The following is a 576,716-nucleotide window of genomic DNA, read 5'->3' as shown; positions in this document are numbered from 1 at the left end:
CTTTTGTGGCCACTGGCGACCCTCGTCCACATTCACCGGGCCCCAGGGCCTTCCCCACTGGACCACCTCCAGCTTTTGACACCGGCCCCAACCCACTCTTCCCTTGACCGCTTCCCGCCGGTCGGCTGAGCGCCCGGCCAAGCCGCCGGGCCCCCTCTTTAGGTCCCTGCCGCCGGCAGACCGGCCTGCCGGTCACCCGTGTCCCTGCCCGCGACCCTTTCTCCTGCTTACCTCACCGCTCCGGGCTGTTCACCTGGCCCCGCCCCCTTGGTCCCGTGACCGCCTCCAGCTGCTCACCGGGCCCCGCCCCCTCCTTGACTTGACCGGGCTCAGCTGTGGGCCTGGGCCCGCCTCCTTGTTCCGGAAACCCCGCCCCTGGTCCACTCGACCAATGAGCGAGCAGCACCAGCCAGTCTGCCCTGCTCCCAAACTCAGAGGAATAGCCCCCACCACTGGGATGTAAAGGCACATAGCCCTCTGCTCACAGGGTGCCTCCCAGGTCCCCAAGCGTGGGCAGACCAGCCGACCCTCCCTTCAGGACGCCCACGAGCCTCCATGAGCCTCGGGGCCGGCCCTCTAACCCCCCCACCCCCACCCCCGCCCCCCCCCCCCCCCCGGCCCCCATCGCTCCCACCAAAGGGCAGCTCACGGCAGAGTGTCCTGGGACGCCCACAGCCCTGCCTATGGGCTTTGACAACCGGGAGAGAGCTGTGTCAAGTCCGAGAAAAATCACTTCCCACTCTGGGGGCACCTCCCCGGCCCCTCCGGAGGTTCTTACTGGTCCGGTGGCCGGGCCCCGCGGGCCCGCTTTCTGCCCCATTCGCCGGGAACGCCCTGCCCTGAGGACAAGGGTCCCTCTTGCTGGCATCCAGTCTGAAGCTCAGGCAGGTGAGGCTTTTGTGGCCCCTTGAGACCCTCGTCCACGTTTCACAGGGCCCCAGGGCGTTAGCCACTGGTGAGGGTTAGGTTGAGGGATAGGCTTAGTTTTAGGGTTCGGGTTAGCCTTTGACAACGTGGAGAGAGCTGTGCCAAGTCCGAGAAAATCACTTTGCGCTTCGGGGGCACCTCCCCGGCCCCTCCGGAGGTTCTTACGGGTCCGCTGGCCGGGCCCCGGCGGCCTGCTTTCTGCCCCATTCGCCGGGAACGCCCTGCCCTGAGGACAAGGGGACCTCTTGCTGGCTTCCAGCCTGGAGCTCAGGCTAGTGGGGCTTTTGTGGCCACTGGCGACCCTCGTCCACATTCACCGGGCCCCAGGGCCTTCCCCATTGGACCACCTCCAGCTTTTGACACCGGCCCCAACCCACTCTTCCCTTGACCGCTTCCCGCCGGTCGGCTGAGCGCCCGGCCAAGCCGCCGGGCCCCCTCTTTAGGTCCCTGCCGCCGGCAGACCGGCCTGCCGGTCACCCGTGTCCCTGCCCGCGACCCTTTCTCCTGCTTACCTCACCGCTCCGGGCTGTTCACCTGGCCCCGCCCCCTTGGTCCCGTGACCGCCTCCAGCTGCTCACCGGGCCCCGCCCCCTCCTTGACTTGACCGGGCTCAGCTGTGGGCCTGGGCCCGCCTCCTTGTTCCGGAAACCCCGCCCCTGGTCCACTCGACCAATGAGCGAGCAGCACCAGCCAGTCTGCCCTGCTCCCAAACTCAGAGGAATAGCCCCCACCACTGGGATGTAAAGGCACATAGCCCTCTGCTCACAGGGTGCCTCCCAGGTCCCCAAGCGTGGGCAGACCAGCCGACCCTCCCTTCAGGACGCCCACGAGCCTCCATGAGCCTCGGGGCCGGCCCTCTAACCCCCCCACCCCCACCCCGGCCCCCATCGCTCCCACCAAAGGGCAGCTCACGGCAGAGTGTCCTGGGACGCCCACAGCCCTGCCTATGGGCTTTGACAACCGGGAGAGAGCTGTGTCAAGTCCGAGAAAAATCACTTCCCACTCTGGGGGCACCTCCCCGGCCCCTCCGGAGGTTCTTACTGGTCCGGTGGCCGGGCCCCGGCGGCCTGCTTTCTGCCCCATTCGCCGGGAACGCCCTGCCCTGAGGACAAGGGGACCTCTTGCTGGCTTCCAGCCTGGAGCTCAGGCTAGTGGGGCTTTTGTGGCCACTGGCGACCCTCGTCCACATTCACCGGGCCCCAGGGCCTTCCCCACTGGACCACCTCCAGCTTTTGACACCGGCCCCAACCCACTCTTCCCTTGACCGCTTCCCGCCGGTCGGCTGAGCGCCCGGCCAAGCCGCCGGGCCCCCTCTTTAGGTCCCTGCCGCCGGCAGACCGGCCTGCCGGTCACCCGTGTCCCTGCCCGCGACCCTTTCTCCTGCTTACCTCACCGCTCCGGGCTGTTCACCTGGCCCCGCCCCCTTGGTCCCGTGACCGCCTCCAGCTGCTCACCGGGCCCCGCCCCCTCCTTGACTTGACCGGGCTCAGCTGTGGGCCTGGGCCCGCCTCCTTGTTCCGGAAACCCCGCCCCTGGTCCACTCGACCAATGAGCGAGCAGCACCAGCCAGTCTGCCCTGCTCCCAAACTCAGAGGAATAGCCCCCACCACTGGGATGTAAAGGCACATAGCCCTCTGCTCACAGGGTGCCTCCCAGGTCCCCAAGCGTGGGCAGACCAGCCGGCCCTCCCTTCAGGACGCCCACGAGCCTCCATGAGCCTCGGGGCCGGCCCTCTAACCCCCCCACCCCCACCCCGGCCCCCATCGCTCCCACCAAAGGGCAGCTCACGGCAGAGTGTCCTGGGACGCCCACAGCCCTGCCTATGGGCTTTGACAACCGGGAGAGAGCTGTGTCAAGTCCGAGAAAAATCACTTCCCACTCTGGGGGCCCCTCCCCGGCCCCTCCGGAGGTTCTTACTGGTCCGGTGGCCGGGCCCCGCGGGCCCGCTTTCTGCCCCATTCGCCGGGAACGCCCTGCCCTGAGGACAAGGGTCCCTCTTGCTGGCATCCAGTCTGAAGCTCAGGCAGGTGAGGCTTTTGTGGCCCCTTGAGACCCTCGTCCACGTTTCACAGGGCCCCAGGGCGTTAGCCACTGGTGAGGGTTAGGTTGAGGGATAGGCTTAGTTTTAGGGTTCGGGTTAGCCTTTGACAACGTGGAGAGAGCTGTGCCAAGTCCGAGAAAATCACTTTGCGCTTCGGGGGCACCTCCCCGGCCCCTCCGGAGGTTCTTACTGGTCCGGTGGCCGGGCCCCGGCGGCCTGCTTTCTGCCCCATTCGCCGGGAACGCCCTGCCCTGAGGACAAGGGGACCTCTTGCTGGCTTCCAGCCTGGAGCTCAGGCTAGTGGGGCTTTTGTGGCCACTGGCGACCCTCGTCCACATTCACCGGGCCCCAGGGCCTTCCCCACTGGACCACCTCCAGCTTTTGACACCGGCCCCAACCCACTCTTCCCTTGACCGCTTCCCGCCGGTCGGCTGAGCGCCCGGCCAAGCCGCCGGGCCCCCTCTTTAGGTCCCTGCCGCCGGCAGACCGGCCTGCCGGTCACCCGTGTCCCTGCCCGCGACCCTTTCTCCTGCTTACCTCACCGCTCCGGGCTGTTCACCTGGCCCCGCCCCCTTGGTCCCGTGACCGCCTCCAGCTGCTCACCGGGCCCCGCCCCCTCCTTGACTTGACCGGGCTCAGCTGTGGGCCTGGGCCCGCCTCCTTGTTCCGGAAACCCCGCCCCTGGTCCACTCGACCAATGAGCGAGCAGCACCAGCCAGTCTGCCCTGCTCCCAAACTCAGAGGAATAGCCCCCACCACTGGGATGTAAAGGCACATAGCCCTCTGCTCACAGGGTGCCTCCCAGGTCCCCAAGCGTGGGCAGACCAGCCGACCCTCCCTTCAGGACGCCCACGAGCCTCCATGAGCCTCGGGGCCGGCCCTCTAACCCCCCCACCCCCACCCCCGCCCCCCCCCCCCCCCCGGCCCCCATCGCTCCCACCAAAGGGCAGCTCACGGCAGAGTGTCCTGGGACGCCCACAGCCCTGCCTATGGGCTTTGACAACCGGGAGAGAGCTGTGTCAAGTCCGAGAAAAATCACTTCCCACTCTGGGGGCACCTCCCCGGCCCCTCCGGAGGTTCTTACTGGTCCGGTGGCCGGGCCCCGCGGGCCCGCTTTCTGCCCCATTCGCCGGGAACGCCCTGCCCTGAGGACAAGGGTCCCTCTTGCTGGCATCCAGTCTGAAGCTCAGGCAGGTGAGGCTTTTGTGGCCCCTTGAGACCCTCGTCCACGTTTCACAGGGCCCCAGGGCGTTAGCCACTGGTGAGGGTTAGGTTGAGGGATAGGCTTAGTTTTAGGGTTCGGGTTAGCCTTTGACAACGTGGAGAGAGCTGTGCCAAGTCCGAGAAAATCACTTTGCGCTTCGGGGGCACCTCCCCGGCCCCTCCGGAGGTTCTTACGGGTCCGCTGGCCGGGCCCCGGCGGCCTGCTTTCTGCCCCATTCGCCGGGAACGCCCTGCCCTGAGGACAAGGGGACCTCTTGCTGGCTTCCAGCCTGGAGCTCAGGCTAGTGGGGCTTTTGTGGCCACTGGCGACCCTCGTCCACATTCACCGGGCCCCAGGGCCTTCCCCACTGGACCACCTCCAGCTTTTGACACCGGCCCCAACCCACTCTTCCCTTGACCGCTTCCCGCCGGTCGGCTGAGCGCCCGGCCAAGCCGCCGGGCCCCCTCTTTAGGTCCCTGCCGCCGGCAGACCGGCCTGCCGGTCACCCGTGTCCCTGCCCGCGACCCTTTCTCCTGCTTACCTCACCGCTCCGGGCTGTTCACCTGGCCCCGCCCCCTTGGTCCCGTGACCGCCTCCAGCTGCTCACCGGGCCCCGCCCCCTCCTTGACTTGACCGGGCTCAGCTGTGGGCCTGGGCCCGCCTCCTTGTTCCGGAAACCCCGCCCCTGGTCCACTCGACCAATGAGCGAGCAGCACCAGCCAGTCTGCCCTGCTCCCAAACTCAGAGGAATAGCCCCCACCACTGGGATGTAAAGGCACATAGCCCTCTGCTCACAGGGTGCCTCCCAGGTCCCCAAGCGTGGGCAGACCAGCCGGCCCTCCCTTCAGGACGCCCACGAGCCTCCATGAGCCTCGGGGCCGGCCCTCTAACCCCCCCACCCCCACCCCGGCCCCCATCGCTCCCACCAAAGGGCAGCTCACGGCAGAGTGTCCTGGGACGCCCACAGCCCTGCCTATGGGCTTTGACAACCGGGAGAGAGCTGTGTCAAGTCCGAGAAAAATCACTTCCCACTCTGGGGGCACCTCCCCGGCCCCTCCGGAGGTTCTTACTGGTCCGGTGGCCGGGCCCCGGCGGCCTGCTTTCTGCCCCATTCGCCGGGAACGCCCTGCCCTGAGGACAAGGGGACCTCTTGCTGGCTTCCAGCCTGGAGCTCAGGCTAGTGGGGCTTTTGTGGCCACTGGCGACCCTCGTCCACATTCACCGGGCCCCAGGGCCTTCCCCACTGGACCACCTCCAGCTTTTGACACCGGCCCCAACCCACTCTTCCCTTGACCGCTTCCCGCCGGTCGGCTGAGCGCCCGGCCAAGCCGCCGGGCCCCCTCTTTAGGTCCCTGCCGCCGGCAGACCGGCCTGCCGGTCACCCGTGTCCCTGCCCGCGACCCTTTCTCCTGCTTACCTCACCGCTCCGGGCTGTTCACCTGGCCCCGCCCCCTTGGTCCCGTGACCGCCTCCAGCTGCTCACCGGGCCCCGCCCCCTCCTTGACTTGACCGGGCTCAGCTGTGGGCCTGGGCCCGCCTCCTTGTTCCGGAAACCCCGCCCCTGGTCCACTCGACCAATGAGCGAGCAGCACCAGCCAGTCTGCCCTGCTCCCAAACTCAGAGGAATAGCCCCCACCACTGGGATGTAAAGGCACATAGCCCTCTGCTCACAGGGTGCCTCCCAGGTCCCCAAGCGTGGGCAGACCAGCCGACCCTCCCTTCAGGACGCCCACGAGCCTCCATGAGCCTCGGGGCCGGCCCTCTAACCCCCCCACCCCCACCCCGGCCCCCATCGCTCCCACCAAAGGGCAGCTCACGGCAGAGTGTCCTGGGACGCCCACAGCCCTGCCTATGGGCTTTGACAACCGGGAGAGAGCTGTGTCAAGTCCGAGAAAAATCACTTCCCACTCTGGGGGCACCTCCCCGGCCCCTCCGGAGGTTCTTACTGGTCCGGTGGCCGGGCCCCGGCGGCCTGCTTTCTGCCCCATTCGCCGGGAACGCCCTGCCCTGAGGACAAGGGGACCTCTTGCTGGCTTCCAGCCTGGAGCTCAGGCTAGTGGGGCTTTTGTGGCCACTGGCGACCCTCGTCCACATTCACCGGGCCCCAGGGCCTTCCCCACTGGACCACCTCCAGCTTTTGACACCGGCCCCAACCCACTCTTCCCTTGACCGCTTCCCGCCGGTCGGCTGAGCGCCCGGCCAAGCCGCCGGGCCCCCTCTTTAGGTCCCTGCCGCCGGCAGACCGGCCTGCCGGTCACCCGTGTCCCTGCCCGCGACCCTTTCTCCTGCTTACCTCACCGCTCCGGGCTGTTCACCTGGCCCCGCCCCCTTGGTCCCGTGACCGCCTCCAGCTGCTCACCGGGCCCCGCCCCCTCCTTGACTTGACCGGGCTCAGCTGTGGGCCTGGGCCCGCCTCCTTGTTCCGGAAACCCCGCCCCTGGTCCACTCGACCAATGAGCGAGCAGCACCAGCCAGTCTGCCCTGCTCCCAAACTCAGAGGAATAGCCCCCACCACTGGGATGTAAAGGCACATAGCCCTCTGCTCACAGGGTGCCTCCCAGGTCCCCAAGCGTGGGCAGACCAGCCGACCCTCCCTTCAGGACGCCCACGAGCCTCCATGAGCCTCGGGGCCGGCCCTCTAACCCCCCCACCCCCACCCCGGCCCCCATCGCTCCCACCAAAGGGCAGCTCACGGCAGAGTGTCCTGGGACGCCCACAGCCCTGCCTATGGGCTTTGACAACCGGGAGAGAGCTGTGTCAAGTCCGAGAAAAATCACTTCCCACTCTGGGGGCACCTCCCCGGCCCCTCCGGAGGTTCTTACTGGTCCGGTGGCCGGGCCCCGGCGGCCTGCTTTCTGCCCCATTCGCCGGGAACGCCCTGCCCTGAGGACAAGGGGACCTCTTGCTGGCTTCCAGCCTGGAGCTCAGGCTAGTGGGGCTTTTGTGGCCACTGGCGACCCTCGTCCACATTCACCGGGCCCCAGGGCCTTCCCCACTGGACCACCTCCAGCTTTTGACACCGGCCCCAACCCACTCTTCCCTTGACCGCTTCCCGCCGGTCGGCTGAGCGCCCGGCCAAGCCGCCGGGCCCCCTCTTTAGGTCCCTGCCGCCGGCAGACCGGCCTGCCGGTCACCCGTGTCCCTGCCCGCGACCCTTTCTCCTGCTTACCTCACCGCTCCGGGCTGTTCACCTGGCCCCGCCCCCTTGGTCCCGTGACCGCCTCCAGCTGCTCACCGGGCCCCGCCCCCTCCTTGACTTGACCGGGCTCAGCTGTGGGCCTGGGCCCGCCTCCTTGTTCCGGAAACCCCGCCCCTGGTCCACTCGACCAATGAGCGAGCAGCACCAGCCAGTCTGCCCTGCTCCCAAACTCAGAGGAATAGCCCCCACCACTGGGATGTAAAGGCACATAGCCCTCTGCTCACAGGGTGCCTCCCAGGTCCCCAAGCGTGGGCAGACCAGCCGACCCTCCCTTCAGGACGCCCACGAGCCTCCATGAGCCTCGGGGCCGGCCCTCTAACCCCCCCACCCCCACCCCCGCCCCCCCCCCCCCCGGCCCCCATCGCTCCCACCAAAGGGCAGCTCACGGCAGAGTGTCCTGGGACGCCCACAGCCCTGCCTATGGGCTTTGACAACCGGGAGAGAGCTGTGTCAAGTCCGAGAAAAATCACTTCCCACTCTGGGGGCACCTCCCCGGCCCCTCCGGAGGTTCTTACTGGTCCGGTGGCCGGGCCCCGCGGGCCCGCTTTCTGCCCCATTCGCCGGGAACGCCCTGCCCTGAGGACAAGGGTCCCTCTTGCTGGCATCCAGTCTGAAGCTCAGGCAGGTGAGGCTTTTGTGGCCCCTTGAGACCCTCGTCCACGTTTCACAGGGCCCCAGGGCGTTAGCCACTGGTGAGGGTTAGGTTGAGGGATAGGCTTAGTTTTAGGGTTCGGGTTAGCCTTTGACAACGTGGAGAGAGCTGTGCCAAGTCCGAGAAAATCACTTTGCGCTTCGGGGGCACCTCCCCGGCCCCTCCGGAGGTTCTTACGGGTCCGCTGGCCGGGCCCCGGCGGCCTGCTTTCTGCCCCATTCGCCGGGAACGCCCTGCCCTGAGGACAAGGGGACCTCTTGCTGGCTTCCAGCCTGGAGCTCAGGCTAGTGGGGCTTTTGTGGCCACTGGCGACCCTCGTCCACATTCACCGGGCCCCAGGGCCTTCCCCATTGGACCACCTCCAGCTTTTGACACCGGCCCCAACCCACTCTTCCCTTGACCGCTTCCCGCCGGTCGGCTGAGCGCCCGGCCAAGCCGCCGGGCCCCCTCTTTAGGTCCCTGCCGCCGGCAGACCGGCCTGCCGGTCACCCGTGTCCCTGCCCGCGACCCTTTCTCCTGCTTACCTCACCGCTCCGGGCTGTTCACCTGGCCCCGCCCCCTTGGTCCCGTGACCGCCTCCAGCTGCTCACCGGGCCCCGCCCCCTCCTTGACTTGACCGGGCTCAGCTGTGGGCCTGGGCCCGCCTCCTTGTTCCGGAAACCCCGCCCCTGGTCCACTCGACCAATGAGCGAGCAGCACCAGCCAGTCTGCCCTGCTCCCAAACTCAGAGGAATAGCCCCCACCACTGGGATGTAAAGGCACATAGCCCTCTGCTCACAGGGTGCCTCCCAGGTCCCCAAGCGTGGGCAGACCAGCCGACCCTCCCTTCAGGACGCCCACGAGCCTCCATGAGCCTCGGGGCCGGCCCTCTAACCCCCCCACCCCCACCCCGGCCCCCATCGCTCCCACCAAAGGGCAGCTCACGGCAGAGTGTCCTGGGACGCCCACAGCCCTGCCTATGGGCTTTGACAACCGGGAGAGAGCTGTGTCAAGTCCGAGAAAAATCACTTCCCACTCTGGGGGCACCTCCCCGGCCCCTCCGGAGGTTCTTACTGGTCCGGTGGCCGGGCCCCGGCGGCCTGCTTTCTGCCCCATTCGCCGGGAACGCCCTGCCCTGAGGACAAGGGGACCTCTTGCTGGCTTCCAGCCTGGAGCTCAGGCTAGTGGGGCTTTTGTGGCCACTGGCGACCCTCGTCCACATTCACCGGGCCCCAGGGCCTTCCCCACTGGACCACCTCCAGCTTTTGACACCGGCCCCAACCCACTCTTCCCTTGACCGCTTCCCGCCGGTCGGCTGAGCGCCCGGCCAAGCCGCCGGGCCCCCTCTTTAGGTCCCTGCCGCCGGCAGACCGGCCTGCCGGTCACCCGTGTCCCTGCCCGCGACCCTTTCTCCTGCTTACCTCACCGCTCCGGGCTGTTCACCTGGCCCCGCCCCCTTGGTCCCGTGACCGCCTCCAGCTGCTCACCGGGCCCCGCCCCCTCCTTGACTTGACCGGGCTCAGCTGTGGGCCTGGGCCCGCCTCCTTGTTCCGGAAACCCCGCCCCTGGTCCACTCGACCAATGAGCGAGCAGCACCAGCCAGTCTGCCCTGCTCCCAAACTCAGAGGAATAGCCCCCACCACTGGGATGTAAAGGCACATAGCCCTCTGCTCACAGGGTGCCTCCCAGGTCCCCAAGCGTGGGCAGACCAGCCGGCCCTCCCTTCAGGACGCCCACGAGCCTCCATGAGCCTCGGGGCCGGCCCTCTAACCCCCCCACCCCCACCCCGGCCCCCATCGCTCCCACCAAAGGGCAGCTCACGGCAGAGTGTCCTGGGACGCCCACAGCCCTGCCTATGGGCTTTGACAACCGGGAGAGAGCTGTGTCAAGTCCGAGAAAAATCACTTCCCACTCTGGGGGCCCCTCCCCGGCCCCTCCGGAGGTTCTTACTGGTCCGGTGGCCGGGCCCCGCGGGCCCGCTTTCTGCCCCATTCGCCGGGAACGCCCTGCCCTGAGGACAAGGGTCCCTCTTGCTGGCATCCAGTCTGAAGCTCAGGCAGGTGAGGCTTTTGTGGCCCCTTGAGACCCTCGTCCACGTTTCACAGGGCCCCAGGGCGTTAGCCACTGGTGAGGGTTAGGTTGAGGGATAGGCTTAGTTTTAGGGTTCGGGTTAGCCTTTGACAACGTGGAGAGAGCTGTGCCAAGTCCGAGAAAATCACTTTGCGCTTCGGGGGCACCTCCCCGGCCCCTCCGGAGGTTCTTACTGGTCCGGTGGCCGGGCCCCGGCGGCCTGCTTTCTGCCCCATTCGCCGGGAACGCCCTGCCCTGAGGACAAGGGGACCTCTTGCTGGCTTCCAGCCTGGAGCTCAGGCTAGTGGGGCTTTTGTGGCCACTGGCGACCCTCGTCCACATTCACCGGGCCCCAGGGCCTTCCCCACTGGACCACCTCCAGCTTTTGACACCGGCCCCAACCCACTCTTCCCTTGACCGCTTCCCGCCGGTCGGCTGAGCGCCCGGCCAAGCCGCCGGGCCCCCTCTTTAGGTCCCTGCCGCCGGCAGACCGGCCTGCCGGTCACCCGTGTCCCTGCCCGCGACCCTTTCTCCTGCTTACCTCACCGCTCCGGGCTGTTCACCTGGCCCCGCCCCCTTGGTCCCGTGACCGCCTCCAGCTGCTCACCGGGCCCCGCCCCCTCCTTGACTTGACCGGGCTCAGCTGTGGGCCTGGGCCCGCCTCCTTGTTCCGGAAACCCCGCCCCTGGTCCACTCGACCAATGAGCGAGCAGCACCAGCCAGTCTGCCCTGCTCCCAAACTCAGAGGAATAGCCCCCACCACTGGGATGTAAAGGCACATAGCCCTCTGCTCACAGGGTGCCTCCCAGGTCCCCAAGCGTGGGCAGACCAGCCGACCCTCCCTTCAGGACGCCCACGAGCCTCCATGAGCCTCGGGGCCGGCCCTCTAACCCCCCCACCCCCACCCCCGCCCCCCCCCCCCCCCGGCCCCCATCGCTCCCACCAAAGGGCAGCTCACGGCAGAGTGTCCTGGGACGCCCACAGCCCTGCCTATGGGCTTTGACAACCGGGAGAGAGCTGTGTCAAGTCCGAGAAAAATCACTTCCCACTCTGGGGGCACCTCCCCGGCCCCTCCGGAGGTTCTTACTGGTCCGGTGGCCGGGCCCCGCGGGCCCGCTTTCTGCCCCATTCGCCGGGAACGCCCTGCCCTGAGGACAAGGGTCCCTCTTGCTGGCATCCAGTCTGAAGCTCAGGCAGGTGAGGCTTTTGTGGCCCCTTGAGACCCTCGTCCACGTTTCACAGGGCCCCAGGGCGTTAGCCACTGGTGAGGGTTAGGTTGAGGGATAGGCTTAGTTTTAGGGTTCGGGTTAGCCTTTGACAACGTGGAGAGAGCTGTGCCAAGTCCGAGAAAATCACTTTGCGCTTCGGGGGCACCTCCCCGGCCCCTCCGGAGGTTCTTACGGGTCCGCTGGCCGGGCCCCGGCGGCCTGCTTTCTGCCCCATTCGCCGGGAACGCCCTGCCCTGAGGACAAGGGGACCTCTTGCTGGCTTCCAGCCTGGAGCTCAGGCTAGTGGGGCTTTTGTGGCCACTGGCGACCCTCGTCCACATTCACCGGGCCCCAGGGCCTTCCCCACTGGACCACCTCCAGCTTTTGACACCGGCCCCAACCCACTCTTCCCTTGACCGCTTCCCGCCGGTCGGCTGAGCGCCCGGCCAAGCCGCCGGGCCCCCTCTTTAGGTCCCTGCCGCCGGCAGACCGGCCTGCCGGTCACCCGTGTCCCTGCCCGCGACCCTTTCTCCTGCTTACCTCACCGCTCCGGGCTGTTCACCTGGCCCCGCCCCCTTGGTCCCGTGACCGCCTCCAGCTGCTCACCGGGCCCCGCCCCCTCCTTGACTTGACCGGGCTCAGCTGTGGGCCTGGGCCCGCCTCCTTGTTCCGGAAACCCCGCCCCTGGTCCACTCGACCAATGAGCGAGCAGCACCAGCCAGTCTGCCCTGCTCCCAAACTCAGAGGAATAGCCCCCACCACTGGGATGTAAAGGCACATAGCCCTCTGCTCACAGGGTGCCTCCCAGGTCCCCAAGCGTGGGCAGACCAGCCGGCCCTCCCTTCAGGACGCCCACGAGCCTCCATGAGCCTCGGGGCCGGCCCTCTAACCCCCCCACCCCCACCCCGGCCCCCATCGCTCCCACCAAAGGGCAGCTCACGGCAGAGTGTCCTGGGACGCCCACAGCCCTGCCTATGGGCTTTGACAACCGGGAGAGAGCTGTGTCAAGTCCGAGAAAAATCACTTCCCACTCTGGGGGCACCTCCCCGGCCCCTCCGGAGGTTCTTACTGGTCCGGTGGCCGGGCCCCGGCGGCCTGCTTTCTGCCCCATTCGCCGGGAACGCCCTGCCCTGAGGACAAGGGGACCTCTTGCTGGCTTCCAGCCTGGAGCTCAGGCTAGTGGGGCTTTTGTGGCCACTGGCGACCCTCGTCCACATTCACCGGGCCCCAGGGCCTTCCCCACTGGACCACCTCCAGCTTTTGACACCGGCCCCAACCCACTCTTCCCTTGACCGCTTCCCGCCGGTCGGCTGAGCGCCCGGCCAAGCCGCCGGGCCCCCTCTTTAGGTCCCTGCCGCCGGCAGACCGGCCTGCCGGTCACCCGTGTCCCTGCCCGCGACCCTTTCTCCTGCTTACCTCACCGCTCCGGGCTGTTCACCTGGCCCCGCCCCCTTGGTCCCGTGACCGCCTCCAGCTGCTCACCGGGCCCCGCCCCCTCCTTGACTTGACCGGGCTCAGCTGTGGGCCTGGGCCCGCCTCCTTGTTCCGGAAACCCCGCCCCTGGTCCACTCGACCAATGAGCGAGCAGCACCAGCCAGTCTGCCCTGCTCCCAAACTCAGAGGAATAGCCCCCACCACTGGGATGTAAAGGCACATAGCCCTCTGCTCACAGGGTGCCTCCCAGGTCCCCAAGCGTGGGCAGACCAGCCGGCCCTCCCTTCAGGACGCCCACGAGCCTCCATGAGCCTCGGGGCCGGCCCTCTAACCCCCCCACCCCCACCCCGGCCCCCATCGCTCCCACCAAAGGGCAGCTCACGGCAGAGTGTCCTGGGACGCCCACAGCCCTGCCTATGGGCTTTGACAACCGGGAGAGAGCTGTGTCAAGTCCGAGAAAAATCACTTCCCACTCTGGGGGCCCCTCCCCGGCCCCTCCGGAGGTTCTTACTGGTCCGGTGGCCGGGCCCCGCGGGCCCGCTTTCTGCCCCATTCGCCGGGAACGCCCTGCCCTGAGGACAAGGGTCCCTCTTGCTGGCATCCAGTCTGAAGCTCAGGCAGGTGAGGCTTTTGTGGCCCCTTGAGACCCTCGTCCACGTTTCACAGGGCCCCAGGGCGTTAGCCACTGGTGAGGGTTAGGTTGAGGGATAGGCTTAGTTTTAGGGTTCGGGTTAGCCTTTGACAACGTGGAGAGAGCTGTGCCAAGTCCGAGAAAATCACTTTGCGCTTCGGGGGCACCTCCCCGGCCCCTCCGGAGGTTCTTACTGGTCCGGTGGCCGGGCCCCGGCGGCCTGCTTTCTGCCCCATTCGCCGGGAACGCCCTGCCCTGAGGACAAGGGGACCTCTTGCTGGCTTCCAGCCTGGAGCTCAGGCTAGTGGGGCTTTTGTGGCCACTGGCGACCCTCGTCCACATTCACCGGGCCCCAGGGCCTTCCCCACTGGACCACCTCCAGCTTTTGACACCGGCCCCAACCCACTCTTCCCTTGACCGCTTCCCGCCGGTCGGCTGAGCGCCCGGCCAAGCCGCCGGGCCCCCTCTTTAGGTCCCTGCCGCCGGCAGACCGGCCTGCCGGTCACCCGTGTCCCTGCCCGCGACCCTTTCTCCTGCTTACCTCACCGCTCCGGGCTGTTCACCTGGCCCCGCCCCCTTGGTCCCGTGACCGCCTCCAGCTGCTCACCGGGCCCCGCCCCCTCCTTGACTTGACCGGGCTCAGCTGTGGGCCTGGGCCCGCCTCCTTGTTCCGGAAACCCCGCCCCTGGTCCACTCGACCAATGAGCGAGCAGCACCAGCCAGTCTGCCCTGCTCCCAAACTCAGAGGAATAGCCCCCACCACTGGGATGTAAAGGCACATAGCCCTCTGCTCACAGGGTGCCTCCCAGGTCCCCAAGCGTGGGCAGACCAGCCGACCCTCCCTTCAGGACGCCCACGAGCCTCCATGAGCCTCGGGGCCGGCCCTCTAACCCCCCCCCCCCCACCCCCGCCCCCCCCCCCCCCCCCGGCCCCCATCGCTCCCACCAAAGGGCAGCTCACGGCAGAGTGTCCTGGGACGCCCACAGCCCTGCCTATGGGCTTTGACAACCGGGAGAGAGCTGTGTCAAGTCCGAGAAAAATCACTTCCCACTCTGGGGGCCCCTCCCCGGCCCCTCCGGAGGTTCTTACTGGTCCGGTGGCCGGGCCCCGCGGGCCCGCTTTCTGCCCCATTCGCCGGGAACGCCCTGCCCTGAGGACAAGGGTCCCTCTTGCTGGCATCCAGTCTGAAGCTCAGGCAGGTGAGGCTTTTGTGGCCCCTTGAGACCCTCGTCCACGTTTCACAGGGCCCCAGGGCGTTAGCCACTGGTGAGGGTTAGGTTGAGGGATAGGCTTAGTTTTAGGGTTCGGGTTAGCCTTTGACAACGTGGAGAGAGCTGTGCCAAGTCCGAGAAAATCACTTTGCGCTTCGGGGGCACCTCCCCGGCCCCTCCGGAGGTTCTTACGGGTCCGCTGGCCGGGCCCCGGCGGCCTGCTTTCTGCCCCATTCGCCGGGAACGCCCTGCCCTGAGGACAAGGGGACCTCTTGCTGGCTTCCAGCCTGGAGCTCAGGCTAGTGGGGCTTTTGTGGCCACTGGCGACCCTCGTCCACATTCACCGGGCCCCAGGGCCTTCCCCACTGGACCACCTCCAGCTTTTGACACCGGCCCCAACCCACTCTTCCCTTGACCGCTTCCCGCCGGTCGGCTGAGCGCCCGGCCAAGCCGCCGGGCCCCCTCTTTAGGTCCCTGCCGCCGGCAGACCGGCCTGCCGGTCACCCGTGTCCCTGCCCGCGACCCTTTCTCCTGCTTACCTCACCGCTCCGGGCTGTTCACCTGGCCCCGCCCCCTTGGTCCCGTGACCGCCTCCAGCTGCTCACCGGGCCCCGCCCCCTCCTTGACTTGACCGGGCTCAGCTGTGGGCCTGGGCCCGCCTCCTTGTTCCGGAAACCCCGCCCCTGGTCCACTCGACCAATGAGCGAGCAGCACCAGCCAGTCTGCCCTGCTCCCAAACTCAGAGGAATAGCCCCCACCACTGGGATGTAAAGGCACATAGCCCTCTGCTCACAGGGTGCCTCCCAGGTCCCCAAGCGTGGGCAGACCAGCCGGCCCTCCCTTCAGGACGCCCACGAGCCTCCATGAGCCTCGGGGCCGGCCCTCTAACCCCCCCACCCCCACCCCGGCCCCCATCGCTCCCACCAAAGGGCAGCTCACGGCAGAGTGTCCTGGGACGCCCACAGCCCTGCCTATGGGCTTTGACAACCGGGAGAGAGCTGTGTCAAGTCCGAGAAAAATCACTTCCCACTCTGGGGGCACCTCCCCGGCCCCTCCGGAGGTTCTTACTGGTCCGGTGGCCGGGCCCCGGCGGCCTGCTTTCTGCCCCATTCGCCGGGAACGCCCTGCCCTGAGGACAAGGGGACCTCTTGCTGGCTTCCAGCCTGGAGCTCAGGCTAGTGGGGCTTTTGTGGCCACTGGCGACCCTCGTCCACATTCACCGGGCCCCAGGGCCTTCCCCACTGGACCACCTCCAGCTTTTGACACCGGCCCCAACCCACTCTTCCCTTGACCGCTTCCCGCCGGTCGGCTGAGCGCCCGGCCAAGCCGCCGGGCCCCCTCTTTAGGTCCCTGCCGCCGGCAGACCGGCCTGCCGGTCACCCGTGTCCCTGCCCGCGACCCTTTCTCCTGCTTACCTCACCGCTCCGGGCTGTTCACCTGGCCCCGCCCCCTTGGTCCCGTGACCGCCTCCAGCTGCTCACCGGGCCCCGCCCCCTCCTTGACTTGACCGGGCTCAGCTGTGGGCCTGGGCCCGCCTCCTTGTTCCGGAAACCCCGCCCCTGGTCCACTCGACCAATGAGCGAGCAGCACCAGCCAGTCTGCCCTGCTCCCAAACTCAGAGGAATAGCCCCCACCACTGGGATGTAAATGCACATAGCCCTCTGCTCACAGGGTGCCTCCCAGGTCCCCAAGCGTGGGCAGACCAGCCGACCCTCCCTTCAGGACGCCCACGAGCCTCCATGAGCCTCGGGGCCGGCCCTCTAACCCCCCCACCCCCACCCCGGCCCCCATCGCTCCCACCAAAGGGCAGCTCACGGCAGAGTGTCCTGGGACGCCCACAGCCCTGCCTATGGGCTTTGACAACCGGGAGAGAGCTGTGTCAAGTCCGAGAAAAATCACTTCCCACTCTGGGGGCACCTCCCCGGCCCCTCCGGAGGTTCTTACTGGTCCGGTGGCCGGGCCCCGGCGGCCTGCTTTCTGCCCCATTCGCCGGGAACGCCCTGCCCTGAGGACAAGGGGACCTCTTGCTGGCTTCCAGCCTGGAGCTCAGGCTAGTGGGGCTTTTGTGGCCACTGGCGACCCTCGTCCACATTCACCGGGCCCCAGGGCCTTCCCCACTGGACCACCTCCAGCTTTTGACACCGGCCCCAACCCACTCTTCCCTTGACCGCTTCCCGCCGGTCGGCTGAGCGCCCGGCCAAGCCGCCGGGCCCCCTCTTTAGGTCCCTGCCGCCGGCAGACCGGCCTGCCGGTCACCCGTGTCCCTGCCCGCGACCCTTTCTCCTGCTTACCTCACCGCTCCGGGCTGTTCACCTGGCCCCGCCCCCTTGGTCCCGTGACCGCCTCCAGCTGCTCACCGGGCCCCGCCCCCTCCTTGACTTGACCGGGCTCAGCTGTGGGCCTGGGCCCGCCTCCTTGTTCCGGAAACCCCGCCCCTGGTCCACTCGACCAATGAGCGAGCAGCACCAGCCAGTCTGCCCTGCTCCCAAACTCAGAGGAATAGCCCCCACCACTGGGATGTAAAGGCACATAGCCCTCTGCTCACAGGGTGCCTCCCAGGTCCCCAAGCGTGGGCAGACCAGCCGGCCCTCCCTTCAGGACGCCCACGAGCCTCCATGAGCCTCGGGGCCGGCCCTCTAACCCCCCCACCCCCACCCCGGCCCCCATCGCTCCCACCAAAGGGCAGCTCACGGCAGAGTGTCCTGGGACGCCCACAGCCCTGCCTATGGGCTTTGACAACCTGGAGAGAGCTGTGTCAAGTCCGAGAAAAATCACTTCCCACTCTGGGGGCCCCTCCCCGGCCCCTCCGGAGGTTCTTACTGGTCCGGTGGCCGGGCCCCGCGGGCCCGCTTTCTGCCCCATTCGCCGGGAACGCCCTGCCCTGAGGACAAGGGTCCCTCTTGCTGGCATCCAGTCTGAAGCTCAGGCAGGTGAGGCTTTTGTGGCCCCTTGAGACCCTCGTCCACGTTTCACAGGGCCCCAGGGCGTTAGCCACTGGTGAGGGTTAGGTTGAGGGATAGGCTTAGTTTTAGGGTTCGGGTTAGCCTTTGACAACGTGGAGAGAGCTGTGCCAAGTCCGAGAAAATCACTTTGCGCTTCGGGGGCACCTCCCCGGCCCCTCCGGAGGTTCTTACTGGTCCGGTGGCCGGGCCCCGGCGGCCTGCTTTCTGCCCCATTCGCCGGGAACGCCCTGCCCTGAGGACAAGGGGACCTCTTGCTGGCTTCCAGCCTGGAGCTCAGGCTAGTGGGGCTTTTGTGGCCACTGGCGACCCTCGTCCACATTCACCGGGCCCCAGGGCCTTCCCCACTGGACCACCTCCAGCTTTTGACACCGGCCCCAACCCACTCTTCCCTTGACCGCTTCCCGCCGGTCGGCTGAGCGCCCGGCCAAGCCGCCGGGCCCCCTCTTTAGGTCCCTGCCGCCGGCAGACCGGCCTGCCGGTCACCCGTGTCCCTGCCCGCGACCCTTTCTCCTGCTTACCTCACCGCTCCGGGCTGTTCACCTGGCCCCGCCCCCTTGGTCCCGTGACCGCCTCCAGCTGCTCACCGGGCCCCGCCCCCTCCTTGACTTGACCGGGCTCAGCTGTGGGCCTGGGCCCGCCTCCTTGTTCCGGAAACCCCGCCCCTGGTCCACTCGACCAATGAGCGAGCAGCACCAGCCAGTCTGCCCTGCTCCCAAACTCAGAGGAATAGCCCCCACCACTGGGATGTAAAGGCACATAGCCCTCTGCTCACAGGGTGCCTCCCAGGTCCCCAAGCGTGGGCAGACCAGCCGACCCTCCCTTCAGGACGCCCACGAGCCTCCATGAGCCTCGGGGCCGGCCCTCTAACCCCCCCACCCCCACCCCCGCCCCCCCCCCCCCCCCCGGCCCCCATCGCTCCCACCAAAGGGCAGCTCACGGCAGAGTGTCCTGGGACGCCCACAGCCCTGCCTATGGGCTTTGACAACCGGGAGAGAGCTGTGTCAAGTCCGAGAAAAATCACTTCCCACTCTGGGGGCACCTCCCCGGCCCCTCCGGAGGTTCTTACTGGTCCGGTGGCCGGGCCCCGCGGGCCCGCTTTCTGCCCCATTCGCCGGGAACGCCCTGCCCTGAGGACAAGGGTCCCTCTTGCTGGCATCCAGTCTGAAGCTCAGGCAGGTGAGGCTTTTGTGGCCCCTTGAGACCCTCGTCCACGTTTCACAGGGCCCCAGGGCGTTAGCCACTGGTGAGGGTTAGGTTGAGGGATAGGCTTAGTTTTAGGGTTCGGGTTAGCCTTTGACAACGTGGAGAGAGCTGTGCCAAGTCCGAGAAAATCACTTTGCGCTTCGGGGGCACCTCCCCGGCCCCTCCGGAGGTTCTTACGGGTCCGCTGGCCGGGCCCCGGCGGCCTGCTTTCTGCCCCATTCGCCGGGAACGCCCTGCCCTGAGGACAAGGGGACCTCTTGCTGGCTTCCAGCCTGGAGCTCAGGCTAGTGGGGCTTTTGTGGCCACTGGCGACCCTCGTCCACATTCACCGGGCCCCAGGGCCTTCCCCACTGGACCACCTCCAGCTTTTGACACCGGCCCCAACCCACTCTTCCCTTGACCGCTTCCCGCCGGTCGGCTGAGCGCCCGGCCAAGCCGCCGGGCCCCCTCTTTAGGTCCCTGCCGCCGGCAGACCGGCCTGCCGGTCACCCGTGTCCCTGCCCGCGACCCTTTCTCCTGCTTACCTCACCGCTCCGGGCTGTTCACCTGGCCCCGCCCCCTTGGTCCCGTGACCGCCTCCAGCTGCTCACCGGGCCCCGCCCCCTCCTTGACTTGACCGGGCTCAGCTGTGGGCCTGGGCCCGCCTCCTTGTTCCGGAAACCCCGCCCCTGGTCCACTCGACCAATGAGCGAGCAGCACCAGCCAGTCTGCCCTGCTCCCAAACTCAGAGGAATAGCCCCCACCACTGGGATGTAAAGGCACATAGCCCTCTGCTCACAGGGTGCCTCCCAGGTCCCCAAGCGTGGGCAGACCAGCCGGCCCTCCCTTCAGGACGCCCACGAGCCTCCATGAGCCTCGGGGCCGGCCCTCTAACCCCCCCACCCCCACCCCGGCCCCCATCGCTCCCACCAAAGGGCAGCTCACGGCAGAGTGTCCTGGGACGCCCACAGCCCTGCCTATGGGCTTTGACAACCGGGAGAGAGCTGTGTCAAGTCCGAGAAAAATCACTTCCCACTCTGGGGGCACCTCCCCGGCCCCTCCGGAGGTTCTTACTGGTCCGGTGGCCGGGCCCCGGCGGCCTGCTTTCTGCCCCATTCGCCGGGAACGCCCTGCCCTGAGGACAAGGGGACCTCTTGCTGGCTTCCAGCCTGGAGCTCAGGCTAGTGGGGCTTTTGTGGCCACTGGCGACCCTCGTCCACATTCACCGGGCCCCAGGGCCTTCCCCACTGGACCACCTCCAGCTTTTGACACCGGCCCCAACCCACTCTTCCCTTGACCGCTTCCCGCCGGTCGGCTGAGCGCCCGGCCAAGCCGCCGGGCCCCCTCTTTAGGTCCCTGCCGCCGGCAGACCGGCCTGCCGGTCACCCGTGTCCCTGCCCGCGACCCTTTCTCCTGCTTACCTCACCGCTCCGGGCTGTTCACCTGGCCCCGCCCCCTTGGTCCCGTGACCGCCTCCAGCTGCTCACCGGGCCCCGCCCCCTCCTTGACTTGACCGGGCTCAGCTGTGGGCCTGGGCCCGCCTCCTTGTTCCGGAAACCCCGCCCCTGGTCCACTCGACCAATGAGCGAGCAGCACCAGCCAGTCTGTCCTGCTCCCAAACTCAGAGGAATAGCCCCCACCACTGGGATGTAAAGGCACATAGCCCTCTGCTCACAGGGTGCCTCCCAGGTCCCCAAGCGTGGGCAGACCAGCCGACCCTCCCTTCAGGACGCCCACGAGCCTCCATGAGCCTCGGGGCCGGCCCTCTAACCCCCCCACCCCCACCCCGGCCCCCATCGCTCCCACCAAAGGGCAGCTCACGGCAGAGTGTCCTGGGACGCCCACAGCCCTGCCTATGGGCTTTGACAACCGGGAGAGAGCTGTGTCAAGTCCGAGAAAAATCACTTCCCACTCTGGGGGCACCTCCCCGGCCCCTCCGGAGGTTCTTACTGGTCCGGTGGCCGGGCCCCGGCGGCCTGCTTTCTGCCCCATTCGCCGGGAACGCCCTGCCCTGAGGACAAGGGGACCTCTTGCTGGCTTCCAGCCTGGAGCTCAGGCTAGTGGGGCTTTTGTGGCCACTGGCGACCCTCGTCCACATTCACCGGGCCCCAGGGCCTTCCCCACTGGACCACCTCCAGCTTTTGACACCGGCCCCAACCCACTCTTCCCTTGACCGCTTCCCGCCGGTCGGCTGAGCGCCCGGCCAAGCCGCCGGGCCCCCTCTTTAGGTCCCTGCCGCCGGCAGACCGGCCTGCCGGTCACCCGTGTCCCTGCCCGCGACCCTTTCTCCTGCTTACCTCACCGCTCCGGGCTGTTCACCTGGCCCCGCCCCCTTGGTCCCGTGACCGCCTCCAGCTGCTCACCGGGCCCCGCCCCCTCCTTGACTTGACCGGGCTCAGCTGTGGGCCTGGGCCCGCCTCCTTGTTCCGGAAACCCCGCCCCTGGTCCACTCGACCAATGAGCGAGCAGCACCAGCCAGTCTGCCCTGCTCCCAAACTCAGAGGAATAGCCCCCACCACTGGGATGTAAAGGCACATAGCCCTCTGCTCACAGGGTGCCTCCCAGGTCCCCAAGCGTGGGCAGACCAGCCGGCCCTCCCTTCAGGACGCCCACGAGCCTCCATGAGCCTCGGGGCCGGCCCTCTAACCCCCCCACCCCCACCCCGGCCCCCATCGCTCCCACCAAAGGGCAGCTCACGGCAGAGTGTCCTGGGACGCCCACAGCCCTGCCTATGGGCTTTGACAACCGGGAGAGAGCTGTGTCAAGTCCGAGAAAAATCACTTCCCACTCTGGGGGCACCTCCCCGGCCCCTCCGGAGGTTCTTACTGGTCCGGTGGCCGGGCCCCGCGGGCCCGCTTTCTGCCCCATTCGCCGGGAACGCCCTGCCCTGAGGACAAGGGTCCCTCTTGCTGGCATCCAGTCTGAAGCTCAGGCAGGTGAGGCTTTTGTGGCCCCTTGAGACCCTCGTCCACGTTTCACAGGGCCCCAGGGCGTTAGCCACTGGTGAGGGTTAGGTTGAGGGATAGGCTTAGTTTTAGGGTTCGGGTTAGCCTTTGACAACGTGGAGAGAGCTGTGCCAAGTCCGAGAAAATCACTTTGCGCTTCGGGGGCACCTCCCCGGCCCCTCCGGAGGTTCTTACTGGTCCGGTGGCCGGGCCCCGGCGGCCTGCTTTCTGCCCCATTCGCCGGGAACGCCCTGCCCTGAGGACAAGGGGACCTCTTGCTGGCTTCCAGCCTGGAGCTCAGGCTAGTGGGGCTTTTGTGGCCACTGGCGACCCTCGTCCACATTCACCGGGCCCCAGGGCCTTCCCCACTGGACCACCTCCAGCTTTTGACACCGGCCCCAACCCACTCTTCCCTTGACCGCTTCCCGCCGGTCGGCTGAGCGCCCGGCCAAGCCGCCGGGCCCCCTCTTTAGGTCCCTGCCGCCGGCAGACCGGCCTGCCGGTCACCCGTGTCCCTGCCCGCGACCCTTTCTCCTGCTTACCTCACCGCTCCGGGCTGTTCACATGGCCCCGCCCCCTTGGTCCCGTGACCGCCTCCAGCTGCTCACCGGGCCCCGCCCCCTCCTTGACTTGACCGGGCTCAGCTGTGGGCCTGGGCCCGCCTCCTTGTTCCGGAAACCCCGCCCCTGGTCCACTCGACCAATGAGCGAGCAGCACCAGCCAGTCTGCCCTGCTCCCAAACTCAGAGGAATAGCCCCCACCACTGGGATGTAAAGGCACATAGCCCTCTGCTCACAGGGTGCCTCCCAGGTCCCCAAGCGTGGGCAGACCAGCCGGCCCTCCCTTCAGGATGCCCACGAGCCTCCATGAGCCTCGGGGCCGGCCCTCTAACCCCCCCACCCCCACCCCGGCCCCCATCGCTCCAAAGGGCAGCTCACGGCAGAGTGTCCTGGGACGCCCACAGCCCTGCCTATGGGCTTTGACAACCGGGAGAGAGCTGTGTCAAGTCCGAGAAAAATCACTTCCCACTCTGGGGGCACCTCCCCGGCCCCTCCGGAGGTTCTTACTGGTCCGGTGGCCGGGCCCCGGCGGCCTGCTTTCTGCCCCATTCGCCGGGAACGCCCTGCCCTGAGGACAAGGGTCCCTCTTGCTGGCATCCAGTCTGAAGCTCAGGCAGGTGAGGCTTTTGTGGCCCCTTGAGACCCTCGTCCACGTTTCACAGGGCCCCAGGGCGTTAGCCACTGGTGAGGGTTAGGTTGAGGGATAGGCTTAGTTTTAGGGTTCGGGTTAGCCTTTGACAACGTGGAGAGAGCTGTGCCAAGTCCGAGAAAATCACTTTGCGCTTCGGGGGCACCTCCCCGGCCCCTCCGGAGGTTCTTACGGGTCCGCTGGCCGGGCCCTGGCGGCCTGCTTTCTGCCCCATTCGCCGGGAACGCCCTGCCCTGAGGACAAGGGGACCTCTTGCTGGCTTCCAGCCTGGAGCTCAGGCTAGTGGGGCTTTTGTGGCCACTGGCGACCCTCGTCCACATTCACCGGGCCCCAGGGCCTTCCCCACTGGACCACCTCCAGCTTTTGACACCGGCCCCAACCCACTCTTCCCTTGACCGCTTCCCGCCGGTCGGCTGAGCGCCCGGCCAAGCCGCCGGGCCCCCTCTTTAGGTCCCTGCCGCCGGCAGACCGGCCTGCCGGTCACCCGTGTCCCTGCCCGCGACCCTTTCTCCTGCTTACCTCACCGCTCCGGGCTGTTCACCTGGCCCCGCCCCCTTGGTCCCGTGACCGCCTCCAGCTGCTCACCGGGCCCCGCCCCCTCCTTGACTTGACCGGGCTCAGCTGTGGGCCTGGGCCCGCCTCCTTGTTCCGGAAACCCCGCCCCTGGTCCACTCGACCAATGAGCGAGCAGCACCAGCCAGTCTGCCCTGCTCCCAAACTCAGAGGAATAGCCCCCACCACTGGGATGTAAAGGCACATAGCCCTCTGCTCACAGGGTGCCTCCCAGGTCCCCAAGCGTGGGCAGACCAGCCGGCCCTCCCTTCAGGACGCCCACGAGCCTCCATGAGCCTCGGGGCCGGCCCTCTAACCCCCCCACCCCCACCCCGGCCCCCATCGCTCCCACCAAAGGGCAGCTCACGGCAGAGTGTCCTGGGACGCCCACAGCCCTGCCTATGGGCTTTGACAACCGGGAGAGAGCTGTGTCAAGTCCGAGAAAAATCACTTCCCACTCTGGGGGCACCTCCCCGGCCCCTCCGGAGGTTCTTACTGGTCCGGTGGCCGGGCCCCGCGGGCCCGCTTTCTGCCCCATTCGCCGGGAACGCCCTGCCCTGAGGACAAGGGTCCCTCTTGCTGGCATCCAGTCTGAAGCTCAGGCAGGTGAGGCTTTTGTGGCCCCTTGAGACCCTCGTCCACGTTTCACAGGGCCCCAGGGCGTTAGCCACTGGTGAGGGTTAGGTTGAGGGATAGGCTTAGTTTTAGGGTTCGGGTTAGCCTTTGACAACGTGGAGAGAGCTGTGCCAAGTCCGAGAAAATCACTTTGCGCTTCGGGGGCACCTCCCCGGCCCCTCCGGAGGTTCTTACGGGTCCGCTGGCCGGGCCCCGGCGGCCTGCTTTCTGCCCCATTCGCCGGGAACGCCCTGCCCTGAGGACAAGGGGACCTCTTGCTGGCTTCCAGCCTGGAGCTCAGGCTAGTGGGGCTTTTGTGGCCACTGGCGACCCTCGTCCACATTCACCGGGCCCCAGGGCCTTCCCCACTGGACCACCTCCAGCTTTTGACACCGGCCCCAACCCACTCTTCCCTTGACCGCTTCCCGCCGGTCGGCTGAGCGCCCGGCCAAGCCGCCGGGCCCCCTCTTTAGGTCCCTGCCGCCGGCAGACCGGCCTGCCGGTCACCCGTGTCCCTGCCCGCGACCCTTTCTCCTGCTTACCTCACCGCTCCGGGCTGTTCACCTGGCCCCGCCCCCTTGGTCCCGTGACCGCCTCCAGCTGCTCACCGGGCCCCGCCCCCTCCTTGACTTGACCGGGCTCAGCTGTGGGCCTGGGCCCGCCTCCTTGTTCCGGAAACCCCGCCCCTGGTCCACTCGACCAATGAGCGAGCAGCACCAGCCAGTCTGCCCTGCTCCCAAACTCAGAGGAATAGCCCCCACCACTGGGATGTAAAGGCACATAGCCCTCTGCTCACAGGGTGCCTCCCAGGTCCCCAAGCGTGGGCAGACCAGCCGGCCCTCCCTTCAGGACGCCCACGAGCCTCCATGAGCCTCGGGGCCGGCCCTCTAACCCCCCCACCCCCACCCCGGCCCCCATCGCTCCCACCAAAGGGCAGCTCACGGCAGAGTGTCCTGGGACGCCCACAGCCCTGCCTATGGGCTTTGACAACCGGGAGAGAGCTGTGTCAAGTCCGAGAAAAATCACTTCCCACTCTGGGGGCACCTCCCCGGCCCCTCCGGAGGTTCTTACTGGTCCGGTGGCCGGGCCCCGGCGGCCTGCTTTCTGCCCCATTCGCCGGGAACGCCCTGCCCTGAGGACAAGGGGACCTCTTGCTGGCTTCCAGCCTGGAGCTCAGGCTAGTGGGGCTTTTGTGGCCACTGGCGACCCTCGTCCACATTCACCGGGCCCCAGGGCCTTCCCCACTGGACCACCTCCAGCTTTTGACACCGGCCCCAACCCACTCTTCCCTTGACCGCTTCCCGCCGGTCGGCTGAGCGCCCGGCCAAGCCGCCGGGCCCCCTCTTTAGGTCCCTGCCGCCGGCAGACCGGCCTGCCGGTCACCCGTGTCCCTGCCCGCGACCCTTTCTCCTGCTTACCTCACCGCTCCGGGCTGTTCACCTGGCCCCGCCCCCTTGGTCCCGTGACCGCCTCCAGCTGCTCACCGGGCCCCGCCCCCTCCTTGACTTGACCGGGCTCAGCTGTGGGCCTGGGCCCGCCTCCTTGTTCCGGAAACCCCGCCCCTGGTCCACTCGACCAATGAGCGAGCAGCACCAGCCAGTCTGCCCTGCTCCCAAACTCAGAGGAATAGCCCCCACCACTGGGATGTAAAGGCACATAGCCCTCTGCTCACAGGGTGCCTCCCAGGTCCCCAAGCGTGGGCAGACCAGCCGGCCCTCCCTTCAGGACGCCCACGAGCCTCCATGAGCCTCGGGGCCGGCCCTCTAACCCCCCCACCCCCACCCCGGTCCCCATCGCTCCCACCAAAGGGCAGCTCACGGCAGAGTGTCCTGGGACGCCCACAGCCCTGCCTATGGGCTTTGACAACCGGGAGAGAGCTGTGTCAAGTCCGAGAAAAATCACTTCCCACTCTGGGGGCACCTCCCCGGCCCCTCCGGAGGTTCTTACTGGTCCGGTGGCCGGGCCCCGCGGGCCCGCTTTCTGCCCCATTCGCCGGGAACGCCCTGCCCTGAGGACAAGGGTCCCTCTTGCTGGCATCCAGTCTGAAGCTCAGGCAGGTGAGGCTTTTGTGGCCCCTTGAGACCCTCGTCCACGTTTCACAGGGCCCCAGGGCGTTAGCCACTGGTGAGGGTTAGGTTGAGGGATAGGCTTAGTTTTAGGGTTCGGGTTAGCCTTTGACAACGTGGAGAGAGCTGTGCCAAGTCCGAGAAAATCACTTTGCGCTTCGGGGGCACCTCCCCGGCCCCTCCGGAGGTTCTTACGGGTCCGCTGGCCGGGCCCCGGCGGCCTGCTTTCTGCCCCATTCGCCGGGAACGCCCTGCCCTGAGGACAAGGGGACCTCTTGCTGGCTTCCAGCCTGGAGCTCAGGCTAGTGGGGCTTTTGTGGCCACTGGCGACCCTCGTCCACATTCACCGGGCCCCAGGGCCTTCCCCACTGGACCACCTCCAGCTTTTGACACCGGCCCCAACCCACTCTTCCCTTGACCGCTTCCCGCCGGTCGGCTGAGCGCCCGGCCAAGCCGCCGGGCCCCCTCTTTAGGTCCCTGCCGCCGGCAGACCGGCCTGCCGGTCACCCGTGTCCCTGCCCGCGACCCTTTCTCCTGCTTACCTCACCGCTCCGGGCTGTTCACCTGGCCCCGCCCCCTTGGTCCCGTGACCGCCTCCAGCTGCTCACCGGGCCCCGCCCCCTCCTTGACTTGACCGGGCTCAGCTGTGGGCCTGGGCCCGCCTCCTTGTTCCGGAAACCCCGCCCCTGGTCCACTCGACCAATGAGCGAGCAGCACCAGCCAGTCTGCCCTGCTCCCAAACTCAGAGGAATAGCCCCCACCACTGGGATGTAAAGGCACATAGCCCTCTGCTCACAGGGTGCCTCCCAGGTCCCCAAGCGTGGGCAGACCAGCCGGCCCTCCCTTCAGGACGCCCACGAGCCTCCATGAGCCTCGGGGCCGGCCCTCTAACCCCCCCACCCCCACCCCGGCCCCCATCGCTCCCACCAAAGGGCAGCTCACGGCAGAGTGTCCTGGGACGCCCACAGCCCTGCCTATGGGCTTTGACAACCGGGAGAGAGCTGTGTCAAGTCCGAGAAAAATCACTTCCCACTCTGGGGGCACCTCCCCGGCCCCTCCGGAGGTTCTTACTGGTCCGGTGGCCGGGCCCCGCGGGCCCGCTTTCTGCCCCATTCGCCGGGAACGCCCTGCCCTGAGGACAAGGGTCCCTCTTGCTGGCATCCAGTCTGAAGCTCAGGCAGGTGAGGCTTTTGTGGCCCCTTGAGACCCTCGTCCACGTTTCACAGGGCCCCAGGGCGTTAGCCACTGGTGAGGGTTAGGTTGAGGGATAGGCTTAGTTTTAGGGTTCGGGTTAGCCTTTGACAACGTGGAGAGAGCTGTGCCAAGTCCGAGAAAATCACTTTGCGCTTCGGGGGCACCTCCCCGGCCCCTCCGGAGGTTCTTACGGGTCCGCTGGCCGGGCCCCGGCGGCCTGCTTTCTGCCCCATTCGCCGGGAACGCCCTGCCCTGAGGACAAGGGGACCTCTTGCTGGCTTCCAGCCTGGAGCTCAGGCTAGTGGGGCTTTTGTGGCCACTGGCGACCCTCGTCCACATTCACCGGGCCCCAGGGCCTTCCCCACTGGACCACCTCCAGCTTTTGACACCGGCCCCAACCCACTCTTCCCTTGACCGCTTCCCGCCGGTCGGCTGAGCGCCCGGCCAAGCCGCCGGGCCCCCTCTTTAGGTCCCTGCCGCCGGCAGACCGGCCTGCCGGTCACCCGTGTCCCTGCCCGCGACCCTTTCTCCTGCTTACCTCACCGCTCCGGGCTGTTCACCTGGCCCCGCCCCCTTGGTCCCGTGACCGCCTCCAGCTGCTCACCGGGCCCCGCCCCCTCCTTGACTTGACCGGGCTCAGCTGTGGGCCTGGGCCCGCCTCCTTGTTCCGGAAACCCCGCCCCTGGTCCACTCGACCAATGAGCGAGCAGCACCAGCCAGTCTGCCCTGCTCCCAAACTCAGAGGAATAGCCCCCACCACTGGGATGTAAAGGCACATAGCCCTCTGCTCACAGGGTGCCTCCCAGGTCCCCAAGCGTGGGCAGACCAGCCGGCCCTCCCTTCAGGATGCCCACGAGCCTCCATGAGCCTCGGGGCCGGCCCTCTAACCCCCCCACCCCCACCCCGGCCCCCATCGCTCCAAAGGGCAGCTCACGGCAGAGTGTCCTGGGACGCCCACAGCCCTGCCTATGGGCTTTGACAACCGGGAGAGAGCTGTGTCAAGTCCGAGAAAAATCACTTCCCACTCTGGGGGCACCTCCCCGGCCCCTCCGGAGGTTCTTACTGGTCCGGTGGCCGGGCCCCGGCGGCCTGCTTTCTGCCCCATTCGCCGGGAACGCCCTGCCCTGAGGACAAGGGTCCCTCTTGCTGGCATCCAGTCTGAAGCTCAGGCAGGTGAGGCTTTTGTGGCCCCTTGAGACCCTCGTCCACGTTTCACAGGGCCCCAGGGCGTTAGCCACTGGTGAGGGTTAGGTTGAGGGATAGGCTTAGTTTTAGGGTTCGGGTTAGCCTTTGACAACGTGGAGAGAGCTGTGCCAAGTCCGAGAAAATCACTTTGCGCTTCGGGGGCACCTCCCCGGCCCCTCCGGAGGTTCTTACGGGTCCGCTGGCCGGGCCCTGGCGGCCTGCTTTCTGCCCCATTCGCCGGGAACGCCCTGCCCTGAGGACAAGGGGACCTCTTGCTGGCTTCCAGCCTGGAGCTCAGGCTAGTGGGGCTTTTGTGGCCACTGGCGACCCTCGTCCACATTCACCGGGCCCCAGGGCCTTCCCCACTGGACCACCTCCAGCTTTTGACACCGGCCCCAACCCACTCTTCCCTTGACCGCTTCCCGCCGGTCGGCTGAGCGCCCGGCCAAGCCGCCGGGCCCCCTCTTTAGGTCCCTGCCGCCGGCAGACCGGCCTGCCGGTCACCCGTGTCCCTGCCCGCGACCCTTTCTCCTGCTTACCTCACCGCTCCGGGCTGTTCACCTGGCCCCGCCCCCTTGGTCCCGTGACCGCCTCCAGCTGCTCACCGGGCCCCGCCCCCTCCTTGACTTGACCGGGCTCAGCTGTGGGCCTGGGCCCGCCTCCTTGTTCCGGAAACCCCGCCCCTGGTCCACTCGACCAATGAGCGAGCAGCACCAGCCAGTCTGCCCTGCTCCCAAACTCAGAGGAATAGCCCCCACCACTGGGATGTAAAGGCACATAGCCCTCTGCTCACAGGGTGCCTCCCAGGTCCCCAAGCGTGGGCAGACCAGCCGGCCCTCCCTTCAGGACGCCCACGAGCCTCCATGAGCCTCGGGGCCGGCCCTCTAACCCCCCCACCCCCACCCCGGCCCCCATCGCTCCCACCAAAGGGCAGCTCACGGCAGAGTGTCCTGGGACGCCCACAGCCCTGCCTATGGGCTTTGACAACCGGGAGAGAGCTGTGTCAAGTCCGAGAAAAATCACTTCCCACTCTGGGGGCACCTCCCCGGCCCCTCCGGAGGTTCTTACTGGTCCGGTGGCCGGGCCCCGCGGGCCCGCTTTCTGCCCCATTCGCCGGGAACGCCCTGCCCTGAGGACAAGGGTCCCTCTTGCTGGCATCCAGTCTGAAGCTCAGGCAGGTGAGGCTTTTGTGGCCCCTTGAGACCCTCGTCCACGTTTCACAGGGCCCCAGGGCGTTAGCCACTGGTGAGGGTTAGGTTGAGGGATAGGCTTAGTTTTAGGGTTCGGGTTAGCCTTTGACAACGTGGAGAGAGCTGTGCCAAGTCCGAGAAAATCACTTTGCGCTTCGGGGGCACCTCCCCGGCCCCTCCGGAGGTTCTTACGGGTCCGCTGGCCGGGCCCCGGCGGCCTGCTTTCTGCCCCATTCGCCGGGAACGCCCTGCCCTGAGGACAAGGGGACCTCTTGCTGGCTTCCAGCCTGGAGCTCAGGCTAGTGGGGCTTTTGTGGCCACTGGCGACCCTCGTCCACATTCACCGGGCCCCAGGGCCTTCCCCACTGGACCACCTCCAGCTTTTGACACCGGCCCCAACCCACTCTTCCCTTGACCGCTTCCCGCCGGTCGGCTGAGCGCCCGGCCAAGCCGCCGGGCCCCCTCTTTAGGTCCCTGCCGCCGGCAGACCGGCCTGCCGGTCACCCGTGTCCCTGCCCGCGACCCTTTCTCCTGCTTACCTCACCGCTCCGGGCTGTTCACCTGGCCCCGCCCCCTTGGTCCCGTGACCGCCTCCAGCTGCTCACCGGGCCCCGCCCCCTCCTTGACTTGACCGGGCTCAGCTGTGGGCCTGGGCCCGCCTCCTTGTTCCGGAAACCCCGCCCCTGGTCCACTCGACCAATGAGCGAGCAGCACCAGCCAGTCTGCCCTGCTCCCAAACTCAGAGGAATAGCCCCCACCACTGGGATGTAAAGGCACATAGCCCTCTGCTCACAGGGTGCCTCCCAGGTCCCCAAGCGTGGGCAGACCAGCCGGCCCTCCCTTCAGGACGCCCACGAGCCTCCATGAGCCTCGGGGCCGGCCCTCTAACCCCCCCACCCCCACCCCGGCCCCCATCGCTCCCACCAAAGGGCAGCTCACGGCAGAGTGTCCTGGGACGCCCACAGCCCTGCCTATGGGCTTTGACAACCGGGAGAGAGCTGTGTCAAGTCCGAGAAAAATCACTTCCCACTCTGGGGGCACCTCCCCGGCCCCTCCGGAGGTTCTTACTGGTCCGGTGGCCGGGCCCCGGCGGCCTGCTTTCTGCCCCATTCGCCGGGAACGCCCTGCCCTGAGGACAAGGGGACCTCTTGCTGGCTTCCAGCCTGGAGCTCAGGCTAGTGGGGCTTTTGTGGCCACTGGCGACCCTCGTCCACATTCACCGGGCCCCAGGGCCTTCCCCACTGGACCACCTCCAGCTTTTGACACCGGCCCCAACCCACTCTTCCCTTGACCGCTTCCCGCCGGTCGGCTGAGCGCCCGGCCAAGCCGCCGGGCCCCCTCTTTAGGTCCCTGCCGCCGGCAGACCGGCCTGCCGGTCACCCGTGTCCCTGCCCGCGACCCTTTCTCCTGCTTACCTCACCGCTCCGGGCTGTTCACCTGGCCCCGCCCCCTTGGTCCCGTGACCGCCTCCAGCTGCTCACCGGGCCCCGCCCCCTCCTTGACTTGACCGGGCTCAGCTGTGGGCCTGGGCCCGCCTCCTTGTTCCGGAAACCCCGCCCCTGGTCCACTCGACCAATGAGCGAGCAGCACCAGCCAGTCTGCCCTGCTCCCAAACTCAGAGGAATAGCCCCCACCACTGGGATGTAAAGGCACATAGCCCTCTGCTCACAGGGTGCCTCCCAGGTCCCCAAGCGTGGGCAGACCAGCCGGCCCTCCCTTCAGGACGCCCACGAGCCTCCATGAGCCTCGGGGCCGGCCCTCTAACCCCCCCACCCCCACCCCGGTCCCCATCGCTCCCACCAAAGGGCAGCTCACGGCAGAGTGTCCTGGGACGCCCACAGCCCTGCCTATGGGCTTTGACAACCGGGAGAGAGCTGTGTCAAGTCCGAGAAAAATCACTTCCCACTCTGGGGGCACCTCCCCGGCCCCTCCGGAGGTTCTTACTGGTCCGGTGGCCGGGCCCCGCGGGCCCGCTTTCTGCCCCATTCGCCGGGAACGCCCTGCCCTGAGGACAAGGGTCCCTCTTGCTGGCATCCAGTCTGAAGCTCAGGCAGGTGAGGCTTTTGTGGCCCCTTGAGACCCTCGTCCACGTTTCACAGGGCCCCAGGGCGTTAGCCACTGGTGAGGGTTAGGTTGAGGGATAGGCTTAGTTTTAGGGTTCGGGTTAGCCTTTGACAACGTGGAGAGAGCTGTGCCAAGTCCGAGAAAATCACTTTGCGCTTCGGGGGCACCTCCCCGGCCCCTCCGGAGGTTCTTACGGGTCCGCTGGCCGGGCCCCGGCGGCCTGCTTTCTGCCCCATTCGCCGGGAACGCCCTGCCCTGAGGACAAGGGGACCTCTTGCTGGCTTCCAGCCTGGAGCTCAGGCTAGTGGGGCTTTTGTGGCCACTGGCGACCCTCGTCCACATTCACCGGGCCCCAGGGCCTTCCCCACTGGACCACCTCCAGCTTTTGACACCGGCCCCAACCCACTCTTCCCTTGACCGCTTCCCGCCGGTCGGCTGAGCGCCCGGCCAAGCCGCCGGGCCCCCTCTTTAGGTCCCTGCCGCCGGCAGACCGGCCTGCCGGTCACCCGTGTCCCTGCCCGCGACCCTTTCTCCTGCTTACCTCACCGCTCCGGGCTGTTCACCTGGCCCCGCCCCCTTGGTCCCGTGACCGCCTCCAGCTGCTCACCGGGCCCCGCCCCCTCCTTGACTTGACCGGGCTCAGCTGTGGGCCTGGGCCCGCCTCCTTGTTCCGGAAACCCCGCCCCTGGTCCACTCGACCAATGAGCGAGCAGCACCAGCCAGTCTGCCCTGCTCCCAAACTCAGAGGAATAGCCCCCACCACTGGGATGTAAAGGCACATAGCCCTCTGCTCACAGGGTGCCTCCCAGGTCCCCAAGCGTGGGCAGACCAGCCGGCCCTCCCTTCAGGACGCCCACGAGCCTCCATGAGCCTCGGGGCCGGCCCTCTAACCCCCCCACCCCCACCCCGGCCCCCATCGCTCCCACCAAAGGGCAGCTCACGGCAGAGTGTCCTGGGACGCCCACAGCCCTGCCTATGGGCTTTGACAACCGGGAGAGAGCTGTGTCAAGTCCGAGAAAAATCACTTCCCACTCTGGGGGCACCTCCCCGGCCCCTCCGGAGGTTCTTACTGGTCCGGTGGCCGGGCCCCGCGGGCCCGCTTTCTGCCCCATTCGCCGGGAACGCCCTGCCCTGAGGACAAGGGTCCCTCTTGCTGGCATCCAGTCTGAAGCTCAGGCAGGTGAGGCTTTTGTGGCCCCTTGAGACCCTCGTCCACGTTTCACAGGGCCCCAGGGCGTTAGCCACTGGTGAGGGTTAGGTTGAGGGATAGGCTTAGTTTTAGGGTTCGGGTTAGCCTTTGACAACGTGGAGAGAGCTGTGCCAAGTCCGAGAAAATCACTTTGCGCTTCGGGGGCACCTCCCCGGCCCCTCCGGAGGTTCTTACGGGTCCGCTGGCCGGGCCCCGGCGGCCTGCTTTCTGCCCCATTCGCCGGGAACGCCCTGCCCTGAGGACAAGGGGACCTCTTGCTGGCTTCCAGCCTGGAGCTCAGGCTAGTGGGGCTTTTGTGGCCACTGGCGACCCTCGTCCACATTCACCGGGCCCCAGGGCCTTCCCCACTGGACCACCTCCAGCTTTTGACACCGGCCCCAACCCACTCTTCCCTTGACCGCTTCCCGCCGGTCGGCTGAGCGCCCGGCCAAGCCGCCGGGCCCCCTCTTTAGGTCCCTGCCGCCGGCAGACCGGCCTGCCGGTCACCCGTGTCCCTGCCCGCGACCCTTTCTCCTGCTTACCTCACCGCTCCGGGCTGTTCACCTGGCCCCGCCCCCTTGGTCCCGTGACCGCCTCCAGCTGCTCACCGGGCCCCGCCCCCTCCTTGACTTGACCCGGCTCAGCTGTGGGCCTGGACCCGCCTCCTTGTTCCGGAAACCCCGCCCCTGGTCCACTCGACCAATGAGCGAGCAGCACCAGCCAGTCTGCCCTGCTCCCAAACTCAGAGGAATAGCCCCCACCACTGGGATGTAAAGGGACATAGCCCTCTGCTCACAGGGTGCCTCCCAGGTCCCCAAGCGTGGGCAGACCAGCCGGCCCTCCCTTCAGGACGCCCACGAGCCTCCATGAGCCTCGGGGCCGGCCCTCTAACCCCCCCACCCCCCCCCCCCGGCCCCATCGCTCCCACCAAAGGGCAGCTCACGGCAGAGTGTCCTGGGACGCCCACAGCCCTGCCTATGGGCTTTGACAACCGGGAGAGAGCTGTGTCAAGTCCGAGAAAAATCACTACCCACTCTGGGGGCACCTCCCCGGCCCCTCCGGAGGTTCTTACTGGTCCGGTGGCCGGGCCCCGGCGGCCTGCTTTCTGCCCCATTCGCCGGGAACGCCCTGCCGTGAGGACAAGGGGACCTCTTGCTGGCTTCCAGCCTGGAGCTCAGGCTAGTGGGGCTTTTGTGGCCACTGGCGACCCTCGTCCACATTCACCGGGCCCCAGGGCCTTCCCCACTGGACCACCTCCAGCTTTTGACACCGGCCCCAACCCACTCTTCCCTTGACCGCTTCCCGCCGGTCGGCTGAGCGCCCGGCCAAGCCGCCGGGCCCCCTCTTTAGGTCCCTGCCGCCGGCAGACCGGCCTGCCGGTCACCCGTGTCCCTGCCCGCGACCCTTTCTCCTGCTTACCTCACCGCTCCGGGCTGTTCACCTGGCCCCGCCCTCTTGGTCCCGTGACCGCCTCCAGCTGCTCACCGGGCCCCGCCCCCTCCTTGACTTGACCGGGCTCAGCTGTGGGCCTGGGCCCGCCTCCTTGTTCCGGAAACCCCGCCCCTGGTCCACTCGACCAATGAGCGAGCAGCACCAGCCAGTCTGCCCTGCTCCCAAACTCAGAGGAATAGCCCCCACCACTGGGATGTAAAGGCACATAGCCCTCTGCTCACAGGGTGCCTCCCAGGTCCCCAAGCGTGGGCAGACCAGCCGGCCCTCCCTTCAGGACGCCCACGAGCCTCCATGAGCCTCGGGGCCGGCCCTCTAACCCCCCCACCCCCCCCCCCCGGCCCCATCGCTCCCACCAAAGGGCAGCTCACGGCAGAGTGTCCTGGGACGCCCACAGCCCTGCCTATGGGCTTTGACAACCGGGAGAGAGCTGTGTCAAGTCCGAGAAAAATCACTTCCCACTCTGGGGGCACCTCCCCGGCCCCTCCGGAGGTTCTTACTGGTCCGGTGGCCGGGCCCCGCGGGCCCGCTTTCTGCCCCATTCGCCGGGAACGCCCTGCCCTGAGGACAAGGGTCCCTCTTGCTGGCATCCAGTCTGAAGCTCAGGCAGGTGAGGCTTTTGTGGCCCCTTGAGACCCTCGTCCACGTTTCACAGGGCCCCAGGGCGTTAGCCACTGGTGAGGGTTAGGTTGAGGGATAGGCTTAGTTTTAGGGTTCGGGTTAGCCTTTGACAACGTGGAGAGAGCTGTGCCAAGTCCGAGAAAATCACTTTGCGCTTCGGGGGCACCTCCCCGGCCCCTCCGGAGGTTCTTACGGGTCCGCTGGCCGGGCCCCGGCGGCCTGCTTTCTGCCCCATTCGCCGGGAACGCCCTGCCCTGAGGACAAGGGGACCTCTTGCTGGCTTCCAGCCTGGAGCTCAGGCTAGTGGGGCTTTTGTGGCCACTGGCGACCCTCGTCCACATTCACCGGGCCCCAGGGCCTTCCCCACTGGACCACCTCCAGCTTTTGACACCGGCCCCAACCCACTCTTCCCTTGACCGCTTCCCGCCGGTCGGCTGAGCGCCCGGCCAAGCCGCCGGGCCCCCTCTTTAGGTCCCTGCCGCCGGCAGACCGGCCTGCCGGTCACCCGTGTCCCTGCCCGCGACCCTTTCTCCTGCTTACCTCACCGCTCCGGGCTGTTCACCTGGCCCCGCCCCCTTGGTCCCGTGACCGCCTCCAGCTGCTCACCGGGCCCCGCCCCCTCCTTGACTTGACCGGGCTCAGCTGTGGGCCTGGGCCCGCCTCCTTGTTCCGGAAACCCCGCCCCTGGTCCACTCGACCAATGAGCGAGCAGCACCAGCCAGTCTGCCCTGCTCCCAAACTCAGAGGAATAGCCCCCACCACTGGGATGTAAAGGCACATAGCCCTCTGCTCACAGGGTGCCTCCCAGGTCCCCAAGCGTGGGCAGACCAGCCGGCCCTCCCTTCAGGACGCCCACGAGCCTCCATGAGCCTCGGGGCCGGCCCTCTAACCCCCCCACCCCCACCCCGGCCCCCATCGCTCCCACCAAAGGGCAGCTCACGGCAGAGTGTCCTGGGACGCCCACAGCCCTGCCTATGGGCTTTGACAACCGGGAGAGAGCTGTGTCAAGTCCGAGAAAAATCACTTCCCACTCTGGGGGCACCTCCCCGGCCCCTCCGGAGGTTCTTACTGGTCCGGTGGCCGGGCCCCGCGGGCCCGCTTTCTGCCCCATTCGCCGGGAACGCCCTGCCCTGAGGACAAGGGTCCCTCTTGCTGGCATCCAGTCTGAAGCTCAGGCAGGTGAGGCTTTTGTGGCCCCTTGAGACCCTCGTCCACGTTTCACAGGGCCCCAGGGCGTTAGCCACTGGTGAGGGTTAGGTTGAGGGATAGGCTTAGTTTTAGGGTTCGGGTTAGCCTTTGACAACGTGGAGAGAGCTGTGCCAAGTCCGAGAAAATCACTTTGCGCTTCGGGGGCACCTCCCCGGCCCCTCCGGAGGTTCTTACGGGTCCGCTGGCCGGGCCCCGGCGGCCTGCTTTCTGCCCCATTCGCCGGGAACGCCCTGCCCTGAGGACAAGGGGACCTCTTGCTGGCTTCCAGCCTGGAGCTCAGGCTAGTGGGGCTTTTGTGGCCACTGGCGACCCTCGTCCACATTCACCGGGCCCCAGGGCCTTCCCCACTGGACCACCTCCAGCTTTTGACACCGGCCCCAACCCACTCTTCCCTTGACCGCTTCCCGCCGGTCGGCTGAGCGCCCGGCCAAGCCGCCGGGCCCCCTCTTTAGGTCCCTGCCGCCGGCAGACCGGCCTGCCGGTCACCCGTGTCCCTGCCCGCGACCCTTTCTCCTGCTTACCTCACCGCTCCGGGCTGTTCACCTGGCCCCGCCCCCTTGGTCCCGTGACCGCCTCCAGCTGCTCACCGGGCCCCGCCCCCTCCTTGACTTGACCGGGCTCAGCTGTGGGCCTGGGCCCGCCTCCTTGTTCCGGAAACCCCGCCCCTGGTCCACTCGACCAATGAGCGAGCAGCACCAGCCAGTCTGCCCTGCTCCCAAACTCAGAGGAATAGCCCCCACCACTGGGATGTAAAGGCACATAGCCTCTGCTCACAGGGTGCCTCCCAGGTCCCCAAGCGTGGGCAGACCAGCCGGCCCTCCCTTCAGGACGCCCACGAGCCTCCATGAGCCTCGGGGCCGGCCCTCTAACCCCCCCACCCCCACCCCGGCCCCCATCGCTCCCACCAAAGGGCAGCTCACGGCAGAGTGTCCTGGGACGCCCACAGCCCTGCCTATGGGCTTTGACAACCGGGAGAGAGCTGTGTCAAGTCCGAGAAAAATCACTTCCCACTCTGGGGCACCTCCCCGGCCCCTCCGGAGGTTCTTACTGGTCCGGTGGCCGGGCCCCGCGGGCCCGCTTTCTGCCCCATTCGCCGGGAACGCCCTGCCCTGAGGACAAGGGTCCCTCTTGCTGGCATCCAGTCTGAAGCTCAGGCAGGTGAGGCTTTTGTGGCCCCTTGAGACCCTCGTCCACGTTTCACAGGGCCCCAGGGCGTTAGCCACTGGTGAGGGTTAGGTTGAGGGATAGGCTTAGTTTTAGGGTTCGGGTTAGCCTTTGACAACGTGGAGAGAGCTGTGCCAAGTCCGAGAAAATCACTTTGCGCTTCGGGGGCACCTCCCCGGCCCCTCCGGAGGTTCTTACGGGTCGCTGGCCGGGCCCCGGCGGCCTGCTTTCTGCCCCATTCGCCGGGAACGCCCTGCCCTGAGGACAAGGGGACCTCTTGCTGGCTTCCAGCCTGGAGCTCAGGCTAGTGGGGCTTTTGTGGCCACTGGCGACCCTCGTCCACATTCACCGGGCCCCAGGGCCTTCCCCACTGGACCACCTCCAGCTTTTGACACCGGCCCCAACCCACTCTTCCCTTGACCGCTTCCCGCCAGTCGGCTGAGCGCCCGGCCAAGCCGCCGGGCCCCCTCTTTAGGTCCCTGCCGCCGGCAGACCGGCCTGCCGGTCACCCGTGTCCCTGCCCGCGACCCTTTCTCCTGCTTACCTCACCGCTCCGGGCTGTTCACCTGGCCCCGCCCCCTTGGTCCCGTGACCGCCTCCAGCTGCTCACCGGGACCCGCCCCCTCCTTGACTTGACCGGCTCAGCTGTGGGCCTGGGCCCGCCTCCTTGTTCCGGAAACCCCGCCCCTGTCCACTCGACCAATGAGCGAGCAGCACCAGCCAGTCTGCCCTGCTCCCAAACTCAGAGGAATAGCCCCCACCACTGGGATGTAAAGGCACATAGCCCTCTGCTCACAGGGTGCCTCCCAGGTCCCCAAGCGTGGGCAGACCAGCCGGCCCTCCCTTCAGGACGCCCACGAGCCTCCATGAGCCTCGGGGCCGGCCCTCTAACCCCCCCACCCCCACCCGGCCCCCATCGCTCCCACCAAAGGGCAGCTCACGGCAGAGTGTCCTGGGACGCCCACAGCCCTGCCTATGGGCTTTGACAACCGGGAGAGAGCTGTGTCAAGTCCGAGAAAAATCACTTCCCACTCTGGGGGCACCTCCCCGGCCCCTCCGGAGGTTCTTACTGGTCCGGTGGCCGGGCCCCGCGGGCCCGCTTTCTGCCCCATTCGCCGGGAACGCCCTGCCCTGAGGACAAGGGTCCCTCTTGCTGGCATCCAGTCTGAAGCTCAGGCAGGTGAGGCTTTTGTGGCCACTGGCGACCCTCGTCCACATTCACCGGGCCCCAGGGCCTTCCCCACTGGACCACCTCCAGCTTTTGACACCGGCCCCAACCCACTCTTCCCTTGACCGCTTCCCGCCGGTCGGCTGAGCGCCCGGCCAAGCCGCCGGGCCCCCTCTTTAGGTCCCTGCCGCCGGCAGACCGGCCTGCCGGTCACCCGTGTCCCTGCCCGCGACCCTTTCTCCTGCTTACCTCACCGCTCCGGGCTGTTCACCTGGCCCCGCCCCCTTGGTCCCGTGACCGCCTCCAGCTGCTCACCGGGCCCCGCCCCCTCCTTGACTTGACCGGGCTCAGCTGTGGGCCTGGGCCCGCCTCCTTGTTCCGGAAACCCCGCCCCTGGTCCACTCGACCAATGAGCGAGCAGCACCAGCCAGTCTGCCCTGCTCCCAAACTCAGAGGAATAGCCCCCACCACTGGGATGTAAAGGCACATAGCCCTCTGCTCACAGGGTGCCTCCCAGGTCCCCAAGCGTGGGCAGACCAGCCGGCCCTCCCTTCAGGACGCCCACGAGCCTCCATGAGCCTCGGGGCCGGCCCTCTAACCCCCCCACCCCCACCCCGGTCCCCATCGCTCCCACCAAAGGGCAGCTCACGGCAGAGTGTCCTGGGACGCCCACAGCCCTGCCTATGGGCTTTGACAACCGGGAGAGAGCTGTGTCAAGTCCGAGAAAAATCACTTCCCACTCTGGGGGCACCTCCCCGGCCCCTCCGGAGGTTCTTACTGGTCCGGTGGCCGGGCCCCGCGGGCCCGCTTTCTGCCCCATTCGCCGGGAACGCCCTGTCCTGAGGACAAGGGTCCCTCTTGCTGGCATCCAGTCTGAAGCTCAGGCAGGTGAGGCTTTTGTGGCCCCTTGAGACCCTCGTCCACGTTTCACAGGGCCCCAGGGCGTTAGCCACTGGTGAGGGTTAGGTTGAGGGATAGGCTTAGTTTTAGGGTTCGGGTTAGCCTTTGACAACGTGGAGAGAGCTGTGCCAAGTCCGAGAAAATCACTTTGCGCTTCGGGGGCACCTCCCCGGCCCCTCCGGAGGTTCTTACGGGTCCGCTGGCCGGGCCCCGGCGGCCTGCTTTCTGCCCCATTCGCCGGGAACGCCCTGCCCTGAGGACAAGGGGACCTCTTGCTGGCTTCCAGCCTGGAGCTCAGGCTAGTGGGGCTTTTGTGGCCACTGGCGACCCTCGTCCACATTCACCGGGCCCCAGGGCCTTCCCCACTGGACCACCTCCAGCTTTTGACACCGGCCCCAACCCACTCTTCCCTTGACCGCTTCCCGCCGGTCGGCTGAGCGCCCGGCCAAGCCGCCGGGCCCCCTCTTTAGGTCCCTGCCGCCGGCAGACCGGCCTGCCGGTCACCCGTGTCCCTGCCCGCGACCCTTTCTCCTGCTTACCTCACCGCTCCGGGCTGTTCACCTGGCCCCGCCCCCTTGGTCCCGTGACCGCCTCCAGCTGCTCACCGGGCCCCGCCCCCTCCTTGACTTGACCGGGCTCAGCTGTGGGCCTGGGCCCGCCTCCTTGTTCCGGAAACCCCGCCCCTGGTCCACTCGACCAATGAGCGAGCAGCACCAGCCAGTCTGCCCTGCTCCCAAACTCAGAGGAATAGCCCCCACCACTGGGATGTAAAGGCACATAGCCCTCTGCTCACAGGGTGCCTCCCAGGTCCCCAAGCGTGGGCAGACCAGCCGGCCCTCCCTTCAGGACGCCCACGAGCCTCCATGAGCCTCGGGGCCGGCCCTCTAACCCCCCCACCCCCACCCCGGCCCCCATCGCTCCCACCAAAGGGCAGCTCACGGCAGAGTGTCCTGGGACGCCCACAGCCCTGCCTATGGGCTTTGACAACCGGGAGAGAGCTGTGTCAAGTCCGAGAAAAATCACTTCCCACTCTGGGGGCACCTCCCCGGCCCCTCCGGAGGTTCTTACTGGTCCGGTGGCCGGGCCCCGCGGGCCCGCTTTCTGCCCCATTCGCCGGGAACGCCCTGCCCTGAGGACAAGGGTCCCTCTTGCTGGCATCCAGTCTGAAGCTCAGGCAGGTGAGGCTTTTGTGGCCCCTTGAGACCCTCGTCCACGTTTCACAGGGCCCCAGGGCGTTAGCCACTGGTGAGGGTTAGGTTGAGGGATAGGCTTAGTTTTAGGGTTCGGGTTAGCCTTTGACAACGTGGAGAGAGCTGTGCCAAGTCCGAGAAAATCACTTTGCGCTTCGGGGGCACCTCCCCGGCCCCTCCGGAGGTTCTTACGGGTCCGCTGGCCGGGCCCCGGCGGCCTGCTTTCTGCCCCATTCGCCGGGAACGCCCTGCCCTGAGGACAAGGGGACCTCTTGCTGGCTTCCAGCCTGGAGCTCAGGCTAGTGGGGCTTTTGTGGCCACTGGCGACCCTCGTCCACATTCACCGGGCCCCAGGGCCTTCCCCACTGGACCACCTCCAGCTTTTGACACCGGCCCCAACCCACTCTTCCCTTGACCGCTTCCCGCCGGTCGGCTGAGCGCCCGGCCAAGCCGCCGGGCCCCCTCTTTAGGTCCCTGCCGCCGGCAGACCGGCCTGCCGGTCACCCGTGTCCCTGCCCGCGACCCTTTCTCCTGCTTACCTCACCGCTCCGGGCTGTTCACCTGGCCCCGCCCCCTTGGTCCCGTGACCGCCTCCAGCTGCTCACCGGGCCCCGCCCCCTCCTTGACTTGACCGGGCTCAGCTGTGGGCCTGGGCCCGCCTCCTTGTTCCGGAAACCCCGCCCCTGGTCCACTCGACCAATGAGCGAGCAGCACCAGCCAGTCTGCCCTGCTCCCAAACTCAGAGGAATAGCCCCCACCACTGGGATGTAAAGGCACATAGCCCTCTGCTCACAGGGTGCCTCCCAGGTCCCCAAGCGTGGGCAGACCAGCCGGCCCTCCCTTCAGGACGCCCACGAGCCTCCATGAGCCTCGGGGCCGGCCCTCTAACCCCCCCACCCCCACCCCGGCCCCCATCGCTCCCACCAAAGGGCAGCTCACGGCAGAGTGTCCTGGGACGCCCACAGCCCTGCCTATGGGCTTTGACAACCGGGAGAGAGCTGTGTCAAGTCCGAGAAAAATCACTTCCCACTCTGGGGGCACCTCCCCGGCCCCTCCGGAGGTTCTTACTGGTCCGGTGGCCGGGCCCCGCGGGCCCGCTTTCTGCCCCATTCGCCGGGAACGCCCTGCCCTGAGGACAAGGGTCCCTCTTGCTGGCATCCAGTCTGAAGCTCAGGCAGGTGAGGCTTTTGTGGCCCCTTGAGACCCTCGTCCACGTTTCACAGGGCCCCAGGGCGTTAGCCACTGGTGAGGGTTAGGTTGAGGGATAGGCTTAGTTTTAGGGTTCGGGTTAGCCTTTGACAACGTGGAGAGAGCTGTGCCAAGTCCGAGAAAATCACTTTGCGCTTCGGGGGCACCTCCCCGGCCCCTCCGGAGGTTCTTACGGGTCCGCTGGCCGGGCCCCGGCGGCCTGCTTTCTGCCCCATTCGCCGGGAACGCCCTGCCCTGAGGACAAGGGGACCTCTTGCTGGCTTCCAGCCTGGAGCTCAGGCTAGTGGGGCTTTTGTGGCCACTGGCGACCCTCGTCCACATTCACCGGGCCCCAGGGCCTTCCCCACTGGACCACCTCCAGCTTTTGACACCGGCCCCAACCCACTCTTCCCTTGACCGCTTCCCGCCGGTCGGCTGAGCGCCCGGCCAAGCCGCCGGGCCCCCTCTTTAGGTCCCTGCCGCCGGCAGACCGGCCTGCCGGTCACCCGTGTCCCTGCCCGCGACCCTTTCTCCTGCTTACCTCACCGCTCCGGGCTGTTCACCTGGCCCCGCCCCCTTGGTCCCGTGACCGCCTCCAGCTGCTCACCGGGCCCCGCCCCCTCCTTGACTTGACCGGGCTCAGCTGTGGGCCTGGGCCCGCCTCCTTGTTCCGGAAACCCCGCCCCTGGTCCACTCGACCAATGAGCGAGCAGCACCAGCCAGTCTGCCCTGCTCCCAAACTCAGAGGAATAGCCCCCACCACTGGGATGTAAAGGCACATAGCCCTCTGCTCACAGGGTGCCTCCCAGGTCCCCAAGCGTGGGCAGACCAGCCGGCCCTCCCTTCAGGACGCCCACGAGCCTCCATGAGCCTCGGGGCCGGCCCTCTAACCCCCCCACCCCCACCCCGGCCCCCATCGCTCCCACCAAAGGGCAGCTCACGGCAGAGTGTCCTGGGACGCCCACAGCCCTGCCTATGGGCTTTGACAACCGGGAGAGAGCTGTGTCAAGTCCGAGAAAAATCACTTCCCACTCTGGGGGCACCTCCCCGGCCCCTCCGGAGGTTCTTACTGGTCCGGTGGCCGGGCCCCGCGGGCCCGCTTTCTGCCCCATTCGCCGGGAACGCCCTGCCCTGAGGACAAGGGTCCCTCTTGCTGGCATCCAGTCTGAAGCTCAGGCAGGTGAGGCTTTTGTGGCCCCTTGAGACCCTCGTCCACGTTTCACAGGGCCCCAGGGCGTTAGCCACTGGTGAGGGTTAGGTTGAGGGATAGGCTTAGTTTTAGGGTTCGGGTTAGCCTTTGACAACGTGGAGAGAGCTGTGCCAAGTCCGAGAAAATCACTTTGCGCTTCGGGGGCACCTCCCCGGCCCCTCCGGAGGTTCTTACGGGTCCGCTGGCCGGGCCCCGGCGGCCTGCTTTCTGCCCCATTCGCCGGGAACGCCCTGCCCTGAGGACAAGGGGACCTCTTGCTGGCTTCCAGCCTGGAGCTCAGGCTAGTGGGGCTTTTGTGGCCACTGGCGACCCTCGTCCACATTCACCGGGCCCCAGGGCCTTCCCCACTGGACCACCTCCAGCTTTTGACACCGGCCCCAACCCACTCTTCCCTTGACCGCTTCCCGCCGGTCGGCTGAGCGCCCGGCCAAGCCGCCGGGCCCCCTCTTTAGGTCCCTGCCGCCGGCAGACCGGCCTGCCGGTCACCCGTGTCCCTGCCCGCGACCCTTTCTCCTGCTTACCTCACCGCTCCGGGCTGTTCACCTGGCCCCGCCCCCTTGGTCCCGTGACCGCCTCCAGCTGCTCACCGGGCCCCGCCCCCTCCTTGACTTGACCGGGCTCAGCTGTGGGCCTGGGCCCGCCTCCTTGTTCCGGAAACCCCGCCCCTGGTCCACTCGACCAATGAGCGAGCAGCACCAGCCAGTCTGCCCTGCTCCCAAACTCAGAGGAATAGCCCCCACCACTGGGATGTAAAGGCACATAGCCCTCTGCTCACAGGGTGCCTCCCAGGTCCCCAAGCGTGGGCAGACCAGCCGGCCCTCCCTTCAGGACGCCCACGAGCCTCCATGAGCCTCGGGGCCGGCCCTCTAACCCCCCCACCCCCACCCCGGCCCCCATCGCTCCCACCAAAGGGCAGCTCACGGCAGAGTGTCCTGGGACGCCCACAGCCCTGCCTATGGGCTTTGACAACCGGGAGAGAGCTGTGTCAAGTCCGAGAAAAATCACTTCCCACTCTGGGGGCACCTCCCCGGCCCCTCCGGAGGTTCTTACTGGTCCGGTGGCCGGGCCCCGCGGGCCCGCTTTCTGCCCCATTCGCCGGGAACGCCCTGCCCTGAGGACAAGGGTCCCTCTTGCTGGCATCCAGTCTGAAGCTCAGGCAGGTGAGGCTTTTGTGGCCCCTTGAGACCCTCGTCCACGTTTCACAGGGCCCCAGGGCGTTAGCCACTGGTGAGGGTTAGGTTGAGGGATAGGCTTAGTTTTAGGGTTCGGGTTAGCCTTTGACAACGTGGAGAGAGCTGTGCCAAGTCCGAGAAAATCACTTTGCGCTTCGGGGGCACCTCCCCGGCCCCTCCGGAGGTTCTTACGGGTCCGCTGGCCGGGCCCCGGCGGCCTGCTTTCTGCCCCATTCGCCGGGAACGCCCTGCCCTGAGGACAAGGGGACCTCTTGCTGGCTTCCAGCCTGGAGCTCAGGCTAGTGGGGCTTTTGTGGCCACTGGCGACCCTCGTCCACATTCACCGGGCCCCAGGGCCTTCCCCACTGGACCACCTCCAGCTTTTGACACCGGCCCCAACCCACTCTTCCCTTGACCGCTTCCCGCCGGTCGGCTGAGCGCCCGGCCAAGCCGCCGGGCCCCCTCTTTAGGTCCCTGCCGCCGGCAGACCGGCCTGCCGGTCACCCGTGTCCCTGCCCGCGACCCTTTCTCCTGCTTACCTCACCGCTCCGGGCTGTTCACCTGGCCCCGCCCCCTTGGTCCCGTGACCGCCTCCAGCTGCTCACCGGGCCCCGCCCCCTCCTTGACTTGACCGGGCTCAGCTGTGGGCCTGGGCCCGCCTCCTTGTTCCGGAAACCCCGCCCCTGGTCCACTCGACCAATGAGCGAGCAGCACCAGCCAGTCTGCCCTGCTCCCAAACTCAGAGGAATAGCCCCCACCACTGGGATGTAAAGGCACATAGCCCTCTGCTCACAGGGTGCCTCCCAGGTCCCCAAGCGTGGGCAGACCAGCCGGCCCTCCCTTCAGGACGCCCACGAGCCTCCATGAGCCTCGGGGCCGGCCCTCTAACCCCCCCACCCCCACCCTGGCCCCCATCGCTCCCACCAAAGGGCAGCTCACGGCAGAGTGTCCTGGGACGCCCACAGCCCTGCCTATGGGCTTTGACAACCGGGAGAGAGCTGTGTCAAGTCCGAGAAAAATCACTTCCCACTCTGGGGGCACCTCCCCGGCCCCTCCGGAGGTTCTTACTGGTCCGGTGGCCGGGCCCCGCGGGCCCGCTTTCTGCCCCATTCGCCGGGAACGCCCTGCCCTGAGGACAAGGGTCCCTCTTGCTGGCATCCAGTCTGAAGCTCAGGCAGGTGAGGCTTTTGTGGCCACTGGCGACCCTCGTCCACATTCACCGGGCCCCAGGGCCTTCCCCACTGGACCACCTCCAGCTTTTGACACCGGCCCCAACCCACTCTTCCCTTGACCGCTTCCCGCCGGTCGGCTGAGCGCCCGGCCAAGCCGCCGGGCCCCCTCTTTAGGTCCCTGCCGCCGGCAGACCGGCCTGCCGGTCACCCGTGTCCCTGCCCGCGACCCTTTCTCCTGCTTACCTCACCGCTCCGGGCTGTTCACCTGGCCCCGCCCCCTTGGTCCCGTGACCGCCTCCAGCTGCTCACCGGGCCCCGCCCCCTCCTTGACTTGACCGGGCTCAGCTGTGGGCCTGGGCCCGCCTCCTTGTTCCGGAAACCCCGCCCCTGGTCCACTCGACCAATGAGCGAGCAGCACCAGCCAGTCTGCCCTGCTCCCAAACTCAGAGGAATAGCCCCCACCACTGGGATGTAAAGGCACATAGCCCTCTGCTCACAGGGTGCCTCCCAGGTCCCCAAGCGTGGGCAGACCAGCCGGCCCTCCCTTCAGGACGCCCACGAGCCTCCATGAGCCTCGGGGCCGGCCCTCTAACCCCCCCACCCCCACCCCGGCCCCCATCGCTCCCACCAAAGGGCAGCTCACGGCAGAGTGTCCTGGGACGCCCACAGCCCTGCCTATGGGCTTTGACAACCGGGAGAGAGCTGTGTCAAGTCCGAGAAAAATCACTTCCCACTCTGGGGGCACCTCCCCGGCCCCTCCGGAGGTTCTTACTGGTCCGGTGGCCGGGCCCCGCGGGCCCGCTTTCTGCCCCATTCGCCGGGAACGCCCTGCCCTGAGGACAAGGGTCCCTCTTGCTGGCATCCAGTCTGAAGCTCAGGCAGGTGAGGCTTTTGTGGCCACTGGCGACCCTCGTCCACATTCACCGGGCCCCAGGGCCTTCCCCACTGGACCACCTCCAGCTTTTGACACCGGCCCCAACCCACTCTTCCCTTGACCGCTTCCCGCCGGTCGGCTGAGCGCCCGGCCAAGCCGCCGGGCCCCCTCTTTAGGTCCCTGCCGCCGGCAGACCGGCCTGCCGGTCACCCGTGTCCCTGCCCGCGACCCTTTCTCCTGCTTACCTCACCGCTCCGGGCTGTTCACCTGGCCCCGCCCCCTTGGTCCCGTGACCGCCTCCAGCTGCTCACCGGGCCCCGCCCCCTCCTTGACTTGACCGGGCTCAGCTGTGGGCCTGGGCCCGCCTCCTTGTTCCGGAAACCCCGCCCCTGGTCCACTCGACCAATGAGCGAGCAGCACCAGCCAGTCTGCCCTGCTCCCAAACTCAGAGGAATAGCCCCCACCACTGGGATGTAAAGGCACATAGCCCTCTGCTCACAGGGTGCCTCCCAGGTCCCCAAGCGTGGGCAGACCAGCCGGCCCTCCCTTCAGGACGCCCACGAGCCTCCATGAGCCTCGGGGCCGGCCCTCTAACCCCCCCACCCCCACCCCGGTCCCCATCGCTCCCACCAAAGGGCAGCTCACGGCAGAGTGTCCTGGGACGCCCACAGCCCTGCCTATGGGCTTTGACAACCGGGAGAGAGCTGTGTCAAGTCCGAGAAAAATCACTTCCCACTCTGGGGGCACCTCCCCGGCCCCTCCGGAGGTTCTTACTGGTCCGGTGGCCGGGCCCCGCGGGCCCGCTTTCTGCCCCATTCGCCGGGAACGCCCTGCCCTGAGGACAAGGGTCCCTCTTGCTGGCATCCAGTCTGAAGCTCAGGCAGGTGAGGCTTTTGTGGCCCCTTGAGACCCTCGTCCACGTTTCACAGGGCCCCAGGGCGTTAGCCACTGGTGAGGGTTAGGTTGAGGGATAGGCTTAGTTTTAGGGTTCGGGTTAGCCTTTGACAACGTGGAGAGAGCTGTGCCAAGTCCGAGAAAATCACTTTGCGCTTCGGGGGCACCTCCCCGGCCCCTCCGGAGGTTCTTACGGGTCCGCTGGCCGGGCCCCGGCGGCCTGCTTTCTGCCCCATTCGCCGGGAACGCCCTGCCCTGAGGACAAGGGGACCTCTTGCTGGCTTCCAGCCTGGAGCTCAGGCTAGTGGGGCTTTTGTGGCCACTGGCGACCCTCGTCCACATTCACCGGGCCCCAGGGCCTTCCCCACTGGACCACCTCCAGCTTTTGACACCGGCCCCAACCCACTCTTCCCTTGACCGCTTCCCGCCGGTCGGCTGAGCGCCCGGCCAAGCCGCCGGGCCCCCTCTTTAGGTCCCTGCCGCCGGCAGACCGGCCTGCCGGTCACCCGTGTCCCTGCCCGCGACCCTTTCTCCTGCTTACCTCACCGCTCCGGGCTGTTCACCTGGCCCCGCCCCCTTGGTCCCGTGACCGCCTCCAGCTGCTCACCGGGCCCCGCCCCCTCCTTGACTTGACCGGGCTCAGCTGTGGGCCTGGGCCCGCCTCCTTGTTCCGGAAACCCTGCCCCTGGTCCACTCGACCAATGAGCGAGCAGCACCAGCCAGTCTGCCCTGCTCCCAAACTCAGAGGAATAGCCCCCACCACTGGGATGTAAAGGCACATAGCCCTCTGCTCACAGGGTGCCTCCCAGGTCCCCAAGCGTGGGCAGACCAGCCGGCCCTCCCTTCAGGACGCCCACGAGCCTCCATGAGCCTCGGGGCCGGCCCTCTAACCCCCCCACCCCCACCCCGGCCCCCATCGCTCCCACCAAAGGGCAGCTCACGGCAGAGTGTCCTGGGACGCCCACAGCCCTGCCTATGGGCTTTGACAACCGGGAGAGAGCTGTGTCAAGTCCGAGAAAAATCACTTCCCACTCTGGGGGCACCTCCCCGGCCCCTCCGGAGGTTCTTACTGGTCCGGTGGCCGGGCCCCGCGGGCCCGCTTTCTGCCCCATTCGCCGGGAACGCCCTGCCCTGAGGACAAGGGTCCCTCTTGCTGGCATCCAGTCTGAAGCTCAGGCAGGTGAGGCTTTTGTGGCCCCTTGAGACCCTCGTCCACGTTTCACAGGGCCCCAGGGCGTTAGCCACTGGTGAGGGTTAGGTTGAGGGATAGGCTTAGTTTTAGGGTTCGGGTTAGCCTTTGACAACGTGGAGAGAGCTGTGCCAAGTCCGAGAAAATCACTTTGCGCTTCGGGGGCACCTCCCCGGCCCCTCCGGAGGTTCTTACGGGTCCGCTGGCCGGGCCCCGGCGGCCTGCTTTCTGCCCCATTCGCCGGGAACGCCCTGCCCTGAGGACAAGGGGACCTCTTGCTGGCTTCCAGCCTGGAGCTCAGGCTAGTGGGGCTTTTGTGGCCACTGGCGACCCTCGTCCACATTCACCGGGCCCCAGGGCCTTCCCCACTGGACCACCTCCAGCTTTTGACACCGGCCCCAACCCACTCTTCCCTTGACCGCTTCCCGCCGGTCGGCTGAGCGCCCGGCCAAGCCGCCGGGCCCCCTCTTTAGGTCCCTGCCGCCGGCAGACCGGCCTGCCGGTCACCCGTGTCCCTGCCCGCGACCCTTTCTCCTGCTTACCTCACCGCTCCGGGCTGTTCACCTGGCCCCGCCCCCTTGGTCCCGTGACCGCCTCCAGCTGCTCACCGGGCCCCGCCCCCTCCTTGACTTGACCGGGCTCAGCTGTGGGCCTGGGCCCGCCTCCTTGTTCCGGAAACCCCGCCCCTGGTCCACTCGACCAATGAGCGAGCAGCACCAGCCAGTCTGCCCTGCTCCCAAACTCAGAGGAATAGCCCCCACCACTGGGATGTAAAGGCACATAGCCCTCTGCTCACAGGGTGCCTCCCAGGTCCCCAAGCGTGGGCAGACCAGCCGGCCCTCCCTTCAGGACGCCCACGAGCCTCCATGAGCCTCGGGGCCGGCCCTCTAACCCCCCCACCCCCACCCCGGCCCCCATCGCTCCCACCAAAGGGCAGCTCACGGCAGAGTGTCCTGGGACGCCCACAGCCCTGCCTATGGGCTTTGACAACCGGGAGAGAGCTGTGTCAAGTCCGAGAAAAATCACTTCCCACTCTGGGGGCACCTCCCCGGCCCCTCCGGAGGTTCTTACTGGTCCGGTGGCCGGGCCCCGCGGGCCCGCTTTCTGCCCCATTCGCCGGGAACGCCCTGCCCTGAGGACAAGGGTCCCTCTTGCTGGCATCCAGTCTGAAGCTCAGGCAGGTGAGGCTTTTGTGGCCCCTTGAGACCCTCGTCCACGTTTCACAGGGCCCCAGGGCGTTAGCCACTGGTGAGGGTTAGGTTGAGGGATAGGCTTAGTTTTAGGGTTCGGGTTAGCCTTTGACAACGTGGAGAGAGCTGTGCCAAGTCCGAGAAAATCACTTTGCGCTTCGGGGGCACCTCCCCGGCCCCTCCGGAGGTTCTTACGGGTCCGCTGGCCGGGCCCCGGCGGCCTGCTTTCTGCCCCATTCGCCGGGAACGCCCTGCCCTGAGGACAAGGGGACCTCTTGCTGGCTTCCAGCCTGGAGCTCAGGCTAGTGGGGCTTTTGTGGCCACTGGCGACCCTCGTCCACATTCACCGGGCCCCAGGGCCTTCCCCACTGGACCACCTCCAGCTTTTGACACCGGCCCCAACCCACTCTTCCCTTGACCGCTTCCCGCCGGTCGGCTGAGCGCCCGGCCAAGCCGCCGGGCCCCCTCTTTAGGTCCCTGCCGCCGGCAGACCGGCCTGCCGGTCACCCGTGTCCCTGCCCGCGACCCTTTCTCCTGCTTACCTCACCGCTCCGGGCTGTTCACCTGGCCCCGCCCCCTTGGTCCCGTGACCGCCTCCAGCTGCTCACCGGGCCCCGCCCCCTCCTTGACTTGACCGGGCTCAGCTGTGGGCCTGGGCCCGCCTCCTTGTTCCGGAAACCCCGCCCCTGGTCCACTCGACCAATGAGCGAGCAGCACCAGCCAGTCTGCCCTGCTCCCAAACTCAGAGGAATAGCCCCCACCACTGGGATGTAAAGGCACATAGCCCTCTGCTCACAGGGTGCCTCCCAGGTCCCCAAGCGTGGGCAGACCAGCCGGCCCTCCCTTCAGGACGCCCACGAGCCTCCATGAGCCTCGGGGCCGGCCCTCTAACCCCCCCACCCCTACCCCGGCCCCCATCGCTCCCACCAAAGGGCAGCTCACGGCAGAGTGTCCTGGGACGCCCACAGCCCTGCCTATGGGCTTTGACAACCGGGAGAGAGCTGTGTCAAGTCCGAGAAAAATCACTTCCCACTCTGGGGGCACCTCCCCGGCCCCTCCGGAGGTTCTTACTGGTCCGGTGGCCGGGCCCCGCGGGCCCGCTTTCTGCCCCATTCGCCGGGAACGCCCTGCCCTGAGGACAAGGGTCCCTCTTGCTGGCATCCAGTCTGAAGCTCAGGCAGGTGAGGCTTTTGTGGCCCCTTGAGACCCTCGTCCACGTTTCACAGGGCCCCAGGGCGTTAGCCACTGGTGAGGGTTAGGTTGAGGGATAGGCTTAGTTTTAGGGTTCGGGTTAGCCTTTGACAACGTGGAGAGAGCTGTGCCAAGTCCGAGAAAATCACTTTGCGCTTCGGGGGCACCTCCCCGGCCCCTCCGGAGGTTCTTACGGGTCCGCTGGCCGGGCCCCGGCGGCCTGCTTTCTGCCCCATTCGCCGGGAACGCCCTGCCCTGAGGACAAGGGGACCTCTTGCTGGCTTCCAGCCTGGAGCTCAGGCTAGTGGGGCTTTTGTGGCCACTGGCGACCCTCGTCCACATTCACCGGGCCCCAGGGCCTTCCCCACTGGACCACCTCCAGCTTTTGACACCGGCCCCAACCCACTCTTCCCTTGACCGCTTCCCGCCGGTCGGCTGAGCGCCCGGCCAAGCCGCCGGGCCCCCTCTTTAGGTCCCTGCCGCCGGCAGACCGGCCTGCCGGTCACCCGTGTCCCTGCCCGCGACCCTTTCTCCTGCTTACCTCACCGCTCCGGGCTGTTCACCTGGCCCCGCCCCCTTGGTCCCGTGACCGCCTCCAGCTGCTCACCGGGCCCCGCCCCCTCCTTGACTTGACCGGGCTCAGCTGTGGGCCTGGGCCCGCCTCCTTGTTCCGGAAACCCCGCCCCTGGTCCACTCGACCAATGAGCGAGCAGCACCAGCCAGTCTGCCCTGCTCCCAAACTCAGAGGAATAGCCCCCACCACTGGGATGTAAAGGCACATAGCCCTCTGCTCACAGGGTGCCTCCCAGGTCCCCAAGCGTGGGCAGACCAGCCGGCCCTCCCTTCAGGACGCCCACGAGCCTCCATGAGCCTCGGGGCCGGCCCTCTAACCCCCCCACCCCCACCCCGGCCCCCATCGCTCCCACCAAAGGGCAGCTCACGGCAGAGTGTCCTGGGACGCCCACAGCCCTGCCTATGGGCTTTGACAACCGGGAGAGAGCTGTGTCAAGTCCGAGAAAAATCACTTCCCACTCTGGGGGCACCTCCCCGGCCCCTCCGGAGGTTCTTACTGGTCCGGTGGCCGGGCCCCGCGGGCCCGCTTTCTGCCCCATTCGCCGGGAACGCCCTGCCCTGAGGACAAGGGTCCCTCTTGCTGGCATCCAGTCTGAAGCTCAGGCAGGTGAGGCTTTTGTGGCCCCTTGAGACCCTCGTCCACGTTTCACAGGGCCCCAGGGCGTTAGCCACTGGTGAGGGTTAGGTTGAGGGATAGGCTTAGTTTTAGGGTTCGGGTTAGCCTTTGACAACGTGGAGAGAGCTGTGCCAAGTCCGAGAAAATCACTTTGCGCTTCGGGGGCACCTCCCCGGCCCCTCCGGAGGTTCTTACGGGTCCGCTGGCCGGGCCCCGGCGGCCTGCTTTCTGCCCCATTCGCCGGGAACGCCCTGCCCTGAGGACAAGGGGACCTCTTGCTGGCTTCCAGCCTGGAGCTCAGGCTAGTGGGGCTTTTGTGGCCACTGGCGACCCTCGTCCACATTCACCGGGCCCCAGGGCCTTCCCCACTGGACCACCTCCAGCTTTTGACACCGGCCCCAACCCACTCTTCCCTTGACCGCTTCCCGCCGGTCGGCTGAGCGCCCGGCCAAGCCGCCGGGCCCCCTCTTTAGGTCCCTGCCGCCGGCAGACCGGCCTGCCGGTCACCCGTGTCCCTGCCCGCGACCCTTTCTCCTGCTTACCTCACCGCTCCGGGCTGTTCACCTGGCCCCGCCCCCTTGGTCCCGTGACCGCCTCCAGCTGCTCACCGGGCCCCGCCCCCTCCTTGACTTGACCGGGCTCAGCTGTGGGCCTGGGCCCGCCTCCTTGTTCCGGAAACCCCGCCCCTGGTCCACTCGACCAATGAGCGAGCAGCACCAGCCAGTCTGCCCTGCTCCCAAACTCAGAGGAATAGCCCCCACCACTGGGATGTAAAGGCACATAGCCCTCTGCTCACAGGGTGCCTCCCAGGTCCCCAAGCGTGGGCAGACCAGCCGGCCCTCCCTTCAGGACGCCCACGAGCCTCCATGAGCCTCGGGGCCGGCCCTCTAACCCCCCCACCCCCACCCCGGCCCCCATCGCTCCCACCAAAGGGCAGCTCACGGCAGAGTGTCCTGGGACGCCCACAGCCCTGCCTATGGGCTTTGACAACCGGGAGAGAGCTGTGTCAAGTCCGAGAAAAATCACTTCCCACTCTGGGGGCACCTCCCCGGCCCCTCCGGAGGTTCTTACTGGTCCGGTGGCCGGGCCCCGCGGGCCCGCTTTCTGCCCCATTCGCCGGGAACGCCCTGCCCTGAGGACAAGGGTCCCTCTTGCTGGCATCCAGTCTGAAGCTCAGGCAGGTGAGGCTTTTGTGGCCCCTTGAGACCCTCGTCCACGTTTCACAGGGCCCCAGGGCGTTAGCCACTGGTGAGGGTTAGGTTGAGGGATAGGCTTAGTTTTAGGGTTCGGGTTAGCCTTTGACAACGTGGAGAGAGCTGTGCCAAGTCCGAGAAAATCACTTTGCGCTTCGGGGGCACCTCCCCGGCCCCTCCGGAGGTTCTTACGGGTCCGCTGGCCGGGCCCCGGCGGCCTGCTTTCTGCCCCATTCGCCGGGAACGCCCTGCCCTGAGGACAAGGGGACCTCTTGCTGGCTTCCAGCCTGGAGCTCAGGCTAGTGGGGCTTTTGTGGCCACTGGCGACCCTCGTCCACATTCACCGGGCCCCAGGGCCTTCCCCACTGGACCACCTCCAGCTTTTGACACCGGCCCCAACCCACTCTTCCCTTGACCGCTTCCCGCCGGTCGGCTGAGCGCCCGGCCAAGCCGCCGGGCCCCCTCTTTAGGTCCCTGCCGCCGGCAGACCGGCCTGCCGGTCACCCGTGTCCCTGCCCGCGACCCTTTCTCCTGCTTACCTCACCGCTCCGGGCTGTTCACCTGGCCCCGCCCCCTTGGTCCCGTGACCGCCTCCAGCTGCTCACCGGGCCCCGCCCCCTCCTTGACTTGACCGGGCTCAGCTGTGGGCCTGGGCCCGCCTCCTTGTTCCGGAAACCCCGCCCCTGGTCCACTCGACCAATGAGCGAGCAGCACCAGCCAGTCTGCCCTGCTCCCAAACTCAGAGGAATAGCCCCCACCACTGGGATGTAAAGGCACATAGCCCTCTGCTCACAGGGTGCCTCCCAGGTCCCCAAGCGTGGGCAGACCAGCCGGCCCTCCCTTCAGGACGCCCACGAGCCTCCATGAGCCTCGGGGCCGGCCCTCTAACCCCCCCACCCCCACCCCGGCCCCCATCGCTCCCACCAAAGGGCAGCTCACGGCAGAGTGTCCTGGGACGCCCACAGCCCTGCCTATGGGCTTTGACAACCGGGAGAGAGCTGTGTCAAGTCCGAGAAAAATCACTTCCCACTCTGGGGGCACCTCCCCGGCCCCTCCGGAGGTTCTTACTGGTCCGGTGGCCGGGCCCCGCGGGCCCGCTTTCTGCCCCATTCGCCGGGAACGCCCTGCCCTGAGGACAAGGGTCCCTCTTGCTGGCATCCAGTCTGAAGCTCAGGCAGGTGAGGCTTTTGTGGCCCCTTGAGACCCTCGTCCACGTTTCACAGGGCCCCAGGGCGTTAGCCACTGGTGAGGGTTAGGTTGAGGGATAGGCTTAGTTTTAGGGTTCGGGTTAGCCTTTGACAACGTGGAGAGAGCTGTGCCAAGTCCGAGAAAATCACTTTGCGCTTCGGGGGCACCTCCCCGGCCCCTCCGGAGGTTCTTACGGGTCCGCTGGCCGGGCCCCGGCGGCCTGCTTTCTGCCCCATTCGCCGGGAACGCCCTGCCCTGAGGACAAGGGGACCTCTTGCTGGCTTCCAGCCTGGAGCTCAGGCTAGTGGGGCTTTTGTGGCCACTGGCGACCCTCGTCCACATTCACCGGGCCCCAGGGCCTTCCCCACTGGACCACCTCCAGCTTTTGACACCGGCCCCAACCCACTCTTCCCTTGACCGCTTCCCGCCGGTCGGCTGAGCGCCCGGCCAAGCCGCCGGGCCCCCTCTTTAGGTCCCTGCCGCCGGCAGACCGGCCTGCCGGTCACCCGTGTCCCTGCCCGCGACCCTTTCTCCTGCTTACCTCACCGCTCCGGGCTGTTCACCTGGCCCCGCCCCCTTGGTCCCGTGACCGCCTCCAGCTGCTCACCGGGCCCCGCCCCCTCCTTGACTTGACCGGGCTCAGCTGTGGGCCTGGGCCCGCCTCCTTGTTCCGGAAACCCCGCCCCTGGTCCACTCGACCAATGAGCGAGCAGCACCAGCCAGTCTGCCCTGCTCCCAAACTCAGAGGAATAGCCCCCACCACTGGGATGTAAAGGCACATAGCCCTCTGCTCACAGGGTGCCTCCCAGGTCCCCAAGCGTGGGCAGACCAGCCGGCCCTCCCTTCAGGACGCCCACGAGCCTCCATGAGCCTCGGGGCCGGCCCTCTAACCCCCCCACCCCCACCCCGGCCCCCATCGCTCCCACCAAAGGGCAGCTCACGGCAGAGTGTCCTGGGACGCCCACAGCCCTGCCTATGGGCTTTGACAACCGGGAGAGAGCTGTGTCAAGTCCGAGAAAAATCACTTCCCACTCTGGGGGCACCTCCCCGGCCCCTCCGGAGGTTCTTACTGGTCCGGTGGCCGGGCCCCGCGGGCCCACTTTCTGCCCCATTCGCCGGGAACGCCCTGCCCTGAGGACAAGGGTCCCTCTTGCTGGCATCCAGTCTGAAGCTCAGGCAGGTGAGGCTTTTGTGGCCCCTTGAGACCCTCGTCCACGTTTCACAGGGCCCCAGGGCGTTAGCCACTGGTGAGGGTTAGGTTGAGGGATAGGCTTAGTTTTAGGGTTCGGGTTAGCCTTTGACAACGTGGAGAGAGCTGTGCCAAGTCCGAGAAAATCACTTTGCGCTTCGGGGGCACCTCCCCGGCCCCTCCGGAGGTTCTTACGGGTCCGCTGGCCGGGCCCCGGCGGCCTGCTTTCTGCCCCATTCGCCGGGAACGCCCTGCCCTGAGGACAAGGGGACCTCTTGCTGGCTTCCAGCCTGGAGCTCAGGCTAGTGGGGCTTTTGTGGCCACTGGCGACCCTCGTCCACATTCACCGGGCCCCAGGGCCTTCCCCACTGGACCACCTCCAGCTTTTGACACCGGCCCCAACCCACTCTTCCCTTGACCGCTTCCCGCCGGTCGGCTGAGCGCCCGGCCAAGCCGCCGGGCCCCCTCTTTAGGTCCCTGCCGCCGGCAGACCGGCCTGCCGGTCACCCGTGTCCCTGCCCGCGACCCTTTCTCCTGCTTACCTCACCGCTCCGGGCTGTTCACCTGGCCCCGCCCCCTTGGTCCCGTGACCGCCTCCAGCTGCTCACCGGGCCCCGCCCCCTCCTTGACTTGACCGGGCTCAGCTGTGGGCCTGGGCCCGCCTCCTTGTTCCGGAAACCCCGCCCCTGGTCCACTCGACCAATGAGCGAGCAGCACCAGCCAGTCTGCCCTGCTCCCAAACTCAGAGGAATAGCCCCCACCACTGGGATGTAAAGGCACATAGCCCTCTGCTCACAGGGTGCCTCCCAGGTCCCCAAGCGTGGGCAGACCAGCCGGCCCTCCCTTCAGGACGCCCACGAGCCTCCATGAGCCTCGGGGCCGGCCCTCTAACCCCCCCACCCCCACCCCGGCCCCCATCGCTCCCACCAAAGGGCAGCTCACGGCAGAGTGTCCTGGGACGCCCACAGCCCTGCCTATGGGCTTTGACAACCGGGAGAGAGCTGTGTCAAGTCCGAGAAAAATCACTTCCCACTCTGGGGGCACCTCCCCGGCCCCTCCGGAGGTTCTTACTGGTCCGGTGGCCGGGCCCCGCGGGCCCGCTTTCTGCCCCATTCGCCGGGAACGCCCTGCCCTGAGGACAAGGGTCCCTCTTGCTGGCATCCAGTCTGAAGCTCAGGCAGGTGAGGCTTTTGTGGCCCCTTGAGACCCTCGTCCACGTTTCACAGGGCCCCAGGGCGTTAGCCACTGGTGAGGGTTAGGTTGAGGGATAGGCTTAGTTTTAGGGTTCGGGTTAGCCTTTGACAACGTGGAGAGAGCTGTGCCAAGTCCGAGAAAATCACTTTGCGCTTCGGGGGCACCTCCCCGGCCCCTCCGGAGGTTCTTACGGGTCCGCTGGCCGGGCCCCGGCGGCCTGCTTTCTGCCCCATTCGCCGGGAACGCCCTGCCCTGAGGACAAGGGGACCTCTTGCTGGCTTCCAGCCTGGAGCTCAGGCTAGTGGGGCTTTTGTGGCCACTGGCGACCCTCGTCCACATTCACCGGGCCCCAGGGCCTTCCCCACTGGACCACCTCCAGCTTTTGACACCGGCCCCAACCCACTCTTCCCTTGACCGCTTCCCGCCGGTCGGCTGAGCGCCCGGCCAAGCCGCCGGGCCCCCTCTTTAGGTCCCTGCCGCCGGCAGACCGGCCTGCCGGTCACCCGTGTCCCTGCCCGCGACCCTTTCTCCTGCTTACCTCACCGCTCCGGGCTGTTCACCTGGCCCCGCCCCCTTGGTCCCGTGACCGCCTCCAGCTGCTCACCGGGCCCCGCCCCCTCCTTGACTTGACCGGGCTCAGCTGTGGGCCTGGGCCCGCCTCCTTGTTCCGGAAACCCCGCCCCTGGTCCACTCGACCAATGAGCGAGCAGCACCAGCCAGTCTGCCCTGCTCCCAAACTCAGAGGAATAGCCCCCACCACTGGGATGTAAAGGCACATAGCCCTCTGCTCACAGGGTGCCTCCCAGGTCCCCAAGCGTGGGCAGACCAGCCGGCCCTCCCTTCAGGACGCCCACGAGCCTCCATGAGCCTCGGGGCCGGCCCTCTAACCCCCCCACCCCCACCCCGGCCCCCATCGCTCCCACCAAAGGGCAGCTCACGGCAGAGTGTCCTGGGACGCCCACAGCCCTGCCTATGGGCTTTGACAACCGGGAGAGAGCTGTGTCAAGTCCGAGAAAAATCACTTCCCACTCTGGGGGCACCTCCCCGGCCCCTCCGGAGGTTCTTACTGGTCCGGTGGCCGGGCCCCGCGGGCCCGCTTTCTGCCCCATTCGCCGGGAACGCCCTGCCCTGAGGACAAGGGTCCCTCTTGCTGGCATCCAGTCTGAAGCTCAGGCAGGTGAGGCTTTTGTGGCCCCTTGAGACCCTCGTCCACGTTTCACAGGGCCCCAGGGCGTTAGCCACTGGTGAGGGTTAGGTTGAGGGATAGGCTTAGTTTTAGGGTTCGGGTTAGCCTTTGACAACGTGGAGAGAGCTGTGCCAAGTCCGAGAAAATCACTTTGCGCTTCGGGGGCACCTCCCCGGCCCCTCCGGAGGTTCTTACGGGTCCGCTGGCCGGGCCCCGGCGGCCTGCTTTCTGCCCCATTCGCCGGGAACGCCCTGCCCTGAGGACAAGGGGACCTCTTGCTGGCTTCCAGCCTGGAGCTCAGGCTAGTGGGGCTTTTGTGGCCACTGGCGACCCTCGTCCACATTCACCGGGCCCCAGGGCCTTCCCCACTGGACCACCTCCAGCTTTTGACACCGGCCCCAACCCACTCTTCCCTTGACCGCTTCCCGCCGGTCGGCTGAGCGCCCGGCCAAGCCGCCGGGCCCCCTCTTTAGGTCCCTGCCGCCGGAGACCGGCCTGCCGGGTCACCCGTGTCCCTGCCCGCGACCCTTTCTCCTGCTTACCTCACCGCTCCGGGCTGTTCACCTGGCCCCGCCCCCTTGGTCCCGTGACCGCCTCCAGCTGCTCACCGGGCCCCGCCCCCTCCTTGACTTGACCGGGCTCAGCTGTGGGCCTGGGCCCGCCTCCTTGTTCCGGAAACCCCGCCCCTGGTCCACTCGACCAATGAGCGAGCAGCACCAGCCAGTCTGCCCTGCTCCCAAACTCAGAGGAATAGCCCCCACCACTGGGATGTAAAGGCACATAGCCCTCTGCTCACAGGGTGCCTCCCAGGTCCCCAAGCGTGGGCAGACCAGCCGGCCCTCCCTTCAGGACGCCCACGAGCCTCCATGAGCCTCGGGGCCGGCCCTCTAACCCCCCCACCCCCACCCCGGCCCCCATCGCTCCCACCAAAGGGCAGCTCACGGCAGAGTGTCCTGGGACGCCCACAGCCCTGCCTATGGGCTTTGACAACCGGGAGAGAGCTGTGTCAAGTCCGAGAAAAATCACTTCCCACTCTGGGGGCACCTCCCCGGCCCCTCCGGAGGTTCTTACTGGTCCGGTGGCCGGGCCCCGCGGGCCCGCTTTCTGCCCCATTCGCCGGGAACGCCCTGCCCTGAGGACAAGGGTCCCTCTTGCTGGCATCCAGTCTGAAGCTCAGGCAGGTGAGGCTTTTGTGGCCCCTTGAGACCCTCGTCCACGTTTCACAGGGCCCCAGGGCGTTAGCCACTGGTGAGGGTTAGGTTGAGGGATAGGCTTAGTTTTAGGGTTCGGGTTAGCCTTTGACAACGTGGAGAGAGCTGTGCCAAGTCCGAGAAAATCACTTTGCGCTTCGGGGGCACCTCCCCGGCCCCTCCGGAGGTTCTTACGGGTCCGCTGGCCGGGCCCCGGCGGCCTGCTTTCTGCCCCATTCGCCGGGAACGCCCTGCCCTGAGGACAAGGGGACCTCTTGCTGGCTTCCAGCCTGGAGCTCAGGCTAGTGGGGCTTTTGTGGCCACTGGCGACCCTCGTCCACATTCACCGGGCCCCCAGGGCCTTCCCCACTGGACCACCTCCAGCTTTTGACACCGGCCCCAACCCACTCTTCCCTTGACCGCTTCCCGCCGGTCGGCTGAGCGCCCGGCCAAGCCGCCGGGCCCCCTCTTTAGGTCCCTGCCGCCGGCAGACCGGCCTGCCGGTCACCCGTGTCCCTGCCCGCGACCCTTTCTCCTGCTTACCTCACCGCTCCGGGCTGTTCACCTGGCCCCGCCCCCTTGGTCCCGTGACCGCCTCCAGCTGCTCACCGGGCCCCGCCCCCTCCTTGACTTGACCGGGCTCAGCTGTGGGCCTGGGCCCGCCTCCTTGTTCCGGAAACCCCGCCCCTGGTCCACTCGACCAATGAGCGAGCAGCACCAGCCAGTCTGCCCTGCTCCCAAACTCAGAGGAATAGCCCCCACCACTGGGATGTAAAGGCACATAGCCCTCTGCTCACAGGGTGCCTCCCAGGTCCCCAAGCGTGGGCAGACCAGCCGGCCCTCCCTTCAGGACGCCCACGAGCCTCCATGAGCCTCGGGGCCGGCCCTCTAACCCCCCCACCCCCACCCCGGCCCCCATCGCTCCCACCAAAGGGCAGCTCACGGCAGAGTGTCCTGGGACGCCCACAGCCCTGCCTATGGGCTTTGACAACCGGGAGAGAGCTGTGTCAAGTCCGAGAAAAAATCACTTCCCACTCTGGGGGCACCTCCCCGGCCCCTCCGGAGGTTCTTACTGGTTCGGTGGCCGGGCCCCGCGGGCCCGCTTTCTGCCCCATTCGCCGGGAACGCCCTGCCCTGAGGACAAGGGTCCCTCTTGCTGGCATCCAGTCTGAAGCTCAGGCAGGTGAGGCTTTTGTGGCCCCTTGAGACCCTCGTCCACGTTTCACAGGGCCCCAGGGCGTTAGCCACTGGTGAGGGTTAGGTTGAGGATAGGCTTAGTTTTAGGGTTCGGGTTAGCCTTTGACAACGTGGAGAGAGCTGTGCCAAGTCCGAGAAAATCACTTTGCGCTTCGGGGGCACCTCCCCGGCCCCTCCGGAGGTTCTTACGGGTCCGCTGGCCGGGCCCCGGCGGCCTGCTTTCTGCCCCATTCGCCGGGAACGCCCTGCCCTGAGGACAAGGGACCTCTTGCTGGCTTCCAGCCTGGAGCTCAGGCTAGTGGGCTTTTGTGGCCACTGGCGACCCTCGTCCACATTCACCGGGCCCCAGGGCCTTCCCCACTGGACCACCTCCAGCTTTTGACACCGGCCCCAACCCACTCTTCCCTTGACCGCTTCCCGCCGGTCGGCTGAGCGCCCGGCCAAGCCGCCGGGCCCCCTCTTTAGGTCCCTGCCGCCGGCAGACCGGCCTGCCGGTCACCCGTGTCCCTGCCCGCGACCCTTTCTCCTGCTTACCTCACCGCTCCGGGCTGTTCACCTGGCCCCGCCCCCTTGGTCCCGTGACCGCCTCCAGCTGCTCACCGGGCCCCGCCCCCTCCTTGACTTGACCGGGCTCAGCTGTGGGCCTGGGCCCGCCTCCTTGTTCCGGAAACCCCGCCCCTGGTCCACTCGACCAATGAGCGAGCAGCACCAGCCAGTCTGCCCTGCTCCCAAACTCAGAGGAATAGCCCCCACCACTGGGATGTAAAGGCACATAGCCCTCTGCTCACAGGGTGCCTCCCAGGTCCCCAAGCGTGGGCAGACCAGCCGGCCCTCCCTTCAGGACGCCCACGAGCCTCCATGAGCCTCGGGGCCGGCCCTCTAACCCCCCCACCCCCACCCCGGCCCCCATCGCTCCCACCAAAGGGCAGCTCACGGCAGAGTGTCCTGGGACGCCCACAGCCCTGCCTATGGGCTTTGACAACCGGGAGAGAGCTGTGTCAAGTCCGAGAAAAATCACTTCCCACTCTGGGGGCACCTCCCCGGCCCCTCCGGAGGTTCTTACTGGTCCGGTGGCCGGGCCCCGCGGGCCCGCTTTCTGCCCCATTCGCCGGGAACGCCCTGCCCTGAGGACAAGGGTCCCTCTTGCTGGCATCCAGTCTGAAGCTCAGGCAGGTGAGGCTTTTGTGGCCCCTTGAGACCCTCGTCCACGTTTCACAGGGCCCCAGGGCGTTAGCCACTGGTGAGGGTTAGGTTGAGGGATAGGCTTAGTTTTAGGGTTCGGGTTAGCCTTTGACAACGTGGAGAGAGCTGTGCCAAGTCCGAGAAAATCACTTTGCGCTTCGGGGGCACCTCCCCGGCCCCTCCGGAGGTTCTTACGGGTCCGCTGGCCGGGCCCCGGCGGCCTGCTTTCTGCCCCATTCGCCGGGAACGCCCTGCCCTGAGGACAAGGGGACCTCTTGCTGGCTTCCAGCCTGGAGCTCAGGCTAGTGGGGCTTTTGTGGCCACTGGCGACCCTCGTCCACATTCACCGGGCCCCAGGGCCTTCCCCACTGGACCACCTCCAGCTTTTGACACCGGCCCCAACCCACTCTTCCCTTGACCGCTTCCCGCCGGTCGGCTGAGCGCCCGGCCAAGCCGCCGGGCCCCCTCTTTAGGTCCCTGCCGCCGGCAGACCGGCCTGCCGGTCACCCGTGTCCCTGCCCGCGACCCTTTCTCCTGCTTACCTCACCGCTCCGGGCTGTTCACCTGGCCCCCCCCCCTTGGTCCCGTGACCGCCTCCAGCTGCTCACCGGGCCCCGCCCCCTCCTTGACTTGACCGGGCTCAGCTGTGGGCCTGGGCCCGCCTCCTTGTTCCGGAAACCCCGCCCCTGGTCCACTCGACCAATGAGCGAGCAGCACCAGCCAGTCTGCCCTGCTCCCAAACTCAGAGGAATAGCCCCCACCACTGGGATGTAAAGGCACATAGCCCTCTGCTCACAGGGTGCCTCCCAGGTCCCCAAGCGTGGGCAGACCAGCCGGCCCTCCCTTCAGGACGCCCACGAGCCTCCATGAGCCTCGGGGCCGGCCCTCTAACCCCCCCACCCCCACCCCGGCCCCCATCGCTCCCACCAAAGGGCAGCTCACGGCAGAGTGTCCTGGGACGCCCACAGCCCTGCCTATGGGCTTTGACAACCGGGAGAGAGCTGTGTCAAGTCCGAGAAAAATCACTTCCCACTCTGGGGGCACCTCCCCGGCCCCTCCGGAGGTTCTTACTGGTCCGGTGGCCGGGCCCCGCGGGCCCGCTTTCTGCCCCATTCGCCGGGAACGCCCTGCCCTGAGGACAAGGGTCCCTCTTGCTGGCATCCAGTCTGAAGCTCAGGCAGGTGAGGCTTTTGTGGCCCCTTGAGACCCTCGTCCACGTTTCACAGGGCCCCAGGGCGTTAGCCACTGGTGAGGGTTAGGTTGAGGGATAGGCTTAGTTTTAGGGTTCGGGTTAGCCTTTGACAACGTGGAGAGAGCTGTGCCAAGTCCGAGAAAATCACTTTGCGCTTCGGGGGCACCTCCCCGGCCCCTCCGGAGGTTCTTACGGGTCCGCTGGCCGGGCCCCGGCGGCCTGCTTTCTGCCCCATTCGCCGGGAACGCCCTGCCCTGAGGACAAGGGGACCTCTTGCTGGCTTCCAGCCTGGAGCTCAGGCTAGTGGGGCTTTTGTGGCCACTGGCGACCCTCGTCCACATTCACCGGGCCCCAGGGCCTTCCCCACTGGACCACCTCCAGCTTTTGACACCGGCCCCAACCCACTCTTCCCTTGACCGCTTCCCGCCGGTCGGCTGAGCGCCCGGCCAAGCCGCCGGGCCCCCTCTTTAGGTCCCTGCCGCCGGCAGACCGGCCTGCCGGTCACCCGTGTCCCTGCCCGCGACCCTTTCTCCTGCTTACCTCACCGCTCCGGGCTGTTCACCTGGCCCCGCCCCCTTGGTCCCGTGACCGCCTCCAGCTGCTCACCGGGCCCCGCCCCCTCCTTGACTTGACCGGGCTCAGCTGTGGGCCTGGGCCCGCCTCCTTGTTCCGGAAACCCCGCCCCTGGTCCACTCGACCAATGAGCGAGCAGCACCAGCCAGTCTGCCCTGCTCCCAAACTCAGAGGAATAGCCCCCACCACTGGGATGTAAAGGCACATAGCCCTCTGCTCACAGGGTGCCTCCCAGGTCCCCAAGCGTGGGCAGACCAGCCGGCCCTCCCTTCAGGACGCCCACGAGCCTCCATGAGCCTCGGGGCCGGCCCTCTAACCCCCCCACCCCCACCCCGGCCCCCATCGCTCCCACCAAAGGGCAGCTCACGGCAGAGTGTCCTGGGACGCCCACAGCCCTGCCTATGGGCTTTGACAACCGGGAGAGAGCTGTGTCAAGTCCGAGAAAAATCACTTCCCACTCTGGGGGCACCTCCCCGGCCCCTCCGGAGGTTCTTACTGGTCCGGTGGCCGGGCCCCGCGGGCCCGCTTTCTGCCCCATTCGCCGGGAACGCCCTGCCCTGAGGACAAGGGTCCCTCTTGCTGGCATCCAGTCTGAAGCTCAGGCAGGTGAGGCTTTTGTGGCCCCTTGAGACCCTCGTCCACGTTTCACAGGGCCCCAGGGCGTTAGCCACTGGTGAGGGTTAGGTTGAGGGATAGGCTTAGTTTTAGGGTTCGGGTTAGCCTTTGACAACGTGGAGAGAGCTGTGCCAAGTCCGAGAAAATCACTTTGCGCTTCGGGGGCACCTCCCCGGCCCCTCCGGAGGTTCTTACGGGTCCGCTGGCCGGGCCCCGGCGGCCTGCTTTCTGCCCCATTCGCCGGGAACGCCCTGCCCTGAGGACAAGGGGACCTCTTGCTGGCTTCCAGCCTGGAGCTCAGGCTAGTGGGGCTTTTGTGGCCACTGGCGACCCTCGTCCACATTCACCGGGCCCCAGGGCCTTCCCCACTGGACCACCTCCAGCTTTTGACACCGGCCCCAACCCACTCTTCCCTTGACCGCTTCCCGCCGGTCGGCTGAGCGCCCGGCCAAGCCGCCGGGCCCCCTCTTTAGGTCCCTGCCGCCGGCAGACCGGCCTGCCGGTCACCCGTGTCCCTGCCCGCGACCCTTTCTCCTGCTTACCTCACCGCTCCGGGCTGTTCACCTGGCCCCCCCCCCTTGGTCCCGTGACCGCCTCCAGCTGCTCACCGGGCCCCGCCCCCTCCTTGACTTGACCGGGCTCAGCTGTGGGCCTGGGCCCGCCTCCTTGTTCCGGAAACCCCGCCCCTGGTCCACTCGACCAATGAGCGAGCAGCACCAGCCAGTCTGCCCTGCTCCCAAACTCAGAGGAATAGCCCCCACCACTGGGATGTAAAGGCACATAGCCCTCTGCTCACAGGGTGCCTCCCAGGTCCCCAAGCGTGGGCAGACCAGCCGGCCCTCCCTTCAGGACGCCCACGAGCCTCCATGAGCCTCGGGGCCGGCCCTCTAACCCCCCCACCCCCACCCCGGCCCCCATCGCTCCCACCAAAGGGCAGCTCACGGCAGAGTGTCCTGGGACGCCCACAGCCCTGCCTATGGGCTTTGACAACCGGGAGAGAGCTGTGTCAAGTCCGAGAAAAATCACTTCCCACTCTGGGGGCACCTCCCCGGCCCCTCCGGAGGTTCTTACTGGTCCGGTGGCCGGGCCCCGCGGGCCCGCTTTCTGCCCCATTCGCCGGGAACGCCCTGCCCTGAGGACAAGGGTCCCTCTTGCTGGCATCCAGTCTGAAGCTCAGGCAGGTGAGGCTTTTGTGGCCCCTTGAGACCCTCGTCCACGTTTCACAGGGCCCCAGGGCGTTAGCCACTGGTGAGGGTTAGGTTGAGGGATAGGCTTAGTTTTAGGGTTCGGGTTAGCCTTTGACAACGTGGAGAGAGCTGTGCCAAGTCCGAGAAAATCACTTTGCGCTTCGGGGGCACCTCCCCGGCCCCTCCGGAGGTTCTTACGGGTCCGCTGGCCGGGCCCCGGCGGCCTGCTTTCTGCCCCATTCGCCGGGAACGCCCTGCCCTGAGGACAAGGGGACCTCTTGCTGGCTTCCAGCCTGGAGCTCAGGCTAGTGGGGCTTTTGTGGCCACTGGCGACCCTCGTCCACATTCACCGGGCCCCAGGGCCTTCCCCACTGGACCACCTCCAGCTTTTGACACCGGCCCCAACCCACTCTTCCCTTGACCGCTTCCCGCCGGTCGGCTGAGCGCCCGGCCAAGCCGCCGGGCCCCCTCTTTAGGTCCCTGCCGCCGGCAGACCGGCCTGCCGGTCACCCGTGTCCCTGCCCGCGACCCTTTCTCCTGCTTACCTCACCGCTCCGGGCTGTTCACCTGGCCCCGCCCCCTTGGTCCCGTGACCGCCTCCAGCTGCTCACCGGGCCCCGCCCCCTCCTTGACTTGACCGGGCTCAGCTGTGGGCCTGGGCCCGCCTCCTTGTTCCGGAAACCCCGCCCCTGGTCCACTCGACCAATGAGCGAGCAGCACCAGCCAGTCTGCCCTGCTCCCAAACTCAGAGGAATAGCCCCCACCACTGGGATGTAAAGGCACATAGCCCTCTGCTCACAGGGTGCCTCCCAGGTCCCCAAGCGTGGGCAGACCAGCCGGCCCTCCCTTCAGGACGCCCACGAGCCTCCATGAGCCTCGGGGCCGGCCCTCTAACCCCCCCACCCCCACCCCGGCCCCCATCGCTCCCACCAAAGGGCAGCTCACGGCAGAGTGTCCTGGGACGCCCACAGCCCTGCCTATGGGCTTTGACAACCGGGAGAGAGCTGTGTCAAGTCCGAGAAAAATCACTTCCCACTCTGGGGGCACCTCCCCGGCCCCTCCGGAGGTTCTTACTGGTCCGGTGGCCGGGCCCCGCGGGCCCGCTTTCTGCCCCATTCGCCGGGAACGCCCTGCCCTGAGGACAAGGGTCCCTCTTGCTGGCATCCAGTCTGAAGCTCAGGCAGGTGAGGCTTTTGTGGCCCCTTGAGACCCTCGTCCACGTTTCACAGGGCCCCAGGGCGTTAGCCACTGGTGAGGGTTAGGTTGAGGGATAGGCTTAGTTTTAGGGTTCGGGTTAGCCTTTGACAACGTGGAGAGAGCTGTGCCAAGTCCGAGAAAATCACTTTGCGCTTCGGGGGCACCTCCCCGGCCCCTCCGGAGGTTCTTACGGGTCCGCTGGCCGGGCCCCGGCGGCCTGCTTTCTGCCCCATTCGCCGGGAACGCCCTGCCCTGAGGACAAGGGGACCTCTTGCTGGCTTCCAGCCTGGAGCTCAGGCTAGTGGGGCTTTTGTGGCCACTGGCGACCCTCGTCCACATTCACCGGGCCCCAGGGCCTTCCCCACTGGACCACCTCCAGCTTTTGACACCGGCCCCAACCCACTCTTCCCTTGACCGCTTCCCGTCGGTCGGCTGAGCGCCCGGCCAAGCCGCCGGGCCCCCTCTTTAGGTCCCTGCCGCCGGCAGACCGGCCTGCCGGTCACCCGTGTCCCTGCCCGCGACCCTTTCTCCTGCTTACCTCACCGCTCCGGGCTGTTCACCTGGCCCCGCCCCCTTGGTCCCGTGACCGCCTCCAGCTGCTCACCGGGCCCCGCCCCCTCCTTGACTTGACCGGGCTCAGCTGTGGGCCTGGGCCCGCCTCCTTGTTCCGGAAACCCCGCCCCTGGTCCACTCGACCAATGAGCGAGCAGCACCAGCCAGTCTGCCCTGCTCCCAAACTCAGAGGAATAGCCCCCACCACTGGGATGTAAAGGCACATAGCCCTCTGCTCACAGGGTGCCTCCCAGGTCCCCAAGCGTGGGCAGACCAGCCGGCCCTCCCTTCAGGACGCCCACGAGCCTCCATGAGCCTCGGGGCCGGCCCTCTAACCCCCCCACCCCCACCCCGGCCCCCATCGCTCCCACCAAAGGGCAGCTCACGGCAGAGTGTCCTGGGACGCCCACAGCCCTGCCTATGGGCTTTGACAACCGGGAGAGAGCTGTGTCAAGTCCGAGAAAAATCACTTCCCACTCTGGGGGCACCTCCCCGGCCCCTCCGGAGGTTCTTACTGGTCCGGTGGCCGGGCCCCGCGGGCCCGCTTTCTGCCCCATTCGCCGGGAACGCCCTGCCCTGAGGACAAGGGTCCCTCTTGCTGGCATCCAGTCTGAAGCTCAGGCAGGTGAGGCTTTTGTGGCCCCTTGAGACCCTCGTCCACGTTTCACAGGGCCCCAGGGCGTTAGCCACTGGTGAGGGTTAGGTTGAGGGATAGGCTTAGTTTTAGGGTTCGGGTTAGCCTTTGACAACGTGGAGAGAGCTGTGCCAAGTCCGAGAAAATCACTTTGCGCTTCGGGGGCACCTCCCCGGCCCCTCCGGAGGTTCTTACGGGTCCGCTGGCCGGGCCCCGGCGGCCTGCTTTCTGCCCCATTCGCCGGGAACGCCCTGCCCTGAGGACAAGGGGACCTCTTGCTGGCTTCCAGCCTGGAGCTCAGGCTAGTGGGGCTTTTGTGGCCACTGGCGACCCTCGTCCACATTCACCGGGCCCCAGGGCCTTCCCCACTGGACCACCTCCAGCTTTTGACACCGGCCCCAACCCACTCTTCCCTTGACCGCTTCCCGCCGGTCGGCTGAGCGCCCGGCCAAGCCGCCGGGCCCCCTCTTTAGGTCCCTGCCGCCGGCAGACCGGCCTGCCGGTCACCCGTGTCCCTGCCCGCGACCCTTTCTCCTGCTTACCTCACCGCTCCGGGCTGTTCACCTGGCCCCCCCCCCTTGGTCCCGTGACCGCCTCCAGCTGCTCACCGGGCCCCGCCCCCTCCTTGACTTGACCGGGCTCAGCTGTGGGCCTGGGCCCGCCTCCTTGTTCCGGAAACCCCGCCCCTGGTCCACTCGACCAATGAGCGAGCAGCACCAGCCAGTCTGCCCTGCTCCCAAACTCAGAGGAATAGCCCCCACCACTGGGATGTAAAGGCACATAGCCCTCTGCTCACAGGGTGCCTCCCAGGTCCCCAAGCGTGGGCAGACCAGCCGGCCCTCCCTTCAGGACGCCCACGAGCCTCCATGAGCCTCGGGGCCGGCCCTCTAACCCCCCCACCCCCACCCCGGCCCCCATCGCTCCCACCAAAGGGCAGCTCACGGCAGAGTGTCCTGGGACGCCCACAGCCCTGCCTATGGGCTTTGACAACCGGGAGAGAGCTGTGTCAAGTCCGAGAAAAATCACTTCCCACTCTGGGGGCACCTCCCCGGCCCCTCCGGAGGTTCTTACTGGTCCGGTGGCCGGGCCCCGCGGGCCCGCTTTCTGCCCCATTCGCCGGGAACGCCCTGCCCTGAGGACAAGGGTCCCTCTTGCTGGCATCCAGTCTGAAGCTCAGGCAGGTGAGGCTTTTGTGGCCCCTTGAGACCCTCGTCCACGTTTCACAGGGCCCCAGGGCGTTAGCCACTGGTGAGGGTTAGGTTGAGGGATAGGCTTAGTTTTAGGGTTCGGGTTAGCCTTTGACAACGTGGAGAGAGCTGTGCCAAGTCCGAGAAAATCACTTTGCGCTTCGGGGGCACCTCCCCGGCCCCTCCGGAGGTTCTTACGGGTCCGCTGGCCGGGCCCCGGCGGCCTGCTTTCTGCCCCATTCGCCGGGAACGCCCTGCCCTGAGGACAAGGGGACCTCTTGCTGGCTTCCAGCCTGGAGCTCAGGCTAGTGGGGCTTTTGTGGCCACTGGCGACCCTCGTCCACATTCACCGGGCCCCAGGGCCTTCCCCACTGGACCACCTCCAGCTTTTGACACCGGCCCCAACCCACTCTTCCCTTGACCGCTTCCCGCCGGTCGGCTGAGCGCCCGGCCAAGCCGCCGGGCCCCCTCTTTAGGTCCCTGCCGCCGGCAGACCGGCCTGCCGGTCACCCGTGTCCCTGCCCGCGACCCTTTCTCCTGCTTACCTCACCGCTCCGGGCTGTTCACCTGGCCCCGCCCCCTTGGTCCCGTGACCGCCTCCAGCTGCTCACCGGGCCCCGCCCCCTCCTTGACTTGACCGGGCTCAGCTGTGGGCCTGGGCCCGCCTCCTTGTTCCGGAAACCCCGCCCCTGGTCCACTCGACCAATGAGCGAGCAGCACCAGCCAGTCTGCCCTGCTCCCAAACTCAGAGGAATAGCCCCCACCACTGGGATGTAAAGGCACATAGCCCTCTGCTCACAGGGTGCCTCCCAGGTCCCCAAGCGTGGGCAGACCAGCCGGCCCTCCCTTCAGGACGCCCACAGCCCTGCCTATGGGCTTTGACAACCGGGAGAGAGCTGTGTCAAGTCCGAGAAAAATCACTTCCCACTCTGGGGGCACCTCCCCGGCCCCTCCGGAGGTTCTTACTGGTCCGGTGGCCGGGCCCCGCGGGCCCGCTTTCTGCCCCATTCGCCGGGAACGCCCTGCCCTGAGGACAAGGGTCCCTCTTGCTGGCATCCAGTCTGAAGCTCAGGCAGGTGAGGCTTTTGTGGCCCCTTGAGACCCTCGTCCACGTTTCACAGGGCCCCAGGGCGTTAGCCACTGGTGAGGGTTAGGTTGAGGGATAGGCTTAGTTTTAGGGTTCGGGTTAGCCTTTGACAACGTGGAGAGAGCTGTGCCAAGTCCGAGAAAATCACTTTGCGCTTCGGGGGCACCTCCCCGGCCCCTCCGGAGGTTCTTACGGGTCCGCTGGCCGGGCCCCGGCGGCCTGCTTTCTGCCCCATTCGCCGGGAACGCCCTGCCCTGAGGACAAGGGGACCTCTTGCTGGCTTCCAGCCTGGAGCTCAGGCTAGTGGGGCTTTTGTGGCCACTGGCGACCCTCGTCCACATTCACCGGGCCCCAGGGCCTTCCCCACTGGACCACCTCCAGCTTTTGACACCGGCCCCAACCCACTCTTCCCTTGACCGCTTCCCGCCGGTCGGCTGAGCGCCCGGCCAAGCCGCCGGGCCCCCTCTTTAGGTCCCTGCCGCCGGCAGACCGGCCTGCCGGTCACCCGTGTCCCTGCCCGCGACCCTTTCTCCTGCTTACCTCACCGCTCCGGGCTGTTCACCTGGCCCCGCCCCCTTGGTCCCGTGACCGCCTCCAGCTGCTCACCGGGCCCCGCCCCCTCCTTGACTTGACCGGGCTCAGCTGTGGGCCTGGGCCCGCCTCCTTGTTCCGGAAACCCCGCCCCTGGTCCACTCGACCAATGAGCGAGCAGCACCAGCCAGTCTGCCCTGCTCCCAAACTCAGAGGAATAGCCCCCACCACTGGGATGTAAAGGCACATAGCCCTCTGCTCACAGGGTGCCTCCCAGGTCCCCAAGCGTGGGCAGACCAGCCGGCCCTCCCTTCAGGACGCCCACGAGCCTCCATGAGCCTCGGGGCCGGCCCTCTAACCCCCCCACCCCCACCCCGGCCCCCATCGCTCCCACCAAAGGGCAGCTCACGGCAGAGTGTCCTGGGACGCCCACAGCCCTGCCTATGGGCTTTGACAACCGGGAGAGAGCTGTGTCAAGTCCGAGAAAAATCACTACCCACTCTGGGGGCACCTCCCCGGCCCCTCCGGAGGTTCTTACTGGTCCGGTGGCCGGGCCCCGGCGGCCTGCTTTCTGCCCCATTCGCCGGGAACGACCTGCCGTGAGGACAAGGGGACCTCTTGCTGGCTTCCAGCCTGGAGCTCAGGCTAGTGGGGCTTTTGTGGCCACTGGCGACCCTCGTCCACATTCACCGGGCCCCAGGGCCTTCCCCACTGGACCACCTCCAGCTTTTGACACCGGCCCCAACCCACTCTTCCCTTGACCGCTTCCCGCCGGTCGGCTGAGCGCCCGGCCAAGCCGCCGGGCCCCCTCTTTAGGTCCCTGCCGCCGGCAGACCGGCCTGCCGGTCACCCGTGTCCCTGCCCGCGACCCTTTCTCCTGCTTACCTCACCGCTCCGGGCTGTTCACCTGGCCCCGCCCTCTTGGTCCCGTGACCGCCTCCAGCTGCTCACCGGGCCCCGCCCCCTCCTTGACTTGACCGGGCTCAGCTGTGGGCCTGGGCCCGCCTCCTTGTTCCGGAAACCCCGCCCCTGGTCCACTCGACCAATGAGCGAGCAGCACCAGCCAGTCTGCCCTGCTCCCAAACTCAGAGGAATAGCCCCCACCACTGGGATGTAAAGGCACATAGCCCTCTGCTCACAGGGTGCCTCCCAGGTCCCCAAGCGTGGGCAGACCAGCCGGCCCTCCCTTCAGGACGCCCACGAGCCTCCATGAGCCTCGGGGCCGGCCCTCTAACCCCCCCACCCCCACCCCCGCCCGCCCCCCCCCCGGCCCCCATCGCTCCCACCAAAGGGCAGCTCACGGCAGAGTGTCCTGGGACGCCCACAGCCCTGCCTATGGGCTTTGACAACCGGGAGAGAGCTGTGTCAAGTCCGAGAAAAATCACTTCCCACTCTGGGGGCACCTCCCCGGCCCCTCCGGAGGTTCTTACTGGTCCGGTGGCCGGGCCCCGCGGGCCCGCTTTCTGCCCCATTCGCCGGGAACGCCCTGCCCTGAGGACAAGGGTCCCTCTTGCTGGGATCCAGTCTGAAGCTCAGGCAGGTGAGGCTTTTGTGGCCCCTTGAGACCCTCGTCCACGTTTCACAGGGCCCCAGGGCGTTAGCCACTGGTGAGGGTTAGGTTGAGGGATAGGCTTAGTTTTAGGGTTCGGGTTAGCCTTTGACAACGTGGAGAGAGCTGTGCCAAGTCCGAGAAAATCACTTTGCGCTTCGGGGGCACCTCCCCGGCCCCTCCGGAGGTTCTTACGGGTCCGCTGGCCGGGCCCCGGCGGCCTGCTTTCTGCCCCATTCGCCGGAAACGCCCTGCCCTGAGGACAAGGGGACCTCTTGCTGACTTCCAGCCTGGAGCTCAGGCTAGTGGGGCTTTTGTGGCCACTGGCGACCCTCGTCCACATTCACCGGGCCCCAGGGCCTTCCCCACTGGACCACCTCCAGCTTTTGACACCGGCCCCAACCCACTCTTCCCTTGACCGCTTCCCGCCGGTCGGCTGAGCGCCCGGCCAAGCCGCCGGGCCCCCTCTTTAGGTCCCTGCCGCCGGCAGACCGGCCTGCCGGTCACCCGTGTCCCTGCCCGCGACCCTTTCTCCTGCTTACCTCACCGCTCCGGGCTGTTCACCTGGCCCCCCCCCCTTGGTCCCGTGACCGCCTCCAGCTGCTCACCGGGCCCCGCCCCCTCCTTGACTTGACCGGGCTCAGCTGTGGGCCTGGGCCCGCCTCCTTGTTCCGGAAACCCCGCCCCTGGTCCACTCGACCAATGAGCGAGCAGCACCAGCCAGTCTGCCCTGCTCCCAAACTCAGAGGAATAGCCCCCACCACTGGGATGTAAAGGCACATAGCCCTCTGCTCACAGGGTGCCTCCCAGGTCCCCAAGCGTGGGCAGACCAGCCGGCCCTCCCTTCAGGACGCCCACGAGCCTCCATGAGCCTCGGGGCCGGCCCTCTAACCCCCCCACCCCCACCCCGGCCCCCATCGCTCCCACCAAAGGGCAGCTCACGGCAGAGTGTCCTGGGACGCCCACAGCCCTGCCTATGGGCTTTGACAACCGGGAGAGAGCTGTGTCAAGTCCGAGAAAAATCACTTCCCACTCTGGGGGCACCTCCCCGGCCCCTCCGGAGGTTCTTACTGGTCCGGTGGCCGGGCCCCGCGGGCCCGCTTTCTGCCCCATTCGCCGGGAACGCCCTGCCCTGAGGACAAGGGTCCCTCTTGCTGGCATCCAGTCTGAAGCTCAGGCAGGTGAGGCTTTTGTGGCCCCTTGAGACCCTCGTCCACGTTTCACAGGGCCCCAGGGCGTTAGCCACTGGTGAGGGTTAGGTTGAGGGATAGGCTTAGTTTTAGGGTTCGGGTTAGCCTTTGACAACGTGGAGAGAGCTGTGCCAAGTCCGAGAAAATCACTTTGCGCTTCGGGGGCACCTCCCCGGCCCCTCCGGAGGTTCTTACGGGTCCGCTGGCCGGGCCCCGGCGGCCTGCTTTCTGCCCCATTCGCCGGGAACGCCCTGCCCTGAGGACAAGGGGACCTCTTGCTGGCTTCCAGCCTGGAGCTCAGGCTAGTGGGGCTTTTGTGGCCACTGGCGACCCTCGTCCACATTCACCGGGCCCCAGGGCCTTCCCCACTGGACCACCTCCAGCTTTTGACACCGGCCCCAACCCACTCTTCCCTTGACCGCTTCCCGCCGGTCGGCTGAGCGCCCGGCCAAGCCGCCGGGCCCCCTCTTTAGGTCCCTGCCGCCGGCAGACCGGCCTGCCGGTCACCCGTGTCCCTGCCCGCGACCCTTTCTCCTGCTTACCTCACCGCTCCGGGCTGTTCACCTGGCCCCGCCCCCTTGGTCCCGTGACCGCCTCCAGCTGCTCACCGGGCCCCGCCCCCTCCTTGACTTGACCGGGCTCAGCTGTGGGCCTGGGCCCGCCTCCTTGTTCCGGAAACCCCGCCCCTGGTCCACTCGACCAATGAGCGAGCAGCACCAGCCAGTCTGCCCTGCTCCCAAACTCAGAGGAATAGCCCCCACCACTGGGATGTAAAGGCACATAGCCCTCTGCTCACAGGGTGCCTCCCAGGTCCCCAAGCGTGGGCAGACCAGCCGGCCCTCCCTTCAGGACGCCCACAGCCCTGCCTATGGGCTTTGACAACCGGGAGAGAGCTGTGTCAAGTCCGAGAAAAATCACTTCCCACTCTGGGGGCACCTCCCCGGCCCCTCCGGAGGTTCTTACTGGTCCGGTGGCCGGGCCCCGCGGGCCCGCTTTCTGCCCCATTCGCCGGGAACGCCCTGCCCTGAGGACAAGGGTCCCTCTTGCTGGCATCCAGTCTGAAGCTCAGGCAGGTGAGGCTTTTGTGGCCCCTTGAGACCCTCGTCCACGTTTCACAGGGCCCCAGGGCGTTAGCCACTGGTGAGGGTTAGGTTGAGGGATAGGCTTAGTTTTAGGGTTCGGGTTAGCCTTTGACAACGTGGAGAGAGCTGTGCCAAGTCCGAGAAAATCACTTTGCGCTTCGGGGGCACCTCCCCGGCCCCTCCGGAGGTTCTTACGGGTCCGCTGGCCGGGCCCCGGCGGCCTGCTTTCTGCCCCATTCGCCGGGAACGCCCTGCCCTGAGGACAAGGGGACCTCTTGCTGGCTTCCAGCCTGGAGCTCAGGCTAGTGGGGCTTTTGTGGCCACTGGCGACCCTCGTCCACATTCACCGGGCCCCAGGGCCTTCCCCACTGGACCACCTCCAGCTTTTGACACCGGCCCCAACCCACTCTTCCCTTGACCGCTTCCCGCCGGTCGGCTGAGCGCCCGGCCAAGCCGCCGGGCCCCCTCTTTAGGTCCCTGCCGCCGGCAGACCGGCCTGCCGGTCACCCGTGTCCCTGCCCGCGACCCTTTCTCCTGCTTACCTCACCGCTCCGGGCTGTTCACCTGGCCCCGCCCCCTTGGTCCCGTGACCGCCTCCAGCTGCTCACCGGGCCCCGCCCCCTCCTTGACTTGACCGGGCTCAGCTGTGGGCCTGGGCCCGCCTCCTTGTTCCGGAAACCCCGCCCCTGGTCCACTCGACCAATGAGCGAGCAGCACCAGCCAGTCTGCCCTGCTCCCAAACTCAGAGGAATAGCCCCCACCACTGGGATGTAAAGGCACATAGCCCTCTGCTCACAGGGTGCCTCCCAGGTCCCCAAGCGTGGGCAGACCAGCCGGCCCTCCCTTCAGGACGCCCACGAGCCTCCATGAGCCTCGGGGCCGGCCCTCTAACCCCCCCACCCCCACCCCGGCCCCCATCGCTCCCACCAAAGGGCAGCTCACGGCAGAGTGTCCTGGGACGCCCACAGCCCTGCCTATGGGCTTTGACAACCGGGAGAGAGCTGTGTCAAGTCCGAGAAAAATCACTTCCCACTCTGGGGGCACCTCCCCGGCCCCTCCGGAGGTTCTTACTGGTCCGGTGGCCGGGCCCCGCGGGCCCGCTTTCTGCCCCATTCGCCGGGAACGCCCTGCCCTGAGGACAAGGGTCCCTCTTGCTGGCATCCAGTCTGAAGCTCAGGCAGGTGAGGCTTTTGTGGCCCCTTGAGACCCTCGTCCACGTTTCACAGGGCCCCAGGGCGTTAGCCACTGGTGAGGGTTAGGTTGAGGGATAGGCTTAGTTTTAGGGTTCGGGTTAGCCTTTGACAACGTGGAGAGAGCTGTGCCAAGTCCGAGAAAATCACTTTGCGCTTCGGGGGCACCTCCCCGGCCCCTCCGGAGGTTCTTACGGGTCCGCTGGCCGGGCCCCGGCGGCCTGCTTTCTGCCCCATTCGCCGGGAACGCCCTGCCCTGAGGACAAGGGGACCTCTTGCTGGCTTCCAGCCTGGAGCTCAGGCTAGTGGGGCTTTTGTGGCCACTGGCGACCCTCGTCCACATTCACCGGGCCCCAGGGCCTTCCCCACTGGACCACCTCCAGCTTTTGACACCGGCCCCAACCCACTCTTCCCTTGACCGCTTCCCGCCGGTCGGCTGAGCGCCCGGCCAAGCCGCCGGGCCCCCTCTTTAGGTCCCTGCCGCCGGCAGACCGGCCTGCCGGTCACCCGTGTCCCTGCCCGCGACCCTTTCTCCTGCTTACCTCACCGCTCCGGGCTGTTCACCTGGCCCCCCCCCCTTGGTCCCGTGACCGCCTCCAGCTGCTCACCGGGCCCCGCCCCCTCCTTGACTTGACCGGGCTCAGCTGTGGGCCTGGGCCCGCCTCCTTGTTCCGGAAACCCCGCCCCTGGTCCACTCGACCAATGAGCGAGCAGCACCAGCCAGTCTGCCCTGCTCCCAAACTCAGAGGAATAGCCCCCACCACTGGGATGTAAAGGCACATAGCCCTCTGCTCACAGGGTGCCTCCCAGGTCCCCAAGCGTGGGCAGACCAGCCGGCCCTCCCTTCAGGACGCCCACGAGCCTCCATGAGCCTCGGGGCCGGCCCTCTAACCCCCCCACCCCCACCCCGGCCCCCATCGCTCCCACCAAAGGGCAGCTCACGGCAGAGTGTCCTGGGACGCCCACAGCCCTGCCTATGGGCTTTGACAACCGGGAGAGAGCTGTGTCAAGTCCGAGAAAAATCACTTCCCACTCTGGGGGCACCTCCCCGGCCCCTCCGGAGGTTCTTACTGGTCCGGTGGCCGGGCCCCGCGGGCCCGCTTTCTGCCCCATTCGCCGGGAACGCCCTGCCCTGAGGACAAGGGTCCCTCTTGCTGGCATCCAGTCTGAAGCTCAGGCAGGTGAGGCTTTTGTGGCCCCTTGAGACCCTCGTCCACGTTTCACAGGGCCCCAGGGCGTTAGCCACTGGTGAGGGTTAGGTTGAGGGATAGGCTTAGTTTTAGGGTTCGGGTTAGCCTTTGACAACGTGGAGAGAGCTGTGCCAAGTCCGAGAAAATCACTTTGCGCTTCGGGGGCACCTCCCCGGCCCCTCCGGAGGTTCTTACGGGTCCGCTGGCCGGGCCCCGGCGGCCTGCTTTCTGCCCCATTCGCCGGGAACGCCCTGCCCTGAGGACAAGGGGACCTCTTGCTGGCTTCCAGCCTGGAGCTCAGGCTAGTGGGGCTTTTGTGGCCACTGGCGACCCTCGTCCACATTCACCGGGCCCCAGGGCCTTCCCCACTGGACCACCTCCAGCTTTTGACACCGGCCCCAACCCACTCTTCCCTTGACCGCTTCCCGCCGGTCGGCTGAGCGCCCGGCCAAGCCGCCGGGCCCCCTCTTTAGGTCCCTGCCGCCGGCAGACCGGCCTGCCGGTCACCCGTGTCCCTGCCCGCGACCCTTTCTCCTGCTTACCTCACCGCTCCGGGCTGTTCACCTGGCCCCCCCCCCTTGGTCCCGTGACCGCCTCCAGCTGCTCACCGGGCCCCGCCCCCTCCTTGACTTGACCGGGCTCAGCTGTGGGCCTGGGCCCGCCTCCTTGTTCCGGAAACCCCGCCCCTGGTCCACTCGACCAATGAGCGAGCAGCACCAGCCAGTCTGCCCTGCTCCCAAACTCAGAGGAATAGCCCCCACCACTGGGATGTAAAGGCACATAGCCCTCTGCTCACAGGGTGCCTCCCAGGTCCCCAAGCGTGGGCAGACCAGCCGGCCCTCCCTTCAGGACGCCCACGAGCCTCCATGAGCCTCGGGGCCGGCCCTCTAACCCCCCCACCCCCACCCCGGCCCCCATCGCTCCCACCAAAGGGCAGCTCACGGCAGAGTGTCCTGGGACGCCCACAGCCCTGCCTATGGGCTTTGACAACCGGGAGAGAGCTGTGTCAAGTCCGAGAAAAATCACTTCCCACTCTGGGGGCACCTCCCCGGCCCCTCCGGAGGTTCTTACTGGTCCGGTGGCCGGGCCCCGCGGGCCCGCTTTCTGCCCCATTCGCCGGGAACGCCCTGCCCTGAGGACAAGGGTCCCTCTTGCTGGCATCCAGTCTGAAGCTCAGGCAGGTGAGGCTTTTGTGGCCCCTTGAGACCCTCGTCCACGTTTCACAGGGCCCCAGGGCGTTAGCCACTGGTGAGGGTTAGGTTGAGGGATAGGCTTAGTTTTAGGGTTCGGGTTAGCCTTTGACAACGTGGAGAGAGCTGTGCCAAGTCCGAGAAAATCACTTTGCGCTTCGGGGGCACCTCCCCGGCCCCTCCGGAGGTTCTTACGGGTCCGCTGGCCGGGCCCCGGCGGCCTGCTTTCTGCCCCATTCGCCGGGAACGCCCTGCCCTGAGGACAAGGGGACCTCTTGCTGGCTTCCAGCCTGGAGCTCAGGCTAGTGGGGCTTTTGTGGCCACTGGCGACCCTCGTCCACATTCACCGGGCCCCAGGGCCTTCCCCACTGGACCACCTCCAGCTTTTGACACCGGCCCCAACCCACTCTTCCCTTGACCGCTTCCCGCCGGTCGGCTGAGCGCCCGGCCAAGCCGCCGGGCCCCCTCTTTAGGTCCCTGCCGCCGGCAGACCGGCCTGCCGGTCACCCGTGTCCCTGCCCGCGACCCTTTCTCCTGCTTACCTCACCGCTCCGGGCTGTTCACCTGGCCCCCCCCCCTTGGTCCCGTGACCGCCTCCAGCTGCTCACCGGGCCCCGCCCCCTCCTTGACTTGACCGGGCTCAGCTGTGGGCCTGGGCCCGCCTCCTTGTTCCGGAAACCCCGCCCCTGGTCCACTCGACCAATGAGCGAGCAGCACCAGCCAGTCTGCCCTGCTCCCAAACTCAGAGGAATAGCCCCCACCACTGGGATGTAAAGGCACATAGCCCTCTGCTCACAGGGTGCCTCCCAGGTCCCCAAGCGTGGGCAGACCAGCCGGCCCTCCCTTCAGGACGCCCACGAGCCTCCATGAGCCTCGGGGCCGGCCCTCTAACCCCCCCACCCCCACCCCGGCCCCCATCGCTCCCACCAAAGGGCAGCTCACGGCAGAGTGTCCTGGGACGCCCACAGCCCTGCCTATGGGCTTTGACAACCGGGAGAGAGCTGTGTCAAGTCCGAGAAAAATCACTTCCCACTCTGGGGGCACCTCCCCGGCCCCTCCGGAGGTTCTTACTGGTCCGGTGGCCGGGCCCCGCGGGCCCGCTTTCTGCCCCATTCGCCGGGAACGCCCTGCCCTGAGGACAAGGGTCCCTCTTGCTGGCATCCAGTCTGAAGCTCAGGCAGGTGAGGCTTTTGTGGCCCCTTGAGACCCTCGTCCACGTTTCACAGGGCCCCAGGGCGTTAGCCACTGGTGAGGGTTAGGTTGAGGGATAGGCTTAGTTTTAGGGTTCGGGTTAGCCTTTGACAACGTGGAGAGAGCTGTGCCAAGTCCGAGAAAATCACTTTGCGCTTCGGGGGCACCTCCCCGGCCCCTCCGGAGGTTCTTACGGGTCCGCTGGCCGGGCCCCGGCGGCCTGCTTTCTGCCCCATTCGCCGGGAACGCCCTGCCCTGAGGACAAGGGGACCTCTTGCTGGCTTCCAGCCTGGAGCTCAGGCTAGTGGGGCTTTTGTGGCCACTGGCGACCCTCGTCCACATTCACCGGGCCCCAGGGCCTTCCCCACTGGACCACCTCCAGCTTTTGACACCGGCCCCAACCCACTCTTCCCTTGACCGCTTCCCGCCGGTCGGCTGAGCGCCCGGCCAAGCCGCCGGGCCCCCTCTTTAGGTCCCTGCCGCCGGCAGACCGGCCTGCCGGTCACCCGTGTCCCTGCCCGCGACCCTTTCTCCTGCTTACCTCACCGCTCCGGGCTGTTCACCTGGCCCCCCCCCCTTGGTCCCGTGACCGCCTCCAGCTGCTCACCGGGCCCCGCCCCCTCCTTGACTTGACCGGGCTCAGCTGTGGGCCTGGGCCCGCCTCCTTGTTCCGGAAACCCCGCCCCTGGTCCACTCGACCAATGAGCGAGCAGCACCAGCCAGTCTGCCCTGCTCCCAAACTCAGAGGAATAGCCCCCACCACTGGGATGTAAAGGCACATAGCCCTCTGCTCACAGGGTGCCTCCCAGGTCCCCAAGCGTGGGCAGACCAGCCGGCCCTCCCTTCAGGACGCCCACGAGCCTCCATGAGCCTCGGGGCCGGCCCTCTAACCCCCCCACCCCCACCCCGGCCCCCATCGCTCCCACCAAAGGGCAGCTCACGGCAGAGTGTCCTGGGACGCCCACAGCCCTGCCTATGGGCTTTGACAACCGGGAGAGAGCTGTGTCAAGTCCGAGAAAAATCACTTCCCACTCTGGGGGCACCTCCCCGGCCCCTCCGGAGGTTCTTACTGGTCCGGTGGCCGGGCCCCGCGGGCCCGCTTTCTGCCCCATTCGCCGGGAACGCCCTGCCCTGAGGACAAGGGTCCCTCTTGCTGGCATCCAGTCTGAAGCTCAGGCAGGTGAGGCTTTTGTGGCCCCTTGAGACCCTCGTCCACGTTTCACAGGGCCCCAGGGCGTTAGCCACTGGTGAGGGTTAGGTTGAGGGATAGGCTTAGTTTTAGGGTTCGGGTTAGCCTTTGACAACGTGGAGAGAGCTGTGCCAAGTCCGAGAAAATCACTTTGCGCTTCGGGGGCACCTCCCCGGCCCCTCCGGAGGTTCTTACGGGTCCGCTGGCCGGGCCCCGGCGGCCTGCTTTCTGCCCCATTCGCCGGAAACGCCCTGCCCTGAGGACAAGGGGACCTCTTGCTGACTTCCAGCCTGGAGCTCAGGCTAGTGGGGCTTTTGTGGCCACTGGCGACCCTCGTCCACATTCACCGGGCCCCAGGGCCTTCCCCACTGGACCACCTCCAGCTTTTGACACCGGCCCCAACCCACTCTTCCCTTGACCGCTTCCCGCCGGTCGGCTGAGCGCCCGGCCAAGCCGCCGGGCCCCCTCTTTAGGTCCCTGCCGCCGGCAGACCGGCCTGCCGGTCACCCGTGTCCCTGCCCGCGACCCTTTCTCCTGCTTACCTCACCGCTCCGGGCTGTTCACCTGGCCCCCCCCCCTTGGTCCCGTGACCGCCTCCAGCTGCTCACCGGGCCCCGCCCCCTCCTTGACTTGACCGGGCTCAGCTGTGGGCCTGGGCCCGCCTCCTTGTTCCGGAAACCCCGCCCCTGGTCCACTCGACCAATGAGCGAGCAGCACCAGCCAGTCTGCCCTGCTCCCAAACTCAGAGGAATAGCCCCCACCACTGGGATGTAAAGGCACATAGCCCTCTGCTCACAGGGTGCCTCCCAGGTCCCCAAGCGTGGGCAGACCAGCCGGCCCTCCCTTCAGGACGCCCACGAGCCTCCATGAGCCTCGGGGCCGGCCCTCTAACCCCCCCACCCCCACCCCGGCCCCCATCGCTCCCACCAAAGGGCAGCTCACGGCAGAGTGTCCTGGGACGCCCACAGCCCTGCCTATGGGCTTTGACAACCGGGAGAGAGCTGTGTCAAGTCCGAGAAAAATCACTTCCCACTCTGGGGGCACCTCCCCGGCCCCTCCGGAGGTTCTTACTGGTCCGGTGGCCGGGCCCCGCGGGCCCGCTTTCTGCCCCATTCGCCGGGAACGCCCTGCCCTGAGGACAAGGGTCCCTCTTGCTGGCATCCAGTCTGAAGCTCAGGCAGGTGAGGCTTTTGTGGCCCCTTGAGACCCTCGTCCACGTTTCACAGGGCCCCAGGGCGTTAGCCACTGGTGAGGGTTAGGTTGAGGGATAGGCTTAGTTTTAGGGTTCGGGTTAGCCTTTGACAACGTGGAGAGAGCTGTGCCAAGTCCGAGAAAATCACTTTGCGCTTCGGGGGCACCTCCCCGGCCCCTCCGGAGGTTCTTACGGGTCCGCTGGCCGGGCCCCGGCGGCCTGCTTTCTGCCCCATTCGCCGGGAACGCCCTGCCCTGAGGACAAGGGGACCTCTTGCTGGCTTCCAGCCTGGAGCTCAGGCTAGTGGGGCTTTTGTGGCCACTGGCGACCCTCGTCCACATTCACCGGGCCCCAGGGCCTTCCCCACTGGACCACCTCCAGCTTTTGACACCGGCCCCAACCCACTCTTCCCTTGACCGCTTCCCGCCGGTCGGCTGAGCGCCCGGCCAAGCCGCCGGGCCCCCTCTTTAGGTCCCTGCCGCCGGCAGACCGGCCTGCCGGTCACCCGTGTCCCTGCCTGGGACCCTTTCTCCTGCTTACCTCACCACTTCGGGCTGCTCACCGCGCCCCGCCCCCTCCTTGACTTGACTGGGCTCTGCTGTGGGCCTGGGCCCGCCTCCTTGTTTCGGAAACCCCGCCCCTGGTCCATTTGACCAATAAGCGAGCAGCACCAGCCAGTCTGCCCTGCTCCCAAACTCAGAGGAATAGCCCCCACCACTGGGATGTAAAGGCACATAGCCCTCTGCTCACAGGGTGCCTCCCAGGTCCCCAAGCGTGGGCAGACCAGCCAGCCCTCCCTTCAGGACACCCACAGGCCTCCATGAGCCTCGGGGCCGGCCCTCTCTCCGCCCCCCACCCCCCGCCCCCATCGCTCCCACAAAAGGGCAGCTCACAGCAGAGTGTGCTGGGAAGCCCACAGCCCTGCCTATGGGCTTTGACAACCTGGAGAGAGCTGTGAAAAGTGAGAGAAAATCACTTTGCGCTTCGGGTGCACCTCCCCGGCCCCTCCGGAGGTTCTTACTTGTCCGCTGGCCCGGCCCCGGCGGCCTGCTTTCTGCCCCATTCGCTGGGAAAGCACTGCCCTGAGGACAAGGGTTCCTCTTGCTGGCATCCAGTCTGAAGCTCAGGCAGGTGTGGGTTTTGTGGCCACTTGAGACCCTCGTCCAGGTTTCACAGGGCCCCAGGGCGTTAGCCACTGGTGAGGGTTAGGTTGAGGGATAGGCTTAGTTTTAGGGTTAGGGTTAGCCTTTGACAATGGGGAGAGAGCTGTGCCAGGTCCGAGAAAATCACTTTGCGCTTCGGGGGCACCTCCCCGGCCCCTCCGGAGGTTCTTACGGGTCCGCTGGCCTGGCCCCGGTGGCCTGCTTTCTGCCCCATTCGCCGGGAACGCCCTGCCCTGAGGACACGGGAACCCCTTGCTGGCTTCCAGCCTGGAGCTCAGGCTTGTGGGGCTTTTGTGGCCACTGGCGACCCTCGTCCACATTCACCGGGCCCCAGGGTTCTTCCCCACTGGAGCACCTCCAGCTTTTGACATCTGCCCCAACCCACTCTTCCCTTGACCGCTTCCCACCGGTCAGCTAAGTGCCGGCCAAGCCCCCGGGCCCCCTCTTTAGTTCCTTGCCGCCGGCAGATTGGCCTGCCCGCGACCCTTTCTTCTGCTTCTCTCACCACTTCAGGCTGTTCACTTGTCCACACCCCTCGTTGACTTGACAAGGCTCAGCTGTGGACCTGGGCCCGCCTCCTTGATCCGGAAGCTGTGCCCCCTGTTCATTCGACCAATGAGCGAGCAGCAGCAGGCAGTCTGCCCTGCTCTCAAATACAGAGGAATAGCCCCCACCACTGGGATGTAAATGCACATAGCCCTCTGCTCATAGGTTGCCTCCCAGGTCCCCAAGCGTGTGCAGACCAGCCAGCCCTCCCTTCAGGACACCCACTGGCCTTTTGAGCCTCGGGGCCAGCTTTCTCCTCCCCCCAACCCCCATTGCTCCCACCAAAGGGCAGCTCACAGCAGAGTGTCCTGGGACGCCCACAGCCCTGCCTATGGGCTTTGACAACCGGGAGAGAGCTGTGTCAAGTCCAAGAAAATCACTTTCCACTCTGAGGGCACCTCCCTGTCCCCTGTGGAGGTTCTTACTAGTCCCGTGGCCGGGCCCCTGGGGCCTGCTTTCTGCCCCATTCGCCGGGAACGCCGTGCCCTGAGGACAAGGGACCCTCTTGCTGTCTTCCAGTCTGAAGCTCAGAAAGGTGAGGCTTTTGTGGCCACTTGAGAACCTCGTCCAGGTTTCACAGGGCCCCAGGGCGTTAGCCACTGGTTCGGGTTAGGTTGAGGGATAGGCTTAGTTTTAGGGTTAGGCTTATCCTTTTACAATGGGGAGAGAGCCTTGTCAAGTCCGAGAAAATTACTATCCCCTCTGGGGGTACCTCCCTGGCCCCTCCGGAGGTTCTTCCTTGTCTGGTGGCCTGGTCCCGGGGCCTGCTTTCTGCCCGATTCACGGGGAACACCCTGCCCTGAGGACAAGGGAACCTCTTGCTGGCTTCCAGCCTGGTGCTCAGGCTTGTGGGGTTTTTGTGGCCACTGGTGAGCCTCGTCTACATTCACCGGGCCCCAGGGCCTTCCACACCTCCTGTTTTTGACACTGGCCCCAACCTTCTCTTCCCTTGACCGCTTCCTGCCGATCAGCTAACCGCCCGGCCAAGCCCCCGGGCCCCCTCTTTAGGTCTCTGCCGCTGCAGGCAGACCTGCCAGCCAGTCACCCGTGTCCCTTCCTGGGACCCTTTCTCCTGCTTCTCTCACCACTTCAGGCTCTTCACCTGGCCCCCACCCTTGATCCCGTGACCGCCTCCAGCTACTCACCTGGCCCCGCCCACTCGTTGACTTGACCTGGCTCAGGTGTGGGCCCGTGCCCACCTCCTTGTTCCGGAAGCCCCGCCCCCTGGTTCATTCGACCAGTGAGCGAGCAGCACTGGCCAGGGTGCCTTGCTCCCAAACACAGAGGAATAGCCCCCACCTCTGGAATGTAAAGGCATATGGCCCTCTGCTCACAGGGTGCCTCCCAGTTGCCCAAGTGTGGGTAGACCAGCAAGCCCTCCCTTCAGGACAGCCAGGGCCTTCATGTGGGGGCTTTCATGCCAGGCCCTCCCCCCGCTCCCCCCCTTCCCGCGGCGTACACCCCCTCCCTGGCCCCCATCGCTCCCACTAAGGGGCAGCTCTCAGCGGAGTGTCCTGGGATGTCCACAGCCCTGTCTATGGACTTTGACAACCGGGAGAGAGCTGTGTTAAGTATGAGAAAATCACTTTCTGCTCTGGGGGCTCCTCCCCCTGCCCTAACCCTATACCACACCCTAGCCTTAACTATAACCCTAAACCTAACCCTATCTCTAACCCTAACCCTAGTTTGCCAGCATAATAACAGTTTGTAGCAAGTTGTTTGTCCCTGTGTGCAATGCTTATATTTGGATAAGAAGACCTAATATATTAAACTGCAAGAAAATATGAGTAATACAGAGAAATTAACACTAAATAGATGAGACCTCATATAGAACAGCTGAAACAGATTTCTCCAATCTGTCCTTAGTGGAGAAAAGGAATCTAAGATCTAGGAAATTTTTAATTAAACATAACAGCACAATAAACAGTGTATGAAACTTTGATTATTTCCTAAAAGTAGACTAGATCTTTAAATGTGTGTCACACAAGGCTTGAAAGAGAGAAATAAGCATAATTAAGCAGCCAGGGAAAGCCTTAGAATTTACTGCATTGTAGTGTTAAACACTAAAACATAGTTGAGAGACAATGTTCCGGATATTATCGGGTTCATAACAGTGTGTACGAAGTTGTTTCTAAATGTGGGCAATGCTTATACTTGGACAAGGAGCCTAATATGGGAAACTACGTGAAACCAGGAATAATTCAGAGAAAATGACAGTAAATAGATGAGAATTCGTTTAGAACAGGTGAAACAGATTCTCCAAGTCAGTTCTTATTGTAGAAAAGGTATCTAAGATCCACGAATTACTTAATTAGATTTAAGAGCACATTAAACAGTGTCTGAATCCTATATTTTTAACTTAAAGGAGCCTAGAAATTTAAATGTGCGTCACAATAGGCTTGAAATCGAGAAATGAGCAAATAAATTAGCTTTGGAAAGCCTTACACTTTACTGAAATATATCCTTAAACTCTATATCATAGTTGAGCGACAGTGTTCCCGAGCTTCTCAGGTTCATAACCGTGTGGGGGAAGTTGTTTGTCCATATTCCCAATGTTTTACTTTGACAAGAAGGCCTAATATTCGAAACTACAAGAAAACATCAGTAATTCAGTGAAAATAACAGTAAATAGATGAGAACTTGGCTAGAACATGTAGGAAACACTTCTTCAAGTCTGTTGTTAGGGTATAAAAGGAATCTAAGATCCAGGAAATCCTTAATTACAGTAGAGAGCTCATTAAACAGCATATGAAACCTCTGTTATTTACTTAAAAGATCCTAGAATTGTAAATGTGTGTCATACAAGGCAAAATATCCTTGAAATAGACAAATAAGCACATTCAGCATCTTTGGAAAGCCTTAGGCTTCACAGAAATGTAGTATTAAACTCTATAATACAGGTGAGAATCCATGTTCCTGAGCTTCTCAGGTTCTTAACAGTTTTCGAACTAGACTTGAACATGAAGTAAACACTTCTCCAAGAAAGTTGTTTGTGTAGAAATGTATCTAACATCCAAGAAATCCTTAGAAAAAAGAGAACATTTAATAAGGTATGAAACTTCCTTTATTTACTTAAAGTAGCCTAGAACTATAAATGTGTGTCATACAAGGCAGAGTATCCTTGAAATAGAGAAATAAGCACATGTAAGCAGCTTTGGAAAGCTTTTGACTTCACTGTAATGTAGCATTAAACTCAATGACATATTTGAGAGACAATGTTCCAGAGCTTCTCAGGTTCAAAACAGTGTTTAGGTAGTTGTTTGTCCATGTTCCCAATGCTTATACTTGGACAAGAAGGCCTAATATTGGAAACTAGAAGAAAACAGTAATTCAGAGAAAATAACAGTAAATAGATAAGAACTACGTAAGACTTGTAGAAAACAATTCTCCAAGTCAGTTGTTAGTGTAGAAAAGCTATCTAATATCCAGAAAAAGCTAAATTACACTAAAGAGATCATTAAACAATTTATAACAACTACATTATGTACTTAAAGGAGCACATAACAATAAATGTATGTCATACAAGACAGAAATCCATGATATAGAGAAATAAACATATTTAAGTAGCTTTGGAAACCCTTACACTTCACTGAAATGTAACATGAAACTCTATAACAGACTTGAAAGAAAATATTCCCTCACCCTATCCCTAACCCTAGCCCTAACCCTAAACCTAACCCTAACCCTAGCCATAACCCAAACCCTAACCCTAACCCTAAACATAGCCCTAGCCCTAGCTCTAACCATAACCGTATCCCTAACCCTAGCCCTTCCTCTAACACTAACCCTAACGCAAACCCTAACCCTACCCCTAATCCTAACCCTAACCCGAACCCTAAACCTAATCCTAGCCCTAACCCGAACCCTAACCCTAAACCTAGCCCTAACCCTAACCCTAACCCTGACCCTAACCCTATCCCTAACCCAAACCCTAGCCATAACCCTAGATCTAACCCTAACCCTCACCCTAACCCTAACCCTAACCCTAACCCTAACCCTAACCCTAACTCTAGCCCTAATCCTAACCCTAACCCTAACCCTAGCCCTAATCCTAACCCTAACCCTGACCCTAACCCTAACCCTAACCCTACCCCAAGCCCTAACCCTAACCCAAATCCTAACCCTAACCCTAACCCTAGCCCTAATCCTAACCTTAACCCTAGCCATAACCCTAACCCTAACCCTCACCCCAGCCCTAACCCTAACCTTAAATGTGACAATAACCATAGCCCTAACCCTAACCTTAGCTTGCCAGCATAATAACAGTGTGGAGCAAGCTGTTTGTCCAGGTGAGCAATGCTTATATTTGGATAAGAAGACCTAATATATGAAACTAAATAAAATATGAGGAAGTTGTTTCTATATGTGGGCTATGCTTATACTTGGACAAGAAAGCCTAATATAGGAAACTACATGAAAACATGAATAATTCAGAGAAACTGTCAGTAAATAGATAAGAACTAGTTTGGAACAGCTGAAACCGATTCTCCAAGTCAGTTCTTAGTGAAGAAAATGTATCTAAGATCAAGGAAATCCTTAATTAGAGTAAATAGCACATTAAACAGTGTATGAAACCTCTATTATTTACTTAAAGTAGCCTAGAACTTTAAATGTGTGTCACACAAGGCTTGAAAGAGAGAAATAACCACATTTAAGCAGCCAGCGAAAGCCTTCGAATTTACTGCATTGTAGCATAAAACTCTAAAACATAGTTGAGAGACAATGTTCCCGATATTCTTGGGTTCATAACCGTGTGTAGGAAGTTGTTTCTAAATGTGGGCAATGCTTATACTTGGACAAGAAGGCCTAATATAGGAAACTAAATGAAAACATGAATAATTCAGAGAAAATGACAGTAAATAGAGGAGAACTCGTTTAGAACAGGTGAAACAGATTCTCTAAGTCAGTTGTTAGTGTAGAAAAGGTATCTAACATCCAGGAATTCCTTAATTAAGGTTAAGAAAACATTAAACAGTTTATGAATTCTATATTTTTTACTTAAAGGAGCCTAGAACATTCAATGTGTCACACAAGGCTTGAGAGAGAGAAATAAGCAAATTAAGTAGCTTTGGAAAGCCTTACACTGCACAGAAATGTATCATTAAACTCTATAAAATAGTTGAGAGACAATGTTCCCGAGCTTTTCTGGTTCATAACAGTGTTTAGGTAGTTGTTTGTCCATGTTCCCAATGTTTATACCTGGACAAGAAGGACTAATGTTAGAAACTACAAGAAAACATCAGTAATTCTCGGAAAATAACAGTCAATAGATGAGAACTTGCATAGAACATATATAAAACACTTCTCCAAGTCTGTTGTTAATTTATCAAAGGTATTTATGATCCAGGAAATCCTTAATTTGTGTTAAGATCACATGAACCAGGGTATGAATCCTATATTATTAACTTAAAGGAGCCTAGAACAGTAAATGTGTGTCATACAAGGCAGAATACCCTTGAAAGAGAGAAATAAACACATTAAGCAGCTTTGGAAAGCCTTACACTTCACTGCAATGTAGTATTAAACTGTATAACATAGTTGAGAGACAATGTTCCTGAGCTTCTTCTGTTCATAACAGTGTGTAGGAAGTTGTTTGTATACGTGGGCTTTGCTTATACTTGGAAAAGAAATCCTAATATAGGAAAGTCAGTTGTTAGTGTAGAAAAGGTATCTAAGATACAGGAAATCCTTAATTAGAGTTAAGAGCACATTAAACAGTTTATGAATCCTATATTATTTACTTAAAGAAGCCTAGAACTTTAAATGTGTGTCACATAAGGCTTGAAAGAGAGAAATAAGCACAATTAAGCAACTGGAAAAAGCCTTACACTTCACTGCAATGTAGCATTAAACTCTGTAACATAGTGAGAGACAATGTTCCCGAGCTTCTCAGGTTCATAACCATGTGTGGGAAGTTGTTTGTCCATATTCCCAATGTTTATACTTTGACAAGAAGTCCTAATATTCGAAACTACAAGAAAACATCAGTAATTCAGCGAAAATAACAGTAAATAGATGAGAACTTGCATAGAACATGTAGGAAACACTTCTTTAAGTCTCTTGTTAGGGTATAAAAGGAATCTAAGATCCAGGAAATCCTTAATTACAGTAAAGAGCTCATTAAACAGCATATGAAACCTCTATTATTTACTTAAAAGATCCTAGAACTGTAAATGCAAATGTTTGTCATATGAGGCAAAATATCCTTGAAATAGACACATAAGCACATTTCATCATCTTTGGAAAGCCTTAGGCTTCACAGCAATGTAGTATTAAACTCTATAATATAGGTGAGAATCAATGTTCCTGAGCTTCTCAGGTTCATAGCAGTGTGAGAAGTCGCATTTAACATGTAGAAAACACTTCTCCAAGTAAGTTGTTTGTATAGAAAGGTATCTAACATCCACAAAGTCCTTATTAGAGTAAAGAGCACATTAAACAGTCTATGAAACCTCTATTATTTACTTAAAGGAGTCTAGAAATGTAAATGTGTGTCATACAAGGCAGAATATCCTTGAAATAGAGAAATAAGCACATTTAACAGCTTTGGACAGCTTTTGACTTCAGTGTAATGTAACAATAAACTCAATAACATAGTTGAGAGACAATGTTCCAGAGCTTCTCAGGTTCAAAACAGTGTTTAGGTAGTTGTTTGTTCATGTTCCCAATGCTTAAACTTAGACAAGAAGGCCTAATATTGGAAACTCGAAGAAAACAATAATTCAGAGAAAAGAACAGTAAATAGATAAGAACTCGCATAAGACATGTAGAAAACAATTCTCCAAGTCAGTTGTTAATGTAAAAAAGCTATTTAATATCCAGAAAAAGCTTAATTACACTAAAGAAATCATTAAACAATGTATAAAACCTACATTATGTCTTAATGGAGCACATAACAATAAATGTATGTCATACAAGACAGAAATCCATGAAATAGAGAAATAAACATATTTAAGTAGCCTTGGAAACTCTTACACTTCACTGAAATGTAGTATGAAACTCTATAACAGAGTTGAAAGACAATATTCCCTAACCCTAACCCTAACCCTAGCCCTAACCCTAACCCTAACCCTAACCCTAATCCTAACCCTAAATTTAGCCCTAATCCTAACCCTAACCCTAACCATATCCCTATCCCTAAACCTAACCGTAGCTTGCCAGCATAATAACAGTGTGTAGCAAGTTGTTTGTCCATGTGGGCAATGCTTATATTTGGATAAGAAGACCTAATATATGAAACTACAAGAAAATATGAGTGTAGAAAAGGTATCTAAGATACAGGAAATCCTTAGTTTGAGTTAAGACCACATTAAAAAGTGATGAAAACTCTTGTATTTACTTAAAGTAGCCTAGAAGTTTACATGTGTATGACATAAGGCTTGAAAGAGAGAAATAAGAAAATTGAGCAGCTTTGGAAAGCCTTAAAGTTCACTGTAATGTAGTATAACACTCTATAACATAGTTCAGGGACAATGTTCCCGAGCTTCTTCTGCTCATAACACTGTATATGAAGTTGTTTCCTTATGTAGACAATGCTTATACTAGGTCAAGATGACCTAATATAGGAATCTACATGAAAACATGAATAATGCAAAGAAAGTGACAGTAAATAGATGAGAAATCATTTAGAACAGGTGAAACAGATTCTCCAAGTCAGTTGTTAGTATAGAAAATGTATCTAAGATACAGGAAATTCTTAGTTAGAGTTAAGAGCAAATTAAACAGTGTATGAAACATCTTTTATTTACTTAAAGTAGCCTAGAATTTTACATGTGTGTCACACAAAGCTTGAAAGAGAAAAATAAGCAAATTGAGCAGCTTTGGGATGCCTACAGTTCACTGAAAGGTAGCATTACACTTTATAACGTACTTCAGGGACAATGTTCCCGAGCTTCTTCTGTTCATAACCTTGTACAGGAAGTTGTTTGCTTATGTGGAAAATGCTTATACTTGGACAAGAAGGCCTAATATAGGAAGCTGCTTGAAAACATGAATAACTCAGAGAAAATGTCAGTAAATAGATGAGAACTCGTTTAGAACAGGTGAAACAGATTCTCCAAGTCAGTTGCTAGTGTAGAAAAGGTATCTAACATCCAGGAATTCCTTAATTCGAGTTGAGAGCACATTAAACAGTGTATGAATCCTATATTTTTTACTTAAGGGAGCCTAGAACTTTAAATGCATGTCACACAAAGCTTGAAAGAGAGAAAGAAGCAAATTAAGTAGCTTCAGAAAGCCTTACACTTCACTGAAATGTATCATTAAACTCTATAACATAGTTGACAAACAATGTTCCGGAGCTTTATAGGTCCATAACAGTGTTTAGGTCGTTGTTTGTCCATGTTCCCAATGCCTACACCTGGAAAAGAAGGACTAATGTTATAAACCAGAAGAAAACATCAGTAATTCTGGGAAATAACAGTAAATAGATGAGAATTCGTATAGAACATGTATAAAACACTTCCTCAATCAGTTTTTAGTTTATAAAAGGTATCTGTGATCCAGGAAGTCCTTAATTGGAGTTAAGATCACATGAAACTGTGTATGAATCCTATATTGTTTACTTAAAGGAGCCTAGAGCAGTAAATGTGTGTCATACAAGGCAGAATACCAATGAAATAGAGAAAGAAACCCATTAAGCAGCTTTGCAAAGCCTTACACTTCACTGCAACGAAGGATTACACTCTATAATATAGTTGAGAGACAAGGTTCCCTAGCTTCTTCTGTTCATAACAGTGTGTAAGAAGTTGTTTGTACATGTGGGCTATGCTTATACTTGGACAAGAAGGCCTAATATAGGAAGCTGCTTGAAAACATGAATAATTCAGAGAAAAATGTCAGTAAATAGATGAGAACTCGTTTAGAACAGGTGAAACAGATTCTCCAAATCAGTTGTTAGTGTAGAAAAGGTATCTAACATCCAGGAATTCCTTAATTCGAGTTGAGAGCACATTAAACAGTGTATAAATCCTATATTTTTTACTGAAAGGAGCCTAGAACTTTAAATGTATGTTTCACTAAGCTTGAAAGCGAGAAATAAGCAAATTAAGTAGCTTTAGAAAGCCTTATACTTCACTGAAATGTATCATTAAACTCTATAACATAGTTGAGAAACAATGTTCCCGATCTTTTCAGATTCGTAACAGTGTTTCCGTAGTTGTTTGTCCATGTTCTGAATGCTTATACCTGGACAAGAAGGCCTAATGTTAGAAACTACAAAAATACATCAGTAATTCTGGGAAAATAACAGTAAATAGATGAAAACTCGCATAGAACATGTATAAAACACTTCTCCAAGTCTGTTGTTAGTTTATAAATGGTATCTACGATCCAGGAAATCCTTTATTAGAGTCAAGATCATATGAAACAGTGTATGAATACTACATTGTTTACTTAAAGGAGCCAAGATCAGTAAATGTGTGTCATACAAGGCAGAATACCATTGGTAGGAAGAAACACATTAAGCAGCTTTGGAAAGCCTTACACTTCACTGCAATGTAGTATTATACTCTATAATAGGGGTGTCGAACTCAATCAGAGAAGGGGCCAAAATCTAAAATCCAGCCTAAATCGCGGGCCGAATGGTTTACTGAACAGTCATAAACTGACAATGTCATAAACTGACAGTGGAGTGCAGTGATGACAGCGCGGTGCGGGCCACATTGCAAGGCCTGGCGGGCTGGATTTGGCCCGCGGGCCTTGTGTTTGACACATGTGCTCTATAACATAATTGAAAGACAATGTTCACTAGCTTCTTCTGTTCATAACAGTGTGTTAGAAGTTGTTTGTATATGTGGGCTATGCTTATACTTGGACAAGAAGGCCTAATATAGGAAACTACATGATAACATGAATAATTCAGAGAAAATGTCAGTAAATAGATGAGAACTCGTTGAGAACAGCTGAAACAGATTCTCTGAGTCAGATCTTAGTACATAAAAGGTATCTAAGACCCAGAAAATCCTTAATTAGAGTTAAGTGCACATTAAGCTGTGTATGAAAACCTCTTTTATTTACTTAAAGTAGCCTAGATCTTTACTTGTGTGTCACACAAGGCTTGCAAGAGTAATAAGCAAATTGAACAACTTTGGAAAGCCTTACAGATCACTGTAATGTAGCATTACACTCTATAACATAGTTGAGAGACAATGTTCTCTAGCTTCTTCTTTTCATAACAGTGTGTAGGAAGTTTTTTGTATATGTGGGCTATGCTTATACTTGGACAAGAAGGCCTAATATAGGAAACTACATGAAAACATGAATAAGTCATGGAAAATGTCAGTAAATAGATGAGAACTCATTTAGAACAGGTGAAACAGATTCTCCAAGTCAGTTGTTAGTGTAGAAAAGGTATCTAACATCCCGAAATTCCTTAATTCCAGTTAAGAGCACATTAAACAATTTATGAATCCTATTTTTTTCTTAAAGGAGACTTTAATGATAAATGTTTGTCATTCAAGGCAGAATACCATTGAAATAGAGCAAGAAACACATTAAGCAGGTTTGGAAAGCCTTACACTTCACTGTAAAGTAGGATTACACTCTATAACATAGTTGAGAGACAATGTTTCCTAGCTTCTTCTGTTCATAACAGTGTGTAGGAAGTTGTTTGTATATTTGGGCTATGCTTTTACTTTGACAAGCAGGCCAATATAGGAAACTATCTGAAAACATGAATAATTCAGAGAAAATGTCAGTAAATTGATGAGAACTCGTGTGGAACACGTGAAACAGATTCTCCAAGTCAATTGTTAGTTGTATCTAACATCCAGGAATTCCATAATTCTAGTTGAGAGCACATTAAACAGTGTATGAATCCTATATTTTTTACTTAAAGGAGCCTAGAACTTTAAATGTATGTCACACAAATCTTTAAAGAGAGAAATAAGCAAATTAAGTATCTTCGGAAAGCCTTACACTTCACTGAATTGTATCATTAAACTCTATAACATAGTTGAGAGACAATTTTCCCAAGCTTTTCAGGTTCATAACAGTGTTTAGGTGGTTGTTTGTCCATGTTTCCAATGCTTATACCTGGACAAGAAGGACTAATGTTAGAAACTACAAGAAAACATCAGTAATTCTGGGAAAATAACAGTAAATAGATGAGAACTCGTATAGAACATGTATAAAAACACTTCTCCAAGTCTGTTTTTAGTTTATCATAGGTATCTACAATCCAGGAAATCCTTAATTAGAGTCAAGATCACATGTAACAGTGTATGAAACCAATATTGTTTACTTAAAGGAGCCTAAAAGGTGATGTGTGTCATACAAGGCAGAATACCATTGAAATAGAGAAAGAAACACATTAAGCAGCTTTGGAAAGCCTTACACTTCACTGCAATGTAGGATTACACTCCATAACCTAGTTGAGAGACAATGTTCCCTAGCTTCTTCTGTTCATAACAATGTGTAGGACGTTGTTTGTATATGTGGGCTATGCTTATACTTGGATAAGAAGGCTTAATATAAAGAACTAAAAGAAAACATGAATAATTCAGAGAAAATGTCAGTAAATACATGAGAACTCATTTAGAACAGGTGAAACAGATTCTCCAATTCAGTTGTTAGTGTAGAAAAGGTATCTAACATCCAGGAATTCCTTAATTCGAGTTGAGAGCTCATTTAACAGTGTATTAATCCTTTATTTCTTACTTAAAGGATCCTAGAACTTTAAATGTATGTCACACAAAGCTTGAAAGAGAGAAATAAGCAAATTAAGGAGCTTCGGAAAGCCTTACACTTCACTGAAATCTATCATTACACTCTATAACATAGTTGAGAAACAATGTTCTCGAGCTTTTCAGGTTCATAACAGTGTTTAGGTAGTTGTTTCTCCACGTTCCCAATGCTAATACCTGGATAAGAAGGACTAATGTTAGAAACTACAAGAAAACATCAGTAATTCTGGGAAAATAAGAGTAAATAGATGAGAACTCACATAGAACATGTATAAAACACTTCTCCAAGTCTGTTGTTAGTTTATAAAAGGTATCTACGATCCAGGAAATGCTTAATTAGAGTCAAGATCACATGAAAACTTGTATGAAACCTATATTTTTTACATAAAGGAGCCTAGAATAGTAAATGTGTTTCATACAAGGCAGAATATCATTGAAATAGAGATGGAAACACATTAAGCAGCTTTGGAAAGCCTTACACTTCACTGCAATGTAGTACTACACTCTATAACATAATTGAGAGACAATGCTTTTTTTGTTTATAACAATGTGTAGGAAGTTGTTTGTATATGTGGGCTATGCTTATACTTGGACAAGAAGGCTTAATATAGGAAACTACATGAAAACATGAATAATTCAGAGAAAATGTCAGTAAATAGATGATAACTCATTTAAAACAGCTGAACCAGATTTTCCAAGTCAGATCTTAGTGTAGAAAAGTTATCTAAGATACAGGAAATCCTTAATTAGAGTTAAGAGCACATTAAGCAGTGTATGAAACCTTTTTATTTACTTTCAGTAGCCTAGAACTTTACATGTGTGTCACACAAGACTTGAAAGAGAGAAATGAGCAAATTAAGTAGCTTCGGAAAGCCTTACACTTCACTGAAATGTATCATTAATCGCTAAAACATAGTTGAGAGAAAATGTTCCCAAGCTTTTCAGGTTCATAACAGTGTTTAGGTAGTTGTTTGTACATATTCCCTATGTTTATACCTGAACAAGAAGTACTAATGTTTGAAACTACAAGACAACATCAGTAATTCTGAGAAAATAACAGTAAATAGATGAGAACTCGCATAGAACATGTATAAAACACTTCTCCAAGTATGTTGTCAGTTTATAAAAGGTATCTACAATCCAGGAAATCCTTAATTAGATTTAAGAGCCCATTTAACAGTGTATGAAACTTCCATTGTTTACTTAAAGTAGCCTAGAACTGTAAATGTGTGTCATGCAAGGCAGAATATCCTTGAAATAGAGAAATAAGCACATTTAAGCAGCTTTGGAAAGTTTTTGACTTCACTTTAATGTAGCATTGAACTCAATAACATAGTTGAGAGAAAATGTTCCAGAGCGTCTCAGGTTCAAAACAGTGTTTAGGTAGTTGTTTGTCCATGTTCCCAATGCTTATACTTGGACAAGAAGGACTTATATTGGAAACTAGAAGAAAAGTGTAATTCAGAGAAAATAACAGTAAATAGAGAAGAACTCGCATAAGACATGTAGAAAAACAATGCTTCAAGTCAGTTTTTAGTGTAGAAAAGCTATCTAAGATCCAGGAAAACCTTAATTTTCCTAAAGAGATGATTAAACTATGTATAAAACCTATATTATGTACTTATAGGAGCACATAACTATAAATGTATGAATACAATACAGAAATCCATGAAATAGAGAAATAAACCTATTTAAGTACCTTTGGAAACCCTTACACATCACAGAAAATTAGCATGAAACTCAATAACAGAGTTGAAAGACAATATTCCCTCAACCTAACCCTAAACCTAACCCTGAACCTAACCCTAATCCGAACATTAACCCTAACCCTAACCCTAGTCCAAAACCTAACTCAAACCCAGCACTAAACCTAACCTTGACACTAGCCCTAACCCTAACAATAACCCTAGCCCTAACCCTAGCCCTAACGATAACACTAACCCTAGCCCTAACACTAAATCTAAAACTAGCCCTAATGCTAACCCTAACCTTAACCCTAAGCATAAACCTAGCGCTAACCCTAGCCCTAATCCTAACACTAACCCTAACCCTAGCCCTAACCCTAACCATAGCCCTAACCCTAACACTAACACTAACACTAGCACTAACGGTAACCCGAACCCTAGCCCGAACTCTAAACCTAACCCTAACCCTAACCCTAACACTAACACTAGCACTAACCCTAACCCTAACGCTAGCCCGAACCCTAATTTTAGACCTAACCCTAATCCTAACACTAACACTAGCCCTAACACTAACCCTAAATCTAAAGCTAACCCTAACCCTAGCCTTAACCCTAACCCTAACCCAAACCCACACTATAATCCTAGTCCTAACCCAAGCCCTAACCCTAACACTAACCCTAGCCCAAACCCTAAACCTAACCCAGCACTAAACCCAACCCTGAACATAGCCCTAACCCTTTCCCAAACCATACCCCTACCCCTACCCCTAACCCTAACCCTAGTCCTAACCCTAACCCTAGTACTAGCACTAACCCTAACCCTAAACGTAACCCGAATCCTAACCCTAAACCTAACCATAGCCCAAACCCTAACCCTAGCCCTAACCCTAACCCTAACCCTAGCCCGAACCCTAACCCTAACCCTAACACTAGCCCTAACCCTAACCCTCAACCTAACCCTAACCCTAGCCCTAACCTTTACCATAACCCTAACCCTAACCCTAACCCTAACCCACAGCTAACCTTAACCCTACACCTAGCCCTAACACTAACCATAGCCCTAACCCTAACCATAACCGTAATCCTAACCCTAACCCTAGCACTAAATCTAACCCTAACCCTAACTCTAAACCTAGCCCTAATCCTAACCCTAACCATACCCCAAACTCTAACCCAAACCCTAGCACTAAACCTAACCCTGACCATAGCCCTAACCCTAACGCTAAACCTAGCCCTAACCCTAGCCCTAAAATAATCCTAACCCTAGCCCTAACCCTCGCTGTAACCCTAACCCTAACCCTAACCCTAGCCCTAGCCCTAACCCTAATCCTAACGCTAACCCTAACCCTAGCCTTAACCCTAATCCTAACCCTAACCCTCACTATAATCCTAGTCCTAACCCTACCCTAACCCTAACACTAGCCCTAACCCTAACCCTAAGCCTAACCCTAGCCCTAACCCCAACCCTAACCCTAACCCTAACCCTAGCCCTAGCCCTAGCCCTAACCCTAATCCTAACCCTAACCCTAGCCCTAGCTCTTACCCTAAATCTAACACTTTCCCTACCCCTACCCCTAAGCATACCCCTAAATCTAGGCCTAACCCTAACCCTAGCCCTAAACCTAACCCTAACCCAAACCCTAACACTAGCACTAACCCTAATGCTAACCCTAACCCTAACAATAGCCCAAACCCTAACCCTAGCCTTAGCCCTAACCCTAAACCAAAACCTAACCCTAAAACTAACCCTAGCACTAACCCTAGCCCTAACACTAAACCTAACCCTAACCCTAGCCCTAGCCCAAACACTAACCCTAACCCTTTCCCAAACCCTACCCCTAAACATACCCCTAAACCTAACCCTACCCCTAAACCATACCCCTAAACCTAACCCTAGCACTAGCCCTAACCCTAAACCTAACCCTAACCCAAACCCTAATCCTAGCCCTAACCCTAACCCTAGCCCTAACCCTAACGCTAACCCTAACACTAACACTAGCCTTAACCCTAACCCTAACACTAGCCCGAAACCTAACCCTAACCATAACACTAGCCCTAACATTAACCCTAACCCTAGCCCTAACCCTAACACTAGCAATAACCATAACCCTAACCCTAACCCTAGCCCTAACCTGAACCCTAAGCCTAACCCTAATCCTAACCCTAAACCTAGACCTAGCCCTAGCCCTAGCTGAGCACTAACCCTAACCCTAACCCTAACCCTAGCCCTAGCCCTAACCCTAAACCTAACACTAACCCTAACAATAAACCTAAACCTAGCCCTAATCTTAACCCTAGCCCTAACACAAACCCTAACCCTAGCCTTAAGCCTAACCCTAAACCTAACCCTAGCCATAACCCTAATCCTAACCCTAACACTAAACCTAACCCTAACCCTAACCCATGGCTAACCTTAACCCTAAACCTAGCCCTAACCCTAACCATAGCCCTAACCATAACCCTAACACTAACTCTAACCATAGCCCTAATCCTAACCCTAAAACTAGCCCTAATCCTAACCGGTACCCAAACCCTAAGCCTAACCCTAGCCCTAACCCAAACCCTACCCCTAACCATAATCCAAACTCTAACCCTAGCCCTAACCCTAACCGTTGCCCTAAACCTAACCCTAACCCTAGCCCTAACCCTAACGCTACCCCTAACCATAACCCTAAACCTAGACCTAACCCGAACCCTTACCCTAACCCTAACCCTAACCCTAGACCTAACCTTAACCCTAGCACTAGTCCTAGCACTATCCCTAACCCTAACCCTAACCCTAGCCATAACCATAACAATAACGCTAACCCTAACCATAGCCCTAATCCTAACCCTAACCCTAGCCCTAACCGTAACCCTAACCCTAACCTTAGCCCTAACTCGAACACTAACCCTAGCACTAAATCTAGCCCTAACCCTAACCCTAACCCTACCCCATATCCTAACCCAAACCCTAGCACTAAACCTAACCCTGACCATAGCCGTAACCCTAACCCTAACCCTAACCCTAGCCCTAACCCTATCACTAAACCTAACCCTAACCCTAACCCTAACCCTAGCCCTAAACCCAACTATAATCCTAGTCCTAACACTAACCTTAACCTTAACCCTAGCCCTAACCCTAACCCTAACCATAGCCCTAATCCTAACCCGAACCCTAACACTAGCCCTAACCCTAACCCTAGCCCTAACCCTAACCCTAGCAATAACCATAACCCTAACCCTAACCCTAGCCCTAACCTGAACCCTAAGCCTAACCCTAACCCTAAACCTAAACCTAGCCCTAGCCCTAGCCCTAGCTCTTACCCTAAATCTAACACTTTCCCTAACCCTAACCCTAAGCATACCCCTAAATCTAGGCCTAACCCTAACCCTAGCCCTAAACCTAACCCTAACCCTAACCCTAACACTAGCACTAACCCTAATGCTAACCCTAACCCTAACAATAGCCCTAACCCTAACCCTAGCCTTAGCCCTAACCCTAACCCTAACCCTAACCCTAACCCTAAAACTAACCCTAGCACTAACCCTAGCCCTAACACTAAACCTAAACGTAACCCTAGCCCTAGCCCAAACCCTAACCCTAACCCTTTCCCAAACCCTACCCCTAAACATACCCCTAACCCTAACTGTAGCCCTAGCCCTAACCCTAACCCTAACCTTAACCCTAACCCTAGCCCAAAACCTAACCCTAACCCTAACACTAGCCCTAACCCTAAAACTAAACCTAGCCCTAACCCTAACCCTAGCAATAACCATAACCCTAATCCTAACCGTAGCCCTAACCTGAACCCTAAGCCTAACCCTAAACCTAATCCTAACCCTAACCCTAGCCCTAGCCCATACCCTATCACTAACCCTTACCCTAACCCTAACCCAAGCCCTAATCCTGACCCGTACCCAAACCCTAAGCCTAACCCTAGCCCTAACCCTAACCCTAACCCTACCCCTAACCATAACCCAAACTCTAACCCTAGCCCTAACCATAACCCTTGCCCTAAACCTAACCTTAACCCTAGCCCTAACCCTAACGCTACCCCTAACCATAACCCTAAACCTAACCCTAACCTTAACCCTAGTCCTAACCTTAAACCTAGCACTAGCCTTAACCCTAGCCATAACCCTAACCCTAGCCCTAACCATGACAATAACACTAACCCTAACCATAGCCCTAATCCTAACCCAAACCCAAGCCCTAACCGTAACCCTAACCCTAACCTTAGCCCTAACTCGAACACTAAACATAGCACTAAATCTAACCCTAACCATAACTCTAAACCTAGCCATAACCCTAACCCTAACCCTACCCCATACCCGAACCCAAACCCTAGCACTAAACCTAACCCTGACCATAGCCGTAACACTAACCCTAACCCTAACCCTAGCCCTAACCCTATCCCTAACCCTAACCATAACTCTAACCATAACCCAAGCCCTCAACCCAACTATAATCCTAGTCCTAACCCTAAACCTAACCCTAACCCTAACCCTAACCCTAACCCTAACCATAGCCCTAACCCTAACCCTAACCCTAACACTAGCCCTAACCCTAACCCTAACCCTAGCCCTAACCCTAACCCTAGCAATAACCATAACCCTAACCCTAACCGTAGCCCTAACCTGAAACCTAAGCCTAACCCTAATCCTAACCCTACACCTAGCCCTAGCCCTAGCCCTATCCCTAGCCTGAGCCCTAACCCTAACCCTAACCGTAGTCTTAAGCCTAACCCTAAACCTAACCCTAGTCCTAACCCTAACCCTAACCCTAACCCTAGCCCTAACGCTAACCCTAAACCTAACCATAAACCTAGCCATAAACCTAACCCTAACCCTAACCCTAAACCTAACCCAAGGCTAACCTTAACCCTAAACCTAGCCCTAACCCTAACCATAGCCCTAACCATAACACTAAACGTACCCCTAACACTAGCCCTAACCCTAAACCTAATGCTAACCCTAACACTCGCCTTAACCCTAATCCTAACCCTAGCCCTCACTATAATCCTAGTCCTACCCCTACCTAACCCTAGCCCTAACCCTAACCCTAACCATAACCCTAACCCTAGCCTTAGCCCATACCCTAACCCTAACACTAACTCTACCACAAACCCTAACCCTAAAACTAATCCTAGCCCTAGCCCAAACCCTAACCCTAACCCTTTCCAAACCCTACCCCTAACCATACCCCTAACCCTAACCATAACCATAACACTAGCACTAACCCTAATGCTAACCCTAACCCTAAAAATAGCACTAACCCTAACCCTAGCCTTAGCCCTAACACTAACCCTAACCCTAAAACTAACCCTAGCACTAATCCTAGCCCTAACACTAAACCTAACCCTAACCCTAGCCCTAGCCCAAACCCTAACCCTAACACTTTCCCAAACCCTACCCCTAAACATACCCCTAACCCTAACGCTAGCCCTAGCCCTAACCCTAACTGGAACCCTAACCCTAACCCTAGCCCTAATCCTAAACCTAACCCTAGCCCAAACCCTAAACCTAGCCCTAACCCTAACCATAGCCCTAACCCTAACGCTAACCCTAACACTAACAATAGCCTTAACCCAAACCCTAGCCCGAACCCTAACCCTAACCGTAACACTAGCCCTAACCCTAACCCTAGCCCTAACCCTAACCCTAGCAATAACCATAACCCTAAACCTAACCCTAGCCCTAACCTGAAACCTAAGCCTAACCCTAATCCTAACCCTAAACCTAGCCCTAGCCCTAGCCCTAGCCCTAGCCTGAGCCCTAACCCTAACCCTAACCCTAACCCTAGCCCTAGCCCTAACCCTAACCATAACACTACCCCTAACAATAAACCTAAACCTAGCCCTAACCTTAACCCTAGCCCTAACACTAACCCTAACCCTAACCCTAACCCTAGCCTTAACCCTAACCCTAAACCTAACCCTAGCCCTAACCCTAACCCTAACCATAACCCTAACCCTAACCCTAACCCTAACCCACGGCTAACCTTAACCCTGAACCTAGCCCTGACCATAACCATAGCCCTAACCATAACCCTAACACTAACTGTAACCAAAGCACTATTCCTAACCCTAACCCTAGCCCTATCCGTAACCCTAACCCTAACCTTAGCGCTAACTCGAACCCTAACCCTAGCACTAAATCTAACCCTAACCCTAACTATAAACCTAGCCCTAACCCTAACCCTAACCCAACCACAAAACCTAACCCAAACCCTAGCACTAAACCTAACCCTGACCATAGCCCTAACCCTAAGGCTAACCCTAGCCCTAACCCTAGCCCTAACCCTAACCCTAAACCTAGCCCTAACCCTCGCTGTAACGCTAACCCTAACTCTAAACACAACAATAATCCTAGTCCTAACCCTAACCCTAACCCTAGCTTTAACCCTAACCCTAAACCTAACCATAAACCTAGCCCTAACCCTAACCCTAACCCTAACCCTAACCCTAAACCTAACCCACGGCTAACCTTAACCCTAACCCTAACCATAGCCCTAACCATAACACTAAAACTAACCCTAACCCTAGCCCTAACCCTAAACCTAACCCTCACCCTTAACCATAACCCTAAACCTAGCCCTAACCCTAACCCTAACCCTAGTCCTAACCTTAACCCTAGCACTAGCCCTAGCCCTAGCCCTAACCCTAACCCTAGCCCTAACCATAACAATAACACTAACCCTAACCATAGCCCTAATCCTAACCCTAACCCTAACAATAACCCTAACCCTAACCCTAGCAATAAATCTAACCCTAACCCTAACTCTAAACCTAGACCTAACCCTAACGCTATCCCTACCCCAAACCCTAACACAAACCCTAGCACTAAACCTAACCATGACCATAGCCCTAACCCTAACCCTAACGCTAACCCTAGCCCTAACCCTATCCCTAACCCTAAATCTAACCCTAACCCTAAACCTAGCCCTAACCCTAACCCTAACCCTAACCATAGCCGTAACACTAGCCCAAACCCTAACCCTAACCCTAGCACTAACCCTAATCCTGACCTTAGCCATAACCCTAACCCTAAACCTAGCCTTTACCCTAGCCCTAACCCTAACTTAACCCTAACCCTAACCCTAACCCTAGCCCTAACCCTAATCCTAACACTTTCCCTAACCCTACCCCTACCCATACCCCTAAACCTAGCCCTAACCCTAACCCAAGCCCTAACCCTAGCCATAACCCAAACACTAACCCTAGCCCTAACCCTAAACCTAACCCTAGCCCTAACCATAACCCTAACCCTAGCCCTAACCGGAACCCTAACCCTATCACTAAACCTAACCCTGACCCTATCCCTAACCCTAGCCCTAACCCAAACCTAACCCTTACCCTAGCCCTAACCGGAACCCTAACCCTATCACTAAACCTAACCCTGACCCTATCCCTAACCCTAACGCTAACCCTCGCCCTAACCCTAACCCTACCATATCTCTAACTCTAACCCTAACCCTAAGACTAACCCTAACCCTAACCCTAGCACTAAACCTAAACGTAACCGTAGCCCTAACCCTTACCCTAGCCCTAACCCTCAGCCTAACTCTAACCCTAACCCTAACCCTAAACCTAGCCCTAACCCTAACCCTAATCATAACCCTCATCCTAACCCTAACCCTAACTCTAACCCCAGCTTGTCAGCATAATAACAGTGTGTAGCAAGTTGTTTATCTATGAGGGCAATGCATATATTTTTTATATGAAGGCCTAATATATGAAACTACAAGAAAACATAAGAAATACAGACAAATTAAGAGTAAATAGATGAGACCTCCAATAGAACAGCTGAAACAGATTTCTCCAAGTCAGTTGATATTGGAGAAAAGGAATCAAAGATCCAGGAAATCTTTAATTAAACATAACAGCACATTGAACAGTATATGAAAGCTATTTTATTTATGTAAATTAGCCTAGAATTTTTACTTAAAGGAGCCTAGAATGGTAAATGTGTGTCATACAAGGCAGAATACCATTTAAATAGAGAAATAAACACATAAAGCAGCATTGGAAATTCTTACACTTCACTGCAATGTAGTATTTCACACTATAACATAGTTGAGAGACAATGTTCCCGAGATTCTTCTGTTCGTAACAGTGTGTCGGAAGTTATTTGTATATGTGAGCAAAGCTTATACATGGACAAGAAGGCATAATATAGGAAACTACATGAAAACATGAATAATTCAGAGAAAATGTCAGTAAAAAGATGAGAACTCATTTAGAACAGCTGAAACAGATTATCCAAGTCAGTTCTAAGTGTAGAAAAGGTATCTAAGATTCAGGAAATCCTTAATTAGAGTTAAGATCACATGAAACAGTCTATGAATCCTATATTGTTTAGTTAAAGGAGCCTAGAAAGGCAAATGTGTGTCATACAAGGCAGAATACCATTGAAATAGAGAAATAAACACATTAAGCAGCTTTGGGAAGCCTTACACCTCACTGCAAAGTAGTATTACACTCTATAACATAGTTGAGAGACAAGGTTCCAGAGATTCTTCTGTTCATAACAGTTTGTCGGAAGTTATTGGTATATGTGGGCAAAGCTTATACTTGGAGAAGAAGGCATAATATAGGAAACTACACGAAAATATGAATAATTCTGAGAAAATGTCAGTAAATAGATGAGAACTCATTTGAAAAGCTGAAACAGATTCTCCAAGTCAGTTCGTAATGTAGAAAGGTATCTAAGATTCAGGAAATCCTTAACTAGAGTTAAGATCACATGAAACAGTGTATGAATCCTATATTGCTTACTTATTGGAGCCTAGAACTTTAAATGTATGTCACAAAAAGCTTGAAAGAGAGATATAAGCAAATTAAGCAGCTTTGGAAAGCCTTACAGTTCACTGTAATGTAGCATTACACTCTATAACATAGTTGAGAGACAATGTTCCCGAGGTTTTCAGGTTCATAGCAGTGTTTAGGTAGTTGTTTGTCCATGTTCCTAGTGCTCATACCTGAACCAGAAGGCCTAATGTTAGAAACTATGAGAAAACATCAGTAATTCTGGGAAAATAACAGTAAATAGATGAGAACTCGCATAAAACATGTATAAAACATGTCTCTAAGAGTGTTGTTAGTTTAAAAAAGGTATCTATGATCCAGGAAAGCCTTAATTAGAGTTCAGATCACATGAAACAGTGTATAAATCCTATATTGTTTACTAAAAGGAGCCTGGACTGGTAAATGTGTATCATACAAGGCAGAATACCATAGAAATAGAGAAAGAAACAGGTTAAGCAGCTTTGGAAAGCCGTACACTTCTCTGCAATGTAGTACTACACTCTATAACATAGTTGAGAGACAATGTTCCCGAGCTTTTTCTGTTCATAACAGTGTGTAGGAAGTTGTTTGTACATGTGGGCAAAGCTTATACATGGCCAAGAAGGCATATTATAAGAATCTACATGAAAACATGAATAATTCAGAGAAAATGTCAGTAAATAAATGAGAACTAGTTTAGAACAGCTGAAACAGATTCTCCTAGTCAGATCTTAGTGTAGAAAAGGTATCTAAGATCCAGAAAATCCTTATTTAGAGTTCAGATCACATGAAACTGTTTATGAATCCCATGTTGTTTACTTAAAGGAGCCTGGAGTAGTAAATGTGTGTCATACAAGGCAGAATACCATTGAAATAGAGAAAGAAACACATTAGGCAGCTTTGGAAAGCCTTACACTTCACTGCAATGTAGTATTACACTCTATAATATAGTTGAGAGACAATGTTCCCGAGGTTTTCAGGTTCATAACAGTGTTTAGGTAGTTGTTTTTCCATGTTCCCAATGCTTATACTTGGACCAGAAGGCCTAATGTTAGAAACTATGAGAAAACATCAGTAATTCTGGGAAAATAACAGTAAATAGATAAGAACTCACATAAAACATGTATAAAACACTTCTCCAAGTCTGTTGTTAGTTTAAAAATGTATCTACGATCCAGGGAATCCTTAATTAGAGTTCAGATCACATGAAACAGTGTATAAATCCTAAATTGTTTATTGAAAGGAGCTTGGAATGGTAAATGTGTTTCATATAAGGCAGAATACCATTGGAATAGAGAAAGAAACACGTTAGGCAGCTATGGAAAGTCTTACACTTCACTGCAATGTAGTATTACACTCTATAACATAGTTGAGAGACAATGTTCCCGAGCTTCTTCTGTTCATAACAGTGTGTAGGAAGTTGTTTGTATATGTGGGCAAAGCTTATACATGGACAAGAAGGCATAATATAGGAAACTAAATGAAAACATAAATAATTCAGAGAAAATGTCAGTAAATGATAAGAACTCATTTAGAACAGCTGAAACAAATTCTCCAAGTAAGTTATTAGTGTAAAAAAAGTATCAAAGATCCAGGAAATCCTTAATTAGAGTTCAGATCACATAAAACAGTGGATGAATCCTATATTGTTTACTTAAAGGAGCCTAGAAAGGTAAATGTGTGTCATACATGGCAGAATATCATTGAAATAGAGAAATAAACACATTAAGCAGCTTTGGGAAGCCTTACACTTCACTGCAATGTAGTAATACACTCTATAACATGGTTGAGAGACAATATTCCCGAGCTTCTTCTGTTCATAAAAGTGTGTAAGACGTTGTTTGTTTATGTGGGGGAAGCTTATACTTGAACAAGAAGGCATAATATAGGAAACTACACGAAAATATGAATAATTCTGAGAAAATGTCAGTAAATAGATGAGAACTCATTTAGAACAGCTGAAAGAGATTCTCCAAGTCAGTTCTTAGTGAAGAAAAGGTATCTAAGAACCAGGAGATCCTTAATTAGAGTTCAGATCACATGAAACAGTGTATGAATCTTATATTTTTTACTTATTGGAGCCTAGAAATTTAAATGTATGTCACACAAAGCTTGAGAGAGAGAAATAAGCAAATTAATCAGCTTTGGAAAGCCGTAAAGTTCACTTTATATAGCATTACACTCTATAACATAGTTGAGAGACAATGTTCCCAATGTTTTCAGGTTCATAACAATGTTTAGGTAGTTGTTTGTCCATGTTCCCAAAGCTTATACCTGGACCAGAAGGCCTAATGTTAGAAACTATGGGAAAACATCAGTAATTCTAGGAAAATAACAGTAAAAAGATGAGAACTCGCATAGAATATGTATAAAACACTTCTCCAAGTCTGTTGTTATTTTAAAAAAGTTATCTACGATCCAGGAAATCCTTAATTAGAGTTCAGATCATATGAAACAGTGTATAAATCCTAAATTGTTTACTTAATAGAGCCTGGAATGGTAAATGTGTGTCATATAAGGCAGAATACCATTGAAATAGAGAAAGAAACATGTTAGGCAGCTTTGGGATGCCTTACACTCCACTGCAATGTAGTATTACATTCTATAACATTTTTGAGAGACAATTTTCCCAAGCTTTTCAGGTTCATAACAGTGTTTAGGTAGTTGTTTGTCCATGTTACCAATGCTTATACCTGGACCAGAAGGCCTATTGTTACTAACTATGAGAAAACATCAGTAATTCTGGGAAAATAACAGTAAATAGATGAGAACTCGCATAGAACATGTATAAAACACTTCTCCAAGTCTGTGGTTAGTTTACAAAAGGTATCCAAGAACCAGGAAATCCTTAATTAGAGTTCAGATCACATGAAACAGTGCATAAATCCTATATTGTTTACTTAAAGGAGATCGGAATGGTAAATGTGTGTCATACAAGGCAGAATACCATTGAAATAGAGAAAGAAACATGTTATGCAGCTTTGGAAAGCTTTACACTTCACTTCAATGTAGTATTACACTCTATAACAGGGGTTCTCAAACTTTTTAAAGTGGTGGCCAGATCACAGTCCCTCAGAGAGCTGGAGGGCCGGACTATATGAACTACTAATTCCTACCCACACTGCACATATCTTATTTCGCAAAAAGGTAACAAATACAATAGAAATAAAATGAAGAACATTTATAAATAAACAGATCACTTACCAGTATTTCAATAGGAACTGTGGGCCTGCTTTTGGCTAATGAGATTGTCAATGTCCGGTTCCATATTTGTCACTGCTAGTCGTAACAAGTGATGCAAGTGAGCATCAGTTAATCTTGATCTGGTTGGAGATTTCAGATGTTTCATTCTTGAAAAAGTCTGTTCACAGACATAAGTGCTACCAAAGATGGTTACCATTTTGAGTGCATGGTTCCTGATATTTGGATATGTCTCAGAGGGGAGAGATGCATAGAAATTCAGAAGGCTACTTGACTTGAATGCATCTTTCAGAGAGTCACAATTCTGCAGTTCAGCCAGTTCCATTTGGTAAATTGTAAGGACATTTTCAATCTCAACAGAAAATGGGTTACGAAAAAGCTGTATGTCCTGTTCATGGAGATGAAGCTCTTGGAATCTAAATTGAAACTCCTTTTGCAACAATTCCAGTGAATCCACACATGTTTTCTTTGGGAATGCAACCAATGGCTTGTCCGCTGACAGGTTTTGAATTGTTGGGAGATGGCTGAAGTTTTCCTCCTTTACTTGTTTGATGAGAAGGCCTAATTTTACTTCAAATGCTTTCACATGCGATGCCATATCACAGATGAGCTTCCCCTTTCCTTGAAGTTGCAGATTGAAACTGTTGAGTAGCTCTGTTATATCTGTCAGAAAGGCAAGGTGCCATTTCTATTCTGCATCATTGAGCTCTGGTACTTCTTTGTTTTTTGAAAGTAGAAAAGCTGTAATCTGCGGAAGTAAGTCATAGAAACATTTCAAAACTCTCCCTCTACTCAGCCAACGGACTTCTGTGTGGTACAGAACATCCTCATGGGCAACATTTAGCTCAGACAGAAATTCCTGAAATTGTCTGTGGTTTAGTGCATGAACTCTAATGAAATTAACACAAGATACCACAATTTTCATAACAGAGTCCCACTTCAGTGATTTAAAACACAGCACTTGTTGGTGAATGAGGCAGTATATGGCAATTGGATGAGGATGGTTATGTTTGTCCATCTCTTGTTTTATGTGAGCAATTACTCCTCTCTTAGACCCCACCATGCTAGGAGCACCATCAGTTGTCACACTGGCTAGTTTAGCCCAGTCCAGCTCCAAACAATTCACAGTTTGGCAAACCTTTTCATATATATCCACTCCTGTGGCTGTACCTTTGATACTTTGCAGTGCAGCAAGCTCTTCTGTGACTTCAAAATACTCATTTGTCCCACGCATAAAAATGAGAAGTTGAGCAGAATCATGAACATCATTGCTTTTGTCGAGTGCCAAGGAAAAATAGCAAAGTTTTTTGCAGAGTTTTGCAAATGGTGCTGCAAATTGTCTCCCATTTCTTCAATCCTTCGTGTCATTGTAGCTCCTGAAAGACTCACCGTACTAAATAAAATCGGCCTTCTCTGGACACATCTCTTTGGCAACAGAAAGAAGGCATTCTTTAACAAATTCTCCCTCCACAAATGGTCTGCCATTGCGCGCTATTAGCTTGGCAACTTGAAAACTTGCCCGCAGTGATGAAATATTTAGCTGCTTCTGCTCCACAAAAGTATTTTGCTGAGTTGTCAGTGTATGTTTCAGTTTTAATATTTTATCTTTTCTCACTTCTCCGACCAAACAATCATATTTATCTTTATGTTGAGTTTGATAGTGGCGTCGCAAATTGTATTCTTTGAACACAGCAACTATATTCTGGCATATCAGACACACAGTTTTTTTTGGACCACGTGAAAAAGTAATCATAAGTCCACTGTTCTTTGAATATCCTACACTCGGAGTCAATTTTTCTTTTTCTTGACATCATTGTTTCCTAGGGATTCCAAATTGCTATTAGTAAAATACTAATATGTGGGTGTGTATATACACACACACACACACACAGTGTATGAGCTCCCATTAGTAGTTCTCTGCCCCCGATGTGGACACTTACCTCTTGCAGGCTTTTCTAAGCAGACCAGCTCAGTCCCTGATGGGGTTCGGTTATATCTCCCTATATAACGGCCAAATTGATATGTTCAGAATCAGCATGTGAACACTGAAAAGGAAATGCAAAATGCATATAAAATTTTTAATGTAAACCCCTTTAAAAGGCTTTAATCGTCTTTTTACACTGGAGTTGACTTTCTGGTTTGGAATGGGCCTGGCTATATTAGTAGGAAGATGCGATCAGGGTTGCCTCATGGAAAAAAAAAGGCTGTTGGCTGGGGCGGCATGCTGTCAGTCTCAATTCTTCCACAAAGAGACTTGGTCCAAGTCCCCCCCGCCACCTGGCAGAATTTTGATTTCTCATATCAGCACCGAACACCTCCCCCCCAAAACTGGCAGAATTTTCCATATGGGCAATTCAGCACCGAAGCCCTGACCTCCCAACCACCCCCCACCGCCCACCCCCCAACTGGCAGAATTTTGATTTCAGCACCGAATGCCCCCCCCCAAAGGGGAATTTTCATATGAGTCACCAACCCCCCACCCCCCAATCGGGCAGAAACCCCCCATCTGGCAAAAATTTCTTTCTATGGCACTTTCGACCGACCTTTGGTGAAGGCAGTGGAGGGAGAGGAGGAGAACCTCACTGACAGGCAGGCACAGCACACAGACACCACGTTGCCTGGGGGTGAAGCGGGCGCCTTTTTACATCATTGCCGGGCAGCACAGCACAGACGTGCCTGTGCGGCGGCACTTCGCACGCTCTGAGCCTCAGCAGGCACTGTGCTCTTAAAGAGGCAGAGGGGTCAGAGCGGCAGGGCAGTGACAGTGTATATGCAGGTCCTGGTGGCTGAACTGTAAAACCTCGACTGCACTCACTGCCCAAAAAACCTGGCGGGCCGAATCAGACTCCTCTGCGGGCCCCATGTGGCCCGCGGGCCGTAGTTTGAAGACCCCTGCTCTATAACATAGTTGAGAGACAATGTTCCCAAGGTTTTCAGGTTCATAACAATGTTTAGGTAGTTGTTTGTCCATGTTCCCAATGCTTATACCTGGACCTGAAGGCCTAATGTTAGAAACTATGAGAAAACATCAGTAATACTGGGAAAATAAAAGTAAATACATGAGAACTCGCATAGAACATGTATAAAACACTTCTCCAAGTTTGTTGTTAGTTTATAAAAGTATCTACGATCCAGGAAACCCTTAATTAGAGTTCAGATCACATGAAACAGTGTATAAATCCTATATTGTTTACTTAAAGGAGCCTGGAATGATAAATGTGTGTCATACAAGGCAGAATACCATTGAAATAGAGAAAGAAACACATTAGGCAGCTTTGGAAAGCCTTACACTTGATTGCAATGTAGTATTACACTCTATAACATAGTTGAGAGACAATGTTCCCGAGGTTTTCAGGTTCATAACAGTGTGTAGGTAGTTGTTTGTCCATGCTCCCAATGCTTATACCTGGACCAGAAGGCCTATTGTTAGTAACTATAAGAAAACATCAGTAATTCTGGGAAAATAACAGTAAATAGATGAGAACTCGCATAGAACATGTATAAAACACTTCTCCAAGTCTGGTTAGTTTAAAAAAGGTATCTACGATCCAGGAAATCCTTAATTAGAGTTCAGATCACATGAAACAGTGTTTAAATCCTATATTGTTTACTTAAAGGTTCCTGGAATGGTAAATGTGTGTCATAAAAGGCAGAATTCCATTGAAATAGAGAAAGAAACACGTTAGGCAGCTTTGGAAAGCCTTACACTTGACTGCAATGTAGTATTACACTCTATAACATAGTTGAGAGACAATGTTCCCGAGGTTTTCAGATTCATAACAGTGTTTAGGTAGTTGTTTGTCCATGTTCCCAATACTTATAGTTGGACAAGATGGCCTATTGTTAGTAACTATGAGAAAACATCAGTAATTCTTGGAAAATAACAGTAAATAGATGAGAACTTGCATAGAACATGTATAAAACACTTCTCCAAGTCTATGGTTAGTTTAAAAAAGGTATCTACGATCCAGGAAATCCTTAATTAGAGTTCAGATCACATGAAACAGGGTATAAATCCTATATTGTTTACTTAAAGTAGCCTGGAATGGTAAATGTGTGTCATACAAGGCAGAATACCATTGAAATAGAGAAAGAAACACGTTAGGCAGCTTTGGAAAGCCTTATACTTCACTTCAATGTAGTATTACTCTCTATAATATAGTTGAGAGACAAGTTCCCGAGCTTATTCTGTTCATAACATTGTGTAGGAAGTTGTTTGTCCATGTTCCCAATGCTTATACCTGGACCAGAAGGCCTATTGTTAGTAACTATGAGAAAACATCAGTTATTCTGGGAAAATAACAGTAAATAGATGAGAACTCGCATAGAACATGTATAAAACACTTCTAGTCTGTTGTTAGTTAATAAAAGTATCTACGATCTAGGAAATCCTTAATTAGAGTTCAGATAACATGAAACAGTGTATAAATCTTATATTGTTTACTTAAATGAGGCTGGAATGATAAATGTATGTCATACAAGGCAGAATACCATTGAAATAAAGAAAGAAACATGCTATGAGCTTTGGAAAGCCTTACACTTGACTGCAATGTAGAATTACACTCTATAACATAGTTGAGAGACAATGTTCCCAAGGATTTCAGGATCATAACAGTGTTTAGGTAGTAGTTTGTCCATGTTCCCAATGCTTATACCTGGACCAGAAGGCCTAATGTAAGAAAGTATGAGAAAACATCAGTAATTCTTGGAAAATAACAGTAAATAGATGAGAATTCGCATAGAACATGTATAAAACACTTCTCCAAGTCTGTGGTTAGTTTAAAAAAGGTATCCAAGATCCAGGAAATCCTTAATTAGAGTTCAGATCACATGAAACAGGGGTTTAAATCCTATATTGTTTACTTAAAGGTTCCTGGAATGGTAAATGTGTGTCATACAAGGCAGAATACCATGGAAATAGAGAAAGAAAAACATTAGGCAGCTTTGGAAAGCCTTACACTTCACTGCAATGTAGTATTACACTCTATAACATAGTTGAGAGACAACGTTCCCGAGCTTCTCCTGTTCATAACAGTGTGTAGGAAGTTGTTTGTATATGTGGGCAAAGCTTATACATGGACAAGAAGGCATAATATAGGAAAAAACATGAAAACATAAATAATTCAGAGAAAATGTTAGTAAATCGATGAGAACTCGTTTAGTACAGCTGAAACAGATTTTCCAAGTCAGTTCTTATTGTAGAAAGGTATCTAAGATCCAGGAAATCCTTAATTAGATTTAAGATCACATGAAACAGTGTATGAATCTTATATTTTTTATTTATTGGAGCCTAGAACTTTAAACGTATGTCACACAAAGCTTGAGAGAGAAAAATGAGCAAATTAAGCATCATTGGAAAGCCTTAAAGTTCACTTACTATAGCATTACACTCTATAACAGAGTTGAGAGACAATGTTCCTAAGGCTTTCAGGTTCATAACAATGTTTAGGTAGTTGTTTGTCCATGTTCCCAAAGTTTATACCTGGACCAGAAGGCCTAATGTTAGAAACTATGAGAAAACATCAGTACTTCTGGGAAAATAACAGTAAATAGATGAGAACGCGCATAGAACATGTATAAAACATTTCTCCAAGTCTGTGGTTAGTTTACAAAGTATCTACCATCCAGGAAATCCTTAATTAGAGTTCAGATCACATGAAACACTGTGTAAATCCTATATTGTTTACTTAAAGGAGCCTGGAATGGTAAATGTGTGTCATACAAGGCAGAATACCATTGAAATAGAGAAAGAAAAACATTAGGCAGCTTTGGAAAGCCTTACACTTCACTGCAATGTAGTATTACACTCTATAACATACTTGAGAGACAACGTTCCCGAGCTTCTCCTGTTCATAAGTGTGTAGGAATTTGTTTGTATATGTGGGCAAAGCTTATACATGGACAAGAAGGCATAATATAGGAAAAAACATGAAAACATAAATAATTCAGAGAAAATGTTAGTAAATCGATGAGAACTCGTTTAGTACAGCTGAAACAGATTTTCCAAGTAAGTTCTTATTGTAGAAAGGTTTCTAAGATCCAGGAAATCCTTAATTAGATTTAAGATCACATGAAACAGTGTATGAATCTTATATTTTTTATTTATTGGAGCCTAGAACTTTAAACGTACGTCACACAAAGCTTGAGAGAGAGAAATAAGCAAATTAAGCAGCTTTGGAAAGCCTTAAAGTTCACTTACTATAGAATTACACTGTATAACAGAGTTGAGAGACAATTTTTCCAAGGCTTTCAGGTTCATAACAATGTTTAGGTAGTTGGTTGTCCATGTTCCCAAAGCTTATACCTGGAACAGAAGGCCTAATGTTAGAAACTATGAGAAAACATCAGTACTTCTGGGAAAATAACAGTAAATAGATGAGAACGCGCATAGAACATGTATAAAACATTTCTCCAAGTCTGTGGTTAGTTTACAAAGTATCTACCATCCAGGAAATCCTTAATTAGAGTTCAGATCATATGAAATACTGTGTAAATCCTATATTGTTTACTTAAAGGAGCCTGGAATGGTAAATGTGTGTCATACAAGGCAGAATACCATTGAAATAGAGAAAGAAACAGGTTAGGCAGCTTTGGAAAGCCTTACACTTGACTGCAATGTAGTATTACACTCTATAACATAGTTGAGAGACAATGTTCCCGAGGTTTTCAGGTTCATAACAGTGTTTAGGTAGTTGTTTGTCCAAGTTCCCAATACTTATACCTGGACAAGATGGCCTATTGTTAGTAACTATGAGAAAACATCAGTAATTCTTGGAAAATAACAATAAATACATGAGAACTCGCATAGAACATGTATAAAACACTTCTCCAAGTCTATGGTTAGTTTAAAAAAGGTATCTACGATCCAGGAAATCCTAAATTAGAGTTCAGATCACATGAAACAGGGTATAAAACCTATATTGTTTACTTAAAGGTTCCTGGAATGGTAAATGTGTGTCATACAAGGCAGAATACCATTGAATTAGAGAAAGAAACACGTTAGGCAGCTTTGGAAAGTCTTATATTTCACTTCAATGTAGTAATCCACTCTCGTCTATAGTATAGTTGAGAGACAACGTTCCCGAGCTTCTTCTGTTCATAACATTGTGTAGGAACTTGTTTGTCCATGTTCCCAATGCTTATACCTGGACCAGAAGGCCTATTGTTAGTAACTATGAGAAAACATCAGTTATTCTGGGAAAATAACAGTAAATAGATGAGAACTCGCATAGAACATGTATAAAACACTTCTCCCAGTCTATGGTTAGTTTAAAAAGGTATCTACGATCCAGGAAATCCTTAATTAGAGTTAAGATCACATGAAATAGTGTATGAATGTTATATTTATTACTTATCAGAGCCTAGAACTTTAAACGTATGTCACACAAAGCTTGAGAGAGAGAAATAAGCAAATTAGCACCTTTGGAAAGCCTTAAAGTTCACTTAATATAGCATTACACTATATAACATAGTTGAGAGACAATGTTCCCAAGGTTTTCAGGTTCATAACAATGTTTAGGTAGTTGTTTGTCCATGTTCCCAAAGCTTATATCTGGATCAGAAGGCCTAATGTTAGAAAATATGAGAAAACATCAGTAATTCTGGGGAAATAACAGTAAATAGATGAGAACTCGCATAGAAAATGTATAAAAAACTTCTCCAAGTCTATGGTTAGTTTAAAAAAGGTATCTACCATCCAGGAAATCCTTAATTAGAGTTCAGATCACATGAAACACTGTGTAAATCCTATATTGTTTACTTAAAGGAGCCTGGAATGGTAAATGTGTGTCATACAAGGCAGAATACCATTGAAATAGAGAAAGAAACAGGTTAGGCAGCTTTGGAAAGCCTTACACTTGACTGCAATGTAGTATTACACTCTATAACATAGTTGAGAGACAATGTTCCCGAGGTTTAGGTAGTTGTTTGTCGAAGTTACCAATGCTTATACCTGGATGAGAAGGCCTATTGTTAGTAACTATGAGAAAACATCAGTAATTCTTGGAAAATAACAGTAAATAGATGAGAACTCGCATAGAACATGTATAAAACACTTCTCCAAGTCTGTGGTTAGTTTAAAAAAGGTATCCACGTCCAGGAAATCCTTAATTAGTGTTCAGATCACAGGAAACAGTGTTTAAATCCTATATTGTTTACTTACAGGTTCCTGGAATTGTAAAGGTTTGGAAAGCCTTACACTTCACTGCAATGTAGTATTACACTCTATAACATAGTTGAGAGACAATGTTCCCGAGCTTCTGTTTATAACAGTGTGTAGGAAGTTGTTTGTATATGTGGGCAAAGCTCACACATGGACAAGAAGGCATAATATAGGAAACTACATGACAATATGAATAATTCAGAGAAATTGTCAGTAAATAGATGAGAACTCGTTTAGAACAGCTGAAACAGATTCTCCAAGTAAGTTCTTCATGTAGAAAGGTATCTAAGATCCAGGAAATCCTTAATTAGAGTTAAGATCACATGAAACAGTATGTGAATCTTATATTTTTTACTTATTGGAGCCTAGAACTTTAAACGTATGTCACACAAAGCTTGAGAAAGAGAAATAAGCAAATTAAGCAGCTTTGGAAAGCCTGAAAGTTCACTTAATATAGCATTTCAATCTATAACATAGTTGAGAGACAATGTTCCCAAGGCATTCTGGTCCATAACAATGTTTACTAGTTGTTTGTCTATGTTCGCAAAGCTTATACATGGACCAGAAGGCCTAATGTTAGAAACTATGAGAAAACATCAGTAATTCTGGGAAAATAACGGTAAATATATGAGAACTCGCATAGAACATGTATAAAACACTTCTCCAAGGCTGTGGTTAGTTTAAAAAAGGTATCTACAATCCAGGAAATCCTTAATAAGAGTTCAGATCACATGAATCATTGTATAAATCCTATATTGTTTACTTAAAGGAGCCTGGAATGGTGAATGTGTGTCATACCAGGCAGAATACCATAGAAATAGAGAAAGAAACATGTTAGGCAGCTTTGGAAAGCCTTACACTTCACTGCAATGTAGTACTACACTCTATAACATCGTTGACAGACAATGTTCCCGAGCTGCTTCTGTTCATAACAGTGTGGAGGAAGTTGTTTGTACATGTGGGCAAAGCTTATACTTGCACAAGAAGGCAGAATATAGGAAACTACATGAAAACATGAATACTTCAGAGAAAATGACTGAAAACAGATGAGAACTCATTTAGAACAGATGAAAGAGATTCTCCAAGTCAGTGCTTATTTCAGAAAAGGTAGCTAAGATCCGGGAAATTGTTAGTTTGAGTTCAGATAACATGAAACACTGTATGAATCCTATATTGTTTACTTAAAGGAGCCTAGAGTGGTAAATGTGTGTCACACAAGGCAGAATACCATTGAAATAGAGAAAGAAACACATTCGGCAGCTTTGGAAAGCCTTACACTTCACTGCAATGTACTACTACACTCTATAATATAGTTGAGAGACAATGTTCCTGAGCTGCTTCTGTTCATAACAGTGTGTAGGAAGTTGTTTGTACATGTGGGCAAAGCTTATACTTGGACAAGAAGGCAGAATATAGTAAACTACATGAAAACATGAAAAATTCAGAGAAAATGACAGTAAACAGATGAGAACTCGTTTAGAACAGCTGAAAGAGATTCTCCAAGTCACTTCTTAGTGTAGAAAAGGTATCTAAGATCCGGGAAATTCTTAGTTCGAGTTCAGATCACAAGAAACAGTTTATCATTCCTATATTGTTTACTTACAGGAGCCTAGAGTGGTAAATGTGTGTCATACAGGGCACAATACCATTGAAATAGAGAAAGAAACACTTTCGGCAGCTTTGTATGCCTTACATTTGACTGCAATGTAGTACTACACTCTATGACATCGTTGAGAGACAATGTTCTCGAGCTGCTACTGTTCATAACTGTGTGTAGAAAGTTTTTTATACATGTGGGCAAAGCTTATACTTGGACAAGAAGGAAGAATATAGGAAACTACATGAAAAAATGAAAAGTTCAGTGAAAATGACTGTAAACAGATGAGAACTCGTTTAGCAGAGCTGAAAGAGATTCTCCAAGTCAGTTCTTAATGTAGAAAAGGTAGCTAAGATCCGGGATAACCTTAGTTCGAGTTCAGAACACATGAAACACTGTATGAATCCTATATTGTTTACGTAAAGGAGCCTAGAGTAGTAAATGTGTGTCGTACAGGACAGAATACCATTGAAATAGAGAAAGAAACACATTCGGAAGCTTTGGAAAGCCTTACACTTCACTGCAATGTAGTACTACACTCTATAACATAGTTGAGAGACAATGTTCCCGAGCTGCCTCTGTTCATAACAGTGTGGAGGAAGATGTTTATACATGTGGGCAAAGCTTATACTTCGACAAGAAGGCAGAATATAGGAAACTGCATGAAAACATGAAAAATTCAGAGAAAATGACTGTAAACAGATGAGAACTCATTGAGCACAGCTGAAAGAGATTCTCCAAGTCAGTTATTAATGAAGAAAAGGTAGCTAAGGTCCGGGATATCCTTAGTTCGAGTTCAGATCACATGTAACACTGTATGAATCCTATATTTTTTACTTAAATGAGCCTAGAGTGGTAAATGTGTGTCATACAATGCAGAATACCATTGAAATAGAGAAAGAAACACATTCAGCAGCTTTGGAAAGACTTACACTTCACTGCAATGTAGTACTATACTATAACAAAGTTGAGAGACAATGTTCCCGACCTGCTTCTGTTCATAAAAGTTTGTAGGAAGTTGTTTGTACATGTGGGCAAAGATTATACTTGGACAAGAAGGCAGAATATAGGAAACTACATGAAAACATGAAAAATGCAGAGAAAATGACTGTAAACAGATGAGAACTCGTCTAGAACAGCTGAAAGAGATTCTCCAAGTCAGTTCTTAGTGTAGAAAAGTAGATAAGGTCCGGGAAATCCTTAGTTCGAGTTCAGATCACATGTAACACTGTATGAATCCTATATTTTTTACTTAAAGGAGCCTAGAGTGGTAAATATGTGTCATACAAGGCAGAATACCATTGAAATAGAGAAAGAAACACGTTCAGAAGCTTTGGAAAGCCTTACACTTCACTGCAATATAGTACTACACTCTATAACATAGTTTGAGACAATGTTCCCGAGGTGGACCTGTTCATAACCATGTGTAGGAAGTTGTTTATACATGTGCGCAAAGCTTATACTTGGACAAGAAGGCAGAATATAGGAAACTACATGAAAACATGAAAAATACAGAGAAAATGACTGTAAACAGATGAGAACTCATTTAGAACAGCTGAAAGAGATTCTCCAAGTCATTTCTTAGTGTAGAAAAGGTAGCTAAGATCCGGGAAATCCTTAATTCGAGTTAAGATTACAGGAAACACTGTATGAATCCTATATTGTTTACTTAAAGGTGCCTAGAGTGGTAAATGTGTGTCATACACTGCAGAAAGCCATTGAAATAGAGAAAGAAACACGTTCGGCAGGTTTGGAAAGCATTTCACTTCACTGCTATGTAGTACTACACTCTATAACAGGGGTCCTCAAACTTTTTAAAGTGGGGGCCAGATCACGGTCCCTCAGAGAGCTAGAGGGCCGGACTATATGAACTACTAATTCCTACTGTAACACTTTGGCTGTGCTCACTGCCCAAAAAATCTGGCGGGCAGGATCAAACTCCCCTGGGGGATGCATGTGGCCCGCGGGCCGAAGTTTGAAGACCCCTGCTCTATAACATAGTTGAGAGACAATGTTCCCGAGCTGCTCCTGTTCATAATCGTGTATAGGAATTATTTTATACATGTGGGCAAAGCTTATAATTGGACAAGAAGGAAGAATATAGTAAACTACATGAATAAATGAAAAATTCAGCGAAAAGGACTGTAAACAGATGAGAACTCGTTTAGAACAGCTGAAAGAGTTTCTCCAAGTCAGTTCTTAGTGTATTAAAGGTAGCTAAGGTCCGGGAAATCCTTGGTTCGAGTTCAGATCAAATGTAACACTGTATGAATCCTATATTGTTTACTTAAAGGGGCCTGGAGTGGTAAATGTGTGTCATACAAGGCAGAATACCATTGAAATAGAGAAAGAAACACGATCGGCAGCTTTGGAAAGCCTTACACTTCACTGCAATGTAGTACTACACTCTAAAACAGAGTTGAGAGACAATGTTCCCGAGCTGCTTCTGTTCATAACAGTGTGTAGGAAGTTGTTTGTACATGTGTGCAAAGCTTATACTTTGACAAGAAGGCAGAATATGGGAAACTACACGAAAACATGAAAAATACAAAGAAAAGGACTGTAAACAGATGAGAACTCGTGTAGAACAGCTGAAAGAGATTGTTCAAGTCAGTTCTTAGTGAAGAAAAGGTAGCTAAGGTCCGGGAAATCCTTAGTTCGAGTTAAGATCACAGAAAACACTGTATGAATCCTATATTGCTTACTTAAAGGAGCCTAGGGTGGTAAATCTGTGTCATACACTGCAGAATACCATTGAAATAGAAAAAGAAACAAGTTCGGCAACTTTGGAAAGCCTTACACTTCACTGCAATGTAGTACTACACTCTATTACATAGTTAAGAGACCCTGTTCCCGAGCTGCTTCTGTTCATAACATTTTGTAGGAAGTTGTTTGTACATGTGGGCAAAGCTTATACTTGGACAAGAAGGCAGAATATAGGAAACTACATGAAAACATGAAAAATGCAGAGGAAATGACTGTAAACAGATGAGAACTCGTTTAGAACAGCTAAAAGAGATTCTCTAAGTCAGTTCTTAGTGTAGAAAATGTAGCTAAGATGAGGGAAATCATTAGTTCGAGTTCAGATCACGTGAAACACTGTATGAATCCTATATTGTTTACTTAAAGGAGCCTAGAGTGGTAAATGTGTGTCACAAAGGCAGAATACGATTGAAATAGAGAAAGAGACACGTTCGGCAGCTTTGGAAAGCCTTACACTTCACTGCAATGTAGTACTACACTAGATAACAGAGTTGAGAGACAGTGTTCCTGAGCTGCTAATGTTCATAGCAGTGTGTAGGAAGTTGTTTGTACATATGGGCAAAGCTTATACTTGGCCAAGAAGGCAGATTATAGGAAACTACATGAAAACATGAATAATTCAGAGAAAATGAATGTAAACAGATGAGAACTCGTTTAGAACAACTGAAAGAGATTCTCTAAGACAGTTCTTAGTGTAGAAAAGGTAGATAAGGTCCCAGAAATCCGTAGTTCGTGTTCAGATCCCATGAAACACTGTATGAATCCTATATTGTTTCCTTAAAGGAGCCTAGAGTGGTAAATGTGTGTCATACACGGCAGAATACCATTGAAATAGAGAAAGAGACACGTTAGGCTGCTTTGGAAAGCCTTACACTTCACGGCAATATAGTATTACACTCTATAACATTGTTGAGAGACAATGTTCCCGAGCTGCCTACATTCATAACAGTGTGGAAGATGTTGTTTGTACAAATTGGCAAAGCTTATACTTGGACAAGAATGTAGAATGTAGGAGACTACAGGAAAACATGAAAAATTCACAGAAAATGACTGTAAACAGATGAGATCTAGTTTAGAACAGTTGAAAGAGATTCTCCAAGTCAGTTCTTAGTGCAGAAAAGGTAGCTAAGATCCGGGAAATCATTAGTTCGTGTTCAGATCCCATGAAACACTGTATGAATCCTATATTGTTTACTTAAAGGAGCCTAGATTGGAAAATGTGTGTCAAACAAGGCAGAATACTATTGAAATAGAGAAAGAAACACGTTAACAGCTTTGGAAAGCCTTACACTTCACTGCAATGTAATACTACACTCTATAACAGAGTTGAGAGACAATGTTCCCGAGCTGCCTCTGTTCATAACAGTGTGGAAGAAGTTGTTTGTACATATGGGCAAAGTTCATACTTGGCCAAGAAGGCAGCTTATAGGAAACTACATGAAAACATGAATAATTCAGAGAAAATGACTGTAAACAGATGAGAACTCGTTTAGAACAAGTGAAAGAGATTCTACAAGTCAGTTCATACTGTGGAAAAGGTAGCGAAGATCTGGGAAATCCATATTTCGAGTATAGATCACATGAAACAGTGTATGAATCCTATATTGTTTACTTAAAGGATCCTAGGGTTTTAAATGTGTGTGATACAAGGCTGAATACCATTGAAATAGAAATAGAAACACCTTTGGCAGCTTTGGAAAACCTTATACTTCACTGCAATGTAGTACTACACTGTATACTATAGTTGGGAGACAATGTTCCCGAGCTGCTTCTGTTCATAACAGTGTGTAGGAAGTTGTTTGTACATGTGGGCAAAGCTTATACTTGGCAAAGAAGGTAGAATATAGGAAAGTACATGAAAACATGAATACTTCAGAGAAAATGACTGAAAACAGATGAGAACTCATTTAGAACAGGTGAAAGAGATTTTCCAAGTCAGTTCTTAGTGAAGAAAAGGTAGCTAAGATCGGTGAAATCCTTAATTCGAGTTAAGATTACATGAAACACTGTATGAATCCCATATTGTTTAATTAAAGGAGACTAGAGTGGTAAATGTGTGTCATACAACGCAGAATACCATTGAAATAGAGAAAGAAACAGGTTCGGCAGCTTTGGAAAGACTTAAACTTCACTGAAATGTGGTACTACACTCTGTAACATAGTTGAGAGACAATGTTCCCGAGCTGCCTCTGTTGATGACAGTGTGTATGAAGTTGTTTGATAAAGTGGGCAAAGCTTATACTTGGACCAGAAGGCAGAATATAGGAAACTACATGAAAACATGAATAATTCAGTGAAAATGACTGTAAACAGATGAGAACTTGTTTAGAACAGCTGAAAGAGATTCTCCAAGTCAGTTCTTAGTGTAGAAAACTAGCTGAGCTCCGGGAAATCCTTAATTCGAGTTAAGATCACATGAAACACTATATGAATCCTATATTCTTTTCTTAAAGGAGACTAGAGTGGTAAATGTGTTATACAAGGCAGAATACCATTGAAATAGAGAAAGAGACACGTTCCGCAGCTTTGGAAAGCCTTACACTTCACTGAAATGTAGTACTACACTCTATAACGCAGTTGAGAGACAATGTTCCTGAGCTGCCTCAGTTCATAACAGTGTGTAGGAAGTTGTTTGATAAACTGGGCAAAGTTTATACTTGTACCAGAAGGCAGAATAAAGGAAACTACATGAAAACATGGATAATTCAGTGAAAATGACTGTAAACAGATGAGAACTTGTTTAGAACAGCTGAAAGAGATTCTCCAAGTCAGTTCTTAGTGTAGAAAAGGTAGCTGAGATCCGGGAAATCCTTAATTCGAGTTAAGATCACATGAAACACTGTATGAATCCTATATTCTTTACTTAAAGGAGACTAGAGTGGTAAATGTGTGTTATACAAGGCAGAATACCATTGAAATAGAGAGAGAAACACGTTGGGCAGCTTTGGAAAGCCTTACACTTCACTGAAATGTAGTACTATACTCTATAACACAGTAGAGAGACAATATTCCCGAGCTGCCTCAGTTCATAACAGTGTGTAGGAAGTTGTTTGATAAACTGGGCAAAGATTATACCTGTACCAGAAGGCAGAATATAGTAAACTACATGAAAACATGGATAATTCAGAGGAAATGACTATAAACAGATGAGAACTCCTTTAGAACAGCTGAAAGAGATTCTCCAAGTCAGTTCTTAGTGTAAAAAAGGTAGGTAAGATCTGGGAAATCCTTAATTCGAGTTCAGATCACAGGAAACACTGTATGAATCCTATATTCTTTACTTAAAGGAGACTAGAGTGGTAAATGTGTGTTATACAAGGCAGAATACCATTGAAATAGAGAAAGAAAGACGTTCGGCAGCTTTGGAAAGCCTTACACTTCACTGAAATGTAGTAGTACACTCTATAACACAGTAGAGAGACAATATTCCCGAGCTGCCTCAGTTCATAACAGTGTGTAGGAAGTTGTTTGATAAACTGGGCAAAGCTTATACCTGTACCAGAAGCCAGAATATAGTAAACTACATGAAAACATGGATAATTCAGAGGAAATGACTATAAACAGATGAGAACTCGTTTAGCACAGCTGAAAGAGATTCTCCAAGTCAGTTCCTAGTGTAAAAAAGGTAGCTAAGATCTGGGAAATCCTTAATTCGAGTTAAGATCACAGGAAACACTGTATGAATCCTATATTCTTTACTTAAAGGAGACTAGAGTGGTAAATGTGTGTTATACAAGGCAGAATACCATTGAAATAGAGAAAGAAACACGTTCGGCAGCTTTGGAAAGCCTTACACTTCACTGCAATGTAGTACTATACTATAACAAAGTTGAGAGACAATGTTCCCGACCTGCTTCTGTTCATAAAAGTTTGTAGGAAGTTGTTTGTACATGTGGGCAAAGATTATACTTGGACAAGAAGGCAGAATATAGGAAACTACATGAAAACATGAAAAATGCAGAGAAAATGACTGTAAACAGATGAGAACTCGTCTAGAACAGCTGAAAGAGATTCTCCAAGTCAGTTCTTAGTGTAGAAAAGTAGATAAGGTCCGGGAAATCCTTAGTTCGAGTTCAGATCACATGTAACACTGTATGAATCCTATATTTTTTACTTAAAGGAGCCTAGAGTGGTAAATATGTGTCATACAAGGCAGAATACCATTGAAATAGAGAAAGAAACACGTTCAGAAGCTTTGGAAAGCCTTACACTTCACTGCAATATAGTACTACACTCTATAACATAGTTTGAGACAATGTTCCCGAGGTGGACCTGTTCATAACCATGTGTAGGAAGTTGTTTATACATGTGCGCAAAGCTTATACTTGGACAAGAAGGCAGAATATAGGAAACTACATGAAAACATGAAAAATACAGAGAAAATGACTGTAAACAGATGAGAACTCATTTAGAACAGCTGAAAGAGATTCTCCAAGTCATTTCTTAGTGTAGAAAAGGTAGCTAAGATCCGGGAAATCCTTAATTCGAGTTAAGATTACAGGAAACACTGTATGAATCCTATATTGTTTACTTAAAGGTGCCTAGAGTGGTAAATGTGTGTCATACACTGCAGAAAGCCATTGAAATAGAGAAAGAAACACGTTCGGCAGGTTTGGAAAGCATTTCACTTCACTGCTATGTAGTACTACACTCTATAACAGGGGTCCTCAAACTTTTTAAAGTGGGGGCCAGATCACGGTCCCTCAGAGAGCTAGAGGGCCGGACTATATGAACTACTAATTCCTACTGTAACACTTTGGCTGTGCTCACTGCCCAAAAAATCTGGCGGGCAGGATCAAACTCCCCTGGGGGATGCATGTGGCCCGCGGGCCGAAGTTTGAAGACCCCTGCTCTATAACATAGTTGAGAGACAATGTTCCCGAGCTGCTCCTGTTCATAATCGTGTATAGGAATTATTTTATACATGTGGGCAAAGCTTATAATTGGACAAGAAGGAAGAATATAGTAAACTACATGAATAAATGAAAAATTCAGCGAAAAGGACTGTAAACAGATGAGAACTCGTTTAGAACAGCTGAAAGAGTTTCTCCAAGTCAGTTCTTAGTGTATTAAAGGTAGCTAAGGTCCGGGAAATCCTTGGTTCGAGTTCAGATCAAATGTAACACTGTATGAATCCTATATTGTTTACTTAAAGGGGCCTGGAGTGGTAAATGTGTGTCATACAAGGCAGAATACCATTGAAATAGAGAAAGAAACACGATCGGCAGCTTTGGAAAGCCTTACACTTCACTGCAATGTAGTACTACACTCTAAAACAGAGTTGAGAGACAATGTTCCCGAGCTGCTTCTGTTCATAACAGTGTGTAGGAAGTTGTTTGTACATGTGTGCAAAGCTTATACTTTGACAAGAAGGCAGAATATGGGAAACTACACGAAAACATGAAAAATACAAAGAAAAGGACTGTAAACAGATGAGAACTCGTGTAGAACAGCTGAAAGAGATTGTTCAAGTCAGTTCTTAGTGAAGAAAAGGTAGCTAAGGTCCGGGAAATCCTTAGTTCGAGTTAAGATCACAGAAAACACTGTATGAATCCTATATTGCTTACTTAAAGGAGCCTAGGGTGGTAAATCTGTGTCATACACTGCAGAATACCATTGAAATAGAAAAAGAAACAAGTTCGGCAACTTTGGAAAGCCTTACACTTCACTGCAATGTAGTACTACACTCTATTACATAGTTAAGAGACCCTGTTCCCGAGCTGCTTCTGTTCATAACATTTTGTAGGAAGTTGTTTGTACATGTGGGCAAAGCTTATACTTGGACAAGAAGGCAGAATATAGGAAACTACATGAAAACATGAAAAATGCAGAGGAAATGACTGTAAACAGATGAGAACTCGTTTAGAACAGCTAAAAGAGATTCTCTAAGTCAGTTCTTAGTGTAGAAAATGTAGCTAAGATGAGGGAAATCATTAGTTCGAGTTCAGATCACGTGAAACACTGTATGAATCCTATATTGTTTACTTAAAGGAGCCTAGAGTGGTAAATGTGTGTCACAAAGGCAGAATACGATTGAAATAGAGAAAGAGACACGTTCGGCAGCTTTGGAAAGCCTTACACTTCACTGCAATGTAGTACTACACTAGATAACAGAGTTGAGAGACAGTGTTCCTGAGCTGCTAATGTTCATAGCAGTGTGTAGGAAGTTGTTTGTACATATGGGCAAAGCTTATACTTGGCCAAGAAGGCAGATTATAGGAAACTACATGAAAACATGAATAATTCAGAGAAAATGAATGTAAACAGATGAGAACTCGTTTAGAACAACTGAAAGAGATTCTCTAAGACAGTTCTTAGTGTAGAAAAGGTAGATAAGGTCCCAGAAATCCGTAGTTCGTGTTCAGATCCCATGAAACACTGTATGAATCCTATATTGTTTCCTTAAAGGAGCCTAGAGTGGTAAATGTGTGTCATACACGGCAGAATACCATTGAAATAGAGAAAGAGACACGTTAGGCTGCTTTGGAAAGCCTTACACTTCACGGCAATATAGTATTACACTCTATAACATTGTTGAGAGACAATGTTCCCGAGCTGCCTACATTCATAACAGTGTGGAAGATGTTGTTTGTACAAATTGGCAAAGCTTATACTTGGACAAGAATGTAGAATGTAGGAGACTACAGGAAAACATGAAAAATTCACAGAAAATGACTGTAAACAGATGAGATCTAGTTTAGAACAGTTGAAAGAGATTCTCCAAGTCAGTTCTTAGTGCAGAAAAGGTAGCTAAGATCCGGGAAATCATTAGTTCGTGTTCAGATCCCATGAAACACTGTATGAATCCTATATTGTTTACTTAAAGGAGCCTAGATTGGAAAATGTGTGTCAAACAAGGCAGAATACTATTGAAATAGAGAAAGAAACACGTTAACAGCTTTGGAAAGCCTTACACTTCACTGCAATGTAATACTACACTCTATAACAGAGTTGAGAGACAATGTTCCCGAGCTGCCTCTGTTCATAACAGTGTGGAAGAAGTTGTTTGTACATATGGGCAAAGTTCATACTTGGCCAAGAAGGCAGCTTATAGGAAACTACATGAAAACATGAATAATTCAGAGAAAATGACTGTAAACAGATGAGAACTCGTTTAGAACAAGTGAAAGAGATTCTACAAGTCAGTTCATACTGTGGAAAAGGTAGCGAAGATCTGGGAAATCCATATTTCGAGTATAGATCACATGAAACAGTGTATGAATCCTATATTGTTTACTTAAAGGATCCTAGGGTTTTAAATGTGTGTGATACAAGGCTGAATACCATTGAAATAGAAATAGAAACACCTTTGGCAGCTTTGGAAAACCTTATACTTCACTGCAATGTAGTACTACACTGTATACTATAGTTGGGAGACAATGTTCCCGAGCTGCTTCTGTTCATAACAGTGTGTAGGAAGTTGTTTGTACATGTGGGCAAAGCTTATACTTGGCAAAGAAGGTAGAATATAGGAAAGTACATGAAAACATGAATACTTCAGAGAAAATGACTGAAAACAGATGAGAACTCATTTAGAACAGGTGAAAGAGATTTTCCAAGTCAGTTCTTAGTGAAGAAAAGGTAGCTAAGATCGGTGAAATCCTTAATTCGAGTTAAGATTACATGAAACACTGTATGAATCCCATATTGTTTAATTAAAGGAGACTAGAGTGGTAAATGTGTGTCATACAACGCAGAATACCATTGAAATAGAGAAAGAAACAGGTTCGGCAGCTTTGGAAAGACTTAAACTTCACTGAAATGTGGTACTACACTCTGTAACATAGTTGAGAGACAATGTTCCCGAGCTGCCTCTGTTGATGACAGTGTGTATGAAGTTGTTTGATAAAGTGGGCAAAGCTTATACTTGGACCAGAAGGCAGAATATAGGAAACTACATGAAAACATGAATAATTCAGTGAAAATGACTGTAAACAGATGAGAACTTGTTTAGAACAGCTGAAAGAGATTCTCCAAGTCAGTTCTTAGTGTAGAAAACTAGCTGAGCTCCGGGAAATCCTTAATTCGAGTTAAGATCACATGAAACACTATATGAATCCTATATTCTTTTCTTAAAGGAGACTAGAGTGGTAAATGTGTTATACAAGGCAGAATACCATTGAAATAGAGAAAGAGACACGTTCCGCAGCTTTGGAAAGCCTTACACTTCACTGAAATGTAGTACTACACTCTATAACGCAGTTGAGAGACAATGTTCCTGAGCTGCCTCAGTTCATAACAGTGTGTAGGAAGTTGTTTGATAAACTGGGCAAAGTTTATACTTGTACCAGAAGGCAGAATAAAGAAAACTACATGAAAACATGGATAATTCAGTGAAAATGACTGTAAACAGATGAGAACTTGTTTAGAACAGCTGAAAGAGATTCTCCAAGTCAGTTCTTAGTGTAGAAAAGGTAGCTGAGATCCGGGAAATCCTTAATTCGAGTTAAGATCACATGAAACACTGTATGAATCCTATATTCTTTACTTAAAGGAGACTAGAGTGGTAAATGTGTGTTATACAAGGCAGAATACCATTGAAATAGAGAGAGAAACACGTTGGGCAGCTTTGGAAAGCCTTACACTTCACTGAAATGTAGTACTATACTCTATAACACAGTAGAGAGACAATATTCCCGAGCTGCCTCAGTTCATAACAGTGTGTAGGAAGTTGTTTGATAAACTGGGCAAAGATTATACCTGTACCAGAAGGCAGAATATAGTAAACTACATGAAAACATGGATAATTCAGAGGAAATGACTATAAACAGATGAGAACTCCTTTAGAACAGCTGAAAGAGATTCTCCAAGTCAGTTCTTAGTGTAAAAAAGGTAGGTAAGATCTGGGAAATCCTTAATTCGAGTTCAGATCACAGGAAACACTGTATGAATCCTATATTCTTTACTTAAAGGAGACTAGAGTGGTAAATGTGTGTTATACAAGGCAGAATACCATTGAAATAGAGAAAGAAAGACGTTCGGCAGCTTTGGAAAGCCTTACACTTCACTGAAATGTAGTAGTACACTCTATAACACAGTAGAGAGACAATATTCCCGAGCTGCCTCAGTTCATAACAGTGTGTAGGAAGTTGTTTGATAAACTGGGCAAAGCTTATACCTGTACCAGAAGCCAGAATATAGTAAACTACATGAAAACATGGATAATTCAGAGGAAATGACTATAAACAGATGAGAACTCGTTTAGCACAGCTGAAAGAGATTCTCCAAGTCAGTTCCTAGTGTAAAAAAGGTAGCTAAGATCTGGGAAATCCTTAATTCGAGTTAAGATCACAGGAAACACTGTATGAATCCTATATTCTTTACTTAAAGGAGACTAGAGTGGTAAATGTGTGTTATACAAGGCAGAATACCATTGAAATAGAGAAAGAAACACGTTCGGCAGCTTTGGAAAGCCTTACACTTCACTGAAATGTAGTACTACACTCTATAACACAGTTGAGAAACAATATTCCTGAGCTGCCTCAGTTCATAACATTGTGTAGGAAGTTGTTTGATAAACTGGGCAAAGCTTATACTTGGACCAGAAGGCAGAATATAGGAAACTACATGAAAACATGAATAATTCAGTGAAAATGACTGTAAACAGATGAGAACTTGTTTAGAACAGCTGAAAGAGATTCTCCAAGTCAGTTCTTAGTGTAGAAAACTAGCTGAGCTCCGGGAAATCCTTAATTCGAGTTAAGATCACAGGAAACAATATATGAATCCTATATTCTTTTCTTCAAGGAGACTAGAGTGGTAAATGTGTTATACAAGGCAGAATACCATTGGAATAGAGAAAGAGACACGTTCGGCAGCTTTGGAAAGCCTTACACTTCACTGAAATGTAGTACTACACTCTATAACACAGTTGAGAGACAATGTTCCTGAGCTGCCTCAGTTCATAACAGTGTGTAGGAAGTTGTTTGATAAACTGGGCAAAGCTTATACTTGGACCAGAAGGCAGAATATAGGAAACTACATGAAAACATGGATAATTCAGAGAAAATGACTGTAAACAGATGAGAACTCGATTAGAACAGCTGAAAGAGATTCTCCAAGTCAGTTCTTAGTGTAGAAAAGGTAGCTGAAATCCGGGAAATCCTTAATTCGAGTTAAGATCACATGAAACACTATATGAATCCTATATTCATTTCTTAAAGGAGACTAGAGTGGTAAATGTGTTTTATACAAGGCAGAATACCATTGAAATAGAGAAAGAGACACGTTCGGCAGCTTTGGAAAGCCTTACACTTCACTGAAATGTAGTACTACACTCTATAACACATTTGAGAGACAATGTTCCCGAGCTGCCTCAGTTCATTACAGTGTGTAGGAAGTTGTTTGATAAAGTAGGCAAAGTTTATACTTGGACCAGAAGGCAGAATATAGGAAACTACGTGAAATCATGGATAATTTAGAGAAAATGACTGTAAACAGATGAGAACTCGTTTAGAACAGCTGAAAGAGATTCTCCAAGTCAGTTCTTAGTGTAGAAAAGGTAGCTGAGATCCGGGAAATCCTTAATTCGAGTTAAGATCACATGAAACACTGTATGAATCCTATATTCTTTACTTAAAGGAGACTACAGTGGTAAATGTGTGTTATACAAGGCAGAATACCATTGAAATAGAGAAAGAAACACGTTGGGCAGCTTTGGAAAGCCTTACACTTCACTGAAATGTAGTACTACACTCTATAACACAGTTGAGAGACAATGTTCCCGAGCTGCCTCAGTTCAGAACAGTGTGTAGGAAGCTGTTTGATAAACTGGGCAAAGCTTATACTTGGACCAGAAGGCAGAATATAGGAAACTACATGAAAACGTAGATAATTCAGAGAAAATGACTGTAAACAGATGAGAACTCGATTAGAACAGCTGAAACAGATTCTCCAAGTCAGTTCTTAGTGTAGAAAAGGTAGCTGAGATCCGGGAAATCCTTAATTCGAGTTAAGATCACATGAAACACTATATGAATCCTATATTCATTTCTTAAAGGAGACTAGAGTGGTAATGTCTGTTATACAAGGCAGAATACCATTGAAATAGAGAAAGAAACACTTTCGGCAGCTTTGGAAAGCCTTACACTTCACTGAAATGTAGTACTACACTCTATAACACAGTTGAGAGACAATGTTCCCGAGCTGCCTCAGTTCATAACAGTGTGTAGGAAGTTGGTTGATAAAGTGGGCAAAGTTTATACTTGTACCAGAAGGCAAAATATAGGAAACTACATGAAAACATAGATAATTCAGTGAAAATGACTCTAAACAGATGAGAACTTGTTTAGAACAGCTGAAAGAGATTCTCCAAGTCAGTTCTTATTGTAGAAAAGGTTGCTGAGATCCGGGAAATCCTTAATTCGAGTTAAGATCACATGAAACACTGTATGAATCCTATATTCTTTACTTAAAGGAGACTACAGTGGTAAATGTGTGTTATACAAGGCAGAATACCATTGAAATAGAGAAAGAAACACGTTCGGCAGCTTTGGAAAGCCTTACACTTCACTGAAATGTAGTACTACACTCTATAACACAGTTGAGAAACAATATTCCTGAGCTGCCTCAGTTCATAACATTGTGTAGGAAGTTATTTGATAAACTGGGCAAAGCTTATACTTGGACCAGAAGGCAGAATATAGGAGACTATATGAAAACATGAATAATTCAGTGAAAATGACTGTAAACAGATGAGAACTTGTTTAGAACAGCTGAAAGAGATTCTCCAAGTCAGTTCTTAGTGTAGAAAACTAGCTGAGCTCCGGGAAATCCTTAATTCGAGTTAAGATCACATGAAACACTATATGAATCCTATATTCTTTTCTTAAAGGAGACTAGAGTGGTAAATGTGTTATACAAGGCAGAATACCATTGAAATAGAGAAAGAGACACGTTCGGCAGCTTTGGAAAGCCTTACACTTCACTGAAATGTAGTACTACACTCTATAACACATTTGAGAGACAATGTTCCCAAGCTGCCTCAGTTCATTACAGTGTGTAGGAAGTTGTTTGATAAAGTAGGCAAAGTTTATACTTGGACCAGAAGGCAGAATATAGGAAACTACATGAAAGCATGGATAATTTAGAGAAAATGACTGTAAACAGATGAGAACTCGTTTAGAACTGCTGAAAGAGATTCTCCAAGTCAGTTCTTAGTGTAGAAAAGGTAGCTGAGATCCGGGAAATCCTTAATTCGAGTTAAGATCACATGAAACACTGTATGAATCCTATATTCTTTACTTAAAGGAGAATACAGTGGTAAATGTGTGATATACAAGGCAGAATACCATTGAAATAGAGAAAGAAACACGTTGGGCAGCTTTGGAAAGCCTTACACTTCACTGAAATGTAGTACTACACTCTGTAACACAGTTGAGAGACAATGTTCCCGAGCTGCCTCAGTTCATAACAGTGTGTAGGAAGTTGGTTGATAAAGTGGGCAAAGTTTATACTTGTACCAGAAGGCAAAATATAGGAAACTACATGAAAACATAGATAATTCAGTGAAAATGACTGTAAACAGATGAGAACTTGTTTAGAACAGCTGAAAGAGATTCTCCAAGTCAGTTCTTAGTGTAGAAAAGGTTGCTGAGATCCGGGAAATCCTTAATTCGAGTTAAGATCACATGAAACACTGTATGAGTCCTATATTCTTTACTTAAAGGAGACTAGAGTGGTAAATGTGTGTTATACAAGGCAGAATACCATTGAAATAGAGAAAGAAACACGTTCGGCAGCTTTGGAAAGCCTTACACTTCACTGAAATGTAGTACTACACTCTATAACGCAGTTGAGAGACAATGTTCCTGAGCTGCCTCAGTTCATAACAGTGTGTAGGAAGTTGTTTGATAAACTGGGCAAAGTTTATACTTGTACCAGAAGGCAGAATATAGGAAACTACATGAAAACATGGATAATTCAGAGGAAATGACTATAAACAGATGAGAACTCGTTTAGAACAGCTGAAAGAGATTCTCCAAGTCAGTTCTTAGTGTAAAAAAGGTAGGTAAGATCTGGGAAATCCTTAATTCGAGTTAAGATCACATGAAACACTGTATGAATCCTATATTCTTTACTTAAAGGAGACTAGAGTGGTAAATGTGTGTTATACAAGGCAGAATACCATTGAAATAGAGAAAGAAAGACGTTCGGCAGCTTTGGAAAGCCTTACACTTCACTGAAATGTAGTAGTACACTCTATAACACAGTAGAGAGACAATATTCCCGAGCTGCCTCAGTTCATAACAGTGTGTAGGAAGTTGTTTGATAAACTGGGCAAAGCTTATACCTGTACCAGAAGCCAGAATATAGTAAACTACATGAAAACATGGATAATTCAGAGGAAATGACTATAAACAGATGAGAACTCGTTTAGAACAGCTGAAAGAGATTCTCCAAGTCAGTTCTTAGTGTAAAAAAGGTAGCTAAGATCTGGGAAATCCTTAATTCGAGTTAAGATCACAGGAAACAGTGTATGAATCCTATATTCTTTACTTAAAGGAGACTAGAGTGGTAAATGTGTGTTATACAAGGCAGAATACCATTGAAATAGAGAAAGAAACACGTTCGGCAGCTTTGGAAAGCCTTACACTTCACTGAAATGTAGTACTACACTCTATAACACAGTTGAGAAACAATATTCCTGAGCTGCCTCAGTTCATAACATTGTGTAGGAAGTTATTTGATAAACTGGGCAAAGCTTATACTTGGACCAGAAGGCAGAATATAGGAAACTACATGAAAACATGAATAATTCAGTGAAAATGACTGTAAACAGATGAGAACTTGTTTAGAACAGCTGAAAGAGATTCTCCAAGTCAGTTCTTAGTGTAGAAAACTAGCTGAGCTCCGGGAAATCCTTAATTCGAGTTAAGATCACATGAAACACTATATGAATCCTATATTCTTTTCTTAAAGGAGACTAGAGTGGTAAATGTGTTATACAAGGCAGAATACCATTGAAATAGAGAAAGAGACACGTTCGGCAGCTTTGGAAAGCCTTACACTTCACTGAAATGTAGTACTACACTCTATAACACAGTTGAGAGACAATGTTCCTGAGCTGCCTCAGTTCATAACAGTGTGTAGGAAGTTGTTTGATAAACTGGGCAAAGCTTATACTTGGACCAGAAGGCAGAATATAGGAAACTACATGAAAACATGGATAATTCAGAGAATATGACTGTAAACAGATGAGAACTCGATTAGAACAGCTGAAAGAGATTCTCCAAGTCAGTTCTTAATGTAGAAAAGGTAGCTGAGATCCGGGAAATCCTTAATTCGAGTTAAGATCACATGAAACATTATATGAATCCTATATTCATTTCTTAAAGGAGACTAGAGTGGTAAATGTGTGTTATACAAGGCAGAATACCATTGAAATAGAGAAAGAAACACGTTCGGCAGCTTTGGAAAGCCTTACACTTCACTGAAATGTAGTACTACACTCTATAACACATTTGAGAGACAATGTTCCCGAGCTGCCTCAAATCATTACAGTGTGTAGGAAGTTGTTTGATAAAGTAGGCAAAGTTTATACTTGGACCAGAAGGCAGAATATAGGAAACTACATGAAATCATGGATAATTTAGAGAAAATGACTGTAAACAGATGAGAACTCGTTTAGAACAGCTGAAAGAGATTCTCCAAGTCAGTTCTTAGTGTAGAAAAGGTAGCTGAGATCCGGGAAATCCTTAATTCGAGTTAAGATCACATGAAACACTGTATGAATCCTATATTCTTTACTTAAAGGAGACTAGAGTGGTAAATGTGTGTTATACAAGGCAGAATACCATTGAAATAGAGAAAGAAACACGTTGGGCAGCTTTGGAAAGCCTTACACTTCACTGAAATGTAGTACTACACTCTGTAACACAGTTGAGAGACAATGTTCCCGAGCTGCCTCAGTTCATAACAGTGTGTAGGAAGTTGGTTGATAAAGTGGGCAAAGTTTATACTTGTACCAGAAGGCAAAATATAGGAAACTACATGAAAACATAGATAATTCAGTGAAAATGACTGTAAACAGATGAGAACTTGTTTAGAACAGCTGAAAGAGATTCTCCAAGTCAGTTTTTAGTGTAGAAAAGGTTGCTGAGATCCGGGAAATCCTTAATTGGAGTTAAGATCACATGAAACACTGTATGAGTCCTATATTCTTTACTTAAAGGAGACTAGAGTGGTAAATGTGTGTTATACAAGGCAGAATACCATTGAAATAGAGAAAGAAACACGTTTGGCAGCTTTGGAAAGCCTTACACTTCACTGAAATGTAGTACTACACTCTATAACGCAGTTGAGAGACAATGTTCCTGAGCTGCCTCAGTTCATAACAGTGTGTAGGAAGTTGTTTGATAAACTGGGCAAAGTTTATACTTGTACCAGAAGGCAGAATATAGGAAACTACATGAAAACATGGATAATTCAGTGAAAATGACTGTAAACAGATGAGAACTTGTTTAGAACAGCTGAAAGAGATTCTCCAAGTCAGTTCTTAGTGTAGAAAAGGTAGCTGAGATCCGGGAAATCCTTAATTCGAGTTAAGACAACAGGAAACACTGTATGAATCCTATATTCTTTACTTAAAGGAGACTAGATTGGTAAATGTGTGTTATACAAGGCAGAATACCATTGAAATAGAGAGAGAAACACGTTGGGCAGCTTTGGAAAGCCTTACACTTCACTGAAATGTAGTACTACACTCTATAACACAGTAGAGAGACAATATTCCCGAGCTGCCTCAGTTCAAAAAAGTGTGTAGGAAGTTGTTTGATAAACTGGGCAAAGATTATACCTGTACCAGAAGGCAGAATATAGTAAACTACATGAAAACATGGATAATTCAGAGGAAATGACCATAAACAGATGAGAACTCGTTTAGAACAGCTGAAAGAGATTCTCCAAGTCAGTTCTTAGTGTAAAAAAGGTAGGTCAGATCTGGGAAATCCTTAATTCGAGTTAAGATCACAGGAAACACTGTATGAATCCTATATTCTTTACTTAAAGGAGACTAGAGTGGTAAATGTGTGTTATACAAGGCAGAATACCATTGAAATAGAGAAAGAAAGACGTTCGGCAGCTTTGGAAAGCCTTACACTTCACTGAAATGTAGTAGTACACTCTATAACACAGTAGAGAGACAATATTCCCGAGCTGCCTCAGTTCATAACAGTGTGTAGGAAGTTGTTTGATAAACTGGGCAAAGCTTATACCTGTACCAGAAGCCAGAATATAGTAAACTACATGAAAACATGGATAATTCAGAGGAAATGACTATAAACAGATGAGAACTCGTTTAGAACAGCTGAAAGAGATTCTCCAAGTCAGTTCTTAGTGTAAAAAAGGTAGGTCAGATCTGGGAAATCCTTAATTCGAGTTAAGATCACAGGAAACACTGTATGAATCCTATATTCTTTACTTAAAGGAGACTAGAGTGGTAAATGTGTGTTATACAAGGCAGAATACCATTGAAATAGAGAAAGAAACACGTTGGGCAGCTTTGGAAAGCCTTACACTTCACTGAAATGTAGTACTACACTCTATAACACAGTTGAGAAACAATATTACTGAGCTGCCTCAATTCATAACATTGTGTAGGAATTTTTTTGATAAACTGGGCAAAGCTTATACTTGGACCAGAAGGCAGAATATAGGAAACTACATGAAAGCATGGATAATTTAGAGAAAATGACTGTAAACAGATGAGAACTCGTTTAGAACTGCTGAAAGAGATTCTCCAAGTCAGTTCTTAGTGTAGAAAAGGTAGCTGAGATCCGGGAAATCCTTAATTCGAGTTAAGATCACATGAAACACTGTATGAATCCTATATTCTTTTCTTAAAGGAGACTAGAGTGGTAAATGTGTTATACAAGGCAGAATACCATTGAAATAGAGAAAGAGACACGTTCGGCAGCTTTGGAAAGCCTTACACTTCACTGAAATGTAGTACTACACTCTATAACACAGTTGAGAGACAATGTTCCTGAGCTGCCTCAGTTCATAACAGTGTGTAGGAAGTTGTTTGATAAACTGGGCAAAGCTTATACTTGGACCAGAAGGCAGAATATAGGAAACTACATGAAAACATGGATAATTCAGAGAATATGACTGTAAACAGATGAGAACTCGATTAGAACAGCTGAAAGAGATTCTCCAAGTCAGTTCTTAATGTAGAAAAGGTAGCTGAGATCCGGGAAATCCTTAATTCGAGTTAAGATCACATGAAACATTATATGAATCCTATATTCATTTCTTAAAGGAGACTAGAGTGGTAAATGTGTGTTATACAAGGCAGAATACCATTGAAATAGAGAAAGAAACACGTTCGGCAGCTTTGGAAAGCCTTACACTTCACTGAAATGTAGTACTACACTCTATAACACATTTGAGAGACAATGTTCCCGAGCTGCCTCAAATCATTACAGTGTGTAGGAAGTTGTTTGATAAAGTAGGCAAAGTTTATACTTGGACCAGAAGGCAGAATATAGGAAACTACATGAAATCATGGATAATTTAGAGAAAATGACTGTAAACAGATGAGAACTCGTTTAGAACAGCTGAAAGAGATTCTCCAAGTCAGTTCTTAGTGTAGAAAAGGTAGCTGAGATCCGGGAAATCCTTAATTCGAGTTAAGATCACATGAAACACTGTATGAATCCTATATTCTTTACTTAAAGGAGACTAGAGTGGTAAATGTGTGTTATACAAGGCAGAATACCATTGAAATAGAGAAAGAAACACGTTGGGCAGCTTTGGAAAGCCTTACACTTCACTGAAATGTAGTACTACACTCTGTAACACAGTTGAGAGACAATGTTCCCGAGCTGCCTCAGTTCATAACAGTGTGTAGGAAGTTGGTTGATAAAGTGGGCAAAGTTTATACTTGTACCAGAAGGCAAAATATAGGAAACTACATGAAAACATAGATAATTCAGTGAAAATGACTGTAAACAGATGAGAACTTGTTTAGAACAGCTGAAAGAGATTCTCCAAGTCAGTTTTTAGTGTAGAAAAGGTTGCTGAGATCCGGGAAATCCTTAATTGGAGTTAAGATCACATGAAACACTGTATGAGTCCTATATTCTTTACTTAAAGGAGACTAGAGTGGTAAATGTGTGTTATACAAGGCAGAATACCATTGAAATAGAGAAAGAAACACGTTTGGCAGCTTTGGAAAGCCTTACACTTCACTGAAATGTAGTACTACACTCTATAACGCAGTTGAGAGACAATGTTCCTGAGCTGCCTCAGTTCATAACAGTGTGTAGGAAGTTGTTTGATAAACTGGGCAAAGTTTATACTTGTACCAGAAGGCAGAATATAGGAAACTACATGAAAACATGGATAATTCAGTGAAAATGACTGTAAACAGATGAGAACTTGTTTAGAACAGCTGAAAGAGATTCTCCAAGTCAGTTCTTAGTGTAGAAAAGGTAGCTGAGATCCGGGAAATCCTTAATTCGAGTTAAGACAACAGGAAACACTGTATGAATCCTATATTCTTTACTTAAAGGAGACTAGATTGGTAAATGTGTGTTATACAAGGCAGAATACCATTGAAATAGAGAGAGAAACACGTTGGGCAGCTTTGGAAAGCCTTACACTTCACTGAAATGTAGTACTACACTCTATAACACAGTAGAGAGACAATATTCCCGAGCTGCCTCAGTTCAAAAAAGTGTGTAGGAAGTTGTTTGATAAACTGGGCAAAGATTATACCTGTACCAGAAGGCAGAATATAGTAAACTACATGAAAACATGGATAATTCAGAGGAAATGACCATAAACAGATGAGAACTCGTTTAGAACAGCTGAAAGAGATTCTCCAAGTCAGTTCTTAGTGTAAAAAAGGTAGGTCAGATCTGGGAAATCCTTAATTCGAGTTAAGATCACAGGAAACACTGTATGAATCCTATATTCTTTACTTAAAGGAGACTAGAGTGGTAAATGTGTGTTATACAAGGCAGAATACCATTGAAATAGAGAAAGAAAGACGTTCGGCAGCTTTGGAAAGCCTTACACTTCACTGAAATGTAGTAGTACACTCTATAACACAGTAGAGAGACAATATTCCCGAGCTGCCTCAGTTCATAACAGTGTGTAGGAAGTTGTTTGATAAACTGGGCAAAGCTTATACCTGTACCAGAAGCCAGAATATAGTAAACTACATGAAAACATGGATAATTCAGAGGAAATGACTATAAACAGATGAGAACTCGTTTAGAACAGCTGAAAGAGATTCTCCAAGTCAGTTCTTAGTGTAAAAAAGGTAGGTCAGATCTGGGAAATCCTTAATTCGAGTTAAGATCACAGGAAACACTGTATGAATCCTATATTCTTTACTTAAAGGAGACTAGAGTGGTAAATGTGTGTTATACAAGGCAGAATACCATTGAAATAGAGAAAGAAACACGTTGGGCAGCTTTGGAAAGCCTTACACTTCACTGAAATGTAGTACTACACTCTATAACACAGTTGAGAAACAATATTACTGAGCTGCCTCAATTCATAACATTGTGTAGGAATTTTTTTGATAAACTGGGCAAAGCTTATACTTGGACCAGAAGGCAGAATATAGGAAACTACATGAAAGCATGGATAATTTAGAGAAAATGACTGTAAACAGATGAGAACTCGTTTAGAACTGCTGAAAGAGATTCTCCAAGTCAGTTCTTAGTGTAGAAAAGGTAGCTGAGATCCGGGAAATCCTTAATTCGAGTTAAGATCACATGAAACACTGTATGAATCCTATATTCTTTTCTTAAAGGAGACTAGAGTGGTAAATGTGTTATACAAGGCAGAATACCATTGAAATAGAGAAAGAGACACGTTCGGCAGCTTTGGAAAGCCTTACACTTCACTGAAATGTAGTACTACACTCTATAACACAGTTGAGAGACAATGTTCCTGAGCTGCCTCAGTTCATAACAGTGTGTAGGAAGTTGTTTGATAAACTGGGCAAAGCTTATACTTGGACCAGAAGGCAGAATATAGGAAACTACATGAAAACATGGATAATTCAGAGAATATGACTGTAAACAGATGAGAACTCGATTAGAACAGCTGAAAGAGATTCTCCAAGTCAGTTCTTAATGTAGAAAAGGTAGCTGAGATCCGGGAAATCCTTAATTCGAGTTAAGATCACATGAAACATTATATGAATCCTATATTCATTTCTTAAAGGAGACTAGAGTGGTAAATGTGTGTTATACAAGGCAGAATACCATTGAAATAGAGAAAGAAACACGTTCGGCAGCTTTGGAAAGCCTTACACTTCACTGAAATGTAGTACTACACTCTATAACACATTTGAGAGACAATGTTCCCGAGCTGCCTCAAATCATTACAGTGTGTAGGAAGTTGTTTGATAAAGTAGGCAAAGTTTATACTTGGACCAGAAGGCAGAATATAGGAAACTACATGAAATCATGGATAATTTAGAGAAAATGACTGTAAACAGATGAGAACTCGTTTAGAACAGCTGAAAGAGATTCTCCAAGTCAGTTCTTAGTGTAGAAAAGGTAGCTGAGATCCGGGAAATCCTTAATTCGAGTTAAGATCACATGAAACACTGTATGAATCCTATATTCTTTACTTAAAGGAGACTAGAGTGGTAAATGTGTGTTATACAAGGCAGAATACCATTGAAATAGAGAAAGAAACACGTTGGGCAGCTTTGGAAAGCCTTACACTTCACTGAAATGTAGTACTACACTCTGTAACACAGTTGAGAGACAATGTTCCCGAGCTGCCTCAGTTCATAACAGTGTGTAGGAAGTTGGTTGATAAAGTGGGCAAAGTTTATACTTGTACCAGAAGGCAAAATATAGGAAACTACATGAAAACATAGATAATTCAGTGAAAATGACTGTAAACAGATGAGAACTTGTTTAGAACAGCTGAAAGAGATTCTCCAAGTCAGTTTTTAGTGTAGAAAAGGTTGCTGAGATCCGGGAAATCCTTAATTGGAGTTAAGATCACATGAAACACTGTATGAGTCCTATATTCTTTACTTAAAGGAGACTAGAGTGGTAAATGTGTGTTATACAAGGCAGAATACCATTGAAATAGAGAAAGAAACACGTTTGGCAGCTTTGGAAAGCCTTACACTTCACTGAAATGTAGTACTACACTCTATAACGCAGTTGAGAGACAATGTTCCTGAGCTGCCTCAGTTCATAACAGTGTGTAGGAAGTTGTTTGATAAACTGGGCAAAGTTTATACTTGTACCAGAAGGCAGAATATAGGAAACTACATGAAAACATGGATAATTCAGTGAAAATGACTGTAAACAGATGAGAACTTGTTTAGAACAGCTGAAAGAGATTCTCCAAGTCAGTTCTTAGTGTAGAAAAGGTAGCTGAGATCCGGGAAATCCTTAATTCGAGTTAAGACAACAGGAAACACTGTATGAATCCTATATTCTTTACTTAAAGGAGACTAGATTGGTAAATGTGTGTTATACAAGGCAGAATACCATTGAAATAGAGAGAGAAACACGTTGGGCAGCTTTGGAAAGCCTTACACTTCACTGAAATGTAGTACTACACTCTATAACACAGTAGAGAGACAATATTCCCGAGCTGCCTCAGTTCAAAAAAGTGTGTAGGAAGTTGTTTGATAAACTGGGCAAAGATTATACCTGTACCAGAAGGCAGAATATAGTAAACTACATGAAAACATGGATAATTCAGAGGAAATGACCATAAACAGATGAGAACTCGTTTAGAACAGCTGAAAGAGATTCTCCAAGTCAGTTCTTAGTGTAAAAAAGGTAGGTCAGATCTGGGAAATCCTTAATTCGAGTTAAGATCACAGGAAACACTGTATGAATCCTATATTCTTTACTTAAAGGAGACTAGAGTGGTAAATGTGTGTTATACAAGGCAGAATACCATTGAAATAGAGAAAGAAAGACGTTCGGCAGCTTTGGAAAGCCTTACACTTCACTGAAATGTAGTAGTACACTCTATAACACAGTAGAGAGACAATATTCCCGAGCTGCCTCAGTTCATAACAGTGTGTAGGAAGTTGTTTGATAAACTGGGCAAAGCTTATACCTGTACCAGAAGCCAGAATATAGTAAACTACATGAAAACATGGATAATTCAGAGGAAATGACTATAAACAGATGAGAACTCGTTTAGAACAGCTGAAAGAGATTCTCCAAGTCAGTTCTTAGTGTAAAAAAGGTAGGTCAGATCTGGGAAATCCTTAATTCGAGTTAAGATCACAGGAAACACTGTATGAATCCTATATTCTTTACTTAAAGGAGACTAGAGTGGTAAATGTGTGTTATACAAGGCAGAATACCATTGAAATAGAGAAAGAAACACGTTGGGCAGCTTTGGAAAGCCTTACACTTCACTGAAATGTAGTACTACACTCTATAACACAGTTGAGAAACAATATTACTGAGCTGCCTCAATTCATAACATTGTGTAGGAATTTTTTTGATAAACTGGGCAAAGCTTATACTTGGACCAGAAGGCAGAATATAGGAAACTACATGAAAGCATGGATAATTTAGAGAAAATGACTGTAAACAGATGAGAACTCGTTTAGAACTGCTGAAAGAGATTCTCCAAGTCAGTTCTTAGTGTAGAAAAGGTAGCTGAGATCCGGGAAATCCTTAATTCGAGTTAAGATCACATGAAACACTGTATGAATCCTATATTCTTTACTTAAAGGAGACTACAGTGGTAAATGTGTGATATACAAGGCAGAATACCATTGAAATAGAGAAAGAAACACGTTGGGCAGCTTTGGAAAGCCTTACACTTCACTGAAATGTAGTACTACACTCTGTAACACAGTTGAGAGACAATGTTCCCGAGCTGCCTCAGTTCATAACAGTGTGTAGGAAGTTGGTTGATAAAGTGGGCAAAGTTTATACTTGTACCAGAAGGCAAAATATAGGAAACTACATGAAAACATAGATAATTCAGTGAAAATGACTGTAAACAGATGAGAACTTGTTTAGAACAGCTGAAAGAGATTCTCCAAGTCAGTTCTTAGTGTAGAAAAGGTTGCTGAGATCCGGGAAATCCTTAATTCGAGTTAAGATCACATGAAACACTGTATGAGTCCTATATTCTTTACTTAAAGGAGACTAGAGTGGTAAATGTGTGTTATACAAGGCAGAATACCATTGAAATAGAGAAAGAAACACGTTGGGCAGCTTTGGAAAGCCTTACACTTCACTGAAATGTAGTACTACACTCTGTAACACAGTTGAGAGACAATGTTCCCGAGCTGCCTCAGTTCATAACAGTGTGTAGGAAGTTGGTTGATAAAGTGGGCAAAGTTTATACTTGTACCAGAAGGCAAAATATAGGAAACTACATGAAAACATAGATAATTCAGTGAAAATGACTGTAAACAGATGAGAACTTGTTTAGAACAGCTGAAAGAGATTCTCCAAGTCAGTTCTTAGTGTAGAAAAGGTTGCTGAGATCCGGGAAATCCTTAATTCGAGTTAAGATCACATGAAACACTGTATGAGTCCTATATTCTTTACTTAAAGGAGACTAGAGTGGTAAATGTGTGTTATACAAGGCAGAATACCATTGAAATAGAGAAAGAAACACTTTCGGCAGCTTTGGAAAGCCTTACACTTCACTGAAATGTAGTACTACACTCTATAACGCAGTTGAGAGACAATGTTCCTGAGCTGCCTCAGTTCATAACAGTGTGTAGGAAGTTGTTTGATAAACTGGGCAAAGTTTATACTTGTACCAGAAGGCAGAATATAGGAAACTACATGAAAACATGGATAATTCAGAGGAAATGACTATAAACAGATGAGAACTCGTTTAGAACAGCTGAAAGAGATTCTCCAAGTCAGTTCTTAGTGTAAAAAAGGTAGGTAAGATCTGGGAAATCCTTAATTCGAGTTAAGATCACATGAAACACTGTATGAATCCTATATTCTTTACTTAAAGGAGACTAGAGTGGTAAATGTGTGTTATACAAGGCAGAATACCATTGAAATAGAGAAAGAAAGACGTTCGGCAGCTTTGGAAAGCCTTACACTTCACTGAAATGTAGTAGTACACTCTATAACACAGTAGAGAGACAATATTCCCGAGCTGCCTCAGTTCATAACAGTGTGTAGGAAGTTGTTTGATAAACTGGGCAAAGCTTATACCTGTACCAGAAGCCAGAATATAGTAAACTACATGAAAACATGGATAATTCAGAGGAAATGACTATAAACAGATGAGAACTCGTTTAGAACAGCTGAAAGAGATTCTCCAAGTCAGTTCTTAGTGTAAAAAAGGTAGCTAAGATCTGGGAAATCCTTAATTCGAGTTAAGATCACAGGAAACAGTGTATGAATCCTATATTCTTTACTTAAAGGAGACTAGAGTGGTAAATGTGTGTTATACAAGGCAGAATACCATTGAAATAGAGAAAGAAACACGTTCGGCAGCTTTGGAAAGCCTTACACTTCACTGAAATGTAGTACTACACTCTATAACACAGTTGAGAAACAATATTCCTGAGCTGCCTCAGTTCATAACATTGTGTAGGAAGTTATTTGATAAACTGGGCAAAGCTTATACTTGGACCAGAAGGCAGAATATAGGAAACTACATGAAAACATGAATAATTCAGTGAAAATGACTGTAAACAGATGAGAACTTGTTTAGAACAGCTGAAAGAGATTCTCCAAGTCAGTTCTTAGTGTAGAAAACTAGCTGAGCTCCGGGAAATCCTTAATTCGAGTTAAGATCACATGAAACACTATATGAATCCTATATTCTTTTCTTAAAGGAGACTAGAGTGGTAAATGTGTTATACAAGGCAGAATACCATTGAAATAGAGAAAGAGACACGTTCGGCAGCTTTGGAAAGCCTTACACTTCACTGAAATGTAGTACTACACTCTATAACACAGTTGAGAGACAATGTTCCTGAGCTGCCTCAGTTCATAACAGTGTGTAGGAAGTTGTTTGATAAACTGGGCAAAGCTTATACTTGGACCAGAAGGCAGAATATAGGAAACTACATGAAAACATGGATAATTCAGAGAATATGACTGTAAACAGATGAGAACTCGATTAGAACAGCTGAAAGAGATTCTCCAAGTCAGTTCTTAATGTAGAAAAGGTAGCTGAGATCCGGGAAATCCTTAATTCGAGTTAAGATCACATGAAACATTATATGAATCCTATATTCATTTCTTAAAGGAGACTAGAGTGGTAAATGTGTGTTATACAAGGCAGAATACCATTGAAATAGAGAAAGAAACACGTTCGGCAGCTTTGGAAAGCCTTACACTTCACTGAAATGTAGTACTACACTCTATAACACATTTGAGAGACAATGTTCCCGAGCTGCCTCAAATCATTACAGTGTGTAGGAAGTTGTTTGATAAAGTAGGCAAAGTTTATACTTGGACCAGAAGGCAGAATATAGGAAACTACATGAAATCATGGATAATTTAGAGAAAATGACTGTAAACAGATGAGAACTCGTTTAGAACAGCTGAAAGAGATTCTCCAAGTCAGTTCTTAGTGTAGAAAAGGTAGCTGAGATCCGGGAAATCCTTAATTCGAGTTAAGATCACATGAAACACTGTATGAATCCTATATTCTTTACTTAAAGGAGACTAGAGTGGTAAATGTGTGTTATACAAGGCAGAATACCATTGAAATAGAGAAAGAAACACGTTGGGCAGCTTTGGAAAGCCTTACACTTCACTGAAATGTAGTACTACACTCTGTAACACAGTTGAGAGACAATGTTCCCGAGCTGCCTCAGTTCATAACAGTGTGTAGGAAGTTGGTTGATAAAGTGGGCAAAGTTTATACTTGTACCAGAAGGCAAAATATAGGAAACTACATGAAAACATAGATAATTCAGTGAAAATGACTGTAAACAGATGAGAACTTGTTTAGAACAGCTGAAAGAGATTCTCCAAGTCAGTTTTTAGTGTAGAAAAGGTTGCTGAGATCCGGGAAATCCTTAATTGGAGTTAAGATCACATGAAACACTGTATGAGTCCTATATTCTTTACTTAAAGGAGACTAGAGTGGTAAATGTGTGTTATACAAGGCAGAATACCATTGAAATAGAGAAAGAAACACGTTTGGCAGCTTTGGAAAGCCTTACACTTCACTGAAATGTAGTACTACACTCTATAACGCAGTTGAGAGACAATGTTCCTGAGCTGCCTCAGTTCATAACAGTGTGTAGGAAGTTGTTTGATAAACTGGGCAAAGTTTATACTTGTACCAGAAGGCAGAATATAGGAAACTACATGAAAACATGGATAATTCAGTGAAAATGACTGTAAACAGATGAGAACTTGTTTAGAACAGCTGAAAGAGATTCTCCAAGTCAGTTCTTAGTGTAGAAAAGGTAGCTGAGATCCGGGAAATCCTTAATTCGAGTTAAGACAACAGGAAACACTGTATGAATCCTATATTCTTTACTTAAAGGAGACTAGATTGGTAAATGTGTGTTATACAAGGCAGAATACCATTGAAATAGAGAGAGAAACACGTTGGGCAGCTTTGGAAAGCCTTACACTTCACTGAAATGTAGTACTACACTCTATAACACAGTAGAGAGACAATATTCCCGAGCTGCCTCAGTTCAAAAAAGTGTGTAGGAAGTTGTTTGATAAACTGGGCAAAGATTATACCTGTACCAGAAGGCAGAATATAGTAAACTACATGAAAACATGGATAATTCAGAGGAAATGACCATAAACAGATGAGAACTCGTTTAGAACAGCTGAAAGAGATTCTCCAAGTCAGTTCTTAGTGTAAAAAAGGTAGGTCAGATCTGGGAAATCCTTAATTCGAGTTAAGATCACAGGAAACACTGTATGAATCCTATATTCTTTACTTAAAGGAGACTAGAGTGGTAAATGTGTGTTATACAAGGCAGAATACCATTGAAATAGAGAAAGAAAGACGTTCGGCAGCTTTGGAAAGCCTTACACTTCACTGAAATGTAGTAGTACACTCTATAACACAGTAGAGAGACAATATTCCCGAGCTGCCTCAGTTCATAACAGTGTGTAGGAAGTTGTTTGATAAACTGGGCAAAGCTTATACCTGTACCAGAAGCCAGAATATAGTAAACTACATGAAAACATGGATAATTCAGAGGAAATGACTATAAACAGATGAGAACTCGTTTAGAACAGCTGAAAGAGATTCTCCAAGTCAGTTCTTAGTGTAAAAAAGGTAGGTCAGATCTGGGAAATCCTTAATTCGAGTTAAGATCACAGGAAACACTGTATGAATCCTATATTCTTTACTTAAAGGAGACTAGAGTGGTAAATGTGTGTTATACAAGGCAGAATACCATTGAAATAGAGAAAGAAACACGTTGGGCAGCTTTGGAAAGCCTTACACTTCACTGAAATGTAGTACTACACTCTATAACACAGTTGAGAAACAATATTACTGAGCTGCCTCAATTCATAACATTGTGTAGGAATTTTTTTGATAAACTGGGCAAAGCTTATACTTGGACCAGAAGGCAGAGTATAGGAAACTACATGAAAACATGAATAATTCAGTGAAAATGACTGTAAACAGATGAGAACTTGTTTAGAACAGCTGAAAGAGATTCTCCAAGTCAGTTCTTAGTGTAGAAAACTAGCTGAGCTCCGGGAAATCCTTAATTCGAGTTAAGATCACATGAAACACTATATGAATCCTATATTCTTTTCTTAAAGGAGACTAGAGTGGTAAATGTGTTATACAAGGCAGAATACCATTGAAATAGAGAAAGAGACACGTTCGGCAGCTTTGGAAAGCCTTATACTTCACTGAAATGTAGTACTACACTCTATAACACAGTTGAGAGACAATGTTCCAGAGCTGCCTCAGTTCATTACAGTGTGTAGGAAGTTGTTTGATAAAGTAGGCAAAGTTTATACTTGGACCAGAAGGCAGAATATAGGAAACTACATGAAAGCATGGATAATTTAGAGAAAATGACTGTAAACAGATGAGAACTCGTTTAGAACTGCTGAAAGAGATTCTCCAAGTCAGTTCTTAGTGTAGAAAAGGTAGCTGAGATCCGGGAAATCCTTAATTCGAGTTAAGATCACATGAAACACTGTATGAATCCTATATTCTTTACTTAAAGGAGACTACAGTGGTAAATGTGTGATATACAAGGCAGAATACCATTGAAATAGAGAAAGAAACACGTTGGGCAGCTTTGGAAAGCCTTACACTTCACTGAAATGTAGTACTACACTCTGTAACACAGTTGAGAGACAATGTTCCCGAGCTGCCTCAGTTCATAACAGTGTGTAGGAAGTTGGTTGATAAAGTGGGCAAAGTTTATACTTGTACCAGAAGGCAAAATATAGGAAACTACATGAAAACATAGATAATTCAGTGAAAATGACTGTAAACAGATGAGAACTTGTTTAGAACAGCTGAAAGAGATTCTCCAAGTCAGTTCTTAGTGTAGAAAAGGTTGCTGAGATCCGGGAAATCCTTAATTCGAGTTAAGATCACATGAAACACTGTATGAGTCCTATATTCTTTACTTAAAGGAGACTAGAGTGGTAAATGTGTGTTATACAAGGCAGAATACCATTGAAATAGAGAAAGAAACACGTTCGGCAGCTTTGGAAAGCCTTACACTTCACTGAAATGTAGTACTACACTCTATAACGCAGTTGAGAGACAATGTTCCTGAGCTGCCTCAGTTCATAACAGTGTGTAGGAAGTTGTTTGATAAACTGGGCAAAGTTTATACTTGTACCAGAAGGCAGAATATAGGAAACTACATGAAAACATGGATAATTCAGAGGAAATGACTATAAACCGATGAGAACTCGTTTAGAACAGCTGAAAGAGATTCTCCAAGTCAGTTCTTAGTGTAAAAAAGGTAGGTAAGATCTGGGAAATCCTTAATTCGAGTTAAGATCACAGGAAACACTGTATGAATCCTATATTCTTTACTTAAAGGAGACTAGAGTGGTAAATGTGTGTTATACAAGGCAGAATACCATTGAAATAGAGAAAGAAAGACGTTCGGCAGCTTTGGAAAGCCTTACACTTCACTGAAATGTAGTAGTACACTCTATAACACAGTAGAGAGACAATATTCCCGAGCTGCCTCAGTTCATAACAGTGTGTAGGAAGTTGTTTGATAAACTGGGCAAAGCTTATACCTGTACCAGAAGCCAGAATATAGTAAACTACATGAAAACATGGATAATTCAGAGGAAATGACTATAAACAGATGAGAACTCGTTTAGAACAGCTGAAAGAGATTCTCCAAGTCAGTTCTTAGTGTAAAAAAGGTAGCTAAGATCTGGGAAAGCCTTAATTCAAGTTAAGATCACAGGAAACACTGTATGAATCCTATATTCTTTACTTAAAGGAGACTAGAGTGGTAAATGTGTGTTATACAAGGCAGAATACCATTGAAATAGAGAAAGAAACACGATCGGCAGCTTTGGAAAGCCTTACACTTCACTGAAATGTAGTACTACACTCTATAACACAGTTGAGAAACAATATTCCTGAGCTGCCTCAGTTCATAACATTGTGTAGGAAGTTATTTGATAAACTGGGCAAAGCTTATACTTGGACCAGAAGGCAGAATATAGGAAACTACATGAAAACATGAATAATTCAGTGAAAATGACTGTAAACAGATGAGAACTTGTTTAGAACAGCTGAAAGAGATTCTCCAAGTCAGTTCTTAGTGTAGAAAACTAGCTGAGCTCCGGGAAATCCTTAATTCGAGTTAAGATCACATGAAACACTATATGAATCCTATATTCTTTTCTTAAAGGAGACTAGAGTGGTAAATGTGTTATACAAGGCAGAATACCATTGAAATAGAGAAAGAGACACGTTCGGCAGCTTTGGAAAGCCTTATACTTCACTGAAATGTAGTACTACACTCTATAACACAGTTCAGAGACAATGTTCCAGAGCTGCCTCAGTTCATTACAGTGTGTAGGAAGTTGTTTGATAAAGTAGGCAAAGTTTATACTTGGACCAGAAGGCAGAATATAGGAAACTACATGAAAGCATGGATAATTTAGAGAAAATGACTGTAAACAGATGAGAACTCGTTTAGAACTGCTGAAAGAGATTCTCCAAGTCAGTTCTTAGTGTAGAAAAGGTAGCTGAGATCCGGGAAATCCTTAATTCGAGTTAAGATCACATGAAACACTGTATGAATCCTATATTCTTTACTTAAAGGAGACTACAGTGGTAAATGTGTGATATACAAGGCAGAATACCATTGAAATAGAGAAAGAAACACGTTGGGCAGCTTTGGAAAGCCTTACACTTCACTGAAATGTAGTACTACACTCTGTAACACAGTTGAGAGACAATGTTCCCGAGCTGCCTCAGTTCATAACAGTGTGTAGGAAGTTGGTTGATAAAGTGGGCAAAGTTTATACTTGTACCAGAAGGCAAAATATAGGAAACTACATGAAAACATAGATAATTCAGTGAAAATGACTGTAAACAGATGAGAACTTGTTTAGAACAGCTGAAAGAGATTCTCCAAGTCAGTTCTTAGTGTAGAAAAGGTTGCTGAGATCCGGGAAATCCTTAATTCGAGTTAAGATCACATGAAACACTGTATGAGTCCTATATTCTTTACTTAAAGGAGACTAGAGTGGTAAATGTGTGTTATACAAGGCAGAATACCATTGAAATAGAGAAAGAAACACGTTCGGCAGCTTTGGAAAGCCTTACACTTCACTGAAATGTAGTACTACACTCTATAACGCAGTTGAGAGACAATGTTCCTGAGCTGCCTCAGTTCATAACAGTGTGTAGGAAGTTGTTTGATAAACTGGGCAAAGTTTATACTTGTACCAGAAGGCAGAATATAGGAAACTACATGAAAACATGGATAATTCAGAGGAAATGACTATAAACCGATGAGAACTCGTTTAGAACAGCTGAAAGAGATTCTCCAAGTCAGTTCTTAGTGTAAAAAAGGTAGGTAAGATCTGGGAAATCCTTAATTCGAGTTAAGATCACAGGAAACACTGTATGAATCCTATATTCTTTACTTAAAGGAGACTAGAGTGGTAAATGTGTGTTATACAAGGCAGAATACCATTGAAATAGAGAAAGAAAGACGTTCGGCAGCTTTGGAAAGCCTTACACTTCACTGAAATGTAGTAGTACACTCTATAACACAGTAGAGAGACAATATTCCCGAGCTGCCTCAGTTCATAACAGTGTGTAGGAAGTTGTTTGATAAACTGGGCAAAGCTTATACCTGTACCAGAAGCCAGAATATAGTAAACTACATGAAAACATGGATAATTCAGAGGAAATGACTATAAACAGATGAGAACTCGTTTAGAACAGCTGAAAGAGATTCTCCAAGTCAGTTCTTAGTGTAAAAAAGGTAGCTAAGATCTGGGAAAGCCTTAATTCAAGTTAAGATCACAGGAAACACTGTATGAATCCTATATTCTTTACTTAAAGGAGACTAGAGTGGTAAATGTGTGTTATACAAGGCAGAATACCATTGAAATAGAGAAAGAAACACGTTCGGCAGCTTTGGAAAGCCTTACACTTCACTGAAATGTAGTACTACACTCTATAACACAGTTGAGAAACAATATTCCTGAGCTGCCTCAGTTCATAACATTGTGTAGGAAGTTATTTGATAAACTGGGCAAAGCTTATACTTGGACCAGAAGGCAGAATATAGGAAACTACATGAAAACATGAATAATTCAGTGAAAATGACTGTAAACAGATGAGAACTTGTTTAGAACAGCTGAAAGAGATTCTCCAAGTCAGTTCTTAGTGTAGAAAACTAGCTGAGCTCCGGGAAATCCTTAATTCGAGTTAAGATCACATGAAACACTATATGAATCCTATATTCTTTTCTTAAAGGAGACTAGAGTGGTAAATGTGTTATACAAGGCAGAATACCATTGAAATAGAGAAAGAGACACGTTCGGCAGCTTTGGAAAGCCTTACACTTCACTGAAATGTAGTACTACACTCTATAACACAGTTGAGAGACAATGTTCCTGAGCTGCCTCAGTTCATAACAGTGTGTAGGAAGTTGTTTGATAAACTGGGCAAAGCTTATACTTGGACCAGAAGGCAGAATATAGGAAACTACATGAAAACATGGATAATTCAGAGAATATGACTGTAAACAGATGAGAACTCGATTAGAACAGCTGAAAGAGATTCTCCAAGTCACTTCTTAGTGTAGAAAAGGTAGCTGAGATCCGGGAAATCCTTAATTCGAGTTAAGATCACATGAAACATTATATGAATCCTATATTCATTTCTTAAAGGAGACTAGAGTGGTAAATGTGTGTTATACAAGGCAGAATACCATTGAAATAGAGAAAGAGACACGTTCGGCAGCTTTGGAAAGCCTTACACTTCACTGAAATGTAGTACTACACTCTGTAACACAGTTGAGAGACAATGTTCCCGAGCTGCCTCAGTTCATAACAGTGTGTAGGAAGTTGGTTGATAACGTGGGCAAAGTTTATACTTGTACCAGAAGGCAAAATATAGGAAACTACATGAAAACATAGATAATTCAGTGAAAATGACTGTAAACAGATGAGAACTTGTTTAGAACAGCTGAAAGAGATTCTCCAAGTCAGTTTTTAGTGTAGAAAAGGTTGCTGAGATCCGGGAAATCCTTAATTCGAGTTAAGATCACATGAAACACTGTATGAGTCCTATATTCTTTACTTAAAGGAGACTAGAGTGGTAAATGTGTGTTATACAAGGCAGAATACCATTGAAATAGAGAAAGAAACACGTTCGGCAGCTTTGGAAAGCCTTACACTTCACTGAAATGTAGTACTACACTCTATAACGCAGTTGAGAGACAATGTTCCTGAGCTGCCTCAGTTCATAACAGTGTGTAGGAAGTTGTTTGATAAACTGGGCAAAGTTTATACTTGTACCAGAAGGCAGAATATAGGAAACTACATGAAAACATGGATAATTCAGTGAAAATGACTGTAAACAGATGAGAACTTGTTTAGAACAGCTGAAAGAGATTCTCCAAGTCAGTTCTTAGTGTAGAAAAGGTAGCTGAGATCCGGGAAATCCTTAATTCGAGTTAAGACAACAGGAAACACTGTATGAATCCTATATTCTTTACTTAAAGGAGACTAGATTGGTAAATGTGTGTTATACAAGGCAGAATACCATTGAAATAGAGAGAGAAACACGTTGGGCAGCTTTGGAAAGCCTTACACTTCACTGAAATGTAGTACTACACTCTATAACACAGTAGAGAGACAATATTCCCGAGCTGCCTCAGTTCATAACAGTGTGTAGGAAGTTGTTTGATAAACTGGGCAAAGATTATACCTGTACCATAAGGCAGAATATAGTAAACTACATGAAAAAATGGATAATTCAGAGGAAATGACCATAAACAGATGAGAACTCGTTTAGAACAGCTGAAAGAGATTCTCCAAGTCAGTTCTTAGTGTAAAAAAGGTATGTAAGGTCTGGGAAATCCTTAATTCGAGTTAAGATAACAGGAAACACTGTATGAATCCTATATTCTTTACTTAAAGGAGACTAGAGTGGTAAATGTGTGTTATACAAGGCAGAATACCATTGAAATAGAGAAAGAAAGACGTTCGGCAGCTTTGGAAAGCCTTACACTTCACTGAAATGTAGTAGTACACTCTATAACACAGTAGAGAGACAATATTCCCGAGCTGCCTCAGTTCATAACAGTGTGTAGGAAGTTGTTTGATAAACTGGGCAAAGCTTATACCTGTACCAGAAGCCAGAATATAGTAAACTACATGAAAACATGGATAATTCAGAGGAAATGACTATAAACAGATGAGAACTCGTTTAGAACAGCTGAAAGAGATTCTCCAAGTCAGTTCTTACTGTAAAAAAGGTAGCTAAGATCTGGGAAATCCTTAATTCGAGTTAAGATCACACGAAACACTGTATGAATCCTATATTCTTTACTTAAAGGAGACTAGAGTGGTAAATGTGTGTTATACAAGGCAGAATACCATTGAAATAGAGAAAGAAACACGTTCGGCAGCTTTGGAAAGCCTTACACTTCACTGAAATGTAGTACTACACTCTATAACACAGTTGAGAAACAATATTCCTGAGCTGCCTCAGTTCATAACATTGTGTAGGAAGTTCTTTGATAAACTGGGCAAAGCTTATACTTGGACCAGAAAGCAGAATATAGGAAACTACATGAAAACATGGATAATTCAGAGAAAATGGCTGTAAACAGATGAGAACTCGATTAGAACAGCTGAAAGAGATTCTCCAAGTCAGTTCTTAGTGTAGAAAAGGTAGCTGAGATCCGGGAAATCCTTAATTCGAGTTAAGATCACATGAAACACTATATGAATCCTATATTCTTTTCTTAAAGGAGACTAGAGTGGTAAATGTGTGTTATACAAGGCAGAATACCATTGAAATAGAGAAAGAAACACGTTGGGCAGCTTTGGAAAGCCTTACACTTCACTGAAATGTAGTACTACACTCTATAACACAGTTGAGAGACAATGTTCCCGAGCTGCCTCAGTTCATAACAGTGTGTAGGAAGTTGTTTGATAAAGTGGGCAAAGTTTATACTTGTACCAGAAGGCAGAATATAGGAAACTACATGAAAACATGGATAATTCAGTGAAAATGACTGTAAACAGATGAGAACTTGTTTAGAACAGCTGAAAGAGATTCTCCAAGTCAGTTCTTAGTGTAGAAAAGGTAGCTGAGATCCGGGAAATCCTTAATTCGAGTTAAGATCACATGAAACACTGTATGAATCATATATTCTTTACTGAAAGGAGACTAGAGTGGTAAATGTGTGTTTTACAAGGCAGAATACCATTGAAATAGAGAAAGAAACACGTTGGGCCGCTTTGGAAAGCCTTACACTTCACTGAAATGTAGTACTACACTCCATAACACAGTTGAGAGACAATGTTCCCGAGCTGCCTCAGTTCATAACAGTGTGTAGGAAGTTGTTTGATAAAGTGGGCAAAGCTTATACTTGGACCAGAAGGCAGAATACAGGAAACTACATGAAAACATGAATAATTCAGTGAAAATGACTGTAAACAGATGAGAACTTGTTTAGAACAGCTGAAAGAGATTCTCCAAGTCAGTTCTTAGTGTAGAAAAGGTAGCTGAGATCCGGGAAATCCTTAATTCGAGTTAAGACAACAGGAAACACTGTATGAATCCTATATTCTTTACTTAAAGGAGACTAGATTGGTAAATGTGTGTTATACAAGGCAGAATACCATTGAAATAGAGAGAGAAACACGTTGGGCAGCTTTGGAAAGCCTTACACTTCACTGAAATGTAGTACTACACTCTATAACACAGTAGAGAGACAATATTCCCGAGCTGCCTCAGTTCATAACAGTGTGTAGGAAGTTGTTTGATAAACTGGGCAAAGATTATACCTGTACCAGAAGGCAGAATATAGTAAACTACATGAAAACATGGATAATTCAGAGGAAATGACCATAAACAGATGAGAACTCGTTTAGAACAGCTGAAAGAGATTCTCCAAGTCAGTTCTTAGTGTAAAAAAGGTAGGTCAGATCTGGGAAATCCTTAATTCGAGTTAAGATCACAGGAAACACTGTATGAATCCTATATTCTTTACTTAAAGGAGACTAGAGTGGTAAATGTGTGTTATACAAGGCAGAATACCATTGAAATAGAGAAAGAAACACGTTCGGCAGCTTTGGAAAGCCTTACACTTCACTGAAATGTAGTACTACACTCTATAACACAGTTGAGAAACAATATTCCTGAGCTGCCTCAATTCATAACATTGTGTAGGAATTTTTTTGATAAACTGGGCAAAGCTTATACTTGGACCAGAAGGCAGAATATAGGAAACTACATGAAAACATGAATAATTCAGTGAAAATGACTGTAAACAGATGAGAACTTGTTTAGAACAGCTGAAAGAGATTCTCCAAGTCAGTTCTTAGTGTAGAAAACTAGCTGAGCTCCGGGAAATCCTTAATTCGAGTTAAGATCACATGAAACACTATATGAATCCTATATTCTTTTCTTAAAGGAGACTAGAGTGGTAAATGTGTTATACAAGGCAGAATACCATTGAAATAGAGAAAGAGACACGTTCGGCAGCTTTGGAAAGCCTTACACTTCACTGAAATGTAGTACTACACTCTATAACACAGTTGAGAGACAATGTTCCTGAGCTGCCTCAGTTCATAACAGTGTGTAGGAAGTTGGTTGATAAACTGGGCAAAGCTTATACTTGGACCAGAAGGCAGAATATATGAAACTACATGAAAACATGGATAATTCAGAGAAAATGACTGTAAAAAGATGAGAACTCGTTTAGAACAGCTGAAAGAGATTCTCCAAGTCAGTTCTTAGTGTAGAAAAGGTAGCTGAGATCCGGGAAATCCTTAATTCGAGTTAAGATCACATGAAACACTGTATGAATCCTATATTCTTTACTTAAAGGAGACTACAGTGGTAAATGTGTGTTATACAAGGCAGAATACCATTGAAATAGAGAAAGAAACACGGTGGGCAGCTTTGGAAAGCCTTACACTTCACTGAAATGTAGTACTACACTCTGTAACACAGTTGAGAGACAATGTTCCCGAGCTGCCTCAGTTCATAACAGTGTGTAGGAAGTTGGTTGATAAAGTGGGCAAAGTTTATACTTGTACCAGAAGGCAAAATATAGGAAACTACATGAAAACATAGATAATTCAGTGAAAATGACTGTAAACAGATGAGAACTTGTTTAGAACAGCTGAAAGAGATTCTCCAAGTCAGTTTTTAGTGTAGAAAAGGTTGCTGAGATCCGGGAAATCCTTAATTCGAGTTAAGATCACATGAAACACTGTATGAGTTCTATATTCTTTACTTAAAGGAGACTAGAGTGGTAAATGTGTGTTACACAAGGCAGAATACCATTGAAATAGAGAAAGAAACACGTTCGGCAGCTTTGGAAAGCCTTACACTTCACTGAAATGTAGTACTACACTCTATAACGCAGTTGAGAGACAATGTTCCTGAGCTGCCTCAGTTCATAACAGTGTGTAGGAAGTTGTTTGATAAACTGGGCAAAGTTTATACTTGTACCAGAAGGCAGAATATAGGAAACTACATGAAAACATGGATAATTAAGTGAAAATGACTGTAAACAGATGAGAACTTGTTTAGAGCAGCTGAAAGAGATTCTCCAAGTCAGTTCTTAGTGTAGAAAAGGTAGCTGAGATCCGGGAAATCCTTAATTCGAGTTAAGATCACATGAAACACTGTATGAATCCTATATTCTTTACTTAAAGGAGACTAGAGTGGTAAATGTGTGTTATACAAGGCAGAATACCATTGAAATAGAGAGAGAAACACGTTGGGCAGCTTTGGAAAGCCTTACACTTCACTGAAATGTAGTACTACACTCTATAACACAGTAGAGAGACAATATTCCCGAGCTGCCTCAGTTCATAACAGTGTGTAGGAAGTTGTTTGATAAACTGGGCAAAGATTATACCTGTACCATAAGGCAGAATATAGTAAACTACATGAAAAAATGGATAATTCAGAGGAAATGACCATAAACAGATGAGAACTCGTTTAGAACAGCTGAAAGAGATTCTCCAAGTCAGTTCTTAGTGTAAAAAAGGTATGTAAGGTCTGGGAAATCCTTAATTCGAGTTAAGATAACAGGAAACACTGTATGAATCCTATATTCTTTACTTAAAGGAGACTAGAGTGGTAAATGTGTGTTATACAAGGCAGAATACCATTGAAATAGAGAAAGAAAGACGTTCGGCAGCTTTGGAAAGCCTTACACTTCACTGAAATGTAGTAGTACACTCTATAACACAGTAGAGAGACAATATTCCCGAGCTGCCTCAGTTCATAACAGTGTGTAGGAAGTTGTTTGATAAACTGGGCAAAGCTTATACTTGGACCAGAAAGCAGAATATAGGAAACTACATGAAAACATGGATAATTCAGAGAAAATGGCTGTAAACAGATGAGAACTCGATTAGAACAGCTGAAAGAGATTCTCCAAGTCAGTTCTTAGTGTAGAAAAGGTAGCTGAGATCCGGGAAATCCTTAATTCGAGTTAAGATCACATGAAACACTATATGAATCCTATATTCTTTTCTTAAAGGAGACTAGAGTGGTAAATGTGTGTTATACAAGGCAGAATACCATTGAAATAGAGAAAGAAACACGTTGGGCAGCTTTGGAAAGCCTTACACTTCACTGAAATGTAGTACTACACTCTATAACACAGTTGAGAGACAATGTTCCCGAGCTGCCTCAGTTCATAACAGTGTGTAGGAAGTTGTTTGATAAAGTGGGCAAAGTTTATACTTGTACCAGAAGGCAGAATATAGGAAACTACATGAAAACATGGATAATTCAGTGAAAATGACTGTAAACAGATGAGAACTTGTTTAGAACAGCTGAAAGAGATTCTCCAAGTCAGTTCTTAGTGTAGAAAAGGTAGCTGAGATCCGGGAAATCCTTAATTCGAGTTAAGATCACATGAAACACTGTATGAATCATATATTCTTTACTGAAAGGAGACTAGAGTGGTAAATGTGTGTTTTACAAGGCAGAATACCATTGAAATAGAGAAAGAAACACGTTGGGCCGCTTTGGAAAGCCTTACACTTCACTGAAATGTAGTACTACACTCCATAACACAGTTGAGAGACAATGTTCCCGAGCTGCCTCAGTTCATAACAGTGTGTAGGAAGTTGTTTGATAAAGTGGGCAAAGCTTCTACTTGGACCAGAAGGCAGAATACAGGAAACTACATGAAAACATGAATAATTCAGTGAAAATGACTGTAAACAGATAATAACTTCTTTAGAACAGCTGAAAGAGATTCTCCAAGTCAGTTCTTAGTGTAGAAAAGGTAGCTGAGATCCGGGAAATCCTTAATTCGAGTTAAGATCACATGAAACACTGTATGAATCCTATATTCTTTACTTAAAGGAGACTAGAGTGGTAAATGTGTGTTATACAAGGCAGAATACCATTGAAATAGAGAGAGAAACACGTTGGGCAGCTTTGGAAAGCCTTACACTTCACTGAAATGTAGTACTACACTCTATAACACAGTAGAGAGACAATATTCCCGAGCTGCCTCAGTTCATAACAGTGTGTAGGAAGTTGTTTGATAAACTGGGCAAAGATTATACCTGTACCATAAGGCAGAATATAGTAAACTACATGAAAAAATGGATAATTCAGAGGAAATGACCATAAACAGATGAGAACTCGTTTAGAACAGCTGAAAGAGATTCTCCAAGTCAGTTCTTAGTGTAAAAAAGGTATGTAAGGTCTGGGAAATCCTTAATTCGAGTTAAGATAACAGGAAACACTGTATGAATCCTATATTCTTTACTTAAAGGAGACTAGAGTGGTAAATGTGTGTTATACAAGGCAGAATACCATTGAAATAGAGAAAGAAAGACGTTCGGCAGCTTTGGAAAGCCTTACACTTCACTGAAATGTAGTAGTACACTCTATAACACAGTAGAGAGACAATATTCCCGAGCTGCCTCAGTTCATAACAGTGTGTAGGAAGTTGTTTGATAAACTGGGCAAAGCTTATACCTGTACCAGAAGCCAGAATATAGTAAACTACATGAAAACATGGATAATTCAGAGGAAATGACTATAAACAGATGAGAACTCGTTTAGAACAGCTGAAAGAGATTCTCCAAGTCAGTTCTTACTGTAAAAAAGGTAGCTAAGATCTGGGAAATCCTTAATTCGAGTTAAGATCACACGAAACACTGTATGAATCCTATATTCTTTACTTAAAGGAGACTAGAGTGGTAAATGTGTGTTATACAAGGCAGAATACCATTGAAATAGAGAAAGAAACACGTTCGGCAGCTTTGGAAAGCCTTACACTTCACTGAAATGTAGTACTACACTCTATAACACAGTTGAGAAACAATATTCCTGAGCTGCCTCAGTTCATAACATTGTGTAGGAAGTTCTTTGATAAACTGGGCAAAGCTTATACTTGGACCAGAAAGCAGAATATAGGAAACTACATGAAAACATGGATAATTCAGAGAAAATGGCTGTAAACAGATGAGAACTCGATTAGAACAGCTGAAAGAGATTCTCCAAGTCAGTTCTTAGTGTAGAAAAGGTAGCTGAGATCCGGGAAATCCTTAATTCGAGTTAAGATCACATGAAACACTATATGAATCCTATATTCTTTTCTTAAAGGAGACTAGAGTGGTAAATGTGTGTTATACAAGGCAGAATACCATTGAAATAGAGAAAGAAACACGTTGGGCAGCTTTGGAAAGCCTTACACTTCACTGAAATGTAGTACTACACTCTATAACACAGTTGAGAGACAATGTTCCCGAGCTGCCTCAGTTCATAACAGTGTGTAGGAAGTTGTTTGATAAAGTGGGCAAAGTTTATACTTGTACCAGAAGGCAGAATATAGGAAACTACATGAAAACATGGATAATTCAGTGAAAATGACTGTAAACAGATGAGAACTTGTTTAGAACAGCTGAAAGAGATTCTCCAAGTCAGTTCTTAGTGTAGAAAAGGTAGCTGAGATCCGGGAAATCCTTAATTCGAGTTAAGATCACATGAAACACTGTATGAATCATATATTCTTTACTGAAAGGAGACTAGAGTGGTAAATGTGTGTTTTACAAGGCAGAATACCATTGAAATAGAGAAAGAAACACGTTGGGCCGCTTTGGAAAGCCTTACACTTCACTGAAATGTAGTACTACACTCCATAACACAGTTGAGAGACAATGTTCCCGAGCTGCCTCAGTTCATAACAGTGTGTAGGAAGTTGTTTGATAAAGTGGGCAAAGCTTATACTTGGACCAGAAGGCAGAATACAGGAAACTACATGAAAACATGAATAATTCAGTGAAAATGACTGTAAACAGATAATAACTTCTTTAGAACAGCTGAAAGAGATTCTCCAAGTCAGTTCTTAGTGTAGAAAAGGTAGCTGAGATCCGGGAAATCCTTAATTCGAGTTAAGATCACATGAAACACTGTATGAATCATATATTCTTTACTTAAAGGAGACTAGAGTGGTAAATGTGTGTTATACAAGGCAGAATACCATTGAAATAGAGAAAGAAACACGTTCGGCAGCTTTGGAAAGCCTTACACTTCACTGAAATGTAGTATTACACTCTATAACACAGTTGAGAGACAATGTTCCTGAGCTGCCTCTGTTCATAACATTGTGTAGGAAGTTGTTTGATAAACTGGGCAAAGTTAATACTTGTACCAGAAGGCAGAATATAGGAAACTACATGAAAACATGAATAATTCAGTGAAAATGACTGTAAACAGATGAGAACTTGTTTAGAACAGCTGAAAGAGATTCTCCAAGTCAGTTCTTAGTGTAGAAAACTAGCTGAGCTCCGGGAAATCCTTAATTCGAGTTAAGTTAACATGAAACACTATATGAATCCTATATTCTTTTCTTAAAGGAGACTAGAGTGGTAAATGTGTTATACAAGGCCAGAATACCATTGAAATAGAGAAAGAGACACGTTCCGCAGCTTTGGAAAGCCTTACACTTCACTGAAATGTAGTATTACACTCTATAACACCGTTGAGATACAATTTTCCTGAGCTGCCTCAGTTTATAACAGTGTGTAGGAAGTTGTTTGATAAACTGGGCAAAGCTTATACTTGGACCAGAAGGCAGAATATAGGAAACTACATGAAAACATGGATAATTCAGTGAAAATGACTGTAAAGAGATGAGAACTTCTTTAGAACAGTTGAAAGAGATTCTCCAAGTCAGTTCTTAGTGTAGAAAAGGTAGCTGAGATCCGGGAAATCCTTAATTCGAGTTAAGATCACATGAAACACTGTATGAATCCTATATTCTTTTCTTAAAGGAGACTAGAGTGGTAAATGTGTTATACAAGGCATAATACCATTGAAATAGAGAAAGAGACACGTTCGGCAGCTTTGGAAAGCCTTACACTTCACTGAAATGTAGTACTACACTCTATAACACAGTTGAGAGACAATGTTCCTGAGCTGCCTCAGTTCATAACAGTGTGTAGGAAGTTGTTTGATAAACTAGGCAAAGCTTATACTTGGACCAGAAGGCAGAATATAGGAAACTACATGAAAACATGGATAATTCAGAGAAAATGGCTGTAAACAGATGAGAACTCGATTAGAACAGCTGAAAGAGATTCTCCAAGTCAGTTCTTAGTGTAGAAAAGGTAGCTGAGATCCGGGAAATCCTTAATTCGAGTTAAGAACACATGAAACACTATATGAATCCTATATTCTTTTCTTAAAGGAGACTAGAGTGGTAAATGTGTGTTATACAAGGCAGAATACCATTGAAATAGAGAAAGAAACACGTTGGGCAGCTTTGGAAAGCCTTACACTTCACTGAAATGTGGTACTACACTCTATAATACACTTGAGAGACAATGTTCCCGAGCTGCCTCAGTTCATAACAGTGTGTAGGAAGTTGTTTGATAAAGTGGGCAAAGTTTATACTTGTACCAGAAGGCAGAATATAGGAAACTACATGAAAACATGGATAATTCAGTGAAAATGACTGTAAACAGATGAGAACTTGTTTAGAACAGCTGAAAGAGATTCTCCAAGTCAGTTCTTAGTGTAGAAAAGGTTGCTGAGATCCGGGAAATCCTTAGTTCGAGTTAAGATCACATGAAACACTGTATGAGTCCTATATTCTTTACTTAAAGGAGAATAGAGTGGTAAATGTGTGTTATACAACGCAGAATACCATTGAAATAGAGAAAGAAACACGTTCGGCAGCTTTGGAAAGCCTTACACTTCACTGAAATGTAGTTCTACACTCTATAACACAGTTGAGAGACAATGTTCCTGAGCTGCCTCTATTCATAACATTGTGTAGGAAGTTGTTTGATAAACTGGGCAAAGCTTATACTTGGACCAGAAGGCAGAATATAGGAAACTACATGAAAACATGGATAATTCAGTGAAAATGACTGTAAAGAGATGAGAACTTGTTTAGAACAGTTGAAAGAGATTCTCCAAGTCAGTTCTTAGTGTAGAAAAGGTAGCTGAGATCCGGGAAATCCTTAATTCGAGTTAAGATCACATGAAACACTGTATGAATCCTATATTCTTTACTTAAAGGAGACTAGAGTGGTAAATGTGTGTTATACAAGGCAGAATACCATTGAAATAGAGAAAGAAACACGTTCGGCAGCTTTGGAAAGCCTTACACTTCACTGAAATGTAGTAGTACACTCTATAACACAGTAGAGACAATATTCCCGAGCTGCCTCAGTTCATAACAGTGTGTAGGAAGTTGTGTGATAAAGTGGGCAAAGTTTATACTTGTACCAGAAGGCAGAATATAGGAAACTACATGAAAACATGGATAATTCAGTGAAAATGACTGTAAACAGATGAGAACTTGTTTAGAACAGCTGAAAGAGATTCTCCAAGTCAGTTCTTAGTGTAGAAAAGGTTGCTGAGATCCGGGAAATCCTTAGTTCGAGTTAAGATCACATGAAACACTGTATGAGTCCTATATTCTTTACTTAAAGGAGAATAGAGTCGTAAATGTGTGTTATACAAGGCAGAATACCATTGAAATAGAGAAAGAAACACGTTCGGCAGCTTTGGAAAGCCTTACACTTCACTGAAATGTAGTTCTACACTCTATAACACAGTTGAGAGACAATGTTCCTGAGCTGCCTCTGTTCATAACATTGTGTAGGAAGTTGTTTGATAAACTGGGCAAAGCTTATACTTGGACGAGAAGGCAGAATATAGGAAACTACATGAAAACATGGATAATTCAGTGAAAATGACTGTAAAGAGATGAGAACTTCTTTAGAACAGTTGAAAGAGATTCTCCAAGTCAGTTCTTAGTGTAGAAAAGGTAGCTGAGATCCGGGAAATCCTTAATTCGAGTTAAGATCACATGAAACACTATATGAATCCTATATTCTTTTCTTAAAGGAGACTAGAGTGATAAATGTGTTATACAAGGCATAATACCATTGAAATAGAGAAAGAGACACGTTCAGCAGCTTTGGAAAGCCTTACACTTCACTGAAATGTAGTACTACACTCTATAACACAGTTGAGAGACAATGTTCCTGAGCTGCCTCAGTTCATAACAGTGTGTAGGAAGTTGTTTGATAAACTGGGCAAAGCTTATACTTGGACCAGAAGGCAGAATATAGGAAACTACATGAAAACATGGATAATTCAGAGAAAATGGCTGTAAACAGATGAGAACTCGATTAGAACAGCTGAAAGAGATTCTCCAAGTCAGTTCTTAGTGTAGAAAAGGTAGCTGAGATCCGGGAAATCCTTAATTCGAGTTAAGATCACATGAAACACTATATGAATCCTATATTCTTTTCTTAAAGGAGACTAGAGTGGTAAATGTGTGTTTTACAAGGCAGAATACCATTGAAATAGAGAAAGAAACACGTTGGGCCGCTTTGGAAAGCCTTACACTTCACTGAAATGTAGTACTACACTCCATAACACAGTTGAGAGACAATGTTCCCGAGCTGCCTCAGTTCATAACAGTGTGTAGGAAGTTGTTTGATAAACTGGGCAAAGCTTATACTTGGACCAGAAGGCAGAATACAGGAAACTACATGAAAACATGAATAATTCAGTGAAAATGACTGTAAACAGATAATAACTTCTTTAGAACAGCTGAAAGAGATTCTCCAAGTCAGTTCTTAGTGTAGAAAAGGTAGCTGAGATCCGGGAAATCCTTAATTCGAGTTAAGATCACATGAAACACTGTATGAATCCTATATTCTTTACTTAAAGGAGACTAGAGTGGTAAATGTGTGTTATACAAGGCAGAATACCATTGAAATAGAGAAAGAAACACGTTCGGCAGCTTTGGAAAGCCTTACACTTCACTGAAATGTAGTATTACACTCTATAACACAGTTGAGAGACAATGTTCCTGAGCTGCCTCTGTTCATAACATTGTGTAGGAAGTTGTTTGATAAACTGGGCAAAGTTAATACTTGTACCAGAAGGCAGAATATAGGAAACTACATGAAAACATGAATAATTCAGTGAAAATGACTGTAAACAGATGAGAACTTGTTTAGAACAGCTGAAAGAGATTCTCCAAGTCAGTTCTTAGTGTAGAAAACTAGCTGAGCTCCGGGAAATCCTTAATTCGAGTTAAGATAACATGAAACACTATATGAATCCTATATTCTTTTCTTAAAGGAGACTAGAGTGGTAAATGTGTTATACAAGGCCAGAATACCATTGAAATAGAGAAAGAATCACGTTCGGCAGCTTTGGAAAGCCTTACACTTCACTGAAATGTAGTAGTACACTCTATAACACAGTAGAGACAATATTCCCGAGCTGCCTCAGTTCATAACAGTGTGTAGGAAGTTGTGTGATAAAGTGGGCAAAGTTTATACTTGTACCAGAAGGCAGAATATAGGAAACTACATGAAAACATGGATAATTCAGTGAAAATGACTGTAAACAGATGAGAACTTGTTTAGAACAGCTGAAAGAGATTCTCCAAGTCAGTTCTTAGTGTAGAAAAGGTTGCTGAGATCCGGGAAATCCTTAGTTCGAGTTAAGATCACATGAAACACTGTATGAGTCCTATATTCTTTACTTAAAGGAGAATAGAGTCGTAAATGTGTGTTATACAAGGCAGAATACCATTGAAATAGAGAAAGAAACACGTTCGGCAGCTTTGGAAAGCCTTACACTTCACTGAAATGTAGTTCTACACTCTATAACACAGTTGAGAGACAATGTTCCTGAGCTGCCTCTGTTCATAACATTGTGTAGGAAGTTGTTTGATAAACTGGGCAAAGCTTATACTTGGACGAGAAGGCAGAATATAGGAAACTACATGAAAACATGGATAATTCAGTGAAAATGACTGTAAAGAGATGAGAACTTCTTTAGAACAGTTGAAAGAGATTCTCCAAGTCAGTTCTTAGTGTAGAAAAGGTAGCTGAGATCCGGGAAATCCTTAATTCGAGTTAAGATCACATGAAACACTATATGAATCCTATATTCTTTTCTTAAAGGAGACTAGAGTGATAAATGTGTTATACAAGGCATAATACCATTGAAATAGAGAAAGAGACACGTTCAGCAGCTTTGGAAAGCCTTACACTTCACTGAAATGTAGTACTACACTCTATAACACAGTTGAGAGACAATGTTCCTGAGCTGCCTCAGTTCATAACAGTGTGTAGGAAGTTGTTTGATAAACTGGGCAAAGCTTATACTTGGACCAGAAGGCAGAATATAGGAAACTACATGAAAACATGGATAATTCAGAGAAAATGGCTGTAAACAGATGAGAACTCGATTAGAACAGCTGAAAGAGATTCTCCAAGTCAGTTCTTAGTGTAGAAAAGGTAGCTGAGATCCGGGAAATCCTTAATTCGAGTTAAGATCACATGAAACACTATATGAATCCTATATTCTTTTCTTAAAGGAGACTAGAGTGGTAAATGTGTGTTATACAAGGCAGAATACCATTGAAATAGAGAAAGAAACACGTTGGGCAGCTTTGGAAAGCCTTACACTTCACTGAAATGTAGTACTACACTCTATAACACAGTTGAGAGACAATGTTCCCGAGCTGCCTCAGTTCATAACAGTGTGTAGGAAGTTGTTTGATAAAGTGGGCAAAGTTTATACTTGTACCAGAAGGCAGAATATAGGAAACTACATGAAAACATGGATAATTCAGTGAAAATGACTGTAAACAGATGAGAACTTGTTTAGAACAGCTGAAAGAGATTCTCCAAGTCAGTTCTTAGTGTAGAAAAGGTAGCTGAGATCCGGGAAATCCTTAATTCGAGTTAAGATCAAATGAAACACTGTATGAATCATATATTCTTTACTGAAAGGAGACTAGAGTGGTAAATGTGTGTTTTACAAGGCAGAATACCATTGAAATAGAGAAAGAAACACGTTGGGCCGCTTTGGAAAGCCTTACACTTCACTGAAATGTAGTACTACACTCCATAACACAGTTGAGAGACAATGTTCCCGAGCTGCCTCAGTTCATAACACTGTGTAGGAAGTTGTTTGATAAACTGGGCAAAGCTTATACTTGGACCAGAAGGCAGAATACAGGAAACTACATGAAAACATGAATAATTCAGTGAAAATGACTGTAAACAGATAATAACTTCTTTAGAACAGCTGAAAGAGATTCTCCAAGTCAGTTCTTAGTGTAGAAAAGGTAGCTGAGATCCGGGAAATCCTTAATTCGAGTTAAGATCACATGAAACACTGTATGAATCCTATATTCTTTACTTAAAGGAGACTAGAGTGGTAAATGTGTGTTATACAAGGCAGAATACCATTGAAATAGAGAAAGAAACACGTTCGGCAGCTTTGGAAAGCCTTACACTTCACTGAAATGTAGTATTACACTCTATAACACAGTTGAGAGACAATGTTCCTGAGCTGCCTCTGTTCATAACATTGTGTAGGAAGTTGTTTGATAAACTGGGCAAAGTTAATACTTGTACCAGAAGGCAGAATATAGGAAACTACATGAAAACATGAATAATTCAGTGAAAATGACTGTAAACAGATGAGAACTTGTTTAGAACAGCTGAAAGAGATTCTCCAAGTCAGTTCTTAGTGTAGAAAACTAGCTGAGCTCCGGGAAATCCTTAATTCGAGTTAAGATAACATGAAACACTATATGAATCCTATATTCTTTTCTTAAAGGAGACTAGAGTGGTAAATGTGTTATACAAGGCCAGAATACCATTGAAATAGAGAAAGAAACACGTTCGGCAACTTTGGAAAGCCTTACACTTCACTGAAATGTAGTAGTACACTCTATAACACAGTAGAGACAATATTCCCGAGCTGCCTCAGTTCATAACAGTGTGTAGGAAGTTGTGTGATAAAGTGGGCAAAGTTTATACTTGTACCAGAAGGCAGAATATAGGAAACTACATGAAAACATGGATAATTCAGTGAAAATGACTGTAAACAGATGAGAACTTGTTTAGAACAGCTGAAAGAGATTCTCCAAGTCAGTTCTTAGTGTAGAAAAGGTTGCTGAGATCCGGGAAATCCTTAGTTCGAGTTAAGATCACATGAAACACTGTATGAGTCCTATATTCTTTACTTAAAGGAGAATAGAGTCGTAAATGTGTGTTATACAAGGCAGAATACCATTGAAATAGAGAAAGAAACACGTTCGGCAGCTTTGGAAAGCCTTACACTTCACTGAAATGTAGTTCTACACTCTATAACACAGTTGAGAGACAATGTTCCTGAGCTGCCTCTGTTCATAACATTGTGTAGGAAGTTGTTTGATAAACTGGGCAAAGCTTATACTTGGACGAGAAGGCAGAATATAGGAAACTACATGAAAACATGGATAATTCAGTGAAAATGACTGTAAAGAGATGAGAACTTCTTTAGAACAGTTGAAAGAGATTCTCCAAGTCAGTTCTTAGTGTAGAAAAGGTAGCTGAGATCCGGGAAATCCTTAATTCGAGTTAAGATCACATGAAACACTATATGAATCCTATATTCTTTTCTTAAAGGAGACTAGAGTGATAAATGTGTTATACAAGGCATAATACCATTGAAATAGAGAAAGAGACACGTTCAGCAGCTTTGGAAAGCCTTACACTTCACTGAAATGTAGTACTACACTCTATAACACAGTTGAGAGACAATGTTCCTGAGCTGCCTCAGTTCATAACAGTGTGTAGGAAGTTGTTTGATAAACTGGGCAAAGCTTATACTTGGACCAGAAGGCAGAATATAGGAAACTACATGAAAACATGGATAATTCAGAGAAAATGGCTGTAAACAGATGAGAACTCGATTAGAACAGCTGAAAGAGATTCTCCAAGTCAGTTCTTAGTGTAGAAAAGGTAGCTGAGATCCGGGAAATCCTTAATTCGAGTTAAGATCACATGAAACACTATATGAATCCTATATTCTTTTCTTAAAGGAGACTAGAGTGGTAAATGTGTGTTATACAAGGCAGAATACCATTGAAATAGAGAAAGAAACACGTTGGGCAGCTTTGGAAAGCCTTACACTTCACTGAAATGTAGTACTACACTCTATAACACAGTTGAGAGACAATGTTCCCGAGCTGCCTCAGTTCATAACAGTGTGTAGGAAGTTGTTTGATAAAGTGGGCAAAGTTTATACTTGTACCAGAAGGCAGAATATAGGAAACTACATGAAAACATGGATAATTCAGTGAAAATGACTGTAAACAGATGAGAACTTGTTTAGAACAGCTGAAAGAGATTCTCCAAGTCAGTTCTTAGTGTAGAAAAGGTAGCTGAGATCCGGGAAATCCTTAATTCGAGTTAAGATCACATGAAACACTGTATGAATCATATATTCTTTACTGAAAGGAGACTAGAGTGGTAAATGTGTGTTTTACAAGGCAGAATACCATTGAAATAGAGAAAGAAACACGTTGGGCCGCTTTGGAAAGCCTTACACTTCACTGAAATGTAGTACTACACTCCATAACACAGTTGAGAGACAATGTTCCCGAGCTGCCTCAGTTCATAACAGTGTGTAGGAAGTTGTTTGATAAAGTGGGCAAAGCTTATACTTGGACCAGAAGGCAGAATACAGGAAACTACATGAAAACATGAATAATTCAGTGAAAATGACTGTAAACAGATAATAACTTCTTTAGAACAGCTGAAAGAGATTCTCCAAGTCAGTTCTTAGTGTAGAAAAGGTAGCTGAGATCCGGGAAATCCTTAATTCGAGTTAAGATCACATGAAACACTGTATGAATCCTATATTCTTTACTTAAAGGAGACTAGAGTGGTAAATGTGTGTTATACAAGGCAGAATACCATTGAAATAGAGAAAGAAACACGTTCGGCAGCTTTGGAAAGCCTTACACTTCACTGAAATGTAGTATTACACTCTATAACACAGTTGAGAGACAATGTTCCTGAGCTGCCTCTGTTCATAACATTGTGTAGGAAGTTGTTTGATAAACTGGGCAAAGTTAATACTTGTACCAGAAGGCAGAATATAGGAAACTACATGAAAACATGAATAATTCAGTGAAAATGACTGTAAACAGATGAGAACTTGTTTAGAACAGCTGAAAGAGATTCTCCAAGTCAGTTCTTAGTGTAGAAAACTAGCTGAGCTCCGGGAAATCCTTAATTCGAGTTAAGATAACATGAAACACTATATGAATCCTATATTCTTTTCTTAAAGGAGACTAGAGTGGTAAATGTGTTATACAAGGCCAGAATACCATTGAAATAGAGAAAGAGACACGTTCCGCAGCTTTGGAAAGCCTTACACTTCACTGAAATGTAGTATTACACTCTATAACACAGTTGAGATACAATGTTCCTGAGCTGCCTCAGTTTATAACAGTGTGTAGGAAGTTGTTTGATAAACTGGGCAAAGCTTATACTTGGACCAGAAGGCAGAATATAGGAAACTACATGAAAACATGGATAATTCAGTGAAAATAACTGTAAAGAGATGAGAACTTCTTTAGAACAGTTGAAAGAGATTCTCCAAGTCAGTTCTTAGTGTAGAAAAGGTAGCTGAGATCCGGGAAATCCTTAATTCGAGTTAAGATCACATGAAACACTGTATGAATCCTATATTCTTTACTTAAAGGAGACTAGAGTGGTAAATGTGTGTTATACAAGGCAGAATACCATTGAAATAGAGAGAGAAACACGTTGGGCAGCTTTGGAAAGCCTTACACTTCACTGAAATGTAGTACTACACTCTATAACACAGTAGAGAGACAATATTCCCGAGCTGCCTCAGTTCATAACAGTGTGTAGGAAGTTGTTTGATAAACTGGGCAAAGCTTATACTTGGACCAGAAGGCAGAATATAGGAAACTACATGAAAACATGAATAATTCAGTGAAAATGACTGTAAACAGATGAGAACTTGTTTAGAACAGCTGAAAGAGATTCTCCAAGTCAGTTCTTAGTGTAGAAAACTAGCTGAGCTCCGGGAAATCCTTAATTCGAGTTAAGATCACATGAAACACTATATGAATCCTATATTCTTTTCTTAAAGGAGACTAGAGTGGTAAATGTGTTATACAAGGCATAATACCATTGAAATAGAGAAAGAGACACGTTCGGCAGCTTTGGAAAGCCTTACACTTCACTGAAATGTAGTACTACACTCTATAACACAGTTGAGAGACAATGTTCCCGAGCTGCCTCAGTTCATAACAGTGTGTAGGAAGTTGTTTGATAAAGTGGGCAAAGTTTATACTTGTACCAGAAGGCAGAATATAGGAAACTACATGAAAACATGGATAATTCAGTGAAAATGACTGTAAACAGATGAGAACTTGTTTAGAACAGCTGAAAGAGATTCTCCAAGTCAGTTCTTAGTGTAGAAAAGGTAGCTGAGATCCGGGAAATCCTTAATTCGAGTTAAGATCACATGAAACACTGTATGAATCCTATATTCTTTACTTAAAGGAGACTAGAGTGGTAAATGTGTGTTATACAAGGCAGAATACCATTGAAATAGAGAGAGAAACACGTTGGGCAGCTTTGGAAAGCCTTACACTTCACTGAAATGTAGTACTACACTCTATAACACAGTTGAGAGACAATGTTCCTGAGCTGCCTCAGTTCATAACAGTGTGTAGGAAGTTGTTTGATAAACTGGGCAAAGCTTATACTTGGACCAGAAGGCAGAATATAGGAAACTACATGAAAACATGGATAATTCAGAGAAAATGGCTGTAAACAGATGAGAACTCGATTAGAACAGCTGAAAGAGATTCTCCAAGTCAGTTCTTAGTGTAGAAAAGGTAGCTGAGATCCGGGAAATCCTTAATTCGAGTTATGATCACATGAAACTCTATATGAATCCTATATTCTTTTCTTAAAGGAGACTAGAGTGGTAAATGTGTTTTATACAAGGCAGAATACCATTGAAATAGAGAAAGAAACACGTTGGGCAGCTTTGGAAAGCCTTACACTTCACTGAAATGTAGTACTACACTCTATAACACAGTTGAGAGACAATGTTCCCGAGCTGCCTCAGTTCATAACAGTGTGTAGGAAGTTGTTTGATAAAGTGGGCAAAGTTTATACTTGGACCAGAAGGCAGAATATAGGAAACTACATGAAAGCATGGATAATTTAGAGAAAATGACTGTAAACAGATGAGAACTCGTTTAGAACTGCTGAAAGAGATTCTCCAAGTCAGTTCTTAGTGTAGAAAAGGTAGCTGAGATCCGGGAAATCCTTAATTCGAGTTAAGATCACATGAAACACTGTATGAATCCTATATTCTTTACTTAAAGGAGACTACAGTGGTAAATGTGTGATATACAAGGCAGAATACCATTGAAATAGAGAAAGAAACACGTTGGGCAGCTTTGGAAAGCCTTACACTTCACTGAAATGTAGTACTACACTCTGTAACACAGTTGAGAGACAATGTTCCCGAGCTGCCTCAGTTCATAACAGTGTGTAGGAAGTTGGTTGATAAAGTGGGCAAAGTTTATACTTGTACCAGAAGGCAAAATATAGGAAACTACATGAAAACATAGATAATTCAGTGAAAATGACTGTAAACAGATGAGAACTTGTTTAGAACAGCTGAAAGAGATTCTCCAAGTCAGTTCTTAGTGTAGAAAAGGTTCCTGAGATCCGGGAAATCCTTAATTCGAGTTAAGATCACATGAAACACTGTATGAGTCCTATATTCTTTACTTAAAGGAGACTAGAGTGGTAAATGTGTGTTATACAAGGCAGAATACCATTGAAATAGAGAAAGAAACACGTTCGGCAGCTTTGGAAAGCCTTACACTTCACTGAAATGTAGTACTACACTCTATAACGCAATTGAGAGACAATGTTCCTGAGCTGCCTCAGTTCATAACAGTGTGTAGGAAGTTGTTTGATAAACTGGGCAAAGTTTATACTTGTACCAGAAGGCAGAATATAGGAAACTACATGAAAACATGGATAATTCAGAGGAAATGACTATAAACAGATGAGAACTCGTTTAGAACAGCTGAAAGAGATTCTCCAACTCAGTTCTTAGTGTAAAAAAGGTAGGTAAGATCTGGGAAATCCTTAATTCGAGTTAAGATCACAGGAAACACTGTATGAATCCTATATTCTTTACTTAAAGGAGACTAGAGTGGTAAATGTGTGTTATACAAGGCAGAATACCATTGAAATAGAGAAAGAAAGACGTTCGGCAGCTTTGGAAAGCCTTACACTTCACTGAAATTTAGTAGTACACTCTATAACACTGTAGAGAGACAATATTCCCGAGCTGCCTCAGTTCATAACAGTGTGTAGGAAGTTGTTTGATAAACTGGGCAAAGCTTATACCTGTACCAGAAGCCAGAATATAGTAAACTACATGAAAACATGGATAATTCAGAGGAAATGACTATAAACAGATGAGAACTCGTTTAGAACAGCTGAAAGAGATTCTCCAAGTCAGTTCTTAGTGTAGAAAACTAGCTGAGCTCCGGGAAATCCTTAATTCGAGTTAAGATCACATGAAACACTATATGAATCCTATATTCTTTTCTTAAAGGAGACTAGAGTGGTAAATGTGTTATACAAGGCAGAATACCATTGAAATAGAGAAAGAGACACGTTCGGCAGCTTTGGAAAGCCTTACACTTCACTGAAATGTAGTACTACACTCTATAACACAGTTGAGAGACAATGTTCCTGAGCTGCCTCTGTTCATAACATTGTGTAGGAAGTTGTTTGATAAACTGGGCAAAGCTTATACTTGGACCAGAAGGCAGAATATAGGAAACTACATGAAAACATGGATAATTCAGTGAAAATGACTGTAAAGAGATGAGAACTTGTTTAGAACAGTTGAAAGAGATTCTCCAAGTCAGTTCTTAGTGTAGAAAAGGTAGCTGAGATCCGGGAAATCCTTAATTCGAGTTAAGATCACATGAAACACTGTATGAATCCTATATTCTTTACTTAAAGGAGACTAGAGTGGTAAATGTGTGTTATACAAGGCAGAATACCATTGAAATAGAGAAAGAAACACGTTCGGCAGCTTTGGAAAGCCTTACACTTCACTGAAATGTAGTAGTACACTCTATAACACAGTAGAGACAATATTCCCGAGCTGCCTCAGTTCATAACAGTGTGTAGGAAGTTGTGTGATAAAGTGGGCAAAGTTTATACTTGTACCAGAAGACAGAATATAGGAAACTACATGAAAACATGGATAATTCAGTGAAAATGACTGTAAACAGATGAGAACTTGTTTAGAACAGCTGAAAGAGATTCTCCAAGTCAGTTCTTAGTGTAGAAAAGGTAGCTGAGATCCCGGAAATCCTTAATTCGAGTTAAGATCACATGAAACACTGTATGAATCCTATATTCTTTACTTAAAGGAGACTAGAGTGGTAAATGTGTGTTATACAAGGCAGAATACCATTGAAATAGAGAGAGAAACACGTTGGGCAGCTTTGGAAAGCCTTACACTTCACTGAAATGTAGTACTACACTCTATAACACAGTAGAGAGACAATATTCCCGAGCTGCCTCAGTTCATAACAGTGTGTAGGAAGTTGTTTGATAAACTGGACAAAGATTATACCTGTACCAGAAGGCAGAATATAGTAAACTACATGAAAACATGGATAATTCAGAGGAAATGACTATAAACAGATGAGAACTCGTTTAGAACAGCTGAAAGAGATTCTTCAAGTCAGTTCTTAGTGTAAAAAACGTAGGTAAGATCTGGGAAATCCTTAATTCGAGTTAAGATCACAGGAAACACTGTATGAATCCTATATTCTTTACTTAAAGGAGACTAGAGTGGTAAATGTGTGTTATACAAGGCAGAATACCATTGAAATAGAGAAAGAAACACGTTCGGCAGCTTTGGAAAGCCTTACACTTCACTGAAATGTAGTACTACACTCTATAACACAGTTGAGAGACAATGTTCCTGAGCTGCCTCTGTTCATAACATTGTGTAGGAAGTTGTTTGATAAACTGGGCAAAGTTAATACTTGTACCAGAAGGCAGAATATAGGAAACTACATGAAAACATGAATAATTCAGTGAAAATGACTGTAAACAGATGAGAACTTGTTTAGAACAGCTGAAAGAGATTCTCCAAGTCAGTTCTTAGTGTAGAAAACTAGCTGAGCTCCGGGAAATCCTTAATTCGAGTTAAGATCACATGAAACACTATATGAATCCTATATTCTTTTCTTAAAGGAGACTAGAGTGGTAAATGTGTTATACAAGGCAGAATACCATTGAAATAGAGAAAGAGACACGTTCCGCAGCTTTGGAAAGCCTTACACTTCACTGAAATGTAGTACTACACTCTATAACACAGTTGAGAGACAATGTTCCTGAGCTGCCTCAGTTCATAACAGTGTGTAGGAAGTTGTTTGATAAACTGGGCAAAGCTTATACTTGGACCAGAAGGCAGAATATAGGAAACTACATGAAAGCATGGATAATTTAGAGAAAATGACTGTAAACAGATGAGAACTCGTTTAGAACTGCTGAAAGAGATTCTCCAAGTCAGTTCTTAGTGTAGAAAAGGTAGCTGAGATCCGGGAAATCCTTAATTCGAGTTAAGATCACATGAAACACTGTATGAATCCTATATTCTTTACTTAAAGGAGACTACAGTGGTAAATGTGTGATATACAAGGCAGAATACCATTGAAATAGAGAAAGAAACACGTTGGGCAGCTTTGGAAAGCCTTACACTTCACTGAAATGTAGTACTACACTCTGTAACACAGTTGAGAGACAATGTTCCCGAGCTGCCTCAGTTCATAACAGTGTGTAGGAAGTTGGTTGATAAAGTGGGCAAAGTTTATACTTGTACCAGAAGGCAAAATATAGGAAACTACATGAAAACATAGATAATTCAGTGAAAATGACTGTAAACAGATGAGAACTTGTTTAGAACAGCTGAAAGAGATTCTCCAAGTCAGTTCTTAGTGTAGAAAAGGTTCCTGAGATCCGGGAAATCCTTAATTCGAGTTAAGATCACATGAAACACTGTATGAGTCCTATATTCTTTACTTAAAGGAGACTAGAGTGGTAAATGTGTGTTATACAAGGCAGAATACCATTGAAATAGAGAAAGAAACACGTTCGGCAGCTTTGGAAAGCCTTACACTTCACTGAAATGTAGTACTACACTCTATAACGCAGTTGAGAGACAATGTTCCTGAGCTGCCTCAGTTCATAACAGTGTGTAGGAAGTTGTTTGATAAACTGGGCAAAGTTTATACTTGTACCAGAAGGCAGAATATAGGAAACTACATGAAAACATGGATAATTCAGAGGAAATGACTATAAACAGATGAGAACTCGTTTAGAACAGCTGAAAGAGATTCTCCAACTCAGTTCTTAGTGTAAAAAAGGTAGGTAAGATCTGGGAAATCCTTAATTCGAGTTAAGATCACAGGAAACACTGTATGAATCCTATATTCTTTACTTAAAGGAGACTAGAGTGGTAAATGTGTGTTATACAAGGCAGAATACCATTGAAATAGAGAAAGAAAGACGTTCGGCAGCTTTGGAAAGCCTTACACTTCACTGAAATGTAGTAGTACACTCTATAACACTGTAGAGAGACAATATTCCCGAGCTGCCTCAGTTCATAACAGTGTGTAGGAAGTTGTTTGATAAACTGGGCAAAGCTTATACCTGTACCAGAAGCCAGAATATAGTAAACTACATGAAAACATGGATAATTCAGAGGAAATGACTATAAACAGATGAGAACTCGTTTAGAACAGCTGAAAGAGATTCTCCAAGTCAGTTCTTAGTGTAAAAAAGGTAGCTAAGATCTGGGAAATCCTTAATTCGAGTTAAGATCACAGGAAACACTGTATGAATCCTATATTCTTTACTTAAAGGAGACTAGAGTGGTAAATGTGTGTTATACAAGGCAGAATACCATTGAAATAGAGAAAGAAACACGTTCGGCAGCTTTGGAAAGCCTTACACTTCACTGAAATGTAGTACTACACTCTATAACACAGTTGAGAAACAATATTCCTGAGCTGCCTCAGTTCATAACATTGTGTAGGAAGTTATTTTTTAAACTGGGCAAAGCTTATACTTGGACCAGAAGGCAGAATATAGGAAACTACATGAAAACATGAATAATTCAGTGAAAATGACTGTAAACAGATGAGAACTTGTTTAGAACAGCTGAAAGAGATTCTCCAAGTCAGTTCTTAGTGTAGAAAACTAGCTGAGCTCCGGGAAATCCTTAATTCGAGTTAAGATCACATGAAACACTATATGAATCCTATATTCTTTTCTTAAAGGAGACTAGAGTGGTAAATGTGTTATACAAGGCAGAATACCATTGAAATAGAGAAAGAGACACGTTCGGCAGCTTTGGAAAGCCTTACACTTCACTGAAATGTAGTACTACACTCTATAACACAGTTGAGAGACAATGTTCCTGAGCTGCCTCAGTTCATAACAGTGTGTAGGAAGTTGTTTGATAAACTGGGCAAAGCTTATACTTGGACCAGAAGGCAGAATATAGGAAACTACATGAAAACGTGGATAATTCAGAGAATATGACTGTAAACAGATGAGAACTCGATTAGAACAGCTGAAAGAGATTCTCCAAGTCAGTTCTTAGTGTAAAAAAGGTAGCTAAGATCTGGGAAATCCTTAATTCGAGTTAAGATCACAGGAAACACTGTATGAATCCTATATTCTTTACTTAAAGGAGACTAGAGTGGTAAATGTGTGTTATACAAGGCAGAATACCATTGAAATAGAGAAAGAAAAACGTTCGGCAGCTTTGGAAAGCCTTACACTTCACTGAAATGTAGTACTACACTCTATAACACAGTTGAGAGACAATGTTCCTGAGCTGGCTCAGTTCATAACAGTGTGTAGGAAGTTGTTTGATAAACTGGGCAAAGCTTATACTTGTACCAGAAGGCAGAGTATAGGAAACTACATGAAAACATGGATAATTCAGTGAAAATGACTGTAAACAGATGAGAACTTGTTTAGAACAGCTGAAAGTGATTCTCCAAGTCAGTTCTTAGTGTAGAAAAGGTAGCTGAGATCCGGGAAATCCTTAATTCGAGTTAAGATCACATGAAACACTGTATGAATCCTATATTCTTTACTTAAAGGAGACTAGAGTGGTACATGTGTGTTATACAAGGCAGAATACCATTGAAATAGAGAAAGAAACACGTTCGGCACCTTTGGAAAGCCTTACACTTCACTGAAATGTAGTACTACACTCTATAACACATTTGAGAGACAATGTTCCCGAGCTGCCTCAGTTCATAACAGTGTGTAGGAAGTTGTTTGATAAAGTGGGCAAAGTTTATACTTGTACCAGAAGGCAGAATATAGGAAACTACATGAAAACATGGATAATTCGGTGAAAATGACTGTAAACAGATGAGAACTTGTTTAGAACAGCTGAAAGAGATTCTCCAAGTCAATTCTTAGTGTAGAAAAGGTAGCTGAGATCCGGGAAATCCTTAATTCGAGTTAAGATCACATGAAACACTGTATGAATCCTATATTCTTTACTTAAAGGAGACTAGAGTGGTAAATGTGTGTTATACAAGGCAGAATACCATTGAAATAGAGAAAGAAACACGTTCGGCAGCTTTGGAAAGCCTTACACTTCACTGAAATGTAGTACTACACTCTATAACACAGTAGAGAGACAATATTCCCGAGCTGCCTCAGTTCATAACAGTGTGTAGGAAGTTGTTTGATAAACTGGGCAAAGCTTATACCTGTACCAGAAGGAAGAATATAGTAAACTACATGAAAACATGGATAATTCAGAGGAAATGACTATAAACAGATGAGAACTCGTTTAGAACAGCTGAAAGAGATTCTCCAAGTCAGTTCTTAGTGTAAAAAAGGTAGCTAAGATCTGGGAAATCCTTAATTCGAGTTAAGATCACAGGAAACACTGTATGAATCCTATATTCTTTACTTAAAGGAGACTAGAGTGGTAAATGTGTGTTATACAAGGCAGAATACCATTGAAATAGAGAAAGAAACACGTTCGGCAGCTTTGGAAAGCCTTACACTTCACTGAAATGTAGTACTACACTCTATAACAAAGTTGAGAGACAATGTTCCTGAGCTGCCTCTGTTCATAACATTGTGTAGGAAGTTGTTTGATAAACTGGGCAAAGTTAATACTTGTACCAGAAGGCAGAATATAGGAAACTACATGAAAACATGAATAATTCAGTGAAAATGACTGTAAACAGATGAGAACTTGTTTAGAACAGCTGAAAGAGATTCTCCAAGTCAGTTCTTAGTGTAGAAAACTAGCTGAGCTCCGGGAAATCCTTAATTCGAGTTAAGATCACATGAAACACTATATGAATCCTATATTCTTTTCTTAAAGGAGACTAGAGTGGTAAATGTGTTATACAAGGCAGAATACCATTGAAATAGAGAAAGAGACACGTTCCGCAGCTTTGGAAAGCCTTACACTTCACTGAAATGTAGTACTACACTCTATAACACAGTTGAGAGACAATGTTCCTGAGCTGCCTCAGTTCATAACAGTGTGTAGGAAGTTGTTTGATAAACTGGGCAAAGCTTATACTTGGACCAGAAGGCAGAATATAGGAAACTACATGAAAACATGGATAATTCAGAGAAAAATGACTGTAAACAGATGAGAACTCGATTAGAACAGCTGAAAGAGATTCTCCAAGTCAGTTCTTAGTGTAGAAAAGGTAGCTGAGATCCGGAAAATCCTTAATTCGAGTTAAGATCACATGAAACACTATATGAATCCTATATTCTTTACTTAAAGGAGACTACAGTGGTAAATGTGTGTTATACAAGGCAGAATACCATTGAAATAGAGAAAGAAACACGTTGGGCAGCTTTGGAAAGCCTTACACTTCACTGAAATGTAGAACTACACTCTATAACACATTTGAGAGACAATGTTCCAGAGCTACCTCAGTTCATAACAGTGTGTAGGAAGTTTGTTGATATAGTGGGCAAAGTTTATACTTGTACCAGAAGGCAGAATATAGGAAACTACATGAAAACATGGATAATTCGGTGAAAATGACTGTAAACAGATGAGAACTTGTTTAGAACAGCTGAAAGAGATTCTCCAAGTCAATTCTTAGTGTAGAAAAGGTAGCTGAGATCCGGGAAATCCTTAATTCGAGTTAAGATCACATGAAACACTGTATGAATCCTATATTCTTTACTTAAAGGAGACTAGAGTGGTAAATGTGTGTTATACAAGGCAGAATACCATTGAAATAGAGAAAGAAACACGTTCGGCAGCTTTGGAAAGCCTTACACTTCACTGAAATGTAGTACTACACTCTATAACACAGTAGAGAGACAATATTCCCGAGCTGCCTCAGTTCATAACAGTGTGTAGGAAGTTGTTTGATAAACTGGGCAAAGCTTATACCTGTACCAGAAGGAAGAATATAGTAAACTACATGAAAACATGGATAATTCAGAGGAAATGACTATAAACAGATGAGAACTCGTTTAGAACAGCTGAAAGAGATTCTCCAAGTCAGTTCTTAGTGTAAAAAAGGTAGCTAAGATCTGGGAAATCCTTAATTCGAGTTAAGATCACAGGAAACACTGTATGAATCCTATATTCTTTACTTAAAGGAGACTAGAGTGGTAAATGTGTGTTATACAAGGCAGAATACCATTGAAATAGAGAAAGAAACACGTTCGGCAGCTTTGGAAAGCCTTACACTTCACTGAAATGTAGTACTACACTCTATAACAAAGTTGAGAGACAATGTTTCTGAGCTGCCTCTGTTCATAACATTGTGTAGGAAGTTGTTTGATAAACTGGGCAAAGTTAATACTTGTACCAGAAGGCAGAATATAGGAAACTACATGAAAACATGAATAATTCAGTGAAAATGACTGTAAAGAGATGAGAACTTGTTTAGAACAGCTGAAAGAGATTCTCCAAGTCAGTTCTTAGTGTAGAAAACTAGCTGAGCTCCGGGAAATCCTTAATTCGAGTTAAGATCACATGAAACACTATATGAATCCTATATTCTTTTCTTAAAGGAGACTAGAGTGGTAAATGTGTTATACAAGGCAGAATACCATTGAAATAGAGAAAGAGACACGTTCCGCAGCTTTGGAAAGCCTTACACTTCACTGAAATGTAGTACTACACTCTATAACACAGTTGAGAGACAATGTTCCTGAGCTGCCTCAGTTCATAACAGTGTGTAGGAAGTTGTTTGATAAACTGGGCAAAGCTTATACTTGGACCAGAAGGCAGAATATAGGAAACTACATGAAAACATGGATAATTCAGTGAAAATGACTGTAAAGAGATGAGAACTTGTTTAGAACAGTTGAAAGAGATTCTCCAAGTCAGTTCTTAGTGTAGAAAAGGTAGCTGAGATCCGGGAAATCCTTAATTCGAGTTAAGATCACATGAAACACTGTATGAATCCTATATTCTTTACTTAAAGGAGACTAGAGTGGTAAATGTGTGTTATACAAGGCAGAATACCATTGAAATAGAGAAAGAAACACGTTGGGCAGCTTTGGAAAGCCTTACACTTCACTGAAATGTAGAACTACACTCTATAACACATTTGAGAGACAATGTTCCAGAGCTACCTCAGTTCATAACAGTGTGTAGGAAGTTTGTTGATATAGTGGGCAAAGTTTATACTTGTACCAGAAGACAGAATATAGGAAACTACATGAAAACATGGATAATTCAGTGAAAATGACTGTAAACAGATGAGAACTTGTTTAGAACAGCTGAAAGAGATTCTCCAAGTCAGTTCTTAGTGTAGAAAAGGTAGCTGAGATCCCGGAAATCCTTAATTCGAGTTAAGATCACATGAAACACTGTATGAATCCTATATTCTTTACTTAAAGGAGACTAGAGTGGTAAATGTGTGTTATACAAGGCAGAATACCATTGAAATAGAGAGAGAAACATGTTGGGCAGCTTTGGAAAGCCTTACACTTCACTGAAATGTAGTACTACACTCTATAACACAGTAGAGAGACAATATTCCCGAGCTGCCTCAGTTCATAACAGTGTGTAGGAAGTTGTTTGATAAACTGGGCAAAGATTATACCTGTACCAGAAGGCAGAATATAGTAAACTACATGAAAACATGGATAATTCAGAGGAAATGACTATAAACAGATGAGAACTCGTTTAGAACAGCTGAAAGAGATTCTTCAAGTCAGTTCTTAGTGTAAAAAACGTAGGTAAGATCTGGGAAATCCTTAATTCGAGTTAAGATCACAGGAAACACTGTATGAATCCTATATTCTTTACATAAAGGAGACTAGAGTGGTAAATGTGTGTTATACAAGGCAGAATACCATTGAAATAGAGAAAGAAACACGTTCGGCAGCTTTGGAAAGCCTTACACTTCACTGAAATGTAGTACTACACTCTATAACACAGTTGAGAGACAATGTTCCTGAGCTGCCTCTGTTCATAACATTGTGTAGGAAGTTGTTTGATAAACTGGGCAAAGTTAATACTTGTACCAGAAGGCAGAATATAGGAAACTACATGAAAACATGAATAATTCAGTGAAAATGACTGTAAACAGATGAGAACTTGTTTAGAACAGCTGAAAGAGATTCTCCAAGTCAGTTCTTAGTGTAGAAAACTAGCTGAGCTCCGGGAAATCCTTAATTCGAGTTAAGATCACATGAAACACTATATGAATCCTATATTCTTTTCTTAAAGGAGACTAGAGTGGTAAATGTGTTATACAAGGCAGAATACCATTGAAATAGAGAAAGAGACACGTTCCGCAGCTTTGGAAAGCCTTACACTTCACTGAAATGTAGTACTACACTCTATAACACAGTTGAGAGACAATGTTCCTGAGCTGCCTCAGTTCATAACAGTGTGTAGGAAGTTGTTTGATAAACTGGGCAAAGCTTATACTTGGACCAGAAGGCAGAATATAGGAAACTACATGAAAGCATGGATAATTTAGAGAAAATGACTGTAAACAGATGAGAACTCGTTTAGAACTGCTGAAAGAGATTCTCCAAGTCAGTTCTTAGTGTAGAAAAGGTAGCTGAGATCCGGGAAATCCTTAATTCGAGTTAAGATCACATGAAACACTGTATGAATCCTATATTCTTTACTTAAAGGAGACTACAGTGGTAAATGTGTGATATACAAGGCAGAATACCATTGAAATAGAGAAAGAAACACGTTGGGCAGCTTTGGAAAGCCTTACACTTCACTGAAATGTAGTACTACACTCTGTAACACAGTTGAGAGACAATGTTCCTGAGCTGGCTCAGTTCATAACAGTGTGTAGGAAGTTGTTTGATAAACTGGGCAAAGCTTATACTTGTACCAGAAGGCAGAGTATAGGAAACTACATGAAAACATGGATAATTCAGTGAAAATGACTGTAAACAGATGAGAACTTGTTTAGAACAGCTGAAAGTGATTCTCCAAGTCAGTTCTTAGTGTAGAAAAGGTAGCTGAGATCCGGGAAATCCTTAATTCGAGTTAAGATCACATGAAACACTGTATGAATCCTATATTCTTTACTTAAAGGAGACTAGAGTGGTACATGTGTGTTATACAAGGCAGAATACCATTGAAATAGAGAAAGAAACACGTTCGGCACCTTTGGAAAGCCTTACACTTCACTGAAATGTAGTACTACACTCTATAACACAGTTGAGAGACAATGTTCCCGAGCTGCCTCAGTTCATAACAGTGTGTAGGAAGTTGTTTGATAAAGTGGGCAAAGTTTATACTTGTACCAGAAGGCAGAATATAGGAAACTACATGAAAACATGGATAATTCGGTGAAAATGACTGTAAACAGATGAGAACTTGTTTAGAACAGCTGAAAGAGATTCTCCAAGTCAATTCTTAGTGTAGAAAAGGTAGCTGAGATCCGGGAAATCCTTAATTCGAGTTAAGATCACATGAAACACTGTATGAATCCTATATTCTTTACTTAAAGGAGTCTAGAGTGGTAAATGTGTGTTATACAAGGCAGAATACCATTGAAATAGAGAAAGAAACACGTTCGGCAGCTTTGGAAAGCCTTACACTTCACTGAAATGTAGTACTACACTCTATAACACAGTAGAGAGACAATATTCCCGAGCTGCCTCAGTTCATAACAGTGTGTAGGAAGTTGTTTGATAAACTGGGCAAAGCTTATACCTGTACCAGAAGGAAGAATATAGTAAACTACATGAAAACATGGATAATTCAGAGGAAATGACTATAAACAGATGAGAACTCGTTTAGAACAGCTGAAAGAGATTCTCCAAGTCAGTTCTTAGTGTAAAAAAGGTAGGTAAGATCTGGGAAATCCTTAATTCGAGTTAAGATCACAGGAAACACTGTATGAATCCTATATTCTTTACTTAAAGGAGACTAGAGTGGTAAATGTGTGTTATACAAGGCAGAATACCATTGAAATAGAGAAAGAAACACGTTCGGCAGCTTTGGAAAGCCTTACACTTCACTGAAATGTAGTACTACACTCTATAACAAAGTTGAGAGACAATGTTCCTGAGCTGCCTCTGTTCATAACATTGTGTAGGAAGTTGTTTGATAAACTGGGCAAAGTTAATACTTGTACCAGAAGGCAGAATATAGGAAACTACATGAAAACATGAATAATTCAGTGAAAATGACTGTAAACAGATGAGAACTTGTTTAGAACAGCTGAAAGAGATTCTCCAAGTCAGTTCTTAGTGTAGAAAACTAGCTGAGCTCCGGGAAATCCTTAATTCGAGTTAAGATCACATGAAACACTATATGAATCCTATATTCTTTTCTTAAAGGAGACTAGAGTGGTAAATGTGTTATACAAGGCAGAATACCATTGAAATAGAGAAAGAGACACGTTCCGCAGCTTTGGAAAGCCTTACACTTCACTGAAATGTAGTACTACACTCTATAACACAGTTGAGAGACAATGTTCCTGAGCTGCCTCAGTTCATAACAGTGTGTAGGAAGTTGTTTGATAAACTGGGCAAAGCTTATACTTGGACCAGAAGGCAGAATATAGGAAACTACATGAAAACATGGATAATTCAGAGAAAAATGACTGTAAACAGATGAGAACTCGATTAGAACAGCTGAAAGAGATTCTCCAAGTCAGTTCTTAGTGTAGAAAAGGTAGCTGAGATCCGGAAAATCCTTAATTCGAGTTAAGATCACATGAAACACTATATGAATCCTATATTCTTTACTTAAAGGAGACTACAGTGGTAAATGTGTGTTATACAAGGCAGAATACCATTGAAATAGAGAAAGAAACACGTTGGGCAGCTTTGGAAAGCCTTACACTTCACTGAAATGTAGAACTACACTCTATAACACATTTGAGAGACAATGTTCCAGAGCTACCTCAGTTCATAACAGTGTGTAGGAAGTTTGTTGATATAGTGGGCAAAGTTTATACTTGTACCAGAAGGCAGAATATAGGAAACTACATGAAAACATGGATAATTCGGTGAAAATGACTGTAAACAGATGAGAACTTGTTTAGAACAGCTGAAAGAGATTCTCCAAGTCAATTCTTAGTGTAGAAAAGGTAGCTGAGATCCGGGAAATCCTTAATTCGAGTTAAGATCACATGAAACACTGTATGAATCCTATATTCTTTACTTAAAGGAGACTAGAGTGGTAAATGTGTGTTATACAAGGCAGAATACCATTGAAATAGAGAAAGAAACACGTTCGGCAGCTTTGGAAAGCCTTACACTTCACTGAAATGTAGTACTACACTCTATAACACAGTAGAGAGACAATATTCCCGAGCTGCCTCAGTTCATAACAGTGTGTAGGAAGTTGTTTGATAAACTGGGCAAAGCTTATACCTGTACCAGAAGGAAGAATATAGTAAACTACATGAAAACATGGATAATTCAGAGGAAATGACTATAAACAGATGAGAACTCGTTTAGAACAGGTGAAAGAGATTCTCCAAGTCAGTTCTTAGTGTAAAAAAGGTAGCTAAGATCTGGGAAATCCTTAATTCGAGTTAAGATCACAGGAAACACTGTATGAATCCTATATTCTTTACTTAAAGGAGACTAGAGTGGTAAATGTGTGTTATACAAGGCAGAATACCATTGAAATAGAGAAAGAAACAAGTTCGGCAGCTTTGGAAAGCCTTACACTTCACTGAAATGTAGTACTACACTCTATAACAAAGTTGAGAGACAATGTTTCTGAGCTGCCTCTGTTCATAACATTGTGTAGGAAGTTGTTTGATAAACTGGGCAAAGTTAATACTTGTACCAGAAGGCAGAATATAGGAAACTACATGAAAACATGAATAATTCAGTGAAAATGACTGTAAAGAGATGAGAACTTGTTTAGAACAGCTGAAAGAGATTCTCCAAGTCAGTTCTTAGTGTAGAAAACTAGCTGAGCTCCGGGAAATCCTTAATTCGAGTTAAGATCACATGAAACACTATATGAATCCTATATTCTTTTCTTAAAGGAGACTAGAGTGGTAAATGTGTTATACAAGGCAGAATACCATTGAAATAGAGAAAGAGACACGTTCCGCAGCTTTGGAAAGCCTTACACTTCACTGAAATGTAGTACTACACTCTATAACACAGTTGAGAGACAATGTTCCTGAGCTGCCTAAGTTCATAACAGTGTGTAGGAAGTTGTTTGATAAACTGGGCAAAGCTTATACTTGGACCAGAAGGCAGAATATAGGAAACTACATGAAAACATGGATAATTCAGAGAAAAATGACTGTAAACAGATGAGAACTCGATTAGAACAGCTGAAAGAGATTCTCCAAGTCAGTTCTTAGTGTAGAAAAGGTAGCTGAGATCCGGAAAATCCTTAATTCGAGTTAAGATCACATGAAACACTATATGAATCCTATATTCTTTACTTAAAGGAGACTACAGTGGTAAATGTGTGTTATACAAGGCAGAATACCATTGAAATAGAGAAAGAAACACGTTGGGCAGCTTTGGAAAGCCTTACACTTCACTGAAATGTAGAACTACACTCTATAACACATTTGAGAGACAATGTTCCGGAGCTACCTCAGTTCATAACAGTGTGTAGGAAGTTTGTTGATATAGTGGGCAAAGTTTATACTTGTACCAGAAGGCAGAATATAGGAAACTACATGAAAACATGGATAATTCGGTGAAAATGACTGTAAACAGATGAGAACTTGTTTAGAACAGCTGAAAGAGATTCTCCAAGTCAATTCTTAGTGTAGAAAAGGTAGCTGAGATCCGAGAAATCCTTAATTCGAGTTAAGATCACATGAAACACTGTATGAATCCTATATTCTTTACTTAAAGGAGACTAGAGTGGTAAATGTGTGTTATACAAGGCAGAATACCATTGAAATAGAGAAAGAAACACGTTCGGCAGCTTTGGAAAGCCTTACACTTCACTGAAATGTAGTACTACACTCTATAACACAGTAGAGAGACAATATTCCCGAGCTGCCTCAGTTCATAACAGTGTGTAGGAAGTTGTTTGATAAACTGGGCAAAGCTTATACCTGTACCAGAAGGAAGAATATAGTAAACTACATGAAAACATGGATAATTCAGAGGAAATGACTATAAACAGATGAGAACTCGTTTAGAACAGCTGAAAGAGATTCTCCAAGTCAGTTCTTAGTGTAAAAAAGGTAGCTAAGATCTGGGAAATCCTTAATTCGAGTTAAGATCACAGGAAACACTGTATGAATCCTATATTCTTTACTTAAAGGAGACTAGAGTGGTAAATGTGTGTTATACAAGGCAGAATACCATTGAAATAGAGAAAGAAACACGTTCGGCAGCTTTGGAAAGCCTTACACTTCACTGAAATGTAGTACTACACTCTATAACAAAGTTGAGAGACAATGTTCCTGAGCTGCCTCTGTTCATAACATTGTGTAGGAAGTTGTTTGATAAACTGGGCAAAGTTAATACTTGTACCAGAAGGCAGAATATAGGAAACTACATGAAAACATGAATAATTCAGTGAAAATGACTGTAAACAGATGAGAACTTGTTTAGAACAGCTGAAAGAGATTCTCCAAGTCAGTTCTTAGTGTAGAAAACTAGCTGAGCTCCGGGAAATCCTTAATTCGAGTTAAGATCACATGAAACACTATATGAATCCTATATTCTTTTCTTAAAGGAGACTAGAGTGGTAAATGTGTTATACAAGGCAGAATACCATTGAAATAGAGAAAGAGACACGTTCCGCAGCTTTGGAAAGCCTTACACTTCACTGAAATGTAGTACTACACTCTATAACACAGTTGAGAGACAATGTTCCTGAGCTGCCTCAGTTCATAACAGTGTGTAGGAAGTTGTTTGATAAACTGGGCAAAGCTTATACTTGGACCAGAAGGCAGAATATAGGAAACTACATGAAAACATGGATAATTCAGAGAAAAATGACTGTAAACAGATGAGAACTCGATTAGAACAGCTGAAAGAGATTCTCCAAGTCAGTTCTTAGTGTAGAAAAGGTAGCTGAGATCCGGAAAATCCGTAATTCGAGTTAAGATCACATGAAACACTATATGAATCCTATATTCTTTACTTAAAGGAGACTACAGTGGTAAATGTGTGTTATACAAGGCAGAATACCATTGAAATAGAGAAAGAAACACGTTGGGCAGCTTTGGAAAGCCTTACACTTCACTGAAATGTAGAACTACACTCTATAACACATTTGAGAGACAATGTTCCAGAGCTACCTCAGTTCATAACAGTGTGTAGGAAGTTTGTTGATATAGTGGGCAAAGTTTATACTTGTACCAGAAGGAAAAATATAGGAAACTACATGAAAACATAGATAATTCAGTGAAAATGACTGTAAACAGATGAGAACTTGTTTAGAACAGCTGAAAGAGATTCTCCAAGTCAGTTCTTAGTGTAGAAAAGGTTGCTGAGATCCGGGAAATCCTTAGTTCGAGTTAAGATCACATGAAACACTGTATGAGTCCTATATTCTTTACTTAAAGGAGAATAGAGTGGTAAATGTGTGTTATACAAGGCAGAATACCATTGAAATAGAGAAAGAAACACGTTCGGCAGCTTTGGAAAGCCTTACACTTCACTGAAATGTAGTTCTACACTCTATAACACAGTTGAGAGACAATGTTCCTGAGCTGCCTCTGTTCATAACATTGTGTAGGAAGTTGTTTGATAAACTGGGCAAGGCTTATACTTGGACCAGAAGGCAGAATATAGGAAACTACATGAAAACATGGATAATTCAGTGAAAATGACTGTAAAGAGATGAGAACTTCTTTAGAACAGTTGAAAGAGATTCTCCAAGTCAGTTCTTAGTGTAGAAAAGGTAGCTGAGATCCGGGAAATCCTTAATTCGAGTTAAGATCACATGAAACACTGTATGAATCCTATATTCTTTACTTAAAGGAGACTAGAGTGGTAAATGTGTGTTATACAAGGCAGAATACCATTGAAATAGAGAGAGAAACACGTTGGGCAGCTTTGGAAAGCCTTACACTTCACTGAAATGTAGTACTACACTCTATAACACAGTAGAGAGACAATATTCCCGAGCTGCCTCAGTTCATAACAGTGTGTAGGAAGTTGTTTGATAAACTGGGCAAAGCTTATAGTTGGACCAGAAGGCAGAATATAGGAAACTACATGAAAACATGAATAATTCAGTGAAAATGACTGTAAACAGATGAGAACTTGTTTAGAACAGCTGAAAGAGATTCTCCAAGTCAGTTCTTAGTGTAGAAAACTAGCTGAGCTCCGGGAAATCCTTAATTCGAGTTAAGATCACATGAAACACTATATGAATCCTATATTCTTTTCTTAAAGGAGACTAGAGTGGTAAATGTGTTATACAAGGCAGAATACCATTGAAATAGAGAAAGAGACACGTTTGGCAGCTTTGGAAAGCCTTACACTTCACTGAAATGTAGTACTACACTCTATAACACAGTTGAGAGACAATGTTCCCGAGCTGCCTCAGTTCATTACAGTGTGTAGGAAGTTGTTTGATAAAGTAGGCAAAGTTTATACTTGGACCAGAAGGCAGAATATAGGAAACTACATGAAAGCATGGATAATTTAGAGAAAATGACTGTAAACAGATGAGAACTCGTTTAGAACTGCTGAAAGAGATTCTCCAAGTCAGTTCTTAGTGTAGAAAAGGTAGCTGAGATCCGGGAAATCCTTAATTCGAGTTAAGATCACATGAAACACTGTATGAATCCTATATTCTTTACTTAAAGGAGACTACAGTGGTAAATGTGTGATATACAAGGCAGAATACCATTGAAATAGAGAAAGAAACACGTTGGGCAGCTTTGGAAAGCCTTACACTTCACTGAAATGTAGTACTACACTCTGTAACACAGTTGAGAGACAATGTTCCCGAGCTGCCTCAGTTCATAACAGTGTGTAGGAAGTTGGTTGATAAAGTGGGCAAAGTTTATACTTGTACCAGAAGGCAAAATATAGGAAACTACATGAAAACATAGATAATTCAGTGAAAATGACTGTAAACAGATGAGAACTTGTTTAGAACAGTTGAAAGAGATTCTCCAAGTCAGTTCTTAGTGTAGAAAAGGTTCCTGAGATCCGGGAAATCCTTAATTCGAGTTAAGATCACATGAAACACTGTATGAGTCCTATATTCTTTACTTAAAGGAGACTAGAGTGGTAAATGTGTGTTATACAAGGCAGAATACCATTGAAATAGAGAAAGAAACACGTTCGGCAGCTTTGGAAAGCCTTACACTTCACTGAAATGTAGTACTACACTCTATAACGCAGTTGAGAGACAATGTTCCTGAGCTGCCTCAGTTCATAACAGTGTGTAGGAAGTTGTTTGATAAACTGGGCAAAGTTTATACTTGTACCAGAAGGCAGAATATAGGAAACTACATGAAAACATGGATAATTCAGAGGAAATGACTATAAACAGATGAGAACTCGTTTAGAACAGCTGAAAGAGATTCTCCAACTCAGTTCTTAGTGTAAAAAAGGTAGGTAAGATCTGGAAAATCCTTAATTCGAGTTAAGATCACATGAAACACTGTATGAATCCTATATTCTTTACTTAAAAGAGACTAGAGTGGTAAATGTGTGTTATACAAGGCAGAATACCATTGAAATAGAGAAAGAAAGACGTTCGGCAGCTTTGGAAAGCCTTACACTTCACTGAAATGTAGTAGTACACTCTATAACACTGTAGAGAGACAATATTCCCGAGCTGCCTCAGTTCATAACAGTGTGTAGGAAGTTGTGTGATAAACTGGGCAAAGCTTATACCTGTACCAGAAGCCAGAATATAGTAAACTACATGAAAACATGGATAATTCAGAGGAAATGACTATAAACAGATGAGAACTCGTTTAGAACAGCTGAAAGAGATTCTCCAAGTCAGTTCTTAGTGTAAAAAAGGTAGCTAAGATCTGGGAAATCCTTAATTCGAGTTAAGATCACAGGAAACACTATATGAATCCTATATTCTTTTCTTAAAGGAGACTAGAGTGGTAAATGTGTTATACAAGGCAGAATACCATTGAAATAGAGAAAGAGACACGTTCGGCAGCTTTGGAAAGCCTTACACTTCACTGAAATGTAGTACTACACTCTATAACACAGTTGAGAGACAATGTTCCTGAGCTGCCTCAGTTCATAACAGTGTGTAGGAAGTTGTTTGATAAACTGGGCAAAGCTTATACTTGGACCAGAAGGCAGAATATAGGAAACTACATGAAAACATGGATAATTCAGAGAATATGACTGTAAACAGATGAGAACTCGATTAGAACAGCTGAAAGAGATTCTCCAAGTCAGTTCTTAGTGTAAAAAAGGTAGCTAATATCTGGGAAATCCTTAATTCGAGTTAAGATCACAGGAAACACTGTATGAATCCTATATTCTTTACTTAAAGGAGACTAGAGTGGTAAATGTGTGTTATACAAGGCAGAATACCATTGAAATAGAGAAAGAAAAACGTTCGGCAGCTTTGGAAAGCCTTACACTTCACTGAAATGTAGTACTACACTCTATAACACAGTTGAGAGACAATGTTCCTGAGCTGGCTCAGTTCATAACAGTGTGTAGGAAGTTGTTTGATAAACTGGGCAAAGCTTATACTTGTACCAGAAGGCAGAGTATAGGAAACTACATGAAAACATGGATAATTCAGTGAAAATGACTGTAAACAGATGTGAACTTGTTTAGAACAGCTGAAAGTGATTCTCCAAGTCAGTTCTTAGTGTAGAAAAGGTAGCTGAGATCCGGGAAATCCTTAATTCGAGTTAAGATCACATGAAACACTGTATGAATCCTATATTCTTTACTTAAAGGAGACTAGAGTGGTACATGTGTGTTATACAAGGCAGAATACCATTGAAATAGAGAAAGAAACACGTTCGGCACCTTTGGAAAGCCTTACACTTCACTGAAATGTAGTACTACACTCTATAACACAGTTGAGAGACAATGTTCCCGAGCTGCCTCAGTTCATAACAGTGTGTAGGAAGTTGTTTGATAAAGTGGGCAAAGTTTATACTTGTACCAGAAGGCAGAATATAGGAAACTACATGAAAACATGGATAATTCGGTGAAAATGACTGTAAACAGATGAGAACTTGTTTAGAACAGCTGAAAGAGATTCTCCAAGTCAGTTCTTAGTGTAGAAAAGGTAGCTGAGATCCGGGAAATCCTTAATTCGAGTTAAGATCACATGAAACACTGTATGAATCCTATATTCTTTACTTAAATGAGACTAGAGTGGTAAATGTGTGTTATACAAGGCAGAATACCATTGAAATAAAGAAAGAAACACGTTCGGCAGCTTTGGAAAGCCTTACACTTCACTGAAATGTAGTACTACACTCTATAACACAGTTGAGAGACAATGTTACTGAGCTGGCTCAGTTCATAACAGTGTGTAGGAAGTTGTTTGATAAACTGGGCAAAGCTTATACTTGTACCAGAAGGCAGAGTATAGGAAACTACATGAAAACATGGATAATTCAGTGAAAATGACTGTAAACAGATGAGAACTTGTTTAGAACAGCTGAAAGTGATTCTCCAAGTCAGTTCTTAGTGTAGAAAAGGTAGGTGAGATCCGGGAAATCCTTAATTCGAGTTAAGATCACATGAAACACTGTATGAATCCTATATTCTTTACTTAAAGGAGACTAGAGAGGTAAATGTGTGTTATACAATGCAGAATACCATTCAAATAGAGAAAGAAACACGTTCGGCAGCTTTGGAAAGCCTTACACTTCACTGAAATGTAGTACTACACTCTATAACACAGTTGAGAGACAATGTTCCCGAGCTGCCTCAGTTCATAACAGTGTGTAGGAAGTTGTTTGATAAACTGGGCAAAGCTTATACTTGGACCAGAAGGCAGAATATAGGAAACTACATGAAAACATGGATAATTCAGAGAAAATGACTGTAAACAGATGAGAACTTGTTTAGAACAGCTGAAAGAGATTCTCCAAGTCAGTTCTTAGTGTAAAAAAGGTAGCTAAGATCTGGGAAATCCTTAATTCCAGTTAAGATCACATGAAACACTGTATGAATCCTATATTCTTTACTTAAAGGAGACTAGAGAGGTAAATGTGTGTTATATAAGGCAGAATCCCATTCAAATAGAGAAAGAAACACGTTCGGCAGTTTTAGAAAGCCTTACACTTCACTGAAATGTAGTACTACACTCTATAACACAGTTGAGAGACAATGTTCCCGAGCTGCCTCAGTTCATAACGGTGTGTAGGAAGTGGTTTGATAAACTCGGCAAAGCTTATACTTGGACCAGAAGGCAGAATATAGGAAACTACATGAAAACATGGATAATTCAGAGAAAACGACTGTAAACCGATGAGAACTTGTTTAGAACAGCTGAAAGAGATTCTCCAAGTCAGTTCTTAGTGTAAAAAAGGTAGCTAAGATCTGGGAAATCCTTAATTCCAGTTAAGATCACATGAAACACTGTATGAATCCTATATTCTTTACTTAAAGGAGACTAGAGAGGTAAATGTGTGTTATATAAGGCAGAATCCCATTCAAATAGAGAAAGAAACACGTTCGGCAGTTTTAGAAAGCCTTACACTTCACTGAAATGTAGTACTACACTCTATAACACAGTTGAGAGACAATGTTCCCGAGCTGCCTAAGTTCATAACAGTGTGTAGGAAGTGGTTTGATAAACTGGGCAAAGCTTATACTTGGACCAGAAGGCAGAATATAGGAAACTACATGAAAACATGGATAATTCAGAGAAAACGACTGTAAACCGATGAGAACTTGTTTAGAACAGCTGAAAGAGATTCTCCAAGTCAGTTCTTACTGTAAAAAAGGTAGCTAAGATCTGGGAAATCCTTAATTCGAGTTAAGATCACATGAAACACTGTATGAATCCTATATTCTTTACTTAAAGGAGACTAGAGAGGTAAATGTGTGTTATACAAGGCAGAATCCCATTCAAATAGAGAAAGAAACACGTTCGGCAGCTTTGGAAAGCCTTACACTTCACTGAAATGTAGTACTACACTCTATAACACAGTTGAGAGACAATGTTCCCGAGCTGCCTCAGTTCATAACAGTGTGTAGGAAGTTGTTTGATAAACTGGGCAAAGCTTATACTTGGAGGAGAAGGCAGAATATAGGAAACTACATGAAAACATGGATAATTCAGAGAAAATGACTGTAAACAGATGAAAACTTGTTTAGAACAGCTGAAAGAGATTCTCCAAGTAAGTTCTTAGTGTCGAAAAGGTAGCTGAGATCCGGGAAATCCTTAATTCGAGTTAAGATCACATGAAACACTGTATGAATCCTATATTCTTTACTTAAAGGAGACTAGAGTGGTAAATGTGTCTTATACAAGGCAGAATACCATTTAAATAGAGAAAGAAACAGGTTCGGCAGCTTTGGAAAGCCTTACACTTCACTGAAATGTAGTACTACACTCTATAACACAGTTGAGAGACAATGTTCCCGAGCTGCCTCAGTTCATAACTTTGTGTAGGAAGTTGTTTGATAAAGTGGGCAAAGTTTATACTTGTACCAGAAGGCACAATATAGGAAACTACATGAAAACATGGATAATTCAGATAAAAGGACTGTAAACAGGTGAGAACTTGTTTAGAACAGCTGAAAGAGATTCTCCAAGTCAGTTCTTACTGTAAAAAAGGTAGCTAAGATCTGGGAAATCCTTAATTCGAGTTAAGATCACATGAAACACTGTATGAATCCTATATTCTTTACTTAAAGGAGATTAGAGAGGTAAATGTGTGTTATACAAGGAAGAATCCCATTCAAATAGAGAAAGAAACATGTTCGGCAGCTTTGGAAAGCCTTACACTTCACTGAAATGTAGTACTACACTCTATAACACAGTTGAGAGACAATGTTCCCGAGCTGCCTCAGTTCATAACAGTGTGTAGGAAGTGGTTTGATAAACTGGGCAAAGCTTATACTTGGACCAGAAGGCAGAATATAGGAAACTACATGAAAACATGGATAATTCAGAGAAAACGACTGTAAACCGATGAGAACTTGTTTAGAACAGCTGAAAGAGATTCTCCAAGTCAGTTCTTAGTGTAAAAAAGGTAGCTAAGATCTGGGAAATCCTTAATTCGAGTTAAGATTACATGAAACACTGTATGAATCCTATATTCTTTACTTAAAGGAGACTAGAGAGGTAAATGTGTGTTATACAAGGCAGAATCCCTTTCAAATAGAGAAAGAAACACGTTCGACAGCTTTGGAAAGCCATACACTTCACTGAAATGTAGTACTACACTCTATAACACAGTTGAGAGACAATGTTCCCGAGCTGCCTCAGTTCATAACAGTGTGTAGGAAGTTGTTTGATAAACTGGGCAAAGCTTATACTTGGACCAGAAGGCAGAATAGAGGAAACTGCATGAAAACATGGATAATTCAGAGAAAATTACTGTAAACAGATGAGAACTTGTATAGAACAGCTGAAAGAGATTCTCCAAGTCAGTTCTTAGTGTAAAAAAGGTAGCTAAGATCTGGGAAATCCTTAATTCGAGTTAAGATCACATCAAACACTGTATGAAACCTATATTCTTTACTGAAAGGAGATTAGAGAGGTAAATTTGTGTTATACAAGGCAGAATCCCATTCAAATAGAGAAAGAAACACGTTCGGCAGCTTTGGAAAGCCTTACACTTCACTGAAATGTAGTACTACACTCTATAACACAATTGAGAGACAATGTTCCCGAGCTGCCTCAGTTCATAACAGTGTGTAGGAAGTTGTTTGATAAACTGGGCAAAGCTTATACTTGGACCAGAAGGCAGAATATAGGAAACTACATGAAAACATGGATAATTCAGAGAAAATGACTGTAAATAGATGAGAACTTGTTTAGAACAGCCGAAAGAGATTCTCCAAGCAAGTTCTTAGTGTCGAAAAGGTAGGTGAGATCCGGGAAATCCTTAATTCGAGTTAAGATCACATGAAACACTGTATGAATCCTATATTCTTTACTTAAAGGAGACTAGAGAGGTAAATGTGTGTTATACAAGGCAGAATACCATTCAAATAGAGAAAGAAACACGTTCGGCAGCTTTGGAAAGCCTTACACTTCACTGAAATGTAGTACTACACTCTATAACACAGTTGAGAGACAATGTTCCCGAGCTGCCTCAGTTCATAACAGTGTGTAGGAAGTTGTTTGATAAACTGGGCAAAGCTTATACTTGGACCAGAAGGCAGAATATAGGAAACTACATGAAAACATGGATAATTCAGAGAAAATGACTGTAAACAGATGATAACTTGTTTAGAACAGCTGAAAGTGATTCTCCAAGTCAGTTCTTAGTGTCGAAAAGGTAGCTGAGATCCGGGAAATCCTTAATTCGAGTTAAGATCACATGAAACACTGTATGAATCCTATATTCTTTACTTAAAGGAGACTAGAGTGGTAAATGTGTGTTATACAAGGCAGAATACCATTGAAATACAGAAAGAAACACGTTCGGCAGCTTTGGAAATCCTTACACTTCACTGAAATGTAGTACTACACTCTATAACACAGTTGAGAGACAATGTTCCCGAGCTGCCTCAGTTCATAATTTTGTGTAGGAAGTTGTTTGATAAAGTGGGCAAAGTTAATACTTGTACCAGAAGGCAGAATATAGGAAACTACATGAAAACATGGATAATTCAGAGAAAATGACTGTAAACAGATGAGAACTTGTTTAGAACAGCTGAAAGAGATTCTCCAAGTCAGTTCTTAGTGTAAAAAAGGTAGCTAAGATCTGGGAAATCCTTAATTCCAGTTAAGATCACATGAAACACTGTATGAATCCTATATTCTTTACTTAAAGGAGACTAGAGAGGTAAATGTGTGTTATATAAGGCAGAATCCCATTCAAATAGAGAAAGAAACACGTTCGGCAGTTTTAGAAAGCCTTACACTTCACTGAAATGTAGTACTACACTCTGTAACACAGTTGAGAGACAATGTTCCCGAGCTGCCTCAGTTCATAACAGTGTGTAGGAAGTGGTTTGATAAACTGGGCAAAGCTTATACTTGGACCAGAAGGCAGAATATAGGAAACTACATGAAAACATGGATAATTCAGAGAAAACGACTGTAAACCGATCAGAACTTGTTTAGAACAGCTGAAAGAGATTCTCCAAGTCAGTTCTTACTGTAAAAAAGGTAGCTAAGATCTGGGAAATCCTTAATTCGAGTTAAGATCACATGAAACACTGTATGAATCCTATATTCTTTACTTAAAGGAGACTAGAGAGGTAAATGTGTGTTATACAAGGCAGAATCCCATTCAAATAGAGAAAGAAACACGTTCGGCAGCTTTGGAAAGCCTTACACTTCACTGAAATGTAGTACTACACTCTATAACACAGTTGAGAGACAATGTTCCCGAGCTGCCTCAGTTCATAACAGTGTGTAGGAAGTTGTTTGATAAACTGGCCAAAGCTTATACTTGGAGGAGAAGGCAGAATATAGGAAACTACATGAAAACATGGATAATTCAGAGAAAATGACTGTAAACAGATGAAAACTTGTTTAGAACAGCTGAAAGAGATTCTCCAAGTAAGTTCTTAGTGTCGAAAAGGTAGCTGAGATCCGGGAAATCCTTAATTCGAGTTAAGATCACATGAAACACTGTATGAATCCTATATTCTTTACTTAAAGGAGACTAGAGTGGTAAATGTGTCTTATACAAGGCAGAATACCATTTAAATAGAGAAAGAAACAGGTTCGGCAGCTTTGGAAAGCCTTACACTTCACTGAAATGTAGTACTACACTCTATAACACAGTTGAGAGACAATGTTCCCGAGCTGCCTCAGTTCATAACTTTGTGTAGGAAGTTGTTTGATAAAGTGGGCAAAGTTTATACTTGTACCAGAAGGCACAATATAGGAAACTACATGAAAACATGGATAATTCAGAGAAAAGGACTGTAAACAGGTGAGAACTTGTTTAGAACAGCTGAAAGAGATTCTCCAAGTCAGTTCTTACTGTAAAAAAGGTAGCTAAGATCTGGGAAATCCTTAATTCGAGTTAAGATCACATGAAACACTGTATGAAACCTATATTCTTTACTTAAAGGAGATTAGAGAGGTAAATGTGTGTTATACAAGGAAGAATCCCATTCAAATAGAGAAAGAAACATGTTCGGCAGCTTTGGAAAGCCTTACACTTCACTGAAATGTAGTACTACACTCTATAACACAGTTGAGAGACAATGTTCCCGAGCTGCCTCAGTTCATAACGGTGTGTAGGAAGTGGTTTGATAAACTGGGCAAAGCTTATACTTGGACCAGAAGGCGGAATATAGGAAACTACATGAAAACATGGATAATTCAGAGAAAACGACTGTAAACCGATGAGAACTTGTTTAGAACAGCTGAAAGAGATTCTCCAAGTCAGTTCTTAGTGTAAAAAAGGTAGCTAAGATCTGGGAAATCCTTAATTCCAGTTAAGATCACATGAAACACTGTATGAATCCTATATTCTTTACTTAAAGGAGACTAGAGAGGTAAATGTGTGTTATATAAGGCAGAATCCCATTCAAATAGAGAAAGAAACACGTTCGGCAGTTTTAGAAAGCCTTACACTTCACTGAAATGTAGTACTACACTCTATAACACAGTTGAGAGACAATGTTCCCGAGCTGCCTAAGTTCATAACAGTGTGTAGGAAGTGGTTTGATAAACTGGGCAAAGCTTATACTTGGACCAGAAGGCAGAATATAGGAAACTACATGAAAACATGGATAATTCAGAGAAAACGACTGTAAACCGATGAGAACTTGTTTAGAACAGCTGAAAGAGATTCTCCAAGTCAGTTCTTAGTGTAAAAAAGGTAGCTAAGATCTGGGAAATCCTTAATTCCAGTTAAGATCACATGAAACACTGTATGAATCCTATATTCTTTACTTAATGGAGACTAGAGAGGTAAATGTGTGTTATATAAGGCAGAATCCCATTCAAATAGAGAAAGAAACACGTTCGGCAGTTTTAGAAAGCCTTACACTTCACTGAAATGTAGTACTACACTCTGTAACACAGTTGAGAGACAATGTTCCCGAGCTGCCTCAGTTCATAACAGTGTGTAGGAAGTGGTTTGATAAACTGGGCAAAGCTTATACTTGGACCAGAAGGCAGAATATAGGAAACTACATGAAAACATGGATAATTCAGTGAAAATGACTGTAAACAGATGAAAACTTGTTTAGAACAGCTGAAAGAGATTCTCCAAGTAAGTTCTTAGTGTCGAAAAGGTAGCTGAGATCCGGGAAATCCTTAATTCGAGTTAAGATCACATGAAACACTGTATGAATCCTATATTCTTTACTTAAAGGAGACTAGAGTGGTAAATGTGTCTTATACAAGGCAGAATACCATTTAAATAGAGAAAGAAACAGGTTCGGCAGCTTTGGAAAGCCTTACACTTCACTGAAATGTAGTACTACACTCTATAACACAGTTGAGAGACAATGTTCCCGAGCTGCCTCAGTTCATAACTTTGTGTAGGAAGTTGTTTGATAAAGTGGGCAAAGTTTATACTTGTACCAGAAGGCACAATATAGGAAACTACATGAAAACATGGATAATTCAGAGAAAAGGACTGTAAACAGGTGAGAACTTGTTTAGAACAGCTGAAAGAGATTCTCCAAGTCAGTTCTTACTGTAAAAAAGGTAGCTAAGATCTGGGAAATCCTTAATTCGAGTTAAGATCACATGAAACACTGTATGAATCCTATATTCTTTACTTAAAGGAGACTAGAGAGGTAAATGTGTGTTATACAAGGCAGAATCCCATTCAAATAGAGAAAGAAACACGTTCGGCAGCTTTGGAAAGCCTTACACTTCACTGAAATGTAGTACTACACTCTATAACACAGTTGAGAGACAATGTTCCCGAGCTGCCTCAGTTCATAACAGTGTGTAGGAAGTTGTTTGATAAACTGGGCAAAGCTTATACTTGGAGGAGAAGGCAGAATATAGGAAACTACATGAAAACATGGATAATTCAGAGAAAATGACTGTAAACAGGTGAGAACTTGTTTAGAACAGCTGAAAGAGATTCTCCAAGTCAGTTCTTACTGTAAAAAAGGTAGCTAAGATCTGGGAAATCCTTAATTCGAGTTAAGATCACATGAAACACTGTATAAAACCTATATTCTTTACTTAAAGGAGATTAGAGGGGTAAATGTGTGTTATAAAAGGAAGAATCCCATTCAAATAGAGAAAGAAACATGTTCGGCAGCTTTGGAAAGCCTTACACTTCACTGAAATGTAGTACTACACTCTATAACACAATTGAGAGACAATGTTCCCGAGCTGCCTCAGTTCATAACAGTTTGTAGGAAGTTGTTTGATAAACTGGGCAAAGCTTATACTTGGACCAGAAGGCAGAATATAGGAAACTACATGAAAACATGGATAATTCAGAGAAAATGACTGTAAACTGATGAGAACTTGTTTAGAACAGCTGAAAGAGATTCTCCAAGCAAGTTCTTAGTGTCGAAAATGTAGCTGAGATCCGGGAAATCCTTAATTCGAGTTAAGATCACATGAAACACTGTATGAATTCTATATTCTTTACTTAAAGGAGACTAGAGAGGTAAATGTGTGTTATACAAGGCAGAATACCATTCAAATAGAGAAAGAAACACGTTCGGCAGCTTTGGAAAGCCTTACACTTCACTGAAAATGTAGTACTACACTCTATAACACAGTTGAGAGACAATGTTCCCGAGCTGCCTCAGTTCATAACAGTGTGTAGGAAGTTGTTTGATAAACTGGGCAAAGCTTATACTTGGACCAGAAGGCAGAATATAGGAAACTACATGAAAACATGGATAATTCAGTGAAAATGACTGTAAACAGATGAGAACTCGTTTAGAACAGCTGAAAGACATTCTCCAAGTCAGTTCTTAGTGTCGAAAAGGTAGCTGAGATCCGGGAAATCCTTAATTCGAGTTAAGATCACATGAAACACTGTATGAATCCCATATTCTTTACTTAAAGGAGACTAGAGTGGTAAATGTGTGTTATACAAGGCAGAATACCATTGAAATACAGAAAGAAACACGTTCGGCAGCTTTGGAAATCCTTACACTTCACTGAAATGTAGTACTACACTCTATAACACAGTTGAGAGACAATGTTCCCGAGCTGCCTCAGTTCATAATTTTGTGTAGGAAGTTGTTTGATAAAGTGGGCAAAGTTAATACTTGTACCAGAAGGCAGAATATAGGAAACTACATGAAAACATGGATAATTCAGAGAAAATGACTGTAAACAGATGAGAACTTGTTTAGAACAGCTGAAAGAGATTCTCCAAGTCAGTTCTTAGTGTAAAAAAGGTAGCTAAGATCTGGGAAATCCTTAATTCCAGTTAAGATCACATGAAACACTGTATGAATCCTATATTCTTTACTTAAAGGAGACTAGAGAGGTAAATGTGTGTTATACAAGGCAGAATCCCTTTCAAATAGAGAAAGAAACACGTTCGACAGCTTTGGAAAGCCATACACTTCACTGAAATGTAGTACTACACTCTATAACACAGTTGAGAGACAATGTTCCCGAGCTGCCTCAGTTCATAACAGTGTGTAGGAAGTTGTTTGATAAACTGGGCAAAGCTTATACTTGGACCAGAAGGCAGAATAGAGGAAACTGCATGAAAACATGGATAATTCAGAGAAAATTACTGTAAACCGATGAGAACTTGTTTAGAACAGCTGAAAGAGATTCTCCAAGTCAGTTCTTACTGTAAAAAAGGTAGCTAAGATCTGGGAAATCCTTAATTCGAGTTAAGATCACATGAAACACTGTATGAATCCTATATTCTTTACTTAAAGGAGACTAGAGAGGTAAATGTGTGTTATACAAGGCAGAATCCCATTCAAATAGAGAAAGAAACACGTTCGGCAGCTTTGGAAAGCCTTACACTTCACTGAAATGTAGTACTACACTCTATAACACAGTTGAGAGACAATGTTCCCGAGCTGCCTCAGTTCATAACTTTGTGTAGGAAGTTGTTTGATAAAGTGGGCAAAGTTTATACTTGTACCAGAAGGCACAATATAGGAAACTACATGAAAACATGGATAATTCAGAGAAAATGACTGTAAACAGGTGAGAACTTGTTTAGAACAGCTGAAAGAGATTCTCCAAGTCAGTTCTTACTGTAAAAAAGGTAGCTAAGATCTGGGAAATCCTTAATTCGAGTTAAGATCACATGAAACACTGTATGAAACCTATATTCTTTACTTAAAGGAGACTAGAGAGGTAAATGTGTGTTCTATAAGGCAGAATCCCATTCAAATAGAGAAAGAAACACGTTCGGCAGTTTTAGAAAGCCTTACACTTCACTGAAATGTAGTACTACACTCTATAACACAGTTGAGAGACAATGTTCCCGAGCTGCCTCAGTTCATAACAGTGTGTAGGAAGTGGTTTGATAAACTGGGCAAAGCTTATACTTGGACCAGAAGGCAGAATATAGGAAACTACATGAAAACATGGATAATTCAGAGAAAACGACTGTAAACCGATGAGAACTTGTTTAGAACAGCTGAAAGAGATTCTCCAAGTCAGTTCTTACTGTAAAAAAGGTAGCTAAGATCTGGGAAATCCTTAATTCGAGTTAAGATCACATGAAACACTGTATGAATCCTATATTCTTTACTTAAAGGAGACTAGAGAGGTAAATGTGTGTTATACAAGGCAGAATCCCATTCAAATAAAGAAAGAAACACGTTCGGCAGCTTTGGAAAGCCTTACACTTCACTGAAATGTAGTACTACACTCTATAACACAGTTGAGAGACAATGTTCCCGAGCTGCCTCAGTTCATAACTTTGTGTAGGAAGTTGTTTGATAAAGTGGGCAAAGTTTATACTTGTACCAGAAGGCACAATATAGGAAACTACATGAAAACATGGATAATTCAGAGAAAATGACTGTAAACAGGTGAGAACTTGTTTAGAACAGCTGAAAGAGATTCTCCAAGTCAGTTCTTACTGTAAAAAAGGTAGCTAAGATCTGGGAAATCCTTAATTCGAGTTAAGATCACATGAAACACTGTATGAAACCTATATTCTTTACTTAAAGGAGATTAGAGGGGTAAATGTGTGTTATACAAGGAAGAATCCCATTCAAATAGAGAAAGAAACATGTTCGGCAGCTTTGGAAAGCCTTACACTTCACTGAAATGTAGTACTACACTCTATAACACAATTGAGAGACAATGTTCCCGAGCTGCCTCAGTTCATAACAGTGTGTAGGAAGTTGTTTGATAAACTGGGCAAAGCTTATACTTGGACCAGAAGGCAGAATATAGGAAACTACATGAAAACATGGATAATTCAGAGAAAATGACTGTAAACTGATGAGAACTTCTTTAGAACAGCTGAAAGAGATTCTCCAAGCAAGTTCTTAGTGTCGAAAATGTAGCTGAGATCCGGGAAATCCTTAATTCGAGTTAAGATCACATGAAACACTGTATGAATCCTATATTCTTTACTTAAAGGAGACTAGAGTGGTAAATGTGTCTTATACAAGGCAGAATACCATTGAAATAGAGAAAGAAACATGTTCGGCAGCTTTGGAAAGCCTTACACTTCACTGAAATGTAGTACTACACTCTATAACACAGTTGAGAGACAATGTTCCCGAGCTGCCTCAGTTCATAACTTTGTGTAGGAAGTTGTTTGATAAAGTGGGCAAAGTTTATACTTGTACCAGAAGGCACAATATAGGAAACTACATGAAAACATGGATAATTCAGAGAAAATGACTGTAAACAGGTGAGAACTTGTTTAGAACATCTGAAAGAGATTCTCCAAGTCAGTTCTTACTGTAAAAAAGGTAGCTAAGATCTGGGAAATCCTTAATTCGAGTTAAGATCACATGAAACACTGTATGAAACCTATATTCTTTACTTAAAGGAGACTAGAGAGGTAAATGTGTGTTCTATAAGGCAGAATCCCATTCAAATAGAGAAAGAAACACGTTCGGCAGTTTTAGAAAGCCTTACACTTCACTGAAATGTAGTACTACACTCTGTAACACAGTTGAGAGACAATGTTCCCGAGCTGCCTCAGTTCATAACAGTGTGTAGGAAGTGGTTTGATAAACTGGGCAAAGCTTATACTTGGACCAGAAGGCAGAATATAGGAAACTACATGAAAACATGGATAATTCAGAGAAAACGACTGTAAACCGATGAGAACTTGTTTAGAACAGCTGAAAGAGATTCTCCAAGTCAGTTCTTACTGTAAAAAAGGTAGCTAAGATCTGGGAAATCCTTAATTCGAGTTAAGATCACATGAAACACTGTATGAATCCTATATTCTTTACTTAAAGGAGACTAGAGAGGTAAATGTGTGTTATACAAGGCAGAATCCCATTCAAATAGAGAAAGAAACACGTTCGGCAGCTTTGGAAAGCCTTACACTTCACTGAAATGTAGTACTACACTCTATAACACAGTTGAGAGACAATGTTCCCGAGCTGCCTCAGTTCATAACTTTGTGTAGGAAGTTGTTTGATAAAGTGGGCAAAGTTTATACTTGTACCAGAAGGCACAATATAGGAAACTACATGAAAACATGGATAATTCAGAGAAAATGACTGTAAACAGGTGAGAACTTGTTTAGAACAGCTGAAAGAGATTCTCCAAGTCAGTTCTTACTGTAAAAAAGGTAGCTAAGATCTGGGAAATCCTTAATTCGAGTTAAGATCACATGAAACACTGTATGAAACCTATATTCTTTACTTAAAGGAGATTAGAGGGGTAAATGTGTGTTATACAAGGAAGAATCCCATTCAAATAGAGAAAGAAACATGTTCGGCAGCTTTGGAAAGCCTTACACTTCACTGAAATGTAGTACTACACTCTATAACACAATTGAGAGACAATGTTCCCGAGCTGCCTCAGTTCATAACAGTGTGTAGGAAGTTGTTTGATAAACTGGGCAAAGCTTATACTTGGACCAGAAGGCAGAATATAGGAAACTACATGAAAACATGGATAATTCAGAGAAAATGACTGTAAACAGATGAGAACTTCTTTAGAACAGCTGAAAGAGATTCTCCAAGCAAGTTCTTAGTGTTGAAAATGTAGCTGAGATCCGGGAAATCCTTAATTCGAGTTAAGATCACATGAAACACTGTATGAATCCTATATTCTTTACTTAAAGGAGACTAGAGTGGTAAATGTGTCTAATACAAGGCAGAATACCATTGAAATAGAGAAAGAAACATGTTCGGCAGCTTTGGAAAGCCTTACACTTCACTGAAATGTAGTACTACACTCTATAACACAGTTGAGAGACAATGTTCCCGAGCTGCCTCAGTTCATAACTTTGTGTAGGAAGTTGTTTGATAAAGTGGGCAAAGTTTATACTTGTACCAGAAGGCACAATATAGGAAACTACATGAAAACATGGATAATTCAGAGAAAATGACGGTAAACAGGTGAGAACTTGTTTAGAACAGCTGAAAGAGATTCTCCAAGTCAGTTCTTACTGTAAAAAAGGTAGCTAAGATCTGGGAAATCCTTAATTCGAGTTAAGATCACATGAAACACTGTATGAAACCTATATTCTTTACTTAAAGGAGATTAGAGAGGTAAATGTGTGTTATACAAGGAAGAATCCCATTCAAATAGAGAAAGAAACATGTTCGGCAGCTTTGGAAAGCCTTACACTTCACTAAAATGTAGTACTACACTCTATAACACAGTTGAGAGACAATGTTCCTGAGCTGCCTCAGTTCATAACAGTGTGTAGGAAGTGGTTTGATAAACTGGGCAAAGCTTATACTTGGACCAGAAGGCAGAATATAGGAAACTACATGAAAACATGGATAATTCAGAGAAAACGACTGTAAACCGATGAGAACTTGTTTAGAACAGCTGAAAGAGATTCTCCAAGTCAGTTCTTACTGTAAAAAAGGTAGCTAAGATCTGGGAAATCCTTAATTCGAGTTAAGATTACATGAAACACTGTATCAATCCTATATTCTTTACTTAAAGGAGACTAGAGAGGTAAATGTGTGTTATACAAGGCAGAATCCCTTTCAAATAGAGAAAGAAACACGTTCGACAGCTTTGGAAAGCCATACACTTCACTGAAATGTAGTACTACACTCTATAACACAGTTGAGAGACAATGTTCCCGAGCTGCCTCAGTTCATAACAGTGTGTAGGAAGTTGTTTGATAAACTGGGCAAAGCTTATACTTGGACCGGAAGGCAGAATAGAGGAAACTGCAGGAAAACATGGATAATTCAGAGAAAATTACTGTAAACCGATGAGAGCTTGTTTAGAACAGCTGAAAGAGATTCTCCAAGCAAGTTCTTAGTGTCGAAAATGTAGCTGAGATCCGGGAAATCCTTAATTCGAGTTAAGATCACATGAAACACTGTATGAATCCTATATTCTTTACTTAAAGGAGACTAGAGTGGTAAATGTGTCTTATACAAGGCAGAATACCATTGAAATAGAGAAAGAAACACGTTCAGCAGCTTTGGAAAGCCTTACACTTCACTGAAATGTAGTACTACACTCTATAACACAGTTGAGAGACAATGTTCCCGAGCTGCCTCAGTTCATAACTTTGTGTAGGAAGTTGTTTGATAAAGTGGGCAAAGTTTATACTTGTACCAGAAGGCACAATATAGGAAACTACATGAAAACATGGATAATTCAGAGAAAATGACTGTAAACAGGTGAGAACTTGTTTAGAACAGCTGAAAGAGATTCTCCAAGTCAGTTCTTACTGTAAAAAAGGTAGCTAAGATCTGGGAAATCCTTAATTCGAGTTAAGATCACATGAAACACTGTATGAAACCTATATTCTTTACTTAAAGGAGACTAGAGAGGTAAATGTGTGTTCTATAAGGCAGAATCCCATTCAAATAGAGAAAGAAACACGTTCGGCAGTTTTAGAAAGCCTTACACTTCACTGAAATGTAGTACTACACTCTATAACACAATTGAGAGACAATGTTCCCGAGCTGCCTCAGTTCATAACAGTGTGTAGGAAGTTGTTTGATAAACTGGGCAAAGCTTATACTTGGACCAGAAGGCAGAATATAGGAAACTACATGAAAACATGGATAATTCAGAGAAAATGACTGTAAACAGATGAGAACTTCTTTAGAACAGCTGAAAGAGATTCTCCAAGCAAGTTCTTAGTGTTGAAAATGTAGCTGAGATCCGGGAAATCCTTAATTCGAGTTAAGATCACATGAAACACTGTATGAATCCTATATTCTTTACTTAAAGGAGACTAGAGTGGTAAATGTGTCTTATACAAGGCAGAATACCATTGAAATAGAGAAAGAAACATGTTCGGCAGCTTTGGAAAGCCTTACACTTCACTGAAATGTAGTACTACACTCTATAACACAGTTGAGAGACAATGTTCCCGAGCTGCCTCAGTTCATAACTTTGTGTAGGAAGTTGTTTGATAAAGTGGGCAAAGTTTATACTTGTACCAGAAGGCACAATATAGGAAACTACATGAAAACATGGATAATTCAGAGAAAATGACGGTAAACAGGTGAGAACTTGTTTAGAACAGCTGAAAGAGATTCTCCAAGTCAGTTCTTACTGTAAAAAAGGTAGCTAAGATCTGGGAAATCCTTAATTCGAGTTAAGATCACATGAAACACTGTATGAAACCTATATTCTTTACTTAAAGGAGATTAGAGAGGTAAATGTGTGTTATACAAGGAAGAATCCCATTCAAATAGAGAAAGAAACATGTTCGGCAGCTTTGGAAAGCCTTACACTTCACTAAAATGTAGTACTACACTCTATAACACAGTTGAGAGACAATGTTCCTGAGCTGCCTCAGTTCATAACAGTGTGTAGGAAGTGGTTTGATAAACTGGGCAAAGCTTATACTTGGACCAGAAGGCAGAATATAGGAAACTACATGAAAACATGGATAATTCAGAGAAAACGACTGTAAACCGATGAGAACTTGTTTAGAACAGCTGAAAGAGATTCTCCAAGTCAGTTCTTACTGTAAAAAAGGTAGCTAAGATCTGGGAAATCCTTAATTCGAGTTAAGATTACATGAAACACTGTATCAATCCTATATTCTTTACTTAAAGGAGACTAGAGAGGTAAATGTGTGTTATACAAGGCAGAATCCCTTTCAAATAGAGAAAGAAACACGTTCGACAGCTTTGGAAAGCCATACACTTCACTGAAATGTAGTACTACACTCTATAACACAGTTGAGAGACAATGTTCCCGAGCTGCCTCAGTTCATAACAGTGTGTAGGAAGTTGTTTGATAAACTGGGCAAAGCTTATACTTGGACCGGAAGGCAGAATAGAGGAAACTGCAGGAAAACATGGATAATTCAGAGAAAATTACTGTAAACCGATGAGAGCTTGTTTAGAACAGCTGAAAGAGATTCTCCAAGCAAGTTCTTAGTGTCGAAAATGTAGCTGAGATCCGGGAAATCCTTAATTCGAGTTAAGATCACATGAAACACTGTATGAATCCTATATTCTTTACTTAAAGGAGACTAGAGTGGTAAATGTGTCTTATACAAGGCAGAATACCATTGAAATAGAGAAAGAAACACGTTCAGCAGCTTTGGAAAGCCTTACACTTCACTGAAATGTAGTACTACACTCTATAACACAGTTGAGAGACAATGTTCCCGAGCTGCCTCAGTTCATAACTTTGTGTAGGAAGTTGTTTGATAAAGTGGGCAAAGTTTATACTTGTACCAGAAGGCACAATATAGGAAACTACATGAAAACATGGATAATTCAGAGAAAATGACTGTAAACAGGTGAGAACTTGTTTAGAACAGCTGAAAGAGATTCTCCAAGTCAGTTCTTACTGTAAAAAAGGTAGCTAAGATCTGGGAAATCCTTAATTCGAGTTAAGATCACATGAAACACTGTATGAAACCTATATTCTTTACTTAAAGGAGATTAGAGAGGTATTTTTGTGTTATACAAGGAAGAATCCCATTCAAATAGAGAAAGAAACATGTTCGGCAGCTTTGGAAAGCCTTACACTTCACTAAAATGTAGTACTACACTCTATAACACAGTTGAGAGACAATGTTCCCGAGCTGCCTCAGTTCATAACAGTGTGTAGGAAGTTGTTTGATAAACTGGACAAAGCTTATACTTGGACCAGAAGGCCGAATATAGGAAACTACATGAAAACATGAAAAATTCAGTGAAAATGACTGTAAACAGATGTGAACTTGCTTAGAACAGCTGAAAGAGATTCTCCAAGTCAGTTCTTAGTGTAAAAAAGGTAGCTAAGATCTGGGAAATCCTTAATTCGAGTTAAGATCACATGAAACACTGTATGAATCCTATATTCTTTACTTAAAGGAGACTAGAGACGTAAATGTGTGTTATACAAGGCAGAATCCCATTCAAATAGAGAAAGAAACAGGTTCGGCAGCTTTGGAAAGCCTTACACTTCACTGAAATGTAGTACTACACTCTATAACACAATTGAGAGACAATGTTCCCGAGCTGCCTCAGTTCATAACAGTGTGTAGGAAGTTGTTTGATAAACTGGGCAAAGCTTATACTTGGACCAGAAGGCAGAATATAGGAAACTACATGAAAACATGGATAATTCAGAGAAAATGACTGTAAACAGATGAGAACTTGTTTAGAACAGCTGAAAGAGATTCTCCAAGCAAGTTCTTAGTGTCGAAAATGTAGCTGAGATCCGGGAAATCCTTAATTCGAGTTAAGATCACATGAAACACTGTATGAATCCTATATTCTTTACTTAAAGGAGACTAGAGAGGTAAATGTGTGTTATACAAGGCAGAATACCATTCAAATAGAGAAAGAAACACGTTCGGCAGCTTTGGAAAGCCTTACACTTCACAGAAATGTAGTACTACACTCTATAACACAGTTGAGAGACAATGTTCCCGAGCTGCCTCAGTTCATAACAGTGTGTAGGAAGTTGTTTGATAAACTGGGCAAAGCTTATACTTGGACCAGAAGGCAGAATATAGGAAACTACATGAAAACATGGATAATTCAGTGAAAATGACTGTAAACAGATGAGAACTTGTTTAGAACAGCTGAAACAGATTCTCCAAGTCAATTCTTAGTGTCGAAAAGGTAGCTGAGATCCGGGAAATCCTTAATTCGAGTTAAGATCACATGAAACACTGTATGAATCCTATATTCTTTACTTAAAGGAGACTAGAGTGGTAAATGTGTGTTATACAAGGCAGAATACCATTGAAATACAGAAAGAAACACGTTCGGCAGCTTTGGAAATCCTTACACTTCACTGAAATGTAGTACTACACTCTATAACACAGTTGAGAGACAATGTTCCCGAGCTGCCTCAGTTCATAATTTTGTGTAGGAAGTTGTTTGATAAAGTGGGCAAAGATAATACTTGTACCAGAAGGCAGAATATAGGAAACTACATGAAAACATGGATAATTCAGAGAAAATGACTGTAAACAGATGAGAACTTGTTTAGAACAGCTGAAAGAGATTCTCCAAGTCAGTTCTTAGTGTAAAAAAGGTAGCTAAGATCTGGGAAATCCTTAATTCCAGTTAAGATCACATGAAACACTGTATGAATCCTATATTCTTTACTTAAAGGAGACTAGAGAGGTAAATGTGTGTTATATAAGGCAGAATCCCATTCAAATAGAGAAAGAAACACGTTCGGCAGTTTTAGAAAGCCTTACACTTCACTGAAATGTAGTACTACACTCTATAACACAGTTGAGAGACAATGTTCCTGAGCTGTCTCAGTTCATAACAGTGTGTAGGAAGTTGTTTGATAAACTGGGCAAGGCTTATACTTGGACCAGAAGGCAGAATATAGGAAACTACATGAAAACATAAATAATTCATAGAAAATGACTGTAAACACATGAGAACTTGTTTAGAACAGCTGAAAGATATTCTCCAAGTCAGTTCTTAGTGTAAAAAAGGTAGCTAAGATCTGGGAAATCCTTAATTCGAGTTAAGATCACATGAAACACTGTATGAATCCTATATTCTTTACTTAAAGGAGACTAGAGAGGAAAATGTGTGTTATACAAGGCAGAATCCCATTCAAATAGAGATAGAAACACGTTCGGCAGCTTTGGAAAGCCTTACACTTCACTGAAATGTAGTACTACACTCTATAACACAGTTGAGAGACAATGTTCCCGAGCTGACTCAGTTCATAGCAGTGTGTAGGAAGTTGTTTGATAAACTGGACAAAGCTTATACTTGTACCAGAAGGCAGAATATAGGAAACTACTTGAAAACATGAATAATTCAGTGAAAATGACTGTAAACAGATGTGAACTTGTTTAGAACAGCTGAAAGAGATTCTCCAAGTCAGTTCTTACTGTAAAAAAGGTAGCTAAGATCTGGGAAATCCTTAATTCGAGTTAAGATCACATGAAACACTGTATGAAACCTATATTCTTTACTTAAAGGAGATTAGAGGGGTAAATGTGTGTTATACAAGGAAGAATCCCATTCAAATAGAGAAAGAAACATGTTCGGCAGCTTTGGAAAGCCTTACACTTCACTGAAATGTAGTACTACACTCTATAACACAATTGAGAGACAATGTTCCCGAGCTGCCTCAGTTCATAACAGTGTGTAGGAAGTTGTTTGATAAACTGGGCAAAGCTTATACTTGGACCAGAAGGCAGAATATAGGAAACTACATGAAAACATGGATAATTCAGAGAAAATGACTGTAAACTGATGAGAACTTCTTTAGAACAGCTGAAAGAGATTCTCCAAGCAAGTTCTTAGTGTCGAAAATGTAGCTGAGATCCGGGAAATCCTTAATTCGAGTTAAGATCACATGAAACACTGTATGAATCCTATATTCTTTACTTAAAGGAGACTAGAGTGGTAAATGTGTCTTATACAAGGCAGAATACCATTGAAATAGAGAAAGAAACATGTTCGGCAGCTTTGGAAAGCCTTACACTTCACTGAAATGTAGTACTACACTCTATAACACAGTTGAGAGACAATGTTCCCGAGCTGCCTCAGTTCATAACTTTGTGTAGGAAGTTGTTTGATAAAGTGGGCAAAGTTTATACTTGTACCAGAAGGCACAATATAGGAAACTACATGAAAACATGGATAATTCAGAGAAAATGACTGTAAACAGGTGAGAACTTGTTTAGAACAGCTGAAAGAGATTCTCCAAGTCAGTTCTTACTGTAAAAAAGGTAGCTAAGATCTGGGAAATCCTTAATTCGAGTTAAGATCACATGAAACACTGTATGAAACCTATATTCTTTACTTAAAGGAGACTAGAGAGGTAAATGTGTGTTATATAAGGCAGAATCCCATTCAAATAGAGAAAGAAACACGTTCGGCAGTTTTAGAAAGCCTTACACTTCACTGAAATGTAGTACTACACTCTGTAACACAGTTGAGAGACAATGTTCCCGAGCTGCCTCAGTTCATAACAGTGTGTAGGAAGTGGTTTGATAAACTGGGCAAAGCTTATACTTGGACCAGAAGGCAGAATATAGGAAACTACATGAAAACATGGATAATTCAGAGAAAACGACTGTAAACCGATGCGAACTTGTTTAGAACAGCTGAAAGAGATTCTCCAAGTCAGTTCTTACTGTAAAAAAGGTAGCTAAGATCTGGGAAATCCTTAATTCGAGTTAAGATCACATGAAACACTGTATGAATCCTATATTCTTTACTTAAAGGAGACTAGAGAGGTAAATGTGTGTTATACAAGGCAGAATCCCATTCAAATAGAGAAAGAAACACGTTCGGCAGCTTTGGAAAGCCTTACACTTCACTGAAATGTAGTACTACACTCTATAACACAGTTGAGAGACAATGTTCCCGAGCTGCCTCAGTTCATAACTTTGTGTAGGAAGTTGTTTGATAAAGTGGGCAAAGTTTATACTTGTACCAGAAGGCACAATATAGGAAACTACATGAAAACATGGATAATTCAGAGAAAATGACTGTAAACAGGTGAGAACTTGTTTAGAACAGCTGAAAGAGATTCTCCAAGTCAGTTCTTACTGTAAAAAAGGTAGCTAAGATCTGGGAAATCCTTAATTCGAGTTAAGATCACATGAAACACTGTATGAAACCTATATTCTTTACTTAAAGGAGATTAGAGGGGTAAATGTGTGTTATACAAGGAAGAATCCCATTCAAATAGAGAAAGAAACATGTTCGGCAGCTTTGGAAAGCCTTACACTTCACTGAAATGTAGTACTACACTCTATAACACAATTGAGAGACAATGTTCCCGAGCTGCCTCAGTTCATAACAGTGTGTAGGAAGTTGTTTGATAAACTGGGCAAAGCTTATACTTGGACCAGAAGGCAGAATATAGGAAACTACATGAAAACATGGATAATTCAGAGAAAATGACTGTAAACAGATGAGAACTTCTTTAGAACAGCTGAAAGAGATTCTCCAAGCAAGTTCTTAGTGTCGAAAATGTAGCTGAGATCCGGGAAATCCTTAATTCGAGTTAAGATCACATGAAACACTGTATGAATCCTATATTCTTTACTTAAAGGAGACTAGAGAGGAAAATGTGTGTTATACAAGGCAGAATCCCATTCAAATAGAGATAGAAACACGTTCGGCAGCTTTGGAAAGCCTTACACTTCACTGAAATGTAGTACTACACTCTATAACACAGTTGAGAGACAATGTTCCCGAGCTGACTCAGTTCATAGCAGTGTGTAGGAAGTTGTTTGATAAACTGGACAAAGCTTATACTTGTACCAGAAGGCAGAATATAGGAAACTACTTGAAAACATGAATAATTCAGTGAAAATGACTGTAAACAGATGTGAACTTGTTTAGAACAGCTGAAAGAGATTCTCCAAGTCAGTTCTTACTGTAAAAAAGGTAGCTAAGATCTGGGAAATCCTTAATTCGAGTTAAGATCACATGAAACACTGTATGAATCCTATATTCTTTACTTAAAGGAGACTAGAGAGGTAAATGTGTGTTATACAAGGCAGAATCCCATTCAAATAGAGAAAGAAACACGTTCGGCAGCTTTGGAAAGCCTTACACTTCACTGAAATGTAGTACTACACTCTATAACACAGTTGAGAGACAATGTTCCCGAGCTGCCTCAGTTCATAACTTTGTGTAGGAAGTTGTTTGATAAAGTGGGCAAAGTTTATACTTGTACCAGAAGGCACAATATAGGAAACTACATGAAAACATGGATAATTCAGAGAAAATGACTGTAAACAGGTGAGAACTTGTTTAGAACAGCTGAAAGAGATTCTCCAAGTCAGTTCTTACTGTAAAAAAGGTAGCTAAGATCTGGGAAATCCTTAATTCGAGTTAAGATCACATGAAACACTGTATGAAACCTATATTCTTTACTTAAAGGAGATTAGAGGGGTAAATGTGTGTTATACAAGGAAGAATCCCATTCAAATAGAGAAAGAAACATGTTCGGCAGCTTTGGAAAGCCTTACACTTCACTGAAATGTAGTACTACACTCTATAACACAATTGAGAGACAATGTTCCCGAGCTGCCTCAGTTCATAACAGTGTGTAGGAAGTTGTTTGATAAACTGGGCAAAGCTTATACTTGGACCAGAAGGCAGAATATAGGAAACTACATGAAAACATGGATAATTCAGAGAAAATGACTGTAAACTGATGAGAACTTCTTTAGAACAGCTGAAAGAGATTCTCCAAGCAAGTTCTTAGTGTCGAAAATGTAGCTGAGATCCGGGAAATCCTTAATTCGAGTTAAGATCACATGAAACACTGTATGAATCCTATATTCTTTACTTAAAGGAGACTAGAGTGGTAAATGTGTCTTATACAAGGCAGAATACCATTGAAATAGAGAAAGAAACATGTTCGGCAGCTTTGGAAAGCCTTACACTTCACTGAAATGTAGTACTACACTCTATAACACAGTTGAGAGACAATGTTCCCGAGCTGCCTCAGTTCATAACTTTGTGTAGGAAGTTGTTTGATAAAGTGGGCAAAGTTTATACTTGTACCAGAAGGCACAATATAGGAAACTACATGAAAACATGGATAATTCAGAGAAAATGACTGTAAACAGGTGAGAACTTGTTTAGAACAGCTGAAAGAGATTCTCCAAGTCAGTTCTTACTGTAAAAAAGGTAGCTAAGATCTGGGAAATCCTTAATTCGAGTTAAGATCACATGAAACACTGTATGAAACCCATATTCTTTACTTAAAGGAGACTAGAGAGGTAAATGTGTGTTATATAAGGCAGAATCCCATTCAAATAGAGAAAGAAACACGTTCGGCAGTTTTAGAAAGCCTTACACTTCACTGAAATGTAGTACTACACTCTGTAACACAGTTGAGAGACAATGTTCCCGAGCTGCCTCAGTTCATAACAGTGTGTAGGAAGTGGTTTGATAAACTGGGCAAAGCTTATACTTGGACCAGAAGGCAGAATATAGGAAACTACATGAAAACATGGATAATTCAGAGAAAACGACTGTAAACCGATGAGAACTTGTTTAGAACAGCTGAAAGAGATTCTCCAAGTCAGTTCTTACTGTAAAAAAGGTAGCTAAGATCTGGGAAATCCTTAATTCGAGTTAAGATCACATGAAACACTGTATGAATCCTATATTCTTTACTTAAAGGAGACTAGAGAGGTAAATGTGTGTTATACAAGGCAGAATCCCATTCAAATAGAGAAAGAAACACGTTCGGCAGCTTTGGAAAGCCTTACACTTCACTGAAATGTAGTACTACACTCTATAACACAGTTGAGAGACAATGTTCCCGAGCTGCCTCAGTTCATAACTTTGTGTAGGAAGTTGTTTGATAAAGTGGGCAAAGTTTATACTTGTACCAGAAGGCACAATATAGGAAACTACATGAAAACATGGATAATTCAGAGAAAATGACTGTAAACAGGTGAGAACTTGTTTAGAACAGCTGAAAGAGATTCTCCAAGTCAGTTCTTACTGTAAAAAAGGTAGCTAAGATCTGGGAAATCCTTAATTCGAGTTAAGATCACATGAAACACTGTATGAAACCTATATTCTTTACTTAAAGGAGATTAGAGGGGTAAATGTGTGTTATACAAGGAAGAATCCCATTCAAATAGAGAAAGAAACATGTTCGGCAGCTTTGGAAAGCCTTACACTTCACTGAAATGTAGTACTACACTCTATAACACAATTGAGAGACAATGTTCCCGAGCTGCCTCAGTTCATAACAGTGTGTAGGAAGTTGTTTGATAAACTGGGCAAAGCTTATACTTGGACCAGAAGGCAGAATATAGGAAACTACATGAAAACATGGATAATTCAGAGAAAATGACTGTAAACAGATGAGAACTTCTTTAGAACAGCTGAAAGAGATTCTCCAAGCAAGTTCTTAGTGTCGAAAATGTAGCTGAGATCCGGGAAATCCTTAATTCGAGTTAAGATCACATGAAACACTGTATGAATCCTATATTCTTTACTTAAAGGAGACTAGAGTGGTAAATGTGTCTTATACAAGGCAGAATACCATTGAAATAGAGAAAGAAACATGTTCGGCAGCTTTGGAAAGCCTTACACTTCACTGAAATGTAGTACTACACTCTATAACACAGTTGAGAGACAATGTTCCCGAGCTGCCTCAGTTCATAACTTTGTGTAGGAAGTTGTTTTATAAAGTGGGCAAAGTTTATACTTGTACCAGAAGGCACAATATAGGAAACTACATGAAAACATGGATAATTCAGAGAAAATGACGGTAAACAGGTGAGAACTTGTTTAGAACAGCTGAAAGAGATTCTCCAAGTCAGTTCTTACTGTAAAAAAGGTAGCTAAGATCTGGGAAATCCTTAATTCGAGTTAAGATCACATGAAACACTGTATGAAACCTATATTCTTTACTTAAAGGAGATTAGAGAGGTAAATGTGTGTTATACAAGGAAGAATCCCATTCAAATAGAGAAAGAAACATGTTCGGCAGCTTTGGAAAGCCTTACACTTCACTAAAATGTAGTACTACACTCTATAACACAGTTGAGAGACAATGTTCCTGAGCTGCCTCAGTTCATAACAGTGTGTAGGAAGTGGTTTGATAAACTGGGCAAAGCTTATACTTGGACCAGAAGGCAGAATATAGGAAACTACATGAAAACATGGATAATTCAGAGAAAACGACTGTAAACCGATGAGAACTTGTTTAGAACAGCTGAAAGAGATTCTCCAAGTCAGTTCTTACTGTAAAAAAGGTAGCTAAGATCTGGGAAATCCTTAATTCGAGTTAAGATTACATGAAACATTGTATCAATCCTATATTCTTTACTTAAAGGAGACTAGAGAGGTAAATGTGTGTTATACAAGGCAGAATCCCTTTCAAATAGAGAAAGAAACACGTTCGACAGCTTTGGAAAGCCATACACTTCACTGAAATGTAGTACTACACTCTATAACACAGTTGAGAGACAATGTTCCCGAGCTGCCTCAGTTCATAACAGTGTGTAGGAAGTTGTTTGATAAACTGGGCAAAGCTTATACTTGGACCGGAAGGCAGAATAGAGGAAACTGCAGGAAAACATGGATAATTCAGAGAAAATTACTGTAAACCGATGAGAGCTTGTTTAGAACAGCTGAAAGAGATTCTCCAAGCAAGTTCTTAGTGTCGAAAATGTAGCTGAGATCCGGGAAATCCTTAATTCGAGTTAAGATCACATGAAACACTGTATGAATCCTATATTCTTTACTTAAAGGAGACTAGAGTGGTAAATGTGTCTTATACAAGGCAGAATACCATTGAAATAGAGAAAGAAACACGTTCAGCAGCTTTGGAAAGCCTTACACTTCACTGAAATGTAGTACTACACTCTATAACACAGTTGAGAGACAATGTTCCCGAGCTGCCTCAGTTCATAACTTTTTGTAGGAAGTTGTTTGATAAAGTGGGCAAAGTTTATACTTGTACCAGAAGGCACAATATAGGAAACTACATGAAAACATGGATAATTCAGAGAAAATGACTGTAAACAGGTGAGAACTTGTTTAGAACAGCTGAAAGAGATTCTCCAAGTCAGTTCTTACTGTAAAAAAGGTAGCTAAGATCTGGGAAATCCTTAATTCGAGTTAAGATCACATGAAACACTGTATGAAACCTATATTCTTTACTTAAAGGAGATTAGAGAGGTATTTTTGTGTTATACAAGGAAGAATCCCATTCAAATAGAGAAAGAAACATGTTCGGCAGCTTTGGAAAGCCTTACACTTCACTAAAATGTAGTACTACACTCTATAACACAGTTGAGAGACAATGTTCCCGAGCTGCCTCAGTTCATAACAGTGTGTAGGAAGTTGTTTGATAAACTGGACAAAGCTTATACTTGGACCAGAAGGCCGAATATAGGAAACTACATGAAAACATGAAAAATTCAGTGAAAATGACTGTAAACAGATGTGAACTTGCTTAGAACAGCTGAAAGAGATTCTCCAAGTCAGTTCTTAGTGTAAAAAAGGTAGCTAAGATCTGGGAAATCCTTAATTCGAGTTAAGATCACATGAAACACTGTATGAATCCTATATTCTTTACTTAAAGGAGACTAGAGACGTAAATGTGTGTTATACAAGGCAGAATCCCATTCAAATAGAGAAAGAAACACGTTCGGCAGCTTTGGAAAGCCTTACACTTCACTGAAATGTAGTACTACACTCTATAACACAATTGAGAGACAATGTTCCCGAGCTGCCTCAGTTCATAACAGTGTGTAGGAAGTTGTTTGATAAACTGGGCAAAGCTTATACTTGGACCAGAAGGCAGAATATAGGAAACTACATGAAAACATGGATAATTCAGAGAAAATGACTGTAAACAGATGAGAACTTTTTTAGAACAGCTGAAAGAGATTCTCCAAGCAAGTTCTTAGTGTCGAAAATGTAGCTGAGATCCGGGAAATCCTTAATTCGAGTTAAGATCACATGAAACACTGTATGAATCCTATATTCTTTACTTAAAGGAGACTAGAGAGGTAAATGTGTGTTATACAAGGCAGAATACCATTCAAATAGAGAAAGAAACACGTTCGGCAGCTTTGGAAAGCCTTACACTTCACTGAAATGTAGTACTACACTCTATAACACAGTTGAGAGACAATGTTCCGGAGCTGCCTCAGTTCATAACAGTGTGTAGGAAGTTGTTTGATAAACTGGGCAAAGCTTATACTTGGACCAGAAGGCAGAATATAGGAAACTACATGAAAACATGGATAATTCAGTGAAAATGACTGTAAACAGATGAGAACTTGTTTAGAACAGCTGAAACAGATTCTCCAAGTCAGTTCTTAGTGTCGAAAAGGTAGCTGAGATCCGGGAAATCCTTAATTCGAGTTAAGATCACATGAAACACTGTATGAATCCTATATTCTTTACTTAAAGGAGACTAGAGTGGTAAATGTGTGTTATACAAGGCAGAATACCATTGAAATACAGAAAGAAACACGTTCGGCAGCTTTGGAAATCCTTACACTTCACTGAAATGTAGTACTACACTCTATAACACAGTTGAGAGACAATGTTCCCGAGCTGCCTCAGTTCATAATTTTGTGTAGGAAGTTGTTTGATAAAGTGGGCAAAGTTAATACTTGTACCAGAAGGCAGAATATAGGAAACTACATGAAAACATGGATAATTCAGAGAAAATGACTGTAAACAGATGAGAACTTGTTTAGAACAGCTGAAAGAGATTCTCCAAGTCAGTTCGTAGTGTAAAAAAGGTAGCTAAGATCTGGGAAATCCTTAATTCCAGTTAAGATCACATGAAACACTGTATGAATCCTATATTCTTTACTTAAAGGAGACTAGAGAGGTAAATGTGTGTTATATAAGGCAGAATCCCATTCAAATAGAGAAAGAAACACGTTCGGCAGTTTTAGAAAGCCTTACACTTCACTGAAATGTAGTACTACACTCTATAACACAGTTGAGAGACAATGTTCCTGAGCTGTCTCAGTTCATAACAGTGTGTAGGAAGTTGTTTGATAAACTGGGCAAGGCTTATACTTGGACCAGAAGGCAGAATATAGGAAACTACATGAAAACATAAATAATTCATAGAAAATGACTGTAAACAGATGAGAACTTGTTTAGAACAGCTGAAAGATATTCTCCAAGTCAGTTCTTAGTGTAAAAAAGGTAGCTAAGATCTGGGAAATCCTTAATTCGAGTTAAGATCACATGAAACACTGTATGAATCCTATATTCTTTACTTAAAGGAGACTAGAGAGGAAAATGTGTGTTATACAAGGCAGAATCCCATTCAAATAGAGATAGAAACACGTTCGGCAGCTTTGGAAAGCCTTACACTTCACTGAAATGTAGTACTACACTCTATAACACAGTTGAGAGACAATGTTCCCGAGCTGACTCAGTTCATAGCAGTGTGTAGGAAGTTGTTTGATAAACTGGACAAAGCTTATACTTGTACCAGAAGGCAGAATATAGGAAACTACTTGAAAACATGAATAATTCAGTGAAAATGACTGTAAACAGATGTGAACTTGTTTAGAACAGCTGAAAGAGATTCTCCAAGTCAGTTCTTAGCGTAAAAAGGTAGCTGAGATCCGGGAAATCCTTAATTCGAGTTAAGATCACATGAAACACTGTATGAATCCTATATTCTTTACTTAAAGGAGACTAGAGTGGTAAATGTGTGTTATACAAGGCAGAATACCATTGAAATAGAGAAAGAAACACGTTCGGCAGCTTTGGAAAGCCTTACACTTCACTGAAATGTAGTACTACACTCTATAACACAGTTGAGAGACAATGTTCCTGAGCTGCCTCAGTTCATAGCAGTGTGTAGGAAGTTGTTTGATTAAACTGGGGAAAGCTCATACTTGTACCAGAAGGCACAATATAGGAAACTACATGAAAACATGGATAATTCAGAGAAAATGACTGTAAACAGGTGAGAACTTGTTTAGAACAGCTGAAAGAGATTCTCCAAGTCAGTTCTTACTGTAAAAAAGGTAGCTAAGATCTGGGAAATCCTTAATTCGAGTTAAGATCACATGAAACACTGTATGAAACCTATATTCTTTACTTAAAGGAGATTAGAGAGGTAAATGTGTGTTATACAAGGAAGAATCCCATTCAAATAGAGAAAGAAACATGTTCGGCAGCTTTGGAAAGCCTTACACTTCACTGAAATGTAGTACTACACTCTATAACACAGTTGAGAGACAATGTTCCCGAGCTGCCTCAGTTCATAACAGTGTGTAGGAAGTGGTTTCATAAACTGGGCAAAGCTTATACTTGGACCAGAAGGCAGAATAGAGGAAACTGCATGGAAACATGGATAATTCAGAGAAAATTACTGTAAACAGATGAGAACTTGTTTAGAACAGCTGAAAGAGATTCTCCAAGTCAGTTCTTAGTGTAGAAAAGGTAGCTAAGATCTGGGAAATCCTTAATTCGAGTTAAGATCACATCAAACACTGTATGAAACCTATATTCTTTACTTAAAGGAGATTAGAGAGGTAAATTTGTGTTATACAAGGCAGAATCCCATTCAAATAGAGAAAGAAACACGTTCGGCAGCTTTGGAAAGCATTACACTTCACTGAAATGTAGTACTACACTCTATAACACAATTGAGAGACAATGTTCCCTAGCTCCCTCAGTTCATAACAGTGTGTAGGAAGTTGTTTGATAAACTGGGCAAAGCTTATACTTGGACCAGAAGGCAGAATATAGGAAACTACATGAAAACATGGATAATTCAGAGAAAATGACTGTAAACAGATGAGAACTTGTTTAGAACAGCTGAAAGAGATTCTCCAAGCAAGTTCGTGGTGTCGAAAAGGTAGCTGAGATCCGGGAAATCCTTAATTCGAGTTAAGATCACATGAAACACTGTATGAATCCTATATTCTTTACTTAAAGGAGACTAGAGTGGTAAATGTGTGTTATACAAGGCAGAATACCATTGAAATAGAGAAAGAAACACCTTCGGCAGCTTTGGAAAGCCTTACACTTCACTGAAATGTAGTACTACACTCTATAACACAGTTGAGAGACAATGTTCCCGAGCTGCCTCAGTTCATAACAGTGTGTAGGAAGTTGTTTGATAAACTGGGCAAAGCTTATACTTGGACCAGAAGGCAGAATATAGGAAACTACATGAAAACATGGATAATTCAGTGAAAATGACTGTAAACAGATGAGAACTTGTTTAGAACAGCTGAAACAGATTCTCCAAGTCAGTTCTTAGTGTCGAAAAGGTAGCTGAGATCCGGGAAATCCTTAATTCGAGTTAAGATCACATGAAACACTGTATGAATCCTATATTCTTTACTTAAAGGAGACTAGAGTGGTAAATGTGTGTTATACAAGGCAGAATACCATTGAAATACAGAAAGAAACACGTTCGGCAGCTTTGGAAATCCTTACACTTCACTGAAATGTAGTACTACACTCTATAACACAGTTGAGAGACAATGTTCCCGAGCTGCCTCAGTTCATAATTTTGTGTAGGAAGTTGTTTGATAAAGTGGGCAAAGTTAATACTTGTACCAGAAGGCAGAATATAGGAAACTACATGAAAACATGGATAATTCAGAGAAAATGACTGTAAACAGATGAGAACTTGTTTAGAACAGCTGAAAGAGATTCTCCAAGTCAGTTCTTAGTGTAAAAAAGGTAGCTAAGATCTGGGAAATCCTTAATTCCAGTTAAGATCACATGAAACACTGTATGAATCCTATATTCTTTACTTAAAGGAGACTAGAGAGGTAAATGTGTGTTATATAAGGCAGAATCCCATTCAAATAGAGAAAGAAACACGTTCGGCAGTTTTAGAAAGCCTTACACTTCACTGAAATGTAGTACTACACTCTGTAACACAGTTGAGAGACAATGTTCCCGAGCTGCCTCAGTTCATAACAGTGTGTAGGAAGTGGTTTGATAAACTGGGCAAAGCTTATACTTGGACCAGAAGGCAGAATATAGGAAACTACATGAAAACATGGATAATTCAGAGAAAACGACTGTAAACCGATGAGAACTTGTTTAGAACAGCTGAAAGAGATTCTCCAAGTCAGTTCTTACTGTAAAAAAGGTAGCTAAGATCTGGGAAATCCTTAATTCGAGTTAAGATCACATGAAACACTGTATGAATCCTATATTCTTTACTTAAAGGAGACTAGAGAGGAAAATGTGTGTTATACAAGGCAGAATCCCATTCAAATAGAGATAGAAACACGTTCGGCAGCTTTGGAAAGCCTTACACTTCACTGAAATGTAGTACTACACTCTATAACACAGTTGAGAGACAATGTTCCCGAGCTGACTCAGTTCATAGCAGTGTGTAGGAAGTTGTTTGATAAACTGGACAAAGCTTATACTTGTACCAGAAGGCAGAATATAGGAAACTACTTGAAAACATGAATAATTCAGTGAAAATGACTGTAAACAGATGTGAACTTGTTTAGAACAGCTGAAAGAGATTCTCCAAGTCAGTTCTTAGCGTAAAAAGGTAGCTGAGATCCGGGAAATCCTTAATTCGAGTTAAGATCACATGAAACACTGTATGAATCCTATATTCTTTACTTAAAGGAGACTAGAGTGGTAAATGTGTGTTATACAAGGCAGAATACCATTGAAATAGAGAAAGAAACACGTTCGGCAGCTTTGGAAAGCCTTACACTTCACTGAAATGTAGTACTACACTCTATAACACAGTTGAGAGACAATGTTCCTGAGCTGCCTAAGTTCATAGCAGTGTGTAGGAAGTTGTTTGATTAAACTGGGGAAAGCTCATACTTGTACCAGAAGGCACAATATAGGAAACTACATGAAAACATGGATAATTCAGAGAAAATGACTGTAAACAGGTGAGAACTTGTTTAGAACAGCTGAAAGAGATTCTCCAAGTCAGTTCTTACTGTAAAAAAGGTAGCTAAGATCTGGGAAATCCTTAATTCGAGTTAAGATCACATGAAACACTGTATGAAACCTATATTCTTTACTTAAAGGAGATTAGAGAGGTAAATGTGTGTTATACAAGGAAGAATCCCATTCAAATAGAGAAAGAAACATGTTCGGCAGCTTTGGAAAGCCTTACACTTCACTGAAATGTAGTACTACACTCTATAACACAGTTGAGAGACAATGTTCCCGAGCTGCCTCAGTTCATAACAGTGTGTAGGAAGTGGTTTCATAAACTGGGCAAAGCTTATACTTGGACCAGAAGGCAGAATAGAGGAAACTGCATGGAAACATGGATAATTCAGAGAAAATTACTGTAAACAGATGAGAACTTGTTTAGAACAGCTGAAAGAGATTCTCCAAGTCAGTTCTTAGTGTAGAAAAGGTAGCTAAGATCTGGGAAATCCTTAATTCGAGTTAAGATCACATCAAACACTGTATGAAACCTATATTCTTTACTTAAAGGAGATTAGAGAGGTAAATTTGTGTTATACAAGGCAGAATCCCATTCAAATAGAGAAAGAAACACGTTCGGCAGCTTTGGAAAGCATTACACTTCACTGAAATGTAGTACTACACTCTATAACACAATTGAGAGACAATGTTCCCTAGCTCCCTCAGTTCATAACAGTGTGTAGGAAGTTGTTTGATAAACTGGGCAAAGCTTATACTTGGACCAGAAGGCAGAATATAGGAAACTACATGAAAACATGGATAATTCAGAGAAAATGACTGTAAACAGATGAGAACTTGTTTAGAACAGCTGAAAGAGATTCTCCAAGCAAGTTCGTAGTGTCGAAAAGGTAGCTGAGATCCGGGAAATCCTTAATTCGAGTTAAGATCACATGAAACACTGTATGAATCCTATATTCTTTACTTAAAGGAGACTAGAGTGGTAAATGTGTGTTATACAAGGCAGAATACCATTGAAATAGAGAAAGAAACACCTTCGGCAGCTTTGGAAAGCCTTACACTTCACTGAAATGTAGTACTACACTCTATAACACAGTTGAGAGACAATGTTCCCGAGCTGCCTCAGTTCATAACAGTGTGTAGGAAGTTGTTTGATAAACTGGGCAAAGCTTATACTTGGACCAGAAGGCAGAATATAGGAAACTACATGAAAACATGGATAATTCAGTGAAAATGACTGTAAACAGATGAGAACTTGTTTAGAACAGCTGAAACAGATTCTCCAAGTCAGTTCTTAGTGTCGAAAAGGTAGCTGAGATCCGGGAAATCCTTAATTCGAGTTAAGATCACATGAAACACTGTATGAATCCTATATTCTTTACTTAAAGGAGACTAGAGTGGTAAATGTGTGTTATACAAGGCAGAATACCATTGAAATACAGAAAGAAACACGTTCGGCAGCTTTGGAAATCCTTACACTTCACTGAAATGTAGTACTACACTCTATAACACAGTTGAGAGACAATGTTCCCGAGCTGCCTCAGTTCATAATTTTGTGTAGGAAGTTGTTTGATAAAGTGGGCAAAGTTAATACTTGTACCAGAAGGCAGAATATAGGAAACTACATGAAAACATGGATAATTCAGAGAAAATGACTGTAAACAGATGAGAACTTGTTTAGAACAGCTGAAAGAGATTCTCCAAGTCAGTTCTTAGTGTAAAAAAGGTAGCTAAGATCTGGGAAATCCTTAATTCCAGTTAAGATCACATGAAACACTGTATGAATCCTATATTCTTTACTTAAAGGAGACTAGAGAGGTAAATGTGTGTTATATAAGGCAGAATCCCATTCAAATAGAGAAAGAAACACGTTCGGCAGTTTTAGAAAGCCTTACACTTCACTGAAATGTAGTACTACACTCTATAACACAGTTGAGAGACAATGTTCCTGAGCTGTCTCAGTTCATAACAGTGTGTAGGAAGTTGTTTTATAAACTGGGCAAGGCTTATACTTGGACCAGAAGGCAGAATATAGGAAACTACATGAAAACATAAATAATTCATAGAAAATGACTGTAAACAGATGAGAACTTGTTTAGAACAGCTGAAAGATATTCTCCAAGTCAGTTCTTAGTGTAAAAAAGGTAGCTAAGATCTGGGAAATCCTTAATTCGAGTTAAGATCACATGAAACACTGTATGAATCCTATATTCTTTACTTAAAGGAGACTAGAGAGGTAAATGTGTGTTATATAAGGCAGAATCCCATTCAAATAGAGAAAGAAACATGTTCGGCAGTTTTAGAAAGCCTTAAACTTCACTGAAATGTAGTACTACACTCTATAACACAGTTGAGAGACAATGTTTCTGAGCTGCCTCTGTTCATAACATTGTGTAGGAAGTTGTTTGATAAACTGGGCAAAGTTAATACTTGTACCAGAAGGCAGAATATAGGAAACTACATGAAAACATGAATAATTCAGTGAAAATGACTGTAAAGAGATGAGAACTTGTTTAGAACAGCTGAAAGAGATTCTCCAAGTCAGTTCTTAGTGTAGAAAACTAGCTGAGCTCCGGGAAATCCTTAATTCGAGTTAAGATCACATGAAACACTATATGAATCCTATATTCTTTTCTTAAAGGAGACTAGAGTGGTAAATGTGTTATACAAGGCAGAATACCATTGAAATAGAGAAAGAGACACGTTCCGCAGCTTTGGAAAGCCTTACACTTCACTGAAATGTAGTACTACACTCTATAACACAGTTGAGAGACAATGTTCCTGAGCTGCCTAAGTTCATAACAGTGTGTAGGAAGTTGTTTGATAAACTGGGCAAAGCTTATACTTGGACCAGAAGGCAGAATATAGGAAACTACATGAAAACATGGATAATTCAGAGAAAAATGACTGTAAACAGATGAGAACTCGATTAGAACAGCTGAAAGAGATTCTCCAAGTCAGTTCTTAGTGTAGAAAAGGTAGCTGAGATACGGAAAATCCTTAATTCGAGTTAAGATCACATGAAACACTATATGAATCCTATATTCTTTACTTAAAGGAGACTACAGTGGTAAATGTGTGTTATACAAGGCAGAATACCATTGAAATAGAGAAAGAAACACGTTGGGCAGCTTTGGAAAGCCTTACACTTCACTGAAATGTAGAACTACACTCTATAACACATTTGAGAGACAATGTTCCGGAGCTACCTCAGTTCATAACAGTGTGTAGGAAGTTTGTTGATATAGTGGGCAAAGTTTATACTTGTACCAGAAGGCAGAATATAGGAAACTACATGAAAACATGGATAATTCGGTGAAAATGACTGTAAACAGATGAGAACTTGTTTAGAACAGCTGAAAGAGATTCTCCAAGTCAATTCTTAGTGTAGAAAAGGTAGCTGAGATCCGAGAAATCCTTAATTCGAGTTAAGATCACATGAAACACTGTATGAATCCTATATTCTTTACTTAAAGGAGACTAGAGTGGTAAATGTGTGTTATACAAGGCAGAATACCATTGAAATAGAGAAAGAAACACGTTCGGCAGCTTTGGAAAGCCTTACACTTCACTGAAATGTAGTACTACACTCTATAACACAGTAGAGAGACAATATTCCCGAGCTGCCTCAGTTCATAACAGTGTGTAGGAAGTTGTTTGATAAACTGGGCAAAGCTTATACCTGTACCAGAAGGAAGAATATAGTAAACTACATGAAAACATGGATAATTCAGAGGAAATGACTATAAACAGATGAGAACTCGTTTAGAACAGCTGAAAGAGATTCTCCAAGTCAGTTCTTAGTGTAAAAAAGGTAGCTAAGATCTGGGAAATCCTTAATTCGAGTTAAGATCACAGGAAACACTGTATGAATCCTATATTCTTTACTTAAAGGAGACTAGAGTGGTAAATGTGTGTTATACAAGGCAGAATACCATTGAAATAGAGAAAGAAACACGTTCGGCAGCTTTGGAAAGCCTTACACTTCACTGAAATGTAGTACTACACTCTATAACAAAGTTGAGAGACAATGTTCCTGAGCTGCCTCTGTTCATAACATTGTGTAGGAAGTTGTTTGATAAACTGGGCAAAGTTAATACTTGTACCAGAAGGTAGAATATAGGAAACTACATGAAAACATGAATAATTCAGTGAAAATGACTGTAAACAGATGAGAACTTGTTTAGAACAGCTGAAAGAGATTCTCCAAGTCAGTTCTTAGTGTAGAAAACTAGCTGAGCTCCGGGAAATCCTTAATTCGAGTTAAGATCACATGAAACACTATATGAATCCTATATTCTTTTCTTAAAGGAGACTAGAGTGGTAAATGTGTTATACAAGGCAGAATACCATTGAAATAGAGAAAGAGACACGTTCCGCAGCTTTGGAAAGCCTTACACTTCACTGAAATGTAGTACTACACTCTATAACACAGTTGAGAGACAATGTTCCTGAGCTGCCTCAGTTCATAACAGTGTGTAGGAAGTTGTTTGATAAACTGGGCAAAGCTTATACTTGGACCAGAAGGCAGAATATAGGAAACTACATGAAAACATGGATAATTCAGAGAAAAATGACTGTAAACAGATGAGAACTCGATTAGAACAGCTGAAAGAGATTCTCCAAGTCAGTTCTTAGTGTAGAAAAGGTAGCTGAGATCCGGAAAATCCGTAATTCGAGTTAAGATCACATGAAACACTATATGAATCCTATATTCTTTACTTAAAGGAGACTACAGTGGTAAATGTGTGTTATACAAGGCAGAATACCATTGAAATAGAGAAAGAAACACGTTGGGCAGCTTTGGAAAGCCTTACACTTCACTGAAATGTAGAACTACACTCTATAACACATTTGAGAGACAATGTTCCAGAGCTACCTCAGTTCATAACAGTGTGTAGGAAGTTTGTTGATATAGTGGGCAAAGTTTATACTTGTACCAGAAGGAAAAATATAGGAAACTACATGAAAACATAGATAATTCAGTGAAAATGACTGTAAACAGATGAGAACTTGTTTAGAACAGCTGAAAGAGATTCTCCAAGTCAGTTCTTAGTGTAGAAAAGGTTGCTGAGATCCGGGAAATCCTTAGTTCGAGTTAAGATCACATGAAACACTGTATGAGTCCTATATTCTTTACTTAAAGGAGAATAGAGTGGTAAATGTGTGTTATACAAGGCAGAATACCATTGAAATAGAGAAAGAAACACGTTCGGCAGCTTTGGAAAGCCTTACACTTCACTGAAATGTAGTTCTACACTCTATAACACAGTTGAGAGACAATGTTCCTGAGCTGCCTCTGTTCATAACATTGTGTAGGAAGTTGTTTGATAAACTGGGCAAGGCTTATACTTGGACCAGAAGGCAGAATATAGGAAACTACATGAAAACATGGATAATTCAGTGAAAATGACTGTAAAGAGATGAGAACTTCTTTAGAACAGTTGAAAGAGATTCTCCAAGTCAGTTCTTAGTGTAGAAAAGGTAGCTGAGATCCGGGAAATCCTTAATTCGAGTTAAGATCACATGAAACACTGTATGAATCCTATATTCTTTACTTAAAGGAGACTAGAGTGGTAAATGTGTGTTATACAAGGCAGAATACCATTGAAATAGAGAGAGAAACACGTTGGGCAGCTTTGGAAAGCCTTACACTTCACTGAAATGTAGTACTACACTCTATAACACAGTAGAGAGACAATATTCCCGAGCTGCCTCAGTTCATAACAGTGTGTAGGAAGTTGTTTGATAAACTGGGCAAAGCTTATAGTTGGACCAGAAGGCAGAATATAGGAAACTACATGAAAACATGAATAATTCAGTGAAAATGACTGTAAACAGATGAGAACTTGTTTAGAACAGCTGAAAGAGATTCTCCAAGTCAGTTCTTAGTGTAGAAAACTAGCTGAGCTCCGGGAAATCCTTAATTCGAGTTAAGATCACATGAAACACTATATGAATCCTATATTCTTTTCTTAAAGGAGACTAGAGTGGTAAATGTGTTATACAAGGCAGAATACCATTGAAATAGAGAAAGAGACACGTTTGGCAGCTTTGGAAAGCCTTACACTTCACTGAAATGTAGTACTACACTCTATAACACAGTTGAGAGACAATGTTCCCGAGCTGCCTCAGTTCATTACAGTGTGTAGGAAGTTGTTTGATAAAGTAGGCAAAGTTTATACTTGGACCAGAAGGCAGAATATAGGAAACTACATGAAAGCATGGATAATTTAGAGAAAATGACTGTAAACAGATGAGAACTCGTTTAGAACTGCTGAAAGAGATTCTCCAAGTCAGTTCTTAGTGTAGAAAAGGTAGCTGAGATCCGGGAAATCCTTAATTCGAGTTAAGATCACATGAAACACTGTATGAATCCTATATTCTTTACTTAAAGGAGACTACAGTGGTAAATGTGTGATATACAAGGCAGAATACCATTGAAATAGAGAAAGAAACACGTTGGGCAGCTTTGGAAAGCCTTACACTTCACTGAAATGTAGTACTACACTCTGTAACACAGTTGAGAGACAATGTTCCCGAGCTGCCTCAGTTCATAACAGTGTGTAGGAAGTTGGTTGATAAAGTGGGCAAAGTTTATACTTGTACCAGAAGGCAAAATATAGGAAACTACATGAAAACATAGATAATTCAGTGAAAATGACTGTAAACAGATGAGAACTTGTTTAGAACAGTTGAAAGAGATTCTCCAAGTCAGTTCTTAGTGTAGAAAAGGTTCCTGAGATCCGGGAAATCCTTAATTCGAGTTAAGATCACATGAAACACTGTATGAGTCCTATATTCTTTACTTAAAGGAGACTAGAGTGGTAAATGTGTGTTATACAAGGCAGAATACCATTGAAATAGAGAAAGAAACACGTTCGGCAGCTTTGGAAAGCCTTACACTTCACTGAAATGTAGTACTACACTCTATAACGCAGTTGAGAGACAATGTTCCTGAGCTGCCTCAGTTCATAACAGTGTGTAGGAAGTTGTTTGATAAACTGGGCAAAGTTTATACTTGTACCAGAAGGCAGAATATAGGAAACTACATGAAAACATGGATAATTCAGAGGAAATGACTATAAACAGATGAGAACTCGTTTAGAACAGCTGAAAGAGATTCTCCAACTCAGTTCTTAGTGTAAAAAAGGTAGGTAAGATCTGGAAAATCCTTAATTCGAGTTAAGATCACATGAAACACTGTATGAATCCTATATTCTTTACTTAAAAGAGACTAGAGTGGTAAATGTGTGTTATACAAGGCAGAATACCATTGAAATAGAGAAAGAAAGACGTTCGGCAGCTTTGGAAAGCCTTACACTTCACTGAAATGTAGTAGTACACTCTATAACACTGTAGAGAGACAATATTCCCGAGCTGCCTCAGTTCATAACAGTGTGTAGGAAGTTGTGTGATAAACTGGGCAAAGCTTATACCTGTACCAGAAGCCAGAATATAGTAAACTACATGAAAACATGGATAATTCAGAGGAAATGACTATAAACAGATGAGAACTCGTTTAGAACAGCTGAAAGAGATTCTCCAAGTCAGTTCTTAGTGTAAAAAAGGTAGCTAAGATCTGGGAAATCCTTAATTCGAGTTAAGATCACAGGAAACACTATATGAATCCTATATTCTTTTCTTAAAGGAGACTAGAGTGGTAAATGTGTTATACAAGGCAGAATACCATTGAAATAGAGAAAGAGACACGTTCGGCAGCTTTGGAAAGCCTTACACTTCACTGAAATGTAGTACTACACTCTATAACACAGTTGAGAGACAATGTTCCTGAGCTGCCTCAGTTCATAACAGTGTGTAGGAAGTTGTTTGATAAACTGGGCAAAGCTTATACTTGGACCAGAAGGCAGAATATAGGAAACTACATGAAAACATGGATAATTCAGAGAATATGACTGTAAACAGATGAGAACTCGATTAGAACAGCTGAAAGAGATTCTCCAAGTCAGTTCTTAGTGTAAAAAAGGTAGCTAATATCTGGGAAATCCTTAATTCGAGTTAAGATCACAGGAAACACTGTATGAATCCTATATTCTTTACTTAAAGGAGACTAGAGTGGTAAATGTGTGTTATACAAGGCAGAATACCATTGAAATAGAGAAAGAAAAACGTTCGGCAGCTTTGGAAAGCCTTACACTTCACTGAAATGTAGTACTACACTCTATAACACAGTTGAGAGACAATGTTCCTGAGCTGGCTCAGTTCATAACAGTGTGTAGGAAGTTGTTTGATAAACTGGGCAAAGCTTATACTTGTACCAGAAGGCAGAGTATAGGAAACTACATGAAAACATGGATAATTCAGTGAAAATGACTGTAAACAGATGTGAACTTGTTTAGAACAGCTGAAAGTGATTCTCCAAGTCAGTTCTTAGTGTAGAAAAGGTAGCTGAGATCCGGGAAATCCTTAATTCGAGTTAAGATCACATGAAACACTGTATGAATCCTATATTCTTTACTTAAAGGAGACTAGAGTGGTACATGTGTGTTATACAAGGCAGAATACCATTGAAATAGAGAAAGAAACACGTTCGGCACCTTTGGAAAGCCTTACACTTCACTGAAATGTAGTACTACACTCTATAACACAGTTGAGAGACAATGTTCCCGAGCTGCCTCAGTTCATAACAGTGTGTAGGAAGTTGTTTGATAAACTGGGCAAAGCTTATACTTGGACCAGAAGGCAGAATATAGGAAACTACATGAAAACATGGATAATTCAGAGAAAAATGACTGTAAACAGATGAGAACTCGATTAGAACAGCTGAAAGAGATTCTCCAAGTCAGTTCTTAGTGTAGAAAAGGTAGCTGAGATACGGAAAATCCTTAATTCGAGTTAAGATCACATGAAACACTATATGAATCCTATATTCTTTACTTAAAGGAGACTACAGTGGTAAATGTGTGTTATACAAGGCAGAATACCATTGAAATAGAGAAAGAAACACGTTGGGCAGCTTTGGAAAGCCTTACACTTCACTGAAATGTAGAACTACACTCTATAACACATTTGAGAGACAATGTTCCGGAGCTACCTCAGTTCATAACAGTGTGTAGGAAGTTTGTTGATATAGTGGGCAAAGTTTATACTTGTACCAGAAGGCAGAATATAGGAAACTACATGAAAACATGGATAATTCGGTGAAAATGACTGTAAACAGATGAGAACTTGTTTAGAACAGCTGAAAGAGATTCTCCAAGTCAATTCTTAGTGTAGAAAAGGTAGCTGAGATCCGAGAAATCCTTAATTCGAGTTAAGATCACATGAAACACTGTATGAATCCTATATTCTTTACTTAAAGGAGACTAGAGTGGTAAATGTGTGTTATACAAGGCAGAATACCATTGAAATAGAGAAAGAAACACGTTCGGCAGCTTTGGAAAGCCTTACACTTCACTGAAATGTAGTACTACACTCTATAACACAGTAGAGAGACAATATTCCCGAGCTGCCTCAGTTCATAACAGTGTGTAGGAAGTTGTTTGATAAACTGGGCAAAGCTTATACCTGTACCAGAAGGAAGAATATAGTAAACTACATGAAAACATGGATAATTCAGAGGAAATGACTATAAACAGATGAGAACTCGTTTAGAACAGCTGAAAGAGATTCTCCAAGTCAGTTCTTAGTGTAAAAAAGGTAGCTAAGATCTGGGAAATCCTTAATTCGAGTTAAGATCACAGGAAACACTGTATGAATCCTATATTCTTTACTTAAAGGAGACTAGAGTGGTAAATGTGTGTTATACAAGGCAGAATACCATTGAAATAGAGAAAGAAACACGTTCGGCAGCTTTGGAAAGCCTTACACTTCACTGAAATGTAGTACTACACTCTATAACAAAGTTGAGAGACAATGTTCCTGAGCTGCCTCTGTTCATAACATTGTGTAGGAAGTTGTTTGATAAACTGGGCAAAGTTAATACTTGTACCAGAAGGCAGAATATAGGAAACTACATGAAAACATGAATAATTCAGTGAAAATGACTGTAAACAGATGAGAACTTGTTTAGAACAGCTGAAAGAGATTCTCCAAGTCAGTTCTTAGTGTAGAAAACTAGCTGAGCTCCGGGAAATCCTTAATTCGAGTTAAGATCACATGAAACACTATATGAATCCTATATTCTTTTCTTAAAGGAGACTAGAGTGGTAAATGTGTTATACAAGGCAGAATACCATTGAAATAGAGAAAGAGACACGTTCCGCAGCTTTGGAAAGCCTTACACTTCACTGAAATGTAGTACTACACTCTATAACACAGTTGAGAGACAATGTTCCTGAGCTGCCTCAGTTCATAACAGTGTGTAGGAAGTTGTTTGATAAACTGGGCAAAGCTTATACTTGGACCAGAAGGCAGAATATAGGAAACTACATGAAAACATGGATAATTCAGAGAAAAATGACTGTAAACAGATGAGAACTCGATTAGAACAGCTGAAAGAGATTCTCCAAGTCAGTTCTTAGTGTAGAAAAGGTAGCTGAGATCCGGAAAATCCGTAATTCGAGTTAAGATCACATGAAACACTATATGAATCCTATATTCTTTACTTAAAGGAGACTACAGTGGTAAATGTGTGTTATACAAGGCAGAATACCATTGAAATAGAGAAAGAAACACGTTGGGCAGCTTTGGAAAGCCTTACACTTCACTGAAATGTAGAACTACACTCTATAACACATTTGAGAGACAATGTTCCAGAGCTACCTCAGTTCATAACAGTGTGTAGGAAGTTTGTTGATATAGTGGGCAAAGTTTATACTTGTACCAGAAGGAAAAATATAGGAAACTACATGAAAACATAGATAATTCAGTGAAAATGACTGTAAACAGATGAGAACTTGTTTAGAACAGCTGAAAGAGATTCTCCAAGTCAGTTCTTAGTGTAGAAAAGGTTGCTGAGATCCGGGAAATCCTTAGTTCGAGTTAAGATCACATGAAACACTGTATGAGTCCTATATTCTTTACTTAAAGGAGAATAGAGTGGTAAATGTGTGTTATACAAGGCAGAATACCATTGAAATAGAGAAAGAAACACGTTCGGCAGCTTTGGAAAGCCTTACACTTCACTGAAATGTAGTTCTACACTCTATAACACAGTTGAGAGACAATGTTCCTGAGCTGCCTCTGTTCATAACATTGTGTAGGAAGTTGTTTGATAAACTGGGCAAGGCTTATACTTGGACCAGAAGGCAGAATATAGGAAACTACATGAAAACATGGATAATTCAGTGAAAATGACTGTAAAGAGATGAGAACTTCTTTAGAACAGTTGAAAGAGATTCTCCAAGTCAGTTCTTAGTGTAGAAAAGGTAGCTGAGATCCGGGAAATCCTTAATTCGAGTTAAGATCACATGAAACACTGTATGAATCCTATATTCTTTACTTAAAGGAGACTAGAGTGGTAAATGTGTGTTATACAAGGCAGAATACCATTGAAATAGAGAGAGAAACACGTTGGGCAGCTTTGGAAAGCCTTACACTTCACTGAAATGTAGTACTACACTCTATAACACAGTAGAGAGACAATATTCCCGAGCTGCCTCAGTTCATAACAGTGTGTAGGAAGTTGTTTGATAAACTGGGCAAAGCTTATAGTTGGACCAGAAGGCAGAATATAGGAAACTACATGAAAACATGAATAATTCAGTGAAAATGACTGTAAACAGATGAGAACTTGTTTAGAACAGCTGAAAGAGATTCTCCAAGTCAGTTCTTAGTGTAGAAAACTAGCTGAGCTCCGGGAAATCCTTAATTCGAGTTAAGATCACATGAAACACTATATGAATCCTATATTCTTTTCTTAAAGGAGACTAGAGTGGTAAATGTGTTATACAAGGCAGAATACCATTGAAATAGAGAAAGAGACACGTTTGGCAGCTTTGGAAAGCCTTACACTTCACTGAAATGTAGTACTACACTCTATAACACAGTTGAGAGACAATGTTCCCGAGCTGCCTCAGTTCATTACAGTGTGTAGGAAGTTGTTTGATAAAGTAGGCAAAGTTTATACTTGGACCAGAAGGCAGAATATAGGAAACTACATGAAAGCATGGATAATTTAGAGAAAATGACTGTAAACAGATGAGAACTCGTTTAGAACTGCTGAAAGAGATTCTCCAAGTCAGTTCTTAGTGTAGAAAAGGTAGCTGAGATCCGGGAAATCCTTAATTCGAGTTAAGATCACATGAAACACTGTATGAATCCTATATTCTTTACTTAAAGGAGACTACAGTGGTAAATGTGTGATATACAAGGCAGAATACCATTGAAATAGAGAAAGAAACACGTTGGGCAGCTTTGGAAAGCCTTACACTTCACTGAAATGTAGTACTACACTCTGTAACACAGTTGAGAGACAATGTTCCCGAGCTGCCTCAGTTCATAACAGTGTGTAGGAAGTTGGTTGATAAAGTGGGCAAAGTTTATACTTGTACCAGAAGGCAAAATATAGGAAACTACATGAAAACATAGATAATTCAGTGAAAATGACTGTAAACAGATGAGAACTTGTTTAGAACAGTTGAAAGAGATTCTCCAAGTCAGTTCTTAGTGTAGAAAAGGTTCCTGAGATCCGGGAAATCCTTAATTCGAGTTAAGATCACATGAAACACTGTATGAGTCCTATATTCTTTACTTAAAGGAGACTAGAGTGGTAAATGTGTGTTATACAAGGCAGAATACCATTGAAATAGAGAAAGAAACACGTTCGGCAGCTTTGGAAAGCCTTACACTTCACTGAAATGTAGTACTACACTCTATAACGCAGTTGAGAGACAATGTTCCTGAGCTGCCTCAGTTCATAACAGTGTGTAGGAAGTTGTTTGATAAACTGGGCAAAGTTTATACTTGTACCAGAAGGCAGAATATAGGAAACTACATGAAAACATGGATAATTCAGAGGAAATGACTATAAACAGATGAGAACTCGTTTAGAACAGCTGAAAGAGATTCTCCAACTCAGTTCTTAGTGTAAAAAAGGTAGGTAAGATCTGGAAAATCCTTAATTCGAGTTAAGATCACATGAAACACTGTATGAATCCTATATTCTTTACTTAAAAGAGACTAGAGTGGTAAATGTGTGTTATACAAGGCAGAATACCATTGAAATAGAGAAAGAAAGACGTTCGGCAGCTTTGGAAAGCCTTACACTTCACTGAAATGTAGTAGTACACTCTATAACACTGTAGAGAGACAATATTCCCGAGCTGCCTCAGTTCATAACAGTGTGTAGGAAGTTGTGTGATAAACTGGGCAAAGCTTATACCTGTACCAGAAGCCAGAATATAGTAAACTACATGAAAACATGGATAATTCAGAGGAAATGACTATAAACAGATGAGAACTCGTTTAGAACAGCTGAAAGAGATTCTCCAAGTCAGTTCTTAGTGTAAAAAAGGTAGCTAAGATCTGGGAAATCCTTAATTCGAGTTAAGATCACAGGAAACACTATATGAATCCTATATTCTTTTCTTAAAGGAGACTAGAGTGGTAAATGTGTTATACAAGGCAGAATACCATTGAAATAGAGAAAGAGACACGTTGGGCAGCTTTGGAAAGCCTTACACTTCACTGAAATGTAGTACTACACTCTATAACACAGTTGAGAGACAATGTTCCTGAGCTGCCTCAGTTCATAACAGTGTGTAGGAAGTTGTTTGATAAACTGGGCAAAGCTTATACTTGGACCAGAAGGCAGAATATAGGAAACTACATGAAAACATGGATAATTCAGAGAATATGACTGTAAACAGATGAGAACTCGATTAGAACAGCTGAAAGAGATTCTCCAAGTCAGTTCTTAGTGTAAAAAAGGTAGCTAATATCTGGGAAATCCTTAATTCGAGTTAAGATCACAGGAAACACTGTATGAATCCTATATTCTTTACTTAAAGGAGACTAGAGTGGTAAATGTGTGTTATACAAGGCAGAATACCATTGAAATAGAGAAAGAAAAACGTTCGGCAGCTTTGGAAAGCCTTACACTTCACTGAAATGTAGTACTACACTCTATAACACAGTTGAGAGACAATGTTCCTGAGCTGGCTCAGTTCATAACAGTGTGTAGGAAGTTGTTTGATAAACTGGGCAAAGCTTATACTTGTACCAGAAGGCAGAGTATAGGAAACTACATGAAAACATGGATAATTCAGTGAAAATGACTGTAAACAGATGTGAACTTGTTTAGAACAGCTGAAAGTGATTCTCCAAGTCAGTTCTTAGTGTAGAAAAGGTAGCTGAGATCCGGGAAATCCTTAATTCGAGTTAAGATCACATGAAACACTGTATGAATCCTATATTCTTTACTTAAAGGAGACTAGAGTGGTACATGTGTGTTATACAAGGCAGAATACCATTGAAATAGAGAAAGAAACACGTTCGGCACCTTTGGAAAGCCTTACACTTCACTGAAATGTAGTACTACACTCTATAACACAGTTGAGAGACAATGTTCCCGAGCTGCCTCAGTTCATAACAGTGTGTAGGAAGTTGTTTGATAAAGTGGGCAAAGTTTATACTTGTACCAGAAGGCAGAATATAGGAAACTACATGAAAACATGGATAATTCGGTGAAAATGACTGTAAACAGATGAGAACTTGTTTAGAACAGCTGAAAGAGATTCTCCAAGTCAGTTCTTAGTGTAGAAAAGGTAGCTGAGATCCGGGAAATCCTTAATTCGAGTTAAGATCACATGAAACACTGTATGAATCCTATATTCTTTACTTAAATGAGACTAGAGTGGTAAATGTGTGTTATACAAGGCAGAATACCATTGAAATAAAGAAAGAAACACGTTCGGCAGCTTTGGAAAGCCTTACACTTCACTGAAATGTAGTACTACACTCTATAACACAGTTGAGAGACAATGTTACTGAGCTGGCTCAGTTCATAACAGTGTGTAGGAAGTTGTTTGATAAACTGGGCAAAGCTTATACTTGTACCAGAAGGCAGAGTATAGGAAACTACATGAAAACATGGATAATTCAGTGAAAATGACTGTAAACAGATGAGAACTTGTTTAGAACAGCTGAAAGTGATTCTCCAAGTCAGTTCTTAGTGTAGAAAAGGTAGGTGAGATCCGGGAAATCCTTAATTCGAGTTAAGATCACATGAAACACTGTATGAATCCTATATTCTTTACTTAAAGGAGACTAGAGAGGTAAATGTGTGTTATACAATGCAGAATACCATTCAAATAGAGAAAGAAACACGTTCGGCAGCTTTGGAAAGCCTTACACTTCACTGAAATGTAGTACTACACTCTATAACACAGTTGAGAGACAATGTTCCCGAGCTGCCTCAGTTCATAACAGTGTGTAGGAAGTTGTTTGATAAACTGGGCAAAGCTTATACTTGGACCAGAAGGCAGAATATAGGAAACTACATGAAAACATGGATAATTCAGAGAAAATGACTGTAAACAGATGAGAACTTGTTTAGAACAGCTGAAAGAGATTCTCCAAGTCAGTTCTTAGTGTCGAAAAGGTAGCTGAGATCCGGGAAATCCTTAATTCGAGTTAAGATCACATGAAACACTGTATGAATCCTATATTCTTTACTTAAAGGAGACTAGAGTGGTAAATGTGTGTTATACAAGGCAGAATAACATTGAAATACAGAAAGAAACACGTTCGGCAGCTTTGGAAATCCTTACACTTCACTGAAATGTAGTACTACACTCTATAACACAGTTGAGAGACAATGTTCCCGAGCTGCCTCAGTTCATAATTTTGTGTAGGAAGTTGTTTGATAAAGTGGGCAAAGTTAATACTTGTACCAGAAGGCAGAATATAGGAAACTACATGAAAACATGGATAATTCAGAGAAAATGACTGTAAACAGATGAGAACTTGTTTAGAACAGCTGAAAGAGATTCTCCAAGTCAGTTCTTAGTGTAAAAAAGGTAGCTAAGATCTGGGAAATCCTTAATTCCAGTTAAGATCACATGAAACACTGTATGAATCCTATATTCTTTACTTAAAGGAGACTAGAGAGGTAAATGTGTGTTATATAAGGCAGAATCCCATTCAAATAGAGAAAGAAACACGTTCGGCAGTTTTAGAAAGCCTTACACTTCACTGAAATGTAGTACTACACTCTGTAACACAGTTGAGAGACAATGTTCCCGAGCTGCCTCAGTTCATAACAGTGTGTAGGAAGTGGTTTGATAAACTGGGCAAAGCTTATACTTGGACCAGAAGGCAGAATATAGGAAACTACATGAAAACATGGATAATTCAGAGAAAACGACTGTAAACCGATGAGAACTTGTTTAGAACAGCTGAAAGAGATTCTCCAAGTCAGTTCTTACTGTAAAAAAGGTAGCTAAGATCTGGGAAATCCTTAATTCGAGTTAAGATCACATGAAACACTGTATGAATCCTATATTCTTTACTTAAAGGAGACTAGAGAGGTAAATGTGTGTTATACAAGGCAGAATCCCATTCAAATAGAGAAAGAAACACGTTCGGCAGCTTTGGAAAGCCTTACACTTCACTGAAATGTAGTACTACACTCTATAACACAGTTGAGAGACAATGTTCCCGAGCTGCCTCAGTTCATAACAGTGTGTAGGAAGTTGTTTGATAAACTGGCCAAAGCTTATACTTGGAGGAGAAGGCAGAATATAGGAAACTACATGAAAACATGGATAATTCAGAGAAAATGACTGTAAACAGATGAAAACTTGTTTAGAACAGCTGAAAGAGATTCTCCAAGTAAGTTCTTAGTGTCGAAAAGGTAGCTGAGATCCGGGAAATCCTTAATTCGAGTTAAGATCACATGAAACACTGTATGAATCCTATATTCTTTACTTAAAGGAGACTAGAGTGGTAAATGTGTCTTATACAAGGCAGAATACCATTTAAATAGAGAAAGAAACAGGTTCGGCAGCTTTGGAAAGCCTTACACTTCACTGAAATGTAGTACTACACTCTATAACACAGTTGAGAGACAATGTTCCCGAGCTGCCTCAGTTCATAACTTTGTGTAGGAAGTTGTTTGATAAAGTGGGCAAAGTTTATACTTGTACCAGAAGGCACAATATAGGAAACTACATGAAAACATGGATAATTCAGAGAAAAGGACTGTAAACAGGTGAGAACTTGTTTAGAACAGCTGAAAGAGATTCTCCAAGTCAGTTCTTACTGTAAAAAAGGAAGCTAAGATCTGGGAAATCCTTAATTCGAGTTAAGATCACATGAAACACTGTATGAAACCTATATTCTTTACTTAAAGGAGATTAGAGAGGTAAATGTGTGTTATACAAGGAAGAATCCCATTCAAATAGAGAAAGAAACATGTTCGGCATCTTTGGAAAGCCTTACACTTCACTGAAATGTAGTACTACACTCTATAAAACAGTTGAGAGACAATGTTCCCGAGCTGCCTCAGTTCATAACGGTGTGTAGGAAGTGGTTTGATAAACTCGGCAAAGCTTATACTTGGACCAGAAGGCAGAATATAGGAAACTACATGAAAACATGGATAATTCAGAGAAAACGACTGTAAACCGATGAGAACTTGTTTAGAACAGCTGAAAGAGATTCTCCAAGTCAGTTCTTAGTGTAAAAAAGGTAGCTAAGATCTGGGAAATCCTTAATTCCAGTTAAGATCACATGAAACACTGTATGAATCCTATATTCTTTACTTAAAGGAGACTAGAGTGGTAAATGTGTCTTATACAAGGCAGAATACCATTTAAATAGAGAAAGAAACAGGTTCGGCAGCTTTGGAAAGCCTTACACTTCACTGAAATGTAGTACTACACTCTATAACACAGTTGAGAGACAATGTTCCCGAGCTGCCTCAGTTCATAACTTTGTGTAGGAAGTTGTTTGATAAAGTGGGCAAAGTTTATACTTGTACCAGAAGGCACAATATAGGAAACTACATGAAAACATGGATAATTCAGATAAAAGGACTGTAAACAGGTGAGAACTTGTTTAGAACAGCTGAAAGAGATTCTCCAAGTCAGTTCTTACTGTAAAAAAGGTAGCTAAGATCTGGGAAATCCTTAATTCGAGTTAAGATCACATGAAACACTGTATGAAACCTATATTCTTTACTTAAAGGAGACTAGAGAGGTAAATGTGTGTTATACAAGGCAGAATCCCATTCAAATAGAGAAAGAAACACGTTCGGCAGCTTTGGAAAGCCTTACACTTCACTGAAATGTAGTACTACACTCCATAACACAGTTGAGAGACAATGTTCCCGAGCTGCCTCAGTTCATAACAGTGTGTAGGAAGTTGTTTGATAAACTGGGCAAAGCTTATACTTGGAGGAGAAGGCAGAATATAGGAAACTACATGAAAACATGGATAATTCAGAGAAAATGACTGTAAACAGGTGAGAACTTGTTTAGAACAGCTGAAAGAGATTCTCCAAGTCAGTTCTTACTGTAAAAAAGGTAGCTAAGATCTGGGAAATCCTTAATTCGAGTTAAGATCACATGAAACACTGTATAAAACCTATATTCTTTACTTAAAGGAGATTAGAGGGGTAAATGTGTTATAAAAGGAAGAATCCCATTCAAATAGAGAAAGAAACATGTTCGGCAGCTTTGGAAAGCCTTACACTTCACTGAAATGTAGTACTACACTCTATAACACAATTGAGAGACAATGTTCCCGAGCTGCCTCAGTTCATAACAGTGTGTAGGAAGTTGTTTGATAAACTGGGCAAAGCTTATACTTGGACCAGAAGGCAGAATATAGGAAACTACATGAAAACATGGATAATTCAGAGAAAATGACTGTAAACTGATGAGAACTTGTTTAGAACAGCTGAAAGAGATTCTCCAAGCAAGTTCTTAGTGTCGAAAATGTAGCTGAGATCCGGGAAATCCTTAATTCGAGTTAAGATCACATGAAACACTGTATGAATTCTATATTCTTTACTTAAAGGAGACTAGAGAGGTAAATGTGTGTTATACAAGGCAGAATACCATTCAAATAGAGAAAGAAACACGTTCGGCAGCTTTGGAAAGCCTTACACTTCACTGAAATGTAGTACTACACTCTATAACACAGTTGAGAGACAATGTTCCCGAGCTGCCTCAGTTCATAACAGTGTGTAGGAAGTTGTTTGATAAACTGGGCAAAGCTTATACTTGGACCAGAAGGCAGAATATAGGAAACTACATGAAAACATGGATAATTCAGTGAAAATGACTGTAAACAGATGAGAACTCGTTTAGAACAGCTGAAAGACATTCTCCAAGTCAGTTCTTAGTGTCGAAAAGGTAGCTGAGATCCGGGAAATCCTTAATTCGAGTTAAGATCACATGAAACACTGTATGAATCCTATATTCTTTACTTAAAGGAGACTAGAGAGGTAAATGTGTGTTATATAAGGCAGAATCCCATTCAAATAGAGAAAGAAACACGTTCGGCAGTTTTAGAAAGCCTTACACTTCACTGAAATGTAGTACTACACTCTGTAACACAGTTGAGAGACAATGTTCCCGAGCTGCCTCAGTTCATAACAGTGTGTAGGAAGTGGTTTGATAAACTGGGCAAAGCTTATACTTGGACCAGAAGGCAGAATATAGGAAACTACATGAAAACATGGATAATTCAGAGAAAACGACTGTAAACCGATGAGAACTTGTTTAGAACAGCTGAAAGAGATTCTCCAAGTCAGTTCTTACTGTAAAAAAGGTAGCTAAGATCTGGGAAATTCTTAATTCGAGTTAAGATCACATGAAACACTGTATGAATCCTATATTCTTTACTTAAAGGAGACTGGAGAGGTAAATGTGTGTTATACAAGGCAGAATCCCATTCAAATAGAGAAAGAAACACGTTCGGCAGCTTTGGAAAGCCTTACACTTCACTGAAATGTAGTACTACACTCTATAACACAGTTGAGAGACAATGTTCCCGAGCTGCCTCAGTTCATAACTTTGTGTAGGAAGTTGTTTGATAAAGTGGGCAAAGTTTATACTTGTACCAGAAGGCACAATATAGGAAACTACATGAAAACATGGATAATTCAGAGAAAATGACTGTAAACAGGTGAGAACTTGTTTAGAACAGCTGAAAGAGATTCTCCAAGTCAGTTCTTACTGTAAAAAAGGTAGCTAAGATCTGGGAAATCCTTAATTCGAGTTAAGATCACATGAAACACTGTATGAAACCTATATTCTTTACTTAAAGGAGATTAGAGAGGTAAATGTGTGTTATACAAGGAAGAATCCCATTCAAATAGAGAAAGAAACATGTTCGGCAGCTTTGGAAAGCCTTACACTTCACTGAAATGTAGTACTACACTCTATAACACAGTTGAGAGACAATGTTCCCGAGCTGCCTCAGTTCATAACAGTGTGTAGGAAGTGGTTTGATAAACTGGGCAAAGCTTATACTTGGACCAGAAGGCAGAATATAGGAAACTACATGAAAACATGGATAATTCAGAGAAAACGACTGTAAACCGATGAGAACTTGTTTAGAACAGCTGAAAGAGATTCTCCAAGTCAGTTCTTACTGTAAAAAAGGTAGCTAAGATCTGGGAAATCCTTAATTCGAGTTAAGATTACATGAAACACTGTATGAATCCTATATTCTTTACTTAAAGGAGACTAGAGAGGTAAATGTGTGTTATACAAGGCAGAATCCCTTTCAAATAGAGAAAGAAACACGTTCGACAGCTTTGGAAAGCCATACACTTCACTGAAATGTAGTACTACACTCTATAACACAGTTGAGAGACAATGTTCCCGAGCTGCCTCAGTTCATAACAGTGTGTAGGAAGTTGTTTGATAAACTGGGCAAAGCTTATACTTGGACCAGAAGGCAGAATAGAGGAAACTGCATGAAAACATGGATAATTCAGAGAAAATTACTGTAAACAGATGAGAACTTGTATAGAACAGCTGAAAGAGATTCTCCAAGTCAGTTCTTAGTGTAAAAAAGGTAGCTAAGATCTGGGAAATCCTTAATTCGAGTTAAGATCACATCAAACACTGTATGAAACCTATATTCTTTACTGAAAGGAGATTAGAGAGGTAAATTTGTGTTATACAAGGCAGAATCCCATTCAAATAGAGAAAGAAACACGTTCGGCAGCTTTGGAAAGCCTTACACTTCACTGAAATGTAGTACTACACTCTATAACACAATTGAGAGACAATGTTCCCGAGCTGCCTCAGTTCATAACAGTGTGTAGGAAGTTGTTTGATAAACTGGGCAAAGCTTATACTTGGACCAGAAGGCAGAATATAGGAAACTACATGAAAACATGGATAATTCAGAGAAAATGACTGTAAATAGATGAGAACTTGTTTAGAACAGCCGAAAGAGATTCTCCAAGCAAGTTCTTAGTGTCGAAAAGGTAGGTGAGATCCGGGAAATCCTTAATTCGAGTTAAGATCACATGAAACACTGTATGAATCCTATATTCTTTACTTAAAGGAGACTAGAGAGGTAAATGTGTGTTATACAAGGCAGAATACCATTCAAATAGAGAAAGAAACACGTTCGGCAGCTTTGGAAAGCCTTACACTTCACTGAAATGTAGTACTACACTCTATAACACAGTTGAGAGACAATGTTCCCGAGCTGCCTCAGTTCATAACAGTGTGTAGGAAGTTGTTTGATAAACTGGGCAAAGCTTATACTTGGACCAGAAGGCAGAATATAGGAAACTACATGAAAACATGGATAATTCAGAGAAAATGACTGTAAACAGATGATAACTTGTTTAGAACAGCTGAAAGTGATTCTCCAAGTCAGTTCTTAGTGTCGAAAAGGTAGCTGAGATCCGGGAAATCCTTAATTCGAGTTAAGATCACATGAAACACTGTATGAATCCTATATTCTTTACTTAAAGGAGACTAGAGTGGTAAATGTGTGTTATACAAGGCAGAATACCATTGAAATACAGAAAGAAACACGTTCGGCAGCTTTGGAAATCCTTACACTTCACTGAAATGTAGTACTACACTCTATAACACAGTTGAGAGACAATGTTCCCGAGCTGCCTCAGTTCATAATTTTGTGTAGGAAGTTGTTTGATAAAGTGGGCAAAGTTAATACTTGTACCAGAAGGCAGAATATAGGAAACTACATGAAAACATGGATAATTCAGAGAAAATGACTGTAAACAGATGAGAACTTGTTTAGAACAGCTGAAAGAGATTCTCCAAGTCAGTTCTTAGTGTAAAAAAGGTAGCTAAGATCTGGGAAATCCTTAATTCCAGTTAAGATCACATGAAACACTGTATGAATCCTATATTCTTTACTTAAAGGAGACTAGAGAGGTAAATGTGTGTTATATAAGGCAGAATCCCATTCAAATAGAGAAAGAAACACGTTCGGCAGTTTTAGAAAGCCTTACACTTCACTGAAATGTAGTACTACACTCTGTAACACAGTTGAGAGACAATGTTCCCGAGCTGCCTCAGTTCATAACAGTGTGTAGGAAGTGGTTTGATAAACTGGGCAAAGCTTATACTTGGACCAGAAGGCAGAATATAGGAAACTACATGAAAACATGGATAATTCAGAGAAAACGACTGTAAACCGATGAGAACTTGTTTAGAACAGCTGAAAGAGATTCTCCAAGTCAGTTCTTACTGTAAAAAAGGTAGCTAAGATCTGGGAAATCCTTAATTCGAGTTAAGATCACATGAAACACTGTATGAATCCTATATTCTTTACTTAAAGGAGACTAGAGAGGTAAATGTGTGTTATACAAGGCAGAATCCCATTCAAATAGAGAAAGAAACACGTTCGGCAGCTTTGGAAAGCCTTACACTTCACTGAAATGTAGTACTACACTCTATAACACAGTTGAGAGACAATGTTCCCGAGCTGCCTCAGTTCATAACAGTGTGTAGGAAGTTGTTTGATAAACTGGCCAAAGCTTATACTTGGAGGTGAAGGCAGAATATAGGAAACTACATGAAAACATGGATAATTCAGAGAAAATGACTGTAAACAGATGAAAACTTGTTTAGAACAGCTGAAAGAGATTCTCCAAGTAAGTTCTTAGTGTCGAAAAGGTAGCTGAGATCCGGGAAATCCTTAATTCGAGTTAAGATCACATGAAACACTGTATGAATCCTATATTCTTTACTTAAAGGAGACTAGAGTGGTAAATGTGTCTTATACAAGGCAGAATACCATTTAAATAGAGAAAGAAACAGGTTCGGCAGCTTTGGAAAGCCTTACACTTCACTGAAATGTAGTACTACACTCTATAACACAGTTGAGAGACAATGTTCCCGAGCTGCCTCAGTTCATAACTTTGTGTAGGAAGTTGTTTGATAAAGTGGGCAAAGTTTATACTTGTACCAGAAGGCACAATATAGGAAACTACATGAAAACATGGATAATTCAGAGAAAATGACTGTAAACAGGTGAGAACTTGTTTAGAACAGCTGAAAGAGATTCTCCAAGTCAGTTCTTACTGTAAAAAAGGTAGCTAAGATCTGGGAAATCCTTAATTCGAGTTAAGATCACATGAAACACTGTATGAAACCTATATTCTTTACTTAAAGGAGATTAGAGAGGTAAATGTGTGTTATACAAGGAAGAATCCCATTCAAATAGAGAAAGAAACATGTTCGGCAGCTTTGGAAAGCCTTACACTTCACTGAAATGTAGTACTACACTCTATAACACAGTTGAGAGACAATGTTCCCGAGCTGCCTCAGTTCATAACAGTGTGTAGGAAGTGGTTTGATAAACTGGGCAAAGCTTATACTTGGACCAGAAGGCAGAATATAGGAAACTACATGAAAACATGGATAATTCAGAGAAAACGACTGTAAACCGATGAGAACTTGTTTAGAACAGCTGAAAGAGATTCTCCAAGTCAGTTCTTAGTGTAAAAAAGGTAGCTAAGATCTGGGAAATCCTTAATTCGAGTTAAGATTACATGAAACACTGTATGAATCCTATATTCTTTACTTAAAGGAGACTAGAGAGGTAAATGTGTGTTATACAAGGCAGAATCCCTTTCAAATAGAGAAAGAAACACGTTCGACAGCTTTGGAAAGCCATACACTTCACTGAAATGTAGTACTACACTCTATAACACAGTTGAGAGACAATGTTCCCGAGCTGCCTCAGTTCATAACAGTGTGTAGGAAGTTGTTTGATAAACTGGGCAAAGCTTATACTTGGACCAGAAGGCAGAATAGAGGAAACTGCATGAAAACATGGATAATTCAGAGAAAATTACTGTAAACAGATGAGAACTTGTATAGAACAGCTGAAAGAGATTCTCCAAGTCAGTTCTTAGTGTAAAAAAGGTAGCTAAGATCTGGGAAATCCTTAATTCGAGTTAAGATCACATCAAACACTGTATGAAACCTATATTCTTTACTGAAAGGAGATTAGAGAGGTAAATTTGTGTTATACAAGGCAGAATCCCATTCAAATAGAGAAAGAAACACGTTCGGCAGCTTTGGAAAGCCTTACACTTCACTGAAATGTAGTACTACACTCTATAACACAATTGAGAGACAATGTTCCCGAGCTGCCTCAGTTCATAACAGTGTGTAGGAAGTTGTTTGATAAACTGGGCAAAGCTTATACTTGGACCAGAAGGCAGAATATAGGAAACTACATGAAAACATGGATAATTCAGAGAAAATGACTGTAAATAGATGAGAACTTGTTTAGAACAGCCGAAAGAGATTCTCCAAGCAAGTTCTTAGTGTCGAAAAGGTAGGTGAGATCCGGGAAATCCTTAATTCGAGTTAAGATCACATGAAACACTGTATGAATCCTATATTCTTTACTTAAAGGAGACTAGAGAGGTAAATGTGTGTTATACAAGGCAGAATACCATTCAAATAGAGAAAGAAACACGTTCGGCAGCTTTGGAAAGCCTTACACTTCACTGAAATGTAGTACTACACTCTATAACACAGTTGAGAGACAATGTTCCCGAGCTGCCTCAGTTCATAACAGTGTGTAGGAAGTTGTTTGATAAACTGGGCAAAGCTTATACTTGGACCAGAAGGCAGAATATAGGAAACTACATGAAAACATGGATAATTCAGAGAAAATGACTGTAAACAGATGATAACTTGTTTAGAACAGCTGAAAGTGATTCTCCAAGTCAGTTCTTAGTGTCGAAAAGGTAGCTGAGATCCGGGAAATCCTTAATTCGAGTTAAGATCACATGAAACACTGTATGAATCCTATATTCTTTACTTAAAGGAGACTAGAGTGGTAAATGTGTGTTATACAAGGCAGAATACCATTGAAATACAGAAAGAAACACGTTCGGCAGCTTTGGAAATCCTTACACTTCACTGAAATGTAGTACTACACTCTATAACACAGTTGAGAGACAATGTTCCCGAGCTGCCTCAGTTCATAATTTTGTGTAGGAAGTTGTTTGATAAAGTGGGCAAAGTTAATACTTGTACCAGAAGGCAGAATATAGGAAACTACATGAAAACATGGATAATTCAGAGAAAATGACTGTAAACAGATGAGAACTTGTTTAGAACAGCTGAAAGAGATTCTCCAAGTCAGTTCTTAGTGTAAAAAAGGTAGCTAAGATCTGGGAAATCCTTAATTCCAGTTAAGATCACATGAAACACTGTATGAATCCTATATTCTTTACTTAAAGGAGACTAGAGAGGTAAATGTGTGTTATATAAGGCAGAATCCCATTCAAATAGAGAAAGAAACACGTTCGGCAGTTTTAGAAAGCCTTACACTTCACTGAAATGTAGTACTACACTCTGTAACACAGTTGAGAGACAATGTTCCCGAGCTGCCTCAGTTCATAACAGTGTGTAGGAAGTGGTTTGATAAACTGGGCAAAGCTTATACTTGGACCAGAAGGCAGAATATAGGAAACTACATGAAAACATGGATAATTCAGAGAAAACGACTGTAAACCGATGAGAACTTGTTTAGAACAGCTGAAAGAGATTCTCCAAGTCAGTTCTTAGTGTAGAAAAGGTTGCTGAGATCCGGGAAATCCTTAGTTCGAGTTAAGATCACATGAAACACTGTATGAGTCCTATATTCTTTACTTAAAGGAGAATAGAGTGGTAAATGTGTGTTATACAAGGCAGAATACCATTGAAATAGAGAAAGAAACACGTTCGGCAGCTTTGGAAAGCCTTACACTTCACTGAAATGTAGTTCTACACTCTATAACACAGTTGAGAGACAATGTTCCTGAGCTGCCTCTGTTCATAACATTGTGTAGGAAGTTGTTTGATAAACTGGGCAAGGCTTATACTTGGACCAGAAGGCAGAATATAGGAAACTACATGAAAACATGGATAATTCAGTGAAAATGACTGTAAAGAGATGAGAACTTCTTTAGAACAGTTGAAAGAGATTCTCCAAGTCAGTTCTTAGTGTAGAAAAGGTAGCTGAGATCCGGGAAATCCTTAATTCGAGTTAAGATCACATGAAACACTGTATGAATCCTATATTCTTTACTTAAAGGAGACTAGAGTGGTAAATGTGTGTTATACAAGGCAGAATACCATTGAAATAGAGAGAGAAACACGTTGGGCAGCTTTGGAAAGCCTTACACTTCACTGAAATGTAGTACTACACTCTATAACACAGTAGAGAGACAATATTCCCGAGCTGCCTCAGTTCATAACAGTGTGTAGGAAGTTGTTTGATAAACTGGGCAAAGCTTATAGTTGGACCAGAAGGCAGAATATAGGAAACTACATGAAAACATGAATAATTCAGTGAAAATGACTGTAAACAGATGAGAACTTGTTTAGAACAGCTGAAAGAGATTCTCCAAGTCAGTTCTTAGTGTAGAAAACTAGCTGAGCTCCGGGAAATCCTTAATTCGAGTTAAGATCACATGAAACACTATATGAATCCTATATTCTTTTCTTAAAGGAGACTAGAGTGGTAAATGTGTTATACAAGGCAGAATACCATTGAAATAGAGAAAGAGACACGTTTGGCAGCTTTGGAAAGCCTTACACTTCACTGAAATGTAGTACTACACTCTATAACACAGTTGAGAGACAATGTTCCCGAGCTGCCTCAGTTCATTACAGTGTGTAGGAAGTTGTTTGATAAAGTAGGCAAAGTTTATACTTGGACCAGAAGGCAGAATATAGGAAACTACATGAAAGCATGGATAATTTAGAGAAAATGACTGTAAACAGATGAGAACTCGTTTAGAACTGCTGAAAGAGATTCTCCAAGTCAGTTCTTAGTGTAGAAAAGGTAGCTGAGATCCGGGAAATCCTTAATTCGAGTTAAGATCACATGAAACACTGTATGAATCCTATATTCTTTACTTAAAGGAGACTACAGTGGTAAATGTGTGATATACAAGGCAGAATACCATTGAAATAGAGAAAGAAACACGTTGGGCAGCTTTGGAAAGCCTTACACTTCACTGAAATGTAGTACTACACTCTGTAACACAGTTGAGAGACAATGTTCCCGAGCTGCCTCAGTTCATAACAGTGTGTAGGAAGTTGGTTGATAAAGTGGGCAAAGTTTATACTTGTACCAGAAGGCAAAATATAGGAAACTACATGAAAACATAGATAATTCAGTGAAAATGACTGTAAACAGATGAGAACTTGTTTAGAACAGTTGAAAGAGATTCTCCAAGTCAGTTCTTAGTGTAGAAAAGGTTCCTGAGATCCGGGAAATCCTTAATTCGAGTTAAGATCACATGAAACACTGTATGAGTCCTATATTCTTTACTTAAAGGAGACTAGAGTGGTAAATGTGTGTTATACAAGGCAGAATACCATTGAAATAGAGAAAGAAACACGTTCGGCAGCTTTGGAAAGCCTTACACTTCACTGAAATGTAGTACTACACTCTATAACGCAGTTGAGAGACAATGTTCCTGAGCTGCCTCAGTTCATAACAGTGTGTAGGAAGTTGTTTGATAAACTGGGCAAAGTTTATACTTGTACCAGAAGGCAGAATATAGGAAACTACATGAAAACATGGATAATTCAGAGGAAATGACTATAAACAGATGAGAACTCGTTTAGAACAGCTGAAAGAGATTCTCCAACTCAGTTCTTAGTGTAAAAAAGGTAGGTAAGATCTGGAAAATCCTTAATTCGAGTTAAGATCACATGAAACACTGTATGAATCCTATATTCTTTACTTAAAAGAGACTAGAGTGGTAAATGTGTGTTATACAAGGCAGAATACCATTGAAATAGAGAAAGAAAGACGTTCGGCAGCTTTGGAAAGCCTTACACTTCACTGAAATGTAGTAGTACACTCTATAACACTGTAGAGAGACAATATTCCCGAGCTGCCTCAGTTCATAACAGTGTGTAGGAAGTTGTGTGATAAACTGGGCAAAGCTTATACCTGTACCAGAAGCCAGAATATAGTAAACTACATGAAAACATGGATAATTCAGAGGAAATGACTATAAACAGATGAGAACTCGTTTAGAACAGCTGAAAGAGATTCTCCAAGTCAGTTCTTAGTGTAAAAAAGGTAGCTAAGATCTGGGAAATCCTTAATTCGAGTTAAGATCACAGGAAACACTATATGAATCCTATATTCTTTTCTTAAAGGAGACTAGAGTGGTAAATGTGTTATACAAGGCAGAATACCATTGAAATAGAGAAAGAGACACGTTGGGCAGCTTTGGAAAGCCTTACACTTCACTGAAATGTAGTACTACACTCTATAACACAGTTGAGAGACAATGTTCCTGAGCTGCCTCAGTTCATAACAGTGTGTAGGAAGTTGTTTGATAAACTGGGCAAAGCTTATACTTGGACCAGAAGGCAGAATATAGGAAACTACATGAAAACATGGATAATTCAGAGAATATGACTGTAAACAGATGAGAACTCGATTAGAACAGCTGAAAGAGATTCTCCAAGTCAGTTCTTAGTGTAAAAAAGGTAGCTAATATCTGGGAAATCCTTAATTCGAGTTAAGATCACAGGAAACACTGTATGAATCCTATATTCTTTACTTAAAGGAGACTAGAGTGGTAAATGTGTGTTATACAAGGCAGAATACCATTGAAATAGAGAAAGAAAAACGTTCGGCAGCTTTGGAAAGCCTTACACTTCACTGAAATGTAGTACTACACTCTATAACACAGTTGAGAGACAATGTTCCTGAGCTGGCTCAGTTCATAACAGTGTGTAGGAAGTTGTTTGATAAACTGGGCAAAGCTTATACTTGTACCAGAAGGCAGAGTATAGGAAACTACATGAAAACATGGATAATTCAGTGAAAATGACTGTAAACAGATGTGAACTTGTTTAGAACAGCTGAAAGTGATTCTCCAAGTCAGTTCTTAGTGTAGAAAAGGTAGCTGAGATCCGGGAAATCCTTAATTCGAGTTAAGATCACATGAAACACTGTATGAATCCTATATTCTTTACTTAAAGGAGACTAGAGTGGTACATGTGTGTTATACAAGGCAGAATACCATTGAAATAGAGAAAGAAACACGTTCGGCACCTTTGGAAAGCCTTACACTTCACTGAAATGTAGTACTACACTCTATAACACAGTTGAGAGACAATGTTCCCGAGCTGCCTCAGTTCATAACAGTGTGTAGGAAGTTGTTTGATAAAGTGGGCAAAGTTTATACTTGTACCAGAAGGCAGAATATAGGAAACTACATGAAAACATGGATAATTCGGTGAAAATGACTGTAAACAGATGAGAACTTGTTTAGAACAGCTGAAAGAGATTCTCCAAGTCAGTTCTTAGTGTAGAAAAGGTAGCTGAGATCCGGGAAATCCTTAATTCGAGTTAAGATCACATGAAACACTGTATGAATCCTATATTCTTTACTTAAATGAGACTAGAGTGGTAAATGTGTGTTATACAAGGCAGAATACCATTGAAATAAAGAAAGAAACACGTTCGGCAGCTTTGGAAAGCCTTACACTTCACTGAAATGTAGTACTACACTCTATAACACAGTTGAGAGACAATGTTACTGAGCTGGCTCAGTTCATAACAGTGTGTAGGAAGTTGTTTGATAAACTGGGCAAAGCTTATACTTGTACCAGAAGGCAGAGTATAGGAAACTACATGAAAACATGGATAATTCAGTGAAAATGACTGTAAACAGATGAGAACTTGTTTAGAACAGCTGAAAGTGATTCTCCAAGTCAGTTCTTAGTGTAGAAAAGGTAGGTGAGATCCGGGAAATCCTTAATTCGAGTTAAGATCACATGAAACACTGTATGAATCCTATATTCTTTACTTAAAGGAGACTAGAGAGGTAAATGTGTGTTATACAATGCAGAATACCATTCAAATAGAGAAAGAAACACGTTCGGCAGCTTTGGAAAGCCTTACACTTCACTGAAATGTAGTACTACACTCTATAACACAGTTGAGAGACAATGTTCCCGAGCTGCCTCAGTTCATAACAGTGTGTAGGAAGTTGTTTGATAAACTGGGCAAAGCTTATACTTGGACCAGAAGGCAGAATATAGGAAACTACATGAAAACATGGATAATTCAGAGAAAATGACTGTAAACAGATGAGAACTTGTTTAGAACAGCTGAAAGAGATTCTCCAAGTCAGTTCTTAGTGTCGAAAAGGTAGCTGAGATCCGGGAAATCCTTAATTCGAGTTAAGATCACATGAAACACTGTATGAATCCTATATTCTTTACTTAAAGGAGACTAGAGTGGTAAATGTGTGTTATACAAGGCAGAATAACATTGAAATACAGAAAGAAACACGTTCGGCAGCTTTGGAAATCCTTACACTTCACTGAAATGTAGTACTACACTCTATAACACAGTTGAGAGACAATGTTCCCGAGCTGCCTCAGTTCATAATTTTGTGTAGGAAGTTGTTTGATAAAGTGGGCAAAGTTAATACTTGTACCAGAAGGCAGAATATAGGAAACTACATGAAAACATGGATAATTCAGAGAAAATGACTGTAAACAGATGAGAACTTGTTTAGAACAGCTGAAAGAGATTCTCCAAGTCAGTTCTTAGTGTAAAAAAGGTAGCTAAGATCTGGGAAATCCTTAATTCCAGTTAAGATCACATGAAACACTGTATGAATCCTATATTCTTTACTTAAAGGAGACTAGAGAGGTAAATGTGTGTTATATAAGGCAGAATCCCATTCAAATAGAGAAAGAAACACGTTCGGCAGTTTTAGAAAGCCTTACACTTCACTGAAATGTAGTACTACACTCTGTAACACAGTTGAGAGACAATGTTCCCGAGCTGCCTCAGTTCATAACAGTGTGTAGGAAGTGGTTTGATAAACTGGGCAAAGCTTATACTTGGACCAGAAGGCAGAATATAGGAAACTACATGAAAACATGGATAATTCAGAGAAAACGACTGTAAACCGATGAGAACTTGTTTAGAACAGCTGAAAGAGATTCTCCAAGTCAGTTCTTACTGTAAAAAAGGTAGCTAAGATCTGGGAAATCCTTAATTCGAGTTAAGATCACATGAAACACTGTATGAATCCTATATTCTTTACTTAAAGGAGACTAGAGAGGTAAATGTGTGTTATACAAGGCAGAATCCCATTCAAATAGAGAAAGAAACACGTTCGGCAGCTTTGGAAAGCCTTACACTTCACTGAAATGTAGTACTACACTCTATAACACAGTTGAGAGACAATGTTCCCGAGCTGCCTCAGTTCATAACAGTGTGTAGGAAGTTGTTTGATAAACTGGCCAAAGCTTATACTTGGAGGAGAAGGCAGAATATAGGAAACTACATGAAAACATGGATAATTCAGAGAAAATGACTGTAAACAGATGAAAACTTGTTTAGAACAGCTGAAAGAGATTCTCCAAGTAAGTTCTTAGTGTCGAAAAGGTAGCTGAGATCCGGGAAATCCTTAATTCGAGTTAAGATCACATGAAACACTGTATGAATCCTATATTCTTTACTTAAAGGAGACTAGAGTGGTAAATGTGTCTTATACAAGGCAGAATACCATTTAAATAGAGAAAGAAACAGGTTCGGCAGCTTTGGAAAGCCTTACACTTCACTGAAATGTAGTACTACACTCTATAACACAGTTGAGAGACAATGTTCCCGAGCTGCCTCAGTTCATAACTTTGTGTAGGAAGTTGTTTGATAAAGTGGGCAAAGTTTATACTTGTACCAGAAGGCACAATATAGGAAACTACATGAAAACATGGATAATTCAGAGAAAAGGACTGTAAACAGGTGAGAACTTGTTTAGAACAGCTGAAAGAGATTCTCCAAGTCAGTTCTTACTGTAAAAAAGGAAGCTAAGATCTGGGAAATCCTTAATTCGAGTTAAGATCACATGAAACACTGTATGAAACCTATATTCTTTACTTAAAGGAGATTAGAGAGGTAAATGTGTGTTATACAAGGAAGAATCCCATTCAAATAGAGAAAGAAACATGTTCGGCATCTTTGGAAAGCCTTACACTTCACTGAAATGTAGTACTACACTCTATAAAACAGTTGAGAGACAATGTTCCCGAGCTGCCTCAGTTCATAACGGTGTGTAGGAAGTGGTTTGATAAACTCGGCAAAGCTTATACTTGGACCAGAAGGCAGAATATAGGAAACTACATGAAAACATGGATAATTCAGAGAAAACGACTGTAAACCGATGAGAACTTGTTTAGAACAGCTGAAAGAGATTCTCCAAGTCAGTTCTTAGTGTAAAAAAGGTAGCTAAGATCTGGGAAATCCTTAATTCCAGTTAAGATCACATGAAACACTGTATGAATCCTATATTCTTTACTTAAAGGAGACTAGAGTGGTAAATGTGTCTTATACAAGGCAGAATACCATTTAAATAGAGAAAGAAACAGGTTCGGCAGCTTTGGAAAGCCTTACACTTCACTGAAATGTAGTACTACACTCTATAACACAGTTGAGAGACAATGTTCCCGAGCTGCCTCAGTTCATAACTTTGTGTAGGAAGTTGTTTGATAAAGTGGGCAAAGTTTATACTTGTACCAGAAGGCACAATATAGGAAACTACATGAAAACATGGATAATTCAGATAAAAGGACTGTAAACAGGTGAGAACTTGTTTAGAACAGCTGAAAGAGATTCTCCAAGTCAGTTCTTACTGTAAAAAAGGTAGCTAAGATCTGGGAAATCCTTAATTCGAGTTAAGATCACATGAAACACTGTATGAAACCTATATTCTTTACTTAAAGGAGACTAGAGAGGTAAATGTGTGTTATACAAGGCAGAATCCCATTCAAATAGAGAAAGAAACACGTTCGGCAGCTTTGGAAAGCCTTACACTTCACTGAAATGTAGTACTACACTCCATAACACAGTTGAGAGACAATGTTCCCGAGCTGCCTCAGTTCATAACAGTGTGTAGGAAGTTGTTTGATAAACTGGGCAAAGCTTATACTTGGAGGAGAAGGCAGAATATAGGAAACTACATGAAAACATGGATAATTCAGAGAAAATGACTGTAAACAGGTGAGAACTTGTTTAGAACAGCTGAAAGAGATTCTCCAAGTCAGTTCTTACTGTAAAAAAGGTAGCTAAGATCTGGGAAATCCTTAATTCGAGTTAAGATCACATGAAACACTGTATAAAACCTATATTCTTTACTTAAAGGAGATTAGAGGGGTAAATGTGTTATAAAAGGAAGAATCCCATTCAAATAGAGAAAGAAACATGTTCGGCAGCTTTGGAAAGCCTTACACTTCACTGAAATGTAGTACTACACTCTATAACACAATTGAGAGACAATGTTCCCGAGCTGCCTCAGTTCATAACAGTGTGTAGGAAGTTGTTTGATAAACTGGGCAAAGCTTATACTTGGACCAGAAGGCAGAATATAGGAAACTACATGAAAACATGGATAATTCAGAGAAAATGACTGTAAACTGATGAGAACTTGTTTAGAACAGCTGAAAGAGATTCTCCAAGCAAGTTCTTAGTGTCGAAAATGTAGCTGAGATCCGGGAAATCCTTAATTCGAGTTAAGATCACATGAAACACTGTATGAATTCTATATTCTTTACTTAAAGGAGACTAGAGAGGTAAATGTGTGTTATACAAGGCAGAATACCATTCAAATAGAGAAAGAAACACGTTCGGCAGCTTTGGAAAGCCTTACACTTCACTGAAATGTAGTACTACACTCTATAACACAGTTGAGAGACAATGTTCCCGAGCTGCCTCAGTTCATAACAGTGTGTAGGAAGTTGTTTGATAAACTGGGCAAAGCTTATACTTGGACCAGAAGGCAGAATATAGGAAACTACATGAAAACATGGATAATTCAGTGAAAATGACTGTAAACAGATGAGAACTCGTTTAGAACAGCTGAAAGACATTCTCCAAGTCAGTTCTTAGTGTCGAAAAGGTAGCTGAGATCCGGGAAATCCTTAATTCGAGTTAAGATCACATGAAACACTGTATGAATCCTATATTCTTTACTTAAAGGAGACTAGAGAGGTAAATGTGTGTTATATAAGGCAGAATCCCATTCAAATAGAGAAAGAAACACGTTCGGCAGTTTTAGAAAGCCTTACACTTCACTGAAATGTAGTACTACACTCTGTAACACAGTTGAGAGACAATGTTCCCGAGCTGCCTCAGTTCATAACAGTGTGTAGGAAGTGGTTTGATAAACTGGGCAAAGCTTATACTTGGACCAGAAGGCAGAATATAGGAAACTACATGAAAACATGGATAATTCAGAGAAAACGACTGTAAACCGATGAGAACTTGTTTAGAACAGCTGAAAGAGATTCTCCAAGTCAGTTCTTACTGTAAAAAAGGTAGCTAAGATCTGGGAAATTCTTAATTCGAGTTAAGATCACATGAAACACTGTATGAATCCTATATTCTTTACTTAAAGGAGACTGGAGAGGTAAATGTGTGTTATACAAGGCAGAATCCCATTCAAATAGAGAAAGAAACACGTTCGGCAGCTTTGGAAAGCCTTACACTTCACTGAAATGTAGTACTACACTCTATAACACAGTTGAGAGACAATGTTCCCGAGCTGCCTCAGTTCATAACTTTGTGTAGGAAGTTGTTTGATAAAGTGGGCAAAGTTTATACTTGTACCAGAAGGCACAATATAGGAAACTACATGAAAACATGGATAATTCAGAGAAAATGACTGTAAACAGGTGAGAACTTGTTTAGAACAGCTGAAAGAGATTCTCCAAGTCAGTTCTTACTGTAAAAAAGGTAGCTAAGATCTGGGAAATCCTTAATTCGAGTTAAGATCACATGAAACACTGTATGAAACCTATATTCTTTACTTAAAGGAGATTAGAGAGGTAAATGTGTGTTATACAAGGAAGAATCCCATTCAAATAGAGAAAGAAACATGTTCGGCAGCTTTGGAAAGCCTTACACTTCACTGAAATGTAGTACTACACTCTATAACACAGTTGAGAGACAATGTTCCCGAGCTGCCTCAGTTCATAACAGTGTGTAGGAAGTGGTTTGATAAACTGGGCAAAGCTTATACTTGGACCAGAAGGCAGAATATAGGAAACTACATGAAAACATGGATAATTCAGAGAAAACGACTGTAAACCGATGAGAACTTGTTTAGAACAGCTGAAAGAGATTCTCCAAGTCAGTTCTTAGTGTAAAAAAGGTAGCTAAGATCTGGGAAATCCTTAATTCGAGTTAAGATTACATGAAACACTGTATGAATCCTATATTCTTTACTTAAAGGAGACTAGAGAGGTAAATGTGTGTTATACAAGGCAGAATCCCTTTCAAATAGAGAAAGAAACACGTTCGACAGCTTTGGAAAGCCATACACTTCACTGAAATGTAGTACTACACTCTATAACACAGTTGAGAGACAATGTTCCCGAGCTGCCTCAGTTCATAACAGTGTGTAGGAAGTTGTTTGATAAACTGGGCAAAGCTTATACTTGGACCAGAAGGCAGAATAGAGGAAACTGCATGAAAACATGGATAATTCAGAGAAAATTACTGTAAACAGATGAGAACTTGTATAGAACAGCTGAAAGAGATTCTCCAAGTCAGTTCTTAGTGTAAAAAAGGTAGCTAAGATCTGGGAAATCCTTAATTCGAGTTAAGATCACATCAAACACTGTATGAAACCTATATTCTTTACTGAAAGGAGATTAGAGAGGTAAATTTGTGTTATACAAGGCAGAATCCCATTCAAATAGAGAAAGAAACACGTTCGGCAGCTTTGGAAAGCCTTACACTTCACTGAAATGTAGTACTACACTCTATAACACAATTGAGAGACAATGTTCCCGAGCTGCCTCAGTTCATAACAGTGTGTAGGAAGTTGTTTGATAAACTGGGCAAAGCTTATACTTGGACCAGAAGGCAGAATATAGGAAACTACATGAAAACATGGATAATTCAGAGAAAATGACTGTAAATAGATGAGAACTTGTTTAGAACAGCCGAAAGAGATTCTCCAAGCAAGTTCTTAGTGTCGAAAAGGTAGGTGAGATCCGGGAAATCCTTAATTCGAGTTAAGATCACATGAAACACTGTATGAATCCTATATTCTTTACTTAAAGGAGACTAGAGAGGTAAATGTGTGTTATACAAGGCAGAATACCATTCAAATAGAGAAAGAAACACGTTCGGCAGCTTTGGAAAGCCTTACACTTCACTGAAATGTAGTACTACACTCTATAACACAGTTGAGAGACAATGTTCCCGAGCTGCCTCAGTTCATAACAGTGTGTAGGAAGTTGTTTGATAAACTGGGCAAAGCTTATACTTGGACCAGAAGGCAGAATATAGGAAACTACATGAAAACATGGATAATTCAGAGAAAATGACTGTAAACAGATGATAACTTGTTTAGAACAGCTGAAAGTGATTCTCCAAGTCAGTTCTTAGTGTCGAAAAGGTAGCTGAGATCCGGGAAATCCTTAATTCGAGTTAAGATCACATGAAACACTGTATGAATCCTATATTCTTTACTTAAAGGAGACTAGAGTGGTAAATGTGTGTTATACAAGGCAGAATACCATTGAAATACAGAAAGAAACACGTTCGGCAGCTTTGGAAATCCTTACACTTCACTGAAATGTAGTACTACACTCTATAACACAGTTGAGAGACAATGTTCCCGAGCTGCCTCAGTTCATAATTTTGTGTAGGAAGTTGTTTGATAAAGTGGGCAAAGTTAATACTTGTACCAGAAGGCAGAATATAGGAAACTACATGAAAACATGGATAATTCAGAGAAAATGACTGTAAACAGATGAGAACTTGTTTAGAACAGCTGAAAGAGATTCTCCAAGTCAGTTCTTAGTGTAAAAAAGGTAGCTAAGATCTGGGAAATCCTTAATTCCAGTTAAGATCACATGAAACACTGTATGAATCCTATATTCTTTACTTAAAGGAGACTAGAGAGGTAAATGTGTGTTATATAAGGCAGAATCCCATTCAAATAGAGAAAGAAACACGTTCGGCAGTTTTAGAAAGCCTTACACTTCACTGAAATGTAGTACTACACTCTGTAACACAGTTGAGAGACAATGTTCCCGAGCTGCCTCAGTTCATAACAGTGTGTAGGAAGTGGTTTGATAAACTGGGCAAAGCTTATACTTGGACCAGAAGGCAGAATATAGGAAACTACATGAAAACATGGATAATTCAGAGAAAACGACTGTAAACCGATGAGAACTTGTTTAGAACAGCTGAAAGAGATTCTCCAAGTCAGTTCTTACTGTAAAAAAGGTAGCTAAGATCTGGGAAATCCTTAATTCGAGTTAAGATCACATGAAACACTGTATGAATCCTATATTCTTTACTTAAAGGAGACTAGAGAGGTAAATGTGTGTTATACAAGGCAGAATCCCATTCAAATAGAGAAAGAAACACGTTCAGCAGCTTTGGAAAGCCTTACACTTCACTGAAATGTAGTACTACACTCTATAACACAGTTGAGAGACAATGTTCCCGAGCTGCCTCAGTTCATAACAGTGTGTAGGAAGTTGTTTGATAAACTGGCCAAAGCTTATACTTGGAGGTGAAGGCAGAATATAGGAAACTACATGAAAACATGGATAATTCAGAGAAAATGACTGTAAACAGATGAAAACTTGTTTAGAACAGCTGAAAGAGATTCTCCAAGTAAGTTCTTAGTGTCGAAAAGGTAGCTGAGATCCGGGAAATCCTTAATTCGAGTTAAGATCACATGAAACACTGTATGAATCCTATATTCTTTACTTAAAGGAGACTAGAGTGGTAAATGTGTCTTATACAAGGCAGAATACCATTTAAATAGAGAAAGAAACAGGTTCGGCAGCTTTGGAAAGCCTTACACTTCACTGAAATGTAGTACTACACTCTATAACACAGTTGAGAGACAATGTTCCCGAGCTGCCTCAGTTCATAACTTTGTGTAGGAAGTTGTTTGATAAAGTGGGCAAAGTTTATACTTGTACCAGAAGGCACAATATAGGAAACTACATGAAAACATGGATAATTCAGAGAAAATGACTGTAAACAGGTGAGAACTTGTTTAGAACAGCTGAAAGAGATTCTCCAAGTCAGTTCTTACTGTAAAAAAGGTAGCTAAGATCTGGGAAATCCTTAATTCGAGTTAAGATCACATGAAACACTGTATGAAACCTATATTCTTTACTTAAAGGAGATTAGAGAGGTAAATGTGTGTTATACAAGGAAGAATCCCATTCAAATAGAGAAAGAAACATGTTCGGCAGCTTTGGAAAGCCTTACACTTCACTGAAATGTAGTACTACACTCTATAACACAGTTGAGAGACAATGTTCCCGAGCTGCCTCAGTTCATAACAGTGTGTAGGAAGTGGTTTGATAAACTGGGCAAAGCTTATACTTGGACCAGAAGGCAGAATATAGGAAACTACATGAAAACATGGATAATTCAGAGAAAACGACTGTAAACCGATGAGAACTTGTTTAGAACAGCTGAAAGAGATTCTCCAAGTCAGTTCTTAGTGTAAAAAAGGTAGCTAAGATCTGGGAAATCCTTAATTCGAGTTAAGATTACATGAAACACTGTATGAATCCTATATTCTTTACTTAAAGGAGACTAGAGAGGTAAATGTGTGTTATACAAGGCAGAATCCCTTTCAAATAGAGAAAGAAACACGTTCGACAGCTTTGGAAAGCCATACACTTCACTGAAATGTAGTACTACACTCTATAACACAGTTGAGAGACAATGTTCCCGAGCTGCCTCAGTTCATAACAGTGTGTAGGAAGTTGTTTGATAAACTGGGCAAAGCTTATACTTGGACCAGAAGGCAGAATAGAGGAAACTGCATGAAAACATGGATAATTCAGAGAAAATTACTGTAAACAGATGAGAACTTGTATAGAACAGCTGAAAGAGATTCTCCAAGTCAGTTCTTAGTGTAAAAAAGGTAGCTAAGATCTGGGAAATCCTTAATTCGAGTTAAGATCACATCAAACACTGTATGAAACCTATATTCTTTACTGAAAGGAGATTAGAGAGGTAAATTTGTGTTATACAAGGCAGAATCCCATTCAAATAGAGAAAGAAACACGTTCGGCAGCTTTGGAAAGCCTTACACTTCACTGAAATGTAGTACTACACTCTATAACACAATTGAGAGACAATGTTCCCGAGCTGCCTCAGTTCATAACAGTGTGTAGGAAGTTGTTTGATAAACTGGGCAAAGCTTATACTTGGACCAGAAGGCAGAATATAGGAAACTACATGAAAACATGGATAATTCAGAGAAAATGACTGTAAATAGATGAGAACTTGTTTAGAACAGCCGAAAGAGATTCTCCAAGCAAGTTCTTAGTGTCGAAAAGGTAGGTGAGATCCGGGAAATCCTTAATTCGAGTTAAGATCACATGAAACACTGTATGAATCCTATATTCTTTACTTAAAGGAGACTAGAGAGGTAAATGTGTGTTATACAAGGCAGAATACCATTCAAATAGAGAAAGAAACACGTTCGGCAGCTTTGGAAAGCCTTACACTTCACTGAAATGTAGTACTACACTCTATAACACAGTTGAGAGACAATGTTCCCGAGCTGCCTCAGTTCATAACAGTGTGTAGGAAGTTGTTTGATAAACTGGGCAAAGCTTATACTTGGACCAGAAGGCAGAATATAGGAAACTACATGAAAACATGGATAATTCAGAGAAAATGACTGTAAACAGATGATAACTTGTTTAGAACAGCTGAAAGTGATTCTCCAAGTCAGTTCTTAGTGTCGAAAAGGTAGCTGAGATCCGGGAAATCCTTAATTCGAGTTAAGATCACATGAAACACTGTATGAATCCTATATTCTTTACTTAAAGGAGACTAGAGTGGTAAATGTGTGTTATACAAGGCAGAATACCATTGAAATACAGAAAGAAACACGTTCGGCAGCTTTGGAAATCCTTACACTTCACTGAAATGTAGTACTACACTCTATAACACAGTTGAGAGACAATGTTCCCGAGCTGCCTCAGTTCATAATTTTGTGTAGGAAGTTGTTTGATAAAGTGGGCAAAGTTAATACTTGTACCAGAAGGCAGAATATAGGAAACTACATGAAAACATGGATAATTCAGAGAAAATGACTGTAAACAGATGAGAACTTGTTTAGAACAGCTGAAAGAGATTCTCCAAGTCAGTTCTTAGTGTAAAAAAGGTAGCTAAGATCTGGGAAATCCTTAATTCCAGTTAAGATCACATGAAACACTGTATGAATCCTATATTCTTTACTTAAAGGAGACTAGAGAGGTAAATGTGTGTTATATAAGGCAGAATCCCATTCAAATAGAGAAAGAAACACGTTCGGCAGTTTTAGAAAGCCTTACACTTCACTGAAATGTAGTACTACACTCTGTAACACAGTTGAGAGACAATGTTCCCGAGCTGCCTCAGTTCATAACAGTGTGTAGGAAGTGGTTTGATAAACTGGGCAAAGCTTATACTTGGACCAGAAGGCAGAATATAGGAAACTACATGAAAACATGGATAATTCAGAGAAAACGACTGTAAACCGATGAGAACTTGTTTAGAACAGCTGAAAGAGATTCTCCAAGTCAGTTCTTACTGTAAAAAAGGTAGCTAAGATCTGGGAAATCCTTAATTCGAGTTAAGATCACATGAAACACTGTATGAATCCTATATTCTTTACTTAAAGGAGACTAGAGAGGTAAATGTGTGTTATACAAGGCAGAATCCCATTCAAATAGAGAAAGAAACACGTTCGGCAGCTTTGGAAAGCCTTACACTTCACTGAAATGTAGTACTACACTCTATAACACAGTTGAGAGACAATGTTCCCGAGCTGCCTCAGTTCATAACAGTGTGTAGGAAGTTGTTTGATAAACTGGCCAAAGCTTATACTTGGAGGTGAAGGCAGAATATAGGAAACTACATGAAAACATGGATAATTCAGAGAAAATGACTGTAAACAGATGAAAACTTGTTTAGAACAGCTGAAAGAGATTCTCCAAGTAAGTTCTTAGTGTCGAAAAGGTAGCTGAGATCCGGGAAATCCTTAATTCGAGTTAAGATCACATGAAACACTGTATGAATCCTATATTCTTTACTTAAAGGAGACTAGAGTGGTAAATGTGTCTTATACAAGGCAGAATACCATTTAAATAGAGAAAGAAACAGGTTCGGCAGCTTTGGAAAGCCTTACACTTCACTGAAATGTAGTACTACACTCTATAACACAGTTGAGAGACAATGTTCCCGAGCTGCCTCAGTTCATAACTTTGTGTAGGAAGTTGTTTGATAAAGTGGGCAAAGTTTATACTTGTACCAGAAGGCACAATATAGGAAACTACATGAAAACATGGATAATTCAGAGAAAAGGACTGTAAACAGGTGAGAACTTGTTTAGAACAGCTGAAAGAGATTCTCCAAGTCAGTTCTTACTGTAAAAAAGGTAGCTAAGATCTGGGAAATCCTTAATTCGAGTTAAGATCACATGAAACACTGTATGAAACCTATATTCTTTACTTAAAGGAGATTAGAGAGGTAAATGTGTGTTATACAAGGAAGAATCCCATTCAAATAGAGAAAGAAACATGTTCGGCAGCTTTGGAAAGCCTTACACTTCACTGAAATGTAGTACTACACTCTATAACACAGTTGAGAGACAATGTTCCCGAGCTGCCTCAGTTCATAACGGTGTGTAGGAAGTGGTTTGATAAACTCGGCAAAGCTTATACTTGGACCAGAAGGCAGAATATAGGAAACTACATGAAAACATGGATAATTCAGAGAAAACGACTGTAAACCGATGAGAACTTGTTTAGAACAGCTGAAAGAGATTCTCCAAGTCAGTTCTTAGTGTAAAAAAGGTAGCTAAGATCTGGGAAATCCTTAATTCCAGTTAAGATCACATGAAACACTGTATGAATCCTATATTCTTTACTTAAAGGAGACTAGAGAGGTAAATGTGTGTTATATAAGGCAGAATCCCATTCAAATAGAGAAAGAAACACGTTCGGCAGTTTTAGAAAGCCTTACACTTCACTGAAATGTAGTACTACACTCTATAACACAGTTGAGAGACAATGTTCCCGAGCTGCCTAAGTTCATAACAGTGTGTAGGAAGTGGTTTGATAAACTGGGCAAAGCTTATACTTGGACCAGAAGGCAGAATATAGGAAACTACATGAAAACATGGATAATTCAGAGAAAACGACTGTAAACCGATGAGAACTTGTTTAGAACAGCTGAAAGAGATTCTCCAAGTCAGTTCTTACTGTAAAAAAGGTAGCTAAGATCTGGGAAATCCTTAATTCGAGTTAAGATCACATGAAACACTGTATGAATCCTATATTCTTTACTTAAAGGAGACTAGAGAGGTAAATGTGTGTTATACAAGGCAGAATCCCATTCAAATAGAGAAAGAAACACGTTCGGCAGCTTTGGAAAGCCTTACACTTCACTGAAATGTAGTACTACACTCTATAACACAGTTGAGAGACAATGTTCCCGAGCTGCCTCAGTTCATAACAGTGTGTAGGAAGTTGTTTGATAAACTGGGCAAAGCTTATACTTGGAGGAGAAGGCAGAATATAGGAAACTACATGAAAACATGGATAATTCAGAGAAAATGACTGTAAACAGATGAAAACTTGTTTAGAACAGCTGAAAGAGATTCTCCAAGTAAGTTCTTAGTGTCGAAAAGGTAGCTGAGATCCGGGAAATCCTTAATTCGAGTTAAGATCACATGAAACACTGTATGAATCCTATATTCTTTACTTAAAGGAGACTAGAGTGGTAAATGTGTCTTATACAAGGCAGAATACCATTTAAATAGAGAAAGAAACAGGTTCGGCAGCTTTGGAAAGCCTTACACTTCACTGAAATGTAGTACTACACTCTATAACACAGTTGAGAGACAATGTTCCCGAGCTGCCTCAGTTCATAACTTTGTGTAGGAAGTTGTTTGATAAAGTGGGCAAAGTTTATACTTGTACCAGAAGGCACAATATAGGAAACTACATGAAAACATGGATAATTCAGATAAAAGGACTGTAAACAGGTGAGAACTTGTTTAGAACAGCTGAAAGAGATTCTCCAAGTCAGTTCTTACTGTAAAAAAGGTAGCTAAGATCTGGGAAATCCTTAATTCGAGTTAAGATCACATGAAACACTGTATGAATCCTATATTCTTTACTTAAAGGAGATTAGAGAGGTAAATGTGTGTTATACAAGGAAGAATCCCATTCAAATAGAGAAAGAAACATGTTCGGCAGCTTTGGAAAGCCTTACACTTCACTGAAATGTAGTACTACACTCTATAACACAGTTGAGAGACAATGTTCCCGAGCTGCCTCAGTTCATAACAGTGTGTAGGAAGTGGTTTGATAAACTGGGCAAAGCTTATACTTGGACCAGAAGGCAGAATATAGGAAACTACATGAAAACATGGATAATTCAGAGAAAACGACTGTAAACCGATGAGAACTTGTTTAGAACAGCTGAAAGAGATTCTCCAAGTCAGTTCTTAGTGTAAAAAAGGTAGCTAAGATCTGGGAAATCCTTAATTCGAGTTAAGATTACATGAAACACTGTATGAATCCTATATTCTTTACTTAAAGGAGACTAGAGAGGTAAATGTGTGTTATACAAGGCAGAATCCCTTTCAAATAGAGAAAGAAACACGTTCGACAGCTTTGGAAAGCCATACACTTCACTGAAATGTAGTACTACACTCTATAACACAGTTGAGAGACAATGTTCCCGAGCTGCCTCAGTTCATAACAGTGTGTAGGAAGTTGTTTGATAAACTGGGCAAAGCTTATACTTGGACCAGAAGGCAGAATAGAGGAAACTGCATGAAAACATGGATAATTCAGAGAAAATTACTGTAAACAGATGAGAACTTGTATAGAACAGCTGAAAGAGATTCTCCAAGTCAGTTCTTAGTGTAAAAAAGGTAGCTAAGATCTGGGAAATCCTTAATTCGAGTTAAGATCACATCAAACACTGTATGAAACCTATATTCTTTACTGAAAGGAGATTAGAGAGGTAAATTTGTGTTATACAAGGCAGAATCCCATTCAAATAGAGAAAGAAACACGTTCGGCAGCTTTGGAAAGCCTTACACTTCACTGAAATGTAGTACTACACTCTATAACACAATTGAGAGACAATGTTCCCGAGCTGCCTCAGTTCATAACAGTGTGTAGGAAGTTGTTTGATAAACTGGGCAAAGCTTATACTTGGACCAGAAGGCAGAATATAGGAAACTACATGAAAACATGGATAATTCAGAGAAAATGACTGTAAATAGATGAGACCTTGTTTAGAACAGCCGAAAGAGATTCTCCAAGCAAGTTCTTAGTGTCGAAAAGGTAGGTGAGATCCGGGAAATCCTTAATTCGAGTTAAGATCACATGAAACACTGTATGAATCCTATATTCTTTACTTAAAGGAGACTAGAGAGGTAAATGTGTGTTATACAAGGCAGAATACCATTCAAATAGAGAAAGAAACACGTTCGGCAGCTTTGGAAAGCCTTACACTTCACTGAAATGTAGTACTACACTCTATAACACAGTTGAGAGACAATGTTCCCGAGCTGCCTCAGTTCATAACAGTGTGTAGGAAGTTGTTTGATAAACTGGGCAAAGCTTATACTTGGACCAGAAGGCAGAATATAGGAAACTACATGAAAACATGGATAATTCAGAGAAAATGACTGTAAACAGATGATAACTTGTTTAGAACAGCTGAAAGTGATTCTCCAAGTCAGTTCTTAGTGTCGAAAAGGTAGCTGAGATCCGGGAAATCCTTAATTCGAGTTAAGATCACATGAAACACTGTATGAATCCTATATTCTTTACTTAAAGGAGACTAGAGTGGTAAATGTGTGTTATACAAGGCAGAATACCATTGAAATACAGAAAGAAACACGTTCGGCAGCTTTGGAAATCCTTACACTTCACTGAAATGTAGTACTACACTCTATAACACAGTTGAGAGACAATGTTCCCGAGCTGCCTCAGTTCATAATTTTGTGTAGGAAGTTGTTTGATAAAGTGGGCAAAGTTAATACTTGTACCAGAAGGCAGAATATAGGAAACTACATGAAAACATGGATAATTCAGAGAAAATGACTGTAAACAGATGAGAACTTGTTTAGAACAGCTGAAAGAGATTCTCCAAGTCAGTTCTTAGTGTAAAAAAGGTAGCTAAGATCTGGGAAATCCTTAATTCCAGTTAAGATCACATGAAACACTGTATGAATCCTATATTCTTTACTTAAAGGAGACTAGAGAGGTAAATGTGTGTTATATAAGGCAGAATCCCATTCAAATAGAGAAAGAAACACGTTCGGCAGTTTTAGAAAGCCTTACACTTCACTGAAATGTAGTACTACACTCTGTAACACAGTTGAGAGACAATGTTCCCGAGCTGCCTCAGTTCATAACAGTGTGTAGGAAGTGGTTTGATAAACTGGGCAAAGCTTATACTTGGACCAGAAGGCAGAATATAGGAAACTACATGAAAACATGGATAATTCAGAGAAAACGACTGTAAACCGATCAGAACTTGTTTAGAACAGCTGAAAGAGATTCTCCAAGTCAGTTCTTACTGTAAAAAAGGTAGCTAAGATCTGGGAAATCCTTAATTCGAGTTAAGATCACATGAAACACTGTATGAATCCTATATTCTTTACTTAAAGGAGACTAGAGAGGTAAATGTGTGTTATACAAGGCAGAATCCCATTCAAATAGAGAAAGAAACACGTTCGGCAGCTTTGGAAAGCCTTACACTTCACTGAAATGTAGTACTACACTCTATAACACAGTTGAGAGACAATGTTCCCGAGCTGCCTCAGTTCATAACAGTGTGTAGGAAGTTGTTTGATAAACTGGCCAAAGCTTATACTTGGAGGAGAAGGCAGAATATAGGAAACTACATGAAAACATGGATAATTCAGAGAAAATGACTGTAAACAGATGAAAACTTGTTTAGAACAGCTGAAAGAGATTCTCCAAGTAAGTTCTTAGTGTCGAAAAGGTAGCTGAGATCCGGGAAATCCTTAATTCGAGTTAAGATCACATGAAACACTGTATGAATCCTATATTCTTTACTTAAAGGAGACTAGAGTGGTAAATGTGTCTTATACAAGGCAGAATACCATTTAAATAGAGAAAGAAACAGGTTCGGCAGCTTTGGAAAGCCTTACACTTCACTGAAATGTAGTACTACACTCTATAACACAGTTGAGAGACAATGTTCCCGAGCTGCCTCAGTTCATAACTTTGTGTAGGAAGTTGTTTGATAAAGTGGGCAAAGTTTATACTTGTACCAGAAGGCACAATATAGGAAACTACATGAAAACATGGATAATTCAGAGAAAAGGACTGTAAACAGGTGAGAACTTGTTTAGAACAGCTGAAAGAGATTCTCCAAGTCAGTTCTTACTGTAAAAAAGGTAGCTAAGATCTGGGAAATCCTTAATTCGAGTTAAGATCACATGAAACACTGTATGAAACCTATATTCTTTACTTAAAGGAGATTAGAGAGGTAAATGTGTGTTATACAAGGAAGAATCCCATTCAAATAGAGAAAGAAACATGTTCGGCAGCTTTGGAAAGCCTTACACTTCACTGAAATGTAGTACTACACTCTATAACACAGTTGAGAGACAATGTTCCCGAGCTGCCTCAGTTCATAACGGTGTGTAGGAAGTGGTTTGATAAACTGGGCAAAGCTTATACTTGGACCAGAAGGCGGAATATAGGAAACTACATGAAAACATGGATAATTCAGAGAAAACGACTGTAAACCGATGAGAACTTGTTTAGAACAGCTGAAAGAGATTCTCCAAGTCAGTTCTTAGTGTAAAAAAGGTAGCTAAGATCTGGGAAATCCTTAATTCCAGTTAAGATCACATGAAACACTGTATGAATCCTATATTCTTTACTTAAAGGAGACTAGAGAGGTAAATGTGTGTTATATAAGGCAGAATCCCATTCAAATAGAGAAAGAAACACGTTCGGCAGTTTTAGAAAGCCTTACACTTCACTGAAATGTAGTACTACACTCTATAACACAGTTGAGAGACAATGTTCCCGAGCTGCCTAAGTTCATAACAGTGTGTAGGAAGTGGTTTGATAAACTGGGCAAAGCTTATACTTGGACCAGAAGGCAGAATATAGGAAACTACATGAAAACATGGATAATTCAGAGAAAACGACTGTAAACCGATGAGAACTTGTTTAGAACAGCTGAAAGAGATTCTCCAAGTCAGTTCTTAGTGTAAAAAAGGTAGCTAAGATCTGGGAAATCCTTAATTCCAGTTAAGATCACATGAAACACTGTATGAATCCTATATTCTTTACTTAATGGAGACTAGAGAGGTAAATGTGTGTTATATAAGGCAGAATCCCATTCAAATAGAGAAAGAAACACGTTCGGCAGTTTTAGAAAGCCTTACACTTCACTGAAATGTAGTACTACACTCTGTAACACAGTTGAGAGACAATGTTCCCGAGCTGCCTCAGTTCATAACAGTGTGTAGGAAGTGGTTTGATAAACTGGGCAAAGCTTATACTTGGACCAGAAGGCAGAATATAGGAAACTACATGAAAACATGGATAATTCAGTGAAAATGACTGTAAACAGATGAAAACTTGTTTAGAACAGCTGAAAGAGATTCTCCAAGTAAGTTCTTAGTGTCGAAAAGGTAGCTGAGATCCGGGAAATCCTTAATTCGAGTTAAGATCACATGAAACACTGTATGAATCCTATATTCTTTACTTAAAGGAGACTAGAGTGGTAAATGTGTCTTATACAAGGCAGAATACCATTTAAATAGAGAAAGAAACAGGTTCGGCAGCTTTGGAAAGCCTTACACTTCACTGAAATGTAGTACTACACTCTATAACACAGTTGAGAGACAATGTTCCCGAGCTGCCTCAGTTCATAACTTTGTGTAGGAAGTTGTTTGATAAAGTGGGCAAAGTTTATACTTGTACCAGAAGGCACAATATAGGAAACTACATGAAAACATGGATAATTCAGAGAAAAGGACTGTAAACAGGTGAGAACTTGTTTAGAACAGCTGAAAGAGATTCTCCAAGTCAGTTCTTACTGTAAAAAAGGTAGCTAAGATCTGGGAAATCCTTAATTCGAGTTAAGATCACATGAAACACTGTATGAAACCTATATTCTTTACTTAAAGGAGATTAGAGAGGTAAATGTGTGTTATACAAGGAAGAATCCCATTCAAATAGAGAAAGAAACATGTTCGGCAGCTTTGGAAAGCCTTACACTTCACTGAAATGTAGTACTACACTCTATAACACAGTTGAGAGACAATGTTCCCGAGCTGCCTCAGTTCATAACGGTGTGTAGGAAGTGGTTTGATAAACTGGGCAAAGCTTATACTTGGACCAGAAGGCAGAATATAGGAAACTACATGAAAACATGGATAATTCAGAGAAAACGACTGTAAACCGATGAGAACTTGTTTAGAACAGCTGAAAGAGATTCTCCAAGTCAGTTCTTACTGTAAAAAAGGTAGCTAAGATCTGGGAAATCCTTAATTCGAGTTAAGATCACATGAAACACTGTATGAATCCTATATTCTTTACTTAAAGGAGACTAGAGAGGTAAATGTGTGTTATACAAGGCAGAATCCCATTCAAATAGAGAAAGAAACACGTTCGGCAGCTTTGGAAAGCCTTACACTTCACTGAAATGTAGTACTACACTCTATAACACAGTTGAGAGACAATGTTCCCGAGCTGCCTCAGTTCATAACAGTGTGTAGGAAGTTGTTTGATAAACTGGGCAAAGCTTATACTTGGAGGAGAAGGCAGAATATAGGAAACTACATGAAAACATGGATAATTCAGAGAAAATGACTGTAAACAGGTGAGAACTTGTTTAGAACAGCTGAAAGAGATTCTCCAAGTCAGTTCTTACTGTAAAAAAGGTAGCTAAGATCTGGGAAATCCTTAATTCGAGTTAAGATCACATGAAACACTGTATAAAACCTATATTCTTTACTTAAAGGAGATTAGAGGGGTAAATGTGTGTTATAAAAGGAAGAATCCCATTCAAATAGAGAAAGAAACATGTTCGGCAGCTTTGGAAAGCCTTACACTTCACTGAAATGTAGTACTACACTCTATAACACAATTGAGAGACAATGTTCCCGAGCTGCCTCAGTTCATAACAGTTTGTAGGAAGTTGTTTGATAAACTGGGCAAAGCTTATACTTGGACCAGAAGGCAGAATATAGGAAACTACATGAAAACATGGATAATTCAGAGAAAATGACTGTAAACTGATGAGAACTTGTTTAGAACAGCTGAAAGAGATTCTCCAAGCAAGTTCTTAGTGTCGAAAATGTAGCTGAGATCCGGGAAATCCTTAATTCGAGTTAAGATCACATGAAACACTGTATGAATTCTATATTCTTTACTTAAAGGAGACTAGAGAGGTAAATGTGTGTTATACAAGGCAGAATACCATTCAAATAGAGAAAGAAACACGTTCGGCAGCTTTGGAAAGCCTTACACTTCACTGAAAATGTAGTACTACACTCTATAACACAGTTGAGAGACAATGTTCCCGAGCTGCCTCAGTTCATAACAGTGTGTAGGAAGTTGTTTGATAAACTGGGCAAAGCTTATACTTGGACCAGAAGGCAGAATATAGGAAACTACATGAAAACATGGATAATTCAGTGAAAATGACTGTAAACAGATGAGAACTCGTTTAGAACAGCTGAAAGACATTCTCCAAGTCAGTTCTTAGTGTCGAAAAGGTAGCTGAGATCCGGGAAATCCTTAATTCGAGTTAAGATCACATGAAACACTGTATGAATCCCATATTCTTTACTTAAAGGAGACTAGAGTGGTAAATGTGTGTTATACAAGGCAGAATACCATTGAAATACAGAAAGAAACACGTTCGGCAGCTTTGGAAATCCTTACACTTCACTGAAATGTAGTACTACACTCTATAACACAGTTGAGAGACAATGTTCCCGAGCTGCCTCAGTTCATAATTTTGTGTAGGAAGTTGTTTGATAAAGTGGGCAAAGTTAATACTTGTACCAGAAGGCAGAATATAGGAAACTACATGAAAACATGGATAATTCAGAGAAAATGACTGTAAACAGATGAGAACTTGTTTAGAACAGCTGAAAGAGATTCTCCAAGTCAGTTCTTAGTGTAAAAAAGGTAGCTAAGATCTGGGAAATCCTTAATTCCAGTTAAGATCACATGAAACACTGTATGAATCCTATATTCTTTACTTAAAGGAGACTAGAGAGGTAAATGTGTGTTATATAAGGCAGAATCCCATTCAAATAGAGAAAGAAACACGTTCGGCAGTTTTAGAAAGCCTTACACTTCACTGAAATGTAGTACTACACTCTGTAACACAGTTGAGAGACAATGTTCCCGAGCTGCCTCAGTTCATAACAGTGTGTAGGAAGTCGTTTGATAAACTGGGCAAAGCTTATACTTGGACCAGAAGGCAGAATATAGGAAACTACATGAAAACATGGATAATTCAGAGAAAACGACTGTAAACCGATGAGAACTTGTTTAGAACAGCTGAAAGAGATTCTCCAAGTCAGTTCTTACTGTAAAAAAGGTAGCTAAGATCTGGGAAATCCTTAATTCGAGTTAAGATCACATGAAACACTGTATGAATCCTATATTCTTTACTTAAAGGAGACTAGAGAGGTAAATGTGTGTTATACAAGGCAGAATCCCATTCAAATAGAGAAAGAAACACGTTCGGCAGCTTTGGAAAGCCTTACACTTCACTGAAATGTAGTACTACACTCTATAACACAGTTGAGAGACAATGTTCCCGAGCTGCCTCAGTTCATAACTTTGTGTAGGAAGTTGTTTGATAAAGTGGGCAAAGTTTATACTTGTACCAGAAGGCACAATATAGGAAACTACATGAAAACATGGATAATTCAGAGAAAATGACTGTAAACAGGTGAGAACTTGTTTAGAACAGCTGAAAGAGATTCTCCAAGTCAGTTCTTACTGTAAAAAAGGTAGCTAAGATCTGGGAAATCCTTAATTCGAGTTAAGATCACATGAAACACTGTATGAAACCTATATTCTTTACTTAAAGGAGACTAGAGAGGTAAATGTGTGTTCTATAAGGCAGAATCCCATTCAAATAGAGAAAGAAACACGTTCGGCAGTTTTAGAAAGCCTTACACTTCACTGAAATGTAGTACTACACTCTGTAACACAGTTGAGAGACAATGTTCCCGAGCTGCCTCAGTTCATAACAGTGTGTAGGAAGTGGTTTGATAAACTGGGCAAAGCTTATACTTGGACCAGAAGGCAGAATATAGGAAACTACATGAAAACATGGATAATTCAGAGAAAACGACTGTAAACCGATGAGAACTTGTTTAGAACAGCTGAAAGAGATTCTCCAAGTCAGTTCTTACTGTAAAAAAGGTAGCTAAGATCTGGGAAATCCTTAATTCGAGTTAAGATCACATGAAACACTGTATGAATCCTATATTCTTTACTTAAAGGAGACTAGAGAGGTAAATGTGTGTTATACAAGGCAGAATCCCATTCAAATAGAGAAAGAAACACGTTCGGCAGCTTTGGAAAGCCTTACACTTCACTGAAATGTAGTACTACACTCTATAACACAGTTGAGAGACAATGTTCCCGAGCTGCCTCAGTTCATAACTTTGTGTAGGAAGTTGTTTGATAAAGTGGGCAAAGTTTATACTTGTACCAGAAGGCACAATATAGGAAACTACATGAAAACATGGATAATTCAGAGAAAATGACTGTAAACAGGTGAGAACTTGTTTAGAACAGCTGAAAGAGATTCTCCAAGTCAGTTCTTACTGTAAAAAAGGTAGCTAAGATCTGGGAAATCCTTAATTCGAGTTAAGATCACATGAAACACTGTATGAAACCTATATTCTTTACTTAAAGGAGATTAGAGGGGTAAATGTGTGTTATACAAGGAAGAATCCCATTCAAATAGAGAAAGAAACATGTTCGGCAGCTTTGGAAAGCCTTACACTTCACTGAAATGTAGTACTACACTCTATAACACAATTGAGAGACAATGTTCCCGAGCTGCCTCAGTTCATAACAGTGTGTAGGAAGTTGTTTGATAAACTGGGCAAAGCTTATACTTGGACCAGAAGGCAGAATATAGGAAACTACATGAAAACATGGATAATTCAGAGAAAATGACTGTAAACTGATGAGAACTTCTTTAGAACAGCTGAAAGAGATTCTCCAAGCAAGTTCTTAGTGTCGAAAATGTAGCTGAGATCCGGGAAATCCTTAATTCGAGTTAAGATCACATGAAACACTGTATGAATCCTATATTCTTTACTTAAAGGAGACTAGAGTGGTAAATGTGTCTTATACAAGGCAGAATACCATTGAAATAGAGAAAGAAACATGTTCGGCAGCTTTGGAAAGCCTTACACTTCACTGAAATGTAGTACTACACTCTATAACACAGTTGAGAGACAATGTTCCCGAGCTGCCTCAGTTCATAACTTTGTGTAGGAAGTTGTTTGATAAAGTGGGCAAAGTTTATACTTGTACCAGAAGGCACAATATAGGAAACTACATGAAAACATGGATAATTCAGAGAAAATGACTGTAAACAGGTGAGAACTTGTTTAGAACAGCTGAAAGAGATTCTCCAAGTCAGTTCTTACTGTAAAAAAGGTAGCTAAGATCTGGGAAATCCTTAATTCGAGTTAAGATCACATGAAACACTGTATGAAACCTATATTCTTTACTTAAAGGAGACTAGAGAGGTAAATGTGTGTTCTATAAGGCAGAATCCCATTCAAATAGAGAAAGAAACACGTTCGGCAGTTTTAGAAAGCCTTACACTTCACTGAAATGTAGTACTACACTCTGTAACACAGTTGAGAGACAATGTTCCCGAGCTGCCTCAGTTCATAACAGTGTGTAGGAAGTGGTTTGATAAACTGGGCAAAGCTTATACTTGGACCAGAAGGCAGAATATAGGAAACTACATGAAAACATGGATAATTCAGAGAAAACGACTGTAAACCGATGAGAACTTGTTTAGAACAGCTGAAAGAGATTCTCCAAGTCAGTTCTTACTGTAAAAAAGGTAGCTAAGATCTGGGAAATCCTTAATTCGAGTTAAGATCACATGAAACACTGTATGAATCCTATATTCTTTACTTAAAGGAGACTAGAGAGGTAAATGTGTGTTATACAAGGCAGAATCCCATTCAAATAGAGAAAGAAACACGTTCGGCAGCTTTGGAAAGCCTTACACTTCACTGAAATGTAGTACTACACTCTATAACACAGTTGAGAGACAATGTTCCCGAGCTGCCTCAGTTCATAACTTTGTGTAGGAAGTTGTTTGATAAAGTGGGCAAAGTTTATACTTGTACCAGAAGGCACAATATAGGAAACTACATGAAAACATGGATAATTCAGAGAAAATGACTGTAAACAGGTGAGAACTTGTTTAGAACAGCTGAAAGAGATTCTCCAAGTCAGTTCTTACTGTAAAAAAGGTAGCTAAGATCTGGGAAATCCTTAATTCGAGTTAAGATCACATGAAACACTGTATGAAACCTATATTCTTTACTTAAAGGAGATTAGAGGGGTAAATGTGTGTTATACAAGGAAGAATCCCATTCAAATAGAGAAAGAAACATGTTCGGCAGCTTTGGAAAGCCTTACACTTCACTGAAATGTAGTACTACACTCTATAACACAATTGAGAGACAATGTTCCCGAGCTGCCTCAGTTCATAACAGTGTGTAGGAAGTTGTTTGATAAACTGGGCAAAGCTTATACTTGGACCAGAAGGCAGAATATAGGAAACTACATGAAAACATGGATAATTCAGAGAAAATGACTGTAAACAGATGAGAACTTCTTTAGAACAGCTGAAAGAGATTCTCCAAGCAAGTTCTTAGTGTTGAAAATGTAGCTGAGATCCGGGAAATCCTTAATTCGAGTTAAGATCACATGAAACACTGTATGAATCCTATATTCTTTACTTAAAGGAGACTAGAGTGGTAAATGTGTCTTATACAAGGCAGAATACCATTGAAATAGAGAAAGAAACATGTTCGGCAGCTTTGGAAAGCCTTACACTTCACTGAAATGTAGTACTACACTCTATAACACAGTTGAGAGACAATGTTCCCGAGCTGCCTCAGTTCATAACTTTGTGTAGGAAGTTGTTTGATAAAGTGGGCAAAGTTTATACTTGTACCAGAAGGCACAATATAGGAAACTACATGAAAACATGGATAATTCAGAGAAAATGACGGTAAACAGGTGAGAACTTGTTTAGAACAGCTGAAAGAGATTCTCCAAGTCAGTTCTTACTGTAAAAAAGGTAGCTAAGATCTGGGAAATCCTTAATTCGAGTTAAGATCACATGAAACACTGTATGAAACCTATATTCTTTACTTAAAGGAGATTAGAGAGGTAAATGTGTGTTATACAAGGAAGAATCCCATTCAAATAGAGAAAGAAACATGTTCGGCAGCTTTGGAAAGCCTTACACTTCACTAAAATGTAGTACTACACTCTATAACACAGTTGAGAGACAATGTTCCTGAGCTGCCTCAGTTCATAACAGTGTGTAGGAAGTGGTTTGATAAACTGGGCAAAGCTTATACTTGGACCAGAAGGCAGAATATAGGAAACTACATGAAAACATGGATAATTCAGAGAAAACGACTGTAAACCGATGAGAACTTGTTTAGAACAGCTGAAAGAGATTCTCCAAGTCAGTTCTTACTGTAAAAAAGGTAGCTAAGATCTGGGAAATCCTTAATTCGAGTTAAGATTACATGAAACACTGTATCAATCCTATATTCTTTACTTAAAGGAGACTAGAGAGGTAAATGTGTGTTATACAAGGCAGAATCCCTTTCAAATAGAGAAAGAAACACGTTCGACAGCTTTGGAAAGCCATACACTTCACTGAAATGTAGTACTACACTCTATAACACAGTTGAGAGACAATGTTCCCGAGCTGCCTCAGTTCATAACAGTGTGTAGGAAGTTGTTTGATAAACTGGGCAAAGCTTATACTTGGACCGGAAGGCAGAATAGAGGAAACTGCAGGAAAACATGGATAATTCAGAGAAAATTACTGTAAACCGATGAGAGCTTGTTTAGAACAGCTGAAAGAGATTCTCCAAGCAAGTTCTTAGTGTCGAAAATGTAGCTGAGATCCGGGAAATCCTTAATTCGAGTTAAGATCACATGAAACACTGTATGAATCCTATATTCTTTACTTAAAGGAGACTAGAGTGGTAAATGTGTCTTATACAAGGCAGAATACCATTGAAATAGAGAAAGAAACACGTTCAGCAGCTTTGGAAAGCCTTACACTTCACTGAAATGTAGTACTACACTCTATAACACAGTTGAGAGACAATGTTCCCGAGCTGCCTCAGTTCATAACTTTGTGTAGGAAGTTGTTTGATAAAGTGGGCAAAGTTTATACTTGTACCAGAAGGCACAATATAGGAAACTACATGAAAACATGGATAATTCAGAGAAAATGACTGTAAACAGGTGAGAACTTGTTTAGAACAGCTGAAAGAGATTCTCCAAGTCAGTTCTTACTGTAAAAAAGGTAGCTAAGATCTGGGAAATCCTTAATTCGAGTTAAGATCACATGAAACACTGTATGAAACCTATATTCTTTACTTAAAGGAGATTAGAGAGGTATTTTTGTGTTATACAAGGAAGAATCCCATTCAAATAGAGAAAGAAACATGTTCGGCAGCTTTGGAAAGCCTTACACTTCACTAAAATGTAGTACTACACTCTATAACACAGTTGAGAGACAATGTTCCCGAGCTGCCTCAGTTCATAACAGTGTGTAGGAAGTTGTTTGATAAACTGGACAAAGCTTATACTTGGACCAGAAGGCCGAATATAGGAAACTACATGAAAACATGAAAAATTCAGTGAAAATGACTGTAAACAGATGTGAACTTGCTTAGAACAGCTGAAAGAGATTCTCCAAGTCAGTTCTTAGTGTAAAAAAGGTAGCTAAGATCTGGGAAATCCTTAATTCGAGTTAAGATCACATGAAACACTGTATGAATCCTATATTCTTTACTTAAAGGAGACTAGAGACGTAAATGTGTGTTATACAAGGCAGAATCCCATTCAAATAGAGAAAGAAACACGTTCGGCAGCTTTGGAAAGCCTTACACTTCACTGAAATGTAGTACTACACTCTATAACACAATTGAGAGACAATGTTCCCGAGCTGCCTCAGTTCATAACAGTGTGTAGGAAGTTGTTTGATAAACTGGGCAAAGCTTATACTTGGACCAGAAGGCAGAATATAGGAAACTACATGAAAACATGGATAATTCAGAGAAAATGACTGTAAACAGATGAGAACTTGTTTAGAACAGCTGAAAGAGATTCTCCAAGCAAGTTCTTAGTGTCGAAAATGTAGCTGAGATCCGGGAAATCCTTAATTCGAGTTAAGATCACATGAAACACTGTATGAATCCTATATTCTTTACTTAAAGGAGACTAGAGAGGTAAATGTGTGTTATACAAGGCAGAATACCATTCAAATAGAGAAAGAAACACGTTCGGCAGCTTTGGAAAGCCTTACACTTCACAGAAATGTAGTACTACACTCTATAACACAGTTGAGAGACAATGTTCCCGAGCTGCCTCAGTTCATAACAGTGTGTAGGAAGTTGTTTGATAAACTGGGCAAAGCTTATACTTGGACCAGAAGGCAGAATATAGGAAACTACATGAAAACATGGATAATTCAGTGAAAATGACTGTAAACAGATGAGAACTTGTTTAGAACAGCTGAAACAGATTCTCCAAGTCAATTCTTAGTGTCGAAAAGGTAGCTGAGATCCGGGAAATCCTTAATTCGAGTTAAGATCACATGAAACACTGTATGAATCCTATATTCTTTACTTAAAGGAGACTAGAGTGGTAAATGTGTGTTATACAAGGCAGAATACCATTGAAATACAGAAAGAAACACGTTCGGCAGCTTTGGAAATCCTTACACTTCACTGAAATGTAGTACTACACTCTATAACACAGTTGAGAGACAATGTTCCCGAGCTGCCTCAGTTCATAATTTTGTGTAGGAAGTTGTTTGATAAAGTGGGCAAAGTTAATACTTGTACCAGAAGGCAGAATATAGGAAACTACATGAAAACATGGATAATTCAGAGAAAATGACTGTAAACAGATGAGAACTTGTTTAGAACAGCTGAAAGAGATTCTCCAAGTCAGTTCTTAGTGTAAAAAAGGTAGCTAAGATCTGGGAAATCCTTAATTCCAGTTAAGATCACATGAAACACTGTATGAATCCTATATTCTTTACTTAAAGGAGACTAGAGAGGTAAATGTGTGTTATATAAGGCAGAATCCCATTCAAATAGAGAAAGAAACACGTTCGGCAGTTTTAGAAAGCCTTACACTTCACTGAAATGTAGTACTACACTCTATAACACAGTTGAGAGACAATGTTCCTGAGCTGTCTCAGTTCATAACAGTGTGTAGGAAGTTGTTTGATAAACTGGGCAAGGCTTATACTTGGACCAGAAGGCAGAATATAGGAAACTACATGAAAACATAAATAATTCATAGAAAATGACTGTAAACAGATGAGAACTTGTTTAGAACAGCTGAAAGATATTCTCCAAGTCAGTTCTTAGTGTAAAAAAGGTAGCTAAGATCTGGGAAATCCTTAATTCGAGTTAAGATCACATGAAACACTGTATGAATCCTATATTCTTTACTTAAAGGAGACTAGAGAGGAAAATGTGTGTTATACAAGGCAGAATCCCATTCAAATAGAGATAGAAACACGTTCGGCAGCTTTGGAAAGCCTTACACTTCACTGAAATGTAGTACTACACTCTATAACACAGTTGAGAGACAATGTTCCCGAGCTGACTCAGTTCATAGCAGTGTGTAGGAAGTTGTTTGATAAACTGGACAAAGCTTATACTTGTACCAGAAGGCAGAATATAGGAAACTACTTGAAAACATGAATAATTCAGTGAAAATGACTGTAAACAGATGTGAACTTGTTTAGAACAGCTGAAAGAGATTCTCCAAGTCAGTTCTTACTGTAAAAAAGGTAGCTAAGATCTGGGAAATCCTTAATTCGAGTTAAGATCACATGAAACACTGTATGAAACCTATATTCTTTACTTAAAGGAGATTAGAGGGGTAAATGTGTGTTATACAAGGAAGAATCCCATTCAAATAGAGAAAGAAACATGTTCGGCAGCTTTGGAAAGCCTTACACTTCACTGAAATGTAGTACTACACTCTATAACACAATTGAGAGACAATGTTCCCGAGCTGCCTCAGTTCATAACAGTGTGTAGGAAGTTGTTTGATAAACTGGGCAAAGCTTATACTTGGACCAGAAGGCAGAATATAGGAAACTACATGAAAACATGGATAATTCAGAGAAAATGACTGTAAACTGATGAGAACTTCTTTAGAACAGCTGAAAGAGATTCTCCAAGCAAGTTCTTAGTGTCGAAAATGTAGCTGAGATCCGGGAAATCCTTAATTCGAGTTAAGATCACATGAAACACTGTATGAATCCTATATTCTTTACTTAAAGGAGACTAGAGTGGTAAATGTGTCTTATACAAGGCAGAATACCATTGAAATAGAGAAAGAAACATGTTCGGCAGCTTTGGAAAGCCTTACACTTCACTGAAATGTAGTACTACACTCTATAACACAGTTGAGAGACAATGTTCCCGAGCTGCCTCAGTTCATAACTTTGTGTAGGAAGTTGTTTGATAAAGTGGGCAAAGTTTATACTTGTACCAGAAGGCACAATATAGGAAACTACATGAAAACATGGATAATTCAGAGAAAATGACTGTAAACAGGTGAGAACTTGTTTAGAACAGCTGAAAGAGATTCTCCAAGTCAGTTCTTACTGTAAAAAAGGTAGCTAAGATCTGGGAAATCCTTAATTCGAGTTAAGATCACATGAAACACTGTATGAAACCTATATTCTTTACTTAAAGGAGACTAGAGAGGTAAATGTGTGTTATATAAGGCAGAATCCCATTCAAATAGAGAAAGAAACACGTTCGGCAGTTTTAGAAAGCCTTACACTTCACTGAAATGTAGTACTACACTCTGTAACACAGTTGAGAGACAATGTTCCCGAGCTGCCTCAGTTCATAACAGTGTGTAGGAAGTGGTTTGATAAACTGGGCAAAGCTTATACTTGGACCAGAAGGCAGAATATAGGAAACTACATGAAAACATGGATAATTCAGAGAAAACGACTGTAAACCGATGCGAACTTGTTTAGAACAGCTGAAAGAGATTCTCCAAGTCAGTTCTTACTGTAAAAAAGGTAGCTAAGATCTGGGAAATCCTTAATTCGAGTTAAGATCACATGAAACACTGTATGAATCCTATATTCTTTACTTAAAGGAGACTAGAGAGGTAAATGTGTGTTATACAAGGCAGAATCCCATTCAAATAGAGAAAGAAACACGTTCGGCAGCTTTGGAAAGCCTTACACTTCACTGAAATGTAGTACTACACTCTATAACACAGTTGAGAGACAATGTTCCCGAGCTGCCTCAGTTCATAACTTTGTGTAGGAAGTTGTTTGATAAAGTGGGCAAAGTTTATACTTGTACCAGAAGGCACAATATAGGAAACTACATGAAAACATGGATAATTCAGAGAAAATGACTGTAAACAGGTGAGAACTTGTTTAGAACAGCTGAAAGAGATTCTCCAAGTCAGTTCTTACTGTAAAAAAGGTAGCTAAGATCTGGGAAATCCTTAATTCGAGTTAAGATCACATGAAACACTGTATGAAACCTATATTCTTTACTTAAAGGAGATTAGAGGGGTAAATGTGTGTTATACAAGGAAGAATCCCATTCAAATAGAGAAAGAAACATGTTCGGCAGCTTTGGAAAGCCTTACACTTCACTGAAATGTAGTACTACACTCTATAACACAATTGAGAGACAATGTTCCCGAGCTGCCTCAGTTCATAACAGTGTGTAGGAAGTTGTTTGATAAACTGGGCAAAGCTTATACTTGGACCAGAAGGCAGAATATAGGAAACTACATGAAAACATGGATAATTCAGAGAAAATGACTGTAAACAGATGAGAACTTCTTTAGAACAGCTGAAAGAGATTCTCCAAGCAAGTTCTTAGTGTCGAAAATGTAGCTGAGATCCGGGAAATCCTTAATTCGAGTTAAGATCACATGAAACACTGTATGAATCCTATATTCTTTACTTAAAGGAGACTAGAGTGGTAAATGTGTCTTATACAAGGCAGAATACCATTGAAATAGAGAAAGAAACATGTTCGGCAGCTTTGGAAAGCCTTACACTTCACTGAAATGTAGTACTACACTCTATAACACAGTTGAGAGACAATGTTCCCGAGCTGCCTCAGTTCATAACTTTGTGTAGGAAGTTGTTTTATAAAGTGGGCAAAGTTTATACTTGTACCAGAAGGCACAATATAGGAAACTACATGAAAACATGGATAATTCAGAGAAAATGACGGTAAACAGGTGAGAACTTGTTTAGAACAGCTGAAAGAGATTCTCCAAGTCAGTTCTTACTGTAAAAAAGGTAGCTAAGATCTGGGAAATCCTTAATTCGAGTTAAGATCACATGAAACACTGTATGAAACCTATATTCTTTACTTAAAGGAGATTAGAGAGGTAAATGTGTGTTATACAAGGAAGAATCCCATTCAAATAGAGAAAGAAACATGTTCGGCAGCTTTGGAAAGCCTTACACTTCACTAAAATGTAGTACTACACTCTATAACACAGTTGAGAGACAATGTTCCTGAGCTGCCTCAGTTCATAACAGTGTGTAGGAAGTGGTTTGATAAACTGGGCAAAGCTTATACTTGGACCAGAAGGCAGAATATAGGAAACTACATGAAAACATGGATAATTCAGAGAAAACGACTGTAAACCGATGAGAACTTGTTTAGAACAGCTGAAAGAGATTCTCCAAGTCAGTTCTTACTGTAAAAAAGGTAGCTAAGATCTGGGAAATCCTTAATTCGAGTTAAGATTACATGAAACATTGTATCAATCCTATATTCTTTACTTAAAGGAGACTAGAGAGGTAAATGTGTGTTATACAAGGCAGAATCCCTTTCAAATAGAGAAAGAAACACGTTCGACAGCTTTGGAAAGCCATACACTTCACTGAAATGTAGTACTACACTCTATAACACAGTTGAGAGACAATGTTCCCGAGCTGCCTCAGTTCATAACAGTGTGTAGGAAGTTGTTTGATAAACTGGGCAAAGCTTATACTTGGACCGGAAGGCAGAATAGAGGAAACTGCAGGAAAACATGGATAATTCAGAGAAAATTACTGTAAACCGATGAGAGCTTGTTTAGAACAGCTGAAAGAGATTCTCCAAGCAAGTTCTTAGTGTCGAAAATGTAGCTGAGATCCGGGAAATCCTTAATTCGAGTTAAGATCACATGAAACACTGTATGAATCCTATATTCTTTACTTAAAGGAGACTAGAGTGGTAAATGTGTCTTATACAAGGCAGAATACCATTGAAATAGAGAAAGAAACACGTTCAGCAGCTTTGGAAAGCCTTACACTTCACTGAAATGTAGTACTACACTCTATAACACAGTTGAGAGACAATGTTCCCGAGCTGCCTCAGTTCATAACTTTTTGTAGGAAGTTGTTTGATAAAGTGGGCAAAGTTTATACTTGTACCAGAAGGCACAATATAGGAAACTACATGAAAACATGGATAATTCAGAGAAAATGACTGTAAACAGGTGAGAACTTGTTTAGAACAGCTGAAAGAGATTCTCCAAGTCAGTTCTTACTGTAAAAAAGGTAGCTAAGATCTGGGAAATCCTTAATTCGAGTTAAGATCACATGAAACACTGTATGAAACCTATATTCTTTACTTAAAGGAGATTAGAGAGGTATTTTTGTGTTATACAAGGAAGAATCCCATTCAAATTGAGAAAGAAACATGTTCGGCAGCTTTGGAAAGCCTTACACTTCACTAAAATGTAGTACTACACTCTATAACACAGTTGAGAGACAATGTTCCCGAGCTGCCTCAGTTCATAACAGTGTGTAGGAAGTTGTTTGATAAACTGGACAAAGCTTATACTTGGACCAGAAGGCCGAATATAGGAAACTACATGAAAACATGAAAAATTCAGTGAAAATGACTGTAAACAGATGTGAACTTGCTTAGAACAGCTGAAAGAGATTCTCCAAGTCAGTTCTTAGTGTAAAAAAGGTAGCTAAGATCTGGGAAATCCTTAATTCGAGTTAAGATCACATGAAACACTGTATGAATCCTATATTCTTTACTTAAAGGAGACTAGAGACGTAAATGTGTGTTATACAAGGCAGAATCCCATTCAAATAGAGAAAGAAACACGTTCGGCAGCTTTGGAAAGCCTTACACTTCACTGAAATGTAGTACTACACTCTATAACACAATTGAGAGACAATGTTCCCGAGCTGCCTCAGTTCATAACAGTGTGTAGGAAGTTGTTTGATAAACTGGGCAAAGCTTATACTTGGACCAGAAGGCAGAATATAGGAAACTACATGAAAACATGGATAATTCAGAGAAAATGACTGTAAACAGATGAGAACTTTTTTAGAACAGCTGAAAGAGATTCTCCAAGCAAGTTCTTAGTGTCGAAAATGTAGCTGAGATCCGGGAAATCCTTAATTCGAGTTAAGATCACATGAAACACTGTATGAATCCTATATTCTTTACTTAAAGGAGACTAGAGAGGTAAATGTGTGTTATACAAGGCAGAATACCATTCAAATAGAGAAAGAAACACGTTCGGCAGCTTTGGAAAGCCTTACACTTCACTGAAATGTAGTACTACACTCTATAACACAGTTGAGAGACAATGTTCCCGAGCTGCCTCAGTTCATAACAGTGTGTAGGAAGTTGTTTGATAAACTGGGCAAAGCTTATACTTGGACCAGAAGGCAGAATATAGGAAACTACATGAAAACATGGATAATTCAGTGAAAATGACTGTAAACAGATGAGAACTTGTTTAGAACAGCTGAAACAGATTCTCCAAGTCAGTTCTTAGTGTCGAAAAGGTAGCTGAGATCCGGGAAATCCTTAATTCGAGTTAAGATCACATGAAACACTGTATGAATCCTATATTCTTTACTTAAAGGAGACTAGAGTGGTAAATGTGTGTTATACAAGGCAGAATACCATTGAAATACAGAAAGAAACACGTTCGGCAGCTTTGGAAATCCTTACACTTCACTGAAATGTAGTACTACACTCTATAACACAGTTGAGAGACAATGTTCCCGAGCTGCCTCAGTTCATAATTTTGTGTAGGAAGTTGTTTGATAAAGTGGGCAAAGTTAATACTTGTACCAGAAGGCAGAATATAGGAAACTACATGAAAACATGGATAATTCAGAGAAAATGACTGTAAACAGATGAGAACTTGTTTAGAACAGCTGAAAGAGATTCTCCAAGTCAGTTCGTAGTGTAAAAAAGGTAGCTAAGATCTGGGAAATCCTTAATTCCAGTTAAGATCACATGAAACACTGTATGAATCCTATATTCTTTACTTAAAGGAGACTAGAGAGGTAAATGTGTGTTATATAAGGCAGAATCCCATTCAAATAGAGAAAGAAACACGTTCGGCAGTTTTAGAAAGCCTTACACTTCACTGAAATGTAGTACTACACTCTATAACACAGTTGAGAGACAATGTTCCTGAGCTGTCTCAGTTCATAACAGTGTGTAGGAAGTTGTTTGATAAACTGGGCAAGGCTTATACTTGGACCAGAAGGCAGAATATAGGAAACTACATGAAAACATAAATAATTCATAGAAAATGACTGTAAACAGATGAGAACTTGTTTAGAACAGCTGAAAGATATTCTCCAAGTCAGTTCTTAGTGTAAAAAAGGTAGCTAAGATCTGGGAAATCCTTAATTCGAGTTAAGATCACATGAAACACTGTATGAATCCTATATTCTTTACTTAAAGGAGACTAGAGAGGAAAATGTGTGTTATACAAGGCAGAATCCCATTCAAATAGAGATAGAAACACGTTCGGCAGCTTTGGAAAGCCTTACACTTCACTGAAATGTAGTACTACACTCTATAACACAGTTGAGAGACAATGTTCCCGAGCTGACTCAGTTCATAGCAGTGTGTAGGAAGTTGTTTGATAAACTGGACAAAGCTTATACTTGTACCAGAAGGCAGAATATAGGAAACTACTTGAAAACATGAATAATTCAGTGAAAATGACTGTAAACAGATGTGAACTTGTTTAGAACAGCTGAAAGAGATTCTCCAAGTCAGTTCTTAGCGTCAAAAGGTAGCTGAGATCCGGGAAATCCTTAATTCGAGTTAAGATCACATGAAACACTGTATGAATCCTATATTCTTTACTTAAAGGAGACTAGAGTGGTAAATGTGTGTTATACAAGGCAGAATACCATTGAAATAGAGAAAGAAACACGTTCGGCAGCTTTGGAAAGCCTTACACTTCACTGAAATGTAGTACTACACTCTATAACACAGTTGAGAGACAATGTTCCTGAGCTGCCTCAGTTCATAGCAGTGTGTAGGAAGTTGTTTGATTAAACTGGGGAAAGCTCATACTTGTACCAGAAGGCACAATATAGGAAACTACATGAAAACATGGATAATTCAGAGAAAATGACTGTAAACAGGTGAGAACTTGTTTAGAACAGCTGAAAGAGATTCTCCAAGTCAGTTCTTACTGTAAAAAAGGTAGCTAAGATCTGGGAAATCCTTAATTCGAGTTAAGATCACATGAAACACTGTATGAAACCTATATTCTTTACTTAAAGGAGATTAGAGAGGTAAATGTGTGTTATACAAGGAAGAATCCCATTCAAATAGAGAAAGAAACATGTTCGGCAGCTTTGGAAAGCCTTACACTTCACTGAAATGTAGTACTACACTCTATAACACAGTTGAGAGACAATGTTCCCGAGCTGCCTCAGTTCATAACAGTGTGTAGGAAGTGGTTTCATAAACTGGGCAAAGCTTATACTTGGACCAGAAGGCAGAATAGAGGAAACTGCATGGAAACATGGATAATTCAGAGAAAATTACTGTAAACAGATGAGAACTTGTTTAGAACAGCTGAAAGAGATTCTCCAAGTCAGTTCTTAGTGTAGAAAAGGTAGCTAAGATCTGGGAAATCCTTAATTCGAGTTAAGATCACATCAAACACTGTATGAAACCTATATTCTTTACTTAAAGGAGATTAGAGAGGTAAATTTGTGTTATACAAGGCAGAATCCCATTCAAATAGAGAAAGAAACACGTTCGGCAGCTTTGGAAAGCATTACACTTCACTGAAATGTAGTACTACACTCTATAACACAATTGAGAGACAATGTTCCCTAGCTCCCTCAGTTCATAACAGTGTGTAGGAAGTTGTTTGATAAACTGGGCAAAGCTTATACTTGGACCAGAAGGCAGAATATAGGAAACTACATGAAAACATGGATAATTCAGAGAAAATGACTGTAAACAGATGAGAACTTGTTTAGAACAGCTGAAAGAGATTCTCCAAGCAAGTTCGTGGTGTCGAAAAGGTAGCTGAGATCCGGGAAATCCTTAATTCGAGTTAAGATCACATGAAACACTGTATGAATCCTATATTCTTTACTTAAAGGAGACTAGAGTGGTAAATGTGTGTTATACAAGGCAGAATACCATTGAAATAGAGAAAGAAACACCTTCGGCAGCTTTGGAAAGCCTTACACTTCACTGAAATGTAGTACTACACTCTATAACACAGTTGAGAGACAATGTTCCCGAGCTGCCTCAGTTCATAACAGTGTGTAGGAAGTTGTTTGATAAACTGGGCAAAGCTTATACTTGGACCAGAAGGCAGAATATAGGAAACTACATGAAAACATGGATAATTCAGTGAAAATGACTGTAAACAGATGAGAACTTGTTTAGAACAGCTGAAACAGATTCTCCAAGTCAGTTCTTAGTGTCGAAAAGGTAGCTGAGATCCGGGAAATCCTTAATTCGAGTTAAGATCACATGAAACACTGTATGAATCCTATATTCTTTACTTAAAGGAGACTAGAGTGGTAAATGTGTGTTATACAAGGCAGAATACCATTGAAATACAGAAAGAAACACGTTCGGCAGCTTTGGAAATCCTTACACTTCACTGAAATGTAGTACTACACTCTATAACACAGTTGAGAGACAATGTTCCCGAGCTGCCTCAGTTCATAATTTTGTGTAGGAAGTTGTTTGATAAAGTGGGCAAAGTTAATACTTGTACCAGAAGGCAGAATATAGGAAACTACATGAAAACATGGATAATTCAGAGAAAATGACTGTAAACAGATGAGAACTTGTTTAGAACAGCTGAAAGAGATTCTCCAAGTCAGTTCTTAGTGTAAAAAAGGTAGCTAAGATCTGGGAAATCCTTAATTCCAGTTAAGATCACATGAAACACTGTATGAATCCTATATTCTTTACTTAAAGGAGACTAGAGAGGTAAATGTGTGTTATATAAGGCAGAATCCCATTCAAATAGAGAAAGAAACACGTTCGGCAGTTTTAGAAAGCCTTACACTTCACTGAAATGTAGTACTACACTCTGTAACACAGTTGAGAGACAATGTTCCCGAGCTGCCTCAGTTCATAACAGTGTGTAGGAAGTGGTTTGATAAACTGGGCAAAGCTTATACTTGGACCAGAAGGCAGAATATAGGAAACTACATGAAAACATGGATAATTCAGAGAAAACGACTGTAAACCGATGAGAACTTGTTTAGAACAGCTGAAAGAGATTCTCCAAGTCAGTTCTTACTGTAAAAAAGGTAGCTAAGATCTGGGAAATCCTTAATTCGAGTTAAGATCACATGAAACACTGTATGAATCCTATATTCTTTACTTAAAGGAGACTAGAGAGGAAAATGTGTGTTATACAAGGCAGAATCCCATTCAAATAGAGATAGAAACACGTTCGGCAGCTTTGGAAAGCCTTACACTTCACTGAAATGTAGTACTACACTCTATAACACAGTTGAGAGACAATGTTCCCGAGCTGACTCAGTTCATAGCAGTGTGTAGGAAGTTGTTTGATAAACTGGACAAAGCTTATACTTGTACCAGAAGGCAGAATATAGGAAACTACTTGAAAACATGAATAATTCAGTGAAAATGACTGTAAACAGATGTGAACTTGTTTAGAACAGCTGAAAGAGATTCTCCAAGTCAGTTCTTAGCGTAAAAAGGTAGCTGAGATCCGGGAAATCCTTAATTCGAGTTAAGATCACATGAAACACTGTATGAATCCTATATTCTTTACTTAAAGGAGACTAGAGTGGTAAATGTGTGTTATACAAGGCAGAATACCATTGAAATAGAGAAAGAAACACGTTCGGCAGCTTTGGAAAGCCTTACACTTCACTGAAATGTAGTACTACACTCTATAACACAGTTGAGAGACAATGTTCCTGAGCTGCCTAAGTTCATAGCAGTGTGTAGGAAGTTGTTTGATTAAACTGGGGAAAGCTCATACTTGTACCAGAAGGCACAATATAGGAAACTACATGAAAACATGGATAATTCAGAGAAAATGACTGTAAACAGGTGAGAACTTGTTTAGAACAGCTGAAAGAGATTCTCCAAGTCAGTTCTTACTGTAAAAAAGGTAGCTAAGATCTGGGAAATCCTTAATTCGAGTTAAGATCACATGAAACACTGTATGAAACCTATATTCTTTACTTAAAGGAGATTAGAGAGGTAAATGTGTGTTATACAAGGAAGAATCCCATTCAAATAGAGAAAGAAACATGTTCGGCAGCTTTGGAAAGCCTTACACTTCACTGAAATGTAGTACTACACTCTATAACACAGTTGAGAGACAATGTTCCCGAGCTGCCTCAGTTCATAACAGTGTGTAGGAAGTGGTTTCATAAACTGGGCAAAGCTTATACTTGGACCAGAAGGCAGAATAGAGGAAACTGCATGGAAACATGGATAATTCAGAGAAAATTACTGTAAACAGATGAGAACTTGTTTAGAACAGCTGAAAGAGATTCTCCAAGTCAGTTCTTAGTGTAGAAAAGGTAGCTAAGATCTGGGAAATCCTTAATTCGAGTTAAGATCACATCAAACACTGTATGAAACCTATATTCTTTACTTAAAGGAGATTAGAGAGGTAAATTTGTGTTATACAAGGCAGAATCCCATTCAAATAGAGAAAGAAACACGTTCGGCAGCTTTGGAAAGCATTACACTTCACTGAAATGTAGTACTACACTCTATAACACAATTGAGAGACAATGTTCCCTAGCTCCCTCAGTTCATAACAGTGTGTAGGAAGTTGTTTGATAAACTGGGCAAAGCTTATACTTGGACCAGAAGGCAGAATATAGGAAACTACATGAAAACATGGATAATTCAGAGAAAATGACTGTAAACAGATGAGAACTTGTTTAGAACAGCTGAAAGAGATTCTCCAAGCAAGTTCGTAGTGTCGAAAAGGTAGCTGAGATCCGGGAAATCCTTAATTCGAGTTAAGATCACATGAAACACTGTATGAATCCTATATTCTTTACTTAAAGGAGACTAGAGTGGTAAATGTGTGTTATACAAGGCAGAATACCATTGAAATAGAGAAAGAAACACCTTCGGCAGCTTTGGAAAGCCTTACACTTCACTGAAATGTAGTACTACACTCTATAACACAGTTGAGAGACAATGTTCCCGAGCTGCCTCAGTTCATAACAGTGTGTAGGAAGTTGTTTGATAAACTGGGCAAAGCTTATACTTGGACCAGAAGGCAGAATATAGGAAACTACATGAAAACATGGATAATTCAGTGAAAATGACTGTAAACAGATGAGAACTTGTTTAGAACAGCTGAAACAGATTCTCCAAGTCAGTTCTTAGTGTCGAAAAGGTAGCTGAGATCCGGGAAATCCTTAATTCGAGTTAAGATCACATGAAACACTGTATGAATCCTATATTCTTTACTTAAAGGAGACTAGAGTGGTAAATGTGTGTTATACAAGGCAGAATACCATTGAAATACAGAAAGAAACACGTTCGGCAGCTTTGGAAATCCTTACACTTCACTGAAATGTAGTACTACACTCTATAACACAGTTGAGAGACAATGTTCCCGAGCTGCCTCAGTTCATAATTTTGTGTAGGAAGTTGTTTGATAAAGTGGGCAAAGTTAATACTTGTACCAGAAGGCAGAATATAGGAAACTACATGAAAACATGGATAATTCAGAGAAAATGACTGTAAACAGATGAGAACTTGTTTAGAACAGCTGAAAGAGATTCTCCAAGTCAGTTCTTAGTGTAAAAAAGGTAGCTAAGATCTGGGAAATCCTTAATTCCAGTTAAGATCACATGAAACACTGTATGAATCCTATATTCTTTACTTAAAGGAGACTAGAGAGGTAAATGTGTGTTATATAAGGCAGAATCCCATTCAAATAGAGAAAGAAACACGTTCGGCAGTTTTAGAAAGCCTTACACTTCACTGAAATGTAGTACTACACTCTATAACACAGTTGAGAGACAATGTTCCTGAGCTGTCTCAGTTCATAACAGTGTGTAGGAAGTTGTTTGATAAACTGGGCAAGGCTTATACTTGGACCAGAAGGCAGAATATAGGAAACTACATGAAAACATAAATAATTCATAGAAAATGACTGTAAACAGATGAGAACTTGTTTAGAACAGCTGAAAGATATTCTCCAAGTCAGTTCTTAGTGTAAAAAAGGTAGCTAAGATCTGGGAAATCCTTAATTCGAGTTAAGATCACATGAAACACTGTATGAATCCTATATTCTTTACTTAAAGGAGACTAGAGAGGAAAATGTGTGTTATACAAGGCAGAATCCCATTCAAATAGAGATAGAAACACGTTCGGCAGCTTTGGAAAGCCTTACACTTCACTGAAATGTAGTACTACACTCTATAACACAGTTGAGAGACAATGTTCCCGAGCTGACTCAGTTCATAGCAGTGTGTAGGAAGTTGTTTGATAAACTGGACAAAGCTTATACTTGTACCAGAAGGCAGAATATAGGAAACTACATGAAAACATGGATAATTCAGAGAAAATGACTGTAAACAGATGAGAACTTGTTTAGAACAGCTGAAAGAGATTCTCCAAGCAAGTTCGTAGTGTCGAAAAGGTAGCTGAGATCCGGGAAATCCTTAATTCGAGTTAAGATCACATGAAACACTGTATGAATCCTATATTCTTTACTTAAAGGAGACTAGAGTGGTAAATGTGTGTTATACAAGGCAGAATACCATTGAAATAGAGAAAGAAACACCTTCGGCAGCTTTGGAAAGCCTTACACTTCACTGAAATGTAGTACTACACTCTATAACACAGTTGAGAGACAATGTTCCCGAGCTGCCTCAGTTCATAGCAGTGTGTAGGAAGTGGTTTGATAAACTGGGCAAAGCTTATACTTGGACCAGAAGGCAGAATATAGGAAACTACATGAAAACATGGATAATTCAGAGAAAACGACTGTAAACCGATGAGAACTTGTTTAGAACAGCTGAAAGAGATTCTCCAAGTCAGTTCTTACTGTAAAAAAGGTAGGTAAGATCTGGGAAATCCTTAATTCGAGTTAAGATTACATAAAACACTGTATGAATCCTATATTCTTTACTTAAAGGAGACTAGAGTGGTAAATGTGTGTTATACAAGGCAGAATACCATTGAAATACAGAAAGAAACACGTTCGGCAGCTTTGGAAAGCCTTACACTTCACTGAAATGTAGTACTACACTCTATAACACAGTTGAGAGACAATGTTCCCGAGCTGCCTCAGTTCATAATTTTGTGTAGGAAGTTGTTTGTTAAAGTGGGCAAAGTTTATACTTGTACCAGAAGGCAGAATATAGGAAACTACATGAAAACATGGATAATTCAGAGAAAATGACTGTAAACAGATGAGAACTTGTTTAGAACAGCTGAAAGAGATTCTCCAAGTCAGTTCTTAGTGTAAAAAAGGTAGCTAAGATCTGGGAAATCCTTAATTCCAGTTAAGATCACATGAAACACTGTATGAATCCTATATTCTTTACTTAAAGGAGACTAGAGAGGTAAATGTGTGTTATATAAGGCAGAATCCCATTCAAATAGAGAAAGAAACACGTTCGGCAGTTTTAGAAAGCCTTACACTTCACTGAAATGTAGTACTACACTCTATAACACAGTTGAGAGACAATGTTCCTGAGCTGTCTCAGTTCATAACAGTGTGTAGGAAGTTGTTTGATAAACTGGGCAAGGCTTATACTTGGACCAGAAGGCAGAATATAGGAAACTACATGAAAACATAAATAATTCATAGAAAATGACTGTAAACAGATGAGAACTTGTTTAGAACAGCTGAAAGATATTCTCCAAGTCAGTTCTTAGTGTAAAAAAGGTAGCTAAGATCTGGGAAATCCTTAATTCGAGTTAAGATCACATGAAACACTGTATGAATCCTATATTCTTTACTTAAAGGAGACTAGAGAGGAAAATGTGTGTTATACAAGGCAGAATACCATTCAAATAGAGATAGAAACACGTTCGGCAGCTTTGGAAAGCCTTACACTTCACTGAAATGTAGTACTACACTCTATAACACAGTTGAGAGACAATGTTCCCGAGCTGACTCAGTTCATAGCAGTGTGTAGGAAGTTGTTTGATAAACTGGACAAAGCTTATACTTGTACCAGAAGGCAGAATATAGGAAACTACATGAAAACATGAATAATTCAGTGAAAATGACTGTAAACAGATGTGAACTTGTTTAGAACAGCTGAAAGAGATTCTCCAAGTCAGTTCTTAGCGTAAAAAGGTAGCTGAGATCCGGGAAATCCTTAATTCGAGTTAAGATCACATGAAACACTGTATGAATCCTATATTCTTTACTTAAAGGAGACTAGAGTGGTAAATGTGTGTTATACAAGGCAGAATACCATTGAAATAGAGAAAGAAACACGTTCGGCAGCTTTGGAAAGCCTTACACTTCACTGAAATGTAGTACTACACTCTATAACACAGTTGAGAGACAATGTTCCCGAGCTGCCTCAGTTCATAGCAGTGTGTAGGAAGTTGTTTGATTAAACTGGGGAAAGCTCATACTTGTACCAGAAGGCACAATATAGGAAACTACATGAAAACATGGATAATTCAGAGAAAATGACTGTAAACAGGTGAGAACTTGTTTAGAACAGCTGAAAGAGATTCTCCAAGTCAGTTCTTAGTGTAGAAAAGGTAGCTAAGATCTGGGAAATCCTTAATTCGAGTTAAGATCACATCAAACACTGTATGAAACCTATATTCTTTACTTAAAGGAGATTAGAGAGGTAAATTTGTGTTATACAAGGCAGAATCCCATTCAAATAGAGAAAGAAACACGTACGGCAGCTTTGGAAAGCCTTACACTTCACTGAAATGTAGTACTACACTCTATAACACAATTGAGAGACAATGTTCCCGAGCTGCCTCAGTTCATAACAGTGTGTAAGAAGTTGTTTGATAAACTGGACAAAGCTTATACTTGGACCAGAAGGCCGAATATAGGAAACTACATGAAAACATGAAAAATTCAGTGAAAATGACTGTAAACAGATGTGAACTTGCTTAGAACAGCTGAAAGAGATTCTCCAAGTCAGTTCTTAGTGTAAAAAAGGTAGCTAAGATCTGGGAAATCCTTAATTCGAGTTAAGATCACATGAAACACTGTATGAATCCTATATTCTTTACTTAAAGGAGACTAGAGACGTAAATGTGTGTTATACAAGGCAGAATCCCATTCAAATAGAGAAAGAAACACGTTCGGCAGCTTTGGAAAGCCTTACACTTCACTGAAATGTAGTACTACACTCTATAACACAATTGAGAGACAATGTTCCCGAGCTGCCTCAGTTCATAACAGTGTGTAGGAAGTTGTTTGATAAACTGGGCAAAGCTTATACTTGGACCAGAAGGCAGAATATAGGAAACTACATGAAAACATGGATAATTCAGAGAAAATGACTGTAAACAGATGAGAACTTGTTTAGAACAGCTGAAAGAGATTCTCCAAGCAAGTTCTTAGTGTCGAAAATGTAGCTGAGATCCGGGAAATCCTTAATTCGAGTTAAGATCACATGAAACACTGTATGAATCCTATATTCTTTACTTAAAGGAGACTAGAGAGGTAAATGTGTGTTATACAAGGCAGAATACCATTCAAATAGAGAAAGAAACACGTTCGGCAGCTTTGGAAAGCCTTACACTTCACTGAAATGTAGTACTACACTCTATAACACAGTTGAGAGACAATGTTCCCGAGCTGCCTCAGTTCATAACAGTGTGTAGGAAGTTGTTTGATAAACTGGGCAAAGCTTATACTTGGACCAGAAGGCAGAATATAGGAAACTACATGAAAACATGGATAATTCAGTGAAAATGACTGTAAACAGATGAGAACTTGTTTAGAACAGCTGAAACAGATTCTCCAAGTCAGTTCTTAGTGTCGAAAAGGTAGCTGAGATCCGGGAAATCCTTAATTCGAGTTAAGATCACATTAAACACTGTATGAATCCTATATTCTTTACTTAAAGGAGACTAGAGTGGTAAATGTGTGTTATACAAGGCAGAATACCATTGAAATACAGAAAGAAACACGTTCGGCAGCTTTGGAAATCCTTACACTTCACTGAAATGTAGTACTACACTCTATAACACAGTTGAGAGACAATGTTCCCGAGCTGCCTCAGTTCATAATTTTGTGTAGGAAGTTGTTTGATAAAGTGGGCAAAGTTAATACTTGTTCCAGAAGGCAGAATATAGGAAACTACATGAAAACATGGATAATTCAGAGAAAATGACTGTAAACAGATGAGAACTTGTTTAGAACAGCTGAAAGAGATTCTCCAAGTCAGTTCTTACTGTAAAAAAGGTAGGTAAGATCTGGGAAATCCTTAATTCGAGTTAAGATCACATGAAACACTGTATGAATCCTATATTCTTTACTTAAAGGAGACTAGAGAGGTAAATGTGTGTTATATAAGGCAGAATCCCATTCAAATAGAGAAAGAAACACGTTCGGCAGTTTTAGAAAGCCTTACACTTCACTGAAATGTAGTACTACACTCTATAACACAGTTGAGAGACAATGTTCCTGAGCTGTCTCAGTTCATAACAGTGTGTAGGAAGTTGTTTGATAAACTGGGCAAGGCTTATACTTGGACCAGAAGGCAGAATATAGGAAACTACATGAAAACATAAATAATTCATAGAAAATGACTGTAAACAGATGAGAACTTGTTTAGAACAGCTGAAAGATATTCTCCAAGTCAGTTCTTAGTGTAAAAAAGGTAGCTAAGATCTGGGAAATCCTTAATTCGAGTTAAGATCACATGAAACACTGTATGAATCCTATATTCTTTACTTAAAGGAGACTAGAGAGGAAAATGTGTGTTATACAAGGCAGAATCCCATTCAAATAGAGATAGAAACACGTTCGGCAGCTTTGGAAAGCCTTACACTTCACTGAAATGTAGTACTACACTCTATAACACAGTTGAGAGACAATGTTCCCGAGCTGACTCAGTTCATAGCAGTGTGTAGGAAGTTGTTTGATAAACTGGACAAAGCTTATACTTGTACCAGAAGGCACAATATAGGAAACTACATGAAAACATGGATAATTCAGAGAAAATGACTGTAAACAGGTGAGAACTTGTTTAGAACAGCTGAAAGAGATTCTCCAAGTCAGTTCTTACTGTAAAAAAGGTAGCTAAGATCTGGGAAATCCTTAATTCGAGTTAAGATCACATGAAACACTGTATGAAACCTATATTCTTTACTTAAAGGAGATTAGAGAGGTAAATGTGTGTTATACAAGGAAGAATCCCATTCAAATAGAGAAAGAAACATGTTCGGCAGCTTTGGAAAGCCTTACACTTCACTGAAATGTAGTACTACACTCTATAACACAGTTGAGAGACAATGTTCCCGAGCTGCCTCAGTTCATAACAGTGTGTAGGAAGTGGTTTCATAAACTGGGCAAAGCTTATACTTGGACCAGAAGGCAGAATATAGGAAACTACATGAAAACATGGATAATTCAGAGAAAACGACTGTAAACCGATGAGAACTTGTTTAGAACAGCTGAAAGAGATTCTCCAAGTCAGTTCTTACTGTAAAAAAGGTAGCTAAGATCTGGGAAATCCTTAATTCGAGTTAAGATTACATAAAACACTGTATGAATCCTATATTCTTTACTTAAAGGAGACTAGAGAGGTAAATGTGTGTTATACAAGGCAGAATCCCTTTCAAATAGAGAAAGAAAGACGTTCGACAGCTTTGGAAAGCCATACACTTCACTGAAATGTAGTACTACACTCTATAACACAGTTGAGAGACAATGTTCCCGAGCTGCCTCAGTTCATAACAGTGTGTAGGAAGTTGTTTGATAAACTGGGCAAAGCTTATACTTGGACCAGAAGGCAGAATAGAGGAAACTGCATGGAAACATGGATAATTCAGAGAAAATTACTGTAAACAGATGAGAACTTGTTTAGAACAGCTGAAAGAGATTCTCCAAGTCAGTTCTTAGTGTAGAAAAGGTAGCTAAGATCTGGGAAATCCTTAATTCGAGTTAAGATCACATCAAACACTGTATGAAACCTATATTCTTTACTTAAAGGAGATTAGAGAGGTAAATTTGTGTTATACAAGGCAGAATCCCATTCAAATAGAGAAAGAAACACGTACGGCAGCTTTGGAAAGCCTTACACTTCACTGAAATGTAGTACTACACTCTATAACACAATTGAGAGACAATGTTCCCGAGCTGCCTCAGTTCATAACAGTGTGTAAGAAGTTGTTTGATAAACTGGACAAAGCTTATACTTGGACCAGAAGGCCAAATATAGGAAACTACATGAAAACATGAAAAATTCAGTGAAAATGACTGTAAACAGATGTGAACTTGCTTAGAACAGCTGAAAGATATTCTCCAAGTCAGTTCTTAGTGTAAAAAAGGTAGCTAAGATCTGGGAAATCCTTAATTCGAGTTAAGATCACATGAAACACTGTATGAATCCTATATTCTTTACTTAAAGGAGACTAGAGAGGAAAATGTGTGTTATACAAGGCAGAATCCCATTCAAATAGAGATAGAAACACGTTCGGCAGCTTTGGAAAGCCTTACACTTCACTGAAATGTAGTACTACACTCTATAACACAGTTGAGAGACAATGTTCCCGAGCTGACTCAGTTCATAGCAGTGTGTAGGAAGTTGTTTGATAAACTGGACAAAGCTTATACTTGTACCAGAAGGCACAATATAGGAAACTACATGAAAACATGGATAATTCAGAGAAAATGACTGTAAACAGGTGAGAACTTGTTTAGAACAGCTGAAAGAGATTCTCCAAGTCAGTTCTTACTGTAAAAAAGGTAGCTAAGATCTGGGAAATCCTTAATTCGAGTTAAGATCACATGAAACACTGTATGAAACCTATATTCTTTACTTAAAGGAGATTAGAGAGGTAAATGTGTGTTATACAAGGAAGAATCCCATTCAAATAGAGAAAGAAACATGTTCGGCAGCTTTGGAAAGCCTTACACTTCACTGAAATGTAGTACTACACTCTATAACACAGTTGAGAGACAATGTTCCCGAGCTGCCTCAGTTCATAACAGTGTGTAGGAAGTGGTTTCATAAACTGGGCAAAGCTTATACTTGGACCAGAAGGCAGAATATAGGAAACTACATGAAAACATGGATAATTCAGAGAAAACGACTGTAAACCGATGAGAACTTGTTTAGAACAGCTGAAAGAGATTCTCCAAGTCAGTTCTTACTGTAAAAAAGGTAGCTAAGATCTGGGAAATCCTTAATTCGAGTTAAGATTACATAAAACACTGTATGAATCCTATATTCTTTACTTAAAGGAGACTAGAGAGGTAAATGTGTGTTATACAAGGCAGAATCCCTTTCAAATAGAGAAAGAAAGACGTTCGACAGCTTTGGAAAGCCATACACTTCACTGAAATGTAGTACTACACTCTATAACACAGTTGAGAGACAATGTTCCCGAGCTGCCTCAGTTCATAACAGGGTGTAGGAAGTTGTTTGATAAACTGGGCAAAGCTTATACTTGGACCAGAAGGCAGAATAGAGGAAACTGCATGGAAACATGGATAATTCAGAGAAAATTACTGTAAACAGATGAGAACTTGTTTAGAACAGCTGAAAGAGATTCTCCAAGTCAGTTCTTAGTGTAGAAAAGGTAGCTAAGATCTGGGAAATCCTTAATTCGAGTTAAGATCACATCAAACACTGTATGAAACCTATATTCTTTACTTAAAGGAGATTAGAGAGGTAAATTTGTGTTATACAAGGCAGAATCCCATTCAAATAGAGAAAGAAACACGTACGGCAGCTTTGGAAAGCCTTACACTTCACTGAAATGTAGTACTACACTCTATAACACAATTGAGAGACAATGTTCCCGAGCTGCCTCAGTTCATAACAGTGTGTAAGAAGTTGTTTGATAAACTGGACAAAGCTTATACTTGGACCAGAAGGCCAAATATAGGAAACTACATGAAAACATGAAAAATTCAGTGAAAATGACTGTAAACAGATGTGAACTTGCTTAGAACAGCTGAAAGAGATTCTCCAAGTCAGTTCTTAGTGTAAAAAAGGTAGCTAAGATCTGGGAAATCCTTAATTCGAGTTAAGATCACATGAAACACTGTATGAATCCTATATTCTTTACTTAAAGGAGACTAGAGACGTAAATGTGTGTTATACAAGGCAGAATCCCATTCAAATAGAGAAAGAAACACGTTCGGCAGCTTTGGAAAGCCTTACACTTCACTGAAATGTAGTACTACACTCTATAACACAATTGAGAGACAATGTTCCCGAGCTGCCTCAGTTCATAACAGTGTGTAGGAAGTTGTTTGATAAACTGGGCAAAGCTTATACTTGGACCAGAAGGCAGAATATAGGAAACTACATGAAAACATGGATAATTCAGAGAAAATGACTGTAAACAGATGAGAACTTGTTTAGAACAGCTGAAAGAGATTCTCCAAGCAAGTTCTTAGTGTCGAAAATGTAGCTGAGATCCGGGAAATCCTTAATTCGAGTTAAGATCACATGAAACACTGTATGAATCCTATATTCTTTACTTAAAGGAGACTAGAGAGGTAAATGTGTGTTATACAAGGCAGAATACCATTCAAATAGAGAAAGAAACACGTTCGGCAGCTTTGGAAAGCCTTACACTTCACTGAAATGTAGTACTACACTCTATAACACAGTTGAGAGACAATGTTCCCGAGCTGCCTCAGTTCATAACAGTGTGTAGGAAGTGGTTTCATAAACTGGGCAAAGCTTATACTTGGACCAGAAGGCAGAATATAGGAAACTACATGAAAACATGGATAATTCAGAGAAAACGACTGTAAACCGATGAGAACTTGTTTAGAACAGCTGAAAGAGATTCTCCAAGTCAGTTCTTACTGTAAAAAAGGTAGCTAAGATCTGGGAAATCCTTAATTCGAGTTAAGATTACATAAAACACTGTATGAATCCTATATTCTTTACTTAAAGGAGACTAGAGAGGTAAATGTGTGTTATACAAGGCAGAATCCCTTTCAAATAGAGAAAGAAACACGTTCGACAGCTTTGGAAAGCCATACACTTCACTGAAATGTAGTACTACACTCTATAACACAGTTGAGAGACAATGTTCCCGAGCTGCCTCAGTTCATAACAGTGTGTAGGAAGTTGTTTGATAAACTGGGCAAAGCTTATACTTGGACCAGAAGGCAGAATAGAGGAAACTGCATGGAAACATGGATAATTCAGAGAAAATTACTGTAAACAGATGAGAACTTGTTTAGAACAGCTGAAAGAGATTCTCCAAGTCAGTTCTTAGTGTAGAAAAGGTAGCTAAGATCTGGGAAATCCTTAATTCGAGTTAAGATCACATCAAACACTGTATGAAAACTATATTCTTTACTTAAAGGAGATTAGAGAGGTAAATTTGTGTTATACAAGGCAGAATCCCATTCAAATAGAGAAAGAAACACGTTCGGCAGCTTTGGAAAGCCTTACACTTCACTGAAATGTAGTACTACACTCTATAACACAATTGAGAGACAATGTTCCCGAGCTGCCTCAGTTCATAACATTGTGTAGGAAGTTGTTTGATAAACTGGGCAAAGTTTATACTTGGACCAGAAGGCAGAATATAGGAAACTACATGAAAACATGGATAATTCAGAGAAAATGACTGTAAACAGATGAGAACTTGTTTAGAACAGCTGAAAGAGATTCTCCAAGCAAGTTCGTAGTGTCGAAAAGGTAGCTGAGATCCGGGAAATCCTTAATTCGAGTTAAGATCACATGAAACACTGTATGAATCCTTTATTCTTTACTTAAAGGAGACTAGAGTGGTAAATGTGTGTTATACAAGGCAGAATACCATTGAAATAGAGAAAGAAACACGTTCGGCAGCTTTGGAAAGCGTTACACTTCACTGAAATGTAGTACTACACTCTATAACACAGTTGAGAGACAATGTTCCCGAGCTGCCTCAGTTCATAGCAGTGTGTAGGAAGTTGTTTGATTAAACTGGGGAAAGCTCATACTTGTACCAGAAGGCACAATATAGGAAACTACATGAAAACATGGATAATTCAGAGAAAATGACTGTAAACAGATGAGAACTTGTTTAGAACAGCTGAAAGAGATTCTCCAAGTCAGTTCTTAGTGTAAAAAAGGTAGGTAAGATCTGGGAAATCCTTAATTCCAGTTAAGATCACATGAAACACTGTATGAATCCTATATTCTTTACTTAAAGGAGACTAGAGAGGTAAATGTGTGTTATATAAGGCAGAATCCCATTCAAATAGAGAAAGAAACACGTTCGGCAGTTTTAGAAAGCCTTACACTTCACTGAAATGTAGTACTACACTCTATAACACAGTTGAGAGACAATGTTCCTGAGCTGTCTCAGTTCATAACAATGTGTAGGAAGTTGTTTGATAAACTGGGCAAGGCTTATACTTGGACCAGAAGGCAGAATATAGGAAACTACATGAAAACATAAATAATTCAGAGAAAACGACTGTAAACCGATGAGAACTTGTTTAGAACAGCTGAAAGAGATTCTCCAAGTCAGTTCTTACTGTAAAAAAGGTAGCTAAGATCTGGGAAATCCTTAATTCCAGTTAAGATTACATAAAACACTGTATGAATCCTATATTCTTTACTTAAAGGAGACTAGAGTGGTAAATGTGTGTTATACAAGGCAGAATACCATTGAAATACAGAAAGAAACACGTTCGGCAGCTTTGGAAATCCTTACACTTCACTGAAATGTAGTACTACACTCTATAACACAGTTGAGAGACAATGTACCCGAGCTGACTCAGTTCATAGCAGTGTGTAGGAAGTTGTTTGATAAACTGGACAAAGCTTATACTTGTACCAGAAGGCAGAATATAGGAAACTACATGAAAACATGAATAATTCAGTGAAAATGACTGTAAACAGATGTGAACTTGCTTAGAACAGCTGAAAGAGATTCTCCAAGTCAGTTCTTAGTGTAAAAAAGGTAGCTAAGATCTGGGAAATCCTTAATTCGAGTTAAGATCACATGAAACACTGTATGAATCCTATATTCTTTACTTAAAGGAGACTAGAGAGGAAAATGTGTGTTATACAAGGCAGAATCCCATTCAAATAGAGATAGAAACACGTTCGGCAGCTTTGGAAAGCCTTACACTTCACTGAAATGTAGTACTACACTCTATAACACAGTTGAGAGACAATGTTCCCGAGCTGACTCAGTTCATAGCAGTGTGTAGGATGTTGTTTGATAAACTGGACAAAGCTTATACTTGGACCAGAAGGCAGAATATAGGAAACTACATGAAAACATGGATAATTCAGAGAAAATGACTGTAAACAGATGAGAACTTGTTTAGAACAGCTGAAAGAGATTCTCCAAGCAAGTTCTTAGTGTCGAAAAGGTAGCTGAGATCCGGGAAATCCTTAATTCGAGTTAAGATCACATGAAACACTGTATGAATCCTATATTCTTTACTTAAAGGAGACTAGAGTGGTAAATGTGTGTTATACAAGGCAGAATACCATTGAAATAGAGAGAGAAACACGTTCGGCAGCTTTGGAAAGCCTTACACTTCACTGAAATGTAGTACTACACTCTATAACACAGTTGAGAGACAATGTTCCCGAGCTGCCTCAGTTCATAGCAGTGTGTAGGAAGTTGTTTGATTAAACTGGGGAAAGCTCATACTTGTACCAGAAGGCACAATATAGGAAACTACATGAAAACATGGATAATTCAGAGAAAATGACTGTAAACAGGTGAGAACTTGTTTAGAACAGCTGAAAGAGATTCTCCAAGTCAGTTCTTACTGTAAAAAAGGTAGCTAAGATCTGGGAAATCCTTAATTCGAGTTAAGATCACATGAAACACTGTATGAAACCTATATTCTTTACTTAAAGGAGATTAGAGAGGTAAATGTGTGTTATACAAGGAAGAATCCCATTCAAATAGAGAAAGAAACATGTTCGGCAGCTTTGGAAAGCCTTACACTTCACTGAAATGTAGTACTACACTCTATAACACAGTTGAGAGACAATGTTCCCGAGCTGCCTCAGTTCATAACAGTGTGTAGGAAGTGGTTTGATAAACTGGGCAAAGCTTATACTTGGACCAGAAGGCAGAATATAGGAAACTACATGAAAACATGGATAATTCAGAGAAAACGACTGTAAACCGATGAGAACTTGTTTAGAACAGCTGAAAGAGATTCTACAAGTCAGTTCTTACTGTAAAAAAGGTAGCTAAGATCTGGGAAATCCTTAATTCGAGTTAAGATTACATAAAACACTGTATGAATCCTATATTCTTTACTTAAAGGAGACTAGAGTGGTAAATGTGTGTTATACAAGGCAGAATACCATTGAAATACAGAAAGAAACACGTTCGGCAGCTTTGGAAATCCTTACACTTCACTGAAATGTAGTACTACACTCTATTACACAGTTGAGAGACAATGTTCCCGAGCTGACTCAGTTCATAGCAGTGTGTAGGAAGTTGTTTGATAAACTGGACAAAGCTTATACTTGTACCAGAAGGCAGAATATAGGAAACTACATGAAAACATGAATAATTCAGTGAAAATGACTGTAAACAGATGTGAACTTGCTTAGAACAGCTGAAAGAGATTCTCCAAGTCAGTTCTTAGCGTAAAAAAGGTAGCTAAGATCTGGGAAATCCTTAATTCGAGTTAAGATCACATGAAACACTGTATGAATCCTATATTCTTTACTTAAAGGAGACTAGAGAGGAAAATGTGTGTTATACAAGGCAGAATCCCATTCAAATAGAGATAGAAACACGTTCGGCAGCTTTGGAAAGCCTTACACTTCACTGAAATGTAGTACTACACTCTATAACACAGTTGAGAGACAATGTTCCCGAGCTGACTCAGTTCATAGCAGTGTGTAGGAAGTTGTTTGATAAACTGGACAAAGCTTATACTTGTACAAGAAGGCAGAATATAGGAAACTACATGAAAACATGAATAATTCAGTGAAAATGACTGTAAACAGATGTGAACTTGCTTAGAACAGCTGAAAGAGATTCTCCAAGTCAGTTCTTAGTGTAAAAAAGGTAGCTAAGATCTGGGAAATCCTTAATTCGAGTTAAGATCACATGAAACACTGTATGAATCCTATATTCTTTACTTAAAGGAGACTAGAGAGGTAAATGTTTGTTATACAAGGCAGAATCCCATTCAAATAGAGAAAGAAACACGTTCGGCAGCTTTGGAAAGCCTTACACTTCACTGAAATGTAGTACTACACTCTATAACACAGTTGAGAGACAATGTTCCCGAGCTGCCTCAGTTCATTACAGTGTGTAGGAAGTTTTTTGATAAACTGGGCAAAGCTTATACTTGGACCAGAAGGCAGAATATAGGAAACTACATGAAAACATGAATAATTCAGTGAAAATGACTGTAAACAGATGTGAACTTGTTTAGAACAGCTGAAAGAGATTCTCCAAGTCAGTTCTTAGCGTAGAAAAGGTAGCTGAGATCCGGGAAATCCTTAATTCGAGTTAAGATCACATGAAACACTGTATGAATCCTATATTCTTTACTTAAAGGAGACTAGAGTGGTAAATGTGTGTTATACAAGGCAGAATACCATTGAAATAGAGAAAGAAACACGTTCGGCAGCTTTGGAAAGCCTTACACTTCACTGAAATGTAGTACTACACTCTATAACACAGTTGAGAGACAATGTTCCCGAGCTGCCTCAGTTCATAGCAGTGTGTAGGAAGTTGTTTGATTAAACTGGGGAAAGCTCATACTTGGACCAGAAGGCAGAATATAGGAAACTACATGAAAACATGGATAATTCAGAGAAAATGACTTTAAACAGATGAGAACTTGTTTAGAACAGCTGAAAGAGATTCTCCAAGTCAGTTCTTAGTGTAAAAAAAGTAGCTAAGATCTGGGAAATCCTGAATTCGAGTTAAGATCACATGAAACACTGTATGAATCCTATATTCTTTACTTAAAGGAGACTAGAGAGGTAAATGTGTGTTATATAAGGCAGAATCCCATTCAAATAGAGAAAGAAACACGTTCGGCAGTTTTAGAAAGCTTTACACTTCACTGAAATGTAGTACTACACTCTATAACACAGTTGAGAGACAATGTTCCTGAGCTGTCTCAGTTCATAACAGTGTATAGGAAGTTGTTTAATTAAACTGCGCAAAGCTCATACTTGGACCAGAAGGCAGAATATAGGAAACTACATGAAAACATAAATAATTCAGTGAAATGACTGTAAACAGATGAGAATTTGTTTAGAACAGATGAAAGAGATTCTCCAAGTCAGTTCTTAGTGTAAAAAAGGTAGCTAAGATCTGGGAAATCCTTAATTCCAGTTAAGATCACATGAAACACTGTATGAATCCTATATTCTTTACTTAAAGGAGACTAGAGAGGTAAATGTGTGTTATATAAGGCAGAATCCCATTCAAATAGAGAAAGAAACACGTTCGGCAGTTTTAGAAAGCCTTACACTTCACTGAAATGTAGTACTACACTCTATAACACAGTTGAGAGACAATGTTCCTGAGCTGTCTCAGTTCATAGCAGTGTGTAGGAAGTTGTTTGATTAAACTGGGGAAAGCTCATACTTGTACCAGAAGGCACAATATAGGAAACTACATGAAAACATGGATAATTCAGAGAAAATGACTGTAAACAGGTGAGAACTTGTTTAGAAGAGCTGAAAGAGATTCTCCAAGTCAGTTCTTACTGTAAAAAAGGTAGCTAAGATCTGGGAAATCCTTAATTCGAGTTAAGATCACATGAAACACTGTATGAATCCTATATTCTTTACTTAAAGGAGACTAGAGAGGTAAATGTGTGTTATACAAGGAAGAATCCCATTCAAATAGAGAAAGAAACATGTTCGGCAGCTTTGGAAAGCCTTACACTTCACTGAAATGTAGTACTACACTCTATAACACAGTTGAGAGACAATGTTCCCGAGCTGCCTCAGTTCATAACAGTGTGTAGGAAGTGGTTTGATAAACTGGGCAAAGCTTATACTTGGACCAGAAGGCAGAATATAGGAAACTACATGAAAACATGGATAATTCAGAGAAAACGACTGTAAAGCGATGAGAACTTGTTTAGAACAGCTGAAAGAGATTCTCCAAGTCAGTTCTTACTGTAAAAACGGTAGCTAAGATCTGGGAAATCCTTAATTCGAGTTAAAATTACATAAAACACTGTATGAATCCTATATTCTTTACTTAAAGAAGACTAGAGAGGTAAATGTGTGTTATACAAGGCAGAATCCCTTTCAAATAGAGAAAGAAACACGTTCGACAGCTTTGGAAAGCCATACACTTCACTGAAATGTAGTACTACACTCTATAACACAGTTGAGAGACAAGGTTCCCGAGCTGCCTCAGTTCATAACAGTGTGTAGGAAGTTGTTTGATAAACTGGGCAAAGCTTATACTTGGACCAGAAGGCAGAATATAGGAAACTACATGAAAACATGGATAATTCAGAGAAAATGACTGTAAACAGATGAGAACTTGTTTAGAACAGCTGAAAGAGATTCTCCAAGCAAGTTCTTAGTGTCGAAAAGGTAGCTGAGATCCGGGAAATCCTTAATTCGAGTTAAGATCACATGAAACACTGTATGAATCCTATATTCTTTACTTAAAGGAGACTAGAGTGGTAAATGTGTGTTATACAAGGCAGAATACCATTGAAATAGAGAAAGAAACACGTTCGGCAGCTTTGGAAAGCCTTACACTTCACTGAAATGTAGTACTACACTCTATAACACAGTTGAGAGACAATGTTCCCGAGCTGCCTCAGTTCATAGCAGTGTGTAGGAAGTTGTTTGATAAACTGGACAAAGCTTATACTTGTACCAGAAGGCAGAATATAGGAAACTACATGAAAACATGAATAATTCAGTGAAAATGACTGTAAACAGATGTGAACTTGCTTAGAACAGCTGAAAGAGATTCTCCAAGTCAGTTCTTAGTGTAAAAAAGGTAGCTAAGATCTGGGAAATCCTTAATTCGAGTTAAGATCACATGAAACACTGTATGAATCCTATATTCTTTACTTAAAGGAGACTAGAGTGGTAAATGTGTGTTATACAAGGCAGAATACCATTGAAATACAGAAAGAAACACGTTCGGCAGCTTTGGAAAGCCTTACACTTCACTGAAATGTAGTACTACACTCTATAACACAGTTGAGAGACAATGTTCCCGAGCTGCCTCAGTTCATAGCAGTGTGTAGGAAGTTGTTTGATTAAACTGGGGAAAGCTCATACTTGTACCAGAAGGCACAATATAGGAAACTACATGAAAACAAGGATAATTCAGAGAAAATGACTGTAAACAGGTGAGAACTTGTTTAGAACAGCTGAAAGAGATTCTCCAAGTCAGTTCTTACTGTAAAAAAGGTAGCTAAGATCTGGGAAATCCTTAATTCGAGTTAAGATCACATGAAACACTGTATGAATCTTATATTCTTTACTTAAAGGAGACTAGAGAGGTAAATGTGTGTTATACAAGGAAGAATCCCATTCAAATAGAGAAAGAAACATGTTCGGCAGCTTTGGAAAGCCTTACACTTCACTGAAATGTAGTACTACACTCTATAACACAGTTGAGAGACAATGTTCCCGAGCTGCCTCAGTTCATAACAGTGTGTAGGAAGTGGTTTGATAAACTGGGCAAAGCTTATACTTGGACCAGAAGGCAGAATATAGGAAACTACATGAAAACATGGATAATTCAGAGAAAACGACTGTAAAGCGATGAGAACTTGTTTAGAACAGCTGAAAGAGATTCTCCAAGTCAGTTCTTACTGTAAAAACGGTAGCTAAGATCTGGGAAATCCTTAATTCGAGTTAAAATTACATAAAACACTGTATGAATCCTATATTCTTTACTTAAAGAAGACTAGAGAGGTAAATGTGTGTTATACAAGGCAGAATCCCTTTCAAATAGAGAAAGAAACACGTTCGACAGCTTTGGAAAGCCATACACTTCACTGAAATGTAGTACTACACTCTATAACACAGTTGAGAGACAAGGTTCCCGAGCTGCCTCAGTTCATAACAGTGTGTAGGAAGTTGTTTGATAAACTGGGCAAAGCTTATACTTGGACCAGAAGGCAGAATATAGGAAACTACATGAAAACATGGATAATTCAGAGAAAATGACTGTAAACAGATGAGAACTTGTTTAGAACAGCTGAAAGAGATTCTCCAAGCAAGTTCTTAGTGTCGAAAAGGTAGCTGAGATCCGGGAAATCCTTAATTCGAGTTAAGATCACATGAAACACTGTATGAATCCTATATTCTTTACTTAAAGGAGACTAGAGTGGTAAATGTGTGTTATACAAGGCAGAATACCATTGAAATACAGAAAGAAACACGTTCGGCAGCTTTGGAAATCCTTACACTTCACTGAAATGTAGTACTACACTCTATAACACAGTTGAGAGACAATGTTCCCGAGCTGCCTCAGTTCATAACAGTGTGTAGGAAGTTGTTTGATAAACTGGGCAAAGCTTATACTTGGACCAGAAGGCAGAATATAGGAAACTACATGAAAACATGGATAATTCAGAGAAAATGACTGTAAACAGATGAGAACTTGTTTAGAACAGCTGAAAGAGATTCTCCAAGCAAGTTCTTAGTGTCGAAAAGGTAGCTGAGATCCGGGAAATCCTTAATTCGAGTTAAGATCACATGAAACACTGTATGAATCCTATATTCTTTACTTAAAGGAGACTAGAGTGGTAAATGTGTGTTATACAAGGCAGAATACCATTGAAATAGAGAAAGAAACACGTTCGGCAGCTTTGGAAAGCCTTACACTTCACTGAAATGTAGTACTACACTCTATAACACAGTTGAGAGACAATGTTCCCGAGCTGCCTCAGTTCATAGCAGTGTGTAGGAAGTTGTTTGATAAACTGGACAAAGCTTATACTTGTACCAGAAGGCAGAATATAGGAAACTACATGAAAACATGAATAATTCAGTGAAAATGACTGTAAACAGATGTGAACTTGCTTAGAACAGCTGAAAGAGATTCTCCAAGTCAGTTCTTAGTGTAAAAAAGGTAGCTAAGATCTGGGAAATCCTTAATTCGAGTTAAGATCACATGAAACACTGTATGAATCCTATATTCTTTACTTAAAGGAGACTAGAGAGGTAAATGTGTGTTATACAAGGCAGAATCCCATTCAAATAGAGAAAGAAACACGTTCGGCAGCTTTGGAAAGCCTTACACTTCACTGAAATGTAGTACTACACTCTATAACACAGTTGAGAGACAATGTTCCCGAGCTGCCTCAGTTCATTACAGTGTGTAGGAAGTTTTTTGATAAACTGGGCAAAGCTTATACTTGGACCAGAAGGCAGAATATAGGAAACTACTTGAAAACATGAATAATTCAGTAAAAATGACTGTAAACAGATGTGAACTTGTTTAGAACAGCTGAAAGAGATTCTCCAAGTCAGTTCTTAGCGTAGAAAAGGTAGCTGAGATCCGGGAAATCCTTAATTCGAGTTAAGATCACATGAAACACTGTATGAATCCTATATTCTTTACTTAAAGGAGACTAGAGTGGTAAATGTGTGTTATACAAGGCAGAATACCATTGAAATAGAGAAAGAAACACGTTCGGCAGCTTTGGAAAGCCTTACACTTCACTGAAATGTAGTACTACACTCTATAACACAGTTGAGAGACAATGTTCCCGAGCTGCCTCAGTTCATAGCAGTGTGTAGGAAGTTGTTTGATTAAACTGGGGAAAGCTCATACTTGGACCAGAAGGCAGAATATAGGAAACTACATGAAAACATGGATAATTCAGAGAAAATGACTTTAAACAGATGAGAACTTGTTTAGAACAGCTGAAAGAGATTCTCCAAGTCAGTTCTTAGTGTAAAAAACGTAGCTAAGATCTGGGAAATCCTGAATTCGAGTTAAGATCACATGAAACACTGTATGAATCCTATATTCTTTACTTAAAGGAGACTAGAGAGGTAAATGTGTGTTATATAAGGCAGAATCCCATTCAAATAGAGAAAGAAACACGTTCGGCAGTTTTAGAAAGCTTTACACTTCACTGAAATGTAGTACTACACTCTATAACACAGTTGAGAGACAATGTTCCTGAGCTGTCTCAGTTCATAACAGTGTATAGGAAGTTGTTTAATTAAACTGCGCAAAGCTCATACTTGGACCAGAAGGCAGAATATAGGAAACTACATGAAAACATAAATAATTCAGTGAAATGACTGTAAACAGATGAGAATTTGTTTAGAACAGATGAAAGAGATTCTCCAAGTCAGTTCTTAGTGTAAAAAAGGTAGCTAAGATCTGGGAAATCCTTAATTCCAGTTAAGATCACATGAAACACTGTATGAATCCTATATTCTTTACTTAAAGGAGACTAGAGTGGTAAATGTGTGTTATACAAGGCAGAATACCATTGAAATAGAGAAAGAAACACGTTCGGCAGCTTTGGAAAGCCTTACACTTCACTGAAATGTAGTACTACACTCTATAACACAGTTGAGAGACAATGTTCCCGAGCTGCCTCAGTTCATAGCAGTGTGTAGGAAGTTGTTTGATTAAACTGGGGAAAGCTCATACTTGGACCAGAAGGCAGAATATAGGAAACTACATGAAAACATGGATAATTCAGAGAAAATGACTTTAAACAGATGAGAACTTGTTTAGAACAGCTGAAAGAGATTCTCCAAGTCAGTTCTTAGTGTAAAAAACGTAGCTAAGATCTGGGAAATCCTGAATTCGAGTTAAGATCACATGAAACACTGTATGAATCCTATATTCTTTACTTAAAGGAGACTAGAGAGGTAAATGTGTGTTATATAAGGCAGAATCCCATTCAAATAGAGAAAGAAACACGTTCGGCAGTTTTAGAAAGCTTTACACTTCACTGAAATGTAGTACTACACTCTATAACACAGTTGAGAGACAATGTTCCTGAGCTGTCTCAGTTCATAACAGTGTATAGGAAGTTGTTTAATTAAACTGCGCAAAGCTCATACTTGGACCAGAAGGCAGAATATAGGAAACTACATGAAAACATAAATAATTCAGTGAAATGACTGTAAACAGATGAGAATTTGTTTAGAACAGATGAAAGAGATTCTCCAAGTCAGTTCTTAGTGTAAAAAAGGTAGCTAAGATCTGGGAAATCCTTAATTCCAGTTAAGATCACATGAAACACTGTATGAATCCTATATTCTTTACTTAAAGGAGACTAGAGAGGTAAATGTGTGTTATATAAGGCAGAATCCCATTCAAATAGAGAAAGAAACACGTTCGGCAGTTTTAGAAAGCCTTACACTTCACTGAAATGTAGTACTACACTCTATAACACAGTTGAGAGACAATGTTCCTGAGCTGTCTCAGTTCATAACAGTGTGTAGGAAGTTTTTTGATAAACTGGGCAAAGCTTATACTTGTACCAGAAGGCAGAATATAGGAAACTACATGAAAACATGAATAATTCAGTGAAAATGACTGTAAACAGATGTGAACTTGTTTAGAACAGCTGAAAGAGATTCTCCAAGTCAGTTCTTAGCGTAAAAAGGTAGCTGAGATCCGGGAAATCCTTAATTCGAGTTAAGATCACATGAAACACTGTATGAATCCTATATTCTTTACTTAAAGGAGACTAGAGTGGTAAATGTGTGTTATACAAGGCAGAATACCATTGAAATAGAGAAAGAAACACGTTCGGCAGCTTTGGAAAGCCTTACACTTCACTGAAATGTAGTACTACACTCTATAACACAGTTGAGAGACAATGTTCCCGAGCTGCCTCAGTTCATAGCAGTGTGTAGGAAGTTGTTTGATTAAACTGGGGAAAGCTCATACTTGGACCAGAAGGCAGAATATAGGAAACTACATGAAAACATGGATAATTCAGAGAAAATGACTTTAAACAGATGAGAACTTGTTTAGAACAGCTGAAAGAGATTCTCCAAGTCAGTTCTTAGTGTAAAAAACGTAGCTAAGATCTGGGAAATCCTGAATTCGAGTTAAGATCACATGAAACACTGTATGAATCCTATATTCTTTACTTAAAGGAGACTAGAGAGGTAAATGTGTGTTATATAAGGCAGAATCCCATTCAAATAGAGAAAGAAACACGTTCCGCAGTTTTAGAAAGCATTACACTTCACTGAAATGTAGTACTACACTCTATAACACAGTTGAGAGACAATGTTCCTGAGCTGTCTCAGTTCATAACAGTGTATAGGAAGTTGTTTAATTAAACTGCGCAAAGCTCATACTTGGACCAGAAGGCAGAATATAGGAAACTACATGAAAACATAAATAATTCAGTGAAATGACTGTAAACAGATGAGAATTTGTTTAGAACAGATGAAAGAGATTCTCCAAGTCAGTTCTTAGTGTAAAAAAGGTAGCTAAGATCTGGGAAATCCTTAATTCCAGTTAAGATCACATGAAACACTGTATGAATCCTATATTCTTTACTTAAAGGAGACTAGAGAGGTAAATGTGTGTTATATAAGGCAGAATCCCATTCAAATAGAGAAAGAAACACGTTCGGCAGTTTTAGAAAGCCTTACACTTCACTGAAATGTAGTACTACACTCTATAACACAGTTGAGAGACAATGTTCCTGAGCTGTCTCAGTTCATAACAGTGTGTAGGAAGTTTTTTGATAAACTGGGCAAAGCTTATACTTGTACCAGAAGGCAGAATATAGGAAACTACATGAAAACATGAATAATTCAGTGAAAATGACTGTAAACAGATGTGAACTTGTTTAGAACAGCTGAAAGAGATTCTCCAAGTCAGTTCTTAGCGTAAAAAGGTAGCTGAGATCCGGGAAATCCTTAATTCGAGTTAAGATCACATGAAACACTGTATGAATCCTATATTCTTTACTTAAAGGAGACTAGAGTGGTAAATGTGTGTTATACAAGGCAGAATACCATTGAAATAGAGAAAGAAACACGTTCGGCAGCTTTGGAAAGCCTTACACTTCACTGAAATGTAGTACTACACTCTATAACACAGTTGAGAGACAATGTTCCCGAGCTGCCTCAGTTCATAGCAGTGTGTAGGAAGTTGTTTGATTAAACTGGGGAAAGCTCATACTTGGACCAGAAGGCAGAATATAGGAAACTACATGAAAACATGGATAATTCAGAGAAAATGACTTTAAACAGATGAGAACTTGTTTAGAACAGCTGAAAGAGATTCTCCAAGTCAGTTCTTAGTGTAAAAAAAGTAGCTAAGATCTGGGAAATCCTGAATTCGAGTTAAGATCACATGAAACACTGTATGAATCCTATATTCTTTACTTAAAGGAGACTAGAGAGGTAAATGTGTGTTATATAAGGCAGAATCCCATTCAAATAGAGAAAGAAACACGTTCGGCAGTTTTAGAAAGCTTTACACTTCACTGAAATGTAGTACTACACTCTATAACACAGTTGAGAGACAATGTTCCTGAGCTGTCTCAGTTCATAACAGTGTATAGGAAGTTGTTTAATTAAACTGCGCAAAGCTCATACTTGGACCAGAAGGCAGAATATAGGAAACTACATGAAAACATAAATAATTCAGTGAAATGACTGTAAACAGATGAGAATTTGTTTAGAACAGATGAAAGAGATTCTCCAAGTCAGTTCTTAGTGTAAAAAAGGTAGCTAAGATCTGGGAAATCCTTAATTCCAGTTAAGATCACATGAAACACTGTATGAATCCTATATTCTTTACTTAAAGGAGACTAGAGAGGTAAATGTGTGTTATATAAGGCAGAATCCCATTCAAATAGAGAAAGAAACACGTTCGGCAGTTTTAGAAAGCCTTACACTTCACTGAAATGTAGTACTACACTCTATAACACAGTTGAGAGACAATGTTCCTGAGCTGTCTCAGTTCATAGCAGTGTGTAGGAAGTTGTTTGATTAAACTGGGGAAAGCTCATACTTGTACCAGAAGGCACAATATAGGAAACTACATGAAAACATGGATAATTCAGAGAAAATGACTGTAAACAGGTGAGAACTTGTTTAGAAGAGCTGAAAGAGATTCTCCAAGTCAGTTCTTACTGTAAAAAAGGTAGCTAAGATCTGGGAAATCCTTAATTCGAGTTAAGATCACATGAAACACTGTATGAATCCTATATTCTTTACTTAAAGGAGACTAGAGAGGTAAATGTGTGTTATACAAGGAAGAATCCCATTCAAATAGAGAAAGAAACATGTTCGGCAGCTTTGGAAAGCCTTACACTTCACTGAAATGTAGTACTACACTCTATAACACAGTTGAGAGACAATGTTCCCGAGCTGCCTCAGTTCATAACAGTGTGTAGGAAGTGGTTTGATAAACTGGGCAAAGCTTATACTTGGACCAGAAGGCAGAATATAGGAAACTACATGAAAACATGGATAATTCAGAGAAAACGACTGTAAAGCGATGAGAACTTGTTTAGAACAGCTGAAAGAGATTCTCCAAGTCAGTTCTTACTGTAAAAACGGTAGCTAAGATCTGGGAAATCCTTAATTCGAGTTAAAATTACATAAAACACTGTATGAATCCTATATTCTTTACTTAAAGAAGACTAGAGAGGTAAATGTGTGTTATACAAGGCAGAATCCCTTTCAAATAGAGAAAGAAACACGTTCGACAGCTTTGGAAAGCCATACACTTCACTGAAATGTAGTACTACACTCTATAACACAGTTGAGAGACAAGGTTCCCGAGCTGCCTCAGTTCATAACAGTGTGTAGGAAGTTGTTTGATAAACTGGGCAAAGCTTATACTTGGACCAGAAGGCAGAATATAGGAAACTACATGAAAACATGGATAATTCAGAGAAAATGACTGTAAACAGATGAGAACTTGTTTAGAACAGCTGAAAGAGATTCTCCAAGCAAGTTCTTAGTGTCGAAAAGGTAGCTGAGATCCGGGAAATCCTTAATTCGAGTTAAGATCACATGAAACACTGTATGAATCCTATATTCTTTACTTAAAGGAGACTAGAGTGGTAAATGTGTGTTATACAAGGCAGAATACCATTGAAATACAGAAAGAAACACGTTCGGCAGCTTTGGAAATCCTTACACTTCACTGAAATGTAGTACTACACTCTATAACACAGTTGAGAGACAATGTTCCTGAGCTGCCTCAGTTCATAACAGTGTGTAGGAAGTTGTTTGATAAACTGGGCAAAGCTTATACTTGGACCAGAAGGCAGAATATAGGAAACTACATGAAAACATGGATAATTCAGAGAAAATGACTGTAAACAGATGAGAACTTGTTTAGAACAGCTGAAAGAGATTCTCCAAGCAAGTTCTTAGTGTCGAAAAGGTAGCTGAGATCCGGGAAATCCTTAATTCGAGTTAAGATCACATGAAACACTGTATGAATCCTATATTCTTTACTTAAAGGAGACTAGAGTGGTAAATGTGTGTTATACAAGGCAGAATACCATTGAAATAGAGAAAGAAACACGTTCGGCAGCTTTGGAAAGCCTTACACTTCACTGAAATGTAGTACTACACTCTATAACACAGTTGAGAGACAATGTTCCCGAGCTGCCTCAGTTCATAGCAGTGTGTAGGAAGTTGTTTGATAAACTGGACAAAGCTTATACTTGTACCAGAAGGCAGAATATAGGAAACTACATGAAAACATGAATAATTCAGTGAAAATGACTGTAAACAGATGTGAACTTGCTTAGAACAGCTGAAAGAGATTCTCCAAGTCAGTTCTTAGTGTAAAAAAGGTAGCTAAGATCTGGGAAATCCTTAATTCGAGTTAAGATCACATGAAACACTGTATGAATCCTATATTCTTTACTTAAAGGAGACTAGAGTGGTAAATGTGTGTTATACAAGGCAGAATACCATTGAAATACAGAAAGAAACACGTTCGGCAGCTTTGGAAAGCCTTACACTTCACTGAAATGTAGTACTACACTCTATAACACAGTTGAGAGACAATGTTCCCGAGCTGCCTCAGTTCATAACAGTGTGTAGGAAGTGGTTTGATAAACTGGGCAAAGCTTATACTTGGACCAGAAGGCAGAATATAGGAAACTACATGAAAACATGGATAATTCAGAGAAAACGACTGTAAAGCGATGAGAACTTGTTTAGAACAGCTGAAAGAGATTCTCCAAGTCAGTTCTTACTGTAAAAACGGTAGCTAAGATCTGGGAAATCCTTAATTCGAGTTAAAATTACATAAAACACTGTATGAATCCTATATTCTTTACTTAAAGAAGACTAGAGAGGTAAATGTGTGTTATACAAGGCAGAATCCCTTTCAAATAGAGAAAGAAACACGTTCGACAGCTTTGGAAAGCCATACACTTCACTGAAATGTAGTACTACACTCTATAACACAGTTGAGAGACAAGGTTCCCGAGCTGCCTCAGTTCATAACAGTGTGTAGGAAGTTGTTTGATAAACTGGGCAAAGCTTATACTTGGACCAGAAGGCAGAATATAGGAAACTACATGAAAACATGGATAATTCAGAGAAAATGACTGTAAACAGATGAGAACTTGTTTAGAACAGCTGAAAGAGATTCTCCAAGCAAGTTCTTAGTGTCGAAAAGGTAGCTGAGATCCGGGAAATCCTTAATTCGAGTTAAGATCACATGAAACACTGTATGAATCCTATATTCTTTACTTAAAGGAGACTAGAGTGGTAAATGTGTGTTATACAAGGCAGAATACCATTGAAATAGAGAAAGAAACACGTTCGGCAGCTTTGGAAAGCCTTACACTTCACTGAAATGTAGTACTACACTCTATAACACAGTTGAGAGACAATGTTCCCGAGCTGCCTCAGTTCATAACAGTGTGTAGGAAGTTGTTTGATAAACTGGGCAAAGCTTATACTTGGACCAGAAGGCAGAATATAGGAAACTACATGAAAACATGGATAATTCAGAGAAAATGACTGTAAACAGATGAGAACTTGTTTAGAACAGCTGAAAGAGATTCTCCAAGCAAGTTCTTAGTGTCGAAAAGGTAGCTGAGATCCGGGAAATCCTTAATTCGAGTTAAGATCACATGAAACACTGTATGAATCCTATATTCTTTACTTAAAGGAGACTAGAGTGGTAAATGTGTGTTATACAAGGCAGAATACCATTGAAATAGAGAAAGAAACACGTTCGGCAGCTTTGGAAAGCCTTACACTTCACTGAAATGTAGTACTACACTCTATAACACAGTTGAGAGACAATGTTCCCGAGCTGCCTCAGTTCATAACAGTGTGTAGGAAGTTGTTTGATAAACTGGGCAAAGCTTATACTTGGACCAGAAGGCAGAATATAGGAAACTACATGAAAACATGGATAATTCAGAGAAAATGACTGTAAACAGATGAGAACTTGTTTAGAACAGCTGAAAGAGATTCTCCAAGCAAGTTCTTAGTGTCGAAAAGGTAGCTGAGATCCGGGAAATCCTTAATTCGAGTTAAGATCACATGAAACACTGTATGAATCCTATATTCTTTACTTAAAGGAGACTAGAGTGGTAAATGTGTGTTATACAAGGCAGAATACCATTGAAATAGAGAAAGAAACACGTTCGGCAGCTTTGGAAAGCCTTACACTTCACTGAAATGTAGTACTACACTCTATAACACAGTTGAGAGACAATGTTCCCGAGCTGCCTCAGTTCATAGCAGTGTGTAGGAAGTTGTTTGATAAACTGGACAAAGCTTATACTTGTACCAGAAGGCAGAATATAGGAAACTACATGAAAACATGAATAATTCAGTGAAAATGACTGTAAACAGATGTGAACTTGCTTAGAACAGCTGAAAGAGATTCTCCAAGTCAGTTCTTAGTGTAAAAAAGGTAGCTAAGATCTGGGAAATCCTTAATTCGAGTTAAGATCACATGAAACACTGTATGAATCCTATATTCTTTACTTAAAGGAGACTAGAGTGGTAAATGTGTGTTATACAAGGCAGAATACCATTGAAATACAGAAAGAAACACGTTCGGCAGCTTTGGAAAGCCTTACACTTCACTGAAATGTAGTACTACACTCTATAACACAGTTGAGAGACAATGTTCCCGAGCTGCCTCAGTTCATAGCAGTGTGTAGGAAGTTGTTTGATTAAACTGGGGAAAGCTCATACTTGTACCAGAAGGCACAATATAGGAAACTACATGAAAACAAGGATAATTCAGAGAAAATGACTGTAAACAGGTGAGAACTTGTTTAGAACAGCTGAAAGAGATTCTCCAAGTCAGTTCTTACTGTAAAAAAGGTAGCTAAGATCTGGGAAATCCTTAATTCGAGTTAAGATCACATGAAACACTGTATGAATCTTATATTCTTTACTTAAAGGAGACTAGAGAGGTAAATGTGTGTTATACAAGGAAGAATCCCATTCAAATAGAGAAAGAAACATGTTCGGCAGCTTTGGAAAGCCTTACACTTCACTGAAATGTAGTACTACACTCTATAACACAGTTGAGAGACAATGTTCCCGAGCTGCCTCAGTTCATAACAGTGTGTAGGAAGTGGTTTGATAAACTGGGCAAAGCTTATACTTGGACCAGAAGGCAGAATATAGGAAACTACATGAAAACATGGATAATTCAGAGAAAACGACTGTAAAGCGATGAGAACTTGTTTAGAACAGCTGAAAGAGATTCTCCAAGTCAGTTCTTACTGTAAAAACGGTAGCTAAGATCTGGGAAATCCTTAATTCGAGTTAAAATTACATAAAACACTGTATGAATCCTATATTCTTTACTTAAAGAAGACTAGAGAGGTAAATGTGTGTTATACAAGGCAGAATCCCTTTCAAATAGAGAAAGAAACACGTTCGACAGCTTTGGAAAGCCATACACTTCACTGAAATGTAGTACTACACTCTATAACACAGTTGAGAGACAAGGTTCCCGAGCTGCCTCAGTTCATAACAGTGTGTAGGAAGTTGTTTGATAAACTGGGCAAAGCTTATACTTGGACCAGAAGGCAGAATATAGGAAACTACATGAAAACATGGATAATTCAGAGAAAATGACTGTAAACAGATGAGAACTTGTTTAGAACAGCTGAAAGAGATTCTCCAAGCAAGTTCTTAGTGTCGAAAAGGTAGCTGAGATCCGGGAAATCCTTAATTCGAGTTAAGATCACATGAAACACTGTATGAATCCTATATTCTTTACTTAAAGGAGACTAGAGTGGTAAATGTGTGTTATACAAGGCAGAATACCATTGAAATAGAGAAAGAAACACGTTCGGCAGCTTTGGAAAGCCTTACACTTCACTGAAATGTAGTACTACACTCTATAACACAGTTGAGAGACAATGTTCCCGAGCTGCCTCAGTTCATAACAGTGTGTAGGAAGTTGTTTGATAAACTGGGCAAAGCTTATACTTGGACCAGAAGGCAGAATATAGGAAACTACATGAAAACATGGATAATTCAGAGAAAATGACTGTAAACAGATGAGAACTTGTTTAGAACAGCTGAAAGAGATTCTCCAAGCAAGTTCTTAGTGTCGAAAAGGTAGCTGAGATCCGGGAAATCCTTAATTCGAGTTAAGATCACATGAAACACTGTATGAATCCTATATTCTTTACTTAAAGGAGACTAGAGTGGTAAATGTGTGTTATACAAGGCAGAATACCATTGAAATAGAGAAAGAAACACGTTCGGCAGCTTTGGAAAGCCTTACACTTCACTGAAATGTAGTACTACACTCTATAACACAGTTGAGAGACAATGTTCCCGAGCTGCCTCAGTTCATTACAGTGTGTAGGAAGTTTTTTGATAAACTGGGCAAAGCTTATACTTGGACCAGAAGGCAGAATATAGGAAACTACTTGAAAACATGAATAATTCAGTAAAAATGACTGTAAACAGATGTGAACTTGTTTAGAACAGCTGAAAGAGATTCTCCAAGTCAGTTCTTAGCGTAGAAAAGGTAGCTGAGATCCGGGAAATCCTTAATTCGAGTTAAGATCACATGAAACACTGTATGAATCCTATATTCTTTACTTAAAGGAGACTAGAGTGGTAAATGTGTGTTATACAAGGCAGAATACCATTGAAATAGAGAAAGAAACACGTTCGGCAGCTTTGGAAAGCCTTACACTTCACTGAAATGTAGTACTACACTCTATAACACAGTTGAGAGACAATGTTCCCGAGCTGCCTCAGTTCATAGCAGTGTGTAGGAAGTTGTTTGATTAAACTGGGGAAAGCTCATACTTGGACCAGAAGGCAGAATATAGGAAACTACATGAAAACATGGATAATTCAGAGAAAATGACTTTAAACAGATGAGAACTTGTTTAGAACAGCTGAAAGAGATTCTCCAAGTCAGTTCTTAGTGTAAAAAACGTAGCTAAGATCTGGGAAATCCTGAATTCGAGTTAAGATCACATGAAACACTGTATGAATCCTATATTCTTTACTTAAAGGAGACTAGAGAGGTAAATGTGTGTTATATAAGGCAGAATCCCATTCAAATAGAGAAAGAAACACGTTCGGCAGTTTTAGAAAGCTTTACACTTCACTGAAATGTAGTACTACACTCTATAACACAGTTGAGAGACAATGTTCCTGAGCTGTCTCAGTTCATAACAGTGTATAGGAAGTTGTTTAATTAAACTGCGCAAAGCTCATACTTGGACCAGAAGGCAGAATATAGGAAACTACATGAAAACATAAATAATTCAGTGAAATGACTGTAAACAGATGAGAATTTGTTTAGAACAGATGAAAGAGATTCTCCAAGTCAGTTCTTAGTGTAAAAAAGGTAGCTAAGATCTGGGAAATCCTTAATTCCAGTTAAGATCACATGAAACACTGTATGAATCCTATATTCTTTACTTAAAGGAGACTAGAGTGGTAAATGTGTGTTATACAAGGCAGAATACCATTGAAATAGAGAAAGAAACACGTTCGGCAGCTTTGGAAAGCCTTACACTTCACTGAAATGTAGTACTACACTCTATAACACAGTTGAGAGACAATGTTCCCGAGCTGCCTCAGTTCATAGCAGTGTGTAGGAAGTTGTTTGATTAAACTGGGGAAAGCTCATACTTGGACCAGAAGGCAGAATATAGGAAACTACATGAAAACATGGATAATTCAGAAAAAATGACTTTAAACAGATGAGAACTTGTTTAGAACAGCTGAAAGAGATTCTCCAAGTCAGTTCTTAGTGTAAAAAACGTAGCTAAGATCTGGGAAATCCTGAATTCGAGTTAAGATCACATGAAACACTGTATGAATCCTATATTCTTTACTTAAAGGAGACTAGAGAGGTAAATGTGTGTTATATAAGGCAGAATCCCATTCAAATAGAGAAAGAAACACGTTCGGCAGTTTTAGAAAGCTTTACACTTCACTGAAATGTAGTACTACACTCTATAACACAGTTGAGAGACAATGTTCCTGAGCTGTCTCAGTTCATAACAGTGTATAGGAAGTTGTTTAATTAAACTGCGCAAAGCTCATACTTGGACCAGAAGGCAGAATATAGGAAACTACATGAAAACATAAATAATTCAGTGAAATGACTGTAAACAGATGAGAATTTGTTTAGAACAGATGAAAGAGATTCTCCAAGTCAGTTCTTAGTGAAAAAAAGGTAGCTAAGATCTGGGAAATCCTTAATTCCAGTTAAGATCACATGAAACACTGTATGAATCCTATATTCTTTACTTAAAGGAGACTAGAGAGGTAAATGTGTGTTATATAAGGCAGAATCCCATTCAAATAGAGAAAGAAACACGTTCGGCAGTTTTAGAAAGCCTTACACTTCACTGAAATGTAGTACTACACTCTATACCACAGTTGAGAGACAATGTTCCTGAGCTGTCTCAGTTCATAACAGTGTGTAGGAAGTTTTTTGATAAACTGGGCAAAGCTTATACTTGTACCAGAAGGCAGAATATAGGAAACTACATGAAAACATGAATAATTCAGTGAAAATGACTGTAAACAGATGTGAACTTGTTTAGAACAGCTGAAAGAGATTCTCCAAGTCAGTTCTTAGCGTAAAAAGGTAGCTGAGATCCGGGAAATCCTTAATTCGAGTTAAGATCACATGAAACACTGTATGAATCCTATATTCTTTACTTAAAGGAGACTAGAGTGGTAAATGTGTGTTATACAAGGCAGAATACCATTGAAATAGAGAAAGAAACACGTTCGGCAGCTTTGGAAAGCCTTACACTTCACTGAAATGTAGTACTACACTCTATAACACAGTTGAGAGACAATGTTCCCGAGCTGCCTCAGTTCATAGCAGTGTGTAGGAAGTTGTTTGATTAAACTGGGGAAAGCTCATACTTGGACCAGAAGGCAGAATATAGGAAACTACATGAAAACATGGATAATTCAGAGAAAATGACTTTAAACAGATGAGAACTTGTTTAGAACAGCTGAAAGAGATTCTCCAAGTCAGTTCTTAGTGTAAAAAACGTAGCTAAGATCTGGGAAATCCTGAATTCGAGTTAAGATCACATGAAACACTGTATGAATCCTATATTCTTTACTTAAAGGAGACTAGAGAGGTAAATGTGTGTTATATAAGGCAGAATCCCATTCAAATAGAGAAAGAAACACGTTCCGCAGTTTTAGAAAGCATTACACTTCACTGAAATGTAGTACTACACTCTATAACACAGTTGAGAGACAATGTTCCTGAGCTGTCTCAGTTCATAACAGTGTATAGGAAGTTGTTTAATTAAACTGCGCAAAGCTCATACTTGGACCAGAAGGCAGAATATAGGAAACTACATGAAAACATAAATAATTCAGTGAAATGACTGTAAACAGATGAGAATTTGTTTAGAACAGATGAAAGAGATTCTCCAAGTCAGTTCTTAGTGTAAAAAAGGTAGCTAAGATCTGGGAAATCCTTAATTCCAGTTAAGATCACATGAAACACTGTATGAATCCTATATTCTTTACTTAAAGGAGACTAGAGAGGTAAATGTGTGTTATATAAGGCAGAATCCCATTCAAATAGAGAAAGAAACACGTTCGGCAGTTTTAGAAAGCCTTACACTTCACTGAAATGTAGTACTACACTCTATAACACAGTTGAGAGACAATGTTCCTGAGCTGTCTCAGTTCATAACAGTGTGTAGGAAGTTTTTTGATAAACTGGGCAAAGCTTATACTTGTACCAGAAGGCAGCATATAGGAAACTACATGAAAACATGAATAATTCAGTGAAAATGACTGTAAACAGATGTGAACTTGTTTAGAACAGCTGAAAGAGATTCTCCAAGTCAGTTCTTAGCGTAAAAAGGTAGCTGAGATCCGGGAAATCCTTAATTCGAGTTAAGATCACATGAAACACTGTATGAATCCTATATTCTTTACTTAAAGGAGACTAGAGTGGTAAATGTGTGTTATACAAGGCAGAATACCATTGAAATAGAGAAAGAAACACGTTCGGCAGCTTTGGAAAGCCTTACACTTCACTGAAATGTAGTACTACACTCTATAACACAGTTGAGAGACAATGTTCCCGAGCTGCCTCAGTTCATAGCAGTGTGTAGGAAGTTGTTTGATTAAACTGGGGAAAGCTCATACTTGTACCAGAAGGCACAATATAGGAAACTACATGAAAACATGGATAATTCAGAGAAAATGACTGTAAACAGGTGAGAACTTGTTTAGAACAGCTGAAAGAGATTCTCCAAGTCAGTTCTTACTGTAAAAAAGGTAGCTAAGATCTGGGAAATCCTTAATTCGAGTTAAGATCACATGAAACACTGTATGAATCCTATATTCTTTACTTAAAGGAGACTAGAGAGGTAAATGTGTGTTATACAAGGAAGAATCCCATTCAAATAGAGAAAGAAACATGTTCGGCAGCTTTGGAAAGCCTTACACTTCACTGAAATGTAGTACTACACTCTATAACACAGTTGAGAGACAATGTTCCCGAGCTGCCTCAGTTCATAACAGTGTGTAGGAAGTGGTTTGATAAACTGGGCAAAGCTTATACTTGGACCAGAAGGCAGAATATAGGAAACTACATGAAAACATGGATAATTCAGAGAAAACGACTGTAAAGCGATGAGAACTTGTTTAGAACAGCTGAAAGAGATTCTCCAAGTCAGTTCTTACTGTAAAAACGGTAGCTAAGATCTGGGAAATCCTTAATTCGAGTTAAAATTACATAAAACACTGTATGAATCCTATATTCTTTACTTAAAGAAGACTAGAGAGGTAAATGTGTGTTATACAAGGCAGAATCCCTTTCAAATAGAGAAAGAAACACGTTCGACAGCTTTGGAAAGCCATACACTTCACTGAAATGTAGTACTACACTCTATAACACAGTTGAGAGACAAGGTTCCCGAGCTGCCTCAGTTCATAACAGTGTGTAGGAAGTTGTTTGATAAACTGGGCAAAGCTTATACTTGGACCAGAAGGCAGAATATAGGAAACTACATGAAAACATGGATAATTCAGAGAAAATGACTGTAAACAGATGAGAACTTGTTTAGAACAGCTGAAAGAGATTCTCCAAGCAAGTTCTTAGTGTCGAAAAGGTAGCTGAGATCCGGGAAATCCTTAATTCGAGTTAAGATCACATGAAACACTGTATGAATCCTATATTCTTTACTTAAAGGAGACTAGAGTGGTAAATGTGTGTTATACAAGGCAGAATACCATTGAAATACAGAAAGAAACATGTTCGGCAGCTTTGGAAATCCTTACACTTCACTGAAATGTAGTACTACACTCTATAACACAGTTGAGAGACAATGTTCCCGAGCTGCCTCAGTTCATAACAGTGTGTAGGAAGTTGTTTGATAAACTGGGCAAAGCTTATACTTGGACCAGAAGGCAGAATATAGGAAACTACATGAAAACATGGATAATTCAGAGAAAATGACTGTAAACAGATGAGAACTTGTTTAGAACAGCTGAAAGAGATTCTCCAAGCAAGTTCTTAGTGTCGAAAAGGTAGCTGAGATCCGGGAAATCCTTAATTCGAGTTAAGATCACATGAAACACTGTATGAATCCTATATTCTTTACTTAAAGGAGACTAGAGTGGTAAATGTGTGTTATACAAGGCAGAATACCATTGAAATAGAGAAAGAAACACGTTCGGCAGCTTTGGAAAGCCTTACACTTCACTGAAATGTAGTACTACACTCTATAACACAGTTGAGAGACAATGTTCCCGAGCTGCCTCAGTTCATAGCAGTGTGTAGGAAGTTGTTTGATAAACTGGACAAAGCTTATACTTGTACCAGAAGGCAGAATATAGGAAACTACATGAAAACATGAATAATTCAGTGAAAATGACTGTAAACAGATGTGAACTTGCTTAGAACAGCTGAAAGAGATTCTCCAAGTCAGTTCTTAGTGTAAAAAAGGTAGCTAAGATCTGGGAAATCCTTAATTCGAGTTAAGATCACATGAAACACTGTATGAATCCTATATTCTTTACTTAAAGGAGACTAGAGAGGTAAATGTGTGTTATACAAGGCAGAATCCCATTCAAATAGAGAAAGAAACACGTTCGGCAGCTTTGGAAAGCCTTACACTTCACTGAAATGTAGTACTACACTCTATAACACAGTTGAGAGACAATGTTCCCGAGCTGCCTCAGTTCATTACAGTGTGTAGGAAGTTTTTTGATAAACTGGGCAAAGCTTATACTTGGACCAGAAGGCAGAATATAGGAAACTACATGAAAACATGAATAATTCAGTGAAAATGACTGTAAACAGATGTGAACTTGTTTAGAACAGCTGAAAGAGATTCTCCAAGTCAGTTCTTAGCGTAGAAAAGGTAGCTGAGATCCGGGAAATCCTTAATTCGAGTTAAGATCACATGAAACACTGTATGAATCCTATATTCTTTACTTAAAGGAGACTAGAGTGGTAAATGTGTGTTATACAAGGCAGAATACCATTGAAATAGAGAAAGAAACACGTTCGGCAGCTTTGGAAAGCCTTACACTTCACTGAAATGTAGTACTACACTCTATAACACAGTTGAGAGACAATGTTCCCGAGCTGCCTCAGTTCATAGCAGTGTGTAGGAAGTTGTTTGATTAAACTGGGGAAAGCTCATACTTGGACCAGAAGGCAGAATATAGGAAACTACATGAAAACATGGATAATTCAGAGAAAATGACTTTAAACAGATGAGAACTTGTTTAGAACAGCTGAAAGAGATTCTCCAAGTCAGTTCTTAGTGTAAAAAACGTAGCTAAGATCTGGGAAATCCTGAATTCGAGTTAAGATCACATGAAACACTGTATGAATCCTATATTCTTTACTTAAAGGAGACTAGAGAGGTAAATGTGTGTTATATAAGGCAGAATCCCATTCAAATAGAGAAAGAAACACGTTCGGCAGTTTTAGAAAGCTTTACACTTCACTGAAATGTAGTACTACACTCTATAACACAGTTGAGAGACAATGTTCCTGAGCTGTCTCAGTTCATAACAGTGTATAGGAAGTTGTTTAATTAAACTGCGCAAAGCTCATACTTGGACCAGAAGGCAGAATATAGGAAACTACATGAAAACATAAATAATTCAGTGAAATGACTGTAAACAGATGAGAATTTGTTTAGAACAGATGAAAGAGATTCTCCAAGTCAGTTCTTAGTGTAAAAAAGGTAGCTAAGATCTGGGAAATCCTTAATTCGAGTTAAGATCACATGAAACACTGTATGAATCCTATATTCTTTACTTAAAGGAGACTAGAGAGGTAAATGTGTGTTATATAAGGCAGAATCCCATTCCAATAGAGAAAGATACACGTTCGGCAGTTTTAGAAAGCCTTACACTTCACTGAAATGTAGTACTACACTCTATAACACAGTTGAGAGACAATGTTCCTGAGCTGTCTCAGTTCATAACAGTGTGTAGGAAGTTTTTTGATAAACTGGGCAAAGCTTATACTTGTACCAGAAGGCAGAATATAGGAAACTACATGAAAACATGAATAATTCAGTGAAAATGACTGTAAACAGATGTGAACTTGTTTAGAACAGCTGAAAGAGATTCTCCAAGTCAGTTCTTAGCGTAAAAAGGTAGCTGAGATCCGGGAAATCCTTAATTCGAGTTAAGATCACATGAAACACTGTATGAATCCTATATTCTTTACTTAAAGGAGACTAGAGTGGTAAATGTGTGTTATACAAGGCAGAATACCATTGAAATAGAGAAAGAAACACGTTCGGCAGCTTTGGAAAGCCTTACACTTCACTGAAATGTAGTACTACACTCTATAACACAGTTGAGAGACAATGTTCCCGAGCTGCCTCAGTTCATAGCAGTGTGTAGGAAGTTGTTTGATTAAACTGGGGAAAGCTCATACTTGTACCAGAAGGCACAATATAGGAAACTACATGAAAACATGGATAATTCAGAGAAAATGACTGTAAACAGGTGAGAACTTGTTTAGAACAGCTGAAAGAGATTCTCCAAGTCAGTTCTTACTGTAAAAAAGGTAGCTAAGATCTGGGAAATCCTTAATTCGAGTTAAGATCACATGAAACACTGTATGAATCCTATATTCTTTACTTAAAGGAGACTAGAGAGGTAAATGTGTGTTATACAAGGAAGAATCCCATTCAAATAGAGAAAGAAACATGTTCGGCAGCTTTGGAAAGCCTTACACTTCACTGAAATGTAGTACTACACTCTATAACACAGTTGAGAGACAATGTTCCCGAGCTGCCTCAGTTCATAACAGTGTGTAGGAAGTTGTTTGATAAACTGGGCAAAGCTTATACTTGGACCAGAAGGCAGAATATAGGAAACTACATGAAAACATGGATAATTCAGAGAAAATGACTGTAAACAGATGAGAACTTGTTTAGAACAGCTGAAAGAGATTCTCCAAGCAAGTTCTTAGTGTCGAAAAGGTAGCTGAGATCCGGGAAATCCTTAATTCGAGTTAAGATCACATGAAACACTGTATGAATCCTATATTCTTTACTTAAAGGAGACTAGAGTGGTAAATGTGTGTTATACAAGGCAGAATACCATTGAAATACAGAAAGAAACACGTTCGGCAGCTTTGGAAATCCTTACACTTCACTGAAATGTAGTACTACACTCTATAACACAGTTGAGAGACAATGTTCCCGAGCTGCCTCAGTTCATAACAGTGTGTAGGAAGTGTTTTGATAAACTGGGCAAAGCTTATACTTGGACCAGAAGGCAGAATATAGGAAACTACATGAAAATATGGATAATTCAGAGAAAATGACTGTAAACAGATGAGAACTTGTTTAGAACAGCTGAAAGAGATTCTCCAAGTCAGTTCTTACTGTAAAAAAGGTAGCTAAGATCTGGGAAATCCTTAATTCGAGTTAAGATCACATGAAACACTGTATGAAACCTATATTCTTTACTTAAAGGAGATTAGAGAGGTAAATGTGTGTTATACAAGGAAGTATCCCATTCAAATAGAGAAAGAAACATGTTCGGCAGCTTTGGAAAGCCTTACACTTCACTGAAATGTAGTACTACACTCTATAACACAGTTGAGAGACAATGTTCCCGAGCTGCCTCAGTTCATAACAGTGTGTAGGAAGTGGTTTGATAAACTGGGCAAAGCTTATACTTGGACCAGAAGGCAGAATATAGGAAACTACATGAAAACATGGATAATTCAGAGAAAACGACTGTAAACCGATGAGAACTTGTTTAGAACAGCTGAAAGAGATTCTCCAAGTCAGTTCTTACTGTAAAAAAGGTAGCTAAGATCTGGGAAATCCCTAATTCGAGTTAAGATTACATAAAACACTGTATGAATCCTATATTCTTTACTTAAAGAAGACTAGAGAGGTAAATGTGTGTTATAAAAGGCAGAATCCCTTTCAAATACAGAAAGAAACACGTTCGACAGCTTTGGAAAGCCATACACTTCACTGAAATGTAGTACTACACTCTATAACACAGTTGAGAGACAATGTTCCCGAGCTGCCTCAGTTCATAACAGTGTGTATGAAGTTGTTTGATAAACTGGGCAAAGCTTATACTTGGACCAGAAGGCAGAATATAGGAAACTACATGAAAACATGGATAATTCAGAGAAAATGACTGTAAACAGATGAGAACTTGTTTAGAACAGCTGAAAGAGATTCTCCAAGCAAGTTCTTAGTGACGAAAAGGTAGCTGAGATCCGGGAAATCCTTAATTCGAGTTAAGATCACATGAAACACTGTATGAATCCTATATTCTTTACTTAAAGGAGACTAGAGAGGTAAATGTGTGTTATACAAGGCAGAATCCCATTCAAATAGAGAAAGAAACACGTTCGGCAGCTTTGGAAAGCCTTACACTTCACTGAAATGTAGTACTACACTCTATAACACAGTTGAGAGACAATGTTCCCGAGCTGCCTCAGTTCATTACAGTGTGTAGGAAGTTTTTTGATAAACTGGGCAAAGCTTATACTTGGACCAGAAGGCAGAATATAGGAAACTACATGAAAACATGAATAATTCAGTGAAAATGACTGTAAACAGATGTGAACTTGTTTAGAACAGCTGAAAGAGATTCTCCAAGTCAGTTCTTAGCGTAGAAAAGGTAGCTGAGATCCGGGAAATCCTTAATTCGAGTTAAGATCACATGAAACACTGTATGAATCCTATATTCTTTACTTAAAGGAGACTAGAGTGGTAAATGTGTGTTATACAAGGCAGAATACCATTGAAATAGAGAAAGAAACACGTTCGGCAGCTTTGGAAAGCCTTACACTTCACTGAAATGTAGTACTACACTCTATAACACAGTTGAGAGACAATGTTCCCGAGCTGCCTCAGTTCATAACAGTGTGTAGGAAGTTGTTTGATAAACTGGGCAAAGCTTATACTTGGACCAGAAGGCAGAATATAGGAAACTACATGAAAACATGGATAATTCAGAGAAAATGACTGTAAACAGATGAGAACTTGTTTAGAACAGCTGAAAGAGATTCTCCAAGCAAGTTCTTAGTGTCGAAAAGGTAGCTGAGATCCGGGAAATCCTTAATTCGAGTTAAGATCACATGAAACACTGTATGAATCCTATATTCTTTACTTAAAGGAGACTAGAGAGGTAAATGTGTGTTATACAAGGCAGAATCCCATTCAAATAGAGAAAGAAACACGTTCGGCAGCTTTGGAAAGCCTTACACTTCACTGAAATGTAGTACTACACTCTATAACACAGTTGAGAGACAATGTTCCCGAGCTGCCTCAGTTCATTACAGTGTGTAGGAAGTTTTTTGATAAACTGGGCAAAGCTTATACTTGGACCAGAAGGCAGAATATAGGAAACTACATGAAAACATGAATAATTCAGTGAAAATGACTGTAAACAGATGTGAACTTGTTTAGAACAGCTGAAAGAGATTCTCCAAGTCAGTTCTTAGCGTAGAAAAGGTAGCTGAGATCCGGGAAATCCTTAATTCGAGTTAAGATCACATGAAACACTGTATGAATCCTATATTCTTTACTTAAAGGAGACTAGAGTGGTAAATGTGTGTTATACAAGGCAGAATACCATTGAAATAGAGAAAGAAACACGTTCGGCAGCTTTGGAAAGCCTTACACTTCACTGAAATGTAGTACTACACTCTATAACACAGTTGAGAGACAATGTTCCCGAGCTGCCTCAGTTCATAGCAGTGTGTAGGAAGTTGTTTGATTAAACTGGGGAAAGCTCATACTTGGACCAGAAGGCAGAATATAGGAAACTACATGAAAACATGGATAATTCAGAGAAAATGACTTTAAACAGATGAGAACTTGTTTAGAACAGCTGAAAGAGATTCTCCAAGTCAGTTCTTAGTGTAAAAAACGTAGCTAAGATCTGGGAAATCCTGAATTCGAGTTAAGATCACATGAAACACTGTATGAATCCTATATTCTTTACTTAAAGGAGACTAGAGAGGTAAATGTGTGTTATATAAGGCAGAATCCCATTCAAATAGAGAAAGAAACACGTTCGGCAGTTTTAGAAAGCTTTACACTTCACTGAAATGTAGTACTACACTCTATAACACAGTTGAGAGACAATGTTCCTGAGCTGTCTCAGTTCATAACAGTGTATAGGAAGTTGTTTAATTAAACTGCGCAAAGCTCATACTTGGACCAGAAGGCAGAATATAGGAAACTACATGAAAACATAAATAATTCAGTGAAATGACTGTAAACAGATGAGAATTTGTTTAGAACAGATGAAAGAGATTCTCCAAGTCAGTTCTTAGTGTAAAAAAGGTAGCTAAGATCTGGGAAATCCTTAATTCGAGTTAAGATCACATGAAACACTGTATGAATCCTATATTCTTTACTTAAAGGAGACTAGAGAGGTAAATGTGTGTTATATAAGGCAGAATCCCATTCCAATAGAGAAAGATACACGTTCGGCAGTTTTAGAAAGCCTTACACTTCACTGAAATGTAGTACTACACTCTATAACACAGTTGAGAGACAATGTTCCTGAGCTGTCTCAGTTCATAACAGTGTGTAGGAAGTTTTTTGATAAACTGGGCAAAGCTTATACTTGTACCAGAAGGCAGAATATAGGAAACTACATGAAAACATGAATAATTCAGTGAAAATGACTGTAAACAGATGTGAACTTGTTTAGAACAGCTGAAAGAGATTCTCCAAGTCAGTTCTTAGCGTAAAAAGGTAGCTGAGATCCGGGAAATCCTTAATTCGAGTTAAGATCACATGAAACACTGTATGAATCCTATATTCTTTACTTAAAGGAGACTAGAGTGGTAAATGTGTGTTATACAAGGCAGAATACCATTGAAATAGAGAAAGAAACACGTTCGGCAGCTTTGGAAAGCCTTACACTTCACTGAAATGTAGTACTACACTCTATAACACAGTTGAGAGACAATGTTCCCGAGCTGCCTCAGTTCATAGCAGTGTGTAGGAAGTTGTTTGATTAAACTGGGGAAAGCTCATACTTGTACCAGAAGGCACAATATAGGAAACTACATGAAAACATGGATAATTCAGAGAAAATGACTGTAAACAGGTGAGAACTTGTTTAGAACAGCTGAAAGAGATTCTCCAAGTCAGTTCTTACTGTAAAAAAGGTAGCTAAGATCTGGGAAATCCTTAATTCGAGTTAAGATCACATGAAACACTGTATGAATCCTATATTCTTTACTTAAAGGAGACTAGAGAGGTAAATGTGTGTTATACAAGGAAGAATCCCATTCAAATAGAGAAAGAAACATGTTCGGCAGCTTTGGAAAGCCTTACACTTCACTGAAATGTAGTACTACACTCTATAACACAGTTGAGAGACAATGTTCCCGAGCTGCCTCAGTTCATAACAGTGTGTAGGAAGTGGTTTGATAAACTGGGCAAAGCTTATACTTGGACCAGAAGGCAGAATATAGGAAACTACATGAAAACATGGATAATTCAGAGAAAACGACTGTAAAGCGATGAGAACTTGTTTAGAACAGCTGAAAGAGATTCTCCAAGTCAGTTCTTACTGTAAAAACGGTAGCTAAGATCTGGGAAATCCTTAATTCGAGTTAAAATTACATAAAACACTGTATGAATCCTATATTCTTTACTTAAAGAAGACTAGAGAGGTAAATGTGTGTTATACAAGGCAGAATCCCTTTCAAATAGAGAAAGAAACACGTTCGACAGCTTTGGAAAGCCATACACTTCACTGAAATGTAGTACTACACTCTATAACACAGTTGAGAGACAAGGTTCCCGAGCTGCCTCAGTTCATAACAGTGTGTAGGAAGTTGTTTGATAAACTGGGCAAAGCTTATACTTGGACCAGAAGGCAGAATATAGGAAACTACATGAAAACATGGATAATTCAGAGAAAATGACTGTAAACAGATGAGAACTTGTTTAGAACAGCTGAAAGAGATTCTCCAAGCAAGTTCTTAGTGTCGAAAAGGTAGCTGAGATCCGGGAAATCCTTAATTCGAGTTAAGATCACATGAAACACTGTATGAATCCTATATTCTTTACTTAAAGGAGACTAGAGTGGTAAATGTGTGTTATACAAGGCAGAATACCATTGAAATACAGAAAGAAACACGTTCGGCAGCTTTGGAAAGCCTTACACTTCACTGAAATGTAGTACTACACTCTATAACACAGTTGAGAGACAATGTTCCCGAGCTGCCTCAGTTCATAACAGTGTGTAGGAAGTGGTTTGATAAACTGGGCAAAGCTTATACTTGGACCAGAAGGCAGAATATAGGAAACTACATGAAAACATGGATAATTCAGAGAAAATGACTGTAAACAGATGAGAACTTGTTTAGAACAGCTGAAAGAGATTCTCCAAGTCAGTTCTTACTGTAAAAAAGGTAGCTAAGATCTGGGAAATCCTTAATTCGAGTTAAGATCACATGAAACACTGTATGAAACCTATATTCTTTACTTAAAGGAGATTAGAGAGGTAAATGTGTGTTATACAAGGAAGTATCCCATTCAAATAGAGAAAGAAACATGTTCGGCAGCTTTGGAAAGCCTTACACTTCACTGAAATGTAGTACTACACTCTATAACACAGTTGAGAGACAATGTTCCCGAGCTGCCTCAGTTCATAACAGTGTGTAGGAAGTGGTTTGATAAACTGGGCAAAGCTTATACTTGGACCAGAAGGCAGAATATAGGAAACTACATGAAAACATGGATAATTCAGAGAAAACGACTGTAAACCGATGAGAACTTGTTTAGAACAGCTGAAAGAGATTCTCCAAGTCAGTTCTTACTGTAAAAAAGGTAGCTAAGATCTGGGAAATCCCTAATTCGAGTTAAGATTACATAAAACACTGTATGAATCCTATATTCTTTACTTAAAGAAGACTAGAGAGGTAAATGTGTGTTATAAAAGGCAGAATCCCTTTCAAATACAGAAAGAAACACGTTCGACAGCTTTGGAAAGCCATACACTTCACTGAAATGTAGTACTACACTCTATAACACAGTTGAGAGACAATGTTCCCGAGCTGCCTCAGTTCATAACAGTGTGTAGGAAGTTGTTTGATAAACTGGGCAAAGCTTATACTTGGACCAGAAGGCAGAATATAGGAAACTACATGAAAACATGGATAATTCAGAGAAAATGACTGTAAACAGATGAGAACTTGTTTAGAACAGCTGAAAGAGATTCTCCAAGCAAGTTCTTAGTGACGAAAAGGTAGCTGAGATCCGGGAAATCCTTAATTCGAGTTAAGATCACATGAAACACTGTATGAATCCTATATTCTTTACTTAAAGGAGACTAGAGAGGTAAATGTGTGTTATACAAGGCAGAATCCCATTCAAATAGAGAAAGAAACACGTTCGGCAGCTTTGGAAAGCCTTACACTTCACTGAAATGTAGTACTACACTCTATAACACAGTTGAGAGACAATGTTCCCGAGCTGCCTCAGTTCATTACAGTGTGTAGGAAGTTTTTTGATAAACTGGGCAAAGCTTATACTTGGACCAGAAGGCAGAATATAGGAAACTACATGAAAACATGAATAATTCAGTGAAAATGACTGTAAACAGATGTGAACTTGTTTAGAACAGCTGAAAGAGATTCTCCAAGCAAGTTCTTAGCGTAGAAAAGGTAGCTGAGATCCGGGAAATCCTTAATTCGAGTTAAGATCACATGAAACACTGTATGAATCCTATATTCTTTACTTAAAGGAGACTAGAGTGGTAAATGTGTGTTATACAAGGCAGAATACCATTGAAATAGAGAAAGAAACACGTTCGGCAGCTTTGGAAAGCCTTACACTTCACTGAAATGTAGTACTACACTCTATAACACAGTTGAGAGACAATGTTCCCGAGCTGCCTCAGTTCATAACAGTGTGTAGGAAGTGGTTTGATAAACTGGGCAAAGCTTATACTTGGACCAGAAGGCAGAATATAGGAAACTACATGAAAACATGGATAATTCAGAGAAAATGACTGTAAACAGATGAGAACTTGTTTAGAACAGCTGAAAGAGATTCTCCAAGCAAGTTCTTAGTGTCGAAAAGGTAGCTGAGATCCGGGAAATCCTTAATTCGAGTTAAGATCACATGAAACACTGTATGAATCCTATATTCTTTACTTAAAGGAGACTAGAGTGGTAAATGTGTGTTATACAAGGCAGAATACCATTGAAATAGAGAAAGAAACACGTTCGGCAGCTTTGGAAAGCCTTACACTTCACTGAAATGTAGTACTACACTCTATAACACAGTTGAGAGACAATGTTCCCGAGCTGCCTCAGTTCATAGCAGTGTGTAGGAAGTTGTTTGATAAACTGGACAAAGCTTATACTTGTACCAGAAGGCAGAATATAGGAAACTACATGAAAACATGAATAATTCAGTGAAAATGACTGTAAACAGATGTGAACTTGCTTAGAACAGCTGAAAGAGATTCTCCAAGTCAGTTCTTAGTGTAAAAAAGGTAGCTAAGATCTGGGAAATCCTTAATTCGAGTTAAGATCACATGAAACACTGTATGAATCCTATATTCTTTACTTAAAGGAGACTAGAGAGGTAAATGTGTGTTATACAAGGCAGAATCCCATTCAAATAGAGAAAGAAACACGTTCGGCAGCTTTGGAAAGCCTTACACTTCACTGAAATGTAGTACTACACTCTATAACACAGTTGAGAGACAATGTTCCCGAGCTGCCTCAGTTCATTACAGTGTGTAGGAAGTTTTTTGATAAACTGGGCAAAGCTTATACTTGGACCAGAAGGCAGAATATAGGAAACTACATGAAAACATGAATAATTCAGTGAAAATGACTGTAAACAGATGTGAACTTGTTTAGAACAGCTGAAAGAGATTCTCCAAGTCAGTTCTTAGCGTAGAAAAGGTAGCTGAGATCCGGGAAATCCTTAATTCGAGTTAAGATCACATGAAACACTGTATGAATCCTATATTCTTTACTTAAAGGAGACTAGAGTGGTAAATGTGTGTTATACAAGGCAGAATACCATTGAAATAGAGAAAGAAACACGTTCGGCAGCTTTGGAAAGCCTTACACTTCACTGAAATGTAGTACTACACTCTATAACACAGTTGAGAGACAATGTTCCCGAGCTGCCTCAGTTCATAGCAGTGTGTAGGAAGTTGTTTGATTAAACTGGGGAAAGCTCATACTTGGACCAGAAGGCAGAATATAGGAAACTACATGAAAACATGGATAATTCAGAGAAAATGACTTTAAACAGATGAGAACTTGTTTAGAACAGCTGAAAGAGATTCTCCAAGTCAGTTCTTAGTGTAAAAAACGTAGCTAAGATCTGGGAAATCCTGAATTCGAGTTAAGATCACATGAAACACTGTATGAATCCTATATTCTTTACTTAAAGGAGACTAGAGAGGTAAATGTGTGTTATATAAGGCAGAATCCCATTCAAATAGAGAAAGAAACACGTTCGGCAGTTTTAGAAAGCTTTACACTTCACTGAAATGTAGTACTACACTCTATAACACAGTTGAGAGACAATGTTCCTGAGCTGTCTCAGTTCATAACAGTGTATAGGAAGTTGTTTAATTAAACTGCGCAAAGCTCATACTTGGACCAGAAGGCAGAATATAGGAAACTACATGAAAACATAAATAATTCAGTGAAATGACTGTAAACAGATGAGAATTTGTTTAGAACAGATGAAAGAGATTCTCCAAGTCAGTTCTTAGTGTAAAAAAGGTAGCTAAGATCTGGGAAATCCTTAATTCGAGTTAAGATCACATGAAACACTGTATGAATCCTATATTCTTTACTTAAAGGAGACTAGAGAGGTAAATGTGTGTTATATAAGGCAGAATCCCATTCCAATAGAGAAAGATACACGTTCGGCAGTTTTAGAAAGCCTTACACTTCACTGAAATGTAGTACTACACTCTATAACACAGTTGAGAGACAATGTTCCTGAGCTGTCTCAGTTCATAACAGTGTGTAGGAAGTTTTTTGATAAACTGGGCAAAGCTTATACTTGTACCAGAAGGCAGAATATAGGAAACTACATGAAAACATGAATAATTCAGTGAAAATGACTGTAAACAGATGTGAACTTGTTTAGAACAGCTGAAAGAGATTCTCCAAGTCAGTTCTTAGCGTAAAAAGGTAGCTGAGATCCGGGAAATCCTTAATTCGAGTTAAGATCACATGAAACACTGTATGAATCCTATATTCTTTACTTAAAGGAGACTAGAGTGGTAAATGTGTGTTATACAAGGCAGAATACCATTGAAATAGAGAAAGAAACACGTTCGGCAGCTTTGGAAAGCCTTACACTTCACTGAAATGTAGTACTACACTCTATAAAACAGTTGAGAGACAATGTTCCCGAGCTGCCTCAGTTCATAGCAGTGTGTAGGAAGTTGTTTGATTAAACTGGGGAAAGCTCATACTTGTACCAGAAGGCACAATATAGGAAACTACATGAAAACATGGATAATTCAGAGAAAATGACTGTAAACAGGTGAGAACTTGTTTAGAACAGCTGAAAGAGATTCTCCAAGTCAGTTCTTACTGTAAAAAAGGTAGCTAAGATCTGGGAAATCCTTAATTCGAGTTAAGATCACATGAAACACTGTATGAATCCTATATTCTTTACTTAAAGGAGACTAGAGAGGTAAATGTGTGTTATACAAGGAAGAATCCCATTCAAATAGAGAAAGAAACATGTTCGGCAGCTTTGGAAAGCCTTACACTTCACTGAAATGTAGTACTACACTCTATAACACAGTTGAGAGACAATGTTCCCGAGCTGCCTCAGTTCATAACAGTGTGTAGGAAGTGGTTTGATAAACTGGGCAAAGCTTATACTTGGACCAGAAGGCAGAATATAGGAAACTACATGAAAACATGGATAATTCAGAGAAAACGACTGTAAAGCGATGAGAACTTGTTTAGAACAGCTGAAAGAGATTCTCCAAGTCAGTTCTTACTGTAAAAACGGTAGCTAAGATCTGGGAAATCCTTAATTCGAGTTAAAATTACATAAAACACTGTATGAATCCTATATTCTTTACTTAAAGAAGACTAGAGAGGTAAATGTGTGTTATACAAGGCAGAATCCCTTTCAAATAGAGAAAGAAACACGTTCGACAGCTTTGGAAAGCCATACACTTCACTGAAATGTAGTACTACACTCTATAACACAGTTGAGAGACAAGGTTCCCGAGCTGCCTCAGTTCATAACAGTGTGTAGGAAGTTGTTTGATAAACTGGGCAAAGCTTATACTTGGACCAGAAGGCAGAATATAGGAAACTACATGAAAACATGGATAATTCAGAGAAAATGACTGTAAACAGATGAGAACTTGTTTAGAACAGCTGAAAGAGATTCTCCAAGCAAGTTCTTAGTGTCGAAAAGGTAGCTGAGATCCGGGAAATCCTTAATTCGAGTTAAGATCACATGAAACACTGTATGAATCCTATATTCTTTACTTAAAGGAGACTAGAGTGGTAAATGTGTGTTATACAAGGCAGAATACCATTGAAATACAGAAAGAAACACGTTCGGCAGCTTTGGAAATCCTTACACTTCACTGAAATGTAGTACTACACTCTATAACACAGTTGAGAGACAATGTTCCCGAGCTGCCTCAGTTCATAACAGTGTGTAGGAAGTGGTTTGATAAACTGGGCAAAGCTTATACTTGGACCAGAAGGCAGAATATAGGAAACTACATGAAAACATGGATAATTCAGAGAAAATGACTGTAAACAGATGAGAACTTGTTTAGAACAGCTGAAAGAGATTCTCCAAGTCAGTTCTTACTGTAAAAAAGGTAGCTAAGATCTGGGAAATCCTTAATTCGAGTTAAGATCACATGAAACACTGTATGAAACCTATATTCTTTACTTAAAGGAGATTAGAGAGGTAAATGTGTGTTATACAAGGAAGTATCCCATTCAAATAGAGAAAGAAACACGTTCGGCAGCTTTGGAAAGCCTTACACTTCACTGAAATGTAGTACTACACTCTATAACACAGTTGAGAGACAATGTTCCCGAGCTGCCTCAGTTCATAACAGTGTGTAGGAAGTGGTTTGATAAACTGGGCAAAGCTTATACTTGGACCAGAAGGCAGAATATAGGAAACTACATGAAAACAGGGATAATTCAGAGAAAACGACTGTAAACCGATGAGAACTTGTTTAGAACAGCTGAAAGAGATTCTCCAAGTCAGTTCTTACTGTAAAAAAGGTAGCTAAGATCTGGGAAATCCCTAATTCGAGTTAAGATTACATAAAACACTGTATGAATCCTATATTCTTTACTTAAAGAAGACTAGAGAGGTAAATGTGTGTTATAAAAGGCAGAATCCCTTTCAAATACAGAAAGAAACACGTTCGACAGCTTTGGAAAGCCATACACTTCACTGAAATGTAGTACTACACTCTATAACACAGTTGAGAGACAATGTTCCCGAGCTGCCTCAGTTCATAACAGTGTGTAGGAAGTTGTTTGATAAACTGGGCAAAGCTTATACTTGGACCAGAAGGCAGAATATAGGAAACTACATGAAAACATGGATAATTCAGAGAAAATGACTGTAAACAGATGAGAACTTGTTTAGAACAGCTGAAAGAGATTCTCCAAGCAAGTTCTTAGTGACGAAAAGGTAGCTGAGATCCGGGAAATCCTTAATTCGAGTTAAGATCACATGAAACACTGTATGAATCCTATATTCTTTACTTAAAGGAGACTAGAGAGGTAAATGTGTGTTATACAAGGCAGAATCCCATTCAAATAGAGAAAGAAACACGTTCGGCAGCTTTGGAAAGCCTTACACTTCACTGAAATGTAGTACTACACTCTATAACACAGTTGAGAGACAATGTTCCCGAGCTGCCTCAGTTCATTACAGTGTGTAGGAAGTTTTTTGATAAACTGGGCAAAGCTTATACTTGGACCAGAAGGCAGAATATAGGAAACTACATGAAAACATGAATAATTCAGTGAAAATGACTGTAAACAGATGTGAACTTGTTTAGAACAGCTGAAAGAGATTCTCCAAGTCAGTTCTTAGCGTAGAAAAGGTAGCTGAGATCCGGGAAATCCTTAATTCGAGTTAAGATCACATGAAACACTGTATGAATCCTATATTCTTTACTTAAAGGAGACTAGAGTGGTAAATGTGTGTTATACAAGGCAGAATACCATTGAAATAGAGAAAGAAACACGTTCGGCAGCTTTGGAAAGCCTTACACTTCACTGAAATGTAGTACTACACTCTATAACACAGTTGAGAGACAATGTTCCCGAGCTGCCTCAGTTCATAACAGTGTGTAGGAAGTTGTTTGATAAACTGGGCAAAGCTTATACTTGGACCAGAAGGCAGAATATAGGAAACTACATGAAAACATGGATAATTCAGAGAAAATGACTGTAAACAGATGAGAACTTGTTTAGAACAGCTGAAAGAGATTCTCCAAGCAAGTTCTTAGTGTCAAAAAGGTAGCTGAGATCCGGGAAATCCTTAATTCGAGTTAAGATCACATGAAACACTGTATGAATCCTATATTCTTTACTTAAAGGAGACTAGAGTGGTAAATGTGTGTTATACAAGGCAGAATACCATTGAAATAGAGAAAGAAACACGTTCGGCAGCTTTGGAAAGCCTTACACTTCACTGAAATGTAGTACTACACTCTATAACACAGTTGAGAGACAATGTTCCCGAGCTGCCTCAGTTCATAGCAGTGTGTAGGAAGTTGTTTGATAAACTGGACAAAGCTTATACTTGTACCAGAAGGCAGAATATAGGAAACTACATGAAAACATGAATAATTCAGTGAAAATGACTGTAAACAGATGTGAACTTGCTTAGAACAGCTGAAAGAGATTCTCCAAGTCAGTTCTTAGTGTAAAAAAGGTAGCTAAGATCTGGGAAATCCTTAATTCGAGTTAAGATCACATGAAACACTGTATGAATCCTATATTCTTTACTTAAAGGAGACTAGAGAGGTAAATGTGTGTTATACAAGGCAGAATCCCATTCAAATAGAGAAAGAAACACGTTCGGCAGCTTTGGAAAGCCTTACACTTCACTGAAATGTAGTACTACACTCTATAACACAGTTGAGAGACAATGTTCCCGAGCTGCCTCAGTTCATTACAGTGTGTAGGAAGTTTTTTGATAAACTGGGCAAAGCTTATACTTGGACCAGAAGGCAGAATATAGGAAACTACATGAAAACATGAATAATTCAGTGAAAATGACTGTAAACAGATGTGAACTTGTTTAGAACAGCTGAAAGAGATTCTCCAAGTCAGTTCTTAGCGTAGAAAAGGTAGCTGAGATCCGGGAAATCCTTAATTCGAGTTAAGATCACATGAAACACTGTATGAATCCTATATTCTTTACTTAAAGGAGACTAGAGAGGTAAATGTGTGTTATACAAGGCAGAATACCATTGAAATAGAGAAAGAAACACGTTCGGCAGCTTTGGAAAGCCTTACACTTCACTGAAATGTAGTACTACACTCTATAACACAGTTGAGAGACAATGTTCCCGAGCTGCCTCAGTTCATAGCAGTGTGTAGGAAGTTGTTTGATTAAACTGGGGAAAGCTCATACTTGGACCAGAAGGCAGAATATAGGAAACTACATGAAAACATGGATAATTCAGAGAAAATGACTTTAAACAGATGAGAACTTGTTTAGAACAGCTGAAAGAGATTCTCCAAGTCAGTTCTTAGTGTAAAAAACGTAGCTAAGATGTGGGAAATCCTGAATTCGAGTTAAGATCACATGAAACACTGTATGAATCCTATATTCTTTACTTAAAGGAGACTAGAGAGGTAAATGTGTGTTATATAAGGCAGAATCCCATTCAAATAGAGAAAGAAACACGTTCGGCAGTTTTAGAAAGCTTTACACTTCACTGAAATGTAGTACTACACTCTATAACACAGTTGAGAGACAATGTTCCTGAGCTGTCTCAGTTCATAACAGTGTATAGGAAGTTGTTTAATTAAACTGCGCAAAGCTCATACTTGGACCAGAAGACAGAATATAGGAAACTACATGAAAACATAAATAATTCAGTGAAATGACTGTAAACAGATGAGAATTTGTTTAGAACAGATGAAAGAGATTCTCCAAGTCAGTTCTTAGTGTAAAAAAGGTAGCTAAGATCTGGGAAATCCTTAATTCCAGTTAAGATAACATGAAACACTGTATGAATCCTATATTCTTTACTTAAAGGAGACTAGAGAGGTAAATGTGTGTTATATAAGGCAGAATCCCATTCAAATAGAGAAAGAAACACGTTCGGCAGTTTTAGAAAGCCTTACACTTCACTGAAATGTAGTACTACACTCTATAACACAGTTGAGAGACAATGTTCCTGAGCTGTCTCAGTTCATAACAGTGTGTAGGAAGTTTTTTGATAAACTGGGCAAAGCTTATACTTGTACCAGAAGGCAGAATATAGGAAACTACATGAAAACATGAATAATTCAGTGAAAATGACTGTAAACAGATGTGAACTTGTTTAGAACAGCTGAAAGAGATTCTCCAAGTCAGTTCTTAGCGTAAAAAGGTAGCTGAGATCCGGGAAATCCTTAATTCGAGTTAAGATCACATGAAACACTGTATGAATCCTATATTCTTTACTTAAAGGAGACTAGAGAGGTAAATGTGTGTTATACAAGGAAGAATCCCATTCAAATAGAGAAAGAAACATGTTCGGCAGCTTTGGAAAGCCTTACACTTCACTGAAATGTAGTACTACACTCTATAACACAGTTGAGAGACAATGTTCCCGAGCTGCCTCAGTTCATAACAGTGTGTAGGAAGTGGTTTGATAAACTGGGCAAAGCTTATACTTGGACCAGAAGGCAGAATATAGGAAACTACATGAAAACATGGATAATTCAGAGAAAATGACTGTAAACAGATGAGAACTTGTTTAGAACAGCTGAAAGAGATTCTCCAAGCAAGTTCTTAGTGTCGAAAAGGTAGCTGAGATCCGGGAAATCCTTAATTCGAGTTAAGATCACATGAAACACTGTATGAATCCTATATTCTTTACTTAAAGGAGACTAGAGTGGTAAATGTGTGGTATAAAAGGCAGAATACCATTGAAATAGAGAAAGAAACACGTTCGGCAGCTTTGGAAAGCCTTACACTTCACTGAAATGTAGTACTACACTCTATAACACAGTTGAGAGACAATGTTCCCGAGCTGCCTCAGTTCATAGCAGTGTGTAGGAAGTTGTTTGATTAAACTGGGGAAAGCTCATACTTGTACCAGAAGGCACAATATAGGAAACTACATGAAAACATGGATAATTCAGAGAAAATGACTGTAAACAGGTGAGAACTTGTTTAGAACAGCTGAAAGAGATTCTCCAAGTCAGTTCTTACTGTAAAAAAGGTAGCTAAGATCTGGGAAATCCTTAATTCGAGTTAAGATCACATGAAACACTGTATGAAACCTATATTCTTTACTTAAAGGAGATTAGAGAGGTAAATGTGTGTTATACAAGGAAGAATCCCATTCAAATAGAGAAAGAAACATGTTCGGCAGCTTTGGAAAGCCTTACACTTCACTGAAATGTAGTACTACACTCTATAACACAGTTGAGAGACAATGTTCCCGAGCTAACTCAGTTCATAGCAGTGTGTAGGAAGTTGTTTGATAAACTGGACAAAGCTTATACTTGTACCAGAAGGCAGAATATAGGAAACTACATGAAAACATGAATAATTCAGTGAAAATGAATGTAAACAGATGTGAACTTGCTTAGAACAGCTGAAAGAGATTCTCCAAGTCAGTTCTTACTGTAAAAAAGGTAGCTAAGATCTGGGAAATCCTTAATTCGAGTTAAGATCACATGAAACACTGTATGAATCCTATATTCTTTACTTAAAGGAGACTAGAGAGGAAAATGTGTGTTATACAAGGCAGAATCCCATTCAAATAGAGATAGAAACACGTTCGGCAGCTTTGGAAAGCCTTACACTTCACTGAAATGTAGTACTACACTCTATAACACAGTTGAGAGACAATGTTCCCAAGCTGACTCAGTTCATAGCAGTGTGTAGGAAGTTGTTTGATAAACTGGACAAAGCTTATACTTGTACCAGAAGGCAGAATATAGGAAACTACATGAAAACATGAATAATTCAGTGAAAATGACTGTAAACAGATGTGAACTTGCTTAGAACAGCTGAAAGAGATTCTCCAAGTCAGTTCTTAGTGTAAAAAAGGTAGCTAAGATCTGGGAAATCCTTAATTCGAGTTAAGATCACATGAAACACTGTATGAATCCTATATTCTTTACTTAAAGGAGACTAGAGAGGTAAATGTGTGTTATACAAGGCAGAATCCCATTCAAATAGAGAAAGAAACACGTTCGGCAGCTTTGGAAAGCCTTACACTTCACTGAAATGTAGTACTACACTCTATAACACAGTTGAGAGAAAATGTTCCCGAGCTGCCTCAGTTCATTACAGTGTGTAGGAAGTTTTTTGATAAACTGGGCAAAGCTTATACTTGGACCAGAAGGGAGAATATAGGAAACTACATGAAAACATGGATAATTCAGAGAAAATGACTGTAAACAGATGAGAACTTGTTTAGAACAGCTGAAAGAGATTCTCCAAGCAAGTTCTTAGTGTCGAAAAGGTAGCTGAGATCCGGGAAATCCTTAATTCGAGTTAAGATCACATGAAACACTGTATGAATCCTATATTCTTTACTTAAAGGAGACTAGAGAGGTAAATGTGTGTTATACAAGGCAGAATACCATTCAAATAGAGAAAGAAACACGTTCGGCAGCTTTGGAAAGCCTTACACTTCACTGAAATGTAGTACTACACTCTATAACACAGTTGAGAGACAATGTTCCCGAGCTGCCTCAGTTCATAACAGTGTGTAGGAAGTTGTTTGATAAACTGGGCAAAGCTTATACTTGGACCAGAAGGCAGAATAGAGGAAACTGCATGAAAACATGGATAATTCAGAGAAAATTACTGTAAACAGATGAGAACTTGTTTAGAACAGCTGAAAGAGATTCTCCAAGCAAGTTCTTAGTGTCGAAAAGGTAGCTGAGATCCGGGAAATCCTTAATTCGAGTTAAGATCACATGAAACACTGTATGAATCCTATATTCTTTACTTAAAGGAGACTAGAGAGGTAAATGTGTGTTATACAAGGCAGAATACCATTCAAATAGAGAAAGAAACACGTTCGGCAGCTTTAGAAAGCCTTACACTTCACTGAAATGTAGTACTACACTCTATAACACAGTTGAGAGACAATGTTCCCGAGCTGCCTCAGTTCATAACAGTGTGTAGGAAGTTGTTTGATAAACTGGGCAAAGCTTATACTTGGACCAGAAGGCAGAATATAGGAAACTACATGAAAACATGGATAATTCAGAGAAAATGACTGTAAACAGATGAGAACTTGTTTAGAACAGCTGAAAGAGATTCTCCAAGTCAGTTCTTAGTGTCGAAAAGGTAGCTGAGATCAGGGAAATCCTTAATTCGAGTTAAGATCACATGAAACACTGTATGAATCCTATATTCTTTACTTAAAGGAGACTAGAGTGGTAAATGTGTGTTATACAAGGCAGAAAACCATTGAAATAGAGAAAGAAACACGTTCGGCAGCTTTGGAAAGCCTTACACTTCACTGAAATGTAGTACTACACTCTATAACACAGTTGAGAGACAATGTTCCCGAGCTGCCTCAGTTCATAACTTTGTGTAGGAAGTTGTTTGATAAAGTGGGCAAAGTTTATACTTGTACCAGAAGGCACAATATAGGAAACTACATGAAAACATGGATAATTCAGAGAAAATGACTGTAAACAGGTGAGAACTTGTTTAGAACAGCTGAAAGAGATTCTCCAAGTCAGTTCTTACTGTAAAAAAGGTAGCTAAGATCTGGGAAATCCTTAATTCGAGTTAAGATCACAAGAAACACTGTATGAAACCTATATTCTTTACTTAAAGGAGATTAGAGAGGTAAATGTGTGTTATACAAGGAAGAATCCCATTCAAATAGAGAAAGAAACATGTTCGGCAGCTTTGGAAAGCCTTACACTTCACTGAAATGTAGTACTACACTCTATAACACAGTTGAGAGACAATGTTCCTGAGCTGTCTCAGTTCATAACAGTGTGTAGGAAGTTTTTTGATAAACTGGGCAAAGCTTATACTTGTACCAGAAGGCAGAATATAGGAAACTACATGAAAACATGAATAATTCAGTGAAAATGACTGTAAACAGATGTGAACTTGTTTAGAACAGCTGAAAGAGATTCTCCAAGTCAGTTCTTAGCGTAAAAAGGTAGCTGAGATCCGGGAAATCCTTAATTTGAGTTAAGATCACATGAAACACTGTATGAATCCTATATTCTTTACTTAAAGGAGACTAGAGTGGTAAATGTGTGTTATACAAGGCAGAATACCATTGAAATAGAGAAAGAAACACGTTCGGCAGCTTTGGAAAGCCTTACACTTCACTGAAATGTAGTACTACACTCTATAACACAGTTGAGAGACAATGTTCCCGAGCTGCCTCAGTTCATAGCAGTGTGTAGGAAGTTGTTTGATTAAACTGGGGAAAGCTCATACTTGTACCAGAAGGCACAATATAGGAAACTACATGAAAACATGGATAATTCAGAAAAAATGACTGTAAACAGGTGAGAACTTGTTTAGAACAGCTGAAAGAGATTCTCCAAGTCAGTTCTTACTGTAAAAACGGTAGCTAAGATCTGGGAAATCCTTAATTCGAGTTAAAATTACATAAAACACTGTATGAATCCTATATTCTTTACTTAAAGAAGACTAGAGAGGTAAATGTGTGTTATACAAGGCAGAATCCCTTTCAAATAGAGAAAGAAACACGTTCGACAGCTTTGGAAAGCCATACACTTCACTGAAATGTAGTACTACACTCTATAACACAGTTGAGAGACAAGGTTCCCGAGCTGCCTCAGTTCATAACAGTGTGTAGGAAGTTGTTTGATAAACTGGGCAAAGCTTATACTTGGACCAGAAGGCAGAATATAGGAAACTACATGAAAACATGGATAATTCAGAGAAAATGACTGTAAACAGATGAGAACTTGTTTAGAACAGCTGAAAGAGATTCTCCAAGCAAGTTCTTAGTGTCGAAAAGGTAGCTGAGATCCGGAAATCCTTAATTCGAGTTAAGATCACATGAAACACTGTATGAATCCTATATTCTTTACTTAAAGGAGACTAGAGTGGTAAATGTGTGTTATACAAGGCAGAATACCATTGAAATACAGAAAGAAACACGTTCGGCAGCTTTGGAAATCCTTACACTTCACTGAAATGTAGTACTACACTCTATAACACAGTTGAGAGACAATGTTCCCGAGCTGCCTCAGTTCATAACAGTGTGTAGGAAGTTGTTTGATAAACTGGGCAAAGCTTATACTTGGACCAGAAGGCAGAATATAGGAAACTACATGAAAACATGGATAATTCAGAGAAAATGACTGTAAACAGATGAGAACTTGTTTAGAACAGCTGAAAGAGATTCTCCAAGCAAGTTCTTAGTGTCGAAAAGGTAGCTGAGATCCGGGAAATCCTTAATTCGAGTTAAGATCACATGAAACACTGTATGAATCCTATATTCTTTACTTAAAGGAGACTAGAGAGGAAAATGTGTGTTATACAAGGCAGAATCCCATTCAAATAGAGATAGAAACACGTTCGGCAGCTTTGGAAAGCCTTACACTTCACTGAAATGTAGTACTACACTCTATAACACAGTTGAGAGACAATGTTACCGAGCTGACTCAGTTCATAGCAGTGTGTAGGAAGTTGTTTGATAAACTGGACAAAGCTTATACTTGTACCAGAAGGCAGAATATAGGAAACTACATGAAAACATGAATAATTCAGTGAAAATGACTGTAAACAGATGTGAACTTGCTTAGAACAGCTGAAAGAGATTCTCCAAGTCAGTTCTTAGTGTAAAAAAGGTAGCTAAGATCTGGGAAATCCTTAATTCGAGTTAAGATCACATGAAACACTGTATGAATCCTATATTCTTTACTTAAAGGAGACTAGAGAGGTAAATGTGTGTTATACAAGGCAGAATCCCATTCAAATAGAGAAAGAAACACGTTCGGCAGCTTTGGAAAGCCTTACACTTCACTGAAATGTAGTACTACACTCTATAACACAGTTGAGAGACAGTTCCCGAGCTGCCTCAGTTCATTACAGTGTGTAGGAAGTTTTTTGATAAACTGGGCAAAGCTTATACTTGGACCAGAAGGCAGAATATAGGAAACTACATGAAAACATGGATAATTCAGAGAAAACGACTGTAAAGCGATGAGAACTTGTTTAGAACAGCTGAAAGAGATTCTCCAAGTCAGTTCTTACTGTAAAAACGGTAGCTAAGATCTGGGAAATCCTTAATTCGAGTTAAAATTACATAAAACACTGTATGAATCCTATATTCTTTACTTAAAGAAGACTAGAGAGGTAAATGTGTGTTATACAAGGCAGAATCCCTTTCAAATAGAGAAAGAAACACGTTCGACAGCTTTGGAAAGCCATACACTTCACTGAAATGTAGTACTACACTCTATAACACAGTTGAGAGACAAGGTTCCCGAGCTGCCTCAGTTCATAACAGTGTGTAGGAAGTTGTTTGATAAACTGGGCAAAGCTTATACTTGGACCAGAAGGCAGAATATAGGAAACTACATGAAAACATGGATAATTCAGAGAAAATGACTGTAAACAGATGAGAACTTGTTTAGAACAGCTGAAAGAGATTCTCCAAGCAAGTTCTTAGTGTCGAAAAGGTAGCTGAGATCCGGAAATCCTTAATTCGAGTTAAGATCACATGAAACACTGTATGAATCCTATATTCTTTACTTAAAGGAGACTAGAGTGGTAAATGTGTGTTATACAAGGCAGAATACCATTGAAATACAGAAAGAAACACGTTCGGCAGCTTTGGAAATCCTTACACTTCACTGAAATGTAGTACTACACTCTATAACACAGTTGAGAGACAATGTTCCCGAGCTGCCTCAGTTCATAACAGTGTGTAGGAAGTTGTTTGATAAACTGGGCAAAGCTTATACTTGGACCAGAAGGCAGAATATAGGAAACTACATGAAAACATGGATAATTCAGAGAAAATGACTGTAAACAGATGAGAACTTGTTTAGAACAGCTGAAAGAGATTCTCCAAGCAAGTTCTTAGTGTCGAAAAGGTAGCTGAGATCCGGGAAATCCTTAATTCGAGTTAAGATCACATGAAACACTGTATGAATCCTATATTCTTTACTTAAAGGAGACTAGAGAGGAAAATGTGTGTTATACAAGGCAGAATCCCATTCAAATAGAGATAGAAACACGTTCGGCAGCTTTGGAAAGCCTTACACTTCACTGAAATGTAGTACTACACTCTATAACACAGTTGAGAGACAATGTTACCGAGCTGACTCAGTTCATAGCAGTGTGTAGGAAGTTGTTTGATAAACTGGACAAAGCTTATACTTGTACCAGAAGGCAGAATATAGGAAACTACATGAAAACATGAATAATTCAGTGAAAATGACTGTAAACAGATGTGAACTTGCTTAGAACAGCTGAAAGAGATTCTCCAAGTCAGTTCTTAGTGTAAAAAAGGTAGCTAAGATCTGGGAAATCCTTAATTCGAGTTAAGATCACATGAAACACTGTATGAATCCTATATTCTTTACTTAAAGGAGACTAGAGAGGTAAATGTGTGTTATACAAGGCAGAATCCCATTCAAATAGAGAAAGAAACACGTTCGGCAGCTTTGGAAAGCCTTACACTTCACTGAAATGTAGTACTACACTCTATAACACAGTTGAGAGACAGTTCCCGAGCTGCCTCAGTTCATTACAGTGTGTAGGAAGTTTTTTGATAAACTGGGCAAAGCTTATACTTGGACCAGAAGGCAGAATATAGGAAACTACATGAAAACATGGATAATTCAGAGAAAATGACTGTAAACAGATGAGAACTTGTTTAGAACAGCTGAAAGAGATTCTCCAAGCAAGTTCTTAGTGTCGAAAAGGTAGCTGAGATCCGGGAAATCCTTAATTCGAGTTAAGATCACATCAAACACTGTATGAAACCTATATTCTTTACTTAAAGGAGATTAGAGAGGTAAATTTGTGTTATACAAGGCAGAATCCCATTCAAATAGAGAAAGAAACACGTTCGGCAGCTTTGGAAAGCCTTACACTTCACTGAAATGCAGTACTACACTCTATAACACAATTGAGAGACAATGTTCCCGAGCTGCCTCAGTTCATAACAGTGTGTAGGAAGTTGTTTGATAAACTGGGCAAAGCTTATACTTGGACCAGAAGGCAGAATATAGGAAACTACATGAAAACATGGATAATTCAGAGAAAATGACTGTAAACAGATGAGAACTTGTTTAGAACAGCTGAAAGAGATTCTCCAAGCAAGTTCTTAGTGTCGAAAAGGTAGCTGAGATCCGGGAAATCCTTAATTCGAGTTAAGATCACATGAAACACTGTATGAATCCTATATTCTTTACTTAAAGGAGACTAGAGAGGTAAATGTGTGTTATACAAGGCAGAATACCATTCAAATAGAGAAAGAAACACGTTCGGCAGCTTTGGAAAGCCTTACACTTCACTGAAATGTAGTACTACACTCTATAACACAGTTGAGAGACAATGTTCCCGAGCTGCCTCAGTTCATAACAGTGTGTAGGAAGTTGTTTGATAAACTGGGCAAAGCTTATACTTGGACCAGAAGGCAGAATAGAGGAAACTGCATGAAAACATGGATAATTCAGAGAAAATTACTGTAAACAGATGAGAACTTGTTTAGAACAGCTGAAAGAGATTCTCCAAGTCAGTTCTTACTGTAAAAAAGGTAGCTAAGATCTGGGAAATCCTTAATTCGAGTTAAGATCACATGAAACACTGTATGAATCCTATATTCTTTACTTAAAGGAGACTAGAGAGGAAAATGTGTGTTATACAAGGCAGAATCCCATTCAAATAGAGATAGAAACACGTTCGGCAGCTTTGGAAAGCCTTACACTTCACTGAAATGTAGTACTACACTCTATAACACAGTTGAGAGACAATGTTCCCAAGCTGACTCAGTTCATAGCAGTGTGTAGGAAGTTGTTTGATAAACTGGGCAAAGCTTATACTTGGACCAGAAGGCAGAATATAGGAAACTACATGAAAACATGGATAATTCAGAGAAAATGACTGTAAACAGATGAGAACTTGTTTAGAACAGCTGAAAGAGATTCTCCAAGCAAGTTCTTAGTGTCGAAAAGGTAGCTGAGATCCGGGAAATCCTTAATTCGAGTTAAGATCACATGAAACACTGTATGAATCCTATATTCTTTACTTAAAGGAGACTAGAGAGGAAAATGTGTGTTATACAAGGCAGAATCCCATTCAAATAGAGATAGAAACACGTTCGGCAGCTTTGGAAAGCCTTACACTTCACTGAAATGTAGTACTACACTCTATAACACAGTTGAGAGACAATGTTACCGAGCTGACTCAGTTCATAGCAGTGTGTAGGAAGTTGTTTGATAAACTGGACAAAGCTTATACTTGTACCAGAAGGCAGAATATAGGAAACTACATGAAAACATGAATAATTCAGTGAAAATGACTGTAAACAGATGTGAACTTGCTTAGAACAGCTGAAAGAGATTCTCCAAGTCAGTTCTTAGTGTAAAAAAGGTAGCTAAGATCTGGGAAATCCTTAATTCGAGTTAAGATCACATGAAACACTGTATGAATCCTATATTCTTTACTTAAAGGAGACTAGAGAGGTAAATGTGTGTTATACAAGGCAGAATCCCATTCAAATAGAGAAAGAAACACGTTCGGCAGCTTTGGAAAGCCTTACACTTCACTGAAATGTAGTACTACACTCTATAACACAGTTGAGAGACAGTTCCCGAGCTGCCTCAGTTCATTACAGTGTGTAGGAAGTTTTTTGATAAACTGGGCAAAGCTTATACTTGGACCAGAAGGCAGAATATAGGAAACTACATGAAAACATGGATAATTCAGAGAAAACGACTGTAAAGCGATGAGAACTTGTTTAGAACAGCTGAAAGAGATTCTCCAAGTCAGTTCTTACTGTAAAAACGGTAGCTAAGATCTGGGAAATCCTTAATTCGAGTTAAAATTACATAAAACACTGTATGAATCCTATATTCTTTACTTAAAGAAGACTAGAGAGGTAAATGTGTGTTATACAAGGCAGAATCCCTTTCAAATAGAGAAAGAAACACGTTCGACAGCTTTGGAAAGCCATACACTTCACTGAAATGTAGTACTACACTCTATAACACAGTTGAGAGACAAGGTTCCCGAGCTGCCTCAGTTCATAACAGTGTGTAGGAAGTTGTTTGATAAACTGGGCAAAGCTTATACTTGGACCAGAAGGCAGAATATAGGAAACTACATGAAAACATGGATAATTCAGAGAAAATGACTGTAAACAGATGAGAACTTGTTTAGAACAGCTGAAAGAGATTCTCCAAGCAAGTTCTTAGTGTCGAAAAGGTAGCTGAGATCCGGAAATCCTTAATTCGAGTTAAGATCACATGAAACACTGTATGAATCCTATATTCTTTACTTAAAGGAGACTAGAGTGGTAAATGTGTGTTATACAAGGCAGAATACCATTGAAATACAGAAAGAAACACGTTCGGCAGCTTTGGAAATCCTTACACTTCACTGAAATGTAGTACTACACTCTATAACACAGTTGAGAGACAATGTTCCCGAGCTGCCTCAGTTCATAACAGTGTGTAGGAAGTTGTTTGATAAACTGGGCAAAGCTTATACTTGGACCAGAAGGCAGAATATAGGAAACTACATGAAAACATGGATAATTCAGAGAAAATGACTGTAAACAGATGAGAACTTGTTTAGAACAGCTGAAAGAGATTCTCCAAGCAAGTTCTTAGTGTCGAAAAGGTAGCTGAGATCCGGGAAATCCTTAATTCGAGTTAAGATCACATGAAACACTGTATGAATCCTATATTCTTTACTTAAAGGAGACTAGAGAGGAAAATGTGTGTTATACAAGGCAGAATCCCATTCAAATAGAGATAGAAACACGTTCGGCAGCTTTGGAAAGCCTTACACTTCACTGAAATGTAGTACTACACTCTATAACACAGTTGAGAGACAATGTTACCGAGCTGACTCAGTTCATAGCAGTGTGTAGGAAGTTGTTTGATAAACTGGACAAAGCTTATACTTGTACCAGAAGGCAGAATATAGGAAACTACATGAAAACATGAATAATTCAGTGAAAATGACTGTAAACAGATGTGAACTTGCTTAGAACAGCTGAAAGAGATTCTCCAAGTCAGTTCTTAGTGTAAAAAAGGTAGCTAAGATCTGGGAAATCCTTAATTCGAGTTAAGATCACATGAAACACTGTATGAATCCTATATTCTTTACTTAAAGGAGACTAGAGAGGTAAATGTGTGTTATACAAGGCAGAATCCCATTCAAATAGAGAAAGAAACACGTTCGGCAGCTTTGGAAAGCCTTACACTTCACTGAAATGTAGTACTACACTCTATAACACAGTTGAGAGACAGTTCCCGAGCTGCCTCAGTTCATTACAGTGTGTAGGAAGTTTTTTGATAAACTGGGCAAAGCTTATACTTGGACCAGAAGGCAGAATATAGGAAACTACATGAAAACATGGATAATTCAGAGAAAATGACTGTAAACAGATGAGAACTTGTTTAGAACAGCTGAAAGAGATTCTCCAAGCAAGTTCTTAGTGTCGAAAAGGTAGCTGAGATCCGGGAAATCCTTAATTCGAGTTAAGATCACATCAAACACTGTATGAAACCTATATTCTTTACTTAAAGGAGATTAGAGAGGTAAATTTGTGTTATACAAGGCAGAATCCCATTCAAATAGAGAAAGAAACACGTTCGGCAGCTTTGGAAAGCCTTACACTTCACTGAAATGCAGTACTACACTCTATAACACAATTGAGAGACAATGTTCCCGAGCTGCCTCAGTTCATAACAGTGTGTAGGAAGTTGTTTGATAAACTGGGCAAAGCTTATACTTGGACCAGAAGGCAGAATATAGGAAACTACATGAAAACATGGATAATTCAGAGAAAATGACTGTAAACAGATGAGAACTTGTTTAGAACAGCTGAAAGAGATTCTCCAAGCAAGTTCTTAGTGTCGAAAAGGTAGCTGAGATCCGGGAAATCCTTAATTCGAGTTAAGATCACATGAAACACTGTATGAATCCTATATTCTTTACTTAAAGGAGACTAGAGAGGTAAATGTGTGTTATACAAGGCAGAATACCATTCAAATAGAGAAAGAAACACGTTCGGCAGCTTTGGAAAGCCTTACACTTCACTGAAATGTAGTACTACACTCTATAACACAGTTGAGAGACAATGTTCCCGAGCTGCCTCAGTTCATAACAGTGTGTAGGAAGTTGTTTGATAAACTGGGCAAAGCTTATACTTGGACCAGAAGGCAGAATAGAGGAAACTGCATGAAAACATGGATAATTCAGAGAAAATTACTGTAAACAGATGAGAACTTGTTTAGAACAGCTGAAAGAGATTCTCCAAGTCAGTTCTTACTGTAAAAAAGGTAGCTAAGATCTGGGAAATCCTTAATTCGAGTTAAGATCACATGAAACACTGTATGAATCCTATATTCTTTACTTAAAGGAGACTAGAGAGGAAAATGTGTGTTATACAAGGCAGAATCCCATTCAAATAGAGATAGAAACACGTTCGGCAGCTTTGGAAAGCCTTACACTTCACTGAAATGTAGTACTACACTCTATAACACAGTTGAGAGACAATGTTCCCAAGCTGACTCAGTTCATAGCAGTGTGTAGGAAGTTGTTTGATAAACTGGACAAAGCTTATACTTGTACCAGAAGGCAGAATATAGGAAACTACATGAAAACATGAATAATTCAGTGAAAATGACTGTAAACAGATGTGAACTTGCTTAGAACAGCTGAAAGAGATTCTCCAAGTCAGTTCTTAGTGTAAAAAAGGTAGCTAAGATCTGGGAAATCCTTAATTCGAGTTAAGATCACATGAAACACTGTATGAATCCTATATTCTTTACTTAAAGGAGACTAGAGAGGTAAATGTGTGTTATACAAGGCAGAATCCCATTCAAATAGAGAAAGAAACACGTTCGGCAGCTTTGGAAAGCCTTACACTTCACTGAAATGTAGTACTACACTCTATAACACAGTTGAGAGATAATGTTCCCGAGCTGCCTCAGTTCATTACAGTGTGTAGGAAGTTTTTTGATAAACTGGGCAAAGCTTATACTTGGACCAGAAGGGAGAATATAGGAAACTACATGAAAACATGGATAATTCAGAGAAAATGACTGTAAACAGATGAGAACTTGTTTAGAACAGCTGAAAGAGATTCTCCAAGCAAGTTCTTAGTGTCGAAAAGGTAGCTGAGATCCGGGAAATCCTTAATTCGAGTTAAGATCACATGAAACACTGTATGAATCCTATATTCTTTACTTAAAGGAGACTAGAGAGGTAAATGTGTGTTATACAAGGCAGAATACCATTCAAATAGAGAAAGAAACACGTTCGGCAGCTTTGGAAAGCCTTACACTTCACTGAAATGTAGTACTACACTCTATAACACAGTTGAGAGACAATGTTCCCGAGCTGCCTCAGTTCATAACAGTGTGTAGGAAGTTGTTTGATAAACTGGGCAAAGCTTATACTTGGACCAGAAGGCAGAATAGAGGAAACTGCATGAAAACATGGATAATTCAGAGAAAATTACTGTAAACAGATGAGAACTTGTTTAGAACAGCTGAAAGAGATTCTCCAAGTCAGTTCTTAGTGTAAAAATGTAGCTAAGATCTGGGAAATCCTTAATTCGAGTTAAGATCACATCAAACACTGTATGAAACCTATATTCTTTACTTAAAGGAGATTAGAGAGGTAAATTTGTGTTATACAAGGCAGAATCCCATTCAAATAGAGAAAGAAACACGTTCGGCAGCTTTGGAAAGCCTTACACTTCACTGAAATGTAGTACTACACTCTATAACACAATTGAGAGACAATGTTCCCGAGCTGCCTCAGTTCATAACAGTGTGTAGGAAGTTGTTTGATAAACTGGGCAAAGCTTATACTTGGACCAGAAGGCAGAATATAGGAAACTACATGAAAACATGGATAATTCAGAGAAAATGACTGTAAACAGATGAGAACTTGTTTAGAACAGCTGAAAGAGATTCTCCAAGCAAGTTCTTAGTGTCGAAAAGGTAGCTGAGATCCGGGAAATCCTTAATTCGAGTTAAGATCACATGAAACACTGTATGAATCCTATATTCTTTACTTAAAGGAGACTAGAGAGGTAAATGTGTGTTATACAAGGCAGAATACCATTCAAATAGAGAAAGAAACACGTTCGACAGCTTTGGAAAGCCATACACTTCACTGAAATGTAGTACTACACTCTATAACACAGTTGAGAGACAATGTTCCCGAGCTGCCTCAGTTCATAACTTTGTGTAGGAAGTTGTTTGATAAAGTGGGCAAAGTTTATACTTGTACCAGAAGGCACAATATAGGAAACTACATGAAAACATGGATAATTCAGAGAAAATGACTGTAAACAGGTGAGAACTTGTTTAGAACAGCTGAAAGAGATTCTCCAAGTCAGTTCTTACTGTAAAAAAGGTAGCTAAGATCTGGGAAATCCTTAATTCGAGTTAAGATCACAAGAAACACTGTATGAAACCTATATTCTTTACTTAAAGGAGATTAGAGAGGTAAATGTGTGTTATACAAGGAAGAATCCCATTCAAATAGAGAAAGAAACATGTTCGGCAGCTTTGGAAAGCCTTACACTTCACTGAAATGTAGTACTACACTCTATAACACAGTTGAGAGACAATGTTCCTGAGCTGTCTCAGTTCATAACAGTGTGTAGGAAGTTTTTTGATAAACTGGGCAAAGCTTATACTTGTACCAGAAGGCAGAATATAGGAAACTACATGAAAACATGAATAATTCAGTGAAAATGACTGTAAACAGATGTGAACTTGTTTAGAACAGCTGAAAGAGATTCTCCAAGTCAGTTCTTAGCGTAAAAAGGTAGCTGAGATCCGGGAAATCCTTAATTTGAGTTAAGATCACATGAAACACTGTATGAATCCTATATTCTTTACTTAAAGGAGACTAGAGTGGTAAATGTGTGTTATACAAGGCAGAATACCATTGAAATAGAGAAAGAAACACGTTCGGCAGCTTTGGAAAGCCTTACACTTCACTGAAATGTAGTACTACACTCTATAACACAGTTGAGAGACAATGTTCCCGAGCTGCCTCAGTTCATAGCAGTGTGAAGGAAGTTGTTTGATTAAACTGGGGAAAGCTCATACTTGTACCAGAAGGCACAATATAGGAAACTACATGAAAACATGGATAATTCAGAGAAAATGACTGTAAACAGGTGAGAACTTGTTTAGAACAGCTGAAAGAGATTCTCCAAGTCAGTTCTTACTGTAAAAAAGGTAGCTAAGATCTGGGAAATCCTTAATTCGAGTTAAGATCACATGAAACACTGTATGAATCCTATATTCTTTACTTAAAGGAGACTAGAGAGGTAAATGTGTGTTATACAAGGAAGAATCCCATTCAAATAGAGAAAGAAACATGTTCGGCAGCTTTGGAAAGCCTTACACTTCACTGAAATGTAGTACTACACTCTATAACACAGTTGAGGGACAATGTTCCCGAGCTGCCTCAGTTCATAACAGTGTGTAGGAAGTGGTTTGATAAACTGGGCAAAGCTTATACTTGGACCAGAAGGCAGAATATAGGAAACTACATGAAAACATGGATAATTCAGAGAAAACGACTGTAAAGCGATGAGAACTTGTTTAGAACAGCTGAAAGAGATTCTCCAAGTCAGTTCTTACTGTAAAAACGGTAGCTAAGATCTGGGAAATCCTTAATTCGAGTTAAAATTACATAAAACACTGTATGAATCCTATATTCTTTACTTAAAGAAGACTAGAGAGGTAAATGTGTGTTATACAAGGCAGAATCCCTTTCAAATAGAGAAAGAAACACGTTCGACAGCTTTGGAAAGCCATACACTTCACTGAAATGTAGTACTACACTCTATAACACAGTTGAGAGACAAGGTTCCCGAGCTGCCTCAGTTCATAACAGTGTGTAGGAAGTTGTTTGATAAACTGGGCAAAGCTTATACTTGGACCAGAAGGCAGAATATAGGAAACTACATGAAAACATGGATAATTCAGAGAAAATGACTGTAAACAGATGAGAACTTGTTTAGAACAGCTGAAAGAGATTCTCCAAGCAAGTTCTTAGTGTCGAAAAGGTAGCTGAGATCCGGAAATCCTTAATTCGAGTTAAGATCACATGAAACACTGTATGAATCCTATATTCTTTACTTAAAGGAGACTAGAGTGGTAAATGTGTGTTATACAAGGCAGAATACCATTGAAATACAGAAAGAAACACGTTCGGCAGCTTTGGAAATCCTTACACTTCACTGAAATGTAGTACTACACTCTATAACACAGTTGAGAGACAATGTTCCCGAGCTGCCTCAGTTCATAACAGTGTGTAGGAAGTTGTTTGATAAACTGGGCAAAGCTTATACTTGGACCAGAAGGCAGAATATAGGAAACTACATGAAAACATGGATAATTCAGAGAAAATGACTGTAAACAGATGAGAACTTGTTTAGAACAGCTGAAAGAGATTCTCCAAGCAAGTTCTTAGTGTCGAAAAGGTAGCTGAGATCCGGGAAATCCTTAATTCGAGTTAAGATCACATGAAACACTGTATGAATCCTATATTCTTTACTTAAAGGAGACTAGAGAGGAAAATGTGTGTTATACAAGGCAGAATCCCATTCAAATAGAGATAGAAACACGTTCGGCAGCTTTGGAAAGCCTTACACTTCACTGAAATGTAGTACTACACTCTATAACACAGTTGAGAGACAATGTTACCGAGCTGACTCAGTTCATAGCAGTGTGTAGGAAGTTGTTTGATAAACTGGACAAAGCTTATACTTGTACCAGAAGGCAGAATATAGGAAACTACATGAAAACATGAATAATTCAGTGAAAATGACTGTAAACAGATGTGAACTTGCTTAGAACAGCTGAAAGAGATTCTCCAAGTCAGTTCTTAGTGTAAAAAAGGTAGCTAAGATCTGGGAAATCCTTAATTCGAGTTAAGATCACATGAAACACTGTATGAATCCTATATTCTTTACTTAAAGGAGACTAGAGAGGTAAATGTGTATTATACAAGGCAGAATCCCATTCAAATAGAGAAAGAAACACGTTCGGCAGCTTTGGAAAGCCTTACACTTCACTGAAATGTAGTACTACACTCTATAACACAGTTGAGAGACAATGTTCCCGAGCTGCCTCAGTTCATTACAGTGTGTAGGAAGTTTTTTGATAAACTGGGCAAAGCTTATACTTGGACCAGAAGGCAGAATATAGGAAACTACATGAAAACATGGATAATTCAGAGAAAATGACTGTAAACAGATGAGAACTTGTTTAGAACAGCTGAAAGAGATTCTCCAAGCAAGTTCTTAGTGTCGAAAAGGTAGCTGAGATCCGGGAAATCCTTAATTCGAGTTAAGATCACATGAAACACTGTATGAATCCTATATTCTTTACTTAAAGGAGACTAGAGAGGTAAATGTGTGTTATACAAGGCAGAATACCATTCAAATAGAGAAAGAAACACGTTCGGCAGCTTTGGAAAGCCTTACACTTCACTGAAATGTAGTACTACACTCTATAACACAGTTGAGAGACAATGTTCCCGAGCTGCCTCAGTTCATAACAGTGTGTAGGAAGTTGTTTGATAAACTGGGCAAAGCTTATACTTGGACCAGAAGGCAGAATAGAGGAAACTGCATGAAAACATGGATAATTCAGAGAAAATTACTGTAAACAGATGAGAACTTGTTTAGAACAGCTGAAAGAGATTCTCCAAGTCAGTTCTTAGTGTAAAAAAGGTAGCTAAGATCTGGGAAATCCTTAATTCGAGTTAAGATCACATCAAACACTGTATGAAACCTATATTCTTTACTTAAAGGAGATTAGAGAGGTAAATTTGTGTTATACAAGGCAGAATCCCATTCAAATAGAGAAAGAAACACGTTCGGCAGCTTTGGAAAGCCTTACACTTCACTGAAATGCAGTACTACACTCTATAACACAATTGAGAGACAATGTTCCCGAGCTGCCTCAGTTCATAACAGTGTGTAGGAAGTTGTTTGATAAACTGGGCAAAGCTTATACTTGGACCAGAAGGCAGAATATAGGAAACTACATGAAAACATGGATAATTCAGAGAAAATGACTGTAAACAGATGAGAACTTGTTTAGAACAGCTGAAAGAGATTCTCCAAGCAAGTTCTTAGTGTCGAAAAGGTAGCTGAGATCCGGGAAATCCTTAATTCGAGTTAAGATCACATGAAACACTGTATGAATCCTATATTCTTTACTTAAAGGAGACTAGAGAGGTAAATGTGTGTTATACAAGGCAGAATACCATTCAAATAGAGAAAGAAACACGTTCGGCAGCTTTAGAAAGCCTTACACTTCACTGAAATGTAGTACTACACTCTATAACACAGTTGAGAGACAATGTTCCCGAGCTGCCTCAGTTCATAACAGTGTGTAGGAAGTTGTTTGATAAACTGGGCAAAGCTTATACTTGGACCAGAAGGCAGAATATAGGAAACTACATGAAAACATGGATAATTCAGAGAAAATGACTGTAAACAGATGAGAACTTGTTTAGAACAGCTGAAAGAGATTCTCCAAGTCAGTTCTTAGTGTCGAAAAGGTAGCTGAGATCCGGGAAATCCTTAATTCGAGTTAAGATCACATGAAACACTGTATGAATCCTATATTCTTTACTTAAAGGAGACTAGAGTGGTAAATGTGTGTTATACAAGGCAGAAAACCATTGAAATAGAGAAAGAAACACGTTCGGCAGCTTTGGAAAGCCTTACACTTCACTGAAATGTAGTACTACACTCTATAACACAGTTGAGAGACAATGTTCCCGAGCTGCCTCAGTTCATAACTTTGTGTAGGAAGTTGTTTGATAAAGTGGGCAAAGTTTATACTTGTACCAGAAGGCACAATATAGGAAACTACATGAAAACATGGATAATTCAGAGAAAATGACTGTAAACAGGTGAGAACTTGTTTAGAACAGCTGAAAGAGATTCTCCAAGTCAGTTCTTACTGTAAAAAAGGTAGCTAAGATCTGGGAAATCCTTAATTCGAGTTAAGATCACACGAAACACTGTATGAAACCTATATTCTTTACTTAAAGGAGATTAGAGAGGTAAATGTGTGTTATACAAGGAAGAATCCCATTCAAATAGAGAAAGAAACATGTTCGGCAGCTTTGGAAAGCCTTACACTTCACTGAAATGTAGTACTACACTCTATAACACAGTTGAGAGACAATGTTCCTGAGCTGCCTCAGTTCATAACAGTGTGTAGGAAGTGGTTTGATAAACTGGGCAAAGCTTATACTTGGACCAGAAGGCAGAATATAGGAAACTACATGAAAACATGGATAATTCAGAGAAAACGACTGTAAACCGATGAGAACTTGTTTAGAACAGCTGAAAGAGATTCTCCAAGTCAGTTCTTACTGTAAAAAAGGTAGCTAAGATCTGGGAAATCCTTAATTCGAGTTAAGATTACATGAAACACTGTATGAATCCTATAAACTTTACTTAAAGGAGACTAGAGAAATAAATGTGTGTTATACAAGGCAGAATTTCTTTCAAATAGAGAAAGAAACACGTTCGACAGCTTTGGAAAGCCATACACTTCACTGAAATGTAGTACTACACTCTATAACACAGTTGAGAGACAATATTCCCGAGCTGCCTCAGTTCATAACAGTGTGTAGGAAGTTGTTTGATAAACTGGGCAAAGCTTATACTTGGACCAGAAGGCAGAATAGAGGAAACTGCATGAAAACATGGATAATTCAGAGAAAATTACTGTAAACAGATGAGAACTTGTTTAGAACAGCTGAAAGAGATTCTCCAAGTCAGTTCTTAGTGTAAAAAAGGTAGCTAAGATCTGGGAAATCCTTAATTCGAGTTAAGATCACATGAAACACTGTATGAATCCTATATTCTTTACTTAAAGGAGACTAGAGTGGTAAATGTGTGTTATACAAGGCAGAATACCATTGAAATAGAGAAAGAAACACGTTCGGCAGCTTTGGAAATCCTTACACTTCACTGAAATGTAGTACTACACTCTATAACACAGTTGAGAGACAATGTTCCCGAGCTGCCTCAGTTCATAACAGTGTGTAGGAAGTTGTTTGATAAACTGGGCAAAGCTTATACTTGGACCAGAAGGCAGAATATAGGAAACTACATGAAAACATGGATAATTCAGAGAAAATGACTGTAAACAGATGAGAACTTGTTTAGAACAGCTGAAAGAGATTCTCCAAGCAAGTTCTTAGTGTCGAAAAGGTAGCTGAGATCCGGGAAATCCTTAATTCGAGTTAAGATCACATCAAACACTGTATGAATCCTATATTCTTTACTTAAAGGAGACTAGAGTGGTAAATGTGTGTTATACAAGGCAGAATACCATTGAAATAGAGAAAGAAACACGTTCGGCAGCTTTGGAAAGCCTTACACTTCACTGAAATGTAGTACTACACTCTATAACACAGTTGAGAGACAATGTTCCCGAGCTGCCTCAGTTCATAGCAGTGTGTAGGAAGTTGTTTGATTAAACTGGGGAAAGCTCATACTTGTACCAGAAGGCACAATATAGGAAACTACATGAAAACATGGATAATTCAGAGAAAATGACTGTAAACAGGTGAGAACTTGTTTAGAACAGCTGAAAGAGATTCTCCAAGTCAGTTCTTACTGTAAAAAAGGTAGCTAAGATCTGGGAAATCCTTAATTCGAGTTAAGATCACATGAAACACTGTATGAAACCTATATTCTTTACTTAAAGGAGATTAGAGAGGTAAATGTGTGTTATACAAGGAAGAATCCCATTCAAATAGAGAAAGAAACATGTTCGGCAGCTTTGGAAAGCCGTACACTTCACTGAAATGTAGTACTACACTCTATAACACAGTTGAGAGACAATGTTCCCGAGCTGCCTCAGTTCATAACAGTGTGTAGGAAGTGGTTTGATAAACTGGGCAAAGCTTATACTTGGACCAGAAGGCAGAATATAGGAAACTACATGAAAACATGGATAATTCAGAGAAAACGACTGTAAACCGATGAGAACTTGTTTAGAACAGCTGAAAGAGACTCTCCAAGTCAGTTCTTACTGTAAAAAAGGTAGCTAAGATCTGGGAAATCCCTAATTCGAGTTAAGATTACATAAAACACTGTATGAATCCTATATTCTTTACTTAAAGAAGACTAGAGAGGTAAATGTGTGTTATACAAGGCAGAATCCCTTTCAAATAGAGAAAGAAACACGTTCGACAGCTTTGGAAACCCATACACTTCACTGAAATGTAGTACTACACTCTATAACACAGTTGAGAGACAATGTTCCCGAGCTGCCTCAGTTCATAATGGTGTGTAGGAAGTTGTTTGATAAACTGGGCAAAGCTTATACTTGGACCAGAAGGCAGAATATAGGAAACTACATGAAAACATGGATAATTCAGAGAAAATGACTGTGAACAGATGAGAACTTGTTTAGAACAGCTGAAAGAGATTCTCCAAGCAAGTTCTTAGTGACGAAAAGGTAGCTGAGATCCGGGAAATCCTTAATTCGAGTTAAGATCACATGAAACACTGTATGAATCCTATATTCTTTACTTAAAGGAGACTAGAGTGGTAAATGTGTGTTATACAAGGCAGAATACCATTGAAATACAGAAAGAAACACGTTCGGCAGCTTTGGAAATCCTTACACTTCACTGAAATGTAGTACTACACTCTATAACACAGTTGAGAGACAATGTTCCCGAGCTGACTCAGTTCATAGCAGTGTGTAGGAAGTTGTTTGATAAACTGGACAAAGCTTATACTTGTACCAGAAGGCAGAATATAGGAAACTACATGAAAACATGAATAATTCAGTGAAAATGACTGTAAACAGATGTGAACTTGCTTAGAACAGCTGAAAGAGATTCTCCAAGTCAGTTCTTAGTGTAAAAAAGGTAGCTAAGATCTGGGAAATCCTTAATTCGAGTTAAGATCACATGAAACACTGTATGAATCCTATATTCTTTACTTAAAGGAGACTAGAGAGGTAAATGTGTGTTATACAAGGCAGAATCCCATTCAAATAGAGAAAGAAACACGTTCGGCAGCTTTGGAAAGCCTTACACTTCACTGAAATGTAGTACTACACTCTATAACACAGTTGAGAGACAATGTTCCCGAGCTGCCTCAGTTCATTACAGTGTGTAGGAAGTTTTTTGATAAACTGGGCAAAGCTTATACTTGGACCAGAAGGCAGAATATAGGAAACTACATGAAAACATGGATAATTCAGAGAAAATGACTGTAAACAGATGAGAACTTGTTTAGAACAGCTGAAAGAGATTCTCCAAGCAAGTTCTTAGTGTCGAAAAGGTAGCTGAGATCCGGGAAATCCTTAATTCGAGTTAAGATCACATGAAACACTGTATGAATCCTATATTCTTTACTTAAAGGAGACTAGAGAGGTAAATGTGTGTTATACAAGGCAGAATACCATTCAAATAGAGAAAGAAACACGTTCGGCAGCTTTGGAAAGCCTTACACTTCACTGAAATGTAGTACTACACTCTATAACACAGTTGAGAGACAATGTTCCCGAGCTGCCTCAGTTCATAACAGTGTGTAGGAAGTTGTTTGATAAACTGGGCAAAGCTTATACTTGGACCAGAAGGCAGAATAGAGGAAACTGCATGAAAACATGGATAATTCAGAGAAAATTACTGTAAACAGATGAGAACTTGTTTAGAACAGCTGAAAGAGATTCTCCAAGTCAGTTCTTAGTGTAAAAAAGGTAGCTAAGATCTGGGAAATCCTTAATTCGAGTTAAGATCACATGAAACACTGTATGAATCCTATATTCTTTACTTAAAGGAGACTAGAGTGGTAAATGTGTGTTATACAAGGCAGAATACCATTGAAATACAGAAAGAAACACGTTCGGCAGCTTTGGAAATCCTTACACTTCACTGAAATGTAGTACTACACTCTATAACACAGTTGAGAGACAATGTTCCCGAGCTGCCTCAGTTCATAACAGTGTGTAGGAAGTTGTTTGATAAACTGGGCAAAGCTTATACTTGGACCAGAAGGCAGAATATAGGAAACTACATGAAAACATGGATAATTCAGAGAAAATGACTGTAAACAGATGAGAACTTGTTTAGAACAGCTGAAAGAGATTCTCCAAGCAAGTTCTTAGTGTCGAAAAGGTAGCTGAGATCCGGGAAATCCTTAATTCGAGTTAAGATCACATGAAACACTGTATGAATCCTATATTCTTTACTTAAAGGAGACTAGAGTGGTAAATGTGTGTTATACAAGGCAGAATACCATTGAAATAGAGAAAGAAACACGTTCGGCAGCTTTGGAAAGCCTTACACTTCACTGAAATGTAGTACTACACTCTATAACACAGTTGAGAGACAATGTTCCCGAGCTGCCTCAGTTCATAGCAGTGTGTAGGAAGTTGTTTGATTAAACTGGGGAAAGCTCATACTTGTACCAGAAGGCACAATATAGGAAACTACATGAAAACATGGATAATTCAGAGAAAATGACTGTAAACAGGTGAGAACTTGTTTAGAACAGCTGAAAGAGATTCTCCAAGTCAGTTCTTACTGTAAAAAAGGTAGCTAAGATCTGGGAAATCCTTAATTCGAGTTAAGATCACATGAAACACTGTATGAAACCTATATTCTTTACTTAAAGGAGATTAGAGAGGTAAATGTGTGTTATACAAGGAAGAATCCCATTCAAATAGAGAAAGAAACATGTTCGGCAGCTTTGGAAAGCCGTACACTTCACTGAAATGTAGTACTACACTCTATAACACAGTTGAGAGACAATGTTCCCGAGCTGCCTCAGTTCATAACAGTGTGTAGGAAGTGGTTTGATAAACTGGGCAAAGCTTATACTTGGACCAGAAGGCAGAATATAGGAAACTACATGAAAACATGGATAATTCAGAGAAAACGACTGTAAACCGATGAGAACTTGTTTAGAACAGCTGAAAGAGATTCTCCAAGCAAGTTCTTAGTGACGAAAAGGTAGCTGAGATCCGGGAAATCCTTAATTCGAGTTAAGATCACATGAAACACTGTATGAATCCTATATTCTTTACTTAAAGGAGACTAGAGTGGTAAATGTGTGTTATACAAGGCAGAATACCATTGAAATACAGAAAGAAACACGTTCGGCAGCTTTGGAAATCCTTACACTTCACTGAAATGTAGTACTACACTCTATAACACAGTTGAGAGACAATGTTCCCGAGCTGACTCAGTTCATAGCAGTGTGTAGGAAGTTGTTTGATAAACTGGACAAAGCTTATACTTGTACCAGAAGGCAGAATATAGGAAACTACATGAAAACATGAATAATTCAGTGAAAATGACTGTAAACAGATGTGAAATTGCTTAGAACAGCTGAAAGAGATTCTCCAAGTCAGTTCTTAGTGTAAAAAAGGTAGCTAAGATCTGGGAAATCCTTAATTCGAGTTAAGATCACATGAAACACTGTATGAATCCTATATTCTTTACTTAAAGGAGACTAGAGAGGAAAATGTGTGTTATACAAGGCAGAATCCCATTGAAATAGAGATAGAAACACGTTCGGCAGCTTTGGAAAGCCTTACACTTCACTGAAATGTAGTACTACACTCTATAACACAGTTGAGAGACAATGTTCCCGAGCTGACTCAGTTCATAGCAGTGTGTAGGAAGTTGTTTGATAAACTGGACAAAGCTTATACTTGTACCAGAAGGCAGAATATAGGAAACTACATGAAAACATGAATAATTCAGTGAAAATGACTGTAAACAGATGTGAACTTGCTTAGAACAGCTGAAAGAGATTCTCCAAGTCAGTTCTTAGTGTAAAAAAGGTAGCTAAGATCTGGGAAATCCTTAATTCGAGTTAAGATCACATGAAACACTGTATGAATCCTATATTCTTTACTTAAAGGAGACTAGAGAGGTAAATGTGTGTTATACAAGGCAGAATCCCATTCAAATAGAGAAAGAAACACGTTCGGCAGCTTTGGAAAGCCTTACACTTCACTGAAATGTAGTACTACACTCTATAACACAGTTGAGAGACAATGTTCCCGAGCTGCCTCAGTTCATTACAGTGTGTAGGAAGTTTTTTGATAAACTGGGCAAAGCTTATACTTGGACCAGAAGGCAGAATATAGGAAACTACATGAAAACATGGATAATTCAGAGAAAATGACTGTAAACAGATGAGAACTTGTTTAGAACAGCTGAAAGAGATTCTCCAAGCAAGTTCTTAGTGTCGAAAAGGTAGCTGAGATCCGGGAAATCCTTAATTCGAGTTAAGATCACATGAAACACTGTATGAATCCTATATTCTTTACTTAAAGGAGACTAGAGAGGTAAATGTGTGTTATACAAGGCAGAATACCATTCAAATAGAGAAAGAAACACGTTCGGCAGCTTTGGAAAGCCTTACACTTCACTGAAATGTAGTACTACACTCTATAACACAGTTGAGAGACAATGTTCCCGAGCTGCCTCAGTTCATAACAGTGTGTAGGAAGTTGTTTGATAAACTGGGCAAAGCTTATACTTGGACAAGAAGGCAGAATAGAGGAAACTGCATGAAAACATGGATAATTCAGAGAAAATTACTGTAAACAGATGAGAACTTGTTTAGAACAGCTGAAAGAGATTCTCCAAGTCAGTTCTTAGTGTAAAAAAGGTAGCTAAGATCTGGGAAATCCTTAATTCGAGTTAAGATCACATCAAACACTGTATGAAACCTATATTCTTTACTTAAAGGAGATTAGAGAGGTAAATTTGTGTTATACAAGGCAGAATCCCATTCAAATAGAGAAAGAAACACGTTCGGCAGCTTTGGAAAGCCTTACACTTCACTGAAATGTAGTACTACACTCTATAACACAATTGAGAGACAATGTTCCCGAGCTGCCTCAGTTCATAACAGTGTGTAGGAAGTTGTTTGATAAACTGGGCAAAGCTTATACTTGGACCAGAAGGCAGAATATAGGAAACTACATGAAAACATGGATAATTCAGAGAAAATGACTGTAAACAGATGAGAACTTGTTTAGAACAGCTGAAAGAGATTCTCCAAGCAAGTTCTTAGTGTCGAAAAGGTAGCTGAGATCCGGGAAATCCTTAATTCGAGTTAAGATCACATGAAACACTGTATGAATCCTATATTCTTTACTTAAAGGAGACTAGAGAGGTAAATGTGTGTTATACAAGGCAGAATACCATTCAAATAGAGAAAGAAACACGTTCGGCAGCTTTGGAAAGCCTTACACTTCACTGAAATGTAGTACTACACTCTATAACACAGTTGAGAGACAATGTTCCCGAGCTGCCTCAGTTCATAACAGTGTGTAGGAAGTTGTTTGATAAACTGGGCAAAGCTTATACTTGGACCAGAAGGCAGAATAGAGGAAACTGCATGAAAACATGGATAATTCAGAGAAAATTACTGTAAACAGATGAGAACTTGTTTAGAACAGCTGAAAGAGATTCTCCAAGTCAGTTCTTAGTGTAAAAAAGGTAGCTAAGATCTGGGAAATCCTTAATTCGAGTTAAGATCACATCAAACACTGTATGAAACCTATATTCTTTACTTAAAGGAGATTAGAGAGGTAAATTTGTGTTATACAAGGCAGAATCCCATTCAAATAGAGAAAGAAACACGTTCGGCAGCTTTGGAAAGCCTTACACTTCACTGAAATGTAGTACTACACTCTATAACACAATTGAGAGACAATGTTCCCGAGCTGCCTCAGTTCATAACAGTGTGTAGGAAGTTGTTTGATAAACTGGGCAAAGCTTATACTTGGACCAGAAGGCAGAATATAGGAAACTACATGAAAACATGGATAATTCAGAGAAAATGACTGTAAACAGATGAGAACTTGTTTAGAACAGCTGAAAGAGATTCTCCAAGCAAGTTCTTAGTGTCGAAAAGGTAGCTGAGATCCGGGAAATCCTTAATTCGAGTTAAGATCACATGAAACACTGTATGAATCCTATATTCTTTACTTAAAGGAGACTAGAGAGGTAAATGTGTGTTATACAAGGCAGAATACCATTCAAATAGAGAAAGAAACACGTTCGGCAGCTTTAGAAAGCCTTACACTTCACTGAAATGTAGTACTACACTCTATAACACAGTTGAGAGACAATGTTCCCGAGCTGCCTCAGTTCATAACAGTGTGTAGGAAGTTGTTTGATAAACTGGGCAAAGCTTATACTTGGACCAGAAGGCAGAATATAGGAAACTACATGAAAACATGGATAATTCAGAGAAAATGACTGTAAACAGGTGAGAACTTGTTTAGAACAGCTGAAAGAGATTCTCCAAGTCAGTTCTTACTGTGAAAAAGGTAGCTAAGATCTGGGAAATCCTTAATTCGAGTTAAGATCACACGAAACACTGTATGAAACCTATATTCTTTACTTAAAGGAGATTAGAGAGGTAAATGTGTGTTATACAAGGAAGAATCCCATTCAAATAGAGAAAGAAACATGTTCGGCAGCTTTGGAAAGCCTTACACTTCACTGAAATGTAGTACTACACTCTATAACACAGTTGAGAGACAATGTTCCTGAGCTGCCTCAGTTCATAACAGTGTGTAGGAAGTGGTTTGATAAACTGGGCAAAGCTTATACTTGGACCAGAAGGCAGAATATAGGAAACTACATGAAAACATGGATAATTCAGAGAAAACGACTGTAAACCGATGAGAACTTGTTTAGAACAGCTGAAAGAGATTCTCCAAGTCAGTTCTTACTGTAAAAAAGGTAGCTAAGATCTGGGAAATCCTTAATTCGAGTTAAGATTACATGAAACACTGTATGAATCCTATAAACTTTACTTAAAGGAGACTAGAGAAGTAAATGTGTGTTATACAAGGCAGAATCCCTTTCAAATAGAGAAAGAAACACGTTCGACAGCTTTGGAAAGCCTTACACTTCACTGAAATGTAGTACTACACTCTATAACACAATTGAGAGACAATGTTCCCGAGCTGCCTCAGTTCATAACAGTGTGTAGGAAGTTGTTTGATAAACTGGGCAAAGCTTATACTTGGACCAGAAGGCAGAATATAGGAAACTACATGAAAACATGGATAATTCAGAGAAAATGACTGTAAACAGATGAGAACTTGTTTAGAACAGATGAAAGAGATTCTCCAAGTCAGTTCTTAGTGTAAAAAAGGTAGCTAAGATCTGGGAAATCCTTAATTCCAGTTAAGATCACATGAAACACTGTATGAATCCTATATTCTTTACTTAAAGGAGACTAGAGAGGTAAATGTGTGTTATATAAGGCAGAATCCCATTCAAATAGAGAAAGAAACACGTTCGGCAGTTTTAGAAAGCCTTACACTTCACTGAAATGTAGTACTACACTCTATAACACAGTTGAGAGACAATGTTCCCGAGCTGCCTCAGTTCATAACAGTGTGTAGGAAGTTGTTTGATAAACTGGGCAAAGCTTATACTTGGACCAGAAGGCAGAATATAGGAAACTACATGAAAACATGGATAATTCAGAGAAAATGACTGTAAACAGATGAGAACTTGTTTAGAACAGCTGAAAGAGATTCTCCAAGTCAGTTCTTAGTGTCGAAAAGGTAGCTGAGATCCAGGAAATCCTTAATTCGAGTTAAGATCACATGAAACACTGTATGAATCCTATATTCTTTACTTAAAGGAGACTAGAGTGGTAAATGTGTGTTATACAAGGCAGAAAACCATTGAAATAGAGAAAGAAACACGTTCGGCAGCTTTGGAAAGCCTTACACTTCACTGAAATGTAGTACTACACTCTATAACACAGTTGAGAGACAATGTTCCCGAGCTGCCTCAGTTCATAACTTTGTGTAGGAAGTTGTTTGATAAAGTGGGCAAAGTTTATACTTGTACCAGAAGGCACAATATAGGAAACTACATGAAAACATGGATAATTCAGAGAAAATGACTGTAAACAGGTGAGAACTTGTTTAGAACAGCTGAAAGAGATTCTCCAAGTCAGTTCTTACTGTAAAAAAGGTAGCTAAGATCTGGGAAATCCTTAATTCGAGTTAAGATCACACGAAACACTGTATGAAACCTATATTCTTTACTTAAAGGAGATTAGAGAGGTAAATGTGTGTTATACAAGGAAGAATCCCATTCAAATAGAGAAAGAAACATGTTCGGCAGCTTTGGAAAGCCTTACACTTCACTGAAATGTAGTACTACACTCTATAACACAGTTGAGAGACAATGTTCCTGAGCTGCCTCAGTTCATAACAGTGTGTAGGAAGTGGTTTGATAAACTGGGCAAAGCTTATACTTGGACCAGAAGGCAGAATATAGGAAACTACATGAAAACATGGATAATTCAGAGAAAACGACTGTAAACCGATGAGAACTTGTTTAGAACAGCTGAAAGAGATTCTCCAAGTCAGTTCTTACTGTAAAAAAGGTAGCTAAGATCTGGGAAATCCTTAATTCGAGTTAAGATTACATGAAACACTGTATGAATCCTATAAACTTTACTTAAAGGAGACTAGAGAAGTAAATGTGTGTTATACAAGGCAGAATCCCTTTCAAATAGAGAAAGAAACACGTTCGACAGCTTTGGAAAGCCTTACACTTCACTAAAATGTAGTACTACACTCTATAACACAATTGAGAGACAATGTTCCCGAGCTGCCTCAGTTCACAACAGTGTGTAGGAAGTTGTTTGATAAACTGGGCAAAGCTTATACTTGGACCAGAAGGCAGAATATAGGAAACTACATGAAAACATGGATAATTCAGAGAAAATGACTGTAAACAGATGAGAACTTGTTTAGAACAGATGAAAGAGATTCTCCAAGTCAGTTCTTAGTGTAAAAAAGGTAGCTAAGATCTGGGAAATCCTTAATTCCAGTTAAGATCACATGAAACACTGTATGAATCCTATATTCTTTACTTAAAGGAGACTAGAGAGGTAAATGTGTGTTATATAAGGCAGAATCCCATTCAAATAGAGAAAGAAACACGTTCGGCAGTTTTAGAAAGCCTTACACTTCACTGAAATGTAGTACTACACTCTATAACACAGTTGAGAGACAATGTTCCTGAGCTGTCTCAGTTCATAACAGTGTGTAGGAAGTTTTTTGATAAACTGGGCAAAGCTTATACTTGGACCAGAAGGCAGAATATAGGAAACTACATGAAAACATGAATAATTCAGTGAAAATGACTGTAAACAGATGTGAACTTGTTTAGAACAGCTGAAAGAGATTCTCCAAGTAAGTTCTTAGTGTCGAAAAGGTAGCTGAGATCCGGGAAATCCTTAATTCGAATTAAGATCACATGAAACACTGTATGAATCCTATATTCTTTACTTAAAGGAGACTAGAGAGGTAAATGTGTGTTATACAAGGCAGAATACCATTCAAATAGAGAAAGAAACACGTTCGGCAGCTTTGGAAAGCCTTACACTTCACTGAAATGTAGTACTACACTCTATAACACAGTTGAGAGACAATGTTCCCGAGCTGCCTCAGTTCATAACAGTGTGTAGGAAGTTGTTTGATAAACTGGGCAAAGCTTATACTTGGACCAGAAGGCAGAATAGAGGAAACTGCATGAAAACATGGATAATTCAGAGAAAATTACTGTAAACAGATGAGAACTTGTTTAGAACAGCTGAAAGAGATTCTCCAAGTCAGTTCTTAGTGTAAAAAAGGTAGCTAAGATCTGGGAAATCCTTAATTCGAGTTAAGATCACATCAAACACTGTATGAAACCTATATTCTTTACTTAAAGGAGATTAGAGAGGTAAATTTGTGTTATACAAGGCAGAATCCCATTCAAATAGAGAAAGAAACACGTTCGGCAGCTTTGGAAAGCCTTACACTTCACTGAAATGTAGTACTACACTCTATAACACAATTGAGAGACAATGTTCCCGAGCTGCCTCAGTTCATAACAGTGTGTAGGAAGTTGTTTGATAAACTGGGCAAAGCTTATACTTGGACCAGAAGGCAGAATATAGGAAACTACATGAAAACATGGATAATTCAGAGAAAATGACTGTAAACAGATGAGAACTTGTTTAGAACAGCTGAAAGAGATTCTCCAAGCAAGTTCTTAGTGTCGAAAAGGTAGCTGAGATCCGGGAAATCCTTAATTCGAGTTAAGATCACATGAAACACTGTATGAATCCTATATTCTTTACTTAAAGGAGACTAGAGAGGTAAATGTGTGTTATACAAGGCAGAATACCATTCAAATAGAGAAAGAAACACGTTCGGCAGCTTTAGAAAGCCTTACACTTCACTGAAATGTAGTACTACACTCTATAACACAGTTGAGAGACAATGTTCCCGAGCTGCCTCAGTTCATAACAGTGTGTAGGAAGTTGTTTGATAAACTGGGCAAAGCTTATACTTGGACCAGAAGGCAGAATATAGGAAACTACATGAAAACATGGATAATTCAGAGAAAATGACTGTAAACAGATGAGAACTTGTTTAGAACAGCTGAAAGAGATTCTCCAAGTCAGTTCTTAGTGTCGAAAAGGTAGCTGAGATCCGGGAAATCCTTAATTCGAGTTAAGATCACATGAAACACTGTATGAATCCTATATTCTTTACTTAAAGGAGACTAGAGTGGTAAATGTGTGTTATACAAGGCAGAAAACCATTGAAATAGAGAAAGAAACACGTTCGGCAGCTTTGGAAAGCCTTACACTTCACTGAAATGTAGTACTACACTCTATAACACAGTTGAGAGACAATGTTCCCGAGCTGCCTCAGTTCATAACAGTGTGTAGGAAGTTGTTTGATAAACTGGGCAAAGCTTATACTTGGACCAGAAGGCAGAATAGAGGAAACTGCATGAAAACATGGATAATTCAGAGAAAATTACTGTAAACAGATGAGAACTTGTTTAGAACAGCTGAAAGAGATTCTCCAAGTCAGTTCTTAGTGTAAAAAAGGTAGCTAAGATCTGGGAAATCCTTAATTCGAGTTAAGATCACATCAAACACTGTATGAAACCTATATTCTTTACTTAAAGGAGATTAGAGAGGTAAATTTGTGTTATACAAGGCAGAATCCCATTCAAATAGAGAAAGAAACACGTTCGGCAGCTTTGGAAAGCCTTACACTTCACTGAAATGTAGTACTACACTCTATAACACAATTGAGAGACAATGTTCCCGAGCTGCCTCAGTTCATAACAGTGTGTAGGAAGTTGTTTGATAAACTGGGCAAAGCTTATACTTGGACCAGAAGGCAGAATAGAGGAAACTGCATGAAAACATGGATAATTCAGAGAAAATTACTGTAAACAGATGAGAACTTGTTTAGAACAGATGAAAGAGATTCTCCAAGTCAGTTCTTAGTGTAAAAAAGGTAGCTAAGATCTGGGAAATCCTTAATTCCAGTTAAGATCACATGAAACACTGTATGAATCCTATATTCTTTACTTAAAGGAGACTAGAGAGGTAAATGTGTGTTATATAAGGCAGAATCCCATTCAAATAGAGAAAGAAACACGTTCGGCAGTTTTAGAAAGCCTTACACTTCACTGAAATGTAGTACTACACTCTATAACACAGTTGAGAGACAATGTTCCTGAGCTGTCTCAGTTCATAACAGTGTGTAGGAAGTTTTTTGATAAACTGGGCAAAGCTTATACTTGGACCAGAAGGCAGAATATAGGAAACTACATGAAAACATGAATAATTCAGTGAAAATGACTGTAAACAGATGTGAACTTGTTTAGAACAGCTGAAAGAGATTCTCCAAGTAAGTTCTTAGTGTCGAAAAGGTAGCTGAGATCCGGGAAATCCTTAATTCGAATTAAGATCACATGAAACACTGTATGAATCCTATATTCTTTACTTAAAGGAGACTAGAGAGGTAAATGTGTGTTATACAAGGCAGAATACCATTCAAATAGAGAAAGAAACACGTTCGGCAGCTTTGGAAAGCCTTACACTTCACTGAAATGTAGTACTACACTCTATAACACAGTTGAGAGACAATGTTCCCGAGCTGCCTCAGTTCATAACAGTGTGTAGGAAGTTGTTTGATAAACTGGGCAAAGCTTATACTTGGACCAGAAGGCAGAATAGAGGAAACTGCATGAAAACATGGATAATTCAGAGAAAATTACTGTAAACAGATGAGAACTTGTTTAGAACAGCTGAAAGAGATTCTCCAAGTCAGTTCTTAGTGTAAAAAAGGTAGCTAAGATCTGGGAAATCCTTAATTCGAGTTAAGATCACATCAAACACTGTATGAAACCTATATTCTTTACTTAAAGGAGATTAGAGAGGTAAATTTGTGTTATACAAGGCAGAATCCCATTCAAATAGAGAAAGAAACACGTTCGGCAGCTTTGGAAAGCCTTACACTTCACTGAAATGTAGTACTACACTCTATAACACAATTGAGAGACAATGTTCCCGAGCTGCCTCAGTTCATAACAGTGTGTAGGAAGTTGTTTGATAAACTGGGCAAAGCTTATACTTGGACCAGAAGGCAGAATATAGGAAACTACATGAAAACATGGATAATTCAGAGAAAATGACTGTAAACAGATGAGAACTTGTTTAGAACAGCTGAAAGAGATTCTCCAAGCAAGTTCTTAGTGTCGAAAAGGTAGCTGAGATCCGGGAAATCCTTAATTCGAGTTAAGATCACATGAAACACTGTATGAATCCTATATTCTTTACTTAAAGGAGACTAGAGAGGTAAATGTGTGTTATACAAGGCAGAATACCATTCAAATAGAGAAAGAAACACGTTCGGCAGCTTTAGAAAGCCTTACACTTCACTGAAATGTAGTACTACACTCTATAACACAGTTGAGAGACAATGTTCCCGAGCTGCCTCAGTTCATAACAGTGTGTAGGAAGTTGTTTGATAAACTGGGCAAAGCTTATACTTGGACCAGAAGGCAGAATATAGGAAACTACATGAAAACATGGATAATTCAGAGAAAATGACTGTAAACAGATGAGAACTTGTTTAGAACAGCTGAAAGAGATTCTCCAAGTCAGTTCTTAGTGTCGAAAAGGTAGCTGAGATCCAGGAAATCCTTAATTCGAGTTAAGATCACATGAAACACTGTATGAATCCTATATTCTTTACTTAAAGGAGACTAGAGTGGTAAATGTGTGTTATACAAGGCAGAAAACCATTGAAATAGAGAAAGAAACACGTTCGGCAGCTTTGGAAAGCCTTACACTTCACTGAAATGTAGTACTACACTCTATAACACAGTTGAGAGACAATGTTCCCGAGCTGCCTCAGTTCATAACTTTGTGTAGGAAGTTGTTTGATAAAGTGGGCAAAGTTTATACTTGTACCAGAAGGCACAATATAGGAAACTACATGAAAACATGGATAATTCAGAGAAAATGACTGTAAACAGGTGAGAACTTGTTTAGAACAGCTGAAAGAGATTCTCCAAGTCAGTTCTTACTGTAAAAAAGGTAGCTAAGATCTGGGAAATCCTTAATTCGAGTTAAGATCACACGAAACACTGTATGAAACCTATATTCTTTACTTAAAGGAGATTAGAGAGGTAAATGTGTGTTATACAAGGAAGAATCCCATTCAAATAGAGAAAGAAACATGTTCGGCAGCTTTGGAAAGCCTTACACTTCACTGAAATGTAGTACTACACTCTATAACACAGTTGAGAGACAATGTTCCTGAGCTGCCTCAGTTCATAACAGTGTGTAGGAAGTGGTTTGATAAACTGGGCAAAGCTTATACTTGGACCAGAAGGCAGAATATAGGAAACTACATGAAAACATGGATAATTCAGAGAAAACGACTGTAAACCGATGAGAACTTGTTTAGAACAGCTGAAAGAGATTCTCCAAGTCAGTTCTTACTGTAAAAAAGGTAGCTAAGATCTGGGAAATCCTTAATTCGAGTTAAGATTACATGAAACACTGTATGAATCCTATAAACTTTACTTAAAGGAGACTAGAGAAGTAAATGTGTGTTATACAAGGCAGAATCCCTTTCAAATAGAGAAAGAAACACGTTCGACAGCTTTGGAAAGCCTTACACTTCACTAAAATGTAGTACTACACTCTATAACACAATTGAGAGACAATGTTCCCGAGCTGCCTCAGTTCACAACAGTGTGTAGGAAGTTGTTTGATAAACTGGGCAAAGCTTATACTTGGACCAGAAGGCAGAATATAGGAAACTACATGAAAACATGGATAATTCAGAGAAAATGACTGTAAACAGATGAGAACTTGTTTAGAACAGATGAAAGAGATTCTCCAAGTCAGTTCTTAGTGTAAAAAAGGTAGCTAAGATCTGGGAAATCCTTAATTCCAGTTAAGATCACATGAAACACTGTATGAATCCTATATTCTTTACTTAAAGGAGACTAGAGAGGTAAATGTGTGTTATATAAGGCAGAATCCCATTCAAATAGAGAAAGAAACACGTTCGGCAGTTTTAGAAAGCCTTACACTTCACTGAAATGTAGTACTACACTCTATAACACAGTTGAGAGACAATGTTCCTGAGCTGTCTCAGTTCATAACAGTGTGTAGGAAGTTTTTTGATAAACTGGGCAAAGCTTATACTTGGACCAGAAGGCAGAATATAGGAAACTACATGAAAACATGAATAATTCAGTGAAAATGACTGTAAACAGATGTGAACTTGTTTAGAACAGCTGAAAGAGATTCTCCAAGTAAGTTCTTAGTGTCGAAAAGGTAGCTGAGATCCGGGAAATCCTTAATTCGAATTAAGATCACATGAAACACTGTATGAATCCTATATTCTTTACTTAAAGGAGACTAGAGAGGTAAATGTGTGTTATACAAGGCAGAATACCATTCAAATAGAGAAAGAAACACGTTCGGCAGCTTTGGAAAGCCTTACACTTCACTGAAATGTAGTACTACACTCTATAACACAGTTGAGAGACAATGTTCCCGAGCTGCCTCAGTTCATAACAGTGTGTAGGAAGTTGTTTGATAAACTGGGCAAAGCTTATACTTGGACCAGAAGGCAGAATAGAGGAAACTGCATGAAAACATGGATAATTCAGAGAAAATTACTGTAAACAGATGAGAACTTGTTTAGAACAGCTGAAAGAGATTCTCCAAGTCAGTTCTTAGTGTAAAAAAGGTAGCTAAGATCTGGGAAATCCTTAATTCGAGTTAAGATCACATCAAACACTGTATGAAACCTATATTCTTTACTTAAAGGAGATTAGAGAGGTAAATTTGTGTTATACAAGGCAGAATCCCATTCAAATAGAGAAAGAAACACGTTCGGCAGCTTTGGAAAGCCTTACACTTCACTGAAATGTAGTACTACACTCTATAACACAATTGAGAGACAATGTTCCCGAGCTGCCTCAGTTCATAACAGTGTGTAGGAAGTTGTTTGATAAACTGGGCAAAGCTTATACTTGGACCAGAAGGCAGAATATAGGAAACTACATGAAAACATGGATAATTCAGAGAAAATGACTGTAAACAGATGAGAACTTGTTTAGAACAGCTGAAAGAGATTCTCCAAGCAAGTTCTTAGTGTCGAAAAGGTAGCTGAGATCCGGGAAATCCTTAATTCGAGTTAAGATCACATGAAACACTGTATGAATCCTATATTCTTTACTTAAAGGAGACTAGAGAGGTAAATGTGTGTTATACAAGGCAGAATACCATTCAAATAGAGAAAGAAACACGTTCGGCAGCTTTAGAAAGCCTTACACTTCACTGAAATGTAGTACTACACTCTATAACACAGTTGAGAGACAATGTTCCCGAGCTGCCTCAGTTCATAACAGTGTGTAGGAAGTTGTTTGATAAACTGGGCAAAGCTTATACTTGGACCAGAAGGCAGAATATAGGAAACTACATGAAAACATGGATAATTCAGAGAAAATGACTGTAAACAGATGAGAACTTGTTTAGAACAGCTGAAAGAGATTCTCCAAGTCAGTTCTTAGTGTCGAAAAGGTAGCTGAGATCCGGGAAATCCTTAATTCGAGTTAAGATCACATGAAACACTGTATGAATCCTATATTCTTTACTTAAAGGAGACTAGAGTGGTAAATGTGTGTTATACAAGGCAGAAAACCATTGAAATAGAGAAAGAAACACGTTCGGCAGCTTTGGAAAGCCTTACACTTCACTGAAATGTAGTACTACACTCTATAACACAGTTGAGAGACAATGTTCCCGAGCTGCCTCAGTTCATAACAGTGTGTAGGAAGTTGTTTGATAAACTGGGCAAAGCTTATACTTGGACCAGAAGGCAGAATAGAGGAAACTGCATGAAAACATGGATAATTCAGAGAAAATTACTGTAAACAGATGAGAACTTGTTTAGAACAGCTGAAAGAGATTCTCCAAGTCAGTTCTTAGTGTAAAAAAGGTAGCTAAGATCTGGGAAATCCTTAATTCGAGTTAAGATCACATCAAACACTGTATGAAACCTATATTCTTTACTTAAAGGAGATTAGAGAGGTAAATTTGTGTTATACAAGGCAGAATCCCATTCAAATAGAGAAAGAAACACGTTCGGCAGCTTTGGAAAGCCTTACACTTCACTGAAATGTAGTACTACACTCTATAACACAATTGAGAGACAATGTTCCCGAGCTGCCTCAGTTCATAACAGTGTGTAGGAAGTTGTTTGATAAACTGGGCAAAGCTTATACTTGGACCAGAAGGCAGAATAGAGGAAACTGCATGAAAACATGGATAATTCAGAGAAAATTACTGTAAACAGATGAGAACTTGTTTAGAACAGATGAAAGAGATTCTCCAAGTCAGTTCTTAGTGTAAAAAAGGTAGCTAAGATCTGGGAAATCCTTAATTCCAGTTAAGATCACATGAAACACTGTATGAATCCTATATTCTTTACTTAAAGGAGACTAGAGAGGTAAATGTGTGTTATATAAGGCAGAATCCCATTCAAATAGAGAAAGAAACACGTTCGGCAGTTTTAGAAAGCCTTACACTTCACTGAAATGTAGTACTACACTCTATAACACAGTTGAGAGACAATGTTCCTGAGCTGTCTCAGTTCATAACAGTGTGTAGGAAGTTTTTTGATAAACTGGGCAAAGCTTATACTTGGACCAGAAGGCAGAATATAGGAAACTACATGAAAACATGAATAATTCAGTGAAAATGACTGTAAACAGATGTGAACTTGTTTAGAACAGCTGAAAGAGATTCTCCAAGTAAGTTCTTAGTGTCGAAAAGGTAGCTGAGATCCGGGAAATCCTTAATTCGAATTAAGATCACATGAAACACTGTATGAATCCTATATTCTTTACTTAAAGGAGACTAGAGAGGTAAATGTGTGTTATACAAGGCAGAATACCATTCAAATAGAGAAAGAAACACGTTCGGCAGCTTTGGAAAGCCTTACACTTCACTGAAATGTAGTACTACACTCTATAACACAGTTGAGAGACAATGTTCCCGAGCTGCCTCAGTTCATAACAGTGTGTAGGAAGTTGTTTGATAAACTGGGCAAAGCTTATACTTGGACCAGAAGGCAGAATAGAGGAAACTGCATGAAAACATGGATAATTCAGAGAAAATTACTGTAAACAGATGAGAACTTGTTTAGAACAGCTGAAAGAGATTCTCCAAGTCAGTTCTTAGTGTAAAAAAGGTAGCTAAGATCTGGGAAATCCTTAATTCGAGTTAAGATCACATCAAACACTGTATGAAACCTATATTCTTTACTTAAAGGAGATTAGAGAGGTAAATTTGTGTTATACAAGGCAGAATCCCATTCAAATAGAGAAAGAAACACGTTCGGCAGCTTTGGAAAGCCTTACACTTCACTGAAATGTAGTACTACACTCTATAACACAATTGAGAGACAATGTTCCCGAGCTGCCTCAGTTCATAACAGTGTGTAGGAAGTTGTTTGATAAACTGGGCAAAGCTTATACTTGGACCAGAAGGCAGAATATAGGAAACTACATGAAAACATGGATAATTCAGAGAAAATGACTGTAAACAGATGAGAACTTGTTTAGAACAGCTGAAAGAGATTCTCCAAGCAAGTTCTTAGTGTCGAAAAGGTAGCTGAGATCCGGGAAATCCTTAATTCGAGTTAAGATCACATGAAACACTGTATGAATCCTATATTCTTTACTTAAAGGAGACTAGAGAGGTAAATGTGTGTTATACAAGGCAGAATACCATTCAAATAGAGAAAGAAACACGTTCGGCAGCTTTAGAAAGCCTTACACTTCACTGAAATGTAGTACTACACTCTATAACACAGTTGAGAGACAATGTTCCCGAGCTGCCTCAGTTCATAACAGTGTGTAGGAAGTTGTTTGATAAACTGGGCAAAGCTTATACTTGGACCAGAAGGCAGAATATAGGAAACTACATGAAAACATGGATAATTCAGAGAAAATGACTGTAAACAGATGAGAACTTGTTTAGAACAGCTGAAAGAGATTCTCCAAGTCAGTTCTTAGTGTCGAAAAGGTAGCTGAGATCCGGGAAATCCTTAATTCGAGTTAAGATCACATGAAACACTGTATGAATCCTATATTCTTTACTTAAAGGAGACTAGAGTGGTAAATGTGTGTTATACAAGGCAGAAAACCATTGAAATAGAGAAAGAAACACGTTCGGCAGCTTTGGAAAGCCTTACACTTCACTGAAATGTAGTACTACACTCTATAACACAGTTGAGAGACAATGTTCCCGAGCTGCCTCAGTTCATAACAGTGTGTAGGAAGTTGTTTGATAAACTGGGCAAAGCTTATACTTGGACCAGAAGGCAGAATAGAGGAAACTGCATGAAAACATGGATAATTCAGAGAAAATTACTGTAAACAGATGAGAACTTGTTTAGAACAGCTGAAAGAGATTCTCCAAGTCAGTTCTTAGTGTAAAAAAGGTAGCTAAGATCTGGGAAATCCTTAATTCGAGTTAAGATCACATCAAACACTGTATGAAACCTATATTCTTTACTTAAAGGAGATTAGAGAGGTAAATTTGTGTTATACAAGGCAGAATCCCATTCAAATAGAGAAAGAAACACGTTCGGCAGCTTTGGAAAGCCTTACACTTCACTGAAATGTAGTACTACACTCTATAACACAATTGAGAGACAATGTTCCCGAGCTGCCTCAGTTCATAACAGTGTGTAGGAAGTTGTTTGATAAACTGGGCAAAGCTTATACTTGGACCAGAAGGCAGAATATAGGAAACTACATGAAAACATGGATAATTCAGAGAAAATGACTGTAAACAGATGAGAACTTGTTTAGAACAGCTGAAAGAGATTCTCCAAGCAAGTTCTTAGTGTCGAAAAGGTAGCTGAGATCCGGGAAATCCTTAATTCGAGTTAAGATCACATGAAACACTGTATGAATCCTATATTCTTTACTTAAAGGAGACTAGAGAGGTAAATGTGTGTTATACAAGGCAGAATACCATTCAAATAGAGAAAGAAACACGTTCGGCAGCTTTAGAAAGCCTTACACTTCACTGAAATGTAGTACTACACTCTATAACACAGTTGAGAGACAATGTTCCCGAGCTGCCTCAGTTCATAACAGTGTGTAGGAAGTTGTTTGATAAACTGGGCAAAGCTTATACTTGGACCAGAAGGCAGAATATAGGAAACTACATGAAAACATGGATAATTCAGAGAAAATGACTGTAAACAGATGAGAACTTGTTTAGAACAGCTGAAAGAGATTCTCCAAGTCAGTTCTTAGTGTCGAAAAGGTAGCTGAGATCCGGGAAATCCTTAATTCGAGTTAAGATCACATGAAACACTGTATGAATCCTATATTCTTTACTTAAAGGAGACTAGAGTGGTAAATGTGTGTTATACAAGGCAGAAAACCATTGAAATAGAGAAAGAAACACGTTCGGCAGCTTTGGAAAGCCTTACACTTCACTGAAATGTAGTACTACACTCTATAACACAGTTGAGAGACAATGTTCCCGAGCTGCCTCAGTTCATAACAGTGTGTAGGAAGTTGTTTGATAAACTGGGCAAAGCTTATACTTGGACCAGAAGGCAGAATAGAGGAAACTGCATGAAAACATGGATAATTCAGAGAAAATTACTGTAAACAGATGAGAACTTGTTTAGAACAGCTGAAAGAGATTCTCCAAGTCAGTTCTTAGTGTAAAAAAGGTAGCTAAGATCTGGGAAATCCTTAATTCGAGTTAAGATCACATCAAACACTGTATGAAACCTATATTCTTTACTTAAAGGAGATTAGAGAGGTAAATTTGTGTTATACAAGGCAGAATCCCATTCAAATAGAGAAAGAAACACGTTCGGCAGCTTTGGAAAGCCTTACACTTCACTGAAATGTAGTACTACACTCTATAACACAATTGAGAGACAATGTTCCCGAGCTGCCTCAGTTCATAACAGTGTGTAGGAAGTTGTTTGATAAACTGGGCAAAGCTTATACTTGGACCAGAAGGCAGAATATAGGAAACTACATGAAAACATGGATAATTCAGAGAAAATGACTGTAAACAGATGAGAACTAGTTTAGAACAGCTGAAAGAGATTCTCCAAGCAAGTTCTTAGTGTCGAAAAGGTAGCTGAGATCCGGGAAATCCTTAATTCGAGTTAAGATCACATGAAACACTGTATGAATCCTATATTCTTTACTTAAAGGAGACTAGAGAGGTAAATGTGTGTTATACAAGGCAGAATACCATTCAAATAGAGAAAGAAACACGTTCGGCAGCTTTAGAAAGCCTTACACTTCACTGAAATGTAGTACTACACTCTATAACACAGTTGAGAGACAATGTTCCCGAGCTGCCTCAGTTCATAACAGTGTGTAGGAAGTTGTTTGATAAACTGGGCAAAGCTTATACTTGGACCAGAAGGCAGAATATAGGAAACTACATGAAAACATGGATAATTCAGAGAAAATGACTGTAAACAGATGAGAACTTGTTTAGAACAGCTGAAAGAGATTCTCCAAGTCAGTTCTTAGTGTCGAAAAGGTAGCTGAGATCCGGGAAATCCTTAATTCGAGTTAAGATCACATGAAACACTGTATGAATCCTATATTCTTTACTTAAAGGAGACTAGAGTGTTAAATGTGTGTTATACAAGGCAGAAAACCATTGAAATAGAGAAAGAAACACGTTCGGCAGCTTTGGAAAGCCTTACACTTCACTGAAATGTAGTACTACACTCTATAACACAGTTGAGAGACAATGTTCCCGAGCTGCCTCAGTTCATAACTTTGTGTAGGAAGTTGTTTGATAAAGTGGGCAAAGTTTATACTTGTACCAGAAGGCACAATATAGGAAACTACATGAAAACATGGATAATTCAGAGAAAATGACTGTAAACAGGTGAGAACTTGTTTAGAACAGCTGAAAGAGATTCTCCAAGTCAGTTCTTACTGTAAAAAAGGTAGCTAAGATCTGGGAAATCCTTAATTCGAGTTAAGATCACACGAAACACTGTATGAAACCTATATTCTTTACTTAAAGGAGATTAGAGAGGTAAATGTGTGTTATACAAGGAAGAATCCCATTCAAATAGAGAAAGAAACATGTTCGGCAGCTTTGGAAAGCCTTACACTTCACTGAAATGTAGTACTACACTCTATAACACAGTTGAGAGACAATGTTCCTGAGCTGCCTCAGTTCATAACAGTGTGTAGGAAGTGGTTTGATAAACTGGGCAAAGCTTATACTTGGACCAGAAGGCAGAATATAGGAAACTACATGAAAACATGGATAATTCAGAGAAAACGACTGTAAACCGATGAGAACTTGTTTAGAACAGCTGAAAGAGATTCTCCAAGTCAGTTCTTACTGTAAAAAAGGTAGCTAAGATCTGGGAAATCCTTAATTCGAGTTAAGATTACATGAAACACTGTATGAATCCTATATTCTTTACTTAAAGGAGACTAGAGAGGTAAATGTGTGTTATACAAGGCAGAATACCATTCAAATAGAGAAAGAAACACGTTCGGCAGCTTTGGAAAGCCTTACACTTCACTGAAATGTAGTACTACACTCTATAACACAGTTGAGAGACAATGTTCCCGAGCTGCCTCAGTTCATAACAGTGTGTAGGAAGTTGTTTGATAAACTGGGCAAAGCTTATACTTGGACCAGAAGGCAGAATAGAGGAAACTGCATGAAAACATGGATAATTCAGAGAAAATTACTGTAAACAGATGAGAACTTGTTTAGAACAGCTGAAAGAGATTCTCCAAGTCAGTTCTTAGTGTAAAAAAGGTAGCTAAGATCTGGGAAATCCTTAATTCGAGTTAAGATCACATCAAACACTGTATGAAACCTATATTCTTTACTTAAAGGAGATTAGAGAGGTAAATTTGTGTTATACAAGGCAGAATCCCATTCAAATAGAGAAAGAAACACGTTCGGCAGCTTTGGAAAGCCTTACACTTCACTGAAATGTAGTACTACACTCTATAACACAATTGAGAGACAATGTTCCCGAGCTGCCTCAGTTCATAACAGTGTGTAGGAAGTTGTTTGATAAACTGGGCAAAGCTTATACTTGGACCAGAAGGGAGAATAGAGGAAACTGCATGAAAACATGGATAATTCAGAGAAAATTACTGTAAACAGATGAGAACTTGTTTAGAACAGATGAAAGAGATCCTCCAAGTCAGTTCTTAGTGTAAAAAAGGTAGCTAAGATCTGGGAAATCCTTAATTCCAGTTAAGATCACATGAAACACTGTATGAATCCTATATTCTTTACTTAAAGGAGACTAGAGAGGTAAATGTGTGTTATATAAGGCAGAATCCCATTCAAATAGAGAAAGAAACACGTTCGGCAGTTTTAGAAAGCCTTACACTTCACTGAAATGTAGTACTACACTCTATAACACAGTTGAGAGACAATGTTCCTGAGCTGTCTCAGTTCATAACAGTGTGTAGGAAGTTTTTTGATAAACTGGGCAAAGCTTATACTTGGACCAGAAGGCAGAATATAGGAAACTACATGAAAACATGAATAATTCAGTGAAAATGACTGTAAACAGATGTGAACTTGTTTAGAACAGCTGAAAGAGATTCTCCAAGTAAGTTCTTAGTGTCGAAAAGGTAGCTGAGATCCGGGAAATCCTTAATTCGAATTAAGATCACATGAAACACTGTATGAATCCTATATTCTTTACTTAAAGGAGACTAGAGAGGTAAATGTGTGTTATACAAGGCAGAATACCATTCAAATAGAGAAAGAAACACGTTCGGCAGCTTTGGAAAGCCTTACACTTCACTGAAATGTAGTACTACACTCTATAACACAGTTGAGAGACAATGTTCCCGAGCTGCCTCAGTTCATAACAGTGTGTAGGAAGTTGTTTGATAAACTGGGCAAAGCTTATACTTGGACCAGAAGGCAGAATAGAGGAAACTGCATGAAAACATGGATAATTCAGAGAAAATTACTGTAAACAGATGAGAACTTGTTTAGAACAGCTGAAAGAGATTCTCCAAGTCAGTTCTTAGTGTAAAAAAGGTAGCTAAGATCTGGGAAATCCTTAATTCGAGTTAAGATCACATCAAACACTGTATGAAACCTATATTCTTTACTTAAAGGAGATTAGAGAGGTAAATTTGTGTTATACAAGGCAGAATCCCATTCAAATAGAGAAAGAAACACGTTCGGCAGCTTTGGAAAGCCTTACACTTCACTGAAATGTAGTACTACACTCTATAACACAATTGAGAGACAATGTTCCCGAGCTGCCACAGTTCATAACAGTGTGTAGGAAGTTGTTTGATAAACTGGGCAAAGCTTATACTTGGACCAGAAGGCAGAATATAGGAAACTACATGAAAACATGGATAATTCAGAGAAAATGACTGTAAACAGATGAGAACTTGTTTAGAACAGCTGAAAGAGATTCTCCAAGCAAGCTCTTAGTGTCGAAAAGGTAGCTGGGATCCGGGAAATCCTTAATTCGAGTTAAGATCACATGAAACACTGTATGAATCCTATATTCTTTACTTAAAGGAGACTAGAGAGGTAAATGTGTGTTATATAAGGCAGAATCCCATTCAAATAGAGAAAGAAACACGTTCGGCAGCTTTGGAAAGCCTTACACTTCACTGAAATGTAGTACTACACTCTATAACACAGTTGAGAGACAATGTTCCTGAGCTGTCTCAGTTCATAACAGTGTGTAGGAAGTTGTTTAATAAACTGGACAAGGCTTATACTTGAACCAGAAGGCAGAATATAGGAAACTACATGAAAACATAAATAATTCATAGAAAATGACTGTAAACAGATGAGAACTTGTTTAGAACAGCTGAAAGATATTCTACAAGTCAGTTCTTAGTGTAAAAAAGGTAGCTAAGATCTGGGAAATTCTTAATTCGAGTTAAGATCACATGAAACACTGTATGAATCCTATATTCTTTACTTAAAGGAGAGTAGAGAGGAAAATGTGTGTTATACAAGGCAGAATCCCATTCAAATAGAGATAGAAACACGTTCGGCAGCTTTGGAAAGCCTTACACTTTACTGAAATGTAGTACTACACTCTATAACACAGTTGAGACACAATGTTCCCGAGCTGACTCAGTTAATAGCAGTGTGTAGGAAGTTGTTTGATAAACTGGACAAAGCTTATACTTGTACCAGAAGGCGGAATATAGGAAACTACATGAAAACATGAATAATTCAGTGAAATTGACTGTAAACAGATGTGAACTTGCTTAGAACAGCTGAAAGAGATTCTCCAAGTCAGTTCTTAGTGAAAAAAAGGTAGCTAAGATCTGGGAAATCCTTAATTCGAGTTAAGATCACATGAAACACTGTATGAATCCTATATTCTTTACTTAAATAAGACTAGAGACGTAAATGTGTGTTATACAAGGCAGAATCCCATTCAAATAGAGAAAGAAACACGTTCGGCAGCTTTGGAAAGCCTTACACTTCACTGAAATGTAGTACTACACTCTATAACACAGTTGAGAGACAATGTTCCCGAGCTGCCTCAGTTCATAACAGTGTGTAGGAAGTTGTTTGATAAACTGGGCAAAGCTTATACTTGGACCAGAAGGCAGAATATAGGAAACTACATGAAAACATGGATAATTCAGAGAAAATGACTGTAAACAGATGAGAACTTGTTTAGAACAGCTGAAAGAGATTCTCCAAGTCAGTTCTTAGTGTCGAAAAGGTAGCTGAGATCCGGGAAATCCTTAATTCGAGTTAAGATCACATGAAACACTGTATGAATCCTATATTCTTTACTTAAAGGGGACTAGAGTGGTAAATGTGTGTTATACAAGGCAGAATACCATTGAAATAGAGAAAGAAACACGTTCGGCAGCTTTGGAAAGCCTTACACTTCACTGAAATGTAGTACTACACTCTATAACACAGTTGAGAGACAATGTTCCCGAGCTGCCTCAGTTCATAACTTTGTGTAGGAAGTTGTTTGATAAAGTGGGCAAAGTTTATACTTGTACCAGAAGGCACAATATAGGAAACTACATGAAAACATGGATAATTCAGAGAAAATGACTGTAAACAGGTGAGAACTTGTTTAGAACAGCTGAAAGAGATTCTCCAAGTCAGTTCTTACTGTAAAAAAGGTAGCTAAGATCTGGGAAATCCTTAATTCGAGTTAAGATCACACGAAACACTGTATGAAACCTATATTCTTTACTTAAAGGAGATTAGAGAGGTAAATGTGTGTTATACAAGGAAGAATCCCATTCAAATAGAGAAAGAAACATGTTCGGCAGCTTTGGAAAGCCTTACACTTCACTGAAATGTAGTACTACACTCTATAACACAGTTGAGAGACAATGTTCCTGAGCTGCCTCAGTTCATAACAGTGTGTAGAAAGTGGTTTGATAAACTGGGCAAAGCTTATACTTGGACCAGAAGGCAGAATATAGGAAACTACATGAAAACATGGATAATTCAGAGAAAACGACTGTAAACCGATGAGAACTTGTTTAGAACAACTGAAAGAGATTCTCCAAGTCAGTTCTTAGTGTAAAAAAGGTAGCTAAGATCTGGGAAATCCTTAATTCGAGTTAAGATCACATCAAACACTGTATGAAACCTATATTCTTTACTTAAAGGAGATTAGAGAGGTAAATTTGTGTTATACAAGGCAGAATCCCATTCAAATAGAGAAAGAAACACGTTCGGCAGCTTTGGAAAGCCTTACACTTCACTGAAATGTAGTACTACACTCTATAACACAATTGAGAGACAATGTTCCCGAGCTGCCTCAGTTCATAACAGTGTGTAGGAAGTTGTTTGATAAACTGGGCAAAGCTTATACTTGGACCAGAAGGCAGAATATAGGAAACTACATGAAAACATGGATAATTCAGAGAAAATGACTGTAAACAGATGAGAACTTGTTTAGAACAGCTGAAAGAGATTCTCCAAGCAAGTTCTTAGTGTCGAAAAGGTAGCTGAGATCCGGGAAATCCTTAATTCGAGTTAAGATCACATGAAACACTGTATGAATCCTATATTCTTTACTTAAAGGAGACTAGAGAGGTAAATGTGTGTTATACAAGGCAGAATACCATTCAAATAGAGAAAGAAACACGTTCGGCAGCTTTGGAAAGCCTTACACTTCACTGAAATGTAGTACTACACTCTATAACACAGTTGAGAGACAATGTTCCCGAGCTGCCTCAGTTCATAACAGTGTGTAGGAAGTTGTTTGATAAACTGGGCAAAGCTTATACTTGGACCAGAAGGCAGAATAGAGGAAACTGCATGAAAACATGGATAATTCAGAGAAAATGACTGTAAACAGATGAGAACTTGTTTAGAACAGCTGAAAGAGATTCTCCAAGTCAGTTCTTAGTGTCGAAAAGGTAGCTGAGATCCGGGAAATCCTTAATTCGAGTTAAGATCACATGAAACACTGTATGAATCCTATATTCTTTACTTAAAGGAGACTAGAGTGGTAAATGTGTGTTATACAAGGCAGAATACCATTGAAATAGAGAAAGAAACACGTTCGGCAGCTTTGGAAAGCCTTACACTTCACTGAAATGTAGTACTACACTCTATAACACAGTTGAGAGACAATGTTCCCGAGCTGCCTCAGTTCATAACTTTGTGTAGGAAGTTGTTTGATAAAGTGGGCAAAGTTTATACTGGTACCAGAAGGCACAATATAGGAAACTACATGAAAACATGGATAATTCAGAGAAAACGACTGTAAACCGATGAGAACTTGTTTAGAACAACTGAAAGAGATTCTCCAAGTCAGTTCTTAGTGTAAAAAAGGTAGCTAAGATCTGGGAAATCCTTAATTCGAGTTAAGATCACATCAAACACTGTATGAAACCTATATTCTTTACTTAAAGGAGATTAGAGAGGTAAATTTGTGTTATACAAGGCAGAATCCCATTCAAATAGAGAAAGAAACACGTTCGGCAGCTTTGGAAAGCCTTACACTTCACTGAAATGTAGTACTACACTCTATAACACAATTGAGAGACAATGTTCCCGAGCTGCCTCAGTTCATAACAGTGTGTAGGAAGTTGTTTGATAAACTGGGCAAAGCTTATACTTGGACCAGAAGGCAGAATATAGGAAACTACATGAAAACATGGATAATTCAGAGAAAATGACTGTAAACAGATGAGAACTTGTTTAGAACAGCTGAAAGAGATTCTCCAAGCAAGTTCTTAGTGTCGAAAAGGTAGCTGAGATCCGGGAAATCCTTAATTCGAGTTAAGATCACATGAAACACTGTATGAATCCTATATTCTTTACTTAAAGGAGACTAGAGAGGTAAATGTGTGTTATACAAGGCAGAATACCATTCAAATAGAGAAAGAAACACGTTCGGCAGCTTTGGAAAGCCTTACACTTCACTGAAATGTAGTACTACACTCTATAACACAGTTGAGAGACAATGTTCCCGAGCTGCCTCAGTTCATAACAGTGTGTAGGAAGTTGTTTGATAAACTGGGCAAAGCTTATACTTGGACCAGAAGGCAGAATAGAGGAAACTGCATGAAAACATGGATAATTCAGAGAAAATGACTGTAAACAGATGAGAACTTGTTTAGAACAGCTGAAAGAGATTCTCCAAGTCAGTTCTTAGTGTCGAAAAGGTAGCTGAGATCCGGGAAATCCTTAATTCGAGTTAAGATCACATGAAACACTGTATGAATCCTATATTCTTTACTTAAAGGAGACTAGAGTGGTAAATGTGTGTTATACAAGGCAGAATACCATTGAAATAGAGAAAGAAACACGTTCGGCAGCTTTGGAAAGCCTTACACTTCACTGAAATGTAGTACTACACTCTATAACACAGTTGAGAGACAATGTTCCCGAGCTGCCTCAGTTCATAACTTTGTGTAGGAAGTTGTTTGATAAAGTGGGCAAAGTTTATACTGGTACCAGAAGGCACAATATAGGAAACTACATGAAAACATGGATAATTCAGAGAAAATGACTGTAAACAGGTGAGAACTTGTTTAGAACAGCTGAAAGAGATTCTCCAAGTCAGTTCTTACTGTAAAAAAGGTAGCTAAGATCTGGGAAATCCTTAATTCGAGTTAAGATCACACGAAACACTGTATGAAACCTATATTCTTTACTTAAAGGAGATTAGAGAGGTAAATGTGTGTTATACAAGGAAGAATCCCATTCAAATAGAGAAAGAAACATGTTCGGCAGCTTTGGAAAGCCTTACACTTCACTGAAATGTAGTACTACACTCTATAACACAGTTGAGAGACAATGTTCCTGAGCTGCCTCAGTTCATAACAGTGTGTAGAAAGTGGTTTGATAAACTGGGCAAAGCTTATACTTGGACCAGAAGGCAGAATATAGGAAACTACATGAAAACATGGATAATTCAGAGAAAACGACTGTAAACCGATGAGAACTTGTTTAGAACAACTGAAAGAGATTCTCCAAGTCAGTTCTTACTGTAAAAAAGGTAGCTAAGATCTGGGAAATCCTTAATTCGAGTTAAGATTACATGAAACACTGTATGAATCCTATATTCTTTACTTAAAGGAGACTAGAGAGGTAAATGTGTGTTATACAAGGCAGAATCCCTTTCAAATAGAGAAAGAAACACGTTCGACAGCTTTGGAAAGCCATACACTTCACTGAAATGTAGTACTACACTCTATAACACAGTTGAGAGACAATGTTCCCGAGCTGCCTCAGTTCATAACAGTGTGTAGGAAGTTGTTTGATAAACTGGGCAAAGCTTATACTTGGACCAGAAGGCAGAATAGAGGAAACTGCATGAAAACATGGATAATTCAGAGAAAATGACTGTAAACAGATGAGAACTTGTTTAGAACAGCTGAAAGAGATTCTCCAAGCAAGTTCTTAGTGTCGAAAAGGTAGCTGAGATCCGGGAAATCCTTAATTCGAGTTAAGATCACATGAAACACTGTATGAATCCTATATTCTTTACTTAAAGGAGACTAGAGAGGTAAATGTGTGTTATACAAGGCAGAATACCATTCAAATAGAGAAAGAAACACGTTCGGCAGCTTTGGAAAGCCTTACACTTCACTGAAATGTAGTACTACACTCTATAACACAGTTGAGAGACAATGTTCCCGAGCTGCCTCAGTTCATAACAGTGTGTAGGAAGTTGTTTGATAAACTGGGCAAAGCTTATACTTGGACCAGAAGGCAGAATAGAGGAAACTGCATGAAAACATGGATAATTCAGAGAAAATTACTGTAAACAGATGAGAACTTGTTTAGAACAGCTGAAAGAGATTCTCCAAGTCAGTTCTTAGTGTAAAAAACGTAGCTAAGATCTGGGAAATCCTGAATTCGAGTTAAGATCACATGAAACACTCTATGAATCCTATATTCTTTACTTAAAGGAGACTAGAGAGGTAAATGTGTGTTATATAAGGCAGAATCCCATTCAAATAGAGAAAGAAACACGTTCGGCAGTTTTAGAAAGCTTTACACTTCACTGAAATGTAGTACTACACTCTATAACACAGTTGAGAGACAATGTTCCTGAGCTGTCTCAGTTCATAACAGTGTGTAGGAAGTTGTTTAATTAAACTGCGCAAAGCTCATACTTGGACCAGAAGGCAGAATATAGGAAATTACATGAAAACATAAATAATTCAGTGAAATGACTGTAAACAGATGAGAACTTGTTTAGAACAGATGAAAGAGATTCTCCAAGTCAGTTCTTAGTGTAAAAAAGGTAGCTAAGATCTGGGAAATCCTTAATTCCAGTTAAGATCACATGAAACACTGTATGAATCCTATATTCTTTACTTAAAGGAGACTAGAGAGGTAAATGTGTGTTATATAAGGCAGAATCCCATTCAAATAGAGAAAGAAACAAGTTCGGCAGTTTTAGAAAGCCTTACACTTCACTGAAATGTAGTACTACACTCTATAACACAGTTGAGAGACAATGTTCCTGAGCTGTCTCAGTTCATAACAGTGTGTAGGAAGTTTTTTGATAAACTGGGCAAAGCTTATACTTGGACCAGAAGGCAGAATATAGGAAACTACATGAAAACATGAATAATTCAGTGAAAATGACCGTAAACAGATGTGAACTTGTTTAGAACAGCTGAAAGAGATTCTCCAAGTAAGTTCTTAGTGTCGAAAAGGTAGCTGAGATCCGGGAAATCCTTAATTCGAGTTAAGATCACATGAAACACTGTATGAATCCTATATTCTTTACTTAAAGGAGACTAGAGTGGTAAATGTGTGTTATACAAGGCAGAATACCATTGAAATAGAGAAAGAAACACGTTCGGCAGCTTTGGAAAGCCTTACACTTCACTGAAATGTAGTACTACACTCTATAACACAGTTGAGAGACAATGTTCCCGAGCTGCCTCAGTTCATAACTTTGTGTAGGAAGTTGTTTGATAAAGTGGGCAAAGTTTATACTTGTACCAGAAGGCACAATATAGGAAACTACATGAAAACATGGATAATTCAGAGAAAAAACTGTAAACAGGTGAGAACTTGTTTAGAACAGCTGAAAGAGATTCTCCAAGTCAGTTCTTACTGTAAAAAAGGTAGCTAAGATCTGGGAAATCCTTAATTCGAGTTAAGATCACACGAAACACTGTATGAAACCTATATTCTTTACTTAAAGGAGATTAGAGAGGTAAATGTGTGTTATACAAGGAAGAATCCCATTCAAATAGAGAAAGAAACATGTTCGGCAGCTTTGGAAAGCCTTACACTTCACTGAAATGTAGTACTACACTCTATAACACAGTTGAGAGACAATGTTCCCGAGCTGCCTCAGTTCTTAACTTTGTGTAGGAAGTTGTTTGATAAAGTGGGCAAAGTTTATACTTGTACCAGAAGGCACAATATAGGAAACTACATGAAAACATGGATAATTCAGAGAAAATGACTGTAAACAGGTGAGAACTTGTTTAGAACAGCTGAAAGAGATTCTCCAAGTCAGTTCTTACTGTAAAAAAGGTAGCTAAGATCTGGGAAATCCTTAATTCGAGTTAAGATCACACGAAACACTGTATGAAACCTATATTCTTTACTTAAAGGAGATTAGAGAGGTAAATGTGTGTTATACAAGGAAGAATCCCATTCAAATAGAGAAAGAAACATGTTCGGCAGCTTTGGAAAGCCTTACACTTCACTGAAATGTAGTACTACACTCTATAACACAGTTGAGAGACAATGTTCCTGAGCTGCCTCAGTTCATAACAGTGTGTAGGAAGTGGTTTGATAAACTGGGCAAAGCTTATACTTGGACCAGAAGGCAGAATATAGGAAACTACATGAAAACATGGATAATTCAGAGAAAACGACTGTAAACCGATGAGAACTTGTTTAGAACAACTGAAAGAGATTCTCCAAGTCAGTTCTTACTGTAAAAAAGGTAGCTAAGATCTGGGAAATCCTTAATTCCAGTTAAGATTACATGAAACACTGTATGAATCCTATATTCTTTACTTAAAGGAGACTAGAGAGGTAAATGTGTGTTATACAAGGCAGAATCCCTTTCAAATAGAGAAAGAAACACGTTCGACAGCTTTGGAAAGCCATACACTTCACTGAAATGTAGTACTACACTCTATAACACAGTTGAGAGACAATGTTCCCGAGCTGCCTCAGTTCATAACAGTGTGTAGGAAGTTGTTTGATAAACTGGGCAAAGCTTATACTTGGACCAGAAGGCAGAATAGAGGAAACTGCATGAAAACATGGATAATTCAGAGAAAATTACTGTAAACAGATGAGAACTTGTTTAGAACAGCTGAAAGAGATTCTCCAAGTCAGTTCTTAGTGTAAAAAAGGTAGCTAAGATCTGGGAAATCCTTAATTCGAGTTAAGATCACATCAAACACTGTATGAAACCTATATTCTTTACTTAAAGGAGATTAGAGAGGTAAATTTGTGTTATACAAGGCAGAATCCCATTCAAAAAGAGAAAGAAACACGTTCGGCAGCTTTGGAAAGCCTTACACTTCACTGAAATGTAGTACTACACTCTATAACACAATTGAGAGACAATGTTCCCGAGCTGCCTCAGTTCATAACAGTGTGTAGGAAGTTGTTTGATAAACTGGGCAAAGCTTATACTTGGACCAGAAGGCAGAATATAGGAAACTACATGAAAACATGGATAATTCAGAGAAAATGACTGTAAACAGATGAGAACTTGTTTAGAACAGCTGAAAGAGATTCTCCAAGCAAGTTCTTAGTGTCGAAAAGGTAGCTGAGATCCGGGAAATCCTTAATTCGAGTTAAGATCACATGAAACACTGTATGAATCCTATATTCTTTACTTAAAGGAGACTAGAGAGGTAAATGTGTGTTATACAAGGCAGAATACCATTCAAATAGAGAAAGAAACACGTTCGGCAGCTTTGGAAAGCCTTACACTTCACTGAAATGTAGTACTACACTCTATAACACAGTTGAGAGACAATGTTCCCGAGCTGCCTCAGTTCATAACAGTGTGTAGGAAGTTGTTTGATAAACTGGGCAAAGCTTATACTTGGACCAGAAGGCAGAATAGAGGAAACTGCATGAAAACATGGATAATTCAGAGAAAATTACTGTAAACAGATGAGAACTTGTTTAGAACAGCTGAAAGAGATTCTCCAAGTCAGTTCTTAGTGTAAAAAACGTAGCTAAGATCTGGGAAATCCTGAATTCGAGTTAAGATCACATGAAACACTGTATGAATCCTATATTCTTTACTTAAAGGAGACTAGAGAGGTAAATGTGTGTTATATAAGGCAGAATCCCATTCAAATAGAGAAAGAAACACGTTCGGCAGTTTTAGAAAGCTTTACACTTCACTGAAATGTAGTACTACACTCTATAACACAGTTGAGAGACAATGTTCCCGAGCTGCCTCAGTTCATAACAGTGTGTAGGAAGTTGTTTGATAAACTGCGCAAAGCTCATACTTGGACCAGAAGGCAGAATATAGGAAACTACATGAAAACATAAATAATTCAGAGAAAATTACTGTAAACAGATGAGAACTTGTTTAGAACAGATGAAAGAGATTCTCCAAGTCAGTTCTTAGTGTAAAAAAGGTAGCTAAGATCTGGGAAATCCTTAATTCCAGTTAAGATCACATGAAACACTGTATGAATCCTATATTCTTTACTTAAAGGAGACTAGAGAGGTAAATGTGTGTTATATAAGGCAGAATCCCATTCAAATAGAGAAAGAAACAAGTTCGGCAGTTTTAGAAAGCCTTACACTTCACTGAAATGTAGTACTACACTCTATAACACAGTTGAGAGACAATGTTCCTGAGCTGTCTCAGTTCATAACAGTGTGTAGGAAGTTTTTTGATAAACTGGGCAAAGCTTATACTTGGACCAGAAGGCAGAATATAGGAAACTACATGAAAACATGGATAATTCAGTGAAAATGACTGTAAACAGATGAGAACTTGTTTAGAACAGCTGAAAGAGATTCTCCAAGTAAGTTCTTAGTGTCGAAAAGGTAGCTGAGATCCGGGAAATCCTTAATTCGAGTTAAGATCACATGAAACACTGTATGAATCCTATATTCTTTACTTAAAGGAGACTAGAGTGGTAAATGTGTGTTATACAAGGCAGAATACCATTGAAATAGAGAAAGAAACACGTTCGGCAGCTTTGGAAAGACTTACACTTCACTGAAATGTAGTACTACACTCTATAACACAGTTGAGAGACAATGTTCCCGAGCTGCCTCAGTTCATAACAGTGTGTAGGAAGTTGTTTGATAAAGTGGGCAAAATTTATACTTGTACCAGAAGGCACAATATAGGAAACTACATGAAAACATGGATAATTTAGAGAAAAAGACTGTAAACAGGTGAGAACTTGTTTAGAACAGCTGAAAGAGATTCTCCAAGTCAGTTCTTACTGTAAAAAAGGTAGCTAAGATCTGGGAAATCCTTAATTCGAGTTAAGATCACACGAAACACTGTATGAAACCTATATTCTTTACTTAAAGGAGATTAGAGAGGTAAATGTGTGTTATACAAGGAAGAATCCCATTCAAATAGAGAAAGAAACATGTTCGGCAGCTTTGGAAAGCCTTACACTTCACTGAAATGTAGTACTACACTCTATAACACAGTTGAGAGACAATGTTCCCGAGCTGCCTCAGTTCATAACAGTGTGTAGGAAGTGGTTTGATAAACTGGGCAAAGCTTATACTTGGACCAGAAGGCAGAATATAGGAAACTACATGAAAACATGGATAATTCAGAGAAAACGACTGTAAACCGATGAGAACTTGTTTAGAACAGCTGAAAGATATTCTCCAAGTCAGTTCTTACTGTAAAAAAGGTAGCTAAGATCTGGGAAATCCTTAATTCGAGTTAAGATTACATGAAACACTGTATGAATCCTATATTCTTTACTTAAAGGAGACTAGAGAGGTAAATGTGTGTTATACAAGGCAGAATCCCTTTCAAATAGAGAAAGAAACACGTTCGACAGCTTTGGAAAGCCATACACTTCACTGAAATGTAGTACTACACTCTATAACACAGTTGAGAGACAATGTTCCCGAGCTGCCTCAGTTCATAACAGTGTGTAGGAAGTGGTTTGATAAACTGGGCAAAGCTTATACTTGGACCAGAAGGCAGAATAGAGGAAACTGCATGAAAACATGGATAATTCAGACAAAATTACTGTAAACAGATGAGAACTTGTTTAGAACAGCTGAAAGAGATTCTCCAAGTCAGTTCTTAGTGTAAAAAAGGGAGCTAAGATCTGGGAAATCCTTAATTCGAGTTAAGATCACATCAAACACTGTATGAAACCTATATTCTTTACTTAAAGGAGATTAGAGAGGTAAATTTGTGTTATACAAGGCAGAATCCCATTCAAATAGAGAAAGAAACACGTTCGGCAGCTTTGGAAAGCCTTACACTTCACTGAAATGTAGTACTACACTCTATAACACAATTGAGAGACAATGTTCCCGAGCTGCCTCAGTTCATAACAGTGTGTAGGAAGTTGTTTGATAAACTGGGCAAAGCTTATACTTGGACCAGAAGGCAGAATATAGGAAACTACATGAAAACATGGATAATTCAGAGAAAATGACTGTAAACAGATGAGAACTTGTTTAGAACAGCTGAAAGAGATTCTCCAAGCAAGTTCTTAGTGTCGAAAAGGTAGCTGAGATCCGGGAAATCCTTAATTCGAGTTAAGATCACATGAAACACTGTATGAATCCTATATTCTTTACTTAAAGGAGACTAGAGAGGTAAATGTGTGTTATACAAGGCAGAATACCATTCAAATAGAGAAAGAAACACGTTCGGCAGCTTTAGAAAGCCTTACACTTCACTGAAATGTAGTACTACACTCTATAACACAGTTGAGAGACAATGTTCCCGAGCTGCCTCAGTTCATAACAGTGTGTAGGAAGTTGTTTGATAAACTGGGCAAAGCTTATACTTGGACCAGAAGGCAGAATATAGGAAACTACATGAAAACATGGATAATTCAGAGAAAATGACTGTAAACAGATGAGAACTTGTTTAGAACAGCTGAAAGAGATTCTCCAAGTCAGTTCTTAGTGTCGAAAAGGTAGCTGAGATCCGGGAAATCCTTAATTCGAGTTAAGATCACATGAAACACTGTATGAATCCTATATTCTTTACTTAAAGGAGACTAGAGTGGTAAATGTGTGTTATACAAGGCAGAAAACCATTGAAATAGAGAAAGAAACACGTTCGGCAGCTTTGGAAAGCCTTACACTTCACTGAAATGTAGTACTACACTCTATAACACAGTTGAGAGACAATGTTCCCGAGCTGCCTCAGTTCATAACTTTGTGTAGGAAGTTGTTTGATAAAGTGGGCAAAGTTTATACTTGTACCAGAAGGCACAATATAGGAAACTACATGAAAACATGGATAATTCAGAGAAAATGACTGTAAACAGGTGAGAACTTGATTAGAACAGCTGAAAGAGATTCTCCAAGTCAGTTCTTACTGTTAAAAAGGTAGCTAAGATCTGGGAAATCCTTAATTCGATTTAAGATCACACGAAACACTGTATGAAACCTATATTCTTTACTTAAAGGAGATTAGAGAGGTAAATGTGTGTTATACAAGGAAGAATCCCATTCAAATAGAGAAAGAAACATGTTCGGCAGCTTTGGAAAGCCTTACACTTCACTGAAATGTAGTACTACACTCTATAACACAGTTGAGAGACAATGTTCCTGAGCTGCCTCAGTTCATGACAGTGTGTAGGAAGTGGTTTGATAAACTGGGCAAAGCTTATACTTGGACCAGAAGGCAGAATATAGGAAACTACATGAAAACATGGATAATTCAGAGAAAACGACTGTAAACCGATGAGAACTTGTTTAGAACAGCTGAAAGAGATTCTCCAAGTCAGTTCTTACTGTAAAAAAGGTAGCTAAGATCTGGGAAATCCTTAATTCGAGTTAAGATTACATGAAACACTGTACGAATCCTATAAACTTTACTTAAAGGAGACTAGAGAAGTAAATGTGTGTTATACAAGGCAGAATCCCTTTCAAATAGAGAAAGAAACACGTTCGACAGCTTTGGAAAGCCTTACACTTCACTGAAATGTAGTACTACACTCTATAACACAATTGAGAGACAATGTTCCCGAGCTGCCTCAGTTCATAACAGTGTGTAGGAAGTTGTTTGATAAACTGGGCAAAGCTTATACTTGGACCAGAAGGCAGAATATAGGAAACTTCATGAAAACATGGATAATTCAGAGAAAATGACTGTAAACAGATGAGAACTTGTTTAGAACAGATGAAAGAGATTCTCCAAGTCAGTTCTTAGTGTAAAAAAGGTAGCTAAGATCTGGGAAATCCTTAATTCCAGTTAAGATCACATGAAACACTGTATGAATCCTATATTCTTTAATTAAAGGAGACTAGAGAGGTAAATGTGTGTTATATAAGGCAGAATCCCATTCAAATAGAGAAAGAAACACGTTCGGCAGTTTTAGAAAGCCTTACACTTCACTGAAATGTAGTACTACACTCTATAACACAGTTGAGAGACAATGTTCCTGAGCTGTCTCAGTTCATAACAGTGTGTAGGAAGTTTTTTGATAAACTGGGCAAAGCTTATACTTGGACCAGAAGGCAGAATATAGGAAACTACATGAAAACATGAATAATTCAGTGAAAATGACTGTAAACAGATGTGAACTTGTTTAGAACAGCTGAAAGAGATTCTCCAAGTAAGTTCTTAGTGTCGAAAAGGTAGCTGAGATCCGGGAAATCCTTAATTCGAATTAAGATCACATGATACACTGTATGAATCCTATATTCTTTACTTAAAGGAGACTAGAGTGGTAAATGTGTGTTATACAAGGCAGAATACCATTGAAATAGAGAAAGAAACACGTTCGGCAGCTTTGGAAAGCCTTACACTTCACTGAAATGTAGTACTACACTCTATAACACAGTTGAGAGACAATGTTCCCGAGCTGCCTCAGTTCATAACTTTGTGTAGGAAGTTGTTTGATAAAGTGGGCAAAGTTTATACTTGTACCAGAAGGCACAATATAGGAAACTACATGAAAACATGGATAATTCAGAGAAAATGACTGTAAACAGGTGAGAACTTGTTTAGAACAGCTGAAAGAGATTCTCCAAGTCAGTTCTTACTGTAAAAAAGGTAGCTAAGATCTGGGAAATCCTTAATTCGAGTTAAGATCACACGAAACACTGTATGAAACCTATATTCTTTACTTAAAGGAGATTAGAGAGGTAAATGTGTGTTATACAAGGAAGAATCCCATTCAAATAGAGAAAGAAACATGTTCGGCAGCTTTGGAAAGCCTTACACTTCACTGAAATGTAGTAGTACACTCTATAACACAGTTGAGAGACAATGTTCCCGAGCTGCCTCAGTTCATAACAGTGTGTAGGAAGTGGTTTGATAAACTGGGCAAAGCTTATACTTGGACCAGAAGGCAGAATATAGGAAACTACATGAAAACATGGATAATTCAGAGAAAACGACTGTAAACCGATGAGAACTTGTTTAGAACAGCTGAAAGAGATTCTCCAAGTCAGTTCTTACTGTAAAAAAGGTAGCTAAGATCTGGGAAATCCTTAATTCGAGTTAAGATTACATGATACACTGTATGAATCCTATATTCTTTACTTAAAGGAGACTAGAGAGGTAAATGTGTGTTATACAAGGCAGAATCCCTTTCAAATAGAGAAAGAAACACGTTCGACAGCTTTGGAAAGCCATACACTTCACTGAAATGTAGTACTACACTCTATAACACAGTTGAGAGACAATGTTCCCGAGCTGCCTCAGTTCATAACAGTGTGTAGGAAGTTGTTTGATAAACTGGGCAAAGCTTATACTTGGACCAGAAGGCAGAATAGAGGAAACTGCATGAAAACATGGATAATTCAGAGAAAATTACTGTAAACAGATGAGAACTTGTTTAGAACAGCTGAAGGAGATTCTCCAAGTCAGTTCTTAGTGTAAAACAGGTAGCTAAGATCTGGGAAATCCTTAATTCGAGTTAAGATCACATCAAACACTGTATGAAACCTATATTCTTTACTTAAAGGAGATTAGAGAGGTAAATTTGTGTTATACAAGGCAGAATCCCATTCAAATAGAGAAAGAAACACGTTCGGCAGCTTTGGAAAGCCTTACACTTCACTGAAATGTAGTACTACACTCTATAACACAATTGAGAGACAATGTTCCCGAGCTGCCACAGTTCATAACAGTGTGTAGGAAGTTGTTTGATAAACTGGGCAAAGCTTATACTTGGACCAGAAGGCAGAATATAGGAAACTACATGAAAACATGGATAATTCAGAGAAAATGACTGTAAACAGATGAGAACTTGTTTAGAACAGCTGAAAGAGATTCTCCAAGCAAGTTCTTAGTGTCGAAAAGGTAGCTGGGATCCGGGAAATCCTTAATTCGAGTTAAGATCACATGAAACACTGTATGAATCCTATATTCTTTACTTAAAGGAGACTAGAGAGGTAAATGTGTGTTATACAAGGCAGAATACCATTCAAATAGAGAAAGAAACACGTTCGGCAGCTTTGGAAAGCCTTACACTTCACTGAAATGTAGTACTACACTCTATAACACAGTTGAGAGACAATGTTCCCGAGCTGCCTCAGTTCTTAACAGTGTGTAGGAAGTTGTTTGATAAACTGGGCAAAGCTTATACTTGGACCAGAAGGCAGAATATAGGAAACTACATGAAAACATGGATAATTCAGAGAAAATGACTGTAAACAGATGAGAACTTGTTTAGAACAGCTGAAAGAGATTCTCCAAGTCAGTTCTTAGTGTCGAAAAGGTAGCTGAGATCCGGGAAATCCTTAATTCGAGTTAAGATCACATGAAACACTGTATGAATCCTATATTCTTTACTTAAAGGAGACTAGAGTGGTAAATGTGTGTTATACAAGGCAGAATACCATTGAAATACAGAAAGAAACACGTTCCGCAGCTTTGGAAATCCTTACACTTCACTGAAATGTAGTACTACACTCTATAACACAGTTGAGAGACAATGTTCCCGAGCTGCCTCAGTTCATAATTTTGTGTAGGAAGTTGTTTGATAAAGTGGGCAAAGTTAATACTTGTACCAGAAGGCAGAATATAGGAAACTACATGAAAACATGGATAATTCAGAGAAAATGACTGTAAACAGATGAGAACTTGTTTAGAACAGCTGAAAGAGATTCTCCAAGTCAGTTCTTAGTGTAAAAAAGGTAGCTAAGATCTGGGAAATCCTTAATTCCAGTTAAGATCACATGAAACACTGTATGAATCCTATATTCTTTACTTAAAGGAGACTAGAGAGGTAAATGTGTGTTATATAAGGCAGAATCCCATTCAAATAGAGAAAGAAACACGTTCGGCAGTTTTAGAAAGCCTTACACTTCACTGAAATGTAGTACTACACTCTATAACACAGTTGAGAGACAATGTTCCTGAGCTGTCTCAGTTCATAACAGTGTGTAGGAAGTTGTTTAATAAACTGGGCAAGGCTTATACTTGGACCAGAAGGCAGAATATAGGAAACTACATGAAAACATAAATAATTCATAGAAAATGACTGTAAACAGATGAGAACTTGTTTAGAACAGCTGAAAGATATTCTCCAAGTCAGTTCTTAGTGTAAAAAAGGTAGCTAAGATCTGGGAAATTCTTAATTCGAGTTAAGATCACATGAAACACTGTATGAATCCTATATTCTTTACTTAAAGGAGACTAGAGAGGAAAATGTGTGTTATACAAGGCAGAATCCCATTCAAATAGAGATAGAAACACGTTCGGCAGCTTTGGAAAGCCTTACACTTTACTGAAATGTAGTACTACACTCTATAACACAGTTGAGACACAATGTTCCCGAGCTGACTCAGTTAATAGCAGTGTGTAGGAAGTTGTTTGATAAACTGGACAAAGCTTATACTTGTACCAGAAGGCGGAATATAGGAAACTACATGAAAACATGAATAATTCAGTGAAATTGACTGTAAACAGATGTGAACTTGCTTAGAACAGCTGAAAGAGATTCTCCAAGTCAGTTCTTAGTGAAAAAAAGGTAGCTAAGATCTGGGAAATCCTTAATTCGAGTTAAGATCACATGAAACACTGTATGAATCCTATATTCTTTACTTAAATAAGACTAGAGACGTAAATGTGTGTTATACAAGGCAGAATCCCATTCAAATAGAGAAAGAAACACGTTCGGCAGCTTTGGAAAGCCTTACACTTCACTGAAATGTAGTACTACACTCTATAACACAGTTGAGAGACAATGTTCCCGAGCTGCCTCAGTTCATAACAGTGTGTAGGAAGTTGTTTGATAAACTGGGCAAAGCTTATACTTGGACCAGAAGGCAGAATATAGGAAACTTCATGAAAACATGGATAATTCAGAGAAAATGACTGTAAACAGATGAGAACTTGTTTAGAACAGATGAAAGAGATTCTCCAAGTCAGTTCTTAGTGTAAAAAAGGTAGCTAAGATCTGGGAAATCCTTAATTCCAGTTAAGATCACATGAAACACTGTATGAATCCTATATTCTTTACTTAAAGGAGACTAGAGAGGTAAATGTGTGTTATATAAGGCAGAATCCCATTCAAATAGAGAAAGAAACACGTTCGGCAGTTTTAGAAAGCCTTACACTTCACTGAAATGTAGTACTACACTCTATAACACAGTTGAGAGACAATGTTCCTGAGCTGTCTCAGTTCATAACAGTGTGTAGGAAGTTTTTTGATAAACTGGGCAAAGCTTATACTTGGACCAGAAGGCAGAATATAGGAAACTACATGAAAACATGAATAATTCAGTGAAAATGACTGTAAACAGATGTGAACTTGTTTAGAACAGCTGAAAGAGATTCTCCAAGTAAGTTCTTAGTGTCGAAAAGGTAGCTGAGATCCGGGAAATCCTTAATTCGAATTAAGATCACATGATACACTGTATGAATCCTATATTCTTTACTTAAAGGAGACTAGAGTGGTAAATGTGTGTTATACAAGGCAGAATACCATTGAAATAGAGAAAGAAACACGTTCGGCAGCTTTGGAAAGCCTTACACTTCACTGAAATGTAGTACTACACTCTATAACACAGTTGAGACACAATGTTCCCGAGCTGACTCAGTTAATAGCAGTGTGTAGGAAGTTGTTTGATAAACTGGACAAAGCTTATACTTGTACCAGAAGGCGGAATATAGGAAACTACATGAAAACATGAATAATTCAGTGAAATTGACTGTAAACAGATGTGAACTTGCTTAGAACAGCTGAAAGAGATTCGCCAAGTCAGTTCTTAGTGAAAAAAAGGTAGCTAAGATCTGGGAAATACTTAATTCGAGTTAAGATCACATGAAACACTGTATGAATCCTATATTCTTTACTTAAATAAGACTAGAGACGTAAATGTGTGTTATACAAGGCAGAATCCCATTCAAATAGAGAAAGAAACACGTTCGGCAGCTTTGGAAAGCCTTACACTTCACTGAAATGTAGTACTACACTCTATAACACAGTTGAGAGACAATGTTCCCGAGCTGCCTCAGTTCATAACAGTGTGTAGGAAGTTGTTTGATAAACTGGGCAAAGCTTATACTTGGACCAGAAGGCAGAATATAGGAAACTTCATGAAAACATGGATAATTCAGAGAAAATGACTGTAAACAGATGAGAACTTGTTTAGAACAGCTGAAAGAGATTCTCCAAGTCAGTTCTTAGTGTAAAAAAGGTAGCTAAGATCTGGGAAATCCTTAATTCCAGTTAAGATCACATGAAACACTGTATGAATCCTATATTCTTTACTTAAAGGAGACTAGAGAGGTAAATGTGTGTTATATAAGGCAGAATCCCATTCAAATAGAGAAAGAAACACGTTCGGCAGTTTTAGAAAGCCTTACACTTCACTGAAATGTAGTACTACACTCTATAACACAGTTGAGAGACAATGTTCCTGAGCTGTCTCAGTTCATAACAGTGTGTAGGAAGTTGTTTAATAAACTGGGCAAGGCTTATACTTGGACCAGAAGGCAGAATATAGGAAACTACATGAAAACATAAATAATTCATAGAAAATGACTGTAAACAGATGAGAACTTGTTTAGAACAGCTGAAAGATATTCTCCAAGTCAGTTCTTAGTGTAAAAAAGGTAGCTAAGATCTGGGAAATTCTTAATTCGAGTTAAGATCACATGAAACACTGTATGAATCCTATATTCTTTACTTAAAGGAGACTAGAGAGGAAAATGTGTGTTATACAAGGCAGAATCCCATTCAAATAGAGATAGAAACACGTTCGGCAGCTTTGGAAAGCCTTACACTTTACTGAAATGTAGTACTACACTCTATAACACAGTTGAGACACAATGTTCCCGAGCTGACTCAGTTAATAGCAGTGTGTAGGAAGTTGTTTGATAAACTGGACAAAGCTTATACTTGTACCAGAAGGCGGAATATAGGAAACTACATGAAAACATGAATAATTCAGTGAAATTGACTGTAAACAGATGTGAACTTGCTTAGAACAGCTGAAAGAGATTCTCCAAGTCAGTTCTTAGTGAAAAAAAGGTAGCTAAGATCTGGGAAATCCTTAATTCGAGTTAAGATCACATGAAACACTGTATGAAACCTATATTCTTTACTTAAAGGAGATTAGAGAGGTAAATGTGTGTTATACAAGGAAGAATCCCATTCAAATAGAGAAAGAAACATGTTCGGCAGCTTTGGAAAGCCTTACACTTCACTGAAATGTAGTAGTACACTCTATAACACAGTTGAGAGACAATGTTCCCGAGCTGCCTCAGTTCATAACAGTGTGTAGGAAGTGGTTTGATAAACTGGGCAAAGCTTATACTTGGACCAGAAGGCAGAATATAGGAAACTACATGAAAACATGGATAATTCAGAGAAAACGACTGTAAACCGATGAGAACTTGTTAAGAACAGCTGAAAGAGATTCTCCAAGTCAGTTCTTACTGTAAAAAAGGTAGCTAAGATCTGGGAAATCCTTAATTCGAGTTAAGATTACATGATACACTGTATGAATCCTATATTCTTTACTTAAAGGAGACTAGAGAGGTAAATGTGTGTTATACAAGGCAGAATCCCTTTCAAATAGAGAAAGAAACACGTTCGACAGCTTTGGAAAGCCATACACTTCACTGAAATGTAGTACTACACTCTATAACACAGTTGAGAGACAATGTTCCCGAGCTGCCTCAGTTCATAACAGTGTGTAGGAAGTTGTTTGATAAACTGGGCAAAGCTTATACTTGGACCAGAAGGCAGAATAGAGGAAACTGCATGAAAACATGGATAATTCAGAGAAAATTACTGTAAACAGATGAGAACTTGTTTAGAACAGCTGAAGGAGATTCTCCAAGTCAGTTCTTAGTGTAAAACAGGTAGCTAAGATCTGGGAAATCCTTAATTCGAGTTAAGATCACATCAAACACTGTATGAAACCTATATTCTTTACTTAAAGGAGATTAGAGAGGTAAATTTGTGTTATACAAGGCAGAATCCCATTCAAATAGAGAAAGAAACACGTTCGGCAGCTTTGGAAAGCCTTACACTTCACTGAAATGTAGTACTACACTCTATAACACAATTGAGAGACAATGTTCCCGAGCTGCCACAGTTCATAACAGTGTGTAGGAAGTTGTTTGATAAACTGGGCAAAGCTTATACTTGGACCAGAAGGCAGAATATAGGAAACTACATGAAAACATGGATAATTCAGAGAAAATGACTGTAAACAGATGAGAACTTGTTTAGAACAGCTGAAAGAGATTCTCCAAGCAAGTTCTTAGTGTCGAAAAGGTAGCTGGGATCCGGGAAATCCTTAATTCGAGTTAAGATCACATGAAACACTGTATGAATCCTATATTCTTTACTTAAAGGAGACTAGAGAGGTAAATGTGTGTTATACAAGGCAGAATACCATTCAAATAGAGAAAGAAACACGTTCGGCAGCTTTGGAAAGCCTTACACTTCACTGAAATGTAGTACTACACTCTATAACACAGTTGAGAGACAATGTTCCCGAGCTGCCTCAGTTCTTAACAGTGTGTAGGAAGTTGTTTGATAAACTGGGCAAAGCTTATACTTGGACCAGAAGGCAGAATATAGGAAACTACATGAAAACATGGATAATTCAGAGAAAATGACTGTAAACAGATGAGAACTTGTTTAGAACAGCTGAAAGAGATTCTCCAAGTCAGTTCTTAGTGTCGAAAAGGTAGCTGAGATCCGGGAAATCCTTAATTCGAGTTAAGATCACATGAAACACTGTATGAATCCTATATTCTTTACTTAAAGGAGACTAGAGTGGTAAATGTGTGTTATACAAGGCAGAATACCATTGAAATACAGAAAGAAACACGTTCCGCAGCTTTGGAAATCCTTACACTTCACTGAAATGTAGTACTACACTCTATAACACAGTTGAGAAACAATGTTCCCGAGCTGCCTCAGTTCATAATTTTGTGTAGGAAGTTGTTTGATAAAGTGGGCAAAGTTAATACTTGTACCAGAAGGCAGAATATAGGAAACTACATGAAAACATGGATAATTCAGAGAAAATGACTGTAAACAGATGAGAACTTGTTTAGAACAGCTGAAAGAGATTCTCCAAGTCAGTTCTTAGTGTAAAAAAGGTAGCTAAGATCTGGGAAATCCTTAATTCCAGTTAAGATCACATGAAACACTGTATGAATCCTATATTCTTTACTTAAAGGAGACTAGAGAGGTAAATGTGTGTTATATAAGGCAGAATCCCATTCAAATAGAGAAAGAAACACGTTCGGCAGTTTTAGAAAGCCTTACACTTCACTGAAATGTAGTACTACACTCTATAACACAGTTGAGAGACAATGTTCCTGAGCTGTCTCAGTTCATAACAGTGTGTAGGAAGTTGTTTAATAAACTGGGCAAGGCTTATACTTGGACCAGAAGGCAGAATATAGGAAACTACATGAAAACATAAATAATTCATAGAAAATGACTGTAAACAGATGAGAACTTGTTTAGAACAGCTGAAAGATATTCTCCAAGTCAGTTCTTAGTGTAAAAAAGGTAGCTAAGATCTGGGAAATTCTTAATTCGAGTTAAGATCACATGAAACACTGTATGAATCCTATATTCTTTACTTAAAGGAGACTAGAGAGGAAAATGTGTGTTATACAAGGCAGAATCCCATTCAAATAGAGATAGAAACACGTTCGGCAGCTTTGGAAAGCCTTACACTTTACTGAAATGTAGTACTACACTCTATAACACAGTTGAGACACAATGTTCCCGAGCTGACTCAGTTAATAGCAGTGTGTAGGAAGTTGTTTGATAAACTGGACAAAGCTTATACTTGTACCAGAAGGCGGAATATAGGAAACTACATGAAAACATGAATAATTCAGTGAAATTGACTGTAAACAGATGTGAACTTGCTTAGAACAGCTGAAGGAGATTCTCCAAGTCAGTTCTTAGTGAAAAAAAGGTAGCTAAGATCTGGGAAATCCTTAATTCGAGTTAAGATCACATGAAACACTGTATGAATCCTATATTCTTTACTTAAATAAGACTAGAGACGTAAATGTGTGTTATACAAGGCAGAATCCCATTCAAATAGAGAAAGAAACAAGTTCGGCAGCTTTGGAAAGCCTTACACTTCACTGAAATGTAGTACTACACTCTATAACACAGTTGAGAGACAATGTTCCCGAGCTGCCTCAGTTCATAACAGTGTGTAGGAAGTTGTTTGATAAACTGGGCAAAGCTTATACTTGGACCAGAAGGCAGAATATAGGAAACTTCATGAAAACATGGATAATTCAGAGAAAATGACTGTAAACAGATGAGAACTTGTTTAGAACAGATGAAAGAGATTCTCCAAGTCAGTTCTTAGTGTAAAAAAGGTAGCTAAGATCTGGGAAATCCTTAATTCCAGTTAAGATCACATGAAACACTGTATGAATCCTATATTCTTTACTTAAAGGAGACTAGAGAGGTAAATGTGTGTTATATAAGGCAGAATCCCATTCAAATAGAGAAAGAAACACGTTCGGCAGTTTTAGAAAGCCTTACACTTCACTGAAATGTAGTACTACACTCTATAACACAGTTGAGAGACAATGTTCCTGAGCTGTCTCAGTTCATAACAGTGTGTAGGAAGTTTTTTGATAAACTGGGCAAAGCTTATACTTGGACCAGAAGGCAGAATATAGGAAACTACATGAAAACATGAATAATTCAGTGAAAATGACTGTAAACAGATGTGAACTTGTTTAGAACAGCTGAAAGAGATTCTCCAAGTAAGTTCTTAGTGTCGAAAAGGTAGCTGAGATCCGGGAAATCCTTAATTCGAATTAAGATCACATGATACACTGTATGAATCCTATATTCTTTACTTAAAGGAGACTAGAGTGGTAAATGTGTGTTATACAAGGCAGAATACCATTGAAATAGAGAAAGAAACACGTTCGGCAGCTTTGGAAAGCCTTACACTTCACTGAAATGTAGTACTACACTCTATAACACAGTTGAGAGACAATGTTCCCGAGCTGCCTCAGTTCATAATTTTGTGTAGGAAGTTGTTTGATAAAGTGGGCAAAGTTAATACTTGTACCAGAAGGCAGAATATAGGAAACTACATGAAAACATGGATAATTCAGAGAAAATGACTGTAAACAGATGAGAACTTGTTTAGAACAGCTGAAAGAGATTCTCCAAGTCAGTTCTTAGTGTAAAAAAGGTAGCTAAGATCTGGGAAATCCTTAATTCCAGTTAAGATCACATGAAACACTGTATGAATCCTATATTCTTTACTTAAAGGAGACTAGAGAGGTAAATGTGTGTTATATAAGGCAGAATCCCATTCAAATAGAGAAAGAAACACGTTCGGCAGTTTTAGAAAGCCTTACACTTCACTGAAATGTAGTACTACACTCTATAACACAGTTGAGAGACAATGTTCCTGAGCTGTCTCAGTTCATAACAGTGTGTAGGAAGTTGTTTAATAAACTGGGCAAGGCTTATACTTGGACCAGAAGGCAGAATATAGGAAACTACATGAAAACATAAATAATTCATAGAAAATGACTGTAAACAGATGAGAACTTGTTTAGAACAGCTGAAAGATATTCTCCAAGTCAGTTCTTAGTGTAAAAAAGGTAGCTAAGATCTGGGAAATTCTTAATTCGAGTTAAGATCACATGAAACACTGTATGAATCCTATATTCTTTACTTAAAGGAGACTAGAGAGGAAAATGTGTGTTATACAAGGCAGAATCCCATTCAAATAGAGATAGAAACACGTTCGGCAGCTTTGGAAAGCCTTACACTTTACTGAAATGTAGTACTACACTCTATAACACAGTTGAGACACAATGTTCCCGAGCTGACTCAGTTAATAGCAGTGTGTAGGAAGTTGTTTGATAAACTGGACAAAGCTTATACTTGTACCAGAAGGCGGAATATAGGAAACTACATGAAAACATGAATAATTCAGTGAAATTGACTGTAAACAGATGTGAACTTGCTTAGAACAGCTGAAAGAGATTCTCCAAGTCAGTTCTTAGTGAAAAAAAGGTAGCTAAGATCTGAGAAATCCTTAATTCGAGTTAAGATCACATGAAACACTGTATGAATCCTATATTCTTTACTTAAATAAGACTAGAGACGTAAATGTGTGTTATACAAGGCAGAATCCCATTCAAATAGAGAAAGAAACAAGTTCGGCAGCTTTGGAAAGCCTTACACTTCACTGAAATGTAGTACTACACTCTATAACACAGTTGAGAGACAATGTTCCCGAGCTGCCTCAGTTCATAACAGTGTGTAGGAAGTTGTTTGATAAACTGGGCAAAGCTTATACTTGGACCAGAAGGCAGAATATAGGAAACTTCATGAAAACATGGATAATTCAGAGAAAATGACTGTAAACAGATGAGAACTTGTTTAGAATAGATGAAAGAGATTCTCCAAGTCAGTTCTTAGTGTAAAAAAGGTAGCTAAGATCTGGGAAATCCTTAATTCCAGTTAAGATCACATGAAACACTGTATGAATCCTATATTCTTTACTTAAAGGAGACTAGAGAGGTAAATGTGTGTTATATAAGGCAGAATCCCATTCAAATAGAGAAAGAAACACGTTCGGCAGTTTTAGAAAGCCTTACACTTCACTGAAATGTAGTACTACACTCTATAACACAGTTGAGAGACAATGTTCCTGAGCTGTCTCAGTTCATAACAGTGTGTAGGAAGTTTTTTGATAAACTGGGCAAAGCTTATACTTGGACCAGAAGGCAGAATATAGGAAACTACATGAAAACATGAATAATTCAGTGAAAATGACTGTAAACAGATGTGAACTTGTTTAGAACAGCTGAAAGAGATTCTCCAAGTAAGTTCTTAGTGTCGAAAAGGTAGCTGAGATCCGGGAAATCCTTAATTCGAATTAAGATCACATGATACACTGTATGAATCCTATATTCTTTACTTAAAGGAGACTAGAGTGGTAAATGTGTGTTATACAAGGCAGAATACCATTGAAATAGAGAAAGAAACACGTTCGGCAGCTTTGGAAAGCCTTACACTTCACTGAAATGTAGTACTACACTCTATAACACAGTTGAGACACAATGTTCCCGAGCTGACTCAGTTAATAGCAGTGTGTAGGAAGTTGTTTGATAAACTGGACAAAGCTTATACTTGTACCAGAAGGCGGAATATAGGAAACTACATGAAAACATGAATAATTCAGTGAAATTGACTGTAAACAGATGTGAACTTGCTTAGAACAGCTGAAAGAGATTCTCCAAGTAAGTTCTTAGTGTCGAAAAGGTAGCTGAGATCCGGGAAATCCTTAATTCGAGTTAAGATCACATGAAACACTGTATGAATCCTATATTCTTTACTTAAAGGAGACTAGAGAGGTAAATGTGTGTTATATAAGGCAGAATCCCATTCAAATAGAGAAAGAAACACGTTCGGCAGTTTTAGAAAGCTTTACACTTCACTGAAATGTAGTACTACACTCTATAACACAGTTGAGAGACAATGTTCCTGAGCTGTCTCAGTTCATAACAGTGTGTAGGAAGTTGTTTAATTAAACTGCGCAAAGCTCATACTTGGACCAGAAGGCAGAATATAGGAAACTACATGAAAACATAAATAATTCAGTGAAATGACTGTAAACAGATGAGAACTTGTTTAGAACAGATGAAAGAGATTCTCCAAGTCAGTTCTTAGTGTAAAAAAGGTAGCTAAGATCTGGGAAATCCTTAATTCCAGTTAAGATCACATGAAACACTGTATGAATCCTATATTCTTTACTTAAAGGAGACTAGAGAGGTAAATGTGTGTTATATAAGGCAGAATCCCATTCAAATAGAGAAAGAAACAAGTTCGGCAGTTTTAGAAAGCCTTACACTTCACTGAAATGTAGTACTACACTCTATAACACAGTTGAGAGACAATGTTCCTGAGCTGTCTCAGTTCATAACAGTGTGTAGGAAGTTTTTTGATAAACTGGGCAAAGCTTATACTTGGACCAGAAGGCAGAATATAGGAAACTACATGAAAAAATGAATAATTCAGTGAAAATGACGGTAAACAGATGTGAACTTGTTTAGAACAGCTGAAAGAGATTCTCCAAGTAAGTTCTTAGTGTCGAAAAGGTAGCTGAGATCCGGGAAATCCTTAATTCGAGTTAAGATCACATGAAACACTGTATGAATCCTATATTCTTTACTTAAAGGAGACTAGAGTGGTAAATGTGTGTTATACAAGGCAGAATACCATTGAAATAGAGAAAGAAACACGTTCGGCAGCTTTGGAAAGCCTTACACTTCACTGAAATGTAGTACTACACTCTATAACACAGTTGAGAGACAATGTTCCCGAGTTGCCTCAGTTCATAACTTTGTGTAGGAAGTTGTTTGATAAAGTGGGCAAAATTTATACTTGTACCAGAAGGCACAATATAGGAAACTACATGAAAACATGGATAATTCAGAGAAAAAGACTGTAAACAGGTGAGAACTTGTTTAGAACAGCTGAAAGAGATTCTCCAAGTCAGTTCTTACTGTAAAAAAGGTAGCTAAGATCTGGGAAATCCTTAATTCGAGTTAAGATCACACGAAACACTGTATGAAACCTATATTCTTTACTTAAAGGAGATTAGAGAGGTAAATGTGTGTTATACAAGGCAGAATCTCTTTCAAATAGAGAAAGAAACACGTTCGACAGCTTTGGAAAGCCATACACTTCACTGAAATGTAGTACTACACTCTATAACACAATTGAGAGACAATGTTCCCGAGCTGCCTCAGTTCATAAAGTGTGTAGGAAGTTGTTTGATAAACTGGGCAAAGCTTATACTTGGACCAGAAGGCAGAATATAGGAAACTACATGAAAACATGGATAATTCAGAGAAAATGACTGTAAACAGATGAGAACTTGTTTAGAACAGCTGAAAGATATTCTCCAAGTCAGTTCTTACTGTAAAAAAGGTAGCTAAGATCTGGGAAATCCTTAATTCGAGTTAAGATTACATGAAACACTGTATGAATCCTATATTCTTTACTTAAAGGAGACTAGAGAGGTAAATGTGTGTTATACAAGGCAGAATCCCTTTCAAATAGAGAAAGAAACACGTTCGACAGCTTTGGAAAGCCATACACTTCACTGAAATGTAGTACTACACTCTATAACACATTTGAGAGACAATGTTCCCGAGCTGCCTCAGTTCATAACAGTGTGTAGGAAGTGGTTTGATAAACTGGGCAAAGCTTATACTTGGACCAGAAGGCAGAATAGAGGAAACTGCATGAAAACATGGATAATTCAGAGAAAATGACTGTAAACAGATGAGAACTTGTTTAGAACAGCTGAAAGAGATTCTCCAAGTCAGTTCTTAGTGTCGAAAAGGTAGCTGAGAACCGGGAAATCCTTAATTCGAGTTAAGATCAAATGAAACACTGTATGAATCCTATATTCTTTACTTAAAGGAGACTAGAGTGGTAAATGTGTGTTATACAAGGCAGAATACCATTGAAATAGAGAAAGAAACACGTTCGGCAGCTTTGGAAAGCCTTACACTTCACTGAAATGTAGTACTACACTCTATAACACAGTTGAGAGACAATGTTCCCGAGCTGCCTCAGTTCATAACTTTGTGTAGGAAGTTGTTTGATAAAGTGGGCAAAGTTTATACTTGTACCAGAAGGCACAATATAGGAAACTACATGAAAACATGGATAATTCAGAGAAAATGACTGTAAACAGGTGAGAACTTGTTTAGAACAGCTGAAAGAGATTCTCCAAGTCAGTTCTTACTGTAAAAAAGGTAGCTAAGATCTGGGAAATCCTTAATTCGAGTTAAGATCACACGAAACACTGTATGAAACCTATATTCTTTACTTAAAGGAGATTAGAGAGGTAAATGTGTGTTATACAAGGAAGAATCCCATTCAAATAGAGAAAGAAACATGTTCGGCAGCTTTGGAAAGCCTTACACTTCACTGAAATGTAGTACTACACTCTATAACACAGTTGAGAGACAATGTTCCTGAGCTGCCTCAGTTCATAACAGTGTGTAGGAAGTGATTTGATAAACTGGGCAAAGCTTATACTTGGACCAGAAGGCAGAATATAGGAAACTACATGAAAACATGGATAATTCAGAGAAAACGACTGTAAACCGATGAGAACTTGTTTAGAACAACTGAAAGAGATTCTCCAAGTCAGTTCTTACTGTAAAAAAGGTAGCTAAGATCTGGGAAATCCTTAATTCGAGTTAAGATTACATGAAACACTGTATGAATCCTATATTCTTTACTTAAAGGAGACTAGAGTGGTAAATGTGTGTTATACAAGGCAGAATCCCTTTCAAATAGAGAAAGAAACACGTTCGGCAGCTTTGGAAAGCCTTACACTTCACTGAAATGTAGTACTACACTCTATAACACAATTGAGAGACAATGTTCCCGAGCTGCCTCAGTTCATAACAGTGTGTAGGAAGTTGTTTGAAAAACTGGGCAAAGCTTATACTTGGACCAGAAGGCAGAATATAGGAAACTACATGAAAACATGGATAATTCAGAGAAAATGACTGTAAACAGATGAGAACTTGTTTAGAACAGCTGAAAGAGATTCTCCAAGCAAGTTCTTAGTGTCGAAAAGGTAGCTGAGATCCGGGAAATCCTTAATTCGAGTTAAGATCACATGAAACACTGTATGAATCCTATATTCTTTACTTAAAGGAGACTAGAGAGGTAAATGTGTGTTATACAAGGCAGAATACCATTCAAATAGAGAAAGAAACACGTTCGGCAGCTTTGGAAAGCCTTACACTTCACTGAAATGTAGTACTACACTCTATAACACAGTTGAGAGACAATGTTCCCGAGCTGCCTCAGTTCATAACAGTGTGTAGGAAGTTGTTTGATAAACTGGGCAAAGCTTATACTTGGACCAGAAGGCAGAATAGAGGAAACTGCATGAAAACATGGATAATTCAGAGAAAATGACTGTAAACAGATGAGAACTTGTTTAGAACAGCTGAAAGAGATTCTCCAAGTCAGTTCTTAGTGTAAAAAACGTAGCTAAGATCTGGGAAATCCTGAATTCGAGTTAAGATCACATGAAACACTGTATGAATCCTATATTCCTTACTTAAAGGAGACTAGAGAGGTAAATGTGTGTTATATAAGGCAGAATCCCATTCAAATAGAGAAAGAAACACGTTCGGCAGTTTTAGAAAGCTTTACACTTCACTGAAATGTAGTACTACACTCTATAACACAGTTGAGAGACAATGTTCCCGAGGTGCCTCAGTTCATAACAGTGTGTAGGAAGTTGTTTGATAAACTGCGCAAAGCTCATACTTGGACCAGAAGGCAGAATATAGGAAACTACATGAAAACATAAATAATTCAGAGAAAATTATTGTAAACAGATGAGAACTTGTTTAGAACAGATGAAAGAGATTCTCCAAGTCAGTTCTTAGTGTAAAAAAGGTAGCTAAGATCTGGGAAATCCTTAATTCCAGTTAAGATCACATGAAACACTGTATGAATCCTATATTCTTTACTTAAAGGAGACTAGAGAGGTAAATGTGTGTTATATAAGGCAGAATCCCATTCAAATAGAGAAAGAAACAAGTTCCGCAGTTTTAGAAAGCCTTACACTTCACTGAAATGTAGTACTACACTCTATAACACAGTTGAGAGACAATGTTCCTGAGCTGTCTCAGTTCATAACAGTGTGTAGGAAGTTTTTTGATAAACTGGGCAAAGCTTATACTTGGACCAGAAGGCAGAATATAGGAAACTACATGAAAACATGGATAATTCAGTGAAAATGACTGTAAACAGATGAGAACTTGTTTAGAACAGCTGAAAGAGATTCTCCAAGTAAGTTCTTAGTGTCGAAAAGGTAGCTGAGATCCGGGAAATCCTTAATTCGAGTTAAGATCACATGAAACACTGTATGAATCCTATATTCTTTACTTAAAGGAGACTAGAGTGGTAAATGTGTGTTATACAAGGCAGAATACCATTGAAATAGAGAAAGAAACACGTTCGGCAGCTTTGGAAAGCCTTACACTTCACTGAAATGTAGTACTACACTCTATAACACAGTTGAGAGACAATGTTCCCGAGCTGCCTCAGTTCATAACAGTGTGTAGGAAGTTGTTTGATAAAGTGGGCAAAATTTATACTTGTACCAGAAGGCACAATATAGGAAACTACATGAAAACATGGATAATTCAGAGAAAAAGACTGTAAACAGGTGAGAACTTGTTTAGAACAGCTGAAAGAGATTCTCCAAGTCAGTTCTTACTGTAAAAAAGGTAGCTAAGATCTGGGAAATCCTTAATTCGAGTTAAGATCACACGAAACACTGTATGAAACCTATATTCTTTACTTAAAGGAGATTAGAGAGGTAAATGTGTGTTATACAAGGAAGAATCCCATTCAAATAGAGAAAGAAACATGTTCGGCAGCTTTGGAAAGCCTTACACTTCACTGAAATGTAGTACTACACTTTATAACACAGTTGAGAGACAATGTTCCCGAGCTGCCTCAGTTCATAACAGTGTGTAGGAAGTGGTTTGATAAACTGGGCAAAGCTTATACTTGGACCAGAAGGCAGAATATAGGAAACTACATGAAAACATGGATAATTCAGAGAAAACGACTGTAAACCGATGAGAACTTGTTTAGAACAGCTGAAAGATATTCTCCAAGTCAGTTCTTACTGTAAAAAAGGTAGCTAAGATCTGGGAAATCCTTAATTCGAGTTAAGATTACATGAAACACTGTATGAATCCTATATTCTTTACTTAAAGGAGACTAGAGAGGTAAATGTGTGTTATACAAGGCAGAATCCCTTTCAAATAGAGAAAGAAACACGTTCGACAGCTTTGGAAAGCCATACACTTCACTGAAATGTAGTACTACACTCTATAACACAGTTGAGAGACAATGTTCCCGAGCTGCCTCAGTTCATAACAGTGTGTAGGAAGTGGTTTGATAAACTGGGCAAAGCTTATACTTGGACCAGAAGGCAGAATAGAGGAAACTGCATGAAAACATGGATAATTCAGAGAAAATGACTGTAAACAGATGAGAACTTGTTTAGAACAGCTGAAAGAGATTCTCCAAGTCAGTTCTTAGTGTCGAAAAGGTAGCTGAGATCTGGGAAATCCTTAATTCGAGTTAAGATCACATGAAACACTGTATGAATCCTATATTCTTTACTTAAAGGAGACTAGAGTGGTAAATGTGTGTTATACAAGGCAGAATACCATTGAAATAGAGAAAGAAACACGTTCGGCAGCTTTGGAAAGCCTTACACTTCACTGAAATGTAGTACTACACTCTATAACACAGTTGAGAGACAATGTTCCCGAGCTGCCTCAGTTCATAACTTTGTGTAGGAAGTTGTTTGATAAAGTGGGCAAAGTTTATACTTGTACCAGAAGGCACAATATAGGAAACTACATGAAAACATGGATAATTCAGAGAAAATGACTGTAAACAGGTGAGAACTTGTTTAGAACAGCTGAAAGAGATTCTCCAAGTCAGTTCTTACTGTAAAAAAGGTAGCTAAGATCTGGGAAATCTTTAATTCGAGTTAAGATCACACGAAACACTGTATGAAACCTATATTCTTTACTTAAAGGAGATTAGAGAGGTAATTGTGTGTTATACAAGGAAGAATCCCATTCAAATAGAGAAAGAAACATGTTCGGCAGCTTTGGAAAGCCTTACACTTCACTGAAATGTAGTACTACACTCTATAACACAGTTGAGAGACAATGTTCCTGAGCTGCCTCAGTTCATAACAGTGTGTAGGAAGTGGTTTGATAAACTGGGCAAAGCTTATACTTGGACCAGAAGGCAGAATATAGGAAACTACATGAAAACATGGATAATTCAGAGAAAACGATTGTAAACCGATGAGAACTTGTTTAGAACAACTGAAAGAGATTCTCCAAGTCAGTTCTTACTGTAAAAAAGGTAGCTAAGATCTGGGAAATCCTTAATTCGAGTTAAGATTACATGAAACACTGTATGAATCCTATATTCTTTACTTAAAGGAGACTAGAGAGGTAAATGTGTGTTATATAAGGCAGAATCCCATTCAAATAGAGAAAGAAACAAGTTCCGCAGTTTTAGAAAGCCTTACACTTCACTGAAATGTAGTACTACACTCTATAACACAGTTGAGAGACAATGTTCCTGAGCTGTCTCAGTTCATAACAGTGTGTAGGAAGTTTTTTGATAAACTGGGCAAAGCTTATACTTGGACCAGAAGGCAGAATATAGGAAACTACATGAAAACATGGATAATTCAGTGAAAATGACTGTAAACAGATGAGAACTTGTTTAGAACAGCTGAAAGAGATTCTCCAAGTAAGTTCTTAGTGTCGAAAAGGTAGCTGAGATCCGGGAAATCCTTAATTCGAGTTAAGATCACATGAAACACTGTATGAATCCTATATTCTTTACTTAAAGGAGACTAGAGTGGTAAATGTGTGTTATACAAGGCAGAATACCATTGAAATAGAGAAAGAAACACGTTCGGCAGCTTTGGAAAGCCTTACACTTCACTGAAATGTAGTACTACACTCTATAACACAGTTGAGAGACAATGTTCCCGAGCTGCCTCAGTTCATAACAGTGTGTAGGAAGTTGTTTGATAAAGTGGGCAAAATTTATACTTGTACCAGAAGGCACAATATAGGAAACTACATGAAAACATGGATAATTCAGAGAAAAAGACTGTAAACAGGTGAGAACTTGTTTAGAACAGCTGAAAGAGATTCTCCAAGTCAGTTCTTACTGTAAAAAAGGTAGCTAAGATCTGGGAAATCCTTAATTCGAGTTAAGATCACACGAAACACTGTATGAAACCTATATTCTTTACTTAAAGGAGATTAGAGAGGTAAATGTGTGTTATACAAGGAAGAATCCCATTCAAATAGAGAAAGAAACATGTTCGGCAGCTTTGGAAAGCCTTACACTTCACTGAAATGTAGTACTACACTTAATAACACAGTTGAGAGACAATGTTCCCGAGCTGCCTCAGTTCATAACAGTGTGTAGGAAGTGGTTTGATAAACTGGGCAAAGCTTATACTTGGACCAGAAGGCAGAATATAGGAAACTACATGAAAACATGGATAATTCAGAGAAAACGACTGTAAACCGATGAGAACTTGTTTAGAACAGCTGAAAGATATTCTCCAAGTCAGTTCTTACTGTAAAAAAGGTAGCTAAGATCTGGGAAATCCTTAATTCGAGTTAAGATTACATGAAACACTGTATGAATCCTATATTCTTTACTTAAAGGAGACTAGAGAGGTAAATGTGTGTTATACAAGGCAGAATCCCTTTCAAATAGAGAAAGAAACACGTTCGACAGCTTTGGAAAGCCATACACTTCACTGAAATGTAGTACTACACTCTATAACACAGTTGAGAGACAATGTTCCCGAGCTGCCTCAGTTCATAACAGTGTGTAGGAAGTGGTTTGATAAACTGGGCAAAGCTTATACTTGGACCAGAAGGCAGAATAGAGGAAACTGCATGAAAACATGGATAATTCAGAGAAAATGACTGTAAACAGATGAGAACTTGTTTAGAACAGCTGAAAGAGATTCTCCAAGTCAGTTCTTAGTGTCGAAAAGGTAGCTGAGATCCGGGAAATCCTTAATTCGAGTTAAGATCACATGAAACACTGTATGAATCCTATATTCTTTACTTAAAGGAGACTAGAGTGGTAAATGTGTGTTATACAAGGCAGAATACCATTGAAATAGAGAAAGAAACACGTTCGGCAGCTTTGGAAAGCCTTACACTTCACTGAAATGTAGTACTACACTCTATAACACAGTTGAGAGACAATGTTCCCGAGCTGCCTCAGTTCATAACTTTGTGTAGGAAGTTGTTTGATAAAGTGGGCAAAGTTTATACTTGTACCAGAAGGCACAATATAGGAAACTACATGAAAACATGGATAATTCAGAGAAAATGACTGTAAACAGGTGAGAACTTGTTTAGAACAGCTGAAAGAGATTCTCCAAGTCAGTTCTTACTGTAAAAAAGGTAGCTAAGATCTGGGAAATCTTTAATTCGAGTTAAGATCACACGAAACACTGTATGAAACCTATATTCTTTACTTAAAGGAGATTAGAGAGGTAATTGTGTGTTATACAAGGAAGAATCCCATTCAAATAGAGAAAGAAACATGTTCGGCAGCTTTGGAAAGCCTTACACTTCACTGAAATGTAGTACTACACTCTATAACACAGTTGAGAGACAATGTTCCTGAGCTGCCTCAGTTCATAACAGTGTGTAGGAAGTGGTTTGATAAACTGGGCAAAGCTTATACTTGGACCAGAAGGCAGAATATAGGAAACTACATGAAAACATGGATAATTCAGAGAAAACGACTGTAAACCGATGAGAACTTGTTTAGAACAACTGAAAGAGATTCTCCAAGTCAGTTCTTACTGTAAAAAAGGTAGCTAAGATCTGGGAAATCCTTAATTCGAGTTAAGATTACATGAAACACTGTATGAATCCTATATTCTTTACTTAAAGGAGACTAGAGAGGTAAATGTGTGTTATACAAGGCAGAATCCCTTTCAAATAGAGAAAGAAACACGTTCGACAGCTTTGGAAAGCCATACACTTCACTGAAATGTAGTACTACACTCTATAACACAGTTGAGAGACAATGTTCCCGAGCTGCCTCAGTTCATAACAGTGTGTAGGAAGTTGTTTGATAAACTGGGCAAAGCTTATACTTGGACCAGAAGGCAGAATAGAGGAAACTGCATGAAAACATGGATAATTCTGAGAAAATTACTGTAAACAGATGAGAACTTGTTTAGAACAGCTGAAAGAGATTCTCCAAGTCAGTTCTTAGTGTAAAAAAGGTAGCTAAGATCTGGGAAATCCTTAATTCGAGTTAAGATCACATCAAACACTGTATGAAACCTATATTCTTTACTTAAAGGAGATTAGAGAGGTAAATTTGTGTTATACAAGGCAGAATCCCATTCAAAAAGAGAAAGAAACACGTTCGGCAGCTTTGGAAAGCCTTACACTTCACTGAAATGTAGTACTACACTCTATAACACAATTGAGAGACAATGTTCCCGAGCTGCCTCAGTTCATAACAGTGTGTAGGAAGTTGTTTGATAAACTGGGCAAAGCTTATACTTGGACCAGAAGGCAGAATATAGGAAACTACATGAAAATATGGATAATTCAGAGAAAATGACTGTAAACAGATGAGAACTTGTTTAGAACAGCTGAAAGAGATTCTCCAAGCAAGTTCTTAGTGTCGAAAAGGTAGCTGAGATCCGGGAAATCCTTAATTCGAGTTAAGATCACATGAAACACTGTATGAATCCTATATTCTTTACTTAAAGGAGACTAGAGAGGTAAATGTGTGTTATACAAGGCAGAATACCATTCAAATAGAGAAAGAAACACGTTCGGCAGCTTTGGAAAGCCTTACACTTCACTGAAATGTAGTACTACACTCTATAACACAGTTGAGAGACAATGTTCCCGAGCTGCCTCAGTTCATAACAGTGTGTAGGAAGTTGTTTGATAAACTGGGCAAAGCTTATACTTGGACCAGAAGGCAGAATAGAGGAAACTGCATGAAAACATGGATAATTCAGAGAAAATGACTGTAAACAGATGAGAACTTGTTTAGAACAGCTGAAAGAGATTCTCCAAGTCAGTTCTAAGTGTAAAAAACGTAGCTAAGATCTGGGAAATCCTGAATTCGAGTTAAGATCACATGAAACACTGTATGAATCCTATATTCTTTACTTAAAGGAGACTAGAGAGGTAAATGTGTGTTATATAAGGCAGAATCCCATTCAAATAGAGAAAGAAACACGTTCGGCAGTTTTAGAAAGCTTTACACTTCACTGAAATGTAGTACTACACTCTATAACACAGTTGAGAGACAATGTTCCCGAGCTGCCTCAGTTCATAACAGTGTGTAGGAAGTTGTTTGATAAACTGCGCAAAGCTCATACTTGGACCAGAAGGCAGAATATAGGAAACTACATGAAAACATAAATAATTCAGAGAAAATTACTGTAAACAGATGAGAACTTGTTTAGAACAGATGAAAGAGATTCTCCAAGTCAGTTCTTAGTGTAAAAAAGGTAGCTAAGTTCTGGGAAATCCTTAATTCCAGTTAAGATCACATGAAACACTGTATGAATCCTATATTCTTTACTTAAAGGAGACTAGAGAGGTAAATGTGTGTTATATAAGGCAGAATCCCATTCAAATAGAGAAAGAAACAAGTTCGGCAGTTTTAGAAAGCCTTACACTTCACTGAAATGTAGTACTACACTCTATAACACAGTTGAGAGACAATGTTCCTGAGCTGTCTCAGTTCATAACAGTGTGTAGGAAGTTTTTTGATAAACTGGGCAAAGCTTATACTTGGACCAGAAGGCAGAATATAGGAAACTACATGAAAACATGGATAATTCAGTGAAAATGACTGTAAACAGATGAGAACTTGTTTAGAACAGCTGAAAGAGATTCTCCAAGTAAGTTCTTAGTGTCGAAAAGGTAGCTGAGATCCGGGAAATCCTTAATTCGAGTTAAGATCACATGAAACACTGTATGAATCCTATATTCTTTACTTAAAGGAGACTAGAGTGGTAAATGTGTGTTATACAAGGCAGAATACCATTGAAATAGAGAAAGAAACACGTTCGGCAGCTTTGGAAAGCCTTACACTTCACTGAAATGTAGTACTACACTCTATAACACAGTTGAGAGACAATGTTCCCGAGCTGCCTCAGTTCATAACAGTGTGTAGGAAGTTGTTTGATAAAGTGGGCAAAATTTATACTTGTACCAGAAGGCACAATATAGGAAACTACATGAAAACATGGATAATTCAGAGAAAAAGACTGTAAACAGGTGAGAACTTGTTTAGAACAGCTGAAAGAGATTCTCCAAGTCAGTTCTTACTGTAAAAAAGGTAGCTAAGATCTGGGAAATCCTTAATTCGAGTTAAGATCACACGAAACACTGTATGAAACCTATATTCTTTACTTAAAGGAGATTAGAGAGGTAAATGTGTGTTATACAAGGAAGAATCCCATTCAAATAGAGAAAGAAACATGTTCGGCAGCTTTGGAAAGCCTTACACTTCACTGAAATGTAGTACTACACTCTATAACACAGTTGAGAGACAATGTTCCCGAGCTGCCTCAGTTCATAACAGTGTGTAGGAAGTGGTTTGATAAACTGGGCAAAGCTTATACTTGGACCAGAAGGCAGAATATAGGAAACTACATGAAAACATGGATAATTCAGAGAAAACGACTGTAAACCGATGAGAACTTGTTTAGAACAGCTGAAAGATATTCTCCAAGTCAGTTCTTACTGTAAAAAAGGTAGCTAAGATCTGGGAAATCCTTAATTCGAGTTAAGATTACATGAAACACTGTATGAATCCTATATTCTTTACTTAAAGGAGACTAGAGAGGTAAATGTGTGTTATACAAGGCAGAATCCCTTTCAAATAGAGAAAGAAACACGTTCGACAGCTTTGGAAAGCCATACACTTCACTGAAATGTAGTACTACACTCTATAACACAGTTGAGAGACAATGTTCCCGAGCTGCCTCAGTTCATAACAGTGTGTAGGAAGTGGTTTGATAAACTGGGCAAAGCTTATACTTGGACCAGAAGGCAGAATAGAGGAAACTGCATGAAAACATGGATAATTCAGACAAAATTACTGTAAACAGATGAGAACTTGTTTAGAACAGCTGAAAGAGATTCTCCAAGTCAGTTCTTAGTGTAAAAAAGGTAGCTAAGATCTGGGAAATCCTTAATTCGAGTTAAGATCACATCAAACACTGTATGAAACCTATATTCTTTACTTAAAGGAGATTAGAGAGGTAAATTTGTGTTATACAAGGCAGAATCCCATTCAAATAGAGAAAGAAACACGTTCGGCAGCTTTGGAAAGCCTTACACTTCACTGAAATGTAGTACTACACTCTATAACACAATTGAGAGACAATGTTCCCGAGCTGCCTCAGTTCATAACAGTGTGTAGGAAGTTGTTTGATAAACTGGGCAAAGCTTATACTTGGACCAGAAGGCAGAATATAGGAAACTACATGAAAACATGGATAATTCAGAGAAAATGACTGTAAACAGATGAGAACTTGTTTAGAACAGCTGAAAGAGATTCTCCAAGCAAGTTCTTAGTGTCGAAAAGGTAGCTGAGATCCGGGAAATCCTTAATTCGAGTTAAGATCACATGAAACACTGTATGAATCCTATATTCTTTACTTAAAGGAGACTAGAGAGGTAAATGTGTGTTATACAAGGCAGAATACCATTCAAATAGAGAAAGAAACACGTTCGGCAGCTTTGGAAAGCCTTACACTTCACTGAAATGTAGTACTACACTCTATAACACAGTTGAGAGACAATGTTCCCGAGCTGCCTCAGTTCATAACAGTGTGTAGGAAGTTGTTTGATAAACTGGGCAAAGCTTATACTTGGACCAGAAGGCAGAATAGAGGAAACTGCATGAAAACATGGATAATTCAGAGAAAATTACTGTAAACAGATGAGAACTTGTTTAGAACAGCTGAAAGAGATTCTCCAAGTCAGTTCTTAGTGTAAAAAAGGTAGCTAATATCTGGGAAATCCTTAATTCGAGTTAAGATCACATCAAACACTGTATGAAACCTATATTCTTTACTTAAAGGAGATTAGAGAGGTAAATTTGTGTTATACAAGGCAGAATCCCATTCAAATAGAGAAAGAAACACGTTCGGCAGCTTTGGAAAGCCTTACACTTCACTGAAATGTAGTACTACACTCTATAACACAATTGAGAGACAATGTTCCCGAGCTGCCTCAGTTCATAACAGTGTGTAGGAAGTTGTTTGATAAACTGGGCAAAGCTTATACTTGGACCAGAAGGCAGAATATAGGAAACTACATGAAAACATGGATAATTCAGAGAAAATGACTGTAAACAGATGAGAACTTGTTTAGAACAGCTGAAAGAGATTCTCCAAGCAAGTTCTTAGTGTCGAAAAGGTAGCTGAGATCCGGGAAATCCTTAATTCGAGTTAAGATCACATGAAACACTGTATGAATCCTATATTCTTTACTTAAAGGAGACTAGAGAGGTAAATGTGTGTTATACAAGGCAGAATACCATTCAAATAGAGAAAGAAACACGTTCGGCAGCTTTAGAAAGCCTTACACTTCACTGAAATGTAGTACTACACTCTATAACACAGTTGAGAGACAATGTTCCCGAGCTGCCTCAGTTCATAACAGTGTGTAGGAAGTTGTTTGATAAACTGGGCAAAGCTTATACTTGGACCAGAAGGCAGAATATAGGAAACTACATGAAAACATGGATAATTCAGAGAAAATGACTGTAAACAGATGAGAACTTGTTTAGAACAGCTGAAAGAGATTCTCTAAGTCAGTTCTTAGTGTCGAAAAGGTAGCTGAGATCCGGGAAATCCTTAATTCGAGTTAAGATCACATGAAACACTGTATGAATCCTATATTCTTTACTTAAAGGAGACTAGAGTGGTAAATGTGTGTTATACAAGGCAGAAAACCATTGAAATAGAGAAAGAAACACGTTCGGCAGCTTTGGAAAGCCTTACACTTCACTGAAATGTAGTACTACACTCTATAACACAGTTGAGAGACAATGTTCCCGAGCTGCCTCAGTTCATAACTTTGTGTAGGAAGTTGTTTGATAAAGTGGGCAAAGTTTATACTTGTACCAGAAGGCACAATATAGGAAACTACATGAAAACATGGATAATTCAGAGAAAATGACTGTAAACAGGTGAGAACTTGTTTAGAACAGCTGAAAGAGATTCTCCAAGTCAGTTCTTACTGTAAAAAAGGTAGCTAAGATCTGGGAAATCCTTAATTCGAGTTAAGATCACACGAAACACTGTATGAAACCTATATTCTTTACTTAAAGGAGATTAGAGAGGTAAATGTGTGTTATACAAGGAAGAATCCCATTCAAATAGAGAAAGAAACATGTTCGGCAGCTTTGGAAAGCCTTACACTTCACTGAAATGTAGTACTACACTCTATAACACAGTTGAGAGACAATGTTCCTGAGCTGCCTCAGTTCATGACAGTGTGTAGGAAGTGGTTTGATAAACTGGGCAAAGCTTATACTTGGACCAGAAGGCAGAATATAGGAAACTACATGAAAACATGGATAATTCAGAGAAAACGACTGTAAACCGATGAGAACTTGTTTAGAACAGCTGAAAGAGATTCTCCAAGTCAGTTCTTACTGTAAAAAAGGTAGCTAAGATCTGGGAAATCCTTAATTCGAGTTAAGATTACATGAAACACTGTATGAATCCTATAAACTTTACTTAAAGGAGACTAGAGAAGTAAATGTGTGTTATACAAGGCAGAATCCCTTTCAAATAGAGAAAGAAACACGTTCGACAGCTTTGGAAAGCCTTACACTTCACTGAAATGTAGTACTACACTCTATAACACAATTGAGAGACAATGTTCCCGAGCTGCCTCAGTTCATAACAGTGTGTAGGAAGTTGTTTGATAAACTGGGCAAAGCTTATACTTGGACCAGAAGGCAGAATATAGGTAACTACATGAAAACATGAATAATTCAGTGAAAATGACTGTAAACAGATGTGAACTTGTTTAGAACAGCTGAAAGAGATTCTCCAAGTAAGTTCTTAGTGTCGAAAAGGTAGCTGAGATCCGGGAAATCCTTAATTCGAATTAAGATCACATGATACACTGTATGAATCCTATATTCTTTACTTAAAGGAGACTAGAGTGGTAAATGTGTGTTATACAAGGCAGAATACCATTGAAATAGAGAAAGAAACACGTTCGGCAGCTTTGGAAAGCCTTACACTTCACTGAAATGTAGTACTACACTCTATAACACAGTTGAGAGACAATGTTCCCGAGCTGCCTCAGTTCATAACTTTGTGTAGGAAGTTGTTTGATAAAGTGGGCAAAGTTTATACTTGTACCAGAAGGCACAATATAGGAAACTACATGAAAACATGGATAATTCAGAGAAAATGACTGTAAACAGGTGAGAACTTGTTTAGAACAGCTGAAAGAGATTCTCCAAGTCAGTTCTTACTGTAAAAAAGGTAGCTAAGATCTGGGAAATCCTTAATTCGAGTTAAGATCACACGAAACACTGTATGAAACCTATATTCTTTACTTAAAGGAGATTAGAGAGGTAAATGTGTGTTATACAAGGAAGAATCCCATTCAAATAGAGAAAGAAACATGTTCGGCAGCTTTGGAAAGCCTTACACTTCACTGAAATGTAGTAGTACACTCTATAACACAGTTGAGAGACAATGTTCCCGAGCTGCCTCAGTTCATAACAGTGTGTAGGAAGTGGTTTGATAAACTGGGCAAAGCTTATACTTGGACCAGAAGGCAGAATATAGGAAACTACATGAAAACATGGATAATTCAGAGAAAACGACTGTAAACCGATGAGAACTTGTTTAGAACAGCTGAAAGAGATTCTCCAAGTCAGTTCTTACTGTAAAAAAGGTAGCTAAGATCTGGGAAATCCTTAATTCGAGTTAAGATTACATGATACACTGTATGAATCCTATATTCTTTACTTAAAGGAGACTAGAGAGGTAAATGTGTGTTATACAAGGCAGAATCCCTTTCAAATAGAGAAAGAAACACGTTCGACAGCTTTGGAAAGCCATACACTTCACTGAAATGTAGTACTACACTCTATAACACAGTTGAGAGACAATGTTCCCGAGCTGCCTCAGTTCATAACAGTGTGTAGGAAGTTGTTTGATAAACTGGGCAAAGCTTATACTTGGACCAGAAGCCAGAATAGAGGAAACTGCATGAAAACATGGATAATTCAGAGAAAATTACTGTAAACAGATGAGAACTTGTTTAGAACAGCTGAAGGAGATTCTCCAAGTCAGTTCTTAGTGTAAAACAGGTAGCTAAGATCTGGGAAATCCTTAATTCGAGTTAAGATCACATCAAACACTGTATGAAACCTATATTCTTTACTTAAAGGAGATTAGAGAGGTAAATTTGTGTTATACAAGGCAGAATCCCATTCAAATAGAGAAAGAAACACGTTCGGCAGCTTTGGAAAGCCTTACACTTCACTGAAATGTAGTACTACACTCTATAACACAATTGAGAGACAATGTTCCCGAGCTGCCACAGTTCATAACAGTGTGTAGGAAGTTGTTTGATAAACTGGGCAAAGCTTATACTTGGACCAGAAGGCAGAATATAGGAAACTACATGAAAACATGGATAATTCAGAGAAAATGACTGTAAACAGATGAGAACTTGTTTAGAACAGCTGAAAGAGATTCTCCAAGCAAGTTCTTAGTGTCGAAAAGGTAGCTGGGATCCGGGAAATCCTTAATTCGAGTTAAGATCACATGAAACACTGTATGAATCCTATATTCTTTACTTAAAGGAGACTAGAGAGGTAAATGTGTGTTATACAAGGCAGAATACCATTCAAATAGAGAAAGAAACACGTTCGGCAGCTTTGGAAAGCCTTACACTTCACTGAAATGTAGTACTACACTCTATAACACAGTTGAGAGACAATGTTCCTGAGCTGCCTCAGTTCTTAACAGTGTGTAGGAAGTTGTTTGATAAACTGGGCAAAGCTTATACTTGGACCAGAAGGCAGAATATAGGAAACTACATGAAAACATGGATAATTCAGAGAAAATGACTGTAAACAGATGAGAACTTGTTTAGAACAGCTGAAAGAGATTCTCCAAGTCAGTTCTTAGTGTCGAAAAGGTAGCTGAGATCCGGGAAATCCTTAATTCGAGTTAAGATCACATGAAACACTGTATGAATCCTATATTCTTTACTTAAAGGAGACTAGAGTGGTAAATGTGTGTTATACAAGGCAGAATACCATTGAAATACAGAAAGAAACACGTTCCGCAGCTTTGGAAATCCTTACACTTCACTGAAATGTAGTACTACACTCTATAACACAGTTGAGAGACAATGTTCCCGAGCTGCCTCAGTTCATAATTTTGTGTAGGAAGTTGTTTGATAAAGTGGGCAAAGTTAATACTTGGACCAGAAGGCAGAATATAGGAAACTACATGAAAACATAAATAATTCATAGAAAATGACTGTAAACAGATGAGAACTTGTTTAGAACAGCTGAAAGATATTCTCCAAGTCAGTTCTTAGTGTAAAAAAGGTAGCTAAGATCTGGGAAATTCTTAATTCGAGTTAAGATCACATGAAACACTGTATGAATCCTATATTCTTTACTTAAAGGAGACTAGAGAGGAAAATGTGTGTTATACAAGGCAGAATCCCATTCAAATAGAGATAGAAACACGTTCGGCAGCTTTGGAAAGCCTTACACTTTACTGAAATGTAGTACTACACTCTATAACACAGTTGAGACACAATGTTCCCGAGCTGACTCAGTTAATAGCAGTGTGTAGGAAGTTGTTTGATAAACTGGACAAAGCTTATACTTGTACCAGAAGGCGGAATATAGGAAACTACATGAAAACATGAATAATTCAGTGAAATTGACTGTAAACAGATGTGAACTTGCTTAGAACAGCTGAAAGAGATTCTCCAAGTCAGTTCTTAGTGGAAAAAAAGGTAGCTAAGATCTGGGAAATCCTTAATTCGAGTTAAGATCACATGAAACACTGTATGAATCCTATATTCTTTACTTAAATAAGACTAGAGACGTAAATGTGTGTTATACAAGGCAGAATCCCATTCAAATAGAGAAAGAAACACGTTCGGCAGCTTTGGAAAGCCTTACACTTCACTGAAATGTAGTACTACACTCTATAACACAGTTGAGAGACAATGTTCCCGAGCTGCCTCAGTTCATAACAGTGTGTAGGAAGTTGTTTGATAAACTGGGCAAAGCTTATACTTGGACCAGAAGGCAGAATATAGGAAACTACATGAAAACATGGATAATTCAGAGAAAATGACTGTAAACAGATGAGAACTTGTTTAGAACAGCTGAAAGAGATTCTCCAAGTCAGTTCTTAGTGTCGAAAAGGTAGCTGAGATCCGGGAAATCCTTAATTCGAGTTAAGATCACATGAAACACTTTATGAATCCTATATTCTTTACTTAAAGGGGACTAGAGTGGTAAATGTGTGTTATACAAGGCAGAATACCATTGAAATACAGAAAGAAACACGTTCCGCAGCTTTGGAAATCCTTACACTTCACTGAAATGTAGTACTACACTCTATAACACAGTTGAGAGACAATGTTCCCGAGCTGCCTCAGTTCATAATTTTGTGTAGGAAGTTGTTTGATAAAGTGGGCAAAGTTAATACTTGTACCAGAAGGCAGAATATAGGAAACTACATGAAAACATGGATAATTCAGAGAAAATGACTGTAAACAGATGAGAACTTGTTTAGAACAGCTGAAAGAGATTCTCCAAGTAAGTTCTTAGTGTCGAAAAGGTAGCTGAGATCCGGGAAATCCTTAATTCGAGTTAAGATCACATGAAACACTGTATGAATCCTATATTCTTTACTTAAAAGAGACTAGAGAGGTAAATGTGTGTTATATAAGGCAGAATCCCATTCAAAGAGAGAAAGAAACACGTTCGGCAGTTTTAGAAAGCTTTACACTTCACTGAAATGTAATACTACACTCTATAACACAGTTGAGAGACAATGTTCCTGAGCTGTCTCAGTTCATAACAGTGTGTAGGAAGTTGTTTAATTAAACTGCGCAAAGCTCATACTTGGACCAGAAGGCAGAATATAGGAAACTACATGAAAACATAAATAATTCAGTGAAATGACTGTAAACAGATGAGAACTTGTTTAGAACAGATGAAAGAGATTCTCCAAGTCAGTTTAGTGTAAAAAAGGTAGCTAAGATCTGGGAAATCCTTAATTCCAGTTAAGATCACATGAAACACTGTATGAATCCTATATTCTTTACTTAAAGGAGACTAGAGAGGTAAATGTGTGTTATATAAGGCAGAATCCCATTCAAATAGAGAAAGAAACAAGTTCGGCAGTTTTAGAAAGCCTTACACTTCACTGAAATGTAGTACTACACTCTATAACACAGTTGAGAGACAATGTTCCTGAGCTGTCTCAGTTCATAACAGTGTGTAGGAAGTTTTTTGATAAACTGGGCAAAGCTTATACTTGGACCAGAAGGCAGAATATAGGAAACTACATGAAAACATGAATAATTCAGTGAAAATGACGGTAAACAGATGTGAACTTGTTTAGAACAGCTGAAAGAGATTCTCCAAGTAAGTTCTTAGTGTCGAAAAGGTAGCTGAGATCCGGGAAATCCTTAATTCGAGTTAAGATCACATGAAACACTGTATGAATCCTATATTCTTTACTTAAAGGAGACTAGAGTGGTAAATGTGTGTTATACAAGGCAGAATACCATTGAAATAGAGAAAGAAACACGTTCGGCAGCTTTGGAAAGCCTTACACTTCACTGAAATGTAGTACTACACTCTATAACACAGTTGAGAGACAATGTTCCCGAGCTGCCTCAGTTCATAACTTTGTGTAGGAAGTTGTTTGATAAAGTGGGCAAAGTTTATACTTGTACCAGAAGGCACAATATCGGAAACTACATGAAAACATGGATAATTCAGAGAAAAAGACTGTAAACAGGTGAGAACTTGTTTAGAACAGCTGAAAGAGATTCTCCAAGTCAGTTCTTACTGTAAAAAAGGTAGCTAAGATCTGGGAAATCCTTAATTCGAGTTAAGATCACACGAAACACTGTATGAAACCTATATTCTTTACTTAAAGGAGATTAGAGAGGTAAATGTGTGTTATACAAGGAAGAATCCCATTCAAATAGAGAAAGAAACATGTTCGGCAGCTTTGGAAAGCCTTACACTTCACTGAAATGTAGTACTACACTCTATAACACAGTTGAGAGACAATGTTCCCGAGCTGCCTCAGTTCATAACAGTGTGTAGGAAGTGGTTTGATAAACTGGGCAAAGCTTATACTTGGACCAGAAGGCAGAATATAGGAAACTACATGAAAACATGGATAATTCAGAGAAAACGACTGTAAACCGATGAGAACTTGTTTAGAACAGCTGAAAGATATTCTCCAAGTCAGTTCTTACTGTAAAAAAGGTAGCTAAGATCTGGGAAATCCTTAATTCGAGTTAAGATTACATGAAACACTGTATGAATCCTATATTCTTTACTTAAAGGAGACTAGAGAGGTAAATGTGTGTTATACAAGGCAGAATCCCTTTCAAATAGAGAAAGAAACACGTTCGACAGCTTTGGAAAGCCATACACTTCACTGAAATGTAGTACTACACTCTATAACACAGTTGAGAGACAATGTTCCCGAGCTGCCTCAGTTCATAACAGTGTGTAGGAAGTGGTTTGATAAACTGGGCAAAGCTTATACTTGGACCAGAAGGCAGAATAGAGGAAACTGCATGAAAACATGGATAATTCAGACAAAATTACTGTAAACAGATGAGAACTTGTTTAGAACAGCTGAAAGAGATTCTCCAAGCAAGTTCTTAGTGTCGAAAAGGTAGCTGAGATCCGGGAAATCCTTAATTCGAGTTAAGATCACATGAAACACTGTATGAATCCTATATTCTTTACTTAAAGGAGACTAGAGAGGTAAATGTGTGTTATACAAGGCAGAATACCATTCAAATAGAGAAAGAAACACGTTCGGCAGCTTTGGAAAGCCTTACACTTCACTGAAATGTAGTACTACACTCTATAACACAGTTGAGAGACAATGTTCCCGAGCTGCCTCAGTTCATAACAGTGTGTAGGAAGTTGTTTGATAAACTGGGCAAAGCTTATACTTGGACCAGAAGGCAGAATAGAGGAAACTGCATGAAAACATGGATAATTCAGAGAAAATTACAGTAAACAGATGAGAACTTGTTTAGAACAGCTGAAAGAGATTCTCCAAGTCAGTTCTTAGTGTAAAAAAGGTAGCTAAGATCTGGGAAATCCTTAATTCGAGTTAAGATCACATCAAACACTGTATGAAACCTATATTCTTTACTTAAAGGAGATTAGAGAGGTAAATTTGTGTTATCCAAGGCAGAATCCCATTCAAATAGAGAAAGAAACACGTTCGGCAGCTTTGGAAAGCCTTACACTTCACTGAAATGTAGTACTACACTCTATAACACAATTGAGAGACAATGTTCCCGAGCTGCCTCAGTTCATAACAGTGTGTAGGAAGTTGTTTGATAAACTGGGCAAAGCTTATACTTGGACCAGAAGGCAGAATATAGGAAACTACATGAAAACATGGATAATTCAGAGAAAATGACTGTAAACAGATGAGAACTTGTTTAGAACAGCTGAAAGAGATTCTCCAAGCAAGTTCTTAGTGTCGAAAAGGTAGCTGAGATCCGGGAAATCCTTAATTCGAGTTAAGATCACATGAAACACTGTATGAATCCTATATTCTTTACTTAAAGGAGACTAGAGAGGTAAATGTGTGTTATACAAGGCAGAATACCATTCAAATAGAGAAAGAAACACGTTCGGCAGCTTTGGAAAGCCTTACACTTCACTGAAATGTAGTACTACACTCTATAACACAGTTGAGAGACAATGTTCCCGAGCTGCCTCAGTTCATAACAGTGTGTAGGAAGTTGTTTGATAAACTGGGCAAAGCTTATACTTGGACCAGAAGGCAGAATAGAGGAAACTGCATGAAAACATGGATAATTCAGAGAAAATGACTGTAAACAGATGAGAACTTGTTTAGAACAGCTGAAAGAGATTCTCCAAGTCAGTTCTTAGTGTCGAAAAGGTAGCTGAGATCCGGGAAATCCTTAATTCGAGTTAAGATCACATGAAACACTGTATGAATCCTATATTCTTTACTTAAAGGAGACTAGAGTGGTAAATGTGTGTTATACAAGGCAGAATACCATTGAAATAGAGAAAGAAACACGTTCGGCAGCTTTGGAAAGCCTTACACTTCACTGAAATGTAGTACTACACTCTATAACACAGTTGAGAGACAATGTTCCCGAGCTGCCTCAGTTCATAACTTTGTGTAGGAAGTTGTTTGATAAAGTGGGCAAAGTTTATACTTGTACCAGAAGGCACAATATAGGAAACTACATGAAAACATGGATAATTCAGAGAAAATGACTGTAAACAGGTGAGAACTTGTTTAGAACAGCTGAAAGAGATTCTCCAAGTCAGTTCTTACTGTAAAAAAGGTAGCTAAGATCTGGGAAATCCTTAATTCGAGTTAAGATCACACGAAACACTGTATGAAACCTATATTCTTTACTTAAAGGAGATTAGAGAGGTAAATGTGTGTTATACAAGGAAGAATCCCATTCAAATAGAGAAAGAAACATGTTCGGCAGCTTTGGAAAGCCTTACACTTCACTGAAATGTAGTACTACACTCTATAACACAGTTGAGAGACAATGTTCCTGAGCTGCCTCAGTTCATAACAGTGTGTAGAAAGTGGTTTGATAAACTGGGCAAAGCTTATACTTGGACCAGAAGGCAGAATATAGGAAACTACATGAAAACATGGATAATTCAGAGAAAACGACTGTAAACCGATGAGAACTTGTTTAGAACAACTGAAAGAGATTCTCCAAGTCAGTTCTTACTGTAAAAAAGGTAGCTAAGATCTGGGAAATCCTTAATTCGAGTTAAGATTACATGAAACACTGTATGAATCCTATATTCTTTACTTAAAGGAGACTAGAGAGGTAAATGTGTGTTATACAAGGCAGAATCCCTTTCAAATAGAGAAAGAAACACGTTCGACAGCTTTGGAAAGCCATACACTTCACTGAAATGTAGTACTACACTCTATAACACAGTTGAGAGACAATGTTCCCGAGCTGCCTCAGTTCATAACAGTGTGTAGGAAGTTGTTTGATAAACTGGGCAAAGCTTATACTTGGACCAGAAGGCAGAATAGAGGAAACTGCATGAAAACATGGATAATTCAGAGAAAATTACTGTAAACAGATGAGAACTTGTTTAGAACAGCTGAAAGAGATTCTCCAAGTCAGTTCTTAGTGTAAAAAAGGTAGCTAAGATCTGTGAAATCCTTAATTCGAGTTAAGATCACATCAAACACTGTATGAAACCTATATTCTTTACTTAAAGGAGATTAGAGAGGTAAATTTGTGTTATACAAGGCAGAATCCCATTCAAATAGAGAAAGAAACACATTCGGCAGCTTTGGAAAGCCTTACACTTCACTGAAATGTAGTACTACACTCTATAACACAATTGAGAGACAATGTTCCCGAGCTGCCTCAGTTCATAACAGTGTGTAGGAAGTTGTTTGATAAACTGGGCAAAGCTTATACTTGGACCAGAAGGCAGAATATAGGAAACTACATGAAAACATGGATAATTCAGAGAAAATGACTGTAAACAGATGAGAACTTGTTTAGAACAGCTGAAAGAGATTCTCCAAGCAAGTTCTTAGTGTCGAAAAGGTAGCTGAGATCCGGGAAATCCTTAATTCGAGTTAAGATCACATGAAACACTGTATGAATCCTATATTCTTTACTTAAAGGAGACTAGAGAGGTAAATGTGTGTTATACAAGGCAGAATACCATTCAAATAGAGAAAGAAACACGTTCGGCAGCTTTGGAAAGCCTTACACTTCACTGAAATGTAGTACTACACTCTATAACACAGTTGAGAGACAATGTTCCCGAGCTGCCTCAGTTCATAACAGTGTGTAGGAAGTTGTTTGATAAACTGGGCAAAGCTTATACTTGGACCAGAAGGCAGAATAGAGGAAACTGCATGAAAACATGGATAATTCAGAGAAAATTACTGTAAACAGATGAGAACTTGTTTAGAACAGCTGAAAGAGATTCTCCAAGTCAGTTCTTAGTGTAAAAAACGTAGCTAAGATCTGGGAAATCCTGAATTCGAGTTAAGATCACATGAAACACTGTATGAATCCTATATTCTTTACTTAAAGGAGACTAGAGAGGTAAATGTGTGTTATATAAGGCAGAATCCCATTCAAATAGAGAAAGAAACACGTTCGGCAGTTTTAGAAAGCTTTACACTTCACTGAAATGTAGTACTACACTCTATAACACAGTTGAGAGACAATGTTCCTGAGCTGTCTCAGTTCATAACAGTGTGTAGGAAGTTGTTTAATTAAACTGCGCAAAGCTCATACTTGGACCAGAAGGCAGAATATAGGAAACTACATGAAAACATAAATAATTCAGTGAAATGACTGTAAACAGATGAGAACTTGTTTAGAGCAGATGAAAGAGATTCTCCAAGTCAGTTCTTAGTGTAAAAAAGGTAGCTAAGATCTGGGAAATCCTTAATTCCAGTTAAGATCACATGAAACACTGTATGAATCCTATATTCTTTACTTAAAGGAGACTAGAGAGGTAAATGTGTGTTATATAAGGCAGAATCCCATTCAAATAGAGAAAGAAACAAGTTCGGCAGTTTTAGAAAGCCTTACACTTCACTGAAATGTAGTACTACACTCTATAACACAGTTGAGAGACAATGTTCCTGAGCTGTCTCAGTTCATAACAGTGTGTAGGAAGTTTTTTGATAAACTGGGCAAAGCTTATACTTGGACCAGAAGGCAGAATATAGGAAACTACATGAAAACATGAATAATTCAGTGAAAATGACGGTAAACAGATGTGAACTTGTTTAGAACAGCTGAAAGAGATTCTCCAAGTAAGTTCTTAGTGTCGAAAAGGTAGCTGAGATCCGGGAAATCCTTAATTCGAGTTAAGATCACATGAAACACTGTATGAATCCTATATTCTTTACTTAAAGGAGACTAGAGTGGTAAATGTGTGTTATACAAGGCAGAATACCATTGAAAAAGAGAAAGAAACACGTTCGGCAGCTTTGGAAAGCCTTACACTTCACTGAAATGTAGTACTACACTCTATAACACAGTTGAGAGACAATGTTCCCGAGCTGCCTCAGTTCATAACTTTGTGTAGGAAGTTGTTTGATAAAGTGGGCAAAGTTTATACTTGTACCAGAAGGCACAATATAGGAAACTACATGAAAACATGGATAATTCAGAGAAAAAGACTGTAAACAGGTGAGAACTTGTTTAGAACAGCTGAAAGAGATTCTCCAAGTCAGTTCTTACTGTAAAAAAGGTAGCTAAGATCTGGGAAATCCTTAATTCGAGTTAAGATCACACGAAACACTGTATGAAACCTATATTCTTTACTTAAAGGAGATTAGAGAGGTAAATGTGTGTTATACAAGGAAGAATCCCATTCAAATAGAGAAAGAAACATGTTCGGCAGCTTTGGAAAGCCTTACACTTCACTGAAATGTAGTACTACACTCTATAACACAGTTGAGAGACAATGTTCCCGAGCTGCCTCAGTTCATAACAGTGTGTAGGAAGTTGTTTGATAAACTGGGCAAAGCTTATACTTGGACCAGAAGGCAGAATATAGGAAACTACATGAAAACATGGATAATTCAGAGAAAATGACTGTAAACAGATGAGAACTTGTTTAGAACAGCTGAAAGAGATTCCCCAAGCAAGTTCTTAGTGTCGAAAAGGTAGCTGAGATCCGGGAAATCCTTAATTCGAGTTAAGATCACATGAAACACTGTATGAATCCTATATTCTTTACTTAAAGGAGACTAGAGAGGTAAATGTGTGTTATACAAGGCAGAATACCATTCAAATAGAGAAAGAAACACGTTCGGCAGCTTTGGAAAGCCTTACACTTCACTGAAATGTAGTACTACACTCTATAACACAGTTGAGAGACAATGTTCCCGAGCTGCCTCAGTTCATAACAGTGTGTAGGAAGTTGTTTGATAAACTGGGCAAAGCTTATACTTGGACCAGAAGGCAGAATAGAGGAAACTGCATGAAAACATGGATAATTCAGAGAAAATTACTGTAAACAGATGAGAACTTGTTTAGAACAGCTGAAAGAGATTCTCCAAGTCAGTTCTTAGTGTAAAAAAGGTAGCTAAGATCTGGGAAATCCTTAATTCGAGTTAAGATCACATCAAACACTGTATGAAACCTATATTCTTTACTTAAAGGAGATTAGAGAGGTAAATTTGTGTTATACAAGGCAGAATCCCATTCAAATAGAGAAAGAAACACGTTCGGCAGCTTTGGAAAGCCTTACACTTCACTGAAATGTAGTACTACACTCTATAACACAATTGAGAGACAATGTTCCCGAGCTGCCTCAGTTCATAACAGTGTGTAGGAAGTTGTTTGATAAACTGGGCAAAGCTTATACTTGGACCAGAAGGCAGAATATAGGAAACTACATGAAAACATGGATAATTCAGAGAAAATGACTGTAAACAGATGAGAACTTGTTTAGAACAGCTGAAAGAGATTCTCCAAGCAAGTTCTTAGTGTCGAAAAGGTAGCTGAGATCCGGGAAATCCTTAATTCGAGTTAAGATCACATGAAACACTGTATGAATCCTATATTCTTTACTTAAAGGAGACTAGAGAGGTAAATGTGTGTTATACAAGGCAGAATACCATTCAAATAGAGAAAGAAACACGTTCGGCAGCTTTGGAAAGCCTTACACTTCACTGAAATGTAGTACTACACTCTATAACACAGTTGAGAGACAATGTTCCCGAGCTGCCTCAGTTCATAACAGTGTGTAGGAAGTTGTTTGATAAACTGGGCAAAGCTTATACTTGGACCAGAAGGCAGAATAGAGGAAACTGCATGAAAACATGGATAATTCAGAGAAAATGACTGTAAACAGATGAGAACTTGTTTAGAACAGCTGAAAGAGATTCTCCAAGTCAGTTCTTAGTGTCGAAAAGGTAGCTGAGATCCGGGAAATCCTTAATTCGAGTTAAGATCACATGAAACACTGTATGAATCCTATATTCTTTACTTAAAGGAGACTAGAGTGGTAAATGTGTGTTATACAAGGCAGAATACCATTGAAATAGAGAAAGAAACACGTTCGGCAGCTTTGGAAAGCCTTACACTTCACTGAAATGTAGTACTACACTCTATAACACAGTTGAGAGACAATGTTCCCGAGCTGCCTCAGTTCATAACTTTGTGTAGGAAGTTGTTTGATAAAGTGGGCAAAGTTTATACTTGTACCAGAAGGCACAATATAGGAAACTACATGAAAACATGGATAATTCAGAGAAAATGACTGTAAACAGGTGAGAACTTGTTTAGAACAGCTGAAAGAGATTCTCCAAGTCAGTTCTTACTGTAAAAAAGGTAGCTAAGATCTGGGAAATCCTTAATTCGAGTTAAGATCACACGAAACACTGTATGAAACCTATATTCTTTACTTAAAGGAGATTAGAGAGGTAAATGTGTGTTATACAAGGAAGAATCCCATTCAAATAGAGAAAGAAACATGTTCGGCAGCTTTGGAAAGCCTTACACTTCACTGAAATGTAGTACTACACTCTATAACACAGTTGAGAGACAATGTTCCTGAGCTGCCTCAGTTCATAACAGTGTGTAGAAAGTGGTTTGATAAAATGGGCAAAGCTTATACTTGGACCAGAAGGCAGAATATAGGAAACTACATGAAAACATGGATAATTCAGAGAAAACGACTGTAAACCGATGAGAACTTGTTTAGAACAACTGAAAGAGATTCTCCAAGTCAGTTCTTACTGTAAAAAAGGTAGCTAAGATCTGGGAAATCCTTAATTCGAGTTAAGATTACATGAAACACTGTATGAATCCTATATTCTTTACTTAAAGGAGACTAGAGAGGTAAATGTGTGTTATACAAGGCAGAATCCCTTTCAAATAGAGAAAGAAACACGTTCGACAGCTTTGGAAAGCCATACACTTCACTGAAATGTAGTACTACACTCTATAACACAGTTGAGAGACAATGTTCCCGAGCTGCCTCAGTTCATAACAGTGTGTAGGAAGTTGTTTGATAAACTGGGCAAAGCTTATACTTGGACCAGAAGGCAGAATAGAGGAAACTGCATGAAAACATGGATAATTCAGAGAAAATTACTGTAAACAGATGAGAACTTGTTTAGAACAGCTGAAAGAGATTCTCCAAGTCAGTTCTTAGTGTAAAAAAGGTAGCTAAGATCTGGGAAATCCTTAATTCGAGTTAAGATCACATCAAACACTGTATGAAACCTATATTCTTTACTTAAAGGAGATTAGAGAGGTAAATTTGTGTTATACAAGGCAGAATCCCATTCAAATAGAGAAAGAAACACGTTCGGCAGCTTTGGAAAGCCTTACACTTCACTGAAATGTAGTACTACACTCTATAACACAATTGAGAGACAATGTTCCCGAGCTGCCTCAGTTCATAACAGTGTGTAGGAAGTTGTTTGATAAACTGGGCAAAGCTTATACTTGGACCAGAAGGCAGAATATAGGAAACTACATGAAAACATGGATAATTCAGAGAAAATGACTGTAAACAGATGAGAACTTGTTTAGAACAGCTGAAAGAGATTCTCCAAGCAAGTTCTTAGTGTCGAAAAGGTAGCTGAGATCCGGGAAATCCTTAATTCGAGTTAAGATCACATGAAACACTGTATGAATCCTATATTCTTTACTTAAAGGAGACTAGAGAGGTAAATGTGTGTTATACAAGGCAGAATACCATTCAAATAGAGAAAGAAACACGTTCGGCAGCTTTGGAAAGCCTTACACTTCACTGAAATGTAGTACTACACTCTATAACACAGTTGAGAGACAATGTTCCCGAGCTGCCTCAGTTCATAACAGTGTGTAGGAAGTTGTTTGATAAACTGGGCAAAGCTTATACTTGGACCAGAAGGCAGAATAGAGGAAACTGCATGAAAACATGGATAATTCAGAGAAAATTACTGTAAACAGATGAGAACTTGTTTAGAACAGCTGAAAGAGATTCTCCAAGTCAGTTCTTAGTGTAAAAAACGTAGCTAAGATCTGGGAAATCCTGAATTCGAGTTAAGATCACATGAAACACTGTATGAATCCTATATTCTTTACTTAAAGGAGACTAGAGAGGTAAATGTGTGTTATATAAGGCAGAATCCCATTCAAATAGAGAAAGAAACACGTTCGGCAGTTTTAGAAAGCTTTACACTTCACTGAAATGTAGTACTACACTCTATAACACAGTTGAGAGACAATGTTCCCGAGCTGCCTCAGTTCATAACAGTTTGTAGGAAGTTGTTTGATAAACTGGGCAAAGCTTATACTTGGACCAGAAGGCAGAATATAGGAAACTACATGAAAACATGGATAATTCAGAGAAAATGACTGTAAACAGATGAGAACTTGTTTAGAACAGCTGAAAGAGATTCTCCAAGCAAGTTCTTAGTGTCGAAAAGGTAGCTGAGATCCGGGAAATCCTTAATTCGAGTTAAGATCACATGAAACACTGTATGAATCCTATATTCTTTACTTAAAGGAGACTAGAGAGGTAAATGTGTGTTATACAAGGCAGAATACCATTCAAATAGAGAAAGAAACACGTTCGGCAGCTTTGGAAAGCCTTACACTTCACTGAAATGTAGTACTACACTCTATAACACAGTTGAGAGACAATGTTCCCGAGCTGCCTCAGTTCATAACAGTGTGTAGGAAGTTGTTTGATAAACTGGGCAAAGCTTATACTTGGACCAGAAGGCAGAATAGAGGAAACTGCATGAAAACATGGATAATTCAGAGAAAATTACTGTAAACAGATGAGAACTTGTTTAGAACAGCTGAAAGAGATTCTCCAAGTCAGTTCTTAGTGTAAAAAAGGTAGCTAAGATATGGGAAATCCTTAATTCGAGTTAAGATCACATCAAACACTGTATGAAACCTATATTCTTTACTTAAAGGAGATTAGAGAGGTAAATTTGTGTTATACAAGGCAGAATCCCATTCAAATAGAGAAAGAAACACGTTCGGCAGCTTTGGAAAGCCTTACACTTCACTGAAATGTAGTACTACACTCTATAACACAATTGAGAGACAATGTTCCCGAGCTGCCTCAGTTCATAACAGTGTGTAGGAAGTTGTTTGATAAACTGGGCAAAGCTTATACTTGGACCAGAAGGCAGAATATAGGAAACTACATGAAAACATGGATAATTCAGAGAAAATGACTGTAAACAGATGAGAACTTGTTTAGAACAGCTGAAAGAGATTCTCCAAGCAAGTTCTTAGTGTCGAAAAGGTAGCTGAGATCCGGGAAATCCTTAATTCGAGTTAAGATCACATGAAACACTGTATGAATCCTATATTCTTTACTTAAAGGAGACTAGAGAGGTAAATGTGTGTTATACAAGGCAGAATACCATTCAAATAGAGAAAGAAACACGTTCGGCAGCTTTGGAAAGCCTTACACTTCACTGAAATGTAGTACTACACTCTATAACACAGTTGAGAGACAATGTTCCCGAGCTGCCTCAGTTCATAACAGTGTGTAGGAAGTTGTTTGATAAACTGGGCAAAGCTTATACTTGGACCAGAAGGCAGAATAGAGGAAACTGCATGAAAACATGGATAATTCAGAGAAAATGACTGTAAACAGATGAGAACTTGTTTAGAACAGCTGAAAGAGATTCTCCAAGTCAGTTCTTAGTGTAAAAAACGTAGCTAAGATCTGGGAAATCCTGAATTCGAGTTAAGATCACATGAAACACTGTATGAATCCTATATTCTTTACTTAAAGGAGACTAGAGAGGTAAATGTGTGTTATATAAGGCAGAATCCCATTCAAATAGAGAAAGAAACACGTTCGGCAGTTTTAGAAAGCTTTACACTTCACTGAAATGTAGTACTACACTCTATAACACAGTTGAGAGACAATGTTCCTGAGCTGTCTCAGTTCATAACAGTGTGTAGGAAGTTGTTTAATTAAACTGCGCAAAGCTCATACTTGGACCAGAAGGCAGAATATAGGAAACTACATGAAAACATAAATAATTCAGTGAAATGACTGTAAACAGATGAGAACTTGTTTAGAACAGATGAAAGAGATTCTCCAAGTCAGTTCTTAGTGTAAAAAAGGTAGCTAAGATCTGGGAAATCCTTAATTCCAGTTAAGATCACATGAAACACTGTATGAATCCTATATTCTTTACTTAAAGGAGACTAGAGAGGTAAATGTGTGTTATATAAGGCAGAATCCCATTCAAATAGAGAAAGAAACAAGTTCGGCAGTTTTAGAAAGCCTTACACTTCACTGAAATGTAGTACTACACTCTATAACACAGTTGAGAGACAATGTTCCTGAGCTGTCTCAGTTCATAACAGTGTGTAGGAAGTTTTTTGATAAACTGGGCAAAGCTTATACTTGGACCAGAAGGCAGAATATAGGAAACTACATGAAAACATGAATAATTCAGTGAAAATGACGGTAAACAGATGTGAACTTGTTTAGAACAGCTGAAAGAGATTCTCCAAGTAAGTTCTTAGTGTCGAAAAGGTAGCTGAGATCCGGGAAATCCTTAATTCGAGTTAAGATCACATGAAACACTGTATGAATCCTATATTCTTTACTTAAAGGAGACTAGAGTGGTAAATGTGTGTTATACAAGGCAGAATACCATTGAAATAGAGAAAGAAACACGTTCGGCAGCTTTGGAAAGCCTTACACTTCACTGAAATGTAGTACTACACTCTATAACACAGTTGAGAGACAATGTTCCCGAGCTGCCTCAGTTCATAACTTTGTGTAGGAAGTTGTTTGATAAAGTGGGCAAAGTTTTTACTTGTACCAGAAGGCACAATATAGGAAACTACATGAAAACATGGATAATTCAGAGAAAAAGACTGTAAACAGGTGAGAACTTGTTTAGAACAGCTGAAAGAGATTCTCCAAGTCAGTTCTTACTGTAAAAAAGGTAGCTAAGATCTGGGAAATCCTTAATTCGAGTTAAGATCACACGAAACACTGTATGAAACCTATATTCTTTACTTAAAGGAGATTAGAGAGGTAAATGTGTATTATACAAGGAAGAATCCCATTCAAATAGAGAAAGAAACATGTTCGGCAGCTTTGGAAAGCCTTACACTTCACTGAAATGTAGTACTACACTCTATAACACAGTTGAGAGACAATGTTCCCGAGCTGCCTCAGTTCATAACTTTGTGTAGGAAGTTGTTTGATAAAGTGGGCAAAGTTTATACTTGTACCAGAAGGCACAATATAGGAAACTACATGAAAACATGGATAATTCAGAGAAAATGACTGTAAACAGGTGAGAACTTGTTTAGAACAGTTGAAAGAGATTCTCCAAGTCAGTTCTTACTGTAAAAAAGGTAGCTAAGATCTGGGAAATCCTTAATTCGAGTTAAGATCACACGAAACACTGTATGAAACCTATATTCTTTACTTAAAGGAGATTAGAGAGGTAAATGTGTGTTATACAAGGAAGAATCCCATTCAAATAGAGAAAGAAACATGTTCGGCAGCTTTGGAAAGCCTTACACTTCACTGAAATGTAGTACTACACTCTATAACACAGTTGAGAGACAATGTTCCTGAGCTGCCTCAGTTCATAACAGTGTGTAGGAAGTGGTTTGATAAACTGGGCAAAGCTTATACTTGGACCAGAAGGCAGAATATAGGAAACTACATGAAAACATGGATAATTCAGAGAAAACGACTGTAAACCGATGAGAACTTGTTTAGAACAACTGAAAGAGATTCTCCAAGTCAGTTCTTAATGTAAAAAAGGTAGCTAAGATCTGGGAAATCCTTAATTCGAGTTAAGATTACATGAAACACTGTATGAATCCTATATTCTTTACTTAAAGGAGACTAGAGAGGTAAATGTGTGTTATACAAGGCAGAATCCCTTTCAAATAGAGAAAGAAACACGTTCGACAGCTTTGGAAAGCCATACACTTCACTGAAATGTAGTACTACACTCTATAACACAGTTGAGAGACAATGTTCCCGAGCTGCCTCAGTTCATAACAGTGTGTAGGAAGTTGTTTGATAAACTGGGCAAAGCTTATACTTGGACCAGAAGGCAGAATAGAGGAAACTGCATGAAAACATGGATAATTCAGAGAAAATTACTGTAAACAGATGAGAACTTGTTTAGAACAGCTGAAAGAGATTCTCCAAGTCAGTTCTTAGTGTAAAAAAGGTAGCTAAGATCTGGGAAATCCTTAATTCGAGTTAAGATCACATCAAACACTGTATGAAACCTATATTCTTTACTTAAAGGAGATTAGAGAGGTAAATTTGTGTTATACAAGGCAGAATCCCATTCAAAAAGAGAAAGAAACACGTTCGGCAGCTTTGGAAAGCCTTACACTTCACTGAAATGTAGTACTACACTCTATAACACAATTGAGAGACAATGTTCCCGAGCTGCCTCAGTTCATAACAGTGTGTAGGAAGTTGTTTGATAAACTGGGCAAAGCTTATACTTGGACCAGAAGGCAGAATATAGGAAACTACATGAAAACATGGATAATTCAGAGAAAATGACTGTAAACAGATGAGAACTTGTTTAGAACAGCTGAAAGAGATTCTCCAAGCAAGTTCTTAGTGTCGAAAAGGTAGCTGAGATCCGGGAAATCCTTAATTCGAGTTAAGATCACATGAAACACTGTATGAATCCTATATTCTTTACTTAAAGGAGACTAGAGAGGTAAATGTGTGTTATACAAGGCAGAATACCATTCAAATAGAGAAAGAAACACGTTCGGCAGCTTTGGAAAGCCTTACACTTCACTGAAATGTAGTACTACACTCTATAACACAGTTGAGAGACAATGTTCCCGAGCTGCCTCAGTTCATAACAGTGTGTAGGAAGTTGTTTGATAAACTGGGCAAAGCTTATACTTGGACCAGAAGGCAGAATAGAGGAAACTGCATGAAAACATGGATAATTCAGAGAAAATGACTGTAAACAGATGAGAACTTGTTTAGAACAGCTGAAAGAGATTCTCCAAGTCAGTTCTTAGTGTAAAAAACGTAGCTAAGATCTGGGAAATCCTGAATTCGAGTTAAGATCACATGAAACACTGTATGAATCCTATATTCTTTACTTAAAGGAGACTAGAGAGGTAAATGTGTGTTATACAAGGCAGAATACCATTGAAATAGAGAAAGAAACACGTTCGGCAGCTTTGGAAAGCCTTACACTTCACTGAAATGTAGTACTACACTCTATAACACAGTTGAGAGACAATGTTCCCGAGCTGCCTCAGTTCATAACAGTGTGTAGGAAGTTGTTTGATAAAGTGGGCAAAATTTATACTTGTACCAGAAGGCACAATATAGGAAACTACATGAAAACATGGATAATTCAGAGAAAAAGACTGTAAACAGGTGAGAACTTGTTTAGAACAGCTGAAAGAGATTCTCCAAGTCAGTTCTTACTGTAAAAAAGGTAGCTAAGATCTGGGAAATCCTTACTTCGAGTTAAGATCACACGAAACACTGTATGAAACCTATATTCTTTACTTAAAGGAGATTAGAGAGGTAAATGTGTGTTATACAAGGAAGAATCCCATTCAAATAGAGAAAGAAACATGTTCGGCAGCTTTGGAAAGCCTTACACTTCACTGAAATGTAGTACTACACTCTATAACACAGTTGAGAGACAATGTTCCCGAGCTGCCTCAGTTCATAACAGTGTGTAGGAAGTGGTTTGATAAACTGGGCAAAGCTTATACTTGGACCAGAAGGCAGAATATAGGAAACTACATGAAAACATGGATAATTCAGAGAAAACGACTGTAAACCGATGAGAACTTGTTTAGAACAGCTGAAAGATATTCTCCAAGTCAGTTCTTAGTGTAAAAAAGGTAGCTAAGATCTGGGAAATCCTTAATTCGAGTTAAGATTACATGAAACACTGTATGAATCCTATATTCTTTACTTAAAGGAGACTAGAGAGGTAAATGTGTGTTATACAAGGCAGAATCCCTTTCAAATAGAGAAAGAAACACGTTCGACAGCTTTGGAAAGCCATACACTTCACTGAAATGTAGTACTACACTCTATAACACAGTTGAGAGACAATGTTCCCGAGCTGCCTCAGTTCATAACAGTGTGTAGGAAGTGGTTTGATAAACTGGGCAAAGCTTATACTTGGACCAGAAGGCAGAATAGAGGAAACTGCATGAAAACATGGATAATTCAGACAAAATTACTGTAAACAGATGAGAACTTGTTTAGAACAGCTGAAAGAGATTCTCCAAGTCAGTTCTTAGTGTAAAAAAGGTAGCTAAGATCTGGGAAATCCTTAATTCGAGTTAAGATCACATCAAACACTGTATGAAACCTATATTCTTTACTTAAAGGAGATTAGAGAGGTAAATTTGTGTTATACAAGGCAGAATCCCATTCAAATAGAGAAAGAAACACGTTCGGCAGCTTTGGAAAGCCTTACACTTCACTGAAATGTAGTACTACACTCTATAACACAATTGAGAGACAATGTTCCCGAGCTGCCTCAGTTCATAACAGTGTGTAGGAAGTTGTTTGATAAACTGGGCAAAGCTTATACTTGGACCAGAAGGCAGAATATAGGAAACTACATGAAAACATGGATAATTCAGAGAAAATGACTGTAAACAGATGAGAACTTGTTTAGAACAGCTGAAAGAGATTCTCCAAGCAAGTTCTTAGTGTCGAAAAGGTAGCTGAGATCCGGGAAATCCTTAATTCGAGTTAAGATCACATGAAACACTGTATGAATCCTATATTCTTTACTTAAAGGAGACTAGAGAGGTAAATGTGTGTTATACAAGGCAGAATACCATTCAAATAGAGAAAGAAACACGTTCGGCAGCTTTGGAAAGCCTTACACTTCACTGAAATGTAGTACTACACTCTATAACACAGTTGAGAGACAATGTTCCCGAGCTGCCTCAGTTCATAACAGTGTGTAGGAAGTTGTTTGATAAACTGGGCAAAGCTTATACTTGGACCAGAAGGCAGAATAGAGGAAACTGCATGAAAACATGGATAATTCAGAGAAAATTACTGTAAACAGATGAGAACTTGTTTAGAACAGCTGAAAGAGATTCTCCAAGTCAGTTCTTAGTGTAAAAAAGGTAGCTAAGATCTGGGAAATCCTTAATTCGAGTTAAGATCACATCAAACACTGTATGAAACCTATATTCTTTACTTAAAGGAGATTAGAGAGGTAAATTTGTGTTATACAAGGCAGAATCCCATTCAAATAGAGAAAGAAACACGTTCGGCAGCTTTGGAAAGCCTTACACTTCACTGAAATGTAGTACTACACTCTATAACACAATTGAGAGACAATGTTCCCGAGCTGCCTCAGTTCATAACAGTGTGTAGGAAGTTGTTTGATAAACTGGGCAAAGCTTATACTTGGACCAGAAGGCAGAATATAGGAAACTACATGAAAACATGGATAATTCAGAAAAAATGACTGTAAACAGATGAGAACTTGTTTAGAACAGCTGAAAGAGATTCTCCAAGCAAGTTCTTAGTGTCGAAAAGGTAGCTGAGATCCGGGAAATCCTTAATTCGAGTTAAGATCACATGAAACACTGTATGAATCCTATATTCTTTACTTAAAGGAGACTAGAGAGGTAAATGTGTGTTATACAAGGCAGAATACCATTCAAATAGAGAAAGAAACACGTTCGGCAGCTTTGGAAAGCCTTACACTTCACTGAAATGTAGTACTACACTCTATAACACAGTTGAGAGACAATGTTCCCGAGCTGCCTCAGTTCATAACAGTGTGTAGGAAGTTGTTTGATAAACTGGGCAAAGCTTATACTTGGACCAGAAGGCAGAATAGAGGAAACTGCATGAAAACATGGATAATTCAGAGAAAATTACTGTAAACAGATGAGAACTTGTTTAGAACAGCTGAAAGAGATTCTCCAAGTCAGTTCTTAGTGTAAAAAAGGTAGCTAAGATCTGGGAAATCCTTAATTCGAGTTAAGATCACATCAAACACTGTATGAAACCTATATTCTTTACTTAAAGGAGATTAGAGAGGTAAATTTGTGTTATACAAGGCAGAATCCCATTCAAATAGAGAAAGAAACACGTTCGGCAGCTTTGGAAAGCCTTACACTTCACTGAAATGTAGTACTACACTCTATAACACAATTGAGAGACAATGTTCCCGAGCTGCCTCAGTTCATAACAGTGTGTAGGAAGTTGTTTGATAAACTGGGCAAAGCTTATACTTGGACCAGAAGGCAGAATATAGGAAACTACATAAAAACATGGATAATTCAGAGAAAATGACTGTAAACAGATGAGAACTTGTTTAGAACAGCTGAAAGAGATTCTCCAAGCAAGTTCTTAGTGTCGAAAAGGTAGCTGAGATCCGGGAAATCCTTAATTCGAGTTAAGATCACATGAAACACTGTATGAATCCTATATTCTTTACTTAAATGAGACTAGAGAGGTAAATGTGTGTTATACAAGGCAGAATACCATTCAAATAGAGAAAGAAACACGTTCGGCAGCTTTGGAAAGCCTTACACTTCACTGAAATGTAGTACTACACTCTATAACACAGTTGAGAGACAATGTTCCCGAGCTGCCTCAGTTCATAACAGTGTGTAGGAAGTTGTTTGATAAACTGGGCAAAGCTTATACTTGGACCAGAAGGCAGAATAGAGGAAACTGCATGAAAACATGGATAATTCAGAGAAAATTACTGTAAACAGATGAGAACTTGTTTAGAACAGCTGAAAGAGATTCTCCAAGTCAGTTCTTAGTGTAAAAAAGGTAGCTAAGATCTGGGAAATCCTTAATTCGAGTTAAGATCACATCAAACACTGTATGAAACCTATATTCTTTACTTAAAGGAGATTAGAGAGGTAAATTTGTGTTATACAAGGCAGAATCCCATTCAAATAGAGAAAGAAACACGTTCGGCAGCTTTGGAAAGCCTTACACTTCACTGAAATGTAGTACTACACTCTATAACACAATTGAGAGACAATGTTCCCGAGCTGCCTCAGTTCATAACAGTGTGTAGGAAGTTGTTTGATAAACTGGGCAAAGCTTATACTTGGACCAGAAGGCAGAATATAGGAAACTACATGAAAACATGGATAATTCAGAGAAAATGACTGTAAACAGATGAGAACTTGTTTAGAACAGCTGAAAGAGATACTCCAAGCAAGTTCTTAGTGTCGAAAAGGTAGCTGAGATCCGGGAAATCCTTAATTCGAGTTAAGATCACATGAAACACTGTATGAATCCTATATTCTTTACTTAAAGGAGATTAGAGAGGTAAATGTGTGTTATACAAGGCAGAATACCATTCAAATAGAGAAAGAAACACGTTCGGCAGCTTTGGAAAGCCTTACACTTCACTGAAATGTAGTACTACACTCTATAACACAGTTGAGAGACAATGTTCCCGAGCTGCCTCAGTTCATAACAGTGTGTAGGAAGTTGTTTGATAAACTGGGCAAAGCTTATACTTGGACCAGAAGGCAGAATAGAGGAAACTGCATGAAAACATGGATAATTCAGAGAAAATGACTGTAAACAGATGAGAACTTGTATAGAACAGCTGAAAGAGATTCTCCAAGCAAGTTCTTAGTGTCGAAAAGGTAGCTGGGATCCGGGAAATCCTTAATTCGAGTTAAGATCACATGAAACACAGTATGAATCCTATATTCTTTACTTAAAGGAGACTAGAGAGGTAAATGTGTGTTATACAAGGCAGAATCCCATTCAAATAGAGAAAGAAACACGTTCGGCAGTTTTAGAAAGCCTTACACTTCACTGAAATGTAGTACTACACTCTATAACACAGTTGAGAGACAATGTTCCTGAGCTGTCTCAGTTCATAACAGTGTGTAGGAAGTTTTTTGATAAACTGGGCAAAGCTTATACTTGGACCAGAAGGCAGAATATAGGAAACTACATGAAAACATGAATAATTCAGTGAAAATGACTGTAAACAGATGTGAACTTGTTTAGAACAGCTGAAAGAGATTCTCCAAGTAAGTTCTTAGTGTCGAAAAGGTAGCTGAGATCCGGGAAATCCTTAATTCGAATTAAGATCACATGAAACACTGTATGAATCCTATATTCTTTACTTAAAGGAGACTAGAGTGGTAAATGTGTGTTATACAAGGCAGAATACCATTGAAATAGAGAAAGAAACACGTTCGGCAGCTTTGGAAAGCCTTACACTTCACTGAAATGTAGTACTACACTCTATAACACAGTTGAGAGACAATGTTCCCGAGCTGCCTCAGTTCATAACTTTGTGTAGGAAGTTGTTTGATAAAGTGGGCAAAGTTTATACTTGTACCAGAAGGCACAATATAGGAAACTACATGAAAACATGGATAATTCAGAGAAAATGACTGTAAACAGGTGAGAACTTGTTTAGAACAGCTGAAAGAGATTCTCCAAGTCAGTTCTTACTGTAAAAAAGGTAGCTAAGATCCGGGAAATCCTTAATTCGAGTTAAGATCACATGAAACACTGTATGAATCCTATATTCTTTACTTAAAGGAGACTAGAGAGGTAAATGTGTGTTATACAAGGCACAATACCATTCAAATAGAGAAAGAAACACGTTCGGCAGCTTTGGAAAGCCTTAAACTTCACTGAAATGTAGTACTACACTCTATAACACAGTTGAGAGACAATGTTCCCGAGCTGCCTCAGTTCATAACAGTGTGTAGGAAGTTGTTTGATAAACTGGGCAAAGCTTATACTTGGACCAGAAGGCAGAATATAGGAAACTACATGAAAACATGGATAATTCAGAGAAAATGACTGTAAACAGATGAGAACTTGTTTAGAACAGCTGAAAGAGATTCTCCAAGTCAGTTCTTAGTGTCGAAAAGGTAGCTGAGATCCGGGAAATCCTTAATTCGAGTTAAGATCACATGAAACACTGTATGAATCCTATATTCTTTACTTAAAGGAGACTAGAGTGGTAAATGTGTGTTATACAAGGCAGAATACCATTGAAATACAGAAAGAAACACGTTCCGCAGCTTTGGAAATCCTTACACTTCACTGAAATGTAGTACTACACTCTATAACACAGTTGAGAGACAATGTTCCCGAGCTGCCTCAGTTCATAATTTTGTGTAGGAAGTTGTTTGATAAAGTGGGCAAAGTTAATACTTGTACCAGAAGGCACAATATAGGAAACTACATGAAAACATGGATAATTCAGAGAAAATGACTGTAAACAGATGAGAACTTGTTTAGAACAGATGAAAGAGATTCTCCAAGTAAGTTCTTAGTGTCGAAAAGGTAGCTGAGATCCGGGAAATCCTTAATTCGAATTAAGATCACATGAAACACTGTATGAATCCTATATTCTTTACTTAAAGGAGACTAGAGTGGTAAATGTGTGTTATACAAGGCAGAATACCATTGAAATAGAGAAAGAAACACGTTCGGCAGCTTTGGAAAGCCTTACACTTCACTGAAATGTAGTACTACACTCTATAACACAGTTGAGAGACAATGTTCCCGAGCTGCCTCAGTTCATAACTTTGTGTAGGAAGTTGTTTGATAAAGTGGGCAAAGTTTATACTTGTACCAGAAGGCACAATATAGGAAACTACATGAAAACATGGATAATTCAGAGAAAATGACTGTAAACAGGTGAGAACTTGTTTAGAACAGCTGAAAGAGATTCTCCAAGTCAGTTCTTACTGTAAAAAAGGTAGCTAAGATCTGGGAAATCCTTAATTCGAGTTAAGATCACACGAAACACTGTATGAAACCTATATTCTTTACTTAAAGGAGACTAGAGAGGTAAATGTGTGTTATACAAGGCAGAATCCCTTTCAAATAGAGAAAGAAACACGTTCGACAGCTTTGGAAAGCCATACACTTCACTGAAATGTAGTACTACACTCTATAACACAGTTGAGAGACAATGTTCCCGAGCTGCCTCAGTTCATAACAGTGTGTAGGAAGTTGTTTGATAAACTGGGCAAAGCTTATACTTGGACCAGAAGGCAGAATAGAGGAAACTGCATGAAAACATGGATAATTCAGAGAAAATTACTGTAAACAGATGAGAACTTGTTTAGAACAGCTGAAAGAGATTCTCCAAGTCAGTTCTTAGTGTAAAACAGGTAGCTAAGGTCTGGGAAATCCTTAATTCGAGTTAAGATCACATCAAACACTGTATGAAACCTATATTCTTTACTTAAAGGAGATTAGAGAGGTAAATTTGTGTTATACAAGGCAGAATCCCATTCAAATAGAGAAAGAAACACGTTCGGCAGCTTTGGAAAGCCTTACACTTCACTGAAATGTAGTACTACACTCTATAACACAATTGAGAGACAATGTTCCCGAGCTGCCACAGTTCATAACAGTGTGTAGGAAGTTGTTTGATAAACTGGGCAAAGCTTATACTTGGACCAGAAGGCAGAATATAGGAAACTACATGAAAACATGGATAATTCAGAGAAAATGACTGTAAACAGATGAGAACTTGTTTAGAACAGCTGAAAGAGATTCTCCAAGCAAGTTCTTAGTGTCGAAAAGGTAGCTGGGATCCGGGAAATCCTTAATTCGAGTTAAGATCACATGAAACACTGTATGAATCCTATATTCTTTACTTAAAGGAGACTAGAGAGGTAAATGTGTGTTATACAAGGCACAATACCATTCAAATAGAGAAAGAAACACGTTCGGCAGCTTTGGAAAGCCTTAAACTTCACTGAAATGTAGTACTACACTCTATAACACAGTTGAGAGACAATGTTCCCGAGCTGCCTCAGTTCATAACAGTGTGTAGGAAGTTGTTTGATAAACTGGGCAAAGCTTATACTTGGACCAGAAGGCAGAATATAGGAAACTACATGAAAACATGGATAATTCAGAGAAAATGACTGTAAACAGATGAGAACTTGTTTAGAACAGCTGAAAGAGATTCTCCAAGTCAGTTCTTAGTGTCGAAAAGGTAGCTGAGATCCGGGAAATCCTTAATTCGAGTTAAGATCACATGAAACACTGTATGAATCCTATATTCTTTACTTAAAGGAGACTAGAGTGGTAAATGTGTGTTATACAAGGCAGAATACCATTGAAATACAGAAAGAAACACGTTCCGCAGCTTTGGAAATCCTTACACTTCACTGAAATGTAGTACTACACTCTATAACACAGTTGAGAGACAATGTTCCCGAGCTGCCTCAGTTCATAATTTTGTGTAGGAAGTTGTTTGATAAAGTGGGCAAAGTTAATACTTGTACCAGAAGGCACAATATAGGAAACTACATGAAAACATGGATAATTCAGAGAAAATGACTGTAAACAGATGAGAACTTGTTGAGAACAGATGAAAGAGATTCTCCAAGTAAGTTCTTAGTGTCGAAAAGGTAGCTGAGATCCGGGAAATCCTTAATTCGAATTAAGATCACATGAAACACTGTATGAATCCTATATTCTTTACTTAAAGGAGACTAGAGTGGTAAATGTGTGTTATACAAGGCAGAATACCATTGAAATAGAGAAAGAAACACGTTCGGCAGCTTTGGAAAGCCTTACACTTCACTGAAATGTAGTACTACACTCTATAACACAGTTGAGAGACAATGTTCCCGAGCTGCCTCAGTTCATAACTTTGTGTAGGAAGTTGTTTGATAAAGTGGGCAAAGTTTATACTTGTACCAGAAGGCACAATATAGGAAACTACATGAAAACATGGATAATTCAGAGAAAATGACTGTAAACAGGTGAGAACTTGTTTAGAACAGCTGAAAGAGATTCTCCAAGCAAGTTCTTAGTGTCGAAAAGGTAGCTGGGATCCGGGAAATCCTTAATTCGAGTTAAGATCACATGAAACACTGTATGAATCCTATATTCTTTACTTAAAGGAGACTAGAGAGGTAAATGTGTGTTATACAAGGCAGAATACCATTCAAATAGAGAAAGAAACACGTTCGGCAGCTTTGGAAAGCCTTACACTTCACTGAAATGTAGTACTACACTCTATAACACAGTTGAGAGACAATGTTCCCGAGCTGCCTCAGTTCATAACAGTGTGTAGGAAGTTGTTTGATAAACTGGGCAAAGCTTATACTTGGACCAGAAGGCAGAATATAGGAAACTACATGAAAACATGGATAATTCAGAGAAAATGACTGTAAACAGATGAGAACTTGTTTAGAACAGCTGAAAGAGATTCTCCAAGTCAGTTCTTACTGTAAAAAAGGTAGCTAAGATCTGGGAAATCCTTAATTCGAGTTAAGATCACACGAAACACTGTATGAAACCTATATTCTTTACTTAAAGGAGATTAGAGAGGTAAATGTGTGTTATACAAGGAAGAATCCCATTCAAATAGAGAAAGAAACATGTTCGGCAGCTTTGGAAAGCCTTACACTTCACTGAAATGTAGTAGTACACTCTATAACACAGTTGAGAGACAATGTTCCCGAGCTGCCTCAGTTCATAACAGTGTGTAGGAAGTGGTTTGATAAACTGGGCAAAGCTTATACTTGGACCAGAAGGCAGAATATAGGAAACTACATGAAAACATGGATAATTCAGAGAAAACGACTGTAAACCGATGAGAACTTGTTTAGAACAGCTGAAAGAGATTCTCCAAGTCAGTTCTTACTGTAAAAAAGGTAGCTAAGATCTGGGAAATCCTTAATTCGAGTTAAGATTACATGAAACACTGTATGAATCCTATATTCTTTACTTAAAGGAGACTAGAGAGGTAAATGTGTGTTATACAAGGCAGAATCCCTTTCAAATAGAGAAAGAAACACGTTCGACAGCTTTGGAAAGCCATACACTTCACTGAAATGTAGTACTACACTCTATAACACAGTTGAGAGACAATGTTCCCGAGCTGCCTCAGTTCATAACAGTGTGTAGGAAGTTGTTTGATAAACTGGGCAAAGCTTATACTTGGACCAGAAGGCAGAATAGAGGAAACTGCATGAAAACATGGATAATTCAGAGAAAATTACTGTAAACAGATGAGAACTTGTTTAGAACAGCTGAAGGAGATTCTCCAAGTCAGTTCTTAGTGTAAAACAGGTAGCTAAGATCTGGGAAATCCTTAATTCGAGTTAAGATCACATGAAACACTGTATGAATCCTATATTCTTTACTTAAAGGAGACTAGAGAGGTAAATGTGTGTTATACAAGGCAGAATACCATTCAAATAGAGAAAGAAACACGTTCGGCAGCTTTGGAAAGCCTTACACTTCACTGAAATGTAGTACTACACTCTATAACACAATTGAGAGACAATGTTCCCGAGCTGCCACAGTTCATAACAGTGTGTAGGAAGTTGTTTGATAAACTGGGCAAAGCTTATACTTGGACCAGAAGGCAGAATATAGGAAACTACATGAAAACATGGATAATTCAGAGAAAATGACTGTAAACAGATGAGAACTTGTTTAGAACAGCTGAAAGAGATTCTCCAAGTCAGTTCTTAGTGTCGAAAAGGTAGCTGAGATCCGGGAAATCCTTAATTCGAGTTAAGATCACATGAAACACTGTATGAATCCTATATTCTTTACTTAAAGGAGACTAGAGTGGTAAATGTGTGTTATACAAGGCAGAATACCATTGAAATACAGAAAGAAACACGTTCCAAAGCTTTGGAAATCCTTACACTTCACTGAAATGTAGTACTACACTCTATAACACAGTTGAGAGACAATGTTCCCGAGCTGCCTCAGTTCATAATTTTGTGTAGGAAGTTGTTTGATAAACTGGGCAAAGCTTATACTTGGACCAGAAGGCAGAATATAGGAAACTACATGAAAACATGGACAATTCAGAGAAAATGACTGTAAACAGATGAGAACTTGTTTAGAACAGATGAAAGAGATTCTCCAAGTCAGTTCTTAGTGTAAAAAAGGTAGCTAAGATCTGGGAAATCCTTAATTCGAGTTAAGATCACATCAAACACTGTATGAAACCTATATTCTTTACTTAAAGGAGATTAGAGAGGTAAATTTGTGTTATACAAGGCAGAATCCCATTCAAATAGAGAAAGAAACACGTTCGGCAGCTTTGGAAAGCCTTACACTTCACTGAAATGTAGTACTACACTCTATAACACAATTGAGAGACAATGTTCCCGAGCTGCCACAGTTCATAACAGTGTGTAGGAAGTTGTTTGATAAACTGGGCAAAGCTTATACTTGGACCAGAAGGCAGAATATAGGAAACTACATGAAAACATGGATAATTCAGAGAAAATGACTGTAAACAGATGAGAACTTGTTTAGAACAGCTGAAAGAGATTCTCCAAGCAAGTTCTTAGTGTCGAAAAGGTAGCTGGGATCCGGGAAATCCTTAATTCGAGTTAAGATCACATGAAACACTGTATGAATCCTATATTCTTTACTTAAAGGAGACTAGAGAGGTAAATGTGTGTTATACAAGGCAGAATACCATTCAAATAGAGAAAGAAACACGTTCGGCAGCTTTGGAAAGCCTTACACTTCACTGAAATGTAGTACTACACTCTATAACACAGTTGAGAGACAATGTTCCCGAGCTGCCTCAGTTCATAACAGTGTGTAGGAAGTTGTTTGATAAACTGGGCAAAGCTTATACTTGGACCAGAAGGCAGAATATAGGAAACTACATGAAAACATGGATAATTCAGAGAAAATGACTGTAAACAGATGAGAACTTGTTTAGAACAGCTGAAAGAGATTCTCCAAGTCAGTTCTTACTGTAAAAAAGGTAGCTAAGATCTGGGAAATCCTTAATTCGAGTTAAGATCACACGAAACACTGTATGAAACCTATATTCTTTACTTAAAGGAGATTAGAGAGGTAAATGTGTGTTATACAAGGAAGAATCCCATTCAAATAGAGAAAGAAACATGTTCGGCAGCTTTGGAAAGCCTTACACTTCACTGAAATGTAGTAGTACACTCTATAACACAGTTGAGAGACAATGTTCCCGAGCTGCCTCAGTTCATAACAGTGTGTAGGAAGTGGTTTGATAAACTGGGCAAAGCTTATACTTGGACCAGAAGGCAGAATATAGGAAACTACATGAAAACATGGATAATTCAGAGAAAACGACTGTAAACCGATGAGAACTTTTTTAGAACAGCTGAAAGAGATTCTCCAAGTCAGTTCTTACTGTAAAAAAGGTAGCTAAGATCTGGGAAATCCTTAATTCGAGTTAAGATTACATGAAACACTGTATGAATCCTATATTCTTTACTTAAAGGAGACTAGAGAGGTAAATGTGTGTTATACAAGGCAGAATCCCTTTCAAATAGAGAAAGAAACACGTTCGACAGCTTTGGAAAGCCATACACTTCACTGAAATGTAGTACTACACTCTATAACACAGTTGAGAGACAATGTTCCCGAGCTGCCTCAGTTCATAACAGTGTGTAGGAAGTTGTTTGATAAACTGGGCAAAGCTTATACTTGGACCAGAAGGCAGAATAGAGGAAACTGCATGAAAACATGGATAATTCAGAGAAAATTACTGTAAACAGATGAGAACTTGTTTAGAACAGCTGAAGGAGATTCTCCAAGTCAGTTCTTAGTGTAAAACAGGTAGCTAAGATCTGGGAAATCCTTAATTCGAGTTAAGATCACATCAAACACTGTATGAAACCTATATTCTTTACTTATAGGAGATTAGAGAGGTAAATTTGTGTTATACAAGGCAGAATCCCATTCAAATAGAGAAAGAAACACGTTCGGCAGCTTTGGAAAGCCTTACACTTCACTGAAATGTAGTACTACACTCTATAACACAATTGAGAGACAATGTTCCCGAGCTGCCACAGTTCATAACAGTGTGTAGGAAGTTGTTTGATAAACTGGGCAAAGCTTATACTTGGACCAGAAGGCAGAATATAGGAAACTACATGAAAACATGGATAATTCAGAGAAAATGACTGTAAACAGATGAGAACTTGTTTAGAACAGCTGAAAGAGATTCTCCAAGTCAGTTCTTAGTGTCGAAAAGGTAGCTGAGATCCGGGAAATCCTTAATTCGAGTTAAGATCACATGAAACACTGTATGAATCCTATATTCTTTACTTAAAGGAGACTAGAGTGGTAAATGTGTGTTATACAAGGCAGAATACCATTGAAATACAGAAAGAAACACGTTCCAAAGCTTTGGAAATCCTTACACTTCACTGAAATGTAGTACTACACTCTATAACACAGTTGAGAGACAATGTTCCCGAGCTGCCTCAGTTCATAATTTTGTGTAGGAAGTTGTTTGATAAAGTGGGCAAAGTTAATACTTGTACCAGAAGGCACAATATAGGAAACTACATGAAAACATGGATAATTCAGAGAAAATTACTGTAAACAGGTGAGAACTTGTTTAGAACAGCTGAAAGAGATTCTCCAAGTCAGTTCTTACTGTAAAAAAGGTAGCTAAGATCTGGGAAATCCTTAATTCGAGTTAAGATCACACGAAACACTGTATGAAACCTATATTCTTTACTTAAAGGAGATTAGAGAGGTAAATGTGTGTTATACAAGGAAGAATCCCATTCAAATAGAGAAAGAAACATGTTCGGCAGCTTTGGAAAGCCTTACACTTCACTGAAATGTAGTACTACACTCTATAACACAATTGAGAGACAATGTTCCCGAGCTGCCTCAGTTCATAACAGTGTGTAGGAAGTTGTTTGATAAACTGGGCAAAGCTTATACTTGGACCAGAAGGCAGAATATAGGAAACTACATGAAAACATGGACAATTCAGAGAAAATGACTGTAAACAGATGAGAACTTGTTTAGAACAGATGAAAGAGATTCTCCAAGTCAGTTCTTAGTGTAAAAAAGGTAGCTAAGATCTGGGAAATCCTTAATTCGAGTTAAGATCACATCAAACACTGTATGAAACCTATATTCTTTACTTAAAGGAGATTAGAGAGGTAAATTTGTGTTATACAAGGCAGAATCCCATTCAAATAGAGAAAGAAACACGTTCGGCAGCTTTGGAAAGCCTTACACTTCACTGAAATGTAGTACTACACTCTATAACACAATTGAGAGACAATGTTCCCGAGCTGCCACAGTTCATAACAGTGTGTAGGAAGTTGTTTGATAAACTGGGCAAAGCTTATACTTGGACCAGAAGGCAGAATATAGGAAACTACATGAAAACATGGATAATTCAGAGAAAATGACTGTAAACAGATGAGAACTTGTTTAGAACAGCTGAAAGAGATTCTCCAAGCAAGTTCTTAGTGTCGAAAAGGTAGCTGGGATCCGGGAAATCCTTAATTCGAGTTAAGATCACATGAAACACTGTATGAATCCTATATTCTTTACTTAAAGGAGACTAGAGAGGTAAATGTGTGTTATACAAGGCAGAATACCATTCAAATAGAGAAAGAAACACGTTCGGCAGCTTTGGAAAGCCTTACACTTCACTGAAATGTAGTACTACACTCTATAACACAGTTGAGAGACAATGTTCCCGAGCTGCCTCAGTTCATAACAGTGTGTAGGAAGTTGTTTGATAAACTGGGCAAAGCTTATACTTGGACCAGAAGGCAGAATATAGGAAACTACATGAAAACATGGATAATTCAGAGAAAATGACTGTAAACAGATGAGAACTTGTTTAGAACAGCTGAAAGAGATTCTCCAAGTCAGTTCTTACTGTAAAAAAGGTAGCTAAGATCTGGGAAATCCTTAATTCGAGTTAAGATCACACGAAACACTGTATGAAACCTATATTCTTTACTTAAAGGAGATTAGAGAGGTAAATGTGTGTTATACAAGGAAGAATCCCATTCAAATAGAGAAAGAAACATGTTCGGCAGCTTTGGAAAGCCTTACACTTCACTGAAATGTAGTAGTACACTCTATAACACAGTTGAGAGACAATGTTCCCGAGCTGCCTCAGTTCATAACAGTGTGTAGGAAGTGGTTTGATAAACTGGGCAAAGCTTATACTTGGACCAGAAGGCAGAATATAGGAAACTACATGAAAACATGGATAATTCAGAGAAAACGACTGTAAACAGATGAGAACTTGTTTAGAACAGCTGAAGGAGATTCTCCAAGTCAGTTCTTAGTGTAAAACAGGTAGCTAAGATCTGGGAAATCCTTAATTCGAGTTAAGATCACATCAAACACTGTATGAAACCTATATTCTTTACTTAAAGGAGATTAGAGAGGTAAATTTGTGTTATACAAGGCAGAATCCCATTCAAATAGAGAAAGAAACACGTTCGGCAGCTTTGGAAAGCCTTACACTTCACTGAAATGTAGTACTACACTCTATAACACAATTGAGAGACAATGTTCCCGAGCTGCCACAGTTCATAACAGTGTGTAGGAAGTTGTTTGATAAACTGGGCAAAGCTTATACTTGGACCAGAAGGCAGAATATAGGAAACTACATGAAAACATGGATAATTCAGAGAAAATGACTGTAAACAGATGAGAACTTGTTTAGAACAGCTGAAAGAGATTCTCCAAGTCAGTTCTTAGTGTCGAAAAGGTAGCTGAGATCCGGGAAATCCTTAATTCGAGTTAAGATCACATGAAACACTGTATGAATCCTATATTCTTTACTTAAAGGAGACTAGAGTGGTAAATGTGTGTTATACAAGGCAGAATACCATTGAAATACAGAAAGAAACACGTTCCGCAGCTTTGGAAATCCTTACACTTCACTGAAATGTAGTACTACACTCTATAACACAGTTGAGAGACAATGTTCCCGAGCTGCCTCAGTTCATAATTTTGTGTAGGAAGTTGTTTGATAAAGTGGGCAAAGTTAATACTTGTACCAGAAGGCACAATATAGGAAACTACATGAAAACATGGATAATTCAGAGAAAATTACTGTAAACAGGTGAGAACTTGTTTAGAACAGCTGAAAGAGATTCTCCAAGTCAGTTCTTACTGTAAAAAAGGTAGCTAAGATCTGGGAAATCCTTAATTCGAGTTAAGATCACACGAAACACTGTATGAAACCTATATTCTTTACTAAAAGGAGATTAGAGAGGTAAATGTGTGTTATACAAGGAAGAATCCCATTCAAATAGAGAAAGAAACATGTTCGGCAGCTTTGGAAAGCCTTACACTTCACTGAAATGTAGTACTACACTCTATAACACAATTGAGAGACAATGTTCCCGAGCTGCCTCAGTTCATAACAGTGTGTAGGAAGTTGTTTGATAAACTGGGCAAAGCTTATACTTGGACCAGAAGGCAGAATATAGGAAACTACATGAAAACATGGACAATTCAGAGAAAATGACTGTAAACAGATGAGAACTTGTTTAGAACAGATGAAAGAGATTCTCCAAGTCAGTTCTTAGTGTAAAAAAGGTAGCTAAGATCTGGGAAATCCTTAATTCCAGTTAAGATCACATGAAACACTGTATGAATCCTATATTCTTTACTTAAAGGAGACTAGAGAGGTAAATGTGTGTTATATAAGGCAGAATCCCATTCAAATAGAGAAAGAAACACGTTCGGCAGTTTTAGAAAGCCTTACACTTCACTGAAATGTAGTACTACACTCTATAACACAGTTGAGAGACAATGTTCCTGAGCTGTCTCAGTTCATAACAGTGTGTAGGAAGTTTTTTGATAAACTGGGCCAAGCTTATACTTGGACCAGAAGGCAGAATATAGGAAACTACATGAAAACATGAATAATTCAGTGAAAATGACTGTAAACAGATGTGAACTTGTTTAGAACAGCTGAAAGAGATTCTCCAAGTAAGTTCTTAGTGTCGAAAAGGTAGCTGAGATCCGGGAAATCCTTAATTCGAATTAAGATCACATGAAACACTGTATGAATCCTATATTCTTTACTTAAAGGAGACTAGAGTGGTAAATGTGTGTTATACAAGGCAGAATACCATTGAAATAGAGAAAGAAACACGTTCGGCAGCTTTGGAAAGCCTTACACTTCACTGAAATGTAGTACTACACTCTATAACACAGTTGAGAGACAATGTTCCCGAGCTGCCTCAGTTCATAACTTTGTGTAGGAAGTTGTTTGATAAAGTGGGCAAAGTTTATACTTGTACCAGAAGGCACAATATAGGAAACTACATGAAAACATGGATAATTCAGAGAAAATGACTGTAAACAGGTGAGAACTTGTTTAGAACAGCTGAAAGAGATTCTCCAAGTCAGTTCTTACTGTAAAAAAGGTAGCTAAGATCTGGGAAATCCTTAATTCGAGTTAAGATCACACGAAACACTGTATGAAACCTATATTCTTTACTTAAAGGAGATTAGAGAGGTAAATGTGTGTTATACAAGGAAGAATCCCATTCAAATAGAGAAAGAAACATGTTCGGCAGCTTTGGAAAGCCTTACACTTCACTGAAATGTAGTAGTACACTCTATAACACAGTTGAGAGACAATGTTCCCGAGCTGCCTCAGTTCATAACAGTGTGTAGGAAGTGGTTTGATAAACTGGGCAAAGCTTATACTTGGACCAGAAGGCAGAATATAGGAAACTACATGAAAACATGGATAATTCAGAGAAAACGACTGTAAACCGATGAGAACTTGTTTAGAACAGCTGAAAGAGATTCTCCAAGTCAGTTCTTACTGTAAAAAAGGTAGCTAAGATCTGAGAAATCCTTAATTCGAGTTAAGATTACATGAAACACTGTATGAATCCTATATTCTTTACTTAAAGGAGACTAGAGAGGTAAATGTGTGTTATACAAGGCAGAATCCCTTTCAAATAGAGAAAGAAACACGTTCGACAGCTTTGGAAAGCCATACACTTCACTGAAATGTAGTACTACACTCTATAACACAGTTGAGAGACAATGTTCCCGAGCTGCCTCAGTTCATAACAGTGTGTAGGAAGTTGTTTGATAAACTGGGCAAAGCTTATACTTGGACCAGAAGGCAGAATAGAGGAAACTGCATGAAAACATGGATAATTCAGAGAAAATTACTGTAAACAGATGAGAACTTGTTTAGAACAGCTGAAGGAGATTCTCCAAGTCAGTTCTTAGTGTCGAAAAGGTAGCTGAGATCCGGGAAATCCTTAATTCGAATTAAGATCACATGAAACACTGTATGAATCCTATATTCTTTACTTAAAGGAGACTAGAGTGGTAAATGTGTGTTATACAAGGCAGAATACCATTGAAATAGAGAAAGAAACACGTTCGGCAGCTTTGGAAAGCCTTACACTTCACTGAAATGTAGTACTACACTCTATAACACAGTTGAGAGACAATGTTCCCGAGCTGCCTCAGTTCATAACTTTGTGTAGGAAGTTGTTTGATAAAGTGGGAAAAGTTTATACTTGTACCAGAAGGCACAATATAGGAAACTACAGGAAAACATGGATAATTCAGAGAAAATGACTGTAAACAGGTGAGAACTTGTTTAGAACAGCTGAAAGAGATTCTCCAAGTCAGTTCTTACTGTAAAAAAGGTAGCTAAGATCTGGGAAATCCTTAATTCGAGTTAAGATCACACGAAACACTGTATGAAACCTATATTCTTTACTTAAAGGAGATTAGAGAGGTAAATGTGTGTTATACAAGGAAGAATCCCATTCAAATAGAGAAAGAAACATGTTCGGCAGCTTTGGAAAGCCTTACACTTCACTGAAATGTAGTAGTACACTCTATAACACAGTTGAGAGACAATGTTCCCGAGCTGCCTCAGTTCATAACAGTGTGTAGGAAGTGGTTTGATAAACTGGGCAAAGCTTATACTTGGACCAGAAGGCAGAATATAGGAAACTACATGAAAACATGGATAATTCAGAGAAAACGACTGTAAACCGATGAGAACTTGTTTAGAACAGCTGAAAGAGATTCTCCAAGTCAGTTCTTACTGTAAAAAAGGTAGCTAAGATCTGGGAAATCCTTAATTCGAGTTAAGATTACATGAAACACTGTATGAATCCTATATTCTTTACTTAAAGGAGACTAGAGAGGTAAATGTGTGTTATACAAGGCAGAATCCCTTTCAAATAGAGAAAGAAACACGTTCGACAGCTTTGGAAAGCCATACACTTCACTGAAATGTAGTACTACACTCTATAACACAGTTGAGAGACAATGTTCCCGAGCTGCCTCAGTTCATAACAGTGTGTAGGAAGTTGTTTGATAAACTGGGCAAAGCTTATACTTGGACCAGAAGGCAGAATAGAGGAAACTGCATGAAAACATGGATAATTCAGAGAAAATTACTGTAAACAGATGAGAACTTGTTTAGAACAGCTGAAGGAGATTCTCCAAGTCAGTTCTTAGTGTAAAACAGGTAGCTAAGATCTGGGAAATCCTTAATTCGAGTTAAGATCATATCAAACACTGTATGAAACCTATATTCTTTACTTAAAGGAGATTAGAGAGGTAAATTTGTGTTATACAAGGCAGAATCCCATTCAAATAGAGAAAGAAACACGTTCGGCAGCTTTGGAAAGCCTTACACTTCACTGAAATGTAGTACTACACTCTATAACACAATTGAGAGACAATGTTCCCGAGCTGCCACAGTTCATAACAGTGTGTAGGAAGTTGTTTGATAAACTGGGCAAAGCTTATACTTGGACCAGAAGGCAGAATATAGGAAACTACATGAAAACATGGATAATTCAGAGAAAATGACTGTAAACAGATGAGAACTTGTTTAGAACAGCTGAAAGAGATTCTCCAAGCAAGTTCTTAGTGTCGAAAAGGTAGCTGGGATCCGGGAAATCCTTAATTCGAGTTAAGATCACATGAAACACTGTATGAATCCTATATTCTTTACTTAAAGGAGACTAGAGAGGTAAATGTGTGTTATACAAGGCAGAATCCCTTTCAAATAGAGAAAGAAACACGTTCGACAGCTTTGGAAAGCCATACACTTCACTGAAATGTAGTACTACACTCTATAACACAGTTGAGAGACAATGTTCCCGAGCTGCCTCAGTTCATAACAGTGTGTAGGAAGTTGTTTGATAAACTGGGCAAAGCTTATACTTGGACCAGAAGGCAGAGTAGAGGAAACTGCATGAAAACATGGATAATTCAGAGAAAATTACTGTAAACAGATGAGAACTTGTTTAGAACAGCTGAAAGAGATTCTCCAAGTCAGTTCTTAGTGTAAAAAAGGTAGCTAAGATCTGGGAAATCCTTAATTCGAGTTAACATTACATCAAACACTGTATGAAACCTATATTCTTTACTTAAAGGAGATTAGAGAGGTAAATTTGTGTTATACAAGGCAGAATCCCATTCAAATAGAGAAAGAAACACGTTCGGCAGCTTTGGAAAGCCTTACACTTCACTGAAATGTAGTACTACACTCTATAACACAATTGAGAGACAATGTTCCCGAGCTGCCTCAGTTCATAACAGTGTGTAGGAAGTTGTTTGATAAACTGGGCAAAGCTTATACTTGGACCAGAAGGCAGAATAGAGGAAACTGCATGAAAACATGGATAATTCAGAGAAAATTACTGTAAACAGATGAGAACTTGTTTAGAACAGCTGAAAGAGATTCTCCAAGTCAGTTCTTACTGTAAAAAAGGTAGCTAAGATCTGGGAAATCCTTAATTCGAGTTAAGATTACATGAAACACTGTATGAATCCTATATTCTTTACTTAAAGGAGACTAGAGAGGTAAATGTGTGTTATACAAGGCAGAATCCCTTTCAAATAGAGAAAGAAACACGTTCGACAGCTTTGGAAAGCCATACACTTCACTGAAATGTAGTACTACACTCTATAACACAATTGAGAGACAATGTTCCCGAGCTGCCACAGTTCATAACAGTGTGTAGGAAGTTGTTTGATAAACTGGGCAAAGCTTATACTTGGACCAGAAGGCAGAATATAGGAAACTACATGAAAACATGAATAATTCAGTGAAAATGACTGTAAACAGATGTGAACTTGTTTAGAACAGCTGAAAGAGATTCTCCAAGTAAGTTCTTAGTGTCGAAAAGGTAGCTGAGATCCGGGAAATCCTTAATTCGAATTAAGATCACATGAAACACTGTATGAATCCTATATTCTTTACTTAAAGGAGACTAGAGTGGTAAATGTGTGTTATACAAGGCAGAATACCATTGAAATAGAGAAAGAAACACGTTCGGCAGCTTTGGAAAGCCTTACACTTCACTGAAATGTAGTACTACACTCTATAACACAGTTGAGAGACAATGTTCCCGAGCTGCCTCAGTTGATAACTTTGTGTAGGAAGTTGTTTGATAAAGTGGGCAAAGTTTATACTTGTACCAGAAGGCACAATATAGGAAACTACATGAAAACATGGATAATTCAGAGAAAATGACTGTAAACAGGTGAGAACTTGTTTAGAACAGCTGAAAGAGATTCTCCACGTCAGTTCTTACTGTAAAAAAGGTAGCTAAGATCTGGGAAATCCTTAATTCGAGTTAAGATCACACGAAACACTGTATGAAACCTATATTCTTTACTTAAAGGAGATTAGAGAGGTAAATGTGTGTTATACAAGGAAGAATCCCATTCAAATAGAGAAAGAAACACGTTCGACAGCTTTGGAAAGCCATACACTTCACTGAAATGTAGTACTACACTCTATAACACAGTTGAGAGACAATGTTCCCGAGCTGCCTCAGTTCATAACAGTGTGTAGGAAGTTGTTTGATAAACTGGGCAAAGCTTATACTTGGACCAGAAGGCAGAATAGAGGAAACTGCATGAAAACATGGATAATTCAGAGAAAATTACTGTAAACAGATGAGAACTTGTTTAGAACAGCTGAAGGAGATTCTCCAAGTCAGTTCTTAGTGTAAAACAGGTAGCTAAGATCTGGGAAATCCTTAATTCGAGTTAAGATCACATCAAACACTGTATGAAACCTATATTCTTTACTTAAAGGAGATTAGAGAGGTAAATTTGTGTTATACAAGGCAGAATCCCATTCAAATAGAGAAAGAAACACGTTCGGCAGCTTTGGAAAGCCTTACACTTCACTGAAATGTAGTACTACACTCTATAACACAATTGAGAGACAATGTTCCCGAGCTGCCACAGTTCATAACAGTGTGTAGGAAGTTGTTTGATAAACTGGGCAAAGCTTATACTTGGACCAGAAGGCAGAATATAGGAAACTACATGAAAACATGGATAATTCAGAGAAAATGACTGTAAACAGATGAGAACTTGTTTAGAACAGCTGAAAGAGATTCTCCAAGCAAGTTCTTAGTGTCGAAAAGGTAGCTGGGATCCGGGAAATCCTTAATTCGAGTTAAGATCACATGAAACACTGTATGAATCCTATATTCTTTACTTAAAGGAGACTAGAGAGGTAAATGTGTGTTATACAAGGCAGAATACCATTCAAATAGAGAAAGAAACACGTTCGGCAGCTTTGGAAAGCCTTACACTTCACTGAAATGTAGTACTACACTCTATAACACAGTTGAGAGACAATGTTCCCGAGCTGCCTCAGTTCATAACAGTGTGTAGGAAGTTGTTTGATAAACTGGGCAAAGCTTATACTTGGACCAGAAGGCAGAATATAGGAAACTACATGAAAACATGGATAATTCAGAGAAAATGACTGTAAACAGATGAGAACTTGTTTAGAACAGCTGAAAGAGATTCTCCAAGTCAGTTCTTAGTGTCGAAAAGGTAGCTGAGATCCGGGAAATCCTTAATTCGAGTTAAGATCACATGAAACACTGTATGAATCCTATATTCTTTACTTAAAGGAGACTAGAGTGGTAAATGTGTGTTATACAAGGCAGAATACCATTGAAATACAGAAAGAAACACGTTCCGCAGCTTTGGAAATCCTTACACTTCACTGAAATGTAGTACTACACTCTATAACACAGTTGAGAGACAATGTTCCCGAGCTGCCTCAGTTCATAATTTTGTGTAGGAAGTTGTTTGATAAAGTGGGCAAAGCTTATACTTGGACCAGAAGGCAGAATATAGGAAACTACATGAAAACATGGATAATTCAGAGAAAATGACTGTAAACAGATGAGAACTTGTTTAGAACAGCTGAAAGAGATTCTCCAAGTCAGTTCTTAGTGTAAAAAAGGTAGCTAAGATCTGGGAAATCCTTAATTCCAGTTAAGATCACATGAAACACTGTATGAATCCTATATTCTTTACTTAAAGGAGACTAGAGAGGTAAATGTGTGTTATATAAGGCAGAATCCCATTCAAATAGAGAAAGAAACACGTTCGGCAGTTTTAGAAAGCCTTACACTTCACTGAAATGTAGTACTACACTCTATAACACAGTTGAGAGACAATGTTCCTGAGCTGTCTCAGTTCATAACAGTGTGTAGGAAGTTGTTTGATAAACTGGGCAAGGCTTATACTTGGACCAGAAGGCAGAATATAGGAAACTACATGAAAACATAAATAATTCATAGAAAATGACTGTAAACAGATGAGAACTTGTTTAGAACAGCTGAAAGAGATTCTCCAAGTCAGTTCTTAGTGTAAAAAAGGTAGCTAAGATCTGGGAAATTCTTAATTCGAGTTAAGATCACATGAAACACTGTATGAATCCTATATTCTTTACTTAAAGGAGACTAGAGAGGAAAATGTGTGTTATACAAGGCAGAATCCCATTCAAATAGAGATAGAAACACGTTCGGCAGCTTTGGAAAGCCTTACACTTTACTGAAATGTAGTACTACACTCTATAACACAGTTGAGACACAATGTTCCCGAGCTGACTCAGTTCATAGCAGTGTGTAGGAAGTTGTTTGATAAACTGGACAAAGCTTATACTTGTACCAGAAGGCGGAATATAGGAAACTACATGAAAACATGAATAATTCAGTGAAAATGACTGTAAACAGATGTGAACTTGCTTAGAACAGCTGAAAGAGATTCTCCAAGTCAGTTCTTAGTGAAAAAAAGGTAGCTAAGATCTGGGAAATCCTTAATTCGAGTTAAGATCACATGAAACACTGTATGAATCCTATATTCTTTACTTAAAGGAGACTAGAGAGGTAAATGTGTGTTATACAAGGCAGAATCCCTTTCAAATAGAGAAAGAAACACGTTCGACAGCTTTGGAAAGCCATACACTTCACTGAAATGTAGTACTACACTCTATAACACAGTTGAGAGACAATGTTCCCGAGCTGCCTCAGTTCATAACAGTGTGTAGGAAGTTGTTTGATAAACTGGGCAAAGCTTATACTTGGACCAGAAGGCAGAATAGAGGAAACTGCATGAAAACATGGATAATTCAGAGAAAATTACTGTAAACAGATGAGAACTTGTTTAGAACAGCTGAAAGAGATTCTCCAAGTCAGTTCTTAGTGTAAAAAAGGTAGCTAAGATCTGGGAAATCCTTAATTCGAGTTAACATCACATCAAACACTGTATGAAACCTATATTCTTTACTTAAAGGAGATTAGAGAGGTAAATTTGTGTTATACAAGGCAGAATCCCATTCAAATAGAGAAAGAAACACGTTCGGCAGCTTTGGAAAGCCTTACACTTCACTGAAATGTAGTACTACACTCTATAACACAATTGAGAGACAATGTTCCCGAGCTGCCTCAGTTCATAACAGTGTGTAGGAAGTTGTTTGATAAACTGGGCAAAGCTTATACTTGGACCAGAAGGCAGAATAGAGGAAACTGCATGAAAACATGGATAATTCAGAGAAAATTACTGTAAACAGATGAGAACTTGTTTAGAACAGATGAAAGAGATTCTCCAAGTCAGTTCTTACTGTAAAAAAGGTAGCTAAGATCTGGGAAATCCTTAATTCGAGTTAAGATTACATGAAACACTGTATGAATCCTATATTCTTTACTTAAAGGAGACTAGAGAGGTAAATGTGTGTTATACAAGGCAGAATCCCTTTCAAATAGAGAAAGAAACACGTTCGACAGCTTTGGAAAGCCATACACTTCACTGAAATGTAGTACTACACTCTATAACACAATTGAGAGACAATGTTCCCGAGCTGCCACAGTTCATAACAGTGTGTAGGAAGTTGTTTGATAAACTGGGCAAAGCTTATACTTGGACCAGAAGGCAGAATATAGGAAACTACATGAAAACATGAATAATTCAGTGAAAATGACTGTAAACAGATGTGAACTTGTTTAGAACAGCTGAAAGAGATTCTCCAAGTAAGTTCTTAGTGTCGAAAAGGTAGCTGAGATCCGGGAAATACTTAATTCGAATTAAGATCACATGAAACACTGTATGAATCCTATATTCTTTACTTAAAGGAGACTAGAGTGGTAAATGTGTGTTATACAAGGCAGAATACCATTGAAATAGAGAAAGAAACACGTTCGGCAGCTTTGGAAATCCTTACACTTCACTGAAATGTAGTACTACACTCTATAACACAGTTGAGAGACAATGTTCCCGAGCTGCCTCAGTTCATAATTTTGTGTAGGAAGTTGTTTGATAAAGTGGGCAAAGCTTATACTTGGACCAGAAGGCAGAATATAGGAAACTACATGAAAACATGGATAATTCAGAGAAAATGACTGTAAACAGATGAGAACTTGTTTAGAACAGCTGAAAGAGATTCTCCAAGTCAGTTCTTAGTGTAAAAAAGGTAGCTAAGATCTGGGAAATCCTTAATTCCAGTTAAGATCACATGAAACACTGTATGAATCCTATATTCTTTACTTAAAGGAGACTAGAGAGGTAAATGTGTGTTATATAAGGCAGAATCCCATTCAAATAGAGAAAGAAACACGTTCGGCAGTTTTAGAAAGCCTTACACTTCACTGAAATGTAGTACTACACTCTATAACACAGTTGAGAGACAATGTTCCTGAGCTGTCTCAGTTCATAACAGTGTGTAGGAAGTTGTTTGATAAACTGGGCAAGGCTTATACTTGGACCAGAAGGCAGAATATAGGAAACTACATGAAAACATAAATAATTCATAGAAAATGACTGTAAACAGATGAGAACTTGTTTAGAACAGCTGAAAGAGATTCTCCAAGTCAGTTCTTAGTGTAAAAAAGGTAGCTAAGATCTGGGAAATTCTTAATTCGAGTTAAGATCACATGAAACACTGTATGAATCCTATATTCTTTACTTAAAGGAGACTAGAGAGGAAAATGTGTGTTATACAAGGCAGAATCCCATTCAAATAGAGATAGAAACACGTTCGGCAGCTTTGGAAAGCCTTACACTTTACTGAAATGTAGTACTACACTCTATAACACAGTTGAGACACAATGTTCCCGAGCTGACTCAGTTCATAGCAGTGTGTAGGAAGTTGTTTGATAAACTGGACAAAGCTTATACTTGTACCAGAAGGCGGAATATAGGAAACTACATGAAAACATGAATAATTCAGTGAAAATGACTGTAAACAGATGTGAACTTGCTTAGAACAGCTGAAAGAGATTCTCCAAGTCAGTTCTTAGTGAAAAAAAGGTAGCTAAGATCTGGGAAATCCTTAATTCGAGTTAAGATCACATGAAACACTGTATGAATCCTATATTCTTTACTTAAAGGAGACTAGAGAGGTAAATGTGTGTTATACAAGGCAGAATCCCTTTCAAATAGAGAAAGAAACACGTTCGACAGCTTTGGAAAGCCATACACTTCACTGAAATGTAGTACTACACTCTATAACACAGTTGAGAGACAATGTTCCCGAGCTGCCTCAGTTCATAACAGTGTGTAGGAAGTTGTTTGATAAACTGGGCAAAGCTTATACTTGGACCAGAAGGCAGAATAGAGGAAACTGCATGAAAACATGGATAATTCAGAGAAAATTACTGTAAACAGATGAGAACTTGTTTAGAACAGCTGAAAGAGATTCTCCAAGTCAGTTCTTAGTGTAAAAAAGGTAGCTAAGATCTGGGAAATCCTTAATTCGAGTTAACATCACATCAAACACTGTATGAAACCTATATTCTTTACTTAAAGGAGATTAGAGAGGTAAATTTGTGTTATACAAGGCAGAATCCCATTCAAATAGAGAAAGAAACACGTTCGGCAGCTTTGGAAAGCCTTACACTTCACTGAAATGTAGTACTACACTCTATAACACAATTGAGAGACAATGTTCCCGAGCTGCCTCAGTTCATAACAGTGTGTAGGAAGTTGTTTGATAAACTGGGCAAAGCTTATACTTGGACCAGAAGGCAGAATAGAGGAAACTGCATGAAAACATGGATAATTCAGAGAAAATTACTGTAAACAGATGAGAACTTGTTTAGAACAGATGAAAGAGATTCTCCAAGTCAGTTCTTACTGTAAAAAAGGTAGCTAAGATCTGGGAAATCCTTAATTCGAGTTAAGATTACATGAAACACTGTATGAATCCTATATTCTTTACTTAAAGGAGACTAGAGAGGTAAATGTGTGTTATACAAGGCAGAATCCCTTTCAAATAGAGAAAGAAACACGTTCGACAGCTTTGGAAAGCCATACACTTCACTGAAATGTAGTACTACACTCTATAACACAATTGAGAGACAATGTTCCCGAGCTGCCACAGTTCATAACAGTGTGTAGGAAGTTGTTTGATAAACTGGGCAAAGCTTATACTTGGACCAGAAGGCAGAATATAGGAAACTACATGAAAACATGAATAATTCAGTGAAAATGACTGTAAACAGATGTGAACTTGTTTAGAACAGCTGAAAGAGATTCTCCAAGTAAGTTCTTAGTGTCGAAAAGGTAGCTGAGATCCGGGAAATACTTAATTCGAATTAAGATCACATGAAACACTGTATGAATCCTATATTCTTTACTTAAAGGAGACTAGAGTGGTAAATGTGTGTTATACAAGGCAGAATACCATTGAAATAGAGAAAGAAACACGTTCGGCAGCTTTGGAAAGCCTTACACTTCACTGAAATGTAGTACTACACTCTATAACACAGTTGAGAGACAATGTTCCCGAGCTGCCTCAGTTCATAACTTTGTGTAGGAAGTTGTTTGATAAAGTGGGCAAAGTTTATACTTGTACCAGAAGGCACAATATAGGAAACTACATGAAAACATGGATAATTCAGAGAAAATGACTGTAAACAGGTGAGAACTTGTTTAGAACAGCTGAAAGAGATTCTCCACGTCAGTTCTTACTGTAAAAAAGGTAGCTAAGATCTGGGAAATCCTTAATTCGAGTTAAGATCACACGAAACACTGTATGAAACCTATATTCTTTACTTAAAGGAGATTAGAGAGGTAAATGTGTGTTATACAAGGAAGAATCCCATTCAAATAGAGAAAGAAACATGTTCGGCAGCTTTGGAAAGCCTTACACTTCACTGAAATGTAGTAGTACACTCTATAACACAGTTGAGAGACAATGTTCCCGAGCTGCCTCAGTTCATAACAGTGTGTAGGAAGTGGTTTGATAAACTGGGCAAAGCTTATACTTGGACCAGAAGGCAGAATATAGGAAACTACATGAAAACATGGATAATTCAGAGAAAACGACTGTAAACCGATGAGAACTTGTTTAGAACAGCTGAAAGAGATTCTCCAAGTCAGTTCTTACTGTAAAAAAGGTAGCTAAGATCTGGGAAATCCTTAATTCGAGTTAAGATTACATGAAACACTGTATGAATCCTATATTCTTTACTTAAAGGAGACTAGAGAGGTAAATGTGTGTTATACAAGGCAGAATCCCTTTCAAATAGAGAAAGAAACACGTTCGACAGCTTTGGAAAGCCATACACTTCACTGAAATGTAGTACTACACTCTATAACACAGTTGAGAGACAATGTTCCCGAGCTGCCTCAGTTCATAACAGTGTGTAGGAAGTTGTTTGATAAACTGGGCAAAGCTTATACTTGGACCAGAAGGCAGAATAGAGGAAACTGCATGAAAACATGGATAATTCAGAGAAAATTACTGTAAACAGATGAGAACTTGTTTAGAACAGCTGAAGGAGATTCTCCAAGTCAGTTCTTAGTGTAAAACAGGTAGCTAAGATTTGGGAAATCCTTAATTCGAGTTAAGATCACATCAAACACTGTATGAAACCTATATTCTTTACTTAAAGGAGATTAGAGAGGTAAATTTGTGTTATACAAGGCAGAATCCCATTCAAATAGAGAAATAAACACGTTCGGCAGCTTTGGAAAGCCTTACACTTCACTTAAATGTAGTACTACACTCTATAACACAATTGAGAGACAATGTTCCCGAGCTGCCACAGTTCATAACAGTGTGTAGGAAGTTGTTTGATAAACTGGGCAAAGCTTATACTTGGACCAGAAGGCAGAATATAGGAAACTACATGAAAACATGGATAATTCAGAGAAAATGACTGTAAACAGATGAGAACTTGTTTAGAACAGCTGAAAGTGATTCTCCAAGTCAGTTCTTAGTGTCGAAAAGGTAGCTGAGATCCGGGAAATCCTTAATTCGAGTTAAGATCACATGAAACACTGTATGAATCCTATATTCTTTATTTAAAGGAGACTAGAGTGGTAAATGTGTGTTATACAAGGCAGAATACCATTGAAATACAGAAAGAAACACGTTCCGCAGCTTTGGAAATCCTTACACTTCACTGAAATGTAGTACTACACTCTATAACACAGTTGAGAGACAATGTTCCCGAGCTGCCTCAGTTCATAATTTTGTGTAGGAAGTTGTTTGATAAAGTGGGCAAAGTTAATACTTGTACCAGAAGGCAGAATATAGGAAACTACATGAAAACATGGATAATTCAGAGAAAATGACTGTAAACAGATGAGAACTTGTTTAGAACAGCTGAAAGAGATTCTCCAAGTCAGTTCTTAGTGTAAAAAAGGTAGCTAAGATCTGGGAAATCCTTAATTCCAGTTAAGATCACATGAAACACTGTATGAATCCTATATTCTTTACTTAAAGGAGACTAGAGAGGTAAATGTGTGTTATATAAGGCAGAATCCCATTCAAATAGAGAAAGAAACACGTTCGGCAGTTTTAGAAAGCCTTACACTTCACTGAAATGTAGTACTACACTCTATAACACAGTTGAGAGACAATGTTCCTGAGCTGTCTCAGTTCATAACAGTGTGTAGGAAGTTGTTTGATAAACTGGGCAAGGCTTATACTTGGACCAGAAGGCAGAATATAGGAAACTACATGAAAACATAAATAATTCATAGAAAATGACTGTAAACAGATGAGAACTTGTTTAGAACAGCTGAAAGAGATTCTCCAAGTCAGTTCTTAGTGTAAAAAAGGTAGCTAAGATCTGGGAAATTCTTAATTCGAGTTAAGATCACATGAAACACTGTATGAATCCTATATTCTTTACTTAAAGGAGACTAGAGAGGAAAATGTGTGTTATACAAGGCAGAATCCCATTCAAATAGAGATAGAAACACGTTCGGCAGCTTTGGAAAGCCTTACACTTTACTGAAATGTAGTACTACACTCTATAACACAGTTGAGACACAATGTTCCCGAGCTGACTCAGTTCATAGCAGTGTGTAGGAAGTTGTTTGATAAACTGGACAAAGCTTATACTTGTACCAGAAGGCGGAATATAGGAAACTACATGAAAACATGAATAATTCAGTGAAAATGACTGTAAACAGATGTGAACTTGCTTAGAACAGCTGAAAGAGATTCTCCAAGTCAGTTCTTAGTGAAAAAAAGGTAGCTAAGATCTGGGAAATCCTTAATTCGAGTTAAGATCACATGAAACACTGTATGAATCCTATATTCTTTACTTAAAGGAGACTAGAGAGGTAAATGTGTGTTATACAAGGCAGAATCCCTTTCAAATAGAGAAAGAAACACGTTCGACAGCTTTGGAAAGCCATACACTTCACTGAAATGTAGTACTACACTCTATAACACAGTTGAGAGACAATGTTCCCGAGCTGCCTCAGTTCATAACAGTGTGTAGGAAGTTGTTTGATAAACTGGGCAAAGCTTATACTTGGACCAGAAGGCAGAATAGAGGAAACTGCATGAAAACATGGATAATTCAGAGAAAATTACTGTAAACAGATGAGAACTTGTTTAGAACAGCTGAAAGAGATTCTCCAAGTCAGTTCTTAGTGTAAAAAAGGTAGCTAAGATCTGGGAAATCCTTAATTCGAGTTAACATCACATCAAACACTGTATGAAACCTATATTCTTTACTTAAAGGAGATTAGAGAGGTAAATTTGTGTTATACAAGGCAGAATCCCATTCAAATAGAGAAAGAAACACGTTCGGCAGCTTTGAAAAGCCTTACACTTCACTGAAATGTAGTACTACACTCTATAACACAATTGAGAGACAATGTTCCCGAGCTGCCTCAGTTCATAACAGTGTGTAGGAAGTTGTTTGATAAACTGGGCAAAGCTTATACTTGGACCAGAAGGCAGAATATAGGAAACTACATGAAAACATGGATAATTCAGAGAAAATGACTGTAAACAGATGAAAACTTGTTTAGAACAGATGAAAGAGATTCTCCAAGTCAGTTCTTACTGTAAAAAAGGTAGCTAAGATCTGGGAAATCCTTAATTCGAGTTAAGATTACATGAAACACTGTATGAATCCTATATTCTTTACTTAAAGGAGACTAGAGAGGTAAATGTGTGTTATACAAGGCAGAATCCCTTTCAAATAGAGAAAGAAACACGTTCGACAGCTTTGGAAAGCCATACACTTCACTGAAATGTAGTACTACACTCTATAACACAATTGAGAGACAATGTTCCCGAGCTGCCACAGTTCATAACAGTGTGTAGGAAGTTGTTTGATAAACTGGGCAAAGCTTATACTTGGACCAGAAGGCAGAATATAGGAAACTACATGAAAACATGAATAATTCAGTGAAAATGACTGTAAACAGATGTGAACTTGTTTAGAACAGCTGAAAGAGATTCTCCAAGTAAGTTCTTAGTGTCGAAAAGGTAGCTGAGATCCGGGAAATCCTTAATTCGAATTAAGATCACATGAAACACTGTATGAATCCTATATTCTTTACTTAAAGGAGACTAGAGTGGTAAATGTGTGTTATACAAGGCAGAATACCATTGAAAAAGAGAAAGAAACACGTTCGGCAGCTTTGGAAAGCCTTACACTTCACTGAAATGTAGTACTACACTCTATAACACAGTTGAGAGACAATGTTCCCGAGCTGCCTCAGTTCATAACTTTGTGTAGGAAGTTGTTTGATAAAGTGGGCAAAGTTTATACTTGTACCAGAAGGCACAATATAGGAAACTACATGAAAACATGGATAATTCAGAGAAAATGACTGTAAACAGATGAGAACTTGTTTAGAACAGCTGAAAGAGATTCTCCAAGCAAGTTCTTAGTGTCGAAAAGGTAGCTGAGATCCGGGAAATCCTTAATTCGAGTTAAGATCACATGAAACACTGTATGAATCCTATATTCTTTACTTAAAGGAGACTAGAGAGGTAAATGTGTGTTATACAAGGCAGAATACCATTCAAATAGAGAAAGAAACACGTTCGGCAGTTTTAGAAAGCCTTACACTTCACTGAAATGTAGTACTACACTCTATAACACAGTTCAGAGACAATGTTCCTGAGCTGTCTCAGTTCATAACAGTGTGTAGGAAGTTGTTTGATAAACTGGGCAAGGCTTATACTTGGACCAGAAGGCAGAATATAGGAAACTACATGAAAACATAAATAATTCATAGAAAATGACTGTAAACAGATGAGAACTTGTTTAGAACAGCTGAAAGAGATTCTCCAAGTCAGTTCTTAGTGTAAAAAAGGTAGCTAAGATCTGGGAAATTCTTAATTCGAGTTAAGATCACATGAAACACTGTATGAATCCTATATTCTTTACTTAAAGGAGACTAGAGAGGAAAATGTGTGTTATACAAGGCAGAATCCCATTCAAATAGAGAGAGAAACACGTTCGGCAGCTTTGGAAAGCCTTACACTTTACTGAAATGTAGTACTACACTCTATAACACAGTTGAGACACAATGTTCCCGAGCTGACTCAGTTCATAGCAGTGTGTAGGAAGTTGTTTGATAAACTGGACAAAGCTTATACTTGTACCAGAAGGCGGAATATAGGAAACTACATGAAAACATGAATAATTCAGTGAAAATGACTGTAAACAGATGTGAACTTGCTTAGAACAGCTGAAAGAGATTCTCCAAGTCAGTTCTTAGTGAAAAAAAGGTAGCTAAGATCTGGGAAATCCTTAATTCGAGTTAAGATCACATGAAACACTGTATGAATCCTATATTCTTTACTTAAAGGAGACTAGAGAGGTAAATGTGTGTTATACAAGGCAGAATCCCTTTCAAATAGAGAAAGAAACACGTTCGACAGCTTTGGAAAGCCATACACTTCACTGAAATGTAGTACTACACTCTATAACACAGTTGAGAGACAATGTTCCCGAGCTGCCTCAGTTCATAACAGTGTGTAGGAAGTTGTTTGATAAACTGGGCAAAGCTTATACTTGGACCAGAAGGCAGAATAGAGGAAACTGCATGAAAACATGGATAATTCAGAGAAAATTACTGTAAACAGATGAGAACTTGTTTAGAACAGCTGAAAGAGATTCTCCAAGTCAGTTCTTAGTGTAAAAAAGGTAGCTAAGATCTGGAAATCCTTAATTCGAGTTAACATCACATCAAACACTGTATGAAACCTATATTCTTTACTTAAAGGAGATTAGAGAGGTAAATTTGTGTTATACAAGGCAGAATCCCATTCAAATAGAGAAAGAAACACGTTCGGCAGCTTTGAAAAGCCTTACACTTCACTGAAATGTAGTACTACACTCTATAACACAATTGAGAGACAATGTTCCCGAGCTGCCTCAGTTCATAACAGTGTGTAGGAAGTTGTTTGATAAACTGGGCAAAGCTTATACTTGGACCAGAAGGCAGAATATAGGAAACTACATGAAAACATGGATAATTCAGAGAAAATGACTGTAAACAGATGAAAACTTGTTTAGAACAGATGAAAGAGATTCTCCAAGTCAGTTCTTACTGTAAAAAAGGTAGCTAAGATCTGGGAAATCCTTAATTCGAGTTAAGATTACATGAAACACTGTATGAATCCTATATTCTTTACTTAAAGGAGACTAGAGAGGTAAATGTGTGTTATACAAGGCAGAATCCCTTTCAAATAGAGAAAGAAACACGTTCGACAGCTTTGGAAAGCCATACACTTCACTGAAATGTAGTACTACACTCTATAACACAATTGAGAGACAATGTTCCCGAGCTGCCACAGTTCATAACAGTGTGTAGGAAGTTGTTTGATAAACTGGGCAAAGCTTATACTTGGACCAGAAGGCAGAATATAGGAAACTACATGAAAACATGAATAATTCAGTGAAAATGACTGTAAACAGATGTGAACTTGTTTAGAACAGCTGAAAGAGATTCTCCAAGTAAGTTCTTAGTGTCGAAAAGGTAGCTGAGATCCGGGAATTCCTTAATTCGAATTAAGATCACATGAAACACTGTATGAATCCTATATTCTTTACTTAAAGGAGACTAGAGTGGTAAATGTGTGTTATACAAGGCAGAATACCATTGAAAAAGAGAAAGAAACACGTTCGGCAGCTTTGGAAAGCCTTACACTTCACTGAAATGTAGTACTACACTCTATAACACAGTTGAGAGACAATGTTCCCGAGCTGCCTCAGTTCATAACTTTGTGTAGGAAGTTGTTTGATAAAGTGGGCAAAGTTTATACTTGTACCAGAAGGCACAATATAGGAAACTACATGAAAACATGGATAATTCAGAGAAAACGACTGTAAACCGATGAGAACTTGTTTAGAACAGCTGAAAGAGATTCTCCAAGTCAGTTCTTACTGTAAAAAAGGTAGGTCAGATCTGGGAAATCCTTAATTCGAGTTAAGATCACATCAAACACTGTATGAAACCTATATTCTTTACTTAAAGGAGACTAGAGAGGTAAATGTGTGTTATACAAGGCAGAATCCCTTTCAAATAGAGAAAGAAACACGTTCGACAGCTTTGGAAAGCCATACACTTCACTGAAATGTAGTACTACACTCTATAACACAGTTGAGAGACAATGTTCCCGAGCTGCCTCAGTTCATAACAGTGTGTAGGAAGTTGTTTGATAAACTGGGCAAAGCTTATACTTGGACCAGAAGGCAGAATATAGGAAACTACATGAAAACATGGATAATTCAGAGAAAATGACTGTAAACAGATGAGAACTTGTTTAGAACAGCTGAAAGAGATTCTCCAAGCAAGTTCTTAGTGTCGAAAAGGTAGCTGAGATCCGGGAAATCCTTAATTCGAGTTAAGATCACATGAAACACTGTATGAATCCTATATTCTTTACTTAAAGGAGACTAGAGTGGTAAATGTGTGTTATACAAGGCAGAATACCATTGAAATACATAAAGAAACACGTTCGGCAGCTTTGGAAATCCTTACACTTCACTGAAATGTAGTACTACACTCTATAACACAGTTGAGAGACAATGTTCCCGAGCTGACTCAGTTCATAGCAGTGTGTAGGAAGTTGTTTGATAAACTGGACAAAGCTTATACTTGTACCAGAAGGCAGAATATAGGAAACTACATGAAAACATGAATAATTCAGTGAAAATGACTGTAAACAGATGTGAACTTGCTTAGAACAGCTGAAAGAGATTCTCCAAGTCAGTTCTTAGTGTAAAAAAGGTAGCTAAGATCTGGGAAATCCTTAATTCGAGTTAAGATCACATGAAACACTGTATGAATCCTATATTCTTTACTTAAAGGAGACTAGAGAGGAAAATGTGTGTTATACAAGGCAGAATCCCATTCAAATAGAGATAGAAACACGTTCGGCAGCTTTGGAAAGCCTTACACTTCACTGAAATGTAGTACTACACTCTATAACACAGTTGAGAGACAATGTTCCCGAGCTGACTCAGTTCATAGCAGTGTGTAGGAAGTTGTTTGATAAACTGGACAAAGCTTATACTTGTACCAGAAGGCAGAATATAGGAAACTACATGAAAACACGAATAATTCAGTGAAAATGACTGTAAACAGATGTGAACTTGCTTAGAACAGCTGAAAGAGATTCTCCAAGTCAGTTCTTAGTGTAAAAAAGGTAGCTAAGATCTGGGAAATCCTTAATTCGAGTTAAGATCACATGAAACACTGTATGAATCCTATATTCTTTACTTAAAGAAGACTAGAGAGGTAAATGTGTGTTATACAAGGCAGAATCCCATTCAAATAGAGAAAGAAACACGTTCGGCAGCTTTGGAAAGCCTTACACTTCACTGAAATGTAGTACTACACTCTATAACACAATTGAGAGACAATGTTCCCGAGCTGCCACAGTTCATAACAGTGTGTAGGAAGTTGTTTGATAAACTGGGCAAAGCTTATACTTGGACCAGAAGGCAGAATATAGGAAACTACATGAAAACATGGATAATTCAGAGAAAATGACTGTAAACAGATGAGAACTTGTTTAGAACAGCTGAAAGAGATTCTCCAAGCAAGTTCTTAGTGTCGAAAAGGAAGCTGGGATCCGGGAAATCCTTAATTCGAGTTAAGATCACATGAAACACTGTATGAATCCTATATTCTTTACTTAAAGGAGACTAGAGAGGTAAATGTGTGTTATACAAGGCAGAATACCATTCAAATAGAGAAAGAAACACGTTCGGCAGCTTTGGAAATCCTTACACTTCACTGAAATGTAGTACTACACTCTATAACACAGTTGAGAGACAATGTTCCCGAGCTGCCTCAGTTCATAACAGTGTGTAGGAAGTTGTTTGATAAACTGGGCAAAGCTTATACTTGGACCAGAAGGCAGAATATAGGAAACTACATGAAAACATGGATAATTCAGAGAAAATGACTGTAAACAGATGAGAACTTGTTTAGAACAGCTGAAAGAGATTCTCCAAGTCAGTTCTTAGTGTCGAAAAGGTAGCTGAGATCCGGGAAATCCTTAATTCGAGTTAAGATCACATGAAACACTGTATGAATCCTATATTCTTTACTTAAAGGAGACTAGAGTGGTAAATGTGTGTTATACAAGGCAGAATACCATTGAAATACAGAAAGAAACACGTTCCGCAGCTTTGGAAATCCTTACACTTCACTGAAATGTAGTACTACACTCTATAACACAGTTGAGAGACAATGTTCCCGAGCTGCCTCAGTTCATAATTTTGTGTAGGAAGTTGTTTGATAAAGTGGGCAAAGTTAATACTTGTACCAGAAGGCAGAATATAGGAAACTAAATGAAAACATGGATAATTCAGAGAAAATGACTGTAAACAGATGAGAACTTGTTTAGAACAGCTGAAAGAGATTCTCCAAGTCAGTTCTTAGTGTAAAAAAGGTAGCTAAGATCTGGGAAATCCTTAATTCCAGTTAAGATCACATGAAACACTGTATGAATCCTATATTCTTTACTTAAAGGAGACTAGAGAGGTAAATGTGTGTTATATAAGGCAGAATCCCATTCAAATAGAGAAAGAAACACGTTCGGCAGTTTTAGAAAGCCTTACACTTCACTGAAATGTAGTACTACACTCTATAACACAGTTGAGAGACAATGTTCCTGAGCTGTCTCAGTTCATAACAGTGTGTAGGAAGTTGTTTGATAAACTGGGCAAGGCTTATACTTGGACCAGAAGGCAGAATATAGGAAACTACATGAAAACATAAATAATTCATAGAAAATGACTGTAAACAGATGAGAACTTGTTTAGAACAGCTGAAAGATATTCTCCAAGTCAGTTCTTAGTGTAAAAAAGGTAGCTAAGATCTGGGAAATTCTTAATTCGAGTTAAGATCACATGAAACACTGTATGAATCCTATATTCGTTACTTAAAGGAGACTAGAGAGGAAAATGTGTGTTATACAAGGCAGAATCCCATTCAAATAGAGATAGAAACACGTTCGGCAGCTTTGGAAAGCCTTACACTTTACTGAAATGTAGTAGTACACTCTATAACACAGTTGAGACACAATGTTCCCGAGCTGACTCAGTTCATAGCAGTGTGTAGGAAGTTGTTTGATAAACTGGACAAAGCTTATACTTGTACCAGAAGGCGGAATATAGGAAACTACATGAAAACATGAATAATTCAGTGAAAATGACTGTAAACAGATGTGAACTTGCTTAGAACAGCTGAAAGAGATTCTCCAAGTCAGTTCTTAGTGTAAAAAAGGTAGCTAAGATCTGGGAAATCCTTAATTCGAGTTAAGATCACATGAAACACTGTATGAATCCTATATTCTTTACTTAAAGGAGACTAGAGATGTAAATGTGTGTTATACAAGGCAGAATCCCATTCAAATAGAGAAAGAAACACGTTCGGCAGCTTTGGAAAGCCTTACACTTCACTGAAATGTAGTACTACACTCTATAACACAGTTGAGAGACAATGTTCCCGAGCTGCCTCAGTTCATTACAGTGTGTAGGAAGTTTTTTGATAAACTGGGCAAAGCTTATACTTGGACCAGAAGGCAGAATATAGGAAACTACATGAAAACATGAATAATTCAGTGAAAATGACTGTAAACAGATGTGAACTTGTTTAGAACAGCTGAAAGAGATTCTCCAAGTCAGTTCTTAGCGTAGAAAAGGTAGCTGAGATCCGGGAAATCCTTAATTAGAGTTAAGATCACATGAAACACTGTATGAATCCTATATTCTTTACTTAAAGGAGACTAGACTGGTAAATGTGTGTTATACAAGGCAGAATACCATTGAAATAGAGAAAGAAACACGTTCGGCAGCTTTGGAAAGCCTTACACTTCACTGAAATGTAGTACAACACTCTATAACACAGTTGAGAGACAATGTTCCCGAGCTGCCTCAGTTCATAATTTTGTGTAGGAAGTTGTTTGATAAAGTGGGCAAAGTTAATACTTGTACCAGAAGGCAGAATATAGGAAACTAAATGAAAACATGGATAATTCAGAGAAAATGACTGTAAACAGATGAGAACTTGTTTAGAACAGCTGAAAGAGATTCTCCAAGTCAGTTCTTAGTGTAAAAAAGGTAGCTAAGATCTGGGAAATCCTTAATTCCAGTTAAGATCACATGAAACACTGTATGAATCCTATATTCTTTACTTAAAGGAGACTAGAGAGGTAAATGTGTGTTATATAAGGCAGAATCCCATTCAAATAGAGAAAGAAACACGTTCGGCAGTTTTAGAAAGCCTTACACTTCACTGAAATGTAGTACTACACTCTATAACACAGTTGAGAGACAATGTTCCTGAGCTGTCTCAGTTCATAACAGTGTGTAGGAAGTTGTTTGATAAACTGGGCAAGGCTTATACTTGGACCAGAAGGCAGAATATAGGAAACTACATGAAAACATAAATAATTCATAGAAAATGACTGTAAACAGATGAGAACTTGTTTAGAACAGCTGAAAGATATTCTCCAAGTCAGTTCTTAGTGTAAAAAAGGTAGCTAAGATCTGGGAAATTCTTAATTCGAGTTAAGATCACATGAAACACTGTATGAATCCTATATTCTTTACTTAAAGGAGACTAGAGAGGAAAATGTGTGTTATACAAGGCAGAATCCCATTCAAATAGAGATAGAAACACGTTCGGCAGCTTTGGAAAGCCTTACACTTTACTGAAATGTAGTACTACACTCTATAACACAGTTGAGACACAATGTTCCCGAGCTGACTCAGTTCATAGCAGTGTGTAGGAAGTTGTTTGATAAACTGGACAAAGATTATACTTGTACCAGAAGGCGGAATATAGGAAACTACATGAAAACATGAATAATTCAGTGAAAATGACTGTAAACAGATGTGAACTTGCTTAGAACAGCTGAAAGAGATTCTCCAAGTCAGTTCTTAGTGTAAAAAAGGTAGCTAAGATCTGGGAAATCCTTAATTCGAGTTAAGATCACATGAAACACTGTATGAATCCTATATTCTTTACTTAAAGGAGACTAGAGAGGTAAATGTGTGTTATACAAGGCAGAATCCCTTTCAAATAGAGAAAGAAACACGTTCGACAGCTTTGGAAAGCCATACACTTCACTGAAATGTAGTACTACACTCTATAACACAGTTGAGAGACAATGTTCCCGAGCTGCCTCAGTTCATAACAGTGTGTAGGAAGTTGTTTGATAAACTGGGCAAAGCTTATACTTGGACCAGAAGGCAGAATATAGGAAACTACATGAAAACATGGATAATTCGGAGAAAATGACTGTAAACAGATGAGAACTTCTTTAGAACAGCTGAAAGAGATTCTCCAAGCAAGTTCTTAGTGTCGAAAAGGTAGCTGAGATCCGGGAAATCCTTAATTCGAGTTAAGATCACATGAAACACTGTATGAATCCTATATTCTTTACTTAAAGGAGACTAGAGTGGTAAATGTGTGTTATACAAGGCAGAATACCATTGAAATACAGAAAGAAACACGTTCCGCAGCTTTGGAAATCCTTACACTTCACTGAAATGTAGTACTACACTCTATAACACAGTTGAGAGACAATGTTCCCGAGCTGCCTCAGTTCATAGCAGTGTGTAGGAAGTTGTTTGATAAACTGGACAAAGCTTATACTTGTACCAGAAGGCAGAATATAGGAAACTACATGAAAACATGAATAATTCAGTGAAAATGACTGTAAACAGATGTGAACTTGCTTAGAACAGCTGAAAGAGATTCTCCAAGTCAGTTCTTAGTGTAAAAAAGGTAGCTAAGATCTAGGAAATCCTTAATTCGAGTTAAGATCACATGAAACACTGTATGAATCCTATATTCTTTACTTAAAGGAGACTAGAGAGGAAAATGGGTGTTATACAAGGCAGAATCCCATTCAAATAGAGATAGAAACACGTTCGGCAGCTTTGGAAAGCCTTACACTTCACTGAAATGTAGTACTACACTCTATAACACAGTTGAGAGACAATGTTCCCGAGCTGACTCAGTTCATAGCAGTGTGTAGGAAGTTGTTTGATAAACTGGACAAAGCTTATACTTGTACCAGAAGGCAGAATATAGGAAACTACATGAAAACACGAATAATTCAGTGAAAATGACTGTAAACAGATGTGAACTTGCTTAGAACAGCTGAAAGAGATTCTCCAAGTCAGTTCTTAGTGTAAAAAAGGTAGCTAAGATCTGGGAAATCCTTAATTCGAGTTAAGATCACATGAAACACTGTATGAATCCTATATTCTTTACTTAAAGGAGACTAGAGTGGTAAATCTGTGTTATACAAGGCAGAATCCCATTCAAATAGAGAAAGAAACACGTTCGGCAGCTTTGGAAAGCCTTACACTTCACTGAAATGTAGTACTACACTCTATAACACAATTGAGAGACAATGTTCCCGAGCTGCCACAGTTCATAACAGTGTGTAGGAAGTTGTTTGATAAACTGGGCAAAGCTTATACTTGGACCAGAAGGCAGAATATAGGAAACTACATGAAAACATGGATAATTCAGAGAAAATGACTGTAAACAGATGAGAACTTGTTTAGAACAGCTGAAAGAGATTCTCCAAGCAAGTTCTTAGTGTCGAAAAGGTAGCTGGGATCCGGGAAATCCTTAATTCGAGTTAAGATCACATGAAACACTGTATGAATCCTATATTCTTTACTTAAAGGAGACTAGAGAGGTAAATGTGTGTTATACAAGGCAGAATACCATTCAAATAGAGAAAGAAACACGTTCGGCAGCTTTGGAAATCCTTACACTTCACTGAAATGTAGTACTACACTCTATAACACAGTTGAGAGACAATGTTCCCGAGCTGCCTCAGTTCATAACAGTGTGTAGGAAGTTGTTTGATAAACTGGGCAAAGCTTATACTTGGACCAGAAGGCAGAATATAGGAAACTACATGAAAACATGGATAATTCAGAGAAAATGACTGTAAACAGATGAGAACTTGTTTAGAACAGCTGAAAGAGATTCTCCAAGTCAGTTCTTAGTGTCGAAAAGGTAGCTGAGATCCGGGAAATCCTTAATTCGAGTTAAGATCACATGAAACACTGTATGAATCCTATATTCTTTACTTAAAGGAGACTAGAGTGGTAAATGTGTGTTATACAAGGCAGAATACCATTGAAATACAGAAAGAAACACGTTCGGTAGCTTTGGAAATCCTTACACTTCACTGAAATGTAGTACTACACTCTATAACACAGTTGAGAGACAATGTTCCCGAGCTGCCTCAGTTCATAATTTTGTGTAGGAAGTTGTTTGATAAAGTGGGCAAAGTTAATACTTGTACCAGAAGGCAGAATATAGGAAACTAAATGAAAACATGGATAATTCAGAGAAAATTACTGTAAACAGATGAGAACTTGTTTAGAACAGCTGAAAGAGATTCTCCAAGTCAGTTCTTAGTGTAAAAAAGGTAGCTAAGATCTGGGAAATCCTTAATTCCAGTTAAGATCACATGAAACACTGTATGAATCCTATATTCTTTACTTAAAGGAGACTAGAGAGGTAAATGTGTGTTATATAAGGCAGAATCCCATTCAAATAGAGAAAGAAACACGTTCGGCAGTTTTAGAAAGCCTTACACTTCACTGAAATGTAGTACTACACTCTATAACACAGTTGAGAGACAATGTTCCTGAGCTGTCTCAGTTCATAACAGTGTGTAGGAAGTTGTTTGATAAACTGGGCAAGGCTTATACTTGGACCAGAAGGCAGAATATAGGAAACTACATGAAAACATAAATAATTCATAGAAAATGACTGTAAACAGATGAGAACTTGTTTAGAACAGCTGAAAGATATTCTCCAAGTCAGTTCTTAGTGTAAAAAAGGTAGCTAAGATCTGGGAAATTCTTAATTCGAGTTAAGATCACATGAAACACTGTATGAATCCTATATTCTTTACTTAAAGGAGACTAGAGAGGAAAATGTGTGTTATACAAGGCAGAATCCCATTCAAATAGAGATAGAAACACGTTCGGCAGCTTTGGAAAGCCTTACACTTTACTGAAATGTAGTACTACACTCTATAACACAGTTGAGACACAATGTTCCCGAGCTGACTCAGTTCATAGCAGTGTGTAGGAAGTTGTTTGATAAACTGGACAAAGCTTATACTTGTACCAGAAGGCCGAATATAGGAAACTACATGAAAACATGAATAATTCAGTGAAAATGACTGTAAAGAGATGTGAACTTGCTTAGAACAGCTGAAAGAGATTCTCCAAGTCAGTTCTTAGTGTAAAAAAGGTAGCTAAGATCTGGGAAATCCTTAATTCGAGTTAAGATCACATGAAACACTGTATGAATCCTATATTCTTTCCTTAAATAAGACTAGAGACGTAAATGTGTGTTATACAAGGCAGAATCCCATTCAAATAGAGAAAGAAACACGTTCGGCAGCTTTGGAAAGCCTTACACTTCACTGAAATGTAGTACTACACTCTATAACACAGTTGAGAGACAATGTTCCCGAGCTGCCTCAGTTCATTACAGTGTGTAGGAAGTTTTTTGATAAACTGGGCAAAGCTTATACTTGGACCAGAAGGCAGAATATAGGAAACTACATGAAAACATGAATAATTCAGTGAAAATGACTGTAAACAGATGTGAACTTGTTTAGAACAGCTGAAAGAGATTCTCCAAGTCAGTTCTTAGCGTAGAAAAGGTAGCTGAGATCCGGGAAATCCTTAATTAGAGTTAAGATCACATGAAACACTGTATGAATCCTATATTCTTTACTTAAAGGAGACTAGAGTGGTAAATGTGTGTTATACAAGGCAGAATACCATTGAAATAGAGAAAGAAACACGTTCGGCAGCTTTGGAAAGCCTTACACTTCACTGAAATGTAGTACTACACTCTATAACACAGTTGAGAGACAATGTTCCCGAGCTGCCTCAGTTCATAACAGTGTGTAGGAAGTTGTTTGATAAACTGGGCAAAGCTTATACTTGGACCAGAAGGCAGAATAGAGGAAACTGCATGAAAACATGGATAATTCAGAGAAAATTACTGTAAACAGATGAGAACTTGTTTAGAACAGCTGAAAGAGATTCTCCAAGTCAGTTCTTAGTGTAAAAAAGGTAGGTCAGATCTGGGAAATCCTTAATTCGAGTTAAGATCACATCAAACACTGTATGAAACCTATATTCTTTACTTAAAGGAGACTAGAGAGGTAAATGTGTGTTATACAAGGCAGAATCCCTTTCAAATAGAGAAAGAAACACGTTCGACAGCTTTGGAAAGCCATACACTTCACTGAAATGTAGTACTACACTCTATAACACAGTTGAGAGACAATGTTCCCGAGCTGCCTCAGTTCATAACAGTGTGTAGGAAGTTGTTTGATAAACTGGGCAAAGCTTATACTTGGACCAGAAGGCAGAATATAGGAAACTACATGAAAACATGGATAATTCAGAGAAAATGACTGTAAACAGATGAGAACTTGTTTAGAACAGCTGAAAGAGATTCTCCAAGCAAGTTCTTAGTGTCGAAAAGGTAGCTGAGATCCGGGAAATCCTTAATTCGAGTTAAGATCACATGAAACACTGTATGAATCCTATATTCTTTACTTAAAGGAGACTAGAGTGGTAAATGTGTGTTATACAAGGCAGAATACCATTGAAATACAGAAAGAAACACGTTCGGCAGCTTTGGAAATCCTTACACTTCACTGAAATGTAGTACTACACTCTATAACACAGTTGAGAGACAATGTTCCCGAGCTGACTCAGTTCATAGCAGTGTGTAGGAAGTTGTTTGATAAACTGGACAAAGCTTATACTTGTACCAGAAGGCAGAATATAGGAAACTACATGAAAACATGAATAATTCAGTGAAAATGACTGTAAACAGATGTGAACTTGCTTAGAACAGCTGAAAGAGATTCTCCAAGTCAGTTCTTAGTGTAAAAAAGGTAGCTAAGATCTAGGAAATCCTTAATTCGAGTTAAGATCAGATGAAACACTGTATGAATCCTATATTCTTTACTTAAAGGAGACTAGAGAGGAAAATGGGTGTTATACAAGGCAGAATCCCATTCAAATAGAGATAGAAACACGTTCGGCAGCTTTGGAAAGCCTTACACTTCACTGAAATGTAGTACTACACTCTATAACACAGTTGAGAGACAATGTTCCCGAGCTGACTCAGTTCATAGCAGTGTGTAGGAAGTTGTTTGATAAACTGGACAAAGCTTATACTTGTACCAGAAGGCAGAATATAGGAAACTACATGAAAACACGAATAATTCAGTGAAAATGACTGTAAACAGATGTGAACTTGCTTAGAACAGCTGAAAGAGATTCTCCAAGTCAGTTCTTAGTGTAAAAAAGGTAGCTAAGATCTGGGAAATCCTTAATTCGAGTTAAGATCACATGAAACACTGTATGAATCCTATATTCTTTACTTAAAGGAGACTAGAGAGGTAAATGTGCGTTATACAAGGCAGAATCCCATTCAAATAGAGAAAGAAACACGTTCGGCAGCTTTGGAAAGCCTTACACTTCACTGAAATGTAGTACTACACTCTATAACACAATTGAGAGACAATGTTCCCGAGCTGCCACAGTTCATAACAGTGTGTAGGAAGTTGTTTGATAAACTGGGCAAAGCTTATACTTGGACCAGAAGGCAGAATATAGGAAACTACATGAAAACATGGATAATTCAGAGAAAATGACTGTAAACAGATGAGAACTTGTTTAGAACAGCTGAAAGAGATTCTCCAAGCAAGTTCTTAGTGTCGAAAAGGTAGCTGGGATCCGGGAAATCCTTAATTCGAGTTAAGATCACATGAAACACTGTATGAATCCTATATTCTTTACTTAAAGGAGACTAGAGAGGTAAATGTGTGTTATACAAGGCAGAATCCCATTCAAATAGAGAAAGAAACACGTTCGGCAGCTTTGGAAAGCCTTACACTTCACTGAAATGTAGTACTACACTCTATAACACAGTTGAGAGACAATGTTCCCGAGCTGCCTCAGTTCATAACAGTGTGTAGGAAGTTGTTTGATAAACTGGGCAAAGCTTATACTTGGACCAGAAGGCAGAATATAGGAAACTACATGAAAACATGGATAATTCAGAGAAAATGACTGTAAACAGATGAGAACTTGTTTAGAACAGCTGAAAGAGATTCTCCAAGTCAGTTCTTAGTGTCGAAAAGGTAGCTGAGATCCGGGAAATCCTTAATTCGAGTTAAGATCACATGAAACACTGTATGAATCCTATATTCTTTACTGAAAGGAGACTAGAGTGGTAAATGTGTGTTATACAAGGCAGAATACCATTGAAATACAGAAAGAAACACGTTCCGCAGCTTTGGAAATCCTTACACTTCACTGAAATGTAGTACTACACTCTATAACACAGTTGAGAGACAATGTTCCCGAGCTGCCTCAGTTCATAATTTTGTGTAGGAAGTTGTTTGATAAAGTGGGCAAAGTTAATACTTGTACCAGAAGGCAGAATATAGGAAACTACATGAAAACATGGATAATTCAGGAGAATCCAAGATGGCTGCTCGGGTAGGCAACTAGCCGCAGCCGCACACAACAATTTTAATAAAATACAACTAAAATATAAAATGGACATTACCCAGAACTACAGGAAAGTCGACTGACTGGAAATCCTACAACAAGAAGCAAGGAGAAAACCAGAAGGAAGCACGGAGGAGCTGTAAAAGCCCAAGGTACGGAGACACGCGGCGCGCGAGAAGAGGACGGAGCCGGAGAGGAGGTAGGCCGAGTGCCTGGCAGGCGTTCCCTAGCGGAAAGGAGATAAAACTCCGATTGTGCTGGGCCCCTGACTGCTCTGAACCCCCGTTCTGGGCCAGACCCCGGGGACTCAGGCTCAGCCATAGGGAGCTGGGCTGTAAGTCGGAACCCCGGGGTAGCGGAGAAAGGAGGTCCCGGAGGCGCGCACACTGCCCCCAGAGAAGGGACGGTCGGCTGTGCCGCGGGATTGCCCTGACGGGAAGGAGACTGGGGCTCCAGACTGCTGTGAACGCCACCTCCAACTCCACTTCCAACTGAACTGAACCCCAATACCGGGCTCATTGGGGGAGAGCACATAGACTGTTTGGCAGCAGGCGAAAATCGAGGGCACCTTTCTCTCAGAGGCGCCGGCAGCGAGCACTGAAGGACCCGCATAGGGCGGGGCTGACGGAAGCCAAAGCTGCAGGCTCCACCCTGAAACCCCGTCCCGTCTGTAACTGCGAAATGCGACAACAAAATAGATCACAAACGAAAGAAATGGAGGACAAAAAGCGTCTGGATATAGAGTTCAAATCTACGCTTATAAGGTTTTTTAAGAATTTCCTAGAAAAGATGGATAAGGCCTATGAGGATATGAAAAGAGACCATCAAGAAATGATAAGGGAACAACAAGAAATAAAGAATACATTGTCTGAAATAAAAAATATTCTACAGAGTCCTAAAAACAGAAGGGAAGATCGCAAGAATCAAGTCAAAGATTTGGAACATAAAGAGCCAGAAGACACTCCTCCACAGAAGCTAGAAGGCAAGAGAATCCAGAAAATTGAAGATAATGTAAGAAACCTCTGGGACAACTTCAAGCGAACCAACATCAGAATTATGGGGGTTCCAGAAGATGAGAGAGAGCAAAATATCGAAAACATACTGAAAGAAATAGTGACAGAAAACTTCCCCCACCTGGTGAAAGAATTTGACTTACAAGTCCAGGAAGTGCACAGAACTCCAAACAAAAGGAATCCAAAGAGGACCACACCGAGACACATCATTATTAAAATTCCAAGAGCAAAAGATAAAGAGAGAATATTAAAAGAAGCAAGAGCAAAGAAGGTAGTAACTTATAAAGGAGCACCTATACGATTGTCAGCTGACTTCTCAACAGAAACCATGCAGGCCAGAAGGGAATGGCAAGAAATATACAAGGTGATGAATAGCAAGAACCTACAGCCAAAAATAAGCTACCCGGCGAAGCTATCACTCAGAATCGAAGGCCAGATAAAGAGCTTCACTAATAAAAAAAAGCTAAAGGAGTTCATCACCACCAAACCAGAATTATATGAATTGCTGAAGGGGGTTCTTTCAGAAGAGAAAGTAAACAAAGATAAAAATTATGAACAACAAATACGTAATTATCAACAAGTGAATCTAAAAACCAAGGAAATTAAAAAAATCTGATGAACAATATTAACTGTTGAATATAATAGAATCAGAGGTATGGAAGGGGAGTGAACTGACGATTCTTGGGGAAAAGGGGAGAGGGGGATGTGGGAAGAGTCTGAACATAAACTGTGCACCTATGGATGAGGACAATGGGGAGAGGGGAAAGGGCAGAGGGTGGGGTGGGAACCTGGTGGAGGAGAGCAATGGTGGGGGGGGGGGAAGGAACATTTGTAATAATATGAAAAATAAAAACTTATTTAAAAAAAAAAAAAAAAAAAAAAAAAAAAAAAAAAAAAGAAAACATGGATAATTCAGAGAAAATGACTGTAAACAGATGAGAACTTGTTTAGAACAGCTGAAAGAGATTCTCCAAGCAAGTTCTTAGTGTCGAAAAGGTAGCTGAGATCCGGGAAATCCTTAATTCGAGTTAAGATCACATGAAACACTGTATGAATCCTATATTCTTTACTTAAAGGAGACTAGAGTGGTAAATGTGTGTTATACAAGGCAGAATACCATTGAAATACAGAAAGAAACACGTTCGGCAGCTTTGGAAATCCTTACACTTCACTGAAATGTAGTACTATACTCTATAACACAGTTGAGAGACAATGTTCCTGAGCTGTCTCAGTTCATAACAGTGTGTAGGAAGTTGTTTAATTAAACTGCGCAAAGCTCATACTTGGACCAGAAGGCAGAATATAGGAAACTACATGAAAACATAAATAATTCAGTGAAATGACTGTAAACGGATGAGAACTTGTTTAGAACAGATGAAAGAGATCCTCCAAGTCAGTTCTTAGTGTAAAAAAGGTAGCTAAGATCTGGGAAATCCTTAATTCCAGTTAAGATCACATGAAACACTGTATGAATCCTATATTCTTTACTTAAAGGAGACTAGAGAGGTAAATGTGTGTTATACAAGGCAGAATCCCATTCAAATAGAGAAAGAAACACGTTCGGCAGCTTTGGAAAGCCTTACACTTCACTGAAATGTAGTACTACACTCTATAACACAATTGAGAGACAATGTTCCCGAGCTGCCACAGTTCATAACAGTGTGTAGGAAGTTGTTTGATAAACTGGGCAAAGCTTATACTTGGACCAGAAGGCAGAATATAGGAAACTACATGAAAACATGGATAATTCAGAGAAAATGACTGTAAACAGATGAGAACTTGTTTAGAACAGCTGAAAGAGATTCTCCAAGCAAGTTCTTAGTGTCGAAAAGGTAGCTGGGATCCGGGAAATCCTTAATTCGAGTTAAGATCACATGAAACACTGTATGAATCCTATATTCTTTACTTAAAGGAGACTAGAGAGGTAAATGTGTGTTATACAAGGCAGAATCCCATTCAAATAGAGAAAGAAACACGTTCGGCAGCTTTGGAAAGCCTTACACTTCACTGAAATGTAGTACTACACTCTATAACACAGTTGAGAGACAATGTTCCCGAGCTGCCTCAGTTCATAACAGTGTGTAGGAAGTTGTTTGATAAACTGGGCAAAGCTTATACTTGGACCAGAAGGCAGAATATAGGAAACTACATGAAAACATGGATAATTCAGAGAAAATGACTGTAAACAGATGAGAACTTGTTTAGAACAGCTGAAAGAGATTCTCCAAGTCAGTTCTTAGTGTCGAAAAGGTAGCTGAGATCCGGGAAATCCTTAATTCGAGTTAAGATCACATGAAACACTGTATGAATCCTATATTCTTTACTTAAAGGAAACTAGAGTGGTAAATGTGTGTTATACAAGGCAGAATACCATTGAAATACAGAAAGAAACACGTTCCGCAGCTTTGGAAATCCTTACACTTCACTGAAATGTAGTACTACACTCTATAACACAGTTGAGAGACAATGTTCCCGAGCTGCCTCAGTTCATAATTTTGTGTAGGAAGTTGTTTGATAAAGTGGGCAAAGTTAATACTTGTACCAGAAGGCAGAATATAGGAAACTACATGAAAACATGGATAATTCAGAGAAAATGACTGTAAACAGATGAGAACTTGTTTAGAACAGCTGAAAGAGATTCTCCAAGCAAGTTCTTAGTGTCGAAAAGGTAGCTGAGATCCGGGAAATCCTTAATTCGAGTTAAGATCACATGAAACACTGTATGAATCCTATATTCTTTACTTAAAGGAGACTAGAGTGGTAAATGTGTGTTATACAAGGCAGAATACCATTGAAATACAGAAAGAAACACGTTCGGCAGCTTTGGAAATCCTTACACTTCACTGAAATGTAGTACTACACTCTATAACACAGTTGAGAGACAATGTTCCTGAGCTGTCTCAGTTCATAACAGTGTGTAGGAAGTTGTTTAATTAAACTGCGCAAAGCTCATACTTGGACCAGAAGGCAGAATATAGGAAACTACATGAAAACATAAATAATTCAGTGAAATGACTGTAAACAGATGAGAACTTGTTTAGAACAGATGAAAGAGATCCTCCAAGTCAGTTCTTAGTGTAAAAAAGGTAGCTAAGATCTGGGAAATCCTTAATTCCAGTTAAGATCACATGAAACACTGTATGAATCCTATATTCTTTACTTAAAGGAGACTAGAGAGGTAAATGTGTGTTATATAAGGCAGAATCCCATTCAAATAGAGAAAGAAACACGTTCGGCAGTTTTAGAAAGCCTTACACTTCACTGAAATGTAGTACTACACTCTATAACACAGTTGAGAGACAATGTTCCTGAGCTGTCTCAGTTCATAACAGTGTGTAGGAAGTTTTTTGATAAACTGGGCAAAGCTTATACTTGGACCAGAAGGCAGAATATAGGAAACTACATGAAAACATGAATAATTCAGTGAAAATGACGGTAAACAGATGTGAACTTGTTTAGAACAGCTGAAAGAGATTCTCCAAGTAAGTTCTTAGTGTCGAAAAGGTAGCTGAGATCCGGGAAATCCTTAATTCGAGTTAAGATCACATGAAACACTGTATGAATCCTATATTCTTTACTTAAAGGAGACTAGAGTGGTAAATGTGTGTTATACAAGGCAGAATACCATTGAAATAGAAAAAGAAACACGTTCGGCAGCTTTGGAAAGCCTTACACTTCACTGAAATGTAGTACTACACTCTATAACACAGTTGAGAGACAATGTTCCCGAGCTGCCTCAGTTCATAACTTTGTGTAGGAAGTTGTTTGATAAAGTGGGCAAAGTTTATACTTGTACCAGAAGGCACAATATAGGAAACTACATGAAAACATGGATAATTCAGAGAAAATGACTGTAAACAGGTGAGAACTTGTTTAGAACAGCTGAAAGAGATTCTCCAAGTCAGTTCTTACTGTAAAAAAGGTAGCTAAGATCTGGGAAATCCTTAATTCGAGTTAATATCACACGAAACATTGTATGAAACCTATATTCTTTACTTAAAGGAGATTAGAGAGGTAAATGTGTGTTATACAAGGAAGAATCCCATTCAAATAGAGAAAGAAACATGTTCGGCAGATTTGGAAAGCCTTACACTTCACTGAAATGTAGTACTACACTCTATAACACAGTTGAGAGACAATGTTCCCGAGCTGCCTCAGTTCATAACAGTGTGTAGGAAGTGGTTTGATAAACTGGGCAAAGCTTATACTTGGACCAGAAGGCAGAATATAGGAAACTACATGAAAACATGGATAATTCAGAGAAAACGACTGTAAACCGATGAGAACTTGTTTAGAACAGCTGAAAGATATTCTCCAAGTCAGTTCTTACTGTAAAAAAGGTAGCCAAGATCTGGGAAATCCTTAATTCGAGTTAAGATTACATGAAACACTGTATGAATCCTATATTCTTTACTTAAAGGAGACTAGAGAGGTAAATGTGTGTTATACAAGGCAGAATCCCTTTCAAATAGAGAAAGAAACACGTTCGACAGCTTTGGAAAGCCATACACTTCACTGAAATGTAGTACTACACTCTATAACACAGTTGAGAGACAATGTTCCCGAGCTGCCTCAGTTCATAACAGTGTGTAGGAAGTGGTTTGATAAACTGGCAAAGCTTATACTTGGACCAGAAGGCAGAATAGAGGAAACTGCATGAAAACATGGATAATTCAGAGAAAATTACTGTAAACAGATGAGAACTTGTTTAGAACAGCTGAAAGAGATTCTCCAAGTCAGTTCTTAGTGTAAAAAAGGTAGCTAAGATCTGGGAAATCCTTAATTCGAGTTAAGATCACATCAAACACTGTATGAAACCTATATTCTTTACTTAAAGGAGATTAGAGAGGTAAATTTGTGTTATACAAGGCAGAATCCCATTCAAATAGAGAAAGAAACACGTTCGGCAGCTTTGGAAAGCCTTACACTTCACTGAAATGTAGTACTACACTCTATAACACAGTTGAGAGACAATGTTCCCGAGCTGACTCAGTTCATAGCAGTGTGTAGGAAGTTGTTTGATAAACTGGACAAAGCTTATACTTGGACCAGAAGGCAGAATATAGGAAACTACATGAAAACATGGATAATTCAGAGAAAATGACTGTAAACAGATGAGAACTTGTTTAGAACAGCTGAAAGAGATTCTCCAAGTCAGTTCTTAGTGTCGAAAAGGTAGCTGAGATCCGGGAAATCCTTAATTCGAGTTAAGATCACATGAAACACTGTATGAATCCTATATTCTTTACTTAAAGGAGACTAGAGTGGTAAATGTGTGTTATACAAGGCAGAATACCATTGAAATACAGAAAGAAACACGTTCCGCAGCTTTGGAAATCCTTACACTTCACTGAAATGTAGTACTACACTCTATAACACAGTTGAGAGACAATGTTCCCGAGCTGCCTCAGTTCATAATTTTGTGTAGGAAGTTGTTTGATAAAGTGGGCAAAGTTAATACTTGTACCAGAAGGCAGAATATAGGAAACTACATGAAAACATGGATAATTCAGAGAAAATGACTGTAAACAGATGAGAACTTGTTTAGAACAGCTGAAAGAGATTCTCCAAGTCAGTTCTTAGTGTAAAAAAGGTAGCTAAGATCTGGGAAATCCTTAATTCCAGTTAAGATCACATGAAACACTGTATGAATCCTATATTCTTTACTTAAAGGAGACTAGAGAGGTAAATGTGTGTTATATAAGGCAGAATCCCATTCAAATAGAGAAAGAAACACGTTCGGCAGTTTTAGAAAGCCTTACACTTCACTGAAATGTAGTACTACACTCTATAACACAGTTGAGAGACAATGTTCCTGAGCTGTCTCAGTTCATAACAGTGTGTAGGAAGTTGTTTGATAAACTGGGCAAGGCTTATACTTGGACCAGAAGGCAGAATATAGGAAACTACATGAAAACATAAATAATTCATAGAAAATGACTGTAAACAGATGAGAACTTGTTTAGAACAGCTGAAAGATATTCTCCAAGTCAGTTCTTAGAGTAAAAAAGGTAGCTAAGATCTGGGAAATTCTTAATTCGAGTTAAGATCACATGAAACACTGTATGAATCCTATATTCTTTACTTAAAGGAGACTAGAGAGGAAAATGTGTGTTATACAAGGCAGAATCCCATTCAAATAGAGATAGAAACACGTTCGGCAGCTTTGGAAAGCCTTACACTTTACTGAAATGTAGTACTACACTCTATAACACAGTTGAGACACAATGTTCCCGAGCTGACTCAGTTCATAGCAGTGTGTAGGAAGTTGTTTGACAAACTGGACAAAGCTTATACTTGTACCAGAAGGCGGAATATAGGAAACTACATGAAAACATGAATAATTCAGTGAAAATGACTGTAAACAGATGTGAACTTGCTTAGAACAGCTGAAAGAGATTCTCCAAGTCAGTTCTTAGTGTAAAAAAGGTAGCTAAGATCTGGGAAATCCTTAATTCCAGTTAAGATCACATGAAACACTGTATGAATCCTATATTCTTTACTTAAAGGAGACTAGAGACGTAAATGTGTGTTATACAAGGCAGAATCCCATTCAAATAGAGAAAGAAACACGTTCGGCAGCTTTGGAAAGCCTTACACTTCACTGAAATGTAGTACTACACTCTATAACACAGTTGAGAGACAATGTTCCTGAGCTGTCTCAGTTCATAACAGTGTGTAGGAAGTTGTTTGATAAACTGGGCAAGGCTTATACTTGGACCAGAAGGCAGAATATAGGAAACTACATGAAAACATAAATAATTCATAGAAAATGACTGTAAACAGATGAGAACTTGTTTACAACAGCTGAAAGATATTCTCCAAGTCAGTTCTTAGTGTAAAAAAGGTAGCTAAGATCTGGGAAATCCTTAATTCGAGTTAAGATCACATGAAACACTGTATGAATCCTATATTCTTTACTTAAAGGAGACTAGAGAGGTAAATGTGTGTTATATAAGGCAGAATCCCATTCAAATAGAGAAAGAAACACGTTCGGCAGCTTTGGAAAGCCTTACACTTCACTGAAATGTAGTACTACACTCTATAACACAGTTGAGAGACAATGTTCCCGAGCTGCCTCAGTTCCTAACTTTGTGTAGGAAGTTGTTTGATAAAGTGGGCAAAGTTTATACTTGTACCAGAAGGCACAATATAGGAAACTACATGAAAACATGGATAATTCAGAGAAAATGACTGTAAACAGGTGAGAACTTGTTTAGAACAGCTGAAAGAGATTCTCCAAGCAAGTTCTTAGTGTCGAAAAGGTAGCTGGGATCCGGGAAATCCTTAATTCGAGTTAAGATCACATGAAACACTGTATGAATCCTATATTCTTTACTTAAAGGAGACTAGAGAGGTAAATGTGTGTTATACAAGGCAGAATACCATTCAAATAGAGAAAGAAACACGTTCGGCAGCTTTGGAAAGCCTTACACTTCACTGAAATGTAGTACTACACTCTATAACACAGTTGAGAGACAATGTTCCCGAGCTGCCTCAGTTCATAACAGTGTGTAGGAAGTTATTTGATAAACTGGGCAAAGCTTATACTTGGACCAGAAGGCAGAATATAGGAAACTACATGAAGACATGGATAATTCAGAGAAACTGACTGTAAACAGATGAGAACTTGTTTAGAACAGCTGAAAGAGATTCTCCAAGTCAGTTCTTAGTGTAAAAAAGGTAGCTAAGATCTGGGAAATCCTTAATTCCAGTTAAGATCACATGAAAAACTGAATGAATCCTATATTCTTTACTTAAAGGAGACTAGACTGGTAAATGTGTGTTATATAAGGCAGAATCCCATTCAAATAGAGGAAGAAACACGTTCGGCAGTTTTAGAAAGCCTTACACTTCACTGAAATGTAGTACTACACTCTATAACACAGTTGAGAGACAATGTTCCTGAGCTGTCTCAGTTCATAACAGTGTGTAGGAAGTTGTTTGATAAACTGGGCAAGGCTTATACTTGGACCAGAAAGCAGAATATAGGAAACTACATGAAAACATAAATAATTCATAGAAAATGACTGTAAACAGATGAGAACTTGTTTAGAACAGCTGAAAGAGATTCTCCAAGTCAGTTCTTAGTGTAAAAAAGGTAGCTAAGATCTGGGAAATCCTTAATTCCAGTTAAGATCACATCAAACACTGTATGAAACCTATATTCTTTACTTAAAGGAGATTACAGAGGTAAATTTGTGTTATACAAGGCAGAATCCCATTCAAATAGAGAAAGAAACACGTTCGGCAGCTTTGGAAAGCCTTACACTTTACTGAAATGTAGTACTACACTCTATAACACAGTTGAGACACAATATTCCCGAGCTGACTCAGTTAATAGCAGTGTGTAGGAAGTTGTTTGATAAACTGGACAAAGCTTATACTTGTACCAGAAGGCGGAATATAGGAAACTACATGAAAACATGAATAATTCAGTGAAAATGACTGTAAACAGATGTGAACTTGCTTAGAACAGCTGAAAGAGATTCTCCAAGTCAGTTCTTAGTGTAAAAAAGGTAGCTAAGATCTGGGAAATCCTTAATTCGAGTTAAGATCACATGAAACACTGTATGAATCCTATATTCTTTACTTAAATAAGACTAGAGACGTAAATGTGTGTTATACAAGGCAGAATCCCATTCAAATAGAGAAAGAAACACGTTCGGCAGCTTTGGAAAGCCTTACACTTCACTGAAATGTAGTACTACAATCTATAACACAGTTGAGAGACAATGTTCCCGAGCTGCCTCAGTTCATTACAGTGTGTAGGAAGTTTTTTGATAAACTGGGCAAAGCTTATACTTGGACCAGAAGGCAGAATATAGGAAACTACATGAAAACATGAATAATTCAGTGAAAATGACTGTAAACAGATGTGAACTTGTTTAGAACAGCTGAAAGAGATTCTCCAAGTCAGTTCTTAGCGTAGAAAAGGTAGCTGAGATCCGGGAAATCCTTAATTAGAGTTAAGATCACATGAAACACTGTATGAATCCTATATTCTTTACTTAAAGGAGACTAGAGTGGTAAATGTGTGTTATACAAGGCAGAATACCATTGAAATAGAGAAAGAAACACGTTCGGCAGCTTTGGAAAGCCTTACACTTCACTGAAATGTAGTACTACACTCTATAACACAGTTGAGAGACAATGTTCCCGAGCTGCCTCAGTTCATAACAGTGTGTAGGAAGTTGTTTGATAAACTGGGCAAAGCTTATACTTGGACCAGAAGGCAGAATAGAGGAAACTGCATGAAAACATGGATAATTCAGAGAAAATTACTGTAAACAGATGAGAACTTGTTTAGAACAGCTGAAAGAGATTCTCCAAGTCAGTTCTTAGTGTAAAAAAGGTAGGTAAGATCTGGGAAATCCTTAATTCGAGTTAAGATCACATCAAACACTGTATGAAACCTATATTCTTTACTTAAAGGAGATTAGAGAGGTAAATTTGTGTTATACAAGGCAGAATCCCATTCAAATAGAGAAAGAAACACGTTCGGCAGCTTTGGAAAGCCTTACACTTCACTGAAATGTAGTACTACACTCTATAACACAATTGAGAGACAATGTTCCCGAGCTGCCTCAGTTCATAACAGTGTGTAGGAAGTTGTTTGATAAACTGGGCAAAGCTTATACTTGGACCAGAAGGCAGAATATAGGAAACTACATGAAAACATGGATAATTCAGAGAAAATGACTGTAAACAGATGACAACTTGTTTAGAACAGCTGAAAGAGATTCTCCAAGCAAGTTCTTAGCGTCGAAAAGGTAGCTGGGATCCGGGAAATCCTTAATTCGAGTTAAGATCACATGAAACACTGTATGAATCCTATATTCTTTACTTAAAGGAGACTAGAGTGGTAAATGTGTGTTATACAAGGCAGAATACCATTGAAATACAGAAAGAAACACGTTCGGCAGCTTTGGAAATCCTTACACTTCACTGAAATGTAGTACTACACTCTATAACACAGTTGAGAGACAATGTTCCCGAGCTGCCTCAGTTCATAATTTTGTGTAGGAAGTTGTTTGATAAAGTGGGCAAAGTTAATACTTGGACCAGAAGGCAGAATATAGGAAACTACATGAAAACATGGATAATTCAGAGAAAATGACTGTAAACAGATAAGAACTTGTTTAGAACAGCTGAAAGAGATTCTCCAAGTCAGTTCTTAGTGTAAAAAAGGTAGCTAAGATCTGGGAAATCCTTAATTCCAGTTAAGATCACATGAAACACTGTATGAATCCTATATTCTTTACTTAAAGGAAACTAGAGAGGTAAATGTGTGTTATATAAGGCAGAATCCCATTCAAATAGAGAACGAAACACGTTCGGCAGTTTTAGAAAGCCTTACACTTCACTGAAATGTAGTACTACACTCTATAACACAGTTGAGAGACAATGTTCCTGAGCTGTCTCAGTTCATAACAGTGTGTAGGAAGTTGTTTGATAAACTGGGCAAGGCTTATACTTGGACCAGAAGGCAGAATATAGGAAACTACATGAAAACATAAATAATTCAGAGAAAACGACTGTAAACCTATGAGAACTTGTGTAGAACAGCTGAAAGAGATTCTCCAAGTCAGTTCTTACTGTAAAAAAGGTAGCTAAGATCTGGGAAATCCTTAATTCGAGTTAAGATTACATGAAACACTGTATGAATCCTATATTCTTTACTTAAAGGAGACTAGAGAGGTAAATGTGTGTTATACAAGGCAGAATCCCTTTCAAATAGAGAAAGAAACACGTTCGACAGCTTTGGAAAGCCATACACTTCACTGAAATGTAGTACTACACTCTATAACACAGTTGAGAGACAATGTTCCCGAGCTGCCTCAGTTCATAACAGTGTGTAGGAAGTTGTTTGATAAACTGGGCAAAGCTTATACTTGGACCAGAAGGCAGAATAGAGGAAACTGCATGAAAACATGGATAATTCAGAGAAAATTACTGTAAACAGATGAGAACTTGTTTAGAACAGCTGAAGGAGATTCTCCAAGTCAGTTCTTAGTGTAAAACAGGTAGCTAAGATCTGGGAAATCCTTAATTCGAGTTAAGATCACATCAAACACTGTATGAAACCTATATTCTTTACTTAAAGGAGATTAGAGAGGTAAATTTGTGTTATACAAGGCAGAATCCCATTCAAATAGAGAAAGAAACACGTTCGGCAGCTTTGGAAAGCCTTACACTTCACTGAAATGTAGTACTACACTCTATAACACATTTGAGAGACAATGTTCCCGAGCTGCCACAGTTCATAACAGTGTGTAGGAAGTTGTTTGATAAACTGGGCAAAGCTTATACTTGGACCAGAAGGCAGAATATAGGAAACTACATGAAAACATGGATAATTCAGAGAAAATGACTGTAAACAGATGAGAACTTGTTTAGAACAGCTGAAAGAGATTCTCCAAGCAAGTTCTTAGTGTCGAAAAGGTAGCTGGGATCCGGGAAATCCTTAATTCGAGTTAAGATCACATGAAACACTGTATGAATCCTATATTCTTTACTTAAAGGAGACTAGAGAGGTAAATGTGTGTTATACAAGGCAGAATACCATTCAAATAGAGAAAGAAACACGTTCGGCAGCTTTGGAAAGCCTTACACTTCACTGAAATGTAGTACTACACTCTATAACACAGTTGAGAGACAATGTTCCCGAGCTGCCTCAGTTCATAACAGTGTGTAGGAAGTTGTTTGATAAACTGGGCAAAGCTTATACTTGGACCAGAAGGCAGAATATAGGAAACTACATGAAAACATGGATAATTCAGAGAAAATGACTGTAAACAGATGAGAACTTGTTTAGAACAGCTGAAAGAGATTCTCCAAGTCACTTCTTAGTGTAAAAAAGGTAGCTAAGATCTGGGAAATCCTTAATTCCAGTTAAGATCACATGAAAAACTGTATGAATCCTATATTCTTTACTTAAAGGAGACTAGAGAGGTAAATGTGTGTTATATAAGGCAGAATCCCATTCAAATAGAGAAAGAAACACGTTCGGCAGTTTTAGAAAGCCTTACACTTCACTGAAATGTAGTACTACACTCTATAACACAGTTGAGAGACAATGTTCCTGAGCTGTCTCAGTTCATAACAGTGTGTAGGAAGTTGTTTGATAAACTGGGCAAGGCTTATACTTGGACCAGAAAGCAGAATATAGGAAACTACATGAAAACATAAATAATTCATAGAAAATGACTGTAAACAGATGAGAACTTGTTTAGAACAGCTGAAAGAGATTCTCCAAGTCAGTTCTTAGTGTAAAAAAGGTAGCTAAGATCTGGGAAATCCTTAATTCGAGTTAAGATCACATGAAACACTGTATGAATCCTATATTCTTTACTTAAATAAGACTAGAGACGTAAATGTGTGTTATACAAGGCAGAATCCCATTCAAATAGAGAAAGAAACACGTTCGGCAGCTTTGGAAAGCCTTACACTTCACTGAAATGTAGTACTACACTCTATAACACAGTTGAGAGACAATGTTCCCGAGCTGCCTCAGTTCATTACAGTGTGTAGGAAGTTTTTTGATAAACTGGGCAAAGCTTATACTTGGACCAGAAGGCAGAATATAGGAAACTACATGAAAACATGAATAATTTAGTGAAAATGACTGTAAACAGATGTGAACTTGTTTAGAACAGCTGAAAGAGATTCTCCAAGTCAGTTCTTAGCGTAGAAAAGGTAGCTGAGATCCGGGAAATCTTTAATTAGAGTTAAGATCACATGAAACACTGTATGAATCCTATATTCTTTACTTAAAGGAGACTAGAGTGGTAAATGTGTGTTATACAAGGCAGAATACCATTGAAATAGAGAAAGAAACACGTTCGGCAGCTTTGGAAAGCCTTACACTTCACTGAAATGTAGTATTACACTCTATAACACAGTTGAGAGACAATGTTCCCGAGCTGCCTCAGTTCATAACAGTGTGTAGGAAGTTGTTTGATAAACTGGGCAAAGCTTATACTTGGACCAGAAGGCAGAATAGAGGAAACTGCATGAAAACATGGATAATTCAGAGAAAATTACTGTAAACAGATGAGAACTTGTTTAGAACAGCTGAAAGAGATTCTCCAAGTCAGTTCTTAGTGTAAAAAAGGTAGGTCAGATCTGGGAAATCCTTAATTCGAGTTAAGATCACATCAAACACTGTATGAAACCTATATTCTTTACTTAAAGGAGATTAGAGAGGTAAATTTGTGTTATACAAGGCAGAATCCCATTCAAATAGAGAAAGAAACACGTTCGGCAGCTTTGGAAAGCCTCACACTTCACTGAAATGTAGTACTACACTCTATAACACAATTGAGAGACAATGTTCCCGAGCTGCCTCAGTTCATAACAGTGTGTAGGAAGTTGTTTGATAAACTGGGCAAAGCTTATACTTGGACCAGAAGGCAGAATATAGGAAACTACATGAAAACATGGATAATTCAGAGAAAATGACTGTAAACAGATGACAACTTGTTTAGAACAGCTGAAAGAGATTCTCCAAGCAAGTTCTTAGCGTCGAAAAGGTAGCTGGGATCCGGGAAATCCTTAATTCGAGTTAAGATCACATGAAACACTGTATGAATCCTATATTCTTTACTTAAAGGAGACTAGAGAGGTAAATGTGTGTTATACAAGGCAGAATACCATTCAAATAGAGAAAGAAACACGTTCGGCAGCTTTGGAAAGCCTTACACTTCACTGAAATGTAGTACTACACTCTATAACACAGTTGAGAGACAATGTTCCCGAGCTGCCTCAGTTCATAACAGTGTGTAGGAAGTTGTTTGATAAACTGGGCAAAGCTTATACTTGGACCAGAAGGCAGAATATAGGAAACTACATGAAAACATGGATAATTCAGAGAAAATGACTGTAAACAGATGAGAACTTGTTTAGAACAGCTGAAAGAGATTCTCCAAGTCAGTTCTTAGTGTCGAAAAGGTAGCTGAGATCCGGGAAATCCTTAATTCGAGTTAAGATCACATGAAACACTGTATGAATCCTATATTCTTTACTTAAAGGAGACTAGAGTGGTAAATGTGTGTTATACAAGGCAGAATACCATTGAAATACAGAAAGAAACACGTTCCGCAGCTTTGGAAATCCTTACACTTCACTGAAATGTAGTACTACACTCTATAACACAGTTGAGAGACAATGTTCCCGAGCTGCCTCAGTTCATAATTTTGTGTAGGAAGTTGTTTGATAAAGTGGGCAAAGTTAATACTTGTACCAGAAGGCAGAATATAGGAAACTACATGAAAACATGGATAATTCAGAGAAAATGACTGTAAACAGATGAGAACTTGTTTAGAACAGCTGAAAGAAATTCTCCAAGTCAGTTCTTAGTGTAAAAAAGGTAGCTAAGATCTGGGAAATCCTTAATTCCAGTTAAGATCACATGAAACACTGTATGAATCCTATATTCTTTACTTAAAGGAAACTAGAGAGGTAAATGTGTGTTATATAAGGCAGAATCCCATTCAAATAGAGAACGAAACACGTTCGGCAGTTTTAGAAAGCCTTACACTTCACTGAAATGTAGTACTACACTCTATAACACAGTTGAGAGACAATGTTCCTGAGCTGTCTCAGTTCATAACAGTGTGTAGGAAGTTGTTTGATAAACTGGGCAAGGCTTATACTTGGACCAGAAGGCAGAATATAGGAAACTACATGAAAACATAAATAATTCAGAGAAAACGACTGTAAACCTATGAGAACTTGTTTAGAACAGCTGAAAGAGATTCTCCAAGTCAGTTCTTACTGTAAAAAAGGTAGCTAAGATCTGGGAAATCCTTAATTCGAGTTAAGATTACATGAAACACTGTATGAATCCTATATTCTTTACTTAAAGGAGACTAGAGAGGTAAATGTGTGTTATACAAGGCAGAATACCATTCAAATAGAGAAAGAAACACGTTCGGCAGCTTTGGAAAGCCTTACACTTCACTGAAATGTAGTACTACACTCTATAACACAGTTGAGAGACAATGTTCCCGAGCTGCCTCAGTTCATAACAGTGTGTAGGAAGTTATTTGATAAACTGGGCAAAGCTTATACTTGGACCAGAAGGCAGAATATAGGAAACTACATGAAGACATGGATAATTCAGAGAAACTGACTGTAAACAGATGAGAACTTGTTTAGAACAGCTGAAAGAGATTCTCCAAGTCAGTTCTTAGTGTAAAAAAGGTAGCTAAGATCTGGGAAATCCTTAATTCCAGTTAAGATCACATGAAAAACTGAATGAATCCTATATTCTTTACTTAAAGGAGACTAGACTGGTAAATGTGTGTTATATAAGGCAGAATCCCATTCAAATAGAGGAAGAAACACGTTCGGCAGTTTTAGAAAGCCTTACACTTCACTGAAATGTAGTACTACACTCTATAACACAGTTGAGAGACAATGTTCCTGAGCTGTCTCAGTTCATAACAGTGTGTAGGAAGTTGTTTGATAAACTGGGCAAGGCTTATACTTGGACCAGAAAGCAGAATATAGGAAACTACATGAAAACATAAATAATTCATAGAAAATGACTGTAAACAGATGAGAACTTGTTTAGAACAGCTGAAAGAGATTCTCCAAGTCAGTTCTTAGTGTAAAAAAGGTAGCTAAGATCTGGGAAATCCTTAATTCCAGTTAAGATCACATCAAACACTGTATGAAACCTATATTCTTTACTTAAAGGAGATTACAGAGGTAAATTTGTGTTATACAAGGCAGAATCCCATTCAAATAGAGAAAGAAACACGTTCGGCAGCTTTGGAAAGCCTTACACTTTACTGAAATGTAGTACTACACTCTATAACACAGTTGAGACACAATATTCCCGAGCTGACTCAGTTAATAGCAGTGTGTAGGAAGTTGTTTGATAAACTGGACAAAGCTTATACTTGTACCAGAAGGCGGAATATAGGAAACTACATGAAAACATGAATAATTCAGTGAAAATGACTGTAAACAGATGTGAACTTGCTTAGAACAGCTGAAAGAGATTCTCCAAGTCAGTTCTTAGTGTAAAAAAGGTAGCTAAGATCTGGGAAATCCTTAATTCGAGTTAAGATCACATGAAACACTGTATGAATCCTATATTCTTTACTTAAATAAGACTAGAGACGTAAATGTGTGTTATACAAGGCAGAATCCCATTCAAATAGAGAAAGAAACACGTTCGGCAGCTTTGGAAAGCCTTACACTTCACTGAAATGTAGTACTACAATCTATAACACAGTTGAGAGACAATGTTCCCGAGCTGCCTCAGTTCATTACAGTGTGTAGGAAGTTTTTTGATAAACTGGGCAAAGCTTATACTTGGACCAGAAGGCAGAATATAGGAAACTACATGAAAACATGAATAATTCAGTGAAAATGACTGTAAACAGATGTGAACTTGTTTAGAACAGCTGAAAGAGATTCTCCAAGTCAGTTCTTAGCGTAGAAAAGGTAGCTGAGATCCGGGAAATCCTTAATTAGAGTTAAGATCACATGAAACACTGTATGAATCCTATATTCTTTACTTAAAGGAGACTAGAGTGGTAAATGTGTGTTATACAAGGCAGAATACCATTGAAATAGAGAAAGAAACACGTTCGGCAGCTTTGGAAAGCCTTACACTTCACTGAAATGTAGTACTACACTCTATAACACAGTTGAGAGACAATGTTCCCGAGCTGCCTCAGTTCATAACAGTGTGTAGGAAGTTGTTTGATAAACTGGGCAAAGCTTATACTTGGACCAGAAGGCAGAATAGAGGAAACTGCATGAAAACATGGATAATTCAGAGAAAATTACTGTAAACAGATGAGAACTTGTTTAGAACAGCTGAAAGAGATTCTCCAAGTCAGTTCTTAGTGTAAAAAAGGTAGGTAAGATCTGGGAAATCCTTAATTCGAGTTAAGATCACATCAAACACTGTATGAAACCTATATTCTTTACTTAAAGGAGATTAGAGAGGTAAATTTGTGTTATACAAGGCAGAATCCCATTCAAATAGAGAAAGAAACACGTTCGGCAGCTTTGGAAAGCCTTACACTTCACTGAAATGTAGTACTACACTCTATAACACAATTGAGAGACAATGTTCCCGAGCTGCCTCAGTTCATAACAGTGTGTAGGAAGTTGTTTGATAAACTGGGCAAAGCTTATACTTGGACCAGAAGGCAGAATATAGGAAACTACATGAAAACATGGATAATTCAGAGAAAATGACTGTAAACAGATGACAACTTGTTTAGAACAGCTGAAAGAGATTCTCCAAGCAAGTTCTTAGCGTCGAAAAGGTAGCTGGGATCCGGGAAATCCTTAATTCGAGTTAAGATCACATGAAACACTGTATGAATCCTATATTCTTTACTTAAAGGAGACTAGAGTGGTAAATGTGTGTTATACAAGGCAGAATACCATTGAAATACAGAAAGAAACACGTTCGGCAGCTTTGGAAATCCTTACACTTCACTGAAATGTAGTACTACACTCTATAACACAGTTGAGAGACAATGTTCCCGAGCTGCCTCAGTTCATAATTTTGTGTAGGAAGTTGTTTGATAAAGTGGGCAAAGTTAATACTTGGACCAGAAGGCAGAATATAGGAAACTACATGAAAACATGGATAATTCAGAGAAAATGACTGTAAACAGATAAGAACTTGTTTAGAACAGCTGAAAGAGATTCTCCAAGTCAGTTCTTAGTGTAAAAAAGGTAGCTAAGATCTGGGAAATCCTTAATTCCAGTTAAGATCACATGAAACACTGTATGAATCCTATATTCTTTACTTAAAGGAAACTAGAGAGGTAAATGTGTGTTATATAAGGCAGAATCCCATTCAAATAGAGAACGAAACACGTTCGGCAGTTTTAGAAAGCCATACACTTCACTGAAATGTAGTACTACACTCTATAACACAGTTGAGAGACAATGTTCCTGAGCTGTCTCAGTTCATAACAGTGTGTAGGAAGTTGTTTGATAAACTGGGCAAGGCTTATACTTGGACCAGAAGGCAGAATATAGGAAACTACATGAAAACATAAATAATTCAGAGAAAACGACTGTAAACCTATGAGAACTTGTGTAGAACAGCTGAAAGAGATTCTCCAAGTCAGTTCTTACTGTAAAAAAGGTAGCTAAGATCTGGGAAATCCTTAATTCGAGTTAAGATTACATGAAACACTGTATGAATCCTATATTCTTTACTTAAAGGAGACTAGAGAGGTAAATGTGTGTTATACAAGGCAGAATCCCTTTCAAATAGAGAAAGAAACACGTTCGACAGCTTTGGAAAGCCATACACTTCACTGAAATGTAGTACTACACTCTATAACACAGTTGAGAGACAATGTTCCCGAGCTGCCTCAGTTCATAACAGTGTGTAGGAAGTTGTTTGATAAACTGGGCAAAGCTTATACTTGGACCAGAAGGCAGAATAGAGGAAACTGCATGAAAACATGGATAATTCAGAGAAAATTACTGTAAACAGATGAGAACTTGTTTAGAACAGCTGAAGGAGATTCTCCAAGTCAGTTCTTAGTGTAAAACAGGTAGCTAAGATCTGGGAAATCCTTAATTCGAGTTAAGATCACATCAAACACTGTATGAAACCTATATTCTTTACTTAAAGGAGATTAGAGAGGTAAATTTGTGTTATACAAGGCAGAATCCCATTCAAATAGAGAAAGAAACACGTTCGGCAGCTTTGGAAAGCCTTACACTTCACTGAAATGTAGTACTACACTCTATAACACATTTGAGAGACAATGTTCCCGAGCTGCCACAGTTCATAACAGTGTGTAGGAAGTTGTTTGATAAACTGGGCAAAGCTTATACTTGGACCAGAAGGCAGAATATAGGAAACTACATGAAAACATGGATAATTCAGAGAAAATGACTGTAAACAGATGAGAACTTGTTTAGAACAGCTGAAAGAGATTCTCCAAGCAAGTTCTTAGTGTCGAAAAGGTAGCTGGGATCCGGGAAATCCTTAATTCGAGTTAAGATCACATGAAACACTGTATGAATCCTATATTCTTTACTTAAAGGAGACTAGAGAGGTAAATGTGTGTTATACAAGGCAGAATACCATTCAAATAGAGAAAGAAACACGTTCGGCAGCTTTGGAAAGCCTTACACTTCACTGAAATGTAGTACTACACTCTATAACACAGTTGAGAGACAATGTTCCCGAGCTGCCTCAGTTCATAACAGTGTGTAGGAAGTTGTTTGATAAACTGGGCAAAGCTTATACTTGGACCAGAAGGCAGAATATAGGAAACTACATGAAAACATGGATAATTCAGAGAAAATGACTGTAAACAGATGAGAACTTGTTTAGAACAGCTGAAAGAGATTCTCCAAGTCACTTCTTAGTGTAAAAAAGGTAGCTAAGATCTGGGAAATCCTTAATTCCAGTTAAGATCACATGAAAAACTGTATGAATCCTATATTCTTTACTTAAAGGAGACTAGAGAGGTAAATGTGTGTTATATAAGGCAGAATCCCATTCAAATAGAGAAAGAAACACGTTCGGCAGTTTTAGAAAGCCTTACACTTCACTGAAATGTAGTACTACACTCTATAACACAGTTGAGAGACAATGTTCCTGAGCTGTCTCAGTTCATAACAGTGTGTAGGAAGTTGTTTGATAAACTGGGCAAGGCTTATACTTGGACCAGAAAGCAGAATATAGGAAACTACATGAAAACATAAATAATTCATAGAAAATGACTGTAAACAGATGAGAACTTGTTTAGAACAGCTGAAAGAGATTCTCCAAGTCAGTTCTTAGTGTAAAAAAGGTAGCTAAGATCTGGGAAATCCTTAATTCGAGTTAAGATCACATGAAACACTGTATGAATCCTATATTCTTTACTTAAATAAGACTAGAGACGTAAATGTGTGTTATACAAGGCAGAATCCCATTCAAATAGAGAAAGAAACACGTTCGGCAGCTTTGGAAAGCCTTACACTTCACTGAAATGTAGTACTACACTCTATAACACAGTTGAGAGACAATGTTCCCGAGCTGCCTCAGTTCATTACAGTGTGTAGGAAGTTTTTTGATAAACTGGGCAAAGCTTATACTTGGACCAGAAGGCAGAATATAGGAAACTACATGAAAACATGAATAATTTAGTGAAAATGACTGTAAACAGATGTGAACTTGTTTAGAACAGCTGAAAGAGATTCTCCAAGTCAGTTCTTAGCGTAGAAAAGGTAGCTGAGATCCGGGAAATCTTTAATTAGAGTTAAGATCACATGAAACACTGTATGAATCCTATATTCTTTACTTAAAGGAGACTAGAGTGGTAAATGTGTGTTATACAAGGCAGAATACCATTGAAATAGAGAAAGAAACACGTTCGGCAGCTTTGGAAAGCCTTACACTTCACTGAAATGTAGTACTACACTCTATAACACAGTTGAGAGACAATGTTCCCGAGCTGCCTCAGTTCATAACAGTGTGTAGGAAGTTGTTTGATAAACTGGGCAAAGCTTATACTTGGACCAGAAGGCAGAATAGAGGAAACTGCATGAAAACATGGATAATTCAGAGAAAATTACTGTAAACAGATGAGAACTTGTTTAGAACAGCTGAAAGAGATTCTCCAAGTCAGTTCTTAGTGTAAAAAAGGTAGGTCAGATCTGGGAAATCCTTAATTCGAGTTAAGATCACATCAAACACTGTATGAAACCTATATTCTTTACTTAAAGGAGATTAGAGAGGTAAATTTGTGTTATACAAGGCAGAATCCCATTCAAATAGAGAAAGAAACACGTTCGGCAGCTTTGGAAAGCCTTACACTTCACTGAAATGTAGTACTACACTCTATAACACAATTGAGAGACAATGTTCCCGAGCTGCCTCAGTTCATAACAGTGTGTAGGAAGTTGTTTGATAAACTGGGCAAAGCTTATACTTGGACCAGAAGGCAGAATATAGGAAACTACATGAAAACATGGATAATTCAGAGAAAATGACTGTAAACAGATGACAACTTGTTTAGAACAGCTGAAAGAGATTCTCCAAGCAAGTTCTTAGCGTCGAAAAGGTAGCTGGGATCCGGGAAATCCTTAATTCGAGTTAAGATCACATGAAACACTGTATGAATCCTATATTCTTTACTTAAAGGAGACTAGAGAGGTAAATGTGTGTTATACAAGGCAGAATACCATTCAAATAGAGAAAGAAACACGTTCGGCAGCTTTGGAAAGCCTTACACTTCACTGAAATGTAGTACTACACTCTATAACACAGTTGAGAGACAATGTTCCCGAGCTGCCTCAGTTCATAACAGTGTGTAGGAAGTTGTTTGATAAACTGGGCAAAGCTTATACTTGGACCAGAAGGCAGAATATAGGAAACTACATGAAAACATGGATAATTCAGAGAAAATGACTGTAAACAGATGAGAACTTGTTTAGAACAGCTGAAAGAGATTCTCCAAGTCAGTTCTTAGTGTCGAAAAGGTAGCTGAGATCCGGGAAATCCTTAATTCGAGTTAAGATCACATGAAACACTGTATGAATCCTATATTCTTTACTTAAAGGAGACTAGAGTGGTAAATGTGTGTTATACAAGGCAGAATACCATTGAAATACAGAAAGAAACACGTTCCGCAGCTTTGGAAATCCTTACACTTCACTGAAATGTAGTACTACACTCTATAACACAGTTGAGAGACAATGTTCCCGAGCTGCCTCAGTTCATAATTTTGTGTAGGAAGTTGTTTGATAAAGTGGGCAAAGTTAATACTTGTACCAGAAGGCAGAATATAGGAAACTACATGAAAACATGGATAATTCAGAGAAAATGACTGTAAACAGATGAGAACTTGTTTAGAACAGCTGAAAGAAATTCTCCAAGTCAGTTCTTAGTGTAAAAAAGGTAGCTAAGATCTGGGAAATCCTTAATTCCAGTTAAGATCACATGAAACACTGTATGAATCCTATATTCTTTACTTAAAGGAAACTAGAGAGGTAAATGTGTGTTATATAAGGCAGAATCCCATTCAAATAGAGAACGAAACACGTTCGGCAGTTTTAGAAAGCCTTACACTTCACTGAAATGTAGTACTACACTCTATAACACAGTTGAGAGACAATGTTCCTGAGCTGTCTCAGTTCATAACAGTGTGTAGGAAGTTGTTTGATAAACTGGGCAAGGCTTATACTTGGACCAGAAGGCAGAATATAGGAAACTACATGAAAACATAAATAATTCAGAGAAAACGACTGTAAACCTATGAGAACTTGTTTAGAACAGCTGAAAGAGATTCTCCAAGTCAGTTCTTACTGTAAAAAAGGTAGCTAAGATCTGGGAAATCCTTAATTCGAGTTAAGATTACATGAAACACTGTATGAATCCTATATTCTTTACTTAAAGGAGACTAGAGAGGTAAATGTGTGTTATACAAGGCAGAATCCCTTTCAAATAGAGAAAGAAACACGTTCGACAGCTTTGGAAAGCCATACACTTCACTGAAATGTAGTACTACACTCTATAACACAGTTGAGAGACAATGTTCCCGAGCTGCCTCAGTTCATAACAGTGTGTAGGAAGTTGTTTGATAAACTGGGCAAAGCTTATACTTGGACCAGAAGGCAGAATAGAGGAAACTGCATGAAAACATGGATAATTCAGAGAAAATTACTGTAAACAGATGAGAACTTGTTTAGAACAGCTGAAGGAGATTCTCCAAGTCAGTTCTTAGTGTAAAACAGGTAGCTAAGATCTGGGAAATCCTTAATTCGAGTTAAGATCACATCAAACACTGTATGAAACCTATATTCTTTACTTAAAGGAGATTAGAGAGGTAAATTTGTGTTATACAAGGCAGAATCCCATTCAAATAGAGAAAGAAACACGTTCGGCAGCTTTGGAAAGCCTTACACTTCACTGAAATGTAGTACTACACTCTATAACACAATTGAGAGACAATGTTCCCGAGCTGCCACAGTTCATAACAGTGTGTAGGAAGTTGTTTGATAAACTGGGCAAAGCTTATACTTGGACCAGAAGGCAGAATATAGGAAACTACATGAAAACATGGATAATTCAGAGAAAATGACTGTAAACAGATGAGAACTTGTTTAGAACAGCTGAAAGAGATTCTCCAAGCAAGTTCTTAGTGTCGAAAAGGTAGCTGGGATCCGGGAAATCCTTAATTCGAGTTAAGATCACATGAAACACTGTATGAATCCTATATTCTTTACTTAAAGGAGACTAGAGAGGTAAATGTGTGTTATACAAGGCAGAATACCATTCAAATAGAGAAAGAAACACGTTCGGCAGCTTTGGAAAGCCTTACACTTCACTGAAATGTAGTACTACACTCTATAACACAGTTGAGAGACAATGTTCCCGAGCTGCCTCAGTTCATAACAGTGTGTAGGAAGTTGTTTGATAAACTGGGCAAAGCTTATACTTGGACCAGAAGGCAGAATATAGGAAACTACATGAAAACATGGATAATTCAGAGAAAATGACTGTAAACAGATGAGAACTTGTTTAGAACAGCTGAAAGAGATTCTCCAAGTCAGTTCTTAGTGTAAAAAAGGTAGCTAAGATCTGGGAAATCCTTAATTCCAGTTAAGATCACATGAAAAACTGTATGAATCCTATATTCTTTACTTAAAGGAGACTAGAGAGGTAAATGTGTGTTATATAAGGCAGAATCCCATTCAAATAGAGAAAGAAACACGTTCGGCAGTTTTAGAAAGCCTTACACTTCACTGAAATGTAGTACTACACTCTATAACACAGTTGAGAGACAATGTTCCTGAGCTGTCTCAGTTCATAACAGTGTGTAGGAAGTTGTTTGATAAACTGGGCAAGGCTTATACTTGGACCAGAAAGCAGAATATAGGAAACTACATGAAAACATAAATAATTCATAGAAAATGACTGTAAACAGATGAGAACTTGTTTAGAACAGCTGAAAGAGATTCTCCAAGTCAGTTCTTAGTGTAAAAAAGGTAGCTAAGATCTGGGAAATCCTTAATTCGAGTTAAGATCACATGAAACACTGTATGAATCCTATATTCTTTACTTAAATAAGACTAGAGACGTAAATGTGTGTTATACAAGGCAGAATCCCATTCAAATAGAGAAAGAAACACGTTCGGCAGCTTTGGAAAGCCTTACACTTCACTGAAATGTAGTACTACACTCTATAACACAGTTGAGAGACAATGTTCCCGAGCTGCCTCAGTTCATTACAGTGTGTAGGAAGTTTTTTGATAAACTGGGCAAAGCTTATACTTGGACCAGAAGGCAGAATATAGGAAACTACATGAAAACATGAATAATTTAGTGAAAATGACTGTAAACAGATGTGAACTTGTTTAGAACAGCTGAAAGAGATTCTCCAAGTCAGTTCTTAGCGTAGAAAAGGTAGCTGAGATCCGGGAAATCTTTAATTAGAGTTAAGATCACATGAAACACTGTATGAATCCTATATTCTTTACTTAAAGGAGACTAGAGTGGTAAATGTGTGTTATACAAGGCAGAATACCATTGAAATAGAGAAAGAAACACGTTCGGCAGCTTTGGAAAGCCTTACACTTCACTGAAATGTAGTACTACACTCTATAACACAGTTGAGAGACAATGTTCCCGAGCTGCCTCAGTTCATAACAGTGTGTAGGAAGTTGTTTGATAAACTGGGCAAAGCTTATACTTGGACCAGAAGGCAGAATAGAGGAAACTGCATGAAAACATGGATAATTCAGAGAAAATTACTGTAAACAGATGAGAACTTGTTTAGAACAGCTGAAAGAGATTCTCCAAGTCAGTTCTTAGTGTAAAAAAGGTAGGTCAGATCTGGGAAATCCTTAATTCGAGTTAAGATCACATCAAACACTGTATGAAACCTATATTCTTTACTTAAAGGAGATTAGAGAGGTAAATTTGTGTTATACAAGGCAGAATCCCATTCAAATAGAGAAAGAAACACGTTCGGCAGCTTTGGAAAGCCTTACACTTCACTGAAATGTAGTACTACACTCTATAACACAATTGAGAGACAATGTTCCCGAGCTGCCTCAGTTCATAACAGTGTGTAGGAAGTTGTTTGATAAACTGGGCAAAGCTTATACTTGGACCAGAAGGCAGAATATAGGAAACTACATGAAAACATGGATAATTCAGAGAAAATGACTGTAAACAGATGACAACTTGTTTAGAACAGCTGAAAGAGATTCTCCAAGCAAGTTCTTAGCGTCGAAAAGGTAGCTGGGATCCGGGAAATCCTTAATTCGAGTTAAGATCACATGAAACACTGTATGAATCCTATATTCTTTACTTAAAGGAGACTAGAGAGGTAAATGTGTGTTATACAAGGCAGAATACCATTCAAATAGAGAAAGAAACACGTTCGGCAGCTTTGGAAAGCCTTACACTTCACTGAAATGTAGTACTACACTCTATAACACAGTTGAGAGACAATGTTCCCGAGCTGCCTCAGTTCATAACAGTGTGTAGGAAGTTGTTTGATAAACTGGGCAAAGCTTATACTTGGACCAGAAGGCAGAATATAGGAAACTACATGAAAACATGGATAATTCAGAGAAAATGACTGTAAACAGATGAGAACTTGTTTAGAACAGCTGAAAGAGATTCTCCAAGTCAGTTCTTAGTGTCGAAAAGGTAGCTGAGATCCGGGAAATCCTTAATTCGAGTTAAGATCACATGAAACACTGTATGAATCCTATATTCTTTACTTAAAGGAGACTAGAGTGGTAAATGTGTGTTATACAAGGCAGAATACCATTGAAATACAGAAAGAAACACGTTCCGCAGCTTTGGAAATCCTTACACTTCACTGAAATGTAGTACTACACTCTATAACACAGTTGAGAGACAATGTTCCCGAGCTGCCTCAGTTCATAATTTTGTGTAGGAAGTTGTTTGATAAAGTGGGCAAAGTTAATACTTGTACCAGAAGGCAGAATATAGGAAACTACATGAAAACATGGATAATTCAGAGAAAATGACTGTAAACAGATGAGAACTTGTTTAGAACAGCTGAAAGAGATTCTCCAAGTCAGTTCTTAGTGTAAAAAAGGTAGCTAAGATCTGGGAAATCCTTAATTCCAGTTAAGATCACATGAAACACTGTATGAATCCTATATTCTTTACTTAAAGGAGACTAGAGAGGTAAATGTGTGTTATATAAGGCAGAATCCCATTCAAATAGAGAACGAAACACGTTCGGCAGTTTTAGAAAGCCTTACACTTCACTGAAATGTAGTACTACACTCTATAACACAGTTGAGAGACAATGTTCCTGAGCTGTCTCTGTTCATAACAGTGTGTAGGAAGTTGTTTGATAAACTGGGCAAGGCTTATACTTGGACCAGAAGGCAGAATATAGGAAACTACATGAAAACATAAATAATTCATAGAAAATGACTGTAAACAGATGAGAACTTGTTTAGAACAGCTGAAAGATATTCTCCAAGTCAGTTCTTAGTGTAAAAAAGGTAGCTAAGATCTGGGAAATTCTTAATTCGAGTTAAGATCACATGAAACACTGTATGAATCCTATATTCTTTACTTAAAGGAGACTAGAGAGGAAAATGTGTGTTATACAAGGCAGAATCCCATTCAAATAGAGATAGAAACACGTTCGGCAGCTTTGGAAAGCCTTACACTTTACTGAAATGTAGTACTACACTCTATAACACAGTTGAGACACAATGTTCCCGAGCTGACTCAGTTAATAGCAGTGTGTAGGAAGTTGTTTGATAAACTGGACAAAGCTTATACTTGTACCAGAAGGCGGAATATAGGAAACTACATGAAAACATGAATAATTCAGTGAAAATGACTGTAAACAGATGTGAACTTGCTTAGAACAGCTGAAAGAGATTCTCCAAGTCAGTTCTTAGTGTAAAAAAGGTAGCTAAGATCTGGGAAATCCTTAATTCGAGTTAAGATCACATGAAACACTGTATGAATCCTATATTCTTTACTTAAATAAGACTAGAGACGTAAATGTGTGTTATACAAGGCAGAATCCCATTCAAATAGAGAAAGAAACACGTTCGGCAGCTTTGGAAAGCCTTACACTTTACTGAAATGTAGTACTACACTCTATAACACAGTTGAGACACAATGTTCCCGAGCTGACTCAGTTCATAGCAGTGTGTAGGAAGTTGTTTGATAAACTGGACAAAGCTTATACTTGTACCAGAAGGCGGAATATAGGAAACTACATGAAAACATGAATAATTCAGTGAAAATGACTGTAAACAGATGTGAACTTGCTTAGAACAGCTGAAAGAGATTCTCCAAGTCAGTTCTTAGTGTAAAAAAGGTAGCTAAGATCTGGGAAATCCTTAATTCCAGTTAAGATCACATGAAACACTGTATGAATCCTATATTCTTTACTTAAAGGAGACTAGAGACGTAAATGTGTGTTATACAAGGCAGAATCCCATTCAAATAGAGAAAGAAACACGTTCGGCAGCTTTGGAAAGCCTTACACTTCACTGAAATGTAGTACTACACTCTATAACACAGTTGAGAGACAATGTTCCTGAGCTGTCTCAGTTCATAACAGTGTGTAGGAAGTTGTTTGATAAACTGGGCAAGGCTTATACTTGGACCAGAAGGCAGAATATAGGAAACTACATGAAAACATAAATAATTCATAGAAAATGACTGTAAACAGATGAGAACTTGTTTAGAACAGCTGAAAGATATTCTCCAAGTCAGTTCTTAGTGTAAAAAAGGTAGCTAAGATCTGGGAAATCCTTAATTCGAGTTAAGATCACATGAAACACTGTATGAATCCTATATTCTTTACTTAAAGGAGACTAGAGAGGTAAATGTGTGTTATATAAGGCAGAATCCCATTCAAATAGAGAAAGAAACACGTTCGGCAGCTTTGGAAAGCCTTACACTTCACTGAAATGTAGTACTACACTCTATAACACAGTTGAGAGACAGTGTTCCCGAGCTGCCTCAGTTCCTAACTTTGTGTAGGAAGTTGTTTGATAAAGTGGGCAAAGTTTATACTTGTACCAGAAGGCACAATATAGGAAACTACATGAAAACATGGATAATTCAGAGAAAATGACTGTAAACAGGTGAGAACTTGTTTAGAACAGCTGAAAGAGATTCTCCAAGTCAGTTCTTACTGTAAAAAAGGTAGCTAAGATCTGGGAAATCCTTAATTCGAGTTAAGATCACACGAAACACTGTATGAAACCTATATTCTTTACTTAAAGGAGATTAGAGAGGTAAATGTGTGTTATACAAGGAAGAATCCCATTCAAATAGAGAAAGAAACATGTTCGGCAGCTTTGGAAAGCCTTACACTTCACTGATATGTAGTAGTACACTCTATAACACAGTTGAGAGACAATGTTCCCGAGCTGCCTCAGTTCATAACAGTGTGTAGGAAGTGGTTTGATAAACTGGGCAAAGCTTATACTTGGACCAGAAGGCAGAATATAGGAAACTACATGAAAACATGGATAATTCAGAGAAAACGACTGTAAACCTATGAGAACTTGTTTAGAACAGCTGAAAGAGATTCTCCAAGTCAGTTCTTACTGTAAAAAAGGTAGCTAAGATCTGGGAAATCCTTAATTCGAGTTAAGATTACATGAAACACTGTATGAATCCTATATTCTTTACTTAAAGGAGACTAGAGAGGTAAATGTGTGTTATACAAGGCAGAATCCCTTTCAAATAGAGAAAGAAACACGTTCGACAGCTTTGGAAAGCCATACACTTCACTGAAATGTAGTACTACACTCTATAACACAGTTGAGAGACAATGTTCCCGAGCTGCCTCAGTTCATAACAGTGTGTAGGAAGTTGTTTGATAAACTGGGCAAAGCTTATACTTGGACCAGAAGGCAGAATAGAGGAAACTGCATGAAAACATGGATAATTCAGAGAAAATTACTGTAAACAGATGAGAACTTGTTTAGAACAGCTGAAGGAGATTCTCCAAGTCAGTTCTTAGTGTAAACCAGGTAGCTAAGATCTGGGAAATCCTTAATTCGAGTTAAGATCACATCAAACACTGTATGAAACCTATATTCTTTACTTAAAGGAGATTAGAGAGGTAAATTTGTGTTATACAAGGCAGAATCCCATTCAAATAGAGAAAGAAACACGTTCGGCAGCTTTGGAAAGCCTTACACTTCACTGAAATGTAGTACTACACTCTATAACACAATTGAGAGACAATGTTCCCGAGCTGCCACAGTTCATTACAGTGTGTAGGAAGTTTTTTGATAAACTGGGCAAAGCTTATACTTGGACCAGAAGGCAGAATATAGGAAACTACATGAAAACATGAATAATTCAGTGAAAATGACTGTAAACAGATGTGAACTTGTTTAGAACAGCTGAAAGAGATTCTCCAAGTCAGTTCTTAGCGTAGAAAAGGTAGCTGAGATCCGGGAAATCCTTAATTAGAGTTAAGATCACATGAAACACTGTATGAATCCTATATTCTTTACTTAAAGGAGACTAGAGTGGTAAATGTGTGTTATACAAGGCAGAATACCATTGAAATAGAGAAAGAAACACGTTCGGCAGCTTTGGAAAGCCTTACACTTCACTGAAATGTAGTACTACACTCTATAACACAGTTGAGAGACAATGTTCCCGAGCTGCCTCAGTTCATAACAGTGTGTAGGAAGTTGTTTGATAAACTGGGCAAAGCTTATACTTGGACCAGAAGGCAGAATAGAGGAAACTGCATGAAAACATGGATAATTCAGAGAAAATTACTGTAAACAGATGAGAACTTGTTTAGAACAGCTGAAAGAGATTCTCCAAGTCAGTTCTTAGTGTAAAAAAGGTAGGTCAGATCTGGGAAATCCTTAATTCGAGTTAAGATCACATCAAACACTGTATGAAACCTATATTCTTTACTTAAAGGAGATTAGAGAGGTAAATTTGTGTTATACAAGGCAGAATCCCATTCAAATAGAGAAAGAAACACGTTCGGCAGCTTTGGAAAGCCTTACACTTCACTGAAATGTAGTACTACACTCTATAACACAATTGAGAGACAATGTTCCCGAGCTGCCTCAGTTCATAACAGTGTGTAGGAAGTTGTTTGATAAACTGGGCAAAGCTTATACTTGGACCAGAAGGCAGAATATAGGAAACTACATGAAAACATGGATAATTCAGAGAAAATGACTGTAAACAGATGACAACTTGTTTAGAACAGCTGAAAGAGATTCTCCAAGCAAGTTCTTAGCGTCGAAAAGGTAGCTGGGATCCGGGAAATCCTTAATTCGAGTTAAGATCACATGAAACACTGTATGAATCCTATATTCTTTACTTAAAGGAGACTAGAGAGGTAAATGTGTGTTATACAAGGCAGAATACCATTCAAATAGGGAAAGAAACACGTTCGGCAGCTTTGGAAAGCCTTACACTTCACTGAAATGTAGTACTACACTCTATAACACAGTTGAGAGACAATGTTCCCGAGCTGCCTCAGTTCATAACAGTGTGTAGGAAGTTGTTTGATAAACTGGGCAAAGCTTATACTTGGACCAGAAGGCAGAATATAGGAAACTACATGAAAACATGGATAATTCAGAGAAAATGACTGTAAACAGATGAGAACTTGTTTAGAACAGCTGAAAGAGATTCTCCAAGTCAGTTCTTAGTGTCGAAAAGGTAGCTGAGATCCGGGAAATCCTTAATTCGAGTTAAGATCACATGAAACACTGTATGAATCCTATATTCTTTACTTAAAGGAGACTAGAGTGGTAAATGTGTGTTATACAAGGCAGAATACCATTGAAATACAGAAAGAAACACGTTCCGCAGCTTTGGAAATCCTTACACTTCACTGAAATGTAGTACTACACTCTATAACACAGTTGAGAGACAATGTTCCCGAGCTGCCTCAGTTCATAATTTTGTGTAGGAAGTTGTTTGATAAAGTGGGCAAAGTTAATACTTGTACCAGAAGGCAGAATATAGGAAACTACATGAAAACATGGATAATTCAGAGAAAATGACTGTAAACAGATGAGAACTTGTTTAGAACAGCTGAAAGAGATTCTCCAAGTCAGTTCTTAGTGTAAAAAAGGTAGCTAAGATCTGGGAAATCCTTAATTCCAGTTAAGATCACATGAAACACTGTATGAATCCTATATTCTTTACTTAAAGGAGACTAGAGAGGTAAATGTGTGTTATATAAGGCAGAATCCCATTCAAATAGAGAACGAAAGACGTTCGGCAGTTTTAGAAAGCCTTACACTTCACTGAAATGTAGTACTACACTCTATAACACAGTTGAGAGACAATGTTCCTGAGCTGTCTCTGTTCATAACAGTGTGTAGGAAGTTGTTTGATAAACTGGGCAAGGCTTATACTTGGACCAGAAGGCAGAATATAGGAAACTACATGAAAACATAAATAATTCATAGAAAATGACTGTAAACAGATGAGAACTTGTTTAGAACAGCTGAAAGATATTCTCCAAGTCAGTTCTTAGTGTAAAAAAGGTAGCTAAGATCTGGGAAATTCTTAATTCGAGTTAAGATCACATGAAACACTGTATGAATCCTATATTCTTTACTTAAAGGAGACTAGAGAGGAAAATGTGTGTTATACAAGGCAGAATCCCATTCAAATAGAGATAGAAACACGTTCGGCAGCTTTGGAAAGCCTTACACTTTACTGAAATGTAGTACTACACTCTATAACACAGTTGAGACACAATGTTCCCGAGCTGACTCAGTTAATAGCAGTGTGTAGGAAGTTGTTTGATAAACTGGACAAAGCTTATACTTGTACCAGAAGGCGGAATATAGGAAACTACATGAAAACATGAATAATTCAGTGAAAATGACTGTAAACAGATGTGAACTTGCTTAGAACAGCTGAAAGAGATTCTCCAAGTCAGTTCTTAGTGTAAAAAAGGTAGCTAAGATCTGGGAAATCCTTAATTCGAGTTAAGATCACATGAAACACTGTATGAATCCTATATTCTTTACTTAAATAAGACTAGAGACGTAAATGTGTGTTATACAAGGCAGAATCCCATTCAAATAGAGAAAGAAACACGTTCGGCAGCTTTGGAAAGCCTTACACTTTACTGAAATGTAGTACTACACTCTATAACACAGTTGAGACACAATGTTCCCGAGCTGACTCAGTTCATAGCAGTGTGTAGGAAGTTGTTTGATAAACTGGACAAAGCTTATACTTGTACCAGAAGGCGGAATATAGGAAACTACATGAAAACATGAATAATTCAGTGAAAATGACTGTAAACAGATGTGAACTTGCTTAGAACAGCTGAAAGAGATTCTCCAAGTCAGTTCTTAGTGTAAAAAAGGTAGCTAAGATCTGGGAAATCCTTAATTCCAGTTAAGATCACATGAAACACTGTATGAATCCTATATTCTTTACTTAAAGGAGACTAGAGACGTAAATGTGTGTTATACAAGGCAGAATCCCATTCAAATAGAGAAAGAAACACGTTCGGCAGCTTTGGAAAGCCTTACACTTCACTGAAATGTAGTACTACACTCTATAACACAGTTGAGAGACAATGTTCCTGAGCTGTCTCAGTTCATAACAGTGTGTAGGAAGTTGTTTGATAAACTGGGCAAGGCTTATACTTGGACCAGAAGGCAGAATATAGGAAACTACATGAAAACATAAATAATTCATAGAAAATGACTGTAAACAGATGAGAACTTGTTTAGAACAGCTGAAAGATATTCTCCAAGTCAGTTCTTAGTGTAAAAAAGGTAGCTAAGATCTGGGAAATCCTGAATTCGAGTTAAGATCACATGAAACACTGTATGAATCCTATATTCTTTACTTAAAGGAGACTAGAGAGGTAAATGTGTGTTATATAAGGCAGAATCCCATTCAAATAGAGAAAGAAACACGTTCGGCAGCTTTGGAAAGCCTTACACTTCACTGAAATGTAGTACTACACTCTATAACACAGTTGAGAGACAGTGTTCCCGAGCTGCCTCAGTTCCTAACTTTGTGTAGGAAGTTGTTTGATAAAGTGGGCAAAGTTTATACTTGTACCAGAAGGCACAATATAGGAAACTACATGAAAACATGGATAATTCAGAGAAAATGACTGTAAACAGGTGAGAACTTGTTTAGAACAGCTGAAAGAGATTCTCCAAGTCAGTTCTTACTGTAAAAAAGGTAGCTAAGATCTGGGAAATCCTTAATTCGAGTTAAGATCACACGAAACACTGTATGAAACCTATATTCTTTACTTAAAGGAGATTAGAGAGGTAAATGTGTGTTATACAAGGAAGAATCCCATTCAAATAGAGAAAGAAACATGTTCGGCAGCTTTGGAAAGCCTTACACTTCACTGATATGTAGTAGTACACTCTATAACACAGTTGAGAGACAATGTTCCCGAGCTGCCTCAGTTCATAACAGTGTGTAGGAAGTGGTTTGATAAACTGGGCAAAGCTTATACTTGGACCAGAAGGCAGAATATAGGAAACTACATGAAAACATGGATAATTCAGAGAAAACGACTGTAAACCTATGAGAACTTGTTTAGAACAGCTGAAAGAGATTCTCCAAGTCAGTTCTTACTGTAAAAAAGGTAGCTAAGATCTGGGAAATCCTTAATTCGAGTTAAGATTACATGAAACACTGTATGAATCCTATATTCTTTACTTAAAGGAGACTAGAGAGGTAAATGTGTGTTATACAAGGCAGAATCCCTTTCAAATAGAGAAAGAAACACGTTCGACAGCTTTGGAAAGCCATACACTTCACTGAAATGTAGTACTACACTCTATAACACAGTTGAGAGACAATGTTCCCGAGCTGCCTCAGTTCATAACAGTGTGTAGGAAGTTGTTTGATAAACTGGGCAAAGCTTATACTTGGACCAGAAGGCAGAATAGAGGAAACTGCATGAAAACATGGATAATTCAGAGAAAATTACTGTAAACAGATGAGAACTTGTTTAGAACAGCTGAAGGAGATTCTCCAAGTCAGTTCTTAGTGTAAACCAGGTAGCTAAGATCTGGGAAATCCTTAATTCGAGTTAAGATCACATCAAACACTGTATGAAACCTATATTCTTTACTTAAAGGAGATTAGAGAGGTAAATTTGTGTTATACAAGGCAGAATCCCATTCAAATAGAGAAAGAAACACGTTCGGCAGCTTTGGAAAGCCTTACACTTCACTGAAATGTAGTACTACACTCTATAACACAATTGAGAGACAATGTTCCCGAGCTGCCACAGTTCATTACAGTGTGTAGGAAGTTTTTTGATAAACTGGGCAAAGCTTATACTTGGACCAGAAGGCAGAATATAGGAAACTACATGAAAACATGAATAATTCAGTGAAAATGACTGTAAACAGATGTGAACTTGTTTAGAACAGCTGAAAGAGATTCTCCAAGTCAGTTCTTAGCGTAGAAAAGGTAGCTGAGATCCGGGAAATCCTTAATTAGAGTTAAGATCACATGAAACACTGTATGAATCCTATATTCTTTACTTAAAGGAGACTAGAGTGGAAAATGTGTGTTATACAAGGCAGAATACCATTGAAATAGAGAAAGAAACACGTTCGGCAGCTTTGGAAAGCCTTACACTTCACTGAAATGTAGTACTACACTCTATAACACAGTTGAGAGACAATGTTCCCGAGCTGCCTCAGTTCATAACAGTGTGTAGGAAGTTGTTTGATAAACTGGGCAAAGCTTATACTTGGACCAGAAGGCAGAATAGAGGAAACTGCATGAAAACATGGATAATTCAGAGAAAATTACTGTAAACAGATGAGAACTTGTTTAGAACAGCTGAAAGAGATTCTCCAAGTCAGTTCTTAGTGTAAAAAAGGTAGGTCAGATCTGGGAAATCCTTAATTCGAGTTAAGATCACATCAAACACTGTATGAAACCTATATTCTTTACTTAAAGGAGATTAGAGAGGTAAATTTGTGTTATACAAGGCAGAATCCCATTCAAATAGAGAAAGAAACACGTTCGGCAGCTTTGGAAAGCCTTACACTTCACTGAAATGTAGTACTACACTCTATAACACAATTGAGAGACAATGTTCCCGAGCTGCCTCAGTTCATAACAGTGTGTAGGAAGTTGTTTGATAAACTGGGCAAAGCTTATACTTGGACCAGAAGGCAGAATATAGGAAACTACATGAAAACATGGATAATTCAGAGAAAATGACTGTAAACAGATGACAACTTGTTTAGAACAGCTGAAAGAGATTCTCCAAGCAAGTTCTTAGCGTCGAAAAGGTAGCTGGGATCCGGGAAATCCTTAATTCGAGTTAAGATCACATGAAACACTGTATGAATCCTATATTCTTTACTTAAAGGAGACTAGAGAGGTAAATGTGTGTTATACAAGGCAGAATACCATTCAAATAGGGAAAGAAACACGTTCGGCAGCTTTGGAAAGCCTTACACTTCACTGAAATGTAGTACTACACTCTATAACACAGTTGAGAGACAATGTTCCCGAGCTGCCTCAGTTCATAACAGTGTGTAGGAAGTTGTTTGATAAACTGGGCAAAGCTTATACTTGGACCAGAAGGCAGAATATAGGAAACTACATGAAAACATGGATAATTCAGAGAAAATGACTGTAAACAGATGAGAACTTGTTTAGAACAGCTGAAAGAGATTCTCCAAGTCAGTTCTTAGTGTCGAAAAGGTAGCTGAGATCCGGGAAATCCTTAATTCGAGTTAAGATCACATGAAACACTGTATGAATCCTATATTCTTTACTTAAAGGAGACTAGAGTGGTAAATGTGTGTTATACAAGGCAGAATACCATTGAAATACAGAAAGAAACACGTTCCGCAGCTTTGGAAATCCTTACACTTCACTGAAATGTAGTACTACACTCTATAACACAGTTGAGAGACAATGTTCCCGAGCTGCCTCAGTTCATAATTTTGTGTAGGAAGTTGTTTGATAAAGTGGGCAAAGTTAATACTTGTACCAGAAGGCAGAATATAGGAAACTACATGAAAACATGGATAATTCAGAGAAAATGACTGTAAACAGATGAGAACTTGTTTAGAACAGCTGAAAGAGATTCTCCAAGTCAGTTCTTAGTGTAAAAAAGGTAGCTAAGATCTGGGAAATCCTTAATTCCAGTTAAGATCACATGAAACACTGTATGAATCCTATATTCTTTACTTAAAGGAGACTAGAGAGGTAAATGTGTGTTATATAAGGCAGAATCCCATTCAAATAGAGAACGAAAGACGTTCGGCAGTTTTAGAAAGCCTTACACTTCACTGAAATGTAGTACTACACTCTATAACACAGTTGAGAGACAATGTTCCTGAGCTGTCTCTGTTCATAACAGTGTGTAGGAAGTTGTTTGATAAACTGGGCAAGGCTTATACTTGGACCAGAAGGCAGAATATAGGAAACTACATGAAAACATAAATAATTCATAGAAAATGACTGTAAACAGATGAGAACTTGTTTAGAACAGCTGAAAGATATTCTCCAAGTCAGTTCTTAGTGTAAAAAAGGTAGCTAAGATCTGGGAAATTCTTAATTCGAGTTAAGATCACATGAAACACTGTATGAATCCTATATTCTTTACTTAAAGGAGACTAGAGAGGAAAATGTGTGTTATACAAGGCAGAATCCCATTCAAATAGAGATAGAAACACGTTCGGCAGCTTTGGAAAGCCTTACACTTTACTGAAATGTAGTACTACACTCTATAACACAGTTGAGACACAATGTTCCCGAGCTGACTCAGTTAATAGCAGTGTGTAGGAAGTTGTTTGATAAACTGGACAAAGCTTATACTTGTACCAGAAGGCGGAATATAGGAAACTACATGAAAACATGAATAATTCAGTGAAAATGACTGTAAACAGATGTGAACTTGCTTAGAACAGCTGAAAGAGATTCTCCAAGTCAGTTCTTAGTGTAAAAAAGGTAGCTAAGATCTGGGAAATCCTTAATTCGAGTTAAGATCACATGAAACACTGTATGAATCCTATATTCTTTACTTAAATAAGACTAGAGACGTAAATGTGTGTTATACGAGGCAGAATCCCATTCAAATAGAGAAAGAAACACGTTCGGCAGCTTTGGAAAGCCTTACACTTTACTGAAATGTAGTACTACACTCTATAACACAGTTGAGACACAATGTTCCCGAGCTGACTCAGTTCATAGCAGTGTGTAGGAAGTTGTTTGATAAACTGGACAAAGCTTATACTTGTACCAGAAGGCGGAATATAGGAAACTACATGAAAACATGAATAATTCAGTGAAAATGACTGTAAACAGATGTGAACTTGCTTAGAACAGCTGAAAGAGATTCTCCAAGTCAGTTCTTAGTGTAAAAAAGGTAGCTAAGATCTGGGAAATCCTTAATTCCAGTTAAGATCACATGAAACACTGTATGAATCCTATATTCTTTACTTAAAGGAGACTAGAGACGTAAATGTGTGTTATACAAGGCAGAATCCCATTCAAATAGAGAAAGAAACACGTTCGGCAGCTTTGGAAAGCCTTACACTTCACTGAAATGTAGTACTACACTCTATAACACAGTTGAGAGACAATGTTCCTGAGCTGTCTCAGTTCATAACAGTGTGTAGGAAGTTGTTTGATAAACTGGGCAAGGCTTATACTTGGACCAGAAGGCAGAATATAGGAAACTACATGAAAACATAAATAATTCATAGAAAATGACTGTAAACAGATGAGAACTTGTTTAGAACAGCTGAAAGATATTCTCCAAGTCAGTTCTTAGTGTAAAAAAGGTAGCTAAGATCTGGGAAATCCTTAATTCGAGTTAAGATCACATGAAACACTGTATGAATCCTATATTCTTTACTTAAAGGAGACTAGAGAGGTAAATGTGTGTTATATAAGGCAGAATCCCATTCAAATAGAGAAAGAAACACGTTCGGCAGCTTTGGAAAGCCTTACACTTCACTGAAATGTAGTACTACACTCTATAACACAGTTGAGAGACAGTGTTCCCGAGCTGCCTCAGTTCCTAACTTTGTGTAGGAAGTTGTTTGATAAAGTGGGCAAAGTTTATACTTGTACCAGAAGGCTCAATATAGGAAACTACATGAAAACATGGATAATTCAGAGAAAATGACTGTAAACAGGTGAGAACTTGTTTAGAACAGCTGAAAGAGATTCTCCAAGTCAGTTCTTACTGTAAAAAAGGTAGCTAAGATCTGGGAAATCCTTAATTCGAGTTAAGATCACACGAAACACTGTATGAAACCTATATTCTTTACTTAAAGGAGATTAGAGAGGTAAATGTGTGTTATACAAGGAAGAATCCCATTCAAATAGAGAAAGAAACATGTTTGGCAGCTTTGGAAAGCCTTACACTTCACTGATATGTAGTAGTACACTCTATAACACAGTTGAGAGACAATGTTCCCGAGCTGCCTCAGTTCATAACAGTGTGTAGGAAGTGGTTTGATAAACTGGGCAAAGCTTATACTTGGACCAGAAGGCAGAATATAGGAAACTACATGAAAACATGGATAATTCAGAGAAAACGACTGTAAACCTATGAGAACTTGTTTAGAACAGCTGAAAGAGATTCTCCAAGTCAGTTCTTACTGTAAAAAAGGTAGCTAAGATCTGGGAAATCCTTAATTCGAGTTAAGATTACATGAAACACTGTATGAATCCTATATTCTTTACTTAAAGGAGACTAGAGAGGTAAATGTGTGTTATACAAGGCAGAATCCCTTTCAAATAGAGAAAGAAACACGTTCGACAGCTTTGGAAAGCCATACACTTCACTGAAATGTAGTACTACACTCTATAACACAGTTGAGAGACAATGTTCCCGAGCTGCCTCAGTTCATAACAGTGTGTAGGAAGTTGTTTGATAAACTGGGCAAAGCTTATACTTGGACCAGAAGGCAGAATAGAGGAAACTGCATGAAAACATGGATAATTCAGAGAAAATTACTGTAAACAGATGAGAACTTGTTTAGAACAGCTGAAGGAGATTCTCCAAGTCAGTTCTTAGTGTAAACCAGGTAGCTAAGATCTGGGAAATCCTTAATTCGAGTTAAGATCACATCAAACACTGTATGAAACCTATATTCTTTACTTAAAGGAGATTAGAGAGGTAAATTTGTGTTATACAAGGCAGAATCCCATTCAAATAGAGAAAGAAACACGTTCGGCAGCTTTGGAAAGCCTTACACTTCACTGAAATGTAGTACTACACTCTATAACACAATTGAGAGACAATGTTCCCGAGCTGCCACAGTTCATAACAGTGTGTAGGAAGTTGTTTGATAAACTGGGCAAAGCTTATACTTGGACCAGAAGGCAGAATATAGGAAACTACATGAAAACATGGATAATTCAGAGAAAATGACTGTAAACAGATGAGAACTTGTTTAGAACAGCTGAAAGAGATTCTCCAAGCAAGTTCTTAGTGTCGAAAAGGTAGCTGGGATCCGGGAAATCCTTAATTCGAGTTAAGATCACATGAAACACTGTATGAATCCTATATTCTTTACTTAAAGGAGACTAGAGAGGTAAATGTGTGTTATACAAGGCAGAATACCATTCAAATAGAGAAAGAAACACGTTCGGCAGCTTTGGAAAGCCTTACACTTCACTGAAATGTAGTACTACACTCTATAACACAGTTGAGAGACAATGTTCCCGAGCTGCCTCAGTTCATAACAGTGTGTAGGAAGTTGTTTGATAAACTGGGCAAAGCTTATACTTGGACCAGAAGGCAGAATATAGGAAACTACATGAAAACATGGATAATTCAGAGAATATGACTGTAAACAGATGAGAACTTGTTTAGAACAGCTGAAAGAGATTCTCCAAGTCAGTTCTTAGTGTAAAAAAGGTAGCTAAGATCTGGGAAATCCTTAATTCCAGTTAAGATCACATGAAAAACTGTATGAATCCTATATTCTTTACTTAAAGGAGACTAGAGAGGTAAATGTGTGTTATATAAGGCAGAATCCCATTCAAATAGAGAAAGAAACACGTTCGGCAGTTTTAGAAAGCCTTACACTTCACTGAAATGTAGTACTACACTCTGTAACACAGTTGAGAGACAATGTTCCTGAGCTGTCTCAGTTCATAACAGTGTGTAGGAAGTTGTTTGATAAACTGGGCAAGGCTTATACTTGGACCAGAAAGCAGAATATAGGAAACTACATGAAAACATAAATAATTCATAGAAAATGACTGTAAACAGATGAGAACTTGTTTAGAACAGCTGAAAGAGATTCTCCAAGTGAGTTCTTAGTGTAAAAAAGGTAGCTAAGATCTGGGAAGTCCTTAATTCCAGTTAAGATCACATCAAACACTGTATGAAACCTATATTCTTTACTTAAAGGAGATTAGAGAGGTAAATTTGTGTTATACAAGGCAGAATCCCATTCAAATAGAGAAAGAAACACGTTCGGCAGCTTTGGAAAGCCTTACACTTTACTGAAATGTAGTACTACACTCTATAACACAGTTGAGACACAATGTTCCCGAGCTGACTCAGTTAATAGCAGTGTGTAGGAATTTGTTTGATAAACTGGACAAAGCTTATACTTGTACCAGAAGGCGGAATATAGGAAACTACATGAAAACATGAATAATTCAGTGAAAATGACTGTAAACAGATGTGAACTTGCTTAGAACAGCTGAAAGAGATTCTCCAAGTCAGTTCTTAGTGTAAAAAAGGTAGCTAAGATCTGGGAAATCCTTAATTCGAGTTAAGATCACATGAAACACTGTATGAATCCTATATTCTTTACTTAAATAAGACTAGAGACGTAAATGTGTGTTATACAAGGCAGAATCCCATTCAAATAGAGAAAGAAACACGTTCGGCAGCTTTGGAAAGCCTTACACTTCACTGAAATGTAGTACTACACTCTATAACACAGTTGAGAGACAATGTTCCTGAGCTGTCTCAGTTCATAACAGTGTGTAGGAAGTTGTTTGATAAACTGGGCAAGGCTTATACTTGGACCAGAAGGCAGAATATAGGAAACTACATGAAAACATAAATAATTCATAGAAAATGACTGTAAACAGATGAGAACTTGTTTAGAACAGCTGAAAGATATTCTCCAAGTCAGTTCTTAGTGTAAAAAAGGTAGCTAAGATCTGGGAAATCCTTAATTCGAGTTAAGATCACATGAAACACTGTATGAATCCTATATTCTTTACTTAAAGGAGACTAGAGAGGTAAATGTGTGTTATATAAGGCAGAATCCCATTCAAATAGAGAAAGAAACACGTTCGGCAGCTTTGGAAAGCCTTACACTTCACTGAAATGTAGTACTACACTCTATAACACAGTTGAGAGACAGTGTTCCCGAGCTGCCTCAGTTCCTAACTTTGTGTAGGAAGTTGTTTGATAAAGTGGGCAAAGTTTATACTTGTACCAGAAGGCACAATATAGGAAACTACATGAAAACATGGATAATTCAGAGAAAATGACTGTAAACAGGTGAGAACTTGTTTAGAACAGCTGAAAGAGATTCTCCAAGTCAGTTCTTACTGTAAAAAAGGTAGCTAAGATCTGGGAAATCCTTAATTCGAGTTAAGATCACACGAAACATTGTATGAAACCTATATTCTTTACTTAAAGGAGATTAGAGAGGTAAATGTGTGTTATACAAGGAAGAATCCCATTCAAATAGAGAAAGAAACATGTTCGGCAGCTTTGGAAAGCCTTACACTTCACTGAAATGTAGTAGTACACTCTATAACACAGTTGAGAGACAATGTTCCCGAGCTGCCTCAGTTCATAACAGTGTGTAGGAAGTGGTTTGATAAACTGGGCAAAGCTTATACTTGGACCAGAAGGCAGAATATAGGAAACTACATGAAAACATGGATAATTCAGAGAAAACGACTGTAAACCTATGAGAACTTGTTTAGAACAGCTGAAAGAGATTCTCCAAGTCAGTTCTTACTGTAAAAAAGGTAGCTAAGATCTGGGAAATCCTTAATTCGAGTTAAGATTACATGAAACACTGTATGAATCCTATATTCTTTACTTAAAGGAGACTAGAGAGGTAAATGTGTGTTATACAAGGCAGAATCCCTTTCAAATAGAGAAAGAAACACGTTCGACAGCTTTGGAAAGCCATACACTTCACTGAAATGTAGTACTACACTCTATAACACAGTTGAGAGACAATGTTCCCGAGCTGCCTCAGTTCATAACAGTGTGTAGGAAGTTGTTTGATAAACTGGGCAAAGCTTATACTTGGACCAGAAGGCAGAATAGAGGAAACTGCATGAAAACATGGATAATTCAGAGAAAATTACTGTAAACAGATGAGAACTTGTTTAGAACAGCTGAAGGAGATTCTCCAAGTCAGTTCTTAGTGTAAACCAGGTAGCTAAGATCTGGGAAATCCTTAATTCGAGTTAAGATCACATCAAACACTGTATGAAACCTATATTCTTTACTTAAAGGAGATTAGAGAGGTAAATTTGTGTTATACAAGGCAGAATCCCATTCAAATAGAGAAAGAAACACGTTCGGCAGCTTTGGAAAGCCTTACACTTCACTGAAATGTAGTACTACACTCTATAACACAATTGAGAGACAATGTTCCCGAGCTGCCACAGTTCATAACAGTGTGTAGGAAGTTGTTTGATAAACTGGGCAAAGCTTATACTTGGACCAGAAGGCAGAATATAGGAAACTACATGAAAACATGGATAATTCAGAGAAAATGACTGTAAACAGATGAGAACTTGTTTAGAACAGCTGAAAGAGATTCTCCAAGCAAGTTCTTAGTGTCGAAAAGGTAGCTGGGATCCGGGAAATCCTTAATTCGAGTTAAGATCACATGAAACACTGTATGAATCCTATATTCTTTACTTAAAGGAGACTAGAGAGGTAAATGTGTGTTATACAAGGCAGAATACCATTCAAATAGAGAAAGAAACACGTTCGGCAGCTTTGGAAAGCCTTACACTTCACTGAAATGTAGTACTACACTCTATAACACAGTTGAGAGACAATGTTCCCGAGCTGCCTCAGTTCATAACAGTGTGTAGGAAGTTGTTTGATAAACTGGGCAAAGCTTATACTTGGACCAGAAGGCAGAATATAGGAAACTACATGAAAACATGGATAATTCAGAGAATATGACTGTAAACAGATGAGAACTTGTTTAGAACAGCTGAAAGAGATTCTCCAAGTCAGTTCTTAGTGTAAAAAAGGTAGCTAAGATCTGGGAAATCCTTAATTCCAGTTAAGATCACATGAAAAACTGTATGAATTCTATATTCTTTACTTAAAGGAGACTAGAGAGGTAAATGTGTGTTATATAAGGCAGAATCCCATTCAAATAGAGAAAGAAACACGTTCGGCAGTTTTAGAAAGCCTTACACTTCACTGAAATGTAGTACTACACTCTGTAACACAGTTGAGAGACAATGTTCCTGAGCTGTCTCAGTTCATAACAGTGTGTAGGAAGTTGTTTGATAAACTGGGCAAGGCTTATACTTGGACCAGAAAGCAGAATATAGGAAACTACATGAAAACATAAATAATTCATAGAAAATGACTGTAAACAGATGAGAACTTGTTTAGAACAGCTGAAAGAGATTCTCCAAGTCAGTTCTTAGTGTAAAAAAGGTAGCTAAGATCTGGGAAGTCCTTAATTCCAGTTAAGATCACATCAAACACTGTATGAAACCTATATTCTTTACTTAAAGGAGATTAGAGAGGTAAATTTGTGTTATACAAGGCAGAATCCCATTCAAATAGAGAAAGAAACACGTTCGGCAGCTTTGGAAAGCCTTACACTTTACTGAAATGTAGTACTACACTCTATAACACAGTTGAGACACAATGTTCCCGAGCTGACTCAGTTAATAGCAGTGTGTAGGAATTTGTTTGATAAACTGGACAAAGCTTATACTTGTACCAGAAGGCGGAATATAGGAAACTACATGAAAACATGAATAATTCAGTGAAAATGACTGTAAACAGATGTGAACTTGCTTAGAACAGCTGAAAGAGATTCTCCAAGTCAGTTCTTAGTGTAAAAAAGGTAGCTAAGATCTGGGAAATCCTTAATTCGAGTTAAGATCACAAGAAACACTGTATGAATCCTATATTCTTTACTTAAATAAGACTAGAGACGTAAATGTGTGTTATACAAGGCAGAATCCCATTCAAATAGAGAAAGAAACACATTCGGCAGCTTTGGAAAGCCTTACACTTCACTGAAATGTAGTACTACACTCTATAACACAGTTGAGAGACAATGTTCCCGAGCTGCCTCAGTTCATTACAGTGTGTAGGAAGTTTTTTGATAAACTGGGCAAAGCTTATACTTGGACCAGAAGGCAGAATATAGGAAACTACATGAAAACATGAATAATTCAGTGAAAATGACTGTAAACAGATGTGAACTTGTTTAGAACAGCTGAAAGAGATTCTCCAAGTCAGTTCTTAGCGTAGAAAAGGTAGCTGAGATCCGGGAAATCCTTAATTAGAGTTAAGATCACATGAAACACTGTATGAATCCTATATTCTTTACTTAAAGGAGACTAGAGTGGTAAATGTGTGTTATACAAGGCAGAATACCATTGAAATAGAGAAAGAAACACGTTCGGCAGCTTTGGAAAGCCTTACACTTCACTGAAATGTAGTACTACACTCTATAACACAGTTGAGAGACAATGTTCCCGAGCTGCCTCAGTTCATAACAGTGTGTAGGAAGTTGTTTGATAAACTGGGCAAAGCTTATACTTGGACCAGAAGGCAGAATAGAGGAAACTGCATGAAAACATGGATAATTCAGAGAAAATTACTGTAAACAGATGAGAACTTGTTTAGAACAGCTGAAAGAGATTCTCCAAGTCAGTTCTTAGTGTAAAAAAGGTAGGTAAGATCTGGGAAATCCTTAATTCGAGTTAAGATCACATCAAACACTGTATGAAACCTATATTCTTTACTTAAAGGAGATTAGAGAGGTAAATTTGTGTTATACAAGGCAGAATCCCATTCAAATAGAGAAAGAAACACGTTCGGCAGCTTTGGAAAGCCTTACACTTCACTGAAATGTAGTACTACACTCTATAACACAATTGAGAGACAATGTTCCCGAGCTGCCTCAGTTCATAACAGTGTGTAGGAAGTTGTTTGATAAACTGGGCAAAGCTTATACTTGGCCCAGAAGGCAGAATATAGGAAACTACATGAAAACATGGATAATTCAGAGAAAATGACTGTAAACAGATGACAACTTGTTTAGAACAGCTGAAAGAGATTCTCCAAGCAAGTTCTTAGCGTCGAAAAGGTAGCTGGGATCCGGGAAATCCTTAATTCGAGTTAAGATCACATGAAACACTGTATGAATCCTATATTCTTTACTTAAAGGAGACTAGAGAGGTAAATGTGTGTTATACAAGGCAGAATACCATTCAAATAGAGAAAGAAACACGTTCGGCAGCTTTGGAAAGCCTTACACTTCACTGAAATGTAGTACTACACTCTATAACACAGTTGAGAGACAATGTTCCCGAGCTGCCTCAGTTCATAACAGTGTGTAGGAAGTTGTTTGATAAACTGGGCAAAGCTTATACTTGGACCAGAAGGCAGAATATAGGAAACTACATGAAAACATGGATAATTCAGAGAATATGACTGTAAACAGATGAGAACTTGTTTAGAACAGCTGAAAGAGATTCTCCAAGTCAGTTCTTAGTGTAAAAAAGGTAGCTAAGATCTGGGAAATCCTTAATTCCAGTTAAGATCACATGAAAAACTGTATGAATCCTATATTCTTTACTTAAAGGAGACTAGAGAGGTAAATGTGTGTTATATAAGGCAGAATCCCATTCAAATAGAGAAAGAAACACGTTCGGCAGTTTTAGAAAGCCTTACACTTCACTGAAATGTAGTACTACACTCTGTAACACAGTTGAGAGACAATGTTCCTGAGCTGTCTCAGTTCATAACAGTGTGTAGGAAGTTGTTTGATAAACTGGGCAAGGCTTATACTTGGACCAGAAAGCAGAATATAGGAAACTACATGAAAACATAAATAATTCATAGAAAATGACTGTAAACAGATGAGAACTTGTTTAGAACAGCTGAAAGAGATTCTCCAAGTCAGTTCTTAGTGTAAAAAAGGTAGCTAAGATCTGGGAAGTCCTTAATTCCAGTTAAGATCACATCAAACACTGTATGAAACCTATATTCTTTACTTAAAGGAGATTAGAGAGGTAAATTTGTGTTATACAAGGCAGAATCCCATTCAAATAGAGAAAGAAACACGTTCGGCAGCTTTGGAAAGCCTTACACTTTACTGAAATGTAGTACTACACTCTATAACACAGTTGAGACACAATGTTCCCGAGCTGACTCAGTTAATAGCAGTGTGTAGGAATTTGTTTGATAAACTGGACAAAGCTTATACTTGTACCAGAAGGCGGAATATAGGAAACTACATGAAAACATGAATAATTCAGTGAAAATGACTGTAAACAGATGTGAACTTGCTTAGAACAGCTGAAAGAGATTCTCCAAGTCAGTTCTTAGTGTAAAAAAGGTAGCTAAGATCTGGGAAATCCTTAATTCGAGTTAAGATCACATGAAACACTGTATGAATCCTATATTCTTTACTTAAATAAGACTAGAGACGTAAATGTGTGTTATACAAGGCAGAATCCCATTCAAATAGAGAAAGAAACACATTCGGCAGCTTTGGAAAGCCTTACACTTCACTGAAATGTAGTACTACACTCTATAACACAGTTGAGAGACAATGTTCCCGAGCTGCCTCAGTTCATTACAGTGTGTAGGAAGTTTTTTGATAAACTGGGCAAAGCTTATACTTGGACCAGAAGGCAGAATATAGGAAACTACATGAAAACATGAATAATTCAGTGAAAATGACTGTAAACAGATGTGAACTTGTTTAGAACAGCTGAAAGAGATTCTCCAAGTCAGTTCTTAGCGTAGAAAAGGTAGCTGAGATCCGGGAAATCCTTAATTAGAGTTAAGATCACATGAAACACTGTATGAATCCTATATTCTTTACTTAAAGGAGACTAGAGTGGTAAATGTGTGTTATACAAGGCAGAATACCATTGAAATAGAGAAAGAAACACGTTCGGCAGCTTTGGAAAGCCTTACACTTCACTGAAATGTAGTACTACACTCTATAACACAGTTGAGAGACAATGTTCCCGAGCTGCCTCAGTTCATAACAGTGTGTAGGAAGTTGTTTGATAAACTGGGCAAAGCTTATACTTGGACCAGAAGGCAGAATAGAGGAAACTGCATGAAAACATGGATAATTCAGAGAAAATTACTGTAAACAGATGAGAACTTGTTTAGAACAGCTGAAAGAGATTCTCCAAGTCAGTTCTTAGTGTAAAAAAGGTAGGTAAGATCTGGGAAATCCTTAATTCGAGTTAAGATCACATCAAACACTGTATGAAACCTATATTCTTTACTTAAAGGAGATTAGAGAGGTAAATTTGTGTTATACAAGGCAGAATCCCATTCAAATAGAGAAAGAAACACGTTCGGCAGCTTTGGAAAGCCTTACACTTCACTGAAATGTAGTACTACACTCTATAACACAATTGAGAGACAATGTTCCCGAGCTGCCTCAGTTCATAACAGTGTGTAGGAAGTTGTTTGATAAACTGGGCAAAGCTTATACTTGGACCAGAAGGCAGAATATAGGAAACTACATGAAAACATGGATAATTCAGAGAAAATGACTGTAAACAGATGACAACTTGTTTAGAACAGCTGAAAGAGATTCTCCAAGCAAGTTCTTAGCGTCGAAAAGGTAGCTGGGATCCGGGAAATCCTTAATTCGAGTTAAGATCACATGAAACACTGTATGAATCCTATATTCTTTACTTAAAGGAGACTAGAGAGGTAAATGTGTGTTATACAAGGCAGAATACCATTCAAATAGAGAAAGAAACACGTTCGGCAGCTTTGGAAAGCCTTACACTTCACTGAAATGTAGTACTACACTCTATAACACAGTTGAGAGACAATGTTCCCGAGCTGCCTCAGTTCATAACAGTGTGTAGGAAGTTGTTTGATAAACTGGGCAAAGCTTATACTTGGACCAGAAGGCAGAATATAGGAAACTACATGAAAACATGGATAATTCAGAGAAAATGACTGTAAACAGATGAGAACTTGTTTAGAACAGCTGAAAGAGATTCTCCAAGTCAGTTCTTAGTGTCGAAAAGGTAGCTGAGATCCGGGAAATCCTTAATTCGAGTTAAGATCACATGAAACACTGTATGAATCCTATATTCTTTACTTAAAGGAGACTAGAGTGGTAAATGTGTGTTATACAAGGCAGAATACCATTGAAATACAGAAAGAAACACGTTCCGCAGCTTTGGAAATCCTTACACTTCACTGAAATGTAGTACTACACTCTATAACACAGTTGAGAGACAATGTTCCCGAGCTGCCTCAGTTCATAATTTTGTGTAGGAAGTTGTTTGATAAAGTGGGCAAAGTTAATACTTGTACCAGAAGGCAGAATATAGGAAACTACATGAAAACATGGATAATTCAGAGAAAATGACTGTAAACAGATGAGAACTTGTTTAGAACAGCTGAAAGAGATTCTCCAAGTCAGTTCTTAGTGTAAAAAAGGTAGCTAAGATCTGGGAAATCCTTAATTCGAGTTAAGATCACATCAAACACTGTATGAAACCTATATTCTTTACTTAAAGGAGATTAGAGAGGTAAATTTGTGTTATACAAGGCAGAATCCCATTCAAATAGAGAAAGAAACACGTTCGGCAGCTTTGGAAAGCCTTACACTTCACTGAAATGTAGTACTACACTCTATAACACAATTGAGAGACAATGTTCCCGAGCTGCCACAGTTCATAACAGTGTGTAGGAAGTTGTTTGATAAACTGGGCAAAGCTTATACTTGGACCAGAAGGCAGAATATAGGAAACTACATGAAAACATGGATAATTCAGAGAAAATGACTGTAAACAGATGAGAACTTGTTTAGAACAGCTGAAAGAGATTCTCCAAGCAAGTTCTTAGTGTCGAAAAGGTAGCTGGGATCCGGGAAATCCTTAATTCGAGTTAAGATCACATGAAACACTGTATGAATCCTATATTCTTTACTTAAAGGAGACTAGAGAGGTAAATGTGTGTTATACAAGGCAGAATACCATTCAAATAGAGAAAGAAACACGTTCGGCAGCTTTGGAAAGCCTTACACTTCACTGAAATGTAGTACTACACTCTATAACACAGTTGAGAGACAATGTTCCCGAGCTGCCTCAGTTCATAACAGTGTGTAGGAAGTTGTTTGATAAACTGGGCAAAGCTTATACTTGGACCAGAAGGCAGAATATAGGAAACTACATGAAAACATGGATAATTCAGAGAATATGACTGTAAACAGATGAGAACTTGTTTAGAACAGCTGAAAGAGATTCTCCAAGTCAGTTCTTAGTGTAAAAAAGGTAGCTAAGATCTGGGAAATCCTTAATTCCAGTTAAGATCACATGAAAAACTGTATGAATCCTATATTCTTTACTTAAAGGAGACTAGAGAGGTAAATGTGTGTTATATAAGGCAGAATCCCATTCAAATAGAGAAAGAAACACGTTCGGCAGTTTTAGAAAGCCTTACACTTCACTGAAATGTAGTACTACACTCTATAACACAATTGAGAGACAATGTTCCCGAGCTGCCACAGTTCATAACAGTGTGTAGGAAGTTGTTTGATAAACTGGGCAAAGCTTATACTTGGACCAGAAGGCAGAATATAGGAAACTACATGAAAACATGGATAATTCAGAGAAAATGACTGTAAACAGATGAGAACTTGTTTAGAACAGCTGAAAGAGATTCTCCAAGCAAGTTCTTAGTGTCGAAAAGGTAGCTGGGATCCGGGAAATCCTTAATTCGAGTTAAGATCACATGAAACACTGTATGAATCCTATATTCTTTACTTAAAGGAGACTAGAGAGGTAAATGTGTGTTATACAAGGCAGAATACCATTCAAATAGAGAAAGAAACACGTTCGGCAGCTTTGGAAAGCCTTACACTTCACTGAAATGTAGTACTACACTCTATAACACAGTTGAGAGACAATGTTCCCGAGCTGCCTCAGTTCATAACAGTGTGTAGGAAGTTGTTTGATAAACTGGGCAAAGCTTATACTTGGACCAGAAGGCAGAATATAGGAAACTACATGAAAACATGGATAATTCAGAGAATATGACTGTAAACAGATGAGAACTTGTTTAGAACAGCTGAAAGAGATTCTCCAAGTCAGTTCTTAGTGTAAAAAAGGTAGCTAAGATCTGGGAAATCCTTAATTCCAGTTAAGATCACATGAAAAACTGTATGAATCCTATATTCTTTACTTAAAGGAGACTAGAGAGGTAAATGTGTGTTATATAAGGCAGAATCCCATTCAAATAGAGAAAGAAACACGTTCGGCAGTTTTAGAAAGCCTTACACTTCACTGAAATGTAGTACTACACTCTGTAACACAGTTGAGAGACAATGTTCCTGAGCTGTCTCAGTTCATAACAGTGTGTAGGAAGTTGTTTGATAAACTGGGCAAGGCTTATACTTGGACCAGAAAGCAGAATATAGGAAACTACATGAAAACATAAATAATTCATAGAAAATGACTGTAAACAGATGAGAACTTGTTTAGAACAGCTGAAAGAGATTCTCCAAGTCAGTTCTTAGTGTAAAAAAGGTAGCTAAGATCTGGGAAGTCCTTAATTCCAGTTAAGATCACATCAAACACTGTATGAAACCTATATTCTTTACTTAAAGGAGATTAGAGAGGTAAATTTGTGTTATACAAGGCAGAATCCCATTCAAATAGAGAAAGAAACACGTTCGGCAGCTTTGGAAAGCCTTACACTTTACTGAAATGTAGTACTACACTCTATAACACAGTTGAGACACAATGTTCCCGAGCTGACTCAGTTAATAGCAGTGTGTAGGAATTTGTTTGATAAACTGGACAAAGCTTATACTTGTACCAGAAGGCGGAATATAGGAAACTACATGAAAACATGAATAATTCAGTGAAAATGACTGTAAACAGATGTGAACTTGCTTAGAACAGCTGAAAGAGATTCTCCAAGTCAGTTCTTAGTGTAAAAAAGGTAGCTAAGATCTGGGAAATCCTTAATTCGAGTTAAGATCACATGAAACACTGTATGAATCCTATATTCTTTACTTAAATAAGACTAGAGACGTAAATGTGTGTTATACAAGGCAGAATCCCATTCAAATAGAGAAAGAAACACATTCGGCAGCTTTGGAAAGCCTTACACTTCACTGAAATGTAGTACTACACTCTATAACACAGTTGAGAGACAATGTTCCCGAGCTGCCTCAGTTCATTACAGTGTGTAGGAAGTTTTTTGATAAACTGGGCAAAGCTTATACTTGGACCAGAAGGCAGAATATAGGAAACTACATGAAAACATGAATAATTCAGTGAAAATGACTGTAAACAGATGTGAACTTGTTTAGAACAGCTGAAAGAGATTCTCCAAGTCAGTTCTTAGCGTAGAAAAGGTAGCTGAGATCCGGGAAATCCTTAATTAGAGTTAAGATCACATGAAACACTGTATGAATCCTATATTCTTTACTTAAAGGAGACTAGAGTGGTAAATGTGTGTTATACAAGGCAGAATACCATTGAAATAGAGAAAGAAACACGTTCGGCAGCTTTGGAAAGCCTTACACTTCACTGAAATGTAGTACTACACTCTATAACACAGTTGAGAGACAATGTTCCCGAGCTGCCTCAGTTCATAACAGTGTGTAGGAAGTTGTTTGATAAACTGGGCAAAGCTTATACTTGGACCAGAAGGCAGAATAGAGGAAACTGCATGAAAACATGGATAATTCAGAGAAAATTACTGTAAACAGATGAGAACTTGTTTAGAACAGCTGAAAGAGATTCTCCAAGTCAGTTCTTAGTGTAAAAAAGGTAGGTAAGATCTGGGAAATCCTTAATTCGAGTTAAGATCACATCAAACACTGTATGAAACCTATATTCTTTACTTAAAGGAGATTAGAGAGGTAAATTTGTGTTATACAAGGCAGAATCCCATTCAAATAGAGAAAGAAACACGTTCGGCAGCTTTGGAAAGCCTTACACTTCACTGAAATGTAGTACTACACTCTATAACACAATTGAGAGACAATGTTCCCGAGCTGCCTCAGTTCATAACAGTGTGTAGGAAGTTGTTTGATAAACTGGGCAAAGCTTATACTTGGACCAGAAGGCAGAATATAGGAAACTACATGAAAACATGGATAATTCAGAGAAAATGACTGTAAACAGATGACAACTTGTTTAGAACAGCTGAAAGAGATTCTCCAAGCAAGTTCTTAGCGTCGAAAAGGTAGCTGGGATCCGGGAAATCCTTAATTCGAGTTAAGATCACATGAAACACTGTATGAATCCTATATTCTTTACTTAAAGGAGACTAGAGAGGTAAATGTGTGTTATACAAGGCAGAATACCATTCAAATAGAGAAAGAAACACGTTCGGCAGCTTTGGAAAGCCTTACACTTCACTGAAATGTAGTACTACACTCTATAACACAGTTGAGAGACAATGTTCCCGAGCTGCCTCAGTTCATAACAGTGTGTAGGAAGTTGTTTGATAAACTGGGCAAAGCTTATACTTGGACCAGAAGGCAGAATATAGGAAACTACATGAAAACATGGATAATTCAGAGAAAATGACTGTAAACAGATGAGAACTTGTTTAGAACAGCTGAAAGAGATTCTCCAAGTCAGTTCTTAGTGTCGAAAAGGTAGCTGAGATCCGGGAAATCCTTAATTCGAGTTAAGATCACATGAAACACTGTATGAATCCTATATTCTTTACTTAAAGGAGACTAGAGTGGTAAATGTGTGTTATACAAGGCAGAATACCATTGAAATACAGAAAGAAACACGTTCCGCAGCTTTGGAAATCCTTACACTTCACTGAAATGTAGTACTACACTCTATAACACAGTTGAGAGACAATGTTCCCGAGCTGCCTCAGTTCATAATTTTGTGTAGGAAGTTGTTTGATAAAGTGGGCAAAGTTAATACTTGTACCAGAAGGCAGAATATAGGAAACTACATGAAAACATGGATAATTCAGAGAAAATGACTGTAAACAGATGAGAACTTGTTTAGAACAGCTGAAAGAGATTCTCCAAGTCAGTTCTTAGTGTAAAAAAGGTAGCTAAGATCTGGGAAATCCTTAATTCGAGTTAAGATCACATCAAACACTGTATGAAACCTATATTCTTTACTTAAAGGAGATTAGAGAGGTAAATTTGTGTTATACAAGGCAGAATCCCATTCAAATAGAGAAAGAAACACGTTCGGCAGCTTTGGAAAGCCTTACACTTCACTGAAATGTAGTACTACACTCTATAACACAATTGAGAGACAATGTTCCCGAGCTGCCACAGTTCATAACAGTGTGTAGGAAGTTGTTTGATAAACTGGGCAAAGCTTATACTTGGACCAGAAGGCAGAATATAGGAAACTACATGAAAACATGGATAATTCAGAGAAAATGACTGTAAACAGATGAGAACTTGTTTAGAACAGCTGAAAGAGATTCTCCAAGCAAGTTCTTAGTGTCGAAAAGGTAGCTGGGATCCGGGAAATCCTTAATTCGAGTTAAGATCACATGAAACACTGTATGAATCCTATATTCTTTACTTAAAGGAGACTAGAGAGGTAAATGTGTGTTATACAAGGCAGAATACCATTCAAATAGAGAAAGAAACACGTTCGGCAGCTTTGGAAAGCCTTACACTTCACTGAAATGTAGTACTACACTCTATAACACAGTTGAGAGACAATGTTCCCGAGCTGCCTCAGTTCATAACAGTGTGTAGGAAGTTGTTTGATAAACTGGGCAAAGCTTATACTTGGACCAGAAGGCAGAATATAGGAAACTACATGAAAACATGGATAATTCAGAGAATATGACTGTAAACAGATGAGAACTTGTTTAGAACAGCTGAAAGAGATTCTCCAAGTCAGTTCTTAGTGTAAAAAAGGTAGCTAAGATCTGGGAAATCCTTAATTCCAGTTAAGATCACATGAAAAACTGTATGAATCCTATATTCTTTACTTAAAGGAGACTAGAGAGGTAAATGTGTGTTATATAAGGCAGAATCCCATTCAAATAGAGAAAGAAACACGTTCGGCAGTTTTAGAAAGCCTTACACTTCACTGAAATGTAGTACTACACTCTGTAACACAGTTGAGAGACAATGTTCCTGAGCTGTCTCAGTTCATAACAGTGTGTAGGAAGTTGTTTGATAAACTGGGCAAGGCTTATACTTGGACCAGAAAGCAGAATATAGGAAACTACATGAAAACATAAATAATTCATAGAAAATGACTGTAAACAGATGAGAACTTGTTTAGAACAGCTGAAAGAGATTCTCCAAGTGAGTTCTTAGTGTAAAAAAGGTAGCTAAGATCTGGGAAGTCCTTAATTCCAGTTAAGATCACATCAAACACTGTATGAAACCTATATTCTTTACTTAAAGGAGATTAGAGAGGTAAATTTGTGTTATACAAGGCAGAATCCCATTCAAATAGAGAAAGAAACACGTTCGGCAGCTTTGGAAAGCCTTACACTTTACTGAAATGTAGTACTACACTCTATAACACAGTTGAGACACAATGTTCCCGAGCTGACTCAGTTAATAGCAGTGTGTAGGAATTTGTTTGATAAACTGGACAAAGCTTATACTTGTACCAGAAGGCGGAATATAGGAAACTACATGAAAACATGAATAATTCAGTGAAAATGACTGTAAACAGATGTGAACTTGCTTAGAACAGCTGAAAGAGATTCTCCAAGTCAGTTCTTAGTGTAAAAAAGGTAGCTAAGATCTGGGAAATCCTTAATTCGAGTTAAGATCACATGAAACACTGTATGAATCCTATATTCTTTACTTAAATAAGACTAGAGAGGTAAATTTGTGTTATACAAGGCAGAATCCCATTCAAATAGAGAAAGAAACACGTTCGGCAGCTTTGGAAAGCCTTACACTTCACTGAAATGTAGTAGTACACTCTATAACACAGTTGAGAGACAATGTTCCCGAGCTGCCTCAGTTCATAACAGTGTGTAGGAAGTGGTTTGATAAACTGGGCAAAGCTTATACTTGGACCAGAAGGCAGAATATAGGAAACTACATGAAAACATGGATAATTCAGAGAAAACGACTGTAAACCTATGAGAACTTGTTTAGAACAGCTGAAAGAGATTCTCCAAGTCAGTTCTTACTGTAAAAAAGGTAGCTAAGATCTGGGAAATCCTTAATTCGAGTTAAGATTACATGAAACACTGTATGAATCCTATATTCTTTACTTAAAGGAGACTAGAGAGGTAAATGTGTGTTATACAAGGCAGAATCCCTTTCAAATAGAGAAAGAAACACGTTCGACAGCTTTGGAAAGCCATACACTTCACTGAAATGTAGTACTACACTCTATAACACAGTTGAGAGACAATGTTCCCGAGCTGCCTCAGTTCATAACAGTGTGTAGGAAGTTGTTTGATAAACTGGGCAAAGCTTATACTTGGACCAGAAGGCAGAATAGAGGAAACTGCATGAAAACATGGATAATTCAGAGAAAATTACTGTAAACAGATGAGAACTTGTTTAGAACAGCTGAAGGAGATTCTCCAAGTCAGTTCTTAGTGTAAACCAGGTAGCTAAGATCTGGGAAATCCTTAATTCGAGTTAAGATCACATCAAACACTGTATGAAAAATATATTCTTTACTTAAAGGAGATTAGAGAGGTAAATTTGTGTTATACAAGGCAGAATCCCATTCAAATAGAGAAAGAAACACGTTCGGCAGCTTTGGAAAGCCTTACACTTCACTGAAATGTAGTACTACACTCTATAACACAATTGAGAGACAATGTTCCCGAGCTGCCACAGTTCATAACAGTGTGTAGGAAGTTGTTTGATAAACTGGGCAAAGCTTATACTTGGACCAGAAGGCAGAATATAGGAAACTACATGAAAACATGGATAATTCAGAGAAAATGACTGTAAACAGATGAGAACTTGTTTAGAACAGCTGAAAGAGATTCTCCAAGCAAGTTCTTAGTGTCGAAAAGGTAGCTGGGATCCGGGAAATCCTTAATTCGAGTTAAGATCACATGAAACACTGTATGAATCCTATATTCTTTACTTAAAGGAGACTAGAGAGGTAAATGTGTGTTATACAAGGCAGAATTCCATTCAAATAGAGAAAGAAACACGTTCGGCAGCTTTGGAAAGCCTTACACTTCACTGAAATGTAGTACTACACTCTATAACACAGTTGAGAGACAATGTTCCCGAGCTGCCTCAGTTCATAACAGTGTGTAGGAAGTTGTTTGATAAACTGGGCAAAGCTTATACTTGGACCAGAAGGCAGAATATAGGAAACTACATGAAAACATGGATAATTCAGAGAAAATGACTGTAAACAGATGAGAACTTGTTTAGAACAGCTGAAAGAGATTCTCCAAGTCAGTTCTTAGTGTCGAAAAGGTAGCTGAGATCCGGGAAATCCTTAATTCGAGTTAAGATCACATGAAACACTGTATGAATCCTATATTCTTTACTTAAAGGAGACTAGAGTGGTAAATGTGTGTTATACAAGGCAGAATACCATTGAAATACAGAAAGAAACACGTTCCGCAGCTTTGGAAATCCTTACACTTCACTGAAATGTAGTACTACACTCTATAACACAGTTGAGAGACAATGTTCCCGAGCTGCCTCAGTTCATAATTTTGTGTAGGAAGTTGTTTGATAAAGTGGGCAAAGTTAATACTTGTACCAGAAGGCAGAATATAGGAAACTACATGAAAACATGGATAATTCAGAGAAAATGACTGTAAACAGATGAGAACTTGTTTAGAACAGCTGAAAGAGATTCTCCAAGTCAGTTCTTAGTGTAAAAAAGGTAGCTAAGATCTGGGAAATCCTTAATTCCAGTTAAGATCACATGAAACACTGTATGAATCCTATATTCTTTACTTAAAGGAGACTAGAGAGGTAAATGTGTGTTATATAAGGCAGAATCCCATTCAAATAGAGAAAGAAACACGTTCGGCAGTTTTAGAAAGCCTTACACTTCACTGAAATGTAGTACTACACTCTATAACACAGTTGAGAGACAATGTTCCTGAGCTGTCTCAGTTCATAACAGTGTGTAGGAAGTTGTTTGATAAACTGGGCAAGGCTTATACTTGGACCAGAAGGCAGAATATAGGAAACTACATGAAAACATAAATAATTCATAGAAAATGACTGTAAACAGATGAGAACTTGTTTAGAACAGCTGAAAGATATTCTCCAAGTCAGTTCTTAGTGTAAAAAAGGTAGCTAAGATCTGGGAAATTCTTAATTCGAGTTAAGATCACATGAAACACTGTATGAATCCTATATTCTTTACTTAAAGGAGACTAGAGAGGAAAATGTGTGTTATACAAGGCAGAATCCCATTCAAATAGAGATAGAAACACGTTCGGCAGCTTTGGAAAGCCTTACACTTTACTGAAATGTAGTACTACACTCTATAACACAGTTGAGACACAATGTTCCCGAGCTGACTCAGTTCATAGCAGTGTGTAGGAAGTTGTTTGATAAACTGGACAAAGATTATACTTGTACCAGAAGGCGGAATATAGGAAACTACATGAAAACATGAATAATTCAGTGAAAATGACTGTAAAGAGATGTGAACTTGCTTAGAACAGCTGAAAGAGATTCTCCAAGTCAGTTCTTAGTGTAAAAAAGGTAGCTAAGATCTGGGAAATCCTTAATTCGAGTTAAGATCACATGAAACACTGTATGAATCCTATATTCTTTACTTAAAGGAGACTAGAGATGTAAATGTGTGTTATACAAGGCAGAATCCCATTCAAATAGAGAAAGAAACACGTTCGGCAGCTTTGGAAAGCCTTACACTTCACTGAAATGTAGTACTACACTCTATAACACAGTTGAGAGACAATGTTCCTGAGCTGTCTCAGTTCATAACAGTGTGTAGGAAGTTGTTTGATAAACTGGGCAAGGCTTATACTTGGACCAGAAGGCAGAATATAGGAAACTACATGAAAACATGCATAATTCAGAGAAAATGACTGTAAACAGATGAGAACTTGTTTAGAACAGATGAAAGACATTCTCCAAGTCAGTTCTTAGTGTAAAAAAGGTAGCTAAGATCTGGGAAATCCTTAATTCCAGTTAAGATCACATGAAACACTGTATGAATCCTATATTCTTTACTTAAAGGAGACTAGAGAGGTAAATGTGTGTTATATAAGGCAGAATCCCATTCAAATAGAGAAAGAAACACGTTCGGCAGTTTTAGAAAGCCTTACACTTCACTGAAATGTAGTACTACACTCTATAACACAGTTGAGAGACAATGTTCCTGAGCTGTCTCAGTTCATAACAGTGTGTAGGAAGTTTTTTGATAAACTGGGCAAAGCTTATACTTGGACCAGAAGGCAGAATATAGGAAACTACATGAAAACATGAATAATTCAGTGAAAATGACTGTAAACAGATGTGAACTTGTTTAGAACAGCTGAAAGAGATTCTCCAAGTAAGTTCTTAGTGTCGAAAAGGTAGCTGAGATCCGGGAAATCCTTAATTCGAATTAAGATCACATGAAACACTGTATGAATCCTATATTCTTTACTTAAAGGAGACTAGAGTGGTAAATGTGTGTTATACAAGGCAGAATACCATTGAAATAGAGAAAGAAACACGTTCGGCAGCTTTGGAAAGCCTTACACTTCACTGAAATGTAGTACTACACTCTATAACACAGTTGAGAGACAATGTTCCCGAGCTGCCTCAGTTCATAACTTCGTGTAGGAAGTTGTTTGATAAAGTGGGCAAAGTTTATACTTGTACCAGAAGGCACAATATAGGAAACTACATGAAAACATGGATAATTCAGAGAAAATGACTGTAAACAGGTGAGAACTTGTTTAGAACAGCTGAAAGAGATTCTCCAAGTCAGTTCTTACTGTAAAAAAGGTAGCTAAGATCTGGGAAATCCTTAATTCGAGTTAAGATCACACGAAACACTGTATGAAACCTATATTCTTTACTTAAAGGAGATTAGAGAGGTAAATGTGTGTTATACAAGGAAGAATCCCATTCAAATAGAGAAAGAAACATGTTCGGCAGCTTTGGAAAGCCTTACACTTCACTGAAATGTAGTTGTACACTCTATAACACAGTTGAGAGACAATGTTCCCGAGCTGCCTCAGTTCATAACAGTGTGTAGGAAGTGGTTTGATAAACTGGGCAAAGCTTATACTTGGACCAGAAGGCAGAATATAGGAAACTACTTGAAAACATGGATAATTCAGAGAAAACGACTGTAAACCGATGAGAACTTGTTTAGAACAGCTGAAAGAGATTCTCCAAGTCAGTTCTTACTGTAAAAAAGGTAGCTAAGATCTGGGAAATCCTTAATTCGAGTTAAGATTACATGAAACACTGTATGAATCCTATATTCTTTACTTAAAGGAGACTAGAGAGGTAAATGTGTGTTATACAAGGCAGAATCCCTTTCAAATAGAGAAAGAAACACGTTCGACAGCTTTGGAAAGCCATACACTTCACTGAAATGTAGTACTACACTCTATAACACAGTTGAGAGACAATGTTCCCGAGCTGCCTCAGTTCATAACAGTGTGTAGGAAGTTGTTTGATAAACTGGGCAAAGCTTATACTTGGACCAGAAGGCAGAATAGAGGAAACTGCATGAAAACATGGATAATTCAGAGAAAATTACTGTAAACAGATGAGAACTTGTTTAGAACAGCTGAAGGAGATTCTCCAAGTCAGTTCTTAGTGTAAAACAGGTAGCTAAGATCTGGGAAATCCTTAATTCGAGTTAAGATCACATGAAACACTGTATGAATCCTATATTCTTTACTTAAAGGAGACTAGAGAGGTAAATGTGTGTTATATAAGGCAGAATCCCATTCAAATAGAGAAAGAAACACGTTCGGCAGTTTTAGAAAGCCTTACACTTCACTGAAATGTAGTACTACACTCTATAACACAGTTGAGAGACAATGTTCCTGAGCTGTCTCAGTTCATAACAGTGTGTAGGAAGTTTTTTGATAAACTGGGCAAAGCTTATACTTGGACCAGAAGGCAGAATATAGGAAACTACATGAAAACATGAATAATTCAGTGAAAATGACTGTAAACAGATGTGAACTTGTTTAGAACAGCTGAAAGAGATTCTCCAAGTAAGTTCTTAGTGTCGAAAAGGTAGCTGAGATCCGGGAAATCCTTAATTCGAATTAAGATCACATGAAACACTGTATGAATCCTATATTCTTTACTTAAAGGAGACTAGAGTGGTAAATGTGTGTTATACAAGGCAGAATACCATTGAAATAGAGAAAGAAACACGTTCGGCAGCTTTGGAAAGCCTTACACTTCACTGAAATGTAGTACTACACTCTATAACACAGTTGAGAGACAATGTTCCCGAGCTGCCTCAGTTCATAACTTCGTGTAGGAAGTTGTTTGATAAAGTGGGCAAAGTTTATACTTGTACCAGAAGGCACAATATAGGAAACTACATGAAAACATGGATAATTCAGAGAAAATGACTGTAAACAGGTGAGAACTTGTTTAGAACAGCTGAAAGAGATTCTCCAAGTCAGTTCTTACTGTAAAAAAGGTAGCTAAGATCTGGGAAATCCTTAATTCGAGTTAAGATCACACGAAACACTGTATGAAACCTATATTCTTTACTTAAAGGAGATTAGAGAGGTAAATGTGTGTTATACAAGGAAGAATCCCATTCAAATAGAGAAAGAAACATGTTCGGCAGCTTTGGAAAGCCTTACACTTCACTGAAATGTAGTAGTACACTCTATAACACAGTTGAGAGACAATGTTCCCGAGCTGCCTCAGTTCATAACAGTGTGTAGGAAGTGGTTTGATAAACTGGGCAAAGCTTATACTTGGACCAGAAGGCAGAATATAGGAAACTACTTGAAAACATGGATAATTCAGAGAAAACGACTGTAAACCGATGAGAACTTGTTTAGAACAGCTGAAAGAGATTCTCCAAGTCAGTTCTTACTGTAAAAAAGGTAGCTAAGATCTGGGAAATCCTTAATTCGAGTTAAGATTACATGAAACACTGTATGAATCCTATATTCTTTACTTAAAGGAGACTAGAGAGGTAAATGTGTGTTATACAAGGCAGAATCCCTTTCAAATAGAGAAAGAAACACGTTCGACAGCTTTGGAAAGCCATACACTTCACTGAAATGTAGTACTACACTCTATAACACAGTTGAGAGACAATGTTCCCGAGCTGCCTCAGTTCATAACAGTGTGTAGGAAGTTGTTTGATAAACTGGGCAAAGCTTATACTTGGACCAGAAGGCAGAATAGAGGAAACTGCATGAAAACATGGATAATTCAGAGAAAATTACTGTAAACAGATGAGAACTTGTTTAGAACAGCTGAAGGAGATTCTCCAAGTCAGTTCTTAGTGTAAAACAGGTAGCTAAGATCTGGGAAATCCTTAATTCGAGTTAAGATCACATGAAACACTGTATGAATCCTATATTCTTTACTTAAAGGAGACTAGAGAGGTAAATGTGTGTTATATAAGGCAGAATCCCATTCAAATAGAGAAAGAAACACGTTCGGCAGCTTTGGAAAGCCTTACACTTCACTGAAATGTAGTACTACACTCTATAACACAGTTGAGAGACAATGTTCCCAAGCTGCCTCAGTTCATAGCAGTGTGTAGGAAGTTGTTTGATAAACTAGGCAAAGCTTATACTTGGACCAGAAGGCAGAATATAGGAAACTACATGAAAACATGGATAATTCAGAGAAAATGACTGTAAACAGATGAGAACTTGTTTAGAACAGATGAAAGAGATTCTCCAAGTCAGTTCTTAGTGTAAAAAAGGTAGCTAAGATCTGGGAAATCCTTAATTCCAGTTAAGATCACATGAAACACTGTATGAATCCTATATTCTTTACTTAAAGGAGACTAGAGAGGTAAATGTGTGTTATATAAGGCAGAATCCCATTCAAATAGAGAAAGAAACACGTTCGGCAGTTTTAGAAAGCCTTACACTTCACTGAAATGTAGTACTACACTCTATAACACAGTTGAGAGACAATGTTCCTGAGCTGTCTCAGTTCATAACAGTGTGTAGGAAGTTTTTTGATAAACTGGGCAAAGCTTATACTTGGACCAGAAGGCAGAATATAGGAAACTACATGAAAACATGAATAATTCAGTGAAAATGACTGTAAACAGATGTGAACTTGTTTAGAACAGCTGAAAGAGATTCTCCAAGTAAGTTCTTAGTGTCGAAAAGGTAGCTGAGATCCGGGAAATCCTTAATTCGAATTAAGATCACATGAAACACTGTATGAATCCTATATTCTTTACTTAAAGGAGACTAGAGTGGTAAATGTGTGTTATACAAGGCAGAATACCATTGAAATAGAGAAAGAAACACGTTCGGCAGCTTTGGAAAGCCTTACACTTCACTGAAATGTAGTACTACACTCTATAACACAGTTGAGAGACAATGTTCCCGAGCTGCCTCAGTTCATAACTTCGTGTAGGAAGTTGTTTGATAAAGTGGGCAAAGTTTATACTTGTACCAGAAGGCACAATATAGGAAACTACATGAAAACATGGATAATTCAGAGAAAATGACTGTAAACAGGTGAGAACTTGTTTAGAACAGCTGAAAGAGATTCTCCAAGTCAGTTCTTACTGTAAAAAAGGTAGCTAAGATCTGGGAAATCCTTAATTCGAGTTAAGATCACACGAAACACTGTATGAAACCTATATTCTTTACTTAAAGGAGATTAGAGAGGTAAATGTGTGTTATACAAGGAAGAATCCCATTCAAATAGAGAAAGAAACATGTTCGGCAGCTTTGGAAAGCCTTACACTTCACTGAAATGTAGGAGTACACTCTATAACACAGTTGAGAGACAATGTTCCCGAGCTGCCTCAGTTCATAACAGTGTGTAGGAAGTGGTTTGATAAACTGGGCAAAGCTTATACTTGGACCAGAAGGCAGAATATAGGAAACTACATGAAAACATGGATAATTCAGAGAAAACGACTGTAAACCGATGAGAACTTGTTTAGAACAGCTGAAAGAGATTCTCCAAGTCAGTTCTTACTGTAAAAAAGGTAGCTAAGATCTGGGAAATCCTTAATTCGAGTTAAGATTACATGAAACACTGTATGAATCCTATATTCTTTACTTAAAGGAGACTAGAGAGGTAAATGTGTGTTATACAAGGCAGAATCCCTTTCAAATAGAGAAAGAAACACGTTCGACAGCTTTGGAAAGCCATACACTTCACTGAAATGTAGTACTACACTCTATAACACAGTTGAGAGACAATGTTCCCGAGCTGCCTCAGTTCATAACAGTGTGTAGGAAGTTGTTTGATAAACTGGGCAAAGCTTATACTTGGACCAGAAGGCAGAATAGAGGAAACTGCATGAAAACATGGATAATTCAGAGAAAATTACTGTAAACAGATGAGAACTTGTTTAGAACAGCTGAAGGAGATTCTCCAAGTCAGTTCTTAGTGTAAAACAGGTAGCTAAGATCTGGGAAATCCTTAATTCGAGTTAAGATCACATCAAACACTGTATGAAACCTATATTCTTTACTTAAAGGAGATTAGAGAGGTAAATTTGTGTTATACAAGGCAGAATCCCATTCAAATAGAGAAAGAAACACGTTCGGCAGCTTTGGAAAGCCTTACACTTCACTGAAATGTAGTACTACACTCTATAACACAGTTGAGAGACAATGTTCCCGAGCTGCCACAGTTCATAACAGTGTGTAGGAAGTTGTTTGATAAACTGGGCAAAGCTTATACTTGGACCAGAAGGCAGAATATAGGAAACTACATGAAAACATGGATAATTCAGAGAAAATGACTGTAAACAGATGAGAACTTGTTTAGAACAGCTGAAAGAGATTCTCCAAGCAAGTTCTTAGTGTCGAAAAGGTAGCTGGGATCCGGGAAATCCTTAATTCGAGTTAAGATCACATGAAACACTGTATGAATCCTATATTCTTTACTTAAAGGAGACTAGAGAGGTAAATGTGTGTTATACAAGGCAGAATACCATTCAAATAGAGAAAGAAACACGTTCGGCAGCTTTGGAAAGCCTTACACTTCATTGAAATGTAGTACTACACTCTATAACACAGTTGAGAGACAATGTTCCCGAGCTGCCTCAGTTCATAACAGTGTGTAGGAAGTTGTTTGATAAACTGGGCAAAGCTTATACTTGGACCAGAAGGCAGAATATAGGAAACTACATGAAAACATGGATAATTCAGAGAAAATGACTGTAAACAGATGAGAACTTGTTTAGAACAGCTGAAAGAGATTCTCCAAGTCAGTTCTTAGTGTCGAAAAGGTAGCTGAGATCCGGGAAATCCTTAATTCGAGTTAAGATCACATGAAACACTGTATGAATCCTATATTCTTTACTTAAAGGAGACTAGAGTGGTAAATGTGTGTTATACAAGGCAGAATACCATTGAAATACAGAAAGAAACACGTTCCGCAGCTTTGGAAATCCTTACACTTCACTGAAATGTAGTACTACACTCTATAACACAGTTGAGAGACAATGTTCCCGAGCTGCCTCAGTTCATAATTTTGTGTAGGAAGTTGTTTGATAAAGTGGGCAAAGTTAATACTTGTACCAGAAGGCAGAATATAGGAAACTACATGAAAACATGGATAATTCAGAGAAAATGACTGTAAACAGATGAGAACTTGTTTAGAACAGCTGAAAGAGATTCTCCAAGTCAGTTCTTAGTGTAAAAAAGGTAGCTAAGATCTGGGAAATCCTTAATTCCAGTTAAGATCACATGAAACACTGTATGAATCCTATATTCTTTACTTAAAGGAGACTAGAGAGGTAAATGTGTGTTATATAAGGCAGAATCCCATTCAAATAGAGAAAGAAACACGTTCGGCAGTTTTAGAAAGCCTTACACTTCACTGAAATGTAGTACTACACTCTATAACACAGTTGAGAGACAATGTTCCTGAGCTGTCTCAGTTCATAACAGTGTGTAGGAAGTTGTTTGATAAACTGGGCAAGGCTTATACTTGGACCAGAAGGCAGAATATAGGAAACTACATGAAAACATAAATAATTCATAGAAAATGACTGTAAACAGATGAGAACTTGTTTAGAACAGCTGAAAGATATTCTCCAAGTCAGTTCTTAGTGTAAAAAAGGTAGCTAAGATCTGGGAAATTCTTAATTCGAGTTAAGATCACATGAAACACTGTATGAATCCTATATTCTTTACTTAAAGGAGACTAGAGAGGAAAATGTGTGTTATATAAGGCAGAATCCCATTCAAATACAGAAAGAAACACGTTCGGCAGCTTTGGAAAGCCTTACACTTCACTGAAATGTAGTACTACACTCTATAACACAGTTGAGAGACAATGTTCCCAAGCTGCCTCAGTTCATAGCAGTGTGTAGGAAGTTGTTTGATAAACTAGGCAAAGCTTATACTTGGACCAGAAGGCAGAATATAGGAAACTACATGAAAACATGGATAATTCAGAGAAAATGACTGTAAACAGATGTGAACTTGTTTAGAACAGCTGAAAGAGATTCTCCAAGTAAGTTCTTAGTGTCGAAAAGGTAGCTGAGATCCGGGAAATCCTTAATTCGAATTAAGATCACATGAAACACTGTATGAATCCTATATTCTTTACTTAAAGGAGACTAGAGTGGTAAATGTGTGTTATACAAGGCAGAATACCATTGAAATAGAGAAAGAAACACGTTCGGCAGCTTTGGAAAGCCTTACACTTCACTGAAATGTAGTACTACACTCTATAACACAGTTGAGAGACAATGTTCCCGAGCTGCCTCAGTTCATAACTTCGTGTAGGAAGTTGTTTGATAAAGTGGGCAAAGTTTATACTTGTACCAGAAGGCACAATATAGGAAACTACATGAAAACATGGATAATTCAGAGAAAATGACTGTAAACCGGTGAGAACTTGTTTAGAACAGCTGAAAGAGATTCTCCAAGTCAGTTCTTACTGTAAAAAAGGTAGCTAAGATCTGGGAAATCCTTAATTCGAGTTAAGATCACACGAAACACTGTATGAAACCTATATTCTTTACTTAAAGGAGATTAGAGAGGTAAATGTGTGTTATACAAGGAAGAATCCCATTCAAATAGAGAAAGAAACATGTTCGGCAGCTTTGGAAAGCCTTACACTTCACTGAAATGTAGTAGTACACTCTATAACACAGTTGAGAGACAATGTTCCCGAGCTGCCTCAGTTCATAACAGTGTGTAGGAAGTGGTTTGATAAACTTGGCAAAGCTTATACTTGGACCAGAAGGCAGAATATAGGAAACTACATGAAAACATGGATAATTCAGAGAAAACGACTGTAAACCGATGAGAACTTGTTTAGAACAGCTGAAAGAGATTCTCCAAGTCAGTTCTTACTGTAAAAAAGGTAGCTAAGATCTGGGAAATCCTTAATTCGAGTTAAGATTACATGAAACACTGTATGAATCCTATATTCTTTACTTAAAGGAGACTAGAGAGGTAAATGTGTGTTATACAAGGCAGAATCCCTTTCAAATAGAGAAAGAAACACGTTCGACAGCTTTGGAAAGCCATACACTTCACTGAAATGTAGTACTACACTCTATAACACAGTTGAGAGACAATGTTCCCGAGCTGCCTCAGTTCATAACAGTGTGTAGGAAGTTGTTTGATAAACTGGGCAAAGCTTATACTTGGACCAGAAGGCAGAATAGAGGAAACTGCATGTAAACATGGATAATTCAGAGAAAATTACTGTAAACAGATGAGAACTTGTTTAGAACAGCTGAAGGAGATTCTCCAAGTCAGTTCTTACTGTAAAAAAGGTAGCTAAGATCTGGGAAATCCTTAATTCGAGTTAAGATCACACGAAACACTGTATGAAACCTATATTCTTTAATTAAAGGAGATTAGAGAGGTAAATGTGTGTTATACAAGGAAGAATCCCATTCAAATAGAGAAAGAAACATGTTCGGCAGCTTTGGAAAGCCTTACACTTCACTGAAATGTAGTAGTACACTCTATAACACAGTTGAGAGACAATGTTCCCGAGCTGCCTCAGTTCATAACAGTGTGTAGGAAGTGGTTTGATAAACTGGGCAAAGCTTATACTTGGACCAGAAGGGAGAATATAGGAAACTACATGAAAACATGGATAATTCAGAGAAAACGACTGTAAACGGATGAGAACTTGTTTAGAACAGCTGAAAGAGATTCTCCAAGTCAGTTCTTACTGTAAAAAAGGTAGCTAAGATCTGGGAAATCCTTAATTCGAGTTAAGATTACATGAAACACTGTATGAATCCTATATTCTTTACTTAAAGGAGACTAGAGAGGTAAATGTGTGTTATACAAGGCAGAATCCCTTTCAAATAGAGAAAGAAACACGTTCGACAGCTTTGGAAAGCCATACACTTCACTGAAATGTAGTACTACACTCTATAACACAGTTGAGAGACAATGTTCCCGAGCTGCCTCAGTTCATAACAGTGTGTAGGAAGTTGTTTGATAAACTGGGCAAAGCTTATACTTGGACCAGAAGGCAGAATAGAGGAAACTGCATGAAAACATGGATAATTCAGAGAAAATTACTGTAAACAGATGAGAACTTGTTTAGAACAGCTGAAGGAGATTCTCCAAGTCAGTTCTTAGTGTAAAACAGGTAGCTAAGATCTGGGAAATCCTTAATTCGAGTTAAGATCACATCAAACACTGTATGAAACATATATTCTTTACTTAAAGGAGATTAGAGAGGTAAATTTGTGTTATACAAGGCAGAATCCCATTCAAATAGAGAAAGAAACACGTTCGGCAGCTTTGGAAAGCCTTACACTTCACTGAAATGTAGTACTACACTCTATAACACAGTTGAGAGACAATGTTCCCGAGCTGCCACAGTTCATAACAGTGTGTAGGAAGTTGTTTGATAAACTGGGCAAAGCTTATACTTGGACCAGAAGGCAGAATATAGGAAACTACATGAAAACATGGATAATTCAGAGAAAATGACTGTAAACAGATGAGAACTTGTTTAGAACAGCTGAAAGAGATTCTCCAAGCAAGTTCTTAGTGTCGAAAAGGTAGCTGGGATCCGGGAAATCCTTAATTCGAGTTAAGATCACATGAAACACTGTATGAATCCTATATTCTTTACTTAAAGGAGACTAGAGAGGTAAATGTGTGTTATACAAGGCAGAATACCATTCAAATAGAGAAAGAAACACGTTCGGCAGCTTTGGAAAGCCTTACACTTCATTGAAATGTAGTACTACACTCTATAACACAGTTGAGAGACAATGTTCCCGAGCTGCCTCAGTTCATAACAGTGTGTAGGAAGTTGTTTGATAAACTGGGCAAAGCTTATACTTGGACCAGAAGGCAGAATATAGGAAACTACATGAAAACATGGATAATTCAGAGAAAATGACTGTAAACAGATGAGAACTTGTTTAGAACAGCTGAAAGAGATTCTCCAAGTCAGTTCTTAGTGTCGAAAAGGTAGCTGAGATCCGGGAAATCCTTAATTCGAGTTAAGATCACATGAAACACTGTATGAATCCTATATTCTTTACTTAAAGGAGACTAGAGTGGTAAATGTGTGTTATACAAGGCAGAATACCATTGAAATACAGAAAGAAACACGTTCCGCAGCTTTGGAAATCCTTACACTTCACTGAAATGTAGTACTACACTCTATAACACAGTTGAGAGACAATGTTCCCGAGCTGCCTCAGTTCATAATTTTGTGTAGGAAGTTGTTTGATAAAGTGGGCAAAGTTAATACTTGTACCAGAAGGCAGAATATAGGAAACTACATGAAAACATGGATAATTCAGAGAAAATGACTGTAAACAGATGAGAACTTGTTTAGAACAGCTGAAAGAGATTCTCCAAGTCAGTTCTTAGTGTAAAAAAGGTAGCTAAGATCTGGGAAATTCTTAATTCGAGTTAAGATCACATGAAACACTGTATGAATCCTATATTCTTTACTTAAAGGAGACTAGAGAGGAAAATGTGTGTTATATAAGGCAGAATCCCATTCAAATAGAGAAAGAAACACGTTCGCCAGTTTTAGAAAGCCTTACACTTCACTGAAATGTAGTACTACACTCTATAACACAGTTGAGAGACAATGTTCCTGAGCTGTCTCAGTTCATAACAGTGTGTAGGAAGTTTTTTGATAAACTGGGCAAAGCTTATACTTGGACCAGAAGGCAGAATATAGGAAACTACATGAAAACATGAATAATTCAGTGAAAATGACTGTAAACAGATGTGAACTTGTTTAGAACAGCTGAAAGAGATTCTCCAAGTAAGTTCCTAGTGTCGAAAAGGTAGCTGAGATCCGGGAAATCCTTAATTCGAATTAAGATCACATGAAACACTGTATGAATCCTATATTCTTTACTTAAAGGAGACTAGAGTGGTAAATGTGTGTTATACAAGGCAGAATACCATTGAAATAGAGAAAGAAACACGTTCGGCAGCTTTGGAAAGCCTTACACTTCACTGAAATGTAGTACTACACTCTATAACACAGTTGAGAGACAATGTTCCCGAGCTGCCTCAGTTCATAATTTCGTGTAGGAAGTTGTTTGATAAAGTGGGCAAAGTTTATACTTGTACCAGAAGGCACAATATAGGAAACTACATGAAAACATGGATAATTCAGAGAAAATGACTGTAAACAGGTGAGAACTTGTTTAGAACAGCTGAAAGAGATTCTCCAAGTCAGTTCTTACTGTAAAAAAGGTAGCTAAGATCTGGGAAATCCTTAATTCGAGTTAAGATCACACGAAACACTGTATGAAACCTATATTCTTTACTTAAAGGAGATTAGAGAGGTAAATGTGTGTTATACAAGGAAGAATCCCATTCAAATAGAGAAAGAAACATGTTCGGCAGCTTTGGAAATCCTTACACTTCACTGAAATGTAGTAGTACACTCTATAACACAGTTGAGACACAATGTTCCCGAGCTGACTCAGTTCATTACAGTGTGCAGGAAGTTTTTTGATAAACTGGGCAAAGCTTATACTTGGACCAGAAGGCAGAATATAGGAAACTACATGAAAACATGAATAATTCAGTGAAAATGACTGTAAACAGATGTGAACTTGTTTAGAACACCTGAAAGAGATTCTCCAAGTCAGTTCTTAGCGTAGAAAAGGTAGCTAAGATCTGGGAAATCCTTAATTCGAGTTAAGATCACACGAAACACTGTATGAAACCTATATTCTTTAATTAAAGGAGATTAGAGAGGTAAATGTGTGTTATACAAGGAAGAATCCCATTCAAATAGAGAAAGAAACATGTTCGGCAGCTTTGGAAAGCCTTACACTTCACTGAAATGTAGTAGTACACTCTATAACACAGTTGAGAGACAATGTTCCCGAGCTGCCTCAGTTCATAACAGTGTGTAGGAAGTGGTTTGATAAACTGGGCAAAGCTTATACTTGGACCAGAAGGGAGAATATAGGAAACTACATGAAAACATGGATAATTCAGAGAAAACGACTGTAAACCGATGAGAACTTGTTTAGAACTGCTGAAAGAGATTCTCCAAGTCAGTTCTTACTGTAAAAAAGGTAGCTAAGATCTGGGAAATCCTTAATTCGAGTTAAGATTACATGAAACACTGTATGAATCCTATATTCTTTACTTAAAGGAGACTAGAGAGGTAAATGTGTGTTATACAAGGCAGAATCCCTTTCAAATAGAGAAAGAAACACGTTCGACAGCTTTGGAAAGCCATACACTTCACTGAAATGTAGTACTACACTCTATAACACAGTTGAGAGACAATGTTCCCGAGCTGCCTCAGTTCATAACAGTGTGTAGGAAGTTGTTTGATAAACTGGGCAAAGCTTATACTTGGACCAGAAGGCAGAATAGAGGAAACTGCATGAAAACATGGATAATTCAGAGAAAATTACTGTAAACAGATGAGAACTTGTTTAGAACAGCTGAAGGAGATTCTCCAAGTCAGTTCTTAGTGTAAAACAGGTAGCTAAGATCTGGGAAATCCTTAATTCGAGTTAAGATCACATCAAACACTGTATGAAACATATATTCTTTACTTAAAGGAGATTAGAGAGGTAAATTTGTGTTATACAAGGCAGAATCCCATTCAAATAGAGAAAGAAACACGTTCGGCAGCTTTGGAAAGCCTTACACTTCACTGAAATGTAGTACTACACTCTATAACACAGTTGAGAGACAATGTTCCCGAGCTGCCACAGTTCATAACAGTGTGTAGGAAGTTGTTTGATAAACTGGGCAAAGCTTATACTTGGACCAGAAGGCAGAATATAGGAAACTACATGAAAACATGGATAATTCAGAGAAAATGACTGTAAACAGATGAGAACTTGTTTAGAACAGCTGAAAGAGATTCTCCAAGCAAGTTCTTAGTGTCGAAAAGGTAGCTGGGATCCGGGAAATCCTTAATTCGAGTTAAGATCACATGAAACACTGTATGAATCCTATATTCTTTACTTAAAGGAGACTAGAGAGGTAAATGTGTGTTATACAAGGCAGAATACCATTCAAATAGAGAAAGAAACACGTTCGGCAGCTTTGGAAAGCCTTACACTTCATTGAAATGTAGTACTACACTCTATAACACAGTTGAGAGACAATGTTCCCGAGCTGCCTCAGTTCATAACAGTGTGTAGGAAGTTGTTTGATAAACTGGGCAAAGCTTATACTTGGACCAGAAGGCAGAATATAGGAAACTACATGAAAACATGGATAATTCAGAGAAAATGACTGTAAACAGATGAGAACTTGTTTAGAACAGCTGAAAGAGATTCTCCAAGTCAGTTCTTAGTGTCGAAAAGGTAGCTGAGATCCGGGAAATCCTTAATTCGAGTTAAGATCACATGAAACACTGTATGAATCCTATATTCTTTACTTAAAGGAGACTAGAGTGGTAAATGTGTGTTATACAAGGCAGAATACCATTGAAATACAGAAAGAAACACGTTCCGCAGCTTTGGAAATCCTTACACTTCACTGAAATGTAGTACTACACTCTATAACACAGTTGAGAGACAATGTTCCCGAGCTGCCTCAGTTCATAATTTTGTGTAGGAAGTTGTTTGATAAAGTGGGCAAAGTTAATACTTGTACCAGAAGGCAGAATATAGGAAACTACATGAAAACATGGATAATTCAGAGAAAATGACTGTAAACAGATGAGAACTTGTTTAGAACAGCTGAAAGAGATTCTCCAAGTCAGTTCTTAGTGTAAAAAAGGTAGCTAAGATCTGGGACATCCTTAATTCCAGTTAAGATCACATGAAACACTGTATGAATCCTATATTCTTTACTTAAAGGAGACTAGAGAGGTAAATGTGTGTTATATAAGGCAGAATCCCATTCAAATAGAGAAAGAAACACGTTCGGCAGTTTTAGAAAGCCTTACACTTCACTGAAATGTAGTACTACACTCTATAACACAGTTGAGAGACAATGTTCCTGAGCTGTCTCAGTTCATAACAGTGTGTAGGAAGTTGTTTGATAAACTGGGCAAGGCTTATACTTGGACCAGAAGGCAGAATATAGGAAACTACATGAAAACATAAATAATTCATAGAAAATGACTGTAAACAGATGAGAACTTGTTTAGAACAGCTGAAAGATATTCTCCAAGTCAGTTCTTAGTTTAAAAAAGGTAGCTAAGATCTGGGAAATTCTTAATTCGAGTTAAGATCACATGAAACACTGTATGAATCCTATATTCTTTACTTAAAGGAGACTAGAGAGGAAAATGTGTGTTATATAAGGCAGAATCCCATTCAAATAGAGAAAGAAACACGTTCGCCAGTTTTAGAAAGCCTTACACTTCACTGAAATGTAGTACTACACTCTATAACACAGTTGAGAGACAATGTTCCTGAGCTGTCTCAGTTCATAACAGTGTGTAGGAAGTTTTTTGATAAACTGGGCAAAGCTTATACTTGGACCAGAAGGCAGAATATAGGAAACTACATGAAAACATGAATAATTCAGTGAAAATGACTGTAAACAGATGTGAACTTGTTTAGAACAGCTGAAAGAGATTCTCCAAGTAAGTTCTTAGTGTCGAAAAGGTAGCTGAGATCCGGGAAATCCTTAATTCGAATTAAGATCACATGAAACACTGTATGAATCCTATATTCTTTACTTAAAGGAGACTAGAGTGGTAAATGTGTGTTATACAAGGCAGAATACCATTGAAATAGAGAAAGAAACACGTTCGGCAGCTTTGGAAAGCCTTACACTTCACTGAAATGTAGTACTACACTCTATAACACAGTTGAGAGACAATGTTCCCGAGCTGCCTCAGTTCATAATTTCGTGTAGGAAGTTGTTTGATAAAGTGGGCAAAGTTTATACTTGTACCAGAAGGCACAATATAGGAAACTACATGAAAACATGGATAATTCAGAGAAAATGACTGTAAACAGGTGAGAACTTGTTTAGAACAGCTGAAAGAGATTCTCCAAGTCAGTTCTTACTGTAAAAAAGGTAGCTAAGATCTGGGAAATCCTTAATTCGAGTTAAGATCACACGAAACACTGTATGAAACCTATATTCTTTACTTAAAGGAGATTAGAGAGGTAAATGTGTGTTATACAAGGAAGAATCCCATTCAAATAGAGAAAGAAACATGTTCGGCAGCTTTGGAAATCCTTACACTTCACTGAAATGTAGTAGTACACTCTATAACACAGTTGAGACACAATGTTCCCGAGCTGACTCAGTTCATTACAGTGTGCAGGAAGTTTTTTGATAAACTGGGCAAAGCTTATACTTGGACCAGAAGGCAGAATATAGGAAACTACATGAAAACATGAATAATTCAGTGAAAATGACTGTAAACAGATGTGAACTTGTTTAGAACAGCTGAAAGAGATTCTCCAAGTCAGTTCTTAGCGTAGAAAAGGTAGCTGAGATCCGGGAAATCCTTAATTAGAGTTAAGATCACATGAAACACTGTATGAATCCTATATTCTTTACTTAAAGGAGACTAGAGTGGTAAATGTGTGTTATACAAGGCAGAATACCATTGAAATAGAGAAAGAAACACGTTCGGCAGCTTTGGAAAGACTTACACTTCACTGAAATGTAGTACTACACTCTATAACACAGTTGAGAGACAATGTTCCCGAGCTGCCTCAGTTCATAACAGTGTGTAGGAAGTTGTTTGATAAACTGGGCAAAGCTTATACTTGGACCAGAAGGCAGAATAGAGGAAACTGCATGAAAACATGGATAATTCAGAGAAAATTACTGTAAACAGATGAGAACTTGTTTAGAACAGCTGAAAGAGATTCTCCAAGTCAGTTCTTAGTGTAAAAAAGGTAGGTCAGATCTGGGAAATCCTTAACTCGAGTTAAGATCACATCAAACACTGTATGAAACCTATATTCTTTACTTAAAGGAGATTAGAGAGGTAAATTTGTGTTATACAAGGCAGAATCCCATTCAAATAGAGAAAGAAACACGTTCGGCAGCTTTGGAAAGCCTTACACTTTACTGAAATGTAGTACTACACTCTATAACACAGTTGAGACACAATGTTCCCGAGCTGACTCAGTTCATAGCAGTGTGTAGGAAGTTGTTTGATAAACTGGACAAAGCTTATACTTGTACCAGAAGGCGGAATATAGGAAACTACATGAAAACATGAATAATTCAGTGAAAATGACTGTAAACAGATGTGAACTTGCTTAGAACAGCTGAAAGAGATTCTCCAAGTCAGTTCTTAGTGTAAAAAAGGTAGCTAAGATCTGGGAAATCCTTAATTCGAGTTAAGATCACATGAAACACTGTATGAATCCTATATTCTTTACTTAAATAAGACTAGAGACCTAAATGTGTGTTATACAAGGCAGAATCCCATTCAAATAGAGAAAGAAACACGTTCGGCAGCTTTGGAAAGCCTTACACTTCACTGAAATGTAGTACTACACTCTATAACACAGTTGAGAGACAATGTTCCCGAGCTGCCTCAGTTCATTACAGTGTGTAGGAAGTTTTTTGATAAACTGGGCAAAGCTTATACTTGGACCAGAAGGCAGAATATAGGAAACTACATGAAAACATGAATAATTCAGTGAAAATGACTGTAAACAGATGTGAACTTGTTTAGAACAGCTGAAAGAGATTCTCCAAGTCAGTTCTTAGCGTCGAAAAGGTAGCTGAGATCCGGGAAATCCTTAATTCGAGTTAAGATCACATGAAACACTTTATGAATCCTATATTCTTTACTTAAAGGAGACTAGAGTGGTAAATGTGTGTTATACAAGGCAGAATACCATTGAAATAGAGAAAGAAACACGTTCGGCAGCTTTGGAAAGCCTTACACTTCACTGAAATGTAGTACTACACTCTATAACACAGTTGAGAGACAATGTTCCCTAGCTGCCTCAGTTCATAGCAGTGTGTAGGAAGTTGTTTGATTAAACTGGGGAAAGCTCATACTTGGACCCGAAGGCAGAATATAGGAAACTACATGAAAACATGGATAATTCAGAGAAAATGACTTTAAACAGATGAGAACTTGTTTAGAACAGCTGAAAGAGATTCTCCAAGTCAGTTCTTAGTGTAAAAAAGGTAGCTAAGATCTGGGAAATCCTTAATTCGAGTTAAGATCACCTGAAATACTGTATGAATCCTATATTCTTTACTTAAAGGAGACTAGAGAGGTAAATGTGTGTTATATAAGGCAGAATCCCATTCAAATAGAGAAAGAAACACGTTCGGCAGTTTTAGAAAGCTTTACACTTCACTGAAATGTAGTACTACACTCTATAACACAGTTGAGAGACAATGTTCCTGAGCTGTCTCAGTTCATAACAGTGTGTAGGAAGTTGTTTAATTAAACTGCGCAAAGCTCATACTTGGACCAGAAGGCAGAATATAGGAAACTACATGAAAACATAAATAATTCAGAGAAATGACTGTAAACAGATGAGAACTTGTTTAGAACAGCTGAAAGATATTCTCCAAGTCAGTTCTTAGTGTAAAAAAGGTAGCTAAGATCTGGGAAATCCTTAATTCGAGTTAAGATCACATGAAACACTGTATGAATCCTATATTCTTTACTTAAAGGAGACTAGAGACGTAAATGTGTGTTATACAAGGCAGAATCCCATTCAAATAGAGAAAGAAACACGTTCGGCAGCTTTGGAAAGCCTTACACTTCACTGAAATTTAGTACTACACTCTATAACACAGTTGAGAGACAATGTTCCCGAGCTGCCTCAGTTCATAACAGTGTGTAGGAAGTTGTTTGATAAACTGGGCAAAGCTTATACTTGGACCAGAAGGCAGAATATAGGAAACTACATGAAAACATGGATAATTCAGAGAAAATGACTGTAAACAGATGAGAACTTGTTTAGAACAGCTGAAAGAGATTCTCCAAGTCAGTCCTTAGTGTCGAAAAGGTAGCTGAGATCCGGGAAATCCTTAATTCGAGTTAAGATCACATGAAACACTGTATGAATCCTATATTCTTTACTTAAAGGAGACTAGAGTGGTAAATGTGTGTTATACAAGGCAGAATACCATTGAAATACAGAAAGAAACACGTTCCGCAGCTTTGGAAATCCTTACACTTCACTGAAATGTAGTACTACACTCTATAACACAGTTGAGAGACAATGTTCCCGAGCTGCCTCAGTTCATAATTTTGTGTAGGAAGTTGTTTGATAAAGTGGGCAAAGTTAATACTTGTACCAGAAGGCAGAATATAGGAAACTACATGAAAACATGGATAATTCAGAGAAAATGACTGTAAACAGATGAGAACTTGTTTAGAACAGCTGAAAGAGATTCTCCAAGTCAGTTCTTAGTGTAAAAAAGGTAGCTAAGATCTGGGAAATCCTTAATTCCAGTTAAGATCACATGAAACACTGTATGAATCCTATATTCTTTACTTAAAGGAGACTAGAGAGGTAAATGTGTGTTATATAAGGCAGAATCCCATTCAAATAGAGAAAGAAACACGTTCGGCAGTTTTAGAAAGCCTTACACT

Source organism: Pipistrellus hanaki (assembly GCF_964339955.1).
Source record: "Pipistrellus hanaki genome assembly, chromosome: 2".
NCBI lineage: Eukaryota > Metazoa > Chordata > Mammalia > Chiroptera > Vespertilionidae > Pipistrellus > Pipistrellus hanaki.
Note: the sequence above shows the minus strand (reverse complement) of the source record.